This window comes from Balearica regulorum, chromosome 13 (genome assembly GCF_011004875.1).
Source record: "Balearica regulorum gibbericeps isolate bBalReg1 chromosome 13, bBalReg1.pri, whole genome shotgun sequence".
Taxonomy (NCBI): Eukaryota; Metazoa; Chordata; class Aves; order Gruiformes; family Gruidae; genus Balearica; species Balearica regulorum.
This window is the reverse complement of record NC_046196.1, coordinates 19,302,545-19,765,668: the sequence shown is the minus strand read 5'-3', so window position 1 is coordinate 19,765,668 and position 463,124 is coordinate 19,302,545. Positions and strand designations below refer to the sequence as shown.

General features: G+C 39.0%; 9 protein-coding genes and 1 long non-coding RNA gene across 29 annotated transcripts; 4 read left to right on the top strand and 6 right to left on the bottom strand.

Moving 5' to 3' along the window:
* Window positions 1-18,574: 18,574 nt before the first annotated feature.
* NFATC3 (nuclear factor of activated T cells 3) lies at window positions 18,575-94,952 on the bottom strand. 2 transcript variants are annotated; one of them, XM_075765840.1, is made up of 11 exons: window positions 94,557-94,905; window positions 76,501-77,632; window positions 66,024-66,186; window positions 50,167-50,366; window positions 48,820-48,992; window positions 47,907-48,047; window positions 46,600-46,655; window positions 45,819-45,945; window positions 40,736-41,788; window positions 31,787-31,888; window positions 18,575-22,109 (listed from the first exon to the last, which is right to left on the bottom strand). In XM_075765840.1, exons 1-11 carry the CDS (start codon window positions 94,654-94,656, stop codon window positions 21,985-21,987), a joined length of 3,372 nt encoding a protein of 1,123 aa, XP_075621955.1. In that variant the 5' UTR covers window positions 94,657-94,905; the 3' UTR covers window positions 18,575-21,984. The 2 variants fall into 2 exon arrangements, with proteins under 2 accessions (XP_075621955.1, XP_075621956.1); XM_075765841.1 differs by lacking the exon at window positions 31,787-31,888 and having other exon boundaries at window positions 94,557-94,952.
* A 23,873-nt stretch (window positions 94,953-118,825) lies between these two features.
* DUS2 (dihydrouridine synthase 2) lies at window positions 118,826-153,380 on the bottom strand. 5 transcript variants are annotated; one of them, XM_075765347.1, is made up of 16 exons: window positions 153,258-153,380; window positions 152,644-152,783; window positions 149,646-149,691; window positions 148,012-148,103; window positions 147,064-147,107; window positions 146,207-146,271; window positions 144,171-144,214; window positions 140,822-140,887; window positions 136,318-136,388; window positions 135,745-135,831; window positions 133,346-133,514; window positions 132,279-132,400; window positions 129,497-129,640; window positions 128,210-128,297; window positions 127,500-127,573; window positions 118,826-118,878 (listed from the first exon to the last, which is right to left on the bottom strand). In XM_075765347.1, the coding sequence occupies exons 1-16, from the start codon at window positions 153,328-153,330 to the stop codon at window positions 118,857-118,859; spliced, it is 1,347 nt and encodes a 448-aa protein (XP_075621462.1). In that variant the 5' UTR covers window positions 153,331-153,380; the 3' UTR covers window positions 118,826-118,856. The 5 variants fall into 5 exon arrangements, with proteins under 5 accessions (XP_075621462.1, XP_075621461.1, XP_075621458.1 ...); XM_075765346.1 differs by lacking the exon at window positions 118,826-118,878 and adding an exon at window positions 125,780-126,270; XM_075765343.1 differs by lacking the exon at window positions 118,826-118,878 and adding an exon at window positions 125,780-126,270 and having other exon boundaries at window positions 144,171-144,218; window positions 146,211-146,271.
* On the top strand, window positions 153,363-155,134 carry DDX28 (DEAD-box helicase 28). Its single transcript, XM_010301174.2, has one exon. It carries the CDS (start codon window positions 153,363-153,365, stop codon window positions 154,986-154,988), a length of 1,626 nt encoding a protein of 541 aa, XP_010299476.2. The 3' UTR covers window positions 154,989-155,134.
* Window positions 155,135-158,062: 2,928 nt separating this feature from the next.
* Window positions 158,063-175,588, bottom strand: LOC104634608 (galanin receptor type 1). The gene is made up of 3 exons (XM_010301173.2): window positions 174,697-175,588; window positions 173,047-173,112; window positions 158,063-158,380 (listed from the first exon to the last, which is right to left on the bottom strand). The coding sequence occupies exons 1-3, from the start codon at window positions 175,402-175,404 to the stop codon at window positions 158,063-158,065; spliced, it is 1,092 nt and encodes a 363-aa protein (XP_010299475.1). The 5' UTR covers window positions 175,405-175,588.
* On the top strand, window positions 161,233-205,488 carry LOC104630241 (dipeptidase 2). Of its 11 annotated transcripts, none has more exons than XM_075765818.1 (12): window positions 186,687-188,061; window positions 194,915-194,960; window positions 195,048-195,192; window positions 195,934-196,060; window positions 196,543-196,672; window positions 197,013-197,154; window positions 197,991-198,060; window positions 198,566-198,742; window positions 199,268-199,355; window positions 200,000-200,075; window positions 201,739-201,874; window positions 203,076-205,488. In XM_075765818.1, the coding sequence occupies exons 1-12, from the start codon at window positions 188,026-188,028 to the stop codon at window positions 203,268-203,270; spliced, it is 1,368 nt and encodes a 455-aa protein (XP_075621933.1). In that variant the 5' UTR covers window positions 186,687-188,025; the 3' UTR covers window positions 203,271-205,488. The 11 variants fall into 11 exon arrangements, 10 of the variants coding, with proteins under 10 accessions (XP_075621940.1, XP_075621933.1, XP_075621939.1 ...); XR_012837630.1 differs by having other exon boundaries at window positions 186,688-188,061; window positions 201,699-201,874; XM_075765824.1 differs by lacking the exon at window positions 194,915-194,960 and adding an exon at window positions 189,937-190,037 and having other exon boundaries at window positions 186,691-188,061.
* A 591-nt stretch (window positions 205,489-206,079) lies between these two features.
* On the top strand, window positions 206,080-214,324 carry LOC142603743 (uncharacterized). Its single transcript, XR_012837631.1, has 3 exons — window positions 206,080-211,166; window positions 213,377-213,477; window positions 214,124-214,324. It is a non-coding gene; the product is annotated as an uncharacterized LOC142603743 (long non-coding RNA).
* Window positions 214,325-215,833: 1,509 nt separating this feature from the next.
* Window positions 215,834-266,518, top strand: SLC12A4 (solute carrier family 12 member 4). Of its 2 annotated transcripts, none has more exons than XM_075765816.1 (24): window positions 215,834-216,353; window positions 236,501-236,595; window positions 238,613-238,744; window positions 245,198-245,344; window positions 245,921-245,975; window positions 246,313-246,443; window positions 246,890-247,131; window positions 248,945-249,159; window positions 250,153-250,317; window positions 250,401-250,499; window positions 252,646-252,703; window positions 254,301-254,475; window positions 254,851-254,969; window positions 255,462-255,560; window positions 255,912-256,031; window positions 256,796-256,900; window positions 257,909-258,077; window positions 258,845-259,040; window positions 259,754-259,923; window positions 260,104-260,235; window positions 260,333-260,440; window positions 261,251-261,435; window positions 264,133-264,266; window positions 265,353-266,518. In XM_075765816.1, the coding sequence occupies exons 1-24, from the start codon at window positions 216,080-216,082 to the stop codon at window positions 265,442-265,444; spliced, it is 3,417 nt and encodes a 1,138-aa protein (XP_075621931.1). In that variant the 5' UTR covers window positions 215,834-216,079; the 3' UTR covers window positions 265,445-266,518. The 2 variants fall into 2 exon arrangements, with proteins under 2 accessions (XP_075621931.1, XP_075621932.1); XM_075765817.1 differs by lacking the exon at window positions 215,834-216,353 and adding an exon at window positions 232,767-233,041.
* A 56,940-nt stretch (window positions 266,519-323,458) lies between these two features.
* SLC6A2 (solute carrier family 6 member 2) lies at window positions 323,459-399,256 on the bottom strand. 2 transcript variants are annotated; one of them, XM_075765627.1, is made up of 14 exons: window positions 398,800-399,256; window positions 376,708-376,839; window positions 372,683-372,920; window positions 360,130-360,268; window positions 359,177-359,311; window positions 354,831-354,934; window positions 352,147-352,271; window positions 351,285-351,397; window positions 348,175-348,303; window positions 345,350-345,449; window positions 337,310-337,410; window positions 334,421-334,588; window positions 332,107-332,178; window positions 323,459-330,526 (listed from the first exon to the last, which is right to left on the bottom strand). In XM_075765627.1, exons 1-14 carry the CDS (start codon window positions 399,254-399,256, stop codon window positions 330,503-330,505), a joined length of 2,037 nt encoding a protein of 678 aa, XP_075621742.1. In that variant the 3' UTR covers window positions 323,459-330,502. The 2 variants fall into 2 exon arrangements, with proteins under 2 accessions (XP_075621742.1, XP_075621743.1); XM_075765628.1 differs by lacking the exon at window positions 334,421-334,588 and having other exon boundaries at window positions 398,800-399,199.
* Window positions 399,257-422,779: 23,523 nt separating this feature from the next.
* Window positions 422,780-454,788, bottom strand: LPCAT2 (lysophosphatidylcholine acyltransferase 2). 3 transcript variants are annotated; one of them, XM_075765359.1, is made up of 14 exons: window positions 454,529-454,788; window positions 448,237-448,376; window positions 446,917-447,130; window positions 445,521-445,633; window positions 442,478-442,538; window positions 441,398-441,456; window positions 440,060-440,094; window positions 438,637-438,691; window positions 435,308-435,390; window positions 434,671-434,796; window positions 433,390-433,543; window positions 426,574-426,672; window positions 424,684-424,825; window positions 422,780-424,410 (listed from the first exon to the last, which is right to left on the bottom strand). In XM_075765359.1, the coding sequence occupies exons 2-14, from the start codon at window positions 448,243-448,245 to the stop codon at window positions 424,163-424,165; spliced, it is 1,398 nt and encodes a 465-aa protein (XP_075621474.1). In that variant the 5' UTR covers window positions 448,246-448,376; window positions 454,529-454,788; the 3' UTR covers window positions 422,780-424,162. The 3 variants fall into 3 exon arrangements, with proteins under 3 accessions (XP_075621474.1, XP_075621472.1, XP_075621473.1); XM_075765357.1 differs by having other exon boundaries at window positions 446,917-447,134; window positions 454,529-454,718; XM_075765358.1 differs by lacking the exon at window positions 454,529-454,788 and adding an exon at window positions 447,231-447,284 and having other exon boundaries at window positions 424,017-424,410; window positions 448,237-448,372.
* On the bottom strand, window positions 430,976-432,067 carry CAPNS2 (calpain small subunit 2). Its single transcript, XM_010308366.2, has one exon. The coding sequence runs from the start codon at window positions 431,968-431,970 to the stop codon at window positions 431,101-431,103; it is 870 nt and encodes a 289-aa protein (XP_010306668.2). The 5' UTR covers window positions 431,971-432,067; the 3' UTR covers window positions 430,976-431,100.
* Window positions 454,789-463,124: the final 8,336 nt, after the last annotated feature.

Here is a 463,124-nt window from a genome sequence, read left to right as displayed (position 1 = left end):
CAAAGAAGAGGTTTGGGGTGAGGGGGAAGGCAGGTCCTTCTGCCCCTGCTGGGGGCTGCTGCCTGCGCTGCAGGCCTGCTCCTGCCCCCTCTTCTCGCCGGGGCGGGCCGGCGGCTCGCGCTGCCCAGAGCCGCACGCGCGGCCGTTTCTCCTCTCAGCCGTTATTCTCCTCAGCCTCTGCTCCCCTCAGCTGCCGGGGCCCGCGGTGACCGTCTCCTCCCGGCGGCCGCGGCTTGCCCAGGCACCTGAGCCACCATGAGGTTACAAGCGGAGGAGGCCTTCATCTGCCGGCTGGCGTTTTACCCTTTTCCGCGGTAAAAATGAGGCGGGCCCGTACCTGAGTGCTTTCCCTGAGGGGTCGGCTCCAGGGCGGGGGGAGGGAGCAGAGGAGCTTCCACAGGTAGCTGTGGCCTGGGAGGGCTCGTCTCCCAGCCACGGCAGAAGGCACGTTGGCCTCCCTCCACCATGTCCCAAGACCGTACATTTGATTGCAAACGTTTTTTTCCTCAGCCACTGGCACAACCAGACTCTGTTTGCAGTTGGCGTTTGAAGTTTTCTTGCAACAGGCTAAGGAACAAATCCCACGTAATTAAACCCTCCCTTCCTGGCCTGGTGAATGTGGGGTCAGCAGGTGGGCTGCCCCTGAGAGTATATGTGGCTCAGCTGTGACGAGGGGGAGTCTGCTCTGAGGCCAGGAGGAGGGGTTGTGTTGAGGCAGCCATATTTTGAATGTTGGAGACCTCAGGTATGGCACTTAACTTCTGGAAGCTTATGTGTGCTTACATCTGTACCTTAGATGCACTAATGGAAGCAGTGTGTACTAGAAATGATGTCTGTTTAGAGTGGCTTACGTGCAATTTGGTAGTAGAGTCTTTATAGCTGATGAGCTGACTTTCAAATCTAGGAATTCTCCTTTACAAATGGAACACAAACACTTGCATCGTACATCTTTGGATGATGTTTATGCTACTGGAGAAGGCTGGGAACTTGGGGTAAGGCCTAAATATTTTTTCTTCTCTTTGATGTATGTATTTATTCCTTACGGTTGAAATTTTAGACCATGCTGTGTTGTGGAAGCCTTATCAAAGGGATTGCTGTCTTTAAGTGCATGTGGTTTAATGGAATAAGAAAAATAAATATAGAAAGTGTTACGCTTTAACTGTTTCTCCAAAGAAGAAGCCAAGTTTGGGAAAGAACTGTGATTTGACTGTTACTGTTATGAAAAAAAGGGTCCTCACACTCTGTCGTCAGCCACAAAACTTTTTTTTTTCCCCCCAAAATAGAAGCGTGTACTATGCTTGCAATCAGCAAAATGCATTATCTGCACTTCTATTGCTTCTATTATATAATTGAAGAACAGATTTAGCGCTGTTTGTATTTTGCCTCTCAGTTTCATGTTTCTGATCGTGCTGGTTTGGAGATGATATCCTTACTCATGTGTTTGTGCTCCCATTTTCTTGATACTGATAGTTTTACTTAGAAATTCTTAGATGTTGGTTGTTCCATGGGGCGTTCCTCCCCAGTTTAGAGAAAATAGCTTATTCTTAATACTTTTGTTTGAGATTAGGTGAGACTGAAGAGTTTGAAATGGCCATTTTCTATTTTAATAGATGCAGCTGTGCTTCCAAATCAGTTGTTTTGTGTTGGAATTTCTTCATCTGTGGAGCAGACTCATGCTAGACAGGCTTACAAGTTTTGTTTGTTTATGTGAGCTAAGATATTTTCAACAAACTTATTTTTAAAAAGCAAATGCAAAATAAACTAGAGGCCTGCTTTCCCCCCCTCCCTTTTTTTCTTTTTGTATCATCAGGTGAGAGTCCCTACAGTATTTAGGGGGATACTAGTTGGAAATGTAAATATTCAAATGAAGATGATGGTATGTTAATCAAGATTTGCCAATTGCTATTTCTGATCTTGGTGTGTTGTTATATTCCTTTTTCATTTTACTTCACATGCTTGATGATTTAAAAAAAAATCTAGCTTATTTGATGTTGCTTTCTGTGTGCTTGCTGATTATAAAAAGTAGGGTTTAAATAAAATGCTTTCCCTTCTGTAAACGCTACTAAAGTACTGTTATAATTGTGTCTAATGTTAGCTGTGTCTTTGAGAGAGTATCTTTTGCTGTGTTTTTTTTTTTTAGTAATCTTTATTTAGTGGCAGGAGTAGGAGTTTTTAGATTTGTCAGGAGCATCAGTGGATTTCTAGTTTGGTATTGTAATCTTGTTAAACTGTTGGTTTGGTGTTTACTGCCTACTAATCTTTGCTACCAGTAGATGTCCCCTTTCGATCAGGGTTTGCAAGTGTATTTGAAATAGGAATGCTTAGGGCCTGTGAGTTTCATTGTTAGCAACTGCAGTAGATGCCTCTGCATACAAATGTCTGTAAATAATCTGTTGTCCACTAGTCTTGAAATCGGAGGTCATTATGTTTCCCATAAAACTTTTTTTTTTAAATTTTGGTTCTTGTTTTTCTATTTTAAATGTTTTCCATGTAAAGTGGTGCATTCATTGATATTAGATAGGGTTGTTTTGAAATGTACAAATTTATTTCAAATTGTGAAGATTACAGTAGTATCTGACTCTATTTACTTGGAAAAATAAACTTTAAAAAATTTATCTACAATAAGAAATCATTAAAATATCTCACAGAAATCCAGTGGAAAAGGAGTGCTTCAAGTGTGACCCAAATGTGAACATATTATTTTAGAACATAAGAAACTATGGGACCAAGAAGTGAAAGCAAAATGACTCTTTAGTGTTCTGGCTTTAAGAAAAAGAAAAATAACAATACCAATAGCATAAAGTTAAAGGTTTATGACCAGTTAAATTTGGTAGCAAAAAACATGATTGCACCTTAAGTTGGACATGCGTTTGATTGCGATGTCTTTCTGCTCCCAACTGGTAGATCTGAGTGTGGTGGTTATGCTTTGCTGATTGATTTACTTGGTCTTGGCCTTGTGGTTGGTTCTTGGTTTCCTTGTGCGGTATAATGGCCTCAGTATTGGCAGGGTTTCTCTTTGAGAGGTGATAACTTTCTCAAGCTACTTGTTCAGCTCATCGTTGCTGGGGGTTGTAAGCTGCTGCTGGCAGAGAGCGAATTTGTGGTTCTTGTCGTACTGGATCCTGTTTCCAGCCTACTCTAGATCCACAGCTGCTGGATATTCTGGCAGAGTGGTCAGATATACAGGGATGCCAGTACTTGCCCTCCTCCTGATGCTGCCTTTGCGGAGCAGGCTGTGCACATGGCTCAGAGGGAGCTGGAGCTCAGCATGAGGAGAACCAGACTTGACATTTATTTTGCTCTTCCATCTGAGGTCCGTCTCTGATATTCTGAATCACCCTGTATGAGTTAATTTCCCCTCCATAAAGAACAAGCCAAATTGATGATGTAGGCTTTTTTTAATTTTCAGCCTTTCCCCCATATCTCAGGTTTGGTTGTGTTGAGCACCATGAACTGACAGTCTTGAGAAATTCTCTCTGTAGAGGATCTCATGCATGTTAATCACTCAGATTATAGTGTGTACGTGGTATAGACAGAGGTATCATAAAACTGGGGAGGGGTTTTTAATGTTTAGTATTAGATCTTGTGTTGCTCTAGCACTTCCCACATTTTGGGACTGCCTCATTTGTTCAAGAGAAAATTATGTGAAATTAGGAATGACTGGGGGGAAGGGTAGTTGTATATCAATACACTAGTTAAAAAATTAAACAAATACACTCTCCCACAACCCTTAACCTTCAAACACATGAGTTGTCTTTGTAGATTTTTGTTGCTTTGAAGCATTCCCTGTATTGAGTGCCATGATGTTTCCCACAAAGTTCAAGAATGAGTGAGGTATTTTTAATTCATTTAAAATGCAAATGTGGTGGTAGAACTATAAGGAAAAAGCATTAGCTCTCAAAGTGAGGCATTTATAACAGAAACTTGTGTTTCATTAAAAAAAATACAGTAAGCTCATATGCAAGGTATGTTCTTAAGTGAAAGTATATAAACCCCTAATTTTTTACATTAGAAGTTCTAGTTTTAAAATGCTGGGTTTTTTTCCTTTTTTATTTTTTTTTTATTTTCCTTCTTCCCGTAAGTGTAATGAGTATTTATTTTACTCAGACTTTTGCCCCTGTACTAAGAATGTTGAGGTAGCAGAAAGTGCAAAAGAATGGTTAGAAACAAGGAAGAGTTTAGAGAAAAGTTAGCAAAGTTGAGCCAATACCAAAACAAGAAAAAATTTACACTTATGAGAATGCAACCCACCTTTTGTCAAAAGCCTTGTAACATTTAACAGGGCCTTTTACTGCTTGTAGACCTTCAAGGACATTCTTCCCTTGTTGGGCAATAAGTAAAAAGGTGAACAAAACATGTTGTGTGGCTTTTATTTTGGGAGAGCAGCTTTTACAATAGACCTGATGAATGTGCAGTTGTTCTGGTTTTATATCAATCTCTTGTACTGGTCTAGCTTCTGGCTTGGCTGTTACAGCTTGAAAGTTTTGTTGGTTTTACTTGTTTTTAATCATCACCTATTATCAGCACTTAATTTTCTTCTTGCTGAGGTGGGGCAAAAGCTAATGTGCCTCTGCCATGGGTCAATTGTATGTGTATATTCCCTTTTAAAATAACTTAGGATGCTGGAAATTCATGCAAATGTAGCTTGTAAAATATGAAAGCCTTCAAAATCTTTTACTCTGGGTGCTTTTAGAAGAATATTAAAAAGTATGCAAAAGTAAAACAAAGAAAACATTGTTATATTTCTTTTTACCCCCCCATCCACAGGACTAGATATTAAAGGAAACCACATCAGAATAACTGAGGAGAGTGAAATGTATGATGGTATTTTGGGGAGGGGAAAATTTAAAGAAATTTTCTTCCAAAAGCTCTGAAAAACTGTTGGTCGGTTTGTTGGAAAAATCTCTGCTGTGTGCAATGGAGTAGCAGTAGAATTTAGCTTGCTTTGCTGCACTGAAAGCTAGCCCTTGTGGGCTTGTCAGGAGATCTTTTCCTGATGTTTTCTGTACTATTTCGCTGTTAGGGATTTGTCTTGCTAGGTCCAGATGTGGACTGCCTTCATTATGGATGTCAGATACACAAAGACCTGCTGTAGGATCAAAGTAAAAGGTATGGCATAACTGAACAGCAGAAAGGCAGGCAAGGAATAGGTGCTTCTTCATCTCCAGTCATTTAAGTGAGGAAAGGACAGTTTGAGCTTCATCTTGAGTGTAACATTTGTGCTATAACTTAATCTAATGAATTCTTATTTAAACATGCTCTGAAAATGCAGGTCTCGTTCTCATTGGATTAGGTGTGTCTGTCTTTTGTTTGATGCAATGCAGCCCTTGTGCAATCACGAATTTTATTGTGAAAATCCATGCAAGCTACATTGAATGTTAATATTAGTAATAACATTAATTTAAAATGTCCTTGAAAAGGTCAGGACTACCTTTTTTTTGGAGAAAAAAAAAAAAAGCAGAAATTTAAAAATAGAATCAACTTTGCTTAATTTTTACTGACACTGAAGTAATCTATGCCTGATGAATATAAGTTGTAAGATTGCTTACAATGCTGTATGTTTTGTGTGTGGTATTTGCCTCTTAAATCCTTCTAAAACGACTTCTCAGAAGTCAAGTACATCATATTCCTGATGGGTTCTGGAGCGCAGGTTAGGTGATGATCTGCAGGCGCTAAGTAGATCTATCCTAAACAAGCAGTAAAAAGTTGGAATTATACCTTTTGGTGCTGATGTGAATAATAGACCATTTCTCTTGTGAGGAGGAAAAGGCTTATAAGGATGACGGCTTCTATGTTTTCAATGATGTGACTTCTACTTGTCTCTAAACGTAATCTTTTTGCTCACATAAAAGATACTGATGACAGAGGGGTAACAGCATGTCAGTGGTTTTATTAGAGTAACCTGATCTTAGAATCATGAATGGTTTGGATTGGAAGGGACCTTAAAGATCATCTAGTTCCAACCTCCCTGCTGTGGGCAGGGACACCCTCCACCTTCCACTTTGTAAGAAGTAACCACCTAGAAAATAAAGGATTCTGAATTTTTTGGTTGTGGGGATAGTTTTGGAGCTGATTTGGAAAAGAAAGTAAACTATAATGTCATGGACCTAGACACTGCTGATGGCATTGCAGAGAATCGGTGTGCTAACAACAGGGGAAGTTGCAAAGGCAATATTGAGGGTTGGGGTTTTTTGTTTGGGTTTTTTTCCTGTTCTGTTCACTGGCACCAGGACATCATCCAGTTGTTCTTTTTTAAATATAGCTACTCCAAGGAAATAGCATGGTGGTGATGTAGTAATTTGCAACTGAAGTGGACCTGAAGACCTTCCAACTACAGGGGAAGTTCAATTTTGGATCTTAGGGCTTTCAGAAGGTTGTAATGACTACACTATTTTGGCTAGTGGCATAGAGATTAACATCACTGTTCTAAGGATTTAGAAGGTGGTATGATTTTCTGACCTGCTTTGAACAGGAAAAGCAGGTTGGAAATATGCTGAGGAGGCAGTCTGCAGTATTAGCTAATACTCTGGATAGGATGGGGTGAGCTGGAGGCAAAAGACATTACTGCTGGCAGACTGTTCTGGGGTAATTCTGGATAGGCCAGAAATGGAGCAGTGAAGGGGAGAAGAAAAATCAGTCAAAGCACTTTGTAGATTTAGCTATACCAGCTTTGAGCTGAGTAGCACTGGAACTGCCAGCAACGCAGCCTCAGCAGCACTGAATGTAGTTACGTCAAAAAGCTGGACAAGTAGGGATGAAGTTAACAGCACAGAGGTTGTTCTGCTCGTGTTGCTAGTCTCATGAGCTGCAGTTGAAGCTGATCATAAAATGATGGATTCTAGGTTTGGGGGTTTTTTTGAGACAATTAAGATAAACCAAAGTGGGGGAAAGGTTGCTGGATACAATTGCAGTTTGTTCATTGCACGTCTGCCATTGAGCATAATGAAGGTTTAGCCTCTAGATAGAATAGGAAATTGGATCTGAAATCAGAAGGAAGAGCCAAGAAACAGCTTTTCTTATGCCAGCACCTCAGTTTTCATCCCTGTAAAACAAGGCTTATTTAGCAAGAGGGAACACGTAATATTTGTATTGATGTCACATAGTTATGGAGCTGGTAATGAAGCAGACTTGGATCTTAGAACCCAAACTCTGGCATTTGAGTCAGAAGTTCTTCAGAAAAGTTGTTACTGAATTAATGAGTAACTTTTGAATTCTATTTAGCAAGCACAGCGCATCTCTTCAGAAATTCTTCTCATTCCTATGTATTGTTACTGATTTCAGAAATATTCAGTTTCATATTAGCTATAGATATAAAATTTATGAAGTATGCAGGAAAAATATGGTTCCTGTTTAAAAGACTATGCCACTAAAAGTCAAACTCTACAAACTCTTTGTGTAAGAAGACTTGCATTTTTTCCTGAATGCTCAAAACCACTGCCCTCCCTGCCCCCACTTGCATGTTTTTCTCTATTGTTCAGTGTACCCAGGAAAAATAAGACTCTGTGGTTTATCGTTCATTTTTTATATTTTACCCACATAAACTATAGAGTGTTTTTTGAATTTTCTTATTAAAAATACTTCATCCTTAGTCCCCCAAATCAACAGTGCAACATTGATACCTGAGAGTAGTTTTTCAGTACCTTTCTTGATGCAAGTAACATACAGTGCTTTGCAGATCCATGTTGCTTATATAGTACTGTGAGTGAGCAGACGTGCTGTGCAGAATGGTAACTAGTATGACAGTCTGCTTCACTGGAAGATACAGTGTTAGAAAGAATACCGGTTATTCCCTCTTCTCTTAAATGGATTCTGCTGATGTGCTTTAGAAATTATATAAAGTTCAATGTTTGCTGCCCTTCAATCACTCCAAATTTGATAGCTTAACAAGAAGATGTTTTTCATGAATGACAAAATCTAAGATCTGAAACTCAACCTCGCTGTTTCTTCACCAGTGGCAAAGTTCGTAAATAGATGACAATGAATAATACAGAAAATAATCCAAAATACTCCCTGTCACTGTGGTGGCTTTGCAGTGCGAAAAGGGATGAAGCGTGGTAGGTTTGTTTGGGTTTTTTAATAGGAAAATGGAAGTAGCAGTTTATACTGAGAGTGATATAACAAAATCAGTGCAAAAGGAAAATTTTGTCCTACCTTTTGATGCTCATGAGTATCTCCTCAAATTGTATTTCCAGAATGCCTTTGTGGCAGCCTAGACTGTGTTTCAAATCTAAGGGTCTCACATTTCTCTGGCCCGTTCTTTGTATATTCCCTCTTAAGAATATACCCCGCTTCTGTATGGTGGACACTTTGTAACCTATGCACAGCAAGCATTTTATATCAGGTTACCTGTCGTGTGATTTTTCTTGTGCACTCCATTCAGAGAAAGGTTCAAGCAGTATAGGCCGGCCAGCTGCCCAAAGCAACAGCCATCACTGCCCAGGTTTCCTCTGATACTCCCTAAATCTATGCTTTGTGAAAGGAGTTCGTCTAGTTTTGGCTGCATTTGGGTGTATTTGAAGCATGATGTTAATATTTAGTTTCAAATTATCTCTGTTTACATGCTCTATTTTCACATGTTTTCTCAACATTGAATAAGATTGGTGACTTGTGATATTTATTTTTTAATCTCCTCATCCCCCCCCAATTGTTCAGACTTTCATTTAGAAGCACAAAGAAATAATTTTAAAAATAAATACTATTTTCTAGGTGAACACAGTAAATGCAGTCCATTTCAGACCAATAGTCAAACCGCACATAGTCTTTTGACTCAAATGTATTAAAGTCTTGAAGATAAATGTCCTCTTGATAATGCTTCATGATGGGAAAGTGTTCCTCCCTTTCAGAAAGTGCCTCTGCATTTATCTTACTGCGGAGTTCACTAAAAGATTGCTAATGTGGAGCTTTATAAATAAACCTTTCTGCACTGCTGTAAGAGTAATTTAATGGACATTTCAGGGAGGACATGCTGATGGGAAGATATTTATAGGAAGTATCAAGGGGTGCATGGTTTGGCTTTTAAGTCTGAGCTCGGAGCAGAGAGGAGGGTGTTGATGTTGGTGAACAGGCAGTTTGCCGCTGTGCGGTGTGAGCACACTTTGTGCCTACTGTTCCCAGCCCACCCACCATGTTCTGAGAAGAGCTCAGCTCTTCAACTGTTGTAAACATTGCTCCAGCTGCGTGAAGCCAGTGGAGTGGCTACAGTAGTTGCTGGAAGGCCAACCAAGGCCAGTCTTAATTATGCAGACTTTTTAGAGAGAATAATTTAAATGTTCCCAACACTGAGCAAACAAAGATTTCTTCTTAACCCTACTATAGCAGGAAGGCCTTTTCCTGAAGGACAAGGTTTTTTCCCATTCAGAATGGCTTCTCTTCCTAAAAGCTCTTGCTGAATCATCAGTCCTACCTGGCCGTGCCTCTGAATCCAGCCCCTTTTGCCAAATATCGTCTGTTCTACAAAGGGAGATTTCTCCATGCAAAATTCTGCAATGCTTTTTAGACAGTTAAGTTTGTAGAGGGGTTTGGGGTTGTTTTTTCCCCCTCAATTTTTTTGACACATGCACTGTGGTAAATTTGGGGATTCCAAGAATCTGTTCTTTAAGATTTATTGTTCTTTTATGTATTTGTTCATTTGTTTTGTGGAAACAACCAGTTGTGTGTGTAATATTATCTTTCAGGTAGTATCTTTTGTGGCAGCGGGAGACTGAAGACTTTCTGAGCAGTTGTGTAGCATGACTGGTGTTTGAGGCAATTGTTTCATGTAATTTGGATGGCTTTGTACTCTTGTAGGAACAAGAGAGGGACACTGAATTAATTGTTTATATATAAATTATTGATTACTTTTAAATTAATGAAACTGAGAAGAGAAGCATGTGTTAAAAATTTCTGGAGTTCATCAACAACCATCTGTTACGTAAGTGAATTTGATGTTGGGGCATAAATAAGGCATTAGAAGAACCTGAGTATCTGTCAACGACAGCAGAATTTTGGAGCTGAAGACTGTGTAAATATGAAATGATAGTAACAGAAAGGAATGAGATAACACAAACAGCTCTAACCAAAGAGCTGGTAGGAGGCGTTACTGCCGTTATAGATATATGTTGCAGATAATACAGGCATTTTAACAGCACTATCCTGATGTCCTCATCACACATTTGCTGCTTACTAGCTTGATTCCTTCATGAGTATAGTGAGAGCTGGGGACCTGTTGTGAGTGCACCATCTGAACCTGGCTAATCCTGGCTTTTGAATTTGGACTTCTAACTGGGAGGATATATATCGCTGGTCCTTCTCTTCTCCTCCCAAGTGGAATCTGGTATGGATTCACTATGTGGCATGGAGGGACAGAGAAGCAATTGTCCTTCCATTAGCACCTCAAATTTCCTTTAAACGGTGAAATTATCTGGGAGTGGGGAGAGAAATAATGATAAAACTGTGGATGGTTAAAATGGTTTGACTTACAGGAAACATCAGTGATGGAACAACTCAGGATCAATACGTGGTATGTTGACAAATGCTAAGGCTAAAAGGTGCACATCATAACTGATAAGACTCTAAAATGCTTTATATACATGACCTGAAATGTCAATCAAAACATTTATCGAGTTCCAGGAACTGGGGATCACAGCACTTAATGGAGAATTTATCTCTGTGGGACATAGTAGAAAATAACTTCATGGAATTCAAATGATGATTGCTTAAGAAAACATTGACCTTAGTGGCCCGCACAAACTCAGACAATTATGTAATACCTGCTTGAGACTCATCTGTATTTCAGCTAGCTATGATATTTCTTAATTTCTTGACTTCTTATGGTTAATATTAAACATTGGCTGCATTCCAGCCAAGGGGCGGTGGTCTCCTTGGTGACTAACGTGATTTTTTTTGCATTTATTTGAAATATCTCATAATGTAGAGTGGGTTAAAAACAAAATTATAGCACAAATTGTCTTTGATACAGTAATACTGAAAAATTAGTACAGCATAAGACATCTTTGTCCATTTTACCAAACCTTAATCAATGCTGTGATGTTCTGTCCCTGCAAGCCCTGGAGTTCAAGTATATACCCAATAAATGGTTGCGCAAGAGAGCCTCCAGCATGGCCAACAGTTACTGAAGTTATTTTTGCCCCTCTGGTGCATGTGCTGTCAGCTCTTCCCCGAGATGTGCCTTTTGAATTGGGAACCCACTGTTAGTATTTCAGCTGAATGGGTGAAGTACTGGGTATCTGGGTCACTTGCTAAAGTATCCTGAAGTCTGTTTGTAGATTCACCACGTGTTCAGATAAGAAATGCCTTGCTGTTACCCAAATTACTTTAACTAACATGAGTGAAGTGCAATGTAGATTGTGAATACAGCGTTTAATCGTAATGCTCAGAGCAAGCAGGTTTGTTGTTGTTTGCTTTTATTTTTGGGGTTTTTTTTTGTTTTTTTTAATAAAAGATGTAGAAATAAACAAGCCCACGTTTAGTCTAGTTGCATTTGTACTGTGTGAGAAAGCTCTCCTTCTGTGCAGCTTTGCTCTTTCCCCTTCTGATAAGGGCTCCTTAAGGGTTTTAGCCTTTGTGTCTCCCACCTTTTTGGTGGGGCATCTTTGGCTTTTACAGCCATTATTCCTTTTCAGGCCTTCTAGAGGATTTATACCAGTTTAATCTCTCCTGCTGCCCCCCTTCTTCCAGATTCTATTCTTTTCTTGAGTAGGAGATATTTGAGCTTAGTTAGAATAAAAGCTGTTTCCCTTCCATATGTATGTAAATGTTTCCACATATCTTAATATTCTTTTACTGAACTGCTTAGTTTTTGCCTCAGTGAGGAATTAAATTCTCTCCTCTCCCTTTGATAGATGCTGTTCTTGCTGCAGAACAGTTTCTCTGAGGGTCTGTATTCTGTATTATCAGTCTGTACACTGAAAGCAGCATGCTGTAGTTAGATGTTGCTTATTATTGGCTCTTGAAAGAGACCAGACACCACTGAGGGGCAGCAGATTTCCAACCCTTTCCTCTTTGTAGGCTTCCTAGCATTTTCTCATTTGAAAAGCAAGTCTCCAACTGAACTCTTCTGTTTTGTTCTCCTCAGCCCTATGATTATGTGTATGTGATTGCCATATTAGAGGTGATACCAGAAATTTGGACTTTATTTTCAGCTGGAGATCTTGGTTAGCTGTCATTCCATTAGCATCTTCTGGGAAAGGCTACTTTCTATCACTGTTTATGGTCAAAAAAAGGTGTAAGATAGTCCAGTCCTTAAAAGTAGAAGCAGCAGTGGCTTCACTGGAACTTGGTACAGAGAGACACTACAGAAGTTGTGAACCTACTGCTTAGCTCTGCTTCAATGCAAGTAGGTCAAGGCTGTTTTCCTCAGTGACCTTGCTGCATGCGAGATTTCATCTCCTATTCCTGCTTACTTATGTTTATTTTGTGGGAAGCATACTGAGAAAAAAGGTGACTCAGAATATATACATATGGGGAGAAATAATTCAAACTTCATGTGATCCTAAACCTCCCTCAGAAAGAAAAAGCTAAAGCTGGTATGCAATTAACTTCTTGCTTTATGCCCAATGTCTGTGTCTTTGGGAAGATCATGAAGTACAAGCCGGAATCAGATATGTGTTTCGTGAGGGCTTGCACCTCGTTTGCTAGACAAAAGAGACTTCAGAGAAGTGTCCTGAAAACTCTATAAAAAGATGAGCTGTGTCTGAATGTTTGTGAACTTTTTCCTTACCTCTGACTTTTCTTGGAGGGAATTAGGATAGCAGATGGGATCTCTAAGTTGATTAAATGTTGTAGCAACCCCACTCTGCCCCCACCAAGCTGCAGTTTGCCTTTAAAAAAAAAAACAAAAACCAACCAGCAAGTAATCCTAAAAAAGTCAGTATGCTGTTGAGTAGAGAACTTGATTGTATCTGACTCTGTGGAGTGACAGCAATACCAAATGAAGATTTGAAGGTGCTTGCTTGTTTTAAATTTGAGAGCTTGAGATGCACTTCCAGATCAGCTCAACAAGCAAGATCCACATATCTCAATGTGGGGTTTTTTTTGTTGTTTTGTTTAACATCACCACTGAGCATTTTTTAGGTTACGTGATGTCTAGTTCCGAATCTGCTTGCTTGCGCCCATCTGCAGCAGATCTCTACTGTCTGCAAAGTGCCCTTCAGTGATGCATAAGCTTACCCCAGTGTATTTTGGATGAAAGAAATACAATGTAGCTTAGAACTATCTTACAAGCTGAATGGAAAGATAGAGTTTAATTGCCTTTTTTCATTTTCTCTGCTTTGTTTATGAAAGAATTAGTCACCATTTAAATATTTAATATCGCTCAGTATTGTACTGTATTTAGACTGTGTCCTTCCAACCAAATGTTTTTTTTTTTTTTGTTACAATGGATAGAATTCTGTTTTACCCAGCTAGTTCAAATGTTGTTTGAACTGCTAAGAGCTCATGTACTGTTGGAAAAAATCTTGAGCATAGTGTAATATATGTGCAAGTGATATAAAGCAATGAAGGCACAGTCCCTCCATAGGATCCAGGAGGGAAGGCAAAAATGGCACAGAAAAATTGAACAATAAGCACTAGAACACACCCTGCTTAGCCAGTGATAAGTTTAACTCCTGCTTATCTAAAGGGTGTTTTATACAGCTTAACTGCTATCTAAGAAGTATTGCTAATAACTTTGAGAGAGATTTTTCTGCTTTCTGCTATGAAGTAGGAGTTGAGGTTAACCTTTTGTGTAGTAGTGGGAGACTGCAATTGGAGACAGACCTGCTCAGTAATCAATTTTTTTTTTTTCCTTTTGTATGTTTTGTATTTCTCTTTCCAGCTAAGGAAACCTTATTGGTCTCCAGTGTCATTTTAGCAGCTGGATTAGTTCCAAAGGGTTTAGGCTCAGACAATCAGCATTTTGGACTCTCACTGAAACTCTGCTGACAGCCACAAAATGTATGTGTATGTCTCTGTCTCTCCAAACCACGATGTCATTCAGCCCAGTATTTGGCCGGTGTTGGATTGCTTGTTTCCTTCATTGTTTGAGCAACTTATCCATTATAACTTCTGTCAGTGGTGAGGTCAGGTGGCAATGATGACATTCTTGACATAGCTTTTTTTTTTTTTTAATATCCTTAGAAAAAATAATCCCATAGTAGCACTTAATTCAGTTTCACTATTGCCTTATTTGTCGTATTGGCTTGATGACTTGTACTCCTCATCCAGCTACTGTGACTACAGCCAGGCAAATGTCGTAGGGTGGTATTTGCCATTACTTGAATAAAGTTATCCTCAACCTCTCATATTTGCTTTCTGTTGAAGATTTCGTAAGGAAATTTTTATTCCTAGTAAGGGAAGAAGTGTTGGGAACATGGAATTGCACAAATGTGTGTATAGACAAAATAGTAAGTGTGCTAATTAGTGTAGCTAGAGACAGAAACAATTACTGTAAGAACTTAAGACGATCACACAGCACAGACCTGAGCAGCAACTGTTCCAAGTAACAAGCAGTTGTAAGGATTACTATCTTACGAGCAACCCATACACTTGGAGATGCTGCATAAAAAGCACACTCTGTGTGTTGAATTAATGGCAGTTAAACTGGAAATCTGCACATCTGCTGTGAACTGAAACTGTTTATGATTTGTAAATGGTTGCACCTTTATTATGATGCATTTCTTACAATGCCAGACCTTAAAACTAAATTATAATTCATTAAATCATACATCATACAGCACTTTGAGCAGGCTGTGCAGCAGCTTTGAAGGCACTTGTTCAAATGACAGAAGACTGGAAAGATCTGTTCTTACATCATACTCACAGAATTTCCTACTTGAAAACAGTGACATACTGACTTCTAAGTTTGTCTTGTCCTTTTCCAACACATTGTAAGAAAGACTTGGCTAGTGGATACACCAGGGAGTTAATGGAATATTTACAAACAGATCCTTTTATTGCAGTGAGGAAAAAATTATGATGCATGTAAGAGAACTGGGAGACCGCTCAGCTATTGTGTGTTGTGTAAGTTTCTTGCAGTGTTGTTGCCATCTTGGCAGAAAGAGTCCATTGCACCTTTTGTACGGAGTTATATTAAATAGGAAGGCAACTCTGACCTTTCATACCTTGTCCTAAAAAATGCTCAATACCAGATTAAATCCTGAAAGCTGATGTTAAAGCCAGCACTATGCTAGCTTTACTCTTACTACTTGCAGAAGAACTAGTATGTTAAGAAGTTTGCCTTAGGAACTCATATGTTTGGTACCAGATGCTACAGTTCTTAAGGTGTAGAGGTGCTTATTTTTTTAAAACTACATGTTTTCTTAGAAACACACACCTTCCAAACTGACAAGATTGTCAACAGTCTGCTTCCTTGTCTTCTCTGCTTTTTATTGAAAGAAGGACCTTTCCAAGTCATCAGTCATTTCTCATTCCACTGACACAAGAAATTTTAAAAGTAGTTGCTCCCTTTTCCCTCCTGCTTATTTCATGTGATAGCACTGATTATCCAACGCTGCATTCCCAAGCAATATTTTCATGAATGTCTGAGTTCTCTTTAGGTGCATCACTCTGAAAATTATGTCACATCAATCAAAAATTACAGAAAAGAACAAACTGACAGTAGCTTTTCTCATGTACTAGAGGTCAGGTGGACAGGAAAGAGTATGAGTGCGTGGGAGGATGAAACTGCAGTGACGCCAGAAACAAAAGTGGAGTCTGATTATTAAGACCAGTGGCAAAAAACCCCCAAAGAGCAAACACTCAACAAACAGCATCTGGGGTTCAAATCATGACTGTCAACTATTTGCAGTATGAACTATCAGAGAGTTATCTGTTGGCATTGAACTTCTCGATGCCAGGGGTAGGACCTCTTTGATCAGAACGGCCCTTTATTATTTTTAGACTGTCTTGCCTATATCATTTTCAGTCACAAAAACTACTTTTAACAAGATTGGGTTGGTTAATTAATGATCTTACACCAAAACACAGCCTTGCTGAAAAAACAAACAGTGACTCTAAGACTTTTTTGTTTTGTTTTGTTCTTTGCTTATTTTGCCCACCCTGTTTTATCATTCTCCTCTTTAAATGCTTACATTTCATTATCACCCTATATATGCAGTTGGGTTTGAGAGAGATCCAAAGTGTTTCTTTATGGAAGGTTTAACTTTCTGCAGTGCATGAAGAGGTTGGAACTGAATTATTAAATGTGCACAGAAGTTAACATAGCTTGCTAATAGGCTAAGCTCTGCACAGGCAGCGTGATGTGACTTCTGTTTGGCTTATTTAGGTATGAGCTATTGAAGTTTTCTTGTATCTGTGACTGAATGCATTTTTTTGTGATATACATCAATTGCACCAACACTTAACTAGGTATTTTTATGAATAAAGGTGTCAAATAAGAAATGCCATAGAATGGCTTTTTTTTTTTCTGAAGGTAGAGCTCTTGTAATGGGAGCAAGCACAAACTAAAACACTCTTCCAGCTCTTACCAGCAGATGTCAGAACAGTGACAGTAAGGGAGAAGTACTTCCACCCCCTCCAGTTTCCAGACAATATTTAAAGATAATAAACTTTAATTGATTAATAATAATAAACCAACAAAAGCTTCAGTATAAATTTGCAGAAACTGCTTGGAGAACTTGTGTAGCTTAACTTCTCTAGCAGATCAATCTTTTAAAAAACAAAATTCATGGTACATGAATTGCCTTTGCAAAGCAAGTATCCTTTTTTTTTTTTCCTTCTTCATTTTCAAGTCTGGTTGGTTTTGTGGTGTTTTGTTTGTTTTTTTTTTCTCCTGTTCTTTTTTAGATGTAGCAGATCTTACTGGTAAGAAAGGTAACAGTAGATTATTGTAAAATAACTTGTTTCTTAGAGAATCTTGGCAAAAGACAATGCTTTTTGTGAGTTAAGCACAACTGATAAACGCTGTCCATTTTAGTAGGCAGGATAAACTTCAGTGTTAACTTCCCTTACCAGAGCAGTCTGTATGCAAAGCTATGCATCGATGTAAATACATTAGAAATCCTTTTTCTTTTCCATGTTGCTCATAATGGCCTTTCACATACCTTAATGCTTTAATCAATACAGCAGTACCTAGTTCCTGACTATTTTTCTTGTCAATTAATTAAAGCCAAGGCGGGGGGGGGGGAGGGGGGAAAGGTGGGGGTACCATTTGGAAAAGATCTCAATCCTCACCTCATTCACTACAGTGGAGTAAGCGTTGGATTCAAAGCATACAGTTGTATTTTGAGTTAGGCTGGGAGAGATGGCAAGGAGAGGGATAATAGTCCAGAAACAAGCATAGGGAAGCAGATAGCACAAGTATTGTTGTGGAATTGTAAGGAAATTCTAGCTACAATAAGAGAATGAAAAGGCCTTGATTTCTGCCAGTGCTTCCCTTTGGTTTGGGTCCTAAATGAACAGAAACTTCTGATTACTCTTCTAAAGGAACTGACTAACAAAACATTCCTTCTCTTGGCTTACCTGAAATTACAAAACAGTGTTTTGCAAGGTAGGTGTGATGTTTTCACAATGCCTGGAATTAAAGCTCCTCTCTGCAGTACAACAGATGGGGGTGTCAGTGTGAGTGCTCAGGGTTAGCCATGCTCAGCTTTAAATGCCCTGGCGTGAATGCATATCCTATCATCTCTCCTATCAATCTTTAGTGAATCAGCCTTCAGCCTATTTGCATCTGAAAGAAAGCTTGAATTGACAAGAATACGCAGTCAATCCGTAAGTTATTACTAGTGATGCTATATGCTAATTATATACTGGGTAATCATACTAGAAAACATGTGGAACAGCTTTCAAACTCCTTGTGCTATTTTTAGTAAAACTCGGATATAATTACTTCACATTCAGTTACTGGCACTGCAACTACCTCTTTCTGTTATATTTATAGATAAAAAATATTGGTGAAGGTAATTGGTCAGGACATGCACTCTAAATAAGAGGCTAATCCTAAACTGGCCCATGTTCTCACCGTGCAATGTGAGTAGGAGATCACTGTGTGATCGCTGCTCCTTTGCTCTCTCGGGCAGGTGTGCATTGCTAACCAAAGGCCAGAGTTTTAGCTTCAATGTTGAATTTGGAACACCTGCATACTTTAAACACCTAGGGATTCCACAGACAAGTAAAAGACCCAGTAACAAAACTGCAATGGAGATTTAGGCTTCATAAGAATTTTACATCTATTTCTGAAACAGTTTAACTGTGTCTTGCCTATGATAATATCTCTTCAGGAATGAAAATTACTATTTATGATGCGCTCCCTGAAGAATAATTTCCAGAATAATTTCTCAAAATAACCTTGTGTCCATCTAATCCTACTTGCAAATAGGAAATCACTAGTTCTGGTGCAAACTGATACTGTGCCGGCACTGCTGATCGTTCATTATGTATCTATGAGTTCACTGTTCCTGGCTCTAAGTTCAGCCCCAAACTCTTATATTATTGCTTCAAAATCGCTACGCTTCTAGGGGGAATATTAAATGTCCCTCAATATGTCACAACTGAGCATAGCTGTTTGCCACTGCATCACAAGTAGGGAGTTTCTTCCCACTCTGCATTTGGGTCTATGTTTTAAATAAATGACAACGCATTTGCATTCTTTTTATTTATTTGAACACTATGATTTAAGAGCCTAAATGCAAGTTCTTCCCTTTATTTCTGCAAGTAGCACTGCAATCATAACTTACAAAAAGGTTTAAAATACAAAATGTACATGAAATTACAATACAAGGCTCTGTAAACATCTAGAACTTAATCTTTATTGTCCCACACTTTTAAATATAAAACTTCAATTTGAACGATTTCCGAACCTCAAGGAATGACATCCATTAGGAGTATCAAAAATAGAGTTTCAAAGCTTGCTTTGTATCAGAACAAAACTGTCATGTTATTTTCATTCTTTGGTTTAAAAAGGATGGCAGTTCCCCTGATAACATGAAAGTTTTACTACAGAAATTCAGATTGCTAGTTTATGGTAATTTCAGAAATCACACCAACACCCCCCTCCCCCCAATTAATATACTACCCCTTAATTTTTTGTTTTTAACATTGATCTTTGATCATCTTTATAGAAAAGCTACCTCATCATTAAGGCTTTCCTTCAGGATAATCTAAATTATTAAAAAGTTTTGGAAAAGTACTTGGAGAGAAGGACGGACTTAAGGGCAAGGAAGTGGATGCCAACAAAATATCAACAGTTGCCAGGTTGTGTTGTTTAATTAAATTTGCATAGTCCAATAGAGATTGTGTGCTTTTTATATCACTAAAATTATACAAGATTAACAGTCTTTACCTACGTTATCACACAAGCTAAAATAAAATTAAGACCCTTGTATTGAAGCTTTTACAAGGCAAATACAAAAACTGCTTTAGTATCCAAACCTATATTTTTAAATTTCATTTTTAAATAGGAAAGCGTCTCTATGTCTACAGGCATCAAGGTATTTAAAGGCATCAGAAAATTTAGTGCATAGCAACTCTGGATTGTTTGGGCTCCTGTATTTTAGGTACAGTGTGAATTCCAGCTACTTGGAGAACTTGCAAGGAGAGTCTGTACCAGTAGGATAAAGGAGCATAAATCCCATACAATATGAAAAGCTTTTAAATTAGAATTCTCCTACAAACAATGGTTAATGCAAAAGACCCAATAACATGAATGAAAACTGGAACATGCCTTGCCAACAGCACACAGTCTGAAGACAATTACTTAGTTTACAGCATTGTGTGTTTTTTGGTTTTGCGTTTGGGGTTTTTTTTAAGATTTAAAAACATAAGTAGATGTTATTTCTGAGCATGTGAATCCTTTTCTAGGATCTTTAATGTAAGAGGACAGAGTAAAGCACCATCGCTGAGGGCCAATTACAATATTATACTTTTCAGATTACAGCCCTGCCATTTTTTTGCTGCAAATGTAAAGATTTGCACCATTGAACAATACATTCACAAAAAAGATGCTTAGGATTCCCAGAACGTACATAGTGGCTTTGCGTTAAGTTGTTTGAAATAACTACGAAACATCAACATAGTAGCCTTAGGCTGCACTCTTTAAAGGAAGTACATGATAAAGAGTTATAACTTCACCCACTTAATGTATGGTCTTTTTAAAAGTTCATGATTCGGCTATCAAAAAGATGCAATTACAGCTACTTTAATGGTATTGCTTGGGCACTGACTTAAGTTTAGCTGTAATGTTTTGCCTGCAAAAGACTCAATGGAAAAGTTTTCCCCATGACTGTCTGCCAAAATGCAACATCAGTAGAATCTATGTTTACTCTTGCCGGTATTATAATCCAGTAATGGTATCCACTTTAAGACCATTTTACTGTAATTTTAAGTGTCTATGGTAATTTTCTACAGAAAGAGGCATGTGCTCTACACGTGTTAAATCACTAAAATGTCCGCAATTGTCTGAACTAGTTTCAATACAAGTACACTTTCTATATTTCCAAATTTTTGAGTGTGTTAACTCTTAATTTTTGTTAGAGCATCATGGCTCACACAGAATTAAACTAACATCTTAAATGTTTTGAGATTCAGTGTATTTCTGATCTTACTTTGCCGTGATAGTTGTACCCTGTATGTTCCATATCAGAAAGCTTTGTAAACGACACTGTCTTCTGGGGGAGGGAAATGTTTGTGGCCTAAGCAGGCAGTTTCAGATCCTCTCCTAGGTTTCTAATCATAGAGGCCTGAGATTTTTAATAACTATGTAAACAGATTGTTTCAAATCTATGAGATTATGTGGGTAAGGGAAATGCATCCTTTCAGCACAGCACGAAGTTTACTGCTGCTATGAATCTTGTGTATTTCTTTGGTAGCTTCTGCTTCATACATTTACAATTAAATGTGGGCAAATTATACTACCTAATTACTAATTCACAGTAAATTACTTTTTAGCAAATTGATGTTTATAAACAGCTTCAATTTAAGGAACTGTAATTGTCATCTCCTTGGGACTTCCAAGTGGCATGGTCAGGCATACAGCATATAAAAGATACATATGTGATCAAATGATTTATTGCATGGAAAACTTCAATGCCACTGAATCGGTGATTTCAAAACCATATTCAGTAGGGATAATAGCAACACTTAGATCGTCAGCAAATATTAAAATTTCTCCTCTATCTAACATGGCTTTGATGTTGCTGTTCTTTAATCTAAAATTCTACTGCTCGAATTTGATTACAAATGTAACTTTCTAAGAAAAAGCTATTTCAAGAAGGAGCCTGTGCTAATAAAGAACAGGAAGATTATCCACAAAGTTATAAAAGTTAAATTTTGGAATGTTATTTCTATCCCAACACTTTCATGATGGAATGGTCTTTTTGCAGCCTATCAAGTAACATTTTCGGTTTATAAACAAGTGCAGATCTACTTTTGGCTTTGCTTCCTATGAATCTAAGAAAGAAAACACTACTGTATTTGTATACACAATGGCTTCCATGGCATTGGCTTCAGATGACAGGTATAATGTGCCGCTGGAAGAACATACTAAAAAAAAAAAATTGAACAATATAAGCTTAAAGGCTTTCCAAAATGACCAAAAGGTGTTACAAATCATCAGTTACAAACTATACTATCTCTAAGGGAAAGCAGCACACTGAAGATGTGTATTAAATCTTTTTCCACATTCAGTATTGTGAATATTATAAGAGCAAACTAACATCTCCACACATTTGAAGCACTTACAATATAAAAGTATTCTATTTAAATGCAAAAAAGCAAAGCTTGTTTGTAACTTTAAACCAGTTAAAATATCTGGTGTAGATTCTGTGTGTCCATTTTGAGAAGTCTCTTTACAGCATCTGAGGAACTATAATTATAAATGCTCTGTCTCTACATCAAAAGTGTAACCCACTAAAAGGGCTTTGCAAGGATCCACTGTTCCAGTTCATAAAGGCCACAGAGTTGGAAGCACAGTAAGTCTAAAGAGGAAGAGGGTGAAGAAATATTCAGAGAAACTGTTAAGTTTTCATGGATGTTTAGTTGTAAGCTTATCCGTTACTGGATTCCATCAGATATTCTTGTCTCCAGAGATCCAGGACATGTACGTGCAGACTGGCTGGCCACTGTTGTTCCATGTGACACTGAGATCTGTGACATATCTCTTCCTATGATCTCATTCACTAAAAAAAAAAAAAAAATTAAGAAGTGACTGTTTTTATGCTTTCCAAAAGGCAGAATTCATCAGTGTATCCCTTTTTAAAAGAAATATTTCAGTGCTAAGCCTTGATGCAGTGAAGTAATAGAGGATGAATGAGGAACCTAACTTTGGTAACAGTTGAGCAAGGGCAGGAAAGAAAAAAAAAAAAAAGGTCCTAGCTTCTCTTAGTGTTACACTATGTACTTACTGTAATCCATGTTGGAGAATGCCTAAAACACTTGAAGGAAATAAGTATATACATATGCATGACAACCCGGTAACGGAAAGGCAAAGCATAGGTCAGTTTAGTACAGATTTCCCCACAGAACTCTTTCTGTTCAAGACTGTTACAGGCACAACACATAACTCCTGGCTCTTTCAAGTTACTTACAGAACTTCCTCAGAACTTGGATTTGGGTTAATACAGTATTAATATTGTTTTTAATACTATATACCTATTTAATTGGCCAGTTTTCTGAGTACTTGCATTTCTGAACTGCAGTAATAAATTTTCCTTAGTGAACAGTCAACTCTTCTGTAGTGAAGAATTAAGATTGACTAATACGCAGGTCATGTCAGTTTGTGTGTCTGTGTGTCAAATTCAACAAAGATTAGTCAACTATTACTATTTACAAGTGAGGGACACCACTGTGAATATGACAAAGCAGCGCTGAAATTGTCATTTGTTGGTAACTTTGGAGTGTTACTCTAAAGCCTAGATACTTGATTGCAGAATAATTGAGTTTGGAAGACGACAAAAATAATTATTTTAATGGATAAGTGTAAATGCAGTGATACGAATGTCCTTTTTCCAAAATAGGCAATGGTGAGTTTAAGAAAATGGAATAATCTTCTAAGTGGTAATGAAAAATATCATATTAAATAGTAACGACAAATTTTAGGTAACTATTAGACGATAACCAAAACATAAAATATTATTAGATAGTTAGAGGCAGTTGCAGTCATGTTGTTTTCCATGACTGAGTGGCAGTAGGTATAGAGTATTTCTTTCTTTGCAAGACTTTGAATATGCCAAATTATAGTAATAAAAGACTCTGTCATGAGTTTGTTTGGACCTTCTATAAACAGGCATAATGGGATCCTTTTGTTGATTAAGGACCATTCCTAGTAAAAGTGGGAACTTTTTGTTTTGATAGTAAGCTGCTTCTATTGAAAATCTTAACAGATTTGGAACCTAGACTTTTGCTCTTTTGTTCCCCACTGGGTGACTTTACAGGATGATATTGATATACTTCACCACCCTTCTTCCTGCTTCCTTAATTTAGCTTCCTACTAACCATTTCTGTCTAGAGGCATAACAAAATCAATCTACAGGTACTGTAATTTCCTCTTTGTTTGTAGAGTGTTCAACAGTCTAGGCATTGCCTTTGCCTTTTGCTGCAGCAGTAGCATAAGTGGTGCTGAAAGAAAATGTAGTAACATTGTGAATGCTGTGAAGCATGTATAACGTATATAAAATCCAACTCTGAAAACAAGTTTTGTCTATATTCTTTTAGTTTACTTAGGAAAGCTTTAAAATCACCTTATGTCATATACCCATAGGTAACCATGGAGGAGGTATCTGCTATCTAAAAGTCAATCAACAGCTCTTCTTGCATGAATGCAAGGACAGTTTGTTAAAAATACACATTATGGCAGCCCAAAGGTTAAAACAGTTCAGATGAGCTATGTATAACCAGTTCCCCCAAGCATTACAAGACTTGCAATTAATGTATTTGGCTGCAAAAAAATCTTTCATTCAATGAGCTTAACTGGCATTATGACACTGAGAATTGTGTGACTGCAGGTAGGGTATTTTTCAAGCATTCTTATTATGCCAACACACTGCATAAGTAAACAGCTGTTAAAAATCAAGACTTCTTTTTAAAAAAAAAAAAAAACACAAACAAATTTAGATGTTCACGTATAAGAACTATGCTCCGTCAGCTTCTGCCAGGGCACTCATTAGCTTGTTCTAACTACAGGACCTCTAACGGCTATTATCTAGTGTATGCTACTGAACAGTTGCTTGTGGAAATGAAATATTGCAGCTTTTCAGTACCACTAAAACTTTGAGGAGCGGTACACTAAAAAGCAACATAGCTAAATATCTTTTATATTTTGAAATTATTAAATGGTTACTTTATGTTTTGATAGATGATCTGTATTACACAACAGCAGAACAAACTGGTCTATACTCTTGTAATGTTTTGTAGTTCCCACAGGCAAAGGTGTTTATTAACTGCACAGCACGTAGTCACGTAGCATTAAATTTTCCTTAAATCACATTACACTGTGAACACATTAGCTGGTCACGTGGTGGTTTATTTGCCGAAGTTGTGCATAATTCATTCTGTAGAGTATTAAGTTAAAGTTACAGGCTAGTTTGTGTTGGGTTTGTGTTTTTTTTTTAATACGTAATCATTGATTTGTTTACGGGAGGCTGTTTTATAGCTCAGTGCGATAGCTCTGTCATAACTTTCATTTTGCTATTAGAGGACTTTTTTGGCAACAGTTTTAGCATGTGGCCAATACAGATTTATCTGGTTTACATGGATTTACTTTAGAAACATCTACCATTTCTAAGGGAAATGCAGTGCCTTGTCTTCTTCCCAACAGAAAATTCTAGTGGAGTAGTTTTACTTGCCACAGTGATTTTGTTAGGATTGGTAATTTTTAAACTCAACCAGTATTCAAGTATGGTTTGGATTTTTTTTGTTGTTGTTTTCTTTTAAAATAAGAAGTACCTAAATCAGTGTTTTGTCAGAGTGCTATGCAGGCCTAAACAAAAGGCCAGAATCCTTTTTCTGCTGTGTCTGGCAAAGGTGTGTTTTTCACTTTTTCACAGACCACATCCTCCTGACTAACACATCTTCCTATTTTACTTTCCAAGAGTGCCCATTTCAGTTGTCTGGAAATCTGTAAGCAAGAAATGGACGGGGGGGAAGCCTGCAGACTCTGGAAGGCTATGCATTGATTTAGATTATGTACAGATGATGGTAAAAATTCTTCAAAGCAAGAACAGCCTGCAGAAGCCAGCAGCTGAGATCAAAGTGCTCTAACCTCTTCCTGTGCAATAGTCTGCCTGCCAGGTTTGAGACAACTGGGCAGGGTGGCATAGGGAGTGATGCAGTAACAGGCGAAGCAAGGCATGGGCCTTCTGCCTGCCTGGCTGTGCCCAAGACGCTTGTGAGCGCTGGAAGGGATGAATGGGGACAGTGAGGGGTACCCATCTAGCACGCAGGCTAGCAGATGGAGGAATGGGTGTTTAAACTAGGAAAGCAGCTTTTCTGGAGAAGGCTGGTCTTTTAAAGTCTAAAAAAAAAAAAAAACCACCTGTTGTAAAGGAGCCATATTCAATATCTACCAAAATTAGGCAGCCCGAAAGTCCTTTGGAACAGCTCACTGAAGAGATGTATAACTCAGCTTTAGGGCAGCAAATAATGAGATGCCTGCACATATCTAAATTGGGACATGTTTGGCTTTTATATGAAAGACATAGTGTCTTTACCAGCATTATTGTAATTAGCTTGTCTTTCTGACAGTGGAGTGGTATAAATTAGTTTAAAATGTAAATCATGTGGTTGGTAATAGAAGTTAAAATCCTGCATAGAAATGTACAAGACTGAAGGTGAAATCATACGATGTTTTCCTTTTTGTATTAATTTCTGATGGAGAAAATTGTATTAAAGACTAAAATAGAAATCTAAAGGTTAGTGTTCGAATGCATGACACATTACCTTCCTCTATACCAGGTCAATCACAGAACATTTAGTGGTCTGTGATTAAAACTGAATGTTGTCTAGCAAAATCCAAGTTCTTAGGTGACAAATGGGGAGAGGAAGTAAATTTCAACAGTCCTGAGAAAGGACAGAGCTCAGGCTATACTGATAATGCTTTACAAACAAAAGAAAACTTTTCTGTACTTCCAGAAGAACACTTTATCCCACCTTTCCTATTTTTAACTATGAGGTGCATGGGCTATTCTATCCTAGAAATACAGCTAGAAGGACTTCATATGCCCTTTTGCTTAACCTTAAAAGTCATCCAGTCAGTAACTAGATACTGGGAAACCAGGATGTGTGGCTGCTTTAATACATGCATTTATATTTTACAAAATTTCCTTCCTTCAGCAAAAGTTTCTAGGAGAAGGCTGCAGAGCTTGTTTGGGATTCAGTAATACAGCTCGAGTATGTTGTTATGGTTCTCTGTGGTCTGCCTGCCAGGTTCGTTTGTGTTGTGTACTTTATATTTCTGTTGCCTCTTTGAAGAGAGCCACTCTCACAAGACTTGAGGTGGAGGTGAACAGTTATGTGCGTAGGACCCTGACTCTTTCAGTCTACTACCTTTTTCTTTTTTTCACCCCAATATTAAATCACTGCCTGTTTGGTGCCAGGTGTTCTGACGGCTAATCCTATACCCTGGACCTCTACTGTCAAGAGGTGAGGAACAAGAAATATTTTACATACTAAATAATTACAGAGGTCTAGCTAATATTTAGTACTCATTTAGTACCTACTGATCACCTAAAACGGTCTTGGATGATCAGTGTTGGTTGAGTGGATAATATCAAAAGTGTTATCAAATATTTTATGTGTTGACAATCCAGGTTGCTAATCTTGAAATAATGACTGGATCCGATCAAAAGAGAAGGGGGTGGCACACATTATGCTGTATAGAAACATGGCAGATTCCTCCACTACAAAAGTGGTAACTGCATTTTTAAAACTTGTTGGTCAGATATGGCATGGATCAAAATGCAATACAGCTTTATTTATTTAAATCAGGCTGTGAAATGGAAATGATTTTAACAACTTTCCTATGTCTATTTAATTGACGTCTCTGGCAGTTATCCCAGATTTCAGCTGTTACTTTATTTGCAATAGCTTCACCTTTTTTTTCCCTGGTATTTATACATAGTGTAAGCTGGCTGGTAAATTTATACTAATAGTTAAAAATAGATCGTGCAGAACGGCATTTAATGTGGGGAGAAAACCTTCTGCTACAGACAGATTAGATTGGACTGGTCAATAGTGGTGATACTGTAGTATTGTACTGCAAAGTTTTTTTGGTGTTTGTTTCTGATGTCCCCCCCCCCCTTTGCTGCATTGAAAAAGCACTGAAAGTCACTTGGAGGCTCAAGCCCCTGTAACCTTTCAAAAAAATTAAGCAGCATACTGACATTTATACCAGCTGAACAGAAGATAACTAGCTATGACGTTTGGATCTGCTGTCAAGCTTGTAAAACAAGAGCAACCACATATTCTGTTTTATAGGCTGTTCCCACTGCTTTGATTTCACATAGTGTTCCGTTTGCTTTTTTAGGCCCCTACTGACTGTGCACACAAAAGACAGCTGAGCCACTAAGACTGATAGAAAACTGGGCCACAGCTCCTTGGAGGCCTCTTTCTCCGTCCCCCTGCCCCTATTTTTTAGCCTTTGCCTCTTGGTCAGTGAAGACTTGCACTGGGACAGCTGATAAAGTTATTGCTCCAGCTTTTTGCTACATAAACAGCCCATTCATGAAGATCTTCTAAAACTCGCAATTCGCAATCCAGAGTTTTAAGATAAACTAAAATTAGGTTGAACAGCTCAGCCATTTGTGCAGTGAGTGACACGTATAGCCAAGGTAGTAATCTTTATCAGCTGTTCCAATAGAGATGCATCCTGTGAACAGTACTGACCAACCTCTCAGGAGACATTCTTGCCTACAAAAGGTTATCCATTGTTAGCTGATTTGAACAGAACATAGCTCTTCTGTGATGAAGCGTGACAACCTCATGAAAGCTAATGCTTTTAATAATAAGTTATTGAGTGTTTTGGATAAATTAAAAACAATTTACAAATGTAAAATAACAAGTTCTTAAAAGAGAAACTGATGCTTTGATACATTTATAAGATCTATGCTTTATTCTCATTGGTTTGTTTAATCAATTCTACAATGTCACCTCTAATTTATTCTCTTAGTGTGAGACCAATCCATAATTTGTCAGTCAACTTGTATACCTCTACCACCTTACTGAGTATTATTAGAATAAAAAAAAACATTTAGATGTAGCATGATCTCCAAGATATCTTTAAATCAAATCCCAATCAAATACTAGCATGCTTCTAAATTGCTCTGGGCTTAAATCCCTCTATATCTGTGAATGCGGAGAGACAAATACTTTGTACTGGAGAACAGAGGACAATATAAGCAATTCCTGAACCTAAAGACCTTTTTGGGAATAGTGCAAGTGACTTCTTTTCCATTGCAGGAAGCTGGTAATCTATATTCAGCATCTGTACTTTCTACAGGACAAGAGAATCTCTCTAATAGGCAGTTACCAAGCATTTCAGGTTTTTGTAGGTCAAAAATACTGCCTGAAAGCCTTCATGGAGAACTACAGGCAAACCAGTTCAGGTTACAAACCATTAGGTATGTAATGAACAGTAGAGAACTAGGAAAAAGACATCATGATGCTTCCCCAGGATGTTCCATCTGCCTCCAAAATGTGTTTGGCCTAGGGAATTCCTAGGCCAGACACAGTACCCTTTTGTGCTGAATGGTCCCATTTGGATTTTTCTCCCCAGGGTCTTTTAGGTTTGTGCAAAATTCTGTCATCCATAACACTCTGAGACAGTAAGTTCCAAAGCTTAAGTACATATAGCTGTAGCAGTGCTTTTTGTATGTATTGAACTTGCTGTGTGATTACATGGTGGATGCTATTATTATTTTTTCTCCCAAGAAGTATTTTCCATTACCTTTTCGGTGCCACCCATTAATTTCGTTATCCTTAGCATACTCTCCTCATTCATTTTTCTGGCTGGAGAGTCCTAGCTAATTCAACATAACTTCTGTTCCCAATCTTTGGTCATGCTAGTTGTCCTTAACAAAAACACCCCAGAAAACACTAACATGTATACGTCTAATTCTTTTGTGACATCAGGGACAAGATGTGGGCACACAACAGATCTATATAGCAGCAGTTGTTCATTCTTTGCTGGTTTCCTAATTATTCCTAGCATTTATTCACTCTTTTAAGACTACTTTTAACACTACTGAGCAAGTCTTCATAGAATTGACCATTTTAAATTCAAGCAGCTTTAAATGAGAATAGTTCAGAGAGCTTGTCACTGTACCTATGGAATTAGGGTGGATATTTTTCCCTTACCTTACCCTAATTTCCACTCCTTTAACTGATTTTCTTTAATCACAAGGTCTTCCTGTAGAGGTTTTTAGACAATTTTTGGTTTTTATTATGAATAGCTGAACAGCAGCAGTGTTATATTTACCAACTTCCCAGTGCTCTGGCTCCAAATAAGATTTAAGCAAGGGGTTGTACATTACAGTTAATAGTTCAACTGTTGGCTTACTCTTTCAGAGCTGTTGTCTGGCATGTCATCTAGTTGAGGGGAATTGTCACTGTTCTGAAACCTTCTAATGGGTGCCTCAACTTGAGACAGGTCCTGCAACATGTCCCTTCTTCAAAGGACTTTGGCATGAGAATCTCTAGTTCCTCAACTGTGAAACTCAATACAAAAAGCTTTCTAAGTTAATTTATCTAACTTTAACAGAATTCCTGATTTGTCATCTGTTGGCCAGGTTTCACACTTAACCTAATAATTTTCATGTTCTTTCCTGTTTTCTGCATTTGGAAGCAGCCTGTAGCATCTCTCACTGCAGAGTAGTTGTACACTTAATCTGAACCTTCTTAAAAAGTTCATAGACTGCTTGCAACTATTTTACCCTTTTGACCACCTATTTCTAAAATAAGTTTTATTGTTTTCCTATAGTTCCCCCTTTTTGAAGTTTGTCACAGCCTGTAATGCTGAAGACTGCTACAAAACAACAACAAAAAATTTTTTATTAAGCAGTTTCTGTATGCTTCTTTAGACCAAATAAAGAGATGTTTCCCCTTGTGGGTTCCTCTCATGACCTAGAGCTTCATGAAGCAGTCATCACACTTACCCATTCTAGAAAGCATGACTCAAGTATTCCATTAGTGTATTTCCTGCCTTTGCAGATTGTCTGATCTCCTGCAGCACACTATAGTTACGGTTGCTCTCCTGTTCAGCACTATAATTTAGAAGCTATACTCTTCCTAGTTTAAGCCTGGCAGTTAAATCTGTAAGCATTTTGTACTGATACTGTTACCTTGTCTGATTTGACATTAAGCATTCTTCAAGGTACGGAACCATTCTACTAACTTTCCCGTGTAAACATATCCCTTGCATTAGTACCACACTATCTTTTTTTACACCAAATACTTAAAATACTCATTATTTTAATTTTTAAAAATACCACGTTTCTCAATTGTATTTCTTGGATGCTAGCATTTATGAGTAAGCAAGTTTCTCTCTTGGGTCTGGTTTTCTGTTTGTGTGCCCTTTTAAAAAGGCACCTGTTGGCGTACATTTCATAATTCTGAGCTTCAAGTTTGCCAACCTGTGTGTCACTCTTTAGTTAATGATACTGGTATTTGGGGGTTATTTTATTATTAGATTGAGTTTTCATTTTTCAAGAACTCCTGCTCTTCAACAATTATTCTGTACCTACCAGATTGAGTTGCACAGGATGTTGTCTAGAACACAGCAATAATCTGAGCCATAACTGGTATTTTACTAATAGATTTGATGTTTCAAGATACAGAAATGTCAGCTAAATGTAGAGTCCTTTTCTTAGTTTTGCCATTCTGGACAGTAGCTACTTACCTTACTAATAATATTTTCATATGTAAGGAAAGCAGAACTAAGTTTTTTTGAAAGATGGTAAAAGACCAATATTGTAATTTATTTTAGCTTTATAGGCAAACTTAAGATCAGTCTACACTCTAATTGTGTGAGAGTTTTATTAAGGCTATACACAGAGCTTAGTTACTTTACTGTTAACGATCCCAAATCTACTGTAGACTTACAGGTATTCCCCTTTAAAAATCTATGGGGAAAGTAAAGTGCATTATATGTGTGTGTGCGCGCATATTGGGGGGGGGGGGGGCGAAAGGAACAGTATAGTTCTTTGGCATTTTAGGCATGTTTGTAATAAAGTGAAAAACACTGAAGAAGAATGAGTATAAACACAAACACAACCAATATACCATGCGTCAGTTTCTAATATCGTTACTGTAAGAGTCACAGAGCATAATTATCTGTAAAATAAAGAAGCTGAAAGCATCTTAAAATAAATCCAGATGATCTTTCCCAATTACAGTGCACATTCAACTAGAAATCTATTTACAAAGTCTGTGTTCCTAATATTTAGATTGGTAGCGCACACCATGTATTCCATCTATCTAAATTTGACATTGCTCCATCTTTTTAAAAAAGGAGAAGCGTTCTGAATTTCTCATAATTAACTATCTGGCCACTCCACCACCTTGCCCATATTTGGCTTAACATTTTTCACATCCTCTTCTGTTATTTGACTGGATCCTACAGCACTCGGGAAGTTCTGTGGCAGCTATATATACTTTTAAGTGGAGGTTTTTACTGAAGGAGTGTACACCTGGTTGACAACTTCTGAATTTTCAACTATTTCAGAATAGACAGGTGTCCAATTACAGCAATACTTAAGTATTACATATCGCTTTTCACTTGTAGATGTTAATACTACTAAAACACTTTCCCCTTTCCTTCGTGCTCCAATTGCAAACATTGAAGCATTTCAGTAAGCAGACTCACCCTCTAGATTTTCCACATAGGAGTTGGACATGAGTGCTGAATGTTGAGTCCATTTCTCTGTTGAACCTGATGGCTGGTATTCCAGGTCAGAGATAAAACTGTCTGTGTCAGAGAAGAAGACAGACATAACTACTGACTGGACTAAACCAAGCAGTTACAGTTCACTCAACCAGGAAGTGACTTTCAGTTTTCTTTTAATAGCACTAACTTTAAATACCCAGTTTCATTCACAACTACTACATATGTTGACATAAGTAACTATTTATAAATTATCAGAGTGCCTATTAAAAACAGTATGACTTATCTTGTATATTTAGTTACTTTTCAGTTAGCAGCCAGAGCCATAAAGGTAATATTTTTGGATGTCTACCTGGTTGGTATCATCATAAATTCTATACTACATAAATTTCATTTTAGTATTTGTGTTAAAGAGCATTTCTCTTGCAATGTTGTCAATCTGCTTTACTTACTGTGGTCAATGTGCTTATACCCCTTGACAGAACCTCCACTGAACAAAGCAGGCAAAAGAATACTAGGAAATAAACCCTTTATTTTTATTGTCCTTTAAACAAAGGAAACTGTTGCTGTAAACAGTTGTTAGCTTCCCTGTTACTTGTCAGACTGAACGTTTTGCTCAAGGTACTGATCTGCAGTCAGGCCATGCACAATTTGAAGTGTCAGAATACTAAGTATTATCTTGGCATAGGTGGCTCTGTCAGACCAAGGCAATGTGAGAAACCAAGGAGGAAGTGTGGAGTACTGTATTCCACTGCACTGCTTCCTGGAGAAAAAATGAGTGCTTATTCAGTTGTGATTAGTGACTATGCAGAGCTTACAACTATATAATGGGTTGGGTTTGGTTTGTTTTTTTTCCTGCCCAAGAAAGAGCTTCAAGTTTAGCAGAGTAGGCTATAATACAACTAACAAAGTTACTCTGGAAACTAATTTGTGCCTTCTAGTTAGTCACACATTTACTGTGCCAGCATGATTTTTAAGCCCTGCTTAGGGATGACTCCTGGGAGAATGGGAGAGTCTATTCTTACTCCCTCCTGAAATTCAAGCAGTTCAAGTTACTTTTCTTTGGGTGACTTCTTATGCTTAATTGTTTCAATTGTAGTTACATGTATTTAAACAGGAAGTGGAAAGTGTTATCTGGGTTTCAATGAAAATGTCCACTGCCATTTTGAAGGAAAGGAGTAGATGAAGGACAAATTCTTGTCAAATAATAGGAGATTAAGAAAAGAACAGATTTCCCACCAACTGTGGTAGAACCAGCAAGAAAGTGATATTTAAATAAAGACCTAATGGATCCAGGGAGATGGGCAGAAAACTACCTTGGGATGAAACAAATTAACTTTTACAGTCAATCCTCTTTAAAGCTGAGGCTTTCAAGGAGCTGACAACACACACTGACAAAAAGCCTCCAGAGAGAACAGTGGAGTTAATTAGCTCTTTTAAGCAACAGTCTCCACACCATGAAGTCTGCATAGCTTATACAGTAAGGATTGTCTGTCACTTTAGCAGAGAAATACGATTCTGAGCAATTTTACTAATTAATTTCATACATAGAAGGATTCTGAGGTTCATGATGTCCTAACAAAGCTGCTGACAGTATTAAGTTTTTGCTTCTATAAATTCCTGACAAAATGTGTCATGCATAGCACACGTAACGTGTCTTCTGCCAGCACCTTCTCGAATGAAGCATGCACTTGCCTCGGGCACACACTATTTGTTGTTTGTGAAACATGGTAAATAAAGCAACAGCCTTTTAAAGTTTGTAATTAGCATAAGGATTTTGTTCAACACACACTTAAGCTAGATAGAACTTGAGGTCTCAGGTAAACATACATTAAAAATATCTTTCTACCTCGTAATTTTATAAACATTTGAAAAAGTATTTCTTAAGAAAGTAAAAACCTAAAACGTGTTGTACCCAAAGACTCTAACACTAAAACTATTAAATTTAAATAGAAATCAAGAAAACAGACATCCTATAGATCTATTTAACTGATCAAAAATGCATACTTTTATAACTACCTCTTTGTCTTGGCTCTTCCCTTAAGTAAAGAAAGATTAAGAAAAACTTTAAAACCTCAATTTTCTGCACCTCATTTGGGTCAAAGCAGTACGTCTACTTAAAACTAGAGTTCTATTAAGGATACAGGCAGACCAAAAAGCTACTGGAGTTACACCACTTGGTTTTCAGGATTTCTTCCTACAGGAGTCAAGCAATTTCATTCATTGCAGCACTATCTGATTAAAAGTTTAGCCTGTGTATCCTTTACTACTACTGAACTGAAGCAGGATCTGTGGGCAATGGCACTTAAACAAGATGATGTACTGGTTTTAGAAAAGTAGATCTCAAAAAATATTCTAGAATGCATGATTTCTTGCAGTGTCGCTAGAATAAGTAGCACAGAATTTATTTATTTTTTTTTTTTTACTATTCTTTGCAGAAAGAACTTTGATATAATTGTATGGTGGATTGTATCAATTGTCTAGGTTTGGTAGTATTGCTGCATCCACCTAGGAATTGATGTGTTTTAGAGGACAGATCAGTGAATTGCTGGATTTACAGACATAATGAGGATCAGTAAACTTCAAAGAATATTATGGATAGACTGTAGCACATGTTTCCTTGGATATAGGCCTTCTTTTGTCAACTCTAGTTTGGGTTCTATCAGCAGCATTTACGTTAAGAATCCCTGCAGCTATGTCATGTTGGTTAGTGCAGTATAGTCAGCCTGGTTTTGACTCCACATGATCAGCAAGTAGCACTGTGTCAACCTTCCCTTAAAAAAAAAAAAGGCAAAGCTGCCAGACTAAATTAATTAACCCTCTGCTGTGGAGCAGCCAGCTGATTCTGTTGGTTTGTGATCAAAACCAGCCATGTTTGCAATGGCAAACTATCAAGGACATGGTGGGTTGCCTTGCAAGTTACCATTTCAAGCCACAACATGGGCTTACTTTTAGTAATTTCAGGTTCAATGCCAACTTTACTAAGTACTTATTTAATTAACTGTTAAAATAATGCTGTATGAAATGTTAGGAGGAGTATAATTTTCCTGTGCACATTATGTTTATAGCTGTATAGGCAGACTGAATGTGCCTGCAGAGTCAGAGACAAGCTCTGCAGTTATTTGGGACCGTAACAAATATCTCTGTTTGCATTGTGGCTATGATGTCACACTCTGCATTTATATATCGTAGTGAAACCAACTCATTTAAGTCATATGTTTACCCCTTTCTCTCACCCAAGATAGACGACTCTAACATAGTAAGTATTAAGCGTGAACCTTGGAGCTAGAGGATACATGCTGCGCAGCGGAAAGCAGTGCAGAAGTGGCTAAGTGTATTTTTTTGCCAGTGTCACAACAGCATGCCTAACTCCTTCCAGTTGTGCTACTATTGTGAGCATCTGCACCATGATGTAGACATGCCACTTGCATTCACAGAACATGAATTTTCTAACCTCTTCTAGTACTTAAATGGCAATCTTTTTGCAGAGGTGCAACTAGTTGAGCTTGCTTTGAATTAGTTACAAGGCGTTCTGTGGCTTTCAGAGGCAAATAGGAAGTTTCATATACTAGCTGGTCACAGATACCTGAGGATTTATCTGAAGTTCTTTACACATCAGCAGACTACACGTGGTCTTCTCAATAGATGCCTTGCTGGCACAGACTTTATGAACACAGTGAATGAATCCACTAGAAAATATGGTCATAGTATCCTTTAACTGCTGACAACCCCAGTCAGATATCACTATTCCAACCTTCTCCTTTCAATCTACTGCTTAGTGTCTGGATCTTTCTCTAGTTCATTCACAACACTTACCTCTTTCTAAAAACAGATTCCCATTTTCTCCCAATACGTTTCAGGTCCTGCGTTATCACCTAACTCAACCTTAACATCTCACTGCAGGGGCCCATAAAGCAGTTTACAATTGTTCTCATAAGCTTTAATTGCTACCTCCATACTGCTTGACAATATATATTTAATATACAGAATACTAAGAAAGGTGGAGTTTGAACACAACCTTACTAAACAATTTATACTAGTGTAATTTTTGGAATGCCTTATCAACAGGAATATTCTGAGAATTCCATGTACAATGTAGACTAGAGTTCTTATCACACAAATCTGTGTCGGGCATGCTGCAAGATGCAACATTTTATTCTGTGCTTAGGAGACAGTAAAGAACAGCTTGAGTTTGATATGTACATCTCAAGAACATCTCAAGTTTGAGTTATATCAAAGATGACAAGTTTTTGAGCTGCTCTCCTCCCTACTAAGCTAGAGTCTAGCATTCAGTATTTTTTGTTTCTGTAGACCCTTGTGCATCATAACTATAGAAAGAGCTGCCTTAAGAATGTCATGTTAATGCATGTTTCCAATACTTTATTAGTTACTACTGTGATTCTCCAGAATTTAAGCTGAAGCTACAGTAAAAAGCTACCTGTAAAGACATACAAACTTTCTAGCAAAGATCAGAATAATCATTGAGCTTCCCAGCAAGAGAATTTATCAACTAGAGAATTATCACAGAACTATTAAAATGAATGAGTGCAAATGGCTTAGAATTCTACATGGAATGTGTCTGACAAAGCAGACTTACTGCTTTATGTACACAAAATGGTTAGAGGATTTCTAGTTATGATTTATAGTAAATCCACATCCTGGATTTTCTAATCTCCAGCTTTATGTAATGGAGATGCAATGAGTAACAAAATGTAAGAGGATTAGTAGAAGGTCATCCTGATTTGCTGAATACAGCCTAACATAACACCTTAAAAATTGTTAAATACAGTTGTACATGTTAGAAATTTCATCACTCTAGAAAGCCACGAAATCCAAGGTAAACTCACTCCTAAACTGCAAAACACAAGAGATTAAATTAGAGATCAACAGTATTAGAATAGATTTAAATCTAAAACTTGACAGTGGGATAGGTAAAACACCACACTAGGAGCACTTTTTAAAAACAGAGTGGAAAAAAAAAAGTAACAAGGCCTCACCATGTTACTAGATTGAGTCTAACTTTGACTAGCGCTTTTTTTTTTTCCCCTCAAGTGGGGAAGAAATGGGACCTTTATCAGATGAGTATACAACAGAGCAGGGTATGGATGACGGACATGGGAAGGGACAGAAGTGACCAACTGCCTATTTCTTGTCATTTCAGCTGCCTTGTTCACACCTATTTGCAGCCCTACTCCACTGTCTACACAGCGAAATGTAAGCCTGGGGAGTTGGGCTGAGGACAGACTTATTGAAGATGTTAAGGGAAAACAAAGGTCCAACATATGGGGGGGAAGAAGTGGAGGGGACTAATAAAGAGCAAGAAGCTGCTTTTACATAGTTCCAGTCCAAAAGTTTACCAGCTTGTGCAGATTGACTATTGCACAGACCTAAGCAGAAAAAGTACTGTTTTTCAGAACACCTTTTAAGTACTAGCATACAGTACAAATTACTTTGAAATAGTGTTATGTTTCAAATATTTTCTGTAATATTTTAATTTCGTATCTAGGTGTCCTCATGCATTTTCACCCCTTGTTTCTTCATGTGAATTAGAAAGTGTTTCCCATAGGAAGCAAAGATGCAAAGAAGGAAAGCCAAACAAAAGACCAAGTTCAAGATGGAGATTAGAAAAGCGTAAAGACATCAACCAGAGCCTGCTGAAAAACAAGTCAACAGAGCCACACAAAATTCAGTAAGGAAAAAAAAAAAAAAAAGAAAAATAAAATGTACTTTATGCAGATACCCAGGTAGAGGATCTGCCTTGAAATCATGTAATCCTTTTTCACTCATAGTCTGAACAGAGCCCAGCTTGCTCTAACTGGTAAAGGGCAAAGGAATAAAAAAGAACTTAAAAAGATACTTGATTCTGGTCATTGGCAAGTGTATTTGACTTTGCAGAGAAGCTATAAATGGTGAATCCAGATGCATTACACCTTCCAGGAGATGCTGGATCAAGACTAATCCAGATGCTCTTGGCTTGAGCACTGATGGATGAAGCAGCTTTGCAGTTCTGTATGAAGTAGTAAATTTGGGAGGTTTTTGTGTGAAGTTTTAGAAGAAGAAGTCTAAATGTTGGCTGAAGAGGCAGTAAGATTGACTTTTAGGAGTCTTAAAAGAATTTGTTGTAACTACTATCCAGACTTCCACTTGTGTAGGTGGGGTGTGTTTGTGGGTTGGTTGGGGTTTTTTTTTTGTTGTGTGTTTTTTTTAATGAAGCTTAGCAGCTTAGTAATTCCAGGACTAATTTTGTCATGAGGTAGCACTTCCATACTACACTCAGATTTTCCTCAAATATTTTATTTTCTTGGCAAAGAAAATATCTACTATGCTAATTTTGAAATAGTGCATATTACTTAAAAAAACCCAAAACCCAGATGATTATCCTGTCAGGGTTTTTTGTTTACTTTTTTTTAAGACTACTGACTTAAATATTTAAGGTCTGCAATCCAGATATGATTTATACAATTTTCAATTGGTTTTGCCTTAGTGTTTTGTTTTGAGAGGTTTATTTGCCTTAATTGGTAACCCTTGAAAACCTATTTTCCGACTAAATATAGCTTTCAGGTTTGATTTGTGAACTGGGAGTACATACTGTATCAACATTCATTATGTATGCAATTATGTTTGGTTTTTCCCCCCCCTTAATTGTTATAACATTAATGTAGCATAACTGATTTGCTATTTGTGTCTAGCTCTATTTGTACAGAAATTAAAATTCAATTATATACAAAAGAAAAAATTTGAAGTTATTTTTTAAAACCACTGTTCCTGTCTAAACATGGTTTTTATTTAAAGCTGATTAAGCAGAGGAAGTATTTACACATGTTGAGAGAATTGAGCAGCTTGCTTCTTGTCACTATGCCCTTCAAGATTTTTGGAACAGCAGGTTTCAGGCTAAACATCTGATTTGTATTTGCAGGTTAGAAATAAAAAAAAAAAAGAAACCAACCACCATCAAATGGTGGTAATTTTAAACTGAAATGAAGACAATCTCTATGCTTGCAAAGTACTGTTGCTGCCAAGTGCTAGTTTAGCTTTTCAAACCATGTTCAATTTTCCATATAGGAAGCGTATAGTTTAATCATTAGTTATCAGACCTTCTTTTAACATCTATAGCAAGCTTTACTTAAGAAATTAGTAAAGCTGTAGCCATTTGAGTCATGTATATTGATTACACTTCTCTAAACTGTTAGCAAGTGGCCACACTTTAAGTGTGGCTTTTGCAGCTTTTCCTGTGATTTTGTGTCTTTGTCAGCACAGAAACAACTTATTAATTTCATTGTGTTAAGCAACGGAAATAGTTTCTAAAACCATTTAATATTTGTGATATAGGGAAAAAACTGGCTTTCATTACTGTGCATGCATTTTCATTTCTGAACAGGTATAAACAAACTGACAAGATGCTCATAAATGCTACACACCTGTGCTTATATTGCAAAAAGTTTAACTACAGCATTTACTTGTATTTTATTTATTTCTACATCTCTTTTTGTGAGTGTGGAGGGAAAAAGGATGAGAAAAAGGTAAGTTCTAACATGACACTTCTTGAAACATTAGATGTCTTTCTTATGCCTCTAGTACTGAAGTAGAAAATGCTCTTCTTTTTTTCATTGTTTCATAAAGCCTTGCTCTTTTCCCTTCAGCGAGTCCTTGATAGAATCAGTCCCTTCCTTCCTTTCTAAATAAAGTTAAGTTGATTGATAAAGAGTGTTTCTAAAAGGAGAGCTTTGTTTAACTAGGTTGGCCATTTAACTGAAAGCCCAACTGTATTACCAGTTTCATTTTCATCCCAGTATGCTCTGCCTTTAAAGGCATTTCTTACTAAATTTTCATACTACTGACTGGAGACAGCACTAGCAAAGCTCCATTTATGCAAGGAACTGGGGCTGGCATGGATATTTAACAGATGGCCTAAGCTTAAGTCTTTACACTACTGCTGATGCAATTAAGTAATTACTAGGGATGATTTAAAAAAAAAAAAAACAAAACCAAAACCAAACCAACAACAAAAAACCAAAAACAAACCCCCCCACAAACAACAAATCGATAACAAAACACCACCACCACAGTTAAGGCTCCTGTAGAAAAGACACACAGTAAGATTCCCATCATCCACACCAAACACCAAACACCTCTTACACACCTTTTAAGGCCAGGCCTTCTGTTCTTCCAGTCTTATTAATGTGATGTGTTCTTTAAATTGCTTTGTATCTATGCCTCAAATAATCTGACATTTTGGATCTGATCTCTCTTTTTCACTTGGTTGGACAAGTTTTATAAATTAACACTGTCCAAGTTTTTAAAGTAGAGAACTTTATAGCCTGGCCTTTAGCACTAGAATGTCCTTGTTCTGTTTGTTTAAATGAGTGCGTTTCTGAAAAAGGTAGCCAGAGTGGTGAGGAGAAAGCAAACAGCTACTGTGAGCAGAGGTGCTGAATGATGACAGCTTATCTACAAAATGTCTGTGAAGAGACTAAGACAGTGCCAAAATACATGTGATGTATTTTCAGAAAACTAGCCTGCCCTTCAAAACTGGGATAACTCCAAGAAAAAAGACTCCAAACTATGTTTATGTAACTTAGATATATTACTATGACGTTCACTGAAACATACCAACAGAACAATCAGAAAAGGCTTCAAATTAGTTCCCTGTATATAAGGTGTCAGTATGTAGGAGTTAATTCTCAAGCTCTGTTTTATGACAAAAACAAGTTCTAGGGGCAAGTTAGACTAAAGTCCTTGAACCGTATACCTACGGGTGTACAGCTGATATTGTTAGTCTTAAATAAGTCTTTGCTTTGGACACAAAAAATACAACTCCATTCTGATGCTACAAATTTACTGTGTGCTCTAAACTAAACAAAGCGAACCTTAAACGCACTTTGTAGTTTAATGTAGATTATATCCCAGTATTAAAATATTATCTCCACTTACCATCATCTAGTGTGATGTCTTGTAGTCCTATTGTTTGAAAATTCAATTCTCGATCTTCAGGTTCTGGTTTAATGTTAATAGCTGCCCCATCTGGTGAAAACGGAGATGAATCGCATAGAGTATGGTGTACAAGGGATGATGCTGCATTAAGACCTCCCAATGCTGGACTGTGTGCTTGAGGGGAGTGCTGTCCCGAGTGGCTTACAGCAGCTGGCGGGGGAGACGAGCCAGGTCCTGAGCTAGGAGATTGATAAGGCAGAGGTTGTAGCTGGGGTGAAGAAGGTCCAGACAGCGGTGAATGGACCAAAGGGTGGGAAGCTGTCGGGGATGGGGATGAAGCGGATGCTGGATTTGCAGAATGGTACGGGACTTGCTGCAGCTGGGGAGAAGACTGCCCAAGGGACCGACTCATCGCAGAAGGGATGGAGCCCTGCCCAGCGCTTGGGCAGTGGTATCCCATCGATGGCAGGTGAGCAGATGACTGTCCTGAATGAGCTGGGTGTGCTAGGGGGTGGCCTGCTGTACTCGATGTTGACACAGAACCTGGATTTGAGGAATGAAACTGCATTGGTGGTAGAGCTTGGCAGCTAAGATTTATCAAATGAGGTACAGCTGTGTCTTGCTGAAATGAAATAGCATCAAATCCTTGGCTGGAGGCAGAGTTCATAGGAAGACCAGACTGTCCGTTGTATACATCGTTAGACTGCATAGGCTGGTAAGAAGGCCTCACAGGAGGTGCTGATGTTACCTGAAAAGACTGAACCACAGCAGGAGGCAAAACGTGACACTCTTCGCTTGGACTAAGGTTTCTACCTTGCATGTGTGGCAGGTGGGGTACTGCTGAGGTCACCATTGCTGTGTATGGTGGTTGAACTGGACACACAAGGCTCCTGGGTGACGTGGACAGTAAACTGTCATGTGGATGCCCTTGCTCTGGTGAAGGCAATTGAGTTCGGATAGAATGCAGGCCCTGGACGTTGCTTGTGTGAGGCAGGGCCAAAGATGGAACAGCAGACAAATCCACCTCATCTCTGTGCTCTTGCTTCATTATAACTAGAAAAAGTAAAACACAGTATTACATTTCCAACCCATTTGTATCCTGTGATAAATGCACACTAATTGCTGTTTAACAGCCACAGTAGTATTGTTAATGTCCTTGTGCCAATTTCCCTTCTGCTCTGCTTTCATTTTCTTTGATGTTATGCCTGCTATATTAACCCTTAAATGCCAGGAGAATGCTCCTAGCATGTATTCAAAGGCCGTTACCTTCCCTTCTAAAACATCCTCCTCTGCAATGTATGTTTTTAAAAGACATTTGCAACCCAGCCAGAGAAAGTCCAGTAGACCTAAAGAACGGGGCTGCGGGGCTCCGCTGAAAACAGGCAGGGAAGAGTTCAGTATCAGGCACTCGGAAAAGGTGAATGACACTTTTTAGCAGGCTTCAAACTTCCCTTAGCGGCTCATCAAGATGACAGCTGAACTTTGGCAACACAGTTAAAATAGTCTGAGTCATGGGTGGTGTTTTAATTACAGCAGCTCTTTTGGCATATCCCCCAATTTCAATGATGGCAACAATTGTTCTTATAAAACGGAGAGTTACAAATCAACACATTTTTGGTGACAGGATTTTTTTTAAGTTACCGCTAGGCTCATGAAAAGATACTGATTTTAAGTACAAATAGTAAAAAAAAAAGCTAACACTTAACTGCTCAATTACTAATTTGTAAAATACACTGTTAAATAAACTTCTATATGGATTTATAGATAAAAATGGATTTTTAAATGTTTGTGCACTAACAGCTGCAGTTATAAATAAACTTCTCATTTAAGCAGTAAGAGTCATTATTTCAATCCACTGTTTGAGCTCAAACAAAAATATACTTTAAGATGTGTCTTGTAATTATCTTAGGAGCTGACATTCTTCAGAATGGTTAAAAAATACTACATAAATCCAATAACACAATTACTGTATACTTAATATACATGTAATTTCAGAGCACAACAAGTAAGCAAAACTTATTTTAAATCGTGTAAACTAACAGAAGTTGGCTTTGTTAGCATATACATTAGCTTTAAGAAGTTCATATTAACATCCATATCAGCTTTAAAGATTCCGAGAGCATGTGTGCACAAGAGTTTGCGCGCGTGACTAGACGAGAGTGTGAGAGCGTACATGTGTGAGAGTGTGTGAGTGTGCGAGAGTAGGAGGACGCAAGAGTGCATGAGCGCGCGTGAGTGCACGCTCGAGAGTGTACAGACATGAGAATGAGCATGAGACTGCGTGCATGAGCATAAGACTGGAAGAGAGTGTGAGTGGGCAAGAGCATGAGAGTGCATGAGTGCGAAAGCGTGTGAGAGTGCGAGAGTATGCGGGTGAGAGTGCGCAAGAGTGAACGTGCGGGTGAGCATGAGTGTGCAAGAGCGCGAGAGTGCAGGAGCATGTGTCTGCCCAGTCGACAGAGCACATGCATGTGAGAATGCGTAACTACGTGACTGTGCGTGAGTACAAGCAAGCGTGTGTGAGAGCACGTGACTGGAAGAGAGTGCGCACATGTGAGTATGCGTGGGTGAGAGTGTGAGACTGTGCCTGAGAGTACACAAGTGCAAAAGTGTGCGAGAGTGTATGTATATGTGAGCGCGTACAAAAGTATGAGCACGGGTGTGACTATGCGCACGTGAGTATGTGAGCGCACGAGTGCGGGCTCAGTGTGCACGCATGTGAGAATGCGTGAGTGCATGCACATGAATGTATGTGCGAGAACAAGCGAGCATGCGTGAGAGTGGGCAAGTGCATGAGTGCATGCGTTTGAGTGTGTGAAAGCGTGCATGACTGCGCGAGAGCGCACACGCTCAAGAGTGTGTATGCGTGACTGGAAGAGTGTGAGAGCATGCACATGTGAGAGTATGTGCGGGTGAGCGTGTGAGACTACGCAAGTCTGTCAGTGCGCGTGTGAGTGAGAACGTGCACAAGAGTGAGAGCACGAGACAGTGCATGAGCGTGCGTGCTGTCAAGCACAGGAGAGGGCGTAACTGTGTGCGTGAGTGCGTGCGCACCAATGTGTGGGCGAGCACAAGTGAGCGTGTGCAAGTGCAGGAGAGCACAGGCTCTAGTGAGTGCATGAAAGCGTGTGTGACTGTGCGTGTGCAAGAGCACACATACTTGAGAGTATGTGCGTGTGACTGGAAGAGAGCCTGAGTGTGCGAGAGTGAGAGCATGTACGCGTGAGAGTATGGGCGGGTGAGTGCGTGAGTGCAAAAGTGTGACTAAGTATGGGTGCACGTGCAAGAGCGTGCGCAAGACAGTGCATGAGCATGCGTGTGTGCACACGTGCTGTTGAGCATGTGAGACCGCATGAGTGCACACGCACCACTGGGCGTGCGAGTGCAAGCAAGCATTTGTGAGAATGCGTGAGTGTGTGAGAGTGCAGGCTCTAGTGAACGTGTGAAAGCGTGCATGACTGCGTGCGCGAGAGCACACGCGCTCAAGAATACGTGTGCGTGACTGGAAGAGTCTGAGTGCGTGAGAGTGAGAGCATGTACGTGTGAGTATGCGCAGGTGAGTGCGTGAAACTGCGCATGTGTGGGAGTGCAAAAGTGCGCAAGTGTGCCAGAAAGTATGAGTGCGAGTGAGAATGTGCGCGCGTGCACAAGAGTGAGAGCGTGAGACGGTGTGTGAGCATGTGAGAATGCTAACTGTGCGCGTGAGTGCATGCACACCAATGCGTGTGCGAGTGCAAGCAAGCACGTGTGAAAGTGTGTAAGAGCACATGTTCTAGTGAGCGTGTGAAAGCGTTCGTGCAGGAGCGCACATGCTCGAGAGTATGTGCCCGTGACTGGAAGAGAGTTTCAGCATGTGAGAGTGAGCGAGAGCATGTATGGGTGAGAGTATGTGTGGGTGAGTGCGTGAGTGCGCACATACATGACAAAGTATGAGTGTGTGAGTGAGAATGCGCTTGTGCATAACACAGTGCGTGAGCAGGCACGCACGTGTGCACAAGACAATGCGTGAGCAGGCGTCCGCGCTGTTGAGCATGTGAGAATGCATGAGAGCACACGCTCTAGTGAGTGCGTGAAAGCGTGCATGACTGTGCAGGTGTGAGAGCTCAGGCGCTTGAGAGCGTGTGCATGTGACTGGAAGAAAGTCTGAGTGTGCGAGAGAGCGTGCACCTGTGAGACTATGTGTGGATGGAAGTGTGAGACTGCAAGTGCAAAAGTGCATGTGTGCGCATGTGCATGTGTGAGAGCACGCGTGTGCGAGAGAGATTGAGTGCATGCTTAAGTGCATGTGAGAGCACGAGTGAGTACACGTGAGTACACATATGAGAATGTGTGCACAAGTGTGTGCAAATGTGCGAGACTGAGTGCACAAGCGTGTATGTGTACATGTGTGCATATGTGCGCAAGAGTGTGAGAAAGTATGAGTGCATGTGCAGGAGCCTGTGTGTGAGTGTGCAAGAGTGTGCATGAGCGCACATGTATGAGTGCATGCGCTTGACAGCGCGCATGTGAGTGCGACAGTGTGTGTGTGTGCGTGCCGAAGTGCATGAGTGTGAGCGCACGTGAACAAGAGTGCATGTGAACGTGAGCAAGCATGCATGTACATGAGAGTGCGTGTGTGTGTGCATGAGTGCACATGTGTGAGAGTGTGCGTGTGTGTGAAAGTGTGCGTGCACATGTGCGTGTGTGAACATACACCCAAGAGAGCGCGTGCATTTCTGTGTGTGTTGGGGGGTGTTTAACATTTGAGTTGAAAAACCCCCATCAAACCTGTTGTTCTCTCAGCTCCCTGACCCCTCTCTCTAAAGAGCAGCTTCTGTCATTCATCGCTCTCAAAGCAAAGTAGAATGCAAATTATTCTGTAAAATGTATAATGAAGAAAGACCTGGCTGTAATTATAGTTCTGTAGCTTATTACTCTAAATTCCAGCTTTTTAATTAGAGAAGCTTAAGATGTTTAACAAACAATTCAAAGCTAGTCTTATTTACCTGTCAAAGGTACAAGACTGACTGAATTACTTTCTGCTGTTTACTTTAAAAGACAAAATAGAATGCAACTTTTTTTTTTTTTACTTTTCATCTAATACCTGGTGTGTAAGTAAAACGTTGAGACTGGCTTTTTTTCCTCTTGCCATTGCAGAGATAAAACTGCACCTGAACTGCAGCTGTAATGGTTTTGTTATGGTATGGAGGAACTTCAAGTATGATGTTTGCCTGTAGGAAAGTTGAAACAAAAATTTTACAGATCAAATGCAAATGAAACTGCCATTAATTACAGAAAAAAACCTAAAACACTTATTGCAAAACTAAAGCAAACTGCTATTTTGAAATTGGTAAACTTCAAGTTTATGCATATTACATAGTAAATCTGTACTGTAAGCAAACTTTTATTTGGAGACTTTTTTCTTCTTTTAAACACAAGTGTTCTGAAGGTAATGCTTTTAATTAAATAGACATGTCGTCTAAAGTGTGCTTTGTTTATCTGCCAGAGCATCAAAAAAAAAAAAAGACTCTAGCAAAGAATTGCTTTTTGGATCATTAAACTTTTAAGAAAAAATTTAATGCACTGGAAATTATTTGTCATCTTAGCAAAATTATCTTCAGGGTGTTTGGTTTTTTTGGTTTTGGGGTTTGTTTTTTTTTTCAATTTTTTTTTCCTTGCTTTCACAACAAGCATACTACTTCCAGTCCCTTCAAAGCATCATCTTAATGGCTACTTTATAGTATTAAGCCAATCTAGAAGTCTCCGGTTGTCTGTCTGAATCAGCCAATGATCTACTTACTTTACTAAATTTCAGAACCATGAAGATGTCTAGTTTCTCATTTTAAAACAGAAAGCTTTCTAAAGTAAAAAAAATTGTTTCTCACCCCTTGACACTTTTCCCTAATTATTTTCCCTTCTACCTCCCACTGAGGTCGTCCATCTGTTGAGAGAAATTTACAAATAATTCAAGCAAAAAGCATTTTTGAAAACACTTAAATATTTATCTTAAAAATACTTAAATACTTAGAAAAAAACCCCACATTTATTTTCAGTCATAGAGGCCAACTGACAGGAATATATTGTAAACAAAGTGTAAACTATAGAGATGCTTTAGGAGTTTCGACACTACATTGTCCCTAAGTTGACTGTTGTGCAGGATTCCACGTTGTTAACAGAACCTGTGATTACACACAGATTCTAAAGGAGGCAGTGTGCACTGTAAGGGTACAGAGGCATTTTTTCCCCATTTTTCTAAAAACGTTTTTGAAAGGTAGTTAAATTACTGCTAACGCTTGTGATTATTCAAACCAGCATGCTGATGACTTATAGGTTAAGTCACCATGCGAGAGATAACATATGCCATATCTTCATGCACATACCCACAGGTTACACATTTAAAACAAACACCCTCCCTTGAACTGAAAGACCCTGTAGTTCAAATACCGGGCGGGTTGTCTGTGCTGCCTCTGTGAGCCTCCCTCTGCTCTGACCTAGCATAACCCAGGTCCTACGCCTAACGCTGTACTGGGTTTTGCATGGGTTATCAGGGAACCTGTTGTCTGGCAGCAGTACTTCTGTAAAAGGTGTTCAACTTGTGTGTCAAAATACATTATTACGTAAAACCTCCACTTATGTTGTATTTGCTAATAAAAATGCCCCAACTTTTTAGCTTAAATATTTAGGGAAAAAACAAGATGTAGAAGAGTTGGACTTGGTTGCAAACTCTTATTTTTAATGACTGACTTTTGCTACTGTTTTCCCAAACATTCACATCAGGTATTCAAGTCGCAGCAATGATAACTTAAGCTGTTCAAATGTTATGCTCTCTATTTTAAAGGGACAGTCAGGGAAGAAAAGGAACTTCGGGTCTAAATACAGCTAGTCCTAAATTTTCAACTATTTCTCGTGCAGTTTAGTCTAAGTAAGAAACATTAAGATCTGTGGTATGAGCTATCAACAGCATCTTTCAACTACACGCAGTTCAAAGTTAGTTAGCCTGTAACTGTCTTCCTGAATCAGAAGTGCTGTTCCTTTAATCACTGCTAACCACCATCTACATCAGTGCCCAAACTGAAGGTTCAGATTACTACTTGTGACTTAACTTTTTTTTTTCCCTTTTTAAAAACATCCTTACTTCCTAAAATCAAGCTCAGGTAGGGTGTTTGGTTTTGAGAAAAAAGATAGTATTTACCTTGTCCTTTTTCAAAAAATATAATTTTGGATTCTGGAAGAAAATTGGATCCTGTCACCACCATTTCATGGCCTCCATTTACTGAGCAACTATTGATGCTGTACTTCTCAATCTGAGGAAGTTCTTGAGCAGATCGCTGAGCTTTAAAAAAAAAATTAATGGAAAAATTATTATTCACAATTTTAATCATGGTGACATTTCTTTTATGATCTTAACTTGAAGAATCAGGGGTGAAACTAAAACAACCCTCTATTTACATACATAAATCATATTTGTATATGGTTTATCTTATATTTTTAAAATTATGTTGAACTTATGTAATTATAGAAAAGAAGCAGTAAGAAGCCATGAATCCCAACAGTCTCTACTGTTACAGCAAATGAAATTTTTAGCTTAGGAATACTGGTTTAAAAATTACTTTGGTTTTTCGTAGACAAAATGAATTCTAGGCAAAACGGTCATGTTTTGATTCCTTAGTGCCAGCACTTAACAAATGAACTCTCTAGAAGTTCAGCTGTTCTTAAGATAATACTGTATAAAGCCAAATAATGGTACAGACTCTTGTAAATGAAATGGTATTAGTTCTTCCTGAAATGAATATTTATTTTCACTGAGATACATCAGCTTCCTCTGCTCATACACAGGAACTACTGAAGGTGCTAGCTGGGTGACTGCAGTATTCAGTTTAAAAACTAAAACATTGTTTTTCCTCCAAACCTTCAGGCTGTCATTTGGCAAGTACCATCTTTAAATAAAGATATGTTAATTTTTGGTAATTTAGCTCATTACACACAATGGTTTTTACACACATTTGTTATATATAATTCTGACAATAAATATTGTCAGAATGACAATACTACTGATGCATGCAGAAAATATGAGTATAAATTATGTATAGTTAAAGCAATCTTACAGCATTCAACAGGTATGGAAGCAGTCTGCAGAGATAAGACTTTTCCACTAGGTTGTGGGATGTGAACACGAAACACAAGTCGCACTCTGGTATTCTTTCTTCCAATATCTGTCTCTCCTTTACGGAGCTCTATATCTGAATTGCGAAGTTTCAAAATACCAGCACAATCGATACTGGAGATAGGTGAGGACGGATGGATCAGAAGAGAAATGGAAGAAAATGAATCAAACTATTGCCAAGGTATATACTCTGTAAGCCTTTCTTTTGTTAATGAATGAAAAGCATTCTATTTTTTCCTCATATTATCCTATTTTCAGTGTCTGAGATTAAAAGATTTGTTAGTATCAAAAATGGCAGCAAGCATTCTGCTGAAATACTTTGTCTCGTAAATGTCTAGCTGCTGCTTTTTTGAACCTTTAAGAGATTGTGTTATTGCACGTTGTTTAACCTACTTCAAAGTCAGTCATTTAACATCATCTACAAGGAGTGAGACGCCTATATTTAGTTCTGCCTTAGGAAGGACTAGACAATGACAAAAGCGTAGCTATCAACTCCCAGCTACCGCTTCATAGAGTTATTGATTACTCATACAAGACACACATACTTTAATCAATTAACACATATACATAAACTTGTGAGGAGCGGTATCTTGCACGCCACCGTGGGTTCATAGCATTCAATGCAACCAGCATGGAGTCCGTAACTAGAAAACCTAAGATGACTTCAGAAGCAGACGTAAGAAATAAATGTGTTGCATCAACAAGCAATCTTGCTTTCTTTCCTCTGTTCACTGACCGTCCAACCTTGAACAGTTTAACTGTTCTATAACTAACCATTAAACTATGATGTAGCACATTCTCTCTGGTAAGACCTGAAAAGACAGAATAATGCAACTGCTAAAACCAAAAAAGATAATCAAAACAAGGAAAGGGCCTACCAAGATACCAGAAGTGAAATTACCACATTCAATCAAGAAGGAAGCAACTAAACTGTATGACTGTATTTTCATAGAAAAAAGGCATGGGTCTCTAAAATCAAACAAAAACACTACCGGCCAGTAACCTACATACAAATCTACGTTGTGGAGTCATATATATGTATGGATTATATGGGGAAGTATAATACCAGAAGCACCTGCCCATCTCCCTGTCAATCTTACGAGCTTCCCCCTTTTGTACCTGAACTTTTATATTGTCGTGTTTAGAGAGATGTGTCTTATCTTAACGGTGAGCCACATTTGTGGAAAAATATGCTGTTCAACAAGATTTTTCTTTCACCTTTGTACAAATGAAAAAGCCACAAACAAGACACATAGCAAGCAAACAGCGAATTTATGCTGCAGTGTACCTGGCTGACATATTATTTTCAGGAAGAAGTGGTATTTCCAAAACTTTAGTGCTGGCAATTATTATCTCTTGACTAGCTGTTGCAACTGTTTTTCCAGTGATTCGGTGCACCTGGTAGAATGCGTGAGGTCTTAAGTAGCGATCATCTGCTGTTCCGATGAACATTTGTAGGTTTACTGGCTTTTCACTGTAGCCCAGGAGCTGATGAAAAAGTAGATGTAATATTAAAACATTAGTTGACTTTTACTGCATTTCAGTGTGCATAATATAAATATACAAAGTAGTAGTACAAAGACTTAAGAGTCAGAGTAGCATTTAATTCAAATCATCTTCAGTCTCTTAAGAAATCAGAAAGTGGCATACAGATATCTGTCCCCCAATACAAATATCAGCAATAGTATTTGCCAGAACACGTGGATATGTAAAATATCTTTATTACTTTTTAATCGCTCAAAGATAAAAGAATCATTTTATCTACAGAATTTCTACATCTAAGCTATGTTATAGGTGTGTTTCTGATACGGTTTTTGAATCTAAGGCAAATTATCAATTTTACTAAGACGCACCTAGTTTCTAGAAATGCAGTGTGCGCTTGCAGCCCAGAAAGCCAACCGTGTCCTGGGCTGCATCAAAAGATACATGACCAGCAGGTCGAGGGAGGTGATCCTGCCCCTCTACTCTGCTCTGGTGAGACCCCACCTGCAGTACTGCGTCCAGCTCTGGGGGCCCCAGTACAGGAGAGACATGGAGCTGTTGGAGCGAGTCCAGAGGAGGGCCACGAAGCTAATCGGAGGGCTGGAGCACCTCTGCTATGAGGACAGGCTGAGAGAGTTGGGATTGTTCAGCCTGGAGAAAAGGCAGCTCCGGGGAGATCTAATTGTGGCTTACCAGTATCTGAAGGGGGCCTGCAGGAAAGACGGTGAGGGACTGGTTATCAGGGAGTGTAGTGACAGGACAAGGGGGAATGGGTTTAAGCTGAAGGAGGGTCGATTGAGAGTAGATGTTAGAAAGAAATTCTTTCCTGTTAGAGTGGTGAGGCACTGGAACAGGTTGCCCAGAGAGGTTGTGGAGGCCCCATCCCTGGAAGTGTTTAAGACCAGGTTGGATGAGGCTTTGGGCAACGTGGTCTAGTGGAGGGTGTCCCTGCCCGCAGCAGGGGGGTTGGAACTAGATGATCTTTAAGGTCCCTTCCAACCCAAACCATTCTGTGATTCTATGAAATACTAAAGTATTTTAAAATTTAGTTTTTCTACTATGGAAACTAGTGAGTTTATGAAACTTCAGAGGTGTTGCAGAATGCAAATGTATTATTAACACAAAATTTAATTCATAGCTAGAAAATCAAGTATGGTTTATTTTTGGCAAAGAAAATGTTTAGAAACCAAAATTTGATAAATGTTAATTCACATGTCTTTCCTTTTCTTAAATGTAAGACTAACCACCAATGCACTCAGTTCTCAAAACTACCTGTTGCTTGAGCTAGCAGTAGTAATTCTAGGCACAAAACACATTGAAATATCAGAAAAAAGAAACTTAAATAGTACATTGGTAATGTATTATCCAGAAAATTTAAGGAAACAAATTTAACCAAGAGTAACATGCAAGTTTCCTTTAGCCACTGCAATTTTAAAGCGTATAAAATGTGTCTTAAATCCATGAAGTTTACTCCACCTTCCTGCAACTGGCAGACTGATGCACATGGCAAGTTGTACAATTTCTAAAAAACGATGCAGCAAATTTACATTTCACCGACTTTGACATCAACTTATGTTCAAACTGGAGGGAGGGCCAGTCAGTCATTCTTTGAATGTGGTTTGTCACATCAATATTTTTGTCTCTAGGGAGAGGTATTTGGTCACACAACACTATTATCCAAGTTCTTTACAGAACTAACACTTCAAAAACAAACAAAACCATGTCAATTCAACCTACTTACAAGAGTAATTTAACACCAGTAGTCAGCAGTACAAAAATCCAAAGCACACCCACACCCAGAAATCAGAAGCACAACTGTAGTGCATCAAGATACAGGGGATCTACAAGTGGCAGTGAGTTTTATGCACGCCAAATGAATGCCTATTTTCTATATTCGAGTTACAGCTATGACAGCACCTACCCATCCTGTTTATTAGAGCTTTCTCAATCAAGAACAGAGCATTGGTTTCCGACAGAAGTCTGGAACTTTAAAGAGCCATTCTCAAAGCTTTCTGCCTTACGTGAATGCTTTTGTCCAAGATGTAATACTCACTCATTAATTAATCCATCTAGATACAACAGTACAGTCATATTTTAGCCTTCTTCCCATTTGCCCAGTGAAGTGAAATGTGGTCGAGAAGCACAACAGCCAAAATGTAGACCACCTCAGAGAAATAAAACTAAGCTTACTCAAATAAACCCAAAACAACTGAGGCTTGTTCTTTACCTCTTTGTATCCAGCACACACACAAAATCTAAAAGAATTCCTGAAAGAGACATGCTGCAGCCAAGCTACAGCATGTAGCTGTTATTGACCAACTACATACATATCTGGAACAGCTGACACAAAAGGCTGATAGATCGAATATGTTATTTGGTACAATCACAGCATTATGAGATTGCTCTCAGAGAAAATGCTCATTCACCTTTTTTAATTATTATTTATTTAAATGAATAGAGAGAAAAGAAAGGAAACTGTTCAGAATTACTGCTTCTATTGCTTTTCTGGGCTGGGAGATCCCTAGACAATTACAGCAGTAAAGAGACCATGTTGCTTTTTGTAGTTCTAGACAAAGAATTATGTTGTCCTCAAATCTCCTTGTACCTTTCTTGGGAGACGTACAACTCCCAACTGCTGTGCCTGTAAAAGCCACAGAGAAATGGTTCAACTTTTACCATGAAATGCAGACTACATTTGTACTACATTGTATACAGACTACAAATGAGGTTGCGCTAAAGCAGACCGGTTTCTCTCCTTCAACTCAATGAATTCTCATCTGTCTCCTCACCTGATTCCAGCTACCATCGAGAATTCAGGCACGCACAGGCAAGCAGAACAAACTGACTGAATGTTAAATTGAGGAGTCCCATCTCCTCATGGGTTTAACAATCCTTACCTCTTCAGACCCTGGTTATAATGAAGAAAAAAATATCTGCCACAAAAAGCCAAGTAATCTTTAAAATTTGTGGCAGCTTTAATCAAATACAATGCCCTGTAATTGACATATTTCCAACTAATTTCTTACATGATCTCACTTATTTGCATTTTGTACATATGGCTTTTGTTCTGTCAAATATGTAAAATCTTTTTGTTCTCACTAGAGGTCTCAGTACAAACAGACCTAAATCCAGGAAAAACAAAAAAACAAAAAAACCCAAAACCAAACCCACCCCAACAAACCTTGATGCAGGACTCAACATCTTTCAAAAATATTTAAAAAAAAAAACACCCCAAAACATTAATATTTTCATAATTTCTGTGAGTCTAAATTATTTTAGGAGTTTAAAGAAAATTTAAGGATATGTATTAATTTAGCATTTCCAGCAGCCATCTTGTCCCAAGGTCTCAACACTGTGACTCCACCATCCATTTTCCTCAGTTAAAATTAAATCTTAACACAATGGAATACAGCCTAAATGTGACGTTTGTTAAATGTGTTCACGCTAATACTAAGAATTATATAAAATTACAAGCCAGACCTATTCAAAAACTTGAATAACTTCCAAATGAGGTCAGTGTGACAAAGCTAATTTCCAGTTAAAGCTCTCTTCCCCTTCCTTAACGATGGACACGTACGCAACAGCTCTAGAGATACTGGTCGTATGAGAGAGAAAGGAGGGGGAAGGAATACTCATGAAAACAAACAAGAAGTCTAATGCCCCAAGGAAACTACAAGGAAAAACATTATAATGAAATGGAATACACTTTTATAGTAATTTAGAAGAGATCTATGCATGTCATAATACACAAAGATATAAATAAAGCATCTCATAATTAAAACTGTTCTGTAATAGTAGCAAGATAAAACCCTGAAAATTTCATACAAACTTAAAAGCCATGCTAGTGTAAACCAGTCTCAAACAAACAAGCCAACAAGGCCTCCCCCAACAAACTGTGTCAGTTGGATGCTTACACCATGGCTTTGTCTCATATGAATTGCTGTAAAGGGTCTGCAATGAAGTCCTGTTAAAAACCCACATATATATATATATATGGTTAGACAGAGTAGTAACATATTGGCAAGGCAGCAGAAACGTCATAAATTTATGCTTTGCATTACAGATGATTTATTGTATTTATTCAATGTTTATAATAAAAAGAGAACAACATAAGAGAAAACCAATTTAAGGCCATAAATACAACCAATGTGTGCAAGTGTGGCAATTAAGTAAGCGGGGGTGGGGAAGAACAGAATTATTTTACAAATCTGTGCTTTAGAATTAATATTTTCCCCTTAAATCTTGTCTGATAAGTGAGCTGACAACTCTAGGCATGACCTGGATTCTGCAAGAGTAAAATAAAAAATTTACAGAGCATCTGTATTCAGGGGGCCAGTGAGCCAAGGGGTAGGTAGAAAATGACCTGATACCTTGTGGAGAGGATGCCTGCACACCCCATGTAATTTCTATTACATAATCATTCAAAGCCTTCAGTGACACCAACCCGCTGTGCCTAGCGCTACATAATTAGACAGCCCGCGTCACACCACTCCTGAGAACAGAGGACAATGCTGGATTACTTTGTTAATTCCCCTGGAAGTACTCCTACCTTATTTAACTACAGGTGCATGGAGCAGTTTGCTGAAGAGTATGAAAGTATTCTGGAGTCCATTATATGAGTAATCTGGGTGAGAGTAAACCTTGGATATGTCTCTCCCTACACAAAACCTTTACATAGTAAGCAATGCAGAACTTCTGCCCACCACACTTGGTTCCCACTGGAGACTGAATTATCACAGAATCTGAACTACCTCCCATCTCCTAGGAATGGTATCATCGCTCCCCCAAAAGAAACGATGATATTTAGAGCCCGAATTGCCATCATTTGTGCAATACCTGTCTTGTCAATGATGAAGGAGACTTGCTACCCCAAATCAACTTCAGATCAGGAAAAATGACATATTTTAGAATTTAAAATGCATTCCTTTTAAATACAGTTTTGTTCTCATTTTGTTCTCATTCCAAAAAATGCTGATCTTAAGTTTCATTGACAGTGGGGTGGCACTTTCTTACTACCTCACCTGCTTTATGCACAATTCTGTAAGTTGAACAGCCCAAACATCTAAGTCAATAAAGAAAATAAATCGCTAATTGTTTATCAATGAAAATACCCACATAATTAACTTGAAAGAACAATGAAGCCATGGTATTTGTACCTTTAGTTCATCTTAATAAAGAATACACAAATATTACAAATAAATATATACAAATAAGAGCATAGTGTCTCTATACAGACCATACGTATTTAAGTTAACAGCATTTTACAACCTACTGGTAAGTGCTGCAGAATCACCACGATGAAGGTGCATTACAGTAAACTGCAACAGTATCAGCCTGCCCAAGATTCACTCATGGGTCACTTGCAGAAAGACAGTAACAACTACTGGTTGAGCACTAGGTAGCTTTTCAAGTATACCTTTCAGCATCTACTCTATTAATGTGCAGTCCTACAGCTGCACACTACAAAAAACTGTTACTAATTTTACTTTAAAAAAAAAAAAGATATACCACTTTCCCAGGAGTAGCAAACACTGTGCTGCAGACAACTGGTAAGTTACTGCACACTGTCACTACTGACCTCTAGAAACCCTCCTCTGTAACAGAACACTGATACACCACCCACTGCTTTGCAGAGGAAGCTCAGCCAAGTTGTTTTTGTGTTTCTATATCGTTTCCATAGCAAAGGTCAGTGCATGCGTAAGTTAAACTAAAGCTGGAAGGCTAAAGAGTGAAGGTCACTACAGGATAAACCAGAAGAGCTTCATGCCAAAGCAGTTCCAGCCGTATTACTATACTTGCATACAGTAAACTCATGCATGCATGGCAATTCTTAGTTTACAATTTTTACCAAATAACTACAAAGACAGTAAGTTAATGAGAGAATTCTGGGATCTTCAAGAAGTTGTATTTGATATTACAAAAACATTCATACATTCTTAATGCACCTATGGAAAAATCCTTTTAAAAAAATGTGTAACATTACACGCTATATAGATTAATTTGATCACTGAAGACAGCAGTGTTTAAACTTGGAATTTTGAGATAGTGGTGAGAACCTTCTCCTTGCTGAGAAAGGCAAACAGAGGCATTAAATAAGAGGCATCACATTAAATAAGAGGCATCAACCTGGGAAAAAAAAAGAAGTTAGCATTTTTCCAGATTACATACAAATTATATTGCGGCCATATCTGGCTCACGTCATCAATTCCATGCTCTGGTCTAAAGGAAAGCTTGCAACACTCAACAATCTTGCAAGAAGACTTTTTTTAGTCTCTAATATTTAGAAGTTTTACCTCTTCTCCCTTTTTAAAATTAAGAATGTTCTGTCTATATTTTCCATTTATTGTCGTGGGCCAAGTATTACAATCTCTACTTAAATGTAAAGTTATTTATCCACAATTGTGATTTCTTAAGACCTGTAAAAAGACCTGAGAAAAATATCCAACAGAAAACATACACTTCACAGTAAACAGGTACTTACCTGACACTACTAGTATACTATGAAATAGCCTGTTTTTTCTGAACCAAAACCACCTTTGTTTATTTACAAAAAACCCAATACCTAATAGTGTCACTGAATCCAGAAGTGATGTCGGGGTTTCACATGTCTACTCACTCAGACTAAAAACTAAAGAAAAAAGAAGGAACTAAAACTTGAAGGGAAGAAGTTAGAAAAAATAATTTCATTAGTTAAGCTTTATGCTCAGCAATCAAGCAATACTAGACACTAATAGCTTTCAGACTGTGCCAAAACCTGTTTGATTGTATTTTAAAAGCAATTTTCCTCCAAAAACTGACTAGCATTTATTAGGAAATTGCCATGTTTAACCAAACTTTCACTGGGGTAAATGCTCATGTTTTACCCTCTACATGCGTTGCCTTTGCTTGCTAATTGAAGATGAAGATCCTATCACCACTTTAGTGCTCCTTCCCCGCTGCACAATTAATTCACTGCTTATGGCATTACTGGATTGGTAAAGCAGGCTGATTAGAAAGAAAGCTTTTACATACAAATAGGCCTCCCTAAAAATAAGGCATAGTCTTGAAATACAAGATATGGTAGGGGAAAAATGTGTGGTAAGTTCAGTGAACAAAAGACTTAACAACTCTAGCTTTACCAAATGCACCGGTATCCACATAAAAATCGTCAGGTGAAGACTGATGAACAGGGAAGGAAATACACAGCTTTATAAAGAACTATAAGCACTTACTAAGCATTTACTTCAGATGGAGAATTCCTAGGCTTTTCAACACCTTGATAGAAAAAGCATGTTGTAACTAGTTATTTCCTCCTTGACAATCTCATGGTGGCCAGATGCATTTCAGTGACTGCTGTATTCCTTAAAACACCCCCCCCCAAAAGTTACATGGTAAGGAGGGTAAAAAAAGAGGAGAATGAAGGTCCCATTATATGAAAGTGAAAGGAAGGGTAAAGCTGTTCGCTTGAATTAGGTGTTTTTACTTTTACCTTGGAAGACTGTACGGGTAAAGACATGGCATAATTCACCATGAAACCTAAACAATCCTAAAGGAAAAGAACATCTGCTTCTGAACAGTTGTTTGCCAAACAAAACCTGCTAGACCTCACTAAAGTAAAATAGTATTATTTTTTAAAAGTCTCATTTAAAGAAAAAAACCCCAAACCCGCCATTGAAAAGTTTTGCCCTCAGACAACAGACACATGATCCACAAGCTTGGAATCTTTCGGACAGTATCAGAGAGGCACCGGTGCATGGCTTTGAAGAACCAAACTTTTTTCTTCAGACATTTCTCCACAAGAATTTCACTTTCAGGTGCTCCGCAGCTACTTTCCTAAAGAACAGTGAAGACCACTGGTTTAAAAGCTGACAAGCTACTCTGCGAAGCTGAACAGCTCACACCTATTAACAACGACTTGTGAATAAAGGCAAGGGTTGGCAAAGATCAAAAGGCACGAAGATGAACATAATTTGAAACAAAAGACTCACAATGACTAACACCACTGGTACTATTTATCATTAATTTATCTACAGTTGCATTTTGAAAAGTTTGAAAAAACCCATATATATGTAAAACCAAGAAATCATTTGAGGGAAGTTACTGAAAGTCAGACTGACCAGTCATTCTTGTGGCCTTGCAGAGGTGCAAGGAGTGCTGACCTGTAATATTCAATGGAATGTCTAAAAAACTGAAGAAATTCATGGAAGAAAACTCCATTCAGATCTATTCAGCAGCACCAACCACTAGCTCAGAAAGTCTTAATGGCACAATGAATTATTTTCTTTCTTTTAAATTTCATTCCGGTTCTGCAAAGGTTATAATGTTACAAAAAGTGAAATGTTTTGGTTTAACATACTTAATTATAAAAGCAGACACCACCTACGTCCCCTTCCTGAAGTGCAGTACTATTTTCTATCACTTGATTATTTGATGTACCTTTCCATCAACTGAGAAGTAAAAGCATGCACAGCAAAAAAGCATCCTCCTTCCTATTTTGCTAAATAAACTTACCAAGCAGACTGACTTGAAGATTTTAAATTAGTACAGACCCTTGCAATTCTGAAAAAATACTGAGACAAAAAGGAACAAACTTTAATAAACTATTAGTGACACAATTCCAATTTTAAAAACATTTTAGTGGTCATCACAGAGACAAACAGGTCCTGCAAAGGTCTAAAGCAAACAAGTAATTGCAAATATCAGTGCATTATTGTTACGATACCATATGTTTACACAACATACAGAACATCCTTCAAGGTTTAAAAACTTGGATTTCTATTTCTGAAACCACACTCTTACAAACTCGCTTCTTGCAGAGAGGATTGAAAACATTTTAAATACCAATTTCAGGCATATTTTGAAGAGCGTTTTAGCTCAGAGTCCTGTTCCTTTCTACGCTACCTGAGAAAGGAGATCAATTCATAGCTAAAATAGTGTTACACTAATAGTACAACTTCAGACAGTGCAGAAGTGCCAGTCACAGCTATCTAGCCATCACAATACACTATCCATCTGCAGTTTGCTCTACACCCTTGAAAAAAAAGGTGCTATTCCAGAAATACCAATTCCCAATGCCAAATTATGCTATGGACAGTTTTTGGACAAGCCTTTCCAGGATAGAAATAGGTTATTCCCACATAACCTATAGGGAAAAAACCATAAATTTGGTTTACTTTGGAAAAAAATTTACTACTTTTCCACATTTTAGTAAACATATGATACAAAAAGCAGACAACTGTGTCATCCAGTGTACCATTTAAAATGTTCTTCACATTAATTACTGCATTTTCTAGACTGAGTATTCAAACATATAATAGATGCATCAATATGGCTTTTTCTATCTATTTTAGGGATTCTGGAGCTGAAGATGCCTATATAGTCATCAAACTGTCCTTGAAAGATATGTATTTTTAGATTCTCATCCAAAGGTCAGTGTTTTTCCCCAATATAGCCTACTACATGGTTCACACAGGCTGAGACTTACCTTCTGCCTTCTAGATTTATTTGCAGGTTGTTGTCACCAAACAGGCAATTAGAGCTGCGATACAGCCTACCTTCTGGTGATATAGAAAATACGGAGAAATTCAAGACAAAAATAAAAATTGAAAAGTGAAAGGCAGGAAGAATAGGCAGGGCCACAAAACACAGAAAAAACATGCTGTTTATTTGGCGTAGAGAACAGGGAGACCTCTGATATTATACCTGTTATTCAAGTAGTTACACAAATTGCCCACACAGAACACCTAGGAAAAGGTGACAGCCACAGAATTACAGGCCAGGAAATACACACTCATTTAGACAATGCTTCATTCATTTATTTTTATCAGATTATCTCTGACATTGCTTGGTTAGATCCTCTCTTGTAGGTTATACTTTCTTCCACCAGAACTCAGGCAGAGTTTGACAGACTTTTTGAGGACACATTCCTGTTTCAGAATTTTCAAAGTAGTTCAAAATTAGTTTACTTTAGCTCAATCTACTACTTCTTCCACTGCAGCTCTTCAGTCATGACTTCAAGCTCTAAAATCACTTCAGAGCTGAGTCCTCCTTTCACCAGTCTCCATTAAACCTCACACAGGAGGTTACTGTTTGCTTGTCAGTGACTAGAAGCGCATAACCATTTAAATAAACTAGTTTTTATTTAACATTTCTTTATTTTTTGATCTTACACCTTTCTTCAGCTGTAATACTGCTGAGCTGTCCATATGGATAACACAATGCTTTTTGATTACAGCAGAGGAGTTGATAAATGATTCTATTCTTAAACGCTTCATAGTATGCAAAACATGCTTATGGTACAAGCGAATTTTGAATAGGTACCACTGCCCCAAATTTGTTTTCCATGCATTGCGTACAAGTGGATTTTATAGCATCTGTTGCAGATACATGATCAACTTTAGAGGAAATTATGCTTATCATAGTTCACATCAGGAATGGATTCCCACTGTGGTAAATGGCTACAGGACAGATACTGCTTCTTGTATACAGAATGGTGCTAACATGTAGCTGTTAGCTCAAAAGTCCCTCAGTACATCACATTGTATGGTTACAAAGAAGAATATTATGTAGATCACCTTCTTCAACAGCATCAGGACAAAAGATAAAAAGGAAATACTCCTTGTTGTGCATAATGCACCTTGTGGAATTTATTACCAAAAGATATCATTAAATTTAAAATACTTAAGAAAGCTCAAAAAAGTGCAGAAGTTGGCATAGAATCACAAAATGGTTTGGGTTGGAAGGGACCTCAAAGATCATCTAGTTCCAACCCCCCTGCTATGGGCAGGGACACCCTCCACCAGACCAGGTTGCCCAAAGCCCCATCCAACCTGACCTTGAACACTTCCAGAAAGGGAACATCTACAGCTTGACTGGGCAACCTGTTCCAGTGCCTCACCACCCTCATAGAGAAGGCTTTTTTCCCTTATATCATCTAAACCTACCCTCCTTCAGTTTAAGGCCATTAACAGTTTAAAGACATGAATAGCAGGAATACAGTATACCAAACAAATTAGTTTGTTTGAAGAAGAAAAAAAGTCACTTTAGGTCAGAAAGCTAAACTACAAAAGTAAAAAAACCAACCAAACCATCCCTGAGAGATCCTTATCATGTGCCCACCTGCTCTAAAATGCTTACATGTTTTTGATCATCAGCATTCTCCAAGTGAAGTCTCATGAAGAACCCTAACCATTTTAGATAACAGCAAAATCTCATTCTAGGTAACTGTAAGTGTAAACATTATTTTATTATGTACAATTTGACCTGTGGGAAGAGTGGGAAATTCAAGCAATGATGATCATTCACTTAGAGTGAGATGAAATGTGGCAGCTATTTGTTTAAAAAGGCTTCGCAGATGGGTACAGTAAGTACTCTAACCTATTGAATTAGAAAGGTAAAGGTAGACAGTGCTCAGAGGCTTTCTATGTCTCCTGACAATGCAATACAAAATTTCTACATAAATGGATGACAAAAGTTCCACCTGCCATCTTTCTCATGCTAACCATTCTGTCAAGTTATTTATTCCTTCCCTGTGAAAACTGTCAGCGTTATGACAGGACAAGGGGTAATGGGTCCAAGCTGAAGGAGGGTCGATTGAGAGTAGATGTTAGAAAGAAATTCTTTACTCTGTTAGAGTGGTGATGTACTTGAACAGGTTGCCCAGAGAGGTTGTGGAGGCCCCATCCCTGGAAGTGTTTAAGACCAAGTTGGATGAGGCTTTGGGCAACGTGGTCTAGTGGAGGGTGTCCCTGCCCGCAGCAGGGGGGTTGGAACTAGATGATCTTTGAGGTCCCTTCCAACCCAAACCATTCTATCTTGCAGATTTTCTAGCAAGATTAAATAAATTGTTCCAGATGACAGATTAGCTGAAACATATTCACAAGAAAGCAGAGTTTAAAATGACAGGCATCTGCTATTTAGAACATTGTGCCTCAAAAAAGCTGAAAACAAAAAAGCTGAATTTCATTACAGAATTTGTTTCCTTAAAGTCAATGGACTTACAAAGCAAAGCATGATGCTCCACTCATTTCATTTCCTCACATTTGGAAATAAGCTGATTAAACTTACTCACAACAGATGATGCCAAATTTATCAGAAGCTTAGTCTCCTAGCAACAAGTATGGTACAGTATTAGCAATAGATTAATGACACGCACTAATAGATTAATGGCTTGAAGCTATGTACTATCTTAAAAATCTTTATTTTAAATAATACATCAACTGCATATGCAGAACTACAGAGGTTTCACAGTTCAGAAATTAAATACTCTAGCTTTCTGTAAAATAACATTCAAGAGCAAAACAAACTGTGTAGCAAGCAAAAACACACAGGCCTTCAGGTGCCCAAAGACATAGCAGCTGGACTTCATGATCGTTGTAGGTCCCTTCCAACTGAAATATTCTGTTCACCCGCATCCTTTCTCATCTCTGACACCGGTTAACATACAGCTATTTCATACAAGAAAATGCTGAGTAATTTATTGCAATGATCAAACACATGGAAGTGACTGGCATAAAGCTAAGAGCACCAAAAAGAAAAGTCAGAAACAAATAGTAATGCGTATCATGAACTGGATTTGTGTAATAAGCTTCCAGAAGTGCTTTTTGTATTTAAAGACAGTAATTTTCATCTGCTCACAGCTATTTAGTATTTACCTTTCACCAAACTTGGCCCTTAGCATACTGTTTTTCCCAGCAGTGAGTAAAGTTAATACAAATTGATATTTTGTTTCATAACAACTTCCTCTCTCCCATGAAGCACAACAATTAATTTCTAATACAGCTGGAAGAGACCAAATTGCAAAATAGAATATTGATTTGCATTTGTATTCATTTTAATTTAAAGAGGCATAGTACAATCTATGTGTTTAAGCATGAGACTGTCAGACACATAAATACTATCCCCATTTTTAAAACAGCATTCTTGTCATAGCAAGGTATTTCACAATTCTAATGCAAATAAAGCTTTTCAAGTCATTGGTGTATGTCACATAGATCACTGTTTTTCCTAACTTGCATCTAGTACTGCAGGAGTATCTAGTTCTGTAAGCAAAAGAAAGCCTATATATATTTGTCAAATCTTATAAACATCAGAAAAACAAGTTCCCTTAATGCAAATATTAGTGCCAGACACAATAACCCCTAAAAGCTCAGCAGAGACTTATTTTGTCAGCTAAAATCTCTCAAGTTTCTGTCCGCACCAATGATGCGTTCAATTCCAGCGCCAGCACCTTGGCATGTGAAAATTGCATCTACTTGTTCTCCACTTGCTAAAGCAACACAATGCTCCACATGAAGAAGTGTGCCCAGCTGACTTTCAGATTCTAGCCTAGTCCAGGCATCCTCAAAGGTCTCTGGTTTGCAGCATAGACTTCCCCAATAAGCATTTGACCTTTGCCTCTGCCGTGCTAAGAAATCTAGTAGGGCTGACAACAGGAGAAAGTTGGAGCTGGTTAGGCCATGGTATTGCGATGAGAAGGAAAACATTGAGCAACTTCATAGGGAACACGAAAGTTGGATGAAGAGCTCAGATTAAGAATGGAAACAGAAAGATAAGGAAAGACATTCAAGAATGAAGACAGGATGCAGGTAACCAGCTCTTTTTTGGAGGAAGAGAAAAGAAAGATACAAAGTATTAAGAGGAAAAAAGGAGAAACGAAAAAATTCAAGGTAAGCTATCAGAGCAAAACCAGACTTCGATAAATAGCCCAAAGAATATGATTAGGAGTCAGGCTGAGAGAAGAAACTCATCAGATGAAGAGTTTGGAGGAAGGAGATTGCTTAGGCAAGGAAAAAGGAGCAGATAGTACATGACATTTAAATTCTGCTGGTGCATCTTTAGCGATATAGGTATAACATCAGAGCTGTTCCAAAACTGATGTAATTACAAAGCACACCAGAATTTGCTTGCCAGGGAGGAGGAATAAACTTTAAGGGGAAAATAGCAGTAACATGTTTATACTACAGTGTGAGTAAGAGAATGGGGACTGATTATGCCAATCCTATTAGCACTCTACACCTTGTCTCAAATTGTAATAAGTTACTTCCAACTATTGGAATAGGATAAAAACATCAAATATGTATGGACTGCTACAGTGAAAGACTAAGGATTGAAACTCTGACTACCATTTTGCTGGAAAAGAACAGGAAATATCCTGAATTTGGGGGAAAAGACAAACCCTGCTGTAACCTTAATGTAATCGGACTAATTTTTTTTTCCCCTTATTTGTCCTATAAAGATTTTATAATTGTCTGATTTGACTCATAAACGAACAGTTAAATTTTATCTTAACCTGGCTTGAGATTAAGATAAAGACCACTTAGCAAGACTGAGGTGAATAAATAGACATTGCTTTCATCCAAGGATGTGGCAAACTGATAAATCAAGGCATCTTAAAAAGTCCCACAGTTCCTCAGCACAATCTTCCCCACATCCAGTGAATGAGAGGGCAGGTTCCCTTTCAAGCTGCATGAGCCAGCTAGCACCACAAATACTAGAGGAGACATCAGTGACCACCCCTAACTAATCCAGAAATCTTCCCGGCATAGAGTACGATATTTGTGTACTCACCTGTACTCTGCAAGTCAGAGAGGAGCACATCACAGCTTGTGCACACAGTTATATACCCACAATCCAAACCCACGCATCTTTCCCTTCAAAGAATATTTGATGGCAAAGCATTCTTATCAAAGCCAAGCCTAATTTACCAGGACCTTATGTCTAATTTGGAGCTCAACAATAATTGGATGGTGTTTGCAAAGTATTTAAATAATACACTTTAGATGCCGTTAGCATTTGGAATATTTAGCATTAGCTAAAGAACCCAGCCAAAGCAACGGTTAATGGCAGTACCAGTTTATCAAAACAGTCGGTGTATCACCACTCTCTGTTAGCCAGATGAGGACTGTTGCCTGCACTACTGCATTTTCTTGAAACTGATCAAAACTGTTCTAAGAGACAGTGAAGCTTGCGTGATTCCATTAAGACAATGGAAATTAAGTCAAAAAAAAAAAAGCAAGAAACAAGTCTTACTTGCCCTTACAGATAACCAGTGCAAATTTAACGAAACTAGGTGATGCCTTACTTTTTAAGGAGATAGCTACCATTAAACTGTGAGCAATAACTGTTGGTTCATGCTAAAGAAAAAGAGAAGAGTAAAATTTAATTTACTCCAAACATTAACGTGAAAGTTCACAGAATGTATGGGTACCTTTTCACAGAAATAACCCAATAAAACCACAAACAAGAGGCATTTATAGTGTTCAGAAGCTGTCTCAACACCAAAAGAAAGATGATTTCTGATTCAAATTACACTATACCATATTTCAGTACAGCTCCAACTAATCTGTTATCATGACTTTTCTTACCTGCCCCTATACACACTCCTCCCTCCTTGAAGTTCAAGTTGAATACATTAAGGAATACACTATTGCACTGCAGATCCATTCACAAGCATGAAACTGCATACAGCATAGAATTGTGACATGCACTGTAACTGTAGCAAACTGTAATTTTTTAAACATCTAAAACTAACTTTTTTATTGAACAAGTTACATTGAAGGGAGAAAAAAACCACTTATCCAGAAGGACTCTAAGCTTCACACAAGATAACAATTCACAGCTTTGTAAATGCCAGTATTTGTAGTTAAAAAATTATCTTCTATTCGAGAAAGGCAAACTTCCTACCTTCACTACAGGGTGTCCTCCAGTAGATGCTTTTACTGCTCCTCTGCTTCCTTCTGTTTCATAGTGGGCTCTGTGATGAGTTTTAGGCTGGACTTCTATTTTCAGTTCACACTGCCCGTAATGACTTGGTAAAGGCCAGTCAAGAGGTGGCAATGAAGATGTGCTGCAATCAAGACAAGCACACTATGGTTAAGTGAATTATGCCATTTGGCCACAGTACAAAGTAACATCACTGTAAAATACAGACGATGTCACTTTCCTAACAAACGATGACCAAATAAGAATAGCTATTAGCCTAAAACTGTTACTTGAAAATTCCAAAATTTTGCTGGTGCATTAAAATCTTCAATTAAGTATTTCTTTTGGGGTTGTTAAGAGTAGAATTTCTTCCTTCCAATACCTGATTAAAAGAAAGGTACTGTATGATCCCCTTGCCCCACATTACCAGTGCTATTCTATAACGGCTTTCTATTTTTTTTTTATCCTCAGATATATCAACAAGCAAGTTCAAATGTTGTTTAGAGGGAAATCTCTGCATTATCTTCCAGCTTGTTGGTTTTGGTTTTCTAAGATTGGTGAGCACTGCACTTTGTTAACGATCGTTAAAATGAACATTATATGATTATTCAAAGTTTTAAAGCTAGTAGTCCTATCTAAGCATAAAGACTTACTGCAACAGACAACAAAGACACCTAAAGTACATGCTTCTTATCCACAGATTATGTATACCCTTACACACAGTAACAAAGTCACTCCAGGGAAGGAGGAGAACAAAATGCAGTAATAGAAGTAACATGGAAGAAGCTCAGAGGGAAATATGCCACGTGATATCACCAATGGTTTCATACCTACCCTTTTACCTGCATAGATTTATAGACTTATGATTCTAATAAGATGAACAGTCAGATTCGAGTCAGTAATTACCTGGTAGAGCAAACTTATGAACATATAAAAGTGAACATTTATAGCACTGTGTAGCAAACAACAACATTTACAATAAAAATAAGCTTCTATTAAAATAGTTTTGTGCTACCTTACGCTGACCAACAGGGAAAGCAAATTAGGTTTTAAAGAGATGGACAAATACTAGTTTGTATTGTCATCTGAGAAAGCTCAATTCCATTTCTTTCCACTTTACAGTGAGTCAGGAAAAACCCCACCACCAATCCAAAGCCATGCAAGTTTCCATAAACATGAATAGCTATAGGTTCAAGAAAGGTAAATTATACCTTCTGGAGAATTTAGCAAAGACCTATAAAACATATCCACAGTTGAGAGAGAAGGTAATATTTGGACTGAACAAAAAAAAAAAAAAAAGAAAAAAAAGAAAGCTCTGTCTTTAGCAAGTATCTGGACGGACTTGGGCTCAGCCTGCAGAACCATACATCTACCTTTTACTAGAAAAATCACTGTCACTAAGCATGGAAAAGAGGGAGAAGAAATGGCACCACTTGCTGGCCTCCTCCTACAGGAGAACAACCTATAAGCCTCTTGACCTGCTGCTTCATGGAGTACCTCTACTGTGCACTTCAGGAGACAGCTAACGTTATAATATAAGCCTCATCTCCTGAAGCACCTTTCTGAGAGCAATGGGAGAAACAAGAGTATTTCCCTTTCTTCTTACTGAAAGGAAGAAACGTGAGCAATAAATCTTCTCCACAAGCATTCGGTGTACAGCAAAGATTCATCTTCCCTCAGCAAGGCGGTCTGATGACTGGTGCTTTGACAGCCAGTAGTATTTACTGGGTAGGACAGGACCGGTGATGTCAGCAAAAAATAGAGGAAACTGACAGGAATGCAGTATAAGCCCAGTCCTTCCAGATACTTACCACAGGCCCAGACGTACTGCCTAAATGCTACTATTGGCTATCAACTAGACCTTGCCATTCACTTTTATAGCTACTGAAGAAGAGGACTCAAGTCTTCAGTCTGAAAAAGGAAAGAAAACGTCAGGATTAGAAGATACTAAATAGAGTTTAAAAAGAAACATAGCATGCGAGAAATTTTTCTTTGGTATTTCTGGAAGCCTCTCCTCCACACCCCCACACCCCCCAAAACCAAATACTCTATGTCAAAATAGTTGGTATGCACCATGAACAGATATGGTCCCGAAGAGAATTTGGCATAACACGCACACCACAGACTACATACTAATTACTGGGAGGTATTACTGAAAGTTTAACAATAAACTCAGTTGAGAAAAAAGTATTTCTTGCTTGTGACCACTCTCCTCACAGCCACTCAGAGAGGTTTACTCCTTGTGCAATTAACTAATAAAAATGTGGCACAAGCTGTATCAGACTCCCATTAACTCCTGAAAAAATATTTGGAATACTAGAACAAACATGGAGACAGGAAAATAACCAAGTCTCAAGATTTTGTCCTTCTTTGAAAACAAATAGAAAATATCAGCATGAGGGAGCAAGCAAGTACACAACACATGCGCAGATGCCTAAAACATCAAAAAATTGGAGAGCTTTCAAAACACAGTTTTCCAAATAAATTACATAGCCTTTGAGACTGTGCTGCATCAAAGTGATGTTTTCTAGATGTAGCAGGCTAGAGAGTTACAGCTGCTTCCCTTTGGAGTTTGATGTTGGATAGCCAAACTGTTGTTTCTCTCTGAATATTTAATATTTTTCTTGCTGTCTCCATCACCCTCAGCTTCTAAGCAGCAGTGGAATCTTAAAAAATTTTAGGGTACACTGTCATGCACCTTTCTGTCCTGTGAGGATATCAGTTTAACGTATTTTTGCTTCCACACCACCGTTTCATTTTTTGAGAGGCAAATGCTGTAGAGATACACATTGAACTGGATCAGTGATTAAACTTTATTTCATTTTGAAAGGTAAATTTTTGACTCCTAGTGATATACCAGAGCCCCAGTTGTCTATACAGCTTCTTCAAACAGAACTAGTGGGACGGAGGCATGGTGGAAACTTCCTAGCTAGCACCATCACCTTCTAAAAGTCACATGAACCCACAAGCTTGGAGACTAAATAAATTTTTTAAAAAAATAATCAGAATACAGTCTACAAACTCTTGGGGTTTTTTATACTATGTAGAAATCAATATCAAATTAGAAGAATCATATCAGCATTTGGGGGGCAAAAGGTAACAAGTTTGTATATATTTGGAACACTTTCCAATATGAAGCAACACTATTTTTGTAGCAGATGCTGGACATGGGAAAGTAAGTCTGAAGCTGCTAGCTTTACTGTATTTAAGGATCCATTCTCAAGAAAATATTGTTCAGTCTACACTGTTAGGTGAGGATCAGCAGTAAAACTGCTAGACTTTTAACTCACCACAGTTATTTTGTCAGTTTTAAACTGTGCATTGAACTCTAGTGATCTCTGATAGTTCAGAACTTACCTAAGTTCAAAATTTAGTGCTGCATTACTCTTAAATAGCTGGAACGTGTTTAAGAATAAGAAGCACAGTTGCTTCAGAAATGAGCAAAAATTTGGTGTTACAAAAAATTTCTGTCTTCCCAGCTTATATACAGCATGACAGCATTTCCATTATCGATAAAGTCATCTAACTTTGCATTCAGAACCCAGAATCCAGATCAGCTGTTGACTGTGGGTTTTTTTCCAAGTCATTTTAGATCAAAAAATTAAAAGAAGTAAAAACTGTTGTTATTTAAAACCCCTCACTTTTCAGACTTGGTGGGGAGGACCACATTTGTAGGCACTTCTACAGGTTTCATCACAAAATTCTACCCGGTTCATCGCCAAATTACTGTTACAATAGCTTGTGACTTAATCTCTTACAGAAGTTTCTCTCATTTTTTCTTTTCTTTAAATGAGTAAAAACCTTATTAACAATGCAGTAACCTAGCAGTAAAGCAGCAAATCACATGTCAGGAAACAGAAATAATGAGTGACAGTCATTCTAAAACTTTCCTTAAATCAAATCTTAGCATGTTGTTGAAACAGCACCAATCTGTAAATCTACAAATGTGCTTCCAGTAATACCAAGAGAGTTATATAATCTGATTAAATCCTCCAAAAGCTCATACTCCTATCACATCAAGATTAAAGGCTTCAGAGAACAGCAGCTATTACAGGAAACTCAGAAGTAAAGGAACCCTTCAGTAGCATCCTCAGCAGAAGCCACTGCATTTAAAATTATCACTTCAGTGACAATTTTACCAGTATTAAATTAAGAGATACCTTCTTCCTCTGCAACCATTATCTCTAAATCAGAACTGATTCAGGCTTCAGCATAAGGACAGCCAAATGTGTCCTTATGGACTTCAGTATTCAGTCCTGTAGAAGTCCGGGTGCAACTCATGGGCTGACTATGCCTCTCTCATTGAGGAAGAAACAAACCCCAGGAACAAGATTGCTTGTTCGCATTTGACTGTGGCCCCACTGCAGTACACATGGGACAGAAAGAAGAACAAAGCCTGTAAGAGCCACTAAAAATAATCCAGTTAAAAACTTAAAACAGTTACTTTCCACTTGTAGCACTCTTCCTGGGTAATTCATTGGACAAACAGCTGGGGCTCTGTGCAGACAAACTGCTAACACTGGTACCTCAGCTGAAGCACATTTTAGTCTAATGCTCTCCTGGACTCCCTGCTTAGAAAGTTTTTGAACACGGGTGGAACCTATGTAAGAACTCATTCTAGCCACTCTGTATGAACATGTTCCTGCCTCTTTGCAGTCACTAATAATTCTAGTAAGAACCTTTCGAAGATACCCACTAGGATCTCAAGATGGTTGTGAAAGTTCTTATTTCCTTCATTGGTTGAGATTCACAGATCTCCTAGAGTGATTCTTTTATTATTTCTTAGTTGACACAAAAATAACATTTTCCACTTACAGCTCCTCCCAACACATAAAATCTGTCACTGTGGGGAAAAAGCTCACTGACCATACAATGGATATTCCACATCTCAAGTTTTTGCAGAGATTAACCAACAGCGTATCCTGTGACAACTCAATGTTGCAACATAGCAAACCCCTGAGAATCTCAAATCACAACTATGATCCATTACTACAGTCCTTTTCCGGAATGCTTGTAGAGCCAAAATACTGCTGTGGTTGCTCTTCACTATCTGGAACAAAGCAACAATTTTCCCTGGTGGAGTAATTTTGGAGTTAAAAATTTTGGGGCTACAGTGGCTTATCAAAAGACATTTAAAATACTGTTTACATTAAAAATATGACCATTCTACTGCTAGCAGACCCACAGTAACTATGCTTTCAAGAGTACTGATACAGTATACTGCCAATTAAAGTCCGTATCATTTCAGAACAAAGTAGAGAGCTGAATCACATGTACAGCACAAAAATCCCATATCAAACACGACGTGAATTTCTCTGGATTTGTTAATTGCATGTAAACATTACAGCAATAGCCCTGCTTATTAAAAATCTAAAAAGTTCAAAGTTCTCTGGCTTGTCTGACTTAAGTGGGTCCTTATCTTCAAAGTCAGCAATTTGCAAATATTTCCACTTTAAAGTTTTGCTAACGTAGCATAGCTGGTGTTATTTCTATTTATCAAAGTAAGATGATAACTGCTTAGTAGACTAAGTTTGCCTATAGTCCACTCACACTGCAATATTTATTCTTCTTAAAATTAAGACCAAAGTCTCAATAGTTATGTTAAAAATAGAACAGAATTCTGTTCCTCTCTACTCCCCAGACTTCCAAGAGATTCAGACAAGGGAAGCAACTTTTCCAAGTATTCAGCCATCTACGAGTATATTTAAACTATTTTTTTTCCTGAGAGAATAAGCAACCTTGTCAGCAATTCTAGTTTCCAGCTGTAACTGCCAGATAATTGCAGGTAAAATACTCTCAAGTTGCCAGTAAGTATCCATCACTAAAGAGATTCCTGAACTGTAAATACATCTATCAAAGCCTTCGTGGTCATCACCACTGGAACAAGAAACTACTTGATGTCCCGGTGACGGAGCAGTCTGAAGATATGGGTTTATACAGTAGTTTTTAAATCAATGTGTAAGCCTCTAAGAATTCCATGAGGGAAGACACAGTAAAAAGAAACTAGGTTTTATTTCAAGATTTTTGTCCATTAATGAATATTGTCTGGTTATCTACTGGACACAAAAGTACCATTTGTTCCCATCAAATACTTCAGGGGTTAAAGAAAGAAAAAATGAATGACTCACTAAATTTACTACCCTACAAAGGGCCTATTTGCTTGAGACACAAATTAGATTCTCAAGATCTACTTTACAGAACCTAAAACTTACTGTTCCACCAACCATTCATGTTAAAAGTTGTAAGTTTAAAGCAAAAGAAAACAAACCAACTAACCTAAAAGCTAAAATAACAGAACTCCCACTGTTTTCAATTGCATCATCACTGACCACTCTTCTAATAAAATGCCCCACGTTACCTACACCAGTGCTGGCCATGTCTGTGATGGTTAACTCCAGAACACCCGTAACTATGGTTGTTAACACCATAAATGTTGCTGATTTCTTATGAATTGTCCTTTTAGTGACAAGTCCTCGCCAAAAGTATTATATTACATTAATTACTCAGTAAAGGTTTCAGGGTTATCCCTATACTCTTTTTATTCCCCTTGATCAAGTTTTTAAAAAAATACTGTAAATACTGACTCAGGGCACAAAATACACACATACATTTGTCATATGCTACACACTGGCAGATTATGGGTTTCTGTGACCAAACAACAAGCTGTCATCTAAAGAAATTATTTGGATGGCATCTGAAATACAGCTAAAATGCTCAAAAGCATGTTATACATTTTTAAATTTGTAAATTTTAAATTATGTATCGCACACTTATTGAACATAGAAGAAAGAAGGAAAACATGATGGGGGGACAATAGATAAACTAGATTACAGATTTACAAGACTTTAGATAGCATTCAGAGAAGCAGGTGCTATCTGCACATTTCACACCATGTCACATGTGAGCCAAGATATCCCTACTTCTACCAGGGGTCAATTTATTGCAGCTGAGTGTGCACACTGGTCAGAGTCACTTCACATACTTGGAATCACCACTCTAGTTTACTTCATGCACTACTTTGTACTTGACAATACAATCAACACATTTCAAGAAGCATATTAATTGTAATATATATTGTGTTTATATTACCAGTACTATATTACTATATACAATATATAATAAAGATACAAATTGCAAGTAATATCTAACTCCTTACAACAGCTGAGGTGCTCGCTTTTGGTCACTGTCATGAACTATTTAAGAAACAGTGGATCTTACAGCATTTCATTTTTATTCATGAAACATAAGAGTAAACTTAGCCAAAATGAAATGTTTTAACACACTGATGGTGCATACTCTTGTAGCACCTGTGAAACAGGCTACAACTAAGTAATTCAACACTTCGCTGAGGATACAGCTGCCAGCGCAGCCACTTCCACTAATTCAATAGTCAGACTGCATTTTTGGCAGCAAATGTATACAGCTTAATAGTTTTATTTAGTTTACTTGTGAATAGGTGTAGTATTTCTTGTCTTCTGCATTTGCCCATTTTATATTTAGAGAAGTTCTTCAGTGCCAGCTTATAAATACATCGACATTTTTAAAAAAGACTTTTTACTTCTTAATGAAAGCAGTAAAATTGATTTTTATTCGGTTCTGCTCAGTTCTCCCCACTACAAGAGGAAGCAGGTTTAACTGAGTATCTATCTTTGTAACTATTTTGGTCATCCCACAAAAGAACCGTAGATCCACACCCCATCTCGCCACATGCCTGTATGTTCATGTGCTTTTACCCTTCAGTAGTGCTCACCTTTTAGGAGCTACGTTAGCCTGTGAGCTAACACAAATGCTGTGTTAGGACTGCTGAGTATCCTACATAAATATAATACAATTCCAAAACACATAATTAAGGAAAAACAGTTATCGTTGTTCTAGTTAGAATGAAAAGATTCTAGTAACAGACTGGACACCTTTTATTAACAGATGAGCAGACTGCAATGGAATCTAAAAAAGAAAACTTCAAGACAGTTAATGTGTCTGTCAACATAGTAGTTTCAGATCTGGTAAAACAGAATTTCCAGCTAGCAGCTTTGCATCTTTACTGTTAAACTTCATATTCATAAACAGTTATGCAGAAGGACATTAAAGAAAAGAAAAAAAGAAAGAAAAAAATCACTTCTACTCACTAAAATCAGTATCTTTCTGACAAAAAGAGAAATTAAAATCTGTGGTCATAAAATTATGCAAAAATGAAAAAATGGCTGCATGAGCATTGTTTAAATATATCTAAATATTAACAATATATTTAGATTTATTAATAATCTAAGCTAGTTGACAACTTCTAAAGAATTTATACAAAACCTAGTTTTAAAATTAACAGAAGTTTTGTATTAATAAAAATGAGCCTTCTGTGTAACACTGATCTATTACCACCCAGGAATGTATTCAGCACTAAAACTGAAAAGTCCATTGTTAGAACTCAGATGAACACTGCAGGCTATGTGATAGTACCCATAAGAAGTTACCCTTCAGGAAGCTCTTAACACTATGATTCACTTATTTTACATTTGTTTTAAGGATGTTTCACTATACCCTGAAAGTATTGGTTTGTATTTCATCCGTTTATGTTTGTAACCTCCTTCTTAGGTACTCAATAGTAAAAGTTGCAGCTGAATTTTGGCCATTAGTTCTCTGACCAAAACGTGCGTGGAAAGGGTCAGCTATAGCAATCTTTAAAAGATGACTGAGTGCTATATTCCACAAGACGGACACCCCTGAGAATATTCATGTACCCAACAGACAAAGAGAACAGGTATTTTAAAACATTTTTTCAATAGGCTTGTTCATCTGGCAAGTCATCGGGAAATAATACATTAAGACATTAAAATGATACAAGAATAACAACAGCATTTGGAAAAAGCCACTAGAAAGAGGGATTAGGTCAAAACTAGCATGTTGCCATGAAAGCCAGCATCCATTTTTCAAAGAGTTGTACTTTTGAGGGAGGTCCCTGAAAAGAGTATTTCTTCAGTAAGCTTGGCTTACTGGGCGATAGTTAATTCTAGTTTTCTGCTAAGAATTTAAAATTCTGAGAGCCAGGAAAAAAAAAAAAGTCTCCTATAGGGCATCTCTGAAGAATGGTCTGAGACATTATTTATTTTGCTTGACTTACTTTGGGGGAGAAGGTGGTAGGGTGGATGAAAATGAGAAAAAACATGAGTATTTTCTAAGCCATTCTTGCTAAAATTAAAAATACAGAGTATGGAAACAGAAGCTTTGCATAGATGCCTTCGCAATGAGAAGAACACTACATTTTGTCATTAACTTTTAGTATTTAAGCTGTGCCTTTTTCAAAATAAAGCATATATGCTGAAAATCCTACCCTATCTTACCCCCACTACCACTCTAAGAAAGAGGAATTGCTCCATTCACTACATCCTTTAAGAGCAAATCTTAAGCATTGCCTGTGTACAGAATGATACTATCTTAATCAAAGTTTTTTTAAAATCAATACAGACTAGCATGGAAGCAATGACATTTAAACCTATAATATGGCTTTTAAATGGATAATCGTACTTTACAGATATTAATCTAATATACCTTTCTTACAAAATGTCCACAGAAAAAATGCATGCAGCTTCTGCCTGCCAGTACCTCCCTACCCCTTACTTTTAAAACCTAGTAGAGCAAGCAAAAGATTCAGGAATCAGATGGATAACTTGAGCTCAGTAATCACAGTATCTGTCTGTCCAGCAGCAATGCTGCTTAAGGAGTTCTCATTTCTACTCCACTCACTGTATTGTGCTGGCAAAGTGATTCCAGAAGCTACATGGGGGGGGGGGGGGGGGGGAAATCACAGAACTGCTCCATCTAAAAAGTAACAGAACAGGAAGGAGGGTGAATTTTTCCCCCAACTGAATTAGTACCCTCTTCTGAGCCTCCACAAATCACCGTGCTAGCACATAACAGGACCACAAAAGGAAAAGAGCTAGTTAACTCAGCACCACCCTTGGAACTACACCCCCAAAATCAATTCTTTCTGGATGATATTCAGTATGGCATGCAAATTTGTTTTCTCTATTCTATCAGCCCGAAGAAGTAAAAATAAAAGCAACTAAATGCCCCACCTCTTTTATGGTCTCATAGTTTTATAAAATCATGTATGTCAGGGTTTTTTAGCTATATGAAAACTTAAACTGCTCAGATTAGATGGAACTGCAAAGCATGCACAAAATCTGCAGACAATGGATTCAGCTGGGCACTGTGCATGTAAGCAAACAAACTTTATTTAAATAAAATTAATCCTATGTTACAGTACACCTACTGTATTTTTAAGACAAGAAACAAAAAAGTATTTGGTGTCTCAACTTGTTTTTTCCTAATTATATCATCTACCTGGCTACAAGAAGTTTTCTTTAAGAGGTCTTAATGCATCTCTGGAGTATAAGCACATTTATATATATATTTAAGATGTATAGGAGGGGAAAAAATGGGAGGGATGGACTTTCTAATCACTTACCGGAATATAGGAGTATGACCAGGCTTTGGTTTGTTCCAAGTAAAGTGCGAAGGAACAGAAAGAAATTGGTCTCCGGGCAAATCTTTTTTCAAGGTATGTTGAGATCCAGAGCAATCATCTACTGCAGTTTCGAGGGATGACGATAAGTTACCCTGTTCTTCAGGACAGATATCTATTTTTCCAGATAAAGTGGCAGTCTGATCCTCTGAGGTCTTTCTTGTTTTTAGAGGAATATCAGTCTCTGTACAACACTGAAATGGTGACAGGCCAGAATTAAGGCCTTGTACATTATGGATGGAAGTGTTTAGCCACGTGTCTTCTGTTATGCTTCCTCTGGGAGAATGGCCAGGTGACGGAGTTGGAGAATGGTGAGGAGAGAGAGAACCAGCATAGCAAATCTCAGCACTGGAGTGTCGTCGTTTCCCACAAGGGGATGTAGGTCTTGATGAGGGCCTTGATGTTGGTCTAGGGCTTAGCCAATTTTCATCTGTAATACTAGTTCTAGGAGAATGACAGGGAGACTGTCTAGGTGACAAGGTATGCCCAAATCCATAAGGCTGCTGCCAAGATTCATCACTGGGACCTCTCGGAGAACCACCAGGAGATGCCAAAGGAGAGCCAAGGGTAAATCGAGCAGCTGCTTCATTTAGCTCTGAGTCTACATCATCATAAACATGGGAAATGGATTCACAAGAAGAAGCATCTGAAAACCAGCTTCTGGAAGAAATGCTGCTGGCAGGACTTGGACTAAGGGATGATTCCCTATATGATGGCTCAAGAGGAAGATAGAGATGGTCCCGTGAAGGCCTTTCCATATACTCATTTTCTGTGCCATTTGTGTGCAATTCATCTTCATTGGCTTCAATCCCTTGATGACAGTTAGGTGAGATAGAAGTAATTTGAATACTAGGGCACTCAAAGGCTTTGGGTCCACCTAGTGGACTATATTTGGATTCTGGTACCTCACAAGTTCCTTCATAGTGCTTATGACCCTGAAGTCTTGTAGGTGGTGACAGAGGAGAGGAGTGGGACTGCAATCCATGGCGAGGAATACAAATTGGCTGATTTACAGAGGATGATGGTTGGTCTACATTAAAGATGTATATGGATGCACAGTCATCTGACTCAAGATCTGAAAACAAAATAAAAAAAAAGGAACAGAGTCAGAATGCATACTTGAAAAATGCCATAAACAAAACACTTTGTTTCCCAGATATGGCCTGTTTTCAACATCCTGGACATCTCTCATTTCACTAGCCACACAAAATAAAGTTAATAATTTTAAAATTTCCCCAGCCATATTTACAGCTAAGTATGACTACAGCATAGTTTTCTGTCATAAATCTTGTTTTCAACCAGATTCCACAGTTTATACACATGTTCAGTGGTTGAAAAATATAATACACACAGAAAATGGGTTTAAAATCTTGAAAGGATCTAAGCTGGAACACTCAATTCAAACCTTATCTTTCATAACTACATTCCATTAATAATTACACATTTTTAATCATAATCCATTAAAAATTAATCTTTTTGACATGAATAGGACTATGATACTTTCTGCAAGCCCCCTAGTCAATACTTACAAAGCACCAGAGTATCGCATACGTAACATTTATCTCCTTCAACAGTAGAAAGCATCTTACAGCAACTCAAACTTCAATGAAGATTATAAACAACTAAAAACATTCAATCAAGAGACCTAACAAACAATATTATTAAAAATATATTATGAAGAATCTTATTCCAAAGATCTTTTCTGGTTGCTTAGAAAACTCTCAAGTGCCCATCCCACAGAATAGCATTTTTCAATCGCAGTCTCACTAAGTTTGAGCACAAATTGTTCAGCATAAAAAAGGCATAACAAAATATTCTCAGATCTCATTAACTTATCCAAAACACAAGAAATATTCCAAATAAAAACAAGCAATTGAGAGGGAATGGAAGTCCAGTTAACAAAATCAGCAACTTCGTCTCACAGAACTGAAGCAGATTTTCTTGCCTCACTTCTCAATATTGAATAAACTGCCAGTATGAGACATTTGTCTGAAACAAGATTAGAAACCACAGCTATTTCTTATTTTGTAACCACTATACTTCCACTCTTGTTTCCTTCCTCTTGTAAAATAGAACCTTCCCTCCATAATTATAGAAAGTATGCAGGGAGACCTCAGGCAGTTCACTAGTTTATCATCTCCTAGTAGATGAAACTAAATGTACCTGGACCATCCCCACTAGACACTGAAACTAGTCTCAAAATCTGTTACAATATTGTCTCTAACAACCTGAAAAATTTGTTTTAATGCTGAATCACTTTGAGAGCTTTTTGAGAGCTCACTAACATTTAACATCATCATTAAGATTATAGTTTCTAGTGCTTGGCATGTGGGTTTTTATTTTTTGAAGTATTTTTTTCAGTAGTAGGGGAATATTATGCATAAATGTTTCTGCAAACTATATGCTCCTGTGTCAAACGTGACAGTGAGACATCACGTTCATACAATTATTTTCCATAAATCCAGACTAGATGACATTAATTGCATCTCTGGATATTAGTGCTTTTTGTTTTTTTTAAAATGGTGTTTATCCTGAGTATCAGTAGAATCTTAATACTTGTTTCAAAATAAATCTAGTGTCTCTCACAATCCGATAAAATATCCAGGTAGGAAGCCATGTATTTTAGGCATTTCCATGATAAAAATAACTAGTATGTTAATGAAGTCATTTTATTATCAGTTTCACTAATAGCAATGAGCTTAAAATTAACTAAAACAGAAACAAAACAGCACCTCCTCAGAGACGACAAGGAAGCATTTTCAAATGAAGAGAAAGCATACTGTTACCAAGGAACGGACTATGCTCCTCAGACTTTAAAAAAAATAAAAAATGGCTGAAGGTTCATGGGCAGGGAGCAGCTCTAATCATAACCCATCTGCTAAAGGAGACACAAAATTGCATTTGAGACTAGTACTAAGTAGTTTTATAAGCACTGTGTGATTTTATATATATTATGTGTGGTCATATATAACAATTATCCATATTATATAATTATATCATTAACTACTATTACGTGTGTTAAGAGCACAAAAAAATCAGTATATGTTGATTTCTACATATGCATACACTAAAAGGATTGGGATACTCAGGAAGGACTATTTTGTAAATTATACAAATAATTAGCACAAGGTTGCTATGTTGAACACTATCAAAACTGCATTTCCCTATACTTTCACAAATATTTTTTAAAATTTTAATTGGGTGTCATTCTTTTAGCTGTTTCCCATTATAAAACATGAAATCCAGACAGTAGTTAGTTACAAGTTTTCCACATCTGTATATTCATGTGCAAGACCACAGATGCCCTTGTTTCTTAACTCATTATTAGTATTGTAAGCATAGGTCAAAGGAGGAAAAAGACAATCCTAATAAAAGCAATTATCCAGCTACTCAAAACTTAGAAATAAAACAGTAACAGGTATAGAAATTTTCAAATAATAATACAAAAAATATAGGAAAACAACAGTTGGAAGTCTTCAAGTCCTGTGTGTAACCATTTACTGGCATTAATGGCTGTAGGAACAGTAGCAGCACATTGTCTGTGCTAAAACTCTCACCATTGCAAAGAGCCTTATTTCTCTTACAGCAATAATCAAGAAATCTTAAAATATTTAAGACAATTTATCCACTTTCAATATCACTGGAATTTACAAAAAGCAGATGTACGTTCAAAATTAAAGTTTCATGGAGCTGAGGTGGAGAGATCAGGCTATCACAGAATTATCAACACCAGCTGGGAAGAACTGGGGAAGAGATGGAGAAGGCAGAAGAGCACTCTTCTGACTCAGGCTTCTTTGGTCCCTCTCCATGACAAACAACTTCTAATGAATTTGGCACCATGCTCTCCCATTACCCCTCCGCAGCAGCATACACGCACACATTCAAAAAAACAGGAAGCTAAAAACCTAGAGCAAGAACTATGCATCTAACGAACACCAGATCCCAAAAGCATGCTTAAGACTGTGGAAACAATATATTTTGAAGTCTAAATCACCAAAAACATTTTCAGACACAATCAATAAACAGGTAGTTTTATTTTAGTTTGCACACATGAACCCTCTCCCTTATAGTCATGTGTTAAAATAACCTGTTAGTTGCTCATACAAAGGACAACACTAAGACCTTTACAAATCATGTCATTAATTCTACAAGACTACTTACCAATAATTCTTTTTGTACTATTAAAGACTGTAGGGAGAATCCAGATCTGGAAGAGCCCTCTAACCAATCTGAAGGAAGTACTAAACATACAAAGATGAATATAACTTGGGTGACAGAAGGAGGGGTGGGGAGAAGAAAAAAAAAAAAACACAACAGCTGATAACCCTTAAGATGGAAAGCAGTGAGAATAGCTCAGAAAAAAAAAAACAAAACAACAAACCAAATCTCCAACACAGGGCTTCAAGAAAGCAGAGAGTAAGCAAACTCAGGGAAGTCTCACAATAGGCAAGTGCAAGACAAAAAAGTTATGGAAAAGCCCAAGACAAAAAAAAAAAAAATGTTATGGAAATCCAGTTACTTAATAGGAAAGCTATTACATCCAAACAATCCTATTAGGGGAGGAAAGACAGTAAAGAAGTGAAATTGGCCAGGTCATGAAGCCTTCACTGACCATAAAATATAAGAAAGAAGCATTCAAGAAACAGAAGCTAGATCAGATTCCTCAAGTAGAGCATAAAGACTACCACAAGAACATGGGGGCAAGATGCTAGATAGGATAGACATAGCAAAATACAAAGTCCAAGGGAAGCAGTGCCATTCACATCAAAAGCAAGCTATGACCCTGAAAAAGCAGGTGTTAAATGCTTTTTCTTTAGTAAAATCAACTGTGTAAATCGCTAACAAAGTTAATAGCAATGCAGAGTAAAGAAAACTGGACTAAATAAAAGGTTAAAAAATACTGAAGAATTATGGGCCAGTAAGTTTAACTTCACTTTTTATAAGTAGTATTAATAGTTTATTTGTTCCAGTAAGCATTTAAAAGGAGACAGGGAAACAAAACAAGAAGTCAATGTTTGCTAAGAACAAAACCATGTCAAACAAATTTTGTTCTGCGATCAACGGAGGTCTTCTGGATAGCTAGCATAGAAACTTAGCTTTGTTTAAGTTAAAAGACTTTTAACACTACCATGCATGGAGAAGCCACTGAGTCTTCACAAATTTAGCGAAGCCTTCTTCTCCACCCTGGTAAGATAAGGTTTACTACTGAGGGATCACAAAAGTTAACAGATGCTCTGTAGTCATATAGTGCATATAAGCTATATAAAGCTCCAGACTTCCATTGCAATCCTACATCAGGCGCCTGTGTCAGCTTTTATCAATGAGAACCAGAAGGTCTGTTGTTTTGAATGTACATTTGCTACAGTCTGGAAACAGACTAGTTTACAGAAGCTCCTGTTCAGTTTTAATACAATGCTGGCTCATCCCTTACTAAGCTGCTAACTACACTTCAACATAAGCTGTCTAACTGGAGACTAGAATTAAGTAATACCCAGAACAACTGCTCCTACAGCACATTTTGCTCGCTATTCACCATATCAGACTGCACATTCAGGACTAGTAATGCTTGCCCACCAGTTGTTCACTCCTCAACGATGTACTGGCACATGCATATGTGCAGCTGTGCAGTGAGCCAGATTTCTCCACAGAAAGAAGGTCAATTACTATCAAATGTCTGAACATAAGCCCTGTGCCAAAATTATCCAAACCACTTTATTATTCTAGGTTTGTAAGCCCATAAACAAACAGGTTCAGACAATAGGAGTTGTTATAAGGTACTAAGAAAGTGCAACACGACCTAGGTCTTATAAAAATACTACTGCAAAAACAGGACCAGTAATCAAGTCCTTTAAATAGCACGAGGAAAGACTTAAGCATTGCCACAGACATCATGTGTGTTCTCAGGCAAGTCATATCATCTGTCTCCACTCCCAAATTTAAAAAGAACAACAACCTCTTCTGTTTTTCAGTTCTGTCATGACAGTTATCATTATCTCTTTCGGAACACAATGCTATTATAAAGAATGCCACAGAAATATCTGTAAATAAGAACTAAAAGCATATGCAGCTCCATTTTTTAATTTCATTATCCTACTGATTTGCAACAGTTCATAGATTTCTTGGCATGAAAGAGGCATCTTAAATCTTCACAAAGAACCCAAAACTCATAGTTTTCCTTTTGTGCACTTAAAGACAATTGATCAATCCAAATTCCTGTTGGTACGCTACCACGCTAAAGCTCTGCAGTTGGATATTTAATTCCAGTTTTTCATAGCAAGCTCTAAGTTCTTCAGACACAATTCCGAAAAGCTTAAACATCAACTTAAAAAACATAACCCCAAAACCCACAAAAAACCCACAGCAATGCATTAGTTTATAAGGAGTATGACTGATTAGTAAGCCACCAAATACGGTACTAAAAAAAAGCATAAATTGTGAAAACAATTAAGGTAGCAAGGTGGAGCAGGGGGAAGACACATCCTTATAGACCAAGTTTAGCAACACACAAAACAGTAGTGCAAATTTAAGCTTTCAGAAAAGGATTATTTACAACAACGGCCATTTTATGAAGCAGTTCTCCCTCTTCAATGATTTTGTGCTCTGTTTCATGGTCATATCAGATTACTCAAAAAGGATAAAAATAAATTTTACTTATGTCAATCATGTATGCTAGAGGCAGCTCTGTTGTACCCATCAGAATTTCACTCCTTTTCTTGGGTTAAGCAAAAATACTGGACATGTACAAGAAAAAACAATCCTCTCAACAGCAGGAGCTGGTCAATGAGTCTTTTCCAAATTATAGTGTGGATGAGACTTCATTATCCTCAGTAGAAATGCAGAGGAATAATGAAGCTGCACTAGTTTAAGCAAGAGAATAATATGGCATATCAAATGTTTACAACTAACATTGAGTAAAATTAACATACTGGCTCTCAGGGTGTAACTAACATGTTACGGTTTTTTCAGCATCAACTGCCCTCCCACACACACTCCCACACAATGAGGAGGGGAAATGAGAAGAGAGGTATTTTTAACCCAGATGATTTTGGTAATCAGATTTGCAGAGCACTAACATAAACACCTGTATATATACAACTGACAAGATGGCAAGCTATAGGACATGGGGAGAAATGAGCAACCAGGACAGGAACTGCAGATGTTTTCAGTAGCAAATAAAAATGTAACAAGCAACTAAACCCTTAGGCCATAGCCTGATACGTATTTAAACTAGAATGGCTGTCTTCGTGTACATCCAGCTTCACCCTGAAGTAATGAAATTAAGTTCCAAACAGGGAAATAACAATTGTGAAAATTTATTTGGCAAGTAAGAAAAAGAGACTAAATAACCATGAAAGTCAAATGCATCTGCTTAAGCCATAAACACATTTCAGAAAATTATGTACTACTGTTGCAGCCAATGGAGGTAATCGCAGTTGAGGTTTTTTCCTTTTTTTTAAAGAACATAAGTTCTCATAATCTTTTATAGCAGAGTACTTTGAGATACGTTGATAAAAAGTGATGTACAACGCAAGTAAAGAGTCCAGCTTGTAACTGTAAGGTTCAACGAGAATTACTCATTCTAAATTCAGTTACAAGAACAGAAAAGCGCAGCCGGAAGTGCTAGGCGGTGCTTATACCTGTGCCTTCTCCAGCTCTCCTGGTATTTCTAGTTGATAATGAAGCATGCCTTTAAATGAAAACTTTATAGAGCTTGTGGCTCAGTATTTAAGGATTATTCATTAATACTCATAACAGATACAAAAAAGAAAAAATATTCCCTTTTTGCTTTAAAAAAAAAATCTGTAAGTTCTATGGCCTCCTCTTTGCTTCCTTTTTTTTCTCTGTGGGTATGTCATTCAAAAGGGCACAGTATTTCACTGCATAATATCCTTGTAGACAAAACGGAAGCTGTTGTCCTCCAGTTTGATGAAGCCTCATCTGTCACTCAGCGCTAGATAGAAAGTCAGCTTAACACGACCCAGTAGTTCAAACATATTTAAGAAATACACTATGGCCTTTGGGGAGATTCTTAAAACGACACAAAACATCTGTGCAGCAGTTTCTAACACACAGTATTAACAGCCCATTTGTCACCGCTATTCTGAAAGTGAAGTACATTATTCTATATGATCAGTTGTTAGAATTTGTGAAAGGACTGCACCGCAGCCCTGCAGTCCCAGAGCATCTGGTATGTGTAGACATGGGAACTGAGAGAAGACTGAGCACTCCAACGCCGGTGTGTTGTACCTGACCCACAGGAAGACGACTGACCCTAAAGATAAGTGAGGACATTAAGCAAATACCAATTGAAAAGAATAGGGAATTATGTGCTGCAGTTGCCAACCAAAGGTTTGTCTAGATTCTTGGTATTGCGGGCCAATCTATCAGCCACAACCTAACTTATCCTTTGTGGGGGCAAAACTAACAGACTCCATACAAGGCTCTCTGGTTATTCCAAGTCCTGGTTTATGCTGTACCTATAAACTGAAATCCTCACCTAACAACCTACATGAATACCTTTACCACTGATCAACTGTTATACCAGTGAGCTTGCTGATAGCAACCTGCTGCTCTATACAGAGACACCTCCAGGTTTACAGTCTGCTCCAGTCCTGGAGCGAGCACTGAGCAGAACCCAAGTTTCCAAGATCAGAATGTGCAAGTAGGGCCACAGCAAACAAGACAGGAGCATGCAAGAAAATGACTATTTTCGTTTATAGGAGAGTATGGTGACATAGGCTAGGGTCATTGTGAAAATTGGAAGAAAAGGAATGCAATAACCCAAGGCAAGAAGTTTGAGTGGGGAAAGGCTACACAGTAAGAGGATGGGAGATCAAAACGGGGGCATGCGTCTTTCTGTTTATCACAGAGAGTATGACACAGAGGCTGAGAACTGGTTTTGACAGTATCTGAACAAACTAGTTTGGGGACTATTCACACCTCAGTAAAATTACACTGTACTTCTGCAGCTGTCCTACAACATGACAGAGGGCAAACCATTCCACAGCAGTCAATCCTACCACATAGTTTACTCAGTATTTCACACCATTAATATTACAAATTTTCACCAATATATTTTATAATACAGCTTTAATGTAGACTTCAGGTGCATGAAACTCGAAGGCTCTACACATCAAAGGACTGAAGTGAGCCAGAATGAGAATCTGAAACTTTCCTGTTTTCCCAGCTGCTCACATGAATGTAGAATCAGAAACACCTTGAATTCACTTTGCTAAGATTGACACAGTAAGCGTAACAGGCAGAAACAAAAAATCAAACAGCCAAATGAGAAAGGGGAGGCTGAAGTTGAGCACGAATGCCATTTCTTCAGCAACTTTCTGAATGATCCTCCAAAACACAAGGGAGACCATGTTAGCATGCCTCGTGACTGTGCCACATGCAAGCCCTGAAACTTCGCATCTCTTCAGAGTCCTAAGTAGCTTGCATTTATTCCAGCAGGCGTGGAGGTCTCACCACGTACTGTACCTAATCACCCCAGCTTCCTTCCCCCAACCAAAAAAGCTAGGCAATTAGAAAGACAGTACGATTTGCTCTGAAAAGCCTGAATTTGACCAGTTACACTGATGAAATACAGAGCGCCTGGCGTAATTTAAAGAAACTATTCAAAATACAAGATGTTGACAGATTTTCTTAGTGGTTCTTTGGATTAAATCACACGTTCCCTTGTAGCCTTGTCACTTAAGTACAGTTATCCCAAACGACACCGTTAAAGCCTTTTGTCATCATACAGTCACTCAATCTCCTCTTCTCCTTTGTGTTCTTGATTTAGGGAAAAACTACTAGAAAGCATCCAAGATACAAATGAGTAGCTATAAATTGTAGTAGACATTATTACAGCCCATTATGCAGCCACCAAAAGCAGTGAATCATTGTCACTAACAGTTAATAAATGCACCCTGAATGCATCATCTATTCGCCATTCTGTTTTTAGAGTATGCTTTCATGTTGGGTATGAAGATATAAAGGCTTCCTCTAAAACAACTTGAATTAGAAGGTAACAGTTTGTTCCCTGTCCCAACTACAATGAGTCACAATTCCATTCCCTCTCCAGCATAGTACAAATGCTGCTTATCACTGAACTTGTGTTTAAGTGGTCTTCCCAATTTTTCTATTTACCAAAACTATTTAAAAAAAATAATCTTGGATAAAAAAAAAAAAAAACCCAACACATTTCTCTCAGCATTTGTTCCTAAAAAGCAACGCTAACAGCCACTAAAACGTGAAGTAGTGAATGCAAAGTTATTTGCCTCCTGTAATCTTGAATAACCTCATACATGAGAAAATGGAAAGATCTGTTTGAAAGGACCTAAGAGTAAGTCCAAAGAGGAGTATTTACAAGATTTCAAAAACAACCCTCTCCACCAACCCGTTAAAAAACAAACAGCAAAATCCACCTCCATCCAGCAATTCTGCTGGATTAAAACGTATTTCTCATTTTTAGAGGTAATGACTAATCTTCAAAACACAGTCTGAGAAGCCATTTTGAAACAAGCAATTGCTATTAATCTAAATATTAATATGAATAATATGATTCTACATCTCTGGGAGTAGTAAATTAGCTGTAAGTACCTGCTCATGTTTCTACTTACAAATGTCTTTTATGCATCCTTAAATGAAGTTTTTGTTTCTGCTTTAAACATGCAACACAACACAAACCCAAACAAAACCCAAAGTTCTATTTTCATTAATTTATTGCTGAAGGCTCATGGGTTTGTAGTCAGATCCCCAGAAAGCGGATTTTTCTCTCCTTCCTCTCCTTCCTTCATAAAAATGAGGACTGGGCCTCCCAAAGAAAACTGACACAAGTATCTTCTCTTCTATCACACCTATCGTCCTTTGTTTGAAAAGTAACCATAAGCATTTGGTGCCACTGAGACATTTAATCAGAAGAGCCACGTAAATGATTAAGTTCAGCTGTTCAGTTAACTCACGAGATGTGCAGGCCACAACAGAGCCTGAAAGCCTGCTTATCAACCAGCTCTGCAGTTCATCAGATTTAAACTGATCTTCCCTGAAAGACTTTGAACAGTTCCACAAATTTTTTTTGGTGTTCTATTTCACCAGTATTTCAAAGAATACTCTGGATGGGTGTACTAAAGGTAGAGGAGAATGTTGGCTTGTTAATAAGCTTGCTCCTGCCTTGCAATTTTACTTAGCCTTACCGATCATTTCACTCATCTTAAATTCCACTGTCATTCGAACCCCACATGGCATGCCTGGACAAATGCAAGGACTTGGATGTTGTTTTACAGGCTGGGCTTACTGCCAAATCTGCTCCACGTACTTCCCTGGCCCACGAGGGCAGCTTTAGGCAACTCCTGTCTTTATGTTATTGCTGTGAACAGCCAAACTGCTGCTTACCATTGACCCAGGCCCAATTTACTCTCATTTCTCACTCATTCACAGCAACGGTACTTATTTGGCTACTCTTCAGGTGGGATAGGATAAACTGCTTGCAGTTGTACAACAAAAACAAAAGGAAAAAGACCATCATGTTTTAAGCAGAGGGCTACTTTTTACTTTGATGAAAGAAAGAGCTCATTTCTAATTTTCAGAAATACGTAAGATAAAAGCATTGCCACAAATGCTTTTGTACCCTGCCCATCTCCCACATCCCAACTCACAGGATTTGTTTTCATTTGCACTGTACCCATAATTCAGATGGAAGGGAAGGAGACACAAAATAAGTGACATTTTGTCAAACTATGGATCTTTTTCAAATCCCTGCACTACATAGTGACTCACAACATAGCGATTCTCAATGCACTATGTAGTGATCCAAGAACCATATGCCAAACCATAGAAGTTATGAAATTAGATCAGGTGCAACTACAACTGCCTTGCAACAGCACACAAGAGAGTGTGTTATTTTTCCAAATGGTCTCATCCTGGTCAAGCTTTATCCAAATAGGCAAGACTTCATTTAGCCAGCATACTGTGAAAAACCACAACATACTCAAACACATCAGCTTCCCAAGATTATCATCTTAATCTGTTACTCTTAATGGCCAGGCAACTCTGACTCCATTGATAACAGATTTGACCTTAACACACATTTTCCTTTGGTTCTTCCTCAGTGTCTCTCTAAGTTATCTTAAAGTCACAAGGTTCTTGTCACAGACCCTCTATTTTTGGTCAGATGCAGCTGTTTGGTTTTCCCTCCTCCCCTCCATCAGCAGATTATATAACCACAGCCTATGACTGATTTGCATTGTGTCCCTGCGTGTCAATCTTCTACATGCACAGATACCAGCATCTACTAGCTTGTAAAATAAAATGACAGTAATTAAATTTCCCTCAAGTGGTGGTTCCTATCACAATACATTTAATGCTCAATATCTAATATAAACAAACAACATTTCTGTTAAAAACTATCATTTATGTCTAGGGGAGACAAGAAACTGACTCAAGCAATTCATCCATTTATTCCTTTCTTAAAAGTTGCACCAGTTGATCCTAGTCTTAATCCACATGAGCACTATTTTGTATAGCAAGTGTTTACAGATCAGCACAGACAGCTGTATTTCTATGGATGGCTCAAATTATACATATTAACCACAAAGTTACCATCTTGTGCAAAGACTTTCTCTCCTACCCATTTATATAGGCAACCAAACCTAAGCAGAATAAAGAGACTTTAAAAAGGAATAAAACTTCAGGTCAACCATACAGGTGTGCAAGATGGCCTGCTAAAAAAACTTCAGAAGATCATGCCTCATGAGTTTCTCTTATAAAGCTAAGGAAAGAAAACTTTGTAGCAGTTCTGGATCAGAAGCATGTGATCACAAAAATGAATTTCACCAAGAGCAACCCTCAGACAGCTCACATCTCAAGTTCACAATTATTACCAGCATCCAGCCCTTAATTTTCTACTCAGTCTAATTATGAGACTACTCTCTTTCCTACCACAACTTGACTTTCTTAGTATCACTTACTTTAATCACCATCTTAGCAAAAAGAACAAAAAGTTCAAGCACACCGCAAAGTTCTGTAAGCGGCTTCGGCTGTTTTCTACTCTCTACCAACAATCCCTGACCTGTCATGAATACACATTTAAGAAGTGAAGAACACTTTGCATATTAACGATCAAGGCAAAGCCATAAAGATGAGTATTGTGGTGGTGTTTCAGTACAAATCATTGGGTTTAAGACTTTGACTACATATCTAAATTAAATGACACACACATAGAGCCGGGTTTTGCTACAGAGAACTCTGCCTAGCTACTGACGAAAAATCTGATGCCTGTCATTGCTTCAGAGCAATGGGCAGGAGGCAACTGCTGAGCAGCCCAAGCAGCTCCCAGATGCTCATAGAGGAAGAAGGTCAGACACGGAAACCTTCCAAAGAAAAGACCAGGTATTACTTTGACTGTCACAACGGCAAAATGCGTATTTCAATCTTGATATTCAGTAACAGCTTCAAACCAAAAAGCTAGAGGAAAAAAAACCCTCAAAGAGCAAGTGTACAGAAGTTTTCAAATAAGCTAACGATCCAAATCCAGATATACTGTCCTTCTCCAGAGGGAGGCTCCAGCTCACAAAGATGTTTTGAATTGTCACTAAATTCATCACAGAACTGGGATATTTTTCATACTTTTCATACCATGCTTTTCAGGAGAAAACTAAGAGAGCTTGTGCGATTCATCTGTAACAAGATTACTGAATAGTATTACTTAACCAAATATTAAGTCACAGGAAATATGGAGAACTTCTTTTCAGCTCATTTCATAGTTTCCAAGAAAATAAAACAGATATTGTGGACCAAAGTCCAAGAAGGGTACTTTTATCAGTACTTTTAAAGCACTCATATTTTGGGAAAACAAATAAACAAAACCAACCAAGGATGATTACTTATATTGAAAGATAATATGAATCTCTCCTCCTCTACTTCATAACCCAAGAACAAGAGGTGAGTCTTAGGGTGAAATTGCACACATTACACTGTTCTACTGGGTGACAAAACCTTGGCCCATCTTTCGCTCTTCAAAGACTTAATCAGAAATAACAGGAACATTTTAGACAGGATTCTAAACAGCAGTATCAGTAACTCCCCATCAGAATTTCCGAAGTAATTGAATAATTAATTTTCTGGATATTGAACAGTTTGCAGCCTCTATTTTAAGTCAGTCCCCATTTCACATACCAACAAGAAATAATTTTGGATGTTACAGAACCTTACAAGATCCTGAATTCCCAGCTTAGCATTACATACCCCAAGCTCTTTAAAAACCTGTACCTTGCAAAAACTTACTCTTTAAAATAGAACACGAGCCTTTAAAATAAAAATTCAGCTAAAGAAACAAATCACAGCAACTTGTATTTGCTCCTCTCTTGCACAGTTTGGTATGTCAATAGTACACCGCATTCTCAGCTGAGTTTTTAACAGTAGCGTGAAGACCTCAATGCAGTTCATTTGCTTAATAAATTCTACGCAAACTTCCCCAAATTACACTGAACAGTACTGCAACACTTGGGGGGTTGTGGGGGTGGTGGGGGTGTATGAAGGGGATGGGGGCATCATTAGAAGAGCACTCAAGTTAAATTCAATGATTCAAGTGTCACATATTACATCTCAAAAATCTCTTCATTAAAAAGACCTAAACGTAGCGACACCTCAAATGCATTAATTGACAAAGTTAGTTACATGACAATCTATTTTTACTAGACTGTACAGGACGTGAAGGATACTGTAATTCACATGCCTACTTAAGCATTTCAAATGCAACTGACATAAGGTGGCAAGACACAATCAGATGCTACTGCAACTAACCAGTTTTGCAACGAAGAGTATACCAAAGAGATTTGGTTCACTTCAGCATGGTCTATAGCATTACCTTTGGGCACTGGAGGCCTGAATTATTGTGTCAGAAAAAAGATGATGCTCATTAGTACCTAGAACTGTATTACCTGTTTTGAGTGCTGAACACTACAAAATCCAAGTGATAATTTCTTTCTTCTTTGGGACAAGGACACTAAACTATCAGAGAAGAAGAGAACAAGATTTTGCAGAAGGTGCTTGGTACCTAACTTCCACTTAAAAGTATCCGAAGAGCTTTTGACCATCTCTTATTTAGCAGCCACCTGAGCAAATTTTTACTTCAGTTCACAAGCTATATGAAACAGGCTACCCCTTTGATTTCAAGTGAAGTATGCTGCAAAGATTGCAGTATTAGACCACAGACTTTCAAGCATCTTTAAACCATCTTTCAATGCATTCCCCTCTGCAGCAGGAACTACAATTTTCAGATCAAGCACACAAGCACTGCTGCAGAACATTAGTCTCAATTCCTGCCACTTAACACACAACTAAGTATGCTAGTTCTACTATTCTGCAAACCACTGAAGTTATTCTGTATAACAACTCAGAATCCCAGTTGGTTTGATTTCTCTTATTGTCCTTTTAATGTCATAAAAAGGGTAATCTACTGCCCGGGACTAATATTTTCTTAGTAGTTCAGAAATCAAAAGTCTATTAAATGAAATTAAATAATAACTCACAATTTCTTGCTTTTGATTAAAAATACAGTTTACTATACTACATAAAACCATATATATTTATTTATGTACCTACACAAAATAATAAAATCCTCACATCATTGCAGTAGTCTCAGCACAAAAGAAAGCATTAACATAGATTTCTGTGTTACTTACGCAAGAACTTAGTACTAGACACTTCTTTCACAAGTACGCCAATCCCAAACTTCTAGAGAGATACAGCATGAAGTGTGAGAACATGTTTTCAAGTGTTCGCCATAAACATGGAAGACTTAGTAATTTTAATATTATTTAATTCAAATTAAGCAGCTTTCCCTGTTATCTACATGTTTTATTATCAGCATACATAAGAAAAAAAAATACCCTTACACTTACTTTGCTGCACAACAGACAAAATCATTGAAGCAAGTGATAGGGGATTATGAAATATATGCTTTAGGGAGATCTAAGAACTTCTGTCACCTAACTAATATACTTTGAAGAGGGGGATGGGAAAAATACAAGATTTCCAATATGGGTCCTCTTTTATATGAAATCTAGTTCTTCATATGTAAAATACATGGGCAGAATTAAGGGCTAAACTCTGGCAATTCTTTTAATAGAATACTTAAAGGCAGATACCCATTCTAACCCTTTCCCTTGAAGGCCACATCTGTGCACAGCAGACGAGGTCATCTCCAGTATTCCACAAAACAGTGAAATTACTGAGTTATGGACGCAGATGCAGGATTTCTTACTGAAAGCTACAGCAAACAAAACAGTTCACGGTCTGAATATCACATTTTCAAATCTGCCTTAAAAATAGTTTTAACTTATCAAGCATAGAAAATTCTCTATATTCAAAGTAATAGCTGAACTGCTTGTTACAGAATGCTACCAAAATACAAGTATTATAAAAGTGAATTGAATACCAGTAGTATTTTCTGTTTTCTGAGCAACTTGTTTTCTCATTCTCACCTATCATTGATGGAGGAGCATAGTTTAACTTACTAGTTTCATGTGAAAAGAACAGAAATAAGGCAGCCAAAATTATTTTTGTTGTAATTTGATAACATTCCCCATTGTTTTCATATGGCACCATAATGCATTTATTTGGCTAGCACAATTCAGGCCCTCTTTCCAAAAGCACCATCTGCTACTACACTAAATTGGAAAATAAGCAAAGAAAATCTCCCCTTATCAGAAAGAATCTGTAAACTAAATCTGAGCATCAAGAAAGTTAGAGATTGTGTAAGAAATTATTATATACAGATATATATGGATTATATACAGACTGTATCAGGTTTTTTTCTAATCAACTTATGCAGGCAACCGAGTCAGAGAACAAAACAACATGGCTGCATCATTTAGCCTAAATACAATCATGTTTCAGAGCTATCTTATCATCTAACCAGTTAGACTTAAGACACCACACTACCAATTAATACTTATTCCAAGTAGATCAGAAAAAAAGCATGCAGCCATCAAACTCTGGTACAGCTACACACCGCATAGCTGGCTCTTATTGATTCTGCACATCATAATTTGCAGGGAGTTTTAAAGAACCGCGAGGGTTTTTTAAAACGGGATTTTCAGGCTCCAATACCACAAAACAGAATAAAAAGGAAGCACTCTGAAATGCGTCTATGGGTACGTATGGACCCAAACTGCCACCACATCTCAACATGCAGTGTTTTGCCCATCCACACGTATATACACGCACGTACACAAAGTTTACAAAAATACACCGGAGTAACTCTGATGCTCTATATACGGGGAACAGTTAGATTGAAACTTTTCATCGCAAGAGCCCCAAACAAGTCCCTCGTCCAGCCCCGTTACTAGTCTGTTGCTCGCTGCCCCCTGCCGAACTTAACGGCACGCAGTACCTCACGGGACCCCCCGCTGACCGCTCTCCCCAAGCCCTGCGACGCGACCCAAGCTTGGCGCCGGCGACCAAGGGGATCGCAAGCGGGTCCCCTCGCCGCTACCTGCGCCAGAGGCGGCGGCGGGACGCGGAGCCGCCGCCGGTCCGGGGACCGGGGGTACACAGGCCCACCAGATCCAAACAGCACCCCGCCTCCGCGAGAGCCGGGGCCTTCCCCCCTCCCGAAGCCACCGCGCCCCGGGGGAGGTTCCTCCCGCCCGACGCGAGTTCTTGGATTTCTTTTCCCAAAGAAAGTTGTAACGGCGGCGAGAGGCCCGGAGAGCCCCGGCCCGGCCCAGACGGCGTCACTGCCCCCCTCAATCCCCGGGGCGCCTCCGCAGCCCCCACGTCCCGCGAGCGAGGGGAGCGGCGCCGTGAAGCGGCCGCAGCCTGAGGGAGGAGGGACGGCGCCGCTCCCCCCGCCCCGGTCTCCCGCCTCCCGCAGCGGCAGGGCAGGCGGCAGCCCCCCCCTTGCCTTACTCGGACGAAAACAGGAAGCCGATTCCTCCACCACCCCCCCCCCCCGGCCCGGCGCGGCGGGAGGGGAGAGGCCACGACCCGGCTGCGGAGGAGCGCACCTGCAGGCCCCAGCGGCGGCCCGGGGCCGGGCTGCCCGTCCTCCCCGAAGATCAGCCTGAAGTCGAACTCGTCGGTGGCGCCGCAGTTTGCCGTAGTCATGGGTTTGGCCGGCGAGGCGAAGCGAGACCCCGTCGCCCTGCCGGGCCGCGCCGGACTCCTGCCGGGCTACGCTCCCCGCCGCCGCCCCTCAGGGCCGCCTCATAACACCGGATGGCGCCGCGGCCGTGAGGGGAGGGGGCACGCGGGGGAGGGTGGGGGGCGCGCGGGGAGGCGGTGGCGCGAGCGGCAGCTGCGGCCCCAGCGCGAGCTCCCGTGCTCGAGCGCCTTCTGTCACTCAGGGGGGGGGGAGGGCGCCTACTACGGGCCGCGGCTGGCCCCACCCCCACACCGCCCCTCCCCCGCCCCGCGCGCCCGCCGGCCCCGCCCCCGCGCCGTGCCCCCGGGCAGCCCCCCCCGCCCCCCTCCCGCCCCGCTGGGCCGCCCCGCCCCTCCCCGGCGTTTCCCACAGTTGGTGTCTCTCTCACGCGGTGACGTCGGCGACACCGACGGCGCCTCGTGACCTCGCACTGATGCCGCTGAGGGAGGAAGGACGCCTCGCGGCAGGTCACGTGGCGCGGAAAGCCTGCCTCGCGCCATTCCCTGCCCTCGTCGCGCGGGCCGCCGGGGGTTGTAGTTGGTTGGCCGGCCTAGAGCGGGCGCCCAATCCGAGGGAGCCAGCTGAGCACAAGGGGCGGGGCAGCCGCGCGGGGTGTGGGTGCCACGTGTCGTCCCGCCGCCGAGGAGGCGGCTGCCCGGCGCCCCCATCGCCGTGGGAGTCCGCGCGTGAGCCCTGCCGCAAGGCGCAGGCTGCCGCACGTGAGAGCAAAGGAGCGAAGTCCTTTGGGGCACGCGGATGCCGTGGCTGAGTCTTCTGAACAGTCCCGTGTGACTAGGTGGCGTTCCTGGCGGCAGTGAACGGCTCCGGTAATGAGGCAGGTCGGCGTAAGCCGAGGAGTGTAGCTCGGACACCAGATGCTGGCAGGAGGATTCTGAGCTGTTAGCCACTTACCTTCCAGGCCCCTTGGAAACAGTGGCGATGAAGCAACCGTAAGGAGGCTAATTAAAATGCTTTTTAGCAGTGTGCGCCATCAGTAAGGGGAGCCAAGTAGCCACTAGGAAGAGCACAGAAATTTCGGAGTACTCTGCACAGTAATATACTGTCACCTATTGTTTTGCCTTGCATTAAGGTTGAAAGAGAAACAAAAGGGCAAAAGAAAATGTGGAATTTAAGTTACTATTATAGCAGGAGCATCTGTTCCCAGCAGCAGACGGCAGTGTAGAAACCGTAACTGGCCCGTTGGCATCTGCAGTCCAAGAAACCCTGGGGCAATTTGATGAAACTGTCGCTGGCTGCTGTGGAATCAGGAAAAGATTAATCCTCACTATGTGTGATCTAGGAAGATTTTAGGTTTGTGCCGAAATTTGGGCATTGATGGGAATTAAACTCCCACTCACATCCAGTCACACTTGCGTATAGATACAGTATAGATGTGATACTTACAGTTTTATTTGTGTTACGGACTGCAAAACGCCTATTAACTAGAAATACCATTGCTACATCTTTTAAACATTACAGGATCAGATTTCACTACTTAGTTGACAAATTAACTGAACTAAAGTTAGTGTGTCATGACTCTATGGCTATGTGGAAGTTCTAGGTTTATCTGTTAAAACCTTACTAATCGTATTGTTTGATTTATAAATAACTAATTCAAATTGTTTCTATGCACAGGGTCTTTTTGCGGCTGTTGCTGTTCAGACAGATCCAAACAGGCATAAAACAATCCCATGCATGCCTTTATATCTAGATGTTCTCTTTACAGGCTGGGAATGAAAGAGAAAAGAAGGCTAAAGTGACGAGAAGTTGGCTACAGTGCAAAATTCTCAGTCCAGCAGGCTTTTACGAGTTAATTCCATCTATCTGTGCACTCATAAGGAAGCCTAAATGAAAAACTATTTTGTGACCTTGCAAGTCTAGCAGACACAGAAAGCATCATATTAAAAAATACTACGTAGAACTTGGGCAGGAGGAGTTTGCCCCAGTGAAAATAGGAAGCTGCTTCTAGTGCCCGGAATACAAAGCAGCTGTATGTTTATTTTTTACTTGGTGTTCTAATGCACTGCCCTTTCTACTGTCACTTCCCATGCACCGCTAGCTATTTCTTTACATAAAATACATGAGCAACTACAGCTACTGTTCCTACAATACTTAAACCAAAGGTTGATGCTCTTGTTAGGGTAGCCAACTCCTTCTCTTGAAGGCAGCCCAAACGTTGATAAGAAGCTCACACCCTGTTGGCCTGTAGCCTCTTTTTACCTCTAAATCCAAGGTCACGTAGCAAGACAAGCTGGAAAAGAATGTGTAATTGGATTAACCATGGTTAAGAAAACCCCTTATGCGTTCTTCAATGAAAACAGGTCTATGATGAATGCTTCAGTAAAATATACTATATATAAAATGGCTCTTCGCAGCTAATTTTTGTCTGAAAACTTTGGGTAATCTTTAACGTTTTCAAAGCAGCTATATTAGAATTTGTCTTACTGTTAAATAATTGTTGTGTCAGATTACAGCACGTGGAGTAACCATAGCAGTTTCCTGTTCTGCTATACCAGTACATTATCCATTATGCATGTCCCTGGAGAAAAATACAACCAAACTTGTTCTGTCCATAAGGGGAAACTTGAACACAAGTATTTGATCCATGCTCTTTGATAAAATGCTCAGAGTCTATTTCTAATGAGTATGCTAAATAAGAAAAGTATATATTATTGTTGTGTTCCTTTCCCTTAACTATAAAACAAATCTTTTCTCCCCTGTTTGAGACAGTATTTATTTAGAAACCATGCAGGTCATTAGGGAGTCCTTTTAGTCCCACCTACTGCTAGCAATTAAAAAGAAAAAGGACTGTATACCCCAAAATCAAATAGAGTAATTGGCTATGGCACAACGGTATAGCTAACAAGAATTTAAAGAATACATAGAAGGTAAGATGGCGTTGTAAGAAATTAATAGTTATTTACAGTAATCTTTATAAAGCTTTTTACATCAAAATCAGGCATATCTGTCTTTGAGTTCAGAACTGCCATTTCTTGGCATCTTTTGTGTGGGAGCATTAGCTGGACGTTTCCAATTTGGAGGCTGGACTCTGGCAGACAGTGAGAGAGATGAAAGTCACTGTCAGGACTGTTTAGGTGGCTAGGCGAGCCCACAGCCCCGATGTTAGCAGGGCTGTGAAAGGGCTGCTGAGGGAAGTTTCAGGCCAGAAACATATTGCAGTGCTGGCATCTTTCATTTTCTTTCCTCTGTTTTTGTCTTGTCTTCACCATATTTTTCGTTTTGCTGTCTCCGTCCTACTGCACCAAAATGCATGTCCTTTCTGCGCTTGAATTTGTAAAAAGAAAAACACCTTCAAACCCTTTCTATACAGCTAGAGAATAATCGGGGTGTGACTGGGAGTGAGTTGGCAGAAGCCCTGAAACGACTGACGTGGTCTTACATCAATTTCCAGGGACTTATGTCAACCTCTGTGCTTGAGGTCCACGGCACGGATGGCTGATTTGGCTTTTGCTCACTATTGAGAGATGAAATGGTGGCAGTAACGAGGGCAACTTTATTTCACTTGTGGTTTTGTGAGGGGAGGGGACTTTTATTTATGCATTTATTTAATATGCATAAGTGGTTTCTGTCCTTGCTGCTTTTAGGCTGTGTTATTGCATCCAGATGGGGATACACCTTGATCTGGTCAGAAGCTGGAGTTATTGCACGTGCCTTGAGAAGGAAGGAACACGCTTCCTGTGGTATTTGAATCCTTTCCAAACTGTGTCTATTTTCTAGGCGTGTTGTGACTTTCGGCTCCAAAAACCTGAGGGCTACATTACACTGTGTTTTATTTTCCACACATCATCCTATGCTGGATAGCTAGGAATTCTGGATCTGCAGCCACATCCCAGATCTGTATTTGTCTTGGAGTAATAGGGATTCCTCCCCCCTTCCTATGGGCAGCAAATCAAACCCAGCTGTGCAATTGTAGCCAGAATAGGCTTTGGAAGAAGCATGGTCAGGCATTCGTTCTGCATGATTCAATAAACCAAACAGCCTCGAATTAAGAATATAACGCATAAGGTTGTATTTCATGTGCTTGATCTCGTTCCCGTCTGTGGTTGAATCTGGACCTGTTTAGAAGCCACACACACCAGTGTGACATAGAAAAGGGCAGATGAGAAAGCACAGAGAGAGACTCCTGGAATCAGCAGATAATGTTCCTTGGCTGTTTCTATCGTTATGCTTTTTACAGCTACTATTGAAAAAAGCATGAGTACAACAAGGGAAAATTTTTGACCAGTGTGAATGTATCCTTACACACTTAAACTCCTTTGCAAAAGGCATACAAACAAAATTATCACAGCCTTTATGTCTCCAACAGCTAACAAGGCACATCCATTTTTTAAGCATGCAGAACGGTGTTATGTAGGAGAAAGGTAGTATTTCAGTATAGAGGCTACGTTCAAGAAAGTTAAATTCAGCAGTCATATAGGAAAGGGGCTTGCATTTTGCACACAAGGTCATAGGTTATTTATATTTAATATGTGACATCTGGCATTTTAAATAATTTCCTTGGCTAATTACCAGTGCCTGGGTGAAATGTGAAACTTCTGCCACTGGGGAATGAAAAGGAAAACAAAAACAAAAGTAGATTGCATAGCATTGGAAAGTTTTGTAGGAAAATTAGGAGTTGTCCTAATTCAGGCATTAGAATACACAGTAACAGAAGAGAGAGTAAAAGGGAGTAATCTGAACTGGGATAAATTTTCAGTGAAAATCTGCAGTCATCCCTTTAAGATTCCCTATGCAATTACAACACTCCTATCTAGATCTTATGCTCAGCATTTGATCAATAGGGCATTTGTAATAGCAAGATTACAAAGTTTAAAAAAAAAAAATTGCCTACAAGGTGTATGTTGACAAAAACATACCTACATAAAAACTTAATGAGCTCACAGTCTCATTTAACAGTTTTACAGTTTTCCCCAAGAAATTTCATCGCTCCCCTAAACTCACTGCAGTCATATTAGTACACTTCAATATATTTTTCTTCACTGTATTTTTACATTAAACAATCATTGCTTTGCTTTATTGTTTGTTTAACATTCTGCCATGTAAAGCAGACATTACTTCATAAAGTTTGCTGCTGCTTTGTATTTCTGTAGTTTTAGGGAGCAGGCTGGAATCCTCTCATTTGGAGGTTACTATCACACATGTTAAAAAGACCAGAGGATCTAGAAATCTGGCTCTTAACTGCGTGGCTCTCTTCACAGACTTTATATTCCATGTATTTTGCTCTCAGATCATCAAGTGAAAGCAAAGTAAAATTATCAGCTGCATTATTACGGATGTCAATACATAAGGACACTCCAGGCACAAGCATTTGCTTCTGAAATGATTGCTTTTACAGATACCTTAGAGTCTTGTTACAAAGCCTAAAGTGGTTTGTGAGTGAAATCAGATGACAACTGAGATTGGTACCGGAACAAGAACAAACTCCTTTAATGCACAATGATGTTTGCATAAGATAAATATTTGTGGAAACTCAAATGAGGTTTCATAAAAGCTCTTAGGCTTGATACAAAAACTAAGGTGGCATTTTACTTATTTTCCCTATTTTAACTTTCATTTTTGACTGTTCATTAGAGAGCAGTCTTGTACAGGACTGGGATATGGAAAATCCAGGTCCTGTTACAAGCTTCCAGTTCCTTGTAGTCTACTCTTCAGACTTTCTGAAAGCAGCACAAGTAATTTGCTATTTATACAGACACTTAAAACACTGCCTCAATTTTGCTCTGAAGTGAGGATAATACAACTTCTGTTGTCCCTCTTTTTACTTAGATTGCAAATGCCTCTGAGTAAGGACTCTCAAGTCTGGAATATTTCTTATACACTGTGTTTGAACAGTCAAGCAGCCTGGCTAGATGCTTTGGGCTAATATTTCTCTTTGTACTGGAAAAGAAGCATCACACAACCCTTATAGCAAAATGGAACCCCAGTCTCTGAGCCTTTTAGCTATTCTATTCTAGGATCTACACATATTATGATACTCCTATAATATGGTTCTGTTTTGTTCAAGTGTAATGCATGTGCAGCTTAAGGTGCACCAGTTTTTCTGTATTCCATATATATACACACTTAGGTCCTTTGATTAGCTTAGATGTAACCACAATCTCATGTATTTAAGTCATTCCTCCTTATATATTGTAATTTAATATGTGATACATAGCCTTTGCTTATCAGTAAATTAAGCATTCTTTATCAGTATATTAATTGTCTTCAGGGGTAGCAAAAGAATATTTTCCCTCATTACAGCTTTTCAGCCTAATTCATAATAAGCAACCAGAATAAGTGTATTACTAATCTTTTCTTGATAGGCATATTCCCAGGTTTTTCTGTATGAAGCCTGATGGGCTCAGTCTTCAGTGAGAAGGACTGTCAGCCTTGTGCCAATCACTCTTTTGTCCTTGACTCAGGTCAGACTAAGCCAACATAAAACAATAGGTTCTACTGCTGCGGAAAACTTTAAAGGCTCCCTGGTAGTTTGGATCTTGGACTTGTACCTTTTCTTTTTGTGGGACTGGATCCATTTTGCAGTCGTTAGAGCACGTAGGCTCACACCACGTGCTTAGTTTGTGCCTAATGAGCTTTCTGACCCAACATCTTAATTTGGATACATAAGGTTTCGGCTGAGAAGCAACTGGTGTTGAACACAACTGCCATATCCCAGCTGTGGCAGGTGCCTGTGTGTCTTTTTTTGCTGTGATCCATTCCAGGATAAAGCCAAACAGGCCAGCCAGGTAGTTTACATTTATTTTTTTTCCTTTGCATTGGAATAGAGACAGTAGTTTTAGCAGCTCTTGCCTCTCAGCTTTTTAGCTGATTGAGTTTCTGCCTGGTTTGCTGTCCAGATTCCATGTAAGAGGGTTGATGATTCTTTGACAGAGCAAGGGCTGAGATGATTAACTATTCGATTCGGTCACAGAATCAATCCTCACTACAGTCATCTGATACTATGCTGCTGGTCCCTGTCCTTATCTTTCTACCCTACCCGCTTCCCAGGAAGAGGTTTAGCTGCATCCTCTGGCTCCTTGTATGTCAGACTGGATTGGGACAAAGGTACTGCTGTGTATTAAAAAATGATGGAAAGTAGAAAAGACAAAACACAGAAAGCAATAACTTATTAAATACTATCTCAGTATTCTTCCAAGCTGGAGAATGAGCTATTCAATTAATGAACTGATCCCAGTCAGCTCTAGAAAAATATTACTCAATAAAAGTTCACCCATTTAAAATTAATTTATTTTTGCTGTATTTGCAGACCCTATATGTCAATTAATGAGATACATATAAGAATGGTTTAGCTGTTAATTTATATTCAACAAAATGACAGTTTCAATGAATGCTTACATAAAACGGATTTTTAACATGTATTTGAACTAGAAATCTTATTCCAAGGATTCATGTCATCTAGTCAGGGAGCAAAATCAAATCATATGATCAGTCCTTTTGCTTTCATTATCAAAAAGGCCACAGATGTCTGGATATGCCCAAATCATCTGTCTACAAATGCAAAATGAAATGTCTGACCTGCTGCTTACTCCTTTGGAGACTAAGGCCTGGTGCTCCCATACATTAAGAAGAAATAATACCAATAATTCACAAGGACGTAACTAATGATAAGCTACAGAACAAATATTTTCAGATTAAGAAAACTGGTAAGAGAAAAGGCTAAACTTGTTAAATTCAACATTATGACATTATTTGATCAGTGAATAATTCTATGAGGTCCTTACCAAACTAAAATAAATTATCTTCCCATTAAAAAAATGAAATTTGTCTGAAACAACTGTATAAACCATGACATTTACTGTGATACATGTTAAAATAAAGAATATGTCCATTTTAAAGCATTATACAGACTTTTGAGTGGTAAAAATCTTTTTTCTCATGTACTTCATTGCATAATGTCCTTTTGAGGCATTTGCTTGGGTTTGACAGACTGAAGATACGATCGTGTACAATAGGTTATGTGCCTTTATCACTTAAAATGTTACCTAGTTTACATTTAAAGTGTTCAAGACTGCACTGGCTACTGGTGAAAAGTTTAACTCTATTCATTTTTATCCTTACTCAGTTTGATTTTTTTATAAAGCATTTGCTGATACCAAGGTTCACAAGCTTGATTGATCAGAAAGCAGCCAACAATTGCAAAACATATCATTAGAAAATTGCTCAGCATGCAGGCTACTCTAATCTTGTAAATTACACCTAGTTTCTGTTATTGTTAGACAAAAGTATCATAGTAGTTACATCCAGAATGGTAGTAACAAGCACGAGGCAAAGAATATAAGGTAATGGAAACTGGTCACCTCCATGATAAAGGTAAGTCATTGGTAACAAGTAGTTTAATATCCATTAATGAAAGGCACTATATCAAATTTAAAAGCTATTTAGGGAGAAAATAGAATGGAAGACAAAAATTGTATTAGAAAACCTCTATATACTATATATGTAACATCCACCAGGTAACAGAAATACAGCAAAATTATGTTTTGTCCTCGAAAAATTAAGTTCCTTAAACAAAACCAAGAGGGAGGCAAGGTTTGTAAAAGATGCTGGGGTTGACAACACCAAAGAAAAGTAATCAGCACAAACCCCACAGTTTAGGCAGCAAATTAAAAATGAGCCTGTGCCCTACATTGTGAACTCCAGTAAGTCCACTTCAGTGATCTTCACTCCACAGTAGGAAGACTGACATTTGCAATAGTGGTATCAGAGATAGAGATGCCTTTGTTGTATTGACACCTGCTAAACGATGGGTTGGAAACAGATTCTGGTCAGAACTGATTTGGTTCAGCTTCGACAAATATCCTGAAGATTAAAAGATGCCATATATTTCTGCAAACCATCTTCATCTTCTACTGATGAAAGACTAAACCAAACCAGAGTTTTAGCAATGACTTCTATGGAACAAACATCTGGATGAAAAAGAATGCAAAACCCCTGAAGATCTAAAAATGTCAGAACTATTGCATGGCACAGTGTGAAGTGTTTTTTCATAGGGACATAATGAGGTTTAAAAGATACATTTTTTGATAAAGATAATACAATGGGGGAAAATTCAGAAAAAGAGTTTGATGACCATTTGAGAAAGAAAAAAAAAAATCAAGAAAACAGCAAGAAATATTCCAACTGGGAATTCATCTAGCTGCAAGGAAAAAAAAAAACCTGAAGACTATTGGTTTGCCTGTTTTGTCTCCCTTTACTGTTTCTGTTTTTATAGACTAGAAGCCAAGCACAAAGATGGATAATTTTTCCAGGTAAGATATCTACTGCTGATAATGGCATCTAACTTTTATCCTATTACAAAGGAAAGAGGCAGTGTTGTGGTTTAACCTCAACTAGTAACTAAGCACCACGCAGCCGCTCATTCACCTCTCCCCTGCCAGGGGCTGGGGAGAATGGAAAAAAAACCCCAAACTCATGGGCTGAAATAAAGACAGTTTAATAGGATAACAAAGGAAGAGAAAAAGAATAGTAGTAACAATAATAAATATAAAAAAAACAAGTGATGCACAAATGCAATTGCTCACCACATGCAGAAGGGAAAAAACCCCAATGCCCAGCCTGTTTCTGAGCAGTGATTCCACCTCCCAGCTAGCTTCCCCCATTATATATGGAGCATGATGTTACATGGTATGGAATATCCCTTTAGCCAGTCTGGGTCAGCTGTCCTGGCTGTGCTCTCCCACCTTCTCATGCACCTGGCAGCAGAAGCTGAAAAGTCCTTGACTTAGTGTAAGCACTACAACTACTTAGCAACAACTAAAAACATCAGTGTGCAATCAACATTATTCTCATACTAAGTCCAAAACACAGCACTATACCAGCTACTCCATCTCAGCTGGAACCAGGACAGGCAGACAGTAGATATAAGGGTTTTAATGTAAACATCTAGAAGAGAAAGATGTTATAAGAGGAGAGTACTGTAAAGAGATGAGTAAATACACTTAGATGTAGGCACCACCAACAGCGCCATCTACAGAACCACAGCAAATAAATTAATGGAAAAGGTGCCATATATACAGACTCTTACCTGGTCAGCCATTGAGACAGCAGAAACAGAGGGTACCAGACTGAAATCCAAGGTGGCGCAACAAAGGACACATTTTCGAAAGATGCAACACTGCCACTGTAAATAGATGTTCATGGCATGCTACCTGGTGATAATAGATATCAGGATGATATCAGCCTATTTCCTATTTAAATAAAGCCAAACATGCCTCTTTTTCAAGTCTTGTTCAGTCTGCAACTGAACAGTCCAAAATGTTTTTTGAAACATGTAAAGAAAAAGATTTTCATCAAGGGGAGGATCCTGAGGAATAACATACGTTTTAGCAATAGTGTGCATAGTAGTAATACACATTTGGTTAAGTTCCGCTTAGAGCAGGAGGTTATGGGTTGAAGCAGTTAAAGTGAAAATACCTCATAAATACAGTTGGGAAAAAAAAAAAAAAAGGAGTTAATTAACCCATAAGCACACCAGAATGACAGGTTTCTCAACAAAAGGCTGGAACTAAGTTATTCAAAAATAAAAAAACCCAAACAATTTAATATTTATAAACTAACAAAATTATAAAATACAGGGAGGTGCTAGAACCTTCATGAAAAATTCTTCATTAACTTAATAAACCCTTTTGTACTCACAGACAAGAAAAGGTGAGGTCTCTGGAATCTGCTACTTAATTTTCCATTTGAATTAAAACATATACATCTTCTCCAGTTTTGCTCAATTAAAAAAGAAGAAACAATCAATCAACCATGAAGTGGTTTCTGCTGGGCAGGGATTCAGCAGGACTGTAAGTACCCAGGATCACTATAATGCATGACTTTTTTAGCATATAGTAGCATTAAGCTCTCCTGATGGATTTGACATGCTTTTGCACAGAGAAAAAAAATGCTGAAGAGAACAACAGCTGCCTTTCTTGGTGCTCTCCTGTAGGCAGAGCATAATCTTCTGGGTTTATACAGTTGTTCAAGAAATATTAAAAGGAAAAGCCTTCTAAAGCACCAGAAGCACCAAATGGAAAACCGCTTGCTAAAAGTTTTACCTATATTAAGAAAAAGGGTATTTTATGCTTTTAAAATTTTTACAGTAGCACCTTCCAAAAACAGTCAATACAGTAAAGATCCGTATCACGGAATACTGTTTCAGATTTATTATCACAAAGGGAGGGGTGTGTCTGCTACAGTATGACCATAAACTGGAAATGAATCTTTTCCAGTCAAGACAGTACATGAAAGTTATTCGTCTAGCAGCTTCCAAAGTTGTAAACCCAGTTCAACTGGCTACCAGGCTCTGACTGTGCTTGGTACAAACCAATTGGTATGTACCAGTGAATCAGACAAAAGATCAAACTAAAAATAGTTTCAACATCGGTATGTATATACCTTCAGAATATTAAAAACAGTCTTGCTAGATTTCTTGGATTTTTTTCTCATTGGGAATGCCCTAACAAATTATACTGAGGCTGTTATAAAATTGATTGTAAAAGTTTAAAATTAAGCTTTAAATTTAGAGTAGAAAACAATTGTAAGGCAAGAAATGTCAGAGTGAAACTTGAAAGCAATCCAAACTTGTTAAGGCATAGAACTTAGGTTCTATATCCAAGCAATGTTAACTCTTTCCTATAGCAGTCCTTTAGTTGGAAAATAAATTTAATCCATTTTTTAATGAGATTCTAATCTGGGATTACAATCTCATTAAATTATGTCAAACGTTTGGTATTAATGTACAGTGTTCCTGATGTCAGTAACTTTGTGAAATACCTAAAAGTCTTCTGTTAATGAAATGTAACATCAACTCACTGTGTGAGGCTTCCTGTTAGGAAAGAGCAGCTATATGTGGTTTATATTGCTAAGAGAATCACAAATAAGAAAGATCCTAAAAGGAAAGGAATGGTTGCCAGTAAACTGTACAAGACCAAAGGTTAAGTAACTCTCAGAACACGAGGTTATGGGTTGAAGTAGTTAAAGGGAAAATATCCCAGAAATATATTTCAGAAAATGAACTAATTAACCCATAAAATCACCAGAACGACAGGTACTTAAACAAAAGGGTGGGAATAATTCCTTTTGGGGAAATTGCTTCAATATTTATAACATATCTGGCCCAAATATGACTCTAAATTAAATATTAAATTAGAATTGTGTAGGATTTAAATTCCTTTGTACGTAATATCTCTGCATTTCTCAGTAGTGGCTCAATCACTCAAGAAAAACAGTATTCTTAAAGGGAAGTTGTTATATTTTTTTCTGCTTCAGTTTAGGGTGTATTTCTATAACACCTTAAGCCAACCTAATTTACAGTTGCCATAGCCTGGCCCTCCACCCTACCCTTACTTGCTCAGCGATTTGTGCTGATGTGAGCACTGTAAGTCACCTTAGGGATTTGAGCCAGTTAAAAACAAGCGCTCCAAAGAAAGCAACTTCTTGTCTCAGTTCCCTGAACTGGCTCATTATATGGTAGCATGAGTGGCACAGGGGAGGGACCTCAGCTAGCTCCGTTTCATGCACATTTGATATAAAGTGCTAGAGAACCCCTGGGACTGTCAGCTGTCCAACAGAGGCTAACCATCTTTATATGAGCCCCATAGTTCACAGTCTAAGTAGTGACTTGAACTATAATTAGCTTTAGGTTCCACTAATATGGCAGCTTGTAAATTAAACAGATGAAACTTGACTAAATCTGATACTTCTGATGAGGGAATAGTAACATCTTTCAGCAGAAAGTCACAAATCACCCAGTATGACTTGTTATAATTGTTAGCTAGAACAGAGTAAAGGTGCAGGGAGATAGCTGCACCAGCCTAACGCTTCCCTGTTACAGAAAGGAGGGTTTCCACATGCTTTGTCCTATCACCCTCAGAGAACTGACTTAACTCACTAAACCAGATGGAAACATTTCACTCATGTTTGCTGTGTTAATTTTCTGCCTGGGGCAGTATAAGATGGGAATGGAATATGTTCTTTTGGAAGCAGCAGGTTTTTTAAGCTCAGTTCAGCCTGCTGCCATTGCCTCTGAGTCTATGGATGCATGTCCTGGTCTGACTGCTGCTGGGTTCAGTGAAGAGGGTACCTCTCCCAGCCACCTACACAGCCAAGCAGCGAACACCCCCTTTTCAGTTACAGTTAAAATAAGCCACGTTAGCCCACACAGCTTAAACAGCAGATCTTCCCTAACTCCCTTTGAAAATCAGGATGGAACCTGTATCCTGATCATAACTTTGTTAGTTCTAGTTTTCTCCACCAACAAGCCACCTGCCTGTGCCCCACAGCCAGTTCTCCAAGGTATCTTACGGGCGTGTACCAGAGCGCTCTCATTATGCACCTATTTTACAAACAGACCACAACAGACACGTGAAAGACAGGGTTTTGCATATAGCCCTTTCCTGTTCATCTGTTGTTGTGCCTTCTACACACCTTCTTCATAAAATAAAAAGAAATAAATAATTTAAAAAGTAATTTGGAACAATTGAATATACCCAGGTTCAAAAAGTAAGGTACTCATATGGATGAACCTGCTGCTTAAACATAAATTGTCAATTGCTTGCCTTGTGCCAAAGCATAGAGAGAGAAGAAGGAAAAAAGCTTTTAAAACATAGGGTATCTGCAGGTTGAATCAAAGAACAATCTATGGAGAACAAATGCAGGGCAACAAATGCACAATCACGGGTTTCTAACCTACAAGACTTGCAGGAAAAGCCAGCCCGAGTCAGGTACAATGCAGAAATCACTGGAATGGGTTCAATTTGACTGAATGCCAGAGCACGCTCTAATCTGGGGAACAGAGCCAGACCTGACCCCATTTGCAGGACCTTTGTTGCTGTTTTAAACATGTATCTTTACTGTGCCAGATAACAAACCAAAGATGATATTAACTTAGCAATTAAAGAATAATTAGCAAAAGCAGCAATGCTTTGATCCGTACCAGTTAGACTGCCATTAATGCCAACTGGGTGTATTAAGTATAGATCTTTCTCTAACAACATTTTAATCTATTTGAATAAATAAATTAATTTAGGCTACATGATAAATTATAACAGCTAAATCTCAAACCCCACTCCTTTTCTCATTTATACTTGAAATCAGCAACCTAGCCATTAAGGCAAATAGCAGTTATAAAAACAAGTACTAGGAAATAAATTTAATTTTTACATTTGTTTGAGACTAGTAAGAATATTGTGTTAGGCAACAGCAGCTTAATGGTTTCCTTCCTTCCCTCTGCACCATAGAAGCATGCTACCTGCCCCACTGTTTTGGCACAACCATTTGTGCCACCACCCTGTGAGGCAGACCAAGGGAACTGACCCAACTTCATTCTCTATTGGTAGGGGAATGGAGGAGGATTTTTCAGGTCAGATACATTCCCTGATCTGATCCACTGTGTGGCCCCACAGAAAGCTGCGTCAGCACAACTGTTCAGGGATGGCGTAGTGGCTGCGATAAGCAACGCAGACCAAGGATATCTTAAGTTAGTACTGCTGCCAAATGCTTTGTGTCATGAGACAAAAGTGCAAGAGCAGTACTAGTCACTGCACATGCCCACAAAGGGCAATAGCTCGAGAGAAACATTCTAATATACTGCCGTCGTATCAATGTTCTTTACAAATGCCAGTGAAAAAACCTGTGAACAAGTATATAAATGAACAGATGGTATCTCAAGGATAAATGCTGTGAATGCATTGCTGTAGAGTGACTTCAGAAGAAAACCTGTGATGAGGCTGATCAATAGTGAAACTTGGAGAAAGTAAGTCTGAAAAGTAAATAATGAGGTTTGTTGCAAGTGATAAAGACAGGGCTATTGAATTATTTGCTACAGGATTTTATCTTGTTAACCTTAGTTTTAGAGATACATTTTGCGTTCAGTAAAAAGAAGGATAATCACTTCAAAATTGTCAGAAATAAGTGATATGCAATAGTAAGTCATCAGGAAAAACAGACTGAAACTTACTTCAAGAGAGAATCTTCAAAGCACTTAACAATTCATCAATTTACCCCCTCCCCACAACTCATACCAGTAACTCTGAAAACAAACAATCTATCTGCTAGGAATGATTGTTGTTCTAAGCCATGGCCCTGATGAATACATTTTTTAGTCTCAGATATAAGAGCTACAAAAGGTTAAAAAATGTGGGTATAGTTCAGATAAACATCTAAGAGTTTGGAAATTCATCTGAACGCTTTCTGTCAGAAAAAAATGTGCTGTAAGTCTCGTGAGAAAAAGGCTTATTTGTGATGTTGCTGGCACTTTTATTTCTGTTCTCAGCTGGAATATGATGAGAGTAGTCAACTCACATGGTGTTTTGTCTTCAAGAGTTGTGGGGAAAAAGTTCAGTTCTAAAAATAGAAGATTACAGTAAAACTCTTATCCTATGTAAACTGACTTAGCTTCTTGTTACTAAAAGAGACAACAGGGTGGTGAAGTAAAACTTTGGTGAAAACTGTAAAGTTGCATGCAGTTAAACAAGAAATTGTTTTCGTTTTACAATTTAAAAAAATCTCCACATATTCAACTTGAAAGATGACTTCTGATTTTTAGTTACATATCACTAAATGAAAGATGCCCCTGAATGAACTTGAACAAGAACTCTGACAACCACCAAGTTCTTACGGCAGTGCCTTGAAATGAAGCTTGACTATCCACAGACTAGGGTCTTAGCTATTGATGGAGTAAATTGTCTACAATAGGTAAGTTCCATCCAAAACTAAATTTAATTTCTAAAATGCCTTAGAAATTTACCAGTCTTTCATTATAAGTCAGTGGGATGTAGTCTTCAATAGTATTTCTCAAAATGGAACTTGAACTTTTAAAATACTTAGACTTGTTGACAGTTTTTTACCAACAGCTTTATGTGGCAAATACATGTATTTGCAGGGACAGGCTATTGTGTACATGTGCACATAACTTTTCATGCTGTAGCTCCAGCAGACTGCTCTATCTCACCAAGGGCAGCTAGAGAAACAGCACACCACTTCCATAATGGCAATTCTCCCTTTTGACAGATCAGGTAATTTTTTGCTGAAACAAATGGTATTGGAGTACCTCTACTGGGAAGTCTTTAACAGATTTCTAATGTCACAGATATCCAACTCAACCAGGTAGCTAATATCTACAGGACATAGTCTGATAAATACCACTTTTGTCAGCAGTGCTGACTTAAACCACCCTTGCCTCCAGGCTCTTTTTTCCCTTTCTTTTCTTTCTTCCTTTTTGCCTCCAAACAGCTGTCGGGAGGGTTGGTGGAAGGAGTGTGGAGAAGAGGTTATTTTTAACCTGTATCAATTCCCTAATTTGTTTTACCACAAAATCCCATGAACAATTGTACTACCGCAACTGAGTGACAAAGATGGGGGGAATGAAAAGTTGGGGATTGAGAATCAAGAAAATGTGTTCAAACTACAGCAGCCATCCTGTCTGAGCATAAGATGTTTCTGCTACTTATCTAGGCAGCTAATTAAAGGAGAATTCTTGGGAAGCAAAAAGGTGACATTAAAGATGGCAACAACACTCGTCCTCTAAATAATAAACTGAAACCATAGGGATGCCATTTAAATAGTCTAGAGTAGAATCCATTGACTTCCTTGTAAATAAGCACTTTCGGCTGCCTCTTTGCAAATCTGTATTATAGCACATTTACTAAATGTGCAAACCTGGGCTTGTTTACACAGGGCTTATGTGGTAAAGATAGTTCTTAATAAAATTTCAAAAAAATTTTTAAGGGTCATATCTCTCAAATGTGTATCTCAGAACTCACAGTTCAGCTGTCATTTTGTGCACAAACTACATGGCGTAGCCCCTTTCTCCAAAAAATAACATCCACCTATATTTCAGACTTGTTATGAGGACCAAGGAGATATCCACTTAAGAAGGGTCACACGCAGCTAAGATCACATTATAATAAACATACTCTGCTTAAGTCTTCAAGGGGGTCTCTCCTCCCTCCCACTCCCAATAGTGTTGCAGTTGCATACTGCTTTTGTATGAACAAGCTTGTTGTTACTGACTCCTGCAGTTTATTGGAAAATTAAAAATTAAAAAATGCAGACTCTTTTATAACCACATATAAATGTACAAACTTCCAAGATCCAGTATGTTTGCCTATCCCCAAACCAGATTACACAATACAGGCATTTGTAGGGGAAAATTCATAGACAGAGTTTTAAAGGCTCTATAATACTCAGAAAAGAACTGTTAAGCAGCTGCTCATTCCCCACTTTTATGAATACAGGGCTGAGTTATTACTCCATATAATACAGTACTTGTTTTGACATAAGGTAGGAGGTAATCCCTAACACTTAGTCTGTTTACAGGTCATATCTGCCTCCCCAGTGATACTACCAGAGCCTGGTAAATTTTCTGAAGGCCAGTGGGACTAGACTGGAGTACCCTTCACATACTGACCAGTGTATATGCTCCCTATATAGAATCTCTATAAAGATATTCCAAAGAATATCCTTTTGTTTTAGGGAACAGAGGAACATTTTTGTTTTGCTCCTCCCCTCCAAATATTTCCCTTTAGAAATGACTCTTGGTAATCCTGCACATTTGGGGGTTTTTATTCTATAGACAAAAAATATGGAACCAGGAGTCAGATGAAAACTAAAATGCATAAATCCTTTTAAAGGAACTTCTATCTTATCTAGGCTTATTATAGATGTGGTAGGAACATGAAGACCTGAGCCAACTGTATTATTTTTCCAATCTGCCTTAATGTTCAAAATTGAATAATGTCAAAAAGTTTATATGCTTTCCCAGATATATGTTATTTGGTTCAGAGGTAACAATGCCTAGTCTGTCTGTGACCTATCTCAGCAGCTGTAAGAAGTACCTGGATTCATGAAGAAGACAGACTATAGAACATGTCATCACCTTCTTAATTTAGAAGATAAGATTCTCAGGAGCAGCATCAAAGAATATTGAAAAAAAAGGTTACTGTGGATCCTGGAACAAGTTTTCTTTCAATTCTTTCCCCTGAACCTTTGCCTTCTCCTTAACATTTTTCCATCCTTTATGCTCTTTGGGACCAGTCCAGTGTGGAGGATCTCTCTGCAAACCTTGCCTTCACTCATAGCCAAGTAAAGCAAAGGATCAAGCTCATTTGCCTGCCTAGAGCAATCAGAACTTCAAGTTTATCATTCAGAAATCATATGGACCATAAACTGAGCATTTATTTGGCTTTTTATCTTTTTGAAAGAAGAACTGGTATCACAAGGCACCTTGAGAATGGAGTTTCTGTCTTCCCTGCCTTGATCTGAGATGAAGCATTACTGAACTTGAGGACATAGTCAGACTTGAGCAGCTGATCTGTATTAAGAGGTGAACTCCTTCACACAGCCTGTAGTTGCCAGTCCTCTCAGATCTACCAGTCCAACTACACACAGAGCCACTCCCTAACCTGGTTCTGTCAAAATAATCTGATTTTTGTGGCAAATAATCTGAGAACTATAGGAAAAGAATGAAAGAAAAATGTTCCTTTTTGTTGGCTCCTCTTACTCTAGGGACTGGACAAGGTTCTCATTGACACTTGGTTACCACGGCTATTAATACCCTCAAAGTGCATGAATACCATGATTTAGAAGAAAGGAGCAAAATCTCACTAGAAAACCCTAGAAATATCATAGGAGTAGGCAACTGTATAGCAATTTCTTTAAAGAGAAAAAATGATGACCATTTGGAAAAAAGTCTTTATATTTTAATGATCTGTAAAGTTTAGCCTCTGGCAGTTCTATTTTAAAAATAATCTTTTACAATTAAAACCAGTTAACTTAAACTGCTGCAAGATGAAATATATTTGCTCTCTTGTCCACATTTTGAATTGCCCCCAACTTTGGTTTGCTGCAGACTAACCCCCCTCCAAATATTAAATGCTAATATCTTACGTGCCTACAGAAGAGACACAGCATCTGTTACACAGTCAAGAAACAACTCTCACTGCCTTACTGCCAGGAAAGACAACTCACTTTGTACAAAGAATGCTATTTGTCTGTTAGCCGTGCAAGAATCCACTTAGCTTCCATTTCAGCTCATTTGTAGTTGCCAATATCTACCCTTTAAATACTTACAGCTGCCACTTCTGGGTTGAAAAAAAGTATCTATTTTCATCTTTCATTTAGGAGTAAGACACTGTCCAAAGCATCTGGTAACGCGAACTGTGGGGCCCTGGATAGCCCAGGAACTATATAGCCTGGTTCAAAGTCATTCTAGTTGAGAACGAGAGTGTTTCATGAACCGTTCTTCTGAAAGCAGTGGCCCTTGGTTATGAAAAGATTCCACCCAATAAAAACACTCTATTTTGTTTTTACCCTGCATCAGTTCCCCAGTCTAGTTAGCCAAACAGTTGTACACATAGTTGCACTTGCAGAACTGAGAGGGCAATGCAGAGGCAGGAAGAGATGTCCAGGGTTACTTTTCTAGAATTGACTTCAAGACACGCTTGTAAAACTGACTTGACCACACTGCACCCGAATCATAGCAGAGGACTTCAGCCCATACAGACACCAATCCAAATCTTTTCCAAAGCACTAATTCCCTAGACAAACATTTAGAAGTATGCTGTAGATTCAATAATTATTTCAAAATATTCTTTATTTTCAGAAAACAATAGTGGCAAAAGACATAAACCAAGGTATTTAATTTTAGATTCTACACTTGACTGAATTGTTTATCAGCTGCCATGATCCCTATTGCGGACTAGCAAGAGGCAATAAAATGCCCAGGATTTAAAAGATACGGTCTTCCCTAAAATCACAGTTTATGCTCAGAAATGGACACTTCCAGCACAAACTCACATTGCTGCTAAATGCATCAAAATCAATGGGAAGTCCATCAGAATTACAACTATTTTACCATTAAATAATGCAGATACTAGCCTACTAACTTCTCAGCCTGTGACTGACAGTATATGTACACTGTAGGCATTTTTAGAGCTACAGCTCATGCAGGCATAGCCAGCCTGGCTGTCAAGCAGCTGTATTAGCTATTGCTAACGGAACCCTTGCAGCACAGATCTCGTTGCAGGGATGCATGACATTCTACAAAACTGAATAAATACTTGAGAAGTTTAGGCAGCTCTGAGATCTGTTTTAGTGTGGCTCTTCTGCCAGTAGCCAGTCATTTTAACTGCTATTTTAACAATACAACTTCAATTACATGGAAATAACATTTGCGTTAGCTGCTCTCAGAAATCTCAGAACTTGCAAAACAAACTGTTTCCTAGTGTACAGTGTTCTTATTCAGGAGGGCTCTATTGCCATGACTCTCGGCATTTGTAGGGATCATTTGATGCAAAATTGACAACTCCAATTTGACTAACATGAACCCTGCCCATAAACAAGATCTGCAAATGCCAAGATCAGGCTGCCAGGAGGTACTTCTTTGGGCCTGAAGCCAACAAGGCTATGGGTACTGACCTCTCCTAAGTGATAAATATTGACTTTAGCAGTCCCCATTTCCTCTCCTCAGGCACTTTCCATTCCCACGTACCCTCTCTCACCTCCATGCCATCCTTGCCATTGTGCCACCACTAACTAATACTTATGTGGTCCCAAAGAGAATCAGATCAGGGAATTGATTCACCTGAAAAATAAAAGGAACCATAAGCAAGTGCCTGTGCTGGCACAATGGAGGTGGTAATAAGCAATGGTGGGGAGGTAATAAGCAATGGCAGTTGCAACAAGTAGGCAAGGACTTGATAACTTGGTTTGAACCACAGCCTATTATGTGAGCTTTTATAACATACAAAGTTTCTATGCTAGCAGAGGAACTGGAACTGTAAGAGGATAAAAATCACTAGTCAGTCTGAATAGCTCAATGAAGGAGCTCAGAATAGATGTCGTCAGCTTTCATAGTCCCTTGCCTTAATTATACTCCACACTTTTCAAGAAAGAAAATGTTTAACATTTGAATTGAATGCTACAGTAGTTTATTTAGTAGCTTTGAGTATCTCTGATAATTGTGTGTTGTTTCAGGAATATACTGGCAACATAGTTCAAACACAGTGTCATTCTAATACACCTGGATGACTCAAGGACAGGTAGCAACTTCCTAAACTGATAGTCATTCAATACCCCTTTTTGGCATTCTTCAGTTCACCTCCCATCTCGGAGAAATAAAATACATTTCACAAAAAAATCTCCTGCAGTCCCCACGTAGCACTGGATACCAGTTTCTTTTTAAGCACACAATCAAAAAATTTCAAACAGAAAAGGGCTTGAGGCAAAATTCCTTGCCTAAATAACTTCTAAGTTTGTGAGAACTTTGATCCAAAATACGTTACTTTAATCCATCTAATTTGCCCAGCATTTCATCCTTTGTAAGTAATTCAGTCTCAAGTTTTATAGTCAACTAGCAAAACTCGAAACAATGCAGATCTCCATTTTAAATAATCTCCTGTCAAGAACCATATATAAAAAAGTATGTGACTACTTCCCCTATTTGTAGTGGGTAGATCTGAATTCAGGACATTATCCAGCATCTCAGAACCATATCTATATCACCAATAAAAGCACTCAGGGACATGGTAAATCATTTTACTCTGACATTGACATGGCTTCACGTAACCCCGGTTCCAGATCCCTGACTATTTTAACTTTCTTCTCACTGGTTCATCCAACAACTCTTTCTTTAAGCTGCTTTATATGAAATTTTGCTGTCTCCCATGTCTTGATTATGACGAGTCCATTCTGAGTTCCTCAGCTTCCTCCTCCTTTACCACATCCATCTTTCTTTGTAACAGAGAGCACAAAAAGATGTACTCCAGCTTCTCCTCTACTCTCGTGAAAAATGGGTCAGTCAGCTTTGTGCTCCTCCCTACCTTCAACCCTTTGTGTACAGTTATATCCTGTCTGCCCTACCTTTCATGTTTGTTTTCTTAGATGGTAAATTCTTCACAGCGGATGCTCCATATACTCTTAACACTTGACCTATTTTGGATGTTGCTATAATATAGATAATATTCCACACAGACCTGAACTTCATCTCACAACAATAACAACCAAATCAAATCCTGTGCATAACTGCTAATGTTTTTAAGTCATAAAAGTAATGTTGGAGTCTATTTTTAGACATTAAGTTTCACTCATTTTTGATAATCTGCATTTTCCTTCTGTGGAGTTATGTTTTGTTTCTAGTTTAGAAATTGTGTGTTAGATCTCACATGATGACCTTTAAAATAAACCGAGCTCAACATCTTCATATCCACAATGGCGTGGGAGTCTAAAGATGTGGTTGAAGATACTTGTTTCTCGTTAGGAGGAAACTAATGACAGATCATGCCACTTCCTCAGTTATCAAGGAAGATCCTCTTGGTGCTAGTTTTATGTTAAACTACAGCAGTTCATGATGCACCGTGGGCATATTTATAATATATACACAAGTATATATATTGATAGAGCTCAATACTGTATATGGTTCATTGACTAATCTATACAAATTAGCAGAATAAATTTGATAGCTTTTATCTGTTCTGCAAAGGTTATGAACTTGTCTACAAAATACTGAGCAGTCAATAGATGGGAATAATACTGGACAGAAATATGCCAGACATTTCTCAGTTCTATTTCTTGAATCACAAGGAAGCATATCAGTCAACTGCACATCCAGTTGGTCTGTATCTTTTCATCACACTAATTTCCATGCTAATTTGCATAGAAGCATCAAAGAATGAAAATTATTACATTCTTTTAGATCAGCTACATCATAGAGAGTAACAGTACAAACTCCACAGAAGTGTGTATCACTGACCCTAAGTCTTGATCTACAGATAGTGTACTTAAAAGGACTAAAAAAAAAATATTTAAATCGCCCTTTTCTTTTTCTGCCACTGATGCTTGTGCTGAGGTTGTCAACAGGATGTTGCGTGCTAAGAACTGGACTGTAACCAGTAGCTCATTCCACTTTAGTTAAAACATCCTTACTACCTGCATAGGTGTTATCATGAGTGCAGGTGTTACAGCAAAAGCTGTATCCCTATCCAGTTGTGTTTTCCACCTTCATAATGCATCTGAGTAATTCTTGCTACATCACTGTTCTAGCCAGTCTTTAAATGTCAAGTAAGGCACTTCAGGTGTTGACTGACATTTGGTGGCAGACTTTCTCTGGGCCAGCAAAGGTGGTGGCCACTCTCAGCTGTCTGCTCTGCCCCCGTGCCAGATGCCCCTGATGAAGGGATATGCACATGCTGTTGAGGACCCCAGTTACCACATCAGGAAACATAACAAAACCAAACACCGACACCAGTTGAATGCCACCAGCTGTGCACTGCAGAAACCAAGGAAGAAATATTTGTGCTGTTTAATGATCTCTACCTACAGAAGCAATCATTGCCAAGCAAAGATAGGAAGACAACAGATACGGTTTTTTGTCATCCCAGCTAAATGCCTTCTTGAATGGAAGTCAACCCCCGCACAATACTGTTCCAGCAACTCGGGTGTAACAGCTGAATCCCAAATTCATTTTAGTGCACCCAGGGATACAAGAAAGGCCTGCAATGGAAATTCAGGGATTAACAAGGTGACTCTTTATGTTCAGATAAAAAGATTGGTCAGCTTCTAAATATTGAGGTGGAAGAAAAAAATGGTATTTACAAAAGCTAACTTTAGCTTAGTGAGGCTAAGAAAACAACTGAGCAGAAACTATTCTGAATTACCATTTGAGATATCCTCTCTTCCTCACCCACACTGGCTGGAGTGACAAGTAGCCTCAATAAGCTAAGATTAGCTCTTGTTAGTATCCCAAAATCTGTTAAAAAGTTACAGACAGCTTCTCTAAAGGTCAACCTGTATTTAGTGAAAACCAGTCTAAGTCACAGTTACAATAAAGCCAACTAAACTTACTAATGCAAGAAGGAATACAGATAGCTGCTTTCTGTGAGTTTAGGATCCTAGAACTGTAAAAAAAAAAAGTATCACTGCATACTAAACTGAGGAATGTCCCTCCCATTTGCCGATAGGCATTTAGCTTTGAACCAGCAGGAAGAAAACTACAGACCTAGGTGAGAATTCTGGCCTTAGAACAGAAACATTTCCCACTGCCCCCCCCCCCCCCCCCCCAGTTGCTAAGAATATAATTAGAGAATTAGAATGTCCTAAAACAAGACAGCTACTATGTTACCTCCCTCATTTTCCGAGAGGGGAAGTTTTCATGGCTTAAGGATCAGGTTTGGCTCCCATAAACCCTGCAAAAGTTGTAGAGGACAGCGTTCACTTTTCATACATGCATTCACACAGAAACATCATTATTGTCTTGTTTTGTTGGGCCATATAGTATGTCAGTACAACGACAGCATGCACATGGGGTTCTAAAGCACAGGGGAAGTGAGAAGGGTGAACTGTGTGGGCGAAATGTTCTCTCCGACCAGGTGATCCGGTGAATTCACAGGCTGGGCTGAGGGACATAGTTCGCATAATGGCAGTCTAGCAATGATAGGTGAAGTTGCAAGATGTTTTTAACAGGATGAGGTTAGCTCTTCCTTTCATGGAAATGCATCAACCCTTTCTGGAAAATCTCCTTTTCATCTAAATTACTTTTTTTTTTTTTTAAATTGAGATGTATGAAAAATAACAAAGTGGGGGTGGAACAAATCTGTTTGTCTTCAGTGTGGTTCTCTACAAGAAGAAATGAAATGGAAACTGTCCTCCATCATACTTTGAGCTGCTTTTGCTTCTGTAATGCAGTGGTGTAGGGCATCATTTAAATAAATGGTGTTAACACATTTTGTCTCTAACAAAGAACTGAGAATTCTTTTACTACAGACTAACAAGAGTTTAAATACTGAACACGAGGAAAATGGATAAATGCCAAATCTATGGGTAAATGCTCAACCAGTACTACTGCAAAGAAAGATGTGGAGTTTTGGGGGGTTTTTGGGGTTTTTCTTTCTTTTTTTTTTTTCTTCTATTTATCCCTTCACGCCAGTGTCACTGCCATTACAGGATATGCGCGTATCTTGAGTCACACTGCGTAGTCTTGCATGTTACCTATACTAGTGAGCAAACTACCACTGATTTTCCAGTCTACATTACAACATTTGGCATGCTGATAAAAGTTAATGGGAGTGAAGATAATTTATTAAATCTCTATTAATTCAGTATTCATATAGGCTAAGGGCTATAAACACTAAGTACTACAACTGTTTCCCATGCTCAGGCAGAGCAAAATATGAAAGCTGGTATTAAGAGAATGTCACAGGGCAGCAAGACAGTAAACTAGAATTACCATGTCACTGATATGACAGGTAGGCATCATGCTTTAACTATATAGTGATTTACTGGCTTAATCCTGCAGTCTCAATATTCCAGCTTTCTGAAATGACATCATTCTGATGCCCCTGCGAACACTCCATCTGCTATTCCCTCTCACCTAAGGATCTGAACACTGAATGTTCATTAACTTCTGAAAAAAATTACAAAAGAAAGACATTGTATGCCATGCAGGGGAAATAAATACATGCTTCTACTGAAGTGAAACTGTCCCATATTGTTTTTAACACTCTTAAGATCTCATGGGTTTTGTGGTTCATATAGGTATCTCTACCCAGACATGTTTACTTGTGTTCTTGTCTGGTGTCCAGGATTTGGCTCTATTTCAGCACAGTGAGCAGAAAACAATGTCAATGGTTTCAGCTTTTAACTTGTTTGTTGCCTGAAACTTATATGAGTATGTAATTAGAGCAGATACACAGATGGCCAAGAAATTTGCTTTAAATTTTATAATGGTTCAGAGAGCTAGTGAAACAGTAAAAGTACTAAGTGGCACTCATGTCTTTGCTGCCCGAGAAACTTAAAGAAACTTGCAGTACTTAAGAGATTTATATACTTAGGAAATTAAGTCACTGAGAAGCTTCCCAATGAAGTTTGATTAGAGCCTAATTTTTTTTTCCTAACTTGAAAGGAGAATGTTTTCCCACATTTGAAATTAAAAAAAAAGGTAAAAAAAAAATTACTAGCTTTTAGTTTAATCTTTGTAACTCTAGCTTTTTTTCAGATCACAATGAGGTAATCCATTTGATCAGTTTCTGTTTAAGAAGTTTAACAAAGATCTATGACTAAATGCTAACAATCCTTGCTAACACCTGTGCACAAAACAGAGTAGCAAGTATACGGGCATGCACGGCACATGCAGCATCCTAACACTGCATAGATAGTTTTACAGATCAACAAAAAACCTTATTAGGAAAAGTAAAATGTTTACACAGTTTTAAGACTGCTAAAAAGTACAGACTGAAGATCTGTACTCAAATCCAGTCCTGTGAGCTCTACACAACAGAATGCTAATCAAAAAATCCACGTTCACAACTACAGATAGATTATAACCATTTCAGTTGCAATCACCAAGCAATGATTTTTAACAGCAGTTAAACAGGAAGCTCATTTTTCATATCAAACACAATGACACACCGAAGCATTAACAAATGTATGGAGACTATCAAGGAAAATTATGTTAAAATGAGTAAAGTGCCAGATTTTTACTACAGTGCTTTGTAAGCTCTCACAAGAGGGTATCTCTCAGACAAGAACTTTCTAAAAATGGAAAGCAGAGACTCTCCCATCATGCCAGGGCAAGGGAAAAATATTTATTTATCTAACAGATATTTAACAGGCAGATTCACATTAACTCCTACAACACAGTTTCATTTGGGAGCTAAGCGAACACCACAAGTGGTGTATATTTTTTAAGCCTGCTCTCACAAAAACACTGAGGTTAATGCTCCTTTGAGTAAGGATGACTGGACTAGACTCCCCCTGGGCTCATCAATTCTTCTCCTTAACTGACCTAGGCAACTGCTGTTTAACAATACAGGAGACACTCCCTCCTCACTAAAGGCTTTGCATCTGGCTTTTAATGTTTTTCATCAGCTTTGTCATCAGAAACTCTAAATGAAAGCCTCAAACATTGGCCCCCTGCACTGTGGTACAGATGGAAACTTAAGCCTTACAGGCCATCTCATGGACATAGCTTCTTGACTTGCAGTCCAAATATAAGCAGACTCCTGTTAATAAGGCAACAACTCTCAGAGCTTGTAGGTTTGATGAAAGAGGTGGTGACAAAATGCTTTTGTGAACAAAGACTTCTTCCTAGCTAACACCTGTTTGGGACCTCTTGCAATCTTGCCAGTTAACGTCTTTGAAAGGCATGCCCTTCTGCAGGTCATAACGGGTAAGTAAAAACCAAACCAAAACAAAAAACATCCTACCTCCCCCTCTTCCCCAAGCATGCTTACTCTTTGAATCAGAGAGCAGCTGAGCTGACACATGGTTCACTTGCCAGGTTTCTGAAATTGCAGTACTGGGGAACTCTAGGATTTTGATATTCAAACTCTGTATTTGTACCGCCAACATTTAACCTCACATTCCAGGGTGGGGTTGGGCTCAGAGCCTGGGACATTCCAAAAAGCATTCCAACCAGCCAGGCCCTGGAGGTAGCCCCACAGTGAGCGCATCCATGCTAAAAGGCTAGTAAAAAATATCTGCATTCTCATTCATGTTTCTAACAAGCAGAGTACATGTAGGCTACAGGGAGGACAAGTTACAGTTCTCTCCATACCCGTGGATCTCACATTGGCAGGTATCGTTACAAATACTTGCAGCATCAATATCAAGAAACAAAACACAACTGCTTTTTTGTTTGCTTGCTGTAGCCTTGTGACAGAAAAAACCAACCAGTTGCTTCACTGAATTCCATAGTATTAATAGTGAAACATTTTCACTAAACAAATACTTAAAATAGAGCACAGCTTTCGTTAGTATTGACCAAGTATCATATTCATACCACATTAAAATAAAAAAAAAAAGACTTCTGAAGAGTGAGGCTAAATATCCTCCAACCCAACTGTGGTCTCCATTGCCACCCTATGCAAGAATGCAGAAGTGCAATGGCTAGATTGTTAAATACTGCACAAGTCAGCATATTTTTCTGAAATAAAAATTAAAAATCTGCCACCTTCTGTTTTTGAAAGGTATAGCAGAAAAGAGAAGCACAGGAGAAACAGACAAATACCAGTGTAGTTTGCTCTTTAAAACTGATGTGAATAGAACAATTTCTAGAAGTACTGATCACTGAAGTAATTACTTCAAAACCAGTGTGAGAAGGGAACATACACAGTAAATACAATTATCCTATCTGTAGGACTGGTTAGGATGAATTGAATAATCCAAGTAGGATAATAAGTCACATTAGTTGGAATAGAGCTAGGAGGAATGAAAGCATGTAACACAAAATCATTAAACCAAATCATTCTAACCTATATACGCAGATATACACAATTGCAACTTTTCTTTAGTTCTTTTTGACACTGATCAAGGGTGTTATCCTTTGCTGCCATTTGCCAGAATTTACAGCTCTTCTATATTTAGCATTGAATGCTCATTCCAACAGAGTGACTCCTCACTCCCATTTTCACATGCTCTGTTTGGCCTAACTATGGCCATCCATAATTACAGCACAGACAACCTCATTAATGTATACAACTACTACAATGAATTAGAGAGGAGTAAGTGTAAGCATTGGTGACTGCATAATAATTTAAATAAGGATTTGAAGACATGCAGTTATTAGAAAACAGAAACACCGCCCCCCAAACTTTTAGCACCCATTTGATTTAATATAAATACAATACATACACTTCACAGACTAGTGTTAACATAGTGTTTGTTTCTGCTCAGAGAACTACAGATCCAGTATTATCCAATTCACTCCTATCAACCAAACCAAGGCACATATTCTGTAACATAAGATTACTAGTAAAGCATCTATATGCTAGAGTATTCATACCACCTCTGTTTAGGTATCTATCTCCAACTATAGTTCCATGTGAATTTTTGACAGCATGCTGCAGAAATCTGTTCAGCTGTTCAACATAAACCCAAATTTTCTACATTCTCAACTGCCACTGAAGTCACCTATCTCTCACCATAAACACAGGCTCTGAATTGCATTTTAAGGCAATTGGTGGAAGGAAACAATGTGAAAAGTCTACACAGGCTCACTAAGGAGGCAGGAAGGATGCGTCTTCATATCATGTGACAAAATATCAGGAGAAAAAAGGTACAAATACTGTTATGAAGGCCTTGGCTCCTATATTGAATGACCCAATCTTTTTCCTGGCAGAGGTTTGTATCAGCACTGGCAACACTTCCTCCTGAGTAATTTTTTGGGTGGCATTTTTACAAGCCAAGACAGAAATCAAATGCTCCCCATGGCTGGCTTATCTACAAATTGGTCCAGTGTAATTTCCACCAACCCATATAATTGCTGCCATACAAGTCCACACTGTATCTAGGCACCACTACCTATAATAATTGGGGTTTATCTAAAGGTTCAAATTTTAATTTTAGACAGACAATGACAAGAGATGAAGTCAGATTCTTTCAAGTGGCAGAACTAGAGACAATGGGCACAAATTGAAATACAGGTTATTTCACGTAGATACAAGAAGGAAAAAAATCCCACACTTTTTTTACCATAAGGGTGACCAACACTGGAATAGGTTGCCAAGAAAGGTTGTAGGTGGAGTCTCAATCCTTGGAGACACACAAAACCCAGCTAGAGCAGGGAAATCTGCTCTAGTTGACCCTGCTTTGAGCCAGTGGGTTGGACCAGATGATTTCCAGAGGTCCCTTCCAAGCTCAAACATTCTGTGATTCTATGATATAAGACCTTGCAAGCCACACTGCTAGCAGGACCTAAGAATGACTTTTTCTTTATTATTCTATGATGGCGCCATATAGTCCTGACAAAAACAAGATACCCAGGTAGACTCACAATAGGAAAATGGCTACTTCTGAAATTTCCGATTAATATGGAAAATTCTTTTGCTGCTTTGCAGTAAGATTCTAGCACTAAAGTTATATCAAATGTAAGTATATTCAACTGCATTTACTGCAATGTACAAAATGAGCAAGAAAAACTGTCGTCGTCAGACTGTATAAATTACTCTGATGTAAACAGCAGACATTTTAAAAATGAATACACATCTATTTAATTTCACCAATCTGACTATTACATGGAAAGATATTGTTCTTGCATTGTAAAAGAATAGTTTGACGCTGGCACTATCACTTGTGGAAAAAGATTCAAATTTTTAAATAGGAAGACTATTTATGAACTACACCCAAATGAATTTATTTTTTATGGTCTTTATACAAAATACTTTAGAGATCATGGTATGATATATATCCCTGTCATTTTCTTTTCAAAGCAGAGCTGATAATCTGAAGATCCCTCATCCTGTTGAGGGCAACAAAAATCACCATTTCAATAAACTGTCAATAACAAATCCCTGAATTCTCTTAATCCATTAAGACATTCTTTCGGGGATTCAAAACTCAAATTTAACTCAGACAAGCTCAGATAGATTGCCATGAAGTCAGACTACGTCTGTATCCTCTCTTGGCATATAGCACGTACTTATAGTTTACTTTAATAGGAAGTTATTATTATGGCAAATTAAGAAGGGAACATGTGCCTTTGATTAAGACCACCAGTATCACCAACAACTAAATACTGAGGCAAACTAGGTCACATTTCAAGAACACACACATAAGGTCATATTTGGATTCCCATTATTGCAAGTAATATACACGTAAACATTTACTAGAATTTCCAAGTTCAAAAGAACAACACAGCTGAAAGTGCCTTCATTCAACAAATTCATGGCTACCAGGCTTGGCTCCAAGTCCTTAATGGTAAGGCACAATTGTAATACCTATGAGCAGGAAAGGATGGTTAATTCTATTGTCATATTTCTGGAGGGTAAAATGTAGTAGAAATTATGAAAGAAGAATGTTATTTTCATGCTTAGTGTTATGATTTCTAAGTCCTTCTCTCTGCAAAAACCTTTTTCTGGATAGATGATAGGTGTAAATAAAACTTGCATGATATGCATAAAACTGATTTGACAAAGCCATGTCTACTTGGCTACTAATATTTTCCTACATTAATTTTTCTGATTAATGACATAGTTCCATAACAAATCCATCTGCTTATGGATGATGCATTCATACATCTCTTACCAGCACACCGTCAACTTCTTAAAAATAAAAAAACAAGTAATAAAACCAATGACAAAATTGCTGTGAAAATATCTGATATTTTTAAAAATTTTATTATTTGGGATAATCTTCTCAGTGTTCTTTAAAATCAAGTTGCTAATTTTTCCTGTCTGAAAGGCACCATAGGGACAGCGAGTGGCAAACAGTAAACATCTCATTGGCATTTTTCACAACTGGGGAATTTATCTGTCTCTGAGAATCCAAATGAAACGTGAACAGCAAGATATACAAATAGGAGCTAATTTGTAACTGCATAGGCGTGAAACCTCTAATTTCCATGCTATAGTGACATCTTAGGCACATTCGTGTCAGAAGTTTCTTCAATAAAACTAGCTTTTTTATGGGAAGGCTCAGCAAGATCTTCTCCATGGTCTCTGTTATTCAAGCGCTCCTGGTCTTCCCTCTTGCGTTTGTTAATCAGGTGATTTTCTCCCTCACACAGCTTTCCCTCAGGGACACCCAATGTTCTCAGACAGACAATAGCTGCAGCCTGTTCTGCTAGTTTCTTTGACTTGTCCCTGAAGAGCAAGCAAACAGAGCACAGGTAAAAGTAGAAACCGAAGTTTCTACACTGCCAAGAGACAATCAATTTCCTGTCTCTGATGCAACATCATGAAATAAACAGCATTTGTAGTCATCTCACAGCAGAAGAACAAAACAGGTCAGTTCCAGAAGTTATTTGAATCTTGCTAGGTGTCAATGTTGATGCATCACTCCTGATGTAGTATTCCTACAAAAATCTGTTGCTATAAGGTCTTGTGTCTCAAACACTTCACTTCAAAGGTAGGAAGTCAACGTATGTTTGGCCCAAGTGGCTGCAATCCTCAGAAAGTTAACTTTCACAAATATGATCACTAAACAAAACTAACTGAGTTTTCAGGGATCACTTTTCTTGAAAGACATTCAGGCCCAAATATAATCTCTGGTAGGCGTACAAGTTTACTGACGCTGACAAAAGCGGGAACTGTTCTATAATAATAGAAGTTCTGCCACTTCCAAGAGGGACTGCAGATTACACATTTGTGAAATTCAGTATTTGAAAATATTTTCTTCTCAAAGTTTCACATCAGCTGAGTTTAACATTCTAAAGTCTCTGAACAGGAATGCTGCAAACACCAGTAATTGTTGCGTGCATTTGTCCTCTTTAAAATGTTCGATGGTGAGCTCTAGCTTTGCAGTTAAATCAAGACCAATTTAGGTGCAAATGCCTGAAGTAAACTCCAGTATTAATAGATGATGGTATAAAATACCATCATGAAACTTTAGAGCAGCCCTGGATGTAACTGTTGACTAACTGTGATCTCTGAGAAGCCACTAAATTGTCCTCTGCTTCACTGCATATAGACACTTAATCCTGACTTGTTATTAAGAACAGATCTGGTGTAGTGGCTGAAGACATTACCTCCTTCATTGCCTCCCTGGTTTAGTTTCTGAACTCTTCACAGACAATTGAACCAGGTCACCTATTTGCTCCCCTTCCGATACAATTTGTGGACTAAAGTACTAAGTGAATTAAAATCCATAATGGTTTACTTGATTATGCCAAAGCTTACTTCCTCTTGTCACATTTAATTCTCAGAAATTTTTAATCCTTTCTCCCTCCCAGAGGCAGCTTTAGAAGGTAGCTTTTAGGTGACTTTTATCAAAGTCAACTGGAATAAAGCGGAGTACCTTTTCATCGCAAGGTTTAAGCAACATTTCAGAAACAATTACAATACAGCTGCAAAAAACATTAAGGATAGCTTACCACAGAGTTGATCTGTATTTTTGCTCAGCTACTGTCACTACTGAACAGAATAATCTATCCAGTGGTCTTTGAACCTGGAGAGAAAAAGATTAAAAAGAGAATGTGGTGTTAAAAAAAACACAGTCATGTCATTTACAGAACAAACAACATTGTCAAGGTTCTTTGTTGTTCTTGTCTTTACAGCACAATCAAGTAACACCTTTAATATTACTGTAATTCACACCACAAATTTAACCTTGCATACTTAAGATTAAAAAGTAAGAAGTTGTCCAAACTGCAAATATTTTTGCTCTACAAAAAAAATAAAAAAACATCCCCATCTAACCAAGCAGTTGCAATAGCAGGTCCAATACAGTTCCTACCTATAACAGCATGTAATAACAGAAAAAAACATTCTGAATTCAAATTCTTTACTTCACAGAAGTAGTAAAAGTCAGTCAATCATTGACTCCTAGGTAATGACCTGTAGTTACAGCAACTTCTTTCACACACGAATCAAAACCAGACTGAAGGTTTGACTTTTGAATTTTTATTTTCTAATAAAATAAGCTGCTATTTTCATACACGTATGTATTACCATTTCTGAAGCTGCTTACTCAAGAGCTAAGCCAGACTGGGAAGCAGAATTTCTCACTACTTTGAGTCCTGAAATACTTCATTTCATAGACAATGAGAGAAAGAGGTTTGAAGGGGTTTCTTCATTGACTCACAGTTTCGTAAACAGGCTGAGGATGCTTTTCTTTCCTGCACCATTCCAGAAGATACATTTTTGGAGTAATCTGTGGTGGATATTCTCGCCTAGACAGAAAAATTGGTGGTAAACAACTATGCACGGAGTTCTATTTTAAAACAGATAACGCTGCTTATTACAGTACTTCTACCACTTATTCTTTGTGGTTTAATTTTACAGCTCAAATTATGAGAAAAATGCTGCTTCCTTATTAGAAAATTAATTCAAGTAATATGTCTGACATCACACCTAAAATAAAATCTGAAACTTTTCTATTAATTCTTCCCAAACATTCATATCCTGTAGTAATACAACTAGAGAAAAAAAGAAAATTACCAGAAAGGAAATTCTAACTAAATGTATGACACAGAATAGAGACACAGTTTGGCACTGCTTATTAAAACAACAACATAAAATTAAACACTAGAAGAAAGAACAAAGCTGCTTCTGTTACGAGGGAGTAGGGTTATCAAATAAAAAGGGTAGAAAAGACATTGATTCAGTTATTGACATGGAATTACAGTCCCTTGTATTTGGCAGAAAAAAAATTTACTGTAAACCCACTGTATTCAGTTCTCAGGGAGTCAAGTAATATATCCTGTAAATATTAAAGCATTATGACAGGATTTGAGAAGCATTTTATGTCACACTCTTCTTGAGCTGTTTGATAGACTTAAACATAGCAAAAATAGTGAACACAGGTATAACACGGAAAGTAACAGCAACTATATAGGCTTCACAGATTATAATCAAAGGTTATTTACAATAATATTGTACGTAATTCCATGAATTAATTTTTCAAGGAATAGCTTACAAGTGGAACACATTTAGAAGACTGCAGATGAGCACATGTTATCTGCTTAGAAAATAATATTATGAAATTTGGGCATGACTTTTTATAGAAAAAGTATTGTTTTAGTTAAATTTCACTAAAATAACTGAACTCGCTATCTTTGTACACTCACATTCTTCAAATACAGATGTTTGAATTTTTTTATAAATCACTCAACATTTAATAAGTTAACTGAAAAAATTAAGCAGTCTCGGGAAGTCTGGAACTAAAGAAGGTCTTACAACATCCAAATAGTAGAGGAAGAGTGGTGATGCTAGTGATTATGTAACGATGTACGCAAATTGCTTCATAAAAATGCCCTCAGTAAGCACTGTTATGCAAATTGTTATTTTTAAAAAACCTGTAAGGCACTATCAAATTCATGGTTTTTATTTACAGATGCAAGATAGTAAAAAATTTAATTTGCATGCTTACTTGTCAAATCTAACAGCCATTTTTATTACATCTGGATCTTCCATTTGGTCATCTTCATCTTGTGTCTCAGTTTCTAAAGATGTTTTCTTTGCTTTGAAAACAGCTGTTGTTTCTTCATAGAAGTCAGCCATTTCAAAGACTTCACTATTCAAACAGAATTCCTTTGTATTAGAGATCAGCTTGTAAGTTTTTGTATCACATTATGATAGAGAAAAGTAAAGAAATCAGTTGTGTTTAAATAGAGTATATATGTACAGAGAATCACATGAAAGCGTGGCTATATGTGGCACAGTGACATTATATTGTTTCTCCTTTAATTCTTATCAGACACTGTTGAGCTACAAGTAGAAAAAGAATGTTCTCATTTCCAGCATTATATATTCAATTCACAGCCTGAAAGTCCAGGCAAAATGAAATCAGAAATACAGGTCCCGCACTGTTCAAGTTATTAGTTCAATTAATACTTGCAGGGAGACGAATCAGCAAAGAACATCTCTGAGTGACTACTGGTGCATCAGATCCAAAAGGGCAATATGAGCAGAAAGTATGAAATATATTCTTCTAATTTTAGTATTTAAAAATACTATAAGCAATAAACACTATAACATCCAAATACCTCAAAATCTCAGATTTTCTGACTTCAAAGTATTATTCACAAGTCCCAACACAAGGGAGGAAGCAACTAGGATTTGGGTCAAAGGCAAGAGCCTCAAATCCTTTTAAAATTCAGATCTATGGTAGGCTGCATCTACTTGGAAAAACTGAGACTATTTCCTGCAGATGACAACAACAATAAAACCTGCAGCATCAGAGAACTTTTACTTTCTGACTGTTACGAAAATGTTCATTGGTATGAGGCTGTTCAATGTCCAAACGAATTCTGGTCATCGCCAATGCTCTAAGTGGAAAAGCAATGAAGCCGAATAATGCTAACTGATGCTTCTAAGAGAAGACAACTTATTACGTACTGTTATGTTTTGGCTTTTGTTTGGGGTTTTTTTTTCCGAAATGCAGCAGCCTGTTCTCTTGCATTCAGTAGTGAGGTTAAAACCTAGAATGGCTGTAACATGCCATCACCACCAGGAGACAGCAGTATTAAGTAACATTTTTGTCTGAAGATGTGTATGTGCATTTTCAATAACTGAATGTTCTTCAGTTATCTGGACATTAAACAGGCTGTTTAGAACAGTGGTTAAAAGACTGAGTCTGCAGTTTTACAAATTTTCAAGTGTCTCTCTGTCCCTCTCACTCACACACACTGCTTAAGCCAATTTTTAAATTGGTATTGCACCACACATGCAAAAAATAATGTTAATTTTGGATGCCCCTAAAGAATTGTTAGGCATAGCACATAAACCCAAAAGTTTTAAACTAGACCTCTATTCAGTGTTTGTGCATAAGCTGTGACTCTTCTAATTACCTGTTTAAAGGCTTGACTCTTACTTACAATTTCTTTTCTTTACATGCTATGCATTACTATTCATTTAGTAGAGAACACTACCACTCTTTTGGCTAAGATTTATTTGAAGTTGTAAAAGATTGTTTCAGTTTCAGTCTATACTATATCTCTTCTAACCAAACTGGAAAACTATAAGCAAAATAGATAGTAAGTTACTATATTAAAAATTGTTCAACTATTTACATTGCAAAAGTGAAAAGAAACTTGCAAAGTGTAAATGTTGTTCATGGATTCCACTGCTCCTTTATGGTTAATGAAGGCTAGCTCCTTTTATATATATAAAATACAAATGCCCCTCATTGTATTGTAACATGATAATCATAGACAGCAGCATTTAGAGAGAACCAAAACCGGCAAATTGCAACAAACTGGCAAAAAGATTGCAGGCATTTCCATTCATTTTGGACACGAACAGAACACTGATTAGGAATGCTAGAAAACAGTAACTCCATCTGCAAAATATTTCAAGCTTTCAACATTTCTATCCATTTTCATACATATACGATAACAGTTTCAGATTGTTTATTTTATAAAAACAAAGAGACTCTTCTCCTCTGTTCCATCAGAAGGACAGTTATAGCACACCACATGGATATGACACATGCAGCTCAAACCTTAATTTTGTTCGGTTTGGGATGGGTCCAAACCTGAATTCGCCTCCATTCTGTGTGAATTCTTTAATCACATGTCTATCTTATGGTTTCTCTCAAACTTTTCCCTTCTTTTCTGTCTACCCTTTTGAAAAATTTCATCCAGACTGTTTCAGATGTCCAGGATGATAAGATTCATTAAAGCTACTGTATTTCCTTAAAAAAAAAAGGTTGTCATTGTTCATGACCATATTTCAGGTATGAAAATCAGCACAAAAATACATTTAAGTATCATATAGATGACCTTCACACATTGTTTTGAGTTCATCTCTAAGTGTTCATTTAGAACAAACATCTTGTCATAAAAGTTCCAGAAACGTTAGAAACCCCACATGCAAAAGGAGAAATTTAAATAAATATCTCTGGAAGAAGACAAGCTCCACACTATTAACCTCCAGACTAGAGAATGTTGAAACTTTTCTTAATCAGTTAATGCAACTATTGGATAAATGCCTGTTGCTCAGAGAGACATCACTCAAATTAGTATGTCAAATATAAAGACAGTTTTGGTGTTAAAAAGCTTTAACATCTGAGCATGGAGGAAACCTGGAAAAGTTTACTGTATTATTCCACATCTCGCTAACTGGTTTGATTTTTGTTGGCTGGTTTGGGGTTTTGTTTTGGTTTGGTTTGTTTGTGGGATTGTTTGGGGTTTTTTTAAGTACCTGCTTACCAGATCTCCTGTGTGGACTGCGCAGCATGCAGCTTCTTACCCTCAGTAGTTTCCAGCTGTTCTCTTAACATCTGACACAAACAGTATTTTGTGTTGGTATAGTGATTATCATATCTCACTGCCTGGAAGAGAGAGACGAAGTACATAAAAACTTATCCAACAAATTTATCTTATATAATGCTCATGTTTCTTGATGAATTTCAAAGTCCTTTTTGAAAGGCAAATCACAATGTACAGTTTTCTCAATAACACATTCAAGACTATTCATGAATGTGAGTATATTCTGATTATTTTGGCATGCTTTCATGAACAGAAGTTCCACTTATTCATACACTTACGAAGAAAGAGTTGACCAGTTTACATAACTAAAGACACAGTGATATTTTAGTAACTAGTTAATGGCAGTCCAAATTTTCAAAAACAAAAAGTTAAATTGAGGACATGACCAAAGCCACAGATTTCTGATTTATTTCCTATTATGTCATTAAAATCGTGCCTTTTGAATAACAATTAAAACTTTATATAACAGATGACTTGCCTCATGGAGCTACAGATCTACAGCATTACTTTACTGACAAATCATTCGCTTTGCTTCCCTGCTGTTAAAAATTCTTGACAATATTTGTGAAAAGCAACTAATTCCTAAAAATTAATCCAGCAGGACCTAAGTATTTAATATTTCTTCACTTTTCTGTTCAATATTATTTGTACTATTGTAACATTAAGAGACCTGGCTTATGTATCATTACCTTTTCAAATTCCTAGACATTTTTAGATAGCCTTGTAAGCCTCATAAATGTTTCCAAGAAACAAGGGCTTGAAAAGCATGGTATGTAAGAAAAGAATGATCAGAAAAAAACCTGTTTTCTGAATACAGATTTCTGAAAATTTTTTTCTGAACAAAATAAAGCAGAGGAAGCAGTGGTTGATTTGCAAGACTCATGTCATATGCAGTATGTTAAAATATCCCCAGAGCCTAAGTTTTTGAAATTAAGAGGAGTTAGTAAGATTTGGATTAACAATTCTAAACAACGTTAACTACAAACGAGATCTTCCAAAAAACATACGTATTTGATGTAATCTTGCATGAGTTCCTTCAAGGAGAAAAGACCCTCTTTTCTGAAGATAGAAGGGTTCCACATGGCAGCACGAGCTATCATTACTGATGAGGCAGCTGTTGCTTTCTGGAAGGTCTCAATGTCTGTATATTCTTTGATGAAGTCATGAGATCCTCCACTAAAAATTAACATCACTATTATAATCATGAAAGTTTTATTTGCTAATTACTTGTACTTTAGCACACTCTTGTATTTTCAATGTGATATTACATCATTAATGGTGACAGAGTCTATGTAGGATATTATCTCAAATCTAGAAGAATAAATGGGTCTGACAGTTTTACTACCAATTGCTCATTAAAACACTGATTATATATTTTTTATCTGCATACTTTTCTTAAAAATAGAAGACTTTTTATGAAGAAAGAATATAGTTTGTGTTTTACACAATTCTTAATGGGTAAGAGTCACAAAGAATCACATCCACATTCTTTGAAAAATGATACCTTGTAATTGCCAGTTCTGTAACCTTCAACTGCATACTAATTGTGCACAAGCAATACTCAAAACAAGTTAAGCATGGACAGCATCATTCCGGTTTCACTCTGGAGAGTACCTACAAGTAGTACTTCTGGATCAGTTACACAGCACTAAGTTAAATGAAGGTTGCACTGCTTCTGTTGTACTGCGTCTGCTTTCAAGTCAGCAAGTCCAATGTGTTAGTAAGCAAAAAAAACCCACCACTTAAACCACCTTTTCTTTCTCTTAAAGTTTCACTTCACAACATGTTTTAAATGTAAAATAAAAGTTGAACTTCTGAACTACAAAGAGTAGGATCTTCATCCCTTCAGAAGTAGAACCACCATTAAATTCAAAATAAAAACTAGAGAATGATCAATTACTTTAAAACCAGACATATATATTGGGAAGACAAAACAAGTCTAATGCACTAATGAAAGATGATTACATAGACACAGTACCATGCTAGAAATCATAGTATCAATTCAAATTTTCTTGCCTTTGTTTAGCACTAGCCTACTTCCTTTTATTCATTTCTGTATATTTATTGAGCAAGCTTGAAGTACAAGTGGTTAAAATTTTCAAAATTTCTTTAGAGAAGGAAGAGTTTCACTAAGTGGATTTAAAACAAAGCTCATATCCTTTCCAGAGAAACCATAAAAAAATAGGATTGTTAAGGTTAGTTCAGCATGTTGGGACACTTGCAATGAAGTAAACTGATACAGCAATTAATTAGAAGCAATTTATCAACAATAAACCTCTGATATTTTTATATCTTAATTGTACACTTCTACATCATAAAAAGTACTCATACATAGTTGACATTTCTGTGACATGCCTAAAATCTAAGAAAAATTGTTAGCTTCATCTTTTACTTAGGCAAACAAAGAATTCATGGCAATGCACAATGTGAATTTTGCTTGTTTTTTTAATTCCATATTGTTTAAAAGATTATTCTGAATTCTAGAAAGGGGGTGAACCACTGAAAAGTGGATCAAGAAAGATTATCACAATGGAATATCTCCTTTGGCCATTACAGAAACAGGTCTTCTAACAGCAAAAACTGTGACTTTCAACCTATTTTCTATATAGAAATGTGAACAGGAAAACAGTTCTCAAATTCCTGATCCAAGTATATGCTTTGCAGAGACGCAGCTTTTCCATGAAAACTCAAGATCAATGAAGAGAGAACTTCATTTAAGGACACTGTTTCTCTGGCCAAGGATATTCTACTGCCACTTATAAACAGGTAAAACATCTAAATATGTTGGTCAGGCAGATCAGAAACAATTCAGGACAGTCTGATACTTTTTCATTACCCTCTGCTTTCAAGATTGCTCTTAAAACTTACTTGTTTGTAACTAAACTTTTCTAAGACTGAGTTCATTATTTTACTATCAGAGAGTTATTGAGGGATCTGTCAATACAAGCACACGGATTCAGTGGGATCACGTCCTTGTGTCTGGAGACTAAGGAAGTCTTAGAGAAATGTGAGGCCACAGAATATAACACTGGTTTTGACCAGTGGGACAGGTGATCTCTAACGTGCAAGTGTCCAAGACACACAGTAGTAGGGTTAAAACCAGTCATTGCACAGGACTTGAAAACATAAAGAATTCAACTGCTAGATGCAACCAGAAATGACTTGCATAGGATAGATTGTGACACACAAAAACAATACTTTGTGAAAAGTACATGGAATTTCTAAACTAAAAACTGAGATACAGTGATATTTCATAAGGCCAGCTTCTGTCACTGCTACCTCTGTTAACGTTTGATCTTTGGCAACAGGCAATGTTGTATTTGTCCTATGTGAAGGATCTTTTTCCCACACTTGCAAATCTTAAGTACAGGCATCTAGCAATAAGAAGCTAATTAGTCCAACCTACTTTGCTATTACTGGAATGGAGACTGCTTCAGATATGGCTTTGATCACATCACAGTGGACAGGGTGCTGAGGCCTCTCCTCCTTCTTCCTTTCCAACACAGAAAAAAGGTAAGACCAAAGATTTTCTATGGAATTTGTAGATATCTGAATCACAGCAGACATAACTCAAAGATTATTGGAACACACTTATTTCCACGTATTTATTTTATGTATTTGATGCAATTGTCTTTTTTGCTTTGGAAACACAAGAGAAATCTTTCATATCAAATAGGTTTTAAAACATTGTTACTCTAATTCCATAGCCAGATAAGTAGCATTTTTTAAGCTACAGACCATGCAAGATAATTTTAGTTTTATTTGGTCTTTGAGACAAAAAATTTTAGAAAAATAGCAGCAAGTGATTCAATTCTCCAATTACTGGTCTGATTTTCTACAACACCAATTTAGTTAACAATTGAAATCAGAACCACATATTACATGTAGAGTATATTTTAGTCACATCTTACTGTGCTACATACACCAGCAAACAATAACAAAAAATAATCTAAGTCTCTCTTGCCTAAAATCTATTTACCTTCCATGCACTGCAATGGCAGCAATACCAGTTTTTTCTATTCTCTTTACCAGATTCACAGTATCCTCAACCTGAGGGATAAGAGAGAATAACATGATTTCAGTTCAAAGAAAAAACAATAACTATCATACAATCATTGTACAAACAAATGATGGAAGTATTTTCTTTTGTCAAGAGGGATGTGATTCCTGTTTCAACAGTAGCTCCCAACATGCATAACCATTTATTATATACTTCAATTAAAGAACTACATATTAAGGCAAAAATAATAATACATTTTCAATACTTCCTTGAAACTACAGATTGCAAATTTTCTCAAATCAGGCACCACAATACTCTGTAGTAGGAGAATATTTTTCCAATGGGTTTTTAGACTGTCATTTGAAAGTGATACAAAACACTCGATTAGCAAGTCCACACTAATGACTACTCTGTAAATTGTAGTAAAAATGCATCTTAATAAGAGGATGCTCTCTGAAATCAATGTAACATGCAATCACACATCTATAAATCATAGAATGGTTTGGGTTGGAAGGGACCTTAAAGATCATCCAGTTCCAACCCCCCTGCTGCAGGCAGGGACACCCTCCACTAGACCACGTTGCCCAAAGCCTCATCCAACCTGGTCTTAAGCACTTCCAGGGATGGGGCCTCCACAACCTCTCTGGGCAACCTGTTCCAGTGCCTCACCACTCTAACAGGAAAGAATTTCTTTCTAACATCTACTCTCAATCGACCCTCCTTCAGCTTAAACCCATTCCCCCTTGTCCTGCCACTACACTCCCTCATAACCAGTCCCTCACCATCTTTCCTGCAGGCCCCCTTCAGATACTGCTAAGCTGCAATTAGATCTCCCCAGAGCCGCCTTTTCTCCAGGCTGAACAACCCCAACTCTCTCAGCCTGTCCTCACAGGAGAGGTGCTCCAGCCCTCCGATTAGCTTCGTGGCCCTCCTCTGGACTCGCTCCAACAGCTCCATGTCTCTCCTGTACTGGGCCCCCAGAGCTGGAGGCAGTACTGCAGGTGGGGTCTCACCAGAGCAGAGTAGAGGGGCAGGATCACCTCCCTCGACCTGCTGGTCATGTATCTTTTGATGCAGCCCAGGACACGGTTGGCTTTCTGGGCTGCAAGCGCACACTGCCGGCTCATGTTGAGCTTCTCATCAACCAATACTCCCAAGTCCTTCTCCTCGGGGCTGCTTTCAATCCATTCCTCGCCCAGCCTATAGTCATGCTGGGGATTGCGCCGAGCCATGTGCAGGACCTTGCACTCGGCCTTGTTGAACTTCATGCGGTTCGCACGGGCCCACCTCTCCAGCCCGTCCAGACCCCTCTGGATGGCATCCCTTCCCTCCAGCATGTCGACCACACCACACAGCTTGGCGTCGTCGGCAAACTTGCTGAGGGTGCGCTCGATCCCACTGTCCCTGTCACCGACCAAGATGTTAAACAGTGCCAGTGCCAGTCCCAGTACCAACCCCTGAGGAATGCCACTCATCGCTGTTCTCCACTTGGACATTGAGCTGTTGACCACAACTCTTTGAGTGCGACCATCCAGCCAATTCCTTATCCATCCTTATTCCTCTCAAATGTGTCTTAAAAACCTAGTATCTAAAAAATTCTAATTATATTTGTGCATGACCAGTGAATCAAAAGATACAGGGGAAAAAGGAGAAGCTCCCAGTATATCTTCAAGAGGTACGATGCTGTTAAAAGGCAGAAAGAAATTAGGCACACTGCTGGATTAGCCTGTCTTATGCCGCTTATGCCGAACAAAAAAGGTAAGGAACATTTTCTTTTCAAAAGCTGGAGAATGATCTGTGGCTCATCACAAAAATAGCACATTCAGTCTTTGAAAAATGCAACATCTACCAACTGGCACGGACATAGAGACAAAAGCTCACCTGCTGTTCTGATGGATGACATGTTATGCAAAAGCAGCTTGAAACAAAAAGGAAGAGGCTCTAGGATAGTTGTAGAAAATAAAAAGGAGATGTGCCAGTTCTTTGGTTTAATACTTGAGAACAAAAGTTATCTTAGTTACTGATTCTTTTCACAAATGCTTCATTTGTTCATTTAATCATTTTAAGCGCACATGTAAAAGACTTTTGAACAATAGCCAGCCCAATTACAGTTCATCCATCTACAGAAACATCTATCCAGTTCATCTGCAATCACAGTATCTAGGCAGGTAAGTAAATTTACAATTGCAAAATAATCAGTCATTTAAAGAGAAGGCACATCATCTCCTGGAGGTTTAAAAAGTATTTAGGGAATTCAATTAAAAAAAAAAAATCCAGTAAGAAAGCTACATCAGCTGTAAAAGGAAAAAAGAACCTATGTATTTTCACTGCATTCTTAGTATTTAAATTCTAGAAAAATACTGACCAAAAAAAAAGTAACAGCTTTAGCAATGTAACAGTCTTACCACAATTTCTTTGTAATGAATGATTGCATCCAAGAATTTATCCAGAAAAAAGGTCATTCTAGTTACAATGAAGGTGTTGCTTCTGAGAAGGAAGATTATAAACCTCTTTGTATTAGCTAGCAATTTCAGTGCTTCAATCTATCAAAGAGTTTCTAAAAAGGCTGCAGAAGGTGTTTTTAATTCAGGTATCATTTGTAGTATTTATTGCTGTCATTGCATGTACAGTACATCAGGAGTCAAACGCAAAATTTCCTTGCAGTGTAGAATACGAGTAGTTTATAGAGCATAGGCAGTTTTCTTTTGTAAACACAATTTCAGTAGCAAAATCTTCATTGTTAACATGAATATTGGAAGTTGAAGACATAAGATTAGGGCTTGGTCTTCCCCTCTTGAAGTTTAAACTTTAAGCAGACTGTCAAGAAATTAAAAGTTAATTACACTGTGCTTATTACTCTCAGTCAATTCCAGATTTGGTAGTCATCTTTTAAAATAAGGGTGCATTTTTCCTTTTTATTTTCATGTAGAGTTTATCCACCAGTAAAAGCTTTGGGATTAACGTAGTGGTTACAATAAACAGGACTAAAATGCTTTTTTCCAATGGAAGCATCCACATTTGGAGTACAATGGAATAAAACCATGTGTAGACATTTAATGTTTAGTATTTTCTTGACTTTTTACAATAGAGAGGAGAAATAAAGTTTGGCATCTGATGTGAGCAGCCAGAAAGGTGACCTGCTTGGAAGGGGAAAATTACTGAACAGAAGAAAATATCTTTCAAAAAATGCTGAGAAAGAAAATGCCAGCCTGAAAACCATTAGCCTGGGAACTAGGCCATTGAATCAGAAGCATCCCTGATAAGCATAGCTGGGTACCAGACACATCATAGAAACCAGACACATCTTCAGATACTATTCATAAGAGCAAAACCAAGGAACTGTATCAGCAACTCATCATCTGAAAAGGTAGAAAATAGTCTGGAAAAACAGGAAAACATCCCGAGAAAGAAAAAACCTGTAACTGCCACCAGCTATTCTAACTACAAGAACAAGAAAAGTGTCCGGAAAAAATAAAAATTGGTCTGAAAGGACAGAAAACCATTATCTATTGGCTGCCCCAGATGAAAAACAGGAATTAACAGCACATACTCGCTGCTCAAGGGGTGGTGTCCCACACTTTCTTATGCCTATGACATAAAAAGTCTTAATTTTTATCCAAAATGAAGCTTCTCTCTCCCTCAGAGCTTCCCATGCTGCACATACTTTTCCAAAACAGGTTGAACTCTCCACACAAGCTTACTACAAGATCTCGGATTCTTGCTGACTCCAAATTCCATGACAAACATCACCTTTGTAGTGAGTGTCTGTCTGTTACTTTATTGGTCCCTCTCCGGGCCTACTTTTGGGGTTCGTTCAGTTTGTCTTCCTACTTCTGGGATGGTTGGGTCCCCTTCTGTGATCTAATGCACTTGATAACAGTATTATTACTATGAACATACATATATATTATATATATATATAAAAAAGTCATCTCATAATTATATCTGCTGTTATACTATTGATAGGTTTGCTTCACTAGTGGTAAGTTTGTAGTAACTTGTAATAGCATATGCTGCTATTGATTGTTGCTGCTATTGATTGTTGCTGCTATTGATTGTTGCTGCTATTGATTGTTGCTGCTATTGATTGTTGCTGCTATTGATTGTTGCTGCTATTGATTGTTGCTAGCTCGAGATACATATATATCTATCTTGCTTTATTAATCATAGGTATATTTGCTATGGTGATTTTTGTGGTATTTGTGGTAATCTGTAATAAAGTTGAAAAATTTAGGGGATAAAAGCCTCTGTGTCCTTGTGTATCATGGAATCTGACAAACTCACAATCATGATCTCTATATACCTGCAGGTCAGACAACCCTTTAGATCATGACAGCATCTCCAACAGAAATTATAATTCCAAGTGCTATTTCACAGTGACAGGTCTAAAACGCCAATATATTAGAATGCCACATACTCTAATTGATTTTAAATCACATAAATAAAAAACTAAACACTTTGGCATAATGATTTATATTCTTACTGAAGGCAAAATGCGGATTTTGCAGGTTACTGGTTTACAAATTCCTTTAACAAGGGTAGTCAATATCTGGAAAAAGAAAAGAAGACAAAAATGTGATCACAACAGTGACATTAAAGGAGCTCTCCTCCTTTCTCTCCTGAAGATACAAAGAAATTAGAGTAATAGTTACAGTTCCTCTACAAAGAATCTTACATGCTAGACAGACACATGCAGTCTGTAATCGAGTATATAATTTTATCTGATATACAAACCTATTTCTAGTCTAAGCCATTTTTATTTCCACTTCTTTTTTTAACTGGATTTTTACAGAGCAATTAACTGCTGCTAGAGTTTCAACACTATTTTTAATATGAGGTGACCAGTAAAATCTGATAATTTCAAAATAATGTGCAAAAGTTTTTCATTTTCATGCAACTGTTTTTACAGTTGTCTTATATTAGAGTTTAAAGTTTCTTATGAAAATTAAATGTAAGTATTGCCTAAAAAGAGATTTTTTCCAAAAGGGAAGAAAGCCTTCAAAATGGAAGAAGGAAAAAAAAGAGGGGATTATCAAGCAGCATCATTGAATCCTCTAAAAGAAAACAAAGGTTGTAAACTGAATTCCATGCTTCACACAAAGCACATTTTATTCATTAAAACAAATTCAGAATAAGCAGATAAATGATCAGTTGTTAGGTTAACCATTAAAGAACTGAGCTGTGGAAACAATCTCTTTTTCACAGGCTGAATTTAAGTCCAACAGACCATACCTAAAAGGGCCATGTAATGGCCTATACAGGTTTAAATCACTGTATGATTATACAGTAAGTGGTACCAGAAATCCAATAGCTCTCTAAATATAAGAGTAAAAACCAGCTGATCCTGACTTATTAGAAATATACTTGGTTTTCAACTGTTTTTTTGAGATATTACCATGCATGTTACTCTGAGTACACTTCCTTGTATAAAATGGAGGGAACTGCAGGTAAATGATTTCTTTCAGAGTTGTATATACCATGAAACTTGAATTTTGTTTACTATTACTGCACTTATTTAGCTTCCCAATACAGAAATGGGCTGTTACAGCTAGCACTCACAAGTTCTTATACTTAGAAGAAGTAAATAGTGTCACCTTGCACTGTCTACTCAAATCTTTCCTGAGTAGTGTTCTCTCAAATAAAACAGTAAGATCCAATAAAATTATCTAAACCACTCCTCTCTAGTATTTTTAATTTGTATTATTTTTTGCATATAAATCTAAAACATTGTTTTCTAAACATCATCACTATAACATTTCTCTTACGATAGCATTATCAGCAAATCTTGTAAGTTTTCAGTATCAGCCTCTTTAAGGACTCCAATGTGAGAACCAAATTCTACACTTTTTAATCATACGGAAAGCTTGATTTGGACCTGTAATTTCAGATGTCTTTTGCAGGCTATGAGTGTAGTTATCCCTGTCCAGTTGGCTAAGAGTAATTTTCATGCCTAAGATTTTGCTGCCCATTAACATGTTAAATTGAAAAGAAAATTCCAAGTTTTTGAACATCAAGCTTTCTGCTCTTCTGAAAATCAAAACAAAAGGTAATGGTTGTAGAGGGAAAGGGAAGCTGTTAGAAGTCACATTTACAACTGCCTTTCATTCCTATGAGAAATATTTTTGCTAGATTTATTTCTAGCGTGCGAAATATTTTTTCTCTCAGTTCCCACTCTTAATTTTTTTTTTCTGTCAGCCTTCATCACCTCATACTTCATAAATTACAATTTAATTCTGGATGGTATCACCCACCATTTGTGCAACACCACATAGGCTTCAAAAAATTGGGTTCTGGTTCCAGTTCTGTTGCCTATATTGTTAGCTGACTTTCTGCAGATAACACTTACCTGATGCTGCTTTCTCTTTTGAAAAATTAAGACTGATACCAACCTTCTCTAAAAATGTTTTGAGATCCAGACTGGATCACTTGTACTTTTGCTTTTCCCATCAGCTAATGAAAGACAGAGTACTAGGTCCAATCTATTCCATTTAAACTCTTGCTTTAGCACAATTAATAATGCTTCCAGTTGCTGAATGGTCAGTTTATACAGCTTGGCTAACAATGTGGCTCTTGACACCAAGAGATTCTTACATTTGGCAAAAAGCTAACGCTCCATCATGATTATAACCTTGATAACATGCCCTTCTAATGACATGTCCTCAGAGAATGAAATACATGATGCAGAACAACCTGTTTTCATGTCTGAACATACAGAGAATAGTAACTATGCAATAGATCAGTCTGTTGAAACTGCAGAAGTCCTACTAGCCTACAAAGCTGAATGGTGTTATCACAGTAAGATGAAGGACTCACAAAAGAAACACTGACACAACATCCGTTTCAGACAGAAGGAAAAGGCATGAACTGCAGGAATCAGAAAGACACTGACTATCATTGGGGGGGGGGGAGAAAAAAGTCAAGCAGATGAGTGTAGAGAGTCTGGTCTCTTCAAAAGACTGATCTACATCAAAGAACCCTTAAATCAAAACACACTCAAAAGCCACATGGAAAAAGGCAGAGCAATGCCTTTGGTGTTTTTGTTTTGCCCACATCTGCATACTTTTGCTAGTACAAGAAATAAAGAATAATTGCCTCGAAACATTTGCCAGTCTGTGCCATGATTCAGTTACTACTGAGAGGTGAATTGTAAACTAGAATTGCCCTCAGGAACTCTGAAGAAGGATACAGTAAAAGCCAAAGGGAAGCAAGACAAAGTTTACAGTCAACTCATCGAACTATGAAGAATTAGGTCTTTAAACAGAAAGAAGATAATGAACTATATTCTAAGAATATTCCTGGGAACCCAGAGCAATGTCTGGACTCTGTTTAATCTCAGGAAGCTTAGAAGTCCTTAGGATAAAAACACCAACACATTACACATCTATCTATATGACATATATTACATGTATCTATTAAGTATAGATAGATGTATGTATCTTTTTCATATAGGTTCCTACAGGTTTTTATATATATATACATATAAAAGTACACACAAATATATACATACATATGAACCTTTTCCTTACTGGTTCACATAGGGTTTTATACAGATTTACAGACATATGTATGTAAAATTTCACCCTCTGCAAATATAGCATCACATTGAAATTTTTTAAACTGAAAAGGAAGAAGGTAGCAATTTCATAGTCCAGACAATGACAAGTAGAACTAAATCAGGATTATTTATCCATAACCTTAATCTTAGTATTCAAAACTGATTATTCCACTCTAGCTTTTATAAATTTGTCTTCTATGCATTCATTTCTGCTTCCAGTAGAGCACAGTACATAATACCTTTCAATGCAGTTCAAAACCCACAACATGATACTTACAGACTCTATTTTGTCAGGATCAGACAGCAGTGCTGCGCCCATACCTCCCTAGGAAAACATACAGAAACTGTTAAAAAAATGTGTTTACCTAGTATGTAACTCATTTATTTTTACCTAATAGCAGACCACAGCAAAAGTACAATGTTATATCAAGGAGGGAGTCGGGGCAGGGGGGGTGGGGGTGGAGATAAAGTGGCAAAATCTAAAATGCAGGAGCATTAGTGAACATTTTGGTAAAACATTTCCTACATTTGTATCAGAATAATGAAATGGTAATTCAGAGCACCAACTTGCTCCCATTACTTTATAGAGCAGACAGAATTTCAAAAAGCCATTTTTAACAACTGTAATCATCTGGTTTCTACTCATTGACAGCTGAATAGATTTAATGTTTTAACATTACACACCACATTTGAGAGGTCTTCATGTCAGTAGTTTCTGTCTACACACTACATTTAGAAAAACAAGCTAAGACAAATTAAGTGGCTGTATTGAACACAAATTATGAACACTTTATAAATTTAATATTTTAGCTGCTCTTTCTGCACTATTTCATCTGCATACATATATCTAGAGGCCAAGAGGTAGCCATAAGAAATAAGTTCAAAATCGTATGAACTTTTTTGACCCAAAACTACTGTCAGAGAATAACCTTTCACCAGCAATTGAATTTTTGATCTTTCATCCAAGTACAGGGTGGATTTTTTGGTGTTTTGTTCTTCATTATGATTCTGTGGAAGAACAGTCTTTATGTAATTGGTTATAATACAGAAGAAAGTAATAAAGGCTAAAGAAAACATTACTGGAAATATCATCAGATCATTAGGAATTTAATGACATGTCCTCAACATGACCACAGTTCCTTAGTAATACCACTTTATCTCAAAAGCCATCTGGAAGAAAACCAGAGGAAGTTACCATTTACATTTGGGCTCTTTCTTTAGTAAAAGGCTAGTAAAAAGCTTCCACATGGAAAGACAAGTAACAACTAGCAAGTGAAAGTACTGCCTGTGTGGATATATTGTTTTTTCTGTTTAAAGGATGAAGCATTACAGCTTCACATGACAGAGAACTTGCTCCAAATGCTAAAAATGCCAATACTACAAAGACTAGAGCATAGAAAGTTTAAATGCAACAGCCAGGCTTCCTCCTTGGAATGAAGTTTTAAGTCTAAGTTGAAGTTCCTTGACAATAAGTGCAAAATTTCTCTCCTCTATCCTGCATGAACATCTGACATCAAAATGGAGCTCCATGGTCTAATTCACTGATATTTTACCTATACACTAACTGTGTAGTGCTAACAACCAGTTTGATTAGTCCTCTACCATCTGTGGCTGAAACAGTAGTTTAGAATTGCATGTGCTTAACTAAAAAAATAAAGTTTTAACAGATTCATCTTCCTCCCACTTAAAACTGACTAATAATTGAACTCAGCATTGCTAAGTTGCAAATGTTTACTTCCTCAGATGACAAACTGCGATTCCTATTTTTATTAAGGCTAAGCAGAAAATATTTCTCTCATCCAAAAGTGACCTCGGGAAAACATAAAACCCCAACACTTTATTTTATCCCACCTTACAGAATTTACTTTTAAATGGAACATACAACATAGCCTGTCAGTTTTCAGGATTCTAAATAGCATTAACTTTGTACAATAACACAATTTAACAACCTCACTACATTTTTCTCAGTGTTCAGTGGTTGTCTCAACAGAAAATACAATCACTGCTTGCTCAGTGGTACACATCCACACTAACCTGAGCTTATAAACTTCATACGTGTTTACTCACTTAAAGATATGTATGTTTAATTATATGACCAAACCCATTCTTAAGGGAGACTTCTAATAAACTATGTTATTTTACTGTATTAGGGGCATGACACCTTCAAGACTCTCTTGCTTATTGCAAAAAAATAAATTCAAGTTTATCTGCATGAAAATTTTACTGCTTGAATTTGTTCAATCCAGAAAACCAGAACATGTATTCCACACCTCTAAGAAAGTAGAAAGTTATTTAAGAGTAATCAAAATCCACTTGCCTTAGTAGAATATTCTTTTGGGCATCCCATGTTGATATCAATACCAGCTACATCACTCTCTCTAGAAGAGAAGAAAGAAACAATTAAAAATATTTTTCAGCATATTAGAACATGAACCAGAAAATAGAAATCTTTCCAGGAAGCTTGTTCCATCATCATTAAGGCCTAAATGAGAATTTAAGGCTAAGTTTTTATTTGAACTTCTGAATTTTTAGCTTCTCACTTCTAAGTTACATATTAATTTTAACAGTGGTCTGAAGATGAGTCTTTCCACAGGTTTCAACGACTGGTGTTGCACATAAGCTGCAAACATTCATTTTAAATATGTTTCTATAGGATTAAGTATACATAACTACATCCACCACTGTCACTAAAGCAAGTCCTATTGAAACTTCCATCTATTTAAAATTGAGGCTTAAAAACACCTTCTAAAAAGGTTTGAGAAACACTTTTCATTTCTGCAGAAAACTTTATTGCGGGCTTCAAGCCACAAAAAGTAGGAGACATTTTCAGGCATATCGGTCTTACTTGCAGCTGTGCAATACCCAGGGAAATTTCATATCAAGGACACACTTACTGAACTAGCAAAAAGCCATCAGTCCCAGTATAGAAGTTATGCAGCTGCTGCTTTGAGCAAAAGTTATTTTAAATAGAAGCTGCAGTTGCATTATTATACTACTGTCCGTTTGAGGTGCTACACTTTACTGAGCAGCTCCTATGTAACTTTTCTTTGTCCTATCAAGACCTACCGTGATCCTCTCTATCATAAAAAATGTCTTCCACAACAATTCCCCTGCACAAAAAAAACCCAAACCAACCCACAGCGGGAAGGAGGTGAGAGAAGATGACTTACACAAGCTTAGCTACTGCCAGGGCTCTTTCAGCATCTGCCGAACCCTATTGGTAAAACAAGGGGATTTATAATTAGCAAATATCATCAAATTAATAAAAAAAATGTTCACTTGTGCACGGTTATAACTATATTTGCTCTAAACATTCAGTATAAAGTGACAAAGACCCATTCAGGGCACAATGGATAGCTGAAACATTTAGCTAAAGCATGTACTAGAGTCAGCCACGGAATGACAAAAGGTGATGCAAAAAGGGATATGGAGAGGTCTGTCCACCCTCTTAACCTACAGCAGTATCAAATGTTCTTAGCCCATCACCCTTAGATATTTATCACATTCTTAAGAAGCTTCGCTAATAAGAATTGTACAGCCTCTACAAGCAACCTATTCCAGGGCTATCATTACCACTGAAAAAGGTCTTTTTCAGTATCTAATGCAGTCCACGCTTCTCCTTCCCTCCAACACCCATCATCTCTTATCCTAAACAGAGTGATCTCAAAGACCAAATGACTATCTTTTTCTCTCCAGCAGCCTTTAATCCATTTGTGCAATGTTAATGCACACATTAATCCTCTCCTGTCTACACTAAACAATGCCATTTCTTTTAGTCTTTCCAGTGAGACTGTTTACTGGACAGTGCAAGACAAACTTGTGATCAAACATCAGCATATTTGGTATCTATACATTCAGAAATATATAATAGACTCCTATTATAAAAACAAGCTGCTGTCATAGAGCACAGAATTCATCTTAATCACCTCTTCTGAAAACAGCTATACAGAGAGCTTATAATGTAGCATCCTGATCACATGCATATCAACAGATACCTCCACCTGAAGCATCAAGAAATTGAATATATTGTCTGCAATGAGAGCTGCTTTAGACTAACGTTACTAGCACTACCTCATTTAACTATGCTGTTAGAAGAGTACCTGCAGTTGGTTTCTTACCATTTGAAAGACAACACAGTGCCTCTCCCTTTCACAAGTTCTGAAAACAACTCTTTCATTAGGTGCAACAAAGTCCACCGTTTCAAGTACTTCTATATGATATGAGAAACAGATAAAACAGACAAAAGTTATATACAAATGTAATCTTAAAGGAAGTCATATGACTACGTAACTTGTATATAAATGAAAATGCTATCAAATAAGTCCTCCATGAACAGCTGAACTAACGGCACCCTGCCACATGTCCTCACAGTACATTATTGGACATTGCTGTTTCCCTCCCACAGTACTCCCTAATCATCCCCCAGCCTGTTTCTCAGGCAAGCATCAGCACCAGAACAAGTCCAGTGATGAATCAGCCAGAATAAACATAACAGTACTACTTTCAGTAAGGGGCAGGAAGTGAAAGTAGATTTGTAGTGGACTTCCGTTCCCCAACGGGGACACTACAAACAACTGTTTCTCATGCCACTCAGCTGGGGAGGTCTCAAAGATATCTTCCTAAAAGCTTGTCTGTGAAAATCGTGTTAGGGCAAATCTAGCCCATGGACCTCAAATTAATAAAAGAATGATAAACAGTGAGATCTTGTATGTCTTGCTTCCTTATTGCAGTAGACTAAAATGTGTGTATATTGTAATGTTACAAACAGCTAGCATTTATAAAAACTCACGATTGGAAATTGTCTCTACTACAGTCCAAATGAATTTGTTTCATGGACACTATCAAACTTTTCTTGAAAAATTAAAAGGCTTTGTAACTAATATTAGTAGTTTTGCTCAGAAAATTAGATTTTATATTAGCACATACACATGTAAAAATTCTGAAGAAAAAACAACAACAAAAAACCGCAAAAGAAAACAAGAGTTTTTCACTGTTTATTCTTTATTATAATAGCATACAAAGGCAATAGAGAGGCTGAATCCAGTATGTAGATACAGAATTGAGAAGGGTTAGCAGTTAATTACAATTTTATTATTTGTCCTTTTAACCCACATAAAACTAAAAGCTTTAACATTTTAAACAATACCCTAGAACTTTAATGTCCTGTCTATTCCAGCTACTAGTTTCTTTCGCCTACTGCCAGGAAGCATAATGCTGAAAGATTAGTAATGGATTTCCAACACTGATCCCACTTTTCGTACTAAAAAAGGGAAAGACATAATTCCACGATTTAAAATTATATAGTATTTCACTTCAGAAGGCCTATACCTGCACACCCAGTGATGTGACCTCTGTCAAAGAGTTTAACAGAAAAATCATTGAAACCTTGTAATAAACTAAGTCAATGGTAGAGAAAGACTTTGTGTTAGGGCTCTAAAAAGAATAATAAACTGTCTGTTACTAATATGTTAACCCTAACACAAACATTTGTGGTTTTCCTGAGGGACACTAACTGAACTATTGAAATTCCTTAAGAAGGGAAACTGAACGTTTGAAACTATAGAGCAGCAGACAGGTGTAGGGCAGCACTTCAAAAGCTTATTTTAAGTCCTTAGACACAGTTGAGAGAGATTATATGGAATGATACCTCATTATAATCACTATAAAATTACTTCAGAAAAATAATTATCTTTTTACTTAACTAGAAAAAAAGAACACTTACAGATATTAACAAAAGAAATACTATACTTACCATTTACAACCCTCTTACACTGCAGCATCTTTATATCAATCAGCTCCTGAGAAGAATAAAAATATCTAAGTGAGTTGAAGTGTTTAAGCCACCCAGCTCTAAACAGTTACCTATTTTATTAAATAACTATCTAGAGATACCAAATATAGAAAAAGAATGCAAATACAAACAAGAGCTTAACTATACAATACATTCAACTAGAGTTTCCAAAATATATTCATATGAATATAGGAATACAAGACATTTACATAGCTCTAGAAGAACCATTTTGTTCAAATACCTATCTAGCAAGCTGGAAACAAAATAGAATGAACTATCTAGAGTAGAAGGTAAAGATAACAATACTATAGCAACAGATCACCTCAAGAATCAATGGAGGTTTGTACTGGACAAACACATAAATGAGCAAAACAGCAGTCTTCAGTTTAAGGCTTCTTTACCTTAATTCTGAGTCTTAACATTTCCCCACTTTTGTTAAAAAACAAACAAAAAAAAAGCTTTATATTAGCCTTTACTGGAGAGCCTAACATACAGTTACCATTCTTCTACAGTTTATGGCTTTCCTTTAAAAACCAAAACTTCAATCTACATATACTAACTTAACAGCAGATTTATGCAATTCCATTTATTAAGGACACGTTTGAGTCCTTTTCTCATATGTATCTCATCAACTTGATTATAGGCAAGTTTTAAGACAAACTGACTGGCTTTAATTAACAAAGGGCTACAGCTTGAACCAATAAAACTTGTTAGCAGCTGAAATAAATATGCAGCTGTAAATCCAACAGTTATATAAATTGAGGAAAAAAACCTTCCTATGGTATAGTGTTAGTTACTTGAAGAAACTCAGTCTACTATAGAATCCTTGCTTTAACAAATAAGACAAGGTTTAAAACCTGCTGATTTACAGGTAAGGAATAAGCAAGCAACAAATTAGTCTAATTTCAATCTGTTTACATTATATTATAGGTCTTATAAGTAGTGCTTTTAATTTAAGTTTTTAACTAATGCTTCTTATCAGGTACTATTCATGTTAAGTTCTGAAACAGCTTTGAGCCTCTAAGTATTGATGGGATTGGGGTGAAAGAAAACAAAAGGATAAATCAAAAAATGAAATTTTACCATATAGAAGTGAAACTACAAAATACAGTTATCTATGCTGTTCTGTTGCTAGATAACTACAATGTAATTGCCTAAAACAACTCTATTTTATACTATCTTGTCAGTTCTTAAGATAGCCTATGAAGTATAGTATTTCTGATAAAACTTAAGACAGATCTCTAACTGTGAACACTAATCCATGTCAAAGGCATCCTAACTCTCCTGTCTCTCAACAGCAATGTGGAAAAAAAGACAGCATAGGAGATAATAATTTTGAGGTGAGATGAGGAAAACTCTAAGTTCTTGGCTACAGGAATAAATTTTGTTACATACTGCAACTTGTTAAGTAAGTTTGAGGGTCTCTCCTTTTGAGATACTGTTTCTCTGGAATTGTGGCAAAAAGCATGTGAGAGAAACTGCTTTAGCTATACTGATTATAGTGCTGGATACATTAACTTCTCATACCTTATGACTTCAGCAGTAAGCAAAGTAATACCTTGATGTGTGTGGTTTGTTGTGGGTTTTGGTTGTCATTTTTAAAAACAATCTCTACATCATTATCTTCTACTAACTTTCTATACAATCATCCTGTCAAATCTGTAGTTAGTGAAATCCAGTAACTGCTCAGTAACAAGGTTCTTTGCTATTACTAAGAAGTGTAAGAGATACTGTAAAAGCACAAAGGCTGTCTGAACCCTGACTCACTTCTAGTGTTTAAGACTCCTAGATTCTGTAACTCTATACTTGTGATTTCTCTACACATGATCTAAAGTTAGCCTCTCAGAGAATTAAAAAATATATATTCTTAATTAATCCCATGTAAAGCAGAGAGGTCAAAATTCATAAACTGGGAAACTGTTAATTATCTTTGTCAAAAGAGGAAAAACATCTTATTATTCCCAACTTTATGACTGCAGTATCTATTCTACTTAATGTTGAGATTTCTGAATCATCCAGCAATAACTATTCTTTCACATGGAGGTGATCCAACTAATTAAATAGCACTCATAGGTCTAGAAGGTAGAGACAAAAGGTGAGCTGTGGTCAAGATAAAACCAGCATACTGTCTCTCTGAGAACACCTTTCTTCTCTCCCACAAAGAGCAGCAAGCTAACTCACAAGAGAACTGCTGTGAAGATTCCTGGAGAACACTGTAAATTACTTATTCTGACAGTTTTTCAGTCTGTTCTACTAGCACAGATCAAACTTTCTCCAGGAAAGCGAGTATTTAGGCCATGTTTACATTATGTTTAACTCTTTATTGTGTTGTTTTTTAAAAAACAATCTCAGCTGAGTCATGTGTCTTGTACTGGTACCTACATTTGAGAAGAGCTAATAGCACTGAAGGGGAAAATGGGAATACTGATGCACTGCAACAATAAGGATAGTGAAGACTAAGTACCTTAAGTTACAGAGCAGTCCTACCAATATCTGCAGCAAACCAGAGCCTCAACTTCAGGCAGCTTTAAGAAAAGTGGTTAAGCAACAAGGGCAGCAGTGCCATGAGGAGTATATATGGATGCTCTGGGTTAGCACAGTAGAACTATCCAGGTGAGAGGGTAGGTTAGTGTAAGACTTCCTTCAATGTTATGACTCTGCTCAAAAAATTAAAAATCATACCCTATGCCCCCCCCAAAAACTATCAAAAAGCAAAACATAGTAGAATGTGAGGAAATTGTTATGGTGAGTGATTTGTCTAAATTGAAACTTTTGAACTGTCTTAAAATAGGGGTTTGTCACAACTTGAGGACTGCTCAAAGGGAAATGCCTTAAACCATAGATTCTTTTTTCCCCATTTTTTCTAATGAAAAATGTATGTAAAAGGAAAAAGTTCTACAGTAAAGTCTATTTGTACTTGTCTTAATCTTATCTGGTAAGACAGCCTCATCTTTCATACCTCACAGTACACAATATCAGCACCATAGTCCAGAGCAAGAAGACGCATTGGTAATGTTCCCACTCGGACCATTGGAGCCAGGATCTTCTTTCCTCTAAAACAGAGAGGTGTGTTCACCGTCATTCCTGTGGCGGTACTACCTGAAAAGAGATAATCAAGGGGGATAGCCACAGTGCCTCACTTCCTATTCGTAAACGCCCAGAACTTTCCTTTGGCGGGAAGGGGGTGGAGGGGAGTGCGTGGCCCTGTCAAATCTGACAGGGTTCCTTCCCTCAGCAGCTCGCAGGCCGGTTGTCCCAGCGCTGCTTACTCAGCTCCCGCGGCCCTGGCGCCAGTTGCGTGGAGCCGTGAGAGAGCTCGGCGGCACCCTGAGGCGTCGTGGCGCCTCCGGCGGCCCATGGGGAGCTCCCCGCCGCACGGGCCCCTTCCCCCGAGTGAGAAGCGCCGGACCGGCTCTGCCAGAGCCCCTCGGGGCCATGTTTGCTCCCGCGGGGCGCGGCACGGCGGTCAGCTCTCAGCCGTCAGCTGAAAAGGCGAACGTGAAGTGATCGTCACCGCCGCCTCCTGAGGTACCGGCCGCGCGCGCGCGCGCGCCCCCCACCCGTGCCACTCACCCTCCTCGCGTGGCTCCGCCGCGGCTCCGAGGGGGCGGGAGGAACCGGGGGAAGCGTCTCTTGACGGCGTCATCGAGCAGCGCCGCCGCCACGTGAGAGGTCGCCATGGCGCTGAGCCGCGGCAGGATGGTGGCCGCCCTGCCGCTGCTGCCGCGGCGGTTGGCGGCCACCCGGGCGGCGGCGGGCGCGGAGCCCCCCGAGAACGTGGTGCGCGTCCCCTGGGCCCTGCGGATGCGCCTGCAGCGGGGCGCGCAGCGCCGTCGGCGCGGGAAAAGGGAGGCGGCGGCAGCGCCGCATCCTGGAAAGCTGCTGCTGCGGAGCCGGCGGCCAGAGCTGAGCCAGCCCCGCTGGCAGACGGTGGGGCGCTGGGAGCGGCCGCAGCTGGTGTCGACGGGCTGGAAGCACAGGAAGGCCTGCGGGGACTACTTCCAGCTGGAGCCCTCGCAGGAGGCGGCTCCCGCCCTGCAGGCGCCGCCGCCTGACGCGGGGCAGGGCCCGTCCTTCGCCGAGATGGGGCTGCAGCCGGCGCTGCTGGCTGGCCTGGAAGGCCTCTCTATCGGCCGCCCCACGGCGGTGCAGCGCCTCGCCATTCCCGCGCTGCGCCGCGGCCGTAGCGCCCTCTGCGCCGCCGAGACCGGTAGCGGCAAGACGCTGGCGTACCTGCTGCCGCTGCTGGACGGGCTGCTCTCCCGCCCCGACGGGCCGGCGGAGGCGGCGGGGCCGGCGTCGCCCCGCGGGTTAGTGGTGCTGCCGTCGCGGGAGCTGACGGCGCAGGTAGGCGCGGTGGCGGAGGCGCTGTGCCGGCCGGCGGGGCTGCAGGTGCGCGGGCTGACGGGCGGCGGCGCCGCGGGCGGGTTGCGGAGGCAGCTGCGGGCGCCGCCGCCGGGTGCCGCCGTGCTGGTGGGCACCCCCGGGGCGCTGCGGGAGGCGCTGCGGCGGCGCTTCCTGGCCCTGGGGCGGCTGCGCTGGATGGTGTTGGACGAGGCAGATGCCCTGATGGACGACACCTTCACGGCCCCGCTGGAGGAGATCCTGGCGTACGCGCCCCTGGCCGTTGGTGCCCCCGGGCCGGCTGGCCCCGGGGAGGCAAGGACCCAGGTGGTGGTGGTCGGAGCCACTTTCCCTGCGGGGCTGAGTCAGACGCTGGGGAAGTTCACTGATGTGAGCCGGTTTGTCACCCTCACCACCCAGAGCTTGCACCGCCTGCCACCCCATGTCCAGCAGAAATTTGTCCGCCTCAAAGGCCAGGACAAGCTGCCTGAACTGCTGCAGCTACTCAAGGATCACCCAGCATCTGGTGGGACTGTTCTCATCTTCTGCAACAGTGCCAGCACTGTCAACTGGCTGGGCTATATCCTGGATGACCACAAAATCAAGCATCTGAGGTTACAAGGACAGATGTCAGCAGCTGCTAGAGCTGGCATCTTTGCCTCCTTCCAGAAGGGTGATGTGTCTGTCCTTGTCTGCACTGACCTTGCCTCGCGGGGGCTGGACACCAGCAGCGTGCAGCTAGTGGTCAACTATGACTTCCCAGGCACCCTGCAGGACTACCTGCACCGCGTGGGACGAGTTGGGCGGGTTGGAAGCAAGGCACCTGGAGCTGTGGTTAGTTTTGTCACCCATCGGTGGGATGTGGACCTGGTGCGGAAAATAGAAACTGCAGCCCGGAAAAGGACAGGTCTCCCAGGCATGGACTCCACTATTAGTAAGCCTCCACCTAAAGGAGCTTGATTCAGGCTGCCAAGAAGTAATAAATGGCCTGGTAGGGACTAAGTTTGAAGTTATTAAGGCAGAACGAATGAGCTGCTGTGCGTAAGCTAGACTGAAAGAGTATAGAATTGAGTTTCAGAACCAGGTGATCAGGTTAACTTTGCACACTGTTCTGGAACCTGCAATAGTCATTTCCATAGGCATCACAATTCATGGCTCTCCAAAAGGAAGCTAGTGAGTAACAAAATACCTTTGGACAAGACTGAAGAATAATCTCATCAGTTGTTTTGTTTAATTTTGTTGAGACTTTTAACTTAAATTCAAATCAGAATGAAAGTATGCCTGTATGATGTGCAGCTCAGGTGCATTTCATTGCTTACCACCACCAGCAGCTAAACATTCATTAACTTTGACTGATTATAGATAAATGTAGAAAGACTAAAGGACAAATTATATTTGATTTTCTTGTGATGTAGCAGTTCATTCAGAGGATTCTAGACCAGATACCTCGAAGTTCAGTGAGAATGAGAAAGCACAATAAAGCTTGAGGCTTTTTCAACATCTTAATTTGTCATTTTATGGCTATCTTTCACTGAGAAAGGGAATTTTGCTGTTCTATTAAATAAAGTAAAAAAAAAAAAAAAAAAAAAGCCTTAAAATGTTTCCTGCTCTTTTTTTCCTGCCTGCTGTAGTGATGTGTCCAGTCTCTGAACTGACCGTATGTAAAAAAAAAAACCAACAAAACCCCAAACAAACAAAAAAAAAAACCCAAACCAAAAAAAACCCCAACCCCACAATCCAACCCACCTCAAAATATCTTCTGTTAAAGGAAAGAAGTGTGTTGACTCACAGGTAACAAGAATGAGTACAGGATTTCTTCTGAATTTTATGCCATTGTTCTCTTCTGCTTTAAACTAGAAGGATAAAAGTGAGGCTGAGGTTATTTCATATCTAGCTGTTAGTTTGTATCTCATGGTAAATAATCACACAAAAATAGCATTTCAGCTCTGATTTCTGTTGCAGTGATTTATCACAGCCTTTTAGTTGTTGTTTTTCCCGTGCTATCTACTTTTGCCTGTGCTAAAACTCAGTATGTAGAAATAGTAAGCTGTTAAATGAAAAGATCACAGCATAGTATCTAAATCTTGTTTCTGAGGAAATAAGGCACAGGAGCTACTCTTAGTATACTGAGAGTAAAAACTAAAGAGAAAACTTGCACAGATAATCACTTAAAGATAAGGCTATATAACTTTATCCTAGAAATTGTACACATGTACTCTGTTCACATTGCACAGTTAAGGGGCTCTTAGGGAAGTTACAAGCTGCAGTAAAATTATTTAATACAATAGAAAACTTTCAACTTCATAGAAATACAGTGTGATCCACTTGGAGACTGGAAACCTTTATATTTTGGACCCATTCATTTCATGGACTACTTAACCTCTCAGCTGTAGTTCATTCTTTAACAAAGGAAGAGGAACAAAAATACTAATAAAAGCATTTACCAGGCATGTGATACACTGTGCCAGTTGCTCACCACCCAGAAACAGAAGCCTGGCCAGCTTCCTCTCCCTCCCTTATATACAGAGTATGACATCATATGATATCGAATATCTCTTTGGCTAGTTTGGGTCAGCTATCCTGGCTGTGTCCCCTCCCAGCTTCTTGTGAAAACTAACTCTATCCCAGCTGAAAAACAGGATAATCTGCTTCATTTGTATCAGTAACTAAGTGGCATTGGTGATAAGAGAGTAGGGTTTTTATTGAGTTAAAATGTGGGAAAATGGGAGGAAGGCTGACGTCTGATAAATTATCCAGATTATAAAAGACAATGTAGGCATACAGAAATTAATCGTGTGTGTTCTGATGGTTGTAACAAAAGATGATGTTCTACAAGGTTATATTTGGATATTTTTGCTATGTTTTTAACATGTATAATTTGTAGTTTAACTTCTGTAACTCACTCTTAAAAATTCGGTAACACAGTTTATGACCTGGTATCATGTTATAATGAATCTCATGACAGGTCATTCTGGATTGCAGCACACAATATTATGAAATTAGACAACACAGTGAAATAATAAATTTCTTTCAGCCATATGCTTCTTAATTTTGAAGTAATATGCACTTTATGTGTTTAGAAACAGTAACCTTGAACTCAGTACAAATGCTCTAAACTAATTGTTGCTAGGGCACTCTTGATCAAAACAGTTTATCAAAAAAACCAAAACAAAAACCTTTTGGCATTTATATACTAAAGTGGTCAATAAAAAGCTTTGGATAGATAGAGAACACTACATTTAGCAATGAAGCCTTTTGTAAACATTTCTTTCAAACAAAACCACAGCTCTTTTAAGCATATATTGAGAAATACAACTTTCTTACTGTTCCTCACAAAGAGACAGTTACCAGAGCCAGTGATGAACAGCAGTAATTACAATCAGGAGCACACAGACGTTCAAACCCTGGGATATATAAGCTGATACAGAGCCACCAAATGCAGACGTTCACATCATGTGAAAGGTTTTACTACCCAATAAGTAAATACTATAGCAAAGCCTTCAAGGAGATTTAGAGAGTCTATCACAGCTAGTGAGCTAAAAATATATGTAGCTCTGATACGGTCAAACTTGTTTAAGAAACAAAAATTCAAAGACTTTTTAGTGTGACTTTTTGAAAACTGCTTTTCAGTGCTTTCTAAACATCACATCACTCATTGTTCACATCCTAATGACTGACTACACACATAATTAACTGCTCCTTTCTTGTCTGTCCATAATCTACCTTCTATGTAAGTCTTATTTTAGAATTTGTGGGCATAACTACAACTGCATACAATTTCTCTCTTATGGACACTACAAGGACGTTCAGATACTTCTGTTGCACGTAGCCCAGTGCTGAGCAAGTTACCCTAGGACAAGCTGTAACAAGTGTCTTAGCAGTCGGAGGGAAAATGCCTCCTACCACTCGGTAGTCTGACAAAGTCCACCTTTTTTCAGGCTGCGCTGCTCCCTGAAATGCAGTTGTGTACCTCTTCTCCCCAGGCAGCACCCTTTCCCCTCCTCTTCTTCCTGAAATATATTTATGAGCCCAATTTATACGTTGGTGGTCGAATGTGTGGTAGAGAAGTTCTCCATGCGTATTCTGGCCAGCGTCTCAGTGGGAACAGACCGCAGGAAGAACTTGCAGGTGAAGACTTGCCGGCAGGCCTTGCGGAAGTTTTCCGAGAGGAAAGCATAAATGATGGGGTTGATACAAGAGTTCCCATAGGCTAAGCAGTGAGAGATGATGCGGAAGGTGAAGGAGATGTTGTTCAGGGGAAACTGCCCAAACTCTGCCCACATCGTGATGATGTGGTGTGGCAGCCAGGAGAGCAGGAACACGGTGACCACGAGAAGCACCGTCTGCGCTGTCTGGAAAAGACAAGATCACGTATTAAATGGTCACAGTGATCCAGTGAGTCTGTGGTGTGAGTGAGTTTGCCTTCCTCTGTCAGTAGTGAAGGCAGCGTGATACAGGCACCACTGATGACTGCCATGTGGGCAAATTATGACAATATGAAAAAGGATGCTAAAAACAAGGGTTGCCTGGTCTTGGCTCAAGTAAATAACTCTAGAAGCAGTGGAGATAGTGTCCATAAAACCTCAAATCATACAGAGGCTGCAACAGTAATGGTAACTATGTTACATGGAAGAGTGGAAATCCTACTCCCTGACATTTGGAGGCTGAGGAACATTAAGGCTATCGAAAATAACTGCAGGGGAAAACAGTCTGGCTGCAAGGAAACAGGCCTCTGAGATGAGTAACAAAGACTGACTCTGTGTGTTTCTGAGGAGAAAGATTTTTCCAGTAGCTTCCCTCTTAGGGGAGAAACCAAGAAAAACAACACATGGAGAATGATTTATTTTTTCAATATGCAGTGCTCTTTGGTTAGAAACATTCCTAGCTAGACGATTACCTGAGGGAGGCTCACTGTGCCTGTGGGATCCCAGCCTGCGTGCTGGCTGGGTTAGAGGTGTGCCCCTGCAGCACTTGCTCTCTAGTTAGGCTGGCTAGCCACTGTCACAAGCTGTCATTTGTAAGCCCTAAAGCTTGACCTGAGGTAAAATTTTCCTGAAAACGGTGTTCTTTGAAGTCACCATCCAAAATGAAGGTTAATATGAGGAGAGGTGATGACTGCAGTTGTGGTAGCCCCACAGCTGTGGCTGGGGAAGAGGAATGAGGGCGGTGCCTTGGCAGGGCTGAAGAACATGGCGGAGCAGTACGAGGAGGTGGCTGGATATTGTCAGGGTGGGAAGGGTACAGGGAGGGGCAGCCTTAGCTAAAGGTAGGTGGTATAAGCTGCCTGAGCTATTTTGGTGTGAAATTTAGTAGGCTGTTTCTTTGGGGTTTGTTCCTTTTGTTGAGGGGAAATGGTAGCTTGTGGAGAGGGGCTCAGGCTGAGAGGAATCTGGGTGAGGAGAGGATTGAAGGTGAAGACTGGCGTGCTTGTTTTTTTGGGGCTGTGAGTCCAAGCTGTCTGCTGTCCCTGAAGTGGAGATCCTAACCGGCGTAGGCAAAATCCTTTACTCTATAAATATTAGTGTGAAGTTAATGTTCAGGGGACCTGCAGGATGCATATTTGGAAATAACTTGGTCTTTGTTCAGGAGGAGAACCACCTTTTAATAAAAACTCCTCAACCTGATATATAGTTAAGAGTGCGTGTTACAACAAAACCACTCTTTATTTTAATTAATTTTCCTGAAAGCCTTTGAAGAAGAAGAATTACTTCTATTTACTGTAAGCTACAGTAAATAAAATTAAACTATAAGTCACTTCAGCTTCCTTTCTGTTAGACCCTGAGGCCTGTGGGAGCAGGACCTCACCTTTCAAGTTTAAGAAGGCTGAGGGTGTTGCTTTTTCTCTCATTTTGTACTCGTAGCATGCTCAAGGAATACCTAGCAAGGCTCAGAGTTTACTGACTTGGGGCCCCTGAGAGCCTTTCCTAATGTTTTTGCAGGGCTAATTCCACCTGGCTTCAGCAGTTTTCAAAAATACTAATGGTAATGTAATGTAAGCATTTTTTTACTTATTTAATTCCTCCTTTTTGGGGTACTGTAGCAGGTGCACAATAGGTGACTTCCCTCCTCTCCCCCCACCTGATTCTCAGCAAAATGTGTGCTTTTCAACTTTAGTGTTTCTCAATCATATTTTGTCATTTTAATAAATATAACAATTTGAAAATATGCTAATATTATCTTTTCCCTAAGGAGACTTGTTGTATGAGTAGCAGAAAAGCAATGGAGAAAAATGAAAACTTAGGCTTCCTTTCAGCTTAACGTTCACAGCCTTACTAGTCTAGGTCAATGCTTCTATCAATAATTCCCTTGTATGATTTCAAGTCAATAGTGTGTACTTACTTTCCTAGAAGAGGGATAGTTTTCTAGTGAACAAAACGTCATTTAATCCCTGGTTATAATGGCTACATCTAGCAGTTGTTTTGTCTGCTAGAGAAGACATGCAGGATTTTGTATCTTGTTTTAAAGCACCCTATAGTATTCCATCACTATACTTGTTATGCTAAAATATATAAATAGAAGCTGTAAAGACTCAGGCTTACATCTAGCTAACACCCAAACACCTAAGCTGGAAAAATCTTTTAGGAGAAGGGAAATCTTTTTCTCAGCCCTGCCCCCCCCAATATAGTAAATGTATTTTGCTGCTGCAAAACCTCTGTATGTTCTCTGACCTTTCTCTAGCACTGCACAGTTGGTATGACTTGCCAAATTAAGCATGTCTCCCAGGGAATATTTCAGTAGTGGCTTGGGTGGCTGAGTAGAGCTGGGCTCAGGAAGGAGATTATTTGGATTCCCATTAAACTGGGAGGGCATTCCATGGGTTGCTTGCTCTTCTTTTGGTACTCTCTGTGGTTGTGTTCTTTGAGTGAGATAGAAATTGCAGCATGTTTTAGTAAGTGTGCCCCTCTATGGGATGTGCTTGGCGTTGTTGGAAGTGTAATACGAGGAAAATATGAGGGGCAGAACTAATGAAGTAAGATTTCCTGAGGAACTATGTCTTAGATGGTTTCTCTGGTGCCCTAAAAGACGGTAGCGGTACAACTGAAATACTTCTCCCCAGTGCATTTGCAGTCTTTCCCTTTTCAGTGGCTATCCAAATACTAATAAAGTTTCACTTGTCTAGAGTCTACCTTAATGATGCCTTTTTCTGTCTTCCTGTATAAATGAATTAGATATCGTGTTCATGAATGTATACTGGCTAACAGAAGGCTTCTGTATTGCAGATAGACTACTACCAAGATCACGTTCTGGAGATGAAGACAGTATGGAGAAATGACAGCATGATCCAGGGAAGAGTGGAATGATGTTACTTCATAGCAGAAAGAATATAAGGTGATTAAATGTGTATAACATCTGGGATTGTAACAACTGATAGCAATCCTATACATGAGAATAGTGGGAGGCACTGCTGAAGTATTTATAAACAAGTCTTATGTTTATAACCTGGCTTGTTCAAAGGGGTTGGACGTATGGGGTGAAACTGCAGGAAATCTATTTGTCTTCCAGGTGGTTCTGTTCATCACTATAATGCTCTTGAACTTTCCTATGATTATTTAGAACTTTAAAAACCTTTTGTTTTGATTTTTTTTTTACTATCAAAATACTTCAAAAGCCACTTGCAGCTCTAAGAAACTGCTACACTTAAGTGTTCAGACATAGTTCTTTATTAAATACCTGGCTAGGGTTTACTTTATCTAGACAATTGGAGTTGGATCAGTAACAGTATTAAAACCTGCAGAACATGAGGGCACACTGGAATTCTAATTATTGTTTATAACCTATATTTAATCTGATCTTACATCTGAGTGAATCACACTAAAACATTTATATTCTGCTTGCTAGGACAGTAGTAACTTGGGGAAGGCTAAAAGGTACTTTACATGGTAACTGCTTTTTCTACTTGTTTAACCCTGCAGAAAAATCAACTGTGTGATAAAGAGGGGTTTTTGTCTATGTTAGACAGGCACCATCTTACATAGTGGGCCTTTACATAGGGCCTGCAGCAATGATCTTCTGCAATAAAAACAGATGATTGTTGAAGTAGAAAAATGTGTTTGGATGTGAGCCAAAAGTGCCACCTTCACTTGTCTTAGCTACATTAACAAGCCAGGAAGATGTTATTGCATCAGATTGAGGTTTCTGTGCAGATAAGAGAAAACATTTGCCCACAATACAAGTTAAAAAACCCAGGGATTTCTGTCAAATAGGTCTCTCAAGTAAGTTTGTAGTAATTTTGAAAAGCGGTATCCTATAGGTTTATCCTGTACCTGGCATATTTCAGGTGCTTCCTTGTTTTGCCTATTAGAATGTTGTCTAACATATGAGGGACAAAGCATGTTACTGTGCGAGTGAACAAGCTCAGCTCCCAAACCTCCTCAAACCGGCCACACTGGGAACCAGGTGCTATCCTTAAAAATATACTGATATGATTAGATGTTGATGGAACTGAAAGACTCAGATGTAGTGGTCTTGTGGGGTCTAGCTTGCCTACTGTGATATGATGGGTACTAAAGAAATTATTAATAAACAGGTCCCATCCTTTAGCATTCACCAGCAGTAATGGTGCTACTTTTTTTTTTTACCCTCTATCAATGTGAAGCAGCTTAGGCTTGTTACCGAGGCAACCTTTCATAGCATCCTTCTGCTTAAATTAGGGGGCTACAAGCACTGAAATATCCTTTTGAATAAGGAATATATACCTAGTTTTTTTTTTTCCTTTTACTGTGAAATATCAAACTGCACATTTAATATAGGGCTGGGTATTAAAAATGGGTTTGCAGTTGCTACGTATTAGCACAAAGCTGTTTCTAAGATCCAGCTATTTGGGATTTTGCAGATGGAAAACATACACAATACTAGAGCAATAATATACATAATTCATGACTGGAGAAACATGTTCTGGAAATGGCACTTGTGTCTGTTTTTTCAAGTTAGGGAATATCTAATTAAGATAGAGGAAACTGAAACAAAACATTATGTTTGGCTTTTAATGTGGTAACTTTGTAGCTAAAACTAATGTTAATATAGACTGTGACCAGCTGCGGAGGACTGATCCAAATAGCTTGTCTACTGCTTGAGTTTATTCAGTGGGCTGTGATAATTTGCACAGTTAATGGATTACTGTTGGTCTAGCTGTGCCCACTTAATGCTAGCTTTCTGGTTCATCTCTGAAGGTTCAGTGGGTCCATAATAGACATGTACGATAGCCACTACTGGATTATCTAACTCTCTCTCAATACTCCTAGAAGTCTTTCAAGCAGCTCCACAAAATAACAGCGCTTTATTTGTTGTACAGACAAAGTAAGTGTGCTTAAGCTATACAGTGAATCAATAGCATGGTGGGAACTAGAGACTAGGAGAGTCACAAATATTTTTGTTTGTCAAATAAATAGATAAACTTCTCTCTTATTGTTTCTGCCATGCACAGATTTCTAGAATTTACTTGCTTATTCTTTTGTTATCTTTATAGGTGATCTGATTCTCATTTATACTTTCTTGTTGTTCTTTGTCTGGTTTCCCTTTGATTATTCTTTTTTTCAGACCTGGACAAGCTATTTCTTGCTTTTAGCCTTTCCCTGTCCTTCAAAACACAACAGGAAATGTGTTTAAAAACCCTTTTGGGGGGAGATGCCTCATTCTGGAGGATGATGAAGTCTTTAGCATTTAATTGTGTTTGGAGCTGTTGTCCTTGATAAGTTTCTGATGAAGCTGCCTCAACTTGTCAGGCAACTTGACAAGGGCAAAATTAAGATTGCCCTGTAATGAGTCAAATGCTTCAAGTATTTCACGGATTTACGTATTTTTGGTAGAACTACCTGGTATGTTAGGTTAATGAAGTGCTGAGATTAAAATACAGAGTGGACAGAACAGTTTAAAGGTAGAGAGTCTGTCACTTTCCTGATCTGGTCATAGTTTGAGACAGCTAGCTGCACATCTTTTTTCAGAGCTGATCAGACCATCCATTTGTATTGTGTACAGAATCCCATGCAGAAATGGGGGAGAACATTGAATGAGGTCTTTATTAAACAGTACATTCTCAATAGCTTGCAGAAAAACTGGGCTTCATTAGTGAGACAGCTGCTGTTTTCTGAATATGGTGCAAGTTTTTTACTCTTTTTTTCTTCTTCCATGATTCTGAAGAAAGAAGCATAAAGAAGCCTATGCCTGTTTTTCCACGGTGTCTTGTCAGCCAACAACAACTTTATTACTGCTTTGTTGGAGGACGGGAGATATAATGAACTTGTTTTGCACCTTGGGTCTTCTTCCCCTTACTCCCCAAAACTAATGTCAATTAATAATGTTCTGCTGTGACTCCAAAGGCAGACTTGTTCTAGCTAGTGCTGCTTCTTCACACTGTACCATACTTCCTCAGCCTTTGTGTGTAGGCTGAGACTTTTCTCTTAACTTCTAATATAAAGCCTGTCTGATGATGTGATTTACTGATAAATTCTTTTCTCCTGTTATGCTCATCTCTAACTTGCATCTCCTTTTCCCTAAAGTTTGAGAGACAATTGTGTGTGTTTTGATTGACCTAGGCTTGATTTGGATAAGCTACAGAGTTTTAGACTTGGCTACATATTGTATTTTTACTGTAGCGAAGGCTTGGTAAAACAGTAGTGACCCATGGTACCCCAAGCTTTTGCTTTTAGGTACTGCAAGTATGCTGTGTTAGTGCCCAGGAAGGACATGCAGCTTAGCACAATCTACCGCTGTACTGCTGGAGGTACTTACCAACTTCTGAGAAAAACAATGGTTGTGGCTTTAGATTCTGGGATCCTCTGTTTTCTGAAGACAAAGCAGTCAAGAGCATCCCTTCGCTCCAAGTCCCTCTTTAAGCCAATGTGCAAAGTGAAAACTGTCAGTTTCTTCTCTCCTGGTGCCGAGTTCTCTCATTTGTTCACAAATTCAACTCCCCCGATGCATTTGCAAACATTCTTTTGCTTTCTACCTTTAAAGTTCTAACAGAAAGGTCCCAAAGCACAAATGATTTCCAGAAATGTGCTTATAGCTTAGTGATAAACACACAATGTTTCAAACAGCTGATTCCAAAAAGGCCATGCCTATTCTTAACTAGCTTACATGTTAGATAGCAGCTTTCTCTGCTTTGGAGCAAACACATCTACTAATTACTTCTGAAGCTCTTCTCACTGCCCTTTGGTCTTTTTTATTACACTTGAGTGTAATACTACTCTTCAGTGGTCTGAAAACTATATTGAAAGTGTTGTTTTTCATTGCTCTGTATTTTCCTTCTTGCAATCAGAGATAGTAGCTGGCTGTTGTGGAGAAGGGATTGAAGCAAATAGATTTTCATTTGTTATCAGTTCATTTTGGTGACTTGCATTGCTCACTAAGAGGTGGACTCTTCGTTTCCCAGCAGCTTGTTTGCAGTGTTCTACCTGCTCATCTGCACATCTCTCATTCTGTGATTATCCTCTGTTGATGCCCTTAATACTTGTATTCATAAATGCCTATGAGCATTATGATATTCCTATTATCTGCTAATTGGTAATGATGCTCTCTATTCCTGCTGCCCTAGGGTCTTGTTAGCAAAACAACTTGCAGGATTTCACTTTTGATTAATATTTTTTTTCCTGGATGGATCCCAGGATCTCCCATGCTCCTTTGCTGTACTTACTGTTGTTCAAGTGACAAGGCCTTGAACATCACATTCATTAAGTCTATATGCAAACTTTCCATTTATGTGAACAGAAGCCAAAGAAATAGTTCAGGATATAGTAAAGCAGTTAAGGTGCAACTTTTGTCTGCTTCTCTTGGCCAAGATGTTCAGGAATACCCATCTACCTTGAAGGAATTCTGTATGTTTTACCTCAGGCTGTTCTATGACCTTCAAAATGCAGTGCTCCACAGAGTCCCAAATCTACTCTCTATGTATCTGTGTTTACTTAGCTGTGGGAGCAATGAACAGCTAATTTGCATGCAGGTAAATGTAAGGTGGTGAATATATGAGCTGAGGAAGACAACAATCAGCTTCATAGAGAGCGATGTGCTTTGCACTAACCATTACAATTTTGGAACAAGATCTTGGGCTTATGATAGTTTTGTGAATAGCTTGGTTCTCAAGTAGTGGCTAGAAGAAGGGAAACTTACAAAAAGGAATAAAATAAGGCAAATCAGATTTTTAGGAGTTGTTAAGAAAGGAATAGAGAACAAAACAAGAGAGACTGCTCTCCCACCAGGTAAGCACTGTTCCCCTTTCTATTGTAGCTAAAAAATAGAAAAGCATGGTACTAATTTGTTAGCATTAAATGGCTCAATTGGTCTGTTAATTGGAACTTTTGGGCTCAAGGTTCTGCAACTCCTACTGCCCTTCCAATGGAGCTTGCAAAATAGCTGTGAAATTCACATCCCCAGAAACATTCTTAAACTTGAGAAAGCATTTCAGATTGTTCAGTTTGCATATCTTTTTATTTGTTCTTTAAATATGTACAGGACAAAACTGAGTAAACATTGAGGAACCCTGGTGTGCTCCAGAGGCCAGTAAAACACCACAGGGCCATTTCATGATCAGAATAGACCTTGGTTTGCATTAATTTCTGTTGTTAAATCATCTTATTTACTGCAAATGTATGTTCAGAGTTCCTAGGGCTGGGCTCTTATGAAACGCTTTTCGATGCTGTCAAACAGGGAATTGTTAACTTTCCTTAAAGACAAATTATAGATTTGCTGTACTCTCTGCATAAAGCAGAAAAGTAACAGAACTGAAATATACTTTATTTGTGATAGAGGTGTGCACAGGATTTCTTAGCATGTGGTCTTGCTAGCTAGCCTCAAGAAATGATTATTCAAACCTGCAAAGGGGAATCCTGAAGCATCACACCATCTCAATTTTAAAGTTAGCAAACTTGTGTGGCTAGTATGGCATTAAATGGGGAAACAGTCGTGTATCTCTTCTGCAAGCATGGTCTTAGTTCATCATGCAGAATTTCAGCCTAAGCTTGCAAAAAGTCCTAAACTTCTTCCTTGACCTAATGCACAAATATTGCATATAAATGGAAAAGCATATTAAATTGAGCATGTCCAATGTTGACAAGTAGATGGCAAGCATATATAAAAATTTGCAAGGTAGGAATCTGAATTAAAGGTCAAACTCATCAGGATGCAACAAACTTTGTGCAAGAGAAATTTCTGCAAAGTTTCAAGTGTGCATAAATTGAAAAAACTACTGCAGTTTGAACATAACCGTGCTGTACTTTAGAAGTGTAAAAATTGCAACCTAAGCACAGAACCTTTTTTTTTTTAATGTATGTGTCTGGAAGATTGTATGCCATCTGTAGGATACTGTTAAAGGTAAACTTTTTATTTTCAGTGAGTGTTTGAACATTGACTTGGAGGGAGCAGCTGTCAGAGCTCTCTGGGTTATTCATAAACTGGGTCCATTCAGACAAAATGTGTTTGTAATTAACTTTACAATCATGTATCTAAACATTGCCCACAAGTAGGTTGGCCTTAGAAAACAGGGGTCTCCTATCTGTCCTAGCCCCTATATATGGTCATATAACATTAAGTTTCAGTACAATATTGTGGCAAATGGAACAATTACAGCAGAAAGATCACAAATAATGGAAGAGAAGGGAAAGGTGATTTTGCAAACACCATGCACAGAATGAAATTCACACTGGAACCCCAGGTATATCTTGTGGCAGTGTCTTCTGGGAGACAACAGCAGTGTCTTCAGATCCTGCTGAAATGAATCCTGGCATTTAAGACTTATTTAGCGAAGGTGCTTCATATACCAGTATGCACTGGGAACTTTTTGACAAGGCTCCCTTGAGGGGAAATGGGGTGACAGTGCCACTCTGTTTCAGGTGTATGTGTCAGAGCTCCTCTTAATTGCGCAGATAGCTAAAACCCATACAATCGTTTTAACTTTGAACTGGGTTTTTGTGTCCATACTTGGGTAACAGATAGTAGGCACACTTGCCTGCGTGGGCAGCTCTGCTCAGTCCCTGGGCAGCTGGTGCTCCTCTGCTGGGTGCAGACAGCACACACCAGGTAAGCCTGTACAGAAGGCTGAGCACAGCGCTGTGGGGGCAAGCACTGGAAAACCATGCTGTGCCGGAAAAAGGCAGAAAGAAGTGGCAGAGAAAACAAGCAAGAGAGTTCTTAGAATAACAAATTTCTAGTACTGTAGTTCATTAAGCTTTGTTTCTGCGGGTTTGATTTATTTAAATAAATCAAACCGTATTTATACAGATTACTGTAACAATATGATCTTTAAAGGGAGAGGTTTAGCTACAGTACCAAGTATCTGGGCTTCGGTAACATACTTCATATGCTCAGATTCAGTTAAATCCAGTATTATTTTGCTTTTTTTTGCTACAGCTGTGCAACTAGGAAATTCAGACTTACACTTGCACAACACTGGGGCTGTTCATTTGGTCATGCTATAATCATCTCTTTAGAAATTGCCCTAGGTCTGTATCTAGCAGTCTGTCACTTGTTCTGTAAATGTTGGCTTTATCCAGATTCACCTGTGGTTTTGAGATTCACAGGATAGCAGATAAAATACTGGCTCCTCTATGACCTTTCAGGTGGCTTGAATTTGGATTTTTCCCTGTAATATCTCCTTATTGCATGCATTTCTGTGTTCTGTTGCTCATACTATGTGAATTAGAATGTCTCTTCTGCCTGTTACCAGTGTTTACAGGATTCGGGGCTGGAGGGAATGGTGTTATACTAAGACTCCAACAAGGTCAATGAAAGCTATAGATCCAGAAATAAGTCATGACACTTAAAAAAAAATCTTAGCCAATATTAGTGGGTTTTTTAGAGGCAGCCTGTAATGGAGAATAATAGCAATGTGTTTTCAGCCAGCATGTGGAATGCTGTTTGAGAAGTCCCTTCCCTAAGCTCTGTGGCTTTTGCTTTGTTTTTTAACTGTGTTTTATCTTAGAAGTGTTCTATCTTGAGTCTGTATAGTACAAACCAGAAGAGATGATATAGTTTCTGGAATTCTGAATTGCAAAACAGTTTGCAGTGGTAATGCAGGCAACCATTTCACTGGAAAATCTTGTTCAACAAGGACTCTAAGTCTGCAATTTTGTTTTTCTGAGACTTTTACTCACATATGTAGCCCAGATGAACATAGTGAGATCTGAACAAATAGTTGTTTGCAAAATTTACTATTTACTGTTTAAAAAAATCCCAACAAACCAAACAGACAAAAAAACCCCACAAAACAAACAAAAAGCCCCACCCGAAAAACCAAAGAGAGCAAACCCCTTAGGGTGGGAGGAGGAGAATAGCTCAGGTGTCTTGCTTTCTTGAAATCATGGGAATGAGGTAGGAACTGAGTAGTCATAGTTCCAGACTGTACTCTTTTGTACCAGTATGACACTTTGTTTTCCATATCAGTGTGATCAAGATACACACTGTGAATTAACTGATGTGAATCAGGTAATTTTATCACCTCATATTGGAAGACTGCTTTTGTGTTACACTTGCTTCTGATAGATCAAGGCAATTAGGGTTTAGCCACTGAATTCACACATGTATTTCAGAACAAGCTAGATGTTCTGTGTATGGTAAATTAACCTTTCAGACATGGAGCAAGATTAATTTGTCAAACATCTTGGAGCAAAATAAGCAAAAGCTGTTCACTTAATCTCTGATGAAGTTTATGAATTAAAACCAAACAAAACTACTTGTCACTAATAGAACAATTAAGTACATATGGAGGAAGCTAATTTAACAGAACTGACATGCACATATGAATTTCCTATTAGGCTCTAGTGTGAAGTGTTCTTAAGAAGATCTACTTTAAATGATTGACACTCAATGTGTTTCAAGTATACTTTGAAAGCATATGCAGGAATTGTGTGTGTTTGCAACCTACCCAAGAAAGACTCCTTTGTAAAGTGCTAAGAGAAGTAATTGAAACAAAAATTGCTTGAAATAGGTACACTAAAGATGCTGTTTGACCTGCAAAAAGGCTAGATGAGCAATTTCTACACAGAAAGTGCTGGAAGGAGACAAATTGTGGAAGATGATGTGTGTGTATATTTGATTTTTTTTCTTTCATCTGCAAGGATCACCTATTTAACTAGGCCTAACTGTGCCCAATGGAGCAAGAATTGCTACCAGGTGTTCCAGAATTATGGCCAGGGAAATGCTTAGGGGGAGGGAGGGAGAAATGCTGTACCATTAATTTGTTTGAACACATGAAGTCAAAGATTGATCCTCTCAGCCTTCTCTAATCAGGAAACACAAAGCTGAAGAAATTGTAGAGCTGTTTTTTTCATCTAACTCTACAAGTCAAATCTGAAAACAATGCAAACAGATACATTTGAAAAAATGAGTGTCATAAATGAAATTCTGTAACTTACTGCTTCACAGGAAAATGATAGTAGTAATTTTCGACCATTGGTAGGATTCTCTTCAAATATAGCAAAGAAATGGATAGTGTGCCATTCATATATAGGTAAGGAAAGACAGGAGGGGAATTTAAACCAACCAAACTGTTTAGGTATTTATTGGTGATTTCAAGACCTAAAACAACTTTTCAAACTTATGAAGTCATGAAATTATTCAATGCAAAACAACAGTGCTTCTTAGCACTTTATTTGCTGTATTTTACGTAAACAAAATTGTCAATAGATCTTGGTTGCTTTTTCTCATGGTAGCTGTTAAGCACACAAAAGTCTAACTGTGCTTTCTGCTTGTAGTCTGCACTATCTGCTCAGAAATTATACTCTTGGTTCTCAAATTTTAATTCACAGTATATTTATAGCAGCATCAGAGTTTATGAGAAAGTCAGTAGGCAAAATAAGACATGGCATTCTCCAATGCAGTCTGTTTCATCTAGGTCTGGTGGTGGTCCTGCAGCAGGCAATATATAGCAGATAATTCTTACGTAATTTATTGCCTTAGAAAAGGTGATTAAAAGAAAGTTTATAAGAACCTACTTGAAATTAGATGAGCTGGACTAATAACATTAATCTCAATAAGGTTCAGGAACAAGCAGATAAACACAGTGGTATTTGTGAGGCTTTATGCTTACTTTGTGAACTCAGCAACTAAACACAGAAAACATGATCAAAAACACTAAGGGGAAAGAGAAAGTAACTCTCATTAAACAAATATTTTGTATTATAACTTCTATAGTCATCTTGTATTGTGAGATAATATTGCAAATACCAGTTGAGTTGGTGCAAGTGTGGGCAGTGTGGGTGCAAGACCAATTATGGATTGATACTCATAGGTATATTACCATGAAAAATGAGCGTATGTTAGTGAATGCAATGAACCAGTAGAAACTAAATATAATCTATAGTTAAATCGGGTTAGGATTCATAGGAATAAAGGACTGGCAAAATCTCTGTAACAGCTCTAAATCAGTTAGAAGCAGCACAGACCAGACCATTAAAACTGTAGCACAATATTACAGAGGATACAGCTGAAAGATATTATTATTTTTGTATTAAAAACCCTTAAGTTTTGTTTTAGATGCTACTATAGCTGCTAAAGTGCAGTTAGCCTCCTAAAGTACCTCTGCTTTTTCCTGACTAGGTTAATCATGAAGACATCTATGTTGAGACCTGTACATTTTTCTGTGATACCTTAGCTGTATACAGAACATTAACCTACTAAGATTGGTTTCTTTCTGAGATAATGAACAGATGGCTATGTTATGTTTAGGGATATACCTTTTTGTGTCTGTTATGATAAGTCTCTTTGGCAAAAGAGAAATCAATAGTGGTACAGGTTCAAGGTTGTTATGAGGTATAGCTGCAGCATGCTGAAAATCTAGTATTTTGAATTCCTTATCTTGTGAGTGATCTAGATTTACAGGGGAGCCCTCTAATGCTAGTGAATAAATCACTGGATGCAACTTGTCATGCCCAGAAGTGGTTCTGTGTTTCAAAACATCTGCAGCTTGTTGCAGCTGTGGTACCACTGTCTGTGGGGTTTTTTTGCTGGAGTCGCGTCAAAGCTTTGATTTTCATGTCTTGTACCCTCTTCAATGAAATGGCCGTGTTTGCTGTAATGACCTGCATTTTTGTCACAGGCAGCATCATGGCAACATTTTGTAGGGCTGCTCTAATGTGGCAGGTAGCCAATGAAACTCAGCCAATGCACTGACCAGAGCAAATCAAAGCATTCCTTAGTCATCTTCATTGGCTGTCACATCTGCTCAGAGGCACATACACTGCTCATTTGGGTTGTACAGTTGCTGTGCTGCTGGCACAGACTGACCTAACTACCCTATCAGCAGCTAATGATAGTAGTCTATTAGTTACTGTCTTTGACTAGCCAGATAGGCTACAGTTTCACTTACTGCTTCACACTCAACAATTATAACATTTCTGATTGAAATGGCATTTTCCCCTTTTGCATCAGTTAAATCTGATGTTGCTTCACTGAAGTTGGTGAGTTTTGCTATCTGAGAACTTCTATTAATTATGGCTTATTCACTCGAAGGCTCTTGGAGGGGAGAATCTATCCTTAATGTTTTTCCTTGTAAACACTTGCAATTTTGCTTATCTCATACAGCTTGAGCCAGGGATAACTCTGTTCTTTTGTTTGCAAAGGGATCAAGCCAGGATCTGAATCCACCACCTACTTAGATGCAAACCTTAAGAAACGTGAACTGCAGCAAACCCAAGTACTTCTGTTTCAGGGTTTTTTCACAGATTTTCCTTTTAGCTTGCTGAGGTGTACTGAAAACACATAGATATTTTTATAGTCTGAGTGTCTTACTGGCTGCCAATATGAAAAGATAGTATTTGTGGGATTCTATTATAGCACAATAAATCAAAAGACAGTCCAGCAGGTGTGTATATAGAGATCAATATAACATTTCAATAATGGCATCATTATGTACTGTGTCTATAAAGACATAACAACTGGTCAACATGAATTCCAAACCTGAGCTGAAAGACTGGTATGTGAATGACACTTCAGTATGCAGCTGGAGCTTGAAAAGCCTATTAGTTATTTTAGAAACCTGACATATCTATTATATTATAGTCAGTGTACAGATTAAACCAAAGATATTTACCTTCTTCTTTGATCTCTCTGACTTCTTGGAAACATTCTTTACTTTAGTATGAAGATGATATAAAACCTTGAGGGGGGGAAAAAGGAGCAATATATTGAATGGGAAATTGAATTGTAAGAGAAGTTCAAATACGAATATACACAAACACCAAAAAATTAGAAGAATTGTTTCAGCATGACTTCAACCAAAGTTGAATTTGATGCCTTGAGACTTTTTAATTTGAAGCCCCACAGTTCTTTCTCCTTCAAGAAACAAGGTTTAGAAAAAGCATTAAAACCACTATACTTCCAGAAGATGTAGTTTGGCATATACTAAGAGCTCAGCTGGCACTATGCTGAAATCCCCAGGAGTCTTTCCGTGGATTTTGAATTTTAGATTGTTATCTCTACATTTCTTCTTTAGGCTGATTATGCACAAAGGCAGAGAGTAGGCTGCCAGTACTGTACTCTGGTGTGACTGCCATGCCGCTCCTGAATGCAGCCCTAATAAATGGGGCAGAGTGGGCTCCCCTTTCAGAGGGAGAGTCATAAGAAACATTAGAGCACTGTAGGGGGATTCTCAGTTAACAATATCTAGATCAGACTTTTGAAACCTCATTATAGCACAGGAATAACCTGGCAATGTTTATACCTTGGCATTTGGAGCTAACAGACTAAATTTTTAAAGCCATTAAGGAACAAAAAAAATGCCTCTGTTAAATGCAGCTTACCTTACAGTTTCTGCTGTGTTCGCGTAGGGCAGCGAGGGGACAAACAGCTGGAGGTACAGTGACAGGAGTTAAGAGCTCTAGTGGCTTTTCCTCTTGTGACAAGCAAGGCTTGAGGTTTAGCGATTTTTAGCTTAAATCTAAGTGCATTGTCCTGTCCTTTGCACTGATGATAGCATAACAGATTAGTATTGAAAGTAATGGATTTTTTGAGTAAACAGACATGAACTTAAATTCCAGGAAAACTTTTTTTTTCCCCAAGGTAGACCTGCAACTGACTAGTGACAAGGAAGTCCAGTCCCTTGCAGCCCCACGGTACTGCACAATAGGGTATTAATTCAAAATCCACGGAAATCTTATTCTGCATGCACAATTCAGACTTACTATCAGTCTTAAACATGCTAAAGATCAGTAAGGGGAATTAAAAAAAAAATTGAGCTGTAGTAATCTGCAAAAAGAAAGGAAGAGATCTCTTGCTGAATAAAACTCTGATCCTAAGATCTCTTTTTGCAAGTCTTTGCAAGACATAGTGTCTGAGCTTTGTGTCAAAAAAAAAAAAAAAGGAAAGAAATTGGGGTGATTTCACTGTTTCTGTACACTCTCTGCATAGTTTCTCCCTCCATGCGTTTTTCCTCTTGCCAGGAACAAACATTTGTTATCAAGAGAGAACAAACTGAAAAATAGGAAAACTAGCAAGAGTCTTTAGGGGATTTGGGTGTCAACTTAGCAGTTGTAATCCTTTTTGTGAGCTGTTATAATTTCATTCTCTGTTTTCCTTCCTTCACCCTGCCTCAGAGAAGTATTCTATATCAGGAGAGAATATGGGAACAATTGGATCTATTATTTGTTGGCTGGGTAGCTTGAGCATATAAATCCAAGCCACCAAGAGTCTGGGAAGTGATCTTTCCCTCCATTTAAACATTACTTGCATCCCTCTCACCCACCTTGGCATAGCAGCAGCTGATGAGCACCAGGGGCAGGAGGTATCCTACCAGCAGGATGGTAATCTTGTACATCTGCTTGGCTGTTGAACCATCTGCCCAGTGCTCCCAGCAGAAGGAGCTGTTGGGTGCTTGCTGATGACCACTCAAGAGGGCCTGGTGCTGGGCCACAGGGATGGCAATGAGTAGAGACAGCAGCCAAATGACACCCACACCGAGGGCAGCATTGCGCTTGCTGCGGATGCAGAGTGAACGCTTGGCATGGACCACAGCAATGTATCTGTCCACAGACATAGCCACCAGAGTGAAGATGCTGACCAGCATTGTTGCCATGGCCAAGTAGTGAACCCATTTGCAAAAGAAGGCACCAAAGATCCACTCTGGCAGGGAGTAGATGGTGGCCTGGAAGGGGACGCAGAAGAGCAGAAAGGAGAAATCTGCAATGCTCAAGTTCAGGATGAAGATGTTGGTAGAGCTGCGTGATGGGCGTCCCCCAGGCCGGAGACGCCCCAAAACAACCAACACCAATGTGTTTCCCACCATTCCTAGGAGGAAAATCAACCCAAAAAGCACCGGTACAATCACCACCTCCGGGCCACCCCTAGTTGCTCCTGACCAGCATGTTGGGGCCCCTGTTCGGTTAGTCTCAAGGCTGCACTTGCTGGTGTTGGTTCTGAGGGAAAGCAAAAACTTGTCTTCCTGCTCCTCCATAGAGCCAGGCAGGGAGCAGTCGCTGCAGCCCTGACTGCTATCAGGCAGGTCTATGTTTGTTAGAGGAGGTCAGAAGCTGAATGCTTGGGTTTTCCAATGCTCTGCATCTTCCCTTTGGGGAGCAGTTTTTGTCAGATGATTCTTCCAAGCTCTCTCTGTCTGTGGTGCAGATTCTTCCAGGAAGTGGCAAAAAGGGGGGTTGAGGAATTTGTCTCATCCAAGAGTTAACTGCAGGTTTAGCAGTTGTTGCTGGAGAAGCTCTTGTGGCAGAGGAAAAGTCCGTGCCAGAAGGGCTGAGGATGTAGCTGCCCTGGGAGCTTGGAGCAGAGGCAAGGCAGCTGCAGCTCTGCTGCCTCACGCCCCTCCTCTTCTTCCCTCCCACTCCACTCCCTGGATCTGCAGCTGCCGCAGATCTCCAGCTCCACTCGGAGAACAGTGAGGACAAATGCTGTCTGTGACTTGAGCCCTTCAGAAAATAACCCCTGATCAGTTCTGTCCCCATACATTACTACTTACGAGGAGGGGAAGAGCAGAGCAAAAGCAAGCTCTCATCCAAAGGGATGGGTTGAGCAGCAGCTGCTGAGCGATAGCGTGTGCAATTCTGTGAGGAAGCATTGGAACTGGATGCATGAGGAGGAAAAAGGCTAAAATATGGGGGTTTATCAACAGAGCAGGGTTTTTTTTGTTTCATAGTCTTTAATGTGCTCACATTAGAGCATAAAGCAATCTGGATAGTTTTGTTTTCAGCACAAAAAACTGGGAGAGCTTTGGAGTCAGCAGCTGGGTCCTGCCACTTCTTGGATATCTGCCCAAATTCCTTAGTCCCTGAATATTCATGGATCTTGTTGATCCAGCTGTGAAGAAGTTCTGGGTTCGGTCCGGTAGTTTCAAGAGCATCTGGACTGGAAAATGAAAGGTTCAGTCTGGGGAGCTGTGAGCAGCTGTAGTATTCCCTGCTAGGGAATAGAGATATGGATTTTTTTTTTTTTTAAAAAAAGGTAGTTTTATTAAGGATTAATGGCTTAATTATTGTGGTTTTGATTCTTATTTATAGAAACAATATGTATGTTTTAGAAGGCACTAAGTAATTTAGTTTTAATAATCTGTTTTCTCATATTTCTTAAGGGATTCTGTGAACTCTGCAGGCAGTAAAGAGGGAAACAAAGTTTGGGCAAACATTAACAGGACCTGCACACAGTGATTTATGCACATAGAACATTTTCTTGTGTGGAAGAGTACACATACCGATTTTCAGTGGTTACAAGTCCAGGCACTTTGTCAGAGTGGGCCACCACTGGCTCCTGTGGATGTGGGGGTTAAACAGGAGGGAGCCTCTTAATTTTTGAAACAACAGTCAGCAACTGAGAATTGCCCTGCCTTGTGTCTTGTTTCTAAGCTCTTGAGAGAGGTGATAGCTCTGTCTTTCTTAGACTGCTCTGATGTATTTGTTTAAAATCTGTTATGAAGCTAGACTCCTTATTTCCTCCCCATAGTTTTGAGGCTAGTTATGGGGTTTCAGGGACCCTGCAAGCTCTCGAGTTGTGCTGCAGATTTTGAGTGCCATCTACTGGCATGTCATCTCCTTCGCTGCTTTGAGACAGCTCCTAAGGTGGTCCTTGTCCTTTCTTTCCCTTAAACATACAGTCCCACCGTTCAGCAATTAACTCTTGTCTGCTGTTGTTTTCCTTTCTTCCTAGTGCACATATGCGCCCTTGAATCATGAAACTTAAATATATGTGACGATCGTAAGGTTACTTCTTGTAATACTATTCATATAACATCATGTAACATTTTAGAGAAGGCTATTGAAGGTGATTTCAATATCTATAGTTGTATTTTAGATCTGTTTTGTTTGGGGGTTTGGGTTTTTTTTTTTCATTTTCTTTAATGGGCAGTCATATCAGAAAGCATTTAAGAAGCACCTGTAGCAATCACAGCAAATAGGAGCATGCATTTTTTTCTTTTAGTGGGTTTGTGCAAAATAATAAAACCTGCAGACATATCCATTAGTCCAATGAGGAGGAGGAGATCAAGTCACTTTACTGAGTGCAGGAGCACAAATAGCAAGGGAACTTGTAATGTCTGATTTGCTGGATGCATCCACATTGTATATGGTACTTTAAAATTCACGATGTTTCACCTGAAAACCAGAAACAATTAATGCACTGTGGATTGAGCTGCATGAAATATCTCAGCTCTACAAATTCTGCTGTTCTTTAGAAACTCCGTTGCTTCCTGGATGAAGACAACCAACATTTAAACATGAGTAAGAGAAATGTAGGAAAAGGAAACTGAATATTCTCTGTGGGAGGGGGAGAAAAAAAAAAAAAGGTAGAAAGAAGTCTGACAGACATCATCTTGATCAAGACTGAACTGGAAGCCAAATGCTGCTGCCTTTGTCTGAGGTAATGTTGAGCTAAATGAAATTATTGGACTTGCATGTTGAGTCCCTGACTAAACAGGCATTAGAGGTGTCTTGCTGAAAGAGGACAGCACTGGACCTCTATGGATAAATTGGCAGTCCCATAGTAAGAAGAGAGGGAGAATGTCAGGCCTAGGAACAAGGGTAAGGGGGGAGAAAACCAAAGTGTTAGATGGCAGTATTTAAATGGTAACGTTTTTAGCCTGTGTAGGTACAAACTAATTTGTCCATTTTCTGATTGCTAATGGGTACTTCAGCTCCTAATTACACTGAATATTAGGTATGTTGCAAATTACTCTTACTGTTCTGATAGTCATGGTTCAGCTTTTTGATACCTGTGTGTTAGCTTTCTGAGCCTCTTGATGTTTGAGTGGAAGGAAGGCACTCGAGCATAACAGTGAGCAAGAATCTTACTGTTACACTTCTCACTCTACAGAGAATGTTTGTTACATCTCAGATCCAGATCCATTTAAAGGAAAACAAACAGGCATCCATCCTCAAAAGTCCAGTTTGTGGCTTTGAGTTGGGCATCTATCTTTGTATACTGTGCTCTTCAGAAGGCTGACTTGGATGGAAAAGCCCCCTAGGCTGAGTGATGAACTACCTAGATGCAGCTACTAGGAAACGAGCAATGGCAAGTCTGAAATATCTGCACTTGGATTGTAACAACCCCTGTCCAATTGTGATCCTGGGCTTGCTTATGCCCTGGTGAGAGAAGGTGAAATGTCCATCCTAGAATCATAGAATGGTTTGGGGTGGAAGGGACCTTAAAGATCATCTAGTTCCAAACCCCTGCCATGAGCAGGGACACCCTCCACTAGACCAGGTTGCCCAAAGCCCCATCCATCTGGCCTTGAACACTTCTAGGGATGGGGCATTCACAGCTTTTCTGGGCAACCTGTTCCAGTGCCTCACCACCCTCACAGTAAAGAATTTCATCCTTATATCTAAGCTGAATCTACCCTTCTTCAGTTTAAAGCCATTACTCTTTGTACTATTACTCCATGCCCTTGTAAACAGTCCCTTTTCAACTTTCTTGTAGGCCTACTTTAGGTACTGGAAGGCTGCTATAAGGTCCTCTTTAAGTATGACCCCAAGAGGGGCAGGAGGTCCTGCTGCCTGCTCTGCCTATGTTGGCCCAAAAATTGGGAGCCCAAATTAAATTCCTTTCCAGCCCTGCCAGAAGAAAAAACAACTGACTGTTCAAGCTAGGCACTTGGTAGAGGAATGAAGAGGTTTTGAAGTGTGGCTTTCTCTGCTTCATGAATTTTAGGGTTAAAAAGTCAATATAATAAGTAAATCTCCTCAACTTCTGTGAGCTGTAGGGGTTGAGTCTCTTGGGTGGAGGATTGGAATCTCACTCTGACCATGAAAATGTCGTTGTATGATATGAAAAGATAGAAACATCTTTTATGAGGAGTCTGAAATTGTTAACGTGCTATGTCAGTATGTGAACTAAACTGGAACCTCAGGGGTGATAGACACATTGCCTCTCACTTGTGGATCTTGGAGGGCTGAACAAGAGTTTGGTAAATAGCTGCCCATTTGGCATAAGCCTCTGTGTGGGCACAAGGGAGACCCTTCAAAGCACAGAAGGGGTTGGTTTAATCAAACAGCTGGCTGAAAGCGTACTCTGCTACATACAGGTAACTATAAAGTCACAATTACCAAAGATCAATCACTTGGTCCCTTTTGAAGAGTTTCAACTCGATCTGAACAGTTTATTAGGCTGTAAAACTCTTCTTGATGAAAGGAGTTCAGATTGAACATAACTGAGAAGAGGCCTTTCATTTTAATTGATGACAGGTTCTAGCACAGCTGCTGTGAGCCCTGTGATGTTGCCATTGAGATGGTACAGTCAGGATTTAAAGGAGATGGAGGTTGATTGATTCTTAATCTATTACAGCAGTTTGTACTATTTTTCTCTTTAATAAGATTAATCGTGGAACTGTTTGAGTGGGCTGTTGGCTGGCTCTGTGGATCCACTTTGTATTGCTTAAGTGTTGGCTGAGGTAAGAGCTTGTGGAGCACACAACTATGTGACAATGGCAAAAGAAAGTATATTCTTAAATGTAAATATAGACTAAATACTGAAATTGTGACAAACCAAGCAAAAGTGTTCTCTGGTCTCCCTCCACAGCAAGAACAGGAAGGATCATTAAGAGTGTATCTACACAAATTTGCATCAAAAGTGCACTTCTGAACTGAGACTGCTGATCGTCCCAGCTTCTTGTGACTTGTACCAGAGTCACTCTCCAAACTGGCTTCTATTGGCCTGCACTACTTCCTAGCCAACACATAACAAACTGAACTCTGGAAATGTTCTGATCTGGCAGAACTTCATGTTATATTTCACTCTAAAATATGCATGGAGCTGATCTGAAGTTAATATTCTTCCCTCAAAAGATTAGACCGTTAACCTGTTTCCACAGGTTAAATAATTTTAGATAAAATTCTAACTGATTTTTTGACTGTTAATCAAAGAAGTGGCTGATGTAGTAGAAAGTACTTTGAACTAAGAAAAGTCCTTTTGGTTCCAGGTCCTTCAGTGCTATATCTGTACTGCTCTCAGGAGTACACTCCTTTCTAGGAGTGTCAGCTCTTGCAAATTCCAGCTTTTTCTCATCCATTTTAATGAGCTGGGAGGGGGAACTGAAGTATACCATCAGTTTACTTTCACATAGATTTATGGAACAGTCTCAGTTTTTCAGAGAAACTATTTTGTTTCACTCAGTACCTGAAAGTATTGCTGAATTGTTTTTTATTCTGTATGTTGCAACAGCTTCAGATTATTCACTAGAAATGACCTGTGGGTAGTTTATCTATTTTGTAGGTATCTTAGCACATAAATTATGCTAAGGACTCAGTCTTCATTCCCTGAGGGAATGCCATTAAAATAGGAATATTTCTAAAAATCTCTTAGGTGGCTTTATAGGAGGTTCAGGCCACTGGGCTGAATATGTAGTCTGCATGCTGACTGCCTGACTTGCTTATATGCAATCACTGAGTGCCGGCAGTGTATTTCAGAAGAACAAAACCCCTCATTTCCTGAATCATGTAGGCTGTGTGCAAATAGCTACCTGTAGTGGTGAGGAGACAAATTGAATGTAACAGAACATCCTTGGATGTATGAGAAAAAACTGAGATAGTTATTCATAAGCTTATGGAACAGATACAATTAAAAAAAACCCCAAACAACTTCTAAAGAATTGCTAGTTCAATGTGTACATAATTTGTCATCACCTAACGCACAGACAAATGTGGCTCATGTTCAAACAGTTTTCTTTGAGTGTGTCTGTAGAAAGCTTCAAAACAAATCAGAGATTTGCCTTTCTCATCCTTGAAGAGCTATTTTATAATGAATTGTAAAGTTAGTCTCCAAGGTAGAAAATGATGTTGGCAATGAACAGATCACATTCAACCTGATGCAGATCAAGGCAGCAGAAACATTTTGTCCAATCTTCCTCTGAGCAATCTACCACAGTTACTAAAACAACTGGTAATAATCTCTTTGCCAATCTCTTTTATCTTGAGGTGTTGTTTCATTTTGTATGCTAAGATACTTTCTCAATGCCAGAACCTACCATCTGCTAAAGAAGAAAACTTAAATATACATTCTGGTAAAAGGCTTAAGGCTCTCAATAACTCTTTACACACTTCATATGCTCTGCTAAAATAGCCTATCTGCTCTTTTTTTAAAAGTCTCTATTTTCTGTACAATGGGCTAGGACTATATTTTGAAAAAACAGAATGTCTTTTGCTCCCTGTCTTCTGTGACTTGAATGTTCACTGTTCAAAATGCTTTTTTACAGTTTAACTTCATGCTACGTTCAGCTTATTCTAATTTAACTTCTTCACTAGGAATAGAAAGTCATGTGAAACCTGCACTGTTTAATAGTATAGATTTAGTTCATAATACTTCTGAGGTAGGAAAATAACCTCTACTTGTGTGTGTGCCCAGCAGAGTTGGTTGCAGATCCATAGCAAAGACAAGTCATTGCATAAGCCTTTAGGAATTGCTAATGAAGTGACAAGTACACAATTGATTATTTAGAAACTTGATATAAGAATGTGCATGTGTTTTTCATTAACATTTCAGTGTAAATACAGTAGAAATCTACTATATAATGGGTGTCTGTTGTATTTGTAGCTGTGTTGTGGTATAGTGAGGTATAACAGTCAATATTAGATATTCTGTAGCCCTTCTCATATTTAGCTTGCTTCTGTTCTCCTTTGTTCTGTAACTTGGGCTTAGGGATGTGACTTGGTAGATACATTGCTATTGTAGAATGGAACAGTTGTCTTTTGGATTGGGGCCACTTCAAAAAAATATAGATTAGTAATAATCCCTGGACCATTGCAGAGGCTTGAAACAGGCTCTGTGCAGGATGGGAGGAAGTAAAACACATTTGCTTTCACCATCTGTCAGGGCTGAAAACCAGTCATGAAATTCAGAATATTGGTAAGGAATCATCTCCTAAAAATGAAAGGAAATGAAATGAAATGTCTATATCCCTTGCTGATATTTTGCTCTCATTAACCCTGAGTCTTGTCAAGACAGACATATATGAGACCTCTTAAATGGCTCTCAAAAGTTTGAGCTCTTTCTGATAAATCCTTAATTTCAGAGAGCTCAAGTCATTTGAGGGCAGTTCTTGCTTTTTCCAATGCGCATGTGTTACCACAGGCTGGGAGGTGGTCTGTGAGATCTGGGAGAAAGAGGACGGAAGGAGTCAGGGCAGGAGGGCTGATGTCTGAGCATTCTCACTGTCTAGGTGTTAAAGGTGGTTGGGAGCTTCTACTCATAATGTTTTTCTGGTGGAAATGCTTGTTTCCCAAAACTGAAAAATTTTGCTGAAAATAGCTGGCTAGCTGCTTGGGACAAAAGGGGAGAGAAGGGCAATATCCTCAGCTCTAACTTAAAATGGAATTATTCTTGTTAACAAAATGTTGTAATTTACAAATAATACTATGTACGACTGCAATGGTGTTTGTGCAGAAGTATCTTTGGGATTTTGTTATGTCTTGAGAGCACAATTTATAATAATTATAATTTATCAAGATAAGTAGCAAACGAGAGCTCAAAGCAAAGATATGTAGGAAAAAAGTTTTAAATCAGTGGAAGACAGAATACTTGAAACTTTTCTCGTTCTTTTCTGCTATGTTAAAAATAAATAAATTAAGAAACAGAAGATACTATCTTCCCAGCCACCATACTCTAGCTGTTATGTGACAATAGGATTGAAGCATTCTGTGGAGACAGTCTTAAGCACCAGTGAATACTGTAACCTGAAGGTCACACCCAGTAACTTTCTTGCTGCTGATAGCATAGTGTGAGTGACTTCAGTGAATGAAATGCTCCTGAACTTCCCCAGCTGTATCATCTTACCTTTCCTCAGAATAATCCTGAGAGTAAAGACAAGTAAAAAAAAAAAGAAAAAAAATCAGCAAAAATGCAAATATTGCATGGGGCAAGGCACAGACATTTAATTTGCAATGCTGTGTTCATGAACAGTTGTCAGTTTACGTCACTGAAATATTTAGGCTGGATCTATACTTAAACTTATACCAGCAGAGCTGTCAGCGCAGGGGTAAAACATCTCCAAAACCTGCAGCTGCTATGTTTCAGGGCATGAGCTCCAGTGAAGGAAGGAAAGGAAGGAATAAGGACGACTCAGGCCTGAGTCAAGGATTACTTGGGCATCATCTGCAGATCAGAGACAATGGTGATGACTTTTAGGCATCCCCCCAAAACTCAAAGCAAAGTCTTTGAAACTCAAAGGAAAAAAACAACCTATTATTAGGTGGCAGGAATGAAGCTTACTAAGTAGACTTGCTCTAAATTGGGTTTCTTCATTGATACCAAAAGGATTGGCTTTTCTCACAAACTTGTGCTGAGTGGGGAAACCCGGCATTTAGTGGTGCTTGCTGTCCTGCGTGGCTGTGCGTGCCTAATATCGCAAGGGCAGCTGCTACTTTAAATAGATATGAATGGCTTTGCTCTTGCTGAAAAATTGGAGTGGAAAGTGGAAGAAATAGAGCTTTGAGAATTCTGCTTTTAAACAGGAAAGAGTGTTTATATAGGAAGTAATCCAGAGTGGGAAAACAATTTTTCTAAGTACTTTTTTTTAACTGTTTCTAGAAGCTTTTTTAGTTATAATTCTGAGCTGAGTAGGCAATAACTTCTGTTGTCCACAAGGCTTTTGTGATCTCTTCTACTGCTTTTAAAAAATATTTTTCTTTATTTTCTGGCTTTGGGGAAAAAAAAAGGAAAAAAAAACACACACAGGAAAAAACCCCCAGCAAAAAAAACCCCACTCGTCTGAAGCAAGTTAGTTTTCATCCTGGTTCACAGAATTGATCTGTAGTCCTGACAACTAGGAATCTGCCATTAGATCACAGATTAGGTATGATTTTAATTAGGAAGCTCCTTCTACCTTGTGGCAAGAACTTTCACCTTTCTTGAATCAAAAGGATTAAAATGGATACCTAAGACCTTTGTAGAAAAATGTATAGCTAAACAAACAGAACGTAGGGACACCAGGTGCTTTGTTTGGTTTGCTTCACTATTTGGGCATTATCACTTGTAAATATTACCAGTATTTTAAAATAAACATAATTTAAATGAATAGATAAGCTTACTATCACTTTTTTCTGCAGCTGCTTCCTCCATCTTTCTTTCCAACACACAAATTCTGTGGGAGTATTGAGCCAGCAGAACCATAAACAATTTGATATTTTTATAAAAAGTTGTTGACAAGAGTCATTGATGGGTGTCAGCGTAGTATTTGTGTTCATCTTGCAGGGTATCTGCTTTCATCTGAGGCCCCATCCCTGGAAGTGTTTAAGACCAGGTTCGATGAGGCTTTGGGCAACATGGTTTAGTGGAGGGTGTCCCTGCCTGCAGCAGGGGGGTTGGAACTAGGTGATCTTTGAGGTCCCTTCCAACCCAAACCATTCTAGGATTCTATGATTATGGCACTATTAGCTTTCAAATGTAGGAAATATTCAGTTATAGCTTGCTTCCTTCCTAGTGACTACAAAGCTTTTGGGACATCTTGATGTGCTTCATGAAGCCTTTTATCTGTTCAGAACATGGGAAAATTAAAACCAGCATCTGTGAAGAGAAATATTCATCTTTGTACTCCTTCCTGTGTCTTTCGCATTTGGTAATCAGTGTGAACTGATGTGGTTCTGTATGTACATATCCTGAGAGTATACGGCATCGTCTGAACTGTTTTCATGGATGCTGATCAAACTAGGGTTGTGAAACTGGCAGCTTCAGCCACCCACAAGGCAGAGTAACATGGGAAAAAGAAGTTTTTTACTGACTTGGTTTATAAACTCTTTGATTTCCCAAGCTTAGATTACTATTTCTTGCAAGGCCTTATCTGAGAAAGATGTTGCAACCATGCTGATTTAAATAGATTAAAACAACCAATGAACCTCCCATCACCATTCTCCCTCCAAGTGCAAGCTCACTCCATTTTAGGACCTGAAACTAATACTGAGATCAGCAGAAGAAAGAGATGGAATTTATTTTGTAATAGTTAAGACTGCCTGTATTGCTATTTTTATGCAAACAGAAATCCTAGTACATGAGATTTCCTCTTTCTAATATGTAATAGTTTCTAATTAAAACACTGATGCCTGTGCTTAAGAAATGCCAAACTGACAGCCTTGGAGATTGCAATCTTTACACGGAAGTAAGATACAAAGTTCAGATACTTGACAAGCAGCATTTATAATACTACGTTAATATGGCTTGTCCCTAAGACGTTTCACTGTTTGTAGTTTTGTGTGCGAATATGCTTTAAAACCATACCCATGCCAAATGCTAGAATGTTATTACGTAGAGTAGATGATGCCACGAGCTGATAGAGTATAAGGATTTTATGGAGAAACGAAATTGCAGTTAATGGCTGCTACAGTAGGCATCTGCATTTGCAAAGCCCTACTTTCCCAGCTACAGTAATCTACAGTTTAATCTGTGCTGGTAGTAAAAACACTAGTGCTTTGGACCTGTAAGTATTGAAATTAGTGAATCTGCGTTGTGACTGGAACAAGCCTTCCTAGCATGCAAGATACTTCCAACACATAATGTTGTCCCTCTGTGTCCTGACAGCAGCTGGTATGAGTGTAAGTGCTGCAGTTATTTTAGAGCTTCTCAGCTTGATCCAAAATATGTCTGAGGTGAATACAACATGATGCAAACATATAGGGATAGCTATTATAAGGGAGACACAGCTGTGTCACAACATTCTGGACAATAAAAATAACTCTCAGGATATTTATTAAGAGAACAGTCCTGCCGGATGGACTCAGCATGAAGGACATACATCACAAATACCACGTTGTAAGAATTATTATACACAAATAGCTGCTAAGGCTCATCCGGAGCTATTGGAATAAAAAGATAGGAGAAACCTGACTGTAAGCCAGAGGAAGAATTTGGCTTTTAGCAGCTTTAAAAATCAGTTACATTCTGAGTCTGCAAAGATGTGAGCTTTTAAAAGTTCGAGCAGGAGCTTAGTGGCTCAGCAAAAATTGTTCTTGAACAAGGAGTTGGTGAGCTTAGTTTTCCATGAGGCATGTGGAAACACAGAGTTTTAGGTAGAAATCAGATCAGAGATGAAACTTGACTTTGCAAGGAGAGAAAATTGAGAAAATAGGAAAAATAAACTGCAAGTGATGATGGTTAGGTGATATTATTTACTTTGGAAGAAGAGGATAATTTGAAAAGTTCAAAATTAGCAAGGAAATATGAGCTAGAACTAGACTAGAAATGGGAAAATGAATCTGAGCCTGTTATTTGCCACTTTAATGTGGGAGAGATAGTTTCCTGTTGTAAGCCATAAAAATGGACGTGGGCCTGGATCAAGCTTCAGATTAGGTGGAGGATATTTTCTAAAGAAAATATTTGTCTTTTTTCTTGATAGCAAATTCATATAGTTTAGGATTCTTTAGTGCACTTGAGTTGATTGGTAAATGTTTATAAGTAAAAGTTCACCCTATTAGCAACGTGCAGCAGAATTCCAAGTGATGTGGGGGGTTTCTGTTTAAGTTTTCACTTACTGAGAACTTGCAGCATTGATGACAGCCATATGTTCCAGTTAAGGCATGACTTGCACATCAACTCTGTGGTAGTTCTGATTGTGACACTTGGTTATTTCTCTGCAATGGAATCATAAACAAAAGCAGATGCTCTTTTGGGTTTCTGTACAAAGTATCAAGTAAAATAAAAATTATGATAAGCAAACCTTACTTCTTGTGAAAGAGCAGGATCATGTTTTTGTATGTATGTATTTGGTTCCAAACTGTCAGCTCCCACAAAGGAGTGAAAAGTCCCAGTAGGTTCAGAAACAGAAGTCTCTTCAAAAAAGGTCACCTGTAACTTGTGAGCATTTTGACCTTTACAAATATCACACCATGGCACTGTAAGTCCTGATTAATATCCAGCAGGTATAGTAGCAAGGGGGTAAATATTTATTGGCTTAGGTATAGTCAATGTGGTAAAATTAGGTCAGCAGTAAGGTGCATACCTGTACCTAGGTTTACTGTAAGTTCAAATTGAAGAGACTCTTCTCAGAGCAGATCAGCAAGAGGATGAGAGGCAACTATCACAGAGTGCAGCAAGGGAGATTCCAGTTGAACGTTATTTTTAAAATAAAATAATAATTTAAAAAAATCACAATGTGAATAAGCAAGCCACTGGAACAGGGGCCTGGAAAGGTGGTATAATCTTTTTCCTTGAAAACATCAACCTGATTTAACTTTGAAGTTACCTTGGCTGGCATCAGGTGGCTGGACTAGATGACAACTCACCAGAAATCCCTTTCAACCTCAATTATTCTGTGATGAGGGGCAGCTATTTCTAAAACAATATAAACAGAGCACTGTTGAACACAGTGTATGTTAGTGAACAGATACGTGATAGACTGCACTAACAGCCTGCCACAAGAGGGAGGAGATGCCAGATTTTGAACACGGCACAGCATGAGGCTACTGGGTTCCCTGGGTGGGCGGTATCTGAACTGAAAGCTCTCACAGACCTTCTGTCTCTGAAAGGGGTAATCTCCAAATGCCTGTTGAGTGTGAAGCCTGTGACGTGAGCTAAAGAAACAGGACTTTTCTTGGTTGCTGCTCTGATGCCAGGAGGACCTGGTGCCAAGCTTTAGCTGCTGCATCCAAACAGTGGAATGTGGATTTCGACTCTGCTGCATTTTCCTAAGAAGGTAACCTGCTCTAAGGAGCCTTTAGATAAACAAGAAAAATCTATAAATCTCATGTCAACTTCCACTTTTCAACTCTGCTCAGTCAGCACGGAAAAAAAGCTGTGTGGTTTTGTATTTTAAATGTTGTTTAAATAGAGGTGCCTAATACGCCATGTTTTACTTTTGTGTAGTGCTTGCAATACTACTTCAATTTCAAGAACTGATTTCTGAATAATGATATACTTATGTGTCTTTTTTACTTAAGAAGTTTTCAAAGGCAAATGAGTCTTAGAGTCAAAGTATAAAGAATATTTTGCATGAAACCTAGAAGGTACTTTTAAATAGCAAATCTACAGGAAATTCTTGTAGCTACCAAGAATAAGTATTTTTGTACAATTACATGGAATGGAGGGTTTGTAATGTATAGATAAGTATAGTTTCTTCTAGCAGTCGAACCACTTGAAGAACATGTAGGTACGCTTCCTGCTTAAAAATCTTCCTGAAAATCACTATGGACTTCATATTGATGGAAAAATAGTAAATACTTGGGCAAAAATTTACAATGCGTAGCAGTTTTTATAGCATCAGAACAATATTATTGTGTGAACAAGGCTTGGTACTTTCACGCTAAGCATTTTGAACTGATAAATTATGTGTATTTGCGGAATAGCATAATAGCTATAAAATCTTAGTGTTCCCTTTAGAGTAATTTTGTCAGGATCTGGCAGAGTTCTAGAGATACAGTTTGCAGGTCTGATCTATATTTCGGTTTAAGGAATCTGAAACAAAAAAATGCCTGTAGAAACTAATTTGCCTTTGTGATGCCAGTTTGCCAGCATTCTTATGCTTGGGCAATTTTTTGACCTTTTTAATGTTTTGCATGCTGAGCTGCCACAAATTTAACATTTTCTAGATTAGAGATACAAGGATTTTTTTCACTGTGGTAACAAAGTCCACGTTTGTGGTAAAAAGGTAAGTCTGTATTTGTGCTTTGACATTTGAGGGCAATCTCTATGGTTGCCACAGAGCAGAAAAAAACCAACTTCTGATTGCTCTCTGTCCTTTACTGTTCTGTAGAAGTGCTGTTTCACTAAAGTTTTTGGGTCTCTCAATGCATGTATATTTCTGATGTATTTATATGGAAGAAACTGTAAGACTCCCATCGGATGAAGGATTTTGAGGATGATGAGGATGATTGTGTTTCCAGTAACTGCTGCTCCTCAAAATCTTTCATTTGCATGTCATGGCCAGAAGAAAACAAAGTGCTCTCTTTTAGACTGGAAAAATGCGGGCAGCACACACACATGCACAAAGACGACTATGGTGTGTTTGAAAATGCTCTCTTTTTACCAGCTGTGAGGGAGAGGCAGGTAAACTCACTGTGGCACAAGTACTCAAATAGGCTTTCTTGTGCTGAAGCAAAGTTCATTACCACCTGCAAGAGCAATATTTCCCCAGGCTTGCATCCATTGTGGTTAAACTTGGTTGTTAATGCTCAGTAATGCTCATCCTTGTGGCCTTTGTCTGTCTCTCTCGCTATTTTGTAGCATTGTTTTTTGAAAGCAATATCCAAACATTTCCAGAATATTAGAAATATTTCGGAACTGGGCAAAATCCTGCCAAAATGAACGAGTCTGTCGGGAGTAGGGGCTGGAGGGGACACGGCTTGCACTGACCCTGGCACAGAGAACAGCACATGTTAAACAAGGGACAGGAGCAGGGGGCCAAATAGGGTGACTGGGAGGAAGAGCATTCCTTTCATATAATCTGCTGTCTATAGCTTTGAAACCTGTTGTGATCCATACAGTAGGGAGTGCGTTTGCAGAGGGGAGCCCTGGAGTAGCTGTCTGCTCAAGTCTGTATGTGCTATTCAATGGGTTCTAGTTTCCATTCCAGGAAAGCAGTATCGCCAGATCTGAGTAAGAGGAGACTGCACATAAACAAAGAAGCCAGCTGACTCCCTGCATCAAACGCTCCTGGCTAGCCCTTCCACTGAGGTCAGCACTCTTAAACTGGACGCAGTTTTGCCTGATAATATGTGGTCTGCTACAGTGCTATAGAACTAGTTGTCAGGCTGTAATGGTTTGTTCTGCCTTTAGGAATTATGCCATAAAGCATGTCTATCTTGAGGTTAAAAGAATTTCAGTAACTTAAGATTTCTGAGAAAATAGTCTTCATCAGTAGTGATTAAATTTTAAAAAGGCATAGTATTAGCAGAGCTCCTATTTACTTCCAAATTATTTGATTCAGCAATTTGAATTTGTCAGAAGGTCTTAAAAACTGTGGGCAGGAAGAAACAACAATGAAGTAAAGGATGAGAACCTATGTTGTGGTTTAGCTAGGGTTAAACCACAACAACGTAATAGGAAAAAAATTCAGTAGTTGTCCTTTTCTTAAAGGAAGTTATGAGAAACCTTTCTGGAGTTAAAACATCATTTTTATCTGTAATAATAAAATTTGTTGTGGAATTGTTTTAAAGGAGAAAGCAATGAATCTCCTACACTTCAGTTGCAAAGAAGTCTTGCCAATTGAGGTTATATTGCATCTGAAAAACTTGTAGTCTACATGTGTGGAGGATACTGTGTGTAATATCCAAGGATGCACTTAAATTCAAGGCTGAAAGCTGAGAGTGACTTTATATACGGAAATATATATTGCCCGCAATCAGCAAGGAAGTTTTTACCTAGGGTCCTGCTCACTTTGTGTTGTCTGTGCTGTTGCAACTCAGCTGCTACCATGATCTGAGGTAGTTAATTCAGAGCTAAACTAGGATTATCTGCATGAGCTCTCAGCATAACTGGACTGGGGGGTGTGGGGGGGTGGATGACGATGAACCTTCTTCATTTTTCAGGATATGTTACTATCTTGAGCTGTGAGCTTTATTTTATTGCGCTTTGTATATTTGATTGGGTACAATAATTCGACAAATTCAAGTCTTAAGGTAATGACTGTCATTAAGGTTTTTAGAATAAGATGGAAAAGAAAGACTTCAAATGATGAAGGATGAAGGGAATGCCATTCCTAACTGAGATTTGCTGCACTGAAATAGCAGCTGTTTACTTGAACCTTCTGCACTGAGGTCTGGCCTGCCTACTGGAAAGGAGAAGAGGGGCCGGGCAGCTTGCTCATACTTCCGAAGATGGTAAATCACAGAAGCATGCAGAAAACCTTTCCTTTTTTACTGTGAAACTTTCCGTTAAAATGTATCTATTTTAAAAGAGCAACACCCCCCCCCCCCCCCCTTGTTGCATCCTTATAGGGCAGATATGGCCATCCTGCTTCATTATAGCTCTGCCCTCCCTGATGTGGGAACACTCAGTGCACACTATTTTCGCTTTCTCAGCATTCATGTTTTATTGATAGTAACTTCCTAGCTGTTCATGAAGAGTTTGGAGAATGTAAACCAATGATAGAAGTTAACTAGTGCATAGTAGTAAAGCTTTATTTCTGTAGTGTACGTCTGCAAAGACTCACTCTGTGCCTTTCGCAGGTCTCCAGGGACTGTCATTGTTTATTTTGGGCTGTGGGCTGATGGCTTTTCTAGGCTTGATGCCCCAAAATTGCTGTGCTTATCCTGTGTGCAGAGGTATGGTGGGGATTAAAAGCAGTTACGCTCTCAATGAGACATCCAAAGGCAGATATCGAAAGAGACATTTTGGCTCTGAAGTGACACATGGAAAAAGAGATAGAGCTGCATTTTGCACCTCCCTCCTTAGCTTTTCCACACTGTGTGTGTCTGTATGTTAGAAGCCTGTAATGTATTGTGTAGCTGGGGTGTAGGTGAAAGTAAGAAAGTTTTCTCTTTGTGCTCGTTGTCCCTTGTAGTATTACACATATTTCCCACTGTTCAAAAGTACTTCCTGCCAGATGATCCCACAATTTAATGTATTCCCAAATCTGGTGAAACAGAAAAGGCCTGAGCCAGTTTCTCAAAAGAAGAACTTTAGGAATTTTTGTCAAAGTTAAAGGATTTTTTTTTTCTTTTAGAATACCAGTTTGCACCTTTCTAAACCCAAGTTGAGAAATCTTTTCTTAATTTTTTTTATAAGCTATTATTTTGATTTAGTGATAAAATACATGCAAAATTGATTAATTTTTATTTTAAAACATCTTAAGTGCACAGCTTAATTAAACTTATACTGGCTTATTAAATATAAGTCCGTTACAAATGTATTTGTTTTATCAGGCATAGGCAGGGCAAATAAGCCAGTTAACTTTTCCTTTGATTTACACTCTGAATATTGCAGGTGACAGGGAAATGGTGTAATATATAGGCTGGAAATATAAGAATATTAATAATATGATTTTCACTGTGCTGCTTTTCGATATTCTGGTTACAGGCCTACTCTTATTTTGGCTTTGATTTTCTTCCCCTCACTAGAACGTTTTTATTATAAAAGAAATGTGTTTGGAACAGTATGCCATCAATAGGTAATCTGCTGTGTTGGTTTTGCGTGGCAAGGTTTTGGTAGCGGGGGGGCTACAGGGGTGGCTTCTGTGAGAAGCTGCCAGAAGCTTCCCCTGTGTCTGACAGAGCCAATGCCAGCCGGCTCCAAGACGGACCCGCCGCTGGCCAAGGCCAAGCCAATCAGCACCTCTGTGATAACATATTTAAGAAAGAGAAAAACAGTTAGAGAGCGCTTTTGCAGCCAGAGAGAGGAGTGAGAAGATGTAAGAACATCTGCAGACACCCAGGTCAGTGCAGAAGGAGGGGCAGGAGGTGCTCCAGGCACCGGAGCAAGATTCCCCTGCAGCCCGTGGTGAAGACCATGGTGAAGCAGGCTGTCCCCCTGCAGCCCATGGAGGGAGGATGAGGGGGTGTAGCGATTCCACCTGCAGCCCGTGGAGGACCCCATGTCAGAGCAGGTGGAGACACCTGAAGGAGGCTGTAACCCCGTGGGAAGCCCGCGCTGGAGTAAGCTCCTGGCAGGACTTGTGGATCCGTGGAGAGAGGAGCCCACGCCAGAGCAGGTTTGCTGACAGGACTTGTGACCCCGTGGGGGACCCACGCTGGAGCAGTTTGTTCCTGAAGGTCTGCACCCCATGGGAGAGACCCAAGCTGGAGCAGTTCATGAAGGACTGTAGCCCATGGGAAGGACTCACGTTGGAGAAGGTCGTGAAGGACTGTCTCCCGTGAGAGGGACCCCACGCTGGAGCAGGGGAATGATGAGAGGAGTCCTCCCCCAAGGATGAAGAAGCGGCAGAAACACCACGTGATGAACTGACCGTAACCCCCATTTCCCGTCCCCCTGTGCCGCTGAGGGGGGAGGAGGTTGAAGCCGGGAGTGAAGTTGAGCCCGGGAAGATGGGAGGGGTGGGGGGAGGTGTTTTAAGATTTGGTTTTATTTCTCATTCCTCTACTCTGTTTTGCTTAGTAATAAATAAGATGAATTCCCTCTCTAAGTTCGGTCTGTTTTGCTTGTGATGATAATTAGAGAATGATCTCTCCCTGTCCTTATCTTGACCCATAAGTTTTTTTTTTTTTCATTGTATTTTTTCTCCCCTGTCTAATGAAAGAGGGGAGTGATAGAGCAGCTCTGGTGGGTACCTGGCCCTCAGCCAGGGTCAACCCACCACATCTGCTTAATGTGACTTGAATTTGCTTCCAATGCCACTGTCACCTATGGATCTTCCTTGAGATATCTGTGACTTTATTGATGAATATGTGGCTTTATATCAGGAAATGATTTCCTGGGTTGATGTCCACCTCCTGTTGCTTCAGAAAATTTGCTTAAAGATAAGAGAAGCAAAGCACGCAGGCAAGGGGAATTGCCTTGTAATTTTGTCATGTCTTGGATATTTGATGTTTGTTTTTACCTCTGCAGACAAGGAATACATAAAAAACAACTTCCCTTATTAGTAAAAACAAACTTCTGTGCTGCCAGAAGAAAGTTTATAAATGTAAACTTAACTGACTCATAATGGAAAACAAATGAAAAAGCAACTTTTTTTTTAATCTTTTGGAAAAATTTGAGCATTGGCTCTGCAATATTAGAATTCTAGCCAAACTTCTTTGATTTGAAAGAATTCACAGGGCACATGCATCTAATTAGGATGTCACTCCAAGGAATGGAGGAGGTGACTGCTCTTCAGCTTTATAGGTAATGCTGCCAGTAACTCTGGAAAAAAAAAAAAACCAAAACCCCAGCCTTTTCCCTGAAAAGGTATTTTGACTTCCTAGAAGATCTTATATTTATATTTACTTTAGAGAACAGGAGGTATTTCTAATCTGTTTGACTTTGCTTTTTGACTGACACCTGAAAGGCTGTGGTCCAAGTGTTTGAGTACTATATTTTAAAAAAGAGCAGGGGGTGCTTAGATTACTCTTGAAGTTGTTGTCATACCCATTTCCATGGAAATACCTTTATTCCATACCTTTATTTCAATGGAAATAAAGTGACCTTTTCAAGTTTGGCGCATACCTTCCTTGCTAAGGTATGGAAAAGTGTTGGATTTCAATAGCTTTGCTCTGAAAATACTCTGATGTGCTGTGTGTTTTAACGATACAGTTTACTCAGAAGCAGCTGTTTTTGGAATTTCTCAAAACCAGTTTCAATGTTCATTTCAGTGTGAGGTTCCCAAATAATGAGAACAAACAAGTTAATGTAATGAGAAAATTATCATGTTATGCTGTTTTGGGAGTTGCTTTTTGGGACGTGTGAGTCCGGGTTCCATCAGGAATGTGCCAGCTCTGACTGAGGAGCTGGTTCCCTTCAGCAGTCAGCTGGTGGCAGCAGCAGAGTTTGAGTGGCCATATGTGCAAAACCAAAATAGCCAGAGACCTTAAAATCTTTGGGAGAAGGTAGCTGTTTTACAGTTTCTGCTGCTACCTTCCTTTGTGTTTACTGTTCTCTTTCTTTCTTTTCTCCTGCAGAATTCACCCCAGCCTTACCAGGAGGAGAGGCATTTTGGCTCTGCATGTGCTATTAAGCCTACAACCTCCACAGACTGGAAATTTTGCTGTTTCATTTTCGTCAGTGAATAATTGTGATGTCTCTTTGCTTTAGCAAACTGGAAAATGGAAATGAAGAGAACTACAACAAAGTTGCTGTGGCTGTTGATGTTCTTCTCTGATAATGTGCCATTCAGCTATGAGAAATCAATCAGAGAGCAAGCTATTGAGCTGATGCAAGACGCACGTTTAATCGATGGGTATATAAAATACGTTCAACTAAATGCTCTTTGTGAATCTTGACAAGTGAGGAGGAAATGCTGAAGTGTGTTTGGATCAGTAGAGACATAGGCTCTTACTAGCTTATTAGTTACTGTTGTGGTGATTTATCTGGAAGTAATTTTGGTTTAGAGGATTCTTACTATAGGATCAGGTTATTCTAAATGCATTTGTGATTTTCTGGACAGGTTTCACCGCTTATTGCTTCCCTTTACATAATGTCCTTGTCTCCTTCCTGTAATTTAATGGCATATTTCATTAACAATGACTTCTGTGCAAAGCTGGAAAGCAGGCATCATACCTTGAAAAGGGTATCCTTACAAGTTGAAGGAATTATGTCTGTAGCAAGTGTATTTTGACCTGGGAACACAAACACTGATAATTCTAACACAGGCAGCACTGATTATTCTACCACAAGTACTTGCTTCTAAGGAGCATGGTGGCTGATTTCAGTTCTTTCATTCTTCAGAAACTATAGGGAGAAAAATAGATACAGAAACACAACAGCTATAAAAAATAGGAGAAGCAAAAAAAGGTTATTGCTGTCCTAATTAAGAAATAAAGCTTGTTTGCAAAAGAAGGGAGACTTTTAAGCATATGTTGCTGCAAGGATTATTGGCAATTAATGGTCTAAGGGACTATGAACAGTGGAAGAAATTACATTTGGGTTAGAAGGCGAACAACTTATTTCTATCACAAGCCCTATTTGTTTTCAATTCTAGCCACAATGACTTCGTACTGCGGCTGAGAATATTTTACCAAAATAGACTCAGTACGGTCAACTTAAGAGAACTCAACAAGACCCACACAAACCTTGCGAAACTCCAGGCTGGTTATGTGGGAGCTCAGGTATGTACTGCCATGGTTGTGAGTCTGAGAACATACTTTTAGATTTGCCTTCTTCCTAATAGCTAAAGTATGCCTGGCCTGGGGTTTGGCTCTTTCTGTTGAAAAAGAAAAAAACAATGAAACTGAAAAGCAACAGACACTTTTCCGTAACATTTGTGTTTCAAAAGTTTGTGTTTTATAATACAGGTACCCTTAACCAAAACAGCGGCATTTGTTTTGTGATAAATAAATTAAACTTACATCCGCTTCCATGACTGTACTGTGGAGTAGCTGAGTGTGTCAGGAGGCTTTAATTATGTCTGGAGTGAATGCTCTTGCCTTGCATCCTAACTCTTCCTTTGGGGAGAAAAACTATAGTGGCAACTCCCTTGTAAACTGTAGTAAATTATTTTGATGTGTGCTTGTGAACTTCACTATTAGCAAATGAAAGTTTCCAAGTTGCAACACAAGTTATCTAGTTTACTTGTCAATGTCTCTTTCAGTTTTGGTCAGTGTATGTTCTTTGCAGCGCTCAGAATAAGGATGCTGTGCGTCTGACCTTAGAGCAAATTGATGTTGTCAAGAGGATGTGTAACAGCTATGAAGAGCTTGAACTTGTGACAACTTCCCAAGGTGATGCTCTTTCTTGTAACGGATATTTTTATTTTTTTTAATGGGATCGCAGGAGGTATGTGCAAAAGACAGAGAGTTTAGAGGAGGCAAGTTATCCTGGTTTAAAGAGTAACTTTAACTTCATTTTTTCCGCTGAACAACAATAACTGACTGTGCACAGTCCTGGCCCACTGCAGTCATGAGAAAATATGCCATATAAACATGCATTAGTGTAAGCTCCTGTACTATGAAAATGTCAGTATAATTGCTTGCAATTTACAATAACAATTGTTGCTCAGTAGCACTGACTTCTTATCTGTCATGAAATTACTTTGGAATTATATTCCTTTGTTGTTTCCAGGTATCTCTGACAGTAGAAGGATCGCATGTTTGATTGGAATAGAAGGTGGTCACTCCATTGACAGCAGCTTGGCAACACTGAGGATGTATTATGACCTTGGTGTTCGTTACATGACTTTAACCCATTCCTGCAATACACCTTGGTAACTTATGTGCATGTCTTTGTGTGACCGTCTAATGCAAAGTGGTGGCAGCTCCAAGATGGGGAAAATATGGATTCAGACACAGAGTTCGCCTGTGAAAGATTCTGAACCAAGTAAAGGATGATAGGTTTTTGGGGTAAATCACTTGCCACATGTCAAGTGGGAGACTGAAGGATGTGTTATGTAGTGCTTGTTATGCTGACAATCTGGGAACTTTTAAACCTTGTTAACAACACAAAGATGGAAAGTTACATGGGCAAAACAGTCCCGTCCCCCCCCCCCCCCCAAAAGTACTAAAAAAGTGTATAACGTAGATAAAAGAGGGTAAATGCTATGTAAGAAATCAGCAGTCAGCAGCCTTTCAGCGCTGTCCTCTCTTGGCCAGCTCAAAAGTGCAAGTCCCATATGCAGCTACAGAGATGGGTACCTAGTTCCTGCACCTGCTTTGCTGGATGGACAAAATTCCTTCTTGTACTGACTCAGGTGAAAGGGGAATTGCATGCAGAGAGCTTTCTGCAGCTCACTGACATTTCAGGGTATCTTTGATGAAGCTTTTTTTTAATCAGAAAATTTCTGACAAGCATCTGTTTGCTTGTCTTGCATTGCTTCACAAACATGCAACAGTCCTGAACCTGAAGGCATAATGTCCAGAAAACAGTTATGAAGATAAAAAACACTGTGTGAACAAGATATGTATTATGTAGCTCATTATTCCTACATTTGACTATGTGACATGGTAATAATTTTTATTGTGTGTAGCATAAGAAGTTTCAATTGCTGATATTGTAGTCTCCAGAATAACCTCCTGTTTCTTCTCCCTCAATCCCCCTTTTAAGGTCTGAATCATCATCTAAAGGAATACACAACTTTTATCCTAGTGTTATTGGTCTGACTGCATTTGGCCAAGTAAGGATCTCTTTCGAATCCTAATCTAAGCAATCTCTCCTGCAGCTAACAACATCTGGCCTTATCTTTTCAAAAGCAACTTGTCATTAAAAATTAATTACTGGAATTTCTTGATAGTTACAAGGTCATCAGGGTTTAGTCAAACCAAATTCCCTGAGATGTTCCTTAGGGTAAAAGAAGCACTAGATTTAATTCTAACAGTTGTTTTAATACAGATCAGATGTATGAATTAATATGCAGTAGTAGTGGGATGTGAATAACAGTTCAAATGACTTGTTTCAGATTGACTAAGTTTTCTAAGTTTTGAGCATGTGGTGGTGTGCTAGTTAATTGTGAGTGAATAAATTACTATTAAATTAGTAGGTAAATAGAAATCCATACAGGCACAGCATGTTTATGACTAGCTGACAGCTGCAGAATTTATTTATCTGTTCACATGTATCAGCTAAATGGTTTCATTTAAGGAAACTTAATACTGACACTGTTGTCTGCAAATCTGTTTTAGGAAGTGGTAAAGGAGATGAATCGCCTGGGTATGCTGATAGATTTATCTCATACTTCATATTCCACAGCAAAAGCTGTACTGAATATCTCAAAAGCACCAGTGATTTTCAGCCATTCCTCAGCATTTTCTATCTGTAATCATTCAAGAAATGTTCCTGATGATATCCTCCAGCAACTGGTGAGCAATATATTGTTTTCTTTTTGTTTTTTTAATTTATTTATTTGGGGGGTTTGGTTTTGTTGGTTTTGGTTTTTTGGATTTTGTTTCAATGGCAATGTTAGGCTAGTCTGAGGCAAACCTGTGCCTTCGAGTCATGGTGTTTACTTTTCACCTTCTCATCTCTGAATTGGATTTATAAGCACATCTCTGAGCAGCAAGTTACATATTCACTTCTGGGGCATTTTCTTTGGGTTGTGTTTTGTCTTTGGCTACAAAAATGAAGTGTTTGCAAATACTTGGAAATTCTGGTCGAGTTTGTTTGACATAGTCACTGGACTTCTGTTGATTCAGGCTACATGAGAATATAATGAATCCAGGGTAAAAGACAGAGAGGCAAAGCCTTGTGTTGCCAGCTGAGCTTTGACTTATAGAGTGTTGTTATCCTCACTGATGAATGGATGTAGAAGGATTTATATGAGATGCCCGTGAGGTTTACAGGACACATGAATGTCCACTCATCATCTGTCTCTTCATATCTTTCAGAAAAAGAACAAGGGAATTATCATGGTGACTTTCAATGCAGATGTACTGGCCTGTGGCAGAAAAGTTGTTAATGTTTCTACCCTTGCAGGTTTGAAGTTTAATATCCTGTAGTTTTTGTGGGTGGCTTCTATGAATTTCCTGGTGTCTGTGTAATTTTTGAGATAGTGTAAATTATACTGCTTGTTTATTCCCTTCCACACCTTATCCCAGCTCTAGGTAGTTTTGGAGCTAATATTCACCAAACAATAACAAGAGGTACAAGGTGTGTAGCTGGAGGACATGATGCTCCCAAATGGAGCCAAGAACCATTAATCCCAAAGTAGTTGTTATTTTTGGAAAACATCTTAAATCTTTGTAATTAAGAGTGGAAAACATAGGTATGTAATGGACAATGAAAAATCTGTTGGTACATGTTGGGAATTAACGTGCTGTGATGATCATGTCTTCCTCCTCATTTGCTCTCATCAGTGTAGCTGTTATTTTGAAGATTGCTACCTGATGTGCTTAATAACAGATAGCATCTAGTTAACCAACAGTTAATATTCAGAATATGTCAATTGCATGATTACATTTTAACCTGTATTATCAGGATGTCTTTTGACTTTTTTTTAAAAAAGGATTTGATTAAGAACCCCTGATTAAGGAGAACAGTCATCTAGTGCCAATATGTCTGAGCTGTATTATTTCTTCTTGCCAGATATTTAGATAGTTTTCTTTGCTATTTTCTTTCAGATCATTTTGACCACATAAAGAAAATTGCAGGTTCAGAATCAATAGGAATTGGTGGTGACTATGATGGAGTGGAAAGGTTAGTAAAATTGTACATACATTGACATCTGCTCCTTAAATTATAAAGGTTTTGATTCCTTGTGGGGAAAAAAGAAGGTAGACTAAAAGAGTTGTAGCAAGTTTTCTTGTGATGAGTACTAAAACAAGTTTCATGAAAGAGGGGCACAATTATTCTGTTTTAGAACTGTATGAAGCAGTGATAGAAATATGGAAATAGATCCTAGTGCCCTGTGAACTCTGCGGTTGTGTGTTCTAGTCAGAGGTTTGCACATACAAAAACAGTGATAGAGGGTGCTTTCCTCCAGAAGCCAAAGATGAATGATGGAAAAGCTACCTCAGCCTTTAGATGGTAAATGCATTGGCCCAGGGAGATGCTGCAAAACTCTTTCCTCCACTATTACTTTCCAGTGGGAAAAGCCCAAAGTGTTTTGGGGCTGTGAAACCACTCCTGCTTTTGTGGTTTGCGCAGTGTTTGAGGCAAGCAGAGCATGGTGAACAGCCTACAACACAACCTTTCCTGCTCACTCCTGGGCTAGTGTTGTTACAGCACAGGAAATAACTGCAGATTGGGTGGCATTTGCTGGCATAACCCTAAATCTTTTTTTTGCCTTTTATCTTTCTGTTGAATCTTCATCTCCTTTTTTTTTTTCCTCCTTCCCTGGATTCAGACACACCTGGGTATGAAAGTCACTATCAGACTCACATCAGTAGTTAGACCACAAAAACAGTGTGTCAGCTCCCATGAGAGTTAGCTAGTCATAGCTCTGAAAAGATAATCTCCAAAATAAAAATACGGTTTGCAACAAATGGACACATTTTATTGCATGCATTTTCAAAGACCATCACTTTAATTGGCGGTGGAGTTGTTAAGGTCCTAAGTTCTGGTGGAAAGTAATGGCACAGATTCCTTGATATGCTCATCACCACACCTCCACAGCAAAGAAAAATAACAGAACATATTAGTTAAAACAAAGTAATGGAAATACAATTTAAACCAGCTGTTTAATGCAAGTTTTGCAGCTTCTTACTTCTAGTTCCTTTTTATTCTGGTAACACCGAGCACAAAACATAGGTCAATTTTGCTTATTGTAATTTCTTCAGTAGGGGGTTCTGAATAGCTTTTTTTTTACTGCCTAAACTGATTAATTCAAAACAATATTATTATTCTAATTGTATTTTCTTTGGAAAAATGACTTTGTAAACAACAGAGTGCACAAGATTGCCTGCAACTCCTTGGCTCATCATGTGTTTGCAGGTTTCCTTTTGTTCTCAGTTACACAAGTGAATTGCACCAGCTCCACCTGTGATGTGGCTGTTTCCTCTTGGCCAGATACAGAGTATGTGTTAATGCATACATGAGTTTAGGTTTCTTTTCCCTTTTGTTTTAATATCCTCCATGCTGTTGTTCTGCCTATGCATAAGTGCATCTTCATTCCAGAATACCGGGTTTTGTTCTGCTAATGGTATCCTCTGTGTGGAAAAAGCCTTTCATTGTGTCCTGGTCCTGCTTCTGTTTATGTCAGTGGAGTTCTTAATTATTTTTTTTAACTTCTCAGCAGAAGAACTGGGTTCAAAGTGAATTCATTCTAAAAGTGAATATGTGCAAAAGACTAATTAAAAATATTTTTCTACATTTTTTCAGTGATGTGTGTTGAATGTTCTTGTGTGACTCTTGCCAACAGTTTCCCTCAGGGATTGGAAGACGTTTCTAAATACCCTTCTTTGATTGAGGAACTTCTTAGAAGAGGGTGGAATGAAACTGAAGTGAAAGGGGTCTTAAGGGACAATTTTCTCCGTGTCTTCAGGGAAGTGGAAAATGTAAGTTTAAAAACTAAACTGAATCTTGATTCTTACTAAGGGGGAGAGAGGAACTGTGGGTGCCTTGCTGCTTTCCCCCTCTGCTTCCCCTCCAACAATGACAAAGCTATGAGAGAATGTAAGCACTTAATGCAATAATTCCACATGCTGGGAAAGAAACCAAGATGGCAAGAGAGTGTTAGCAGAATAAAGGAAAGTAAGGACAAAGCTCTTTGGAACTTTTTTCTCTGTGGTAATCTGATAAGCACACATCACTGAATTCTAAATAGAATCACTTCATGTTTTGGAGAAACTGTGAACGTACCAGCGTCACAGTCTGGCTGTGTTCGCTGGTGCAGTAAGGAATGCTGACTCCTGCAAATCAATGCAATTCTTGTCTTGGGATTGGGCTGCTAGCCAAAAGGCTCCTGTCATGACCAGATCACTAACAAGCCATTAACATAACAACTATATCACCATGAGCTTTAAGACTAAGTGGTAGAAGCTAATCCAGATGGATGAGGGAGAAGGGGATGAGAGAGACTGTATGAGAGTAAGGACCTCCTAGATGGTAACTTTTTCAAAAGCCTCTGTTGAAACTTGCAAACTGCTTGCCTCCTACTGTTTTTACTTACATACTTAGATATTATACACAAAGTCCTACAGACAACATATATTTCACACTGATCTTTTTTCTAGTTGCCTTTTTGATGTATGTTAGATGACCAGAAATCAGAGAATTTTGTACTGTTCCAGTTAATCTACCTAAATATCTACCTAATGTCCAGTTGCACGTGTGTTTTACACGAAGAGGTTGAAATTCATCACATCTAACCGATCTGTGAGATTTAGTAATTTTTTTTCCTTCTAAATTAGAAATGTTTGAAGCTCTGTCTTAAGACTGTGAGATGACTTCAGGGAAGAAAGCTCATGATTTTGCTTAAGGTTTTCCAGCTAATTTATCAGAATGTGGAGGGAGCCAAGAAAAAGAACAGTCAGACCTGTGACACTTGCCTGTAAAGTATCTGTACTGAATTCTGGGAATTGTTTAATAGGAATGCAAACATCAGGATAATGATGTTGATTTCCTCACATTCAGATGTGTTTTTTCAATACAGTTTGAGTTCATTCACTTGAAATAGCACTGAATTTGCTAATTGATTAAAGCTTTTTGCTGTTGTGCCAGACTGGCTTTCAGGGGCAACCTTTTGAACTTTTCTAGGTGCGGAACATTAATGGACTAATGGATGTAGGTGAAAGTGAAATTCCGCAAGAAGAAGTACAAAATTCCTGTCGCCTAGACCTACGTAATCATCGGCTTCAGACAGCCAGGTCCTTTGGATTTCCTTCTGTGGCACAACCTTTTAGTCTGACACTTGCAACTGTATCATATTTAATATTCTATTATGAATCATAAGATCTATGGAGTCTAGAGACAGATATATGGACTAATCTGCAATGCAGCTAGTTATCTTTTTATAGGTTTTCTTAATGTAAAGCTACGCAAATTTTTTAATATAATATCTATAAATTTACCTGGATACTTGAAAGTTAATGTAGATTTTAAGTGTTGTAGCAAAAGCATTTAGAATTTGCAGTGATAAATTCTGTGTCATTTTGGGTAAACCAGGACGAACATTGTAAATGGAAAGTATTCACGTATAATGAATTCTCTAATACCTGACACATGGTTTTGGTACTCATATTGGGGCACTTGGTATAAATACTGGAGTTCAGAATTGACAGTTCCACACAGGAATTAGAGAATATGATTAAGATAGCTGTGCTGAGATGTTTTCAGATATTACTTCTTGTTAAATCATACAACATTCATCATCAGTTGATGGCTTAGTCAGAGAGGACCATCTGGTATATGTAGAAGAGTGGTGTTTTCGTTTGGTTTTTAAGATGACGAGATGGATTGCATTTCAGTTCAGATTTCATGCCTATGACTAGCTTTAGGGATCCATCCTGCAGTAGTAAATTCTTATATTTGAACCCTGACCAGGACAGTGGGCAACTGGAGAGTTATTGAAGGGTGGAGGTAGGTGTCTTGCATTCAGGCACATGTGACCAGGCAATATTGTAGATACTTTTCTGTAATTTGGGGACTGCTGTTTGCTGCATTCATGAACAAGCTGGGAGCAAGAATAAGCCAGGACAAAGCAGAAATTCTGGCTACTGAGAGGGTGAGATCTTGTTCTGATATTTTTATTGCAGTCTGAAAAGTATAAAATAAGTATTTAAATAAAACCTTTCTTAGAGCGTTCCACAGCTTTGTGGAAATCTTTTTCGCATTTAAACAACGATCCTTATCAATAACAGGTTTTATTATTTTATTTCTGTTTTCTAGCTAAAATCAGACCATTGTCAAAGGATTCATAGGCATGAGATTAGAAAGAAATCTTTTTATTATAAATCTTCTGCTGTTTCAGCCTTTGGAACACGTTTTCAAATACATAAGGTATGTGAGGTTAGAAGCTACTGTTATACAGAAGAGCATATATTGCAATAGGCCTATTCTTGGTAGGCTAATATGGCTCTAACCTGGAATTTTAATCAAATATTCTGAGATTCATGATGAAATTGTAAGATGGCAGTACTACATCTTCGTAGGGTCATTTCCCAGTACTTGCTGGTAAATACCTTCTCATGATATTTGCTGTTAACTGTGATTTTTATCCCATTGTATGTGCTTTTATTTGCTGGTAAGACATCTCCAGAATTTAGTGTTAGCATAAAACAAAAGTCCTGTAATTGATCTAAGGATAGCATTTGTTAACACACAAAGTATTTAACGACTGAAAGACAAGACTAAGCATGAACAGAATGGAAACAGCAACTCGGTTGTTTTCTAGAGTCACTTGAGACTGTTCCTGTCATCCATTTCTGCATTCCACATACAAGTAGTGTTTCTGGAAGATGACTTTTATTGCTTCAGAATGAAGCTTCATTAATTCTTCTCATAAGGTAGTCTCCTTGATAAGTATATTCTGAATATACTACTGCCACTTTCTGAATTCTTTACGAATCATGTTGAACGATCCAGTTGCATGCAAGCCAAGTTTTTAAGAATAGTTTCTCAATAAATACTGATCCTGGTTATGCATCTACAGCAGGGAATTACTGCACTGACTCAGAAGTCCTGCCTTCCTGATACTGCTTGGCGGGCATTGCAACTTGGTTTACTGGTAAAATGATGAATTCAATTGGGCAAATATTTACTTCCCATCAGTACTTCTGCTAATAGCTTCATAAGCCATTGGAAAACTGCCATTTGTGGTCTCTTTTCACAGAATCAGTACTGTAACAGTAACTTCATTACGTTTGAAATGTAAGATGCTTCCTTATTCCTTCCAGCCTTTTTCTTTCTACTGTGGTGTCACTTTCCTGCCAGCTAATTTCTACTTTTTTCCCATAGTAGAGCATGGATTAAAAATATATTCCTTTTCTGAAACATATGGATAATACTTTTATATGACTGTTTCCACCATACTATAGATATTTGTAGTTGATTACCTTGTTTCATCTATAGTGTATTGCACTTATTTGTTTGGCTGCTTTGTGCAATTATTAATTTGTAACCTTGTGGCAAAATATATACATGAAATTTAAATAAAATAGTTTTAAATTGTGTATAGATACTGGTGTAATCTCCAAAACAATGTAAATGTTCAGAATTCCAGGAAACCCTGAAAGAAGCGTGCAACTCTGCTGCAGAAAGAAGGCCAGGGTATTCTGAGGGCTCTGGGTCTGCTCTTCACAGGGAAGGTAGCCTCCCCCATGGCAGGCAGGAGAAAGTCAGGTAGGTTTAACCCTAGAGCATCCTGGACGTAGGCAGTGTTATAGAAGAGTCTAAGACCCTCCCGCCGAGTCATGAGGTTCAGACTGGACCCTATTGCTTTCTAAACTCCTTCTCTGAGAGGGTTCTGGGTGTGGCTGGATCCAGTCTTAGCCTTTGACTCTAGAGTTCGGACCCTCAGTTCTGCCACAAAGTTAGTTTATTTCAGCTTGAACTGGGTGCTTCCACAGAGGGACCCCCTCAGTTATTTTCCTGTGCCCTTTAAGGCCTCGCAATCTGCTACACAGGGTGTTCATGTGCTGTCCATGTGACATGCATGGACATTTTGTCCAATCAATTTGTTTAATAGCTACTTTTCCTCTATGATGATTCGAGTAACATCTTTCAAATTTTATCTACTTGGGCAGTTTCATCATCATCTTGTCTGTCTTCTGTTGACGTGAGATAAAATGGTTTCTCTCCCTCCTTGAAGGTCTTTCCCTTGAATTATAGGCTTGGTCCAGTTTATCTCACTGTGCATGACTCTCAGTACTTCTCCCCCTCGACCAAGCAAAAGTTCAACTAATGTTTAGTTACAGTTTGTGACCTAAGGCTTCTGCACTCCAGTCACTTATGTCAAGCAAAGCCACTCAAGTTTAAATTCAACCTAATTTTAAGCAATCACACAATTAATTCTAATATTCTTTAAGTAAACTATTTAAATCCCCAACAGGCAGTCAGCCTCATGTTCACTCAGCACCTAGGCTGTAGAGAAGTCCAAGCAAGTGCCTGGGGTAAGGGAACCTGGATGACTCAGTCATTGCAGTGAGTCCATGATGACAGTGTTACCTGCAGCAAATCACTTGGTCAAGCTAGTCAAATCATCGAGAACAAGGCTTATGGGGAACTAGACAGGTTGCCTGCACCAAGGTTAGGATAACCTCTACTTTGCAGCATTTATCACAGATGTCTTATGATCTAGAAGTTCCTTTTTCCATTACTAGTTACGACCTTAATTCAGAACTCTTCAAATAAGCTGCTTGTGTGAAACTGACATCACAGTGCAAAATTGTCAAACAAGAAATGGAATCTTGTGCATCGTGCAATGATTATGTGCATGGTATCTAGCTTATCTAATAGATGCAGTTAATTTTTCTTAAACGATCAAAATCACACAGCTTGAAACATGGTAAAAAGGCATTTCATTAGAATTCAATTTCAAAAGTAAAATCATGTAAGATGGGGCTGTGACTGCTGTCAGAAAAACTATAGTGACCCTTCAGTCTGAGTGCTAATGTCTCCAGTCCTACTGACAGCAGCTTGTAGTAGTAGTCACAACACTGCATTTCTAACAGCTCAAGCATAAAATGATTGCACTCTGATTTCTGCCTCCCAATGGAGAGGATGATTCATCCTGAAATTGAATGCCTTTGCCCTGCACCAATTAATAAGAGCAATTTGCATTGGTAATTTGAAATGTATGCTAGCTCAACTGACAGATTCTATTATGGCAGTGGTATCAGTGAAGTGAAGATATAATTGAGATACCATCTTTGTAATAAGCTTTGTTGGCTGCCAAATGGAAGAATGCAAGTTGTTATTTACCTCTTCTAAATAATGAGTTGTGCTAATGTGAAGTCTGAAAATAGTTATTACTATTTCTGTAAATCTCAAAATCAATCTACTATGAAGTACTTCAGGCTGATTTTCTAAATAAGACCCAAACTTTAAGGCATCTTTAACAATCCAAAGCTTATGCTTTCACGTGTGTGATATAAACAGCCAAAACCCACAGACAGTGTTGATGCAGACTATTGATTTGATTCTAAAAGGTTCATGCCAGCGCCCTTCCCCCAGTACTATCCATTACCAGACTAATAGGCTGTAGCACCCACAGAAATAAACAATTTCAGTTCTCAGTTGTGTCATCTGGGTAAGTGGTGATGCTAGAAACCAAGCCTAAAAAGTCTATTGCTGGTCTAATGTATACAGCTGATCTGTTATGTAAAATCTCAGTAGTTCAGTTCATGTATCTGACTTCTACTTAGTAGATGACTTTTTTGGGCCACGGAAGGGCTTTTGCATGTTTTACTTTGGATATGGACTACTGAACTGTGCTGGTGCTTAACGTCTGCGTTCCTTCTTGCGCATCATCGAACTGCTCAAGCAATATGCCAGCATATTTCTGTTTCAAGGTCAGTAAACATCATGCATTAACTCTAACCACCTATATAAATTTATTAACTTCTGTTTGATCTTAAACATAAGTTTCAGTGGTCATCTGCACCACAGAATCAACTTTGAAAAGCTGGGTATTGTTGCATCTCCATCACTTTTTGGAGTAAGATGCAGTGCTATAGCAGTTTATGCCATTGCCAACTTCAGCTGCTGCAGTCCTACCCTGTTTCTTCGCTGCATCTTGTCTCCCCTGTCTCTTGTGATAGCAGTGGTGCTTGTGCAACTATGTGGTGAGCTGGCTCAAGGAGCTGATCTAGCTGAAAACTGTTTTCTTCCCTCGAGCGATGGGTTTCCTGCTGATCATGTCAGTGGTTGGGTTAACCATGTTCAGTGTTAGTAGAGGGCAGGAGCGGAAAAGCAGAGCAAGACTGAAGCAACTTGGATTTCTTCCATTTGCTATTGTAAGCAGTAGCTCCTCTGTTCTCTCTTCTCTGAATTTATACATGGGGAAATGATCAAATTGCTTCAAATTCTGAAAATGTAATGTGTCTAAACTACAAAAAATTAAATAACCAGAAGATTCTTCCCACTAACAGTGGCTTTCATTTGCTCTTAAGATTTGTTGGATTTAATTTGCAGACCCAGAGCAGTATGTTAGTGGCTCTGCTGAACTGTTTTCAGGACAGACTGTGATGCTGGATAACCCTTCTTGGAGTGTTTTGGAAGGCTTGATTCACTGTTTCAATAACTGTTTTGTTTTTTTTTTAATCTAGTCGTGCTTTTTTTCTTGATATCTTACCTACAAACCTTACATCTACATAGAACAACTTGAGATGGTGCTGGGTGTTAGGTGCTCCTATAATTTTCCTTTTTTTAAATCTTTTGAAACCAGAGAAATGGAAAAGCTTTTACTAACCTCATATTTATTTATAAGTTAATTATTTAATTTCTGTCAGAGAAAAAATAATTTGTGGCAATGGGAAGCCTCTTTGTCCCATTTCTGTATTTCACAGATGTCCAGGATCTTCGGTGATTGAGCTAGAACCTCTCAGTCACTTGGTCCAGTATTACTAGATGAGCTGTTTGTAGCCTGTTTCACTTCCTGGCACTCAAATTGCAAAGGTGGCAATTCTTTCCCCAATGTCTGTACTGTTTAAGAAATGATTACAACCTGTTAAGGTTGGTTGGTTGTTTTTTTTTTTCTTGCAAAGCAAAACCAACAACCCCTCTTCCTTAAAGCTGTGACCTCAGAGTGATATTAGACTTGGTTCAGCTGCTTCTGTCTGGAGTCAACAAATAGGGAAAAAAGAAAAAAAAAAAAAAGCTAAGTAAACGAAGTCCAGCATTTAGCTTACATCACAGAAATGCTGCTGCTTCTAATCAAGGCTCTAGCCTTAATAATCAGAACTCAATGAGAGGGAACTTAATTTTGCTCCATTTCTATTGCTTCTCCCCAAATTGTTTTGTAAACTTCACTAGGATGATTCTTTTCCCTGTATAATGGGTAAATATTTCTCTCTGAAGTCCCTTTTCAGCACCTGGTCTCACTGTTTTCATAACGCATTTCTTTCACCAGTTCTGCAATGAAAGAAAAGCACAGAGCCCAGGAAGCAAGAATTGAAGTTCCCCTGTGGGTTGTTGCTGAGAAACAAAATAAAAGATTAAAATAGCTAAGACTAAAACTGAAGCTAATACAGCTTTTGTCAGACAAAAATAGAAGGTCCCTTTAGTCTGGAATACAAATATTTGGGGAAAAAAAAAGCTTAATACAACTTTGAAAAGTCCATTTGGATTAACTTTCCTGAGTGTCCTCCTGTAGTTAAACTCAACATCTGATGAATCTTGCCTATGCCTCTGCTCAGTTTCCTCTCTGAGCCCTTTATTAAAAATTACATAAACCATGACAAATCTATCCATGCTAAAAATGTAACTGAACTGAAAATCGATCCTTAAAAAAAAAAGGAAAAAAAGAAAAAGCCACAACAATCCACTGAGTAGTATTTTTCCAGCATCTTAATCCTACCTGGAAAATTACTGCAATGTTTAATAAGTTTAGTGGAGAAAACTTTGATCCAGTTCTTATTTGAAGTTACAGAATCTGATTCAGTGGGGGGAAAAAAAAATAATCTGAAAGACTTAGTAACTTTTCAGTCTCTGAAGATGAGGTTAGAATATCTGTGTAGAAATGGCTATTCCACATATCAAATACAGTTAGGAGTAATTTTACAAGTGAGGCAGAAGTTCCTTGAAGTAAATACATTTTGAAGATAAGTGGCACCATAGTGTCCTCTTGTGGTCTTTTAATGTCTAAGCTGTGACATCTTTTCTAGAACAGCAGCAGCATTTTCAGTTGCAGTTAGCATATGAGCTCCTGTGGAAGTATAATGTGACCTTTCCTTGCCTTGTTTTTCTCCTGGCAATGGCACATGGAGGACTGCACACTGCACATTCCATAAGCTCTTACTACTCCATCCCCAGTTCTTAACATATGGATGCACATGTTGTGGTCCTCCCCAAAGGACCTCTTTCAGTGACTGCTTATTTTCGTCATGGATGAAATAGATCCTGATCTTTCTTAGTGAGAAACTTGCAGCCAGGTTGCCAGCTTCTGGCCTCCTTTGTCCACAAGGCTGGTGTGATCCTCGGATATGCAGAAGCAGGAATGTGCTGAAAATGGAAGTTCACTATGATGAAATGCTGGCTACGAACTTGCAGAATTTCTGCCAAGTCTCATGTCCAGGGAAGCTGTACTTTGGCAGTGGTAATGTTTGTTTTGTTATTTTTTCTGATGGTCAGCTCTGGGCTACTTGTTAGCCAGGTTCCACTCTAGTGGGGAAAAAAATAATATTTCAAAACAATAATAGTTATGGATCCACTGCTGTGCATATCCCAGCATTCCTCTTTACAGACTTTTAAATATCTGTATTTATGCTTTTTAAAAACATGTTGGCTTTAAAAATTGCAAGTATTTCATTCTTGTATGTATTTAATTCTTTCAGGTATCAGGGCTTTGTGCCTAACTGTATGGGAGATAACTGAGCAGGGTTTCAGATTCCCAGAGATTTTGTACTATGTTAGAGCTATGCTGTCTATAAATCTGCAAACCCTTCCTCTAACCAACAACCCTATTTCTGTTCTAACTGGAATATTTTTTTTTTCTAGGCCACTACCCTGCTACTAATTCGATGATCCAGGATATCTCAGGAATCCTTTTCATGTCATATGGTTTAGAAATTTCCCATGGTTTCAAAGCATAAGTTCATAGATTGTCCCATTGACAAAGAGGAGAGAAGCATTATACTGGTCTGTATTAACAGATGCAATATGATTATTATCTAAACCATCATAACGCAGGTATTCCACTCAAGAAGTTTCATGTATTTTGGATAAACACAGTTATGGATGTTCTCCCTCAGGCTTCTTGGACAGTGCATCCTGTGCATAAACCTCTAAGCAGGCCACATAGTCTCCCTGGGGACATAAACATTACAGTCAGCAAGGACAGCAATAACTGGACAGGTTAGTCCACCAATGAGGCATTTCAAAGCTTAATTTACAGAAAGTTAATTTAAACTTTCTACAAAGCTTTTTGAGGTATCATGTTGTTATAAAGCATTCCAAATAACGTTAGGGGCAATGTAATTTTACGGACGAATTAAAAAAATTTTGAATTGTAATTTTATGACATATTTATTTCTAAGGATACTACTTTTTGCTTGGCCTTGAGTATCCTAGATAAAAAAAATAAACTAGTTCATTTAAAATCAGGCATCTCCCCATGAAATTCAGGAAGAAGGGAAGATGAGTAAAGCTGTCCTCCAACAGAGTTTCAGATGCTGGGTCTTCCCATGCTTAAACAAACGGCAAATCACTTTCATTGAGGAGTTGAAATGATGTTACGTTTTGTTGTCTGATTGAGGTGAAGAACATCATATATTGCACGTCCATAAGCTAACAGTACTCCAGAGCTCATTTACAAGGGCCTTCCAATGTGCGTACTACATACCTTTGTGAGGGCTGAGGCTGGCTGTTTCCTCTCCTATATCCTTAAAAGTGACCACTAATGCTGATATTAATTCTATGTTCACTTTTTCCTGGAATGTATGAGCACCATAGGAGAACCTGTGAATTGCTGTCTGTCAGAGAAGGGATGAAAAACACCCTGCACGCAGAAGTCAAGTCTTTCTGTAACAGTCAATATGGTGGGCAGTTGCTATCTCATGCTGGGCTGGAAAAGCCAAGCTGCTTTTTTTTTTTTAATGCTTGAGTGGTGTCACCTGTAATAAGAGGTGTTCAAGGCAATCGTGACCTTGCTTGCCTGCCCTGAGGATTTATATCAGGCCCTTCAGCAGTTTACCAAACTACCCTTCCAGAAGACTCAGAGTTTCTCATGGAGTCGAATGGCATAGTTATTTACTGTGGAAGCGTATTGACTTTTCAGCTGGAAGCTTATACCTACTTAAGGTAGTTCACAAATACCCAGTGGCTTACTAAATAAGAACTGAACTGTGTCTTTGCTTACATGATTTGTAGGTAATAAATAAACAATTTGAAAAGCAGTTCTTGATGGTGTATCAGATCACAAACTTGCTGATCTTTAGGCTGCTGATTTCCCTGATGCTGTTAATGTACGCTACAGTTCTGAAAACTCAGGCATTTTCTCATCTAATAAGCTTTGATTCTGCTATGCTGATCTCAATGTTTTTCACAGTGAAACCACCAGGCTTTTTCTGAGAAATGCAGTTTTTCTCTGTTGGGGGTGGGGTGTGTAGAGAGGAGAAAAAAAAAAAGGAAATGAATATTACTCTGTTCTTCTGTTTTCACTGACTAGTCTGTACCCATATGAAACCATAATCCCAAATTCCATTTAGCTTTGTAGAAAACAGGTAATTTTCATCCCCATTAAATTATGAGAGATAGCAATGTTCTCAGGTAAATGCTGTTGTAGCTCATCTGGTTTCATTCCAGCCTCATATGCATATCAGATAACTTTTAACTTACTATGGCCACTCATACCATTCAGAATTAACAATTAGTATTCATACTCAGGGGGCAAAAAAAAAAGTCAATCACCTGGGTTGACATTTCAGTAGTCTTACAAACCAGATGCTAAACAACAAAGTTGATATGGGTAGATAACTTCTTATCTTTAAATATGGGCTTTCTACAAGTCAATAAAAACCCATTGTCTTTAGACAAAAGAAATATTTTTTGCTTCAATAAACTTGAAAAGTTTCCTAGGGCTAAATTCTCTCCTAAGACATTTGGATATAGTTTCCATCCCAGAGAGAGGAGTTGCCTAGTATATGTGCATGAGCTTGGCTTTTTTTTTCCCCTCATGGGATACAATTTCAGTCCCATTGATTTCACGATACTGGAACATTTTGTGGTGGCATAGATGCATTTTTTGGTGCCTAAAGAAAGACAGCTCCTTGCCAGACCTGCTTTCAGAAGCAAGATGAGAAGGAAGTGCCCAGTTTAATAACTTCTTCCTGAAAAAGCATGACTCCAAAAATATTAACTCTTGAGACTTCTTTCTTATAATCCCTGTCTCCTTTTCCTAGGACAGCTTACTTAGACCAGACACTTTCACTCAAAAGCTTTATAAAGTGGAAAACAGGAAAGAAGGCAGCAGAAGACTAAGCATGAACTACCTTGCTTAATGGTGAGTTATTTTGCCCTTTTTCTATATAATTTTTTTTGCCCCCCTACCAATTAATACTTAATTTTTCCCATTTTCTTGGTGGACTGTAGCTTAAGTCACACTTATTATGAGCACTAATGAAACATAATTCAACTAAAGAGGGTTAAACAGAAAATGCTACTTTTTGGGCAATTGTTCCACTTTCCTCTGGGGGAAAAATATTGATGGAGATAAGACAGTGGACTGAGTGGTGCACCAGGATGTTTCCAGTCTGTCAGAATTAATGCTTCTAAAACTAACAGAAATGCTTTCTAGATTATCAAAATTAGCCTAACTTGCCCACAGAAATTGCTGGTAAAACTTGAAAGACCTCAGTGGGATTGTACGTACAAATGTGCTCATTTTAGGGTTACTGGGGGGAAAAAAAAATAAATCTCACCCTAGGTCTTCAAGACACCATGAGTTTTGAATAGAGGAAAACCTGTGTGTTTTTAATCTCCTCCAAAACTGATGAGGCTGTTAGAGAGACATATGGCCATTGTTGTTTTCCTTAATGGAGCAAAGACACAAAAGTAAAATGTAGGTTATATGAAAGCACAGGAGTCTTAGAAGTCTTTCCACCTGTCTGATCAATACTAAGAGGTGTAATTGCTCTGGCTTTCCCCAGAGGTGGTCCACCAGCAAGCTTGTGTTAAGTGAACTGAGAGACCTGTGCCCCCTTGGCAGCAGTCACTCCACAGCATGGATCCTTCTTGTTTATTTCAAAACCCAACTAATTAAAAGTAGACATTACTTAGTTCTCATGAACAAAGCATTCTCCTTCTTGTTTGTCTCTCTTCTGCTCGTTACACATTTTTCTTTCTCCCAGTGACCTAGAGGTTGCTTTGTCAAAAACGCCAGACAAATTCAGAAAGCTAGGGATAAGACTCTTCGGAGCACAGGAAATGTCTAGTCTTACCCTCTTCCCCTGTGCTAAGCTTTATATCCTCCCATAGGCTCCTATGCAGTCTGAAAGCAAAGCTTGCATCAGTACTGGATCGACTTATCGCTGTACACAGATTTCTTGATTAAGGAGTATTTTAGTCAAAAATCTACAGAACTAGTTTGAGTTGATATTCCACAGTAAAATGTACAAATTGCTCTCTGCAGCTTTTTTTCTGAACATTACAGAACACATTGAAAAGGGATCCTTTTACTTTCAAGGCTAGCTTTCAAGCACAGACAATAAATAGCATTACCAACTATTAATTCATGTTTAAACTCCATGTGAAGGCTACTGTATACGAAATGAAGGCCAAGGTACCCATCGCTGGCACCGCCCTTCTCAAATGTGAAGGGAAAATTGAATTTTGCTCCCTTGGGGACAAGAGGTTGAGAGGCAGGCATGCCCCAGGCTTTGTGGACCCTGCCGCCACTGAGGCGCTGCAAAGAGGGTGACCCACCCCACTACGTCCATTAGTGGGACAAAACAATGGTGCAACCCCAGCTCCCAGGCCCCTGCCTGAGCAGCGGGGCCGCAGTTCATCTGCCCTGGCAGTCTGCTGCCTTAGCAACTGTCTGCTTTGCATATAGCCAGAAATACCCTTGGCTCCAGCCTGCATTCAAATTTCCCCAGTGTAGTATTTTACCCTACGCTCCCCTCATGCCTTTTGTGCAGCCATGTTTCCTGTTTCCCTTGGGCTTGCTCTGTTTGCCACGTTATTTCTGAGGGTTTCATGCACCCAGAGAAGAGAGCCAAGCACAAAAGAAACCACCTCACTGCCACCGCAAACACAGGAAGTGGGGACAGCTGCTGCATCTTAAGTTAACGATAACTTGCATAAAAACAAACCCCCTCTCGCGGTGACAGTATGCCTTTAATCAGTTTGCTGTTGATCAGCCGAAGGCCAGGGTTTAACAGTCTGCTGGGAGTTGAGGCAGTTTTTAATTGGCGTGCCCTGCTCCTTCAAAGCCTAGCAGGGTTTGCGGTTTATCTGCCACTGTCTCACTTGGGGATGCTGGCCCCACACCCCCCCTCCTGGAATTCGCCACCACCTGCCCCCCTGGCAGGAAGCACACAGGACACCCCCCCACCTCCGGCAGCCGCCAGCGGAAAGGGCGCTTCGCCCAATGCGGCCTGTCGGGGCTGCGCGGCCTCTCAGCACCGGGCTCGCCCCCCCCCCCCGCATCCGTGCGCCCCGGGCCTGGGCGCGGCGCGCCAACGCCCTCTCCGCATCGCTCCTGCCTAGCAAATGGCGGCGGGAGGGACGGGGTCGGAAGCGGCCCGGGGCACGGCGGAGGGAAATTTCCTCCCCGAGGCGGCCCGGCAGCGCTGGCAAGGGAGGGCCGCAGGCGGAGGGCGCGGAGGGGGCCCGCCCCTCCCCGCCCCGCTCCCAGCGCGCCGCGGCTCCCGCCGCCCCCGGGCCCGGCTCCTGTCACGATGACTACGGGAGGAAGGCTCCCCCTTCCCCGCGCCGCCTCGCCGCCTCCGGCCCCTCCTCCGCGCCCCCGCTGCTGAGCGCGCCCGGCCGGCGGAGCGACCCCCTCCCCCGGTCCTCGCTGCGGGGCGGCCCCGCTCTGCCCGCCCGCACGCCGGTCGGCCCGGGGGCGGCGGCCGCCGCGCCGCCCCGGCGCTCGGAGGGGAATGGGTGGAGTTGAGGAGCGCGGTTTCCTGAGAGGAAGTGACCGCACGGGGCAGGAATGCGCCGCCGGCTCCGCGCCGCGTCCCGCCTGCCTCACTGCGGTGCCGCGGGGAGCCCTCGCCGCCCCGCCAGCCATGCCGCACTTCACCGTGGTGCCGGTGGAGGACAAGCACCGCGGCGAGTACGACAGCGTAGAGGGGCTCAGCTGGGTGGACTACCGGGAGCCGGCCGCAGCGCCCGCCGCTGGGGACTCCTACGACACTGTCAGCTCCGACGGTGAGCGGGCACGGCCGGGGCGGGGGGGCGGTGGTGCCGGCGGCTCCCGGGGGCTCCCGGAGCGAGCCTGGCTTCTCCCGCTCTGCTTCGCTACCGCTGGCCGCGGCAGACAAAGGCGAAGGCGCCGGTAGCGGCTCTCGGCGGCTCCAAGGGGCGCCGCGCCCGGAGGAGGAGCGCCCGCGGGGTCTGCGGGGGGCGGGCGGCGGCTCCGCTGTTGCCAGGGCCGGGACGCGCCGCCGTGGCGAGGCCCGCGGGAAGCTCGGCCCGGCGGATGAGCGTTGTCCCCGAGTGCCAGCCCCGGCGGCCCGGGCCGGGCGAGGGCAGCGCAGCCCGCGTGGCTGCGGCGGGGGCTCTCAGGATGCGGGTGGACGGGGTGTCCTCCCGCTGCGCAGAGGGGCCGAGCCGGGCACTCTCGGGAATTCTTCCCCCCCCCCCCCCCCGGGATTCCCTGTGTTCCGCAGCGAGTTGTTGATAGCCCGGGGTGGAGCGGGGCCGGCGCAGGGGAGCGGGTGTTATCGTTGCTCCCACAAATTGCAGTCTCCAGACGTGATAAGAGTGCGTGGAGATAGATATTTTCAGTGTTCCACTGCCAAAATAAACGGGTGATAGAAAATTCAGGTAAATTAGCTGAATCTCAGGTGGCTGCTTTTCTTGCTTATGTCATCTTAAAAAATGTGCCTGCCCAGCTAGGTCTCTCTCCCTCAAACCGGGCCCTTGAATACTACAGCATGTGTATTGTGTCTGTGTGGCTTTCACAACTGCTCCTGCTATGCAGAGCTGCTTTTTGTTAGTGGTTAATTTATTCCAATTACAGTAGAGGATCACGTAAGTAGGAGGGGATTTTGGGTGGTGGTAAGTACATCTTTAGGCAGGCAGCTAATAGCAGTGCTCAGCCTGTCTTGGTGTTTTGCTGTGACTTTCAGGTATAAATCAATTTAAGTGCAGGGAGTGTTTCTAGTGAGAAAATGAAGAACATAGATTTGCAGAGTAGAGTAGTTCTGGTAAAGGGTTGGTTTAGCTCTTTGTGGAATATGTTTCTTTTTTCTGCCTTGGTTACGTTTAGTTCTGTAACCTTTAGGAAGAGGATCTTCCCACAGGCTCAGCTGGTGAATCTGACTTGCCCTCTGTGAATCATGAGTGACTCTAGGCAACAAAAGAAAAATTGGTAAACACCTGACCTGTTCTTCCTTGCCTGTGCAGTCAAACTTTTTGAATGCAAATGTTATTGGATGCACAATTAATCCCTGAAGGGAGCCTGTACTGCTCAGGCCTGTATTCAAGGAAGAGAAAAGGGTTATTTTGCTGAGTGATATTCAACTGTCATGAGATCAAGGTCCAGTTCCTGCCTTGTCACCTTGTTCAGTTCTTTGTGAATCTGTGTTTTAATCTGCAATACGTACCTTTTTTTCTTTTTGTGTAGTTTTCAAATGAATTTTAGATTTTGTATATCAAGCAGCTTACATAGGCCTGGTGTCCATTATGTCAGTTCTTTCCAGTTCTGCTGTGGGCATTTTAGAATGATGAAAAGTAGGTGTTTTTTGCAACTTGTCTGTGATAACAGACAATTTGAGGCTCTAGCCCTAAAGACTGTGTAGGGCGTTCATTTCATTTTATAAAAAGCCCTGTTTTACTCTCGGCTTGCTTAACATCATGAAAGTAACAGGTGTTTTTCACCCATCTCAGCAGGTTGAGCTGGAGACCTCGTGGAGTACTTTTCCCACTAGCTAGCTTTAGCTGTGGGTTGGTAAGTGTGACTTGCGGAACCTACTGCCCTGGTAGATAAAGGAAGGTCAACTCAAACTGCCTGTCATTTGGATATGAGGCTGCCTGTAGGATGTGTGCAAACACCACACTTGAAGATACTCAGCTCCCTGTCACAGTCTATCAGTAGCTGGCAGGCTGTGATCTCTTAAGTACTGCTGTTCTGACTGCAGCACAGAACCATGCTGCTGGAAGTTAGCTGAGTCTCTTTATTTTAAAACTGATAAATATCTAGTAACATCTCTATTAATATATGGTAGTTAGTTCTGTTTCTGTTTGAACTATAACTGCCTTCTATTTTTTAATTTACTTTCACAGTAATTAAGTGTTGTTTCATATCCTCAGGGTGTACGTATAAAGATATGCTGTCTTGCCTACCTGTACTGACAAGTGTGTTCTTCCCCACTAGCCTTTTCTGTCTCTTCCTAAGTTTCTTGGGTTTATGACTCTGTACAGGGGAATCTGAACTCCCTTGTGTTATTCCTTTGGTTTTTGGTGCTTCTTTCTACATCCTATGCAGAGTACTGTAGCCTCTCGTACTGGGGGAGCATTGGTCATATGACATGGTGCGGATCAAAGCTCTGGTTGAAGACAGTATCTTGCAGCTGCTTAGCGCTGGCTGGAGCCTGCAGACTGGAGGGAAGAGATTGACCCTCCAGAGCCTTCTGTGGCAGCTGATTACAGGGCTCATGGAGGGATTCGTTGGTGTCGGTGATGCCACTGATTCCAGATAAGGTTTTGTTTGACTTGAGTGCACGGTTTCAGAGTTTGAGGTTGTGGCCCTATCAAAGTGCATACGATTCATATTGGCACTGCATGAATGCATGCAGAGCTGCCTGAACAATGCCAATTGTCTGGTCTTTCTGTGCGATCAAGTAGTGCCACCATAGTCAGAACAAGGAATTGATTGCAATTGTTCTGGTGGATCTTCTCCAGGGAAGATTTTATCAGCTTGCTATTCAGAACCTTACTTAAAGACTTCTTTGGATAGCTCAGTTTGATCAGAGATAGGTTAAAGTGACTCATTAATGATATGGCCATTCGAGCATGCGATCTCTCATGGTAATTAACTCTATTTATAGCTGGTCTGTAACAGTGTGCAAAGTGGTGGCTTTGTTGTCCAACACTCTTTGTACAATCTCTTAGGCTGTTGCTTATGATTCCGACAGAGTCTTATTTCACTCTGACCTTTTCACTCCAACCTTTATTTGTTATAGCCTTGTTTTTGAGTGTTTTTTCTGAATTTTGCTTTATTTGGGACATTAAGTGATACGGTGTTGTCTAAACACTACAGATGTGAAGCCATTCTGCAGCAGAATTTCTTGCAACCATTTCTGTAAGAAGACATTAGTCAGCGTGCAATAATTTCGCCTTTCCAGATAGCTTCAGTGCTTGCTTGTGAATAAAATCAGCCTTTTTTTTCCTAAGCAGGTTCCACCGACTGCCACTGCTTGTAATAGATTGTGACATCTTCCATTTAGAAAAAGAAGTACAAAGAATTATCCTGTGATCCTATGATAAACATGTGAGCCCTGCTTTATGGATCGGCAGGGGTGAGAAATGTGAATTTGGCATCTCTTCGGTCTTTGAAATAGTGCCAGCATGTTAGGCTGGGTGCACAGGGTAAGAAGAGGGACAGTGGGGTCTGAATAGTGTTTTAAAAAAAAACCCAATAAGCTTTGCTTTAATAGGAATCTCAGCTCCACAGTGATCATGTATCTTGTTAACCAAAGTGTGGCAATGTCATGGGTCCTGTGGGAAGTTATTTATCTTCCTGTGACTTTTGTTTGTGGAAATGAGACACTAATCAGCTTGGTGTCACTAACCAGCTTTGGTCAGCTGCCACCCTTGTTTTTTGCCAATGAATTGGCTCTGCTTATGTTCCAGTTATCACATGGCTTCCTTGCAGCCCGGAGTTTTCTAACTGGACTTGAGACCGTCTCGTCATGCTTACAGTCTGCATCAGTATGTACAGTGCCCTTGTGCAGCAACAGATTATGCTGGTTGTTTGCAATAAGCTGTTTTCAAGACGACAGATAAAGAAAGTTCTGATGTGATAGGAGTGTGGTTTTACTTTAAGCTTCTTCCTGGTTCACTGCTTTTTTAATATGTGGTAACTTACTGGTAAAGGTTTTAAGTCTTTTGCAAGACTTGAAATAAAGCTCATATAATATATGTCTGAAGATACTTTCAGTGGGGATACATAAATCATTCAAAAATTCCTTTTCAAAGTGCTGAATTCTTATATGTAGGTGTTTTGGCAAAGTCCAGAGATAAGATAAAATTAGTCATATAATGAATTAGATACTACAGCTAAATAGGAGTGACAGAAAGAAACATGCGTCCAAATATATGTTAGGTTATTTTAAATTCAAGAACTTCTGCCAGCAGCAGTGTGGGTAAATGGTGCTATTACAGTAGTCATAGCAGGATATTTTTGCATAACCTCTGCAGCACGTGCATCTTCAGCATTTTTCATATTGCCAGAAAACTGCAGAAAGAAGTCATGGAAGAGTGAGCCTGGGGAGGAGTTGAGGTGGAAGCTCTGAATTGTTTGGGAGGAAAGAACCTAACATGAGACTAGAGAGAAATACACTGGTGTCAGTGAAGCGTCTCTTCTGCTGATTTGTAAATGGTATGGAGACTGCATCTTCTTCAATTTAGTTGCGTTTTGATGAGGGAGGCTTGTTTTTCTGTTCTGCTAAGCTTGGCATCTCTTTTCCCTCTCTGGAAAGTTTAATGTGTAATTTTGGAGATATTAAAGGTGTCCTGTCAGCACAAAATATGTCAAGATTTGTTTCTGTTCCCTAAAGGATACTTGTAGGGTACACAGCAACGGTTATAGTTTGAAATGCAGATCCTGAAAGGGGTCTTAGCAGCAAGGTTGTCCTTGTGAAGTCCTGTATTTTTTTTCTGTTTGTGCTATCAGCAATTAGCAGAGCACTGATAGCAGTGCCAAACTCCAGAATACTTTTTTCAACAATACAGGTGCATAGATAAGTGGACTCTTGCTTCAGATAAGGAAAGATAAGAGTGGGGTATGTGAAAAATGAGAGTGGGGAAGTGCGTTGTGACATGATTAGCTGTTTATAATGTTTGCGGGGGTGGCGGGGGGAAGGCTGAGGGTGGTGAAGGAGATCGTGTATACTTCCTTTGTAGCCTGTAAGCAAAGGAATTTCTCAGAGCAGCTCATTTTAGTGGAGTCCATGGTGGATACTTCACATTTCTTTTAGCAGCATGCAGTTTTGTAAGGTTTAATTCATCTCTAAAAATGCTTGTGTAGGAAAAGAAAAAAGTTAATGTTACTGCATAAACTGTTGCTTTTGCAAAGCATGTCTCACGTGCCTCTTGGGTGATTAAAACAGAGCTGGAGAGGCTGCAGCTGTCCGGTACCAAAGGGATTTTGGTGCCAACTGTTGGCAGCCAGGAGACTTAGCTAAATATAGAAAAACATGGACCTTTTTGTGGGTTTTCTGGTATTTCAGTTATTTGAAAAAGCTCTGGGAAGGATCTTTGTGATATGCCCAAGCGATTTGAAAGCAATTCCCGTAACTGTGTATGTGTGGTTCTGTATGTTGCAAAAAACTAAGAGAAGATAAAAAAAACCCCAAACCACCCTCTGCTTGTCTTTGTGTGTTTTGGAGAACACCTGTGTTAGAAGGCTAAGCAATTGCACATGAAAAGACATGGATTTTCCATTTAATTCTGCCTGCAAATGCTTGCCTCTTTTGACTTGTTAAGTGTCCATTTCAAATTTGAGTTGAGGCTAAGTTTGGGGATTATTTTTACATGCAGAAGCTATATTTTTTAATTCAATTTCTGCATTTTTCTAAAGAAATGAAAAATAAATTTTTGGGTTTCTTGTGTTTGTAGTACGTGTCTTGTATAAAATTGATTTGTGTGTGTTTTATTCAATTTCCCCTTGGAAATTTCTTCAGCGTTTAACTTCCTTAAAGAAAATAGTGACATTTCTTTCCTTTACACCACTGCAACAAAGTTAAAGTATACATTTTTGCATGTTCTTCAGTGTAAAGCTTAAATTTTACTTTTGCTCTAAAGTTTGATATGGAATGGCAATTAAGGTACCTTGCAGCCTCATTGACTAGGAAATGCAGCCACACATAATAAACGCAGTTCACTGAAGTTAAAGAACAGCAGCCACCTTGGGGAGGATCAAACTTAGTGATCATTGCTTTCTTTTTAAGTGCACATAACAGAACAGGGGACAGCCAGCACCACAGAGAGAGAAAAGCTGCAGTTGGTTTCCCCTTCCAAGACCAAGTTGAAGATTTATACCTCATCTTGACTACGATGTAACAATTTCATGTGCAGACTAATTTATATTACATAAAAATTGCTATTTTCACCAATATGTAGGAGCAAGATTTATTTGATCAAAGGGTTTGTGTCTTCAGCCTGTTGGTTCAAGGTTTGTCTTTAAATACTTTGGTCTGTGACCTGAACTACAGAGGAAAAAATGCACCGTTTTAAGACAGGGTCTAAAGCCTATTAGAATTACATTTTGGAAACATTTCCATTGTCTTCAGTAACCTTTTGAATTGGAAATTTGGAATCTCTTGATTGTACTAAGCTGATTTTTATTCTCACAGATAAGAAAGTTTCAGTATTTTTTTTATTTGATTTAACAAAATCTTGTAATTATTAGTTCTCAATAGGTATCTGTTTAAATGATGCCAAGTGATCCCTTAGCAATGAGTAGTACTGTTCTTGTTCTTTCAGTTGAGCTGCTTTGGATGATTTCTTTCAGTATACTTGAATTTTATTATGCATGGAGAACTGTGCATCTTTCACAGTGGCTGCTGTAGTGAATGCTAAGCAAACAATCTTCTTTTTAAGCAAACAAAATAATGAAATGCCACACACAAAAAATACTAGTCTTTTAGCAAAATTAAATACCTGACGTACGTTTAATATGTTCTTTCTAAATATGACCAGGAAAAATACAGCTTTTATAGTGCATGCAGGGTAAACTTCTCTGGATTTTGGATGTGATAGCATTTTGTCTGCTATTATGTGGTACTGGTGCCCTTTCTTCTGCAATCCCCTGCACACCCATCCAGAAGTTATTTTGTAGGCTGTCTGCTGTCTGTTTGTGCTCAGTGACTCTTATTTTAAACATTGATCCCCAGTCTCAAACTGTCACTTCTGAGCCATAAAAAGAAGTTACTGGAGTTAAAGGAGTAGCATTTTTTCCTAATAGGTCATGTAACAGGGCCTTAGATCTTGTGGTAGGCCTTAGGTTTGGCCTGGAAAAGACGACTGTTTACTTTCTAGCAGTCTTAATTCATGTCTGAGCAACAGAGGTATAGGTTAGAACAGTTCTGGGAATATTTTCTTTTTTTCCCCAAAAAAATTTTTGTTGCTATTAAAGGTAATTGGTAGAATTTTTTCTTATTCATCTTTTGATCTTCATTCTGCTCTGTAGGACAGAGAGGTGGAGTTCAATGTGCAGAATAAAGCGCTAATTGCCCAAAAGGAGCTTTCACTCACTTAGCTTATGGATGAACGGGGAAGGTTGATAATTTGGCAGTTTTGCCAAGTTAGCTATGCTGTGTTGACTGGAGGCAGCCTAAGACTTGTTGAAAATGTAAATGAAATGGTGTTTTGCTGAGCAGAGGATGAGAGGCCGGTGCCAGGCTGGGCTGGGCAGCTGGGGGTGAGGGAGAAGATTGCTGGTACTGGTGAGGGGACAGTCATCATCCCACCTTTGTATTGGTGGTTGCAGTAGTCTGACAGGAAACAGGGAAGCTCCTTTGCTTAGGGCATGGCTTAGCAACACTTCTAAAGGTGTTCAGATGCTGGGCTTGCCTAATGTTCCCTAGAAATTTGTCCCACAGGTCCACCCCCTTGAATCCAGAATGCTTTATTTGCCCCCTTCTCCCCACCCAAGTGACCTGCATTGTCCTAGAAGCCCAACTTTTTTATTGATTGACGTGTGATCTATAATATAATTAGGATGCAATCCATTGATTACTTTGAAAATTAGAATCAAAGCTGTAAGCTGATGTTGGAAGCTGGCTTGCAGGGAACCGTAGCAGAGATTGTATAACAAGATCCTGGGAGAGGAGAGATGACGCAGAGCTCTGTGTTCAGGGCAGACGTACGCTGTACTATGTATAGGTTCAAGCTAATTATGCCAGAACAAAACTGGTTTTTTTTTTTCTACAGTCTAATTGCCAGCCTTAACTTTCATCTCCTACCAGTAGCCAGCAGTTTCTTGTATTTATCTGAGGGATTTGGAACATCAGTCAATCGTTACAGATACCTCCTTATCATGAAGCAGGTTAGACCATCCAAACTTTTGCCTTCCACTTCCAGGTCAAATGGAAATGGATTTTTATGGTGTGCCATTATAAGCTGCTCATTGGCTGAGTAACTCCTAAGGAGGGCAGACTTGTTGAGACTTGGTCTTGCATACTTTAAATTGCTGATTGCTGCAGTAAACCTCAATTTTTATGCCTTGGAGTATAGTTGTTTCTCATAAAATTATCTATAGCAATGCTACTTGGTGTTATGACCCGGTCTCTACTTGCAAGCCGAGCAGCCCTGAGCTTAGTTACTGTGTGCAAAGTCCACCTCTGAATTTCCATGTAGGAGGTCAGATCTGAGTCAGGACTAGGAGCAATTTAAGAAGATGGTGTAGCTGCTGCTGTCTCTGATGGAGAACATACTGTTTCTCCTCCGCCTTCTACCTTTGCATTCAGGAGCTTTGCCTTCCTGATCTACTTCTAAATAATGCCACTCACATTACTTTTACTACTACTTGCTATAGTATGTGTTTCTATCCAGAGCTGATGCAAAGGACAAAGGTAGAGGTTCTTTAATATTTTTGCAGGTCTGATTTAAGAACCTACAGCTCCCAAATATTTTTGGGTTTCTTCAGCTAAGGTTTTTCACTGTCCAGTCTGTGATTTTACAATATGGAGTGTTCAGCAGCAATACTGCTTGTCTGTCTCCCCCCAACAGGATTCTTTCCCTTGATCCATATTTGTGTTCTGCACCCTGTACTGGGACGTGATCTCCAGAGCACAGCTGTTTCTAGAGCATCACAAGCCAACCCTTGCCAACCTTATCCGAATTTAATTCCCACATGGATGTAACTTATATCTTGGCTACTTTGCCTGAGCAGACACAAACTATTCATTTTTGATGTGACTGTATGTTCCAGAGAATGTGGTGTCAATGTCAGGGATTAATTTCAGGGATGTTGCAGCCAAACTTTAAGGGAGGTATAGTTGAGCTATATTTGGTAAATCCCAATACTATGTAACCAGACAGCGGGATGATTGTCTGCCTTGTGTTAAGATGTCTTTTAGCATACATGTAGGAAGCTTTAAAGCTGTAACTCAAGGCAACACACAGAGAATGATTTAATTGCAGTATTTTGTCTTTGCCCTTTTAAGACAGTGTATTCTGGACTTTGTGGTAGAAGCATATGTGTAGCAGGACACATGTTCCTGAGTTTCTTCTGACTCAGATTCTGTTGTGTGAGTTTGAGATAATCCCAGACTGGTGGAGCAGAAGGCGAGTGATCTAATGTTGCCCATTGCTCATTGAAGAGTTTCTGTAAGCTAATGTGCTGTACTCATTTTGCTCTGATGCTCTTGCAAACTGATGAACTTCTTGTAAAATGATGGTAAAAGCCACTATGGCTGCTCCAGATATCTGACTTTGTCTTGGTCTGTGCTCCATGTTGCACAGTGTGAAATGTTTTGTGCTATTGTGCAAGATCTGTGAACTCTTTATAAATGTGTGTTTGAATATATCTATTTTACAAGTACTGTGGTTTCTTGCTTATCATGTGCAATGTCAGGGTGTTCTCCACCCTCTAAAATGTTCAGTGGGATGGAGTGACTTGGAGAGGTCTCATGCTGACTTGTACTTTCTTTAAGTAATGTGACTGGAGTTAGAGTGAGTTTTGGCTGACTGAAAGGTCAGCTCTTCATCCTTGGAGCATATACAAGCTTAGCTCTTCTTTGTCTTTTTTTTTTTTTTTTAAATTTTCTATTTTCCTTAGTTAAAAATCTCACACACACTTTGTTTTCACATGGAACAAAGTACTTCTCAAATATAAGAAAAATCTGATATTCAGCACTTTCTATATGAGTTAACTGAAAACGTAACATTCAAGGCTTCACAAGAAGCTGTAACTGATTACAGATGCTTCTACTGTCTTCCAGGAGTGGATGTAGATGTCTGTTATGTACACTGTAAATTTCAATATATGTACATTCTATGCATTACATACTGTACAAAGGAATTAAGTCTGCTTTTTCCTGTTATTTTCTGTATGTCTGGAGATATTTAGCACCCTGGCTCATATCTCCTCTATTTCCAATTGTTCTCTGTAGGAAGTTTTTTGAGCTGGTGGCAGTATTGACTGAATGGTCACTGTTCCCATCTGCTTGTTCTCACTCCATGGTTTGTGCCTGTACAATTGTTTCTTTGGCAGATGTTGAACTGGAGAAGAAGGGAGCAGATATGCCTGAAATTGTGGGGTGTGTTGCGGGGGTTTTTTTTGAGTTTGGATTTTTTGTTGTTCTCTCATCTTACTGCACTTCACAGCCATGGTCAGCTGAACAGATAGAGGGCTGAAAACAGTTTTCCGTATTTGGTATTAGAAAGAAAGGTGAATTGAATATCACATGGAATCTGCACGCTCATCTCATAGATGTATGTTGCTGTCTCCCAGGGAAAGCAAGAACACTTTACACCAAGGTAAGAGGCTTTTCCTGAGGCAGGGAAAATGCTCAAATGCTTCTGCCTGTATTTTGATACAGGGTGTGCTGTATCTGAGGTGCCTTCATGCACGTGAAGGGACAGAGTTTCAGGGAGGATAGTCGTGAGAAATGATTTGGAGTTGTTCCACATGAAAGAACCTCTGAAGTGGATTACAGCAAAGTACAAAGGTTGTTTTTATAGTGTTTTTTTCAGCTGGCAATGACAAGTTGTATTAGGAAAGCTCTTAAGTGATGTGAGTTTCTAAATCCAATTTCTCAAAAGTGACTTGGCATCTTTAATTACGTAGGCATTCTTGGTGATTGCACCTACTGTATACCATAGATAAGTCTCAGTGTGGTGTGTGCTGCTATCCAGAGGACCTCCTTATGAATGGGCAGGATGGAGTGGGTTCTGGTAATTATGAACTGCTTAGAATCATTAAGTTACTATTTACTTAAGTATCTTATATAAACCTCCCTTTCATCGCACTGATGGGTGTTTTTGGTGATCTTGCATATGATTCGTCCATTAATGGGTAATCATATTAAAAAGTATTGAAGATGGAAAGAAATACATCACTGTTTTCACTTGAAAGCTGAAATGCCTGGAGGGCTAACGTCACAGAGCCATACTTTTTGTGGCATTAGCAGCTTTAAAACGCTGTCTGATTCCACACTCAGCAAGCAGCAGATCTGTGGCACACACTTTGCTAAATAAGTGTGCAAACAGCTGGCAATGTGCCTCTTAAATGTGGCTGGATTTGGATTTCCCAAATAGCATTTTCAGTAAGATCCTGACCTTTGTATATTTTCTCCGCGTTGAAAGGATTATAATGCCAGGATTATATCAGTGTCAGCTTGGCTTTCTGTAAGAAACCCTTTTGCTTCCTGAAAGAGATCAGTCCCATTCAACATTGCAGTCAGCAGTTTGTCAGAGGAGGTAGAAAAAGTTCTTTTGGGAATACACTATTATTAAACTTGTCCGATCCTCAGGACTTCACAGAGAAGGCATTTACTAAAGCATGTACTAAGAGCAGAAAGAAGAATAATGGTAAACCAAATTACTGAAAATGGCAAAAGAGCTATTGCTAAAGGGTAAGTACTTCATGTTGATATTAATACCTACAAAGGATTATGTGTTCTGAAACTGTGTATCTTCACTGAAGAATAAAATCATTGCGCTTTCTGAAACACAGGATTAATAAATTGCTAAATTGAGTTGTGTAGTATCAGTCAACTTGATTGGTAAAGCTGTGCTCTAATCTAGGTTTGCAAAGTACAGTGGAAGTTTGATAGTCACTTCACATATGTTTATCTAGGGATAAATCAAAGATATGTGCTTAATTGTACACTTAACTCTGTACCGTGGTGCAGCCTAACTTGCATAGGTTGTCTGGGAAAGTTTTGGCTGTTGCTTTCATGCAGCACACAAACAAATATGCAATCTTTAGGACTCTGAACTGCTTCAGAGGAACTAATATATTATCAACAATGCAGCTTTTTAATTTACTTCATGGTAAAACTGTGATTTGCTTGTGTTGCTTTTGTAGATGCCAAAGCTGTTGCTGATTATAAATAAGTACATGGTATCTGCAGTGTAGTCTTTAATGAATTTTAAGAAGCATACCTGTACTTGTTGGGTAAAATTCAGTAAACTCAAAATTTTAATGACAGTGTCAATTTAACAGTGAAGTAAATAATGTTATGTATTAGTCTTAAAATGGTGAATGAACATGATATATTCTTAAAATACCCATTAATGTTAGTAGTTTGTCCTCAAGCTGCAGTTTCTGATGGAAGCGTGTGTCTGGGTCTGGCATGTGAGAGTTCAGTGTTGTCAGTGTAACTGAGAGTTTGAGCCTGTGTTTAAAGTGCAGGCGATCTCTTTGCTGCCTAAAAGCTATCCAGGTAAAGATCTGTCCTTTCATTCTGCTGTTCTTTCCTCTCATACAGCCGTGTTGGTACATGGGTTGTTACCTAGTACAACTTTGGCATTTACTTTTATAAAATACTGGGTCAGCCTGGAATTTACAGCTGCTGCTTTCTGCCACTTTCAGTGAAAAAGACCTGGTATCCCAAGGTCTTAGGTGAACTGGTGTTAACAGATTTCACTTAGTTATTTCATTACCAATGCCTAGTTTGTAGTGTGAATGAGTTTTATCTAACTACATGCAATGCTATTTATTTCCTGTTTCTCCAGTTTCTGATCTAAATATGATGCTCCTGACAAAAAACCCGAAAACACCCACACCTAAAACACAGCCCCCAACCCCAAGAACTCAGTAAAGTGTTCAGAATATTTTGAGAACTGTTTTTTTCTGAGCTTGGAATGCCACTATCAGTCTTTTGCTACTGCAAAATAACAGGATTCTCATTTTAACCTGAAAGTTAAATCTTAAATCATGACTTTTTGGTTTTGTGTGAAAAAAGTGCTTTGGATAATAGTGGCTACTTTGTCGGTGAAGTCAGAAATCATTATCAGATTTGTGATGTCATCTGCCTTTTCTGCTGTGACAAATAAGTTTGTAATCAGAATTTTAATTTTGTAAATGCTTTGTGTTTCTGGGTAGCTGTGTGTTGTCCATGGAGAAACAGATTTCTAATAGGCTGTCTTCTTTTTATTATTATTTTTAAATAAGATCTCTACTTTGGACTGTTACTGATGTTGGATTAGCATTTTTGCTAAGCAGTTGAAATTGAGTAACTTAAGAAAAGAAGCAATATCTGGTTTCTGTTTATGAAATTTAGAGATAATGATCTCTGCAAAAATATAATTGTAAATTGATTAATTTGTTAGAGCCTCCTGAATGAACCAAGAAAGAGGTTTCATAACAGTTCTGAGAGTGAATAAGAGTTTTGTTTAGCCCAGCCACATGTGAGGAAATGCATAAATAAAGTGTATAGGCAGATTTAGAGTGTATTTGACATCAATTTGTCATCTACATGTTTCTTAGGTTATCTTAATATGACAGTCTCTTGATATACTTCAGCAGTACTCTTGAATGCTGCTGAAATGTGGAGATATTGGGATTCTTGAACTACTTACAAAGGCCAAGAAACTTGTTTAGAGCTTTCTGTTCTTCAGCAATACTTAGTTCTACAAAACTTCACTGCTAGTGAATGATGAGAAGAATGCTATCTGAGCATAGCAACCAAGTTTTATCTCACAGTACAAGTGCTTGGGAGAGTAGTATCGTCGTTAACATCTAGAAGGTGTTTTCTCAAGAACTGTGTCAAAACAGTTTCTTTTGTAGAAACAAACAAACCAAAACCCAAAATTGTAATAAAAATGGACATGGACAGCTTTTTATATTAAAATTTTAGCCTTAAGGCTGTGAACACATGTCTTCAAAAATAATGTTGTGACTAATGTAATTACCTGATTATGCAAGGAAGCATTCTACCTGAAAATAATTTCTGTTTGCAGCAATCCCATTGTTCCTCTAACTTCTTTTTTTTTTCCTCCTGTAGAATACCTATCTTGGGTGTATTCATTTGCTTCTAGGTCTTGTGAGAACAATCACTGTAGCAAAACTATTTTATTTTTGTGGTCAAATATCAAACTGAATTGTGGTTTGATTACCAGTTGTGTAGAAATTTGCAGAAGATCTTGACACATGAAAATCTGGAAAAGCATAAATAAATCAGAACAGATCTAACTTCCTTTCCAAAGTAGGATAAATTTTGCATACCTTAAACTATCTATAAATTAGATTTTTATTTGTTAGGCTCTCTTTAGAGGTGATTTGCAGCATGCCAAGATGCGTGTACAGGACAGGCACTCCAGGGATCAGCTAGTTGAGCCATCTCTTTCTGAGTAAAAAGCGAGCCTACATGATTAGTTGACTGTAACTGCCTGCTGTTTAGATAGCTGAAATTAGGTTAAAGGAAGCCCACACCAACTGCTTGGGTATCAACTCTATTTTCTAATCTTAGATTCCAGTGTTATTTGTAGATGGAATATTAAAAATAGGAATGATTTAATTTTTTATATTTAAAAAGTCTAAGATTAAATAATTTTTTTTGTGCATGAAAATAGCTCAGTTTGTGTCCCTAGCTATCACAGGCTTTGTGGCGAGTGATGCTTGTAAAATAGTGTCTGAATGACAGAAAAAAGTGGTGTTAGCTGCTCTACAATCTATTTCATTACAAATTTTTTTTACTGTGGTGTACAGAAAAGAACCTGTACATGCATAGTACAATTACAAGTGAGACATTAGCTCTTAACATTGCTCCAGAAATTAAATTACACTGAGGGGAGGAGTGTTGGGCTGTCCTTTGAGCTGGTTTTCTAGTAAATATCTGCTGTTTGTCAGTTATAAAGAGGTAAATAAACCAATGGGTTTCTTTGTCAAGTGTAGCATTTGTACTCTGATTTATGCTAAAATTCTTTGAGGAAATTTAGCCCCTAGTTAAGATTTAGCTCTTGATACTTCAGCCAGGGAGGATTATGGCAGCTCTGCATGCCATCATCGCAGGTTGTAGCCGTATCGGAAGCTTTGTCCAGCTTGTCTGCCTGGCAAAGCATGGCTGAGCGTGGTGTGTGTACCTCTACCAACTGCATTTTATTAGCTCAGATATATGCCTGTAAAAGCAAAGTGGCAGAAGTTTGTTACCAAAAGTTCAGCCCTCTTGGGAATATTTTTTTTAAAATGTTTTAAGCCTTACTGCAGCTTAATTAGCATTACTATATTTTTACTTCTCCTGTTATCTGTGCTGGCTAGACTAAAGCTAGTCAGACTGTGCCTATCTGTGCCTTCAGCATGCCTTAACTTGTCAGGTAGATAGAGCCTCCATAAGAACTAGGTGAGCATCTCCGAGTTAGTCATGTCAAAAGGGAAAGATCTGAGGTTGTTTTAAGATGTACTAATTTCCACTTATTTAACTGAACATCATGAAGTAGGGGAGTGGTGGTTTTCTTTAAGGGAGTTCAGAAACTGACAACAGAGGAGAATAAAACCTTGACAGGTTGAGTCATGCGACCGCTCCTGCCACCTTCTCACAGGGATGATTATTCTTTTACTCTGGCTGAGTAGACTTTATCACTGTGAACCTTCCTGGTCTGTCTTTATGATAGCCTCACTATGCCGAATTGTTCAGCTTTCATTTATCTTAACTAATCTGTCTTTCTCATAGTTACTTTCATCTATGTGTTTTGTCTGTAATTCTCTCTAAATTCTGGTTTTCATCCCTCAGTTACTGAAGAAAACACAATGGCTTGCACAAAAGACTTGCACTTGGAGTGCTCAAGCAGCGAACTGTGTCTCTGTGGCCTAATCCCCTTCCAGAAGGAAAGCAGTAACGTGAACACTGTCCTCTGTGTCCTTAATATTTTTTTTCTCAAATAAACTAAAGACATCATAAACCTTTTGGAGAAGAGCAAATAAAACCAGTCAGTAGAATATGTGCTGCAGTTTTGCCACAGTGTTTTTTCTTGGCAATGAGATAAAAGTTAGTCAAAAGCTTTGACATCCATTTATTGCTTTTATTCTGTCTCCTGGGCTTGTGTGTTTGCATGTATGGGAGTATGCGCACGTAGGATTTTTAGATTTTGTTCCATGGACATCTTTGATGTTTTATGGAATTCAGGGGATCCACACGATGATGAACCTTGTTCTAGAGACCTATGTCCGTACCTGAGTAGGGGAGCTCTAAAAAGTTCAGGAAACTATGGTGGAGATGTTTAGATAAATTGTATAATTCTCGTGGCTGGAAATAGAATTATTCGGTTTGGCAGAGAACTGGTAGCATTCAGAAATAAACTGCCTTAATTACTGAAAGATAATGAAGACCAAGAAGCAATGAAACAAGTGAAGAGGAAACATTAACCTACTTGGAATATAGCTTGCCTGCCTCAAAAATTGAGATTAATTAGGGACTAAGGCAAATAAATTATTCTCTGTTGCAGAGTATATAGCTCCCTCTTTAAGAAATGTTCCTTGCAAAACAATCTTGCATGATGAAAACTAACACCACATAGCTACTGTCCAAGACCAAAGACTTGGTAACTCAAAATGAGGAAAACTGTACGCATGTCACAAGATGGTGCTTGTCCAGGAGACTTCACGTGCCAGAATGTAAACTGTCCTCGTGTGAAGCTGGGGCAAGAGTTCCCCGGAGTAGCTTTCCGAGGTCACCTTCGGTCTCTTCCAAAAGTGATGGAGATTACAAGCTCTTCCCATGCAAGTAAGTCTCTTTGCAGCTGCTGGTATTGCTCATTGGCAGATGGAGTATACCAGACAAATTTTCTTTATTGCACTACGTATTATATACTGTGCTGTAGTCCATTCTATTTTGTCAAAGTACATTTGTGGCTCTTGTTGAGGAAATGGTCATCTGCTGTAGGTTTTACTCATGAAACTGGAAACAGGATATGGAAAGAGAGAAAATGAGATGAACACTTTGGTGACGTGATTTAGGACATGTCTGAAAAGTAGAGATTGAACCGAACATGCAACTGTGATGAGGGTGATTTTGGCTATCATTTAATTAGCTGTATTTAACTTAACAACAGAGTACTGTTCTTGAATTGGCACAAATCTCTGCAGCACCCAGTTCTACATATTGGTGAAGTTAAAATAGGATCTAATTGTAAAGAACTTAAATATAAACTTAGACTCCTTTGCTTCCTGTTGAACCCCCTCTCAAACACTGTACACTTTCAATGTGGCATTTCATTGGATCGGTAGAATTATGTAGTTGGAAAGTTCACTTCTAGTTTTTGCATTGTCTACAGCAATTCATAATCTGTATGTACTTTCAGGATAACGGAGCTAGCACTGTGAATGTGGCAAAATGGCCAGCTGTATTTCTCTAACATCTGAACTTTTCCATTGAGGAAAAAAATGCACCCTAGCAATTTGCAAAAACAATACTTTATTTCCAGTGACTAGTTCTACTGATTTTTCTATTGCAGTTTTCTTTGGGCTTCCTGTGTGCAGGAAGATGTATAAAGCGAGCACACCAAGGAGTCAAATTCAGAGGGAAAGTCTAATGGGAAGGAATTGGGTGATGCTTAAAAATGCAAATGAAGAATGAGAGAGGAGCTGGAAGCTCTTTTTGAGAGAGAGCAAGCTTCTGAAGAGACCAATTGGGAAAAATTTACTGGAGGTAAAATGAAGATGCATCTAAAAAATAATGCCAATTAACTTGAAGATTCATCTTAAGTCACTGATCTTTGTCAGGCTCAGAGAAATGGTATGAAGTAATCTTTCTTAACTAAGGATAGGTTATACTGATGACGGTAATGAGAGGCTTGGTATTTTGAAAGAGCAAAACAATTGTCATCTTATAAAAGTCTGTGATTGAATGTATGAGTTATCTCGACAACAATGTGATTTTATACATAAAAAGGGTGAGAGTTTCTGTAAGCATTACATGTGAAGGAACGCCCAGGATACTTTTTGAGACATTGGTAAGCTGCATCTGTAAGGTAAGGTTCCTGATGGAAGAACAAGGAAGACTAAGACAGCAAAGAATTGATTTAAAAATCACTCAGTGATTTAAAAAAAAAAAAATTTAGTTTGATTTTTCAAATGTTCAGTTACCAGAGCTAGTATGTAGGAAATGAGAAAGCAAAATAAAGTTGCTCATGACCTTGCTGTGTTTGTTAGGTGTAATGATGAGATGCAGAGACCAAAGTTTCGAAGAACCAAGTAGACAGTATTTCTGTCAATGTTGACATCATTTGCACCTGTATCCAATTTAATAGGTAAAACCTATATGGGAGATAACTCCATTTCCACAGCAAAAATTGCAAGTGTGCTTCAACCACGGTAGGATAGAATGGCCTGCAGCATAGCTTACAACAGGTAGGGCAACAACATTGATCTTGTATACTCCTCCTGCTGATATAGACATAACAAATACAGCAAGCAAGTAGTTTTTGCAGACTTTTGTAAATATTTACCTTTGCTGAAATTGCTAAATATTTTATTTTGATAGTGTGTTGCTAAGCTTACTGATATTTTTCTGGTTGTGCAAAAAATTCTACAATGTACAGCAATGAATATCTTACATGTAGGTGGGGTCAGCAAATAAGCTGAGCTCACTTGTGCAAGGCAGCTGCTAATTAACATTTTGGTGTTAGTTGTCAGAGCTGTGGGAAAAGCAATAGGCGCGTAAATACAGCAGACTGCTATCTACAAATACTTTTGGTCAGCTAAGTGTTTACTTCCACAAGCTTAATAAAAACTCTGTTGTTTGTGAATATTGTTTTTCCACAGCTCTGTTCAAAGCACCTGTCAGCAATTTCCAGCAAATTGTGCTTCTTTCCATGCTTCCCTTCCCCTCAGTAAGAATAGTACTGAACTTTCTCATAATACTATCGCTTATAGCAATTACTTTGGTGATGGTGCGGTATATGCTCATAACTGCGTGTCGGGGAGGAATCTTGTATTTGCCTGTTAGGTTTATTTTGTACGTTGATTGAGATTTCAAAATGCAGAGATACTTTCACTTCAATTATATTAAAATAATTTAGTGTAACCTTGTTGAATTGATTACCTTAAAAATATGCACCAAAAAATCCATCTGATTAATCTCTTGCTTTTGATGCATTCAGAGTACAAGACTACTTGCAGCATTCTCATTTGAGATAATCAGGGGTTTTTTTTATTTTTTATTTCTTTAATGGTTACTTTTTTTTGTAAATTAGAAAAAAAGTATTCCTTGGATTCATCCTTTCTTAAGGAGATACTCTTGGAAATCTCTGTAGTTTGTATTGGCTGAAAGACCAGGGAGTAAAGAGTTATAGGCAAAAGAAAGGAATTTTTGTTTGTCAAGCAGACTGTAATGGGGCCCACAGGTCTGAGAACTTCTGAATACTGGAATCAATTTTTTTTTTCCCCCTCCAGAGCTCATTTTATACTATAGTGCCGTTACATTTTTATTAAAAGTTACTACTTGTTAAAAAAGCTCTACTGATCTTCCATGTTATCTTTTTTTTTATATTGTTCATTGCATGTGAATACTTTGCTTTTACTATGCCTAATGTTAGGTTTTAACTTAAAAGCATAAGAGGAGTCTGAAGAATGCACAGTCTAAATGTTCACAATACAGTAAGGGTAAAGGCATCGTGAAGTGAGCACATTTGACGTCTAGGATTAGTGGGCATAGTGAAAAAACAACAACAAAATAACACCAAGATCCAAAAAAGGTGGGGGGGGAACACTTTGGTTGATACTGACTTGTATTGAGATAACAGAATATAGTCTTTGAGTTGTTCAGTCTTACTAAATCTACCTAATCTGTTTGGACATGCTGCTCAGAAGTTGCTCGTAGCATTAGTAATGATTCTAAGTGCACAAGAACTGTCTTTTCACTTGTCGCCGTTCTATATAAGAAATAGTTATAAAAGGAAACATTAGAGAATAAAGGCGCAGATAGTGCTGTAGCTGTGACCCTACTTGTAAATTTTTCTGTGAGGTGACTTTTTATTCTATTTTAGTGAAAATGGAGGAGTGGACATAGCAATAACTCTACCTTGAGACTAACACCTCTGATATTGATAACGTTGCATAACTTTAGATACTAAAAAGAAGCAAGTTCAATTGACCAAACAAGTTTATTCCCTGTGGTTTTTGTCAAGGTTACAAAGTCTGTCCTTCTGCTTTTATCAAAACTTGCTTCTTTTTTTCTTTGCAGGTCATGGCAACCATAAAGAAAACAGTCCTTTCCTGAACAGTTCAGAAGCTGGCAAGGGAGGTGATTACTATGACAGAAACCTGGCCTTGTTTGAGGTAATTTCTGACTGTTTTTCTTACTTCTAATGTGATTTGTGATCTTCCAAGATCACATGGTATTACGTGGAAGACAAAGCTTTGCAAAGGTCTAGGTGGTACCTAACTCAGTGCATGGCAAATCTGAGCGCCTTTGCTGTGTTTAGGGGTATGTCTACACAGTGGCAAAATATAATGGTACCAGAGGTGACCTGAATAATTTAAATAGTGAAGCTGTGACACTGCGGGCTAATGAGTGTGGGAAATGAGCGTGGGCTGATTTACTGTGTTAAGAAGGACCATGTTACTCTGCAGGAGAGTGCCTAAATTCAGGTAGTCAAATTAGCTGGGTATCCTGTATTACAACTGCACCATGTCAGTAATACGGATTTCTCTGCCACATGTTTTTTTGTGGGTGTATGTCTGTCCAAGGTACCAGGCAGAGATAACCTGTGTGATGACAAAGCTCAGATGTTATGACCACTTGGGACTGTGAGGCAGAGAGGTATGACTGTTCCCATGTGGAAGTAAGGAGGACCAGACTTCCATGCAGGAGGCCAGTTGGAGCCACACCAAGTCCAGCAGAATCCTCCCCCGCATCCTCACCTCACTAGCACTGTATTAACTGTAAATATATCATGGTGCGCTAAGACCAAGTTTCTAAAACGTGTTTTCAGAAGCTCAGGTGCTAGGGACTGATGCAGAGAGCCTTTGTATGGCTCTGCAGCTGCTTTCCAGCTGGGCTTCTGAGGTACAGCTTCACAGCAATAGTGGCAATATGTACCTGGGGTTTCCCATTCTGGGAACTCTGTGTGGGGCAGCCTGAGCTGGCTCTACAACCTGCCTGTAGAGTTCAGCTGTGTGGTATAGAGCCTGAACAAGTGTAACTAACCTGCTGCTAGATAGGAACTCACCGTGGAAATGCTACAACCGCCGTGCTTGCAGGCAGTGTGCTTGAGCTAAAAGACTTTGAACCATGCTCCCAGCTGTGGTGTCTCCTCCCTCCAAAGCATGGTAAATCTGTGATCAGCATAAACTCACTTGCAGATCATGAAGAACTGGCCACTTGTGGCACAACTGCTGCTGGTCACCCGCCCGCCTTTGTCATAAGGAATAACACAGTACCACACCAGGGCTGCAGGCTCTTTCGGTGCTACTAGAGAGGAGGAGGAGCCGGTAGCATCCCAAAGGCCATGCTGCTCAACTGAACAGGAAGCGTGTGTTGTCTCAACCCCTTTAGCACATAATGTAATGATCCTCCAAGAAACTCTTTGTGATGATACATGAAGAGATATGATAAAACTCCGACAGAGAAATCTTTCTAAATAGGTTTGTATTTGCTGTGTAGAAAGTTGTTTTTCTCTTTACCGTGCATTAGTTACTGTGCAATTAGACCTGTAAGACATTTTAATTTCAAAGAGAAAGGGGAAGTGAATGTTCTGGTTTGTTTTTTTTTCCTTTTTTCCCCTTGAACTTACTTTCAGAAACAGAAGTTGGGTGGGATGAATGTAAAGGTGTGAGGCCTCCATACATGTGGCTTTTGGGATTTTTATCTAGATGCACATAAATTAGATTACATAGTTTGAAAAATGTAATAAAATTATCAGAGTGCGTGCATGCATGCAAACAATGGCCGGAGTTTAATCACTAAATCTCTGATTTATTTGGCAACTTGACCTTTTTAAAAGTGTATCTGTTGATGTAAGCTGACATTAGAGATACATGCAAGGTACATGTCCATTTTCTTACAGTCCCAAGGCTCAGACTTCTTCTCCATTGCTGTAATTCATGTTTTTCAGCACCTGAGGAGAAGGGTGCAGACCTGTTGGCAAAGCCTTTTCCTGTCAGGTTTGCTCTCCTTTCAGAAAATTAAATCCTCTCATCAGTGGTGCAGGCACAATGAAATGTTCTGTCATTCCCTGGATGATTTTCCTGGTGTGTTCCTTGGCAGCCTCAGGCTGCCAAGGAAGTCGTGACCCCAGCCACTCTCCATAAATCCCATGAATTGCAGAAGTTGACTAGTTGTTGTCTTTCACAGGAAGAACTTGATATACGACCAAAAGTGTCATCTCTGCTTGGCAAGTTGGTCAACTACACAAATCTTACCCAAGGTGTTAAGGAACATGAAGAAGCGGAAAGTACTGATGGCTCGAAGAAGAAAGTATCAAAAGTAAGTAAAGATTCTCTCCGTGGCCAGGAGAACAGGACGATTCCCTGTGTGATTTTTGGGGAGCTGGACTCCTTTCTGCTTTATCTTAACCTCTGCCAGGAGCCATGACAGTAATGCAAAGAAATAACTCTGTAGGTAACCAGATGTTACCAAAGAATTGGGGCAGATGTAGTGGTTAAGCACTGTGCACTACAGCGCGGTTACGTACACTTGGTATGCCTTTAGGTAAGGAGGATAGGCTTTTAGCGGTGAATCGAATAAACAAAAAACCAACCCCCCCCCCCAGCCTTTTCCTAGTGCTGTTTTAGCTGCCTAGCAGTATTGGACACATCTCTACAGGCCTGGTAGGTATGACAGATGACTTGCAGGGGACAACACCCTTCTAGAGTGGTGGGTGGAGGTCGGATTGGACACCCTGGGGCAGCTCAAGTGTCATTCTGGTGTTAGGCAACTGAACTCTGCCCCAAAGGATCTGCATTTAGGTGGTTAGCCCATTTTGACCTTGTAATAACTATGTAGAAGGTGGGGCTTGATTGTTGGTAGTTAGATTTCTATCAGGAGGGCTGTATTCCAACCACTCTTCACAGTGCTCTGGCAATCAGGCAAGTATTTCAGCTAGTGCTAAACTCTCAAGTGGTATGGTTGCATTTTATGGCATTTGCAGGCCTGTCGGATTGCTTGCAAATTTTGTCAAAGGAAAGTTTTCAAAAAAACTAAGATAGCACTTGAATTCTACTGATTTTATAGTACTGTGCCGTCAAAGTTTGAGCAATTTCAAAAGGAGATGGCAGTGATAATGTTGAAAACCAGCACGTTGTTCTCAAAGAGAATGCACGTTACCCCATGCTGAAAGATGGACTGCAGCTCCCTTGCGCTCCAGTTCCTTACTCTGCACGGTTTTACACTGGGGTTGACAAAGTTGTGTAGTCAACATGAAGCTTAAAATTTAGTTTTATCTGAGATGACGTGGACTGAAGTGCTGTAATATTGTGGTTAATGTGACGTCATTACAAGACTGAGTGAAGGTCGTCTGGGGGCAGTAACTGTGTTCTGATACAATAAGCTTACATTAAAAAAGTACTTTAAACATCTGAACTGTGGATTTCTTTTGTGTGGTACTTGGTGTTATGTTAATTGCTTAGTCTAAAGTTTTTACCTTTGCGACATTTCAGTCAGCTGCATCTCTGTTTTAGCATGCTTTTGGTGGGAATAATGTCAGACATCAGCTGTTAATGTGATGTTATTGCAAAATATAAAGTAATTTTCTTCCTGTCAAAAGCAGATTGATTGTTACCCTAACAAAGATAGAATGGAGAGGGATACAATAGGAACAGTCCTTACTATTTTGAGAAAATGTTGATTGCTTTTGCTGTTTATTTCCTTCTTAATTGCCTGACCAGAATACCAGGGTAAGATGCAGTCTGATGTGAAGGCTAGTCGCTTACTTGCCTGTTGGAAAAAGAACTGGGAGAATTTGGTGATGGGTCTGTAGTGTAGTTGGTTAAAGCAAATGCACTATGGATTCATAAGGTAAAAATGAGGCAAATAACAGGAAACTGAGAAGTTGTTTTAAATCCCTGGTAGAGGAACATGTAAGGTTCGTTGTTAATATTTCTACATCTAGGTATGGTTTATGTAAACATTTGCATAGTTTCAAACTGTCGATGGCCCTAAAAAAGGACTGTTGTTCTTGTTAAAGCTATGCTTCTATGGCAAAACAGAGTTTGGGCTTAATACTTGGATTGTCCTGAATTATGCTTTCCCTTGTCCCAAAAATGTGTGATTGCAGGTTTCTCAGATGTTTTTTGTAGAATGGGTTGGGTAACCATTCCAAAAGTGACAATATCATCCTGTGTTAATATCTCAGTATTTTTTGTGTAAACACTGCAGTTTCCTTAAGTGAATCTTTGCCTAGCATGTCTGTCTCTGGGATAAATTACATCAGCTGCAGTATCATAACTGTAGTTTGAATTTCTTCTCCCTTTCTTGCCATAAGCAATATGAAATTTTAAACATCTTTAGAATATAAGAAGGTTGAGTATTAACTTGGCCAATAATTACAGCCATTAAACCCAGGAAATTCAAAAGCAGTAACTGCACAATGCTATGGATTGAAGGTATCGAGAAACTGCAAATGGGATTGTTCTACACATTTGTTTTTAATCATCTTTGAAGTATAAATCAATATACTGCTGTTACTTTATCCTTCCTATTTGAGCATTAGTACAAAAGCATGAGTATCCACCCCAGCATGATAGCAGGTTCTGTTTTTAACTGGCTCAATGCTGAATGCTGTACTAGGTATGCTCAGCAAATACACAGCCAGCCAGTGTGACAAAAGGTAAGCTGCCTGGCCTGATGTGTCATTTACTGGAACTGACAAGAATTGGAGTGAGGAAGGTGAGCAGACTCTAGATCTGGTATTCAAAAATTGAATGACAAAAGCAGTCCTTTCAGTAGGCGAATATACAATTCTCTATTTGAGCAGGTAAGACAGGTCTCTCAGTGAATACCTTTTTGTGACCTAGCACACCCTTGCCTATCCATTCAAATTGAAACACACATATCCATTCAAATGAAAAGAAAACACAACCCTAAAAGAAACCACAAAAAAACCAAAGCAACAAAAAACCAGACACGCAAAGAAGAGACAAGGCAGTTGTGTGCACATGAAGGGGCCAAATCTCTGAGGGGTGGTATCGAATAAATGAGATCTCTCTTCCAAAGTTTAAGCTTGAAGGAGTAGAGAAGGATGTGCTTTAGCTTGTGGAGATCGTTGGTGTCGGGACCTGCTTTCTACAGTGACAAGGCCAAAACAGACCTGAACGTTTCCACAAGCTCTGAAAATACATTAACGTGACTATCCCCCTTCTAAGCTCTTGGAATAATTGCTGCAGAGTTTGTGGAAGATGCCAGTGAAGATCAGGACAGTTTCAGTGCAAAGCAGCTTAATGTAAACATACTACCCTCTTTCAGCATTCCCCTTTAATATATTTGATAGTAGTATTCTGTCTTAGATATGCATCAGATAAAATTGACACTACTCCATGTAATAGGGTAAAAATTGGGTTGCGTTTTATTTTTTTCTAGATACAGTCTTGTATGAAAGCACTTAATAGACACAGTGCTATAAAAATATCCCATTCTCTTGATGGAAAAAAATTAGATTAACTATTTTAGTTCATGTATCTTTAGTAAGGCTGTTCATTTCTGTGCTGCTGTCTGTCCTCATGCTACAGAGCAACCGCAAGAGCTGTCGTTACCGATCAATGTTCCTGAGCCCTGCAGCCAAGTGTTTTGATAACCTGTCACGCTGGCACAATGGAAATGATGTCCTTCAGACTCAGATCAATATTTGTATCAATTAGGCGTCTGCAGCTGATTAGAGTGGACGGAAACATGATTTGCATCACTGAAACTGAGACTCTTTTCGGGATTTTTCTGTCCATTCTTGGTTGATCTAAACCAGCGTTCTTCAAAATGTTTTTGTGTTTTATTTCCTTTATGCAACATGGGGTGTTCATTTTTTTTTTTTTTCGTTTGGTAGCTGTTGAGACTGAACATAATACCTTTCTTATTTCAGATGGCATTCCCTTGAGACTTCAGCACCGGTTTAGTATCGCTTACTGGTTATAAGATGCTATAAAAAAGGGTCAAGTCACTGCCGGTTACTGGTGTTAAATATTGCTGTGAGCAAGCTGGTTCAAGTAGTATTTGTGGATCATTATTTCATACCAGTTTTTTTTTTATTCCACAGGGTAAGAAAATCCAGAGTAAATTCTTATGCCTGAGGTACACTTAGCAATACCATGGCTTGGGTTTTGTCTGCGGGCACGCACTTATGCATGTGCTAGGCTACTCTGCTCTGCAGTAGTTTCATAACTACACAATTAATGTGCAATTTCTCTTCCTCTGTGGCTGAAGTTAGCTTGTAACTCGATATGCATAACAGGCCACTTAAAAGGGAGGAGGAGGAGAAGATGAGCAGTAGAGCAAAGCTGGAGGGGCCGCTGGGGGAGAAGATAGGAAAGAGCTGAGCTAAGGTGAATCTTATGCAAAGGAAGCAGGTGTTGGGAGATGTGTAAAGGGCAGGCTGAAAACTCAGCTGCTTGGATAGTGCTTGGAAGACTGTTATATGGAATATATAATAACTGTGCTCTGCTTGCTTCTGTTGCGTAGAAGCAATAGGTTGGGCTTCTTTCCTTTTCCCCGATGCCGGTTTTGACAAACTCTTAGAAACTGCTTTACCTCTGAGATGCCTCACATCTGATGAATTCACTTGATGCTGGCTGCTGGGTTCAAAGATGTTGTGAGGGGGATGACTAACAGATGAATGGTCAGATAGATGATAAATTACGTGGAATGTCCCTTTGAGAGGCAAAGAGTACGTTAATGTAATAATAGGAAGCCCTTATGCAGGGCAAAATCTGCCCAGTGCCTGACAACGTTATTTAGTTCTGTCTCAGTTGAAGGCAGACAGTTGAAGACACAATGTGAATCAAAGGTGTTTGAACCAAAAGCATCTAAACCTCCCCTTCTTGAGGAAGCAGGTACACTGTAAAGGATACCCTGAGAAGATCCTCCTCCACTGTGGCATTGGAACAATTTGTTTAAAAATCCTTACCTTACCCTGCTCAGGATACTATCATACAAGTGTCATTTCTGTTAGTATCAGAAGACAATTCCTTTTGCTCTAATACGTAATCTTGACAAAGACTATCAGGTCAGTTCTATAGGATGGCAATTTTTGTACAAACAGCAAGTGAAATTTTAGGGATTTCCCCCCCCCCCCCCCCCCCCCCCCCCCCCCCGTGGCATTAGAGCAGCTGAGTAACCTCTCTCTATCCCCATGCTGGTAGATCTCATAGGGTAAGCCCATTGCAAACCCTCAGCACATGGTTCTGTTGCCCATTTTACTTCAGGAGGTTCATCCAAGTTGAAGCGTGTATGAGGAAAGGCTGGTTGATCTGAACTAGCTTTAGTTACGGAAGGAATTCAAAGCTGGCTTCAAAAAATTCAGTCAGCAATTCCTGGCATTTCTAACAAAGAATTGTTCAGATCGTGTTCTCAGGCACAGTTTTCTTTCATCTCTGGCAGGGCAAATTCCTAATGCAGATGAGGAAATTTCGAATTGTAACGTGCAGTTGCAAGTTGAAGCACTAAATTCCTAGGTTGCTTATTTTGACCTGGTGGTATTACAACAAGTTGATTTTTCTAGGCTTTTGCTTTGTGTAGTAAAATATACTTTTGACTTACCTTAGGTAACTAAACTTTTCCTTAGTGAAAACAAGGCAAGAACAGAGTTTTGACAGCCATTTTATTGCTGTAAGAGTAATATGCTTGTCTTAAGTCCCATTGCTTTTGATTCGTGAGTAATTTGTCAGTAAGAGTGCATGTTACCTATTTATTTTTGCATTTAGTTAATGCTAGGTGGAGTCAAATTTGAACAAGTGTTGTCACCTTTCTTTAATATCCTTCTCATTTAGATGGGCTCATGGGTTTCTTTAAATGCTGTCTGTAATGTTTTGGAATTCAAATTTATGTGTAGAAAGAAGTAGGAAAAGGGATGAGCCTTTGAGAAGTTACACTCTCTATTCCCCTTATGTTTCAGTGTTCTGTATAATTTTAAATGCAAAAGAGAACTTCAGAAACCTGAAGCAATGAAATGTCTTGGCAGGAAACCAGAGATTTGGGACTCTGATTTCCTGCTTGTGCCAGGTGTGCCAGTGGAGGGAACACTTTCGTATTGCTTGAAATAAAACCCTTAGCAGGGGCATTTTGATATCATTGTTTTGGATCTGACTGTCCTCTGACAATAACTGTTTGGGCAGAGGAGAATTCCACAAGATATTCCGTTGAATGCCAGTCATGCAGTTCCTGTGAAGTCACCAACTAACTTGTATTTTCTCAGTCACTGTCAGAAGTAATTCAGAGTCTGCTGCTAACATTATTTAATGTAAGAAAGGTAGAATCATTAGTTTTGCGTGAAATATATGGAATGGAAGGAAATACATTATGCATGTCTCCAGATTGCTCCCAAATGTTTTCTAATTGTAATGTCACAAAAGTATGTTTTCCATGAATCTAATTTGTAAACTCTGGGGAGAAGGGTGGGATCTATCTCACTTGGCATGTGCAGCACTCAGTGGGTTTCATACTAGAAACTCTGTGGTTCTACAATAAATACACGTTGTTAGTAATTGGTGTTAAATGCTGAATATAATTACTTCAAATGTGAAGATGTGACAGGGGTCAGCATTTTGTTCAAAAATTTGTGGGTTTGCTGCTAGGAATTTGCTTTGTGTTTTGTGGAAGTCCAGTGTGATGGTTTTGTATGTGTCTACCTTGTATTTCCCAGATTTCTACCATTTGAAAAACTGAAGCCGTAGGAATTTTTATTATTTATGCTTTGAATTATTCCAGTTAATGAATGTCAATTAACTTATTTTTCAGTCACCCAGCATGGGCACCCTGATGGGGGTGTATTTACCATGCATGCAGAATATCTTCGGGGTTATTCTCTTCCTTCGGCTGACTTGGATGGTGGGAATGGCTGGAGTTCTTCAGTCCTTCCTGATTGTATTACTTTGCTGCTGTTGTGTGAGTATATAGGTAAAATAATGTGTGTGACATAACCTCTGTGAAACTACTGAGAAACTTGGAGAGGCTGCGTTGTAGGTGCATGTGTAAAGAAAAGCCAGACTGATGTTAGATACTTCTGCTATGTTTGTAGCCATGTGATTTCTTCCCCCCCCCCCCGTCTTTTTCTAAACTGGCAAACCGTATCTAGTGTAGATACGGTCTTAAAAATGGTGTTTGTCCAGCAAACAGCTGTTTTCTGTCCCTGTCCCAGGTCATGGCTGCCTGCTTTGCTGGACTAGCCTTTGTTGGAATTTCAGCTCTGCAGATGGAGAGACACCTGCATTCTTTTATCTTGCTTTGTCTGCAGACACCCATTATTTGACCTGATAAAGCAGTGATCATCTCAAGCAAAAGTCTCAACAGCTTGATGATTAAATTCCTGCTACCCTTGTTTTCTTTCAGATAATGACCTGTCAAGGCAGAATAAATAGAAATATTGTATCTTATATGCAGTGGCAACTTTGTGCTATCAAGGAATGAGTTACATTTCAAAAAAAGTTGACACTATTGCTTCCTTTTCCTTGTTTTCCCCAGACTATGCTGACAACCATATCAATGAGTGCTATTGCCACAAATGGTGTTGTTCCAGGTAAGTGTAGTTGGCAAACTTCTAACTTCTAATTTGTGTTTAAAAAAAAAAAAAAAATTAAAATTGCTACAAGCTATTAATGTGGTTTTATTCCAGAGAAACTTGCTTAAGCCAGGATACAAAGCCTGAATTCATATGTAGTATTTTGTCTTAGTATCAGTTAGGCTAAAGATTAATTGATTTGGTTTTTAGTTACTCCTGTGCTAACAAAAAGATACCTCAACCCCCAAAAAGCAGATACACAGTGTATAATTTTGCTGTATTTTTGTTGTGAATACTTTACAGTTTATAACAATCAATAAATGATAATTTTACTCTCACTTTTCTTGTTTCATAGCTGGTGGCTCCTATTTCATGATATCCAGGTCATTAGGCCCAGAGTTTGGTGGAGCTGTAGGGCTGTGCTTTTATTTGGGAACAACATTTGCAGGAGCAATGTATATCCTTGGTGCCATTGAGATTTTATTGGTGAGTAGTACCAGAGTAGTCCTGCTTTTAAGACAAATAACATATAGAAAATACCACACTATTCTTGTCCCATGTTCATATATGTGTTTACAGGTAGAAACCAGAAGGTCTCCAGTTTCTCAGTGACCAATTCTGTACCGCTAGTGTTTCCCTTTGGAAGTTGCACACTGTGGGTATCCAGAATAGAAGGTGCCCTGAAAATGTAGATGGAAGTATGACTTAATCAAAGGCACATGCTCATCATTGATAAAGTTGGCTCAGTTGTACTACTGAAATACAATGGGCCGTTATCCCTTGACTTTTCCTATAAACTGAAGATTCCTGGTGAAGAGCATGTTGCAAATTGGAAAGTGATTTACATTTCTAGTATAGGTGCAAGTTTACTATAGTAATATAGACAGAGTTCTGTTCCTGTCTTCCTTCAGCTTGCTTTCTTCTTGTTTCAGACATACATTGTGCCACAAGCAGCAATTTTTCATCCATCCGGTGCCCACGATGCATCCAGTGCTATGCTAAACAACATGAGGGTGTATGGAACTGTATTCCTCATCCTAATGGCAGTGGTGGTCTTTGTAGGTGTGAAATACGTTAACAAATTTGCTTCCCTCTTCTTGGCCTGTGTAGTAATATCAATACTGTCCATTTATGCTGGAGCTATCAAGTCCATCTTTGATCCACCTGAGTTTCCGTGAGTACTATTTCTGGATGGGGGTATAGCTTTGCCTACAGGTCGTCTTCAATGGAAGTTACATAAAACTTGTGCCTAATACATTGTCAAAGCTACCTTTTTTGCAAATAACTTCAGATTTTTTTTAGCTGTGTATAGCGACAGCGACAGTCTTCCACATGCAAAGCTCGTGGAATAGAAGTTTCTTAGGCGAAAATGAATACATTATTACATTCGTTAACTATTCCAGTAGAGTGAAGTGTCATGGTGAGTATACAGATTGATGGAGGCTGACATGTCTCTGCTTCCTGCAAAGACAATCCAGTATCTTAGCCTACGGCTGTTGAGTTAGATATTAGCAAGAATTTTGCTGGGCTATTTATGGCAGTTAGTAGGAAGCAGTTTGGCAGGTCTGTTTGCCCCAGGCCAGTCAGACATGATGTGCAGCCTTTGTGGTTGGAAACTGGTGGTGTGATGCAGCTGCGTGCTGAGGCTCCAGCAAAACTTCCCTTGGTCCAAGAGCAGATTAGTCCGCCATATGAGTAGCCCTGCTCTGAACACAATGTGTGCTCCTTGGCATGTTGGCAGTTAAACATGTAGTATGGTTTCTGAAACTTGGAGCCGGAGTGGCAATAATGTGGATGTATGTGTTTTACCAGAAACGCAGTGTTTCCTGATACTGCTGACAAGAGATGAATGGAATGGAAATAAAGGAGTTCAGTCTGCATAATTATTCACATCTTAAAATGTTTTGACCATAACTAAGTACTTGCAACCCTCAAGTGCTCCCTTCAGGGCCCAATGATTATAATGTTTTACAACAGTGGTAGGTTTACAGCAGTAAAAATAAAACAATGGCTCTATCTCCCCCTCATTATCTCTTGGATTGTTCTTCAGTGTTCTTCCTGTCTTTCTTCCTTGGGCTGTATTCCCTTTTCTTTTGCTGAAGTGACTAGGTACTGTATTTATTTTTAATTCTGGAGGGGAAGGCTTCATTGAAGTTACAGTTCACAGGCCTGAAAACCCTACAAAAATGGCTCTGCCTCTTCCATTTTTTTGGCTTTAGTGATTGGTAAGACCTGTGAAACAGTTAAATGTATTAAAATGGAAGAAACTACTTTTTTCTGTGGTTTTTTTCTGGCACTGCGAACAGAAGCCGAATGAACTTTCAGTGGCAGCAAGCTGTTAGTTATATCACCATGTTAAGTGGAACCATCTTTGGAGAAGCGGATTAAAAATTTTCACTGCTGGAATAAACTGTATTTGTGGTTAGGTGAAACACAACAGGCACTGGAGGTTTTAGCAATTATGCGTAGTATCTTCTGACAAGAACTGCCTTTGCTTATTGTGATTGAAATGTATGTTCCTTCTGAAGCTAAAATGACAGGGGTCATTTGAGTGCTCCTATACAGAAACTGGGATAATGCGATTCCATATATCTTTAGATATTCTAAGTATCTAGTAATTTGAATGCTACTATTCTTCAGATCTCTTCCACTCCAGCAGTTCTGTTTAACTGGGGGGGTGGGGGGGAAGGCCTAATCTCTCCCTTTCATTGTTTAAGGTAAACTTACCAAATTCAATAAATCACACTGATGTAGGTTTTTATACCTCTCCCAAAATTGTTGGAAAAGCAGCTTTACACTTTTGACCCTTAAAGGAAACAGACACACAGTCTTTGTCCTGCTACCACTATCCTTTTGAAACCGAGCGATGATGTAGCAGACTAGAGCCTCTTGAATGTTCCATGATATGAAAGAAGAATTATGGGGAAGGGTGGATACCATTTTCCTGGTACCATGTAATAACACTGGTTTTCATGTTTCCCTTCCAGGATTTGCATGTTGGGCAACAGGACTTTGTCAAGAGATCAGTTTGATGTTTGTGCCAAAACTGTAATTAAAGATAACGTTACTGTGGCCTCTGAGCTTTGGAAGCTCTTCTGCCACAGTACCAACTTAACCACCGAGAACTGTGATGAATATTTCCTAATGAATAATGTCTCTGAGATAGCAGGAATTCCAGGAATTGCTAGTGGCATTTTAAAAGGTATGATTGAATATTTTTTTCCCTTAAAGAGGAGGCATGCCGAGCAGTTGAAATGGGTTGAACTGTTCCCTGCTGGTTAAGAAAAAGGGGATGAAGAAATGTCATTACAGTGAAGCAAATTATCTTCAATAAAGAAAACCAAATCTTAGAATCTTTAAAAAGAGTAGATGGCACTTTTCTCCTGATACAGTACTTCTCTGATGTAAAACTGATTAAATTTGTTTTGTACATCTGACAATTTCAGCAGAAAGTCAGCTATAATTATGAGGCATACTAACATAAGTTGTTAAAATTTTTCAGAATTCCATGTAGCTATGACTCTCCATTTTAGACAAGTTAAGATTATGTCCTGAAAGAGTACTTGTATAAAACCAGTGTACGTCCTTCTTTGCCCGCTGCTGAATATAGTGTCATTGAAAAGTGTTCATTATTGAAATGAAGTCCAGAGAACAGCTGCTTTGGGCAAGTGCTGAGTGCCTAAGCCTCCCATTTTCACAGAAACCAGTAGGCCGGTTTCTAAAACAGACTCAGCATTTATTAGTGAAATTTCAAATGCCAATCATACAATTCTGTAATTCTTCCACTGTCTAAAGAGCATATCCATTTATATCTAGAAAGCTGGTCAGTATTGCTGCTTTGGATTCTCTGAGCCATGATGTGTGGGTGTGGTGGTTCATTAAAAATATTCAATGTATATATTGTGGTTAAAATAGGTATGAAGTTAAAAGAATGTTACGTTTAGTAATATTAAAGGATAAAAAGTGCTTAGACTGCTCTAGGCTATTCATACGTATTTATTGTTTTAGTTACAGATTCCCTTGAAAGCATGCAATATAAATTTTCTTTCATGTAGCTGGTATATGTCTTAATTTTTGTTGATCACTGAATTGCATGAATTGCATTTGTAATCTTCAGCTGTAGCCCCATTATAATAAGAACAGGTTTGAACTGAAACATGCTTTTCTTTTCTGTGGTGTGATAATAACATTGAAGACAACTTGTGGAGCAATTATTTGGAGAAAGGAGAGATACTGGAGAAAGCACATCACCCCTCTGTTGATGTAGCAGGCCAGAAGAACAACCTTCATCTGTATGTGCTTTCAGATATAGCTACTTCATTCATGGTGCTGGTTGGCATCTTCTTCCCTTCAGTGACCGGTGAGAATACTGGGACAAGAAGGCGTCTTGGGTCTCTGGGCTTTCTTCTCTCCCGTGATCTTACGTCCAAAATGTATTTTCAGGTATCATGGCTGGTTCAAACAGATCAGGGGACCTCAAAGATGCACAGAAATCCATTCCCGTTGGAACAATTCTTGCTATTGTTACCACATCATTAGTCTGTATCCTTTTACAATTAGTGGAGTCCTGGCACGTTGTGACTCGGATGAATGACTGTGTATCTAATTTGTGGAACTGCTTTCAGGTGACTAAATGATCAGTGTGAGTATGACTGGTGAGTGGGGAAAAAAAAAACCAGTCCTTGAGCTGAAAGCATCAGAATTACTATCCTGTTGTTCTCCATCCTCCTTTGTGTTGGGTTTTTTTGTTTTGTGTTTTTGCATTTCTGTTGCTTTTCTTTGCTATGCAGTGGTCTATAGCTTTTCAGGCTGGTGGAATACAAGTATAGTATACCTTTTTTTAGGATGCAGTGGACCATTAAGATGAGGGAAGGCTTTAAATGGGAGAGATCATAAATTTCAGTTCCTCAAAAATAAAAAAAAGTGCGCCTTTAAAAGCCTTTTAAAGGAGTATAGGCTTTCTGGAACGTTTTAGGGCAAGATAAACTGGAGCTAGAAATCACACTAGATGGTCCCCAAGTGATTTTTTTTTTTTTCTGTTTTTGGTTTGGTTTGGGTTTTTGTGGGTGGGGTGGGTGTGCAAAGGTTCATGTGTAGACTCAGCTGCTCACTAGAACCAATGAATTTATGTATGTATTTTAAAGTCAGTGAAACAAGATCATCTTACATAAGCTTACAGGACTGTATTTTTTTTCCCCTTGATTTTTAACATCATCATCTGATCTAATGCTATTCCATGATTCGCAGTCACATCCCCAGCTGGCATGCGTGGAAGTGTTACAAACAGTGTGCTCAGCAGTGAGCTCCACGTAGCTGTGAACAACTGGACATTTCCCGCCTGTTTCCACTGACACTGGAGTACGTAATTTGTGGAATATGAAGGTGTTCCTCATACCAGATTTCTAGGTGGCGTGTGCTTGTGTTGAGAGGAACGGCCTTTGTCCCAGTTGAAGTTGCCAGGTTTTGTATCTGGTTAAACTCTTCAAGGCTAGGACGACAGGAGCTTTGCTTAGGAAAGACTGTTTTAACCTCTTCTCTCCTGCTAGAGGAAAGATGAGCTGAGGTCTTGCAGCTTCATCTAGTTGTTGGTGTCCCAAACTACAATTTATCAACATAAGAGATTAAAAAAAGCAAGGCAAAAGGTAATTAATATGAGCAAGGGCTTCAAAACTTCTTTATCAGAGCTTTCGGAATAAATCCCACCCAAAGGGCAGCTGGCTGAGGTGACTATCCTGGAAATTCTGTTGTTTTGAACCTGGTTTTTTGGCAAACCTTGACAAGCTGTGAATCAGCATCCCAGCTCACTTGTCCCAGCTTCTTGGGAGTGCAGCTTTTCCAGATGTTACTTTGGGAACTGACCCTGTACCAAGAAGTATGTGTTTCCTAGGAAAGTAATAAATATTAAAACAGGTCACAGACATAACCCCCAGCTCTAGTATTAAAATATTTGCAGGTCAAAACTTAACGTTGTGATGGGTAAGTTTATATGTAGATATTAATACGCCACCCAGTGGAAGGCTTACACTGTAATTTTTAGGAGTGATCAATGTTTCCCCTTTTATTACTCTTTGTATTTTACAGTTGCATTTCAGGGGTAGAGGGTAGAGTTTAGGACTTAACTATTCATGTAAACTTAAATCACAAGGTCAAAAACTTTACTGGAATGCCAGAGTACAAGTATTTTGTACTCCCCAATGCAGTAGTAGTACAGTTTAATAGCAAACCCAATATTCAAAGACTTACTGGTGATGTGAATGCCATCAGAGACCACAAAATGAGAAAGTGCAAAGTAACGGTTTGCTGTATGTTTAAAATAACTTCAAAGGAAATAATTTTATATGTAAATGTCAATTTAATCTGCTAGATTAGGCCAGAAACTGAGATTAAAATATCTCTTTTCTCTCTCCTTCTCTTGTGTCTGAAGATAGGTCCTTTATTGTAACATTTAAAACTATCTTTTTTAAAAATTGAAACTTAGAATAATAACTCTGTCACTTTAATATTAGAAAGTATATATGAGTAGTGAGGCATTAATTTACTCATGAGCTTTACCACGTACTTATGAAGATGCTGCAGTGCAAATGCTGTAGGACAGAGGCACGTGTTGAACTTTCCACGGTATTTTCTATGGTTGTTTTAATCTGCTATGTCTAAATAAATCCTACTTCCTTAGCACACTGTACTCAAGACTTCAGTTGTGTGTTATTATTTGGAGCCTGCATAGAAGGTGTAGTTCTGAGAGATAAGTAAGTTTTACTGCTTTAATGCTCTCCTTTCTTTTTCTTTTTATGCAGGGCAGATGTGTTCTTTTCCATCTTGTGCCCCTCTCCCCCCCCCCTTTTTTTTTCTTTTAGTTCTGGGTGCCTTTTAAACCATATTTGTATGTAAATTGTAAACAATGTTTTATGAATCTTCTTGTATTTGATTTGATACAGATTTTCCGTCCTATGTCTTAATTCCTTCTCTTCCCTCCTCCTGCCAACTGCCCCCTATTTTGATGAGCCCTCTTTAGTTTGCAGGGGTACTGGAGCCCTTGCTCGGCTAGGCGAGCCCGCAGTCCCAACGCGAGTGGGGCTGTGCGAGGGCGGCTGAGGGAGGTTTGAGGCCAGGCACCCCTTTTGGGGCTGGCACCTTTGGCCTGGGAGCAGGGGCTCAACGTTTACAGTTTGGAGGATGGACGCTGATTTTGGTCGAGAGTGACGTAAGGAGTTCCAGGGGTATTCGTTCAAAGATCAGATCCCTAACAGTGAACTATAGATTGGTATTTTTTCTTTCTCTTCCCTAGAGAAGCAAGATACAAACCAACAAAGATTGCCTGTCTTTTTTTTCTTTTTTCTTCTTGAGATGAACCTGAATTTTTTTTTTCCTCAATTCGTTGTCCTATTTTTTGTTAATTACTGAGTTTGGCAAAATTACTCTTTGCAAGCTGTTTTCTGTCTTCCTTGCCATCTGAGGTACTACTGTTGATTTTTTTAAAAGTACTGGTGATGTCAATAGTTTATGCCGAATACCTGAAATTATTTCAGCCTACAGTATGTTAGGAAATAGCTTGCAGAGTTGCTCTAATCTTGCTTGTGCTTGCTGACCATGTTGCCTAAGTCAATGACCAGTCTAATGTATGTTCCCTTTCCCATGCCAAAGAAACTCTTAAAAGTAAGCCAGGCAGATGGCACACGTCTGTATGTGTGCTCATAGTGGTATTCATAGGAAGAATTATTTCCTCATAGTATTTGTGATTCTTTTTTTGCACAGAAACTCAGTCAGACATCTGTAACTAGACAAAGTTTGGTATTTGGTAATCTCTGCCCTCAGGTGTTCCCAGTAAACCAAATGACAGTGGTCCCAGTACTAGAGTCTACAAGTACTTTTTCTGTGAAAATTTCCCTCATATTGACGGATTCTTTCCAGTGGACAAGCAATGAAATGCTTGTGAATATAATTGTCTGGGGAAAAAAAACCCCAAACAAACAACAAACCAAAGCAAGCAACCAAAAAAACCCCAGTCTTCTGTAGGGATGTCTGATACTGGATTGTGTTTGGTGTTTTAAGCATTAAACTTACTTTTTTTGTTAAGAATGAAAGTGGAAAATAATGTGATAATAACATAACGGTTTTATAATATAAAATCAAAAGAAAGTTTTCGAATTGTTGAAATCAGGCTGCAGACACTTCCTATCTGTGTATTAAAAGTAACTCAGATTACTTCCTGTATTTCCTAATCAAGAAAATATATAATATATAGTATTTAATATTTAAATGACATCTTAAAACAGACCAAGAAAATCAAAAGTGAGTGTCAAAATACTCTTTTGGATACAAATTTCTCGCTGCTGCTCTCTGCAGGTACGGTGATGCAGTGAACAAGAACTTAGTGGTGGGGACCCTTTCGTGGCCGTCGCCATGGGTCATTGTGATAGGATCCTTCTTCTCTACCTGCGGAGCAGGTTTACAGAGCCTTACTGGAGCCCCCCGGCTGCTGCAGGCGATAGCAAAGGACAACATCATTCCTTTCCTCTGGGTTCGTACATCTTAAAGGCATTCTGAACATAGTAACTAACCAGCTATTTGACTTTATGCTCTTGGAAATCAGATTTATTTTCCCTTGTTTGCCTAGCGTTGATGTGAAGGTCAACAGTTTTTATTTTAATGCTTTGGGGTTTTTTTTGTAAAAAAACCCTACAAATATTTATAAAGGAGTTTGAATAGTAATATGGTAATTTTATGAAGAAATCTAACATCCAATTCAGCAAAGCACAAAAAGCCATTAGAATAATTTGACTCTAGAGAAAAAAGTATGTAGGAAAATTACTACTGTTTTTTAAAATGTTATTTTTTTTTCATTATAACCTTATGAAATACTTGGAAGATATGCTTAATGCTTCTGTTTCTTCAGGTTTTTGGTCATGGAAAAGCAAATGGTGAACCAACGTGGGCTCTTCTCTTAACAGCATTAATTGCTGAACTGGGAATCCTTATTGCTTCACTTGACATGGTGGCTCCAATTCTCTCAATGTAAGAAACAGGGCGTTGCTTTTTAAGGGGATGGAGGGTGGGAGGAGAAAAGAGTGATACTCTTTTGAGTTTTGCTAATTTGATTGTCTTTCAGAACCATATCTTAAATCAGTAAAGCAAATTACTGGAGCCTGAGTTCCATTTCTATGAATTCTCTGGCTTCAGGGTCTACATATAAATTTATTTGTTTCTGCTCTGGAGTATTCTGTGAATAAACGTGTTTTTAGTATATTATTATTTTGTTGGGGGAAAACGTTATTTTTGTCACAGAACAAAGATAGTGTTGATGTTATGGATTGATCTGACTTGATCCAATTAAAAAACTGTTCTAACTATTTTATACTTATAGTTGAGGGTAATAAGAATCAGAGGGATAGGCACATATGACAGGGCAGCCGTATTTTGACAGTAGATCATTTCTGTGATTATAATACATGCCAGAATCTATAAATGTGTGTGCTAAAAGGTTTTGCACTTTTTTTGCTTCTGCAGGTTTTTCTTAATGTGTTACCTCTTCGTTAATCTGGCATGTGCAGTACAGACGCTTCTTAGAACCCCAAACTGGCGGCCCCGATTTAAATACTATCACTGGTAAGCAAAAGGCCAGCAAGCTTTACATCTAGTCTGTAATCTACAGGATGGGTTTTAGAAGAACTGTCTCCATGAGGGTTGTGGCATCTTTTATTTCTCTGGATATCAGTTCTAGACAAGAGTACATTGATGTAATATTCATAGTGGACCAGACCCAGATATTTAATGGCTTGACTGTTTCATGCCTGCAACACGATACTAAAACTGTCAAGGATGGGGGAGATTGGAAGCTTTAGTTTCACTGCCAGTTCAGAATAGACAATTTAAAGAAAAAAGAGGAGGAAAATAATTGACTTCTTTTTAAGCTTTTCTACCCCACTACTCAGTAATATCTTTGCTTTTTTGTTGCAGGGCACTCTCATTTTTAGGCATGAGTATTTGCCTGGCACTGATGTTCATTTCATCTTGGTATTATGCTTTGGTAGCTATGCTTATTGCAGGCATGATTTACAAGTACATCGAATACCAAGGGTAAGTATTAACTGGGTAGAAAAGGGTAGGACACAGACTGGGTCTACTTTTCATGAATCATCTCTAACCTTCGCATTTGGAGAAGGAACTGCCCAGAGATATGACTTAGAGGGCTTCCCTTATTACTTTTTTTTTTTTTTTTCCTCTTTATTTTACTGTGTCAGTGCTAAACAAAAGCCCCTGAAGTGCTTTGTTATTAAGCCTCTAAAGGTGTTTGGTGAAACTTGAGAGTCACAGGAATCAGAAACCCTGGCTGGGATCCTCTCTCCTGCTGCCTATCACACATAATTACGTCAGGCCCTGAACTCCTGAAGGCAGCCATCTTATTCCAATTTATTTGGTGCAAAGGTCTGTCTAGAACAGTCCTTGAATAGCTGAATCTGCAGGTTAGGTTGCCTGAGATTGTTAATATCTGATGGAGTCAGGCTGTACTATGGCTATGTAAGTGAATTTTAACAAATCAGGTATTGAAATGCCTGCTTATGCTTGGGAAGCATTCTCTGTAGAGGAGTGCTGATTACAAATTAAACACAGAATGTGTTGTGGTATACAGCTGACCGAAACATTCACATTTCTCTCACATGATATGTGGTAAGTATCACAGGCATACCTGTACAAATGATAAATATACACGCGATGCATGCTGTGTGTCACATTATTAAACTCATTATAAGGTAGTGATTTCTCTATAGCATGACTCTAAGTGTGCAGTTAAACACTCATGAAACCATATATGTATTGGCTAAATTGTGTGTTCTTCACAGTGCGGAGAAGGAATGGGGTGATGGTATCCGGGGTCTGTCACTCAGCGCAGCAAGATACGCCTTACTCAGACTGGAGGAGGGCCCTCCGCACACAAAGAACTGGAGGTACTAATTTTAGACTAATAAAACGCACTGTCATGAGTATCTACTTCACTTAAGGAATTAAAATGGACTCCAAATGAGATGCTTTTGGTCTGTGTGAAGGAATTTAAATGCACAGAATGTTTAAAAAAAAAAAGTGTTGAGTCTGAGGTAAGCTGCCCTGTCACTGCCCAAGCCCTACTGTGTGGGCCCTGCATGGGCAGAACTTTCGTGTTCTTTGGATCTTTAGTCGACCTCTGAATTGGTGAATTCAGAAGTGGAACTTGGGAAAACTGTGGAGATCTCAGAGTACAGAGGTCCAGAGGCCCATGATAATTTGCACAGGGGGCACAAAGAAGTCACTGCTATCGTTCTAGGATTAAAAACCAGAACAGCAGCCAACATTTCTCCCTCTGGGTTTGTGTGTTGAAGACAGATTAAGTGGGCAAGAACCCTCTTCTCAGTTATGCATTGCACAACTCCTAGTCCTCTTGTTCAGAGCCTAAGAATCTACCAAAGAGAGCGTTTTATAAATCTTTTTATACTTGGTCAACTATAGCTTAAGAGAGAAAATAACTTAATTGATGTGTAGCAATACCTTAAGGGACAGATGGGATCTGTGTTTAGATGAAAATATTCATGTTTCCCAACTGTTTGGCAGAAGTATCCAAATAGATCTGAAGGACCGCCTTACAATATGAACACAGCGTGCGCTCTAATAGTGCTTAAAAGAGACTTGAAAATCAACCATGTAAATAAAACACTAATGCAAGCCTCTTAAGCTAAGTACATGAACGGGTTTTATGACTGTCAAAACAATGCAGCAGAATTCCCTCAACGCTTCAAATCTGCTTTGAATCAAGAGAAACAAAATATCAATTAAAATCCCTCTAATGTGTGAGGTACAGAAAGGAGGTACTGTTTCAGAGTTAATATTTGAGCACGATTGAAGTGATGAGAGAGGCAGGTTTTTAGAAGTGTTTTTGTTAAAGCCTTAGTGAAAAATACATTCCCTCTTTTTATTTTCTCCAGGCCTCAGTTGCTAGTGCTTCTGAAACTTGATGAAGATTTGCATGTAAAATACCCTAGATTGTTAACATTTGCATCTCAGTTGAAAGCTGGCAAAGGTTTGACTATCATAGGATCAGTGATCCAAGGGAATTTCTTGGAAACTTATGGAGAAGCCCAGGCTGCTGAACAGGTCGGTGTCCTAAACAAATTCCTAAAGTAAAAAGGGGTGAGTAGGCAGGTGACTTAAAAGTTTCATAATCATCCATGGAGAAAAGTGTGGTGTGGTGATAAGTATATTACAAAAAGCATTGAAGGATGGTTCTGAAAATTTGTTAGAAATAATTTCATCTTCCTCACTGTGTAAACATGGCATCACAGCCCTGTTTCCATCTGTATGGTATCAGCACATCACTGTTTTCTTCCCCAGAGGCTTTTTTTATACAGGCAAACTGTTACAAAGGAAAAATTCGTAGGTTTCGTTTTTAAACAAGTAAAGGGTATGGTATTCTTGATAGGTGTGGGGGGGTTCAGTGCTTATATTTGTAAACTGAATGTAATAACACAGCGTGTTACATAGAAATCTGAAACTGGAAATCTGAATGAAGTTAGTTAACCTTGGGTTAAAAAAGGTGAGTGTTTTAGGATTAGAAAATGAGACAGTAACACAGATATCACTGACTGCTACTATGAATGAGAGAGTATAGCACAAACAAAAAAACCCTTCTCAATCTCTTAGATATTATGTTTGGAAGGGAACTGTGCATTTTAAACAAGTATTATTCACAGTTAATGGCTATTTTCTCTTCTGTTCTATTAAGGAAAGCAGATGAGCAGAACTTTGCTTTGAAATATGTTTTACCTGTGGATGTGTGAACCAGGAATTTACACTGAAATCACATGACAGAGAAATGCTAAGAGTTCTTTTGGTTGTGAGTTTTTTCCTTATCTCTCTTGCAGACTATTAAGAATATGATGGACATTGAGAAGGTGAAAGGATTTTGTCAAGTAGTTGTGGCCAATAAAGTTCGAGAAGGAATTGCCCACTTGATCCAGTCCTGTGGACTAGGCGGCATGAAACATAACACTGTGGTTTTGGGGTGGCCATATGGCTGGAGACAAAGTGAAGATCCAAGGTCATGGAAGACGTTTATAGGTGAGCTTTAAAGGTTCTGTCTGTGTGAACAGAGATGTTTATTACACATATGGTACACACGGGGGATGTTAACCGAATCTATGTGAAACTGGTTTTGGTTTTTCTAGTAATGGTTGTGAAGTAGATAATTTCTCACAAAAGTGCTCTAAGTTTAAATTTTACTTCTTGTAGGCAGAAGACCTATGAAAGACCTTTAAAGATTAATCTAGCAACTAAAATTCCTCTGCCTAGTGAATGGTTAAAAAATTCCGGACTTGAGAAATACCAGTTTTATGGCAACATATGATTTGTTTCCTAGATAATCTCTGCCTTGTCACTGGTCCTAACCTATCCATCTCTTTCCACTACTGGAGTGAACACTCTCCTTGCCTGTATGCCTCTCCTGCCCCTGTGGTCCGGTTACTTAACACAGTCAGATTGGAACAAAGCAGGTGCTTTCTCCTCGTACTGAGCGTTGAAGCTCGCTGCTTTTATTTCAAACATGAAATAGGGCTTGTGTTCCTGCAAGTCTGTTTTATCCTAGCTTTGTCATTTGGTCTGACCTGTCTATACAAGCCTTGCTGTGCATACTTGCCTTTATGCAAGTGATGACTTTTATGGTTTGCTGACATTTCCTCAGTAACTTTTTAAAAAAAAAAACAACAACCCACAAACAAACATAGATCACACTTTCAGAATTGGAAGTAACTGTCTGTTCTTCTCCTTTTGGGCAGGTACTGTTCGCTGCACAACTGCAGCCCATCTGGCTCTGCTGGTTCCCAAAAATGTGTCTTTCTACCCCAGCAACCATGAGCGTTACAATGAAGGCAACATTGACGTGTGGTGGATTGTGCATGACGGAGGCATGTTGATGTTGCTTCCTTTTCTTCTCAAACAGCACAAAGTAAGGAGCTGGCCAAAGAATGTTTGCCGCCCAACTACTTCTGTGTGCAGTAGTTTAAAGAAACAAGGTCCAGTAGTGGAGCCTGTATTGATAAATGAGAGTGGATATATTGATAAGTTTCTGTTTCATAGAGCAAAATATTATTGGTTCAAATACTGAGAGTTTGCATTCCCTCATCAGGTTTGGAGAAAATGCAAGATGAGAATTTTTACTGTTGCTCAGATGGATGATAACAGCATCCAGATGAAGAAGGATTTGGCTACTTTCCTCTATCAACTCCGAATAGAGGCAGAGGTAGAAGTAGTAGAAATGGTAAGGGATTTGAGCCGTTTTTCACTTTATGATGCAAATGGTGGTATTTGGTTATGACTTGATTACAAGCACAGTATTTTTTTTTTTATTTCTGCAGCACAATAGTGATATCTCAGCATATACTTATGAGAGAACTCTTATGATGGAGCAGAGATCTCAGATGCTGAGGCAAATGAGGCTGACAAAAACAGAGAGGGAAAGGGAGGTATGTCATTTGTGGTTGATTGCTACGGGCTGCTGAGGTGGATGACACAAAGTGCCTTCCTACGAGTGTTATATATAGCTGCTGCTTAAATTTAACTCCTGTGTTCTAAAGGTGTAAGGAAATACTTTTAGTGTAGCTTTTTTGTTTCCCAGAATTGCATGTAGTCATTGAATAGCCTGGCTGTACTTGCAAAACCATGCTAGAAGTGGTTTGTTTTGGGGGAAAAGGATAGCAGCGTATATGTTGTAGAAACGACTTGTGTGTTCCCCTTTGTGATGTAAATGATAGTCCATGACTTGAGGATGTAAGTCTTGTCTCAACCCTTTCTTGACCTTGTTTTTGCTTTATATGAGATGTCCGGGGTTTGTCTCAATTTGTAGTATATCCTGTTTTCCTACTGACGATTTCCTTCCAGTTTGGACACGTAGCTATGAAAGGTGCAGATGATCTAATTTTTCTGCATGTGTTTGTCCAACTATGTTGCTGTTGTTGTTAGTTTTGAGTCAAACTTGTCCATTGTTTCAGACCATGTCATGATGTGAGCTAGACTGTTGTTTTTTCTTGTATAATACCAGGCCTCTGTTAGTCCAAATTCTGCACGGCTTACACCCATCAAAACTGTTTAAAGTCAGTTTGGTCTGTAAGATCATTGGCTAGGGCAGATGCCTGGTACCAGAGCTGTCCTAAATGCTGAATTGACTGTTCCACTGTATGCTTTATTTTGTACAAAAGGTCTTTAGTTGCTTAAACAGAACCAGGGAACGTAAAATAAAGTCTCTGAGTTTACCTCATCATTCATGTGCCTTCTAGGCTCAGCTGGTAAAGGACAGACATTCAATAGCACGTTTGGAGAGCCTCTACTCTGATGAAGAAGATGAGGGGGACCCGGTTCCTGAGAACATCCAGATGACCTGGACAAAAGAGAAATGTGATGCTGAGAAGCGGAACCGAGGCAGTGCTGTGGGAAGCTTCAGAGATCTCATCAGCATTAAGCCGTGAGTCTTGTCTAAGTCAACAACTTGCTCCTCCTGAAACTCTAGATGTGCTGTGCTTTTGTCCTTTGTCTCTTAATCCTTGGTTTAGATTTGCGCAATAAACATTGAGACCCGACTACTGAAAAGACAGCAGTTAGCCTCCTGAGAAATCTCTAACCAATTAAATGTGGCACACATCCCTCAACATTTTACTTGGTGTAGTCAAACTCTGTTGGAGCTGTTGAATCCTATTATAACTTACCTCCTGTACCCCAAATACCTCAACCACACAATTAAAAACCAGACTGATAATTTCCCTGATCTAATCAGAATTTAAAAAAAGACTAATAACTTCATTAATGTGTAGTCCAGATGCTTAATGCAGCAAGGAAGAAGCTGTGAAGATGGTGCTGAATGACTGTGAATAGAACATGTGTGTGATAAAACCCTCCAAGACAGGCTTGCTGTTGAAGGAGCACTGACATGTAACAACAGCCATAGTATTACCACGTGCGTGCCCCATGAATAGGTAGAAGTAAAGCTCTATTGGTGCCTTTGTATAAAAACGCATGAATCTCCTGTGACCTCTTTGATGTAGTACATCTTACACGAAGTGTTCACTCAGCTTTGCATACTTGACAAAGTTCCAGATTTTTCTTCCTCGTAAATCAGTGAGAATTCAAATCTGATTTAGGATGAATCATACATAGTTTATATACTGTAGAAATTCTGCTGAATTTGGTGTTAACTACCTGTACTTTTTCCTCTTCCATGCTTTCAGAGAGTGGGAAAACTTGTAAGTTTGTTATTTAACTTAGAAGTACATTAAGATGGTTGAGAGGGAAGACTTCATTTTCTCAACTAACAGCAGGAAAACCATGTAATTATGGAAGAAAAGGAGTTAGAGTTGAGCAGTCTTACCAATGTTTTTAAAGGGAGCAGGATTAGCCGCTTATGCTAAGTATCATTATAAACAGCACGTAACAAACTACAAGAGTTGTCCTGACAAGAACTAAGTCAGGATAGAAAACAATTAATTACAGGTTTGAACCTATTCTCTTAAGCAGAGTATGACACAAGAAGTGGGAAACATTACTCATTTAGAGAAGCTCTTGTTCCAAAACACTGCTTTGATGTTCTTTCTGGCAGTTTCTGGACACTAAACAAACGCCTTCTTACAGCCTACACCTTCAAATCACTGGGGAGAGGCCATTTTAAATGTCACTTCAGAGAATACCCAACCTTTAGTTTTCAATTACTTTTCCAAAACTATACATAGTTAATGACAGTATATTGTTTCTGGTGCTGGTTTCTTCCTCACTTCCTGTACACATAATCTGGCCACTGTGTTGTCCCTGGCTTTCTGAAGCTGATGTGGTGAAGGCAGAGGATGTCCTTGCTCTAAATTAAATAAGAATGTGAAATTCCAGAGAGGTAATTCAAAGTGGGTAAATTGTGGTGTTAGTATAATACACATTATTCTTACCATTGCGTCTTCTGTTTTCTGTCTATATAAAACATTGCCTTGCAAACCTAAATATTTGGAAGAGCAGCAAGGTTACTAAAGACTTTCACTTGTAACATGTAAAGCTGAACTGTAGATTTATATTAATTTGTTTCTATTAATACTTGGTTTTAATATATTAAAATGAAGGAAAACACCCAAGTGGAAATCCTCAAAGCTGCAAATATATTCTGCCTTTGATATGGCTATTTCTGTATTGTTTTTCCTTTTATGTTACCAAAATAATGATTTCCTGTAGGAAGGAAACATTCCCTGGCTCAAAATCCCCAAAGGATACTCTCCAGTTCTGTCCCAGCGTAATTGGTGTTATTTTGTGATGATACATTCTGAATAATTAAACCTGTTACCTCTGTTAGCCTGGATTCTTAAGGAGCAGAGGCTTACGAGATCATGCTGCACCTATTCCCTTCTCTCCCTAACTTTTGAACCAAGTGGCTGCTCAAATTTGAAAGCATGATTGAGATTTTAAAGATACTGGGGTCATAAGTCTTTCTTGTAAATATCCAGGCAGAGAGGTTGATGAGTGTCCAACTGAAGGAAAGGTTAAAATCCGTACTGTACCCCGGAAAAGCCCCATTAGCAGGCGTACAGCCAGCCAGCTGTTTGTAGGCTGTGTTCCAGCCTATGAATCTTTAGGAGGCCAGGCTTTCTCTGGAGATGGCAACTGCTGTTCCGCACAAAAACCAAGCGCACTCAGGGAAGTGTGGACTGAGCGCAATGGTACCAGTCTCCTACTTGGTTCCAATGGGTCTCTGAGAGAGTTTTCCAGTAGTGAGTCTGGAGAGGTGCATAGTCTGGGCTGCCGTGGGAGCGAGGGGATCTGCAGAAGGGGAGGCTCTGCAGGCACAAGTGTCCATGGTCAGAGAGACGTCCCTTCGTGCAAATGTGTTTTAATTTCTCGCACAAGACTGTAAATCCTCTTTATCAAATATACTTCTTGAAAAGCAATGTAACTTCGTAAACTGGAGACTTGACTCCAGGAATCTTAAAACCAGTGGACGAGCGGTACCTGAGGAACTCTGTGAAATCTCTTTTGTATCTTAATGATTAAGTCTGAAATATTTTACTGTGTGTTGACTTCACATGTCACACAGTATTTAAGAGATTTAAGGTATGCTTTTAAGGGCCTTTTTAATCATTCACTTTTCAGAGGCATGTTTCTAACATTAAGTCTGAATGTGCTTCTTCTACAGGAACCAGTCTAATGTCCGAAGAATGCACACAGCAGTGAAGCTAAATGAAGTTATTGTAAATAGATCCCACGATGCCAGACTTGTTCTCCTCAACATGCCTGGTCCTCCAAAGAACACTGATGGTGATGAAAACTGTATCCTTTTAGGCAAGACCTGGTCCATTCGGAAAAATCTTCCTTTACCCTGTGCTCCTGAATTCATTTTGCCGCAAATGCTGCCAAGCTCTAATATGTGAAACAGTGTCCACTGGGTGGGGGGTACTGGTTTGTGGCTGTTATGTAGTAATTGCTTAAAGTTGCCACTGGTTGCTGGGGAAGCCTTGTAGGTTTGAAATCTTGATTTAATTTATTTATTTATTAAATTAAATTAAATTTATTTTGTTTAATTCTCAGTAGTAGATGTAGCAGATGTTTAACAAGGCATTCACAGCAGCCAACGCTCTGGGCAGGGCAATGTCTGAACTCAAGTGAACAGGAGAAGTGTCTCAGACATAGTTCACACATCGGAATTTGGGAGCTTAGCCCCACGTACAATGCTCTGGTAAGATTAAAATTCAAACCCATGGTATTTAGGCACCTGCACCATGCCTCTAAGCCAGGCCAGAGCTGCGGGTTGTGATCTGGTGAGCCTGTTGGCGCTGCAGTTCTCTGTCCACAGCCGCTCTTCAGCCTTGGTTGTGCCATTAAATTAGCGAGCCTTTCACTGGCCTGTGCCAAAAAAATAGATGGCACAAATCATAGAACAAACGACTCTTTTCTTCTAAATCTAGGTCGTAGTAACATCTGTTTTGTGACAGTGTGCTGGCCCCTTTATCCTCTTAGCATAACAAGGTTTCAACCACAGCTACTGCAGCTCAGGAGAGATTTTAAACTTGAGGTTGTGGGTGAGGATGCTTATTCCTTCACCCTTCCCTGGAGAGGCTGAGCCACTGTGACTGAAAAACACTCAACATTCATGGAGAGTGTCTGGGAGGGAGTGTTGACTGTAACCTGGTGCCACCAGCGTCACTGATGGGCTCAGCTTTGGGCTGTGGCAGGTTTGTTTTGGAGCTGCTGAAACCATCTCTGCCCAACATGGGGACAGGCCCTGGTCTTGTCCCACAGAGGATGCCCCTGCAGCCTCCCTGCTACCAAAACCTGGCCACATAAACCCCGTACAGAGGCTGATCACTGCGTGTTTTGAGTTCGATAGTTCTTTTGTCCTTAACTTTATGGAAACAGACATGGAGTTTCTTGAAGTCTTGACTGAGGGTCTGGAGAGAGTATTACTTGTAAGAGGAGGCGGCCGAGAAGTCATCACAATTTACTCCTGATTTAGTACAAGCTTCTAACCCTGGTCTACATTTACCTTCTTGGCGATAACGGACATTCCAGTTTTAAATGGACAAGAAAAAAAGGTTTTTTGCCTAACTTTCTCCTCATCCAGTCCTATTCATCGTCCTTCCATTTGCAACATACATATCTTTTGGGATGCAGTATTGTTACACCATCCAATTAGCAACATAAGTTAATTGTGAAGCTGCCACATTATTGTTTCTGCTTTGGTACTCCAGCATTTGTGCATGTAGTTTAACACTAAGCCTATTTTTAGTCAGCACTGCTATGTGCAGTATTTTTAGTAACTGTATGTAAAGTTAGGACATGAAAGCCAGTTACTGTAAAAAGATTTTAAGAGCTTTTTGTATTAGGTTTGGGGGATAGAATTACATTATATAGCAGCTAGTTTCTGCTGAAGTTCAACTATAAAGCCTTTTCTAAGAGCACACTAAATTGTAAGAGAGGACTTAAAAAGCTTTGTTTTTCTGGGTTTATTTCCAGAACTAAACTCTCAGTATTGGGTAAGAATTTATACTTTTAATACATTTATTGATAGAGATTTAAATAAATTATGTTGATAGAGTTGAAATTATGTATGTAGCTTGCTACAAATTGTGTTGCTTCTGAGACTTGAGGTTCTGTGAGGCCAGATCCCTATTTATTTTTGTATTTATTTGTCAGAAGTATTGGATACGCAGATGCAGACTGTTTAGGCTAACAGAGATCTCTCAATAAATTTTGCATCATCAGTGGATTGGAGGACCAGTCCTGTGCAGTTCTTCCATGCTTTAAATTTCTCGCAGACCATCCATCAAAGTACATTGAGCATGTTGGAACCCTGTCTGTAGAGCCAGGTGCTATGCTGCACACATAGCGATGGGATTGCACTCACACAAGTGAAGGGGACCTGCTGCTTCATTGTATGCTTTATGCCCTTAGAGGAGACAGAAGAAAAGATGACCTAGATTAACCAATAAGTCTCTGGAGATTTTATCAAGCCCATTGAGTTGTACTTTATGTACAGAACATTCGTATTTTTTCAATAAAACGTTGCATACACTTTGAACGTATTCTTTGTGCTGTGGTGAATTACCTAGGAAAACCCCATTCGTCCTTCCCTGCATGGTGCTGCTGTGATCTGACTTCTCACTGGGTGAGGGGAAGATGGTGCAGAGGTGTTGGTGCTCCCCCAAACTGGGCATGTACCACACTGTGGAGGTGCCAGCTTAGTGCCGAAGTCAGTAAAGGCTCCTGGGTCTGGAGTTACTACCGTATGCAATAGCCAGGTACAACTCTGTACCTGTAAACCATGGGACACACACAAGCTGGTACGGCCTCAAGATTTCTGGCTGTCTGGGAAAGCAGTAATCCTATACGAGGGACCAGTGTGAGCTAACCTCTATGGGATGGATTAGTAGTATGGGAAAAAAGGTGGGGAGTGACACATTTCTCTGACCCATGTGCTCTCTCCAGTCTGTATACCAGCTCTGTCAGCCCTGTCGGGATAGTACTTGTGGTTGTTTCACGGAGGACAGCATGACCAATTTGTGAGACAGAAATCTGAGAAACTATCCAGGCTTTTATCTTGAATAAGCATAACATAATAAAAAAATGCTTGTTAAAGAGTTTTATAGGCCTAAGTTTGTTCTCTCTGTGAAACACAGGACATACCCGATGGGAGCAGGATGATACTAGTGCGTGCAAGATCTCTCTCTAATGGATATTTTTCTATTTTTTTTTTAACGGTCTTTGCTTTTCTGGTTTTGAAAACCAAAATTCATTTCACTCACATTTTAAAACCAATGGAAAAAAAACAAAAAACAACTTGCTTACTTGTAAATAGTGTGCTGTTTGTTACAGGACTAATAGTATGCAAGTATATGGCAGTCATGGTAGTTTACACCTATTTGCAAGCATTCTTTTATAGCAGCAATAAAAAAAAGTTTATGAAAACTATTCTTCAGACATTTATAGGCCTAACTATGAGATACTTTTTTTTTTACCAAATGTAAACTTCTAATATAAACATGCTGAGAAAGATACACACTTGTTCCTTAGGAAATTTTATGCATTTGGATGTCGTAACTCCACCTCACAAAAGGATTTTGGTGCCATCTATTACCCAACCCAAGTAACCTGTTTGTGGCTTTATTATGTTTTTAACATCAAGCCAAGTGAATATCCTTACTTATACATTAGGTTAGGTTTTTACAGGTGATTCTATGCAATTGTGGATTAAAAAAAAATCCTAATTCAGCATTGTGTGAAACCTGAGATTTAAGAGACTCCCAATTATCTAAGACATCTTTATAGACAGAAGGTTCCAAATAAGCTCCTCTGAGGCTTAGCTTACGTCAAAGTGCAGAATCTAGGGGTGCATGCCAGTGACAACTGGAAGTGGCATGGAAAAGCTTGTGTAAGAAAAACATCAATGAAAAAGGTAGTTTCTGGTTGAGTCAGCTTCTGTGAGGGCAACTGAATGCTCATCTTCCATTCCTGTCCCTCCTCTAAAACCTTTCTTTGGTAAGGAGATGAGAACACTGCAATTAAAACACAACATGACAGAGTTCATGTAAGCTCTTTGTCTATGAGTATATAGAATTACACTTAAAACCTGCATGTTATAGTTTTAATAATTAGTTATTAAAAAAAAAATCCTATTGTAACACAAAGGTGTTACTTTGCTTTATCTTTCATCTGGAGAAAACTCGCAATCAAAAAGCTGTTTTACTTTCTGAGGAGCAGTGCGTTGCGCCTTCATCGCAAAGCACGTTTGCCTTAGCCCTGAAACCCAGCAGAGGGCACCAGGCTGCCTCCTTTGGTGCTTCCCCAGGACGAGGAATACCACAGCAGTTACCCAGATGACTTGGGAATTAATGTTGAGTGGCAATTTTTCATGCTATTCATCTAAACAGTACTTCTTTGAATTCTAAATGCACTGATAGGAAATGAAACATGATAAATTAATAAATTTCCATTTAAACAATACATCCTCCTCCCCTGTCCCCATTTCTCATTTTCTCATCTGCATCATCCATAATAATGTTTGCTTTTTCAGTAGTTCCCTTGGGAAGGGGAAAAAAACCTGCCTCATGCTGTGCTCTGGAGTTGAAAAGTTCTCATTCCGTTCTGGAGTGATAATCCCCTTGCATGGTCACTGGCCCAGCTCTGTAGGCAGGTGCTGCCAAGACAAAGCGCCGCTCTCCCCTGGGGAGAGGTACCCCATCGCTCTGGACAGCAGCACTCAGAACTACAGTGCAGCCCAGCAGGTGATGGGATTTTGAAGAAAATTTCCCATCATAGCCACACTCAGTATTCCAAGCTCAGGCAGCTCTTTGAACAGACTGCGCCCTGCCAGTGGACAATCGACTAAAATGGAGTCTGATCAGCAACCTCTGTCCGAAATTATCTCTCTGCCCTTAAAATAAGGCAGGCAGGTCTCTCACTGTTGGGAAAAGGGTTATAAGGGCACATCTCTTCCTCAAGCTGGGGAAGGTGCCTGCCAGCCAGGCGGACACTGTTTACTCCTGACAGGCCTGATGTTCATGTCTTCGGTTGGTTCCTGAGGCAGGCCTGTCCTAGTACTTCAAGAAGTGCTAGACAGCCCGTGTGCTTACTATGCGTGATGGGCTAACTCTGAGCTGAGAAATGGGTGAAAGGCTGAGCAAACAGGACAATTTCAAAAGCATAAGGGGTACCTGGCTACTGCTGAGTGGCAATGGGAGGTGTCTCCAACTTATCTCCACCCAGAGCTTTGTCTGAGGTTCTCTGCACTGTCTCGTGGGACTGCCAAGGTAGCTGTCAGTACTTGACGCCATCAGGTCTGAGGCTCTCCAGCTTGCAATGATGTCTGCTATTTGCTGGCAATGTCAATAAAATAGATGTCACTACTGAAACAGAAATGTGGCAGGATGTGTCCATGGCCCGCAGAGATGGCATTGCTAACGGGGTAGTAACAAAGTTAGAGACCTTAGGCAGAGGTCATGCAAGTAGGCCAGTGAGTCTATGATGTTAAAGTAAATGTAAGAGGGAGAGGATGAGACTGTATGCTGCATAAGTCTCATCCATTATTAAATAAGTACAACCAAAAATTGAGCTAGCTTACCAAAGAAAGTTTTTACAGAATTGCTAGAAGAGGAAAATACCAGCTGGGCCACTCATCTTCTAAGTGAAGGCAGTCAGGATCTATGACACGATATTCTGGATTACCTTCAACAGGGAGATGAAAGCAGCAAGCTACCATTTTGGTGTATAAATATCCAATGCTTGACCGCTATTTATCTGTTTCCTTTCACCCTGCCCAGGAGGTGCCTATGTTTCTGCTGTCAGATATGCATATAACCATTTAATTCATGCTCAACGGTCCTCTCAGCTCAAATCTAGGGAAGTTCATGCAAGGTTTTGAATTGCCATAGCTTGCTACTGCTTCTGGAGGCAGTCCTGCCTGTCCTCTCCTGCTTCTTCTTCTGGCTTCTACCTCTGCCTCTTTTGTGCTGGCACAAGCGGTCAGACAGCCATGTAGCAATGGGATGGGACTGTCTGGCAGCAGGGACAAGTTACTCCAAATTAAACTCCTCTTTAAACTGCAGCAGTGGATGTGAGATAAAAGTTAAACATCTGGCAAAGTCAGTCTTCATAAAGTGATGCTTTTTAAGAAGAACCAAAGTAGACATTCACCACATATTTTGCCTGCCAGCTCCAAGATGGGAGATATCCTCTTGATGTAGCTTCTTCTCTTGTCAATAAAATACTACTGCCAGGAGGACACGGTAGTGTCTGAACGCCTCCAGACATAAGGCAATCGCCAAGGTTCAAACAGAGTAAAGTATTGGACAGATCTGAACCATAGCTAGCATAGTGTAAGGAATGCACCACATCATATGCTCTTAGGTGGAGGGTTCAAGAGAACCACCAACTTTGTGTTTGGCCTGTCCTTGGCACTTCTGCAGGAGGTCAGGGCAGTGACCCTGAGTGAAAGTAAGTCCTTCCTTCCAACCCAACCCAGACATTTAAGTCTCAAAAAGCAGTACCTTTGAAAAGCTCTTCTCTTCAGCACACTGAAACATAAGAGCTGAGGTGAGCCTCTCTCAAAATGCTGTTTTCTATGTGACAATACAAGAGTATCTCTATCTATTGTACAGACTGTGACTTACATTGAGCAGTTATGTATGATGTATATGATGTTGTCAATGCTAAGATGTCTGGTCCCTTTCTGGCAACTTAGTCCTTTACATTGTGTGTCAACAACAGGGAAAACCAGCAGCCAGCACAGCATGTGAATGAAAAAATACTTTGTAGAAATAGAAAGAACTCAAAGTCAAGAAGCTTATGAACTTACCTTGATTATTGCTCCTTGGTTTCTGATAATCTGTTTCTGGGAGTTCATTTTTGGTTGGGTCTTTCAAATGACAGGAAGTTAATACAGGAGATCCACTCTCAATCTGCAAGCAACAGTAAGGATTATAAGAACTGCAGCTTAAAATTGAGAGACATAAATTCTAAATTTAAGACTTAATATAGATAAAAAGATAGCAAGTCATATGAATGCAGTACTTTTTGCCAAACTTGCCTGTTTTATATAGCCAAACACATAGGATTTTCTTGTTACACGTCTGAAACAATTTCCTAAGTCATAGCAATTAATTTTTTTTCTGCTTTTCAATTTACAGCTATGATTAAATACCTTGACTCCTTTTCCATTAGACTGAAAAAACCCCTAGTTAATAGGGAATCAATTGCTGACGCTTTAAAAAAAAGAAAGAAATTCACCACAGAAACATTAAAGATCTAAATGGAATATGTAAATAGTACCCATCAAAATAAGCTGGCTACAATCAAGACTAAATGTATTTTTAGTTGGCTCCTTTCATGTCCTTCACCAGAGTCCATACAAGCTGTTCCCACAATATAACTCTTTGTGGTTTATCTGCTCTTTTCTCTTTCAAGGACAAGTACAATTAGCTTCCTCAGAGGCCAGCTGCGCTAGGGGTGAAGCACGGCCCTGTTTATTGTTTATGGACTTTAAACTAGCACAACTCTTGTCTTGTCAGAGTAGCTTCAGCTCTGTTTTTCATAAAAGTGTGTTTGGTTGGGCTCCATTCATTACCATTTTCAACAGCTAGCTTGCATTTATGGAAGTATTTCTCACCTCAGAAGAGCTTATTGAAGTGGTCAGCCAGGCCAGCCAACTAAAATGAACATACTGAAAATAAAAAGCAGATGAGCTTTACTCCAGCCTGTCTCTTCGGTGGATTCAGTTTAACTCCCATGCCTTGTTTTTCACACACTGAAGCTAAAGCTGTACAAGATTCTGCTATGAGCAAAGCTTAGCAGTTCTTTGGTTCCCAGAGTGGTGCATGGTTTCTGCAATGTATTTTTTTCTTAAGATTTTAAAAACAACTCCTTTTAAACAGGCATGATTTACGCCTTGTGTTTGGGGACAGAACACGTCCTTCATCTACGTTTTTCTTTCTGCCAGCTGTTATGTCAGTAATGAATGGAAACTGGCATAAAATGCACATCACTGGGTAAAGCTGAAGTGTTTTTACCTCAGCACCTGTACAATCAGGCCATACATCTTAAGAATGCATACTGACTGTAGATGACATTTTCTTGAAAGTCAATAGGGCTACATCCTAATATGGCTAAATCCAATTCTGACACTTGCATCTTCTGCTGTCCCCTGCACAGCAATACTTCTGGCTTCCTGGTTAGACTGTACCTTGGGTACCATGGCAGGCAAGAATGGTGGCTTTGGAGAAGGTAGCTTATTGTCTCTGTAACAGTCAGAAATCTTTCACTATGAAAGCTCGCTGACCCCCAAGGATGAAAACTTATATGCAAAATCAGAGAGATTAATACAAAAACTACAGCCTTTGATCTAAAGTACGTGTCAATTTTTCATGTACAGAAATAAATGCTATTGCTGTTGAAAACTGCATAATACAGATCTAGTTACTTGAAATGTGTCTCGTGGCTGTAAAGCTAGTATTTGATGGAGAGGAGGTGGAGGAAGGATAGGTATGTGAGATGAGAATGCCAAGTCCTCTAAGGCAAAGGATTTATGTCCCCACACTTTCCCCTCCCCTTCAGCTTTTCTCTAATACCAGCAGTGGCATTCATTTACCTGAAACCCTCATTTTGCATGAAGTTAGAACAGAAATTACAGTAGAAGTGATGGAGATGCTTTTTACTGTTATTTCTGATCTACACAGAAGTAGCAAGTCAGAGAAAACTTACTGGGAGACTGAAGTTAAAGGTAGTCCTTTTTCTGTGTTAATTCACCTCTGTCAGTAAAGCCTGCAGAGAGAACAAATCCTGTTAGAATTCACAGTGCCTGTTTAATTGGACATTTGTGATTATGCCAAGAGTTTATTCCAGTAGGAGTATGTGTGGGGTGCCCTTTTTCATATTGCAATTCAGTGCTGTGGGGTTGCAAAATGAATAAATTTGTGTGTGTGATTTTATAGCTAATACAGCATAATGTGCCAACATTTATCAAATTACATTTAGTGTTGCAATCTAGTTAGAGGCAGCTTAGTGCAGAGTCTCTAAGGAGGAAAAAGTCACTCCTGTAATCTCTTCAAAGTCTAACACGATTAAGAGACTGACCCTTCTCACACCAGGCTTAACTATCAAAACCTAATTAGAATCTCATTATTGACCATATGTCCACAATCAAAGCCTGGGTACTATGACTTTCCTGTCAGTATTTTTAGGGAAACTCAATAATGTCTTTAAATTGGGCATACAGTGGCAAATTTTCTAAGAAGCGGAGAAGGCAACTTAGAAAAAAAAATTAGAAGTCGATAGTCCTACAGATAAAAGGTTTAGAGGAAAAAGTCTACATATTTTAGCAAAGTTGACCTTTTCTTGATGCTTATATTTCTTATGCTTTAAGGTGTATCGCACAGATACAAAACTGGCCAAGAAACTGATCTCACCTTTGTAACTAATGAATTAGACATGCTTCAACCCCGGATGCCTAAGTGATTTTATATACTGACATCATCAAAGAAACCCATGTCAAACACTCATAAAGAGACTCCAAACCTGCTGCATTAGGGTAGCTAGACTGTGACATCTATACATTACTTGGAGACAGTAGAGCTCACAGAAGCTGTTGAACTCCTTAGGAAACAAGACTCAGATGTCATCATACTAGTGTAGGCTAATTTTTCAGTTAAATTTTGGAGTTTAAAATGAACAATTGATGTTTAGTTTAAAATCAGAAACTACTCCAAATGCAATACTGTGAGTCCGAGTTACTGGATTAAAATGGAATTTGGATGAAAATTTTGCAAGCTGAAGGCATCTCCACAGGTTATTTATACCACATATAAAACAAACTTTAACTAGGTCCAGGTACCTCTGCTAAGCCAAAGGAAGAGGGTAAGAGTTTTTTCTGTGTTGAACTCCTCATCAGAATTACATTTGAAAACCTTATTTACTAGCAGAAATACATGGTTCTTCATATTGCTTGGTTTATCATTGAAAACCAGACAGTAGCCACATAAAAATCCAGCTTCTATTTCAGTCAGCAGGTCCCATAGTTCTGTGTTCAAAAAAACATTCTTTTCAAAAGGCCAGCTAAAATATGCTAGATTTAATGTCGTCTTTGTTGCCATACCAGGAATGTGAAATAAAACTCATCTCCATCACTGCCTGATGGACCATGTACATCCTCAGGGGGAAGTTGAGATTTCTCATCTCTGCTCTCAGCAAAAAAAGCCTCTGACTCCAACACAGATGGCGTAGCAGCCACTCTCAGTACATGAAGTGAATGAAGACCCTTTCTGCAGCCAGGCTCAGCAGCAAGGAAAACCCCCATGCTTTTTATTCATTGCTTTTTTCTTGTAATAAATGTTAAACTTGTTATGAATGGGCACAACTTCCATTAATGTCACTGGGAAAGTGACATTATGTATGTCATATCTCTACCAGTCTCTTTAGCCACTTCTAAAAGCCTTCTGAATTCTGAAAGAAAATAAGGATGTGTTCAATATACTGATTTCATGTTTCTCAGAACATGCCGTAGGAATAGGAGCTTTGGGAATTCATGTAATTTCTTGTTCACAACTGGAATTGTGCAATTAAATGTTGCTTATTCTTACATATATCAAAACACGTTATTTATGCATTCACTGGCAACTCCACGAAGTTTCATATTTGAACACCTGCTTTCAGGAAGAAGTTTGTTTTTCTTTGAATTGACACATTTCAACAAAAGGTCTTTTAAACAGAACTTGCCAGATGCTCAGCATATCACTATGACCAAATGTGAGTAGAGGTAGTCAGTAGTGCCACTCTGTAGTGGCCTATTTGCCAGGATACCACTGTTAGGCCTATCACATTATTGAGTTCATATCTATTTCAGCACCTACTCTTGAAAATGTTAAGAGAAGGGCTCTCTTTCCTCAGTAAAAGGCTGATCCTTCTCTACTCCCCATTTTCTCTTGTTGGGCCGCCAGCATTTTCACACGTTCTGAGACACCAAAGCTTACAGTCCAACCTCCAGATTGCCCTCTGTATGCTACTTGGCTGTAGCCCCTAGCTACTTTGGATGTTGTGGACCATTCGAGCAATAAAACCCACCACTGAGTTACTACTGGTGATCTGGAAGAGTACTGAATACTCAAAGAGAAGGCACCTGGGGGCAACACAGGTGATGCAAACTCCTAGGTCCAGATAACAACAATGACAATTAGCTACTTGGGGTTTCTATAGGCCAGCACTGACTGCCACTCAGGTCTACAGCTCTTCTGATAAGTATTAATACCACCTGTTTTCTTAATACTGTGTTCTTGAAGTTTCTACTTAGTGCAGTTTTTGATTTGGTTAAAATGGAGTTTCATGTGTACTACAGCTTCTTCCCTGATGGTGGAGTTCTTTGGAATAGCATGGTACTGTTTCTCAGCAGTGCTTGTCTTTGGTTAGTTGATTATCTTTTACTGCTTTACCTCTTTGGAAGTACTTGTTATCTTCTGAGGCTTGTAAAGAAGTATTTGCCTTACTGTTCATTAAGAAAACAAACCCTGTTTCTCACTGTGTTAGCTTTTTTGTGCTTGGAGTGCTTATGATGAGATTTGGGATTTTGATTATTCTTTGATACTAGTGCTCTGATGCAGATATCTGTTATTAAGGACTTTAAGCTATTTATGGTACCGTACTTCAAATGTCTATGTGAGAATTCTGTAAGACTACATCTCTTGCTCAACAAATTTGAGAGTTGTTTTATATAATACATGTGGTGTCCATGATTAAAGCTGCTCCTGATTCCTAGCTTACATTGAGCTCTTGAGTACTTTAGTCTTTTGGAGGATTGAATAGCAAGCTGTTGTCAAATGCGAAACTTGGTTTTGGGAGTAGCTATACTATCTCTATGAATGTCTGTTATTTCTTCTATCTTTTTAGAATAAACTTTGTAAGAACCACTGTGGGGACTGCTTGTGCTACCTCACATTCAGGTACCTACAGAAAGCAGTTTGACCTTAGGGACTCTGTTTGGAGTGAGTTAACAAGCATGTGCATCTCTACTATGGACTAGTAACTGGGGAGGAAGCAAGCACATTAAACAGCTGTAACTCACATAGAAAAATGCAACTCTTCTACTGACTAGTTTATCAGCAGCGAATTTGGAAATGAGCTCCCTACTGTCCTTTCTCTTTAGTTAAGCTGCTTTTAAATGTGATTTTATGGTCCTGAAAGACATGACCAAGATGCTGCAAGAGCAGTCTTATAAGGAGAGGAAATACTTGGAGAAGGTCCTCAGGTATCAAAAGAGAGAAGGGCAAGATATATACAACATACCTTGTAGAATGGTGAGGTAAACCACTGCTCTTAAAACCTAAGATCTACATGGCAGTTTCATAGGACAACTAACTGAGAAAGGTATACAGAAGAAAACTCAAAGCCTCTGAAGTAATCAATCAAAAACTTTTCCTTTTGAGGGAGATGTGATAAACAGTTTGGCTACTTCATCCCATTGTTTTGGCTGCATTGGCCTAGAGTTTTGTGGTGAAAAGGTTAGACTTACCCTTCATATGAAAGATAAGCAAGGCAGCTTGTTTATTTAGTTTATCTTCTCTGCCCTGTTTATGTGCATACCTGCACTACTGACTGTTGACAGCTCCTGCAGAGCTAGCCAAATATTAGAATGTTGTTTTCAGCAAGAGGGTAAGCATAGCTTCTTGAAATGCTGTGCCTTGGGAAAAGATGCCTCAATGAGAAACAGAAATGCTGCTGGTGCTACTTGTTTTCCTGGTTATCAAAGGCCAGAACAGGATTGTTGAGGGAACAGCCTAGAGGCTTCACAAGATCCCCTGCAGCTAAAGAGAACCAATCAGGCCCTGCTAGACAGCTTAGCTAGTGACAAAAATCTGACCCTCCTATAAGGGCTCACAGCTACAGGAGAAATGAGCCACTACAGTGCCATACCTTTGTCGTCTTTACTGTCAGTTTAAGCAAGATATGAAGTACTCAAGAAAAAGCTGACTGCATCTTAAGCAATAGGATTCCATAGATTGTCTTTCTAGTTTTGAGGTAATCACAAAGAGTTTTCTCCTCTGCATCTCCAAGAATCTCTGGTGCCCTAGTATCAGCCTTGAGCAAAGCTGCCATTGATTTGTATAGGATCTGGCATAAGCATAAGGCTTTTACTTGATTCAACTTGTGCTCCCACAGTCACTGGAGAGCTCAAACCTTTCAGAAGCAGGTGTATGGAAGAGTGAAGAGGCCAAAGTAGCATAGAACCTAGTAAAGAAAACCAAGGACAAATGATCTGCAATAAGTCAGAATAAAAGGCAACCTGTTGCCACTACCTGCTGTTGGGGGTTACTGGAAATACTGACACCAAATCTTGGTTTGGGTGCAAAACTTGGTTAGTCTATGGGAAAACTGCTGGGACTTATCTTGGGAAATGGTCAGAAGGGCATGGTGAACAAATATTACTTTTATGTCTAAGTTTGGATGGAGAAGAAGAAATTGAGGCACCCTACAGTGAGCAGTCGATTTGGCTTTTCGGTTATGAAATTAATTCTGAAACTGTTATTACTGAGTATTGACCTTGAAGTTTCTCAGGTTGGGAAGGGGAGGGGAGAGAGCGTGCTGTAATTGTGATTTGTAAGAGCTTGTTTGTCATGCTACACTCTTACATGGGTCACAGTGTACTGTGTTCACAAAGCATGTGTCACAGAACAGACAGTTCAGAGAGGTCTCATGTTATATTCAATCCTATGTCTGCTATTGTACAGTAAGCCCTTATTTTTGAGCCTTTTAATGTGTAAAATGGAACTGGTCTCTAGCTCAGTCTTGATAGCCTATATATAGCCTATTGCAAGAGATGTTAAGTTGTAAAAGCACCAAAATAGATACTAAGTCTTGAAAGCTGCAGTGAGAATTGCTGGTTATTGTAAACAAAAACCTGTCCTGTTTACCTTTCCCTAGCTTAACACTTCCAAACTTCTATTAAGATTGCTTTCAAGCAAGTAGAGAGTGTGCTGCTGATTAGTTCTCTTCAGTAGCATCTCCCTAGAAGTTCCAGAGACTGCACTCATTTATGATTCTCTCGGGATAAATGAGACTTGTATCAATATGTGAAGGGACTAAGAGAGAACTGATTAAATGCCAGAAGGACTTCTTTGATGTGGTGACATTATCTCAAATAGCCTAGTTCCTACATCTTCTGTGGTTATGTGAACAAAAGTCTTCAACAACAGTTACTAACAAGAGTCTAGTAATAGAAATATCCCTGACTGAGGACAAATTCTCTTTCTGGATTTCACATTGGGGACCGTTGACTTTGAATAGTCAAGAACTCACATATTACAACAGAAATAAGGTGTAGCAATGTAGCAGAAACTCTAGCCTGCAGCAGTGGTCTTGAAATGGTGCTAAAGATAAAACTAAGATTTAGTACAGGTTATCCGTACTGTTGTAAAAACTTCAGAAGAGTGAAGAAAGGAACGAATGTTTTCCTTCTCACTGAAAGATGTTATCGATGATCTTGTATAAAGTTACTCTGAAATGCTATTTCTAGAATTGGACCCCATTTGATAACATCCAGGTTGTCACCTTAACGACTGCTAATTGATCTAGAGTCTGCCTTGCTTTCCACTTTTTTTTCTAAAAACTTATGGTGGTACTGGTTCTGTGTCTGGGGAGGGGCAGTATGATTTCTTTTGCTGTCACTTGCTGTTACAATGCTGCTAGAACTTGTCTCTGCTTCTATGAGATGAAGGCAGCAAGGCATGGACAGTAATGCGGTTCTGGAAAAAGCAATCCAGCTAGAATTGCCTTTAAGTCTCTGGCCCTCCTGTGCCCTCCAAATATGAACTAATGGAGAAGTTCTGTGTGGCTAGAATTAAACAGCAAGGGTTGCAAATGCACTGGGCAAGGTTCCTACCCAGCTCCTTTTCCATGATGGAGTATGAAAAATACCTTTTTTTCCTCACCATGCCATGATGATCTAACAGCTGTATTCCTTCTGCCTTACAATGCAGGAAAGGATATGCAGAGACAAATGGCTTATACGTAGATATTTTAATATAGTATTTTTGGTTGGTCTGCGTAAAAGATGTGGCAATCAAATAGCTAGCTAGTTACTAAGGCTTAGAGAGGCAGCTCCTGGGAATACTTATTACTAGTAAACAAGCTACTTCAGAGTGGTATGAAGATTGTCAGAGCTGTGAGCTATCAGCAGTTATGCCCCCTGCTGTCACTGCTTCTGCTCATGGCTGTACTTAAAAAAAAAAAAAAAAAAAAAAAAAAAAAAACTGGGTATCCTTAGCATACGCTTCTGTTTGGAATATTTAATTTTTCAGGATATTTTAAGTATATACTTTTTCTAGTTGGACAGCTGCAGGAAAAAGTAGTATTTTTTCTGCAGTTGAAGCAATAGGAAAAAAAATGTCTTACAGTTGAAAGACAATGAATTGAAGGTGGAGCTGGGACAGCTCAAACCAGCAGGATTCTGGTTTCTTTATACTTGAAGACAGTAATTTTGCCCCTGCCAAAATACATGTTTATGATATATTTAGTGTGAGAACCATAATCAGAGCTGGCTGAGAGACAAGATTTCTACATTATGCAAAAAACTTTTGTTTATAAAAACATCTCCCAAATGGAGACAAAGTAAAAAAAATAAGACATTTGTATAATGAAACTTGATGATTAACAACCTGAAATGAAGTAAACTTGACAACATCCTTGTCTATCTGATTTGTGTTCCCCTATTCCAGATGTGTCCATGGTACACGTATGAGTTGTCAGAGAACAAAGCAGATCTTTGCCAAAAGTTTTTATGTGCAGTTCTTGTTCACAGAATCATCACTTTGACAGCCATTGTATAAGATTAAACTATTCTATCTAAGTCCTTTCTTCAATAAGGATGTCAAAGCACTTGCTAGATCTGTATGGAAGAAGTGTAGCAATGTTTTGGAATGGTGGTACCTGTGTGACTGATGGCAGCAATCTCTACTCCTGCAACACCGAAAGTTTGTTTTAAAACTGGGACCAGTTGTATTTCTTCAATGAAAACGTCAAAGCAAATACATAGATGTGAAGTAATCAATGTTAAAGATATCCTGAGAGCTGGCAGTGAGTCTGATCTGGGAAGAATCTACTGCTGACAAGCTGTATGGTTGAAAAATTTAACTGGGGAGACAACTGCTAATTTGATTGAAGTGAAAGATATTAAATCTAAGAAAGCACAAAGAAAAATGAAGGAGGCAGATGCTGCCTTTTCCTCTACCCAAACAACTTATCTTTTATTAATTCTCTTAGCCCAATTGATGAGATAGGGAGTCTATTGTCAGTGAGCTGCAGTCAGAATGTGGCTGGTAGGGAGTGTTTCAACTGGGTGGGAACAACTGTCAGTTATGGTGGATGCTTATGCTGATTGGAATTAAAGGTTGTGAAGGGTGGGGAGGGGAGAGGAAGGCTGTAGTTCTATATAGTTTTTGTATAGTGCTTATTTTGTCTCATTAAACCTGTCTGTGGTGAGAATTTTTTACCCAATTAGGGGATAAGATGTGAAGTTTGTGGCAATTGCAAGCCTATTGTGAACTAGGGTTTATAAACTAGTATTGATCACCTATGGAGAATGCTCCTGACTGTACTAAGAAATCAAGATTTGAGTTAGATGTTCTAAAATTAGCCATGTTTTTGGTAGAGCAAACTCTAGTTTTGCTTGAGTACTAAGTTGCCTCCAGGAAGCTTGTGGGTTTTTGGTTTGAGTGGCCATACTGCATTTCCTAGTTCTTACTGAGCTCCCATTATTAGAAGGGAACTTGGAGTTTTCAGCTTCAGAAGGGAGAGAGTCTGCTCAAGACTACTGCCAGCAATGAAAGCATGGTAAACCCTGCAGTAGTGTGACTTCCTAAACACTACAGAACCCAATAGACCTGTGAGTTGATGTGCACCAGAGATCTCATCCTGGAAACTGAGCACAGCAGGTGATGATACCTCTTTAATGATGTCAACAGGGAGAACAATTAAATTCAATTCTGGGTGTTTTTTTTTTTGAGGAGTCCAGCCTCTGCTGTTTCACTTACAGTAAAGTCTGGTTCTTGCAGTAAATAATAAACTGCTATACCTCATTTGACAGCCTCATTAATGGGGTATTGTGGGACTTCTTTCAGCTGTAGGAAGGAAGAATGTATAGAGATGTTGTGAAAAGAAAAGTAACTGTTTAGGCCAATAGGGTTTTTGCAATAATGCTTTGTTGGTGAAGAAAGGAAGTAAGTGCAAGGCAAGGAAGGAGTATGTTATGACAGACAACAAAAGGGTGAAATTGTCATGCAGTAAAGAACCTCTTCCCAAACTATGCTTGCTCTACCCTCTCCCCTAAATAACAAAATATTCCCGGGGTGCTTTGTGTCAACCACTGTGACTTTTGTTCACGCTTAGCCCATTCGTTATGTTTGGTTAATAGCATTATTATCTACCCAAGACAACACTGCTACATTAACTTTAGTGCTACTGTGATTATTGAAGAAGCAGGTAAGATAAAGTGGTGCCCTTGTTCCCGGCCATTAGGAACTTTCTACCACAAAAAATGGTAGAGAATTCCAGGAGGAATGCTGGCAGGGCAAAATCCGGGCAGTTGCTGAAGCCTGAAGAACTTCATGGAATAAGGCTTTACATTCACTGCACACATATGACTGCACTAATACCTTTTTTGTTCTCTAATTTTTATTACTAGCAAAATATCCTATTTCTTCTCCTCAAAGAGTCTTTACATTCCACCTATACTGAACTAAATCTAATTATTTTGTGAATGTGGGAAAACAGGATGCATTCCTTTCAAACTTGAGTTCTACATTTCAAATAGCCAGGATTTTTTTTTTTCTAGCTATTAAGATATGAGGTCTAGTTCAAGAACTCTTCTCAAGCCTTCTAATTTCTAACCTAAATGTATTCCCAGTTTATAGCCACTTGATCTCATAACAAAACTGCCCTTTAGCTTAAATAACTCTTTACTCTCACTAGGGGTTTTTGTTCCTGGTAATATTTATAGATGACAACAGAGTCCCATTGTTTAGCTTTAATTCAGCTGCTTTTTTCTAGGCTGGCGGAGGCAAACAAAGTCTGTAGAGGAGAGTTGATAGTCTGTATCAGCTTAAGAAGAAGAAAAAAATTATATAAATGGTAATACTGACTTTACTGAGATCCTAAAAATTCACTAGGCTCACCTGGTGTTTGCCAATGCTGTCTGACATAACACTGCCAGCATGGAAAAGCAGTAAGGAATATTTGTCTGATCGTGTTGCTCGTGAGCCTTCTAGGCATCATGCATTTTCCTTTTTTCCTGTGATTCTATCTTTGACTTAGTTCTTGTTGCTACTGTTCTGTTGGGACTCATGACAGATGTTTGATGACCCATAAGGAGATTACAAAGACTTTTAAGACAAAGCTTGTGGAATTGCACGTTCTTCCTGCTGCTCAGTGTTTATAGGAACAATGAAGGTGTGTGCTGCTAAGAATGATCCACATGCAGAGTACCAGAGCTAGGTGAGTGAAGACAGCAACCCTTTACCTCCTCCTGGAATATGAGATTTCAGTCTTAGCTTTGAGCCAGCAGGCCACCCTGCTGAGAGGGCAGAGGGGAAAATGCTTCCTCATTATAATGAAGTTAAAACACTTCACCTCTGTCACTATCACAATAGATACTGTAGCATGAATGGGAACAGAGAAACCACTACATACAGATCACAGGCCAGTCTTCTGTGAATGCAGGCTAACAATGTACGCTCTCAGTGCATTTTGTCATTTAGGAATTAGGATACTAGGAAGGTGGTAGGTCTTTTGCAAGGAACAACACAGACTCCCTGTGATGACAAGACTTCTTAGACTTTTCAGAAGTCAGGGCTGTATACAGTCTTAGCATACCCTCCTTTCCAAAGATGCATGTTGCTTCCTGCTCCTCTTAAGCAGTATGGAAAAAGTCTTGGCACTAGACAGGCCTTCTAAAAGTACAGAGCCTGCTGGTTACCTTTCTGCCTAACTGATGGAACTGGAGAGTAGCCTACCCTACCTGCTAAGAGTGCCTTCAGCTGACAGCTGTTGCTTAGAGATGTGCTATCTCATTTATGTAGTTGACTTTAGCATGGCTTCTTGTGTGGCCAGGACCACAAGAAATAGCTGCTGAGTTAAAGAAGATTTACTTCACATAGCAACTCTGAAGGGAAAAAAAATGTAGGACAGGAAATTGCTCCTTTCATTTCCTATAGCAAACACTATCATTTGATAATGTAGTAACCAGCAGTCCTTTGCTTGAATAATTTCCAAACATTATTTTATAATCTATTCCCATGTTAGACCATGTGCAACACTAAGGAAATAAAAGGTGGCAACTTCTGGCTAAATATTCAAGTTCTAGTTTGTCTTAAACACTACTACAACAAACAAGCCTCAATTGCTTTTCCAACAGCAAGTAAACCATATAAGCAGTCTCGTTTGTCCCTTGTGCATGTGATTAAAACAAGATGTTAATTGCTGTAACTTAATTCCTGAATGAGACCAGATGAAAAGCATAGGGAGGAATCTACTTCAGCTTTTCAATGTGCTGCACAACCTGCAAGAAAAAGAAAAACTGCAGAACATATCTGCTATAACTTTGTATTACTTTCTCTTAAAACGTCTTACTCTGTGCTTGTGAGCTAAGTAGACTTGAATTTTTATTCTAACCCCTGAGATGCAGTAGATCATCAAATGAATGTAAATTCTAAGGGACTTCAGCATAACAACTACACTTACTGTATGAAACTTTCCAGCAATCAGAAAACTTGACAATATCAAGATTAATCAAAATGGTAAGCCATGCACTTTTGAAAGGGGGTGCATGACCACAGACTGCCCTGAGTACTCACCTTGTTTCTGCTCCTTACTGTATAGACAAAGCATTTCACACTGTCATAGGTGAAAGCAAAACTTTCATAGTTTGAGAACAGAGCAACAAATTGTCAGAGTGGAAGCCACTGTCAAAGTAAGCTCAGCAAATGAGACTTTACTCTGAGCTTGGGCATAGCTTGCTTGAGCAAGTGGTTCTTCAGTATATATAACCTGGTGACACCGTAAAAAGGATTATCCATATGTAGATGTTAAATAGTGGTCTTACAGCACTGAACTAGGGCTGTGTTCTTTCATCAGTTCTAATAGCTTGTATGTAGCTGCAGTTCTGGTGGCTGCAAACTTTCTCAAAAAGCTTGTCTAAAGAATAACCATCCTGGAAGGTACCTGTGTAAGACTAAATATAACCTTGTTTTCTCTTGCAGTGTTCATTCTTTGAGAACACTTGTGGTATTTTAGCACAATGATACTTTGAGACTAGACACAAAGCAAACAGCAAATGAAAAGGTCACCTTAGTTCTAATTCTTTACATGGAAAGATATAGTAGGTAATTTTCCAATTTGCTGCATCTACTAACTCCTTAAGTCATGTGTAGTAAAAATGTTTTTCTGAAAAATGGTATCAATAGCATTTTCTACCATGAAATTAGTCCAGCAGTCTGGTTAGTAAGGGGGGAAACAGTAATTTTAGTTTTGCTGATATTTGGGGAGAAGGAGCTTACCAAGTTAGACAATTGTGCTAATGTTACTGATGAACTGCAACCTTAACTGTCTATTTCTCATATTTTATCTACCCTAAATGCTATAACTGATACCCAGGCAGGCCTGTAGGCATTAAAAGAGCAGGTGGAAGGGACCCATGCTGCCTTTCAGTTTTCTTTTGCATTGATAAATGGCATTTGCTATAGGCATGTTACATGTGACTCTAATTCCAGATATTTAAATAAATGGTAGACATTGACTTCTAGTTACTTACAGCAACTGGTTAGACAGGAACACTTACGAAAACCACATTGACTGCTAGGACCCAGATCTCTTATTCCTCTTGTCCTTATTTCCTTTATTCATTACCTCTTGCTTTACAGTTGAAGGGGAAGACACAGGTGCTGTCTATATAAAGAACCATAAGAATACCTGGAATTTAAGAACTTCATTTTTAATTGGTACACCTTTGGGGCCCTCTAAGAATTCTTCTATGGCAGTTAGAGGATGGGGGGAAAGCAATGGCATGTCACATAATTTGATAGCTGTTACTGTATGGGCTAAAAGTGTGTGTGCCTTGTTTACAGTGAAAGAAATCTGCTTATACAAAGACATAGTCTTGAGCACTCTAGCTTTTAAGGCTGTGACAGATGTGCTTGTCAGGTGACTACTTGTATATGAACAAGTTTGAGATTTAAATAAGCATTTAACTTTCCATCTTGTCAGCTTCTGCAAGCTTGGATTCATTGCTTGGGCTGTTATCCCAATAGGACAGTGATCCAGTGAGCAAGTGCTTTGGCGTCTCAAGCTGCGGTGGAAGCCTGGTGTGGAGAGAGGGTAGCTTTATGCCTGAGGTAGCACCAACTTCAGGAGCGCTTTCACTTCCAAATAACTATGGGCACCTCGGTCCAACCTCCACCCCGTAACCACCTGCAGGGTGACTTACCTGACTTACTGTCCCCTGGGTCTCTCTCACGGTTACAACGTAGCCCCGCGTTGAGGCGGAGCAGGCCGCCCCACGGGGGGCTCCGGGGCGCCGCGGCAGGAAGCGCTGAGGGGAAGGGCGAGCAGCGGGAGAAGAGGGGCGCTCGGGGCGCCTCGCGCTTCCCGCCCCGTGGGGCGCCGCGCGCGACGCTTCACGGGGTCGGCGTGAGGCATCCCGCCTCTCGCACCGCTCGGCGCCTCGGCCAGCTTTATGGCCGCCGAAACGGCAGAGGAGCACCCAAGGCGCCGGGCAGCGATCGTCGCCGGCCTTCTCACAGGCGGTGCCGCCCACAGCACGCCTAGGTTCCCCGGTGCGGGGAGAATCGGAGCCGCGAAGGCAGCCGCTCCCCTCAGGGAAATGCGCGAAGGCGGCGAGAGCTCGGGGGTGGTCAGGAGGAGCTGAGGGCGGGTCTCCGCCAGCGGCTCGGTGTAACGCCGGCGGCGGCTTCTGGCAGTTTACGCAGGCAGACCCTAAACTTTCCTTGCCCGGCAGTCCTTGTGCCCTGCTGACCGAAAAACCTTGGTCAGCTCTGTGGCTGCCTCAGAGGTCGATAGCAGGTGAGGGGAGTTAAGCTGTTAGGAGTGCCTGACTGAGCGCCGCTGGCTGGAAGTGCCTCAGGGTGGCCCGGGGGAGTACCGGCTTACTGGTACACTGGGGAGAGGAACTGCATTGCGTGCTTCTTTCAGAAATGCTTGCCTGGAGAGAAACTGAAAAATATACTCTGAACTTCAAAACATGGTAAACTGCAGCTTCGGGTTACAGCATGTAACCGTAGGTGACATACTACGCTGCTAGAGAAAGTAAAATTGATACATGACTGTGATGCATCGTGGAGTTCCTACCGTTTTCCTCATTTAATAGGCTATAACTTCAACTACATCAGATACAGGTTTTAATTTTAAATCGGTAGTTGTCTTATAAGGGGCAGTTAAGTTGCTGAATCTTGTTTGTTGTGGTACTGCTTGTCCGCTTCATTGGAAGCGTTTTCTTTAAACACTGAGCAGCAACTGTCAGGTGTACTGGTGCAAGAGAAAAGCTTGAGGAACCGTTCGAGATGATAGTTGGCTCAGACATTTGGTCTGCCTTTGTTTTCTTGTCTTTTCTGGAGCAGGCACTATGAGGGGTTAGTTTCAAATGATGGCAAGCACAAAGATTTGGTGCCATAATAGAAGATTTTTTTTTAAAATTCTCTTATAAACAAAGAGTAGACTTGTGCATGTGGTAGCACTTTTGATAGCTGGAGATCTGAAGAAAAACATAAGCAGCAAATAATATATCCAAATCTAGGGCCTAGGTTATTTTGGGGTGCGTGAAAGTAGAGAGCTACAATGTAAAAGGCAGCTCTAGGCAAGGACCTACTAATATACTTGGTCATAAACTACTCCTGACTCAATCACTTGTAAACTTTAGCTGGAAAACCCTGTGACTGTATAAAACTTTATTTGTATTTTTATGAGTACTTCAATTATTTTCTGTGGCAATGAGACAAGAAGAGCCTTTTTTTTTTTTAAGGAAACTGAACAGATTTTTTTTTAACCGTATCCCACTTCTACCCATAGAAAAAACCCCTTATTCCTCTCTAGTTAGCAAATCATATCTACGTTAGGTTACCTTTAATAGAAAAGAAATTGGGATTAGGACCTGGGCAAACAAACTCTGAAACTTGGAATGGTAGAACATTGGTTGTGTGGTACTCCTAGTGGGTTGGTACAGTTTTCCGTCGTGTATTTGAAATCATGTCGTGAGAACATGAATTAAACTTTACATAATTATGGGCAAAAGTTATGATTGCAGGGTTATGTTTGGTTTTTTTCTTATGATTCCATAGGAGGTGTTGTATTTGAAACTGTTGTCTTTTTATGTAGACTATTGTCCCCAGAAATGAGACTTCTAAACTTCTTTTTGTATTTCTTTTAGTTTTACCCCTGAGACCTTGGTGAAATTACCCTGAGATAAATTTTCAGGCTCTTCAAGGAGCAGCCTATGACCCAACAGAATCAGAACTTCCTTCAATGAGCACGTCATCAAGGTAAGCCTAAAACGTATACTTGAATAAAACATGTATGGCTGGTACTGCAGAAACAAAGTCTTAAGAGTGGCATGGATTTAATGTCTTTTTTAATTTTAAATATTCGCTGCTTGTATTTATGAACCCTGCTGGGATAGTCTGGCTTGTCTTACTAGTATAATAACACTTGGTTATCAGGTATGTTACTTATTACAACATGATGGCTTTTCTAAAACATTCTCTCTGAGCTCTTCTGGCATATAAGCAGTTTGTTCTGCTGAAATCCTAGCTAGCTGTCTGTGAAGTTGCTGGCTAGTAAGTCTTTTTGACTTTGTTTTGAAGCATTTAATTTATTGCTCTAAGAAAATTATATAGGGAGTTAGTGCTGTTGACAGTCTCAGCTCTTATTTTCTTGACTATTTGAGTTGCTTTTAGATTTGGATCTAAAAGCTTTTAAGTATGGCATTGACATTCTGCCAATATTATGGTTTATAGAAAAAAAACCCCAACCTTGTAATGTCTTTGCTTAACTACAAAATCTTCTAAGAGGGGACGAAAGTACAAGGTGGAGCAAAGCAATGTATGTTTCTCTTGCTTTTAGTAAATGTAAATATCATCAAGAAAAGAGAATGTCCATGTGCCAAACACAACAGATGTTTTCTGTCTCAGTGTAAGCATCTGTCCTTAATTAAGAGTAGCAAGTGGACCACCTGTCTGATAATGGGCAGTTACACTCACCTAGATTGTTCAGAGAATGTCAACAGACTGCTGCTTCCTGCTATTTTTCAGATGTACTTTTGGTTGTGTGATGTAGTGTTATGTGCTTTTAAGGTAAGAAAGTGCTGGTTTTGCTGCCTTGAGAATTGGTCTTACCCTTACTTGGTAAGGGTAATTCCAAACTTGGCAGTTTGAAACCTGTCTCCGTTGCTAATCTGGTAACATGGTTTGAAGCCAACTTACTGCAGTTACCTCTGTAGTCAGAAGGTGCTCTGTCCTTGATCTTTTCAAGAATGGCAGTGTGTTGGCCCAGACTAGTATTGATTCCTCCCTCAGCTCACATAGGGATTCATTTGTTAGAAAGTACTGACTGTTAATAGGACTTTAGCTTGCTATCTTTGGTGTTTCATTACCTAGTCTTCTGGTTATTCCTCCAAACCCAGGTTTTTTTCTGCTAACAGTGTTTTCTGGGCTCCTGATATTTTCCTAACTGAAAACGTACATCTGAAGCTTTAACTAATGCTTGTTTGGCATTATGTTTTGAAAGTGAAATGACCTAGAAATGTATTACCAGTCAGGTACTGCTGCATTGTCCCAGAGAAACAGGCATGGCTGGAATGTACCCTAGCTAGACACTGAAAAGGAGAACACCATATACCATTTGAACTCAAGGGGAAACTGTAGCAAGGCAAGCAGCAGCAGTTCCAGCCAAATTAAATGCAGGATAAATGGCAGCAGAAAGTTGACTAATTAAAAAATGAAAACATTTCTTATCCATTGAAAATGCTGCAGGAAGAACTTTACCACAAATTGCCCCAAACATAATTGAAAATGCAGTTTTCTACCAAAAGTTTTATCAGGGAATTATTTATCATCCCTCAAAGATGCATACGTGGCACCTGCCAAGCAAGTAAACTAAAAAGATAATGCTGCTGTAGGTGGGGAGTGTTTGGAGTCCCTGTAAGAGCTTGTATTCATTAATTATGTAAATAGGCAGAAGTAAAATAGAAATTAATTGTGGCTCCTTTGCCAAATAATGTAAAGGGAGAGAAAGGTTTTAAATAAATGATTCCAGAACACCCAGCATTAGAATTTTTACTGTGGACATGGATTCAAAGGTCTGCTTTTCTAGCTTTGGAACAAAGAGAGGAGTAACTGTAAAATGAGTGCCCTACTTCTGGCTGTAGTTGCTGAGTTGATTTTGACTTTAATTCTGGTGTCTTTTAAAATTTATTTTTGAAGTTTTAAATTTTTGTTTGGATGCAGAACAAAACTGTAGAAACTACAGCATTTTTGGTTACAGGAATTCTTATTTTCTGGCCAGGCCTCATTTAACAAAACTTAATTTTTAGAAATGTTCTTTTTTGGGGGGTTTTTTGGGTTTGTTTTTTTTTTTTACTATATTCCATTCTAGTGTTCTGCTTCTTTGCTAGATTTCATCCAGGCTTGGAAATCCATAGCTATGAAATACTGTAAGAGAAGTTGCTTTTTCTTTTCCTCCTTTTCTTTCACTACTCCTGCCCTACCTTGTGAGATATCAGAAAGCTCATGAAAATGCCTGCTCTCCTGAGATTTCTAGTTGTTCAGATAAGCAGCCAAAAGTTCAAGCTTATGTGTTAAGTCAGATCCAGACCTTTTGAAGCTCACTTTCATAAATTGAAAACTGAACTGGCCTTGCCATCGAAAAATTCACTTTTTTCCCTCTTTAATAGCGTTAGGGAATGTTTGAAGTCATCAAATCTTGTTCCCTGCTGTATTATGTACTATTTACCAGTTTGACTGTGTATTGAGCACTAGATTCATGCCTCTTCTGCCTCAGAGGAAAAAACCCCATATATGTAGTACTAAAAATGTGATTCTCTTTACTCTCGTCAGCCAACTCAATTGCTAAGATAACAGTAATGTTTCCTTGGACTAAAGAATGTACTTATGAAGATATCTTGAGGATCCTGTAAAACTTGATGTCTTATAGGTGTTTCATTGTAAGATGCTGCAAATTTCTTCAACTTCTTAAAGTACAGCTGCTTTCAAATAAATTTGAAACAAGGTGTCTTCTGTCAGTGGAAAATGGTTATTTATTTCAGGTCATTAGTTTGGGAGAAAGGAAACTAGCAACTTTGGTGTGGTTGCATGGTGACATTTCACTGTATCTTGGTGTTCCATTGCTTGAAATCAAACCAGTCTCTGATATACTTACTTGTTACCCATAATTTAACCTTCTCCTTTTGAGAAAAAGAAAGAAATTGGAGAACATGTGTCAAGTGCTGCAATCTAACATGATCCTAGGTCCTCTAGGGAGGAAGTATTATCACAGTGATTAGGACATCAGTCATTACTGAAATGTGATGTTAGAATGCTTTATTGACAGTCTTGCCTGGGGAGACACGCAAGACCAGTGCTTGTAAAAAAAAAAAAAAAAAAAAAATCTAATTCTGCTACTTTCTGATCTGTTGGTGGCAATCGAGAGTCTGTCTCTCTCTCCCCCAAACTGTTCACAGCTCTGTGAGAGCAAGGCAGTGGCAAGTTAGTTTTTTGAAGAAATAAAATCCCATAGAAAGAACAAGATGTAACCATGATGCAGAACCATGAAATGTGGTCTAAGATCTTGAAACTGAGACTCCATCAGGCTTAGTTCCATAGCTGAAGATTTTTCATGCTGGTTTATGAGTAAGTTGACTAATATTCAGTAAAGGTGAAATTGAACAACTGAAAGTGAAAGCATCAAAGCTGTGATACTGGCTGTGATGGTTCATGAATGAATGCTTTAAGCTTGCACATGTCAGGTGCCGTGCTGAGCTGCGGTCTGTTCCTTCATTTGGTGGTTTGTTGGTAAATCTCGCTGTTGCTCTTTAGCTGGGAAGAATGGGAAAAGCTGTAGCCTCCTCTGGAGTTGTTTCTGCATGGTGTAGTTGGACTGAAGATTGCATGAAGAGAGAGGACAGAAAGGGCAGTTAAAAGAAAGCGTAGAGGAAGGTCAGATGTGTGGGAAACAGTAGGGACTTCCTGTGTTAAATTTTCCTGCTTGCTCAGCAGGGATAATGGTGAGGCTCCAAACCTCCTACTGAAAGAATCTGAGGCAAGCATCTTCTCCAAGTGTCAGCCTGAATGCTTGCTTCATTTGGTTGCCCCCAAGTGTTGTGTTTGTTGCCAATGCACAAGCTTGTGGCTTGTGTCAGTAGGCCTTTCTATTTAGCTAATATTGGTGTTTGTAACTTTCACTATACTTGAATAGTTGAGCTCAGAGTCAACCTTCATGTGCCATTTATTATGGCACAACAATTCCTGATAACTTAATATTTGAAATGAGCTTATGTGGCTACAAACAAGCTGTGTGCCATGAAAAAGCTTATATTAAGTAGTTAGTCTATATTATGCTGTGCTATCCTTGGTGTTTTAAAGTAACTTCTGGAGTGATCAGAAGTATCACAGAAGTGTCTTGTAGTGGTTTGGATTAATTTTTCATAAATTCCTGTTGTGTTGATGTGGTGCCTTAAATAGTTTAGAAAACTAGCTTGTGAAATGCTGCCATGGTCCCACCCCCCTGCAGCCTGCAAGTTCCCACCCCTGCATGTCACCACTGCTGTAGTTTTCCACTGAGGCTGTTTTTCTGGGAATACTCGTGAAGCCAGACCACTAAAGTCATCAGAGTTAAACAAAAAAGAAGTTTTTGGAGGGCTGCAATCTGTGGAGGATGCGTGAGATAATGACCTGCAAGCCTGCTTTACAGAAATAACAAATCCTGGAACGTGGCCTAGATTCCCCACTGTGTACTGACAGAGATGCTTACAGTATAGTTTTTTCATTTGTTGTAAGGCACTGAATGTGGTTATCCTTATTAAGACTGCAAATATAGTAAGAAGGCCACAAGCCTCCAAAAGGTGTTACTTGTGTCCTCTATCCAAACAAACAAAATATTTTAACTCCCAATCTGTGGAATTCAGTGCAATAAGGTGTAGAAGTTTGTTTGGTTTAGTGGTAAGTGTTCCTCTGAATTGCTGTATGCTCAGAGACATGTAAAACAGATGGACACAAGAAAATACAAATCCTCTTACAGCCAAAAGAAACTAGTAGATGATAGAGGTTAGTGGGAAGAAACGAATCCCGTATGCACCTATGTCATGTCTCCTGTGATTTTTTTTTGCCATTGGTCAGACTGCTGGGGTATCTTGAATTAGATGGAGTGCTACTATGTTCTGCTACAGTCAGGTTTTACACAAAAAGAAAGATAATGCTATTTGAATTACTATTTCAGGCTACTATGCATTGGTCTATTACACTACTTACTGTTTCTGCCACTCTGTCAACATTTCAGTTGAAAGATAGTTTGTTTTTTTTTTCTGGAATGAATGCATCTCTCACTTTCTCTGCTCTCTCTCCTTAACTGGTATCAATAGTTTTTTGTTGACAATAATAGATTATCTAATATTGATCATGATCAAGCTAGGGAGTTGGTGGTTCTTTAAACATCTCCCAAGCTTTACATTCTTTTCTAAGGTTTTGTTTTAAATGTTTGTTTCAAGTTCATATTTGGACATGTAGAAATGAGTTACTTAGAAATGACATTACTAAAAACAATAAATTAGGCAATTATTTACTCTCAGCAGTAGTATATTTTACTACTAAAAAAATTAAATTTTTTTTTTTCAAATTGCTGATGGACTTTGGCTGCAGACTGCAGTGTAGCTGCTATAGAAAATTCCAGGAGAAGATATAAAATGCAGAGTAAAAAATGTCAAGGGTAATATTTGTTTAATGTTATTTCATTCATACGTTTATATCCAAAAATGTCTCTGTAGACCATCTGGGAGTTGTACTGTTGAGTCATGTTAGCCTTTTGCTTTTTCACATTTACTCCATTTTGTTTGTACTTCCCAAATCTATTTTATTTTTCTCATTTTCTCTTGCCCTGCTGGCTTGTTCTTTCTTGGCTTTATTTTTAATTAGTTAAACATAGGTGGCCTTTGACATAGCAAAGATTATGAAAACAGTGGGACATTGGTTACTGCTTTGAAAGACTAAGGCAAATATTTTTGTGTGTGTGTGCTCCGTGGTCTGTTACGTCTCTCCTGGGGTTGTATTGTCAGTGAGTCCGGTAGAAGAGCCACTTGAAGGGGAGGGAGGGAGTTTGTTTAGAATCTTAGTTAGCTTTCTATGTATTATGGCTAGAAACCCTAATAAATCTTAGTGCCGTTGTGCTATGCAAAGCTACAAATGCATAATGAGAGCCTATGAGGCTTACAGCATGAAGCATTAGGGTAGACCAGACCTGGCAGGGAGATGAAATTTTAATTTTATGCATGCAGAGCAACAACCAAAGATTTGAAGCCAGCATCTAATCATGTTTAAGATATCTTGAAAATCTGTCCTCTTAGAATGGAAGCTTCTATATGGAAGCTAGCCTACTGGAAATCTCGCCTTTTATAGTCATTTCAAAGTCGCAGGGGGAGACGGTGACACGAGGTCTGAAAGTGTTTCCCAGCTCTGGTGCCAGTTCAGCACTGTTAGCTTGAGAATATACCCTTTCACTCCAAACCTTGTAATATCCAGTACCAAATGTGGTCAGACTGTGCATGTTTCGTCTCCAATGGAGATTTGTGTTGTATTTTATTTGAAACTGCAGCATTTCATGATAACCAGAGGTGGTGGCAATTGAGGTAGCTGATTCTGTTGCAAATAGGCAATAAAGCTCTCTGAATACTGAAGGCGTGCACACTCTTCCCTTGCTTGACTTAAAGCAAAAGATGCTACTGAGATTCTGCAAGTAAAACTTAAATTTTGTCAAAAGGAACATACAGAATAGTCACAGAATCCTGCATCTGTCTGTACATTTCTCTGTAATGGAAACCATTTAGCCTCAAAGAGGTTCAAGGGTGTTTCCTTAGAGATTTATCAAAAGATAGAAGATCTATACTTGTGTTGTCTTCCTAGAGGACGCTGTTTAGGAATTAACCATTGCTACTTGTCACAGGGGACAAGTATTAAATGACTTGTGACTTGCATAAAAGGGTCTCTATAGGTTGCCCGGAGAGGTTGTAGCTGGAATCATTCAAGGTCAGGTTGGACGGGTCTCTGAGCAACCTGATGTAGTTGAAGGTGCCCCTACTCACTGCAGGGGGGGTTGGACTAGATGACCTTTAAAGGTCCCTTCCAACCCAAACCATTCTATGATTGTATGATCTTTTGAATTCTGTCTCCTGAAACCAAACAGGTCTGTTTCAGGTGACCATAAAAAGACTAGTTTTCCTTATCCAGCTGTAGATCCCTCAGCTCTGAGATGTATTACATTTTAAGCATAACTCAGGGCCTTTTACAGTTTGAATACAATGCAGCATGATTTACGAAAGACTGGAAATGAGCATGTGCCCTAGAAAATAACAGGTTTCACATCCTGTATATTAGAAAGCGTACATGAAATGTACAGTGGATTGCTGAACTTGGAGGTTTTCAGTTATGGTCATCAATACATACTAATCTGTCTTGTTGTCAACCACAGTAGGCATACATGTTAGTGTGGACTCTACTCTCTGGGCCTCAAAAATCAAGGATGGGATTGGAGTTCTACTTGTGGGAAGGCCTTGAAGTGTCAATGAACCAATAAATCCTCGGGTTCCTGCAGCTAGTCAGCAGCTTGCATTTGAAATGCAGCAAACAGTCCGTTGCCCTGCTACTGTAGGTAAAAGTTAGGTGGTAGTATACAGAAGTGGAGCATTCTGAGTTCAGCTCCATGGAAATATTTATATTCTTATAAAACATCCTTCATGAAAGAAGGCTGATAACAGAAGCACTGATTCAACTGTAACAAAGCCACTACAAAGTTTCCCCTGTTGCAGGAGCAAAGTTCTTAAGAAATGCCAACCTTTAAGCTGTTTAAATAATTTTAGAATATAAAGCCCCACACTTTGAAGATTATAGAGATCAGAGTTAAAACCAAAGGAAATAGTCAGTAGGAAATTATATGTTTTTTAGCAGTGACCAACTACAATCACTTACACTTTTTAATGTATTCTAAGGTACTTGACAGTGCAGGCTATGAAGACTGTAAAACAAGGATTCACAGATAATGAGCTGCTTTAACAGCCCTGTTCATTCCAGAGCTTTTATCCAATTCACATACCTGGATTTCAGTATTTCAGCAGAATGAGGGGGTTTTGCCTCTGTTTTGCAAGTAGTAGCAGGAGAAAAGTGCCAGTTTATCTTACTGAACTGGCAGAGGAGTCTCCATTTAGTCCCTCTGAAAACGTGATCAGTTCTTGCCCTAAACCTGTATCAGCCATGAGAGAAAAGGTGGGTGAAACTCAGGGGAAGGAAGGCCAAGAAAGGCTGTTCCTGAGAACAATGTCTTATCCGACTCAGAATGTACTTGACAAACAGAAAGAAGGGACACTGAAAAAGAGCTGGAGTACAAAAAGGAAGATTGTATACTATGTGTAACTGTGGTACAAGCTCCAAAATCCAGTATTTCCACTCAATATTTTATAAACTGCTTGAGTAAGTTAACTTCAAAATAATCAGGAATGTGAGTAATTTTTAGTCTAAATGTGGGCCTGGAGGCATGGGGTTTGAGTAGTGGAAAAGCGTCATTTAAAGTAGTACAGTAAAACTACTGTGACTTGGTATCTGTACTTTCTTTGCATGATAGTTGACATAGGTGGATATTGTGAAGAAAGTTGGAATCCCTTTTTGAATAATTCAATGATATGCAGAAACTTCTGTACTGAGGGAAATAAGTTGGTTTGTTTATCTAGTTTTTGATGCCCAAATATGTAGCTTCTTGGAATTAAAGCAAATGTTCCATGCACATTTTTAACCATCCACTGTAATATTTTTGTCTATTGTTACCAGGAAATCCTTCTACATTTGCATCTAAAATATAATCTGGCCCCTGTTTGTTTTAAACAGTGCTATTTTCTCTATTATTTTTACATCTTAGTTTTCTTATAATCTGAGTTTAAAGGTGATTGAAATGTCAGCTTTGTAGGTGGAAGCAAATACTTATTACTGTCTAGAGATTTCAATGAAGCATTACAGAAATGAAAGTAAAGATGGAGGCAGTGGGGAGGTTGTCAGAACAGTGAAAGTGATGGAGAGAGTTTGGAAGCAGTACTGGAAAGAGGGAATGCAGCTTGTAGCATTTACCTATAACTTAACCTCAAACCAAGCAATCTGTCTGAGGATGATGTTTAAGCTGCTCATCTAGTGATGTTAGTCACTCCTGGAAATAAAAGTTACGGCATCATTTGTTATAGTGCAGAAATGAAGGAAACTAAGAAATGAACCTGATACTGAGGATTAATGTGAAACAGAAAAAATCTTCCAGTGCCTCTGTTGAGCAGTGCTTACCCAATATGTGTTGGGCTTCACATTCTTACTCCTGGAAGATTTATTTTTCATTTGTGTAGGAAGCACTTCTTTCACGTAGTGCTTGTAAGCATATAGCTCCATTGTGTGTGATTGCCAAAGATGTGCCTTGTTCTATTCTTTTGTAAGAAGGAATTGAGAAAGGGCTGTTAGCTAGAAGCAGTGGGGAGAGAAGAGCAGCTTTAATGCAGTCAGCAGTCACTTAGTTTTGTGATACTGCAGATCTGTGGTAAAGGCACTTCTGAACTCAGAAAACAATGTGTTACCTTCACATATTAAGTGTGTTTGGGTTTTTTGTTCTTGTTTTTAAGATAAGCAAAAAGTACTAATTTTGGCCAATGTTATGGGTAGTGTGAGCAGTCTTCTCCTTGGGGCCTATGGACTTTCTTCTATTCCATAGAATATATGCCAGGAAAGTTTCTTGTGCAGAACAGTTCTCAGCCTGTACGATCATAAGGATTAATTTCTGTAGGACTTTCAAGAGCTGTGTGTTGGTATTTCCCAAATACTTTAGACTGGTGCAGTTTGCAAGCATGGTCAGTATTGTCTTGTTTATTCCATTGAAATGAATGGAAGGAAAACAGGCTGAGTTTGCAATGAATACTTTTAGAAATATCACTGCACCATGGAGGAGTTGATGGTGAGACTACTACCAGCTTGGCATTAGTCATGCACAGTTGTAATTCTGCACTTTAGAAATTATGTGGTCTAGGCAGAAGGAAGACCAGTGATGACATTGTAATAAAAGGTACAAGAAGGGCTTTGCCTTGATTTGGTCAGGTTACTGTTAAAGGGGAAAAGAAGTAATCTGTTTGGGACATACAAGCTTGAATTAAATTGTACGTAATGTTGTCTCAAATGAACTGATGAAAATTTAAAAAAAAAATCCACAAATAATTTTAAAAAAATGGATAGTGCCTTTTAAATGATACAGGGTTTCTGCTATTGTGTTGGAAATATAAAATAGTTGACACTTAAAATGTCAATAGTTTCAGCATTTGCCATACAGTTCTGACATTTTAATAGTGACCATTGGAGTTTTTATTAGGTTTAAATGCATCACTTGAATTTTTTTAGCAAATTATTGGCAGTCTGGTCACCTTTTGAAAACTGACATCCTCTTTTGGGACTACAGCTATTGGGGCAACAGCTCTTAATTTTGATGGTTACAGTCAGTGAAATGAAGTCAGCCATATAAAGATGGACACGAATTTCCTACAGCTTGCCTTTGCATTTTACTCTGGGCAGGAAGAAAGACTCGAGGTGATTTTTTTTTTCTTTTTTTCTTTCTCAAATGTGATGAGTATTAACCTTTCTTTAATGGTCAAAAGTTGTAAACTGGGCCTTTGGAGATCTCATTCCTCCCTGAATTTGGTTCCTTGGCTGGCTTTTGCATATTACATCCCTCTCTGTGCCTTAATTTTCAAAGTTTAAGAAGTTGTGATAATGACATTTTTTAAGAAAAGCATATTGAAGTTAGTGTTAGGAAGAAATTAATTTTTATGACATTTGTAGAGACTATAGAAGCTTCTCAAACTATCGTAGAAGATGACAGCTGTGCTTTCCCTATTGATAACTTAATCACTACACAGTTAGTCAGTGTTTTATGACCACTGAGAGGCTTATATTAAAAGTTTCTTGTATTATAATACTGAATGTAAATGACACTGAACTAACACTTATGTCAGGAAGATAATGGGAAAACCGACATAGCTAAACAAATAATTCAGTGCCATTCTCACTTTCAGTACATATACTTGTTTTACATATAAATATACTGCAGAAATGATATTAGAAGTATATCTCATGGGCACCTGAGTGTCCATTTTAGCCCAACAAAGTAAAATGTCTGGTGTGAGGATCCATTCCACAAAGTTTCATATCTACACCAGGTGCACAGTAAAAGGAATCCCCATCCTCTGCTTCATATGGGGAAGTGAAGCAAAGTTCAAGTGAATGCCTTTTGGCTGAAGAAAACTAACTGCACACCATGGCTTGCCAAAGTATACTTAACCTACATGAAACTTTCTGGGTTGCAGCTTTTTCTGTAGAATGAGGAATTGCTGTGAATGCATAGTGTATTTTGGTTGTCGCTATTCTTGGCTTTCTTCGTAAAAGAAACAGCATAATCTATGACTGCTATTTATAAAAGGACTTTGACCCTATGCCATAGTGTTGAACTGTAAACAGATTGCTTGCCAGTTTTTTAATCAAAAAAATTAGCATTGCAGCTGAACAAAAGCTCATAATGACAACTGACTCTTAAAAATACCTATTTGGTTAAAGAGTTAATCAGTGTAGAAATAGTCTAAAAAAAACCCCATTAGATTCCTCTTATAACTTCTAAAATGCTGTGTTTAAGTGTTTGGTCTTTTTCTATTAAATATGATTTTTAATGTGGCCTGGAGATTTTATCTAATTTGTTATAATTTCGAGTTTTTTCCAGAGCCTGCTAAGGCTTTTGGAGTCTTGACTGTGACACTGCCAAACTAACTTATTTGCTTCACGTAAGTCGAATGTGTGGTGGGGATCTTCTGGCTTCCGTACCTGCAGAGATGAGTCAAGATTCTTTATGTGAGCTCAACTGATGGGTTTATATTTCATTTTTCAGAAGGAAATCTCCCATGCAATTTAAGTTGAGATTCTTTTCCCTTTTGAGGTGAACGCTATTTAATAAAGGGCCTGTATAAGCCATCTTTAACTCCATGAATGGAAGGATTTATAATGATTTATGTTCTCTGGCATATCAGGTCATTGCATATCTTAAATATTGCACCAGCAACTTGAATTAAAAGGTGTGTGAATGATGGAAATAAACATGATGTTTCAATTTCACTACTTAAAAGATGGTAGCAAATGGAAGGAAACAATGAAGGGCAGCAGCTGACTGTCTGTTTTCCTATTCAGACTCAACAGAAGCACTTGTAACCTAAAATGTTTAACCAGTCCCTTGATTCAAAGAAATCTAAATTTATTCAGTGCAACGGAAGACTCGGTCTCCTCTCTTCTGCTGCTCCCATGTAGAGGAGCTGCTAAGGAAAATGACAGAGATGTACTTATGAAGACTGGGTTAGTGAGCAATAGCATCCATTTGTTTTGTGGTCTTTGTTTCTTTGCTTTTCCATCATCAGGGCCAAACCCTCTACTGAACCCAAATGCATAGTCTATGGCAGAATGTTTAATAAAATTAATAATTTCTGAGAGTTTTGCCTCTGTAAAATAGTAACTGCATTTGTGTGTGAGGATTGTATGTGTGAAGGGCAAGAAAGAGTTTAGCTTGCTTTACTGAGGTCTTATCCTGACATAGAGCTATTGTCTACAACGGGAGACCTTCCCAAAACCAAGTTTGGTATTTTATTTCCATCTTTCCTGTCCTGCTAAAGTAAGAGCATTAAGATTTCTTAATGAGTTTATTAAATACATGATTTTTAGTTTTGATTCAAGATGAAGGATTCAGATATCTGTTCTGTACTCCACACCCAAGTATAATTTCAGTTGGCATTAATAAGATATATGTGCATTTTTATGGACATAGTGCTTCACATAGTCTTTTATGGGTTAAGACACACCACAAGAAAGGCTATTGTCTCTGACTCAGCTGTGATTATGTTTTTAAAGCAACATTTACCAAACTTTGATCCATAGATTAATGGCCATGTTTTGATAACTTCTTGGTTTTGTCTGTTAAGTTACCAGATAAGAGTTTAAAATCCTTTGGCTTGGCATAATTTCTTTGCTATTGTTGGGACAGGAAGCTGTGCTATTACAAATGGGCATGTAGCTGGTTCCCAGTTTTAACTATATAAAAAGATTTGAGACTCCCTGCTATATGAAGTTCAGTATGAAATGTCTTCCTTTGGTGACCAAAATCCTGTGTCCAATGATGTGAAGCTTGCAGTTGACATAACTAGTATCAAAGCTAGGTATGTCCTATAGGTCCTGATAAATGGTCTCATTATCAAGTACTCTCTTGTAGGAATTGTTGTCTAGAGACAGAGGGGATACAGGGAATATGAGTCTACCAAAGCTGTGATACAAAGTCCTGGAATATTCAAGTGTGCTAAAAGTGATTGGCAAAACTGAAGGTTCTATGTGTGGTAGAATATGGTAGATGAGAAGAAAAATGTAGTGGAGAGATCTGAATGAGAAAACAAAATGAGTATAGCAATAGGCAAATAGTTGGTAAGTCTTGAATGGGCTGAGGGAAGTGAGATGAGAACTGAAGTGAGACAACAGCATCCTGGCTTCTTAAGAAGAGACAGTTGGGAGTATCTATGTGAGTGATAGATGAGAATGGCAGATAACTGATTTGGCCATCTGGATGTGCAGCGTAAAATACACACTGAAGGTGAGCTACCTCTGAGTGGAATCAGTGGGAGGGATTAGAAGCAAATCTTGATATCCATCCTCTAATTTCTTTAGAAGAGAAGAGGAGCTGGAGTTGTACCTTCCTTCCCTTCACTTTGCTGAAGTGAAAGCTGTATAACTTTGTATCTTTCTGGCAAACCCAATTAATCTGTCTCTTAAAGAAAAAAAAAAGAAGCTTGTAGCATCCCTTCTGTGCAAACTGCAGGGAGAAGAGGAGCTGGCATACAGGCTCGTGCGAGCAAGGGGCAGTCTCTGTGTAGAATGTCATGGCAGGAAGGTCATTCAGGCCCATTTCTCAAAGAAAAAGCTGTAACTGATCTTTTTATACTGTTTCTCCCCTGATACTACTATCCCTTGCTTTTCCACATTGTTTGGAAGCCAGGGCAGCTGTGCTGCACTGTAGGTGTGAGTGCCCTCTGGTTATAAAGGGAACAGATATAGATGGAGATGAGTAACTTCTGTGGAACACACTTTTGCACACGCTGATTAATTGTGCTGTGTCAGTGGCCTTGAAATGCTGCTGGAGACGCTGCGGTGCCTGCAGGTCTTCCCAGCAGCTTTAGTCTCTTTGTGTCATGGAAAGATTAATGCTGTGAGACACATGACATAAGGGTATAAGCTGACCTGATATGCCCTGTGATGATTTTTGGAATTGGTAGATAAGGTTGTTCTCCAGCTTTCTTGTTTTTCATGAGCTATTATCTTTCTGCAGGATCCTGCAAATAGTGCAATGACCCTTCAGTAATGCATAGGGGCTAAAAAGATGTCCTTTTATGGTAATCTCTTAGATGTGATAGAGTTTTCAGTAAGGAGTTAATGTTGGAAGGTTATTGTTACTGCTACAGTGGCACAGGCAAGTTTACTTTCTTGTCTTTGGTTATAAAATCTAGGAGGAGAGAAAAAAAAAACACCCAAAACCAAAAACTTGAAGCAAAGTTCCTGATGACATTAACACCTACAGGACCTACTAATGGCAGGGAAAAGGGAGTGTCAGCCTATTCCTCCAGCCAGAAAGAAGTGAATACAAGCTGTAATTCTTCTTACTCACATTTTCAGAAAGTGTGATCCAAATCAAACCCTCCAGGGCCAAAGCTCTGGAGCTTTGGCTGTTCACCCTTGACTGGAAGGCAAGGAAGAAACAGCTTTTTCTTTGGAAGGCCCTCTTACTATACTAATGAAATCCTTCTGCAGGGGACACAGCGTCAAAAGTTTTTTCTCTGCTTAGTTTTCTCTGCTTCCTTTTGAGAGGGTGTTTGAGATGTTTAAGTGGTTCCTTTAAGGGCTCTGAAGATTAGTCAGGGTGTATTTTCTGGGAGCCTTATCTATTGATCTTGAATACAAATCCATAGCCTCCCTCTGTGCGGTTTTTGGTTGGTGTTGTGTGTTTTTTTTGGTGGGTGTTTTTTGAGAATCATTGGGAAGGAAAGGGTTTGGCGAACTAGTCACAAATCTTACCGTGCTTTAAACTGTCCTAGAATGGCGCTCTCTAGCAGAACTATTTACAGTCTGTGGCTTAACAGATGACAGTATAAATTACCTTTTTTTTCCCAGAAGGTGAAACTGCCAGTTACAGCTCTAGTTGCTGTAAAGTATGCAGCAGGTTCTGCTTATAAAGAATCATAAAACTGAGGGAAGTTTCAATATGAGGGGACGGAATGTTGAAAAATAGTTCTCATTTCAGAGCACACTTCTGTCTTGTTTAAACACATAGCTTTTTGCATTAGTCATTCTTTTGACTTCAGTTTGAACAAAATCATCTTGAAGTAGCAAGGTTTTTTCCTTAGTTTTATGTGCATTTTTATAGCCATCATATTCCTTTGGTGGCATAAGTGCCTATTTCCATATTAAAATCAGCATGTAAGAACAAATAAGGCTTTTTAAATTCAAAAAAATTACACAATATTTGAAGGAAATGAATTGTTGTCCATTATTAAGTGTCATGTGTCTTGGCAAATCTTATGACATCACTTGATTAGATTTTGTTTGTCTTTATGGATATAGTGTTAAAGTTTTTTTCAGAACTAAATCATATATTTCTGTGACTTGTGCTGTGGCTGCTTTTCCTGATAGCAACAAAGCATGAGAAATTGTCTGATATATAAAATATATATTTATTTGTGAAGACTTCAAAATGTTGAGGGCGGAGGGAAATTCCTGTAGCAATGTTTCTGAAATCTCAAAAGCTTTCCTTGCTTGCTGATGTCCTGTCACAGCTATCCTCTGCAAAGTATGCTGATAGGTGTCTGGTATTTGTCTTAACACTGTTTGCCCTGGTGGTGAATAGATATATAGAAAAGAAAAGGGAGCAGACAATGATTTAGCAATCCAGCCTTTGATTCTCCCTTGCTTTCCAGACTCAGCTGTTGTGGGTCTTTCTAACACTGGAGGAAAAAAAAGTGAGATGAGGTGGATCATAGCAGTTAGTTTAGTTCCCACTCTCCTGTTTCATCATTTGTCTATTGTTTCCTCACCTGTATGAACGACCAGTGTTGTACCATCATGATGTAAATGAGTCTTATTAGTTGAGTGAACAGGCTGCAAAGTTGTGGCCTGGTAGTAAATATAAGTTTTTGTCTTGAAGTCACATGTTCTCTCTGTAATAATTTTTTCTGGAGACCTGCAGGAATCTACTATTTCTGCATTGGCCGAAATGTACCTATTGCTCTAGCAGTTGTTAAATAGACTGAACTGGAAGATTTCCTACTTGAACAAGCTCTTAGGCATGCACTGACATCCAAGCATACTTAAGAGGACCGTAACTGGTCTGAATCAAACCAAATTAATCTTTTCAGGTGATGGTAAAATGGCTTCCTGTTGCTTTTGGCTTCTGTGTCTCACTTGCATTATTAGAGGGGCTGGGATTTCCTTTGAATAGGATGATCTTGGTCTGATCTTATTTCTTGAAGATGCCATGTTTCCAGCCTAATAAGGATGTCAGAAATGCTGGGCAGGGAAGGCTTCTGAATAATCCACCAGGAGAAAGGCACTGATAAGATATGAGAATAATCTGTGTGTAGACTGATAATGTAGGTGATCAGCAGAGCTGGCAAAGAAAAGGCATAGTGAAGAACCGGAAGTTAGGAGTTAAAGCTTGTAACAGACTCTGTGTGTGTATATGTGTGTGTGTATATATATATAAAATTATCTGCTGAATTGCAAGGGGCATTTAAAATCAGTTTAGTATTAAAATTCTTTTGAGTTCTGACAATCATAATTTTTTTTTTCAGCAGCTCTGACAATGAAGCTTGTGGGGACATATTCTCATTTACACCAGGAGAGTTGTTACTACAGCTTAAGCTAGGAGGTAGTTTGTTATTGACCCAGTCCTCCTGTTCAGCTTTGCACTACCAGATAAGCTTTATCAGGAATTGAGAGCCTCAGTACAACTGAGAGGCAAATTCATCCCTGAGGTAACTCCATTGAAGTCAGTCGGTTACAATAGCTCACGGGGAATATTCAGCACCAAATTAATTTCTATGTAACTAACAAATTTGATTAAAGAGGTAGATTAATGGGACTTAGTTTTTAAATCTCATGGTCTATTATCTTCTTGTCTTCTCAGCCCTGTTTACTTCAACAGGAGCTGCCATTCTAGTCAATAGTAAGTAGTGTGTCTCTATGGCAACTTCAATAGAAGACTGATTTATTTGTATACACATACATTTTGTACCTCATCTGTAACTTAAGGGATATGTCTGAATCACTGCAAACATAAAGATTTATAGTTCTGTCTTTTAAATAAATCAAACTCTACCCTGTTTCAGGCCCACCAAGGGAAAATACTGAGTGAGGCTTGTGCGCAGAAGAGGAAACTATGATGTGCTGTAGGAACATTAGATTTGGATGGGGTGATATACACTTGTCCTTTACTGAACACCTATAAGTTGTACACTTGAAGCTGTGTACATACTATTCCTTTTTAATCTTTGTAATTTGAGGAGCAATTCTCAAGCTGAGCCCCAAGATAAGTCCCACTGGCTTTCTAATAGTATCAGTTATTAGTCATAATTACTATTTCTCATTGTTAAGTGTGTACAGTTATAAGCTTGTTCCATGTGAAAATACATGGTATAAAACTTTTTTAGGTTTTTCCTGGAGCACAAAATCCATATTTCATATCTATCTAGAATAGCTGCATTTTATTCAATTATAGTTATGTTAAACCTACTTTTTAATGTATTCCATTGCTTCTGAGTGATTTTAATCTAAGCTTGAATCTGCTTTTAGTTTTACTTGTATAATTCTGGAGCTGGCTGCTGTTTCCCATGCTTGAGCTGAAGGTAGAAGTAGACTTGAGTAGACTTGCATTGTGGAAAAAAAAATAGCTTAACAAACTTCTTATAAGTTAAGATATTTGCAAATGTATGGAAAATACTACCTAAGTAGAAGGCTGCAACTGAAACGAATCGAGAATATCAGCTGTGTATACTGTATTAACCAGAAAAGCTGAGAAATTGTATGAAATTCACTGTGTTTCCTTTTGGAGGGTTCATAAAACTTCTATGAATAAGCTTATTTCTGTGAGGGAATTAAATACCACAGCATTCACTTAATAGCAAAAGAATAAGGCATGACAAGGTTACCTAAACCTATGCCATGAGTCTGAATGTACCTCCAGGTAACATTGTGGACCTTGGTGATGTGCATTGAAAATTGCATTATACTTATTCCACATTAAAAATAAAAACCTTGGTACTGTTAGGTACTTCAGAATCTTATCTAACCCCAAATTTTGGTATGGGTGGGATATGCTAGGAAGAAGTGCTTCCTGATGCTAAAAGTACTTATTTGTTATTGCTAAAGAGCTCTCCTTTGCCCCTAGATATTGTTGTCTAAGTAGTTTCTGCAATAAAAAGCCCCAGTATCTCACGTCAGGCTTGTTTATTATCATTGCTCCTAAAATTTCTTTGGTGTTGTTTTTATGAAAGCCAGATAGTGTCACAAAAAGCTGTGGAGCCCTATGGTGCTAAGAAACCCTGAAAATGAGTCAGCCTTAAATAATTTGTAACAGACAACAATTGCTCTGTTTTCCAAATATGTGAAAACTATTAGCAGTTGCTACACAAGTTAATTTGACATTTAATTGCATGGTATTTGTCTGTGAGCCAGAAAATATATAGAGCGAGCTTTGTTTATTGTCATGTTATGCACCAAAAGCATGTGTGTATCAGCTTACCCCTAGGATAAATACCAACTTTTCCAGCAATCATTTTTCATTTGGGAACCCTACTCTGTGGTGGAACTGCAAGTCTTAAAAGCTTTTGCTGCATAGGAAATGACGTCTTGCCAACTATAAGTCATGTCAAATGTGGGGAAAGGGATGTCTGAGTTGAACTGAAATCATGTATGGTGTTATTGCCAGTTTTAGGCATCTGGGGTGTTCTGTCTAAAGACAGAAGTCACAATGTTTGTGTATCTTGCTCATCAACGTAAAGCAATGTATGCGTATTGTGAGACTGGTTCTAACAGCAGTCTTGAAGTTACGGCTTTTCCTCCTGGTCTAGCCATGTCAGTTATATCCCACAAGAGCTTGTGATGGAGACTGATTTTTTGAAGACAGATTTACTGCCAGTTTTTGGGGCAGTAAAACCATGCTGCAGCTCAACACAGCCCTTGGTAGTTTGGTTGTCTTCATGTCTGCATACAAGTTTTATTTATTCAGAAGGAAGTGGTCATTTTGGTTTACAGGTTATAGTTTTTCTTGTGCTTCAGATTTGCTTGCTAGGTCAGAGGCTTGAAATTCATTGCCCATGTATAGCAGGAATACAGTTTCTGTGTTTGTAAACCCTTTAAACATCTTAATCTGGTGACTTGGGGAGAATTAATAATGTTTTGGTAATGTATTTTGATAGATATTTGACAAGAAAAATGCTATTTGTAGTGATTGTATATTGTATTTATAGTGATTGTAAACCTTGTTTATAAATGGCTGAGGCTTTTTTGTTAGAGAATGCGGTCTGATTGCAAAGATGGGGAAAGGAAAGCTTCCTTTTAGAATTCTAATAATGTTGTTCCAGATTAAAAAAAAAAAATCTTAAAAATAATTCCAGCAACAACTAATGAGGAACTTTGATCATTTGTAAGCACAATTATATGTCAATAACCTGATGCTTGTGTAATCCTGGAGACGTTTTTCTGGGAATTTATTCATGCTTTTTCTTTGGCTCAAGTGAGATCGTAAGAGGAGTCCATTTGTTTTCTCAGAGAAAAGGGCAGTGTCATTCTCTTTCAGGAAAAAGTAAGATAGGGTGCGTGATTCCTTAAAAATGTTCAGAAAACACTTTCACATACTCATCTACCCACGCTTGTATTGTGGTAGTCAAAAGCATGGAATAAACTACAGATGTTCTACTACCTCAACTGACAAGTTAACAGTACAAGTTTGTTTACTCTTTCAAAATAATATCAAATGGAAACTGTAGCCATGTTTAGTGTGAAATTATGGGAGTAACTATGGTTTCAGATTAAATGTTCAGAAATTAATTTCCATGTTCTGGATTTGATGCCTTTTCATGTATTTGTGTAAAATGTACATTTTATAATTCATAAGATTTAAACAAAACAGCTGATCTGAACAGAACAAAGTCTAAAGTTCTTCAGAGTTAACAGAAAAGCATAATCATCATGAACTGTTGACAGCTCTGCTTGTCTGCTTCATGTGTTAGGCTGCAAAACACAGCTGTCAAGCTGTTAGTGGCTCACAAAAAACAACCCCTCCATCTCTCCTTTTATTCCTGGTTTGAAACTTCTGTTAAGCAGATAAAATCTTTGAATGCATTTATTGTTCAAAGTTCTTTCTCATTATATTTTCAGTGATTTTTAAAAAAATATTCTTTGAAATGGTTAATTAAAATGTATGCTTCTTTATCTGTATCACTCAGGAGTACTTGTGTTCTCAGACTGTCCATATCAGAAGATATGTCTGTAAACAGTGCTTTTTTGAGAGTTGATGGTTTGGGAAAGTAAAATTTGATGGGTCAATTAGGATGCTATTCCTATACAATGTGAACATATCATACTATAACTGAGACTCATAATTAAAGGATCTAGTTGATGAAGAACAAAGACAAAGATTCCAGAAAGCAATTCAGCCTATTAAAGATATGAATCTTTACTGCTGTCTGGGTGATGCATTTTTCTACTGACTGCAGAGGAAGTCTAAATGTGTATACATTAGTATTTAAATTCAGATCAGAATTGTGCTTTTAACACACACTTCCTATTTGTGTCTCCTTACACATTCTGGCTTGCATGGCGCAAGATTGGAACAGTCTTCAGTGAACCTTAACTTCTGTGGTGGCGTCCGCAGAAGGAAGTGATCACGCTGTTTTCAGTAACATATTAGATATTTGCCTTTTTCTGTAACTTTGAAGTAATATGTGACACAAAAAAAAGGAAGGCAACATGGTCACCTGAGCTTGTAACTGCACTTTTATCAAGATGTGTGATTGCACAGCTTTGTGGTCCTAAATTATTCTGTAGGAGTTTAATATATGCTATTGGTAGAATGGACGTTAGCCCCTTAGGAGTTTCTTTCAGTCTTCAAGCAAAAAAAACCTTTCATGTTTGCAGAGACTTGTCAGTTCAAAATTGCATATTGAATTTCAATCGATATTCACGCAAGATGTTCCCCTGTATTTCCTCTGCCATATGTTTTATTTGTCTTTGTGAACACTTCAAAGGAGATTGGCTGTTTGGTGAATGACCAAGCCTGAGAATTTTCTACAGATCTTCTGAATGCCTTTCGGTAGACAGATGTGGGTACGTTTACACAGTTGAATCTGGGTAGATTTCTGGGTTGATATTTTATTTTCATGTTTTGTAGAAGTCCCCTAGTAAAGAAGATTTCTATAAATGGGCACATTGCATTGCTTGACATCAAGCTATTCTGTTGTATTTTGTATCCTGTATGAAGATGTACAAACTATATTAATGATTATTATATAAAGAGGAAAACACTGCAGGAACTTTAGCTTCAGGAATTACTTTGCTTTCTTGGATATTTCTTAACTACTTTAAATTTGGGATGGTGTTTAATCTTTAATATCTATAAATAATGGAAAGGGCTCTTCTGGAAGCTTGTACAAGAGTCAAAATAGTGTGCTTGAACATACTTTATCCTGCTAAAGATGTTTGACAGGTTTTTTTACAGTTTGAAAACCTTCAAATAAGATCAAATCCAAGTTTTTGAGAATGGTAGCTTTTAGATCAGGAACCAGACAGATTAATGTTTTGTGAATTAGATTAGAGTTGAAATTGTCTGAATGAGTTTGATACCAGACAGCTAACCAGTGTTTTTTTTCCCTCTTGAATTGGATTAAACTGTTGTAGTCACAGCAATTATGCTGTGGTTTGTGGGCAGTTTACTGACTTTTATTATTTAAATAAATTTGAAGGAATTTTGTAAGTTTGACCTTTTGTAACATCAGATAGCAGCAGGAGTTTGGAAGGACATCAGCTGGCTAAAGAACTGTTGAAATGCCAGATTTTCTCAAACATATAATCATTATTGAAAGATGGATTATAGTAAAACTACAGAAGATCTCTGAAACCTCTCAAAAAATTATAAAGGATATTTTTCTAATTTTTTAATGTTTAGTTCACATCGGTTTTTCTTTATTGCTATGTTGGAAATGAAGCCTTGGAAACTAAGAAATACTGGGTGGTGATTTCTATTTCAAATACTTTGATACTTTACTGATGCATTTGTTCTAGCTAGGTAATAGCTGCTTGCATACAGAAACTGTTAAATAACATCCTCCAGAAATAAAGGAAGAAAATCCCTGGGAATGTCTGACGATCTCTGTGGAACTCTTATTTATCATCTTGACTCAAAATGGAAACATGGAAAGTAGAGATTTAAATTATAAAGTTGTTTCAAACCCAATACAAGTAGAGAGAAAAAAAAATCAGTAATCAAAATAAATGTCTAAGATTTTGTGTACAGGATCAAAATCTGTATAGAACATTTTTTGTATGTGCAATCTAATAAACATCCTCATAGGTCATTTAATTTTTGGCCCAGAAATAGGAATGTAGTATGAGTTAAAGGAACTCTGGATCGAGTCAAAGTCGTTTAACTTTATCATCTGTACTAATGCTGTATAACATATTATGGTCTTATTAAATATGTATATTGAATAGCTAACTTTTGCTCATATAAAGGATTCTTTTTGCTGAAACTGTAGCAAAATGTTATGTAGAACAAAGCAGTAATCTCTTCCCTACTTTGTAAAGAAAACTTTTCTGAAACAAAATTATGGGAAGGCTAGGTTCTTTTTCTTGACAGAAAGTTTAACTTCTTGCCTAAAAATACAGCTATATTTTAGACAATATTTGGCTCATAAGTTGTTTTTATTAGACTGAGGCCCTCATTTGGTCAATTATAGTTTTAATCTTATGGAGATTGAAGTTGCTAACAACACAATAATCCAAAAAGTCTATTCTAGTGTAGCTACAGGACATATAGCTGGTTTGAAGATATTTCTGGAAATCAAGCTGGTATTGCTGATAAGTGCTAATGATAGATAATGAAAAATTCAGTGATAATTCATTTGTCACAGACTAGAACTCAAAACCCAGGGAAAAATGAAATATGTCTGCTTAAAATATGAAACTGAAATATCTCAGAAGTCTTTGGGACAGGCCCTATGTAATGCCTAAAAAGGTGTTTCAAGGGCTATTACTTAAAGTAAAACATCTAGGAGGTACCTGTGAAGTTTAGTCATACGTGGGACTCTTATGTTGGGGCAAGGGGGGAGAACAGCCTAACCTACAGAATATTAGCCTGAACTGAACTCTTCCTGACCTGAACTTGCCTGCTGTCCTCGTTTGTATTGTGAGGAATGTCAAAGCTGATATATCTCCAACAGGGTGCTGCACGGAAGGGGTGAATGGGAGCAGAAATTGTTGATCATGATTTTTTTTTCTTTTTAGCTGCTTAATTGCATCTTAGCTTTGTATACAGTGACTTTTCTGTGCTACCTCTTTCTTGATGACAATGGCCCCATGTACTTAAAGGTTAATGTTGTTTGGGCTTCCGAAAGCATTGAAAAGTCAGTTGAAAATGTGAACTACTGAACTGGCATATTGCAAGGACAAAAACATCTACTCAGATGAGTAGAAAACAGCTCATTCTATTCTTGGATAACAAAGCATATTCTATATGCCTAGGAGGGACATTAATATTTCAGGTTTAATTTTTAAATAAAATAGATTTAAAAACAAAGAACAAAATAGTTCAAGGGATTCAGGGTCAGTTCAGCAGGTACATTCAATTATTTGCTCTGTAACATGCCTAACAAAAAGCAAAAGAGCAAAATAGTGACTTGAAGAGGGTTTGAAATTCCTAGGCTGCTTAAGTGTTTTAAACTAGAGCAAGGCTGATATGGACTTCTGGCCTTTCTAGGTAGGTACACTGGCACTCAATCAGCACCAAGATTTTCTTGCCATTCTTTTGGATGAGGCAACTAGAAATTGAAAAGCAGTTTGTGCTATTCAAAAAAGGAGAAATCAAAGTTCTTGTATACAGTTAATTCTCAACCTTTTTACTCTCCGGGTAGGAATGGGGCTGTTGAAGCCCACTGAAACAGGAGGCCAAATTTAGTATTTACATAATGAATAAAATCAGCTCTTTCTAACATTCAAACTTCATTGTTTTCAAATATAGACCCTTGTCTATGTTTTCTTATATTATGGAGTGTTTTATGGATAACTTAATGCTTCATTCTGTTTCAAAGGGATGGCAGGTTACCTTACTCTTGTGCAACTGCTCTATTACTTGTGCTAGACCAAATGAGCTACGAGCAGTTTAAATAGCGTAGGTGACTTGAATCATTTTGAGTAAAGAGGATAAGGAAACCCATACATAAGTTGCATAGCTGGCAAACCTGAGGTGACAGGAAAGGCAAGTAACCTATAGCATGGTGCAGTGCAGCTAGGGGACAGCATTAGTGTCAGCTGGCAGAGCTGATGCCAGTCAATGTGTGCCATGACCTTACTTCATTAATGCTGTTTGTTTAGGCGGCTCTCATTTCACTCTGTGAAACTCTTGGTGATGTGTGTTTGTCACCATGCAGCCCTACAATGCCTTTGTCCCCTTCAGAATTTTCATTACTGATGGTGAAATCTTAGTGACAGCAGCATTAAAAACTGGCTGTAAAGTTTAATCAGTTTTAATTAACTTTAAGGTTTGAAAGCAGAAGCTTAAGGGAAGCTGTAAGTGACCTCTTAGCAGAACATAGAAGACTTAATGTTGTTCAGCTTTCAAGACCAAAGTTCTAATGAAGACAGTAGGTGGCAGAAAAATCAATCAGTTATAGGAACTTAGAACAGGACAAGATCCATTATTTTGCAGTCAGTGTCTGTTTCACCTCAGGCTCAAAAATTCTGGTTTGTGGTTCTTTTAATGTGTGTTCTGGAAAGAAGTCAGGAGGTGGTTCAGATACATGTGTATTTGATTGCAAGCAAATCACCCATATTTACTTTAAGCCTTGATTCAAGATAAGCTTCTCTTCTTGGCGAGGGACAAATTAACCTTAGTTAAATATATCTTGAACAGATATCCTTTTTTTTTTTCTTATATTGCACTTACAGAAAGCTTATGTTCTTTCTCTATAATTGGGCCATCTGCACTCAGAAATCATTTGAGTCAGGTGTTCCTAGAGAGCCATTTAATTCTGTCTCTGTTTTGGTCAGTCTTGCACCATAAACAAAGTAGTTCTTTTGTAGAGAATTTTTCCATCGATCTCCTAGGATTGTCTTATGCATAATGGTTAATAGTCATAATGAAATCTTTGATATTTTATTTTAGATTTTCTGGTTTTCCCCATATAATTATAAGAATGAAGCATCACTCTTTTGTGGTACTATTTTAAATTTGTTAAAGTGATTTTTTTTTTCACTTGCATTTGTCACTTGATGGAACGCTGGGTACCCTGGCAGGTTTGTGATGGTCACTGTCTGGATGTGAGATTGCAACAACAGTGGAGAGTAAGGCTTGTTCTGTCACAGGCTGGATTTGTCACAAACTTTCTTCAGGAGGAAAATGATATTCTGTCAGGTGGCTGCTGTATTCCAGTTCATGGACTCTCATTCTTATCAACCTGCAGCAGCTTTGCCAAAACTGTACTTATTTCCATGTCCCTTGTCTGCTTTTGGGGTGAGATGCCAGTATAAGTTTTTTGTTGAGCTCCTTAGTTAACAATTGACTTGGAAGTGAATAATGGTCATAATGACATCCCTGGACATTTTGATCTTGCAGAGATTTTTTTTGCCTTTGTGTTCTTTGTGTTCACCTGTATATACATGTATATGTGTTGATATGCAGTTGGCAACGGGAGCAATTGTCTTGGAAGACTTTGTCAGTAGCTTCCACTTTATCTTACTGACTTGAAACATCTTTTGCAAAATGCATGTTTTGTTGTCAATTTTTTCATCTGCCAAAGAAGAAAATAATTATTTGCAGGAAAACTCACCGATTTTTCAGAAAGAAAAAATTATCCTTAAACTCTACTATATTTATACCTAGGCATTCCCTATTAGAATTTTAGTGGTAAAAGATCAGAAGTAAAATATTCAGCGCTGTTATGATCAAGCTTACAAGGATGTGTAGGATAGCTTTCCTAGTTGTAAAATTTTATTGGTTTAAAGATAGATGTGTTCATATTTTTAAGGTGGCCCATTGCTCATAAGGAAGTTTCTCAGCTGCAAGCACTAATGAGAAAAGATAGATACCTGGCAACAAAAAGAATGCTGTTGGGGCATACATCAATCTGCAGATTAGGTGCTTCAGCTGCTCTAGCAGAGGTTTTATATGCAGATAATCTGTGAGTAATAGGTAATTTATATTAGGTCTGGTCAGCAGTAGTCACACAGCTTTGCTAGTGGAGGCAAGCTGCTTCAGGCTTTTTGAAAGGTTGTGCCAACATGTGTGGATTTTGTGTGGTTTTTATTATTAAAACTTGCTTGACACTCCCATTCTTTAATAGGCTTACTATGTGTAATAATAGTATGTTGGTTAGTGCTGAATTATATTAATGACAAGTAACACCACATGGCTTGTGGTTTTTCACAAAATTGTCTTGTCTGGCTACGATGTTAGTGGGGCATCCAGTACGCTTCCATCAGAAGAGAGAAAAACTTTGAAAGTACTAGCACAGGAGTGTGTGGCTTCAGCTCTTCTAATATGTTCATTAATGTTGGAAAGAATAATAGTACATTGTTTTCTTGGATGTAAAATTCTTACTGTATGGACTATTACATTTAAGTGATCTCTCATTGTAATTTTTAAGAGTTCCTCAGACCATAAGATATCACAGTAAAGTTTGGGTAGGTGTGGAATTTTTACTTAAGGCTGCGTGAGAGAAGAGAGGGAACTATGGAGACAGGGTTAAATCCCACATTTTATGTCCTATATCTTCTGAATCCTTGGGAAATTTCCTCCATATTGAATTATGGTATCTGACCCTCTCTGCAGAGGTTTTCAGATTGGCAGCTTTTGCTAAGGGAGTCAATACTATCCAAGAATTCTACTATGGCAGGGATGGAGATTATAATAGAAACACCTTTTTTTTGGTTTCTGAAGTTTTTCCTGTCTATGTATCTTTTTCACTTTTCCAAATTTAAAAAATGGCTGAAAACATGCAGTATCAATTATGAAGCTTTCAACTTTGCAATTAAATAGTTTCCAGGCATGATCAATGTCAAAATATACAAAAAAGATAATGAGTCATGAAAACCAAAATGTAATTGCAATATATTGTTATAGGCAAAACTTTCAAAGGGAATGGAATTTCCAGTTAAAGTTATAGACGGGTGACAGTAACAGGTAACAAAAAACAAACTGCATAGATTCAGAACAGAGTCAGGAGCAGCTCATTGTAATATTTGGGCTGAAAACCAATCTGTGGCACTGAATCACAATGAATAATGTTCTATAGATGGTCAAACCACTTAAGAGATTAAAAGCAGGTCTGTTTGAATTAAAATAGGATTTGGACGTAATCTCTTGCATTCTGCACAAATCCCTACCTGTCATTTGGATACAAGGAGTCAGGAATACAGCAACCTCTTTCTTTATGTCGGGAGAGTATGCATATGTATGAAAAATTGAAAGCAAGACATTTTCAAAAAAGTGTTCTTGCTTTTGCTTGAGCCCTATTCTGTAATGTGCAGCAAATGTTGAATTTGCAGGTAATAACTAACACAAATTTCACTGTGTTTTCTCAGTGTTCTCTTAAATATGTTACTTTCATGTCCCTTGATCCAAGTTTTGGGGTTATTTACAATATTTGGAAGGTCACTGGGAAGCACCTTGCTAACTTTGTGTAGGTAACAATTCTGTTCTTGAAATTAAACTGCCAGTCTGAAACTTGATCATTTGGCAAATAGGATTGTGGCTTTTTAGATTTTGATTTTTTTTCCCCAAAAATATCTGCTGCAGCATAATACACCTATTAGCTCCAGAAGCAATCTGTTGCAGTCAGATTATTGTATGTGGTTTATATCTAATGAGACCTCAGAATTGGTTATTACATCTTCAGAGAACAGCTTGATTAAAAGCCACACACTGCATCTATGTGATGAACTATTATGCATGGCTGAGAAACATGTGATTTTCTTATTCTTTAACAATCATATAGTTGGTCATTGTAGTGAATATCTAGATGCCATGTGTGTCCTTTAAGGGAATGATTTGTGTCGATCACAAATGTCTGAATAATCATCCTTTGAAAGTAACACAGAATAAGCTATTATGAACCCTTCTTTAGACTTGCTCCTTTTTTCTTTGTCCAGTTCATACAATAAACAGTGACATGAATTAGGTTTTTTCCTTAAAAGCCAAGTAGTGACCCAGGTTCTTTCACAAGCTTTCTTCTACATGAAAATCAAGCTTTTTAAAGTACAAATATTTCAAGAACAAATACTTGCATGAACTAGGTTGGAATTACTGAGCTGCAGCATTCAGGATGGGAATGCTTCCTTCTGAATCTTAAACTCTGCCACAGATCTCTTTGAAATAATTACCTGAACTAAAAAGACAACCTGTTTAAACATGTTATCACTCAATCTTTCAAGTTGAAGAATTGGGGGCTAATAGGCCAAACAGGGCCTTAATTCTACCTGCCTTATGTTCACTGAGGCTGACCAATCTAGAGAAAAAGGTGTAATCAATCTCCAAGGACTCTAATAAATCTTCATATGAATTAGGCTAGTGTAGCTGGTCCTTCACCATCCACAGCATAACAGGCCTGGAAAATAGAAGACGGGTCACGTGTCAATAATGGCTAGTCACCAGCAAAGTCCTGGTGCTTGCCTGAATGCACACAATGAAGGCTCCCTGTGAGGGTACTCTGAATTCATCCATGATCCTCGTGTTGTTGCTCAGTTGCCTGGAGTCAGTGAATTGCAGAAGTTGCTTTACAGCAGAAATTGTTTGGCAGGAGAAGAGCACAGAGTCATTTAATAAAAGATATTCTGTGTGTTAGAATAAAGGAGCATGTCATGAAACTTGATGACAGAAGAGTGGTTTTTAAGTGCAGATGTATGCAACGTGGAAGTTCACAAGGGTCTAGAACACTCCTCTATGGCACTGGAAATGCAGCATCAGCCGTGCAAACAGTCATGAGGACCAAAAGTCAACCTGTGAAACCGAGTAGTCTAGTGTTGTACTCCAAGATGTCTGAATTGCAAAGGCACAGCTGAACAAATATTTCCCAAAATTGTTCATGAATAACCACTTAGACCACAATGTCAGTTTTGTTCTGTTTGTAAACTGTTACGTTCACATTTGTTAATATTGTTGCAAATAGTGGCTTGCAGAAACATAAGTAGAAAGCAAGTGCTGGTTTTGGATTAAACGGAAAACCTGATTCTGAGCATTAATCTCATGAATCTATCGGGACTGGTAATAAGTGTCAGTTAAGACAACTTGAACTTCAAGTGTTGTTTTACAAGCCAGTCTGTGGAAAAATCATGATTCTAGAAAAACAGTCTAGCAATATTCCCTGCTTGATTGTTTTCTGGCTTTGGCAGAAATAAAGGTAATTACAAAAAATAGATTTTAATTTTAAAATGTTTCAGTGTTATGTAGGTATCTTAAATGATGTTTTGTTTTTTGAGTCTCAGTGACTACAGGTAATAAAACCCCAACATTGCCTTCTGAAAATGCATGCAGTGTCATATATCTTGGTTAAAATTGACTTCTGTCCATGTAGTTTGAGAACTAAATCTTCACTGAAATGGAAATCAATGGCTCGACTATACATTTTTGCTGGAAATAACAGTAAACATTACAATTTGTTTTTTAACAAGACACTAAAGAGATGGATTCATGGTGGCTGAACTTTTAGTCTGCTTATGTGTATAAGGAGAAATTAAGACGAGTAGACGCTGGTGTTAAGCTTTCCAGTTTGGTTCAATGATAGTGATTTGCATAATGTGGAATACCTGTTCATTAAAATGTGGAAATGTTTCCACAGTCACTGTGTAGACATCTAAGAAAACTACTGTCTTGTTTTGATTCTTTATTGCAGACCACGAGAAGTGGAAAATTAACCCTAGGTCTCCTTTATCTTGTACAAGTGCTGCTTACTCCAAAGTGACTTATAAGAGGAGGGACTCCTTTTCTGCAGCTAGTTTTCTATGTCTGCATCAAATCAAAGCCCCCAACGGCACCTAATCTTTCCAGCAACTCAAGCTGTATTCTTAAATGTAGTTTTGAGGAAAGATTTGCTTATTTAAACGTTTCATGCTTTTTGGAGGGGATAGTTCTGCAGTTAGTGTCACCATATTTTTGGAGTAAGTTGCTCTAGTTGTCCTGTGGAGATGATGTTACTCTGAAAGCTTAAAGGAGAAGATGCCAAGTGGTAGGAGGGAATTAAAGGAATAAACTATTCAGCACACATTTTTCAGAGAATTTCCTTTTGTGTTTCATAATGGAGACAGCAAAAGTGTAATGAACACCAAACAGCTGTGCTTGCATGTGTGAGTAACCCTGGTCATCACAAGAAGTCACAAACCTCATCTGACCGATTTGAGCATCGGAGGAACAGGTTGCTTTTCTTTAGGGTAACTCTGTGTAGGAATAAGAAATTATTCTGTTTGTTTGGTTTTAAGATTATTGTGTTGGAACAGCAAATGGGCTTTGGGATACAGTGGAAAAATATTTTAGAATTAATCAAGCAAACTTGCAGCTGACAGTATTATCAGATGTAAACACAACAGCCCATGTTTCTGTAGCACGGTATGCTTGTTTGGTGTCTTGGGGTTTTGCTGTTCTAGAATGATCCCAAAGCAGGATAGCGATGCCTATGTGAATTAAAATTCTTCCGTGCTGTAGTTAGCACAGGTAGGAAATTAAGTTCATACGGAAGTCGGTTCATATGAAAAAAAGGGTTGCTAGCCGGTTTAGTATGCATGGTTAAATTTGATTAATTTTCTGTGCTAGGAAAAGAGTTGTAAACAATAGATTTAACTTGTTCCTCTAGAAAATCTGGTAGTTAGACAATTGAAATTTGAAGCACCAAGCTTTTCTATACGCTAATGGGAAATGCAGTTGTATATCTGTAAAGATCATCTAACTTCAAATACACTGACAAAATTAACTTTTATTAAGTATTCCAACTATATTTTAATATTTTTCTTCCATAACAACAACAAAACCCCCAAAGAAAACAGTTGAAGACTAAAGGTGTATATAATTTACCTATCTTCTGGCCAATAATTTTTCCTGTTATTGGCTAGCTGAGTTTTGAATGTCAAGTGGGCTTTGGATCTATCTGGCTGAATTTCTGCCCAAGCTAATGTGAATTGGCATTGTGTTAAGATGTAATGATTTTTAAAAGATCAGCCAGTATTATGAAAATCTAAACACAGTGCAGTAAGGATAATACTTAGCTTTTACAGAGCACTTTTCATACAGTGATTTTTAAGGTACTTCATAAGAGATCAACTCCCTTACCCTGGTTAGCCATTCTGTTGAAACATTAATTGATAGAGTGTAAGCCTGTAAAGAATTATTTTGTTACTTATGACTCCTTGTGTTATTGTGGTGTCTCTTAACCTTTTAATTCTTTTGATGTTTAAAAACACACTGGCTATTAATGTTTGTTTAATTTGCAAGATGTATTAAGCTTCTGAATTACTGAAATATTTGATAAGGAGCTGTTATGACTTAACCATTCATGTTTTCACTTCCAAAAATGCTGCAGGGTTTCAGGATAGATTAGGAGCTGTTAGCTATAGAATCAATCCTGCTGTTTGAAAATTTGTGGTTATTTCAGTTCTGCAAGAACTTCTCTAGAATGCCTCTATATTCTTGATAATATCTCAGTTTTTGCTGTTCTTTTGATCTCATAAGAATCTGTGCTTTTCAAGTACTTCACTCCCATAAACAAGGGGAGGGCAGAGTAGCTTACATCTTCAGCCTTGTAAAAGCTGGAACAGTGGTTTTCAAAGTGGAGAAACAGACTTGATCTAAAGTTGTTTGAGTAGACCTCAAAACTGGTTTATTTTTGCCTTTCATCTATTTTTAATGTGCATAAATAAAAAAATTTTAGCCCTTAAATGCTGAGTATTTTTTGTTTTATTCTTTTCTGTTCTTTCACCTCTGCATGTGATGCAAGGCAATCAAGCTGGAAATTCTGTTTGTTTATTGTATATCTAACTTTTTGTTTTGAAAAATGTTTCTTTTCCTATAGGAATGTTTGGGTTTAACTTCTGTTTCCTATATGTTCTGCTTTGTCTTCAGTGCTACAAATCCACAATTCTGTCCCTCCAGGATGAACACTTCCATATTTTAAACCTCAGCTTTTCTTTCCTTATGTATTTCAAGCATTTAGAATGGTAATGACTGAATATGAGACTTTCTCTGTATTTTTAAGGCATTTAAAATTTAGTGTTTAAGTCAGAAGAAAATGAATTCTCTAGCAAGATTATGTTCAGAATTACTTTTGCAGGATAATCTAGCACAATAATTTATTTAGTCATGGCACGAGCTGTGTATATTTGTCGCATCTCATCCATTCTGTTTGTAGATCTGCCCACAACTGATGTTTTCCAATCTGAAGTAAAAGCAGCCGTGCAGATTATGCTTGGATTTGGCATAACATTTTTTTGGGTAGATATCAACTTCATGCAGCTCTAGAATGTGTCAAGTTATTTTGAATATGCAAGTGGAAGATATGATGGCTGTTCCCTTCAGCAACTTATTTGTGCATGTTTATGTAAATGATCTTGCTCCTTTAACTGGCTCCAGATTTTCATTGTTGGCTGAGGGGGATAGTTAAAATTAATGAGCTTCGTATAAGACCAGAAGATTGGTTCCTTGTCCTGTTACTATGAAATTTGAGAGAACTGTGCTTCACAATGCTAAATGTCATCTGCTATCTAGAATAATTCAGTGGAAAATATTCAATATTTGGATGTACATGCTGCCTGGACCTATAAATGTATGGCATGCTGTTTATTCCTGTATTCTGAAGGAACATAGTGGGCACTGGCCTATTCTGCCATGCCCAAGAATTATTAATCTGGTAGCAAGAGTGTGAAGATGATTTTATGGGAAATGGTTAGACAATAAATTGCAATAGCATAGGGAAAGATCCTATTGATGTAAGAAGAAAACTGTAGTAGTCACTCTAAATGTGACTCTTTCTCTAAATTCAATTTAATCTGTTATATTAACAGCACTTTAAATACAGAGGTGGATACCTGATCCAATTTTGCATGTCTCTAACTTGCATCTAGAAGCATAATGAGAAACAACAGAATATAACTTGACAGCTGCAGTGGTACATTAGCTGAAGGGTTGTGACTGGCAATTCTTTTCCTAGTCTGTTTTGCACAGTGATTTTGGAAGTCTGTCACTGGCCTTGTGAGATAATTAATCTCTTTTGCAACTTTGGCGAAGCTTGAGGGCAGGACCCGTGAGGGCACTTGGCATCCCAAGGCATAGTTCTTCAGTTCTTGACTCTCAGACTGGAATCCACAGGCCTGAGTTATGTAGTAAGCTTCCTGTATGTGTGTATGTAACCTTCTTGGAGAGGGAGGAGATGGTGGACTTCTGAGATTGTGGGCCAAGGCTTGTCCACATGGATCGGGACCTTTGTCTGCCTGGGACTTCTATAAGTGACACTAATAATATGCTCTTAGGAGGACGTTAGGAAGATAAAGGCACAAAGAGGCTACGTGGTTGCTTTCAGGGGGGTACTAAAACCCCCACAAAATTCATAGGTGACTTTGAAAATAGTGCTGAAGAAAATAGACATAAAGGAAGCTGGCATATGGCTGGATTGGGAGAAGAGGTAGCAGGGAGCAGCAGATAGTTTCATTGGAAAAGATTGTTGAAGTTACTTTCAGAACCATGTAAAATGCAGGCCCTTTCAAATGCAAAGTGCTTTTGCCGCTTGAATGATTTAAAGTCCTTAACTGAAAATAACACTTTTCCATGCACATGTGAAAGAAAGCTAAGGCAAACTTCTTTCTAAAATATTGGAGAGTTTATAGGAGGGTACAACATCACAAGGTTTTTTTGTGCTTTAGTAAGTCTTAATAACTGTAAGAATGAAGCGTTCTAATATTTGGCTTGTGAAAGCCATTGCTCTGGTCTGTCTAAGATCTTGCAAAACTTTATGGAGATATGCAATATTATCACTGTTTTTACAGCTGAGGAAGCAGAGAGCCTTTCTGTTCTCTAGGAATTACTTCTGATTTATTGCTGGAATTACACATCGGTGGATTATGCAAGTGAGCATTTCTGATTCTCAATTATAGCAGTTTAAAAAAAGGCTGAACTGATTTATCTTTGAACCTTTTAAAAAAGTGTTTGTTACTTGTAGTTACTACTTTTAAACACATTGCATCTGTTTTTCTCTCTCCATTCTCTTTGCATTTACAAGAGTGTAATGTTTTAAATTTTGGCAGCATTGTTGATTCGTCTAATAATGAAGAAAAAAAAACAGATGTATTCTGACTTCTCCCCAGCCTTCAATTTTCTTATCAAAGAAACTTTTTGTGTGTCTGCATTTTAAATTAACTTAGGCTATAAATATTATCTTAGGTAAGGGGGCAAATGAAAATTTCATGTTTAATTGTATGAATCTGAGATGAAGAATGAGGTGTGGTGAAGCAGTTGTCTTTACTACTAACAGCATTGGTACCTAATCTGCCTTTTCTGTTCTGGGTGTTGAAAAAGGATGTGACTTAAGTTGCTGCTTTTAGAGTAAATTAGGGGAATATCAGAAGAGATGTAGTTATCCAAAACCAGACAGGAAACTTGGTTTCTATAGGATTTCCAGGAGGGCAAAACTCCTCCATTATTTTAAGTAAACCCTGCCTAGTTTTACTTTAATAATATGCTAATGCTGAGACTGAAAGACTTACCAATTGACTGATGCTTGGTGAAAATGAAGAGCAGTGAAAAATGAAAATTTTAGAGAGGCTTCTGTTGAACAGCAGAATAGATTAAAAGTGAAACACTTCAAGTATTTTGAAATTAACTTTGAATTATTTTAACACTTATTTGTAGTTTCAAGTGTTTTACACTATTTAAAACTGACATATCAATTTCATTATTCAGTTTTTCAGATGTATAAAAAGTAATTCAAAACACGTTTTTCTTGCTTGAAGGCAGTAGAGGAATATAATCAATTGAAGGCTGTACCTTAACTTTGAGATCTATTTAAAAAAAAACAACAAAAAACCAAAATGCTGAGGGAAGTAGATTAGTCTCTGTATGTGCCAATCTCAATTATCTATGTATGTAGATAATTGAGATTTTAATGGTACATTTTGTTAGGCAATAGTGCTTCACATCATTTTGTGATGTTCCATGGGGAAATAAGAAAACGGTTTGTTTTAGTAAAAAAATCATTATCTATTCTGCCTTTGTGTCGGATAAGACTAGCCTCTGCCTGGTTGATCTATGCATTAAGAATAATGCTCTTACGGCTATTATTACTTATGGCAAAGTTAACAGGACAAAAGGAATTGCTTGTAAAAAGGAAAACAATGTAGCCTTGGGGAATTACAGCTTTTGTGCTATGCATTTTGATTCATGTACCTAAAAGATCTTTATTTCCTTTCAATGTGTGGTTGTGAAAACTTCATTGCATTACTGTAATTACGTTCCTGAAAGGAGTTCAAATGTAGAAATTAATCTGTTCACAGCATCCACTGGACACCAAAAAGATGTGAACTATCTCATGAAGGTTGAGAGCTGAATAGGGTTCCTGCTCTCAGGCTTTTGTTTTTAGTTGTCTGCTAGTCTTTAGAGTCAGCTCAAGGCTGGCTCCTAGAAGCCCTTCCTGTGCTGCTGTTAGGCAGCCCTGCTCCAGGAATGCCTGTCCCTGAGGGGTAAGTGTGCCACCGCTGGGGAGCTGGGGAGACCTCTGCAGAGCCAGACCGGTTGTTGCTGTGAAGCTTTAGCTGGGAATAGTATTTATAACGAGCAAAACTTTCATTTCAGCTTTTAATTGACTGTTATAAGTAAATTCTTGGTACATAAGACTTTTCTTTATACTCTTTTTATGTGCATATTTATCAGATTTTATTTAAATAATTTTATACATAATATTGGAATAATCTGTTACATTAATACACAGCTTAAAACAGTTCTTATTTACACTGATCACAGAAAGACAGAGGAATGAGGACAAATACTTTACATTCACCATCTTTATCAGCATTTTAAGTATAGTTAACCAGCACACATCACACACATCCATATCCATATTTATAAGAAATGTGTAGTTGTTTCTAATTACACACATGGGCATGTAAGTGTCTCCCTTTAAAAAAAAAAAAAAAGAAATGCCTTTTCCCCCAGATAACCAAAGACTTACCAAAAAAAAAAGTCAAATGGACCTGCAGATTGCATAATTAATGGCATCGGGAGTGGAAATGTGGTGGCTGTGTTTAGACACTTTTGGTCACTGGGGAGCTTTTGGAGAGTATTTTTACTAGTGGTGTGTTTTGAACTCCTATGAAAACTTACTCCTGAAAACTGCAATGTGATCTCTTGCTTTGGAAGTAGACCTACTGGACACTAACACATTTGGTTTAATGTTGTCTAACAACACAAAATTGCAGCCAAAGGATGCTCTGAACTTTTTTGGTTTTTAGGATATAAATTAAAAACACATGACTTCCCTTTATGAGATTAAGGCAGCAATGGAGAATATTGTGCTACAATGTGCATTTAGCTGTAGATAATGTTTTATTCTCCTTTATCACATTTTTACATTTATAATCAAAGGCCAACATATTATTGAACTAGACTGGCTGACTACAAAATCTTATAATGGAGAAATAGGTCTTGTGTGATAACCTTGTTACATCAAAGTTGAATTTCTCGCCTTACAATATACACTTATATTCTATGAAAATTAAAAAAACTGGTAAAAATATTAAAATATTTCCTATACAGAGGTACCTTTATCTAAGGTAAAGTCTAGTCACTGCTATAAAAAGGCATTAAAAATTAAGTAAAACACTGGTGTAAACCAAGTAAATGCTCACTATAAAGCTTTTATTTGTAAGGCTTCATCAGACCTATTAGAAGTTATTTTCAAAATGTACTATTTGGACAGTCTCCCTTTAACTGATACTACCCATAGGAAACAAAAGCTAAGTCTTGCAGATAGGCTCACAGAGAGTGCAACATAAATTACAAATGCAGGTCACCTGCAAGTTTTGAGGCTTCTTGGCAGTGACCAGAAACAACATGACACCTTTGAGAGCCAGCTTAAGGCTTAGTAATTTTCTTAGTTCACTGAGTTTATTCTGTTCCCTTATTAAAGAAATTAAGCAACTTTTAGTATGGCAGCTAAAGAAACACCTTTTAAAAAAAAAAAAAGAGGAAAGCAAAGCACACAGGTGGCCCAATCTTGCCATTGGTGCTTAGGTAAAATAAGGCCCACTGTTCTCAACATGAAAACTAATGACCATAATGGCTTTACGTACATGACGGCTGCACTGCTGGACTGAGGCTTAAGCCTCTCCCCTTCTTGGCTCCATCCCAACCACTTGCATCTAGACACCTATGGGTTCTTATAAGGAGGACAGTTGCACTGAATACAATCATGGTATCTCTGTTACTTAGTCTTTTGGCTGTCGTCTGTTTCTCTGTGTGCTTCTACTAGGTTAGTCATACAGTGATTGCAATTTGTCTAGACATATTCTGTTTTTAAATGGCAAAGGAAAACTGATCAAATTCTATACTTAAAAGCAGCTATATTACACTGTTAGGTTTTTCTACTGGTTCAAATGTCTTTATCTGCCATCTAGTTCTCTATATAGTAGTCTCTGATGCATGTAGATGTATCTAAATTCAGTCTTGGGCAGTGAACAGTACCACTGTACAAATTAATCACTGGCTGAGGATCTTGGTCCTACGTTGATTTAACTTTTATTAGTAACAATGTGCAAAAATCTGACCTTTTTTGGCCTAGGAAAAGTTTCTCTGTGCATGGCATGGCTTACAAGTCTTGTCATTCCCCAGTTAAGCTTAAGCAGGCAAACCCAAGTAATTGTATATCTAATCACAGCTAAGGAACACATGTGTGCTTGCTCGGTCAGTATGAGTGGTCTTGGCTGATTGTCAGCAAAAACTGTCCTTTGAGAATATGGATTAGAGGGGGGCAAGTGCTTAAGTGCTCAGTTGATTAAGTTCTAAAAAGACTTCCGAACTGTTTTGCAGTATCCTGCACTACCCTGTACCTTTTCTCTAAAAGAAGTGAGAATGGCAGGCTTTCTCATGTACCAGCTAACATTAGTTTAGTAAATCTGTAATGATTCAGGTGTCCAAGCAGCTCACAGATTCCTTCACGTATAGTGATTTCTGGTCAGCTTTGGTTAAAATAGTCCATGTGCTGCTTTCAGCTTGTATATAGATATGAACCTAGTAAGGTCATTTCAAGGTCCTGTTTCTGACTTCTGTAATGTATTATAAACAGTTTAGCTTGATATTCTAACAGCTTAAGTTTCCACTGATTAGCTAGGTCAGGCCAGAGTCACGAACAGGAACGTGGCTATGAATCAGGGGAAGATAGACTGAAAAACTGTTTTTCTGTGGAGGACACTTTCTGGAAGTGTCTCTAGAAGATCTGTTTCCCTGTACTATAGCCAAGACTCCAAACTTGTTTGAGGGTCTAATCTGAAACATCATGTTGGCCTCTAAGGAGATTGAGTTCTTGCACATGGGTTGATCTGTGGACCATAAATATTAGTCATGAGAAAATAAAGTGTATTAGAACAAACTTATTTTACTGCTCCAAGAGGCTTATCAGAGTGCACAAAATTTCTGCAGGTTGATTATATACTGTCATTTGAGCTGTGGTAACTGTCTTATGTCTGAGTCCTTCAGGCCCATTTGAAAATGTTTTAACAGGGCACTGCAAATAAAACATTTATAAGTCTCATCTCTTTTGAAATCGCTGGTCTACGGTTTAAATTTGGTTCTTAGGAAAGAAATTCCTAAATGTTTGCCAATGCCTCATGAAACTTAATGAATCAATCCAGGATATGAACAAAAGTACCTACTCCTATAAAAGCAAGTATCAGCTAATTAATGCTGTTTGAATTGGAAGAACTGCAAAAGAGACATTAAAAGCAAAAGAACTTTCTATGTGGCCTTCTACAATCTAACAGTACAAAGTAAACTTAATTCATGTTAAAACAATAGTGTAAGAAGTAGATGTATATACAAAATGTTTGGGTTTGACCTTTTTAAATAATAGTGTTTAAGTGGTATTTTGCTGAAAGAAATGACCATTTATATTGAATTTCCTCTGGGAAAATTACATACAACATACGTTGCACGTGCAGTTAGGGAACGTGTACAATAGTAACAGCCAAGTATTTCTCCTGCATTCTATATTTAAAATATCATGTTTGATCTTGGATTTCCTGCAAAATCCCTCACTATGGTAAGATGTCTTTCAAGTGTTGCCAGGGTGTATGCCTCAGGACATGACAGAACACAAGAAGGACTGAAAGCAAGGGCTGACCACTAAATAGCACTAGTGCTTTTTGGACTGCTGCCCATGAAAGACCCACTGTTCCTACCAGAAATCTAAATTTCTGGAGTTTTAGTAATGTAGCTTTAGAACAATACCAAGTATACAAAGAATTAGTCTGCTGAATGACAGCAGGAGTACGAAGAAAATAGAGAATCTCTTTCCTTGGTGCTGACTTTCTGTGGCTTGATGAAAATGTAGGGATCACAGGCAGGTCTTTTTCACTGACAGGAAGAGAGGGCAGGAGAGAGATGCTAGTGTATGACAGCTGCTTCCTTTATCAGATTACGAAAAGGCTTTCAAGAAAATATTTGCTAGAACTATCAAATCAGCTATTTGTTTCACTCAGTTCTTTCCACTGGCTTGTTACTAAAACAGCAGCATAATCAGCAGGCAGGTGATACTGCATCTTGAATAAGCTTGTATCCAAAATTTTCTTTGTTTGGAAGTGGGTGGCCTACTCCATCAGCATATACTTGCCATCCTGTGGGGATATCTGGGAGAACATCAGTCCCCAGAGTGGGTCTGTTCCCACAACAGGTATAGCTGAGGGAAGGAGTGACCTGCTTGGCTGAAAATTCAAGACTGAGTTGGAGGAAGACTTGCAGTTAAACTGCATGGGTGATAAGGACCTGGCTAGGTGATTTTTTTTTTAAACTACAAATGGTTGAACTGAAGGGAGATGAGTATCTTAGTGGCATGTGATGTTTTCCATATTGAAAATGTATTAGGCAGTTCAAAGCAGGTGCCTAAGAGGAGCTGAGTGCTGGAGCTGTGGCTTATTGGGCCCTCTGTGCCATATCACTTAGTCGAGGAAAAGAGTATAACCTAGTCTTCACAAAGGTATTTGTCATTTGAGTGGATGCTAGTTTGTGTCTAAGGGCATCATTTATTGTCCAAGAGGCATGAGGTAGTTGAACATCTTATTCTGTCGAGAATTGAAGACGTTGTTCTTCATCTCTGGGACAGAAGTCGTATTATTTTGGGGAGGAGACTTCCTTTGGGCGACATCTGGAACTTAAAGCCTTGCTGTGCAGTCATGCAATGTGTATTTTCTTTCTTTTTCATTCAAGCTATTCCTGGTAATAAAATTCCTGCTTTCTCCAATTTGCCTATTGTCTTCTGTGTAGATTGCAAGTTATTTGTAAATAAAACCTCAGAACAAGATGGCAATAGTGCAGTGGAGTCCTGAGCTATAAATACAACACTAAACCTAAGAAATTATACAGTAATAGAAATAAAAATAACGTAGTAGGTAATTGCCTTGGGAATTGGTATTAAAAAATACTATCAAACCCTAACATGGCGTGTAAAGCTGATTTCACTCGCATGTTAAGATAGCTTTGCTCCTGTTTCAGAGCTGAGAGATGAAGAAGTGTAACTTTTCCTGCATGGGTTTTGCTATATGGATGGTGGTGATGGGGTGTGTCACAAATGAACATTGATGCAGGTTGTTAGCATTTCCAATCATGAGCAAACCAAATAATGTATAGTAAGACAAGCTATTGAAGCTCCACATTAAAGAGCCCCCAAGAGTTTCAAAACATGGTGGTAACTATGTCTATGCTAAGAAGCTTTTGAGCCATGCCAAGCCAGTGACTGAAACAGCTGTGTTATTGAAAAGTAAGCTTTGTAACAATGAAAAGATTCTCATGTAGTTTAGCAAACAATAAAAATGGGATTAACTATGAAGTTGGCTTTCTTGAAGCCCTCAACATATTTTCACTGTTTGGTCTTTTGTGTAATTACAGAACTAGGACCGCAACATTTGAAATTCCTTTATTATTGAAATATATTTAATAACAGGGTTTAAATAGCTATTGGCCATCAGATGAGCCAGAAAATATGACTTCCTTTGTAACTAGAAGAAGTATCTTTTGGGCTTAAAACCCTGTTGAAGTAAAACTGCTATTTGTCACAGAGTCTTTAAGAAAAGGACAATACTTGATATGTTTCAAAGTATTGATTATGTTGGAGGAAAAGGATAAATAAGGAGAGAAATTTCCTTTCCATTATTTTGAACAGAAATCAATGCTAAATGGAAACGGCCAAAATCACTTGGGACTTTTAAATTGGGCTATTTTTAAAAAGGAAAAAAACCCCTCAACAAAAATTGTATTATAAATAAAAAAAGCCCCATCCTTTTAAATGAGCTTTTTAAAAAGAGGAAGCACTACATACATTTAAAAGACAAGCTGAATTGAAAGTATAAAAGCAAAAAAAATTCAGAGGTAGGGTCCAGAGGTAAACTCTGGGCTGGATTCAGCTGAGAAGCTACTGCCTCTGAAAATTGCTGTAGATCTAATGATTAACGAAGTACAAGAAATAACTCAAAGCTACCAAATCTCGTGATCACTGGAAAGATACTACAGTGATAAGTGACCACAGAATAAGAACAGCACCCAAATGCAGAGTTTGTTCTGTATCTTCTACCTTGCATAATGCTACCAGAGAGAAGAGCTGGAATAGGCTTTGAGAGCTGAGTATGCCTAAAATACCCTTCTAAATTATTCAACACAATCTTATATGGTTTGGTAGGTGAATCCAGGTTAGATTATAATAATAGCATGTTCACAGCAGGAGAATAAAGCCAAAGTTTGGTATTTTGGTGCCTCTGGGTAGACTATGTAATTCTAAAAGTCATCCTCTCTATTTATTTTACATTCTTTGTTTGGAACAAAATATAACAAAAAGATGAAAGTCTGTCTATTTGCATGTAACTTTCGTACTTAGCTGAAAAAAGTCTGTAGAGTATGGATCATGTGATAAAGCCATTTTAATTGTTGATATAAGGGAATATATTTTTCATTAAGTAGAGCGTGGTATTAAACTGTATTCTGTACCTAGCTGTAACAAGAATTCTGTTTCTGCTGCTCTTCGGCTTGTATAATTAAACTGGACAGAAAATGGCATGGACGTAGACAGCAGAGACAACCTTCTTCACCAAGAGAAGAAACTAGTAACAAACTACTGAAAATGAAACACTGAGACTTTGCTTCAGAAGGATGCAAACTCATATCCCAAAGGATAATATGGCAAGAAAGCTGACAGTAGTACGTAGTTAAAGTTGCTCTTTCCTCATAATTGAGATGTACTCTTTCCTTAGATCTAGAATGTTCAGGTTGTGTTGGTTTAAAATGGGTTGTGGCATGAATATCTGAAGTAATTATTACTGTCAGAAAAGTTTAATTCACTTCTTCACGATAAAAGAGCATTTAACTTATGCTGATTGCTTTTTTCTCTGCTCCCTGCCCACCCCCTCCTCCCCCCCCCCCCCCCCATCTGCCAATAGCAAAACTCACAAGGTTTGGTCATGTAGGGATCTCGTGGCACCAAAGGATATAAGAAAAATAAAACGGAGTCTTTAAAGATCATTTGAAGCCAAGTAATAGAAGGGAGGCATTGAGAACAGAGAGCAGATGTGTTCCCTCAAAGAGTCAGTAGATAAGCTCTGAGCCAGCCTGGTCCAAGCATAATTGAGGGAGCTTTGAACTTTTCTGTATTCCCAGTTTAGCTTAACGTATTGGCTTTTTCCTCAACCTGTTGGTTGTCATATTGTTAGCCAGTGTTGAAGCTGTAAGGGAACAGAAGTAGTTGTTTAATAACATTATGGATTCAAATAATGATAATGAGAGATGTTTTAAATACATTAGTTGACAAATCTAGAGTTACAAAGAGGTTTCAAAATAACAGATAGATTCTAATTAATTTCTGTGGATTTGCAGTGAGAAATGTGCTGAAAATAAAGGCTATTTAGTCAGCTCTCAGTTCAGTTTTAAAAATCAGAACTGCTGAACATATATGAGAAGAAAACTGTTGGTTTTGTTTGGTTATGGTAGCAGCGTTTACAAACCTAAATATCATGAACAAATTACTAACTATGCTTTAGCAATAACAAAGCTATTCCTAGCTGTTCATTGAAGACAGTAACAAATTAATGTGCCCTAGTGTTTGGCATGGTTTTAGGCATCATTAGGAATTTACTTCTAAGTACAGTCTTTTCAAATTAAAGTGAAATTAATTTGCTTCCTTTTTGCCATTATAGATTTGGGTTCAGAAGACTGTTACTGTGTAGGAATGGATGTTTATACCCCATTCAGACAGAACATCTGCCTCTGGAAAAATCAAGTTATTACTTACAGCTGGAACACTAAATCTTCAGACAACTGAGGGCAGGAATAGGGAAAAGAGAAGGCAGGAAGAGGTGCTGTGCTACTACTTATTCTTGGCCACATCAAATAAATTGTGGTGATGGAACAGGAAGCCTTTTCTTCCTGCGTCCCATAAATCTACACTTGGATTATTTCCTTTAAAATTCAAAATTATACTTCAAACAGTATTTTTCAGAGTAAGCAAAAGGCAAATTTCTTTTTTCAATACCAATATGCGAACCACAACTATAAAATCTGGGTCGTGTTTTGAGGTGATGTGCATAATTCTAGTTGCTTTCAACTTTGAAGACAGAAAGTGGTCTGGCATGAATGCTGATAAGTGTAACAAGCTTCGTATTTGCATCCCTTTTATCTTCTACAAAAAGGACTTTATTTCAATAAGCTCATTTTATTTGCTAAAAGCAAATCAGTGTTTGGAATCCTATAGCATATTTTTCATGGCTACTTAAGAAGTCTCCAGCAGTGTTTTCAATCAACTGTAGGCCTATGGGGAAAGCCTATTCCACATAACCTAGCATATTATTTCATCATGGCCATTATTTTTAAGCTCTGACAATGGATATTTGTTTTGCTGTTTACCATGTGTTGTGGTACATAATTGGAGTTTAAGAAATATGATTTCAGATTGCTGTGCAATAACTGAGGGAGAGGCTATGACCTGTTCAAATGCACATGATAATTTGGAAATACATTCATCTCTTAGATCTCACTGTATTCAGATACAACTTAAACTATTGAATCCAAGTGATCTGTACAATTGTGAGTTCTGCTTAATTGAGGAAGGAAGGTGCCAAAAGCCTTCCAACAGAGTTAATGTGCGTGGTACTAAGCCTCCTGCATCTTGTCATGCTGGCAGAAAAAAAAAGAACCACAGACCTGCAAAGGTATCCACTATGAGGAAATTGATGCAAACCTGTAGTTGTTGCTAAAGTCAGGAAAGAGTTGGTATCAGAAGAGGAAGCATGGTGAAAGGAGTACAAACCTTAAACTGCCTGACATTTCCTTGGGCCACGAGTTGGTGCTCATTTTCAGGTGTGATGCAGTAAGCTAGTCTCTAAACCAGATGGGAAGAAGAAGAAAAAGTCAGCCATATGAAGTGGGATTATGTCTGTAATCCCCAATCTATAATGGGGAAGTAGCATGAACTTTATTTAAAAAGGTAACTTAAATCTTTAATATCACTGCATCATATGCCCTTAACTCAGCCAGTGAGCGAACAAGCTTATTATAAGACCTTTGGTATTAGCCTTTAATATAAGAAGCAACAGTGGAAAGTTTATGCAAATACTAAGTCCAAATATTTAGCAAGTGCATATGGAAAAGGACATCAGGAACAAGTTGGTATCGCAGGCCTTATCCCCTAAATTCACAGTTTTCTGTTAGTGCTCTACTAAGGTTGACTAGTCCCAGTGGGAGAGGAAGGAGTTACTGTTTCCCAGCTCATCTCCCTTGTCTAACCTTAGGCTGTGCCATTTTGTTTCACATGTAGATTTTGATTTATCAAGCTGGCAAAAGCCTGTTGGGCCAGTACAAATTATTCTTTGACACTTACGAGCCACTAGAAAATGGGTTTGTAAACCCGCAGGAATGGAAGAAAACAGAGTGCTTATAGAATTGCTGGAAGTGAGAGCTAGAAATTCTGTACAACACTGAGATGTCGGAGACGATGAAAACAGGGTGGGTGAAGAGGCCTGCTTTGGCCTGCGTTTCTGAGGTGAACATTAAGTGCGGTGACTGTACTGGTTCAGATACTAGGCATTTACCCCTTTGGGCCTGCCAGGTCAATGCGAGGGGGTGCACCCTGTCTAGGTAAAGGGTGAGATCCTATTTTCTGCTTAATTCTCTGTGTGGTAGCGGTGGTTCCGTGACTTTTGCCTAAGAGCATCAATACCTTGCTGCATCATTCTGTAACTCTAGCTCTAGGAAAGGAGAGCAATAGGTATAAGTCAGAAAGTCTAGATTAGGCTATAAAATTACAACATATGATAGGACAAAAATTGCTCTATGGTGGTGAGGAGTCTTACTTCCGAGTTCTATTAGAGATTTTAAGACTATAGATAATTTCCTTTGACAGTGATGGTGCAATTAATATGATCAGTGAACCTTAATCCTGTGCCATTTTGATCTGATAAATAAAGTACAGGGGAGTGAACTGTTAGGAAGTATGGATGGATTTTTTCCCCTAGAAACAGATTCTTTTAAATAGAATTAATATATTAATATTACACATAAATATATAAATGAGGTTAAAAGAACACTATTAAGGTTGCAATGTTAGTTCTTGCTATTAGGCAAATCATTAAAATAAGATGGTCACAAATTCTTTCTCCCTCAGTTTCTGTTTTATTCAGTGCACACACCGAGCATATTATGCATGAAGTGGGTTTACGTAGTGTAAGATGCTGCTGTGTAGTACCCTGGTTCTTTTACTGGGGTAGTTAAAAAACCAACAGGCTAGATGAGATCATAAGCGGTGCCTATATCCAAATTTTCTTGATTTCCAGATCTATTTCAGCACCTTGGTCTATCTTGAATATTAAGTTTCTTCACACATTCTGATACTAGTTATGAACAAACTGAAAAATCTGCATTAATTCTAGCCTCGGCCGACTGTTGAAATAATCCCAGTAAGTAGAGGATGAGGATACATATTTGACAGAGAGAATGAAACACAAAGTGGATGCTGTTAAAGACAGAATACCAGGCTAAATGGATCTCTTGCTGTGACCCAGTAAGGCATTTCTACTGTCCTTGCTGGATGCTCATTAAATGAACAAAGGTCTTCCTGAACACAGGGTACTTGGGGGCGCATCCCACCCTCCCAGCGTGTAGATATGTTTAGAGACTTATAATGCTAAGATAGGACAGGTCTGAATTAACATTGTACATATAACAGTTTACAACACTCTAGTAAAGACTGAATAAATCATACGTTGGACTGATCTCTGTTTAGTTACGACTGTATGAAGACCATACTTCAGAACCGAATATGAAGATACCATAATTTGTATATTTTTTGTTAATAAGGAAAAAAATAATCTCATCAATTGGATTAATTACATCAAAAAGATTTTTTCAGAATTATTATGGCTCTTTCTTGAAAGCTAATTTCTGTCTAGAAACTCAAACAGCATGTGGTAATCCTACCTCAAAACTCCAATCCATCTGACAGTTGGATCTGAAAGGTCACTCATAAATAATAAGTTTCAGGAGTAAGAGAAACAAACTGCCAACTTAGATCCAACCATTTCATTTCATAGCAACATTTCATGACATTTTATTAGCATTCCACTTACTTCTTTAAAGGTCCCACGCACATTCATAAATTTATAGATAATATAGGCAGGCACAAGTATCATTGAAGATAATGCTATTCCCCAGCCAATGCGATTTGCCCAGAGAGGGAAGGTGTAGTCATCGTAGGTCAAAGGTTTGAAATTTATTATGCTGACTATGACAACAAACTAGGGAAGAAAGAATAAAATGAGCCACAGTTTTGAGATGAAGAAACTTAGTGGAAAACTGGTTTCATGTGTTTTATTAGGCAGCCACCCTAAGGTACACTTCAACTAAGCTTTACCATTTACCTTCATCCTCTTTACTTTGTGCCTTTTACTGCTTAAACTGTTGAAGTTCTTGATGCATTTACTAGTATTAACAATTCAATTTAACTACGCTGGACACAGCTTATTTGATATTTTGGTGGGAAGATCAGGTGGTTGTCTGCTACTGCCTCATTTAAACTAGTGTTACAGATATAAAAATGGGATTCCGTAGTCAAGAAAAACCTCTGCAGGATCTATTGTTTTCCCCTTCTTTGTCTCTCAGAGGCATTAGGCTTCATTTAGAAGTTTTGTACCCATTTTTCAGCGAGAGGCATGATGCGAACTCCAGCATGATACATTTACTGAGGAAAGGTCAAGCAGCTTTCAGGCCTGGAAAACAAAGTAGTTGTTTTTCTCCTGCTGGTGTTACCTCATCCAGTCCTAGATGCAGGAAGGAAAGAGTGGGGTACCACCCTATTTCCCTCCTGCTAAATCTGTATGGGTTATGTAATATGCAGAGTTCCTTGATTTGGTTCGCTGGGCCTATACGTTCTGCTCCATATTGTTATTTCAAACTAGAGTATTTTGACTGTAGGGTTTCAAAGGCTGCACAAGGAGAGTAATGGTGTAGGTTAAAGGAAGCTGATAGTGTGAAATCCAGTTAGAGAATCCATTTTGAGATTTTTTCTTGGGATTATGTACGTAGCTGCAGACAGTATGGAGAAAAAGCTTCAAGGAGATATTTCCTAATACCAGATACCTGACCAACCCCAACTTACCTTTATCTTAGAGAACTCTATCCTTAGCAACTACTGTAATACATTCCCAGTCACAAACAGGAGCAACTTTGTGCTAAGCACACATGGGATTGTTAGGGCAAGAATTATACTGAAGTCTGACAATTTTATAGCCTTTTCCATATTAGCCTAAACTATATATATGTATATCTCCAAGAAACTATATATGATTTTTTTAATTTGTATTTACTATGCTTATGGTCGCGGTCTCTTCTGGTGAGGGAGTTTGCTTCATACAGGTGGTGTAAAAATGCTATTTCTTAGCTCAATTGACAAAATTTCTAGAATTTGTAGTTTTAAATTATGTAGGCTAATTGTGAACTGCCTTTTTCATGCTAGTGAACATCTTTATAGTTTTCACTTAAAATTACTGAGTTAAACCATTTTAGTGAATTTGCTTTGTTTTCTTAATGTATTGAATAACAAACCCAAAAGATAGGCTGTAAGAAGGTAAATTACATTTACTTTTGCCCTATAACTCAAGATTGTTGCCTTGTAGAAAATTAAGAAAACGTACAGCTGTAACAAAACTGCCCACTGTCCTCCTACCCAGTATGATATCATTTCCATGGGATTTAAAATATAGTGGTATCCAGTAATTAAGTCGATGTGTTCCCAATTCAGCACTTCCAGCTGGAAAAGAAATTGTGCATTGTGATGGCTGAAAGATGCATTACCTACAGATTCAGTCTGACCCTTATGTTTAGAGGCTTTGGTAGGAAGGTATCGGGGCCATTTTCATTAAGAAATCTTAAGCTGCCTGCAGGTTAGACTGAGAATCACTTCAGCTTTCTCTAGCTAGTTTGCTAGAACTCTGCTCTTCGTAAAATTTAAATTTTCAACAGTCTCCTAGTGTGCAAAACCTAAGGATGTTTGGTGCAGCATTTTTCCGTTCTACTTGAGTCAGCCTGTTTGAAGTGCTGCAGGATAGAGTTCCATACAAGCTTCTCTATAGAATAGTGTTTAAAAGGATAATTAATACATGCTTGGTAGGTGCTTAGTGATGAATTAGGGCCAGAAGCTTTTATAGAAAGAAAAAAAGTGGACCTGAAGGCTGTCATAAAAGCCTACCCAGTGTATCTTTGGAATACCAGTACTGCATTAAGAGTGCGCAGCTTTAATGCAATTAATAGTCTCCTAAAATCATAGCGAGGTCAAATTTCCATATTATTCATCCTGACCTTTTGATTTACAAATATGCATAGGAAGAGATCACAATATAAAACTGTAGTTTAGTTCTGAATCTAACCTTTACATAAAGCAACCAAATTCAGACTGGGATTTTTTTTTCTCTCCCCCAAAAAGTAATGAAGCACTTGTTTTTCACATGAAGCAGCTTACAAGGTATATTTAATACATCTCTTCAGTGTTTCACATAGCTAATTACTGAGTGTAGTTGCATATTAGTTGTTCTAAGGTGTCATCCCACAATTCAGGGATCTTGGTATTGTCCAATAAAAAATAAATTCTTGCTAACACAGTCTCTTACCACTGGTTAGTTTATTTCCCAAAAGAACAATTTGTTTAATAAACATAGATGCTGGGGGGACTGGGAGAACGTTGCCTAGGTGTTCAATGTTCCCTAAAGAAAATTGCTTTCTTTAAATCCTGCCAAAGTAAAGAAATAGAAGATGACTATAGCTTCTCTTTCATGACTGAAATGTATTATACAAAATATAACCAATGCCATTAAGGAGAAAAAAAGAATTAAATCAGAGTGTCTTCTATTCATCCTGACAATATCAGACATAGCAATGAGTATCATGCTCTTGATACCTCTTGTATATTCTAGCAAGCAAAGTACCATCATCCTTTCCGTGATGAAATAATTATCAACACTTACCAATAAAAAAGCAGGGCTAACAAATTTCCAGCACAGTCTCCAGTAGAGGCCTGGCTTGAAGCCCATCATTTGTTGGATATCTTCACTGAATCTGTCCACACCTAGGAGGGATGTGAACGTCAGACAGGTGTAAATCTAAACTGATGAGATGCTGGCATACCCCAAAACATCTGCTTTTTCAGAAAGCAGACAATAATGACTTCCAAATCATATAACATATAACATGCCTGTGAGCAGTTATGGTCTGTTGCAAATAGCATTACCACTGAAAAGTGGCATTTCAGAAATATCTAGAATTTAAGTTGCGAATGGGACACACATTTTTTTTAATAGTTTTGGATAACTGTAACCTAATTACTCAATTTTTTTATGAGTACATAAGGATTTTTTTATGAGTATATAAGGAGAACCCAGCCCCTTATTCACAAACTGCTTACTCATAATGAGGTAGATTCATATGATTATTAATTTATCAAAGGAGCCCTATTTGTTCCACTTAATGGCATACTTCACTTATCTTTCACTGTTGCACTAAATACCACAGATGTTCATTATATCTATGACAAATGTCATTTCACCTTTCATCACCTTTCCAAGGAACTGGGTAGATGCTTCCTCTGCAGTGTAAGTATGCACAAAACCACAGTAGCTAGAAACAGGTGGCCTTTTCTAGAGTATCCTGGGGTTTTTTTGAAAATTATAATACCAACTAGAATTTTCTAAAATTGTTACCTCTGTATGTATCTAAATAGCTAGTAATGTAGCTGTTGTGGATACGTTAGAAGATACATGATTTGTTCATGTGAGTAAAACCCAAGAGTAGTCAGAAATTTTAGCTGCTGCAGTAATTAAGACAGCAGAGGATAACATGAAAATCATTAAATGAAGACACAGATCAAAGGTAAGTCCTGCTAATTGTACCGGCAATGTAGAATATGGGTTTAGAAACATGGATGGCTTGATTATTATGAAAACCTTGATAGTATTATACAATATTTCAGTATAAGACTTTGTATATTAGTGTGCAAGAAGTAATGTACAAGATTTCTATTGTCAGGAAAACAGTATTTATTCAAAAGTCACTCAAACGTTAGCTACCTGCAGTGGGATTCACTGCACTGCAAAGAGACGGAGGCACCAGAACAAAATGTTTAACAAGTGACATAATGACCAGAGGGGAGACGAGCTGCAAATACTCAGTTCTCAGTCTGTAATACTCCATCTGTTCTGAGATTTTGTGTGCATGTGTTGATACATGTGTGCATATTTAGTACTTATGTCATTTGAAGTATTAATAGTTATAAAAACAGTGTAAATAGTTGCAGTATAAATCTCTTCCCACAGCCAATGCAGAAAGGAAGATTGTCTGACCATGGTAAATCCCCTTCAGAAACACCATCTAGACAGTGACTTCAAAATCAGAATAGGTCATGATGCGCAGGCCAAGGTGAAAACAAAACAATGTGCTGTCCTGGGTGTCTCAGGACAGAACAGATTGTGTAACAGCAAATAAGGAAAAAATGGCATTTCAGTCAGTGTCTCTCAATTCCTTATGGGTTTTACAGACTACTAGTTTGTAATTTGTTATACTCGATGTGTTCAGAAAGCTTGCTTTTAATCCTGAACCCTATTAGGTAAAGAACAGAAATGCAGCTTTTTGCCATGAATATTTGTTTTTTTAGAGAGGATGTATAGTTTACCATAATAATTGTTTCTTTTCACATGGAGCAGTTCAGTAGGATTTATATAAAGTATTTCATGTAAATAATTATGACAGCTTGAGTTAGTCCTTTATATACAGCTAGGATGTAACATATTTACAGGGTCTGGACATTTGAGTGTAAACTTCTCTTTGATTTCCACCCCCCACAACATTATGTACAGGTGAAGCAAAGTAGCTAAAAGGATCTGCAAATGCTCTTTAAATTTAATCTAATTCTATTTACAATGTCTCCTGTGAACTTTAAAGTGACTGAATTTCAAATGATATGAATACTGAGTGAAATTTATCATTGTGCAGAAGGTCAAAGACAAGGACTAGATATCTCCAAAAATTTTATTCATAGGTTTCCAGACAGACGTACCCAGAGCTCAAATAATGCTTTGTGTTCATTTTCTACTAAAAATGAGGGACAAGGAGGCCATGCTCTCAGGCTGCTTTTTCAACAGTATGCTTTTTCAATACTATATATCTTCAAATAACTGTTCTAAGAATTGACCTGTAAAGTAGAACATAGCTACAGGTATATGGCTTGTTTTTGTTTTTTGTTTTTTTTTTTTTTTTCCTAGTTCTTGAAAGCATTTAGCCAGGTTTTTTGTGAATCTGTAGGATAAACCAAAACAGTGGTGACTTGTTTAGTTACAGGAAGGAACTGGTGTACCACAAACAAAACTCCAGATTACTTGCTGGAAACCTGGTGTTGAATATTAACATAATCTTGCTTCTCCAGTGAAAACCAAGTAAGAGATACTTACAAATTATGATACTTAAAATTTATGCAGACTAGGAAGAAAGTGAAAAGTAGATTTGGCTACAAATGCAAGTTACCCTCCTTACATGGGGACAACCTTCTTTCATTTCGGTGATGCAGAGATCAGAGTTCAGATTGAATGAATGTCTGCATGTTATCAGTACCTCCTGCACCTGCTGCCTGCTAGACCTTTGTGAGTCATTGTGCTGTATAGGCTCAGCCAATGGCTTGCACAGGAGGCCTTGACCAGGTCCTGGCCCTGAGGTGAAACTGCTCAGTGGCTGTGGCTGAAATAATTTGTGGATGTGTTTCCAAAAAGTAGTGTCATAGCTCCAACAATCATTTGGATCCCTACAAACAGTCTTTGTATGTATTGTTTTCCCTTCCTGTCTTGTTTAATTGTGCTATTTCTTGGAATTTTTTTTAATTTGAAAAGTAAAAATTAGTAATAATGCCTTTAATACCATACATATGATTTAACTGAATCCAAGAAATTAAATTAACTACACTGAAATAGTAGTAAGAAAAAAAAATATTGGATCAATCTTCAAGTTATTTTGCACTTAATTCCCTTTCCCTGTGAATTGTTCCTTCACTGTTTTTTTTTTTCCCCATATTGAGTTTTAATTCTGTGGATGTGTATAGCAGTGTATGAGCTCACACAGTTTATATGCAAATGAAGAGTTGTAGTGAAACTGCTTCATTGATCCATCCTATATTTTTGGCCCATGGGAATTACAGTAAATCACAGAACCATCAAATATTTGTGTTGGAGGAGTTCTTGGGAGGTCTTTAGTTCAGCCTCTTGCTCAAATCAAGGTCGCATAACTCAGAACAGCTTTCTTATGGCTTTGGGTGTTGCAAATCTCCACGAACAGAGTCAGCAAGTACTCTCTGGGCAAACTGTTGCAATGTTTAATTATCCTTATATAGAAACATTATTTTCCTCCTTTCAATTTGATCATGATCCCCTGTCCTCCCATTGTGTACCTCAATGAAAAGCCTGACTCTCTTGGTAACTTCCTTGTAGGTATTGGAAGGCCATTATGAGGTCCTCCCTAAGCCTTCTCTAGGCTAAATAAGCTCAGTTCCCTCAGACTTTCTTCACAAGGCATGTGCTTCAGCTCCTAAACATCTTAGTGGACCACCACTGGACTCTCTCCAGTTTAACACCACCACCTTTTAGTGCAGGTTAAAAAGAGGATACGGTATTCCAGGTGCAGTTTAACAAGTGCCATGTAAGAGAATAATCATTTCCTTAATCTCCTGTTTATGCTTTTGGCCTTTTATACGCTGGCACGTCACTCTTCTGACTGGTTTAGCCTGCTGCCCACATCCCCAAGCAGCTCATCTTTGAGTGCAAGTGGCAGATCCAGAAGAGCATCACTTCTGGTTTGCCCACCTAGCATCTATGCAAAGAAGTTCTTCTGATACCTTCATCTCTAAGAACCAGGGTCTGATGTGGACACTTTAAGTTGCCTAAAGAAGGCTTCTTCCACTTCCTGACAGCACTGATCAGGTGCTCTGTAACGATATTCCCCACAATGTCACCCTTGCCTCTGCCATGACCTACAAGCACTCAGCCATCCTGTCATCCATTCACTACATTGAGTTCCTCTTCTGCACATAAAGATGACACCTGCCCCCTGCTTCTGTCCCAATGAGCATGTATCTATCAAATGCAGAACTGCAGTCATACAAGCCTTCATCTAGGAGAAGATGAGGAAAGACCTGCGTTTTTCACGCAGTTCAACAATCATTGGCATTGGGAACATGAGAAAGAAGGGATAAAACTAATATAGAAGCCATTGTGTGGTGCTCATGTGGAAATCCTACAGAGCACAGAACAAGGTATCTGTTGATTAGCCATGTAGTGAAGTAACAACAACAGTCCCTTCTTGCTTCTCCTAACTCTGGAGCAATATTGATATTTGGTGGTGGTGACCCTCACCCGGTGGCAGTGAAGGAGTAAGCCATACCAGTACCATTCCCAAAGAAGGGCAGCTGTGCTAGTGTAAAAGCAAGCAGAACAATAGGAAATATTTCCCCACCATGGCAGTGCACTAAGCTCTCCAAGTTGGTTTGCCTCATTTGTATTTCAGTTCTATGGAAATGTGTGCATTCATACTTGTCTCTTGTGCCAGGCACACATCCATACAAAAGCATCTGTGAGCAAAGCTGAATTCCAGCAGTCAGTACTTGGTTAATTTCTTTCCTTTTTGCAAAATCAAACAGTCTACCTTAGGTTTTTTGGTTTGGTTTTTTTTTTAAATAAATGCACCTTTTGGTTTGAAATTCCAGCCGAAGGGATCCTTTTTGGAAATGATTTAAGTAAACAAAAGCAATGAGATTACAGGTGAGGATGAAGATCATTGCTAGCTCGTACTGAGCTTATTCTAGTCATTCAGGGAGATGTTCACATTAAAATCTGAGTAGAGATTTTCCTGCAAGTGAAATTGAAGAGCAGTTTGTATTAGTGGGAGAGATGTCTGGCTTTTCTTAGAATATTCATCAGAGGGATGATATTAGGGTTGCACAAGATGAAAACTAGTAACAAGCTAGAGTCATAACTAAAATACATCTGCATAATAAAACAAACTAGCTCTCCTTTCTCTTACACATACAGGTGGCCTTTGCAAGAAGAAACTTCACAGTGAGTGGTCATAGGTATAATTTGAACTAAATTTCCACCTTTTTGGTCTGTGTCAAAATGTCAATGCTTGCCTTCAGGCGGGCTTAATATTCAGCTGGGTCATTAAGGCAACTGGGGTCTATCAGAAAGAGAGGTAGACAAGACCATGTCAGATTTAATCAGTTTACATAGCACCTGGGGCTGTAATAAATTCTTTATAAAGCAACAGGTCATGCTGTGTCAGTAAAAACATCTGTCAGCTGCTTAAGACAAATGAGTAGGTATTTTCCTGGTTACGGGGAGGCAGGAGGGAGAAAGGAAAGGGTGATGAAGGACAGAAGGTGCAACAAAACCAAAATTTGACTAACCTTGGCTTAGTCTGTGAACCGCATACAGAGCGTAGCTATTGTAAAGTGCAGTAAATCCTATTTTAATAGCAACAGATAATAACTTGCCCTTATTAACTGAAGAATATTTTGATGCCTCTGCTTCCAAGCTAAGCTATGACCGCTCCTCTGCATTCAGCTTTTACGAGGATTAAAGACAGTTGTCTGTGAAATCTGGTGCCTCTGCTATTTTGAGAGAGAACAGCATATGAGCTGCTAGCTCCATGCTGATGTTGGGTGGCAGAATTAGTACATTAAAGGTAAAAACTATTTCTTTAGTAGATTGAACAGCTTTATGCATGAGTGCCATTCTTTCACCTCATTCACTCAACAGTTTTTAACTGTGAGAGTTTAACTAGAAGAACATGTGGTGCAGCAGGGATAGATAAATAAGCAACAGAGGGAGGTAAATGGCAGTAAGAATGATAATGTCTAAGAACATTCTGAATCATATGTTAATTACAAACACTACCTCTTGAACAGAAATGAAGATGACTTTCAGGGGAAGAACAATCTTACTGGGAATCGGGGCAGCTAGTTCAATACGGACTTCAATGGGAAGAAGATTTGCAGGCTGCTATGACATTGAAACCTGGTAATAATGAAGAGAGTTGTGACCAACTAGAAAGTATGACATGAGAATTAACAGGAGATGAGGAAGAAAAACAAGAGCTCAAGAAACTTGATTAATTTAGCAGCAAGCAATTTCAAAGATAACTGATAGTATGGACAGTTGCAGTGAGATGACCTGTGTAAGACCCAAGATGCAGAATCCTATTGCTTTACTTGGAGAAAATGAGATATTCTTTTTTGGGTCCTTATAATTTTACTATCCCTGTCTGTTGCAAGACAAAGAACTGATAGCATTCTCCCCAAAAGAAAGGAAAAATCACTTTCAGTGTTTCTTTAGCAAGAAATGCCTAATTCAGATTACATTGTGACTTTGTATTTTTTTTTCCTGTTTGATTTGTGACTTAGCACTCTGTAATTTCTGCTTTTCCAGAGGTGGCATCTTTTCCAGTGATTAAGCTTGAGGCTATGAATTGCCCTACCTCCCTCTATGATAGAGGAAATTTTGAGTTCTGGGTCAGTGCTAGAACATAAAGTACTCACCTAGGTTGGGAGTATAGGGGATAAAGGAAATATTTGAAACACTGACTTCAGATATTTAAAAACACCTCATCTATTAAATGCTGAATTAGGGATGGGGAGAAACCTAGAGGCCAGATACTCTCTTACTCTCTCTCATAACTTTATAATTGGAGGTTTAGCAGGCTATATATATAATCAAATATTCAAATACTTCTACTGTAAGTAATATTCAGTTTAACTTTTTTGTTTCTCTTCTTTGAGAGTAGTAGTAGTCAACTTCATCACTTATAGCAGAGGATTGGGGGTTTTTTTTCCTTGGTGAGATCAGACAGTGCAGGACACTTCGCAAGACTGTGGAGTTCCTGGAGGCTAAGGACTGAGCTCAGGCAGACTGAGTGTCCTGCTGTGTTGCCTAAGTCAGTGTTGTGGTGGAAAACACAACTTCAATTTGGGTTTTTCCCAGTTAAGGTTATCCAAGTGCATTCATATGGGTTTAGAGCAGTGAATGTGGCTGTTTGCCATCATTGTGGTCATTTATTCAGTGGGAAAGAAAAAAATGTTTTTCTTCTTTCTTATGAAACTTGTGTATCAAATGTCTTGCTTTTTATTTATGTTACTTTAGGGAGTAGAAAAAAATACTAAAGACCAAATAAGGCCAGGGAAGTTATTTAATAAGCTGGGCTCATCTTCTGAGACCTGACGAAAATTGTGAACCATATTTTTTTTAGGGTATTGTAGCACATCACTCTGGCGCACAATGTTTCCAACCTAGTGCCACAGGTCAGCTGAATACTCCTAAAGCCTGTGATATTGAGGATAAAGCAAATTACTGCACCCTCTTTGTGGCATAAATTAGTATGAAATAGTAGAAATAGTACTATTTCTGCTATCTAGGATGTTGGGTGTTCCATAGCATGCTATGAAATAAGATAAATTTTAAACCACTAGTGTTTTACAATTAAGTAGAATATTGTCTCAAACAAAAGGGACTAATGTAGAAATTATTATAACTCTATGAAGGCAAACTACCTTTATTTGTATTGCAAAGGGTGAGTTTGAGATCGGTCCTGGGGGAATCATGGAAAGGAGGGACAGGTGAGCCTGTTTTAGGCTAATGTACTTGCTGTGAAACTACCAGGTATAAACCTGCTACTGCAAGTCATTGGCTGTGTTAACAGCTGCAAAATACTGGCAAAAATAGCAACATTTCCATCCCACTGCAGTCTCCTTCACAAGGCAGTTTTCTTTGGCTTTGTGCAGTGTTTCAAAGTTTGGCCTGCTGAATGTCTGCATTCCTGTCGCTATTCATAAATCAGATGAAAATCACTGTATGAAACCTGGCTTGTCATGCTCTCATGTGTACAAGGCTGGTCCGTTTTCACTTAAAACAATGTGTAAGCCTGTCATGAGTGCGTGGAATTTTAGAAAAGATTTTGCAGGTGTAAGATGAAGTGCTTACCATAAAACCAGGAAACTCCAATTGCCTCCATTAGAACAGCAAACAATATCGAAGTCCCAGCTGCAAATGTGTCCAGGAGTGTAAGCACATAAATTCCACCCTAGGATGGAGGAATTACAAGATGCAACAAAACAAAGTTACAAATAGAATAATCTCAGTAGTTTAGTATCTAGTTAACAGAAATCTGCTTTATTTGAAACATTATCTTTACCCAGGTATTTTAATATGGACATGGATTCATATTTGCATACAAAATAGTGGAATCAAACTTGGAACTCTTTAAAAGAGGCTTTCTTTCACCTATGCCCCCATTGAACTGGGGAACAGAAGCCTCAACTTAGCATGATTAATGAGTGCTCTTGGCACTGGTTGTTTTCAATGGAAGTTGAAGGCACTGGCTGTTCAGGGAAATGCTCAGCAGCTTGTAGGACAGGGGCTGTCTACAGCAGTCAGTAAAGATCTTCCCAAATTATTGGCAGGAATGGAGTGCTACAAGAGCTTCTGTTATTACTCAGTTTGTTCCTAAGGCAAATTTGCCTCAGTTTGTTCCTAAGGCAAATTATTCTGTAGTCCAGTGAATCCGCAGTCTTAGACTGATGCCTCCTTTTCCTAGAGTGCCTGCATCTCTCTTTTCCAATGATCCTGCAAAGGGAGCAATTGCATGTTAAGTCTCTGTTACCAGCCCAGCATGGAAGCAGCTTTTCCCTGTTTAGGTTCTTTGCTGTGGTATTTGCAAGCCTTTGTTTAGTGGAGAGAGCAAACCAGATCATCTTCCTTCCCAACAGTGCATTTCTGTTCTTCAGCGATTCGTGACTGAGAACCAGAAATGCATTACTAAAGTCTTGTTTCACTGATATATTGGGTTTTTTAGCTGCAATTTGACTACTTGTTGCCTCTTTTTACGATGTGGTATGAATTTGTGTAAATTACTGCTCAGTTTATTTAGTTCGAGCTAACAAGGAATGGAAGACCATGGTATGTTTACTTGTTTCAAAATGAACCTGAATGAAGTGTTCCACGAGGTTTTGTTACACGTAAACAACTGAAATCTTTGCAGTTGCAGTAGATTGTTGTTAAAATCCTTTTTTACAATCAAATTTAGTCTGACTATGCCTGTTCAGAAGAGGAGGAACAAAGGAATTATTTTCCATGTTTTTACCAATGGTATAAACAGCACTTGTACTATTTAGATCTCTAGGTGATTTTAATCTCTGCAATCAATCAGTTTTCTTTTTTCTTAGAAAAAGATGGTTTTCTGAAACAGCTGTGCATATTTACAAAAATAGAGAGAACAATACTTAGGCCTTGTCTAGGTTTTTAATTCTGTGGGGACTTGTCCGGAAACTGAATCAACTTTGGTTGTTGTGTTAGAAAGAAAATGTTGCCTATTGAATGACATTTGAGTTTGACCTCTTGTTTTTTGCTCTACACCTGCTCTAAATGAATGCCTTTGCTATTCAAACTTAGTAAAGTGAATGACAAATATGGTTTTGTAAGAAACATGTTTTGAAAACACAGCCTTAAAATTTCAGAGGACAAAACCAAGCAGATTAATCTATCACAAGGGTTTTTCTTTGTATTTTGTACATGTTACAAATGCTGTTCTTCAGTTATGTGAACCAATACATTTGGACAAGTCTGGGCAGTTGTGTGCATTCCAGCTGCTGGGGTGAACTTAAGCCTAAACAGGTGCCATTATTTAAAAGCTAGAGCTAGGTTGTTATCGTGAACTGCTTTAGGTCACTGGAAGGCAGTGGAATTGCACCCGTTGGCACCTGCTCAGGTTCTGAACCACCCAGTTTCTTCTGATCTTGCACTTCAGGAAATTTTATTCCAGCTGAAATTCTTTAGGTAACAATGGAGATAGTGTAGTATTAAAATGATAGGTATTTAAAATGTTATATCTATTTTTAGTGTCTCAAGTGTTTTCCAGTTTGAGGAAACTAGAGTAAAAATATTGGGGTATTCTTTTAGTGTAAAAAGAGCTCTGTTATTTATAAACTTATGCCATTTCAATAATCTTAATAGATCTGGAAACCATTTCTAGGGAAGGAGAGAGCTTCAGCACATCTACTTCATCGTGGCTACCTCAAGTTTCAGTTGTTTTCTGACACTTTTGGCATCTTTGCTTATGGGGCTTTTTGCTTTTTTGTCAAAAACCAACCAACCAAAAAACAACCAAAAGTTCTCTCAACCTGGAACACTGTGATTCTCATCCTTCAATTAGTCATCAAAAGCCTGGTGAGGCAAATTATTCAGGATGATGGTAGTGATAAATACAGGTTACTAGATGTTCAGGATAAGTTATCTGTGTGCTTTTTATGGTGTTAACAGTAAGAGATAAGATTTAGGTACATGAAAGAACATTAAGAAACACATGGGGGAGAGGAGATTGTTATTCTAAACTTCTTTCACAAGAAGTGAACACTTATTTGCTTCAAGAAGAGAATAGCCAGATGACTAAGGGTCTGGTTACTCGAAATTCTTAATTCCTCACACAGGAATAAACAGGCAACACAGGTCTATTTAATGTGATTTAAAAAAAACCAACACAACAAAACAAAACACACAAAACCAAACAAAATCAACAGTAGCACAGACAGTTCTTTGGAATAAAGGCTTGTAGGTTCAGTTGATAGATAATGATCTTGTGCAAAAAAGCAAAGAAGCTTCATGTAAATAAGACTGAAAGTACTATTCAGACCATAAAGTTGTTTAAGAATTAAAAATTGTAACAAGTCACCTGAGCCTATTGATATTTCTATCTGATGAGGTTAACTGTATTTTTAAGGTAGGTTGTTGATGGAAACTTTTTTTGTACTTACGTTTGTGATGCAAAAAAGGGCAAGTAGGAAAGTGCCAAAAGAAACACCAAAGGTAAAGAGCTTTCTATGCTGCTTCAGAATTTGGAAATCATCTGCCAAGCCAGTGATGACAGCCTCCATTCCACCCATCTGAGGAAGGGAAGGCAAGAGCTCTGGTTAAATGCTACTGACTGTTGCAAATACAGATTGAAAAATGTAAAGCAGCTTGTATAATTAATTCCCAACTACTGTATGATTTCTGGCATTTCAGCTGTAAATCACTGGTGTTCTGAAGTATAATTTATTTTCTTGTTGTAGAGAACTGAGTCAGGGAACTGGATGTTAAGTGCCATGGTTGTTGGCTCGATAGCCATATCCTCTGCGGACCTTTTACTGACTGATGACAATAGTAAGTAGACAGTACTTTGGGAAAAATAATATACATTTTAACATACTTCGGAGAAAAAGCTGGTTAGCTTAAATAACCAAACTCTGTTATATTTCTAATAAAGACAGACACAATAAGCACCTAGGGGAAATGTACTGAATAAAGATTCAGCTTAGCCATTGATTAACCAAATGCAGTTTGACAAAAATCTTTAAAGATCTGGAAGAATCACTACATAGGAAACATGATGTAATTTTTATTTTTGTGACAACGTGAAAGAATTTTACTTTGTTTTCTAGAAGTTAATGCTGAATTATATTGCCATTGTTTTGCAATACAGGAAAGGTACTTTCCAAGTTTTCACTGAAGTTGCTGGGTTATGTAGGTGGTTATGAATTTTAATTTCTTTCCACCAATGAAAGCATTCTGCCTCCCCTCCACCAAGAAGTTGTGAAGAAGAATTCCAGTCGCCTGTCATAATAAAGAAACTTATTTAATATTTTGGGGGAGCTGGATTCCATGCTTTTTCTGAAGCTTAAAGATCATGGCAAGACCAGGAGTGCTTGGTGCAATACAATAGTTAGTTAGCAGATGCTGACATTGCCTGTCCCTTTCCTGTAGGAATTTGATGAAACCAACATTTCTGGTTGAAATCAGTAACAGAGAATTATCTCTTTAGAATTTGAATGATTCCTGTCTAGAGTCAAATTGCTAGGGGCAGTGGACCTATTTTTTTTTAAAGGTAACTAAAGTTCACAAGTAAAATGTTCCAAAACCTTGTGTAGGCTTGTATTTCCTAATGTCTGGGGGTGCATCAGTGAGTGCCCTGCAGTTAAGATGGGTTAATATCTGATGTTCTTAGAAGTTGTTACCGTGTTGGCACTTAAATGGTCTTGGAGAAGTTGAAATGGAAAGAGTCAGCTTGGATTATTTTGGCTAAGGACCGCTTCTTAATGTATCATGATTTATTCCCCTTGCTAATTCCCTATGCCAAGCTAGCTAGATACCTTGTTGAAAAAAATGTTTGCAAACATATATTCCATTTTCTGTCCTTTTCATTGTTGCTTGCTTAAACTTGCATGATCAGATTTCTCATTGCTCAAACACTTTAACCGTTCCATTTTTGTACAGATGTCTGTATTTCTGTGCCAGTGCAGGCTTATATGCATGAATAAAAGTTTTCATATGTTCATAATATAATTATTCCTCTTTAACTTTGGGGTTATTTGACTTTTAGCTTTTAAAATTTTAATTTTCCCTTCAGGGACTTAATCAGTCAAATGTGAGAGGAGAGTTGAGAAGACCACCATAAAAAATACTGCATGACCTGAGTTTTCTTGGGTAAATGATAAAAAATCCTGAACAAAACATGAACAAGCAAATCCCTTTCCTTTTAGAAAGACCAACCTAAACCTGTGCTAAACCCTTCCTTTCCATCCTTCATGTGTGCTTACCATTGAAAAATGGCCAAGCTACGAACCCAGATACAATCTTGCCTCAAACTTTTCAATAAGGATCCAGATCTTAGTGTATAAAGACAAACTTCATTGAACCTGAGCTGGAATCCAAAAATCCAAACACTTCGGAAACATTTAGACCTGAATCTGACCTTTACAGCTCAGAACTCATTCCACAAGATCTCGTTCCACTATTTGCCTGTGCTTATCAAATCTTCCTGCTGCAACCTCTTTTTTCTTAGTTTTGCTCTCTACATGTCAGTTCATTCTTTCCTTTTCTTGTCCTTGAAAATAAATGAAGTTTTCTGAAGTTGTAAGCAATGGAAACTCTGGGTTTTTTTGCCATTTCCAGCAAGAAATTCCTAGATCAGCTCTGTACTTTCAGAACTATGAAAGAGACTTTTATGCTTTAGAATAGTAAGAAAACCCCTACCCTACTAAAAGTGATGAATGTTTGTTCATGGTTTGCTATTCCTTAAAGACCTTGTTTGTTTTTCCCAGAAATTAATCAACTTTTAAGCTAAATATAACAGGATGCCTTGATGCCTCTTTGGCAAGAACAAAGCAGTACAAATGTTGTAAGGGGACTTAGGATATTTTCTGGGCTGCAGATTCTGTGAGCCTGAATATAATGGTACAGTAAAAATCATCACATTATGAAAAGAGCAAATACACTCATTAGACTAGACATTTTACAGTAAGACAGTAGTAAAATGAAACCTCTATGGAAATATTCTGGTGTGATTTTTAAATTGTGACTAAATTTACAGGAAATTCGGTATCACTGCTTGTAGGAAAAAATCAGACTACCTTCAGACATTGTCTGTCTTGAGCAGATTAATGAATTTCAGCACATGTAAAAACCTCTTCTAGAAACCACTCTACACAGTCTTACTGTGGCTTGTGTTTTGCAAGTAGGGCTCCAAAACCTTGTTGCAGGTTCGTAGTAGTAATAGTTCATAACACTGATGCTGAGTCATACATTTAAATAGTAATAATTGTTGATGAACAGCCCCTCTGTAAGGTCATAAAAAACAACAGTGAGTAATTATTTGCTGGCTTGTAAAAGATTTGATCTTTTCTTAAACCTCTTAAATATCGTGAGTCTTTAAATATACTGCCAGGTGTAATACTATTGGTATGTTGGCTGTGACTGTGAAAACAGATTCAGGGAATGTACAGAATGTTTATTTGAAATGTAATAAAGCTCCTGTTTAAAGCTGATACCTCTCCAGTTATATAGCAGTAAAGGAAAAATGTCAAGGCTAGAAGGAAAAAATACTCACAGAACTGTCGATGCCAAGAGTAAGGAGCATGATGAAGAATACAACAGCCCAAAATGTAGATCCCGAAAGAGTTGAAATTGCCTCTGGATACAGGATGAAAACTAAACCAGCTCCTGAAGTAGGAGGGGGAAAAAATGGTAAAAGGACTGCTAAATGATAGTTTCTTAGCTTCACAAAAGTGTTCATTTTAATCAATTTAAAGATAAATTATGACAAAAGTTGACATGTCAGTCCACATCACGGTCTGAGTAGCTGTTAACAAAGTTTGCATTACACCAAAAATATATCCAAAATACTTTAATAATGTACTCATGACAGTTTTGTACCACAAAAAAATCTATCCTGTTCTTTTCTGCTTCTGATAATCTTTTATGGGATTCACAATTTACTAACTATTTTTCAACTATGTAGTAGAGAAGGAATCCTGTGGATGTGAACTCCACTGTTTGGTAGGAGAACTCTCGAATGTGATGAGAGATACAGGAACTGAAATCATGGGTGACCTGTTACCAGTGAAAGGACTCTACAGCTATGCTTACCAGAACCATCCAAAACAGTAACCTATGGCACTGAGCAGCAATACTTTTGCAAGATACTGTGCAGTGATAAATGCCTGTTTGATGCACAGGCTGAACTTGGGGGCAGGATGTTGGGAAACCTCAATTCAGTAGAGGTGAGATGAAACAATACCATTTAGAGTTCATATTTCAGCAAGGCATTTACATGCAGAATTTTAGTTCCAAGTAATTTAATTCAGGTCACTTCCATGAGATTTTCACATGCTCATTTGAAACAAATAAACACATTTGCAAAGACATGGTGGACAAAAAGGGGTAAAACTAGTGTAAAATGAACTTCCTACCTTCAGTGGCTACATCCTCAATTTTAACTTTGTGCTCATGAGCCATGTAGCCCAATATGGAGAAAATTGCAAATCCTGAGATGAAGCTTGTGACACAGTTAATGGTACTAGTCAGCAAAGCATCCCTAATGGCAGAGAGAAGAACAGCCCGGTGAAAAAAAAGCCACTTTAAGAACTAGGTGGGGATGATCTTATAGCGATAGGAAGATTCTTGTGAAAATGCTAACTGTGCTATTGTCCTGATGATCAAAAGCTCATATCAACATACTATGCTAGAAAGTGACATACTTCTGTTTGCTATTTTGATTTAAAACTGAGTTCTGTTTAAAAAAAAAAAAAAAGCAACAAAGCTATATTAAATATTAAGATATTAAGGAGTAATGTTGTCATCCTAGCTGGTAGCCATAACATAGTAAGAGTGGCCTGAAGTGAAAGAGCCTTACTATTCATCAAATCACGTGAACAATTATTCAGGAGTATTTTTAGCAAACTGTGCTGCCATTCAGATGGCAGTGGATAATCATCCTTAATCTGTCATGAGATCCCTTCATCTATGAAGTCAGCTAGGCTCTTCTGAAAGAAATACAACTCTTTTATTAAATTGTATAATATTTAACTTTAAACTAAATTCACTATTGTAACAATGTGCATCATATAATATTGATTGTACAAAGTTGTGGGTTTAAATTGATCTGCCATGGTATTATGATAGATGTGTGAGTTTTCCTGAGTATTAATAACCCCTATTCCCAAACGTAGCTTGAAGATAAGTAGACCATACATCTTTAGATGTCTACCTAATCTGCACAGTGTCTGGTATGTAATGGTTTGCTGCATATGACCTTTGCAACAGACGACATGGCTCTGCGAACATCAGTGATGTTTAATAAGCAGAAAGTAAATAGGATTTCTTTTCATCAGTTACACTATCCAAAAACACAGGTGTCATACACCAAACTTTATCCTCTTCCTTATATTACTTTATTTTGATAACATTGAAGAATTTATGTCCTACAGTTCTTAGTGTTTTCCTGGTGGAAGGCTGCAGGATCAAGAGATACCAGATTGGACCCATAAACTCAAATTCTTCTCAGTTATTAAAGAAGAAAATTGCTAGGTATTTATCCCTGATAAGATGGCAACAGTATTTCTTGTTTCCCACAATTCAAAAAGCATTATTACGTAAGTGAATAATGCTTCTTTCTACTTAGTCAATAGCTGGATTAAGTGATGCTTAACTCCTTATAAACTGAGCTGAGCTAGTTCTCAGTATCTTGCATGTAAAACTAGATCCTAATTTAAATACAAATCCTGATATTTTCTGGCCCAGATTTTTAGTATTGTTACCCTACCTTACATTACTGACACCATTCCTCTCAAAGGTGTGTTGAAGCATAGATGGGACAGTGTAGTACTGAGTCATGGCCTTCATTTGGAAACAGTACTATTTTCAATTTGTTCAGTTTCAAGAAAGCCTTTTGAATAAAATGTGTCAGCACACTATGGAGTTGCTTGACCAAAAGAAGGATATTTGTGTTGTAAATGCTACTGAATTCAAGCTTGCTCTTATGGTTAGAACTCAAACACAGTAGTTAATGAAACTACAGATTACTCTACAGGGAAGGCAAGGCTTATGAAGCAACACTGAACAAGTAGCTGCTTAGGAAGCTAAGAACTAAATATTTCACATATAGTCTGTGGTCCTTTCTTAGTTTCAAGTGGATTTTTTCCATTTCAGAGCAAAATTAGAATACAGAAGAAAAAACAGTTATAAAGGACCTGCTGTGAAATTAATGCAAAATTATTTGCAGAAGAGACAATAAATGTTCTTTTGGAAGATTGCGATGGCTAGCATTCTAACTGAAGGGTTCTCAAACCTGGTAATATTACCTACTGCAAATAATCAGTTGGCAACCTAAAGTTGCTCTGGGTTAAGTACAAAGCTCTCTGAAGTTAGTGGAAGTATGCCATGATTTTGGCTTTCAAACTATTTAAGGCAGTTCAAATCTATATATTTTCTTGTGCCTTTTTGTTTTAACATTTTTTTTGCCATCCTTCAGTTCACAAGGTAATACATATACTTTCTGAATTTATATTTTGTGGGAAACTTTAAAATGATGCTTGTTTTCATTCCAAAATGGAATGTTAACGAAACTTCTAAATATCAGAAATTCTCAGAAGGTGCAGAGCAGTTCTGGTTGAATTTCCATGGTGGTGAGTCAGCAAAACACTTACAAACTGACTTGATTTAAAGTGCATTCTTAAATTGGAGCTCAACAAAAAATATCAGAAATATAATCCCAAGGCACAGAAACAGTTCTGGAAACTGGAATCCTTCTGCTTTTAGTTCCTGGACCAATAAGATTTCATCCTGTGTTCACTGTTGCTCTTAATGGTACTTTTGAAAGGCAAACACAAGCACAGTTTACACAGCTGTATAAAGTCCAAACCTAATCCTATTCTGTTTTGCTGTACAGCAGATATCTTGGCAGGTTCCTGTTGCTAAAATTTCAGTAAGGAAGACAGTGTTTCAAGATTTGGGTTGGTTGCTATATCCACACAAGACTGGCCATCGTTAATAATAAATGACTGAAGATAAAAAGGTAGCTTAGTACATATTCCAGCTGCAGTTAGAGTAAAATGGTGTCATTCTGAAGCAGTAATGAAAGAATAGGCTGTCTTACCTGTAACAGTTGTTGTCAAACTTATTGTAACTGGCAAATGCAATTAAAACGCCAAACCCAGCTCCTAAGGAGTAAAATATCTGAGTAGCTGCATCAATCCATACCTGCATAACAACACCAACATTGTCAGTTCAGTCCAAAAGACACATCAGGGAAATGCAAGAGTGTACAAGAGAACTGGCTTTTGAAAAATGATCAGCACTCATGGGAGTGTAAGTGTTCTCAGCCCCCATGGGATGTCACATGGAGCACAGTCGTGGTCTGGAATGGCTTGGGCTGAAGCAGTGGGCAAGTTCTCAGTGCATGCACGCTGCTACTAGGGTGGGGTGTACCGCCAGTTGGATCTGTGCTGCTGGGCTTTTCAGAGTACTGAAATGATTACATGATTTTTTTCTCCCGGGTGACAGAAATACACTTCCAATAGTTCTTGTTCCAAGCTAGTTTGGAATGTACAACCAGAAAACTAAAAATAGTTAGTGGGTCAAGAGTTACAGGACATTTTCCTTCCCGTAAGGGAGCTTTCTTTATGGGATCGTTAGTACATTTTATATGATGCTTTCCTGTTTCAGAAGCTGAAGCATGACTGACATGCTGTGAACAGAACCATGCAAATTATCTGTCATCTGTCCCACTTAAAGATGGAGTTATTCCTGTCACAGTCATTAAATTTCAGTTTAGATGCAGCTTGGTCATTTTAAGAAATTTCCACTAGGGAAAACGTGTTTTTAATGCTATAACATTTTCTAAAGTGACCCTCCAGCCCAACATCCACTTAAGATACGCAGACAGCGATCAGGAACAATGCCACAGTGCTGGTCTCCTGAATCGGAAGCCTGAAAATAGTCTACCATGGTTAATGAGGGTTTCACTTATTCAGTTGTTACACAGAGATATTTAAATAAGTATCTTCAACAGGGTGATAAATTCAATGGAGTGGATAATACTCAACATTTCTCAAAATGAGATCTTCAATGTTTGGTTAAATCTGGCAAGTGCTCAGGACTACAAAAAGCACTGGATTTCATCTCTATCCATCTCTACAAAATCAGCAGCTTATGAGCTCCATCTGCATTGGGGGTTTAATGCTAAGCTTTCACGTTTGGCCCAATGGAAAGAGAGTGAGTGCCTTATTCCATCCTAACATGATATATGAAAGCACTTACGCTAGCAATCTTTTTTTTTCCCTCTACATAGATGATAGATGCTTTCAACTACTGCCTGCTGAAAACCGAACCTGTTATTGAACTCTGGATTTGTAGAGAAACTTAATTTTATGAACTGGTGAGAGTTAATTACTTGAAAGATAATATGAACAACAATCTATGATGTGTTTATTGCAAGCCAGTGGATAGATGGATATGATTTTTCTCAAGTTGCAGTTCATACAGGACTTTTGGGTATTGTGAATTTCTTTTAAAAAACAATCCTGTAAAATTAATTCCTTGCTTGTTCCTTTTATATAGCCAGTTACATCTTCATGTTCTATCTCCACACAAAGTTTGAGATCAAATAGAGTTGTACTCTGGAGAGTGTTTCTGTGGATGAGAGTGCAGAACGAGGGATGCAAAGCCTCCTATAATTTTTCTTTAAAACTTCTGATAACTTGTGTTGTTATCAAAGTGCCTTAATTTTTTTAAAAGTATTTTTGCTTAAGCTAAACTAGATCTGCATGCTGCCACCATAAGGCACTTGTTTTTAGTGGTTCTCTAGATCCTTTGTGTCTTGCTAGTGGAGTTGTACTCGTTATACTTCCCCTTTCTTACTATTCAAGCACCATTAAGCAGATGTTTGTCCTATTGATTCAAATGAGAGGATAGCACCTGCTGCCTACCAAAGTAGTTATGCATATACTTAAGCATCTGTTGAGTAAGAGTCTTGGCTCATAGTAGCTGATTAGGAAACAAATTGAGAAGATCAAGGTGAAGGGGAAGAAAGAGCAGAAACCAGAAATTCCTTTAGAACTAAGATTAAATGCAAAACATCCCTTTTCTTAACTGTGCAGGATGTGAAACAGCGGGACTGGTTCTTCTGCAGTTTACACTCATGTTCTCTGTTCACTTCAGCTGAATGGCTTCTGATTGATGCATAGTCTAATATATTTTATGGTAGGATATTGGTTTTTATATGTATTAAAAATGAAAAAATAGAAACATTTTACAGGAGGCAGTCATCAATATTTTCAGCTTTCTTCAAGGTTGTTTATGCCATTATAATTTTTGTGCATATTCTTTCTTGTGTATGTGGATTTAAAGGATTGCTATGCTGTGTGGAGAGGAAACATTGTGTGCACCCCCAGATATTATATAGTATCTTCATGAAACTTGTTAAGGTGTATGAAAGAGAGTGTCTTCCTCATGTCTGATTTAACTCTGTATTTAATGCCGATTCCTTTAGGAGAACAGAAGTGTAGCTGCTGTTTTACACAGATGTTTAATGTATCCATTTGCGCAGTGAAGAGGAGTATTATGACTTTGTAGCTTCTGGACTTTCAGCAAGGAATATAGCTAGGCATAGGTCTAATTAAGACGTCCTCAGGTGAATATTTTTCTCTCCTTTTTATAGAGACACCCTTTGTGGATTCAATATCCCTGAAAATGAAGTGTCCCAGGGCTTGCTCAGTGCTGTGCAGTATGTGGCCCTATAAAATGAGGCTGACTTTGACATTGATCAGGATGTTCTAAGGTCTTTCAGAAGAGCATTTGCAGAGCCCTCTGTAGATCATTACTGTTTGTGACTTACGATGTTTCTTTGTTAGATTCTTCATTTGGGAGAAACAAATAATAAATCAAAAGGGATTCAGGGATGCATTGACATAGAACTGAAGCAGGAGTTTATTCTTTGGAGCCTGAGGACAAAGATTAAACACAGAAGCCTATTGCAGCAGCAGGAATCCTAATTTCAGAGCAGGGGAAAGGCTGATGTGACAAAACAGTTCATGAAACTTTTCCTTATAACTGATCTTTAGTCTTTTATTATTCTAGAGCAACTTTTTTTTTTTTCTGTCTGAAAAATATGGTCTTAGAAACGAATAACTTTAGGGTCATCTAAATAGCAGCTGCAGAAATATTAAACCAAGAAAGAGCAGTGCACAGAATATCCTTCCAAAAGCAGAAAGCAGCTATGCTTATAGAGGCCTAGATTCTGAGCTGAAGCAAGCTGGCACAGCTCCATAGACATCTAGTTGAACTTGATGGCTTTTTCCAAACAGCACTTAAAATATATAAGAAAAATTTAAGCACCTTCTTTGTTCATCCTTGCATCTTTGTATTTATGTGCATGCATAAGCATGAATTACGGAGGTGGCTACTGCCTTGGTGACAAAGGGGGGTGAAAGTCCCATATTTGAAGTTTGCTTTGCCTATTCCAACATGGAGTGAGATGAGGTCTGGGTTCTGGTGATAACTTCTGTTGTTGAAGAAATGCCAGTTTCTAAATTTAGTATTACAAAACCAAGAAAGAATTGTTTTGTTAAGAGTATATAAAATAGGTCTGTCTTCTAACACTCACATCTTTGTCTGCCTTTTTTAATTATTCAGGAAAAATCACGATAGGATGCATAGAAAATGTACAGTGCAACTATGTACAGACTATATACATCTCTGAAACCTGCAAATTTTAGAGACAGTTAATTTCCTTCCAGTAGAACTATGTCCTCACTTTTCAGTTTTGTAACCATTTGAACGGCCTCATGACCCATCCACAGAGATACCACTGTCTCATAAATTATTTATGGTATTTTTAGAATAGCACAGTGGTCACCAGATCAATGTTCTTTGTAGTTCTGAAATGCTGGTGATTTCATGAATTAGTGACTGTACTCGTAGATGTTGCCTTACAATGGATGAAATAATTCTTAGTTCCAAGGTACTCCATAAATCGAGTTGATTTGGATATATTTAAGGAGAACGTCTTGCAATGTTGTTAAATGATAGAGTGAAATGTACATTACTTTCAATAGTAAGATAAGAACACACCATGGTATTGAAAATCTTATTTGTATGAAGGACCATGATTAGGTGAGTTAGTTCTGACTTAGAATGTTTAGCAAGATTTTCTTAGGTGAGGGTTTTTGTTTACCAGGTTAATATTAGCCTACTGATTCAAAAAGCAAAATTTTCTTCTTGAGAGAATTCTTAGCCTTTTGAGAACTAAATTTTTGCATCACTCGGTTTTCACGTATAAAGGATACTGCAGCTTACAGGGTATGCAATCAAAGTATGGACTTTAAGGGACTGTCACACCTGAAACTGTCCTTATACAGGTTTTTTTATTAGCTCTGACATTTTTCAGTTTTAATAACGTGGGCAACAGGTTTACTAATAACAAGGGAAGAAGAATAAACTTACTGTGGCTTCTTTCAATCTTCTGAAATCTATGTGCAGGTATGCATTTATTCCATTGTATGCACCAGGCAGGGTTATTCCATGTATTAACAAGACAAACAATACAACATAAGGCAGAGTGGCTGTTATCCAAACGACCTGCAGACAACAGAGATCCCAAAGGTTAATCAGCTGTTACAGAAGATTTAAGAATGTGTGAAAAATACAGCCAGCACTTTCTTGGTTTTGTGCATTCAGTTCGATGGAGAAGCTCTTCCTAGGATGTCTTGGGGGAAAATGCTGTTATGTGTCATGATTCTTTATGTATGTTTACAGATACCAGTAGGAGACAGTTTTGACAAACAGAAGATTTGGAGTGCTTATACATTACCAGTGTGTGTTAGACTGCCAGTTAGCTCTTCAGCTATATATTAGTTTACTAAAGAAGGGCAGTCATTGCCTGCTAGTAGGTGATGCTTTCATGAAAATGTGCAAAAAGGTCTCAGATGTATCCAACCCTAGAATTTCTGTTGAGGTGTTTTCTGGACTCAGAGGGATGTCAGAGTAATTTCAAATTACTTTAATCAGATATTTCTCTGGTCATGGAATTTTGTATAATAAAACCAAAGGATCTTAAACCATTGAAACATTAGAACATTTGGCTAAGAATAAGAGACATGTTTAAGACAAGTTAAAGTCTTTCAAAATATTTTCTGGATGAGACTGCTAATGTTGAATTGAAAATAAAATGCTAATAAAATTTCCAATTAGAACGTCACACAACAAAACTTGTTAATAAAATATAGGTGGAATCGGGATTGTGTATTTCCACTGTACATATATGAAGGCCTCTGACATGGTTTGGTCCCTGAGGATCCCTCAGAAGCAGTGATTTAGTCTCTTGCTTTCTAAAATTAGGACACTTCTTAAAGGAGACAAAGAATGTACTTGAGATAGAAGGACAATATTAGCTCTACCTTTCCCGAAGTCTTCACGCCTTTCCACAGACTAAAGAAAAGAATGATTACTACCACCAAGAGGCAGAGGGAGAGTTGCCAGCGAGGCAAGCCAAGGTCATGGATTCCACGGCTTTCATGCAGGTGCAGAACTCCTCGCCTACACACCAGATACACAGAAACAAAGCAAAGTCACTGGAGGAAAAAAGGCTTTTACGTATCTCATCCTGTGGACAGCAGAAATGGACGCTGCACTGCAGTAGCAGCTGCCCTGCTGACATCGCTAGCAGTTAGTGGAATCTGTTTCGTGAAGCCATGTATTGTGCTTCTTCCCACGATGCCTTTATGGTGTCACTGGCCCATCAGTGTTTGTGGAGCATCATAGTGCCATAATAACAGGACTCTCTCCTTCACTGAGAGTGTTTGAGGATTTTGGAAGTGTCATTTGTTGGTTCTTGCTTGAACACTGAACAGATGCCCAGAGACACTACAGAACCTCTGTTCTTGGAGATTTTAAAACTTGGCCAGTAAAGGCCTCGAACAGACTAATCTACTTTCGAAGTTAGCCTTGCTTTGGGGTAAGGAGTTGTATTGGATGACCTTTAGCGATATCTTTCAGCCTAAATTATTTTGTGATTCTAGATAAGCAAACAGCTGGCTTCCTGCAACTTCAGCAGTTTCAGAGTTACTTTCAATTTCTTTTTGAATAGGCTATTCAGAGGGTGCAAGTGGGAAAATTATTTGGGAAGGAAAAACAACAGTTGGTAAATTTAAATTGGATATAGTGTTCTGAGTTGTTCATTGAAACAGCGGAGTGATAGCAGAGGAAATTCTGTTGCTTACCAGGGCAGGTAATTCTTTTGAGATCTATACAGTGAAGTGGATTGAAGTGTAGAAGAGTGTTTGTCCTCCTGACTGGTGATATCTACAATTAGAGTTGCCAAAACACACTGTGCAACAGGCACAGGGATATAGGAGAGATAGATATTATAGTGGATCTCACTTCCTTTAACTCAGTTCTGTGCTACTGAAGTGTCTCTTGCTGCTTTTTCAGATCTAAAAAATGCAGAAATATTTTGTTTTACTGAAAGATGTATTTGCAGAGAGGAATGCATTGTGGCTGGAGGCCTCCGCTAGAGAAGAATTGGAGAGCTAACTCCTGGTTCTGATGTAGATCACAGGATGCTGGCTTGGGGATTCAATTTCTTAGTGTTTCAGTGCCCATCCAGATAAAATGGTCATGACCTTCCTTATTTCCTCCCCTTTATTACCTTTTATTTGCTATGCACTTTTTGGGTAAAATAGAAAGTTGATTTCTGTTGGCTTTTCTGAGCACCATGATAGTACAAACAAATTGAATCAAAGAAGCCCTGTTCACTGGAGGACCTTGACATGTTTTATGAAGATAACTAAATTTTAGAGAAACTGAAGTACTGAGTGATTTTCCCTGCATGACTGCAGACATGTAGAAACTAAATTCTGAGGAGTATAATTTCAGCCTTATTTGCTATTTCCATACAATCTCTTACTAGATAGATGGTGCTTCAGAATTAACTTAAGCACTTGTCTTATCAAGTTGGAGATGAGTGACATAGTTGAGTAAGTTCCAAGATAGGGTAAACCTGTGTCAACTTAAATGGGGAAAACTGAAAAATGTCTCTGTACTACTTAAACTGCAGAAACATGCTGGGAAAAATAAGGCCCATTAGAACTATCTATCTAGCAATATGAAAGAGTTGCATACAATTCCCTTTTGATTCCTGAAGCATCAAGATATGATCAGCTAAGAATTGTAATAGTTCTGCTTCTGTAGTTTTTATGTTTAATAAGAAATGCTGTGTTTTTGGACTGTTTCTATGATTTATCCCAGTTGGATAAAAGATACTTGTGGAAAGCAGCCTCCTAAATTAAGCAGCTGATCTGTTTGTTGCATTGTTAAGCTAATAATAAGTGAGACATTAAAAGAGTAGTGACCATGTGCTTGTAGCATATATTTGAGAATGTTCCTATCTAGAAAGTATGAGGTGAGTTTAACTCTTATACAACAATATAGCTGTATAACAATATAGCTGTTACCTGTGGAAACAGTAAAACATAGAGGCTGACTTCTTGATATCTCATCTAAAAACCTATTATCTTTAATTAAATGTAAATAATTAAATAGGTCTCATTCCACTTTGGTTAGAGTGTGAGTGAAAGCTACTTGTATTTCTGCTGATAAAGTATAATTTGCCAGAGGATCCACAGATGTAAGTGAATCCTGGACAGGGATGCCTGATTCCATTCTAAACTTACCAGCTTGGGCAGTGATAAGCATAGCTGGGAAAAGCTTCACAGGCTTCTGATCAGAACATTTGGCCAGGATCTTGGGAGGGTTTTGGCAATCTCTGCTATCACAGTTACACTGCTATTGCTATCAGAGCTGGATTTTGTAAAGACAGACCTGTGGATTATGATGTCTACTCAGAAAAACGGAATCTGAACTGGCATTCTTTGTGCCCGTTTAATGTTTTATTCTTCTTGCCCAAATATTTTCCTGGATTTGTAAAGAAGCCTGCTGCCTTGCGTGTTTGCTTTCCAAGAAGCAGCTAGCAATGTGTCTTACTGTTTGGAACACTTGCCAGAACTGCCATTTCAAATGTGGGATTCCCAGGATTTTCAGGAGAATCTCCATTCCAAGAGTTCTTCTCTCTTAATCAGGGTAAGGAATCATAAAATAGGAAGAGAAAAATACTTTTGTAATCAGTCAAAACAGCTGTGTAACTGGGCAGCTAAGCAAGGAAATCTTCATAGACAGCTGCTGTTTCTGAGCTGTAATTCTGGCGGGTTTTGCTTCCTTTTCCTTTTTTTTCTTTTCTTTTTCTTGGTAACATCTAGATAAGTCATAGAAGCTTTCTGAAAGATGCCCTTTTTGAAGGTTGCTGGGAAGTAGTTCGTGAATGTTTACCTATTAGAAGCTACATTTCTGTTACAGTGGCACCATAGAATATAAAATATCTAGTGCTAGACTGCGATTTAGGTTAAGATGTGCTGACATATGAAGAGATGGAAGAGAGAAGCAGCGGCCAAATTATTAGATAGATTAAACCTTATGTGTTTGAAGGATAGAGCTCTGTAATGTTCTTTGAAAAACAGTCATTTTTTGGAGAAGAGCAAATTTGAAAAGAACTTTTGCATTCATCATTTTTCATCCAAGTTAGCATACATCAGTGATGCTATAGAAAATCCAGTTAACTCAATTATGCAACAATTATTCTTGTTTCACATCAAGGAGTAGGAGCAGTTGAGGCTATTTTTAGCCTGTATCTCTTAAGGCAGGTTGAGTGATAAATCCCTGACTGGCTCCTTTAGATTATACTGAGTCACTTCCCTTATACTGGCCACAAAGAGGAAAATGCGAAGGAAGAGATACTGCAAGATTCCCCATTCAGGAAGCTCTGAGGTCGAAACACCTGAATTTTCAGCCTTTTGATATTATAGCAGAATAATGCAATGTGGCCAACATCCATTCCTGAATTCACTAGCTGCAAGTTTGTCCCGTTTCCCAATGCTATAAAGACACGTACAAGTCATAGACAAAATGGCATGAACTGATCTCTCTTAAATCTCTAAGCCAGGGACCCAGAGGAGATGCAGCACCAACTATTATCAGTCTGTGTTGTCTGTCAACTTCTTTAAATTATGTCCGAAGCCTCTGAGAATGTCCTAAGTAAAAGCTTCTGGAAGTGATTCTTGTTTCATAAGAATAGAGATATTTGTCCAATTCTGCTAATAAACTCTTATAATTCACAACTCTGAGTCAAAGAGAAAGGAAAAAATCAGAGGCAGTAAAGACAACTAGAATTAGTATTTTGCCTGCAGATTGTTGTTATTGAGAAAAGAATGAAAGTAGATGAGAAATATGTGCAAAAAAAGGTGAAGAAAATGTTATGGGGGAAAAGACAGAGGATAAACTAACAGATGGAGCTGACAAAATAGAACAGGGACCTATTATATTATGCTGAGCAAAATACAAGAGGAGCTAATAAACTGTTTAAGCTTTCAGATAGTCTAGTCAGTGCTCTAGCAATATTTAGTTAGTACAGCACCAAGAATCAAAGAACATGCACTAGAGATAAGAAATTAACTTTTTTTTTAAAATCGAGGATTTGTGCAAAGTTGCCTGATTTATGCAAAGACTGCTTTCTATGTAAGGGAGTATAAATTACTTTTGCAATGACTTTGACACTGTATATCACTGTAAATATGGGTTCCAAGAGTCTTTCTGCCTATCTGCAAGAGGAACAGGAATGTGAAAGGATTTCAGACTGAAGCTGCATTCAGATATTCTGGTTTCTCTTTTTGGGAAATTTCTTCTGGTCCTTGCCTTCCCTGTGCACTCTGCTGGGAAGATTCCCCATGTCACCCAATAACTCTGGCACCAATTCTTGCCTTACTTCCACACTGCATTCAGCTAAAGGGAAATAGTGCACCTCTGTTGAAATCAGCAAAGGGCAATTTGCTGGTACCACTGTCTTCTGTTTTGTCTGTGCTGCACTTGGGTCCTCTTTTGGTGTCAGATCGCAAACACCACCAAAAGGCCAGCTCTTTGGTATTCACACATAAACCCTACAGAAGACAAATTATTGAGGAGGCAGGAGGGCAGCTGCTCAGTGGGACTTAGTAAATGAAGGATCCAGTCACTGTTCTAATAATAGGTAATGTTGGAACCAATAAATTCTTTTCTGCGTCCTGGTGTTCCCATCTATAAAATAGGGATTATTATAAACCTTTGCTTTGTCTCCACTCTGAGCAATTCAGAACGCACTCTTTATGGAAGTGGTGAGTGTTTGAGTATAAACAGAGAACCAAACCAAAGGAAAAAGAAATGCCAAGGGTCGTGATCTGAAAATTATTCTGTATCTTACTCATTCCAAAACATTTATTCCATAGCCAGAAAACAGGAGGTAAGAGTTTTAGGTGTAGAATTCTCCCAGACTTTTTTATCAGACTGGTTCTTATTAAGGACTCTTTTGTATTATTCATCCTTAGAGAGATTTACACGACTCTTTTGGAAATTTAGAAGGTTTTGTACAAGCAGATCAAGTTAAAGATCTTGGAGTAGGCCTCTTTTTTTCCCAGTCCCAAATCAATTATAATTTTAGATTTCAATCCAAATAGGATTACACAGCTCTATAAGCTCATTCTTTTTCATTAAAGGCAAAAGTTATTTGCCTAAATCTGATGTGATCAATAGAAGGGTGTCATTCATCTAAACAATTTTTAGATATGTTGTATCATATTTGTTCACATTGCAAAAATGTCATCAACTTGTCAGCAAAGTAGTTAGTTAACATATTAAGTACTTATAAAAACTTAAGTCCTTCTAAGAACTTCCAAGTACTTCTAAAAGTTAGTAGTCACTTTTATGGGATCAAACCCAAATGGCTTGCACAGACTAAGTATCAGCAAATTGGCTAAGATATAAATAGATATAGTCCTGGCCTCTTGAGCTCTGTTTCCTGTTCTGGTAGTTAGACTAGTTTTTTATCATTTAAAACTTAATGCAAATTGTAGATTGAAGATGCTAAAAAGACTGTCAGTGTATACAGCATGCAATCTGTAGAAATTAAGTTACATACTCAATTTAGAAGGCAATTTGAAGCATGATAATTATACTCAATTAGAAGGCTCTCCGACATGCATCTCTTGTGTTATATATTTGGGCAACCATAGTTCAGTTGTCATTGCTGCCAATTTCCTTCAGAGTATAAAATACAGTTGGTTCTTTTATTTATGGAAGGTTAGGTTATCTGCTTTAAGCAGCTGCGGATGGAGTTCCTCTTACACAGAGTTTGCCAGGCTCCAGGTATTTTTACTTCAGGTATAGCACTGCTTGAATTTAGCTGTACTGTTTCCACAGCAGTTTGCATCTACAGGGTGTATATCCACAGCTGTGTGGGGCAGAGCTTGTGGTACAAACCCTGCAGACCTGAGTTCACTCTGTGCAGATTGAACACCAATGTCTCCTCACTGTAATTCTGTTGCTAGGGGTCCTGTGTGGAGATAGAGCAACTCCACATGAAGTCACCAAAGTGCAAGAGGGTTAGCCTGGCTCAGACCAAGCTCTGTCATACATACAGCTGCTGTCTGAGCTGCTTGAGTGCTTTGTAAAGAGCTCTGGGTATGGCATCACTGCAATGCAGAAGGATAGCAGAAGGATGCAGAGTGCTTTCCTGTAGCCAAGAACACAAGAAAGTGGTGCTGAGCCATCTGACGTGCAGTGCTATATGTGCACTGTGTATCTGTCCCCCACCCTGGAGCACTGGGCATGCTTCAGAGGTATGCCGGGGGCTCTGCAGCATCATCCAGCTTGGGTTCAGCTGGACGTAGTCACTCCAGCTCTGCTGGATACTGCATTGATTTTTGCCAACACCTTTGTTGTCTGGGTTTTTCTGTTTCTCAAGATATTTCAGCTCCCTCTTGTGTTGGACAATGGAGCTGTGTAATGGACTTCAAGCTACGTTTTGGCAATCACTTACAAAAAGATAATTTACCAGTAGCACCCTGGTTGGCGTATTTACTATTTGTACTGAATGAAATGGTGTTTCTTTTTGAATCATGATAATCCTGAAATTGTGTGTGGCCACTAGGACTGAACTCTTCATTCACTGAGAATGTTTATCTCAACTCACTTAAGTCTTTACCCAGCTTAATTCTCCTATTAACTTAATAATTCTGACCTCACTTACCGTTTGTGCCTCTCTTCAATACATTCAAGTCTGCAAAGCACTCTGAAAAAAGATTTTCAAAATCTGCTTTTAAACCCATTGTATTAAGATTTGCAGATAGAAAGTGCTTGAATTTCACCCTTCCATAGATCTAATGAATACTGAACTCCTGAAAAAAGTTTATTGTTTGAGGATATATGGCGAAGCAGTTAGAGCACATGTGCTCCCAACTGCCCCAGCCCTTAGTAAGTTAAACGGTGCTTCGGTCAGCATTCTTAATGGGCCATGCATTGCCCTAGACAGGAAGGTCATGAATGAGCCCCAGCCTCTCCAAAGGAGCTGCTGAGCTTTCATGAAGCTTTACTGATTTCAGAAGAGCTGCATGGAAAGACAGAAAGTTGTCAGAAGAAATTTAACCATAGGAATAGGCCTGTGTACCACAAACTGAGGACCTCTGACACGTTTAAACAAATGAATGCTCACTTTATGGTTTGACATTTGTTGTAATGCTGGGTCCTTTACACAATGAGGTTAGGTCTGTAGCCTTTTTATAGATTAATGCTTAGATGTGATAGATTTGGATGAGCTGTAGGAAGCAACACGTAAAACACTAGTGGTGATATGTCAGTACTGTGTCTTAGAGAACATTTAATGAGAAACAGGTGTATACAAATAAATGGCTGTTTAGTTGTGTGCGACACCTTTATTGGCTTTGCCTTGAGCAATATGTGCAGATGGAGATGTTCCACAGAGAAAGGCTTTGTTTCTGCTTGCCAGGATTTCAAATGCAAGGTAGTATAGAGGAGGTGCTGCAGTGCTGACCTCAGCTGCTGTACTTACTGCTCAGAGCCTGGTACCACTACCAAACTGCATGGGATTCTGTATGTAAAGATAAGCAGTTAGAATTCCTCCTACAGGTTAGCACAAAGCAAGCCAATTGCGTGCAGTGTAATGTGCAGCTCCTGACATTTACAATATCTCATAAACTCCCCCTGCAAATTTAAGTTGGCAAAGTGGTCATTCTTCCAGTCTTCTGGACTTGCTACAAAAGGGTGTGTTGTGGTTTAGGAATCATTTCCATAAAGCTGTCCAAAGCCTCCAAACATGTGTACATACTTAGATGGATTGACTTTCACTGTACTTGCATCTAATTTCTTTTCTCTTCAGGTAAGTAAATGGTCAACAAATGTCAAGACGTGAACATACACGAAAAGTGAATTTCAACGCTGCACATGTAAATATTTTTAGAATAGCTGTTTTTATTTTATGCACATAAGTGCTTGTACCAGAAATTTCTGTGCACTGATTCAAAAAAAAAGATTGAATTACTTAATTGAGGCCAAAAAAGTCAGCACAGTCAAAAAGTAAATATCCAATGTGTAGGGATGCAAATATGTTAGTCTTAAACTATGGATGTGTAAACAGTACACCCAAACACTTCCTAAATATGCCAGTGCAGTTAATATAGAATTGATTTCTAAAGCAGCCTGTTTATTGCTATCTCAGCAATGTGGCCATAAATTTCCCACATAAAGTATTCAATAAAGTGCCTGATTCTAAGCCCACTGAAATCAGTGGAGTTCTTCTGTTACATTCAGGGGATTTTCTGGGGGTGAAGTTACAGAACCTAGCTAGAATTATTGTTAGTCTTTGATTGCGTGATGTCTATGAAGGTAAACAGATGACTGCTACTCAACTTCAAACCTGTCAGAAACATCTGACAACTTTCCTTTCAATTAAGATGCAAAAGATGAGTAAATTTAGAGAGGTTCTTAGTTTTCTGTTGCTTACAAACTCTCAAATTAGTTTAGAAGGTATGGATGTTAATGAAGCTTCAGATGTATTCAATGGTGGTTTGTTGTCCAGGAAAGTGGTATATCATTGAGAACTGCTGATCGTGTTTAGCATGAGCTTAGAAACTTTTCTTACCAGATGTGAATAGCAGAATATAGGACTATCCACTCTCATTAGTTCTTGTTGTCTGATTCAGTTTTTATAAGTATTTATAAGCAGAATTCCTTATGCTTACTTTTGAAACAGTGTTTTCTCTCTTTTGGGAGAGGTTGCTTCACAATTGATGGGGATAGGTTCCTGCCTCTTACTTTGAAGCACACAGTGTTGAGCACTCCATTTGATGTGCTACTGAACTCTGTGGACCCTTTGGTCTGTGGCGGTATTTCCTCTGAAGTCTTGTACCTCAAAGCACAAAGCTATTAGTCTATAAAAGTTACATTTGCTGTGTAGGGTGAGGGGTTTTTCAGGATATTCTTGGTTCACACACTCCTCACAAATTTGTGTTCATAAGATATGATAGATGTAGACTGCCGTGACTGAACATTGTCTTTACTTCTTGTTCTTAGGTAGCTTTTTACAATTACTCACATCTGGGCAGACTTGTGAATTCTGTGAATTTCCTTTACCGAATCTGGCATGAAAATTTCCCTGTAAAAATGTGTTTTATTTCTTACACACAAAGAATGGATTACAACCCTGAGAAAAAGTACTATCAGAGGAAAATAGCCATAGCTCAATACATTTGTTGACAATTTCACTATTTTGTTTAAAAAACTGCCAGGATTTGTTCCTACAACAGATCATGATTTTTTGCAGGCCTTGTGAGAAGAACAGTGCTTTTGTTCCTCCAAACTCATATTTTTTAACTGTCAGCATAAATGAAAGCAAGATGGTAACAAACTTTTCCCAGACACAAGAATGGAGAGAACAAATATAAAGTAAGCCTGTATTCAGATAAAGTATTTAAATAGCAGTGATATAGAGTAGCTAGGGGAACTTTTTTTGCAATGATGCACTTGTGTTCTTCAAAAAAAAATGTTTCTAACGAATTATTTTAGCATATGTTGAAAGGATAGAAGGTCCTTACATTTTGCGTGTTTAATTCCAAACCACTGAAGAGGGAAGTAATTAAAATAATGTGTGTCTCCAAAGAAATGTGGAATTGACATTTTATTCCTAACCAGATTTCTCTTATTACTGACTGTTACTAGCAGAACGGCACCAGTTGTTATCAGATTTTGGATTGCTTGCTTTGCTAAGTTTGCAGTGTACAAATATTTTATAATTGATTTTAACCATCTCTAATGAAGTATTGTAGAGGTCCCATTCCTTCCTGTTGTAAGCAACTGTCCCGTTGACGTCAGTGGCACCTTGGCCTGAATTAAGCCTGAATGACTGAAACCAGACTTAGGCTTTCTAGAGTGTTTCATTTTACTAAGTGTAGAACCACTTCAACCTGAACTGTTGCCCAACTCTTAAGGCTTGAAAACAAAAGCCAAATATGTTTGTCAAAATCCGCCTGTCACTACCTTGGCATGTAAATTGCAATTTGAAGTGATTTCTTCCAAGTCTGAGGCTTAGAGGTTTCTCCCTGCTTTCCCTCCCTGCCAAATACTGGACAGCTGAAAGATTTGGCCTGGATTCTTAGCAAGTTTTCCCTTCCCTCACTCAATGTAAGTGGTGAGAATCAGCATATTTCTGTTGAACTTAGAGGTGCCTTTCTTGAAGTATTAGATGAATTAACACATCACAGTACTCTCACCTCTTCCTACGGTTTGTTCCTGTGCTGGTGGAGATAGAGACAGTCAGCTCTGTCAGCTGCATGGTTTTAGGAAATGATCTGCTCTAAATTCATGTTCAGGCTAGCTTCGTGTGAACAAATTTTGTTCCAGAGAGAAGTGTCTGTTTCTCTTAAGGGTAACCACACCAGCTTTCTACTTGTGGCCTGTTTTGGAAATACTTCTTTTCAGTCATTCTCCAACTGCCAAATAGATGTTTGGTGTTTCTGGTCTTCCTGCTTCCAGTTCAGCCTGCCCAGCAGAAGACAAAAGTTTGCATGTGTTCTTGATGTAAATATACAACCTCAGGAACCAAGTTCAAGCTGTACCAATTCCCCTGTAGTGCTGAGGCTGAAGACATAAGTGCTTGGGTGCATTTTAGCATCCTTAACAAGTTTTCCGTAAGCTGCAGTGCATACCAGTAACACAGAGCAGCAAGTTCTTGTTACACTAGTTGCACAAGTTTGGGTCCACACCTGAGCTGTACAGCTGAACTTGATGAGCTAATCCAAATACTGGATAAGTGAATATAATGCCCCTTGTGTTTCCTTGTTTTTACAGCTGGGGAAGCAGATGTCAGATTGTGTTATTTGAGTGGTTATTCTTCTCATTTTTGTAATATAATCTAGTTGCTAGTAAGTACAGGGCCTAGGGACTTAATTATGGCCCCAAAATTCAGGGATCAAAGCGTAAGGAAATGTCAGATTCCCCTTTTATTCTCACCTTCTGAAAACCGCACCTTGAATCTATTTCATGGTGAGGGAAGAACCCTAATATTTCAAGTTTCAGTGTACGGATAGAATCACAAATTGAGCTGTTCCCCAGATCAGTGGAACTAAATCAAAACATTGTGAATAGATTCTACCACCACCTCATCCACTAAAAAGTCAAAATCATACCCCAAGCATGATGTGATAACAGAAAATGCGCAGAACCACTTTAAATCATAAAGAAGCAAAGCAAGAATATAGGGATTGCATTTTGCTTTACAAAGGCTTAAGCACAAGAACATGACAAAGAAAACCTTTTTTATTATGCTGTTCAAATGAAAGTTCTGTAAGGTATAATTTCTTATAGTTCACTTCAAAGTCAGGTTCTTTGACTATATTGCGTATACAGCCTTTTGCTATAAATGATCTGTCTTTACATGAGTTATGAACACATCGTATATTGTCTTTGTAAAGGCATTAGTTTTCCTAGCTGTCATTATTTGCCATTGTAGTGAGTTCCTTTGAGCTCAACCCCCCCTTATTGTTTTCGAAGTGCTGAATTTAGTTTACCCAAACCCCTGCCAACAGTTTGTGTATCGCTACTGGTCTTTCACTGTGCTGTCTTCAGAGGAGAAATAGCAGCCACAAATGTTTCAGAGCTACAAATGCAGACCTCAAGATGCCTACTGTAGCCAGGCATGGTGTAACAGACACGAGGTTCTTTATGGTAACAGTGGTGTCCCTTTGTTTCTACAGGGTAGGACTCTCTGCTCGGCAGGTGTATGCCCTGATATCCTTCTATTCCCAACACAGAAATATTAACTGATTATTCAGATTAATTTGACAGCTGATTCAATTAGCCTGATGCCCATCTTCCTTTCTTTATCCCGGTCAAATCCTATTTTCCCCTGGAGGTCCATAATGTAATTATTTATACACAGATTGATATTTTTGTTTTATAATTCAGCTGTTAATTTCTATACCTTTTTGGTTTTGATTCCAAGTGTTTGATTTGAGTGTGCCTTTTCCTGTGTTGGCCCATATTGCAGAATGCTTTTTTGCTTAGGAATCAGAAAAAGCCCATCTTTCTACAGCTCTGATGCTCTCCTGCTCAGTGCTTCATCTCACTTCATTGAACTATTGAAGTAGCTGAGCAAACAGAGGTCTGCTCTGAGATATTTTGCAAGTAGAGAAACAGGCCAAGCCCGTTGAACAAATGATTATTTTAAAGCCCTGAAGTCAGCTCAGTTTGGCATGTAGTTGTCTTTGTCAGAATATTGCTGTGTTTCCTTGCCCTGGCAAAGTTGGTGCAAGCAAAAGTGGTACATTGGGGAAGATTTGTGTCTTTTGTCCAATTCCATTTTGCTCTGTGGCAAGTATTGCATTTGTACAGGAGAAACCAAAGCTGGCAGAGGCAAGAGTCTTAATCACACAGGAATACAGATCAACATTACAACTGCGTTTTAACCTTAGTCTTCTGATGCTTATTCTAGAGGCTGGATGCTAAGCTATTTTACCTTCCAGAGGAAACATTCTTAGACATAGAATTTTGAATAAATAGCAAAGTCAAGTCAACACTTACTCATAAAATTCAGCTGCAGGAGTGAGCTTGTACTTTGAGTATTTGGTACCATTGCCAAGCACTGATGCATTGAAGAGTTTGGGATCTGTACAGTTTGGGCTGTTCCAACTGTTGTCGCAGTTTGTCCAGGGGAGCTCAAATGTGAATGATGAAAATAGATAATACAGAGACCAAGCTATGATAACGTTGTAGTAGAAACCCACGTAAAGAGCTATGAGTATCACTGCATAGCCTACACCTAAAGACAAAGGAAAACTAGATTACACATTGCGTTTTACATGCAACAGTATATGCAAACACTGCAGCTGAACTCAGCCATACATGGTTGCAAATTCATTTTAGATCTTCAGACCAATAAAAGGAATTTTTAACATTTACATACACACATGCAGACAATGTGTCATTGCCCTTAAAACAAAAAATTACATTAAAGATTTTGGAAAATGACTGGCTTTTATCAAATTCACTTGTTTGCCAGAAAAAGAAATTAAGCATTGTGATATAAAAATTTGTTCTTGTACAACTCCATTGCTGATTTGCTTCCAATGCAGAAGATTGCAAGCCCATGTTAAGAGTCAAACTTACTTCATCTTCATAATGTCAGAGTCCTTGGCAACTTTTGTTGGAAAAGTAAAGCTCAAGACCTAAGTGAAGTTTCCCTATGCCTCATGTTCCCACCCTGAGCTAGTTTGGAATAGACGCCAATCCTTCCTCTGTTTCTTTCCCATTGTTGCTCTCCAGATTGGCTTCCATCAGCGTGTAACTAGGTCCAAAACATGCATGAAACAGTCTGTGCTGTTCCACTGAGGGGCTCCAAGTGGTTCTTGGGCATGCCAGTAAATCTTGGTGAATATCAAGCTTGAGGCTAAACTGTGTGTGGACCTTCAAACCATTTTATTGTCTCCCCAGGATTACAGAATCCCCACTGTAAGCATTTTCTTTTGACTTTGAACATTTGTTTTGTATTTTTGCGTACTGAGAAGTGTGTTTGGAGTGTCTCTTTAATGAGAGAGCCCCAGAGAGTGTGTGTTCTCGTCATGGAAGTGGTACATTTTCCAATAGTTTGGGAGGAAGCTTTGGTACTAATGTCAGAGCAGAACAAAAGTTAGTTGCCAGAATTGTTCAGGAAGCTTGCTTTACCTTGGCTTATATAATTTTTCCTTTACTCTGTGTACAGCATTGTTATCTGAATCCCACCCCAAAGTTGTATGTATTACATATAACAGGAGGAGACTACAGCTGTTTTATAACTATCATCACTGTACTGTCGCAGCACCTAAGTGTAAACCTTTACTTCTAATTTTCTTCAGTTTAGCTTTTTGGAGATACTGCCTTGGAGGTGTGGCAGCTGGAGATTATTAAGCTTTTGTATTTCTTGATAAAGCGAGGAAGTAGCATACACTTTGAATATTAATCCTTAGTTTAAAATTTGCATAAGGAACAGATGCTGACCCTGAAGGAGTTGGCAGTTCAAAGACTGCCGCATATACCAAAGTTACTCTGCTCTTCATGAGGCTTTTAATACATAGACCAGTTTGCACATACATAACATTGGGGAAAATATTGTGAAAGTAAAGATGAAACTGTATCTTCAAATCCTTGGTGCATAAATGAATCCAGTACATTAACACTCAAACTCTAGTGATACATTATGATCAATAGAATGGAGCGAAGTGGGGAATCACCCAAGAGGATAATTCTTAAATATTAATGTGAATGGTAAAATACGAAGTATATATAATATATGTTGCACTGAAATTGGATGATTTCTGTTTGAAAAAAGTGTTCCTGAAATTCCTCCAATTCAGGAGGACAATGATAGATATTTAATACCAAGATTAAAAAATACTGGATCAAATGTATCTTAAATGTCACTCCTGAAATCATAAGAATGTTTAGGAATGAATTTGCTCTCCTGTTTCCAGGTCTAGTTTTTCTTAAAAGTAATGCTGCACCACCCACATGCTAAAATAGACGCTGGGAAATGTGGAGATGAACAGTCTGTGTTGCAAAGGTTACAGGGTATATTTTTAATTGCATGTGTTATGAGAGCATCTCTTTAGAAGTAGAGTCCTTGGAGTTCATAGTAATAATAGTCATAGCTAAAATTAGTACTATAGTGCTGTTCATTTAGAGAAGCTGCTATAAATTTGTGTAGACTGTGTACTTTTCATTTGAGTGAGAGATTTGAGTTATTCCAGAAACAACTCAAAAACGTTAGCAGTAAAATGTATTTGTACGTTATCAGAAGATTTGGTCAAAAGTTTAAAAGTACTGAGTTGATACTTGTGCTAAGGTGCAAATACAATTCAATGCTTATTACGTTTTGAGAATCAAATAATTTATGCTATTCTATATCCTAGTAATAAGAGCACTTAAAAATCAACAGTGATGTATGTTTAGTCCACCTTGAAAATGTCAGCTTAAAAACACAGCTGGAATGTCAACATGACTATACATGAAATAAGTCCTATTCTCCTTTCTCATCATCTTTTCAATCCTGAAGTCAACAGATAGAGTACCTCCGAGCACAGTGGTATTTGGCTCAAACACTTTGAGATCCTTAAGGTCTAATTTTTGCAGTTAGGTTTTCAAAATCCTTATTGCCATCCAAAGGTATTAACTGATACTGGCACAATTTTTGATTGAGCAAGAGTCTTCAGGTTTCCAAGTGCTGCGATGATTTTTTATTTTTTATTTTTTTTTTCTCCTGTGAAGGGATTATAGAAGGGCTAGGTAAATCTATAGGAATTAATTTTAAAATTTTGGGGCACACATTTTATTAGCTCGCTTATTTATTTTGCTGTTAGTTTTGGGTTTGACTGGTAAGAAAAAAACCCTGCAGTTTTCCTATTCTGCGACACTAGACTCCTTGAAGAGGAACACTGTATTTTGAGAAAGAAGACTAACATTTACTCAGTGTAACCTATATCTAAACACCAGATCCGCCAAGTTCGGATTGCTATTGTTAAGCTCCTCAGCTTTTGTCAGTCACAGGATGAACATGATCTGAATTTTAAGCTTCTAAGATCAGCTGAGCTTGACTGGTTTCATTTCAGATAGCTCTGTGTTAAGAAGGCTTTTACGTAAGATTTTAGATACAATCTGATGTAGATAAAAGGGAACTTACAATTTTTGCTGGTAAGAAAAGCTTAAGAAAATTCTTGAGGCTCCTTAACAAATACTTGTTTCATGTATGGAAATCACATGGCTTCTTTCACCCAAGGAGATCCCTTTATCCCTGGTCAATGCCAAACACCCTATCGGTATCCAAATACCTAACCCCAGCTATCGCTTCCTTGCAGAGTGATTGCAACTCAGTGCACAAGAGAATGCTGCACAGCCTTTTATTTAGTGATGATAGAGAGTTAACCCTAGTGGAAAACACTCAATAGTAATAATAATGTTCAGGTTTTAATAAGCGCTTTTCATTGCTAGATTTGAAAAACACTTTGCAGAGTCTATCAGAATCATTGCTCCCATTTCAGAGGCAGGAAAACTGAGGTAGAGAGCCATAGATGACTCGTGTGGTGTTACAAGTGTAGTGGCTGAACTACAGTCTTTGCAACTGCGTTTTAGTGTTCTAGCCACTGTGGTACGCTGGCTTCAGAGAAATCTCCACACAGTGAACTGAATGGAGTCAGTGGTCATCTCAGTCGCTAAGGGAGACAGGGCTGAACTGACCTGGATGGGATATGATATTTCCAAATGTTTGCATTGCCAACCCTTCCCTCTACCTAGAGATACCCAGTTCTCCTACTCCCCAACATGCAAAGAAAAGGGAGGACAGGGCTGAACTGCTGCTTATTGCTCTCTGTTGCACTCCTCAGCTATCACCCTGAAGATGATTTCTGTGGCTTTTCCCATTTTGTGCTCCACCTGTGATAACAAAAAGACTTCTGACTTCAAGGGTTGGTTGGAAAGGTCAGCAAATACCATGCTGTCTGTGGAAAGGTGAGAGACTTTGTGATCACAAGTGTGCGGCACCCTCACGGTGTTACTCAGGTGAGCAGTGGGACACTTACCTTTGAAAACTGGACAGATTTTCCACACAGTGGCAGCCCCTTCTCGGTTGTACTGTCCCAGTGCTAATTCCATATAGAACAGGGGCATTCCAGCAATGATTAAGAAGAGGATATAGGGAATAAGAAAAGCACCTGGAAAGAGAATAATTGGACATTGTAGTCTATGTTTTGATTACATTTTGCTTTCTCTATTGCTTACCTTTACTGGCTAAAGACAAAGCCACTGCCTTTGGGAAGTAGAAAGGAAATACCAGCAAGGAAGAACCCATGTTCTCTTGTCTCTTTCCTATATTTTTTTTTTACAGTCTCAGAGACAGAACCTATGAAAAAGCTGTAGACCGTGCTTATTTGCCCCTAATGTTTCCCCGCTGCTTTTGGGCTTCAAAGGGGAAAAAAATGTGTCCCTGAAAATTAATCCCTAACTGAAGAAGAAATGATGCTGAACACACTTGCAGAGCTAAAAGGGAAAGGGACTATGAATGGAGGCCAGCAACAGAGGAAAAAAAATGTCATGTGAGTTCCTTTAAGTGTGGTTTATATCGTACTGTGTAAGGTGTCTGCAGGAACCTCTGGATTGATAATTAATCGCTACTAGTCAATCAGAGAATTTGGACTTCCATGGCATATTTTGGTTTTTGCTATAATAAATTCCCTTATTCTTATGAAATGTGATTAGACGACACACCTCTGCCCAACCTAGTACTAGGTTTCACTGCTAGGCCCAAGTTACAGCATCTTTATATTGCAGCATGCCAGTGCCAGGGCTGCTTGCACCTTCCTGGAATACGTAACTTTACTCGACTGAAGATTCTCCTGTGAGTTCATACCACAGAAACTGTCACCTGTGGAAAAATCCTGATGTGTCAGTGCTACTATCAAAAAAAGTGTTGCCAACTGAAATACAAAAGGATCATCTAATGTAGAAAATATCTGAAAATTTCTTAGCTGTTTTATATGATCCAGGTCACAGAAAGGCGACTCGCCCAGGGCATGGCTACATATGATACTATAAAACAATTATAATTGGTGTCATGTTTAATAACTAGATGGTCTGTCAGTCCTCTGCTTTGTGGTAGCTGTAAAGTGTAGCTTTTATTGTGTAGCTTGCTTTTCATCCAGAATAGTTCAATTCATGTCAAATTGTCTGTATAAAAAATTATTAGACATTGTTTTGATAAATAAGGAGCTGACAGAGTAACTGCATATCCTGAATAACTGACTGCAGTCCTTAGGAGTTACGTATGAAAAAGAAACTAGATTGTGAAAATCATGGTTAAATTGTTCAGCAAAAGAAAAACAGCAGCAACTGCCTATTTCTCCTAATAGCAAGTAGTACAAACTTTTGCAAACCTTTAAAATCTGCTGGTTTAGTAATTTGAAAATTTTCCTTGCGAAAGGAATTAAATTTGCGTTGCTTCTAAATATATAAACTCAGAGAAGATATGTGTAGTCTAGAAAAGTATAAAAGCGTGACTGTAGCTATCTGAAACATTCCAGTAAGCAGAACGAATTGCATATTTAAAAAGTACTTCTGAAATTACTGTCGTGCTTTTAAAAGTCTGAGTTGCTCCTTTACCTTGCGTGTTTGCTTTTCACAGATATTACTAGTGTAAGCTGCCTAGCATGACTGTTCAGAGAGGGGAATTTTGAGTATTTGCTGGAAAATAAGAATGGAAAACCAAAGTGTTCACTTAGTCATACCACAAACAAATCTACTTCTAAAAGTAATGTGCTGTGACATGATGGTAAGGACAGTGTATTCAGCATTCAGTCATAAGTTCAGGCATTTGAAAGTTGAAATCTTGCAATGAAACAGAGACAAGGTATATAAACAGAAATAAAAAATAGCTTAAAGCTTTGAGAATGTATCCTTAAAGGTGAATTACATTGGTTTGTATCACTTGGGGGGCAAGAATCTTCTTATTCATTATGTTTCTATGGAGTGTAGTGTTAATGCAACGTGCATTCACATAAGCTATACTACAGTACCAGTGATACATGTTTTAATAATATTTCAGTGTTGTTTGTTAGCTGCTTTCTATGATTGTCATGTTGAACTGTCATAGGTTTGAATGCTGTAGAGAAAAAATACTTGTATTCAACAAATACTTGATGTCCTGCAGTTCTGAGCTTTCTTAGTGTTGAAACATACTCAGCTAAATCAATCTGGGATACAACATATTGCTTTCACTATATCTAGAAAAATTATTTTAGGTGGTTTTACTGTCAGATGTCTTGTAAGTGACAGCCTTTGAAGTGCCATACTTGTCTCGCTTAGTATTACAGCGTGTGGAGCTGACTCACAAACCTAGCTTGTATTTGGGAGGGTATGGAGTTTGCACAGAGTGCTGTTTGATTAACCTTAATGTCAAGAGACTGTGGAAAACATGATGCCACAAATTGAATAGGGAAATTTGTGTTTGAGAAAATGAATTCTGGAGATGTGTAGTGGACGTACATATTAAATGCTAGTTTAAAATATGTGGTTTTTAAGTATGACTAACACCATGATGAACCGTGAAGTGTACTGTACTTAGGCATACTTACTTAAGCGTTGTCTATTTGGCTGCGAGTCATTCCAGGCTTCAGTTAAAGGAGGTTTCTTTCTTTTTTTTTCTTCCCCCGCCCTGCCTCCGCAAGGGATTAATAAGGTGTGGTGTAATTTTCAGCAAAGAGCAGTTACACAGTATGGCAGGGTTGCATAGCTGGGATACTTTTCAGGTAACAAAATGATTGAAGTATTTTGAAATTGGGTTAAATATCAAAGTAAGGCTGCTTAGTCACATTAAGTTGACTTAATGTTTTGGAGACTTCTGGAAACTTCATTTAGCAGCTTCTGATTAGGTAAAAAATACCAAAAAGTCAGGTATTTTGTAAATATCTTGATATTTGCTCTTCTCTTCCTAGCCAATATGCAGAATCAACCTTCATGGTGTTCACTGAACCCTTTCTGAGATCATGGGCACTTTAAAGGAAAACAAAAGATGGTCAAAGTATCGTTCAAATTGCTGCAAACTACAATGGTATGCAAATGCTTATAAACAGCATATATGTGATATATGATCAATCTCACTCTGTGACTGTACAGGACTGATTTGTATACAGTATCTTATGAACAAGAGGTGTTGTTTGGAAGGAGACTTCATACTGTCCTGCATGTGTGAACATCCTGTGGGCCAGGGAGGAGGCAAACCGGCATCCTGGTGGGCCTCTTGCTTTACGTCCACTGGTGTGAATTTGAGCATCATACCAGACTTCTCTGAAGGAGCAGCCTTGCTGCTGTTAATGCCTACCTGGTATATGAGGTCAAAATGTGTTAGGAAGGTGACATGATGCCAGCTGTGTTGTTCTTGCCTGTGCCACTGGCCGCAGAAACTGCTGTGCTTTAATTGCATGAATCCAAGGGGCCAGTCAGATCTGTATAGCCCAGACAGACAGCTGAACTCTTCGGGAGCACACAATTTGGCTAATGCTTTAGATTAGCTTGCCAAGATCTACCTACCTCAGAGAGCTGAGGGAATGCAATCTGTGGGATTGCTGCACCGGCAGTAACACACTGATAGCGCTCGAGGGGATTCCACTCCCTCACTGTGTGATGGGATGAGGCTGAGCACACAGCTGCATCCCACAAGGCAGTACTGGTCTCAGCAATCCCTAATGGTGCCTAATTTCCCTTTACAGTTAAAAATCTGCAGTAATTAACATCTGTAATACAGCCCTCGCATAAGAGCCGTACTTGACTTGCTACTGAGTCACATGCAGCTCAAAAGCCACAGGCTGGCCTTGGACTGTTGCGAATCGCTGCATCTCTCTGTTAACAGATTTCATGAGATCTATATACATCCCTTAAGGTACCAGTGTATACATGGAGTTAAGGCAGCATTGTGTCTTATGCAAAACTAGATTAGGTCAAACCCTCAGCTTGTACAAGAACCATCTGTGTGAAACTTCAAGTGGAAACTTACACAGAAGTTTTTAAAAAAACCTATTACATTTAATTAATGGAGGACAAAATACAAGACAGGCTTTGCATTCCTGTGTTCAGTGCCAAAACAACTTCTTAATTTTGGTATAATAGAATCCACGCAAAGAGTTTCTCCTTCCTCTGTTCTTCAGCATTCACAGCATCCTAGGGGGTGGGAAGCAAAGAGGAATACATCTCCAAATACTCCTCTTAATCCTACAAGGAGGTCTCATCTTGCTTTTAAATACCAGAAAGAAAGAAGCATTAATTTACTAATGACTGACAAAGGAACGTTTAAACAGCTGCTGTTATCCTAAAAGGATTTGTTGATGCACATACAAGCAGCAGGTCAGGCCAGGAGTAGTTGAAACAACTTTGAACTATTTGTGCTTGTTAGCCTTCTGCGTTTGTTACCATGGTTATTCTAGTCAAAATGTTAACTCTGCTAAAACAACAAACTTTGAGCAAATATTGCAGTATATTTTCAGAGAGGAGTGTTTCCAGTATTGGTGCAGGAAAAGAGTCTAAAAACAAAGATCTCCCGATTGGTGAATTGAAATACAAGCTAATCTCTGTATCTGATCCACACCACTTGGTTTTTCCATACAGAATAAATAGTTCTTCAAACTATCAGCAAACAGTTGATAGAATGCAGTATGTTTGCTCGGACAATGAGGACAATGGGTGGAAACTCTAATCTGTGCAGACTCTTGCGAATGAAAAAGGAAGACCCCAATGCAGAGATATTGAAATCTAGATTGTACAAGATTACCATAAGTAGAAAAACTAGGTAATCGGAAAGGCAGGCATTTCTTAGTACATGAATGTGAGTTTGGGCTCCAGCAGACTAGCTACCAGCTGGCTTACACAGCCACTGAGGTCACCTCTGAAGGAGATGAGCTTGAGCCTGCTGCTTGACTCCAGGGAAGAAGGGGTGGAAGGCTAGACCTTTACTGACCTGAGATTAAAATCAATAAGGGTTTGCATGGTACAGCAAAGAGAAGTCAGAGGTACAAAGTAGCATGATGTAACCTCAGTGTCAAAGCCAAGACAATGATTTTAACAGCAGCTGCATGATGATGTTGAGCTCAGCCAACAATAGATTATAGTAGTCAAAAATAACATTTTTCTGCAAAACAGATTGCATGACATACTATAAAAACTTCAGCAGCACTTTGCACATATAAAATCCTCCAAGTATGCAATAAAATCTTCCAAGTATGCAACCTTTTTCATGGAAAGTATTTCTGAATCATAAAACCAGTAGACCTATACCATGGTGAGTGACATGTTTCTTTTGAAGCCCTTATATTTAGCTGCTCCCTCTAACAAACCATTGCTAGATTTGAGCCTATTTATATTTCTACTCTCAATTTGGGCTCAGAGCCTTCAGTTTTTCCAGAATTCCAATTTTAATAGTGTTCCTTTCACTCAAAAGAAAGTGAAAACAAACAGTTTCCAGAAATGGTTCAATGCTGTTCATGGGCTGATGCCAACTGAAGCCTGCATTTTTTCTCTTGAGCCGTTAACCTGCTACTGCCTTGAAATCACTTGAAGTGACTTGGAGTGCAGTGTATTTATAAGCTGATCACGGGGTTGTGTAACAGAAAGGGTTACCCAAGCCCTTCCACGCAAACCTGGTCATCTCTTGGCTTTTTGTTACAAGCGTAATGAACTAAAGAAATCCATTAGTAGCTATTTTGAACAAATTAATGAGAGTTAAATATACCCAGCCACTCAGAGCAGCATGATTCATTCATAAATAACACCCAAGTCATTGGCTAATGTCCTATTTACATATATTAATGAAATGATCACATTTACAACAGTGTGTAATTTAAAGATAATCACAGCGATATACAAGAACAGAACTCTGGCCTATGTTGTTTGATAGGAAATTTAAGAATAAATGAAGAGACATGGTGGGTTTGAGAGAATATAAATCAGGTTGGTCCAAGATGGCCAGTGTGGCAGTGGGAGATCTGGAGCTTTGCAGGAGGTTCCTGCTGATGACCTTCACAACACTGTCACTGCTGCTAGTGTAGGAAATTAAGCTGTTCCCATCTTCTGCTGTGAGTCTGACCATAGAAAGTTCAAAAATCTGCTTTAGAAGGTTGCAGTGATAGCTTTGGATTTTTATATCATGCCTCCTCATAGCAGAGGTGCTATTGGAGCTTGCCCCTTGGTTTCTAAATAAATGAGTTAGCATCAAGGTGAGTTTTTACAGCAGTTTGGTAAAGAAATACTCTGGACTTTGTAACAATGTGAAGGTCTAGCTGCTAACATTCCTGCCCAAATCTATCTTGTCGATTTTGTGTCTTTTTTAACTACCTGCCTGGTTTAAACAAGAAATGAGACTGTGAGCTGGAACATGAAGCCAGCTCGTAGACTGTTTTGTTATGTGATTTATGAAATCCCTATTACTAATGTTCAATAGGAGAGGGTTTGTAGGAGTGGTAGTATCCTCTCCTGGAACAGCTAGCACTGTTGGGAACAAACCAGCAAACTTTCTAGTTCACAACCTCTTCAGAAGGTGCTGGTCAGGGGAAATGCATAGTTCTGGGCTGCCAGATCAGTGTGCAGATGCCTAGCTGGAGAATGCTGCTGCTGCTTCACAGTAGACATGAGCAGAAGCTTAAGAGATGCTTAATTTAGAGGAAAAAATACTATTGTAACATTTTATTAATAGGAGTGTTCTATTTGTGTTTTTTCCCCAACCTTGCAATTATTAAGGCTGGCATAAGGATATAGTCACCTGCAATTGCATATCAACAAAACCACCCATGTAAGGTGTAGGCTGTGCTTGAGATGTACAAAATCAAGCGTCTGTCAAAATGTACCCTGATTTATTGGTGGCAGAACATCCATGGCTAAAAATATTTTTTTAATCAAGTCATCAGAAGCTATTTGCTGGGAGCTTGTGCATCAAGATAAGCAGTTTTTGCTGGATTCCAGCACTAGAAAATCTGTAATAACATAGCCTCATGTGAATAGTTTTTCTTGAAATGTGTGTACTGAAAAACTGTTTTCTGTGATGTACAGAATATAGTCATGTACATGAAAGGAAATGCTACTTCATCAGCTTGAGCTGTCTCTTAAGTGTAGGGAAGTCCTTGCTTGGTGCCAGGGAGATTTTGGCAACTACAGATTTACTTCGGTTCAGATACAGACTGTTAGTCATAGTTTTCTCTCCCTTCTCAGAGAACTTGTATGTTCATTTTTGTGTTTGCTTTGTCTCAGTCAGCTGTAAACTAAAATGAATGTTTCCAAAATTCATGCATCCATCTATTTCGATGGCAGGATGGATTGTTAGATACTTTGATCTAATTTTTTGTCTAACATAAACCAGAGTTTCAGACAAAAAGACATACATCCTGATTTGAAGACACTAGGCAGATCCTTTGCTTCTTTTGGTAGTTTACTTCATACGTGAATAACTTTGGTATTGTAAACAGTATTTTAAAAAAATAATCATTATTTCTAATTTGAATATATCTGGCTTTTGATTGTGGCAGTGCTGATAAATTAAAATACCCTGCAATCCTTTCTGTTTCCCTCCTGTGAAGATGCTTAAGCGCTGCAATCAAGTGTTTCAGCCTTCTTTCTATAATCTGAAGAGACTCAGTGAACTAAACTAACGAATTACAGTGTAATAGTGATTCCTGCTTTTCTGTCTAAAATTCCTGCCCTACAGGTATTTTTTGGTGTAGCAGGTTCATGTATCGGCAGGTTGAAGAGTTACGTGGGGACTTTTTGTACCCAGTTATGGTACCCACTTTCTGAACTGCGTATTTGATGCTTCAGGAATGCCAAATTTATATCCCCAAGGTGTTCCTCCATCTCACTAGAAAAGAGCCTGAGATGAATCCTCTGGATTTCAGTCCCTCATTTAGGCAGTGTTAGTCCTTGTTATGTTCTTTCTGCTCTCTTTCACATTCTCAGGATTGCCCTTGTGGGAGCTGCTTGCTGTCCTGTGTGCGTTGTACAGGGTATCCAGGGGAGACTCAGCTCCTAGTTACGCCACCTGCGCTAGGTGCCTAATACAAGGTGATATGACTGCCCTGGCAGAGCTAATTAGAGCCACAGTAGTAGCTAATGTACACAGTGAGACAAGGCATGTTAAATGTGCTTTGTTCTGCACATGTAACAGTGCAATTTCTGGCTCACAACACAACCTCAGATGGAGGGTGTTTCTCTTAAAGAATGCTTTTCTTTTGAAGGTTGTCAAAATAAAAAACAGGCCCAAAGTTAAGCACCCTCTGGAGAGGACGCAGTACCCTTTTTAGGCAGCATGAGATTCATAACTGTGCCAGGGTAAAACAAAGTGCTTAAGACATCTTAAATCAGCTCTAGACAAGTGCCAGGCAGCTTTCAAGAGGATTAATGTACAAACCAATAGGAGGTAAATGCCTTGAAATTCTGCTAGAGAAGAATCAAGTATAAACACTCTGAGGTACACTTAAAACTTGCCTTACCATTTTGTGATTAATTCAATTTTAAGTTGTAACTCCAATTTTTGGACTCAATGACCAAAGCAAAACATTCCTTTTCCTTCCAGGCTTTATTAGAGATTTATTTGTAATAGTGTAATACTTTCTGTACTATCTTAATCTTTACAAACTCTTGCACAACAGAATCCTCTAAATTCTACCTATCAATAAAGGGTTATGTTCTATCATTGAACTATAAGACAGTTATATGTTCTTATCTGTAAGAATTTTAGTAAATCTAACCTTTACTCTCAGTCATTATAAAAGAAGCCTTCAGGATGATTGTCCTTTCTGATTCCACTAAAGGAAGCAGAATGACTATACTGTTATAACAGATATGGTATATAATATAAGTTTATATAGGGCTTTAAAGCAAAAGGCAAACAGCTACATACACTAGACAGCCATTCTCCAGGTTTTATTAAAACCCGCCTATGTTTTCTGTCAACACTGCTGGGAAGTATTCTTTATGTACAGTTTTCTGGTACATCTAGACATGCTATATAAACTACAAAGTACAGATTTCACACATATTTTGAAATGGATAGTATGCTATCTACCCATAAATAATATTTTCTTATATAAGACAACAAATGTTGCATCAATTTATTTGTAAAGTTTAATGGCTGTGTGTGATGCTGTTAGCAACAATTTCGGCAAATTTACCATTACAGTGTTGACTACTACTGCACAATTGCCTAGAACAGTGCAAACCTCTGCACTCTTATCAAAGATTATAGTTGCTATTGGATTATGCTAAAACTTTGTAAGGTCTGGGCGAGGGTAGCTTCCAAATGGCTGTGGCTTCTTTACTTTGTACCTTTCTATTAGCACTGAACACAAAAATTTCACAAAAACTGTCACAGCATTCTTCACAGAAAACCTTTCCATTTGGAAAAAACCTGTATTTGGTCTAGGGTAGTGCTGGTAATATTCTGTATGCAAGGCAGAGCCATCAGATGGGGTCTCTGAGAATTTGGGCATTGTGGGCACAAAGCAAAACTTTTCAGTAGCATCCCTGCAACAAGTGGACTATAAGAACTACTTCTCTTGATGTTCCCTTGCTCCAAAGGGTAAACTGAGTCTCACCTAGCCCAATATGAAACCACAACACTGCGGCATCAATCTAGCTGTACTGGCTAGCAACACCCTTCCTTCATTTTCTGTCCAACTACTCTCCCTCTTCAGTGGGAATTACTCAAAAAAATTTATTTAAGTTTGAAACCTGAGCTTTATGTTTGTTCTTCTTTAGTGGACTATTTTCCTAATAGGCTTCAAGCAATGAAGCAAATTTTGCCCTCAGTCTAAGCTGTCCATTACATACTTTATCACTGCCATTCTGCACAGGGCCTCCTGGCTTGAAATGCCATAGAAGAATGTGAAAATGACTTCAGGGACCATCATAGCTCACTGCCAAGATGAAGCAGAGGCCTATCAACAGTTTGAAGCAAAATGCTTCTTGTTTCGTCACAGTGCAAACTTTTGCTAGGGCAGGTTGTGGGGCAATTTTGTTCACTGATTACTCAGACCTTATGATAAATCAGTGTGGCTGAGCTTGGTATTCTCAACTTATCACACAGCTATTTTTTGGTTTTCGTACTTCCAACCAGCTTTTAAACATATAACACCTCATGATAGTAAAACAGTATTTAGAAGGAAAAATTTAGGTGATCTTTAAGATCTCCAAATCTCTTAATTTAGGGTTAGAGACAGTGATTTTTGTCATCAGCCTCTATATGCATCAATGAAGGATTAACCTGCAATTAAGGAATAGCCTGGTAACTGTTTTCTGTCACTATCTTTTAGGGAAGAGTCAAGGGACAGAGAGTAACCGATGCTAGCTATATTACTACAACCACCAATATCAAAAGTTCAAAACCCATGGGTTAGGCCCCCAAATAATTTAAAATGTCTTAAAATGTAAGATCTTCTAGTCCAATCCTTTTATTTGCTTGCTGGCTTTTAGTTGTGTACTTGCTTTGTATTTTCCCAGCTCTACTCTTTAGCCTTGAGAGCTAGAAAGCCATTCTTGTCTAATCATTTGTCTCTATGAAACTGTGAGAGTAAAAAGCACTTCTTAAAATAGTACTTTTTTTACTGCTTGAGCCCTACATAGTAGAATGCCGAGGTCATATTCTAACTCATACAGAATAAATTAATTCTGTGTAATAATCACCATCATCCATGTAAGTCCTGACATTTTGCTTATTAGGTAAAGTACTGAGCCATTGCACTGAGTGAAGATCAGTTATTAGTTAGTGGAAGCCTTCTATATCAGTTTAGTTTGCATAGTTTTTTATTACTTTGTTTTTCTTCTCACATAATTCTTAGTCTGGAAATTCTGTCTACTTAGGAGTCCTTAAGAGAGAGACGTCTGTTATTTGGGTTGAAATCCTGGCTCTGGTGACGTCAATGGAAAAAAACCACCCATTGACTTCAGCTGGGTCAGGATTTCTCCCTTGTGGTTTACAGATCTATTGATTTTAACTAAGGCTGCAGAGCCATACATAAATTAGAAACAAACTGCAGAAAAGGAGCAAATAATCAAACTCTTCCCCAAAACAAAATCCTGGAGTGTCTCTGGTCTCACCAACACCTGCCTCATGATCTCATGGACACATCTGCATTTCTCTTTAGAGAGGAGACAAAAGCACTGCACAGCACAAGCTATTCCTTAGTTTTGTGATAAATCTTATAAATAAGATGCTTATTTACAGCTGTAATCACCCCTCAGTTGGGGGCACAAGGTTTTGAGCTTTCTTCCAGCATCAGTCTCATTGGACATCAGTAGACAGGTACAGTCGTGCATGCTGACAAAGAATCATGTAGTAAAGACACTTTTGAGTAGCTGCTAAGCTGTGAACTTGATGTTTTGATAACAATTGACCTTGAACTTTCTAATATTATAGTTAGTCCAATATACTCAATTGTCCTTGCTCACTGAAACTTTTTGCTTTCTATTACTGGTGGTGTGAAATACTGATGCTTCTGCCAAGAAGGCAAGGCACTGAGACCTGCTGGAAGGCGGGTTACATTGATGTTGAAGAAAAGAAAAAAAAAAAGCATGGCTCTATTGTAGAATGGTAGTGAATGGTGTATCTCCATTTTAATCTGTACTCATTTAAAAAAATGGTGTGTTCAGAGGGTAACATCTTGTTATCAGTGGATTGTCTCCTTGCTGTCATTGTGGCCATGCTGACAAGTGAGCTCCTTGATGCCAGATAGGCATCGCTAAAAGCTGCCACTCCTCTAAGGTCCTAAGAAATGAAATGAATCAGGAAATCCAAAAAAGGTCTGTTTAGGAACAATCATTGCTATTACTGGGCAGCTCTGTATTTGAAAGTCATGAGACACTCTGTTAGGTCATCCAGTATTTTTTTTTTTCTATAAATGCAGTAGGTTGCTGTTACATTAATTATCAGGTTAGGATCTACTAAGATCTATGAGGATCTACTGCTCCACCTTGTGGTCTGAAAAAAGTTTTCCGTTATTCTACTCCGTAGAATGGTGTGTCAGAAAAAGTCCAGCTTCTCCCCCTTTTTTTATTAAACTGGAATTTGACCGGAATCAGTATCATACTTTTCCCCGAGATATGGATCTTAAGGACAAGTAATGTGTTGTCACCTTTGGCATGGTTCAGGATAGACATTGCAAGAGGTGTTTGATGACAGAAGAGAAAAAGAGAGAAATAGAAATAAAAGTTATATCAGTGAAGAGTGCCATTCAGTACATGTAGTTCAGAAGATGCAGAATAAATTATAAATAGCTAGCAAAAAATAAGATACACACTACTCAGCTGCTTTTTGCAGTATGTACGCTAAGGCCCATGGTAACAGCTTGTTTGTATGGTCAGTGAGGCAATCAGATAGGGTGTATTCTTCCATGTTGCCGATGGGCCAGAAAATCAGCGGCTTCCCACAGTTCTGCGGAGTTCAGTAAAGATGAATACTATGCAGTTACCCAGCCACAATCCTTCCTGTACATCAATGCCACAGAAGCTGTTTCTCAAACTAACAGGAGTGCTATAGCACGACATGGCTTTTTACTCACTCCGTCACTAATTGCAGTGCTTGGAAATCATGCAATATTTTTTTCCAGCTCTAAAATAAAGACTGTAAAGGAGTAATATTCTTCTGGTGTTGAAATCGCAACTCCTGTGTACTTCAGTGGGGTGGGATCAAACCGGTACTGCTCTTCGGATGCTGGGCTTGTTCTAGGGAAACAGTTTATATCAAAGCTGTCCAAGAAAGGCTTTATATTTGTGTAGTCTAACACTGCCAGTCTGGGAGCATTGGATCCTATTTTGGACACTTAAATTAGCATATATTCTTAAACAATAGTAATAGACAAGCAATAGCAGCAGTTAATGTATTAAGAGCACAGCTTCTGCAGTCACTTGTGCTTTTGGAAGTGAGTGGTTGTGCTCATAAAGCCTTAAAGAGTAGGAGCACTGGGAAAATTACCATCTTCTATAAAAAGGCTTATTGTATAATAAGGGCAGCTTGTCTTACTGCATACCAGCAATTGGAACGCTAGTCATAAAAAACATTTATGGACTGGCAAAAGAGAACTGCCTGCCTAATCCTGTCCAAGTTTTGTTTAGTAATATGTTATCACGGAATTCTGTGCACTGGAAAGTTGGTAGTATGCTTTGGATGAATATAAGTGTAAAGAACTGCTGACAGTTTCTGTTTCTGAATGGTAGACCCCAGTTTGCAAAGTGGTGTAATGTGCTGTCACCTTTGTCATGCTTCAGGAAAGAGATTGCAAAACTTGTTTAAATAGAGAATAGGGGAAAGGAGAAGAAAGAGTGAAAATAAACCAAAGGATATCTTTGACAAGTAGTTAGAGGTTCTTTCCTATGGTCTTCGTGAAGAATAATATGTCACAAGGCAAGAAACTTAACTATTTCCCTTCCATTCCCCCCCCATCGCCTTCCCCCTTCTTTATGGATTAAAGGTTTCAAAATCTGTATAGCAAAAATGAAGTATGCTGAATCTATACAAAAGTTAAGATGCTGAATTATACTACAGTTATCTCTCCAGAATTTCCATGAGAACAGGGATTATTCAGCATTACTGGGGGTCTAGGCACTCTTGGTGCTGATTTCCTGAAGGACCCGGATATCCATCTTTAGGAAGTCAAGTTTGTAGTGTCAGTAAAGCCTTTCATTTGAAACTATTCTGACTTGGCACAAGTGCATAGGATCTGTGCAATTAGGATGAAATCTTGCCATGAAAGGTTCGAGACTTAACTTGGAGGCAGGGAGAAAGAAAGAGGAGATTAAGGAGTTGTAGTTGGAGGAGGGAATTACAGGTTGTCAAGATATGGGTTACAGGCAACTAACATGAATCCTTTGTCTTCAGATGCCCTCAGAAAGGGAAACTGAAGGTTTATAATTAGTGTGATATTCCTGGAATCTTAACATACTCTTCATTGAAAGTGGATTGGGGCAGTGGAGTTGGCCTGAGTACAACTTATTTCAACTTTAAGAATTTCTTGTCACATTTCAAGGCAAGAGTCAGTTGCAAGATCTCCCCAAAATCATTATCATGGTTTTGTATATTCTATATGAAGAATATATACAGAGAGAACAGAAAGTACTAAGAGCAAGATAGTAGTAAAAGATCTAGAACTGTATTACAAAGACACTTCATTTAAATTTATCTCCTGCCTCCTGAATTACAGTATTTTAATATAAATACATCTCTATGTATAGCTTTTATTCGGTTATGGTTTATTATTTTGTAATAGTGCTGAGAGCAGTTAGGTACAACATCATCTAATAATTACAGCATATGTAAATGCTATGGAGTTTACAGTGCAAACTGATATTAGAGAGCCATACTGCAGTTCTTAACTGTTTAATCAATTGGTTAACCTGGGACAAAGGCTTTAGAACTGGGAGTTGTTGATGTGCTTCCGAATAGACATAGCAAAAATGAAGGCATGAGCTATTTGATACTGCTCCTCAGAACTGCTCAAAATTCTTTAAACCATTTGTTTCCATTTTAATTCACAGCAGGAGGTTCAGTAATTTGTGGACTGATTTTAATCATCATTTCCCTCACAGCATATCTAAACACTCACTAAAGCTGTATGTTCCCTCTGATCTTATGTGTAAGTGGTTGTATTAGCATTCTGTTTCATATTGGTGTAAGTATGAGGAGGAAAGTATCTGTCTTGAAAGAAGGTATTTAGACCACTGGAGCTGTATTCACATATTCACTGAACTGACAGACAAGTTTGTGATATTTTGCCAAAAGATGAAAGGGCAATTCTGCCCCCAAACCATGTAGACCATGTCTCAGTCTCCTTAGAGGTATTTTGGCTTCTTCGGTAAAGAAGGGCTGTTGGCTGCTACACTGCTAATATGGCCTTTCTATTTTCCATTGCTCTCAGCGAATTTAATAAAGAACTTAAAAAGATGTTAGTGAGAAAACAGACTAGAAACAGACGAAGCTTAAGTGCCCACTGTTTCAGCTTGAATGAGTATCCAAAACCTGAGATCCCTCACCAAACTATAAGAAACTCCTGTACCTGTTTTAGTAGGTGTTAATATGAACGTAGAAGGCTTCCTAATGCGACTTTCAGAAATGTGACTTGTCCAGGAGGGATATATATCCTGTTGGAATGGCTTTCTAGGGATATTTCAGTACTTCAGTTTCTTGGCAGAATTCAGAAGGGCATACAGGAATGAAGGTGGGGAGGGGGGAGGAGACCTTAAGCAGAGGTTTTAAATTTCCAAACAATGGAACTAAGTTTACTACTTGATGTCTCTTCTGCCTCCTACTTTAGAATAAAGTGCCTCTGAGTGTTCATCAAAATGTGTCCATTCAGCATGCTTAGAAAGAGGTATCTTTGCTTTTGTCGGAAGTGCTCATTTGGTCCACACCAGCGTTTTTATTGTCTTGGTAACACGGGGCAGCAAAAATGGAAAACCAGTTTTGATGATTGACCGGAGCACCCTTTAGATCAGTTCTGAATGCTTGCCCAGCATTAATCACAGGATGGTCCTTTTAAGGTGTAACATCAAGCTAAATACTATGAATCTTGTCTAGAACCTTTCTATGCTTCTGTATCTCTAGAATCTTTATAAAATTGTCAGTCTAAGGGTTGCTACAATTATTGAGGGACAAATAACTTCTCTGCTCAACCAGGTATTTAGCTGAGAGTCCATACAGTGTACCACTTGTACACTATTTCATGGTATCTTACTCCAGAGTCAGAAACTAGAATTTTAGAATTAATGAAAGATTCGGGTGACACTGATTCAGTTCTTCCTTATCAACTGTTCATAATGCTTCATATATAGTAGGTGTATGACATAGTAACCTATAACCCTGCAGACATTACAGTTCTGAAGATTTATTTTGCGGAGGCATGCAGAGGGGAACAGGAAATTTCAGAGAAGCAGCTGGCAACTGGCACGTGAGCTGCAATGCTGGTGAGCCTAGGTGAATCTATGCTCTGTTTACATCAGATGATTACTGGCTGATCAAGGCAAGGAAAGAGAAGTGATGAAGTCACGTGGGAAAAGGAAGAGAGCAACTGTGAGCTGGCCACTGAATCCAGCTCTGGGGAAGGAGATACTGGCACACCACACAATTGAACATTGTCCCCAATGTCACACGATGCCCATAGCTCGTGGCCATAGTGTGGAGATCAGCATAACAGTTTAACCTGTCTGAGGTCACTGGTTCAATGTGCTAACAGGAATTGAAAACCCCTTATTAGGAAACCAAAATCACTAGATTTGCATCTAAGCTTTGATTGATTGATGAGTCAAACTCTTGGCGTAGGCTTTGCAGTGAGATTACTTCAAAGTTGATTTATTATTATCATTATCAATGCTATTTTGGATTGCCTGATATTACAAGGCAAAGGTCATCCACCTTTGAAGTGTGAAGTGCCAGATTATATTCTTTCTCAAAACAGTGATTACATTTGGTGGCAGACACTTGGCAAAATGCAGGGGGCAGAGCCTAGCAGACAGGCAAGGTGCTGCTGGTCAGCATCATAACTTGCTTTTGGCGAGGCAGTGTGCCTGCCAGGCTTACCGTTCTGGGGAAGGTGATACTTTCACAGGTGTCACTCTCAATGTGCGACAGCTCTTGGCTCCTGGCTTTGAGCTAGCCCTGTTTGGGGATATTCGGACTTGGTTGTATGCTGTCTCTGGTACCTGTGCTGTGGATTGCTCAGTCTTGCATTACAGCTTATGGAAGCACGAACAGGAAAGGAAGCATTAGGATAAATTGTAAGATACTTCTGTCTTAAAGTGTGTTGATTACTGGCAAGCTGTTCTTTGAAGCAGACAATTTCTTCTAGAAATACTGTGGTCTAAAAACACTTAAAATAATGCTTCAGAGGAGATTAGAAGTGTATATTATGATGGCTAGAGAGCTGTTAAAATATTTATCTGCAGCTATTCGTAAATTCATGAAAAGCTTAATCTGCTTCTTATGATACAGTAAGTCTCCAGTGACTAATCCGACAATTACATGCCTCTTAATAAGTAGTCTGAACATGACTGACCTTGCAAATACTTTGGCTCACAAAAAAAGTACTTTATGCTGGTAAATTCTTTTTCCACAAATTTCAATGGGAAATACTACTTTTGCCTATGACTATGGAGGAAATTGAAACAAAAATGAATGTTAATACTAAAAGTATCATGTAAAAAGACTATGTTAACTAAGACTGAGCATCATCCTCCCCCACTGTGAGCACATCAGTTAATCATACTAGGCATTACTCAACTTCATTTGGCATCAGTAAAATTTTAGATGTAATCCAAATATCAGGGTAAATCTTTCCCTACGTTGACAAGAGTCTAATTTTAATACTTATTCTTTAATTCAGCATAGCTTCTTACAGAACTGGGGAGCACTTAAAAGGTTGGATGTGCTATAAGGACTTGTTTTGAGTACATTGATGTTGACCACTTAGAGTCATACAGCTAGGGAGTCTCTTTTTTAAAAAGAAAAATGGGCTCTTGCCAGAAATGTTATAGTGAGGATATAGCACTTGTGAGAATAGCCAGTAGAAATGATTGTATTTGATGATTTCTCCAATGACATGCCCTGTTCCTTGAAACTCTCACAAATGAACTGCACAAAAAGTATTTGATTTGCTGCAAACAGTGCTTTTCCTTGGTGCTGTGAGCAGCAGTCAAATACATGTAAGTTGTGGTGTTTATTGATCAGCCAAACTGACAAGATGATGTTTGAGAATTGCCCCTTCTGGAGTGTTGCCTTATCTGCTTAATGAGAGCTTGCAGAATATCACCATCCGTACAGAGCCTCCCTATCATCTCATAAAGTAGTTCAGAGCACATAGTGGGCATGTCCTGCTTCCACGAAGTCAGTGAGGGCAAGATCTCATCCAGTCTGTTCATACTAAACTGTCCTGAAGGTTTTCTGTGGCCTGTTTCATACTATAATACAGCCACTGGATCTGTCTCTGCCCTTGTAAGGCAGGCAAATCCTATGGAACTGATACAAAAAACAAATGCTCTAGCTTTTTAGATCTTACTAAAGATTGGGGATTTTTTTTTTTTAATAGCAGAAGAATGTTTCCAAAAACCACAGTTGTTCATAGAAGGGTTACATTCTGCCATCTATCTTTGTGCAGAAGTCCCATTGGGCTCTCTCAGCAGGCTACTCCCAAAACACAGATGTTTCTGGCTCTTCATTCAGCATTTTAGTGCTGCTGGATGCTTCTTACTCTCTAGCTTTTTGTTACTGGGAGCTTGTTAAAATACAAATAGGATTTTTGTTAACACTGCTGTCTCCAAAGTTACCTAACATAAAAAAGTCTATATAACTACCACTGGGTGGTGTATGCCTCATGTAAGTAAAACTCACTGAAGTAAACTATCGGAGTTTTGTATGTGTGGAACTTCCAGATCTAACCCAAAAGCTTGTATGTCTAGTTTTTAATCAGGAATTTCCCCTGAAGTTTGTCAGAGAAAGAAACTCAAGGATTTGGCTAGTAAGAAAGTGGGGGTGTATATGCATCCATGTCCTTTTAAAATTCAACTTTGAATGAGGGAATGAGTGTATATTTATACTTTCCTTCTGAATTCCTGTAGGTTCTCATGCTTTATTGAGAACCACCTATTTTTACAAGCATGGAAAGGCCCTTAGTGTGTCGGCTGGCATCTTAAATTAATCATAGCCAGTCTTAGGAACATAACAGTCCACACGTCACCCGCATCACTTTTTTTCAGATGTAAAGGGGGATGCCATTTTCTACCACTTCCCTGTCCTTGATGCTGTTGTTCAACATCTAAGAGCATTTTAGAACCTTTGTGGGTGTAGATTTTGGAAGGATAACAAAATTTCTTTTTGCTAGATAGCACAAGCTATGCTAAAAACAAATGTTAAAATACTCTAGTGGTTTAGGACTTATGGCATTGCAACATGCTTCCTTTTCACTGCCTATTTTGTACCCATCTGTTGAAGACGCACAAGTTCGTAATCCACATTTGACTATCTTTGTCTAAAGTCAGCTCTAGTTAAATTGCAGAGGCTGAGTAATTGCTGAGGCTTTCAGAATAAAGAGAAACTGAGGGAGGAGGAGGAAAGGAAACCTTTTTCCTTCCTCTGATTTACTTTATACACGCTATCCAATTCAAGTTTAATCTGTTTTGGTGTCGTGTTCCCCCCCCCCCTTTATCTAGTTAGCTCTTTATAGATATCAAAAGGCAAATTGTAACCCTATTATGCGCATCTTGTGAAACTTTTTTTTTAAGAGCAAATCTGAACATGCTATACAAGTACAGAAACACCACCTGATTTTGCTTCTTTAGCTTGCTCAGCAATCCAGCAAAACTACTAAGATAATGAAATTAAATTCTCTCCATGTCTATTAGTACCTTTATTTTTATTATATCTTCTGTATGGAGATATGTAAGCCAGCAGTTCTATGAAAGGCATTGGATTATTCTTTTGAGGTAGCAAAACTTGCTTTAGTGCTAGAAAGGTTCCCTCCAGCAGTAGCAGTGTGGAGAAAAAAAAAGTTTAAGAATATCTGTAATTTAAGGCTGGAAAGATCACAATGAAATCCAGTGATATGCCAAAGCTCTGCCCATTGCCTCCTGTTCTTTGGTCTTGTAGGAAAATTTACCCATAGAGGAAGCAAGCTCCCAAAGCCAGTTTGAAAGAGAGAAGGGACTGAGTTGGCTTGAAAGTCAGTATACTACTTTTAGAGCCTGAATCTCATACAGGAGTTTCTACTAAATGAAATTGATATATATGCCCAACTTGGGAGGCAATGAATGGAAAGTTTTTAAGGTACCATAGAGACAATTGTTACAAAGAGAAGGAAGAGAGCTGTTAACCAGTCCCTGGCTGTATCGTCATTGCCCACTTCTCAGCACAGGGTCTGTCCTGGAAATTCTATCATGACGGAATACTATTAGCTGATATGCTGATGGCCATACTCTATCAAACAGCATAGGAAAAGAAAAATAATATCAATATCTAGATATGATTAAACTTAATTAAGCCAAACACCATCAAACTGTAAAAATTAGTTTGTCCCCCTATTAGCCACAGCCGATGTGTCTTTGTTAGCTAGCTGTTGTCATCCATGAGAACACCTCCTTAGAAAAAGCCATCAGGATTATCCCATCTTTCATTTTATGGTAACATAAGTCTTTTAAGCACCAGTAAAGGATGTTGTGATATTACGTATGTGTTCAAAAATGACATCCTATGTGTTGATTGAGATGCTTCCTACTGCTGTTTATTCTCTATTGAAGAGCAGAGTAAACAAGTGTTTATAATCTCTATACCAGTAAGCAGTTCTCAGTCATTCTATAGACTTTGATAGCATAGGGTCTCTCTATCTTTGCTTGTAAAGGTCTGATTTCACTTTGATGGTATGGGAGAATTGGTGCAAACTTTTCACCGAAAGGTGCCTCTTGTAGCTGTGAAGTAGTTAGCTTTCTCTCCACTGCAATTTGGAAGTATTTGAATTAAAAGATGCTAATGAAGACCCAGGTTTCTCTAGCTGAACTGATCTAAGATAATACATGGAGACTAAACAAAATGCAAGAGAGTTGCAGGCTGTTTCCTCCTGTGCCTGAGCTAGCAGCAAATTAGAAATGAAGCAGGTTAGGAAATCAAGTCACCCAAAATATGGTAGAAAAGAGTTCAAGCACTCTGGGTGTCACCTTGTGCAGTGTGAGATAGGGGAATATGTATCTTTCCCTAAAAATTACCAGAGGACCCGGAGATCTGGCAATAGTGCGTATGTACTGAGTGGCATGAATGATGCTGCTGCTACACCTGCACCTGACACCACAGAAGCCTGCTGGGTTCATGATGCATTGTGCTGCTGTAGTGTGAATTGCTAGAATTATTTTTGGACATAGTGAAATAAGGATGGAGGTTATTTTTCAGTACTAACTACTTTCTTCAGCCTCTCTGGGTGGTAAGCAGAGAGATTTTCTGACTTCCTTCAGAAGTTTTGGAGGTACTGAACTAGACCAAGTGTTTCAGTAACAGCCCTTTCTATTATGCTATTAAGTTCCAAGGATAGGTGTAATTCCATGTTAACTGATAGGGATTTTCCCATCCTGCATTCCTCTTTTCACAGGAAGCAAGTATTTTATGCTACAAGTGTGAACCATTAGCCTTTATCACCAGGCAACCACATTATCAAGACATACATAACTATCTTACAGAACATGCTTTCTATCTAGCAGTTCTTCTGTATCATTCACCATTCACACACACAGTCCTCCATCTGCTAGGCTGGGTCTGTTAGTCCTATGTGTGATGTGAAAGCACCCCAGGCACCTGCCCGGCTTGCAGATGGTGTTACTCCATCACAGTGTGGAGTCATCACTGACAACACAGCGTATTTCAGGAAGATGAACGGGGACAATGGAGTTAAGGTCTTACTGAAGACGTGCCAGACAATCTGAGCTAACTATAGTTATTGTGTGTAATTTTGTTTTGTGTTGCTGTCATTACCAAACTGTGCAGGAGGTGAGGTTTGGTTTATAACAACTCTTCTACCTACTTTGGAGGGGGGGGATAACCCCAAACTGCAGAATAGAGGGCAGAAATCCTGATCCCACGTTAAAACTGCCCCCGAGAAACCTTTCGGTTGTCCGGCACTAACTTTTCTAGATGCTGTTTTTCTGCTCAAGTGTTTTTCGTTTAGTTTGGGTTTTATTCCCTCTCTTGATGCTATTTTTTGCGAACGAAAAAAAAGTGCTAAGCAGGCTCCAGGGGCAGCAGAAGGCAAATACGCCCGTGCTCAAAACTAAGTTCAACTCCGAGGGGTGTGCGAGCAATCCTTACCGTGAAGGATTTGAGCGGCACCGCGGGGAGCGGCGCCCCGTGTGCTCTCGGGGCCCGGAGCCGCGGCGGGTGCCCCGCTCGCCGGGACGCGCCGTGCCGGCTGGCGAAGGGAGGAGCGGGAGAGCGCTGGGGCAGAGCGGCAGTGCCGCCGCTCCTCCCTTCGCCATCCGGCACCGCTCCCGGGCGCAGCGGGATAAAGCCTCGGCTCTTGGCTTTTCCCCCCGACCGCTCCGGGAAGAAGGAGGGGATGCCGCCCTTGCGGCGGTGCGGCTTTGGGGTTTGGGGCCGGGGAGAAGGACCTCGCAAGCGGTGCTCTTACCCCCTCCATTTTTGTAGCAGAGGTAGGGAAATCGCCAGACGTTGGCCAGGTCCACGGCGAAGCCGATGACGGAGAGGAGGAAGTCGATCTTCTTGCCCCAGGTCTCCCTGTCCTGGGCGCCGTAGTGCGGCGCGGGGGCGGCGGGCAGGAGGTTGCTGCTGGTGTACTGGACCCCGTTGTGCTCCTTCACCAGGATCAGCTCCACGTCCTTCCTCGGGGGCGGCGGCCCCGCGCGGTCCGGCAAGGGGGCCACCACCGACACTTTGCGGTCGGGCTGGATCTGTTTGTTCATCCTTGCCTTAAACATCCAGAGAGAGCGAGCTGAGGAGGGGGAGCGGGCGAGGCGGGGTGTGGGAGCGCAGATAACGGAAGTGCACTTCCCGCTGGAGGCGACTCCGCGCTCCAGCCCGCCGGTGTCAGCGCGGCAGGAGCGAGGCACGGCCGTAATAAGAGCCATGCAAATGAGGCGGGAGAGGGGGGACCGCGGCGCCCGCGCCCGCCGGGGTGCCCCCGGGGAGCGGGGCTTCCCGCGCCCTTCCTCCGCGGGGGAGCGGCCGGCAGCCGGGCGCGGCTGCTCGCAGCCTGCCGAGCCGCGGGCGCACCTGGGACGCTCCGCTCGCCGGCGGAGACCGAGCTGGAGCCACCCGACCCGCGCTGTGAGCCGGCTGAGCCAGGGGAGAGCGGCGCCGGTCGGAGACCCGCACCGTCCGGCCCCGCGCAGCCCCGGCGCTGCAGCTCGTCCGCCGGCGGCGGTTTCACCGTAGCGCTGGGCGGTTGGGCTTGTCCTGCCGCAGGCTGCGGGGCGCTCGGAGCTGCTCCTTCCCGCGAGGGAACAGGCGCGTCCCCGGCCAAGCACTCTGAAAGTGCCGTTAGCAGGCAACAGGTAGAGCTAATTTGGATTGCCCGCTTCCCTTCTTTCCCGGCCGAGCTGCAGTCCAGAGGCAGCTTTCCCCTGTCTGCTAGCCTGGCTTTAGTTAAACGGTAGAATCTGGCTTTCGACAGCAGAACGTGGTGGGGTGCAGGTTGAATGGCAGAGCTGGACACTGCTTATACTACCAAGCCAGGATTGATGGATGGTCGGCTTTGTCTTTCCTGGAAAGAATAGGGCCGGTAGGATTCAGCTGTCAGGTCGAAGTATTTGCAGGACATTAACTATTTGCTGCTATTCTAAATGGGGACCTGGGTCTTTTAGGTGTAAAATGAGCAGAGAATTAGCCGGCAGAGCAACAGTGATTGGTGCCAGGATTTGGCTAAATATTGCTGCAGAAAAGGGTTTTCAGGGGCTCTTCCTGTTACAGCTGTGAGCAGTAACTGTATGTTCAGTGTCTGTTTAGGGAATAAAATTTGAGCACAAAAAGCAGAAACTGGCTTCCCCCTCCTCGATGTTAAATAGCTTCCCTTCCACCTGACGTTGATGAGAACAGGTCAGATGGCAGAGGATTCTTGGTGGTGTTACAGCCTACCATTCTTAGTCACTCTGCTAGGACTGATAATACAGTATTGTAATATGTGAAGAGGTGCTAGTCAGAGTTTGCAAGGAATACCAGGAATGTGAAAAAGAATCCCAACTCCAAGTTAAAGCTTGCATATTGGCATCTGCCTCTCTTCAGGCCACAGACTACAAAGATGCTAGGAAGACAGCTACTGACAATTTGCAGATTTTCTGCCTTCACAAAAAGCTCTCAGTTCTAGCTCCAAGATGCAAGCTGTGACTTGGATCCTAAAACCCTCATCTGGGTGAAGTATTTTAGCAGTGGCTATACAGTTTCAGAGCCATTGCATGCTTAGAACATGCAGCTCGCATACTCTCTTTCTGTTACTCCGTGGTTTCCTGCCCTCATCTTTTCTGAATACACCACATAAACCCACTTTCTCTCTTCTTTTTGATAGTTCATACCATACGTGCTGCAAGTACTTCCCCTGTGCACAGTCATTACATAGTACCCTATAAACACTCGGTGTTTGCCCATGCAGTACAACCCACGTTTTTATGCTCATGTGGAGCTACACTGCTGCCTACTCCTCATACCATCCATCAGTCACTGCCACCAAATGCATCAAATACATACCCGTGTTATAGGCAGTGCCCCCAAATATGCCCACACTCCCCTGCGTTTCAGTGAGCCTGCGCACCCATTCTCCCATAGCAAATAAAGGACGAGCTCTGCTCTGGGCATGAGGAGAGCCTCCACTCCCAACTGCAGAGCCCTGAAGCCATCTTGCTGACAGACTCACCAGGTAGCACTGGGGATGTCTCTGTCCCATTCCCTGGTACCTATGGGGAGGGGGAAGATGACTGAAGGGGGATTCCTTCTTCTTGGTTCCACCACCCTGGGACTGCAGTCTCTCTGGGAGCCGAAGCTGTAGCCTAGCCAGTAAGGAGCTTTTTAAACCTGGTTCTCCTCTCTCCACGTGACTATTACTGCCTTAATAATCTGCACAGACTTCCTATGCCAGACAGCAGCACTCACATATCGCTTCTGGAAAAATAAGGCTTTGCAAAGGAACACCTTTTTCCCCACAAGGTCTCAATTAGCTGAGCTTGATCATGATGTCTATGGTGGGAGGAATCTAGAAAGCCCCCACTTATTTCCTAAGAGAATTAAGTAACTGTGCATATATATATGCCTTTAGTTCTTGCATGGAAAGTGTGCACAATCTAGTTAATGTAATATCTGCTGCACCCTCAAGGTAAGAAAGTCCTCAATTGGATTTTATAAAAAAGTTGCTTAATCTTGAATCTGTCTGGATCTTGTTATGCCTAATGGAGCCTGACAGCGGGTAGAGTTGAAGTCAGAGAAGTATTGTATTTAGAAACCTCAATGGAGCTAGGCAAGATGGCAGACTGTTAGTGATATTCCACCGTTGACTGGCTATAGTTTACTTTAGAAAATAGTCGAGTGTTGCTAGGTTAGTCTTCAATTATTCAAATTCTTGTCTATCATTCTCTTTGCACTGTATAGGAGAATATACCGCATACTGTAACAGTAAGCTGGGATTGTCACTCTCATGTTAGTGTCTATGAAGAGAAAAACACCCCAATGAACAACAATTTAGCATGTAGCTGTCTGTCTGCTGCTAGTGTGAAGGCTTATTGTGCATGTTGGCAGCAGAGTTTGAATTCTCCTCCTTCAGCAGCACAGCCCTCTGTCACTGATATTACAGAACTACAGGAGCTGGCTACTGTCCTTCCTATGAACCAACTTTTGAGAAGGGTTGCATCAAATGGCGTTCAAATATGTTGGAACTCGCACTTTACTGCTGGTGCAGCTGAAAGAGTCTTGCTTCATGTTATGTCTGATACACTTGATGAAAGAGCTTGGCAGTTGAGCCAAACAAAATAGTGACTGAGGGGGGATATGATTGCTTTATAAATAAATTGAGGTAACTGTCACTGAGAAAAAACCCCAACCACAACATTTAAACCAAAGGACAGAAGAATAATGATAAATTTAGTTGGAAAATGAGAAGAAGAGTTCTAGCTATCAAAGCAGTGAATACAGTGGGAACTAAAGATCTGGGGTTTAGGATATTGTTTTATTAACAAGGTTGTATGATGAAGTTGCTTGTGAGAGCTGGGATTTGTACTTGAAGACCCAGGGCATCACTTTCTTACTACAAACCAATATATAATGAAAGGAGCGAAAAGGGGCAGGAGATATACACCAACTATTCAATTTTACATCCTGGTACATCCACAGAAGCTCTCAGCTCGTTCTGGCCTCGGGGCTCACCAGCACTGAAAGACTAAACATTTTTCAAATGAAGTGCATAAGCTGAATGAAGTTAGGTTTGGTTATTCTGTGATAAAAGAAACACGGGGAATAGCCAGTTGCTGTAGGAACTGGAAACAAAGTAGACAGCAGCCTTCTGCTGAATCAATGTTAAAACAATTTCACACTGATAGGAACATGGCAGTGGCAGAGGTGTCCATCTTTCTAGGTTAGCAGGTAAAGGATACTACGCTGTAGACTGTATCAGACACCTTTTGATGACAGATGTATTGGCTCCAGCTTCTTGCACTGTTATGACTGTGTTGGGCAGATTTGCTTCATAGTATCTCTAAAATCATATTGCCATTCCAAAAGTAGTGTTTACTTAGTATTCAAAAGCTTTGTGTTGTATTGTTAGCAGGCTGTTGTCATAGTATCTCTTTCCCTAGAGCCAAAGAAATGCATCTCTCTCACTGAGAGAGCCCATTCGGGTTGGTCTAAACTTGTATTTTGACAGTCAGCATCTGTCATGCTACAAACTGTCTTCAGACTGAAAGTAAATGTTACAAAAGCACTCCACAATGTTTTGGTCTTCTATTTATGCAAGAATGCCAAGTTCTAGGGAAAGACAAGGTCTCTCCCTGTTTCTTACAATAGTAGCATTTGTGTCTTCCTTATCAAGTTGCTTGAGATTGTCATAAATACACACCTCTCAAGCTCATTTTACCTGGGATCTGCTACCCCTGGCATCAGGTGACCACCTTCAAGGGATCCATCAGTGTCACCCAAGCAAACTATCCCATGGCATCTTTATAATTTTATCCCATATAAAATATATGTGTGTGTGTGGAGAGGATGATGTTGAAGCCTAGAAGATTTATCCCTCGCAGTTTCAACACTGCCCCCTTTCTACAGGCACACCCTCTTCACCTCACTTTGGCCTCTCTCCAGCCTACTAGCACTCGCTATCTTTTAAAGATTATAAATCTACTTTGGAACATTTCACACCAGAAGTAGTAAAGTTTCAGCTTCAACAATATTCTTTCTCACTACCTGTTTTGAATTGCTAGCTCTTGCTGCTGCTTTAGCACTAGATTTATTCTATCTCAGAGATAGTTGTATGAGAGAAATTTGCAAAGCTGTGTATAAGTGGGGTGACACTGGGAGCAGTCCCAGTTTCAGTCTGACTGTGCATGTGGTGCACTCCATACTCCTCCTGACATCTTGGCTTGTGCAGGAGGGAATCCAGGTGCAGGGTCCAGAAGGGAGCAAGGGCACACCCTGACCTAGTCCTTGCTTTGAACAGTAGGAGAACCAGAAAACTTGGGTCCATCCTCTTGGTTCACCATGTTGTATGTCCATGTAATCTCTTTTCTAGTTGTAATAAGCCTTTCCATAACAAAAATGGCCTAGCTTTCAGATGAAGTCTTACCAACATTTAATGAAACAGTAATAAGTCCCAGGATTATCAGCCAAGAGTTTAATGAGAAGGGGATCTTGCCTTTTTCACACCTATATTCGATGTTTGTCCACAGACAGATTATAAACACTCAAGTCATTCTGCTCTGTCATTTCCAGATGATGATGTTGGAGTTTACAGAACAAATTCTTCTTTCTCTAATCCTTGAAGACCAGGTTTAACATTTTATTCTGTTTGCTTCCATCCCATTTCTGTTATTCCAGGATTCCTTTTTCTTCCTGTGTGAGTCCCATTCTTCACTGATTTAATATTGCCTGCCAACTTCATCATCTCCAAATTTCATTAGCAAACACAAACTTTTGGGTGTATATTATTAGTGCAAATATTTAATAAGCTCATTCCCAATAACAGATCTTTCAGGATGTGTAATCTCATTCCAAGCCTGTAATTATCCTTATAGCACAACATAGTAGTATATCCTCTTTAGTCAGTTCCTTTTCTGTCTTAACAATTCTATTTATCTCCATCTCCTCTGCTCAGACTAACAATTACAAGTGTCATTGTAGCAGCTGCTTTTCTGAAGTCATGATATATTAATACCTACCACATTTTCCTTGCTTTTATAAAAGGTAGTTATCAGAATAAAGTACCAGATTAATCTGGCTTCTTTTGGGAAGCTCATTTTGCATGTAGCAGTACTTATATGTCTATGGGTAGAATTTGTGTGTGTTTTAACTTGGGAACTCCATGTGGTCATAGGATTATATGCATCTCCCTAAATCGAGGCTTTTGTAAGGTACTTCATAATTTCTGTCATCTGCAGACCCTGAACAACACACCTTGCTCAATGTCCAAAGCTAGACTGAGAGATGACCCAAAATATATCATGATATGAAAACTCATTGAATTTCAGATGATCCTAAGATTAGATTTTTTTTACTGCACTGCTGATGGCAAGGTGCTGGGTATTATTTTCCTCCTGTTGAAAAGACTAAACAGAAAACTAGAAGCAATCTGTCCTTGCTTGCTGGGAAGACCTGTCCTTTCTCTTGGTGCCAGTCTCTTGCTGATATCTCTGCTTGTACAGCAAGTAAAATATGTTCAATTGTGCAGGCTGCAAAAAAGACTGAGAATGAACACTAATATCTTAATTAGAAATATGCACCTTAACATGGGCTTCTGATCTTAACTTTATTGTGTATTACGCTGGTTATTGAATGTATTCAAAGCCAATCTTTCTGTAGCATCATTCATTTTAAGGGGCATTATGCACCTATATCTGAAGACGCAGTAGGACTGATTCTTTTTCCAAATGCAAAACAGCTGATTTCACTGGTTACGCTAAAGCCCAAACAAACAGTGAGAACATTTGCATTATTCACTGTTGGTGCTTTCTACTAGGCCTAATATTAATATTTAGGACCAAACTATTTCCTTTGATGTAGAAACAGAACTCCCTTTGTGAGTGAGAATGGTATACACAGATCTGGGGAGGAGATATGTGGAAATGAAAGCCTCACTTATCTAAATTCTATTTGTCATTTTTGGCTTTTCTAAGAGTACTCAGAAACAAGTGAATCGTACTCAATAAAGTTGCCTTTTCAATAAGGGAAGGCGTGCAAGCAGCAGCTCACACTACTGTTGCCCAAGGCTTACACTGCAGTTACGTCCAAATCAGAGTTCTGTTGTGCTAGACGCTGAACGTGCATAAGCACAGAAAAAAAGTCAGATTCACCTTATCTACCTAGAAGCAATTAGCTTTCCATTGCTGGTAGCTGGAGAGAAAGGACCATCGTGTCTGTCAGTGATCCTAAGGCAACCGATTTCCTTAAGCTTTTGATATTGTGGTTCCATGTCTCTGAGAGAGGAGAAAAAAACCCAGTAGCTAATTGAAAATAGTCTCCTCCAAAACACTGAGCAAGACCAGCCCTTTATTTCTTTTAAAAACAAAATGAATCTGTAAAAATATAAACGTTCAAAAGGATCCAGTTCTCATCACGGATATTAGTTGAAGAGGCAAAAATAATCTCTTCTCAAAGTTTAAGAACTTTTCTGCATGTTTTGCCTTATGTAAGTTTACACATTCATCTTACAGGTGTTTTCACGTGGTCACCTCATGTATAGATTTGAATGGGTTTTACTTATTTTTGCTGTCCAAAGCCTTTGCAATTCTATAGCAACAGGTCCATCAAGTTGTGAACTGATTTAGTACTTGGAAACCTTCAGTTGCCCTCGTTTGTAGCATTTATCCAAGTGCAGCACCAAGTAGCAAATGAGCTTCCCAGCTAACATTGACTAGTTTGGACAGTTATAAGTAAATTGTTTTTGTTGAGCTGATTGTTTTAAAATTAAGCCTCCAAGCACTGAAAGAATCAGCAATGCCAAAGGAGCCTCAGAGCCTGTCTTCAAAGTTATGACAAGTCAGGCACTTGGCAGTTTTCACAATGACCTATATTTTAATATGGGCTATTGGATTATTTCTAAAGAGGCTTCTTAGCCATAAAAGAATTATGCTCATTGGCTGGGCTGTGGCAAAAATACAATTGAATTAAGGATTGAAATAATTTAGGATCCAGCTGGACAAGTTGTCCCTGCGGCTGAGCAGTAACAGATGTATTAAGCATTGGAAATTGCACAGAAAAAACGGTATAATTGATCTAAGGTAACCTCACTACTTTATATTAAATAAATCAATGCTGATAAGCTGAAAGGTTAGAAGCAAGAAGCTGAACTGAAGGAAAGTGGACCTGGGAAAGAGCAAGTCTAGGTAAAACAAGTTAACTTTTAGGTCCTAAGTGTAGTAGGGACTGGGGACGCTCGAGCTCTGTGAGTACACTGGCTACGAGTTTCCAAATCAGCAGGAATGCTGGGGTGTGCTGGGGGAGAGCGGAGGGGGCGATACCAAATTGCACAGCCCTGCAAAAGGGACACATTTTCTAAGAAAAAAAATATAATTAGCCATCTCTATATTAATTTGTGTATCTAAAATAATTCGTCACTGAAAACCATAGACGACCTGCAGTCCTCGCTCTCTGACACACATACATATCTGTACCTGTCACTGCATTTCAGCTCAAGGATTGAAAGGGAAGGCTGCGCTATCACAACCACGTTATGCAGAGCAGTTGATGTTTTAGGAGTCATGTGCGTGTGTGTGACTAAAATGTTGGCCAGTAATGTAGGATACAGTAAATTCCTTCTGGAGACACCCAGTGCCTGAACACTAACAAATGGAGCAGTACTACAGTGAGAGGGTATAGAATGAAGAAAAAATATTTTTGTAGCTATATCTGTTCTTTGAAAAGTCAGAGACAAGCTTTACACAGTGAGAGCAGCTTCAGATAAACTTGTGTATGTGTTTAATGTAGATGGAAATACTGAAGGGTAGCAGAAGACAAGATTTCCCTGTTATTACTCACTTAATTTCTAATTCCTTTTCTGCATTTCCAGACTAAGCTCAAATGGTTTCATAGGCATTAACCTCATTTTGCAAAGAATAACAAAAAAAAAAAAAAAAAAAAATTACTTGTGTTATTGCTTTGATTGTACATATATTAAAGCGAACTTATACTTGCACGACTCTTACTGCTTTGGGTGTCTGTATATTAAAATGAACATATACTTGCATGACTACTGAAACCGAGAAAAGGAGGCACGCAAATTGGCAGAGACCGTATTGCCTCGATGAGGATGCTGTGGGAAGTTCTGTTGCCGTGCGTCCCGCAGAGCAGATAAAGCAGATGCCAGGATGGGGTTGCGTTTGTCCAGATCAGGGCTATTGAGTGAGTGTCCAGAGAGATAATAATTACAGTGCTTTGGCTTCTGGTTTCTGAACGGCTCTGCTTTTCTGGCAGGAAGCCTTCTTGCGTGGCTGGCGGTGGGGATACAGTTAAAAGCAACTTTCAAGTCAAAGCTGCGGAAGGAAAGGCAGAAAGTGTCTTTTTTGATTGCCCTAAAGCCCCACCTGCTGGTTGTCCTCCGCTCCGGCCTCGGGGAGTAACGGGGGGGCCCCGGGCAGGATGCGCAGCAGCGGGGATTTCTGGTACTGCTGGGCACGGCACTTCGGCAAAGTCGTTTAAGGGAAGCTGGGTCTTGGCTTATGTGCCTGTTCTCTTACTCCTGTCAAATACCGGAGACTTCTAAAAAGACTTGAGCTCAGTGGTTTTCTACAGAAATGAAAGGCACCTGCTTTGAAAATAAGGAAGACACAAACTTCCTTAACAATGCGGCAAATATGCTGATTTAAAGCATACACTTGAGACCTATGAATGGCAATGTTAAAAGCCAGTCCTGGCTGCAAAGGGAAGCAATCAAAGTTTAGTAAATGTTGTCAAGATAAGGTTTTTGTTAAGATTTTACTGTGGCACAAGCGAGTGGAAGAGCTGGTGTTACAACATGGCCGTGCCCCTGACATTTCTCTGACAGCCAGCCCTCTCCCACACCAGACGTCTTCTGTCTCTCTGCCATTTCCAGGAATTGAAACTTTTGTGACCTACTAATTCCATGTAGGTTTCCTAGAGCTAATACCAAATTTTGCCTGATTGCTCCTTGTCCTGAGCAGACAAGAATCTTTGACGTAAAAGGAAGGGGAATGAAAACGCTGATTTTGAAGTTAGATGTAGATTGGAAGAATCGGTTGTTTCTTTGTTCGTTTCAAATAAATGAACTGAGATGTAACCAGCAGGTAAACATGCAGTCATCCCTCCTTGCTGTGATTATTTAGTTTTCAGGCTGTTCTTACTCAAAGTACATTGCTTGCCTCTCAGTAAAACATAAGCATAGAAATGGCTAAACATAAAATTATGTAATTAAATAATATGATGATACTTTGCCCAGCCAAAGCTTCAATTTTTGTTTCTGTACTGAAAGAGTACAGAAGATACCAGAAGATTATTCAGCATGAGAGATTCTTTGTGAGACATTATACTCTGAAGGAAAGATGGGGCGTTCAGATGTATCCTCAACGTTAAAAAATCTTTTTTGCTTTCTGAAGATTTGCATGTTGCATTCTCTTGGTGTCCAAGTTATGGTGAGAGAGAGTGTACAATTCCTCGTGGTCAAGGTCAAAAATGATCATTCATTGGAAAAGTATGATGGGGAAGTTGAATATACTCACCTCTATACTGTCATTAACAATTTCTGTGCTGTTTCTGAGAGAATATTGTGATGTTTGATAGCAGAGGCTAGAACCCTGTGATAACAGCAAGTCTACAGTGTTAAAGACAGGGACAGAAGATTGCGGTGGCAACAGATTAGAGGGAGAGGAGAAGAGATAAATAAACAGTGGCTCAGATTATGTTATGGAAGAGGTCATCTGCTAGTCCATGGACAGAATCAAATCCTCCGAATGTTGATGCTTACCTTTTCTGTAGACTGAGGATACATCTGCAAACTATACAGTCTCTGTTCTACCCGAAATCCATCTCTTGAGTAGCTTAATATTGGGATAATTGCTCTTCATGCACATTGGAATACAGCTTTTAGCATTCCCATATCATGGGGGCAAGTACAGTAACACCGGGATTCCACGTCGGTGACTGGAGTCCCATTGCACTTCATGAGGTATAAGGCAAACTTACCCCGTTAAGAAGAGCTGACAGCTGTGCTCCTTTTCTTCCTTAGTGAACACCTGCATTTGCGGTCTCCCCATTCTCTGTCCCACTGGTGGGCTCTTAGATCCCTTTGCAGATCATTGTTATTAACTGATTAGTCCATGTAGTCTCAGCAGAGGAGTAATCTGCCTACCTTCCCTGTGTCTGCAATTTGGATTTTTCAAATTTAGGCATAGAGAATATGACTGTGCAGTAGAAAGGCAAAGTAAGTTGCTACACAGCTTATCTCCAAGCATGGCAGAACACTGTGCTATGCGCCCGCCTACCCTTCATCTGTGCTTTTGCCTCTGGTGAACTGCAGCCACTGTTCTTTGAGGGTTCGGGTACAGAACGGGAACCCAAATGACACCATTCACTCCTGTTTTCAGTGACGCCATTCGTATACTAAGGGTGGTGCAGTGGGAATGGGATGGGACCTGGGCCTGCCTTCACCGTGTAAGGGGAGGAACTGGGATGATACAAATATAGTTGCTCACTCTTCTTGCCATAGAGAGGAGCCCAGAAAAATGAGCACAGGGTGGAACAGCAGTGCACGCTCTGAAAGGATCTCCCACAGAAAGGAATCTCTTTTAAAAGAGAATCTGAGAGAATGCCAGTCCCAGGGAGTGCCTGGCAGCACGGCTGAGTTGGGACAGAGCTGGGGAGGGCTGGTGGGTGGTGTGGCCTGGTGCAGATGGGCAGATACTGCAGCTCCCCAGGGATCCTCTGTCTTTCTGGGTGGGTCCAGGGCTGCCAGCTTGCCAAAACCTCACAATATTTAGGGTATAAAGTCCCACCTTCTGAATTCACGTCATTCTAATAGAAACCTAGCTTCCATTCAAGAAAGGAAAGTTACATTTCTAGCTCATAAGCTTGAAAATGTGAACCGGAAGGGCTCAAAAATGGAAGGATAATAAAAATAAATGCCTTACTATTTTTTGGAAGGAAAACAAAGATGAGTTTAGGAGAGGTTTTCAGTGTGGTTTTGAATGTGTTCAGGAGAGGGAAACCACTTGACTCTCTTTCTGTGCATTCAGGGAGACATCTCAGAACCTAAGATACTTCGCATTCTGCAGGTCTATCATGGTAGGGAGGTAGAGATGGGGAAGCAAATGGGATCATGCCCTAATTACATCATGTTCCACTCAGTTGTGCTGTCCTGCAGCTGTACGGTGCAGAAATTTCCTGCACAAAGGACCACATGGAAATTTTAAAAACAAAAATTAAAAAAGAGAGGGAGAGAGTGAGCTGAATGTGTGAAAGGATGTCAAACCAAAAGTAAACTAGCACATACTACAGAAAAATCATGATGTACAAGCGTACACGGTGTGAGCTACTGAGCAGCATAGAATGAGTTGTTGTACGTGCTCACTCCTCATTCCTCAAAGAAGCTTTTGTTGTTAATGGCAAGCTGTTGTGAATTATTAGTCTGCATATTATTAATGTAAGCAGTGCTGTTTCTTAATACATTCTTGGGATCTAGCATTTTCTGTTGTTTGGGTTTTTTTAATTTTCAAAGTTTGGACAAGGATCTGCCTGAGCTTCCATACATACTGCAGAAGGAGATCTAAGGGCCAGTCTCATCCTCCACTGGGGGAGGGAGTGTCGAATATATTCAATACCTCTTTATGAAGGGCTCAGACTCCTGCTGGGCCACACAGCAGCGTGGTTTGCCTTGAATTCAACTCCAGCCAGTTCAGAGTCCCTCCAGCAAGGGCTCTGAGCTAAGGCAGTCTGAGGCAGATGAGTTGAGTTAGACTCAAAATTTCAGAGGAAGTTGGGAAATGTGTTTTCTCCTTTTTATTTTTCTTTTTTCTTTAGGAGAGAGAAAAAAATAAAAAAATAGATATAGGTACTGCTTGGTTAGGACTTGGATGTGCTGGCAGCTTAAGAGCTGGTTTGTTTACTTAGGTTGCAAGAAGGAAGAGACTAGGGTATTTGCTGAACTCTGATTTCTGGTTAGCACAGGAGCCCTTTCAATAAATTAACAAGTACAGAGGAAATTATGGGGGAGTTAGAGGACAAGAGGATGAGATGCTTGAGTGTGGGACTTCTCTGAAGCTTCCTGCATCTTTTTTTAATGAGGGCTGTGCTGTAGGAGACCCTAGGTAAAATTTGGAAGGCAAATTCTACTTTGAAGCAATACTGTGTATTTAGTTATGTCAGTATATGCTGACTTAACAAGACTAGAAGAGAGAAAATGAGAAGATAGAACAAAAATAAGTTGGTATGGTCAATAACTTCATCAGGGAGAAGGCTACTGAAGCCAACACTATCTATATTTTACTGCATCTTGGTCAAGTACTAGTTCGCCTGCCTCTGTTGGTTCTAGAATTGCTGCAGTTGTCTTCAACATCTCCCTTTCCTCAGGGCTGCAGCCCCCGCAATTCTTAATCTATGTGTCTGTAAGGAGACATAAGCAGGGTTTAATGCAGCAACAGCACTAAAGTATTCTCTTTCTCAGTAAATTAATCATTAACAGTGACCACTGACTCCCATATTATTTATCTTATACTTTTCCATGTTTTCTCTTACCCTTATTCTTTTTTCCCCCCTTCTGAGTTGATCTCAGCAAAACTTGATTCTGGTCGCTGTTGTTGGGTAAGTCTCTGCAGCCCCTACGGGGAGAAGGAGAAAATGGGTCGAAGCTACGAGGCAGCAGCAGGGCACAGTCGTCTTACTGGAATGAGTATGAGGACAGGAACAGAGAAATGCTGGAAGCTTCGTGCTGCGTTTCTGTGGTATAATAACACAGCTCTGATGGCACACTAATTCATTTTTTTTACTTTTAGGAACCACTAAGGCAGTATTGATGCTTCCTTAAGTGTGCTAGTTCATTATCATACAATGTAATTATCTGATTCTGGTATACAGTTTGTAGGACCTATTTTCTGGAGCCTGGTTCTTGGCAGATATACCTGATAACGCAGCTTCCAAAAATATACATTGAAGGGTCAGATTGCTGTGCTGAATATATTATTATTTGTATTTTTGCCCTGTTATGATAGGCTCTGTAAAATGTCTAACATAAGGCCAGTCCAAGCCCTAAAGAATCCAAGTTTAAAAAAAAAAAAAAGTAATAGGCTCAAGTCAAAATCCCAACCTTTTGGAAGGAATTTGGATGTAAATGGGAACCTGGCAACTTTGGAGGGTTTATAATTAAAAATGCCAAATAAAACTCTGGTAGGAGCCTTACCATGTCATTGCTGACATTAGCATTAGACTGCCTTACTGGGATTGATAGAGCCTTTCTTCCTTCTTGTTTAATAATGTATTTCCTCTTGGAGGAAAACTGTGGTGGTAAAACTCAGCAAAGCCAACAATGTGTATCATAAACAAATTCATTTCCTTCTTCAAACATTGTTTCATTCAAGAGCAATACATTCAAAATTCCTTTTAGCAGTGTCTTTAATTGGTTCCTTTTGCAGGAATGAAGCAGCCATTCTTTGAATCTCCCTTGAAGTTTGCCGAATTTGTTAAAATCTGCTCTGTTATCTCCTGTTGGGAATGCATCCTTCACTGAATTGCAGCAAGGGAATGACCTTGATAACATACTTGATGTATGACTTTATTTGGAGTTTCGTAGGAAAACCCCACACATTTATTGTTAATGGTGAGCATTTGCCTGTAATATGTAAAAAAAAAAAATCACCCTTAACATGTCTCTGGAAGGATGCAGTTGAGTTTCAGGATTGTTTAATGATTTTTAAAACAAGCAAGCAAGGAAGACCTGTTCCTGGAGTGAGGAGATCTCATTTTATCTGTCTCTGAGAAAGCCTCAGATGCTCTGCTTCTCCCAGAAACTTATTTAGTAAGGCCCAAGAAAGGGGTAATAGGATACTTTCATTTGTTTAACATTAGGCATAGCTTTTGCTGCATTTCTTGATTAATTAATTTTTTGGGTTTTTTTCACACATTACTGTAATGTACAGATGTGATTCGAATACAGTTCTTTTTATTGCGACTATGCAGTCTCTTTGCCTCCAGTTGGTAAGTGTAGTTATATGAAATGCAAACGTATCTGTTTTACTTCCAGTCTTTAATGTTCTGTATAGAGGAGAGACAGAAATAGAGAAAGTGAAGGTAAAGGAGAAGTGATACAATCTACATAATTTTGTGGCTCAAGACTTGAGTGCTGTCTAAACCTGGGAGGAATAAGCACCTGATTGGGAAGTGTTTCATCAATTAAAAGAACTAAGTTCAGTTTATTATATTCTGTAGGAACAGATGAAATTCAGATTGCTAGTTTCCAGACATTCATTAAAACAGTGATGCAACTAAAGTTACCTTGATTTTAGTGTTATATTGCCTGGAAGAGCATTAATATTTCCTGGAAGGCTGCAGTTTAGGTTAGTGGTGTGTATTCCCTTCTTTTTTGGGATTATTTGGGATTTTTAAAAATATTTTTATCCAATCAAGGAGTAGGGGACATACCATGTGATTGCAACCACGTAGCAGGAGTGGTACGTACGGCTAAAGCTGTCAAGAAGGTCTGTGGTGTAACCCAGGGCTAAATGTGTTCAACTAAGACTATTCATTAAATGCCCTCTCATGATGATGAGAGAGTCGGCGAAAATCAGCACTGGCTTTTGAACCATTTATCAATTAATGAGAAACCAAAGTTGTAATGAGTCTGATGATGAACATTGACTAGTTATAGGAGAAGCTCGTAAGCAAGAAGAGGCCAGAGCAAAATATGGCACTGTGGCAATGTTTCCTTACCCAGCCGTGAATAATGAAAGAACTAAATAGAAGTTGCCTTTGCTGGAAGAAAGCCGACACACACAGACTTGCCTTCTGAGCCAGCACCAACTTTCAGTAGCAATAACTAAGTCAATGTGCTACTGTGCCATATAAATGAGATGAGCTTCCTCGCACATAAATGAGGCTTTCAGCAAAGAAAATACACGGGGTTTGTTGCACTGGGTGGCAAACATCTGCCATTACCTCCATAGCATTGCTAACTGAAAATTCCTTGGCGTTTGGCAAGAGGAGGTACCTGTAAGCCAAAAGGGCTGTGTTATCCTGCTGCTCTGCCTCGAGTTGCACGTGCCTCATTACCAGGATGAGAGTTGTTCTTCCGCCAGTTCTGTGAATGCTGCCTGGCTTCTCGTCAGTCTTGGTTTGTTCTAAGAAAGCAGTGGGGGCAAGACTAGCTTGTGCTTTTTTACCAGTCCTGTCCTTAGTTCCTTCAGACACTTTATTTTCACAATTAAAATGGAGTTATCGGGGATCTTCTTCTCTTCTGTCACACCCTCTTTGTGCCCTGTGCTTGGTTGGACTGTGTTTTCTGAAAAAAACAGACTGAAAATGTATTTTAATGATACTTGGTTGTCTAAACTATAGGAAAATCATATTTTAGGCCCAGAGGTACCTTTGAGCTTTAAACAATGTTGCCTTCTGTCTCTGGGTGCTTCCACAGAGAATTTATCTAGAGATCAAGGTAAATTTTTACCTGAGATGCTTCCTCTGAAGTAACTGCTTCTGAAGAAATAGAAAAAAAGCTCAATTTTTTTTTTTGTAATTATTCTGTCTGAAAGTGGGTCCCACTGGTGGGTCACAAGCATCTGTCTAGTGGCAAACTTCTAACCCAAAATGAATATTCTCATTTGATAGCTCATTTCAGCACTAAAGACATAAGCTACAGAATTCTAGTAACTGCAGACCCCACATCTATATGTGTTTTATGCCTTAGAGTTTGGGTGACCTGATTGCAATAGCACTGTTCTTAGAGAGAAGAGATGCTAACCGTATCATCACGGCTTTATTATAGTTAAGGTTGCATCTGAAACAATTGCCAAGGTGGCTTCTTTACTGATGTTTGTAATTAAGAAGCATCACCAAAATAAATTGGGTTCAGTTTTGCTACATCAGTATCATTTATTATTGAGAGCATTGTGAGCTGAAATATATGAAGACAGCTAATAACTTAATGTCATGAAGTTATTTTATATTTTCTCAGTTAGAAGACGGTAGGATACTCTGATGGGTAGGCCTGATGTAGGATCAGAATAGGATTAGAGTATTTTTTTCATCTAAGAATAGTGTGGGAGTTTCAATATTTTAAAGAAAGGGGTCAAATACTTAATATTTCTTGCACTTACAGCACGAATTACTTTCAGAGAAACATCCAGTGATTGGGAGTGATTCAGTCTTGATGAATTATCCTGCCTTACACAGTGATATAGCTAAAGGACACTTCTAGATGGCTTCGTTTTGTATGACCAGTGTGATATATCCCCAAGAGAGAGAAGCAGTTTCTAAGGAGGGAATACATTGTCCTTGTTGCATCAACAGTCCTTTCTTGGGTACATTGTGACATCCTTTTTGTGGGGTGTGTTTGTCGTCGTGCTATATGGGAGATGTGTGCGTAATGAATCCATTGGAAATAAACAGTGTTTTCCCCCTTATGAATATTTGATCTATGATTTATTTATCCACCCAAACATGGACTAATAGCATGTCAAATGCTGCCTGTTTGTTTTCCTGTTGACATATTTCTATCAGCAGTGTCTTCTGTATTATGGACAGGAAAAATATTAGCAGACTTATAAAACAATGGTTTAACGAGACCAATTCTTTGATGTAAGCTAGATGGACTCCACTTGGGAAAATAATAAGAGATTAGGTGGAGGGGAGGGGTTTTTTGTCTACTGTGAAATTGTTCACATTAGGCTGGAAGAAGAGTAAATTGAGACTGACTGACTCCACCAGAAGGTCAGACACTGACCAGTGCTGGCAGGCCAGTGTCTGCCAGGGCAGAGCTTGCCTGCGTTCCCCTGGGTAACTAACTGCATGGAGACCTGAGATCTCTTTCTTTTGTACCTTAGCATGCACCAAATCATGGTGGAAAGGATCAGGCTTGATATCACTGAAAATGCCTAGTAACAGCAAGCAAGTCAGAGATAGCTGCAGGTAAGAAGTACAAATATTTTGATAGGGAAAGAGATGCTAAAAGAGGCTAAATGCACCATCTCGCCATAAACGATCAAATCTGTTTAATCTGTGCTTTTCATGATCTGATGTTGAGTTCGCCTTCTCATATCTGAAAAAAAAATTGAAAAAATTGGTGGCAGTGTTAAAGCAAAGAACGTCAAATTTGATTACAGGGTTTGGGACACCACAAGCACCCAAGGGTAATTCACTTAATCAGAACTCTTGCATTTCTATCTCTGCTATGCTGGTACCCTCCTGTGTAACTTTTGGCAGGGTAGTAGCTTTCCTTTTGCCTTGTCTATTCATAAACTGTTAGATACCCAGGAAAGGTAGAAACCCTTATTATGTGCTTTATACAATACCTAGTTCAATGGCTGTTTCTTCTGTTAGACTTCTGTGAAGTCCGTTGTAATAAGATGAATAATAATGGAGAGTTTTGTCAAATATCTCTCCTATTACTTGTCATTGTCCGAAGGGTTGGTTCTCCTTGGTCCACAGCATATCTTTTCTACTAAAGGCCAAGCTTCCACTATATAAAGCATAGACTTTTGCCTTTAAAATTGGCAATAGCAAAGGTAGAAATAATGGCTCCTGCTCTTATTTATTTCAAAGGTTGTTTTAGGTTTAGTGTAGCTTTGAGTTAATAATAGTTCAAACCTGTATTCAAACTGCATAGGTGAAAATCCTACTGTTTCTCTCTCCCCAGTGTATATTGACAATATATTTTTATGCTTACAAGAGTCAGGCTGTCAAAGACATGTAATTCAATAACATTATGAAGGTTGGCATGCTTTCATTCAAAAGCCCAGTGTACAAAATCTAAACATTTAAAATTATTTCTGCTTTGAATGGCTGCTGTAGTTCACGGCTGGTTATCTCCAGTTTCAAAGACTTCCGGCATTGAGGAAAACAGCTTTCCTAAAAGCTGCTGGCAGTTCTGGTATGACTCCTCCTAGTCTCCTACACTTTTTCCTGTTCATTTCTTTTTTACATTTTAAGAAAACATTTTGAATTTTCCTGCAATCTTTGATATCAGGAGATATGAGCAGAAGCACAGGCTTGCATATCTAATTGTGCACTTGGCCTTATCTTTGTCTGCAAGGCTGATGTTTACCTTTGAAAAGGAAATTATTCTTTTTGAACAATTATAGCCTCTAAGCTTTCATCATGTCTCTCTAATTTGTAGTGCTTTGCTTCTAGTGCACTGTCAGATGCTTAGTGAAGTTTTAGGAAGATAAGGTCCTTAACAAAAGGGAAGTAATTATTATTATTTTATTTTTTTTTAGAAGAAAGCTCTTTTTAACAATAATCTGGACTGATCAAAATGTTCTTGATAAGCTGGTCTTTTAAATTCAGTAAGGATAACGCTAAGATACTGCAGTAGGCAGAAATGAGCAGTTGCAGGAAGAGAGAAAGGGGGAAGCTAGTTAAGGAGCAGTACTTTAGAGGAGGATCTAGGGCTTACAGATCAGTGATAGCTGTGTACGAGTAGGCAATGCCGTGTTGTTTTGGAAAAGCCAAGCCTTATGCTGGAGGTATACGAGCAGAAATATTGACTGCACACTATGTAAAGAAAGCCTTCTAGTCTCCTGAGGAATGGTAGGACTGGAGCTGAAGCACTGTCTCCAGAGAACTTAAAATGAAAATATACAGAAGTCTAGAAAGTGCAACCTGTGAGGAAAGAATGAAAGAGGTTTTGCTATTTTGCTTTTTGGCTTAAGAAAGGCAGGCTGGGAAGATGCAAGAGCGAAACAGGTGTGATGATGATAAGCTCTGGATATATGTATGTACAGATATAAATAGTTACCCTGCAGGGAAGTAGAAATTAATCAATTCTCCTTGAGCAACGTGGACACAAGAGCTAGTGCCTTCAGCTGCAGAAATATTCAGTATTAGACCGTGAGAAAAACTTCTCGAACAGTAGAAATTGTTAAGCAATGGACTAGGTTGTACGGCAAGGCTGAGCAGTCTTCCTCTGCAAAGGCCTTTAATGACAGGTTTAATCTAATGAATTCTGACTTCTGCAAACAAATTCTATTTGCTGGGTTTATAGGAAGGGAATATTTTTGTGTGTGTGTTCATTGGGTATTCTTGCTAATTCCAAATTCAGCTTATGAAACATAAGCTAAGTAACATTCTCAAAATGCCTCCATTTTGCTAGCAATTGTGTCTGGTTTGCATGATTCCTGTTGTAGCTGTAGTACTGTTACACTGCCAAATTGAGTCTCGTGCAGCCATTGTGTAACCTCAAGAGATAACATGATCAAAGAAATTTCTAGAAACTAGGGAAACATGTTCACTCTTACCTATGCCTGGCTGAGAATAAAACAATGAGCATGCAGGTGTAGCTTCAAAGATGAGCCTTAATTAAACCTCATTTTAACATGCAAAAGATGATTTTCAACAGAATATTTTCTAGATAGTCTAATAAAAACTAACTGATGAAAAAAGTTAACATAATTGATTTACTTTCAGCACATGAAAGCATGTAATAGTATGAAAACGCAGAATAATTGTGATATGAGAATAGAGGAGGGGCATATATTTACTTTCAACCTGTTGTGGCATGGGAGGCTTAAAAAAAGACACAGTAGGTAGTGCCTAGCTAAGATAATGAAGTATTTCCTATTATAACATTGTCATCTGTCTCTGAAGTCTCACCGGTCAAGCTGTGGTTGTTACAGAATACCTTAAAACGAAGAGGATGACACAATCTTTCATAAAATTTAATCAATTGTGATCTTGTTTTCCTTGATGAGGGTGGTGTAATTCTTACCATCGTTAACAATAACTACCCATGGAAATGTTTCATGTTTTCTAATTTATTAGTATTATTGTGTGCTTTTAATAAGTACAAAGTATCTGACTGATGCCCACAGGATTAAGCATATACTTAAGTGCTTAGCAGAAGTTGGGTCCTTAAATGACCCGTCTGTATTTCCTTTGTCATGGCACTAAACCTGCTGCGCTGCTTGAACTTTATCTGAGTAAGTGCTGCGTACTGTATTTATATCAGACACATTTTTTTGTTTGCGTTTTGGCTTTATGAAATGTCAGAATCAATCTTATACTAATGAAATGTCCAAATTTCATCTCGGCTATGAACATAGCTGCTAATCCTATAAGATGTTTACTTTCTGCCTTTCTGGCTATGTATAGTAACAGAGAGTCTGCCAACTTAAGCACTGCTGACAAACGTCTCCCTACTGCTAGTCAGTCTAATAAATGTTATTTCATTGAGTAAAGATTTAAAATTAATTAATTAAATGTCATTAAAATCCCTTGCAACCTTTGACAAGTTTGCTCTTACTGCAGACCAGTAAAAGTAGTTACCTGAATGCTGACTAAGTACCCCCTGAATCCCACCCAATTCAGTAATTTTTATGCTTTAATCTTACAATTTCTTAACTTTAATCATTGTGGAATACAGCTTTTGATGGTAGTGGCTGTGTTTTGGGCAGAAACGTGGAGGGAGAAAGTAGAGAGGAAAGGTAGGTTGTTCCAGGAGATGCAAAACTGGCAGGAAAAATGTAAACCAAAGGCCAGTCAGAAGGGAGTCTAGCCTTCCTAGCAAATCGTACAAAGTGTAACTACAAACCTCCCAAACCTTTCTTAAAAATGGATTTTAAAATTTTTATTGTGGCATTCTCAAAGTGAGAGCTATGTAATTCTCAGCATGAAATTTTAGTCTGCTTTCCTCGGTGAAGGCTATGGTGAAACAGTTCACAGGCAGCCTGGCCACAGAGGAGTGTGGGGGGCGTGTATGTAGTGACATTTTTTACAGTTAGTGTCTAAGCTTCAGGCCCCGATTTTCCATATCTATGCATTCTGAGTAGCCCTTGGCACCTATGCATGCAAACACCACCAGAAGTCTGCTCAGGCAGAACGGTTTATTTATTTGCACTGGCATAATGCCTGAGGAATTACCCAGGAACATGGCCATGGTGTGCTGACCACCATAGAAAAACAGATCTCAACAAATGTTTCTCAGACTTCTGATACCCAGGGAATGCTTTGTTTTAGATGGGAATTGCTAGGCAGATGACAGATGTAGCCAAGCAGCCCTTACCCCATGCAGAAGTCCTATGAACGGTCATTAGACCTGTCACACAACATGACCCTTCTTTGGACTCCCAGGGCTCTTAGTCCTGCTGGGTTCTTGAGAGTGGTTGAACAGGTAGAGCATGCGGCCATCTTGCAAACCATTTGGGAATCACTGAACTTTGTTTCCCCCACAAGTTATGGAGCAAGCTGATGAGGAAGAGGAGGTAACACCCACAGGAACATTGTGGGAATACAATTTGGCTCCTAATTTGTTCTGATGTAGATGGGTATAAAAGCTCAGAAGCAGCAGCCACTGCCTGGCTTGGTACCTCTGACTGATGCTGCACAGCTGGTAACCGTGAAAATAGGAGATCCATTTTCATATGCTTTCTGGAGGTCTTAGTGCTCCTCATAGCTCTGCTGATGGACAGCAACCAGCCAGGAAATACGTGATTTTGGACCAGATCTTATAGCAGTATGATTTGACATGAGACCTGGATGTGTCATCTGTATTTCTGCATTTATTTAGGCAGTGCCACTGAAACAGGAAAGGAAGTACAAATATGGTTTTAATTTTCTTGGATTGGAAGATCTTTCCCTCAGAAATCAACCTCTGGTTTGGCCAGTGGAGACCTTATTGATTCTCCTTCCTTAAACAAATTGATGAGGATTAACAGTATTGATATCTTCCTTGTTCCAGGGTGAACTAGGAAGGTCCACTTTTCTAGGTGATGTGCCATTGCCTTTCATGTGTTCCGAAACAGGAGCATAGTTTTTAAAAAAATGTAAATGAGAGTTATTCATAGTGATTGTATGTACTTTATATACATAGTTATCAGAAAACATGAAAAACAGCAGCCCATGGGCCTCTGTTCTCGAGAAGTAGTTGTGCTTTCCTCTTGTAATAGATCTGTTCTCATGTGATTCTCACCCTTGTTAAGATTGCTGGAGTTTCTTTTTACTTTATAGTGTCTTATTTTGGTATCTGTGAAGGATTTATCATCAAATCCATGTTAGAGCATGATAGAGAAATACTGATTAAATAAATGATGTTTCCTGCGGTGACATGGGATCAAATATACCTTTCTAGCTCTACTGTGCAGGACTCAGAATGATCCTTAAGACTCAAGAACTTGCACCTCAGGAAGTATCAGGCAGAAAGGTGTCATCCCTCAATGTCTGATTGAGAACCATTTTCTGTTTAGTATTTTTAACCTCCACCTTCTGTTTAGTTCCTGCTTTGCCACTTAATGTAATGCCTGTTTATTGCAGAGTGCTTTTAGTTTGGTCCTTTTAAAAGCTCCCTGAGGCACAATGATGCCTAGAAATTAATGTATTCCCTTCCCGCACATCAAGCAGATGTGTGTATATTGAGTTAGTGTCTCTAACGTTTAGCTGATTTCTTTTCAGAGCATAGCTGAATCACTGCTACATACCAAACCCATTTGAGGCCTTTCCTCCTTAAACTATTGGGATATGTAGATTTATATACACAATATTTTTAGCTTTAATTGCAAAGTACTTGTGTGACTTGCAGGATTTATAAAACCACTAGTCCTAAATACGCTATGCTAGTACGCAACATCGTACTCCAGTTGTTGAATGTGGCTGCATTCAACAGGAGCATGCGTAAGGCACCCTTAGCATTTCAAGACCTGAAGGTGGTTGTCTTTGTCATTTTTGCCCACCCATCTTTTTCTTACTGGTTGGAATATAAGTCATCTTTGAAAAGGTTACTGCTGGCTGAAAAGCTGAGGGCTTTGGTTAACGTGCTAGGCAAAAGCATCCTTGCTGAGGAATTAACATGTATTCCAGCTGACTGTACAGCTAGGTTAGTGTAACTCCTGCTTCTCATTCTCTGGAGTGAAAGAAAATCTTCTCCTACTGGTTCATATTACACAAAGCCATGATTGTTGCTTCCAGTTGTAGTTGAGGTCACTCATTGTATCTGTAAATGGTGATGCCTTATTTTCTCTCAGAAAACAGAGGTATCTTTCCACCCACATACCTGCAAATCTTCTTTGTACCATATCCCCTCTTGCTGAGATCGTCAGCAGAAGTAACTCTGGCAGAGTATCAGTCCTGTCCTACTTTTCTAGCCTTACCACAAAAAAAAAGTGCCATTGCACTCAGAACTAAAAATGTCAACTTCAGGTTGCATTGTATTTATCAAGGTAAGACATCGTAAGGATGATTTCCTGACAACCCCTCCAGCCCCTTGAGGTAGACAGAGTACCTTTCCTACTCTACTAAGAAGACTCAGCTGTTCAAATAAAGTCTTTTAAAAATATAGATTTATTTTAAGCATATGAAACATCTGGATAGGCACAATTATAAACACAGAAAGATTACACGTGGCAATGAACTTGCAGCCAGACAACACAAGCAATAACTTAGAGGCAGAGGTTACCCTTTCAGATCCAAAACCTGCTGAAAATTGGTTATTTTTGGTACTAGACATTCTAGACTTTGCTCACCTCAGTTTCAATTTGAAAATATCCTGTCATTCCACCCCTTTCAAGTTTTTATTTAGAAGTTATTTGTGTAAATACGTATATATTTTAAATACTGTATAAAGTGCATTCAGATGAAAGATGGGAAAAAGGCCCAATTTCCAGTGCACTAGAAGGGGCTGAAGCGAAACATACTCAAATCATTGACTTGAAAGAGCTTGGTTTTGAATCAAACCCTAAGAACATATTGAGTAATGGCACAGTAATGCAAACATGGTTTCTAGGAGACAACTTTAGAGTAGATACTAACTACTAGAACTATGGCTTGACAGCACATTTGCCTTTTAAGTTTTGCAGAGCAAGGTCACATTCCTCTGTTGATAATTACTAGAATAAAAATATGCTGAAGTTTGAAATATTCCTCCTAATGTGATCCTGAACAGTTGTTACTGTAAACAACATTCTATTTATTTTGAAATAGTCCATTAATTCTTGGGTCTTATTGTCTGCATTTTCCTGTAGACTTCGAGCTGCTATCTTGGAATTCCAATTAGTTTTTTGTTGTTAGAAGTGCAGCTATTTCCATCTTTAACTAGCCTTTAAGCCTAAAGCTGTTTCTGTTAACATCAGTTGAATCAACATGTCTTGTTCAGAAGCTTAGGCTTTATAGTTCACAGGTAGTTAAGGGAAACCTAAGGACAGCTAAAAGAAAACACCAGCTTCAACTCTCAGCATCTTGTAACTCATTTTTGTGTCTCAGAAACTTGAGAAAGGCTAAGGGATATTGCAAATTAAAACACTCTGGCATCATTTTTTTCCCTTAAGACATGTTGGGCATGTAGAGGAATTGAGGAGCACCAAAAATTCCACTTGTTTTTACACAAGTGGACTCAGTCTCCATTCTGAGAAGTCACTGCAGTGCTGGAGCCCCTCACCTCTCTGAGGAAATCTGTTACTTTTGTGGAAGCTTGAACTTGGAAGACAGTGAACAACATTCCCAGTGTTGTGATACTGACATCAAGGACAGAGTAGTTACAGTGTTTTTTCCCTTACACTCAAACAGGAATAACTCTTCCTGATATGAAAGTAAATAAAGGTACATTTTTTAAAAATTGTAACTTCCATCTCTGTTTTATATCAATTGTGCTTATGAATAGCTAGGGAAAAAATCCTGTAGAATTCAAGAGCTGAATACTTTAACTCTTCTCAGTCATCCTTTTTGTCAGAGGTACTGGAGTTATCCTCTTCATTGCCTTCAGGACAGACTTTATTTCTTGCAATTGGTGTTGTTTCTGAGACTGGGATTGTAGTCTTTCTAACTGGACTGTGTTTGATTTCAGGTGACTCAAAGTCATCCCCCTCCAACATATCTAACTGGTATCTCTGTAGCTCTAGGTACGTAGTAAAGAGCTTGGCATATTCTGGATGCTTGAGTGCAAAGTCCTTGAACTCACCTGAAAAATATAAAAAATACGGATACTATAGTGCAAGAACAGAACCAAAGAAAATTTCAGTGCTTGCTCCTTTTGCTGAAGCTGATCTCCAGTTACTTCCCTCTGAAGCATCTCAGACATACCACACAAAGTGTCTAGGTCTGTGCTTCAACAGTTTTCCCCAGAAACAGGGTATGAGAACCATCAGATATTTTCAGGACGAAAAAAGGTAGGAAACTCGCACTGTCAATATGACTAGCAGAGTGCTCTTCATTACAGAAGGATGTAACTTACCATAGGACAGCTTCCCAGTTTCATCTGCATCTATTTCTCTAAAGAGCATAGAAACATCAAGCTGAGGCACCCCCAGAGCTGACTGAATGATACAAGCAAACTCATCTTCTGTTATAGTGCCATCCTCATCCATGTCAAAGAGCTGGAAAAGACATAACATGCAGAAATACTTTAACATCAGTTTGCTGATGAACCTTGTGTGCACCATGAGTCACCCATATTAGGTTTCTAGTATTCAGTGCCTGGGATTTGAAGAGACTGGTTCCATCTCAGCTACTTTCTCTTGCAAAAGATTTTATGTATTTTCTCTGGAGTAAGACTAAGCAGACACTTAGCAGAGCAAAGTACATGCTATATTTGGGATTTGAACATTCTGCAACAACAAACCTCACAGCATTAGTTCAGTAATAAAACTCATACAAATCTGATAAAAACCAAAACATAAAGGTTTATGTTTTTTGTCAGAATGAGCTATGTTAAGGGTCTGCTGGATTCAGCCACTCTATACTGGAACATCTTAAGTTTTAGTTTTCATTTTCATTAAGTTATGGCACATCTGCCATCAGATTAAACTTGCCATAGTTTATGCTCTGACATAAAATACCCCAATTTTAGTATATGTGATCAGTGATCCACTAGGGAATTATTGTAATTAACAAGGAATTCTGGTGACTGGAATGCAGGCAGTAGATGTACACTAATCACCCCATCCTTCCCAGTGCAGTGACAGTAAGCGTCTGCTATGAATCAATGCCTTGAGAAATACAAGGGATGGAGAGCTGTAATTCTTAACTACTTGCTACAGGCAAACTTTCTCATTGTGAAGGAAAGTACATTCAGTGGCAAAGAAAACAAGTAGCAAAAGGAAACTTAGAGTTCTACTTCAAACTGAAACAGGCCGTTACTAGCTGAACCAGTCATTTCCTGCTGAAACTGGGAATTAAAACAAATGACTAATTTTATAATCAGCGCTACTGTTAAGATACTGAAGAGTATAGTCTAGAAAACAAAACAATGAAACAGCAACAATAGCTGCTAGGCTTGCTTCTTCATAGGAATCTGTAGTGATAAAACATCCCTGTAAAAACACAAATCACTTTGAACAGCTGTAGTGCTTATCTGTAGAGCAGCCAGTGGATATAATGGTTTGCCATAAAAATTCTGGTACTTCCCAAGTACAGATTAGTATTAAAAAATACCCAGTTTAAGATGAACATGGTCTATATCTCAATATATTGTTCAGTATGGTTCCTAAGAACAGATTAGTGGGTAAAATAACTGCATCTGTGTTAAAGATCTACTAAAAAAAAGTCACTCGACCATTTTCCTATTCAGGACCTCGCAACTTTGGCATCCCTGGTGACATGTTGCCTGCTTGTACCTGAGATCTGAAAGGAGCTACTGCTCCTTGGCCGCTTGTAGTATCAGGACACCATAGTGCAAGCCAATAGATCTTAGACGCAGCCCAATTTTGGATGTGCTAGGCCTGAATAGCCCTTCCTGATTCCCCCCACTCTGTTAACAACAGTGACTCTACTGAGCACTTGACCCACAAGAGGATATTGCTCCATCTATTGTCTACTTGTGACATTGAAGAATCACAGCAGAAAAAAACCTCAGGCGAAAAAACTGCAAGTGCTGCTGAATCATTTTTGGAGTTAGCCTGCCAAGTTACATATTCATTAGTGCCTTCACATGGCTTTTGAAACCCTTTTCTATGATGCCTGCAATTCTCCCCCTCCCCTTCACACTCTAAATGTCAATTGGTTTAAGAGTATTACTCACATTCGCATAACAGATTGAAGCTATAAACTTATGATTTGAAAGCTAACAGATTTACAGTCAGTCTTGATTTGTCAGGTTTGTAGATTTACACTAAATTGAACTTACCTTAAATGCCATCTGAATAGTCTCTTCTGTGTTGGCTGGGTTACAAAGAATAGACAAACCAATTACATATTCTCTGAAGTCGATGGTGCCATCTCCATTCTGTACCAAAATATGTACGGCAGGAGTTATAGTTAATATTGCAAATCACTTTAAAAGCTGTTGTGTAAATCAACTATACAACATGCACTAAGACAGTTTACAACACTAGAGGTATTTGTTCTTCCTGGAAAAAGTACTAACAGCTCGCAAAATATATGTAATACTACGGCTGAAGTAGCAATAATCGTATTTTCAATAGGTAGAAATTTGGTATCAATTTGTATCTTATAAACACTCCAACAAAAAAGATTTAAAATGACTTACAAGTTTTTTCTTTAGTCTATGACCTTTGAGAAGCCTCTAACAAGAGTCAATTGGAATTGGAATTCATCTAGCGCTGGCACTTCCTAAAGTTCAGAGACCAATGCAACATCCTAGAATAAACAGGCCAACATTTAGGCTGTTGCCTTGAGTTAATTCTTTCTAAGAACCTTCAGCAATAAAATATATGCTAGCAAAAGTACAGCCTGATGATGCAGTAAATCTACATGGTCTATCTTAAGCTTTTCTTTGAAGCAAATGCATTGCCCTACATGGTATTTTGAAGCTAATACACTGTCCTACCTTTTAAGCCAGAAACACAATGAATTCATTGTAGCAGCCTCTCTGATAATTCCAGTTTTGATCTGAACGAACATTTCACTGTGTTAACTACAAAGCTACATCAACAAAACATGTGAAGCTTGCTTTGATGGGATTCATGATTAATTCTATGTAAGCTGCATTATATTTGCAGATAGGGAAAATGGCAGATGCCTGTTGAAATATATGCTTAAGTAAGTCAATACTGTTCCTGTGACCACACTGAAAGTTTCTTGACGGTTTTGAGAAACATCCTGTCTGGGGAAAAGCCACATATAAGCGTTAGGTGATGGGACATGGAGTAGTTAATGAAAGCATTGTAGAGATGACTAGTAGCTCATAGTTTGGAACATTCACAATAAGGGCATTCAACAAAAACATTTCAAAAGCAAACAAAAGCATAAAACGGAGTACCCTTTGTGGATAATATGCTGTACATTTCAAGAAGAAAAAGATTTTTTAAAAAGTGGACTCGCTAAGTCTGATAACAGCACAAAACTTCAGCCAAGCGAGAGAGGGATGGTCTCCTGGGTAAATCTGTAGCGAACAGCCAGATGTAGATTCTATTTCTAGCTCTCCTACCAACTTCCAATGCTCACATGAGCATACCAACCTTAACCTTTCTGTTCTTGGGTTTCTGCTGCTGAATAGCAGAATATGGAGCTTGCCAGTGGAGAAATGCTAAGGCTGCTCTGTAGATCACTTTGAAAATCTTGGGTTCTATGAAATAGGGATTTCTGTTATTGAATTTAAATTTTAGGTAGTCCTTGATTAACAAAATATGTGTGATAATGTGTTCGGTACTAACTTTTCTTTCTCAAGCTATACATTTGACAGGATTTATAACTGCTAAGATGCAATTTTATTTAGCCTTCAAAACCAATTCAGGACTGATTTGTGCAGATAACTATTATTTTCTTTATATTGATGGTCTAACCAATCTTTTTTTGAAGACGTGCAACCTTTGAACATCTTATACTTTAAAGACCTGTGAATTTTAGGGAAACTTTTTATCAAAGATATGAATAGTCTTTAAGTTGCTTTCCTGTGTGTCTAAGGGATATAACTTTTGACAGTTTGTAATCATTAGAAAAGGACAATGTTCTCTCATAAATGCTGTTTTATTTACAAATCTGTGCTTTCATTGTGCTGCAGAGTTTGACTTTAAATATTTTGGCTACATCATAGTTCTCATAGTAGAGATAACAGATCTAACTTTAAAATGTATCATTATAAACGTAAACTCTTAAAACAACTGAAGCAAGAGTGTAGCTACTAATTGTTCAAACTTGCATGGAATATTATTTTTGGACACTTTTATAGACTGTATTCTTAGCAAAGGATTGTTTGATGCAATTAGAATTTTTTTTAAATTTATTTTTCAAGTTAAGAATATGTATCAGGACAAGAATTGGGAAGTAAACTTTAAATAAAATAGTCTCATTAAAAAACAACTTCTGAAAAAAGTTAACACAGCTGTGGCTGCACATGGAAAAATGACAAGAGCTAGTAAGGGTCGTATTACTTTCATTAAAGTGCTAAACCCCAGTAATCAAAACTGAGCGCAATTTGATACACAGAACTTCAGCCATTTGAGTAGGAAATAAAGTTACTATGCTTGCAAGATCATGTTGTGACTAGCTCTACTAAACCCTAGGATGCTGGCTAACTTCCAATTGCTCTGGTGTTTTGGTTAAGAAGAAATGATAGGGTTGGTGCCTGGAGAAAGATGGGACTTAAACTGAAAATGCAGGAAAACCTTCAGTGCTTGTGTAGCACCACTGCAAATAAGCAAGTCATTCTACGCATATCTAGCTGTGTTTGCAGCCTATGTACCCAAGAATATTTTAAGGAAGCAACATGTGAGCTGAGCTCCAATTCTCTAAATAGCAAAGTAGAACATCAATATTTGGCTATTTGTATTTATGTTACATAAAATAATCAAAACATACTGTAACCTCCACAACCTTTGTTTTCTTTAAGGAAACTAGTTTTCTGCTGGTATTTTCACTATAGCATGCTATGGTAACTAGAGTTTTGTTGGTGTTTTTTTATATAATAAAGTAAATCTTACACTTTGGGAAACAAGAAGGTTTGCATTGTTATAAGCAGTCCCCATTTAGAGTTGCACAAGGACTGGAAGATAGATGCAATCAATAAAGTTTAAAGTACTACTGCCTCAAAACTGCAGATGCACCTCTCGCGTTCATATCCAGGCTCATCATGTAAGAGGCTGTTGCTATAACTCCAAAATTTCCACTGCCTGTTGCTACATGCAAGTCCTAATTAGTCAGAAAGGGACATTCTGAAAAAAACCTGGTAGGATGGTGCTCACCTGGAGGTACCACACTTTCCCTCGTGCTCACTTTTCTATTACTCAGAGCCCAAATGTCACTGTGGATAACTGTGTGCTTCTGCATTGAATAACTGGGAGGGGGGTGAATGCCATTAGGAAAGAACTGACCACTTTCATCACAATTTTGGGCAATATGAATATTTTTACTGTTTCTGTCACCCAGCTTGGTATTAAACAAAATGCAGGAGGAAAAAAGTCTAGTTAAAAAAGTTGTAAGTTACTTTCTCCTAGTTGCAAGTAAAAGGCTTCTGCAAGTACACCAGGGAGGAGATTTCATCAGTTTGGAAAATGCTCTTTGCCAAGTGTAACTGCAAGATTTAGAAATCAAAGCTATGGAAATTTAGAAACAAACCAAACCACAGTACCCCATCAGCACTCAGATGCCCTGCAGGTATTGTGGGGTATTTCTCAATTAGTCACTGATGTCTCCCTGGGGAGGGGCAGGGGCATGTGCACTCTTACATCTGGAGACTTACACTCAACTCATCCTTTCACATTCCAGGCAGCTAGCACACACCCTAGACAATTTTCTTTTAAAGCAGCAGAGCCCTGCATTGCAGTGCAAGAGCTGTTTTCCTGACTATGTAGTCCTTAATTCAAAGAAACATTCATGTTATTCCTTCTTCTTTTTCTCAAAAGTTGACATCTTAGACAGAACTGCATAACTAGCCTGAGTGGGACACTGCACCCTGATCAAATTTAACTCAGATAGCCAGAGGCTGATTTTGGCTGGCTGTCTGCTATGTGACTGCATTATTACAGCAAGCTTCTCTAAATATAAGTGTAGTATTTTAAGTTGTTTTCATTATAACTATAATAAGGCTTGAAGGAAAGAGAGAAAAGACTAGTTAATAGAATTGTAGGAAGGAGAAAAAGGTTGTGACAGTATCCTCATATAAGTCTGCAATTTTGTCCTGGTCAGCAGGTAGAACTGAGAATACCATTCAGGTTTTGCTTCAGCAGATAAGCATGAAAAAGCAGAAGTAACAAGGAAATTAAATATGATCATGTAAATTCATTGATCATTATATTTATTGCAACTCTCGTACTTTTCCCCTTGTTAGAAATAACTGCACAACTCTATTACTAGTGATTGCCTTCAGGCAAACAGAGCTTTATTCCAGCTTAGCGAATGCTGACAAATCGGAACAGTAACATCAACACCAAATGTACGAGCTTTTTATATAATAGTTATATACAAGCCACGGTACGTGAAGAAATAAGTATGCTTTGATCCTTCAACATATTCCCTCTCTTCAGAGTCTAGAGATGGTTTTTCCGAGACAGACTTACGCAGCTATCCAACTGACAACTTACACAAACCCTTCAGAAAAGCAGACTAATGCATGCACAAGAGGAATCACAACACTTTAAGCTGAGCTATCTACCATTAGCTACATCTGCCTTAGAACAAGGAAAAGACTACAGTTCTCCAGGATTGTAGTCTTCCATGTGTATCTCCCAGACAAAGCTTATTCTTCTCTATGCCTTCATGAATACATGGTCAGCTGCAGCCAGTCTTCAATGTTCACTTTGATCTGTCCATCTCCATCTTGGTCCAGGGACTTGAAGGCCCGGAACATGCTGTCCAGTCGTACCAAGCAGCTAATGAAGCTGTTGAAATCCATGGTACCGTCCTCATCGGCATACCTGCGCACGATTAACTGGCAGAGTTGTTCGTTCAGGTGGAACCCTGCAGCCTTCAAGGCGTTGGGCAGCTGAGCCCTCCCAACAGTGCCTGACTGATCAGTATCATACTGCTTGTACACACATTGCCATTTCTTGATGTTGTTCCACAGGTACTTAAACTCTTCAAAGCCCAGTTTGCCATTTGTATCACTGTCCATGACAGCTACCATGCTACGGCATGTGTCTAAGCTGAAGCCATCTGTCTTCAAGTCTTGATGTCTGGAAACAACTTTGTTCAGGATGTCCCTTAGCTCTGTGGCACACACTTCCATATCATCTCCTGCCAGCTGGACAAAAAGGCGACGAAACTGTCTGATCTCCTCACTCTCATAAGCTTCCACATTCATAAAATGATTGTGAGGAGGTGGAGGTGGCTCCGGATTGTACTGAGCTGCTGCTTCACTTATAAGATTGACAAGACCTCCAACAAGTCCGCCAAGATTCCCTCCATGTCCACCTCCTGTTAGGAGACCTCCAAGGCCACGTGCAAGGGTCCCTCCACGACCACTACCACTTCCTCCGCTCAGCAAAGCTTTAGCAAGGAACATAGCGAAGATTTTTTGAAGGGAGCTTCCCAGAGATCCAGTGCTTCTGCAACTCTCCGAAGCTGTATTGTGTCTGAGCTGGGCGTGGGCAGAACACAACTTATCTGCATGCTTAGACTTCACCATGTCTGTGCACGTCTCCAGCTGCCAGAGTTATCTCAGGTCTCAGTAGTTTCTGCCAATTGTTGATACGCCTCTATTTCTTTTTTTCTTCTCTGCATAGTTAGCTTCATGTGATTTGAGGAATCTTTTTAGAAAAAAAAAAACAACGATGAGGCTGAAAGCCGTAGAGCAGAAGTCTCAAAATGCCTGTGCTCATAATAAAGCAATTTGAAAAGATCCCTGCTGCATTAGTGTGACTGTTCCTCAGTTAAGCTGATCTCCTTAAGCAAAACCTTACTAGAATCTTGTCCTTGCAATCTTTTATGCCTTCAAGTTTTTAGTGAATTGAGCTTTACGTTGCTAATTCTAGTCACTGATGCTGTTGTGCCAGATAGGGAAAATGAAAGGAGTCTTGATTGCCCTCAATTATTTTGGTTGCCATGCTGTATTTCTATTGTATGTACTTCTGCGTCAGGACTTGGACTATGTGTTCATAGGAGCCAATGGTCCAACATGGGGAGGCAAGAATGAAGAAAGGATGAGTACCTAGCTCTGCAAGAGCTTCAATGCATTCAGCAATTAAGGAAATATATTTGACTCTTCTCTTTGAGCTTGTAAAACCTTTTTATCTGAAAAAATCCTGAAATGGTTTTAATCGGCATATACACAATGATCTCCCAAGGACAGGTGTACTGCTAAAGCTAACTTGATCAGGAAGAGTGATGCTGAGTTGAGAGAGCTCCTACGATAAGAAACAAACTCCAGTTCATAAGCACTTGCAGTACAACATGCTGCTTGCAGCGTAGCACATATTGGATGCCTAGAAGTAAGATGAATTCTATGCCATGCTCTAGTCACTGATGCTTCTGGTATAGTCAGAGGGGCGCATCCATAGAGCAATTTTTCTCATCTTCAGAGAAGTAGAAAATGGGAGAGATCACCACTGACTCTGGGGGAAAGCCTAAAAGATCAGGTTAACACTTAGCCTCCTTTATGGCTGGAGAGAGGCAAGAGAGGTCCTTAGAATGTCTAATAGCACCCTTCACAAACACAGCAGGAACGTGCACTCTAGTTAGCCTCGATCTGCCTTAAATTATCTACTTACAACTACATCGGTTAATTAAGCTGTCAGAGTGTACATAAGCTTAAAATCTGGGGTAGGCAGAAGGAAATATTCAGGCATTGCCAACATGAAGACTATCATCTGATGGTGGTGCAGCAACCTGGTCCAAGAGATGGCTGTCATCTCACAAGCTACGAACTGACCAACCTTTTTCCATCAAAACTTAAGAAGGAAACTGTAAGTCACCTATCTTGCCTACTTGCCTACAAGAATTGCTAACCAAGAAATATTTACTAAGCTGGACGTAATGAATTAAATATCTTTTTGGGGTATGATTTTTAACAAAACATTGTCAACAAGTCAGTCGACCAACTACTCACCCTGTCAAAGAGTAGAAACAGCTCTTTGAGGACATCTGAAATAGGCAGCTTCAAGTACTCCGCAAACTCCTCAATTCCAATTCTTCCCCCTTTGGAAGCACTTGCAATAGCAGCAAAGGTATCCAGCTGCTCTCTGACATGATTCCATTTTAGGCTACGCAAACATGAGGGAGAGGAGATATTTCTATACAGCAGATCTTGGACAGATGGAATTTCAGGAGGAGTTATTACAGTGTTTAAAGATGAAAAACAGCCAAACAGAGCATGTGTGTACAGCATTAAAAACGCTGTACTTCCAACCTGGTATTTTATATGAAATCAGCAATTAAGGACTGTTTCCCCCCCAGTTATTAATATTAAAAGCAGGCAGTTCCATGCTTGAGTATATCACACATCCTTAGAGTAACTTCCCAAAACTAGATGGTCATCTGTCCAGTCACTAGGCTAGTCTAGCAGAGAGCTTTTCATAAATTCAGGTGCAGCATTTGTTGCATCATGCTCTAGGGTGAGTATTTCCTTAACAGAAGGGAACAGATCTCAGGTCTGTTAGCTCTCTACCCAAATGCTAGTATTGCTACAGACTGAGAAGTATCTGATCTCTCTGCAGAAATACACCACTGCACCTCAGTAAAAATAATTAGGATTGCCATGTAACTATTGAAGATTGTTCCGGACAGAGTTCTATAAATGGATACGGAGCATATAAGTAATAAATGAAAATTCACTTCAGATTTGACCACAGCCATGCCAAGTTATTTGATGGAGTTAACTGTATGATTAAGTGGTTCAGTCCTCAAATTCCATTGTATCCAGACAGAAAAAGTCGACACCGCTTGTGACACATAGCTGCACAGCACAACTAAGAACTGTAAACCACGGGCCGAAGTCTCAGGCTGGAAAGGTTTTTTTTACTTCCTACAACACACTGCCCTTGCATCTCCACCAAAGCAATTTAAATTGGGCACCAAGATTATCATTGAGTGCCTAAAATAGCTACTGCTCTACCTTCCTCACCTTTTGGTGAGATAAATCCATAAAAGATTAGAAAAACAGATTTTTTTCCTCCTGTAACACTGCCCACAAAAACTACTTGGGATTAATTCTTACTGGGGTTTTCATAATCTCTGATTTCCAAATAGTTTATGTATGCAAGTTGTATACATAAATGCACTATATTACACATGGCCAAGTCAGTTGTCAGGTAATTTATCCTTTTGTAGATGCCCATCAACACCTGTGGCACTGTAGTAATTATGCTACCAACAGCTAAACTTCCCTTACTTGAGTTTCTTGCTAATTTTGGTGAACTCCACCAGCCCAGCTTCCATGGGTAAAGTCAGCTGTCCCGCTGAAATCATCAGTCTGCAATCTTCAAAAGTGTGATCAGTGACTGGCACATTCAAAGCACTGAAACAAAATTAAGGAAAAAGAAAAATCAGTTTCTTATATTAAAATCACTTTTAGTTGACTGTTTCCCATCTCTGTCTCAGTTAGGCTTTACTGCTAATATACAAAACAAACGATAATTCATTCTTGCACTGCTGCAAGTAGGATAAAGCAATACATACTAGTTTGTGAAACCATACTGTGAAACTGCATTATGGCAGTGTCATGATGTTTGCAGCCCAGTAACCTTGGAGAACAAAGCACGCCCTTATTTTTGCCAAGCAAATAAGGGAGCGATTTAGTGCAGCTTTGCATGAATTGAACATTGCATGTTCCAATGTAAGACAACCTTCTTTATGCTCCATGTAAAAACGATCAGGGTGTTTTAGTATAGGAATTTGACACCTCTTAGTGAAAATCTAGAGCAATACCCAGGACTTGACTAAATTGTACTTTATGGCTAGGATATATATGGAATTGCTAGATATAAAGGAAAAGTTCTCGAAGGTTTTATTCATGGCTGATTACATACGTTGCCATGGTTTGTCGGACTCTGTTGGCAAAAAGAATGGGATCATTCTTTTCTTCCTCAGTAGGAACGTGAACAGGTAGAAACTGAAAGAGATGAGTTATCCAATCAATTCAATAGCCACCACTTTACTAGCAACATGAACAATTTCTTGTTATTATTTGGATTGGAGGAAAAACAGGAGAAAAAAATTAGCCGTGCAATGAAGGAACTGGACACTAGAGGTCTCAACTGCCTTAGAAACCACTCCTGCTCTTCTGCCCTAGCCACACAAATGCGATTTAGGCCAAAACTACTTCTTAAAGATTGGTAGTAGCTGCTTGAATATGAAAAACCAAACCCCCAATGAAGGAAAGTATAAAAAATGCATACTTAGTTAGAAAATTAAATGCTGCATAGGTAAGAATGTGAGTCTGAAAGGTGAGTACACACCTTTTCAAAGATCCTTTGTAAGTGCTGTTATATACTGGAATAGCGTGTGAAAGATTTATAATGGTTTTAAATAACACACTGCAGTCCCACCTCGTACCTGTTAATTGTATCTGTCAGCATGTGACTGATATGTTTTCTGTAAGTTTCTCCTCCATGATAAAAATGTTAAGGAATCTTAGTTCTGAATTGTAAGTAGAGCACTAACAGGATACAAATACTGTAAAATCTTGGAACTCTAAGCAGAGAGTAAAAAATCTGAAGAAAACTACCCCCTCTCCTCCCAAACCTAGAAAACAACCCAGATAGCTAAACTGCAACACATTTACTGTTGAGGATATATTCAATGTTAATATGTAAGAAGTTGAAGTAGCATTACACTAAAACTGTACTATAGATGAATTATCTAACATGGCATGCATCAGCATCTGTTTGTTTGCAAAGTAGTGTGTGTGTGGAGGAGTATTCTGTTCTTTCTACCTCAGTCTACAGTGTTTGCTTGCAGCTCTGTTTACCATACCTTTTCTGAGCTATAGTTATCATTTATCTCAATTCTGCTACTCCCCACCCTGCAATCTTGCCCTTAAAACCTAGAATTCAGGAATTCTAGAGTAAGTATGAGGTGTTTCTCATGGTTCTTTGGAAGACACAGTTGCTAATTACGTGTCAATGTACGGCGGTTGCTGGTGCTGCACTAATACAGTGGTAACTGTCTCATATAAATGCAGTCCATCCCGAATAGCCTTTTTAGGTTTGTTTCTAAGGAATGCTGCCCCTTCATGATTAAAAACAGTAGGTTTATGGAATTGGTTATCTGTCAAATAGCCATAATAATTTTCTGCTTATAGCTGTAAGTTTTCTCCCCTGTAAGGACGGCAGGGGTCCAGCTGTTCCCATGAAGGTTTGAGATTTCATTCCTTCCATAAGCAGTTGCCAGCTCTGTTCAAGTCTGACCTGTATCCCTGCTTATTACAACTCCCCTTCGAAAGTCACATAACTCTTAAATTGAGGAAGCACAGGCACACAGAAACGGAGAACTGTGTCATCTTGAGTCATAACTCTGCAAAGCTTATCTATGCAAACACAGGTCATGGTCTTGAAAGTGGTCATTATATCATTTGAGGCTGAGGTATAGCTCAGAGAGCAACCTAAATTTCTGGTAAGTTAAACAACACCTCCATCCCCTTCATAAAACCCACCTTCAATTATTTGTAAAACCAGTTTGCCAGAAACCACAGCTGGGGACGAAGGATTTGGTTTCTTGGCCTCCTGAGGTGGCATGGATGATCTCACACACACCCTGCTGCTTATCTGGTAAAGACTAATGAGTATACCTTCCTTGTCAAATTGCAGTCCTGTAAGAAAAATTCTTCACAGCTCTTTCAGTTGCAAAACCACTTCTCTGATCTGCTTTTGACCTAGTCTCTCTTCTTATAGAATTTGCCAAATGCTGTATCTTTTGCAACCCTAAAACTCACTGTCAGGTTCACTGTTTAATCGTCAATACCTATAGTTTGTTAGAATATGACTAGACATGCATGCACATACTCCCTTGGACTACAAGGGTATGCAGGTAGAGGTAGTGCAAGACTGACAAGAGTGGAGAGGTTACTTGCTCACAGTATGGGACAGCAACAGAAATGTTCACTCCTAAAAGAAGTGGTCTGATTCCCTCCTTCCCCAGGCAAATCTGCCCCTTCTTTTCAGAAATGGAAGGACTTTGGCATTGATGCTAAGAAATTAGTTCCACTTTGGGGACACATGCTCTGTGAAAGCTGCACATTTTGCCTTGTATCAGTTTAATCTTTTGGAACATGAAATTTATTTTCTAACAGGCAAGTTTGAGTTCTGTTCTGAAGTAGGGGAAAATAAAGCTTCTACTCAAAGGGCTATGTTAATTATTTCTTGCTCCTGTGGGCAGAAGTTACATAGATATGTCCTTCTGTACAAAGTCATTAGGAGAATTAGTACACCTTCTCTAAATATGTGCCTACTGCACGTACTATAAGCAACAAGGTGTTCCCTTAAAATGAATCTTATTGTTTCACAACAAAGACCATATTGCCAATTGTTAGTAGCAACACTGCTTGTATTCACAAAGCTTTGCACAACTTTGCTGAATTCTGTGTTTTGGAAACACACAGCAAAACCTGTGTGAATTTCTGGCATTCCTCAGGTCCCTAAACCAATTTAGTCCACACTGACAATCCGTTGTGGTCTGGTAGGGAACGTAAAGTATAACACTTAAACAAACTGATGGTACCTTAGTTATCTGGCTCGTCACTACTATGTTTTGAATGTTGACTCTTAAACAGGGAGCAGTAAGTGTACTGATATTATGAAGTGTGTATGCTGTTTCAGTTGTCATTCATCTGTCTTAGTGCTGTGCAGCTGATTTTAATGATGAAGGGAACAGGTTCATTATACACAAGGCTGGGCTTTCTCCCCAGTGCAGGTACTAGAGTCCTTAAGTAAGCTCTTAGTTGCAGAAACCTTTTAGAGTTCAGTCTGGGAAGATGACGAGGAAGACAAGGATACTTTGAAGGGAGCAGGGAAATGAGAAAGTGGGAAAAAGAGAGAAATTGTTACCTTTAACAGAACGTATTGTAATTCTTAGTTTAAACATCTGTAAAATGTGGGTGGTCATAATGAGCAATGATTTTACAATGCTTTAAAAATAAAGACATTTCTGACAGCTTTCTTTTAGGAAAGATTCATCAGATTGTGGTACACAGATACTGACAACAAATCTAAATATATTATTCACCACGATTCTGTTCTTGTTTCTGAGACATTTGTGTATTGTTCACTACCAGTGATTAATAATGTGAATTATGCATTTATATTAAAGAATAAATTCTCTGGTTGCTGAACCTTAGTACAAAAATATTTCTAATTCTTACCTCAACTTCTACTCTTGTGAACAGCTGACACAGCGTCATTACACACAGCTCTTTTCTGCAGGCAAGGAAGAAAGAGGAAGAAAAATACACTTATTTAAAAAACAAAGTACGTGCATGTCAGTAGATAAAATTTCGTAAAGCATTGACAAAAAACCAGCCAATACTGGTAAAGTTTTTAAGTACCTTGCAATGAAGTTCCCTGAAATGATGCTTTCGACATTTTTTCTACAGGGCTTCTACATCTACCTGCTGCTTGCTCATGGGGCAGGCAACTTGTTGTCATGCATATTAACAATATTCTACACTTCTTTGGCCAGCAAAATGTGTATATGTTACTTTATCTTTAAAGAGGTGAATACATATGGGGTTTTAAAGCTTTAAGAGCTTTGATTCTGAGAAGTAGCTTTAACTTTTATCTTTCATCCTCTCATCTGCAAAATAGGACCAGTAACTTCCTTCTGCAGAACTGAAGCAAGGATTTGTTAGTATTTGCTAGCCATTTTGCAAATTATAGTAGTGTTTACACAAGTGTGTTCATGAAGTGTCAGTATGTTCAAGATCTTCAGTGCTTTTAAAAAAAGTCACAAATTTTAGTATCAACAGGTAGGGGGAGGAAGAAACTGCGAAAGAGAATGATCACTTCCACTTCTGACTTGTTCTTTTCACTGTGATTTTTAAGCAGAAATGCACATTTGCTCTTTACTTTAAATCAGGTAAATGATAACAGCAAACCTTCAAGCAATCTTTCATCTGTTCTTGTTTTGGATGAAATAAAAAAGAGAAAAGGAAAAGCCAGAACAACTAAGGGATCCTTTCTACTCTCTCCAGGAATCCACTCTTACTAACACATAATATTAGGCATTCCTCCCAATAACGTACTAATGTAAGAAAGAAGTAGTAAGTGAAAGCAGAACCTGGGTCAGGAGGTTTCTGAGAAGGAGACTGGTACTGTCCTGTCCTGGCCACAATATCCAGGAAGTTTTACAAAGAACATGACAGTTCCGTATTTTGTGATCTGCAGGTTTGCGTGGGGGATGTTCTTCTCCCGGTTCCAGTTACTTTTGTTAAGAATCTCTAGATTCTACCCCATTCATCCTGTCTTTTCTTGTGATTTTGCCAAGCTGTTCCTTTCATCTTCTCACAGGTTTGGATTTGAGCCTTCATCATTCATCCACCAGGCTTAGAGCTGTTCTCAAGTTTTAGTGAATGGGCAGCCTCCTCCCTTCCACATTTCTTTCTTCACCTATTCCTACACCATCTCTCAAATGACATAGCTCCTTTTCAATCTTCCCCAAGCATTTCCCTCTCATAAAAACAGATCTAGAAGAACACATGTCTTGGCTTAGCTGAATCTGTTTGGCAGACAGTTTAGCAATGGGGAAAAAATTCTATATGTAATTTTCAGTAGAATTAAGAAACTTACAGTGAATAGCCCTGCCATGTCCAGGTCACAGTATCCTAAGGAAAAAAATAAAACACAGAAATGTATGACAAAACCAGATGAAAGTTAGAGAGCAGATAAGTTACAATATAAAACAGGCACCAGTTTAGTAAAAGCAGATGATGGGATTATAGTCCTGTAGTGAAAAATACATAAAGGTGTCAAGGCGACTAGGATTCCTTGCCTTAAAAAATTTGGAAATGAGCATGGCAGACTTTTGATAATATCAACAATTAGGAAGAAAATTTGTGTAGTTACTTAGATATTTAAAATCATTCATTCTGATCCAAACAATAGAAGTAGGGAAAAAAAAAATCTAGTAAGACTCTCCTACAGGACTTTACCAGTCCCTTTAGAAAAGCACCCTCATAAATATATTTGATTTAGATTTAAGGATATTTCTGCATAGGTCATCTATCATGCTTTTTCTTTGCTTTTTTTTTTTTTTTTGCTTTGCTTTTTTCTTATTTTATGTTTATTACTTCCTGTATAAAATTTTCACAATGTATACTGCAGATCCTTAAATCCTTTCAGGGAAATGCAATACCAATCCGTTTTAGTGGTTCACTTCATTGTTTTGAAATTGATCTATAAAAAGACTTTACAAAGGAATCCTTGTAAATAACAACAATAACAATTACTTGTTTTTCATCTTAAAAACTATTAGGAATGAAAAGTTTGGTCTTTTCTGGATTTGTTGGATGACCAGATAATTTAAAAAAGTGAACAAGTTGCTGGGCTCATGTCCCAGCATTACACCTGTCAGTGAGGCAGAGCCATATGTCTGTACCCCTATTCTTGGCAGAAAGTGTAAACAGTTACTTGGCAAAACAAGGGCATGTTGCATGAAAAGAACCATCTGCAAAGCTGCCCTCCTGAGGTGCCTGAAGGGGAGGGTGTCAGAGGTACTGCATGGCTCAGCTTTGCTTTCGTTCAGAAACTTTGCAAGCCCCTTTGCAGTAAGAGTATTTTGAGTTTAAACAAAAAAGGACTAGAAGGGAAGTTGGGTGCATTTTAGACTTCAAAGTACAGGCTCTGTGGCTTTGCAGGAAGTTTCTAACTTCCGCTGCAATACTTTCCCATGCTCCCTCTTACTTTAACTATAGCTAAGAAGCCCAGCAGTAAGTTTTTCACAATCAGAATAGCAACTACACCATAGCGACACTTGGAAAGTCCGGCTGCTTCCAGGAGCTCTCCAATGCTAACGCTCAGGACAATAGACTCTTCAGTGACAATGCAAAATATTTATCGTAGGTACCATTTAAGTCAGGATTTTGACTTCCGTATTACTAGTTAGTTACAGAAGAATGTTCTGCTTACCAGCTTGTTGGGGTATCGGAGCAACACAGGTTGTACAGGGACTCGTGGAAGAAAGGCACCTGCAACCACAAATCAGAATTGATCGTTAAGGCTAAGCTTAATGGAGTGGTTGGGAGTTCTAAGTATTTCATGTAAGACATGGTATCTGGAAGGAGGAATTTTTAAAAAGACAAGAACAGTGGGAAGTGTTCTTTTTGTTGTGGGTTTTTTTTGGGTGTTTGTTTTTTAGTTTTTTGTGGGTTTTTTTTGTTGTGGTTTTTTTTTTTTTAAATCAGCAGTGCAGCTAGGAAGTTGTCAGACAGAAAAGGGTTAGTCTCCATTTCAAGGAGGAGAAAGCTGCCTAAGATTCCTGGACTGTTCAAACTCATTTTCTATTTATTATCTCCCCATTGATTGGCATTCATTTCAAAGGATTAGATGCTCACAAAGCTGTCGAACATTTCCTGAATGTTTCTCTGTTCTGATCATCTTCATAAGCGATACGCATATAGTACTGGTTTTGTAACTTTGTACCAAATTGCTGTACAACAGTAAGAAAGTAGAGCGACACGGCTTTAACTGAAGTGCAGCACAACAATCTAATGATCAATGATGCTATCAAGTACCTTTCTGTGTTAAAAATAATCTATTGGCCTGCCTTGCTAAGCACTATGCGAAGAGGTTTTGTAACTTGGTTGCTAAGTCTTGCATGGCAAAATTGACAAGAATCTAAGACCACACGACCGTAAGCTGAGCTAAAAGAACATCGTAAGTAGCATCCGTTTTGGTAGTTCATCTCATAATAATTGCAGTCAAGTTTCGGGGTAAATAAATTATATGAAAACTGTACCCAGAAAAAACCCCAACCAATTAATGGTATACATCATAGGTATTTTGCATCCTACAAAATACTGTAAGTCAGAAAAGTAAACTGACTAGTATAAAGTAGTGGGTTTAAAGCCACTGACACTTTACTGATGTAAGACACTACTACAGTGCTGTTGTGGATGATGTACCTGCAGAAGTTACAGACCTTATTAGTACAACCAAATTAATATTTCACACGTTATTTTCCAACAACGATGTGACAAAATCTCTCACCTTGTTTAAATGTGATCAGGCAAGATCGGTTTGTGCAGGTGCCTTCTGGGAAAATCAGTATCTTGGATTTAAAGAGAAAGAAGTACATATATACACACACATTTCATACAAAGATTATACTTCAGCATGAGTTACAAAAAGGCTGACTTTTTATGCAAGCTCTGTGACATGTTACATTGCATCACAAGAATACTGTTACTATTTCAAAAATAAATGAACAATTAAGTGAAGGATGCTCACAGTAATATTAACCTGATCCATCTTGATTTGGGAACAAGTGCTTTGTAAGAGAGGAATTCTGGGGAAAGGCCTTTATCCGTTCAGAAATACAATAAAAAAGGCTTTGAGTGTTTCACTTGAAATGTTTAGTGTTGGTAATGATATGAGAATTGTTCCTCTGCCGGCAGCTCCTTATTGAACTGCTGGGTGTATAAACATCAAGAGTCTGGGCTGACATGAAGTGCATAAGGTACTTGAGCGTTTACAGGCACAGATGCTATCAACGTGAGTCAAAATGCCAGCTGTGATGAGAAGATCACAGCTTGAGGGGTAGCAGCAAAAGGCAGAAAAAGCATGTGCATCTGTGATGCAGAGCTCTGAAGGCATTACACGCAACTACATAGCCTCTGAACCTGAATGACTCAGACACGCCAAATACCCAGAAGGTTTCTGAATTAGTGGCTGAAAGATAACTAGATTAGATGCACAGTCACCTGCAATGTGACACACTGAATCCAGCCCCCTTTGGAATATAAGGAAGCTTTGTGTTTCTTACATCACTATAGGATCATAAGCAGCATTCCAAAAAAACCTCAGCACGAGAACTGGTCTGGATCAAGAGTGTTCAAGGTGTACTCCCACTTCAATCTGAATGAACAGGTCAAGGCTAGATGAAAGACAGCATCATTATGTCACACCCAACAGACACAGGCCGTTCTAAGGCATGATAGCTTCACATACCGATTTACAGTTACGCATTCTGTAATCAGAAAGTGTTCGCTGGTGCTATGCACACAAAAATGGGTATGTCTCTGCTTAGCATATGTCATAAACCTCAGAAAACATGTTAGTGACTGACCAAAGACTAAGTAATCATTTCCTGCTTCCCCTTTGTTTTGGTACAGGGTTGGGAGAAGCACTAATCAGAACGTCACGCTATTAATAAGTGCACGTGTTGCTCTGCCTGTTGTGTTTTGGTTTTAGGGAGGAGGGAATGGGGAATCCAGCTACTCTTTCTTTTCTATTGTGCTAAGAGAATGCAGCCCAGGCACTCTGAAGAGGATATGACAGACATCATCTTGTGGTCAAGTTTCTCAAAAAAAATAAAAGGGTAGGAGGAAGGTGTGGCCAGGGCACAGGACTAGGAATCACCCAGCGACACCCACAGTTGTACTGCTGACTCAGTCTTGGAGATACCCAGATTACTTCACTCATAAACTATTTATGCCATAATACATATCTAGTTCTTATCCCAAGTGCAGGATAGGTGTAGAGCCAGTTCCCCTTTCCTCCCCATGCTGTTTTCAGCAGAGATTAGGTCTATCAGGGCTTTGCTGAAATCACTTCGTCCGTAACAGTTTTCATGTAACTGACAAATTGAAAAAAATAATGGAGGCTCTAAAAATATTTACAGCAGCTTACAAAAATGCATTTATGAGTCAAAGTAATCTAAACACTAACTAAAAGCTTTTTGTAAGGTGCTTGCTAAGTAAAAATGATGCATGAAATGTCTAGATAATGCTATTTCAAAAAAGTGGCAAGTGTCAGTCTTCCCTACTTGAATGTTCTCTGTTTCTAGAGACTACTCAGGAAGTAGAGCAGTGCATTCAGGTCTAGCTGTCACAGAGGTACCTGCTTCTGAAGTCTGTGTTTTCACTTGCCTTTTTAAATTTTCCTCAAGAGCCATTACTGGCACAAAAATGAAGGGAAAAGTTAACTTTTCTCAGTCATTTAGGAGGTATCCAACTACGACTAAAGAGATCTTGTGACTCTAGCTATCGAACTTCTTTGAGTTTTTGAGTAAATTAACCCCTAAGAAAACAAGTCAAGAACTAATTAAAAACACAAAGCATGAGTTTATACACAAATCCGCACAGGATATCTTTGGAGAAAGGTCTTGCATCACTGACTGTATTTGTCCAGCAGCACAGCGATGATACTGTATTGATAGTATCTGAAGGTGACAGGAGACCAGAGTCAATGCAACAGAAGAAAGGAGAGAGCCACTGCCAAATGAGATGTCAGTAGGTTCGCAACTGTTCCACGTCTGTCTGTCTTGCAAAGGATGCAGATTTCCATCCTGGCTCTCTGCCTGTCGTAAAAGCAGCCGAGTTGCTCCCTCAACACTTTTCTCCCTCCTGAGCAACCCCTGCCCCATTAGCTCTTCAGGATGGAAAGCCAACCAAAGCCTAGAAGCGCAACAGCCACTTGCTGCTGGGGAATGACCATGGGGAACACTGTGCACATCAGTAACACTTGCGTCCATGTTAAAATCTTTCTACAATTCAGACCAACCTAAAAGTCTTGGGTTTAATGCATTATTAACCTAAAGAGTGAACTAAGCTTCACCTCAGCTATTCTCCACATATGAAATTGATGTTTTAAGCTTAAGTACTGTTCATGGGAGCTTGGACAGCCTGGGTTACCCATCTCATCAACTGCTCATCCCCTAACTGTTGTGCGCACAGCTTTGCAACATAGCTTCTCGGGCATGAGCTAGCTTGAGAATACTGACCCACATATACCAACGCAAATCATCTGCTACATTGAAGACAGCACGTTACGAGTTGAATAGGGAAAAGAAAAAGTCAAGAGCATCTGCATTTGGAACAGCAATTGGTACTGGCTGCATTTTAACTGACACATTTGTCACAAGAAAACTCTTTCTGGGCACCAGCCTCTTATCTTCCTTTTCTAAACCAGTCACATACCTGACAGCTGACTTCATCTTCGTACCTCAACAGAATCCAGTTCATCTGGGCACTTGTGATATTATGATGCACAGTGAATATGGAATATGAATGAGTAGTACTATATTTATTACCTGTGGCCACTGGCCTCTTGATAATGCTCGCTTAGTTATCTCGGTGACCGTATTCTTTCGTGAATCAGGGTCTTGACGAGAAACTGATACAGGCTGAAGGGAACTTAAAATTGCTGTGAAAGAGATACAAATTTTTATTTGTCTGATACGAGTGCTTAGAAAACACATGAGTTCAAGGCTGTCTTGTAGCAAAAACTTGTTATTCTCATACTAGGAGACAGACTCTGCACAAACAGCTTTCAGACTAAATAGATAAGAAGAGTGTTGTTATTGTCCTCATTCTGCAAAACAGGAGGACATAGAAGACATACCTACACTGCCAGCTGAGGAGCTTTACAGTAGGTATAAACGTGCCAAATTCACGCAAACACATTCTATTAATATTGCTGTTATTTTTCACTGATCATTTCCACACAATTCTAAGGAAGAGACCTGATGGGGTCTCTGCTCTTGGGCCACATTCAGGCCTAACTCATATGCAGACTGCAACCAACAGGTAGTTGGAGTCTATGCTGAAGAAGACAGAGACGTCCCTTTTCAGTTACAAAGGATGCACAGCTTCTGTATAAATTACAGACACCCCCCCCATTTAATTAGAAGTCTACATCAGAATGTGTGGAACTATTAAGATGTGATGAGAAACTTGGGGAAGAATTATCTTCTATTTCTCGCTCCTGTGCTTTTAAGAGATCGATATATTACCAGTTTGTTTCCTACAAAGACACTTTTCTATGTTGCCTACTGAGTTTAGTTTTGGGTTACTGTACAGCCAGCAGAAAGTCTACAGCTGATTCTAGCAGTATGCAAATGGGGATTATTTTTGTGCCAAAAGGAGGAGAAAATAATAGAAGCATGAGTCATCTGATCTTTTCCATTCTCTGCATTTCCTTTTTCAGTAACTTCTCTTTTATTCTTTCCCGGTTTGACTCCCATTAAAAAAAAATCTGTAACAGTGCCTGCAAGTTTAAACTTATAAATATGGTATTTTTTGGACTGCTGTAGTTGGGTCTCTTTTGAAATAACCTTCACTAATCCATGTTCTCCATTTGTGGGCCACACTGTTAAAAGACAGCAATAGAACAGATTTCTCAAGCTACCTACAGGGAGAATGTTAAGAGAAAGCTTCTAGCCTGAGCAGTTACAAAACATACTTTCAGTATAAAGCAAATTTGAAGTGATATTTTACATCTGAAAAAAACCAGCACATTTTTAAACATTTTGACCAATTTATTTGAAAGATAATTTGTCACAGGGATTTCAGTGGAAATAATCTGTCAATATCTTTGGAACCTAAGGATCTAAAAATGTCTTCCCCTAAATCACTTTCAGAGGTAAGTTTTTTGGCCTCCTGTCAAATTGCTGACTTCTAACATTTTATTTTTTCATAAATACTTACTGCCAAATACCGGAGTTGACAGGTTCTCTGCTCTAGACACTACTGATGGCATTCCAGTTAGGGCAGAAATAATGGCATCAAAAAAACTTGAATGGGGAGCTGCAACAAAGATTGGGGCTTCCAGCAGACTTGCTACTTTCCCTTTTACTTTAACTTGGAAACCCATTATGAAGAACAAGGTACGAGTTAGGCATGAGAGGCTTGTCTTGATCATCTGCCTTGTAAACAGAAACAGAAAAATATCATCCATCTTACAGTTAGTACTTGTTTTGTACTTTAAAAGAAAAGCCCATAGAAGATTTCCTAGTTCTCACCGGCGCTGGGGTCAGGCACAGGGTAGCAATACGACTCACTGGGAGAGTGTAGGGCTAAAGGGGAAGAAGTAGAAGTAGGGAAGGGAACATCATCTTTTCATGTTGAAACAAGATTCTAATTCTGATTCTAAAGATCAGGCAATGTACAGCATCTTGCTAAACCCTCCTCCCATGTACTCTAATTCTCTTGCCATATTTTATAGCATTGCAGCATAACACTATTGTGCAGGGAGGGTGGGTAATTAGCAGATTCAGTTTCCTTTTTGTAAGAACTTGGGTAACTCTAATACTGTTCTTTTAATATCAGTTTTAAACAAGTAAGAATAAATGATAATGTTCCGTTACTAGAACATGTTCCCTCAGTAGGGGACATGTTCCCTTCATGGGACTCTCCGTAATCTCTCTGCCTTGTAAGAATTCACTTCCTGTATTGTCTCCTCCTGCGTGCAGCTGCAATGCATCGCAGCTAGAAGGGAACTTCATTACTCTGAGGTCAGAAGCTGAGTGACTGAAACCCAGAACCCACAAAGGCCACTGTAAAATACTCCTTCAAGGGCAACATAGCTAAGAGAGGAGCTGTCAAAGCTAATTTTGTCATAAATTATAGCATAGCAGGAATGACAAAGGTTACACAGAAACTCAGTCTATGTAACATTACCAAATAGTTTTCTTAATGAGTTTCTTTTCTCAAATGTTCCTATCAGTATTATTACTAAAATAAGTCCTGGCTTACAAATAGTCTATAAAGATTTTTATACAGATTTTATTTAGCCTCAAGACAATTGAATATCTATCTATTTAAAAAGCTCCACTATTGTAAAATACAGTCATCAAAAAGCTGCTTCACATAAATGGGCAAAACTAAGATTTGACTGAGGACTTCTCTTTAATCAAAAGGAGGAAAGGAGTAAGAGGGAAAATAAAAAAGCTTTAGGCCCTGGCTTTGTGTTATTAAAAAAAAAAAAAAAAGAGAGCACAGTTTTCACAAATATTGATCACTTTTTACCTTCTCCATCCTTTAAGTGGCACAGATCCTTTTCCAGGGTGACGGAAAGTTGCAATTGATGCAAACAGCCATGCTAGCAGTAAAATGAATGCAATGAATATAGCACGGAGGGGTAGCAAAATGATCCCCTGGAGAACAGTCTGGAAAAAAAAGAGGGGAAAAATCTTAAGAAATGGTATCAACAGGAATGACACTGATATCTGTGTAGTAACATTATATGGACGTTAAAATACTAACATTACTGCTCTGTGATTTAGTACGGAAGGCATTAATGATTCCATTGTTCATATGGGGAAGTCAGTTGCAGCATTTCATTTTCACTTTTGGGTTCTCATTTCAGCTAGAACTGGAACATCTGAGTATTTGAGGTTTTGGGTAGGAAGCTGTTAGACAGAGAGGATAAACAGAGTTTGCTGGCTTTAGTTTATACTTAGACTTGGCCTGCAGCATACAACCAGCTCAGATGAGTCTGCCCAGCTGATACATACCTCCACTACGGAGCCTTCTGTCACTAGCTGCCTGTCTAGAAGCCAGGTGGGATTGTTAAGATGATTAAAATGTACTCTTGCCCTTTCCAAAAGACAAATCTTGTGTTGAGTCACACTATTGCTGCAAGTGATCCTCACTACTACTGCCTGGAGTAGTGCACACGCAACGCAACTTCATTTCCCATAGTTGGGACTTCAGCAAAACGGAATTTTCAGTAAAACTGAACCTGTGGTTTAAGGCAAAGGGTCAGACTTTACGGTGCCGTTGAAGCTGCTGTAGCAGCTCTTGGCTCATTGCCTTTGGAAGCGGTTTGGTCACCACCTGCTGTAAACATAGAGCAGAACCCTTCTGATTATGAAGATTAACTTGTTGCCTCCTGTTTGAAGCATCTTGTGTATTAACCTCTGTGCTAGGACCTCCTTGAGTTTTTCAGAATAAATTGAGAAAGCGTAGTTCCCTTTCCTCCCTGCAATCAGGAAACTGTTACTAGCTTGCTTTAACTTGAAGCAGAAGAAACTATTGAGAGAGTTCTGCTATGGTCACAGACAGCCAAGTTAGGTAGAAAAACCAGTATAAAACAGATCCACGCCTGTTCACTACTTCTTCAGTTCTTCATATATGTTTTTAAGGGCAGCGGAGGGAAGGCGAAACACTAACATGCCCTGGTTGCAAATAATCCTCAAATATCATCCCCAGCAACCCGTAAGGAATTTTTAGCTTGCATTTTTTCGTGCACAGCTCCTGGAAACAGGTGTATTGGCACAAGGTTGTTAACAGGCAGCTGTGGTGCAGGGCAGGGCAGGAGGAAATTCATAATCATTTAACCCCAGTAAATTAGGTTAGAAACTGTATCCTGAAGGTTGGCCTTTGTGGCGCAACTCAGCACTATGCATATTGAGCAAGCACAGGTCTGGGAGGCAGGTGAGCTGTGTTAGCATGCGGAAGTCATAGCCTAGCATTCCTGGTAAGCTAGGAAACGGTTCAACTCCTTTTGGCACCTAATCCAGCTCAGCTACCACTCACCGATGAGGATCAGCTCTATGTACATACATATGCATGAAAAAATACACACCCAAGCAGAATTGTTGTAGTGATTTTTTTTTTTCCAGTTTATTTTATTTGGGCTATGTTTCTGAAAGTCCCTCAAAACTTACATGAGAGTGCATCACTAGTCACAGACTGACAGCTCCACCAGTTCAGAAGTATGGTAGAAGTTACTGAAGGACAGTTATGCTAATGTAATTTCTGCTTGTGAGTGTACTATTTTTTATGCTTTACTACTTTTTAAGAAAATCTACAACTGAAGAACAGTGTTCCTGTCTCAAAATCAGCCTTTCTAGACAGCTCTTCAGCAATGGCTACTTACTGTACAGGAAAAACAAAGCCTTTTAATAATAAGTTTTATAAAATTGTTTGCAACTTACATACTTGAGCTATGATTATTAAGCAACACAGTGGATTTTAATTTACCTCTTCTCTTTAAAAAGGAACAAGTATTTATAGTACATTTGGAATACAAGCATCTTTGAGTATTATTTATCCAAATCTTTGATATAGTGGGTTGGTTCTAATTTTCCTTTCATCAACATGGTCCTTTCCCTCCCCATCAAATCCCTTCCATCTTCATATAATGTCCTCTTGTCAATATTCAGGAAAGGCTCTGGCCTCTGGCTCTAACCTCTGTCATACTGACGAGGATTAACAGGAATTTGGGGCCTTCAGGACTCAGTTCTGTGTTACAAAAGGCACCGTGACAGCAGACAAACATGATAGTGGATGCCCAGTGTAAGTTAGGATAAGCATGAGAAGCAGGTACCCAGTGTTGATGTTTATGTTTTGTAAGCACTGCCATATAGCATGTTTTCAGGAGAGATCTGAATATTCAGGTATGATTATTTCCTTCTTCCTATACAACAACAGTTGTATATAGCTAGCTATGGAATTTTAACCATAACTTCATGGACACCAGGAAAAGGACTGCTCTGGATCACAGAAATGGGTTCAGTAGCTGAGTATGACAGATTTGGCCCTGGAGATCTATTGCTCCCACTCTCGTTGGGGCCAGTTGTGGTGAATCTGAAAAAGTCAGGTAGCAAGTTAAACCAACCAAGGCTTCTTGCTTGTCTCCCAAAGTCAGATGTGTCTTTTTTTTCTCCATATGCATCCTTTGTACTCTGATCAATAGTCCCAGTTCAACATCGCAGCTGCATCCAGAATGGGCAGCATAAGCATAAATCTGTGTGTTTTGACTTAAAATAACTTTTTGCTTCATGAAAAAAGAATATATATGCAGTGACCTACAATGAAAAATAAAGCATGCAATTGCAAAAGCAAAACAATCCCTTCCTCAAAACTTTAATAAATTCATTAATCTATTTTAGGCAGATGTGCAGGTGGTACTGATTTGCTGATGCAAGCTATTAGCTTTCCAGGTCACTGTGTAATGAGGCAGAATTGATTTCTGCTCCATCAGCTGCAGAGCAGGGTAAGAAAAGGACAGAAAAGAGAAAGGTCAAGGTAGGCTGGAAAAGAAGAAGTATAGGAGAAAGACATACAGAAGAAAATACAGGTCCAAAGTTTCGTAACTACTAAGTAGGATCAGAGCCACTCCAGCTTCTGTATACAGCAATCACAAAGACAGAATTATTCTGAGTCATCCAAAGGACCTTTTCCCACATTTGGAATCACCTGTGTACTTTCTAGTTAAGGTGTGTGCAACAACCGCACAGCCTGTCCCTGCGGTTGTTGCAGATGCCTGCAGTAGTCCTTGCAGTCCCGGTCACACTCCCACAGCTGACTGACCCTTCAGCAATACCCAGGATTATACTGTCACTGATGTCAGGAACCGGGGAAAGGGAAAAGCAGGTCTATCACAAAGCCACAGAATTCAGTTTGAAATTTTGTTCAACTTCAGCTGCTGACAAGTTATCTAGGAAGCAGCAGAAGAGCAGGCGGGGGACCAGAGTGAAGCCCAACTCCAACTGAACCCCTCTGACATCTGAAACGCTGATCAGATGGACTGTGTCCCAAAGCAGTATGAGCATAGCAACACAGGGTCTCCCACGAGTGTCCAGAGTCTGTCACAGCTCTGCCAGGCAGTCTAGCTGCTTGCTTCCAAGCATAGGGTTAAAAATAACGCTTTTAGCATGCTGGTTGTGCCATTACATAGTTTGCCATTACATAGTTCACCGTTACCGAAGTCCACTGAGCAGCTCTTCTGAATGAAGTGAAATCTAGTAATGACTTAACTAGTATTTGTGCTTTGCAGTTGCAGTTCAGAAGTTAGGAGGGCAAGTGAGCTATCAGGAGGAACAGAACTAAAACTTAAAAAAGAAAAAAATCCCAACAATGAAATGCAGCCAGCTTCAGTCAGAGGATGGAAACCAGAACAACTGTTTCAAAATCTTATTTGGCACATGCAGATGTTTAGCACAGCACATCTGATCCTTGTTTTGCACATTCTAAAGAAAGACAAAACTATTAGCAATACAAGGAATGGCAAAATATTGTAGAATCTTCTCACTCCACTTTTCAGTCTGGCTACAGCCTATTTCTATATTTGAAGCTGAATGAAATGCAAACAGTTAGCCTGTCTCACTTTCAAGCTCCACTGACAGCAGCCATTACATTCAAGGAGTTCACCAACATGTGAAAATCTAGCTTTGGGCTCCCAGAGAGGGTTTTGAAATTGTTATTTGTTTTTATCAGCGTATGTTAAAGGAATAGTATAGAATAAGAGGAATATAACAAAACAATCATTTAACATGCAAGAATGGGGATACACTACACTTGATTTAAATGGAAAGAGAAGGGACACTTCCCTTTTTTGAAGTTTATAGTAACACTCTCCGGTAGGGCTTTGATTCTCAGCTGGTCTGATACACAGTGCTGGGCAAGAGAGGAGCAGACTTTGACTGGATAAAGCTGACAGTAGGAAGTATCCTAGCCTCTATGGCTATAGGGGAAAAAGAACAGAAGGGAGCAACACACAATACAAAAAGGTTGTCTTTCTTGTGTCTTTCTGCTTTAAAATTCAGTGACCACTGCAATTTTGCTCCAAAGCTCACTAGCACCAGGCCCTGACCCAGCCAGGTGCTTTTTCTTCCAGGTGCACTGTGGAGTTATGTATGGAGTGTATCTTGCTTTAAGACATACCATGTTTTTCATCCCTTCCTCCTGAAGGAAAAAAGTAGAATATATTTATTACAGCTAAAATGGTAATTGTAGCTTCAAATTGCAAGCTTTTGAAAGTAGTCTGTGTATCCTCTAGAAAGAACAGCCAGCACAGAAAGCTGTCCATTTCTGGAACCTCATTAAGAGACTGGTTTCTTTACCTCGGGGTTCATGCCTACAGCTACTGATTCAGATGCACTTGAGATGTGTTTCAGGCTGCTGGTAAAACATAGGGGATAAAAGGATTTGAAATTGTTTTCCAGGTTTCTCACATTTCCTCCACCCAGCTACCTTCAGGGCAAACATTGTTTATAACTTGAGGAAGAGCTATGTGGAACATAAAATATTTAGTTGCACATCAGCCGCAGATATTTGTAGCAATCAGCAGAAAATGCTGCAAGTTCACCTACACACTGATGTCCTCACTGTTCTCACTGAGTTGTCAGTTCCTATTTGGTTCATCAGCCCAATTTTTAAAGAGAATGTTTTTAAAATCAAAGCCCAGAAATACTGCTTGATTTCTTAATTGTAAAAGTACCCTGTAAATCTTGTGTGTGCTTGCACGCAAGTTGCACTGGGACAGCATTCAGCTCAGAAGCCCAATTCAGTTCACCCAGCGACACCAGTCAGTAACCCAGTGGAACTGGGGATACCATACCTTTTTTGTTGTCCACACTGCAATATGGAACCAAGAGATTAACTCCCCCACCCCAGGCTTAAAATCAGCCTAAAGTGAGTTAAGCGTCTGAAACAGGATTACTGTAAAAAGTTATTTTCAATTTTAGCTTATAATATCAGAGAGAAGTCCTCATCATCTTTAGTCTAGAGCTGAGGCACGTGACAGGATGGGTAGATGCACAGTATTGCATTCTTGCAATTCAAACGGGAGGCAAAACAGAGTCAAACAGGACTCCTGTTTTCTCTAGGAGTAATATGTTATCTGTAACGATCGTGCAAGTCTTTTCAAAAGCTTGTTACAAATCTTGCGTTAGACGTTTAAGTTTGCAGTCCATAAGCCCGTGTGTGCGTAGAGCAAGCATTGTTTGTGGACTCTGAGGAACAATGGCTTGAGGAACTTAATTTCAAAGAACAGTGACTTTTTTTATGCTGAACACTATTTTGCATCTTTGCTTTTACTATTTATATAACCTATTCATTTTCTGCTCGCTATCACTAGGCTAGATCAGGAAGCAAACTGTGCCGTAGCAGGGAAGGAAGTGTTCTCACCAGATGCCTTTTCCTGGCAAAGACAGGCGCCCGTTCCCTGTCAGGCAGGCGGGCGGGTTCGGCGGACCAAGGGCCGTTTTTAGCACTATTTGTTCACACAGTCGCATTCTCCCATGGGAAGGAGGTCTTTCTAAAACCACCGCTGACCTTGACACCGCATTGGTGACAATCCCTTGCCTCAGAGGGGCGAAAGTAACGGCTGGTTTAGACAAGCTGGCAGAAAACCGCGCCCGGCACAGCACAGCCAGCGTGCGCCGAGGGGTGACAGCCTCCCCGCCGCTCTGCCCGCTGCGCTCCCGTCCGCACCGATGCGCATCCGAACACCGGGCAGCCCCAGCCCGGCCCCGGCCCGCCGGGCAGGGCGCGCCCCGGCGCCGTCTCACTGCCGCGCCGCCAGCCTTACCCGCAGCTTGTCCCCGGCGCTCAGGCGCCCCGGGTGGACGAAGGGGTTGGGGACGGTGGGCGGGCAGAAGGACTGCTGCCTGGGCAGCGGCAGCACCCGCTGCGCCATGCTCCCGCCGCTCCCGCCGCGCGCCGCCAGCCCGGGCGATTGCGCATGAGCCGCCGGCGGAGCCGGAGGAAGGGGGGGGGAGCCACGGCACCCCGACCTGCTCCGGCCCGGCCAGGCCCAGCCCGCCTCGCCTCAGCCGGCCCTGCCCACCTTGGGGAGCCCCGCCTCAGGGCAGCCCGCCTCGGGGCAGGTGAGGGCGGGCCAGGCTGCCCTCGGCCGCGCTCGGTGGCAGGCGGCGCCGCAGCGACCCCGCCGCGAGCCTCCTGAGGAGACGGTGCTGAGGCGGGAGCTGCCGGGCGGGAACCTGAGGGAGGCGCTGGGGCTTCCTGCCCGCCGCGGCGGCCGAGCAGCCTCGGGAGCCCTGCCCGCTCGCTCCTCTCGCTCCGCGCTGACCATAGGCGTGTACGCCTCCTATGAACACTACAACGGCGGTCACTGAGGCGATGTTTGCTGTGTGATATCGCAGTTGTGTTGTTTACAAGCACTGACTACTCGGAATCAACGCGGTGTGTTATCTGAGACAGAAAAGAGGCAGATGCGGTCATGGCATACAACTGCAGTCGTTTCTAGGTGAAGGATGCATTTCCAGCGCTGCAGAAGGCTGATACAGGGATTCTGGTTTTTAGTAGGTGAGGTCTAGAGATCCGCTGCAGCCTTTCTTTATCTGCTGGGATCACACAGGATCTTGTCCCGCACGTCCGCCCGGTAGGGATGTGCCATGGACAGCCGCTGCCGAGGGCCGCCTCAGGCGGGCAGGCCGCACACCGGGCGTGGGGGCAGTTCATGCAGAGGAGCGCTGTGAAACACTCTGTTCTCCAGAGCCTTCGCCGGCCACACGCCTTCAAACACAAATCCTGCTGTCTCTGGTTTCAACCCAAAAAGAAGTTTCAGCCCAACTCTATTTAGGAAACATGCTTTTAGGTTCTCATGGTAATGCGCTACAATGGTGGGGGCTGAGCCACCAGACTCTGTCTGCGCAGAGTTCCTGGTGTCTTAGATGACCTTGGTTCAGACACTTTGTTTTGTTAGGGTGCTTTTCCCTTTCTCACATCTGTCCTTCAGGTGAAAATATTGATACTTCCTAACACAATGTTAGTTACATGTTGCTGAACTGTTTATATTGCTGTAACAAAAGTAATTATAATAATCTCATAGTTTAGTTCCCAGTTTGATGTGACTGCTCCCACAAAGATATCATCAGAATTAACAAAAACTATTCTAACATTAATATTTATTTGTGTTTTGCAACTGCAGGTGCTTAAGGAGTAATCATAATGATATACTTAGGCTAACTGAAGCCTGTGTATAATGGAAGGAGGAGTGTAGGATTTCCCTTGGCTGGTTTCCAGAGTCTCCCTGTCATTGCCAGTCCTTGCAACCAGCACTGTGCTCTGAAAAACCCAAGATCTGTGTACGGACCAGATCAGCACAATTGTCACCGAAAGTAAGGCTGGGGGGAACTCCAGAGGCGAAAGATCAATTCTACCTCTATCATTCTTGACAGATGATTGTACAAGCTCTTTTTAAAACCCCATGACTTCCCGAGCTGATCCGTTCCAGCACTTCTCTGGTAATATCTTGAAACGATTTTTTCTCTGTCTGGGCAGAGTCTTTCTCATTGCAATTTATATCCATTCTCAGTGGACATGAGAACCGCTCGCTTTCCTCTTTGCAGCTACTTTCTGCACCCTTGTGTTGTGTTATGATTCTCTCAAGCCTTCACTAGACTAAACAATGTAGTGTTTTCAGGTTTTCTCTCCCAGGTCCTAGTTTCTAGATATCTGATCATTCTTAATGCTTTCCTCTGGCCTTTCTCCAGTGAGTCCACACCTATCTTGAAGTACCCAAACGGGAAATACTACTCCCTAGGAGGACTGACCAGTGCTATGGAGTGGGCAGGAAGGATTAATTTGTGTGTAACGCATAATATTTATATATCCCTATGTAGTGTTTGCTTTTTTTGTCACTAGCCTGACCCTGTGACTCACACTGTGATACATGATAACACTTAGATCAATTTCTACAATACAGAGTTCTAAGAAACAATGTATTTGTCCTTACCAAATGGTGATAGTGATCTTACCTCTAGAAGTGGGAAATACTAAAATATTTGGCTTTACAGACATGATGTTTTTATTATGTAGAGGAATGTTTCTGGTGACTTGAACATTTGTTAAAAACAATGATATTGATTAGAAATATTTTACTCTTCTATGGCTGATTAGCCATAGCACCATCAAAAAGGTTTAACATTGCAGGCACCAAAATACAAACACAGTGCAAAAAAGTTTTAATGTTCAGAACATGAGAAGGTGCAATCACATGTACTACTTTGATGTCAGCATCTGTTTTGATTAATAATTACTTTTTAGTCTGTGAATCTGTGGTAAAATGACATGATCAGTGGTCCACTAACACAAAACACCACCAAGCTTTGTGAAACTGATGTCTGGAATCTTTCCTTCACCAGAAGGTTCATATGATGCTAGAGATGGGTATTGAGGGAACAATAGCGTTAGCTTGATACTAGTTATTTTTCTAGGTTGAAGCTACAGCTTTAGTTCTGCAGATCACTAGGAAGATGTGTGCTTTCCCTGAAGAGCTTTACCTATATTGCCTTGATTCTGCCTGGAAACTGTAAGAAAAGTGGCTCTGGAGCAGCCGTAGCCTCATATATGATTCAAGTGATTCACATTAGTGATACGTGAAAACCCAGTAAACTTTTCCATAGTGTAAGGCAGGGCTTCTTCTCTCATACAAACCAACACAGCTTTTTTAAAGTCTATGGAGCTTTATAGTTTTTAATATAAATTATATATACAGTTTAAATTGGACTAAGATCTTTGCCTCATCATAGCTGCCGTTGGGACAGTTTATTCTCCCTTCCTGGCATTTGCAAAAATATACTCCAATGTATCTTCTTATCAAAATTTTAACAAAGCTATAGTAATTTCAAAGTAATTCCAGTATATATCAATTCTATAAAATGTGGGGTAGACAAAATCATACACTGCAGAATATCAAATCCTTGCAAACACTTTTTAAAAATCTTCCATCAGCAATTCCTCATCTGATCCAAAAAACCCCACCCCGCCATCTCGTGGCCACATCGTGTAATACCGCTGCACAGAACAGGGCAGCATCTGTTAGCTGCTTGTAAGAAAAACAACCACCTTTTCTCAAGGACTAGCTACAAAACTTCTTCATGCAAAGTACCATTCTGATTTTCCTCTTTCTTTCTGTGATATTACATGTGAACTACTTGTGCAAAATGGATAGGAGTAGTAGATTCCGAATCTGTTTCCCTTGTCAGTTTAACTTCTTGCTTGCTTGCTTTCTTTCTTTGCAGGCCACGGTGCCCTAATGCCAGTTCAGTCTCTGCTTCCCTCCTGGAACAATGGCAACTAGTGCCTTCCTAGAGGAAATCTGAGTGCAGGTGATGGTATGTTCTCTCCAGGGACCAGTGCAGCCATCTTGCAGACCAGTGCAAGTCACAGCAAGTTTGTCTTTCTCCACCTGGGACAGTCTTCCAGCATTATTCTGGTAAGCCATATACCCTCAAAGGTCTTTGTGCCTTGGCCATGCCACATGCAACCTCAGTATCATGCTATGTAAATGGCACTGTGGCAGGCTGCCACAGGTATTGTGAACTAAAAAACCACAAACATTTTTGATTATCGTATCTCAGAATCAGAAAGGCATCGTATGAGGCTCCGAGGAGATATAGGCTTAGCGCTAAGCAGTGTGGACATACTTGTCTCCTTGATGAAGTCTACAGGGATAAACATGGTCTGTTGTGCAAACAATACCAGCTGCAATAGTGGACAAAATACTGTGGAAGAGAAATTAGAATTGCCTTTTACTGTTTCAAAATCTGTACTGACAAAGGACAAATTAAATGGCAGACCTTGGGGAAAAAAAAGATCTGATTATAGAAGGTAACTGAAACAAGCATTACTTAACAGTCTTTAGAACTAATATCTTTTTAGCATTGAATAAAAAATGCCATCCATAGGAATGTTCAGTGGGCTGGATAACACATGGTATAATTTGTTAGGGTTCCATCAATCAATTTCAGTCTGTTGGGAACCTAGCTCTGCATGTCCCTCAGTAGGATTTATTGGCTTAGAGTGACTTCAAACAAGAAAAGCAGTTCTGGATGGTTCACTTCACAGTGCTCAGGTCCTTGTGGACTGGAGGATGTGCTGAAAGGCATACAGGTACCCGTTGAAGCAGGCACACACGTGTGCATCCATGTATACACAAACCCAGACACACATTCACTTTTCTTCTAAAACTGTTGCAGAGATACATGTATCTTGGAGTTTTCATTTAGTGTTAAATAGAACTGAAACACCCCTAAAGCTAAGCTTTCTCTTGGGTTTTCCTACATGTTTCCTCTTACAGAAATTCCTTTCCCTGCCTCTTTCCCTTCTTCCCTGAATGTTAGACTTTCTGTGCTAGTGTTGTATCCCCTATATTGGTGCACACAGGGTTCACACAGTGTTTGCTTGGTAAGTTTCCAAATGATTTGCTCCACTTGAGAATTGTTTCTCGCTGTTTTTATGAGAGGGAAGTTGCTGTCCCCAGTCTGTTAAGTATGAGAATCTGCCCATAGGTGTAGGTAAAATAGTCTAAGAATACGTCCTAGGGTGCTGCACTAGAGAGGAAAACCTCATGCTCAGAGTTGCCTGAAGCTGCTGCTTCTGAATTCCTTTCTCTTTGCACTGCTTAACGGACAGAAGGCGAGTAAAATCAGAGGTAAGAACCATGTCACTTCAGCTGGCAAGTCATACCTGATAATGACCTCTGCAAAGGGAGGCACTTAAATAAACGATGAGCTTGTGTGTTGTTAGTCCCAGTGGGGTAAGTAGGACTTGTGTTAGATTTTTGGTCCTGGACAGGTAGATAGATTGCTGACCTAGCTCTGTTAAGACATTATGAAAAAATAGCATTGGGTCTTGCTGATGCTGGGTGAAAATAAAGGTAGTATTATTTCAAGGAATCCACTGGGTATGTCTCCTTGGAGAATCCTCCTGTAAATGTTCCTCACCTGAGCTGGCTGCAGAACTGGACAACTTGACAAGAATTTCTCTTCTGTTTCTCTGGGTAAGGAAAGCTCTAGGCTGATGATGGGGTATCTCCAACTCCCAGTGCTCTCAAACTGGCACCTTCCCTGATTATTGAATTCACTTGAAAACAAAAGAAAAAAGTAGATTTACAAGAAAAAGAGAGACTCCAGTGAATTGCGTGAGAATGAGATATAAAATTAACTGGGTTTTTTCTTCCTTTGAACTGAACCCAGGAGCCTCAGTAAAGTTTACCCTATTTAAAGCATTAATTAGGGAGCTGACTGTACATAAAGATAAAACAGAACTCTTAAAGAATTCTCCAGGGACTCCAAAAAACCCAGTTTTGTCTACATGAGGCAAAAGAATTTTAATTAGAAGCAACTGAATTGAAGTGAACTGATAGGAGCAACAAAAAGAGAATTTATCCCACAATGTATTCAGGGAACATAATTGAATGTTCATTAGCTAAGAGTTATATACAGACTGTTAATGAGCAGAAATGAATATGTATTATTTCTTATTAAGCTGGAAATGTATGGAACTAATTGCATTTAAATATAGTAGCTATAAAGCTGTGTTTATTGAGTGTCACTGCTAAGAACAGGAAAGACATAGGTGAATTTGTATTCTTTACTGCAGTATCGTTTTAAATATTTATTATGCTAAGTGGTATTAATACATAGCTTTTTGTGGAAATGGTTATTATGTTGTGCTAGTAGGACTTGGTGATGCCTTCATTTGGACAGGATTTATGCTTTGTTTATTGTAAATTAGGGAAGGCAGCATAACCAAGACAGAACCTCTCAGATTACTGTAAACCAGTGTTATTGGTTCTCGTAATGAGATTCCTCTGTTACTTATGATCAAATGGCGCTCGGCTTCTTGATATTATGGCTTGATAATAATCTCAGGAGAGAGTTTTGGTAAAGTTTCTTTGTTGAAAAGGTACAGGAGAAAACCATCTTGTTATTAGATGTGATGATAGAATAACAGAATTCATTTGTATTAACACAATGGATGTGCTGTGCATGCACCCAGGAAGGCCCTATGCCTGCCTGGGAAAGCCTACAGTTAGGTGATAGATTGAGTTTAAGAGGAACCAGGTAGCAAATAGTGGCCACTTTGTCTTATGAAGGGACACAGAGAAGCGTGTGGGAGTAAGCAATCACAGAATTGTTTAGGTTGGAAGGGTTCTCTTAAGATCATTTAGTCCAGCCCCCCCAAATGTTAGTAAAGGGTGCATGAAGAAGGGCAAAGCAGAGGGCAGGGATGGTGGAGCTGGCCAGAAAGAGAGCAAGGCGTGAAATGGAAACTCTGGTGCTGACCCTTGCTGTCTCTCATCTTTGGAGTTTTATGAAATGAGGGGTGGTGGCTTTGCCTGAACATTTTATGGCTTTTACCATGATGTCAGTGGTCTCTTGGGAAAGCAGAGGGACAGTAGAGGGAAAGGGAGAAGGAAAGGAGCAGCAATACCCTGAGTGGGTGCAGAGCAGCAGGGGAGAAAGAAGTGCCACAAAGAGTGGCAGTAGAGCAGACTCAGTAGAGGTCTGATGGCTTCCCAGTGTTGAGTTAGCCTGTTTTCTTCTGGAGCTACTGTGGAGTGCTATACCAAGACACATGTAGTCCTGACTCTAGGAACTTCACTGGGGTCTGCAGACGAAGTTGGACTTAGACCCTTGATTATTCATTGCAGCTGAAAGGCCACCTCTTCTCCTGCGTGGCAAAGTAGATGTTTTCATCCTCCTGCTCCCTTTGAAATGGAAGGATATTTGGGACTGGAGGTTAGCACACCATTGAGCTGATCTGTCCCATTTGATGTGAGTGCTGCAGGCAGTGATTTTATGGAAGTTAAACTGCTGTCTTCCTACTTAAATGGAAAAAAAATCTTACTTGGTCCAATTTGAATTATTTTTAATTTTGCAACTTATCCTCTTCTGATAAGGTTCTTATAGATTATTACAATAACCACTGGTTTTACCTTTAGTAATACAAATTTATGTTTATTAATTGTACAGATAGCAGCAACTGCACATTTTCTGAAAGGTTGCAACTTTTCTCCTGTTCACAAGAGGGCGATAAATCCCTAGTCATCTTTCTCCAGCCTCTCTATTAAGTGATCATCAGTACATTACTGCAAAATGTCATAAGAAGCAGCTTGCTGTCAGATACTGATATATATATATATATATACACACACTGACCTGTATAAAATATTGTGACTCCTTTTCTTTTGTTTTATGGGAAGTTTAGGCTAGCCTCTGTTCATTTAGTGCCACTGTAGATCATACTGTCAGTAGAAACTAGATGTGGAAAAGTTATTTATAGTATTCCCCCCACTACAAGTGCAAGTGTTTTCTTCATGGTATACTTACAAGTATTAAATTCAGATGAGTGTCAAGTGCCTCAAATAATATGATTTTCAACATACTCTTTGGGAGAATTTCCCATAGCCTATAGGCTGTTGTGTGTGTTTATTTCTTCCTCATTGTGAAACTGTTACTTTGGTAATCAGAATTTTCCATTTCTTAACTTTAATCCTTTCTTTAATTAAAGTCTCTCTGCTTTTGAACTACCCCTTTAAATGCAATGTTACTTCTTCTAAGTACAAGGACCACAACGTTCAGCCCTTTTGTGGAGATAGTATCAGTATGGGAAGCTGCGTTAGCACAGTGATTTCTCTGTTTGTGTAGACAATTTTATAATTTATTAGTACAACATTATATATTTAAATATTAAGATTTATTCACTTTCACACCCATTGTCTCTCTTAAATAGTTTCTGTTTTACATTGTATAGTAAGAACAATTTCAGGAGTTTTACATGGAACAAAGAATAAGGGAAAGAAAAAAGAACAACTGGTTCAGTACACTAAATTATTTTTTGTCTCTGTTGATGTTACCTGAGTTCATTCCAGCTCCTGTGTTTGAAGGAGCTGGATTCCTTCCAGCTCTAAAGTTCCCTGACGAAGTCCATGCAATTTTTAAGCTGTCAATATTAGAACAAATTCTTAATAATTTATGGTATAGTATGGCCTCTGAAGAATGTTTTAACTCTGTGTCTTAATATGTAAAATAAATCAATGCCCGAAGTCTCTAGCAACACACTGAAGCATCAAGGTGCTCAAGGTGTTAGTACAGTGTCCAGCTGAGTTTAAGACCCTCAAATAATGTGACTTCCAATATATACCTTAAATAATAAGCCAAGTCCATGATTCCTGAGGCTCTTTCTACAATTTGAATGGAGTTCCGGGGCCCTCTCAGATGGCTGAGACAAAAACACCTTTATATTGTCTTTCAACAACTTCAGCAGTCTCTGGTTGCAGAGATTCAGAGTCTTGTCTGGCCCCTTGCCCACTCTCTGATTACCTCAGGCCTGTGATAGGAGGGAGCTGTTAGGAAGCAGGGCTACCCTTAGCT

Excerpts from the sequence above, each read along its gene's own strand:
- NFATC3 (XM_075765840.1), bottom strand. The coding sequence starts at position 94,656 with ATGACTACGGCAAACTGCGGCGCCACCGACGAGTTCGACTTCAGGCTG. Across the intron at positions 50,367-66,023 it reads GAGGACACCCTGTAGTGAAG|CTCCTGGGCTACAGTGAAAA; the intron begins GTAGGAAGTTTG and ends CTTTTTCATCAG. Across the intron at positions 31,889-40,735 it reads AGACATCACACTAGATGATG|ACAGTTTTATCTCTGACCTG; the intron begins GTAAGTGGAGAT and ends TCTCTGACACAG.
- LPCAT2 (XM_075765357.1), bottom strand. The coding sequence starts at position 454,636 with ATGGCGCAGCGGGTGCTGCCGCTGCCCAGGCAGCAGTCCTTCTGCCCG. Across the intron at positions 441,457-442,477 it reads CCTGATCACATTTAAACAAG|GTGCCTTTCTTCCACGAGTC; the intron begins GTGAGAGATTTT and ends TTGTGGTTGCAG. Across the intron at positions 424,411-424,683 it reads AACTGGGAAGCTGTCCTATG|GTGAGTTCAAGGACTTTGCA; the intron begins GTAAGTTACATC and ends TATATTTTTCAG.
- LOC104634608 (XM_010301173.2), bottom strand. The coding sequence starts at position 175,404 with ATGGAGGAGCAGGAAGACAAGTTTTTGCTTTCCCTCAGAACCAACACC. Across the intron at positions 173,113-174,696 it reads TCAGCTGCTGCTATGCCAAG|GTTTTATATCATCTTCATAC; the intron begins GTGGGTGAGAGG and ends CCCCCCCTCAAG. Across the intron at positions 158,381-173,046 it reads CAGAGAGATCAAAGAAGAAG|ACAGCGCAGACGGTGCTTCT; the intron begins GTAAATATCTTT and ends TGTCTTTTCCAG.
- SLC12A4 (XM_075765816.1), top strand. The coding sequence starts at position 216,080 with ATGGGTGGAGTTGAGGAGCGCGGTTTCCTGAGAGGAAGTGACCGCACG. Across the intron at positions 247,132-248,944 it reads TTTGATCCACCTGAGTTTCC|GATTTGCATGTTGGGCAACA; the intron begins GTGAGTACTATT and ends TTTCCCTTCCAG. Across the intron at positions 264,267-265,352 it reads CACTGATGGTGATGAAAACT|ACATGGAGTTTCTTGAAGTC; the intron begins GTATCCTTTTAG and ends TTATGGAAACAG.
- LOC104630241 (XM_075765818.1), top strand. The coding sequence starts at position 188,026 with ATGTGGATTTCGACTCTGCTGCATTTTCCTAAGAAG. Across the intron at positions 195,193-195,933 it reads GACGCACGTTTAATCGATGG|CCACAATGACTTCGTACTGC; the intron begins GTATATAAAATA and ends TTTCAATTCTAG. Across the intron at positions 196,061-196,542 it reads CTGGTTATGTGGGAGCTCAG|TTTTGGTCAGTGTATGTTCT; the intron begins GTATGTACTGCC and ends TGTCTCTTTCAG.
- DUS2 (XM_075765346.1), bottom strand. The coding sequence starts at position 153,330 with ATGACGCCGTCAAGAGACGCTTCCCCCGGTTCCTCCCGCCCCCTCGGA. Across the intron at positions 146,272-147,063 it reads CTGGCAGTAGCTAAGCTTGT|AGAGAGTGATGTAGCTGGTA; the intron begins GTAAGTCATCTT and ends CTTCTCTTCTAG. Across the intron at positions 140,888-144,170 it reads ATCCTGACAAAATAGAGTCT|ATATTGACTACCCTTGTTAA; the intron begins GTAAGTATCATG and ends TTCTTTTTCCAG.
- SLC6A2 (XM_075765627.1), bottom strand. The coding sequence starts at position 399,256 with ATGGCTCTTATTACGGCCGTGCCTCGCTCCTGCCGCGCTGACACCGGC. Across the intron at positions 360,269-372,682 it reads CCTGCAGCTGAATTTTATGA|GCGAGGAGTTCTGCACCTGC; the intron begins GTAAGTGTTGAC and ends TCTGGTGTGTAG. Across the intron at positions 337,411-345,349 it reads TGGAGTTTCCTGGTTTTATG|GTGTGGACAGATTCAGTGAA; the intron begins GTAAGCACTTCA and ends CATCCCTCCTAG.
- CAPNS2 (XM_010308366.2), bottom strand. The coding sequence starts at position 431,970 with ATGGTGAAGTCTAAGCATGCAGATAAGTTGTGTTCTGCCCACGCCCAG.
- DDX28 (XM_010301174.2), top strand. The coding sequence starts at position 153,363 with ATGGCGCTGAGCCGCGGCAGGATGGTGGCCGCCCTGCCGCTGCTGCCG.